This window comes from Pipistrellus hanaki (assembly GCF_964339955.1).
Source record: "Pipistrellus hanaki genome assembly, chromosome: 1".
Classification (NCBI taxonomy): domain Eukaryota; kingdom Metazoa; phylum Chordata; class Mammalia; order Chiroptera; family Vespertilionidae; genus Pipistrellus; species Pipistrellus hanaki.
The window spans coordinates 16348159-16924874 of NC_140503.1; the positions used below are offsets into that span (position 1 = coordinate 16348159).

Below are 576716 nucleotides of genomic sequence, written 5' to 3' on the forward strand. Positions count from 1 at the left end.
TAAGTCCAGCCCGCCACCTTTTCCCGTGGGCAGACTCCTAAACACGCTGCCTGCCAGGACCCCTCTCCCCAGCTCCCCCCCTTCTCCTCTCCCCGCTAGGCGCTCACACACTCCGAAGAAAACTCCCCGCGGGATGCATCGACCCCGGCAGACCGGGGTCCAGATCCTTCTGGCCCAAAGCGCCTCTGAGGATGCCAGCCTGAGGTGCGGCCGAAGTCGGTGCGCAATACCTCTCGGGGACCCTCACTGCTCCCCAACTTTAGAGCAAACCCGACCGCTTTGTGCAGAAGTTGTGTTGAGGAGTCACCTGGCGGCGTCCGCTCACATTGCAGCTCACATTGGGCTTGGTGAGGCGGGAGATGGGCCGCGAGCGAGGCTCTGGGGCCATCTGCTGGGAAGAATAGGGAATGGCAGGAACAGTTCTGGTGCTCTGAAGCCAGCCTTGCGACCTGGACCTGGCTTGAAGCCTGGAGGTAAATTCTGCACTGCCTGGAATTTTATTGAGTCATACACATCCGCTTTTCTCCCCTCCTCCCCCCCGCAAAAGATGGGAAGAAAAATAGCACCGAAGTGGCACACCATCGTCTGCTTATCATTCTTCACACAGTAGCCAAAAATAATCATTTAAAGTATAAACCAGATTGTGCCAATTTCCTTCTTAAAAGCCTTCAATTACTTACTAATTCTTCTGGGGATGAAAAGACCATCAATTCTTCACGAACTGCGTAATTCAATTTGTGTGACTTTCTGGGACAGAAGGGGGAAACTATAGTGATGGAAATCAGTACACTATTTAGGGAAGACTGATTCATAAAACACAGGAGAGAACTCACCAGGGTTATGGAAATGTGCTGTATCTTAATTAGACTGGAGGCAAGAGAATGCATTCCCCCCCCAAAAAAAAACTCATTGGACTGTATGCTTAAAATTTGTATATTTCAATGTTTTTAGGGCTTTATTCATAATTAATCCAAACCGGAAACAACCCAAGTGTTCCTCAACTAGGCAATGGGTAAACAAACAATGGTACATCTGTACAGTGGAATACTAACTTATATAATAAGAGGGTAATATACAAATTGACCCTAATAGCAAAATGACCAGAATGACTTCTGGATCAGACACTCTGAGGTGCACTGAGTACCTCTTGGTCCCTTTCCCTGGCTGACATGCTCCGATCGCCTGATGGCCACCTGTAGGAGGGATAGGACCAATAAGTGGGCAGGAATAGCCGACCTCTCAATCCCTTCCCCTGGCTGTCAGGCACCGATCACGAATGGGGAACCAGGGATGGGTGGTGGCAGGGGGCAGAGCCAGCTGTGGCAGCTGGCCTTGATCACAGGACAGGCCTAGAGACCATACCCACACATTAATTTCATGTGCTGAGCCTCTAGATTTTCAATAAAAAAACCAACCAAATAACCAAACGAACAAAAACATCCCCATTCAGTGTGGCTGAGTTGGTTGGAGCATCATTCAGTACAATGAAAGATGGATTTGATTCCAAGTCAGGGCACATATCCATGTTGTGGGTTCAATCCCTGTTTGGGGCATGTGTAGGAGGCAACTGATTGATGTTTCTCTCTCACATCAATGTTTCTTTCTCTAATAAAAAGGTAATATGCAAATTGAACATCACTCCAACACACAAGATGACTGCCCCCATGTGGTCAAAGATGGCCACTTCCATGTGGACATAAGATAGCCACCACAAGATGGCCAGCAGGGTAGGACAGTTGTAGGCTATCAGGCCAGCAGGGGAGGGCAGTTGGGAGGGACCAGGCCTGTAAGGGAGGGCAGTTGAGGGCAATCAGGCCTCCAGGGGAGCAGTTAGGCATCAATCAGGCTGGCAGGGGCGTGGTTAGGGGATGATCAGGCTGGCAGGCAGAAGCAGTTGGGGGCAATCAGGCAGGCAGGCAGGCAAATGGTTGGGAGCCAGCAGACCTGGATTGTGAGAGGGGTGGTATAGGCTGGGCTGGGGGACACCCCCACCCCCAATGCATGAATTTCGTGCACTGGGCCTCTAACACACACACACACACACACACACACACACACACACACACACACAATATAAATTGCTCCTCCTTCCTCTCTCTAAAGTCAAATTTAAAAAAGACATAATCTTGCTTTTACTTTGAACACTTTACTTTGAACATTTTTGTTAACATTTCTTGTGGTACAGATCTGATGGATATACATTATTCCATCTTTTTTTTGTGTCCAAACAAGTATTAATTTTGCCTTCATTTTTAAAGGATAGCATTATTAGGTACAGAGTTATAGACTGAAAGTATTTTTTCCTTTTAGTACTTTAAAAATATTGCTCCACAATCTTGTTATTTCAAAGGACAAATGTCATCATTTTCTTTTGCAACATGCTTTTTTTTCTCCCTCAGAATGCTTTTAAGACTGATTATCGCTGGTTGAAAGTACTTTGATTATTACGTGTTTTGATGTACTTTCTTCATATTTCTTGTGCAGATTTTGAGGTTCTTGATTTTTTGCATTTATGGTTTTTAAAAAAAATATTTTATTAATTTTAGAGAGAGAGGAAGGGAGATGGAGAAAGAGAAAGAGAGAAACATTAATGAGAGAGAAACATCCATCAGATTCGTCCTGCACAACCCCTATTGGGGATTGAAACCACAATCTGGGTATGTGCCTTGACTGAGAATCGAACCACTATCTTTTGGTGTCCTGGATGATGTTCCAATCAACTCAGCAATACTGTTAGGGCGAATTTATAGTTTTCATCAATTTTGGAAAAATTTCAGCCATTATATCCCCATTTATTTTTTATGTCCTCTTATGTCTCTCTACTCTTTTTGGGGATTCCAATTATTACACTTATATTAGGCTAATTAAAGTTGTTTTACAAAAAAGCTCATCTATGCTTTTTTTTGTGTTTTGTTTCATTGATGCTTTTTTAAATTACAAATTAATTTCCTCTCTTTTTCATTTTGCATAGTTTCTTTTTTATATCTTCAAATTCAATATTCTCTTCTTCTGAAATAATTAATCTGCCATTGATTCCATCAGAATGTTTTTTATGTCAGGTGAAATGTATATGTCTAGAATTTCAGTTTGGGCCTTCTTCATAGTTCCCCTATCTCTATGTAACTTTTGACATCTAAAGCACTTTTGTTGTCTGTATTAGACTCCTAGTAACAAAGCACCACATACTTGATGACTTAAAGCAACAGAAATGAATTCACTCACAGTTCTTGTGGATAGAAGTCCAAAATTAAGCTGTTGGCAAGGTCATGGCTCCTTCTGAAGGTTCTAAGGGCGATTCCTTTCCTGCCTCTTTCCAGCCCCTGATGGTTGCCAGCAGTCCTTGATGTCCTTGGCTCACATCACCCCAGTCTCTCCTCTGTCATCACACAGTTTTCTCTCTTGTGTCTCTGCTCTAAATTTCCTCTTTCCATGAAAGCATCAGTCACGGGATTTGGGCCCATATTAATTCAGCATGACTCCAATTTAACTTGCGCATCTGCAAACACCCTGCTTTCAAATAAAGTGACATTCCAGGTATTAGACCTTCAGTTCACCTTTTCGGGGGACACAATTCAACCCCTAACAATGTCCCTGTTTGATAACTCTAATATCTTTATCAGTTCTGGTTAAGTTTCAATTGGTTGATTTTTCTCCTTAAAATGTGTTGCATTTTTCTTCTTCTTGGCATGCCTGATAATCTTTATTTGGATTGCCGACATTATAAATGTCACCTCTTTGGGTACTTGATTATTTGTTTTCATAGAAATATTTTTGAGATTTGTTATCAGATCTGGGGAAATTGGAAATAGTTTGATATTTTTGGGTCTTGCTATCAAGGCTTGTGTGGTGGGATGGGAATAGCATTATACTAGCACCAATTACTCCTCACTCCTGAGGCAAGACTCTTCTGAGCACTCTACATGATACTCTATGACTTATGAAGTGTCTCCATCTGGCTGGTGGACATAATCATTATTCCTGGTCCTGTGTGAGTGATAGGTACTTTCTCCTCCCCAGTCTTGTTAGATGCTTCCTTCTACAGCCTCAGTTTCTTCACATATTCACCTGAATATTCCAAGGAGACATTCCATAGTTCTTTAGAGTTTTCTCTGTATGTAGCTCTCTTCTCTTCGTTAGTTTGTCCATCTACGTTGGTTTTCACAAACTCTCATCTCTGTCTTGTCAACACAAAGCATCCAATGAGCTCTGCCTGGGTTCCTTCTCCGTGAGCCATCACCTGGAAATTCTCTCAAGGCAGGAATTTGTGGGGATCATAAGGCTCATGTTGTTTGTTTCCTGTCTGTTAGGAAATCACTGGCCTTTATATAATGTCTATTGTCTTGAAAAGCATTGTTTGATATGTTTTGTCTGTTTTCTTTTTCTAAAATATTTTTTTTATTGATTTCAAAGAGTAAGGGAGAAGGAGAGAGAAACATCAATGATGACAAAATCATTGATTGCTGTCTCCCATATGATCCCCATTAGGGATCAAGTCCAAAACCCAGGCATGCGCCCTGACCGGAATTGAACCTTAACTTCCTGGTTCATAGGCCAACCAGCCTATGAACTTTTTACTTTTTAAAAATTCTGGGACAGGGAAAGTCTGTTCTCTGCTTCTATGCTACTCCATTTTTGCTGAAAAGTGGTATGCCAAAAATCTGTAACATTTTAATAAAGATTTAGGCAACATGAAATTGGCTTAATGGTGGTCATGATGTAAGTAAAATCTTCCATGCTTACCTGTTTCATTTCAGGAAATTGGACCAAGTATTCAGGATAACCATCTATATTATATATGTAAAAAGCCAGTGACCGGAACACTGTAATGACCAGAATGACTGGTCACTATGATGTCCACTGTGGCCAGTGAACTAGCCTGAACTGGGAATGATGCCAGCCAGCCAACCTCCTGCAATCCCTCCTTCTGGCTGGCCTTGCCCCTGATAGGCCCTCAGGACCCCAATTGCCCCGCAGCCCCTCCTCCTGGTTGGTCCCATCCCTGATTGCACCCCTCCTACCCCAATAAGGCACAGAGCAGGCCAGCCAACCGCCTGCAGCCTCTCCCCCTGACTGGCCCTGCCCCAGATGGGTCCCCACTACCCTGATCAGCCCATGGTCCCTCCCCCCAGCCAGCTCTGTTCCTGATTAGCCCCCATACCAATTGGGGGTGGAATTTGCTGGTCAACATCCCACAGCCCCTCCCCTGGCCAATGACCCCTGATAGGCCCTCCATCCCAATTGGGGGCAAGGCCTGCTAGCCAATCACCCATGGCGTCTCCCCTCAGCTGGCCTGGCCCTGATCAGATGATCTGGGCAGGCTGGCCAGCCAATCTCCTGCTGTTTCCTCCTCCTGGCAGGCCTGGCCCCAATCCACCCTGATTGGGGCTGGGCTAGCTGGACCCCTTCTGTGCACGAATTCATGCACTGGGCCTTTAGTATTCTAATACCCTGCTCAGAAAATTGCTATGGTAATCAGAAAGGCACTTTTATTTCCTCAGCCTAACTTTGAAACTGGGGCAAATAAAAACATGGGATAAGAAGATCAATCTGTTTAAAAGAAAAGTGTTTGCACTCTGATCCATTAAACCCAAAAATGCTTTTAAATATAACAGATGAAAGAGAATAACTTAAGAACATTACATTTTCCTTCTTGTAGAAGAATTATTAGCATGATCCAGATATCAGAAAGTGGTATTTAGTGTGGCATTACTCGTGTTTTTATTCCCCCTGCTCTAAAATATCTATTAAAGTGGGGCACAGGCTATCTGAGTTAGCTATAATAAAAATATTTTATGGTTTTGGATTTGTGCATTAATAGTTGTTCATATTGACTTAAATGCAAACAAATTGCTGTGTTTTACATTTGTGATGCTCTTGACAGTGACACATACCAATAACTAATAAGTGTGTCGCTGAAAAGAATATTATGGGATCAATGGCACACATGCATAGCTGAAGATGATTCCTTGGGTAGTTGGCAATACCATCTTTGCAACATCTTGTCTTCTATTTTAACTTTCCTAGATTTGTAGTTTGCTTGAAAAGTTGACGCAGGAAGAGTTAACAACCATTTATGATCATTTTGTGCTTTGGTTCAGAGAGTATTTTGGGTAGTTCCAATTAGGATGTTGGAGATTTCTTTTTAACCTTACCCATAGCATCCCACTTTGGTGCTCTGTCTTCCTTCTTATCACTTACAACTGTCTGGTGATATTACAAGGAGGCTCGGCCATCTAGTGGCTAGATGGAACAATGTGGAATGGAATAGATGGTTACTACTTGTGCTGGACAATCACTGTGCAAAATGCAGGCTGTCTTCTCTTCATGCCAATGGGTGGACAGTGAGGTCCATACTATGAATAGTACTTGCTTGAGTAGAAACTGAGCAGTCTATGGACATGGGCTTTCCTCCAACACTTTCAGGTCTGCACCGCACCCCCAACCCCGAAATCTCCAACTCTCCATTCTGGGACTCTTTTTTTTTTTTTTTTTTTTTTCTGTTTCTTATCACATCCCCACTCAGGAATTTCTTTTCTTTTGGGCACTGCTCTTCTTCATATTTTCTTGACCCTTGGCAACATGAAGGCAGAAGCTAGGTTGTTATTCTCCTCATTTTCATTACATTTCAAGTGCCTAATATAATGTCTAGATCCTAGAAAGATTCAGCATAAATTTGCTGAATTAAATGAATGAGTGCAATTGTTTAAAAAATTAAAATGTAAACAAATAAAGTTTCTCTAATGCCCATGGGGCAATTTAATGACTGTTCCTAATTATATTAACATTTGTGTCCGGTGGAGTGTATTCTCTTCTTTTTCTTTTTTCTTTAAAATATGGGATGCTTCCCTCGTGTAAAGGGGCCATGCTAATCTTTGTATCATTCCAATTTTAGTATATGTGCTGCCGAATTGAGCATGAGTATATTCTGGAATACAGCTATGAACAAGAAACTTGAAGATGGATGCCAATACATAGGTATGTCCTTAGAATAATCATTTTATGTTCAAACTGGTTATAAAATAACATATACCTTTCAGTATTGGCCAACCAGGAAAAATATTTTAATGCTACTGATATATCAAACCCTATAAAATATAAAGGTAATATGCAAATTGACCATCACTCCCTCACAAGAGGCTGCCTATGACCAGGCTGGCAGGGGGGTTAGTGAGGGACAACCAAACGACTAAACAAGCAGGCTGCCGTAGGGCAACTGGGCAGGCAGAGGGGAGCAGTTGGGGGCCAGTAGGCCAGCAGGGGGGGCAGTAAGAGGCGACCAGGCTAGTGGGGGGGAGTTAGGGGCAACCAGGCCAGGGTTGGGGTGCAGTTGGGGGCAATCAGGCAGGCATGCAGAGGCAGTGAAGGGTGATTTGGCTGGCAGAGACCCCCCTTCCCATGCAAGAATTTTGTGCACTGGGCCTCTAGTATGATATAATAGGTCATAATTATTAGTGTGTATGTGCGTGTGTGTGTGTGTGTGTGTGTGTGTGTGTGTGTGTGTGTGAAAGAGTGGGGGGGAGGATGGAAATTTTAAAAGGTTAGGTCACTGTGTTTGAAAGGCTTAGAATGTAATGTAAGGGACCAACAAGGAAATGGATAATTACAGCACACAGTTATTAGAATAGAGAACCCATGTTGCTTAAGTGATCTTACTCTTCTTGAGGTAGCCAGGAAAGCTTCACAGAGGAAGTGACCATCTTTGTGACTAATTTGGATTTTCACTTCTTCTTAGCTTTTCCAAAGCTCAGTTCCTTGTTGAGGTTTTTAAAATTATTTTTTTGCGATTGAAACGGACTTTCCTGAGTGGACTTAAGTCTCTTTCATGTTCCAAAATAAGTGGAGAGATGACACTCTAGCAGCAGTTTTGAAGTGACATTCTCAAATTCTACTTTTGTCATCAATGAGCTGAGAGCTTACTTTTTCCAGGCTTAAAAGGTGTGACTAGATAATCTTCTGTCCCCTTCCAGATCTAAGAATTTGTGAACCACAATACACTAGTATTATTGTATTACACGAAGGGGATTTTTAACATTTTTCTGCTGGAAATTACACCTGCCTATTCCCCAAGGAATAACAAAAAGATAGTGTATGTTAATCTATGTAACTACTTTGATTTTTTTTTTTTTTAAGTAAAGGAAATAAATATATTAGACTTTTCTGATTAAATTACAGTCTGGGCCAAGGCAACTCTCTCCCTATCTGGTGTTTGTCTTCAATATATACTTCTGGCCCTTTAAAAAACAAAACAAAACAAAACAAAAAAACAGGGAAAGAGGGCGCGTCCTAAGGCCTCAGGTGCCAACGAATCCCGCTTTTTCCGGGAAAGCCACCCGAAGACAGTCGTTTGGCATCCTGGGACTTGCAGTTCCTCTTGGGGCTAAGTCCCTTCGTAACTCCTTGCTTTGAGGAGGATGCGGACTACAACTCCCAGAGGGCCAAGCGGCGCCAGCAGGGTCCTGTACTCTCGCCGCGGCTGGGCGGCTAGTTCAAGTTGCCATAGCTGCGAGTCCGGGCACAGCTCAGTCGGTTGCGCCGCCGCGTAGGGTCAGTTGCACCTTCTCGATCAGGTAGCCGTGGGAGCCGGGCGGGTCCTCGGCGATGATCCGGCATTAAGGACCTGGGCTCTCAATCTCAGGTACTTGCCCCCCACCTCCCCTGGCCCTTTCTTTGCCACTTCCCTGTCGTGTAGACATTTTTAAGTTCCACTTCTCCTGGTCCCAGGGGTGGGGACGCTGGCCTCGCGGAGACGAGCTGTGGGGTGCGGCCGCGGCTTGGTAGCGTGAGCGCCAGGGTGGGGAGAGACCGGGTGCCCAGCCTGCGACCCCCTCCGCATGGACATCCACAGCGTGGTCTGTGCCGAGCTATTCGGGAAATTTGAACTTCCTGGTCCTCCTTTTGGGAGCCACACGTCCTGAGCTGTCAAGGTGATTGGCTTCATTTTGGAGACGACGTGCCTGGCCTGGGATATAGCCGTTCTGTATCTGTTCTCTAGTCACAGAGGCTGTATCGCTGTGTGGGTCTCCCCTAGGCCACCATGGGCATTGCCCCAGCGTTAGATGTCTGTGATAGGAGCTGTTTCCCTGGAACATCTGACATTGAATTCCCGCTGCAACTTGGATGGGTTTGATGGGGCTCAGTGGCTTCCACAGGCTCCTCCTAGGACCGCACCGTCACGTTGTTCCAAGAATGAAGCACAGTATCTGGCACAGGGCCTGGCACATTGGAAGGGCTCCGTATTTGTTGTTTATATTTACTAATGATGCAGAACAGTGCCGTCCAATAGAAATAGTATGTGAGCCACACGCACAAATTTAAATTTTCCAGTATCCACATTGTACCGGTAAAAAGGAAACTGGTAATGTTAATTTTAATAATTTTATTTAGCACAGTATATACAAAATTTCAACATGTAGTCAATATGGAAACTTACTGAGGCATATGTATTTAATGTTTCTAGGTCTTATGTGACAACTACTAGTTCTCTGGATACTTTCTGTGGATTCTTACAGACTGCTTTAAAAGCAGTCACAAAGAATTAAAAATATTTCTGTCCACAGACTTTCTTATAACCAAAGACATTTTATGTTTACTTATTTAATTGCAGTACGAAATGTGGGTGGTACTGGGCAGCTTACAAAACAAATCCTTTAGGCGTTTTGGCGTATATAGTACATTAACTGGCTTAAAAATTCAACTGGGTCATTAAATTCAGAAATATCATGTTAACTCAATTTCTTGACTTAGTTTGCCCTCTGATAGACACTCTGAGAGAGAGAGAGGGAGAGAGAGTACTTTTAGGTAGACTTGGGCTACGATTGCATGATCTGGCCAGCCCTCGGGATAACCAGGCATGGGCGGAAGTAACAAGTGAGGAGTATGTTGGTTGGGCTCTTGGATGTGAAGAGTTCCTTTGAGTTCAGTGGGGCTTTTGCATGACCCAAGGAGCATTTTCTCTGTTCCCTGATATGCCATAAGTTGTATATAGTGAGGGTGAGCTTATTTTCATCTTTTATTTCTTTAAAAAATTTAAGGTTGTAGGTGTGTTTTAACCCTTGTTTCATTTATCTGTAGGTGGTTTGGGGAAAATATAGGGGTAACTGAAGATTATCTACTTGACTAGGCCTTTTGCCCTGAACCTCATGAAGAAATGATAGGAGGTAGACATATGTGCCTAAGAAGAGCACTGAGCTCAGTGGAGAGCAACACGGAGATTTGGGGGTGTACTTTGTAAGTATGCTTTCTGCCTGTGTTTCTAGACACGTTTTTGCATATTTATAGTGGAAAAGAGTATGTCAACAAATAAGCTTTTGAGAGGCAAGAAATCCCTTTCTAGCATGTAGTGTAAAAATTAATAGAATGGTTATGTGTGTTATAAAAATTCAAGTGAACAGACTAGATACCTTAACAAAAAGAGCAATGATGCAATTGTTTCTATTAGACAAGTATTTGAGAACATATTTTGTCTCAGGCACAGTAATAGAATTTTTCTTAATGTTATATATATATATATATATATATATATATATATATATATATATATAGTATAAGAATATATAATATTTTTTACACTATTCTTTTAAAAAATATATTTTTATTAATTTCAGAGAGGAAAGGAGAGGGAGAGAGAGTTAGAAACATCAACGAGAATCATTGAATTGGTTGCCTCCTGCACACCCCCTACTGGGATTGAGCCCACAATCCGGGCATGTACCCTGACCAGAATTGAACTGTAATTTCCTGGTTCATAGGTCAAGGCTCAACTGCTGAGCCATGCTGGCTTGACATTATTATACTACTAGAGGCCCTATACATGAAATTTGTGCAAGAGTAGGCCTTCCTTCCCCTGGTTGCTGGCACCTGGGACCGGCTTCCCTAGCAGAGAGATGCCCTACCCACCTGCCACAGCCTGCCTGTCGGTGGCCTGGCCTCCCTCTGCGGGGTGATCATGGGGTGATGGCCAGGTCCCGACCAATCACATGGTACCTGCCATGGCTGGCCTGGCACCAGTGGGTGTCATAGCATGGTCCCGGATGGTTGTCCAGATGGTTGTTTGGCCATTCAGTCCATTGGCATATTATGCTTTAATTATATAAGATTCTTTGTTTCACAAATGAGACAGTTGAAGCTAAGATAGTACATGCGATTTGCTTGGGACTCTGGAGCCCCAAGAGTGGTTTTCATTCCCAGGTGTTCTTTCTGCAAATCTCAGTCCTGCCCAACATGAAGAGATGCCATTACTGCCTAAGATGGCCCTCAGTGGGATCTGATTGACAGTCAGCATTTTTAGATTAAGAGTCCCATATAAGCAAAGTTTATTGCTATTTATCTTTTATTTATTTATTTAGAAAATATGTTTTTATTATAGATTTCAGAAAGGAAGGGTAATGGGCTATTTATCTCTTTAAATGTTCAAAGGATTCTATTATCTTAGTTTTTTCAATATATAATGGTTCTTACATTATTATTGAGGTAAAAGAGTTATAATTTGTGATTACTGTAAAATGAACATATTCAACATTATTTGTCATGGATAATGAAGGACATAGTATTTAAAAACTCAAGTTTTGCAATGTAGAGTTAAAACTCTGAACAGTTTTTAGCATTTTCCTGTTGCATTTTGATAAGGGACTTTTAAACCTATATAAGAGACCCATTGGGGCCTTGTGAAAACACTGTCCCAAGATCTACGCTGCACAAAGTTCTTAGCATTAAAGAATTTTAGAGCTGGAGGAGCCTGAGCAGGTCATATAATCACAAATTCTCAAATGTAATTTTGACATATTTGGGAATAAAAAAAAATAATCTAGCGTGAGATTCAGTGATATCTATGTAATATAACTGGGCTGATTCTAATATGAAATGTTTCAATATATTTATGTTATTCTGTAGTGTGTATTTATTTGTTGCAATAATGTGGTATTACATGTCAGTGCATAAAATTCTACAATGTCTCTTTTGACTGCTATTTAATACATCCCAAATGACTATATTTAATACATCCCTTATCAGTAGATTTGTAATTCTTATTTTCTTTTTACTATTTTAATTCTTCATTTAAACTCTCTCTCTATATATACACATGAAATGTATACATACATCTTAAACATCTCCTTTTGTTTTCCTAGGATAATATGCAGGGTGGGGCAAAAGTAAGTATATAGTTGCTTGTATGGAAAATAATACAATAATTAATAAATTACAATATGAGAATAAACTCTGTTATGCATACTCACAACCATGAACCTACTTTTGCCCTACCCTGTACATAGAAGTAGATTATCTGGGTCAAAACTTATGCATATTACTTATTTTTTACTTGTCTTGCCAGATTGTTCTCCAGAAAAGCTATCTATTTCAGTTAATATTCTTACAACAAGGTGTGCCCTTATCAATCCTGGAGGTGAGAGCTATTTTTTTTTTATTTGTACAAAACAGATAAACAAGCATATCATATTATTATTTTAATTTGCAATTTTTTAAATTAGGAATATAAAGTACATTCTATACTTGTTAGGGCCATTTGTATTCTGTGAATTGCATATTTATATATCCTTTGCATCTTTTGGTACTGGTCGGTCTGTTCTTTTAAAATAATTTGTTTTAGAGAGATGATGAATCCTTTGGTTTCAATATAATGTGAATATTTTTCTGTTTGTTCTTCCTCCCCCACTCCTCCTTACCTTGCTTCTGGTATCTTTTTATCAATAATTGTAAATGCTCCTAACAGGCTGCCAGGTCCTTATCAAATATTCACTCCTACCTGAAATTCATGTAACCGTTAACATCGATCAGTATAATGCTGGTGTGTGGGGTGTATGGGGTGTTTGGGAGATGGAAGTAATTGTATTTATATGAATCCATTTAGCTGATGAACATCTAGAATCTACACTGTACACAGGGTTTGCCATGACACAGGTGCTCAGGACTGAATGAATGAGTGTTCAGGAACAAATGGGTTCATGGTTGAACGGATAAGTGAAGAAGAGAGACGTTGTGGAAGAAGTGAACGATTATTATTATTTTAAAGAAAGAAGAGATAAGCAGTTTTTAAAACTTTTGTTTATTTTTAAGTGCAGTTTACTTTCAGTATTATTTTGTATGAGGTGTACAGCATAGTGACTAGACAATCATATACTTTACAAAGTTCCCCCTGATATTTCCAGTACCCACCTGTCACCATACATAGTTATTATAATATTTTGACTATATTTCCTTTGTACTTTATATTCTTTTTAAAAAAATTTTTATTGATTTTTTACAGAGAGGAAGGGAGAGGGAGAGTTAGAAACATCGATGAGAGAGAATCATCGATCAGCTTCCTCTTGCACATCCCCTACTAGGGATGTGTCCACAACCAAGGTACATGCCCTTGACTGGAATTGAACCCGGGACCCTTCAGTCCGCAGGCCGACGCTCTATCCATTGAGCCAAACCGATTTCTGCTGTACTTTATATTCTATTCCTGTAACTGTTTTTTATAACTAGCAATCTGTACTTTTCAATCCCTTCACGTTTTTCACCCAGTCTCCCAGAGAACCACTAGTTTGTTCTCTGTTTCTCTCTCACATTGGTGTTTCTCTCTCTCTCTCTCTCTCTCTCTCTCTCTCTCTTTCTCTCTCTCTCAGACCAATAATACATATCATTAGGTGAGTATAAAGAAAAATTAAAAAAAAATTCTGCAGCACAAATATCTGTATTTCATGCAGATATTTTGACATTTCACAAATGTCTTGTTATAATTATATAGGTATACAAATGCAGAAGAAGGAAAGATCACTTCTGGCTAGAGGTGGACAGCTTCATTGAGATTGTGTTATTTGACATATGCCTGGACAAATGAGTGTAGTTTAAACAGGTGGAAATACTAGAGAGCAAAAGGCATTTCACCCAGAACTAATGACAATAATGAGGGATGGCAGTGGGAGAAGAATAGTTGCTATAAAGTTGAATGTAGGCCATAAGTTTTCTATGGTTATTTTATTAAGACAGGTGGCTTGCCAAGGACCTTGAATTCCTGATTCAAGAACCTACATTCAATCAGGTAGCCAGGGGAGTTGGAATGTATAGGAAAAGACTCAAAAGTCAGAGAAACCACTTTGGTGGCTAGAAATGAGTTGAGAAAAAGTCCTAAATTTATGAGTAGTGCACGTGGCAATGAGTACTGTTAGATGGTCAGAAATCTGGACCTTGGAGAAAAGTTCAAGACTCAGCTGTGCAGCCTTGAGTACCTTTCTTAGTGCCTTTAAGCCTCTTAGGTATGTATCATGATGACAGTGTACTGACCTTGTGGGGTCATTGTCATACACTAATCTGATATTGAAGCATTAGTTATTCAGCATTATTTCAACTTCAGTTTTTTGAAGGTTTTTGAAATTGAGCTTCTTTAACTTCAGTCCTCATCCATTTACTCCCAATAATTCAATTTCATTATAATTGGATTTCTATCTAATCCTATATCTTTACAATTTTTTATGTGTACATTTAAAACTATTCCAGGAAACAGTTCATGGAGAGGTTAACGTTAAGAACTCCAGTTAACTCTTTTTCTTAAAATTTAGAAATCTATATATTTTGGAAAGAATATGCCAATTATTCTGTTTAACCACTTTGAAAATTAAGAATAAGAAATAAAATTGAGAATATTATGTTAAGAAAAATAAACTCACCCAGAAAACCTAAGAATCGTATGATTTCACTCATATATGGGATATAAAACTGAAACTCATAGACACAGACAACTGTATGGTGGTTTCCAGAGCAGAGGGCTGGAGGATTAGTAAAGGATAAAGGGGACCAAATATTATATATGGTCACAGAAGATGGTTTGACTTTGGGTGGTGGGCACACAGTGCAATATATAGATCATGTATCAGAAATGTATCCTTGAAACCTATATATAACCTTATTAACCAATGCCACCCTAATGAATTGAATAATAATAAAAAAGAAATACAAAATTCTTGAATAAACATATTGGGTAACTATAGTAAAATGTTTTCAAGTCCTTCATTATAGAAGAGTTAAAAAGAAAGATCTAAATATATAAAGTAAGTGTGGGGAAAGGAAGAAATATGGGAATTGAGAAAGAGTGGAGGAAAAAGAGAAATAGAAAATACGTGGAAACCAAAAAAAAAAAAAAAAAAAAAAAAGCATTAAGAATAAAATTTAAGGTTTTATGATGTTTCTGGAAAAAAAAAAAATGCTTTTCTGCCTGAAAGAGGTAAACATTCTTAACAAGAGAAAGGGTCATTTTAAAAAAGACATCTTAAAATAGTTGTAGAAAGTTGGATTTATAGCATATTTACATATTATCTTGTATTCATTATAGAAATCTCTAGTTCTAAGTAGATAAGCTCATATGGATGATATACTCTGGCCTTAAATGCATTTCTTGGGGGAGAAGGGGTGATGAGAAATATGATAGGGATGGACAAAGAAAATATTTTAGTGTTGGGCAATGTATTTAGAATTTACACAGATCTTCCACACCTAGAAATGTAGTGGAAAAGCACTGGCTTAGAGACATAAGATATGGGTTCTAGTTATGTGACTGCAACTTTAAAAAAAATATTTTTATTGATTTTAGAGAGGAAGGGAGAGGGACAGATAGATAGAAACATCAATGATGAGAGAGAATCATTGATTATCTGCCTCCTGCACGCCCCCCATTGGGGATCGAGCCCATAACTGGGGCATGTGCCCTTGACTGGAATCAAACCTGGAACTCCTTAGTCCTCAGACCAACGCTCTATCCACTGAGCTAAACCAGCCAGGGTTTACTGTAACATTTTAGTATAGCAACGGTGGCTAAATATTTTATTCAAAGCTTTGTTTTTCTTAGCAATAAAAGTAAAGAATTGTAATTATAACCACTTTGTAGGATTGAATGGAAGTCGAAAGAGAAAGTGCTAAAGAAAATGCTTTGTAAGCTATAAAGCAACATATAAATTTGAGGTATAAATAGCAGTAAGAAATATTTCCCTTAAAATTTTTAGTGGTATTTGTTCACTAGGGAAGTCAAGAGGAGTTTCTGTTTCTACTTTAAAAAAAGGAGGAAAAACCAAGTATTATGCTTTATAATATATTTAAGAAACAGCTTGTTTCTTATGAAAATCTTAATGTTATGGGAGTAGATTAAATAGTGCCAACTGCTATTTATGATTGCTTAGTTTTTTTTTTTTTTCTTCTCAGTAATTGCTAGCCTGTCACTTGTCATATCAATTGCTTATGCTTATTTTGTTTATCCTAATTTGAATTTGTACTCCCCACTCCCACCCCACCACTAGAAGAAGGTCTGAAAACAACTTATTTTCTCAAGAAGAGTAGTCTTGAGAGGAAACGTCAGGAAATTAACTATTTTCTGAACCAAATAAAATGATTTGTTAGTAAACTACATAGTGTCAACAGATGATCGTTGGTGCCAATTCAACAACAACAGGAATCCCCAATTTGGGGTGTGGTGAAGAAGGAAACTTTATTTAGTGCAAAACAGCTCAATTGTGATATCGCATAGCCATGAAAACAGCAAGCCTAGCAGGTAGACTTGGGGCCAGGCCCCTCTCTGCTAGAAATCTCTGTTCCTTGCTGGTCTGTTCAGCTCTGTGCTGGTCTCTCTGCTCCATTCTGTGTTTGGTGCCTGTCTTCTCTGGCTCATGTTGGTCTGTTCGACTCTGCTCCAGTGAGACATCTTTGTGGATGTCTTTGGTGTTTTATCTCCTCCAGGGATCAGTCTTTGGTGGAAAGGGAAGGTGCACTCTCAGAGCCAGAGGGGAGCTGATTTATATAGTTAGATGTCCTTGCCTGCATCCTTGATTGGTCTGTCCTTATTGCAAACATGGACTCCAAATCCTTGCAGTTGGATTTGTCCAAAAGGTACTTTACTTATTGGTCAGAAATGAGCTGCTCTGATTGGTCAGTGAAGATGTTGATGGGGATATAGCTAGCAGCTCTGTTTGGATGGGGGAAGCCTCAGTCCCATTGATTGAAATAGGATTCCAGGAGCTCCTTTATAAGGCTCAGCAGACAGAAACACAGTGCAGGCAGGCAGTTCAGTGCAGGCTTCTGTGTGAAGTGCAGTTTGTGTAGAAATGGTTGCTAGTCTCTGTTTTTAAAATTTGAGCCCAGTTAACCACCAGGAGACCTTCTTGGTAGGTATCTTCTTTCTCAGTGTTCACAATATATATACCACTTAGCTTTTGCTGCATAACAAATAAAACATACAAGGCTAGATATATAAAAGCCTAAGCGACTGATGACTAAACAATTGGAATGACCGGTCAACCAGTCACTATGACACACACTGACCACCAGGGGGCGACTCTCAATGCAGGAGTTGCCCCCTGGTGGTCAGTGTGCTCCGGCAGGCAACTTCGGCATCCATTGCTTCTGCACCTGGCTTGGTGACTGTCACCTCCTCTCCAGACCCTGCTGGGGCCTTTGGCCCAAGGCTGAAATGGGGAACCAGGGGTGGGTGTTGGCGGATGTGGCCCCTTTCCCAGGGGGTCTGAGGGCTGGCTCACTCCTTGGGCCGGTGGCCAATCTCCCATGCCCCATCCGTCCTTCATCTGGCAGGCCCTGATTGGCCCATGGTCTCTCCTCTTCTCCTCCCCCCTGGTCATCAGCCTGGCCCTAATCCCAGCCAGGCCTAGGGACCCCACCTGTGCACAAATTCATGCACTGGGCTTTTAGTACAACAATAACTGTTTATCGCTTGTACAGTCAGTCAGCTAAGCTGTCTGCTTTTTATGACTGGGCTCACATATTTATCAGGGTTCAGTTGGCTGGTCACCTGATCTGCTGACCTAAGTCAGAAGCCTCTGGTGCAACTCTGTATTTCCACATTTTCCAACAGGTTATCCTGGACATGCCCTCTTGGAGATGGGAGAGGTGCAGGGAAGCAAGTTCCAGTGTGTAATCCCTTTTCATGACTCCACTTGTGTCATGTTAGCTAGAATCCCATTGGCCAAAGCAGGTCACATGGCTGAGCCCAGAGGAAGGGTCTGGGCAGGTAACTCAACCTCTAGTGGGAGGGCAGTGCACACAAGGATAGGTGAAGAATTGGAGCCAAATCATGAAAGGTACTACACTTTTGATTTGAATTTAGTTTTTGACATATACAATAGTAGGAAAACGTTCTAAGTAAATGGATTAAAATCAAACCCTTTTGTTTGTAGTGGTATTTTGTTCTAGTTTTGGAGTTAGTAGGCATAGCTGATATCAAAGCTGTTACATTAATTCTCAAGCATTTAACTCTGATTAATTCTTCTCAATCAAATTGGACATTTTTAACTAGGGCAACTCCTTTAAAAAAAGTAAACTCCCTTTGTCTTGGTTCTTTATCCAAAATAGGGTTGCAAACTTTGCTAGTAAGTGGGGCCAATCAGTTAACACACTGGGTGAAGCACCTGGTAGGAATTTGGGCCAACAGGAACGTACATGCCCAACTCCAAGGCAGTCATGGTTTATGTCCATGTTGCCATGGGAAAATTCATCCCCAGTGTTGACAGATCTCTGGGTTTTTCAAGAGTTGCTGAAAATTAGGATTTTTATATGAAATTTAGTTGTTTTAAAATTAATGTTTTAGAAGAACATAGAGAGTGTTATTTTCAAATACATGTTAGTCAGCTGGGTTTGGTCTATAGTCCTCCTGATTTAAGCAAAGTGGTGTCAGAAACTCAGGATTCTAGCTCCATCTTTGTCCAGGCTGACCTCTTGCCCAGCCTGGGGCAGTATGGACAATTAGTAGAGGTTGTCTGTACCCCCAGAGGGCTTTATTCATATCTTCTATTTTAGGAATATTGTAGTATATATTTCACTTTCAATCGGTTAGCAAATGCAAAAGTCCAATTCCAGGCTGTAACTATAAGTAATAAATTTATCTTGAGTTTGCTAGCATCCATTTTTCTGTAAATTTTATTTTATTTTCTTGAGTTTTTGTTATTTTTAATCTTGACTTTTTAAAAACTTTTTACTTAATTTTGTAAACTGCCTCATTTATTTTAGAAGTGTGTGTGTGTGTATAAATCTAAAATATCTGTGTCAGTCTGCTTGTGAGACAGGGAGGGGGTTATTAAGTAACTTTCTTTTAAAACTGCACTGATCTTTAACGAGTGGCACATGTATAATTATCTGAGCAGCAGCTAATTTTTTCCCCCATGCCTGAATAAGGAGTCATTTTGTATGCTGTTTGTCCTTTTTCAGAAATGCCTCTGCTCCCTGCTTGGTGGGCACTGATCCATGTGACTCTGCCCTTGAACTCTAAGGAGCTGCAGCAAGGGAGCAAAATGCAGCTGGGAACTGAGCCTGATCCACTCCACCCATAGGATAGAGGGTGTGTGTGTGTGTGTGTGTGTGTGTGTGTGTAAGAGAGAGAGAGAGGGAGGAAATGGAGGGGAGCAACAGGAATAAGTGGAACATACAATATAAAATCAAATCATTATATATATATATATATATATATATATATATATATATATATATATATATATGTTTAAAAATGTTAATTCTCTAAGTCAGAAGTCTCAAACTGGGATGATTTTACCCAGTCACCCCTTCCTACCCCAGGGGCATTTACTAGTAGCAGTACTGGAGATGGGTTTATCCATTCCCTGAAGGAAGAATGCAGGCACTCTGCTTATTTGTATCTTCTCTACTTCTGAAAAATAAGTTTTCTAACTGGATTCCCATCCTTGTCTTATCTCTTTGTCAAATTTATGCTCATCCTTCCAGACGGATGGGAGGATCCTGACCCCACTGCTCTGGCATTTTGTTGTAGTACTTTGCTCCCTGTAGAGAGCACTTTTACGGCTCTTTCTCTCCCATCAAGGACTATGACTTACTCACTTTCATCTTTCATTTCTAATGTAGATTTAATTGAGTAAATGAATGCACAAATGTGTTCAAGTTTTTCTCTCTCTTTCCTTTTAATAATATTTTTTATTGATTTTAGAGAGACAGGAAGGTGGGAGAGAGGAGAGAGGAGAGAGGAGAGAGGAGAGAGACAGAGAGAGAGAGAGAGAGAGAGAGAGAGAGAGAGAGAGAGAGAGAGAGAGAGAGAGAGAGAGAGAGAACATCGATGTCAGAGAGAAACATTGATTAGTTGCCTCCCAATGGATCCCTGATGATTGGGGGTCAAACCCTTAACCTAGATATGTGTCCTGACCAGGAATCGAACCCGAAACCTGCAAGAGATGATGCTCCAACCAACTGAGTCACCCAGCCAGGACTCATGTATCTCTTTTGATTTTCCCTCCTATGTCTTACATTATCTATTGACTTCACAGAGAATTGGCTGTTGACTTTGATCTTATATGAACTTACCAAAAGGGTTTAAGGAGATTAAGTTACAGAGGAGTGTTGATATCAAGAAGCCAGACATGACTGAAAATTGTTTGTACATGATAACCTTTTCTGGCTTGTTCACTTTGTCTCTTGAAGGAGGAGGCAAAGCTCTCAAGACCTGCAGCTGTCGAAACAGTGAGAAATGGGTTCTAAAATTTGAACTTTGATAATGATTAAGCCTGAACTACACCCCCACCTCCTGCGATCTTCTTAAATATCAACATCATTACCTTGAACGTGTTCTTTGAGGACGGTTGCGTTGGACAGGGACGGCTGAGGCACTTGGAGGCCACAGAAGTAATCACCTACTTAACATGCACTAGTCAGCTTTTGTGAAATGTCACCCTTGATGCTGGGTGCTTATCTTTTATGGAACAGCTTGCAAATTCTAATTGTTTTAAACTGGCTCTGAGGAAAAGGGACTTGAGAATCTATAAATTACAGCTCTCATACATACAAATGTGCATCATTATAATGAAGACAATCTGATGGCTTTTTAGGTCAAATAACAGCAGCGGTGGACTTGAGTTTGTACAGACCCTCTGCCAGTCCTCTTATTACAGGGCCAAATGCACTTTTGCTCTCTCTGCTCACAGTGTTCAGGTTTGCACATAGGCATTGGATTGGTCTTTGGTGGACAGATCCTCAGTGGGAGCGAATTGAGGAGCTTCATTGCTCACTCTGGTGGTGGTATGTCATCTTTATAAGGCTCGGTAAGGCAGAAGCAACAGTATTTATGCCTTTAAATACTGATGTGTTGGGAACAGCAAAATAAAGTAATTTTAGAGTTTCAGACCCAGAGCTTTCTCTAAGACTCTGGAGGCTTTCACCCAAGGTCACCCAAGGTCACCTGTCCCAATCCTCTCTAGTCTTGGAGAAAGCTCAACGTCTGAAAAGCAGACAGATGCATGCTATTGCTTCTTGATCAATGAGAAGTTTTGTTGCACCAGTAGGTGGTAGTAAGAGAATATCTTCTGCTTTTTCTCTAGTTGAAGGAAACACTTTTCTCCCCTTTAACCAGAATTTGGGTGGTTCAGTTTTTTTAAAATTGTTCTTTGAGTTCTTCAATCATTTTTCAAATTTAGCAACTGCCCCCCCCCCCCAACAGATGTCATACTGAAACTTCTTGTGATAATGAGAGTAGATTTTTAATCCAACTGAACTTTTTCCTTTTGAATCTTTAAAAAGAATGATAAATATTTTCCTTGAGCATACATCGGTGTTTTTCTATCAGTCTTAATAATTATTCTTTGGGTTTCATATTGTAATTGTGTTTAATATCATCCAGACATTTTATTCTGGGTTCTGATTATATGGCAGGAGTCTCTTGACCACTCCAGTGGCCACTTCTTTCTTATGTGTTTCTTTCTCCCTACATCAACTCTATGTCTACAGAGTGGCAGTGTTGGTTGGTAATAGACAGGCATCTTTTTGGTAAAGTTGGATCTCTGCTGCCCTAACTGGTTTCTCAGTGGATAGAGCATTGGCCTGCAGACTGAAGGGTTACAGGTTCGATTCTGGTCAAGGGCATGTACCTTGGCTGCAGGCATATCCCCAGTAGTGAGTATGTAGGAGGCAGCTGATCGATGTTTCTCTCTCATCAATGTTCCTTACTCTCTATTCCTCTCTCCCTTCCTCTCTGTAAAAAAATCCATAAAATATATATTTTTTTAAAAAGTTGGACCTTTGCTACTATGGCTGTCTTCTGTGTTGTGACATTTAAGGTGAGGCATTCTTTCAATTAGCTATGAGAGTCATGTTTGACCTTTTGAATTGTAAGTAATAGTTGAAGGAAGTGCTAAATTTTATTAACTATGAAAATAATCAAATTCTATTTTATATTATGCTCATATTATTTAATTTCCCTTATTCAACATTTATGACACTTATATGCTATTTAGAAGACAGCCATACCAAATTCTTATCTCTATCTCACCTAAATCTTGATTTTCCTACTGGTGTTCAATCAGTGTGCGTTGCATTTTGGTTTATTACTCAAAGTAATTGAAATTAATAGCTGAAGACTGTGGGTGTGTGTTAGTGAAATTTATGCTGCAAAGTATGATTCTATCTGATTAAAATACTTAATCTATAGTAGTATAAGTTAGTGGTTGGCAAACCGTGGCTCACAAGCCACATTTGGCTCTTTGGCCCCTTTAGTGTGGCTCTTCCACAAAACATCACGGCCTAGGCGAGTCTATTTTGAAGAAGTGGCATTAGAAGAAGTTTAAGTTTTAAAAATTTGGCTCTCAAAAGAAATTTTAATCGTTGTACTGTTGATATTTGACTTTGTTGACTAATGAGTTTGCCGACCTCTGTTCTAGATCATTAAAGAAAGATTTCATCACACTGAATTTAATAAGTAAGAAAAAAACGACCATATAAATTTTAGAAAAGTATAGCAATTAATGTTAAAAGTCACATTAACTCTCCATTAAGCAGAAAATAGAATTATTAGAATAGTCAATAAACTTATACTTTTGATCAATTGAGTTTTCTCTGATACTTCTTTGTCTCAAACACATTTGTTTCTTCATCTTCTCTAAAAAGTTTTGAGATTGTCCTTCATGAACTAATTTACTTTTGCATTATATAGAAAATTGAGGTAAGGAGGGGAAAAACAGCATATTTAGAATATTGTTTACTGATGAAATTATACTGAGGATGTTTGACTTTCTAATTTGGTGGGGATGTTGATGATGCCATCTTCCCACATATTGTTATAGAATTTTACCTTTGTTACTGCATTTGTTTAAATCTGTATTGTAAATTTAGGTGCATGAGAGTATTCACTGTACACTGGGATTCTCTTTAGGTAATTCCGTGTGCGTTGCATTTTGGTTTAAAGATACAAATGTTCTTAAGTGCAGTAGAATGAACATCAGACTAACGTTGAGACCTGCAGGTCCTAGAGAATCTGTACTTTAGAGAAACCAATCTATCTGTACTATTTATCTGTTAGTAGGATTAAATAAGATACTGTATGTGAAAGTACTTTTAAAATGTAGGAACATCACACAGAACCAAGGGATTTTTATTTATTTTTCTTTTTCTTTTTTAATTTTTAATTTTTAAAATATATTTTATTGATTTTTTACAGAGAGGAAGGGAGAGAGATAGAGAGCTAGAAACGTCGATGAGAGAGAAACATTGACCAGCTGCCTCTTGCACACCCACTACCGGGGATGTGCCCGCAACCAACGTACATGCCCCTGACTGGAATCGAACCCGGGACCTTTCAGTCCGCAGACCGACGCTCTACCACTAAGCCAAACCGGTTTCGGCGCCCAAGGGATTTTTATTATTTGGAGCTGTAAATGTAACTAAAATAATATTTGAGGATTGCTTTTCTTTAAAAAAAATATTTTTATTGATTTCAGTTAGGAAAGGAGAGGGAGAGAGAGAAAAACATCAATGATGAGAGAGAATCATTGGTCAGCTGCCCTTGTACATCCCACACTGGAGATTGAGCCCACAACCTGGGCATGTGCCCTGACTGAGAATCAAACTGTGACCTCCTGGTTCATAGGTCGCTGCTCACCACTGAGCCTCATTAGCTGAGGAGTTGCTTTTCTAAAGCAGAAAAAAACAAAGGAGGGAGAATTATGTGAGGAAGTGACTTATGTTTTTAAACTGTATGTAACTATTATGATAAGCCAAAGGACTAATGTAATAAATACTTTAAAAGATAAAAAAGTAAATAGCTAAATTAATTTCTTATTTCCATTCTCTTTACCGTTTGCTTGACCATGAACTGAATTTATTTTTTAAGGATTTGTGTACATCAATGGCAGAATCCTCCAGTGATTCAGACCACTTCCGCTCTCATGACCGGTTGAGTCGATGGGGTGCCAGGTCAATACACAGGGAAATCGGAAATCGTCCTACAGTCAATGTCACCAAGAAGGTCAACACTATAACAAGTACTTTACAGGTTAGTTTAACACTGGATGCTTTAAATCAATATTAAATAATTAAGCTGATAATAGTTTTAGTCACTGTATGTGTAGTTTTTTTTTTTTTTTTTTTTTTTTTTTTTTTTTTTTTGCTACCACAACGAATTACCACAAAATTAATGTCTTAAAATAACAGAAATTTATTTTCTTAAAATTCTGTAGGTCAGAATCTGACACTAATTTCACTGGGCAATAATTAGGGTGTTGGTAGGGCTGCGTTCCTTTCTGGAGGCCCTAGTAAATAGTCTGTCCTCTTGCCTTTTTCCAACTTCTAGGCTACCCACATTTTCTGTCTTGTGGCTCTGTTCATCTCCAGCAGGGTTGGGTCCAGTCCTTCTCATAGTGCATCACTCTGAGTACCTCTCCTGCTTCTCTCTTCCACTTCTTTTAAGGACATTTGTGATCATATTGAGTGTACCCAGTAATCCAGGATATTGCTCATCTCAACATCCTTAGTTTAATCACATCTGCATAATCCCTTTTGACATGTAAAGTTCCAGGAATTAGGCTTTGAACTTCTTTGGAAGCCATTATGCTTACCACAGTTAGTAAGGATATTTGAAATATATGACAGGTTGTGGAAAGTGTTATATTTCCAAATAAAATATTATAGGAATGAAACCTTTAGGGATTACCATCCTTTAGCTTCTTGTGGACATGTGCCTTTGGAGAAATTGCTCATATTTTGGCTAATAATAATCAAAATATGATTATTCATGAATGAATGATAGTGAGAGTCCGTTTTGATTTGGAGGCTAACTTTGACAGTGTTTGGAGATTTGAATGGGGGCAGTTCTCATTCTTCCATAAAAGGGGCTTGGGAAATGAGGTGGGAGAAGGTACCACAGTCACAATGGGAAAAAGAAAACTCAGAAATAGAATACCCACCCCCCCCACCTGCCTCCACTATCTATTACTCCCTTATCTTTGTCTTACCTGGATAAGCATGGATTTTGGCTTTTTATTGCTCTGGGTAGATAAGCTTAGATAAAAAAAAAAAAAAGGCTAATTTCTAATGGAGAGGCCATAATTTTATTTTATTTTTATTTTTAAACTTAATATAACGATGAATTTTGGAGTACAAATTCTTTTACTTTCCCACAACAGAGTACAATATATATATACATTGAGTGGCCAGATTATTATGCATTCAGAGATCATAATAATCTGGCCACTCAATGTATATATTAGAGGCCCGGAGCATGAATTCGTGCATGGTGGGGGCTGGCCAGCCTGGCCAGGGGGAGGGGACATGGATATTAGCCTTTTATTATATAGGCTATACACTGAGTGGCCAGATTATTATGTGTTCAGAGATAATAATAATCTGGCCACTCATATATATTTTAATTATCACCTAAAGAGTGAGGATATTTCTTTCATTGAATTTAGAGAGTGGAAGGAAGGGGAGTTGGGGAGAGAGAGAAACATCATTGTGACAGAGACACATCGATTGGTTCGTCCCACATTTACCCTGATTGGGGGTGGGAATTGTATCTGCAACTTAGGTAACGTGCCCTTGACCTGGAATTCAACTTAAGACCCTCCAGTGGGCAGGCCGGCGCTCTAAGCATTGACCCATGTCAGCCAGGGCACAAGGTATATGTTTTTGAAAGAAATACCTCCATTAATCTCTCAGGTGAAACCTAGCATATTTAGGTAGAAACCATTTTTGTTATGATTAGTACTAAATTTGTTATTAGTTCTCAAGTAAAGCAATAATTGAAATAACTTGGATCCCAATGATTTACTTCTCTTGGAGATAATCTACTAGATTAATTCTTTTAGCATTCCTTTTCATAAGGTTGTGAATTAGTTGAGGTGCACAAGTTGATTATGAGGGCTTTTTTCAGTTTATGCTTTTGTTGCTGACTTACGGTACCTTGGATAAGGATTTAAATTAGGTACTTTAGACTTCACACATGTAAATTGCAGCTGGTTTTTAGTTTCTCAGTTGTGTTAAGATTTATTTGATATTTATGAAATATATTGATATCTGACTTAACTATGATATAAATTGTATCTTTTCAAATGGTTGACTTAGCTATTTGACATGCTACTACGACTGATTGGGAAAAACATTGTTTGGAACAACTAATAAAGTCCATTTTCTTTCTCAAGGATACCAGTCGAAACCTGCAACAAGTAGACCAGATGCTTGGACATTATCGAGACTATAGTAACGGACAGGCAGGTGCTATAGAACACGTAAGATGTTTGCATGTTTGTATTTGCTCTTACCTTCTTGGGAATGCAGAGCTGAGGATTAGGGATATGAGCTAAAGGAGATAATAATTGTTAACAGCTTTAACTTTTAGACTGCTTCACTATTTTGAAGTATAAATTTAGTTTAGCTCATCAGCTAGATGGCCAACTAGCTTATATCATTTAGCTTTTATTGAATTTGAAAATGTTAAGTCAGAGGGGGAAGAACTCAGGACATGAATTACACTGAGAGTTACTAACTTTGGGCTAACTCTCATGGAGAGGTAAGAATTTTAAGGACAGTTTATTTTTTATTTTTTTTAAATATTATTATTTTAAAAAAATATATTTTATTGATTTTTTACAGAAAGGAAGGGAGAGGGATAGAGAGCTAGAAACATCAATGAGAGAGGAACATCAACCAGCTGCCTCCTGTACACCACCTTCTGGGGATGTGCCCGCAACCAATGTACATGCCCTTGACTGGAATGGAACCTGGGACCTCTCAGTCTGCAGGCTGACGCTCTATCCACTGAGCCAAACCGGTTTTGGCAAGGACAGTTTATTTTAAAGTAATACATGCTCATTGTTTAAATAAATAATAAAACTCCGATTTCATAGCCCTTTTGAGTTTCACTCTAAAAAGGTAACAGTTTTGGTAGTTTCTTGTATATTTTTCCAAACATTTTCTGTGCATGCATAAGCTTACATGTGATTGCCTTATAAACTATAATCATATGTAATGTTATGCAAACTTTTTCATTTAGTAATATATGTTTATATTATTTTCCATATGACACATTTTTTTGAAATTACATTATACTGCATAGAATAGGTGTATTAAAATTTTTTTGTATTGTTGTAATAATGTACCAATGAGCATTATGATACTCATGTTTTTCTGTAATCATATGTGATTCCTGGGAGCAAAGTTGCTGGGTTGAAGGATATGTATACTTACAATATGCTAAATATTTCAAAATTGCCCTCTCAAGGATGTGCTAGTTTGTACTTACTTCACATGGGTATGTAAGAAGGAAACATATCCAAGAATTCTGGAGTAAAAGGAATATTTTTTATTAATATTTTATTAATTTAATCTATATTATTTCCTCTTTTGAAATTTGTTAATTCATCTGCAAACTCTTGGGAATCCAATTAAATTTATTTCTTCATGTTTTCAGTATGAATATACACTTTAATAAGACTAGAATTGTATTTGTACTATGATTGCCATATATATGCTGTACTGAATTGTCACATAACTTCCAAGTTATAATTCATGATTTGTTATTTTCTTTTTATAAATTGGAAGAATAGTTAGCATTGTTTGCTTGTAATTGGAAACTAATTGCTTGTACACAGGGAAATGTATCTTCCGTCATAAGGTTTTCCGCTACTATCATTTAGATTTTTTTGCAGCTAAAATATTTTCATGATTTATGATGTATTTGGCAGATGAAGCTTTAGATTTTATATATTTGGGTAGCTCCTTAAAAGCTTTAGCTTAAACTACTTTATTAATAATGGGAATTAATACTCTGCCTTTTAATTTTAGTGAACAATTAAAACCACTAATTGCAGAGAACAATCCTACTTTGTCATGTTGAATAATAGATGCTTGCTTATAGTAGCAAATTTTCTTTGAATTTGCAATTGGGAAATGAAATTATGAATTAGAGAAACTTCTGTGCAGATAAGCATTTAAAACACAAAGTATGCTCTACTATGGCAGTAAGCCTTTGAGGTAGGCCTTGAGTTGAATAATGCTGAACTCTGGAGGCTTTATATATGGGAAGTAAATACATTCAACAGGTACTTCATTTCCATCTGAGTTGTAAGTATATAGTATGTAAAGCCACTTTATAAAAAATAAGATGTAGGAGAGCAAGAGTCTTTTTTTGGCTTCAGACTTATTCTTAGTTTGATCTAGAGTCTCCTCCTAAATTTCTCCAAATTCTTGTCCTGTTAAAGCATTTGGTTCTCAGTGATTTTCCCATCCAGCAAGCCAGAGGAGTAATGTCAGACATTGCCTGACATTATATTCACTTGATAGAGCAGTGATCTTCATCGCGCCTCCTATAAGTTACCTGGGGAGCATCTGCTATAATCTATTGGAAGATGTACAACTCAGGAAGAGTATTTTCTCGCAACAAGTGATTCTGTGGGCTCCTCAATGAAAATAGTTTTCTTATCATTAAAATATTTACTATTATGGGATATTTTACTCCTAAAAATGAGTATATGTAATGTGCCAAGGATCATGTGATTTATCTGAATCTTTCTATTTATATTCCTTTTTAAAAAATATATTTTTATTGATTTCAGAGAGGAAGGGAGAAGAAGAGGAAGAGAGAAGAGAGAAAGATAGAAACATCAATGATGAGAGAGAATCATTGATCGGTTGCCTCCTGCACACTCCCTATGGGGATTGAACCTGCAATCCAGGCATGTGCCCTGACTAGGAACCAAAACGTGACCTCCTGGTTTATTGGCCGACACTCAACCACTGAGCACCACTGGTTGGGCTCTATTTATATTCTTGAAGTCCTTGAAGTCCATGGTAGTATTACCCTTTTTTTCTTTTCTTTTAACCAATGTGTGCACTGTTTAGGGAGGAACCCTGGAAATCGATGTTTTTATTTTTGAGACTGTGCTGCAACTTATAAAGTCCTCTTGCTGTGAAACTTGTTATATGTATTAAAAAAAAATCCTGTCACAGCTTAATACATTTTAACCAATGCCCAACTGTTAAAAATTTCTTCCCTTATAAATACCTATTGCCTCATTGAAATTAGCATTTCTTTTTTAAAATATAAGAGATTTCCTAGAAAGTCAGATCAACACTTTTGCTCTAGGGAAGACAAGACATTTTATTATTAACTTAGATTTTATAAATGATTCTATTGCTAAGCCTCAGGACATGGATGCTATATATATATTTAACATAGCGATTTGATTGGGGTTTAATTTTGTGAACATAATTTGCCAGTTGGTGAGGGGGGATGTAAATAATTGATATGGTGTTTTCCTCCTGAGATGACCTCACCCAACAAGAGATCTATTAGAGTCATTGCTGTTGGTTTTGTGAGGCCTAGGGTCAAGAGACAAGTTGGGTCATTTTTCTGACTACTTTTCCTTGAAATGTACGTAATTTTGCTGACGACCCCTTGAATCATTCTAACATAGATTTAATTTTTTGCTTATGATATGTGAAGCTGAGCAGTGTTAGAAGGTAGCAGGGCATCTGTGGTGTTTTGTAGAGAAGCAATACCTGCCTTTTCACCGTCTCTCTGGGAATTTCTCTAAAACTTAGCATATCCCAGGTGCTTTTAAACTATCAACTCATTTAATTCTCTCAACAATCCTGTTAGGTAGATACTATTATTTTCCTCATTTACAAGATAAAAAACTGGGGCACAGAATGGTTGCTAACTTGCCCACAGTCTCCCAGCTAGTCAGTGACAGTCAATGATTTTATCCTAAAATCTAGTGTCGGGATTCATTTACCTCATGGTTGCTCACATTTTTGTGATGTTGTGAATCTATATTAATGAAAATTGTATTCAAAGCTTAAAGGGTTATATAATTCACATTGATAAACTACATTTTGAAGATTGCCTTAACTGATTGAAAAACAGAAGCCCGTTGTCACACAAGTCATTACTGTTGTAGCTGATACTGTGTCAGAAATTAGAGTTATAATAGATGGAACAAATACAGAAACAGAATTGGGAAGAAATCTGGTGCTGAGCCAGGACTGGCTTGGACAGATTGTCAAGGTTGGCAGTTTTGCCTGGCACTTAGGCAACATGGTGGATTCTGCAGCCTCCCTATACCAGCATCGATTTCTCCTTCCTCCTAAGTAGCAACCATTGATTTTTCACTGGCCTTCCTTCCAGCCATTCCAGCCAATGAGCCACATTTAGTTGGATACAGTGACATAGGGTCTTTGGGATCCTTGACTTTCATAACCTTAAAGAAGTGTCATTATTTTCCATTCTGTAAATTTCTTGGGATGTCTGAGAACATGTGGGTCAAAGAGGACCTGTAGGGAAGGTTTTAGTTAAAAGCTTATTTTAAACATTTGTTATATAGTGCAATTGATTAGCTTATCATTTAGAATATATCTAGAACTCTGTGTTCCTATTCATAAGACATAGGGACTATTTTTGAGTTAATGTTATAAAAATGGAATGCCCTCAAGAAAGAATATTCAACATAGAAAGTTAATACCTTCTGCAGTGGAAGTGTAGCTGATGATGCTAAAGTACTTCATGATGTGTATAAAAACAAAATACAGTTCCCTTGATTCAGATCAGCTGATTTATTCATTTTTAAAGGAAAGATGGGTGAAAATATAGTAATATCAAATTAAGCCTTAGAGGCTTGCACTAATAGATAATTTTTCTCCTAATTAAGTTTTCTGTTTAAAATTTCCTTTGGGAGTAATAGGATGCTACCATCTGGCACATGAACTTTAGAAGAATTTAAATGTTAAATAATAAACTCCAGGTTTTTGTTCTATTCAGTGGGTTTCATTTGTCAAATATATTGAGTGACACCCTAGGAGGATAATGTTAATGGTTTAGACTAGAGCCAGGCACAAGCCACTTGTAATCTCTCAAAGCTGAAGGCATGTGCCTCTTTCTCTCTGGCCGAGTTTTACTAGTTGTCCTGAAGTTGAGAACTAGTCACAGTTTTTTAATAACTATAATGTTAAGTAGTAAGAGTCTATGGGTAAGAAATTGTAATTGAACAATTAAAGTCTGCTGGCTCCTTTTTGTAAATACATTTTTCAAATCTTAGAAATTAGGTTCTTAAAATTCTATGTTTAGAATTTTATTACCAAGTCTCTCATGAAAAAAACTGGACAAGAGAATAATTTTGACAGACTTTTGCTTTGAGTATAGAGGGAAAATGTATGTTTTTGGAATCAGACTTCAAATTGAATCCTGATTTTTCTGCTAGAAACCATTCAGCTACTTTTGGCAAACTACTAAATCGTTCTGATATTGAGCTTCATGAAAACTGAACCTAATCATATAATTCTCTTTATAACATTTATTGAAGTGTCATACTGTTTTAGACACTTGTTAAACATGTATCTTCTTGTTACTTCTTTAATCCATCCAACAATACTTATACCTTCAAGCATTTGCCATGTTAATAGTGCTTGATATACATTCAGTACATGTTAGTTTTCTTTCCTTGAATTCATTGGGTTTAACTTTAGTTTCATGAGGGTATCATTGTGACTATAAATAACAATGTGTTGCATCACTCACTGTGATATGCTTATCTGATTATTTTGATATAAAAGCATATGCTAAATTTGATAGCATACATAATATTGCTTTTTCCACCTCTATGTTCATGAGTAAATTATCTGCCAATCCAAAATATAGTAATATACTATTAAAGGTACCTTTCATTTTTACATAGTAGTAATGCTTCAGTTTTTTTTTTTTATTCTAATATCAAATGAGCAGAGGTAAAAGAATAGACTTAACATGTAAATGAAGCCTTTATAGCAGATTGTAAAAATGTCATTGCATGTTTTGTGATGTGGGAAAGAGAGAAATGGAATTGTCACTTAGTCTGCGGTGATGTTGTCATGGCAGACTCTAAGAATCTGCACTTTTAAAAATAGGTTTTTTATTTTTTATTTCAGAGAGAGAAAAAGAGAGCGAGCTAGAGATAGAAACATTGATGAGAGAGAAACATTGATCAACTGCCTCCTGCTTTATCTCCTGCTATAGGGGATCCAGCCTGCAAATAGGGCATGTGTCCTAACCAGGAATCGAACCATGACCTTCTGGTTCATAGATTGACATTCACCCACTGAGCCATACTGGCTGGGCAACAATCTGCACCTTTGGGATCAGTACCACAGTCTCATGTGGAGCATTGTTTTCGTTTCAGCATAATAGCATACTGAATTAACTGCATTAGTGTTGTTTTGTTTTCACTTAACTTCAAGTTTGGTTTGCTTTTGCACCTAGTTAGGAGTTATAATCCTAAAACATTTGAAGAAACTTTTATTATTTTACATGTTATCTCTTCTTCTCTTTGATTTTGTGTTTCAGGAGTGATCAGGTTAGTTTCATGCATCATGCTTAGATTTTGTGCAGTGTCTGTTGTGTTATTGTTACTTTAAGTGTATATTTTAATTCTGCCACCTTTTTAGTTTTGTAGTTTAGGTGGAGGATGTGTTTTTGCCTTGATATTAAAAAAATCTTCATCCTGCTTATTTACTTTTGCATTTCATTTTTTGGTCTTTATCAGCCTATTCATCTGTTCAATGGCTTATGATATATCTTTTAAAGTTTAAGATGAGAGAATAGTTTATCTTATTTCTGAAATGATTAATTTTTCTGTTCTGTAATATTTTTCCCTATGTTCCATGGTGGCTTTTCCTTATTTTTTTAACAGGGGTTGTGTGAGTGTGTGTACCTGTGTGTGTAAGTTTATTTTATTCATCAGTTTTTAGTTACAGCTCAGAATTTATTAGCAAAGAAGCCTACATAAAAAGGATGCTGGCATACTCTGCCTCTGGCATCAGTAGATAAGATTATTTTGGATTGACTCTCTTACTCTGAACAACTAGAAAAGCAAAAAAAAAAAAAAAAAAAAAAAAAAAAAAGAGTATTACGGTACTAACGCATCAGAGACCTACCAAAGCAGTGAGGCCTTTTGTAGTAAAAATCTGGCATAAATGGGGCTCCTTTCTTCCATCTACACAGTAGCCAATTTCAGAAGAGGCTGGAAGCAGAGAACTAAGATCAGAACTATCAATAAACTCAAAAGGCTGGCAGATCAAAACTGGAGTTCAGCAACCCTCCAGCTTTCAACTGGGACTCAGACCATGAATGAATAGGAGAAATGGTGAACTGAAAATAAGAGGAGTTATAAACTGAAGATAGACTAGCCCTTAAAGAGACAGAAGCCCAGCTTTGGATCATCTTAATTCCTAATTGGATAAGGCTATTTGGGATTCCTAGTGACCCTAGCCTGACTTCCTGATAGAAGCAAAACCAGATCTCTCCTGAAGGAAGTCGTCATCATCCAGAGCTTTAAATGATCTCTATAATTTTTAACATATCATGTCTATCACCTGATAAAAAAATATCCAGGCATATGAAATTATAAGAGGTGACTGAAAAACAAAGGGAAACAATAAACAATAGGTAATAGAAGTATATATGGGACTATAAAATTATTATGTTTAATCTGTTCAAGAAAGTAAAAGACAGAGTTTTGAAAAGAATTGGAACTGTCCAAAAAAACAAATGATAATTTTGGAAACTGAAAAATATAATTTAAAAAATCAATGAACTAAAACCCTTAACAGGTGGATTAAAATATCAGTTTGTTTACAGTTAAAGAGATAAATTTGAATCAAAAGATTGGCCAGAATGCATTATCCAAAAAGAATGGAGGAATGAGCGGAAACCGGTTTGGCTCAGTGGATAGAAAGTCGGTCTGCGGACTGAAAGGTCCCGGGTTCGATTCTGGTCAAGGGCATGTACACTGGTTGCAGGCACATCCCCAGTAGGGGGCATGCAGGAGGCAGCTGATCGATGACTCTCTCATCGATGTTTCTAGCTCTCTATCTCTCTCCCTTCCTCCCTGTGAAAAATCAATAAAATATAATTAAAAAAAAGAATGGAGGAATGAAATGATGAACAACATAGAAGCACATAGGAAATATGATAAAAAGCTCTAATAGTCAGTGGACTATTTTTAATGCCATGACCTTTTTAATGCCATGACCCCTTTAATGTAGTTCCTCATATTGTGGTGACCCCCAACCATAAAATTGTTTTCATTGCTACTTCATAACTCTAATTTTGATACTGTTATGAATCATAATGTAAATATCTGTGTTTTCCAGTGGTCTTAGGCTCTACAACAGCAATTCTCAACCTGTGGGTCAAGCCTAAGACCATTGGAAAACACAGATATTTACATTGTGATTCGTTAACAGTAGCAAAATTATAGTTATGAAGAAGCAACAAAAATAATTTTATGGTTAGGGGTCACCATAACATAAGGAACTGCATTAAAGGGTCACGGCATTAAAAAGGTTGAGAACCACTGCATGCAACTGGATTTTCAGGAGAGGGGAGAAGGAGTGGGCATCAACAAGGTCTGAAGGGATGATGGTTGAGAATGTACAACATGAAAGATATCAGGCTCTAGATTCAAGGATCTCTATGAGTCAAAAAATGAGATAACTACAAATAAAAGTGTACATGGTCATATCATAGTAAAACCATTGACAAAGTCAAAGAAAAAAATCTTAAAAATAACCAGAGCTAAAAAAGGCAGATTATCTTCAAAAGTAGCAATAATAAGTGACAACTGACTTTGTTTCCAAAAGTATAGTGACATCAGGCTTAGCTTGAAAGATGTGAATAATAAAGAAAAAAAACAGGAAAAGTTAATAGAGCTGGTTCTGTCATGGGCTTGTGTGAACTAAAATCATTTTCCATTTCTAATCCTTTTCTGAGGTTACAGATTGGATTTGAGGTTTTTAACTTTAATATTATTTAATTTTATTCTGACTTTTGTCATAGATGATTGATATTCCATTTTGTGTTCATGTGTAAGACTTCTGATCTAGGTAATATGTTAGATATAGTTCTCTTTTATTTATATGTAAATTACTCTCAAGATCAATGTTGCTTTTCCCGGGCCTCTTCTGTATGTTTTCCAGGATTGATAAGCTGGGTCCTACAGTTGTAAACATGCAGACAGGTTATGGCAATTAGGGAAGCAGGGGACAGAATGTATAGAAATAGTAGCCGTTAGCCTTTTTTTTTTTTTTTTTTTTTTTTTTTTTTAATACAAAGGAGAGCAACAACTGAAATTCTAACTGTGCTTCTTTTAATCCAGACTGTTTTAACCTTGGTTTTCTAGAAGAGTTAAATCCAAAATGAAAAAGATTTTGCTTACTTGTGGTTCATATTGTTTCACTGTGCTTTTGTCTTCAACTGCAGCTTCTTTCTTTCTGAATAGATCCCCAAGGAAATCACCTTGTTCTCTACATAGTGGTTCTGTCTTTTAATTCTGTTTGAGTTTAGGAGACCTTCTCAATCAATTGTTTTGTTTCAACATTCTCTTTAACAAGTTACAGATAACATGTTATGTGGTTCATGCACTATTTTTATTAGCATTATTTCTTATTCAAACTTGGGTAAGATATCTAGACCTGAAGTTTCTTGGCAATTCAGGGTATATGGATTTTCCCCAGCTTTACTCTTTGTTCCATTGGGTTTTAGTTTAATATTCTTTTTGAGTATATAGCTGTGTACAAGCGTGGGCATTATTTTAGTATTTAGCGTGTTTTTATTTAATGTAACTCTTTATGTCTAAAAAGATACCTTCTTTTATAACCTTCTTTTATAATGATCTGAAGAGAGCATGTGAGCAACTGTAATCTCTAGTGTGTACTAACAAACTGACATCAGGCCATGCAGTTTCCTGGAAATTTAAATCTTTTTTAAAAAGATTTTTCTTTATTGATTAAGGTATTACATATGTGTCCTTATTGCCTCATTGCCCCCCCTCCCCCATCCTCCCACTAATGCCGCCCCCCCCCCCCACTATTGTCTGTGTCCATTGGTTAGCCTTATAAAAATTTAAATCTTTGAATGAATGAAAGATGATCTGGTATAGAGTTGGGTAGTACACACTGTTTCCAGAGCAGTTGTCACTGTGACAGCTGTTCAGCTTCCTGTTCATTACAGATTTGGGGTTTCAGAAGGAAGGGAGAAAGGCTTTCTTTTCAGGTGTGTTGGCCTTGTTATATTTCTAAGCATGGGTGGCAGGTCAGTTAGACATTGGTTTCTGGTTTTGTAAGCTTGGACATCTCATTCATTCATTTATTTATTAGAGGCCTGGTGCATGAAATTTGTGCACTTGGGGAGGAGCAGGTCCCTCAGCCCGGATTGTGAGAGAGTGCAGGCTAGGCCAAGGGACCCCACTGGTGCATGATCAGGGCTGGGGAGGGACATGGGGGTTTGGCCAGCCAGGGAGGGACCATGGGAGGGCTTCAGGCCCTGTCTGACCCATCTCAATCCCAATTGCCCAGACCCCAACAACAAGCTAACTTACAAGTGTCTGCCCCCTGGTAGTCAAGGCATATAATAGCGATTGGTTGACCAGTCAACTGTCTGCCCCCTGGTGGTCAGTGCATGTTATAGCAAGCAATTGAGCATCTTTAGCATATCATTAGCATATTACATTTTGATTGGTTGAATGGACAACCAGATGACCAGATACTTAGCATATTAGGCTTTTATTATATAGGATATGTTTTTAATAGGTTTTTTTTTTTTTTTTTTGTTTTTTAGAGAGAGAGGGAGAGAGAAAAGGAGAGGGATAGAGAGATAGAAACATTGATGAGAGAGAAACATCAATTGGCTGCCTTCTGCAGACCCCCTACTGGGGATTGAGCCCGAAATCCAGGAGTGTACCTTGACCAGGAATTGAACCAGTAACCTCTTGGTTCCTGGTTGACCCTCAACCGCTGAGCCATACCAGCTGGACTCGATATTTCTTTCCCATTCTGGTAATAAACATATGGAATAGGTAATGACAGAATGCTGTTTAAAACCTGATATTAGAATTGGTTCTTAATATAATGTTTACTATTTTTATATTTCCTAACATAAATTAGTTCAAAATTTTCTCTGATGTAAATTCTCTTTCAGAACCTAGATATTTGAAAAATAATAGCTTTTAAAATGTCTAGTCTATTTGTATTTGGAAGTTGTTTAAAGAGAATAAATCTCCATTATATTCTTTAATTTAGTTAAAAGAAAGCTTGGAACAGTCAATAGGCCAACTGCGGAGTCAACGTTTATTGAGAAACTCAGGAGGGAGAAGTATTTCTGTTACAAGTCTGAGTGCAAGTGACCTTGATGGTGGCACAGTGACAGGTAAACTCTACAGAAGTTCTGAAAATCCCTTTCATTTAAAAAATATCCCCCAAGTGCATAGTGAATCTATTTAAACTTTGGATAATTACAACCCATACCTAAAATTATATAAATAAGGTATTAAGAAGCAGTCACCTATTGTATAGTGAAAATTAAAAAGTATGTTTAACAGTACTCTGTTCTTGTGAGTGTACTGCTTTTGTTGTTCTCAGATTCCATAGACCATGCAGAGCTTTAACTGACAACATTAGGGTTGAAGCATCTGCCATCAATCAAAACAAAAATAGGATCTAGTGATATTAGTAGATTACTGGGTTAGGAATCCTAGTTTCATAGGAATGAAAATATATTACTTCTTTGAAAAATATAGCAAATTATAACTTTTTACATATTTTATTCAAATCTCTCATTATGAACTATCCTATGACACTTGTTAAGAACAGGTGATCTTTATTCTTGGAGTGCAGCTAGAATTCAATGGCTGGATTAAAGGTGAAAACACTTTGTTTGTCTGTAATTAATCTTACTTGTACTTTTCTGCAGTACTGAGATTTATGTTTGAATAAACAAGACTTAGGCTAGAAAAGAGTAAAAAAGTCTGCAGTGAGGGGAGGTGATTTAGGTAGAGTGCACATCAGCCGCTCACATTGTTAATACTGCTATTGATCCCGATAATAAGGATTACAAATAGGATACAATCAGCTATTCTTCTTTATGTAGTTAGTTTTTATTGATTTTTAAATGCCATTTATATGTTAGATTCATTAATTTGTTATTTGAAAAATTCTGTTGTAGTATAGTAGGAGGCTATAAAAGTTATTTTTATTTAGCAGTTATTTTTGTGTAAGAGAAAATATATTACTTCTTTGAAAAGTATAGCAAATTAGAACGTTTGATAGTTTATTTCCAGCTTATTTTTGCTCATTTTATCAGCTTTAAGAGCAAGATTAGTGCCAATTTTGTGGAATTTTATGGCTACAGTAACATACTTGGGGGATAGTCTGCGCTAAGGGCACATGTGTATGTTCATATCTGCTATGTACTTACGGATAAAATTTTAGATCATTTCTCTTCATGCAGCATTTTTATCCTTTTCCTTTTCTTTCATTCATAAAGAAAGCCACCGTTTTCCACCTACCTCACCTCTCAAGGACTATGGGGATCAAGAGGGTAGTAAACGAATTAGATCCAGAGCTGGTGTCCGATTTGTTCGGGAGACTGAGAACATGGGCCAGGTACTTTGTACCATTCTGTACTCCGTATTCCTTACCTTTCTATATAAATGACTGACACTTGAATTCTGTGACTACATTTGAACCAGAGTTTCATCACCACTAACTTTGTACTGATTTTTTAAAAATAAAGTAAACTATTTTATTTTCAATGTACTAATCATCATCATCATCATCATCATCATCATATATGTATGTAGAATTTTGTTATGGAGGATTATATTTTGTAGAACAATTTAAAAGTGAGTTTACTTGGACATGTTTTGTTTCCTTGTTCAGCTGGGTCACTCTTCTGTAAGCCTTGCTAAGTCAGCTACTTTCTGTTTTGCTACATTTGGTTTAGTATGAACAAGTTAGTCCTTGTGTGGTTAACCTGTTGATTTTTCAATTAGTGTTTTTCTGATTGTTGAGTCATCAAAGTAGCCATTTTCTGTTAAGTAAGAAATTTCATACTTTTTCTATGTATTCACTAAAATTTCAGAAGTATTCATTCTATGGACATATTTCTTTTTCTGCTTCTTTAAATTTCTCTGCAAGAGCTGAACAAACTTTTTTGTTATTGTTGTTCTGGCTAGCTACATTAATTAGATAGGGGCTCGGGGATTTTGCTGACTTTGACATCTTTGTTTTGGTTGTTTTAGGACTGAGGGTTCCCATTTTGTTAGCATACTCATCTGAAGCTTTCACTTGTTATTGCATAAGACAAAGAGATAACAAAACCAAGTGCATTAGGAGACATCTTGTAGAAACTTTTCCTTCACTATGTTATTTTTTGGTAGTTATAACTTGTTAGCATGAATGATATATTTAAACCTACAGCAGAGAATAATGTCCTAACATTATTCATTTACGTACTCTTTCATTTTATTTGTTTATGTTCCTCTGTCCTGGTAAATTTCTTGTGCTTTTAAACAATGATGAGCAAAAACATTGCATTTTCTTGGAACTTATAACCTAGAGTGGGAGCTAGATATTAATCAAATAAATACACAAGTACATCCACAATATGTGCAGAGATGCATGTTCTAATGGAAAGAGGCATAAAGCTATAGGAATTTATACTAGTTGTACCTGTCCCAGTCAGGGATGGCTTCTTAAAAAACAAATGACTGATGGGCTGAGATCCAAAGGTTCAGTAAGAGTCATTTAAGGTAGAACAAATACCTTGACAGGAAGGAGGATAGTGCTTATAAGTAAATTAAAGAAGGCCATGTGGCTAAAGATATATGAAGCACTGAGAATATGTATAGCCTTGTAAGATTGTGACAACTATTTTGCAAAGATTGTCTTGGCTCCAGTGTTGAAAATGAAGTCAATGTGGGCAAAACAATTAGGAAGATATTGCTGTATTCTGGGTGGAGATGATGGTCACTTAGAATAGGAGAAATGGAGTTGGAAAGAATGGGGTAGATTTAAAAGCTATTTGATGGACAAAATGAAAGATCTTGAAGATCAGATGACCATGTGAGGAGGGTGGGATGAGCGAAATGGGGATGTCAAAGATGAGTCCTAGGATTCTGGTTTCCAAAATGGGAAAATCATGATGGTAAAACCTGTGTATTGTCTGTTGTTCATCCACTGTGTTTATTACCTCCATTCCGTTCTCTTTCATTGTTCTTCCTTATTTTAAGTCCATTCTCTTAAGATGATCTTTAGTTCCACATGACTGTGTACATCTTAATGCCCCCTTGTGACATTTTTGTGGTTTTGTTTACTTATCTGTCTTCCATGTTAAATTGTGAGCCACTTGTTTCTCAGCACAATTGTTGGCACTGATTAGTTGCTCAGCATTCATTTGTTAAAAACAAATCAAATTATTTCTGCAAATCTATATATAACTTAAACATTTTATAAATTATAGTATACACATACATATATAGATAAATATTGGCGATTAAAAGTACAATAATCCTATCTAATAAAAGAGTAATATGTAAATTGACCATCATTCCAACACATAAGATGGCCACCCCCCATGTGGTCAAAGGTGGCTGCCCTCATGTGGACATAAGATGGCTGCCACAAGATGGCTGGCAGGGGAGGGCAGTTGTAGGCAATCAGTCCAGTAGGGGAGGGCAGTTGGGAGGGACCAGGCCTGCAAGGGAGGGCAGTTAGGGGTGACCAGGCCTACAGGGGAGGGCAGTTAGGTGTTGATCAGGCTGGCAGGGAGTGGTTAGGGGGTGATCAGGCTGGCAGGCAGAAGCAGTTAGGGAATATCAGGCATGCAAGCAGGCAACCAGTTGAGAGGCAGCTTTCCTGGATTGTGAGATTGATGGCTGACTGCCCATTTAGGCCCGATCCTGGTGGGCAATTGGTCATCCTTCAAGGGATCCCAGATTGGAGAGGGTGCAGGCTGGGCTGAGGGACACACACACACAGACATACTCCATGCACAAATTTCATGCACTGGGCCTCTGGTATGAAAATCCATGTAACCATCACCCAGGCCAAGAAACAGATCATTGTTATATCCCCAAAGCCTCTTTTTAATTCCTTCTTTCCCCATGTGTTATCAACTACCTTGATGTTTATGTTAACCATTATCTTGCTTTTTTAAAAGAAATCATTTTTACTGCTTACATCATATTTATCTCAATGGAATAATACTGTAGACCTTCTTTTGTAACTTGCTTTTTCCATCCAATGTTATGCTTTTAACATTCAGCCTTACTAATGTGTAGGTAGGTGTGATCATTTTCACTGCTGTAGGATGCATGGCTGGAGGAATATGTTGGAATTTATTTCTTCCAATTCTAATTTTAATGGACTTTTGGTTTGTTTTCACTGTTCTCATTATGAGCATTGCTGCCTCCAAACATTCTTTTACATGGTTCCTGGTGCATGTGGGCATGTTTCTCTATAGTTTGGGTTGACACGCTGCAGGGTGTAGTCTATTTGAATGAGGTTCTGTTATAACACAGTCTTGTTCATTGGTTTGTGCTATAATAGAAGAATTGAGTAATTGTGGCAGAGATCATATAGCTTGAAAACCTGAAATATTTGCTATTGTACCCTTTACAGAAAAAGTTTGCTGATCCCTTTTCTAAGGTATCTATAAGGAGAGGAATTATTATATTATAAAGATGTGAAGGTTAATATTACATATTGCTTTTTAACAATTGCTTTGCTTTGGAAAGAATATTTTATTTCATCCAGAGTAGACATTAAATTTTATTCAGTATCAATAACATTATAAAATTTGGGCCTGTTACAAAGAACAAGTTCTTATTCTTTACCCTCAGTAAGTCTTCATGGAAGATTCAACTAATTCTAAATGGATAACTATGTTCTGCCTTTCCTAGCTTCATGCTTTTCATCAGTCCCTCCGAGACCTCAGCAGTGAACAAGTTCGCCTTGGAGATGATTTCAACCGGGAGCTTGCCAGAAGATGCAGGTAAAGGCAGAGTATGGTTTTCACCGGAGGCATGACTTATTTGAAGAATGAAATAGGTTTTAGAATTTACATGTTTACATGAATTTAAAAAACTGAACTGTGTATTTATACTAAATCAGTTCAAATCCTTTTGAATTTAAAATGTATCATGATGACTCAATGTTAGACACATTAATTTTATATTTTAAAAACATTTAAACTTATTACAATGGAATGCTGGCACATGCATGTAGAACCTTATCAAAAAGGTAGATTTTCAAATACATTGAGGAGAGAGAGATGGAGACAGACAGACAGACAGACAGAAAGACACAGAGACCATCTGACTGATAATGGAGCTATAAAATAAAAAGCATAAAGTGGAATTTGTTGATCAATGGACATGACCCATTGTAGAATTTGATATTTTAGTTTTTAGTTGAAATTTTTAAAAGCCACTGGTTTATATCTGCCTAGTCTGTGCAACTTTTCAATTCTGAATAGTCCCCAAGGAGTACTGTTTATTTAAAATTCCTTTACTTTCTTTTCATTTTCATCATCAGCTGGGATAGTTGATTTTCATTTGGAGGCCATCTTTTCACAAGAAACAAAGATTTTTTTTATCCCTTCTCAAGAGTTACAATCTGTATAACAATGATTAGGGAATAACAAAGCTGAATTGAAATTTGTTTACCAAGTTCACTTGCTAACTCCCATTCCATCTAATGAAATCATTCCACACACCAATATGATGTTGTGAGAGCAAAAAGAGTCAAAACTATAACTGTTAAATCTATGAATATCAACTACTAGATGCCTGTTACAGAGATCCATGCGTCAGTGGGGGTCCCTGGGCCTGGCCTGCGCCCCATTGCAATCTGGGATCCCTAGGGGGATGTCAGAGAGCTGGTTTTGTCCTGATCCCTGCACATCAGGCTGAGGGATCCCACTGGTGCACGAATCTGTGCACTGGGCCTCTAGTCTTTCTATATAAAATCCTAATATGCAAATAGTCCAAACAGTGGAACAACTGAACAATTGGTTGCTATGATGTGCGCTGATCACCAGGGGGTGCGTGCAGAACATGGCAGGCATTTGCAGCAGGCTGAGTGCAGAACATGGCGGGCATTTGCTGTAGTGGGATGGTGGAACAGGTAAGTGGGGGTGCCAGACCAAGGCTGGTTGCTGTCATTGGGGTGAGGCTCTGGTGGTTACTGAAAATTCTTTGCTCCCTTGTGCCATGGTCCTACTGGGCACTTGCACCTGCTGCTAGTGCTGGCCCTGCTTGCACCCGCAGCTGGCGCTAGAGCTGCTGCTCACACCCACTATTGGCGCCCAGTTCTAGTCCCAATCATGTTCCTTTTACACATTTGAAGGAAGGGTATAAATTAAGCACAGGAATATGAGTTTAGGAAGTAGTTGTCCTGTAAGACAGCAGTTGCCAACCTTCCGTATCTCATGGATCAATAGTGGTTTGCAGACCACCGCTTGGCGACCACTGCTCGAAAGGTTTCCTTAAACCAGTGCTTGCCAACCTTTTGGACATCACAAACCACTAGTGGTCCACGGACCACAGGTTGTTGACCACTGGAAGAAGACACAGGGGAAGTTGCAGGGATGACTTTTTTGGTTAGTTTAAATGGACATTTGGATGTCCAGTGGGGACTGAAAATCTGCTGACTCATGGGCTGGTACCATTTAATAACAGTTTGTGTGACTCCCATGAATTATTTCAAGAGGTATGTGTGAGGAAGAGAAACTTTATTTAAACTAAAATAGGAGTCAAGTTTCTGGTGAAACTTGGTGGCTTAACTTTGTGGACGAGGAAGATTTTTAGGATCCAATTCTGCTTTACTTGTACCACAGATTTTTAATTCATATTTATAAAAATACTAGAGGCCTGGTGCATGAAATTCGTGTATGGCGGGGGGTTGGGGGGGACGGGGCGGGGAGGTGTCCCTCAGCCCAGCCTACACTGTCTCCAATCTGGGACATCTCTAACAATCCAGGACTGCTAGCTTTCAACTGGTTGCCTGCCTGCCTGATTGCCCCTAATCACTTCTGCCTCCAGCTTGATTACCCCCTCATCACTCCCCTGCCAGCCTGATCAATGCCTAACTGTTCCCCATCCAGTCCAATTGCCCCTAACTGCCCTCCCTTGCTGGACTGGTTGCCCCTAACTATTTTCCCCTGCAGGCCTGATCATCCCCAACTGTCCTCCCCTGCTGGCCTGGTTGCCCCCAACTGCCCTCCGCTGCAGGCTTAGTAGCCTCTAACTGCTTTCCCCTGTTGGCTTGGATGCCCCTAATTGCTCTCCCCTGCTGGTCTGGTCCTCCCCTATTGCCCTCCTCTGCAGGCCTGGTCACTCCCAACTACCCTCCCCTTCAGGCCTGTTTCTCCCCCCCCTCCCCACTGCCCTCCAACCAGGTCTGGGTCCCCTCCAACAGTCCTCCCCTGCAGGCCTGGTCGCCCCCAACTGCCATCCTCTGCCAGCCTGGTCGCCCCTAAATTCTCTCCCTGCAGGCCAGATTGCCTCCAACTGCCCTTCCTTGCAGGCCTGGTCCCTCCCAACTTCCCTCCCCTACAGTCCTGATCACCCGTAACTGTTCTCCCCTGCTGGCCCTCTGTGGCAGCCATCTTGTGTCCTCATAGGGCAGCCATCTTTGACCATATGGGGGCAGCATCTTGTGTGTTGGAGTGATGGTCAATTTACATATTATTCTTTTATTAGATAGGATCCTGTGTAGGCAGATGCTAGGTTTAATTTTCTGTCTGATTCAGAAAGGCTGATGTGTTCATTTAATTATTCATTTTTATTTTGTCTTGACATTTATTATAAAAAGAACACTGGAAAGCAAGCTTTTTGAAAGGGTTAAGTAAGGTTACATTTAGATGCTATATGGAGAACTGAGTTGGACAGGAGTGTGTTATCACGTGTTTTTTTTTTTTTTTTTTTGCATATTGAAGAGGTAGGATTTAGCAGTGGGTTACATGTGGAGGGATAAGGAGAATAAATCCAAGATGACTCCAAGATTTCTGGCTTGAATAACTGGGTAGATGGTAATGGCACTTTTGAAATATGGAAGACTGGAAATAGGTGAGGTGTAAAAATTAAGTTTTGACCTTGGATATGTTAGGTTTAAGATCCCTGTAAGACATCCAAATAGAAAATTATTGTAAAATACTCAGCTAGGTATTTACTTTGAAACTCAAAGAAGAAGTCCCTTTTAGAGGTTTTAAGAGTGGTCAGCATAGAAGTGGCATTTGGAACCATGGAAATGGAGGATATTTAGGGAGAAATGGTATTGAGAGCATCAAGGACAGGGGTAAATGCAAAGGCATTGCAATCCTGGGAAGTCATGTACACAGAGGAACTGGAAGCAACAGCTATGAGACGGGGGGAAATCCAGGAGCACATGGAACCATAAAAGCCAAGAAAGAGGTATAAGGAAAGACATTTTCAGAGATATAGACTTAGAAAACTTATCTTTTAAGGTAACTTCCTTCCAACAAAATTACCTAAGGACATATAAGTAAAATAGATGGTAACCAAGAAAGAGTAAGGTATAGGTTATAAAAAATAGTAAAACTAACTAAGAAGTTTAGTGAAAATAATCCCCAGAATGATAGCCACATAGCAGGCTTGGGAACTGTTCACTCTGGATAAGAGCAGAGGAACTGTCCTTGAGAATAATGAAGGTGAGTGGAGTCAATTCTTAATAAATGATTCAGTAACAAGTGGGGGAAAATATCAATGATGTGATAAATAAGGTCCATATAAGGCCAAAAGATGAAAAACTCCAGCAAAAAACAAAAGCACAAGAAAATTAATGATCCAAGTAAGCTGACTAAATGTGAGCATGAAAGAAAGTAACTAAAGAACATCAATTCTCTATGATGGAATATTAATGAGAGGTGTATGCACATTATGCAAGGCACACAGATAACCAATAGAAGAACTAAAAATAGCAATACATTCATCCAAATTTGGAGAGCAATGTGAGTGAACTAAATATTTCAAAACAAGGAGTCAATTGAAAATGTCTAGAATTGGAAATGATGGAAGTAATCAGCAAAAGAATTAAGAATGGAAATGATCACACATGATTGCTAGTGGGGCGTGAACTAGATATGAGGAACTGTGAGAGAGGAAGGCCTTTGCTTTCCTTTGTAAGTCTTTCTGTACTATTTTATTAATGATCCTGTATTTACATTATTGATTCGATGGGAAAAAGGTAATGGGAGATAAGTTAATGAGTTTGTACAGCGCACTTTTATGTAATTGGATTATAAATTGCTGGAGAGGATGTGAGATTAAGAGTTTTGTTCCTCCCTCCCTTTCTTTCTTCTTAATTTAAAATGGAAGATATTACAGCTTAGTTATTGAAGATGATGTTCCAGTATAGCAGTATTTCTCAAAATGTACTTCCTAGACCAGCAAGCATTGACATCACCTAGGAATTTGTAGAAATGCACATTCTTGGACTCCATCTGAGAACTACTGATTCAGAAATTTTGGGAATTGGGCTCATCGCTCTTTGTTTTTAACAAGACCTCCAGGTGTCTCATATGTTTGCTAACAATTGAGAACCACTGCAATAGAATATTATTTAATAACATTATTTTATAAATTTTATTAATTGTATATATTTTCTCAATTGTATAAATCTTAAGCCAACTTAAAATATTTTTCTTTGTTGCTTAGGTCGGATGCTGAAACAAAAAGGGCTTTGGAAAGATTGACTGAAAAACTGAGTGAAACCCAAAAACAAGAAGTGGTGAGAACTCTTTGTTTATAAAAAGTTTTATTTCATATGCAGATGGTAGAGAGGGTGGCTGGGTTCATTGTATTCACAGTGAAGTTCAGTAAATTTTAACTTTTTTAGTGGTGTATGCCACTTTGTTTAATAATATATTTTATAGCTCTTATAAAATGTTTATAAATTTTCAGTATTTAAGTTTGAAATATTTACATGGTTGTATATTGGGGATAGAATTATCATTTGTTTTAATTGTTAGAGTTTTATTATGAATTTTAAATTGTATTGCTTTTACAGTGATGCTTCTGTGGCTCTTGTTAAATGATATTTGAGAAACACAGAATTTTGAGAAGTGGCTCTATAGAACTCCTATTATTTTATTACTATCTAATCAAATAGTAATATGCAAATTGACTGTCACTCCAAGACACAAGATGGCCACCCCCATGTGGTCAAAGATGGCTGCCCTCATGTGTACACAAGATGGCCATCACAAGATGGCTGGCAGGGAAGGGCAGTTGTGGGCAGTTAGGGATTACCAGGCCAGAAGAAGAGGGCAGTTAGGGGTGACCAGGCTAGCAGGGGAGGGCAGTTGGGGCCAACCAGGCCAGTAGGGTAGGACATTTGGGGAGGACCAGGCCTGCAGCCGAGGGCAGTTGTGGGGGATCAGGCCTGCAGGGAAGGGCAGTTGTGGGTGATCAGGCAAGCAAGGAGAACAGTTAGGAGTGACTGGGCTGGCAGAGGAGGTCATTTGGGGGTATCAGGACTTCAGGGGAAGGCAGTTGGGGGACATGCCTGTAGGGGAGAGCAGCTGGGAGGACCAGGCCAGCAGGGAGGGCAGTTGGGGGCTACCAGGCATGCAGGGGAGGACAGTTTGGGGGACCCAGGCCTGCAGGGGAGGATAGTTGTGGGGGGACCCAGGTTTGCAGGGGAGGGCAGTTGTGGGCAATCAGGCAAGCAGGAAGGGCAGTTAGGCCATCAGAGAAGTCAGTTAGGGGAGATCAGGTCAGCAGGGGAGGGTTATTGGGGGGACCAGGACTGCAGGGGAAGGCAGTTGGGGAGGAAGGCCTATAGGGAAGAGCAATTGGGGGGACCAGGCCTGCAGGGGAGGGCAGTTGTGGGGGACCAGGTATGCAGGGGAGGGCAGTTGAGGGGACCAGGCAATTAGGCCAGCAGGGAAGGCAGTTAAGGGTGACTGGGCCAGCAGAGGAGGGCAGTTGGGGGAGACCAGACTAAGAAGGGAGGGCAATTGGGGGGACCAGGACTGAAGAGGAAGGCACTTGAGGGGACCAGGCCAGCAGGGGAGGGCAGTTGGGGGGGCCAGGTCAGCAGGGGAAGGCAATTGGGGGGGTGACCAGGCCTGCAGGGGAGGGTAGTTGGGGGGACCCAGGCATGTAGGAGAGGACAGTTGAAGGGACCTGGCCTGCAGGGGAGGGCAGTTGGGGGCAACCAGGCCTGCAGGGGAGGGCAGTTAGGGGTGATCAGGATGGTAGGGGAGGGCAGTTAGGGGCAATCAGGCCAGCCGGGGAGCAATTAGGATTCTATCAGGCTGGCAGGGGAGGTGTTAGGGGGTGCTCAGGCTTGCAGGCAGAAGTGGTTAGGGGCAATCAGAGAGAGGCAGTGAGCAGTTGGGAGCTAGCAGTCCTGAATTGTGAGAGGGATGTACACCCGCCCGTTTAGGCCCAATCCTGGTGGTTGAATATCCCTCAGGGGTCCAGATTGGAGAGTATTGTTCCTCCCTCCCTGCAGGCTGGGCTGAGGGATACCCCCCTGTGCACAAATTTCGTGCACTGGGCCTCTAGTCTTACATAAGTGTGTACACAATTTCTACAGAGACCTCCTTGCTATCTGTTCTTGTTTTAGGTAGTACTGATTGAAAATACCCCGTATTCTCAAGTTTTGTTATCTCAAACTCAGATTGTACATACTCTCTATGCAGAGATTTATTTTTATCAAATCACTATTCTCGGTGGAATTAAGGTTACATTTTAAGACCATACAGTGTCTGTTTCTTTGCATCATTTCTGTTTTTTTTAGAAGAAAAATAACAATAGAAATTGTCACTAAACTCTTGCAAATTGCTCAATCTTAGAAATAATATGTATTTATTCATCTCCTACAATACCTTTTGTCTTTCCAAGACAAGAAAAGTTAGCAGAATTTTTTTTTTTTTTAAACATATCTGGATGTTTTCTAGTAAAAGCAGTTAATTTTTCTCCAGATGTTAATTGTGTTTACAGTTCCTCAGATAGATATGCTGTTTATTTTGGAGTTTGAATTTATTGGCTGCATCTGCTAAGAGATGAATATGCTATATTTTCAGAGATCAACTCAGTTACTGCCCCTTTAAAAAACAAGAATAAGCACCTGACCACATAAAAGCGCCTCCTGCCTGAGTGTTTGGAAGTGCCCCAGAGAGGTGAAGATGTCGGTCTTCTGTTGCAGTTGACAAATCTTTGCAGCTGTTACATGATGGTGTGGCACTAATGTGTGGTCAGGACATGGGATACTTAATTTTTTACATAAAGTCCTAGATTCTCCCAGGCACACCAAGGGCACCATTTAATTTACACTGTATCTGTCTAAAATAGCAAAATATCATATACTTAAAAAAAATCTGTTTTGAGATTGGTGCCTTTCTTAATTGCAGTGGTTCACACAAAAAGTCATTTATGCATTCTCTGGCTTACATTCTCTCTCCCTCGGAGCTGAATGCACACTAATAAGAAGGAGCTCTAAGGTCCTCTATACCTTCTTCAATGGTCCTCTCCTCTCATAAACTCTAGTGTGGGACCTGTCACTTGACAAAGGAAGCTGCTGAAGCTTTGTGTCTTTTTTCTTTTTAAATATATTTTTATTTATTTCAGAGAGGAAGGGAGAGGGAGAGAGAGATAGAAACATCAATGAGGAGACAGAATCATCAATTGGCTGCTTCCTGTATGCCCCACATTGGGGTTTGAGCCTGCAAGCGGGGTATGTTGCACATACAGAATGCACATACAGAAATATACATACATACATATATATATATATATATATATATATATATATATATATATATATATATATATATATCAATGTGAAGCTGGATTAATTATTTCAAGGTGAATATGCCCATGTAACCACCACTCAGGTATAGAACTAGATATCACCAGCACACACAAGGCTGCTTTATTTCCCTTCCCTGTCACTAACTCCTTCCTTTTTAAACATGACCCTTGGTTTAACTTTTAACCCTGAAGCTTAATTTTGTCTCTTTTGGACTTCATATAAATGCAGTCATTCACGACATGCTGTTTTCGATGTTTGACTTCTTTTGCTAAACATTATGATTGTGATATTTTTGGGTGTTGTGCCCTGTACTTGCAGTTAGTTCATTTTTATTGCTCTTTAGTATTCCATTGTATGAATATACTGTAATATATTGTAATATTTTGTGATGGATATTGGAATTATTTCGAATTTTGGGCTGTTATGAATAATGCTGCAGTGACTGATTTTATTATTTTAGAACACCTGTGTGTTCATTTCTGTTGGAATGTAACATGCAGTGCAGTTGCTAGCTGCCTTCCAATTTACTAGGTCCTGAAAAGCAGGCTTTCAAAGTGGCTGCGTTAATTTACACTCTTACCATCAGTGTGTGAGGATTTGTGTTGTTCATCCTTTCCAACACTGATACTACTGAGTCTTTCAGTTATAGCCATTATGTTGAGTGTTTATGGTATCTCATTATGGCTTTAATTTACATTTTCATGATTACTAATGATAATGAGTATTTTTTTTTATTTTTTTGTTTGTTGGCTATTGGCTGTTTTCTTTTTTGAAGTGCCAGTTTGTTTTTTGCCCACTCTTTTATTGAGTTTCTTGCCATTTTATTACTGATTTGGGTGAGGCCTTTATATATCTTATATATGAGCACTTTATCAATTGTATATATTGCTAAGATTGTCTCCCATTCTACAACTGTTTCTTCTCATTTTTTAAAACTTTCATAATGGGATCTTCTGTTGATGACAGAAAATCTCTTTCATTCTCTACAAAGAGAAGTTGCTTAGATAATTTGATAATTATTATGAATGAGAGGACATATTTGCTTTTTGTTATAAATTAGAGACTATGGCAATCATGGATTACCTTATTGTTAATTGTTGAGATATTTCAAAGTTAAACTTCAGTGTCAGGTTTTAACCATTTCTGGTTCATCCTTACTGTTAGTGTATTGTCCTTCAGGCAGGATTCCAACCCATAGGCTAGGGAGTTTGACCAGGGACTCCCTTCCTTGGGAAGGCTCTCAACTTCAGTTTTTGCTTTTGATCCCACACATCTGTTAAAAACTGTTCAGCTTCTCAGTGTCTCAGTTGCCTTTTCTGAAATGGGCTGTTCTTTCAGGGAGAAAGTGGCCCTAAAATACGGACCGACCGACCTCTCTTAGTTTCTTTTTTATCTTGCATTTGGTCTCATATGTCTTGATTCTTTTAGTTTTCTACACTTAAATATATATATTTCAGAGAGGAAGGGAGAGGGAGAGAGAGATAGAAGCATCAATGATGAGAGGGAACATTGATCAGCTGCCCCATGCTCCACCCACCTCGCCCCCAGTGACTGAGCCCAAAACCTAGGCATGTGCCCTGATTGGGGATCTAACTGTGACCTCCTGGTTCATAGGTTGATGCTTAATCATGGAGTCATACCAGCCAGGCTAGTTTTCCAGATTTTTATTTAAAATATTATTTTTAGCTTTTTAAGTTATTTGCATTGGAAGGGGTGGTCTAAATTATTTAGCCTGTCATTTTTGGAAGTGAAACTCCCTCAATCTTTTTGTATATATCAGATTTTATTACTAGGTTTGTTATTTCTAATGCATAAGATTTTAGAGATTTTCAGATGTTGTATGAGGCTTCTTTTACTTCTATATAGGTATACAACTTGTGAGCATGCTTGTGACAAGGGCTTTGATCCAGACTTGAATATCCTTAGTGTTCTGCTGAGATCCTTGTAGATCTGAGAAACCATAGGTATATCTAGCTGAAATGTCATGCTGTCTTTTGACATTGTTAGATATTTGGGATGGTTTTGTTATTGGAGAAATGTGTGGATAGTCTTCCTCTGTTGTAAGTGTGAGTTGGATATCCCTGTCCCCACCGAGTGCTGGGGGTTGGTTCCTTATGATATCATTAGAAAAAGAATTTTCTGAGACTCACACAGGAGGATGAGTGCCAGGATTCTTGACCCAGCATTAAAAAGGGGTTCAGCAAGCTGGAAAAAGACTGTGCATAGATGATTAAAGAGTCCGGAGACGAAAGATAGTTTTGAAAGGCATTGGGGGTCAGAGGAATTCAGCTAAAGGTGCTAAAGACTCTTCTTGTCCCAGGACCCCTTGCTTTTTATTAACAGAATTTGTCCTAAGGCAAGGTGGAGACAATACACTTTGAAGGGTAGGGTTTCAAAGGTTAGGGTTTACAGAAGCATTGTCAGATTGGGGAATAGCCTACAATTGTTCAGGTGTTTGGCCAACAGGAAGCAATAACATGTAGATTAAGATGCCTTGAGCTGTCTAGCACCAAACGATTATCCTATTCAGGGTTGGGGGAGATGCTTTTTAGCTGTTTCAACAGATGATTACATATATGGTTCAACCCCTGTTGAGCCCCCAAGTCTCATCAACCTTTTGATGGAACTCTTGTAATTATGACATGCTGGTTTGGTTTCTGGCAGATGAGTAATTTCTATTTGTGTGGAATTATATCTGTGGTTTTCCCAAGCCCCATTTCCCTTAATCCAATCCTGGAAGAGGTACAACTGGGGATTCAGCAGAGCTAGAAGCAAAACCAGTATCCAGAGTTTCTTTTCCATGGTAGAGCTGGGTCCAGTAACAGCATCAGGCTAGTTACACACCATTACTCCATTGTTTTGTGTTCTGGTGCTCCTGCATTTTGTGCAAATGCAGGAGCACCAGAGTCCCACAGGCCAGGAGTCAAGCTTGAGCAAGCAAGAAAGAGCGAGAGAGAGAACTCCTTTGACTAGGACGGTGGTCGGCAAACTCATTAGTGAACAGAACCAAATATCAACAGTAAAACGATTAAATTTCTTTTGCGAGCCAAATTTTTAAAACTTAAACTTCTTCTAATGCCACTTCTTCAAAATCATCTTGCCCAAGCCATGGTATTTTGTGAAAGAGCCACACTCAAGGGGCCAAAGAGCCAAATGTGGCTCATGAGCCACGGTTTGCTGGCCACTGGACTAGGAGATCAAATATATTAAATCGTCTTGTGCTTGTAGTGTCCATGCCTTCTCTGGCCCATGACCTGTTCCCAGGTATGACTGATAGGCAAGCACAGAATTGACTGAGCATGTGTCTGTTCTTCCTCTGTCCAGTCTCTTTCCCCAGGATCTGCAAGGAACAGGCCAGATGGCTTCCTGGCAAAGCTGCACAAATTATATGCCTATAATATTTGCCTTTCCCTTGTTCCTTTCCTGCTATTAATAACTGGGTGCATTACAATGTTATCAGTTTGAATTTTTGAAAATACTGATTTGCATAGTGCACATTGCCTTTGTTAAGTTTCTCCTTTCGCCATGTTAAAGAGAACCCCAAATGAACTGTTACCACTTCATATTTTTTTCTTTCATAAAGCAAATAAAGCTAGCAAGTACTATCGATATTTACATAGTCTGGAGTGTGAATGTGGGTCTAAAGTGTAACCACTGAGCTAAAAGTTAACAGTTAGCTAAATTTAGAGACAGCCTTTTACATCATCATTACCACTGATCGGAGTCACTCGACATCAATCAAAACTATGACTGCACAACTGCAGGTCACACCTCCCTATTCACAGCTCATTGATGTAGTTGGTGTATACACCTTGCCAATTTCCTCAGCTGCCCGTGTGCTCAGCTCATCAGGACACGCTCTTTTATATTGTCAGAACCTGGAGAATTGGACACACCTAACTGGGCACCCAGTTCAGTTGTTCACCTGCCAGTTCCTCACATCAAGTTGTGATGTAACAGCTTGTTTGGTAAATGTGCTCTCAAGTGAGGTTGTTCTTAGTTGTACAGAGGACATCTGAATCATGTGGGTGCATGTCCTCCTGATTAGGAAACAGCTGTCTAATGCAAAACCTTAAAAGTGATGTTATTGAAATTTGGAAGGTCTTCCAAAGGTCACATGATGTTTACTTCCAATTTGTACAAGGCTTAATATAGATTTTATGAATTACTTATTCCAACTGAAGTCAACATTTACATTTTGTAACTATTTGACGTATTGTGTTGCATTTGTGAATTCATGATAGCATACTGTCAGAAAAGATGTGGTTTTGTTATTTGAGCATTAAACTTCTCAGAGACTGCAACTGTTTCCCCCTCCGGATTTAGGTTTAGAATAAAATTTCCAAAATGATGTACGTTCATGGTAGAAAACTTTTAAATATTGTACAAATATACAAAGAAAAATGAAGGACTGCCTCTGTCTCCCACCAATTTCATTTTCTGTTGGTAACCGCTGTTAATCTCATTTATTGTGCATTATTCCGAGGCTACACTTGTTTCTCGTGCATTTTCTCAGTAACTAAAATATATCTTGAAAGTTTATAGAACACATTTTTCTTTGAGAGGCAAAAGGTACCGGTTTCTATCATACATGCCAAGGTCTGATTTGTTAATCCTTTGTGAATCATAGATTTTTGTTTGTTTGTTTTTCAAGCTGCCTGTTGGGAGGGAATAGTTATTATTCATAGCATGATATTATGGAAAATATTTTATGTTAACACTTAATTGTGGTAATAAACACTATCACATGGACCTTTTACCACAGAGGACATTCGTTATCTAGAATTAACCCAGTTTAATATGATATGAGTGCATATTAGTTTTACTATTCATGGAGGAAAAAGTCAATTTTATTTTAGTTTCTATAGAAGGGTCCCTATGTTAATTAAAAATGTAAACATGGATCCAGCTGTTTCTGAAAGAGTAGGCCATGAATTCAAGTAAGAATTCTCAACCCTGCATTTAGGATAACATGGTTATTGCACAGATTGCAACAGCAGGTTATACAACAAATACGTATTGAAATGCATTTTACAACAGCATCTACTGTGAAAGATCTGAGGAATCAATGTATTGAAAAATCGGGATACAATCCCATAAACAGAAGGCCTTTGCTTTCATTTCACCTCTGCTCATTAAAGCTAGCTTTAAATGCTATTCTAATGTTTATTCTTATTATACTATTTTTATACATAAATATGGAAAAGTTGGACTCTTTGATATCTGTGTAATACATTTAATTGGTTCACATGGATCTCAATAAAAATGTACTTTTTAGCATTAGCTGTTTAGAATTTTTCCTTTATGTCTCAGAAATAAAAAAAAAAATGAAAATGAGGAGGCATTGATGAATGCAGTCTTTAAAATAATTTGTATTACTGGGAATTATTTTATCATTCCACAGTAGTAAGTTATGCTGTGTCATTAGGTACAGAGCCCATGCTCTTCTGTTTAGAGCTGTGTTTACCTGCTCTTCCTCTGGTCTGCTCAGTCTCAGAAAATGGCACTGTAATCCATCCAGTGGACATCTAAGAGTCACTCTAGGTCTTTTCCTGCATAGCACACTTCCAGTCCATGATAAAATTGTGCCCCCTTTTATTTCTGAAGTTTTGCTCAGTTCCATCTTCTTCTGTCTGATGCTTCTCTTCAGGCACCATCACTTCACTGAGTCCCCTCTCTCTCATTCTCTCTTTCCATCCTTTCCTTTCCTCCTTCCCTCTTTTCCTTTTTCAAATCAATACACATATCCGAGGGTAAGGATAAAAACATTTGCATTAGTTATCTATGGATGCATATCAAATTTCCTGAACTTGCTGGCTTAAAACATTTATCATGACAGTTTCTGTAGGTTAGGGGTCCAGGCCTGGCTTAGCTGGCTCCTTTGGCTCTGAGTCTCTCACAGGCCACAGCCATCTCACATCTTGCCTGCAATGGATTTACTTCCTTCCTAGCTCATTCAATTTCTTGGACTAAAGTATCAGTTTGTCATGAACGGATGGTCGCAGGGCTCTTTTGTTTCCTTTACATATGGCCTTCCCACAGAGCATCTCACAACATGGCAGCTTGATTCATCAGAGCAAGCAAGCAAGAAGGCAGGAGAGAGGGCCAGCCAGAAGAACATGTTAGAAAGATGGGAGTCATAATTTTTTATAACCTAAGTATGAACATGACTTGTTTTGTATTCTGTTTATCGGAAGGATGTCACTAGAGCCAGTCTAAACTCCAGAGGAGGAAATTACACAAGTGCATGAATACCCGGAAGCAGAGACCATTGAAACCTTGTCAAAATCTGCCTAACCCAAACATTATTTAAAAACTGAGAACTCTAAATCATCATATGTCCTGGCTGTGGTGCTGAAGTGGAAAATGTCTAAGTAATTTTAGATTTTTATCCCTCAGTATTTGGTTACTTGAACTGCTTTAATTTTGATTAGGATGCCAATAAGCATATTCTTCTTTCCTGAAATATAGAACTTATCCAACTCATTGAATTTAATTAGAGAAATCCTAACTCCTGATTTAGTGTAAGTCCTTAATAGATAACAAGCTATTAGAAGACAGTGTCTGTGGATGCAGCTTGTGTATTGCTCTATGCCTATCCTCTACCTAGCATAATTTAACTGGGGCAAATTAGTGTTCGTGCATGCTTGCCAGATGAATGCATGAAAGTGGACCTAGGATTACAAGATACTGCTGGAAATGGAGATTCACTGGGCTCTCATTTTTCTCACTAATTAGTTGTATGATCCCAGATTAATAACTTCATTAGTGATTTATGTCTTTTGACTCAACAGTTTCACTTAAAGATTGTATCTTTAGTGTACAAAATAATCTTATATAGGAGTGTTTGTCACAGTATGTACTAGTAAAAATAAACAATTGTTTTCTCACTATCAATAGATAATTATTCTATTTTATATTTATTTAAAAAACATTTTTTTTTTTTTTTTTACAGAGAGGAAGGGAGAGAGATAGAGAGTTAGAAACATTGATGGGACAGAAACATTGATCATCTGCCTCCTGCACACCTCCTATTGGGGATGTGCCCACAACCAAGGTACATGTCCTTGATCAGAATTGAACCTGGGACCTTTCAGTCCACAGGCCGATGCTCTATCCACTGAACCAAACCAGTTAGGGTTATAGGGAATTATTTTAATCAATTATGAAGAATGGTGTACTTTTTAAGAATATATAGTTTTATTTGTTGTCATGGAAAGTTGTCCATGAGATGTAATAGAAAAAAAATTTACAAGCACTATGTGAAATACCCAAATTTTGTTAAAAAAAAAAAAAAAGAAATAAAATGGATATGTGATTGACTTATCATGTACATATGCATAAAAAATTCTGGAAATATATAACAAGATTGTTTTGGTGGATGGTATTAGCAGATTATTTTTATTATTCTGAATTATTTTTGGTTGTAATAAATATATATAACATAAAATTCACCATTTTACCCATTTTTAAGTATTCAGTTTAGTACATTCACAGTTGTATAACCAAATCCAGAACTCTTTTCATCTTGCAAAATTGAAATGATGCCCATTTAGTAAAAGTCTCCAGTCAGAACATCACAACCTTCCTAGGCATGTTGCCTCTGACAACCACCATTGTACTGTATGTATTTGACTACTCTAGGCACCTCATTTCTTAGCATAATGTTTTCACAGTTCATCCATGTTATAGGATGTGTAAGAATTTTCTTCCATTTTAAGGCTGAACCCATACTCCATTGTATGTATAAGCCATATTTGGTTTATCTACTTACCTGCCAATAGACACTTGGGTTGCCCCCATCTTTTGGCTATTATGAAGAATGCTGCTTTGAATATGGGGGTGCAAATATCTGCTTTCAATTCTTTTGGGTATATACCTAGATATGGAATTGTTGGATCATATGATAATTTAAAAAAATATATATTTTATTGATTTTTAACAGAGAGAAAGGGAGAGAGATAGAGAGCTAGAAACGTCGATGAGAGAGAAACATGGACCAGCTGCCTCTTGCACACCCCCTACCAGGGGGCACATGCCCGTGACTGGAATCGAACCCGGGACTTTTCAGTCCGCAGACCGACGCTCTACCACTGAGCCAAACCGGTTTTGGCTCATATGATAATTTTTAAAAAAATATTTTAAGGAATACCACACTGTTCCCATAGTGGTCTACCATTTTGTATCCCACCAGCAGTGCAGGAGTTCCAATTTCAACACTAATTTTTTTATAGTAGCCATAATAGTGATTCTGAAGTTGTTCTTTATTGTGTATTTTCTGGTGTGTTGCTATTACTTTTTATATTTACAGTGAACAATAAATATATTTTCATTTTATAAAAATTGAATGAATTAATCACTTTTGCTTTTTAGTATTTAGTCAATATCATTTTCTCTTACAGCAGGTGCTGCGTTTATTTCAGATGCAGTAGTAAATTGTTGGGATATTATGGTTGGTTTTCAGGATAAATTAGAAGCTTGATGCTGAGGGGTTTTTTGAGTTTTTGTAAAGAACTGCAACTATCAGTGAATATCTGGTTTCTAAGCACTAGAAGTTGAAAACACTAGACTTATTAGTCTTAGTAAATAGTGCTGATTTTTTTTGAGAGAATATTTTTGCTCAGACTTCATTAACTAATCAAACTTGTTCTTACTGATGTGTTTTTTTTTTTTTTTTTTTTTTTTTTTTTTTTTTTTTTTTAACAAACTTAGTCTGAGGTATAATTTGCAGTAAAATTAATCTGCTTTAAGTGTTCAATTTTTAGTAAATGTACTGAGTAGTGAAACCATCACCATAATTCAGTTTAGAACATAGTCCTTGTCCTAGTAAGATCCCTAGTGACCAGGACCATTTTTGGCTATAAAATTGACAAAAAAATATTTCTTACAAGAGCTGTATTTATTGATTCTCTTAAAGGAAAGCAAATATGTTCTGTTTACCAGCACCAAATAAACACGTCATCAAATAGTGTAAATTTTATTTAGTGGACTATTTAGTGGTAACTCACAAAGTGTTTTTGAATTTTCCAAACTTTTAGCAGGGAAAATCTTGCATCAGAGAGGAAAATTCTTTCATGTTTATTTTAGAGAGTCCCAATTAATTATTTTTCAGTTTGACTTTAGTTTTTGATATTTTCAGCTGGTTTATTTTTAGCAGATCACACTAGACAAGATTGACAAGCTAATGAAAATCCCTTTCAATTATTTGCTGCACATAAACATCAAAACCTCCCGAGGCAGGTCATGCTTATAGATAATTAAAACGATAAAGAACTAAACAGATTTAACAGTTTACCAGAGTAAGAAATGAAGGAGCTTTACAAAATTGCTGTTTTTCTCATGTTTCACCAGAGGGCACTCTTTTCTAGTTTATTGCTTTTAACGCTCACCTATTCAATTACTATTTTATGCTTTGAAAAATATAAGTTCTTTTTTGGGATTCAGGTTTGGATTATTTAGAGACTAATGATTGCTTTTTAAAATGTTTTTTAGTTTTTGTGTGATCTGTTTTATAATTGTGTCATGAAAAAGGGCTCTACAAACAAGCCAGTCTTAAGTGCTTTGGGCAGTAGTGTATCTGGCGTAAATGAAAAATAGAGGTGAGTTAGTCCTTTTTCTTCCTCTTCACCTAACAGCTCTGTAATGTCAGTACTTCTGTTTGTTCGTGTTAAGGTTTCAGATCGGGTGGAGCGACGGCTGCAAGAAATAGAAAGGGAGATGCGCACAGAAAGAGAACTGGTGGAAAAACGCCAGGACCAACTGGGACTTATTTCTTTGCAGCTACAAGAGGTTTGTGAAAAATACCTTCTCAGAATGTTCGTCTTGATCTTAGGTAACTGTTAGCTGTTGCTAAATCATCACAATCCCTTAGTTGTTACCCTATGACAGTGTAGTTCAGTCCACATGAGAAGTATAACATGTTTATAGTTTAGTGAGAGAAGACAGCCCTCTCTGGGTCAAACCCAGAATCTACTGCTTGCTAGCTGTGTCATGTGGACCAGATCCTCACCTTTTCTAGGCCTGTGGGAAGTGGAAATAATCGTAATTTTACTGTAATCAGATTGGTGCAAGGATAAACGAGTTAAGCAGTAAAGCACTTAACATAGTGTCTGGCATGTACTCAAAAAATATTAACTGAAAGTATAATTACTCTGATTGATTTTCCTTGACATAACAGGGGTCAGCAAACTGGCCACATGGACTGAATCTGACTCATTGGCTATTTTTGTAAATAAAATTTTATTGGAGCACAGCTGTTCCCATTCATTTCCAATTTGTCTGGGGGTGCTTTTGTGACACAATGGATGTGTTGAGTAGCTATGAAAGAGACTGTATGGTCCACAAAGCCTTTGTTAGATATTCACTGCCTGGCCCTTTATAGAAACATTAGAGGCCCAGTGCATGAAATTCATGCAAGGGGAGGGGGGGAGGGAGATAGGGCAGTGTCCCTCAGCCCAGCCTGCATCCTCTCCAATCTGGGACATCCCTCTCACAATCCAGGACTGCTGGCTCCCAACTGCTCATTTGCCTGCCTTCCTGATTGCCCCTAACTGCTTCTGCCTGCCAGCCTGATCACCCCCTAACCACTCCCCTGCCAGCCTGATTGATGCCTAACTGCTCCCCTGCCAGCCTGTTTGCCCCTAACTGCCATCCCCTGCAGGCCTGGTCACCCCTAACTGCCATCCCCTGCAGGCCTGGTGACCCCTAACTGCCCTCCCCTGCAGGCCTGGTCCTCCCAATTGCCCTACCCTGCTGGCCATCTTGTGGTGGCCATCTTGTGTCCTCATGGGATCTTTGATCACATGGGGACAGCAATTTTGTGTGTTGGAGTAATGGTCAATCTGCATATTACTCTTTTATTAGATAGGATAGAGGCCTGGTGCAAGAGTGGGGGCCGGCTGGTTTGCCCTGAAGAATGTCCTGGATCAGGGTGGGGGTTCCCTTGGGGCATGGGGCAGCCTGGGCGAGGGGCCTGTGGTGGTTTGCAGGCCAGCCACGCCCCCTGGCAACCCTTGCGGAGGTCCTGGTATCTAGGGTTTATTTATCTTCTACAATTGAAACTTTGTAGCCTGGAGCAGAGCCAAGCCTTCTGCTTACTCCATGGTGGCAGCCATATCTGTTGGAATTTATGTATCTTCTATAATCGAAACTTTGTAGCCTTAAGCGAAGGTCTGGGCTGGCCAGGGTGTGTGGAAAGCTTGGCTTCCTCCTTTGCTGGGGGCAACCCTAGCCTCCCGCTCTTTCCAGCTCTGTGGCTGCCGCCATTTCTGTTTGGATTTGTTTACCTTCTATAATTGAAACTTTGTAACCTTGAGTGGAGGCCTATGCCGGCAAGGGCAGATGGAAAGCTTGGCTTCCTCCATTGCTGGGGAAACCTAAGCCTCCCTCCTGCTCTCTGTGGCTGAAGGCATCTGGTTGGGGTTAATTTGCATACTCGCTCTGATTGGCTGGTGATCGTAGCTTGTGGTGTGGCTTATGGATGTGGCTTATGGCTGTAGTGGAGTAATGGTTAATTTGCATATTACTCTTTTATTAGATAGTATTTGCCAACCCCTGGATAAGACTGTAAGACTGTCATCAAATCAATGAAAAATAGAGGTCACTTATTCTTTAGATACCATTTTATTTTGAAATGTCAGACTTACGAAGAAATTAAAAAATTAGAACAAAGAATTTCTGTATATCCTATATCTAGATTCCCCCAATATTCAAATTTTACCAGACTAACTTTATCATTTCTCTACACACACACAAACACACACACACACACACACACACTTTTTTGCATTAGTTGCACACAGGATATAAATATTTGATACCTAAACAATATGGTGTGTATATTCTCTTTCTTAATCACAGGAAATTATCATTGGATCAATACTGTGATGTAGACTACATGTCTTATTGAATTTGTGCCACTGATGTCCTTTTCTGATCTAGGATACAGTTCAGGGTTACAGATAGCATTTGGCTGTCACGTCTGTTTAATCTCTTTTAATGTGGAATAGGGTTTCAGTCTTTCGTTGTCATTCACACCCTAAGAACTTTGTAGAATACTGGCCAGTTATTTTGTAGAATATCTTTCATTTTTGGTTTGTTGACGTTTCCTCACAATCAGATTCAATACTTTCAGCAGGAAATCTAGAGTAATGGTATTATGCTCTTCCCAGGATATCATGTCAGGAGGCATGTAATGTCAGTTTTTTCCATTACTTAAAATAGAACTGTTGCCTGCCAAGTTTTTTACTAAAATCACTATTATGTGTTTGTAATTATTTATTTTACTAGAGGCCTGGTGCATGAAGTTCGTGCACTGGGGGTGGTGGTATCCCTCAGCCCAGCCTGCACCCTCTCCAATCTCGGACCCCTTGAGTGATATTCGACTGCCTGTCCACAGGGATCAGGCCTAAACTGGCAGTCGGGCATCTCTCTCACAATCCAGGCCTGCTGGCTCCCAACTGCTCCCTACCTGCCAGCCTGATCACCCCCTAACCACTCCCCTGCCAGCCTGATCTATGCCTAACTGCTCCCCTGCCAATCGATTGCCCTCCTCTGTTGGTCTGACTGCCCCCAACTGCCCTCCCCTGCTGGCCTTGTTACCCCCTACTGCCCTCCCCTGTAGGCCTGGTTGCCTCCAATTGCCCTCCCCTGCAGGACTGGTCACCCCAACTGCCCTCCCCTGCAAGCCTGATCCCCACAACTGCCCTCCCCTGCTGGTCAGATCACCCACAACTGCCCTTCCCTGCTTGCCATCTTGTGGCGGCCATCTTTGACCACATGGGTCCAGCCATCTTGTGCGAGGGTGTGAGGGTTAATTTGCATATCACCTCTTCATTATATAGGATGGGAAGATGCTTTGAGACTTGAAAATAGCCTAATATCACACCCATGAATTTTTGTATCTAATATTGATTATTGTATGAGACACTTATTATTAAAAGTGATACTAAATGATGAGTTTCTTTAAAAGTTCCATCATTGTCCACATTTATTTTTTGTAATTCTATAGTAAGGAAAGTATTTGTCTTTTTCTTCATTCATTCATTTTTATTGGTATAGATTTGTGAATTCTCATTTTATTATGTTGTTTATGTTTTATTATTATAGAAAATAAATTTGTCAAAATTCCCTTAAAGTGTTTTTTAGATTTATACAATAGGTATAAAAATTAGAAATAAGAAGAAAACAAAAAGATTAAAATCAAAAGGAATTTTTTTCTTTCACCAAATGGTTTTCTCCGAAAGTGATATTCTACAAACCACACTCACGTGTGCATGGAAATCATTACCCTTATTAATTGACAGATTAACAGAAATTTCTTATGTAGAAATACTGCTGCTTGAAAATTAGGAACAAAAATTGCAACTCTGAAATTACATGTACATTGATAGAAAAATCTGCTTTTGTTTTCTAAAATTCCACTTTTCTTCATTTCACAAAGGGAGGCTTACACTTGTTAGTCGGTAATTACTTTGAAAAGGATACTTTGTTGAATAATTAGATACAGCATGTGGGTAGCCTTTTTTTTTTTTTAGACATTGATTTTTATACATTTATTCTCAAAGCAAATTGCATCTGGTGAGCATAAGAATAGTACTGAAGAGACAATTGCTCTTTTTGCAGGAGAAAATTAGAAAAATTTCCCGTACTTATTTTCTCCTCTCTCTGCAGAATGCCCCAAATTACAAAGAAGCGGGGGGAGGAAGATTGCTTCCCACCCGCTTTGAGAAACCGGAGCCTGAATATTTGCAGTGCAATTGTCAGTTTGACTAAAAGCTTGAGGTGTGATTCGGAATGCCCTTTCTGACAATAGAGGATCACTATTGATAAGAAATGTTTAATTTCGTACTTTGTCACTTTAATATACACGATGACCTATGCACTTACAAAAGGTGGTTTTGGATTGCATAGTGCAGGGAGGATTAATTCAGGCCGATGCATTTCCTACTCCCAGGTTAAGAGGCTCTCACACTTTTCTGGAAAGGTCATGTTTAAGGAGAGGAACACTGTTTTCTTTTCAATATTAAAAAATACTTATGGAAATCCTTGTACTCTGTGATAACGGTAATCAGTGTGTTTTGTTTTTGGCTATGGAGAACAACTGAATCTGCACGTTTTGCCATTCTGCCACCCTAAAATGTGTAATTCAATGTTAGTGAAAGTTATGACATTTAAAAGTAGTTAAAAGATTAGGAGCGATTTATTAAAAATCGCAGGATGTCAGAGTTTTCTGGGTATAAGGTCATATTACAGGGAGGCGGTCTATGGCTTGGGCTGAAGCCTACTTTTTTAGTGATCTTATGAGGCCCTTAGGTCCTCAGGGCTTTATTTGTTTCCATTTAATTATAAAACAATATTTATTAATCTTTGGAAATCAGATGAGGAAGAGCCGCTCTCCTTTTCTTGTCTAGAGTTTTTAAGGAATTGTTGACTGTTTTCTGTTTTTTATTTTATTTTATTTTATTTTATTTTCTCTATTGGTCTGAGCAAAGGGGCTCTGCGTACTCTGGAGTCAGTCCACTTCCTTTTTGATCCTCTACTGCAGGGGTCTTCAAACTACGACCCACGGGCCACATGCGGCCCGCAGAGGAGTCTGATCCGGCCCGCCAGGTTTTTTGGGCAGTGAGCGCAGCTGAGGTGTTACAGTAGGAATTAGTAGTTCATATAGTCCGGCCCTCCAGCTCTCTGAGGGACCGTGATCTGGCCCCCACTTTAAAAAGTTTGAGGACCCCTGCTCTACTGCTTATGATTTCACATGAATGTCAGGTTTTCATAACTCTGTAAGGATTTTCATTGGCCTTCAACCCTCGTATCACAGGTCAAACAACTTTGTTTTGGTATCTCAATAGAGGTCTCTTTAGAGAGAGGAGTGCTTTATATTAGTTTTGCAAAAATATTCTTTTCATATATCTTTCAATTTTGAGTGGTTGTTCTAGCACTCTGAACTTTTACTAAAGAAATTGGAATATTGTTAAGCTAATAACCATCATCAACCTTTTTTTGTTGAACTATTATACAAACAATAAAGTGTTTGTTTAACATTAAGGTGCATTTATCATATTAACAGACTCCTTCCCATCATGTGCTTAATAGTAAGGTGACCTTGATTAGTTAAATTTAATGGAGTGGGTGGGATGGTGGGTACTAGGATCATGAAAGAGGTTTTTTTTAAAAACTCTTTTGTAGGTCCAAAATTCACATAAAATCTTAGATAAAATTTCTAGCTTTTGACTGGCATTTTGGAAATTTCTGACTTGGTTTTTACTAGCAGTTTCTTGTAAATGGAATGTTATTTCTTCAACTTCAGTTGAATTACTTAAAATGAAAATTGGAGATGAGTGCTGGGTGTATGTTTGTATATGCTTTTCAGAGCATTTCGTAGCATATGGAAATGCTGATTCCCTCATTTACCCCATCAAGAATATTCCATATGATCTAGGGTGATTGAGATGCCTTAAAGTTTAAAGGTGCTTCATGGAAAAGTCTGTGAGGTAGATGAGGCATGGAGTCTTAATAGAAGATGGTGAAGATTAAGTGAGGAATTAAGTGCAAGGTAGGAGCTCAACTCAGTAGTTTTTCAATCTAGAAAACCAGATTATGGGAGCTTCATCAATAAAATAAGGCCATTTGCAGAAAAGTTAAAGTAATTGATACTGGCTTTTTTTTTTCTCCAATATTTTCCTTAATCTTTTGGCATTAGTACCAATTATGAAAAACCTAATAAAGAAGTGGCTATTCATTCCTTCCCAGAAATGTTACTTTGGCTCGAGACACTGAGTAAAATGGACACTTCATGTAAGAAAAGCCTTGGGTACTGTTTATTAATGTATTTAGTTGGGAGTCATTAAGGGAGAAGTTCCCAGGAAGCCAAGAATGTTTTCCTAATGTCCTCTTAATAGCATTAGCATTTCCCTGGAGACTTCTGTGTCTAATCAGAGGGGATCCTACTTAGACAAATGTTCTAAAGTGGTCTCATTTAACCCCTTCTCCTGAACTTCCTTTCCTCATTATCCTACTTGGTTTGGAGATGTAGATTTAGTACTCCACTCCACTTACCTTCCCAGGGCTGAATTGGAAAACTTTTGCTTGGCCATTCACTTTACCCTCTTCTTGTTCCCATAGTCAATGCCTTCCTTTTTTTAGTTATCCCCCACATTTTCAGATACTTATTTCATAACACAAGCCTCCCTTTCCCCACTCATATTTTTAGATATCTTTTATTTTTATTTTTTGTTGATCCTTATTTGACGATACTTTTTCATCAATTTTTTTTTAAAAGGTTAATACAACAAATGTTATGTGCTATATATTTTACAGCAATAACATTTTAAAAAATATATTTTATCGAGTTTTTACAGAGAGGGATAGAAAGCTAGAAACATCAATCAGCTGCCTCCTGCACAGCCCCCACTGGGAATGTGCCTGCAACCAAGGTACATGCCCTTGACCAGAATTGAACCTGGGACCTTTCAGTCCATAGGCAGGCGCTCTATCCACTAAGCCAAACCGGCTTCGACACTTTTCATCAATTTTTACAGAGAGTGGAGCAGGGAGGAGGAGACAGAGACAGAAAAACATGGATGTGAGAGACATATTGATTTGGGCCAGGGATCAAGCCTGCACCCGAAGTATGTGCCCTTGACCAGAATTCAACCTTGGAACCCTTCAGTCGTTGGGCCAACACTGTGTACTGAGCCAAACAGCTAAGGCTAGACGTCTTTTATATAAATGCCCATTGAGTTGCCCTCACATTGACCATCCCAATAGCCTTCTTGGGTCTTGAGAAAAGAGAGGTGGAATTTACAAGTAAATGAGAGTTTAAAAATAAAACAGAAGTTCTGTGGAAAACACAAGGAAACCTCATTGTTTTCCTACTCCTTAGGACACGAGCTCTAGAATTCAACCCGTTGTCAGGCCTTGGTGACCAGGTGGGTATTAGGCAGAGAGGAACACGGATGCTGAGGCACTGGGTATCGCAGTAGGACAGCCACACAGGTGCTGCTCTGAAGGAAAACGTGTGCATCAGGAGAACATTTGAAAACTCCTGCTCTAGTGTTTATTCTTCCTGGGTGAAGCTATGTGTGTAGGATAAGTCTGAGCCTTATTTTGAGCTACACTTTTTATTCTTGTAATAGTTCCAATGCCATCGACTATTTTTTTTTTTTTCAAAGATGGTTTTTTTCCTCCTCATTGTTCAATTTTTAGATAGTGATAATTATATGAAGTTTTTTGTCTTAGGTTGTTACTGTTACCATATCTTGATGTGTTGTCTCGTAGTACTCATTTTGAGCATTTTGCATTTCTAGCATTTAACACAATTTGCACTTAGTAAATATTTGCTTAATGCATTAAGTAGTAACCACATTAATACATTATTTTGATCCAATGTAAAAAGTATTTATTCACCTATAATTAAATGCATAACTAAATGTGATCATATCACAAATGATCAGACAAGCATTCTCTTTTTTAATGTATCTTTATTATTGACTTGGCTCATTTCCCCTTGTCCCTTCCCCTTTGCTCTCTCATCAACATTCCCCCTACTCCCTAAAAAAGAAAAAAGTGTAAATATCTTGGGATATAACCCTTGATATTTCTCCTTGTGCTCTAAATTATCCTGGACAGACATAGATAGACTATATATATCTTTGCATAGATAGGTGTTTTCTTTCTTTCTTTTTTTTTTTTTTTTAAATCCTTACCCAAGAATGTTTTCTGTTGATTTCAAGAGAGAGTGGAAGAGAGAAAGATAGAGAGAAATATCAATGTGAGAGAAACACATTGATTGGTTGCTTCCTGCATGAGCCCTGATGAGGGCCCAGGCTGGGAAGGAGCCTGCAACCATATATGCCCCTGACCGGAATCGAACTGGGGCCCTTTGGTCCACAGGCTGAAGCTCTATCCACTGGGCAAAACTGGCTAGGGCTGCTTGTTTTTTGTTGTTGTTTGTTTGTTTTTGTTTGAGCAGGAGAAAGGGGTAAGGGAAGGGGAGAGAGAGAGAGAGAGAGAGAGAGAGAGAGAGAGAGAGAGAGAGAGAAAGAAACATCAGTTTGTTGTTCTACTTACTTATGTATTCATTGGTTGATTCTTATATGTGCCCTGACTAGGACTGAACCTGCAACATGTACATATGCGGACTATACTATAACCAACTGAGCTACTCGGCAAGGCCATAAAGGACTTCTTTCTTTATTTTTTTTGATATGCTTTTATTTTTGATATGATCACATCATATATATGTATATTTATGCATCTTGCTTTTTTATGTGACCAATACTTTCTGGAAATTTTTCCAACTAGTTGATATAGTTCTTACTTAATCTTTTATTACCACAGATGGACGCTTTATTATCATAGAGATTACCAGGTTATTTTTCCAAAAGGTTCTAACTCTTCATATTTCTGTCGGCAAACTGGTTGAGAATGGCTCTTTCCCCCACATTTCTACCAGTAGTAATCATTATAGTTTTTATTTTTGCTGGAGTGATAGGTATAAAGTGTTAACTTATTTTTATGTTCACTTGCATTTCCCAATTTGAGCATCTTTTCCCATATTTGTAGCAGTTTTCATTTGGGCCTGTACAGATCACCTGGTTATCTGCTCATTTTAAAATACTGGACTATTTGTGCTTTCCCCAGAATTCTACTTTTTTAATGGTAGGAGGAAGAAATCTAAGTTTTTTTGTTTGTTTGTTTTGTTAATCCTCACTTGAGGATATTTTTCCATTAATTTTTAGAGAGAGTGGAAAGGAGGGGGAGTGACAGAGAGAAAAGCATTGATGTGAGAGACACACATCTATTGGTTGCCTCCCACAGGTGCCCTGAGCCTGCCTCCAAGGTATGTGCTCTTGACAGGAATCGAACCGGGTCCCTTTGGTCCAAGGGCCAAACCGGCTAGGGCACTAAGTTTTTTTTTTTTTTTTTTATATGACAAATCAGGTATCTCAGCATCATTTTTGAATAAATTGTTTTTCCCCTCTGATTCTAATGCCACTTCAATTATGCATCTAGTTTCCCATGATATCTTCTGGGTTCTATGTACATTGTATTGATCTGTTTATCTATTTCTGAACTGTTATCATTTTGTCTCAATTATTATAGCTTTTATTATATTTTGGTAAATGATAATGAAAATCTCCTTTCGTGTTTTATGAAATATTCTTCTGGCATTTTGATTGTAATTGTACTAAATATAGATTAATTAGAAGAGAACATGTTTTCCAATGTTTTATAATTTTCTATATAAAGGTCTTGTACTTCTTTTGTTGGACTTATTCCTAGGTACCTATGGTTTTTCTTTGTTTTGTGAATGGGGTATTTTCTTTTATTGCATCTCTCATTGATTATTTAGAGTATATAGGGGTGTAATTGGTTTTATATGTTGTTGTCATATACAACAATTTTGTTTGATAATCTGATTAGTTCTGATGATTTGTTAGTAGCTTTACTGACATAGTATCTACTGTGTAGGTAATCATATCTGTTGAAATGAAAGGAAATGTAGTCTCTTTATAATTCTGTTTGTTGTTGTTTTATTGTACTGGCTAGAAATTCAAGTGGAATGTTGAATAAAAGCAAAGATGGCATGAATCCTTGCTTTATTTCAGTATATTTAGGGATACTTTTAAAGTGTTAACTCTGTTGTATGGTTTTGAGTGCTATTTTTCAAATCAGATTAACAACATTGGCTTATATTTCTTGGTTGCCAAGAGAGGATTGTTGTTGTTTTAAAATTATGAATGGGTTGTGAAATATATCAAATATTCTTGCTGCTATTTCTTAATATTTAAGTGTAGTTGACTCTTTTAATAGATGTTGAGCTCTCCTCCTTAAATTTCTGAGAACTATATTTAGATGTGTTTTTATATATTGCTAAATTAATTAGCTAGTGTTTTCTTCAGGATTTTTATATTTATGCTTATGGTTGAGGTCAGTGATAATTTTCTTGGCACTGTTCTTTTTGCTTTTGTAAGCAAAGTTACATTAATCTCATAAAATGAATTATTTGATTCCTTTTTTTTTCTATCCTCTAGCTCTATCAGGAGGATTGTCTATTTCATGGATGTTAAAATTCACCCATACAATCATTTGTACCTGTTATCTTTTAGGTGGCTGAGATTTTTAGTTAACTCTTTTTTTGTTACATAGCCTTTTTATTTAGACATTTATCTTGACACATATTCATGATTCTATAAGTTAAACCATTGTCTGTGTTCTGTGTTTTGAAATGAATTTAAAGAGGCAATCGTAGCCCTGCTTTATTATTTTAATTTTTTTGGAAGCTATATTCTGTTCCTTTAGTATTATTTAACTATTCTTTTCCCACTTTCAAAGTTGTCTTGCTAGACATGATTATTTTATTAGTTTTTGTTTTGACTATCTTAGTTTATTTCTTCAACTTTTTTATGTGCTGTTCTTTTATAGTAGTTTATTTCTAAATCTTTTAAGATTTCTCTCAATTTCCTCTGTAATTCAAGACTTATGCAGGGTGCCTTTTGTAACTTTCAATTATATGTGTTACTTATTTTTAAATTTTATTATTTATTTTAAATTTAGTTCCTTTGAAATTTGTTGAACCTTCCATTTTAACATAGTACCATCATCAATTTTTTGTAAGTATTCTCTGAATAAAAATAAAAAGTTAAATATATTTTTCTGGTTTTTGGATGCAAAATTTTATGTATGTCAGATACACATACATACGCAAACGTAGGTCACTTCTGTTAATTTTATTCATTCTTATTAAATATGTCAGTCTAAAGCCTCCTATTATGATAAGGTTTGTCAATTTATCCCTGTGATTTTTGTAAGGGAAGAAGTCTTTTAACTCAGGTTTTTACATAATTTCCATTACCTGTTTGAAATTCAGATGATAAAAATCTTAGGATACTTAATAGGGAATTACTACAGGTTTTTGACCACTAGTCGTCAGTATTGAACCATCTGTTGTGACCTAACAGGCATGTTCTGTTAAAGTTGATAACGTTGGTTGAAAAATGATTCTTTATAATAATATATATACTTATACCTCAACTCTTAGGGCTTCCTGAAAGTATACTTGGCACAAATATTGTAACTGAAAAAATTTAATTAATTATAGATATTTAAAATTTTAAGTTTAGAACAGTGTTGCTCTCCACTGTTGAAAAATAAATGATGACACACTTATACATGGTAAGACATCTGCTATGTTTAACAGTAAAACTGTCTTTTCTATGCTTTTTTGTTAGAGTTTCCTTCATGCTTCCTATTCAGGATTACAGTTACTTCCTCCCTCTCTGCCTGCTGCCCTCTGCAGAAGAATCTTTTTTACATATAATAAAATAATTAGATGCTATAATTTGAAATGAGTTTATTTCCCTGGAATTATATTCCATGCCACTTTCCACATTTTATGTCTCTAAGTCATGCAAAAGTGTCCCAAAGATACTTTAGCTAAATTTTTATCATATCTAGATCCAAATCTTTCACTTGTCATTTTCTTCTCCTTAATAATCAATGCCTTTGTACCTTGCTGTCCACCCACCCCACTTACAATAGTTTTCGACTAATGTTCCTAATGCTGTGCGTTCTCACTTTGGCTAATTTTGTTTGTTTTCTGTACTTGGTAGAAAAGCTGTATTATGACACATTGTATTTTTAGTTAATTTCCATTTCTATTCTGTACACTGGATCCTTTTTAAAATTTATTTGAATACTGAATCTTTGGCATTAATTATTTCTCAAGGCATGAAAAACTCACGTTTTTTGCATCTTTTTCCATATTATTGTCAAGTTACAGCTACAACTTTATTATATAACTAGAAGCCTACTGCACGAAATTCATGCACTTGAAGGGTAAGTCCCTCAGCCCAGCCTGCACCCTCTTGCAGTCCAGAAGCCCTTGAGGGATGTTCAACTGATGGCTTAGGCCCCTAAGTGGCATCCTTAGTGCTGCCTCAGAGGCGGGAGAGGCTCCCTCACGGCTTCTGGCTGAGTGGTGCTCCCCCTGTGGGAGTGCACTGACCACCAGGGGGAAGCTTCTGGGTTGAGCATCTGCCCCCTGGTGGTCAGTGCATGTCATAGTGACCGGTCATCCTGCCATTCAGTCGATTTGCATATTTGCCTTTTATTATATAGATTTACTTAATGGTGCTTCTAGGGCGGTGAGAAAAAGTTATAGTCTTGTTTATTATCTGAGCTTAAGACCTTTGAAACATTGCTGGCCAGTATCAAAGGTGGGAATAAGTTAGAGGGATGCTGTGATTCAAAGCCACAATGCCTGGACAGTTTGGTCACTGGGGTTCCAATTCCTGTTTTTTTCCCTTTTGACCTGTGGAGTTGTACAGAAGGTGCTAAACTTTGTGTGTGTGTGTGTGCATGTGCACATGTGTATGGTTCATCCTAATAAGTAGCTCCTATGATTTATTTTTCTTAAAATGATAGATATTCATCTTGATAAAATAATTTCAATTTTGTTTTTAAAAACTTATGTCTCCTTTATATCCTTGCCTTCTGTATTTATCCCACATTTCAATCCAGTCCATCATTAAATCCTGTCAGCTCTATTTTAAAAATATTTCCTGAATTGGTAGCTATTCTTCCCCTTTACCTGACTGCCTCTCGTCTATCATCTTGCCACTATTGTTGCCTATCTGGGCTAGTACAGTAGCCTTGTTTCCATTCCTCCCTCCTAACAGATTCCTCGCAGAATTAGATAATGTCTCTTCAAAACTCTTAAAAAGTGTTGCTTTTAAAAATCGCATTCAGAATGAGATCTGAAGTCCTCAGCCTGTTGCCCCATCACCGAATTTTCTGTGGTTCTTCCTCTTGCCCACTCTAGGCCAAGTGCATGGGCTTCTTGCTTTTTCATGGACAGTGTCAGGCGAGGGTGCCTGCACTTGGACATTTGCACATTCCATTTCCAGAGGCAGGCGTTTTCATTTCTGAAAACAATTGCATTGCTCATTCCCTCATGTCTTTTAGAGCTCCACTTCAGAAAGGCCTTGATAACTCTCCTCAGGTACCCTGTCTTCGTGCCTGACCCCCTTCCACTGCTGTATTTTCTCTTTGTAATGCTGTTCTTTGCCTCTCATTTGCTGCCTTCCTGATTCAGACTTTGTGAAGGCAGACACTCAGTCTGTTGTGTTCATTGCCATGTCACTAGCACCCAGAGCAGTTGCTGGCCTAGAATAAGGTCCCAGTGGGTATTTCTTGAAGGAATGAACAAACAAATATTGCATACTATGTAGCAGCACTATTTGTAGTAAAATATCATACTAGATATGTACCTACTATGTGCAAGTTACTGTACTGGGGACTAGGGATGTAAAGATACTTCAATGCTGCCTTACCCTTTCAAGACTTCCAGTTGAGTTGAGGAAATAGTAATGTTAACAATCACTGTCATCCAGTAAGGGTGTCATTTCAGCTTTGCAGAGGTTTAGAGTAGGCCCAGGGGGAGAGAGTTACCCTTTCTGGCCCTTTGGGAAAATTTGGGTATGAGGGGTGCCTTTGTGCTGAGACTTTGGGTTTTCAAATCATTGTAGACATTTCTTCTATGAATGTGATTTTCTACACCATTGCTTTTTCTTACATGATAATAACCACTTTACCAATCTATGGCTGAAATGCTTATTTAAATTCTGACTCACTAGACTTTTGATTCACAACATTGCTTTTTGTCTTATCATTTTATACCATACTAATTATTTCCTTCTCTCTTTTATGTTTGTTACCTGTGGACAAGTTGTGTGTGTGTTTATTTTTTTCATTTTTTTTTTTCAAGGATATGATAAACACTGTTTTCTCTAAAGTTGTGAAAGAACCATTAATGTCAACATGCGAATGGAAAGGAAATAGATGGAAAAGAATGATGGGCTATTATGGGATTTGTCTTTCAAAGCTGGTTGAGCACTATTTGGCACAGCTTGAAATGTGAAGTTCCTGACGTATCATGTCCTTTAGTTTTTTCACTTAGTCATTTTCTTGATTTCCCTCCTTCCCTCCTATACTTACCCCTCACTCTTTATTTAACTTATTGTCTACTTTATTAGGCATTGGGTATTTCAGGTGACACTAAAACCCTTGTAATATTCTCTATGTGGAAAAAACATTTTTCACCAAACTGCCTATGGAAGAGAAGTTGGAAGAGATCTTGGATTTTTATCTCTTTCAACTCAGAACTTGTATTTCCATTAATTGAGCCAACTCCCTGAGTGGTTTATGCATGGATCTCATAGACACAATATCCATTAGCCATGCTATTTTTCTTGTATTGGGAAAAATTGAGACTAATTGCTGGCTGGATTAAAGAATATTCCATTTTCATAATGTATTTGAGGATCCTACTACTTAATATTAATAAAACAAAAGTTGAAAATTTAGCCTGGCTCAGTGGTTGAACATTGCCCTATGAACCTGGAAGTCACTACTGGATTCTGGGTTAGGGCACATGCCTGGGTTGTGGTTGATCCCAGGGTATGAGGGGCAGCAAGGGAACATGCTAGAGGCAGCTGATCAATGATTCTCTCTCATCTTTGATGTTTCTCTCTCTCCCTTTTCTTTTCTCTTTGAAATCAATAAAAATTAAATATTTTTTTAAAAGTTGAAAGTTTAGAAATGTATCCTATATGGTAGAAGTGATATGCCAACTATTAGTTTGTAAGTTAAGGCCTTTGGATTCCTGTGAAGGGTGAGATCTTATGAGATGATGTGTAGTTGTCCTGAAATTCTTATAATCTAATTTAAATATAATTAACACTTATGTCATGTCTTCTTAGGCTTTTGACTTCATTAAGGACATTAATTATTAAATGCTTATAATGTGCTTTTTACCCCATTTCACCTATCTGTCTCCAAAATTCTCTCATGTATACCAACATATTTTATTATTACTCAAGTGTTTTTGAATATAGTGTGTTTCTCAGAATGTATTTCTGGGTTGATCATTTTGCTTGTAGCTTTCTTGTTTCAACTCTCATTGAAATTAGTCTTAATGCAGTTTTTTTGCCCCCACTTACCACATTTTGTTCTGGGTGTTGCACATTCTATGATAATTATTGTTTAATAATTATAGATTATTATGTGTCATTATGTTTATCCAAATAATGGATTGTTTGCTCTCTATGTTTTTTTTTAAATATATATTTTTTGATTTTTTTACAGAGAGGAAGGGAGATGGATAGAGAGAAACATGGATGTGAGAGAAACATTGATCAGCTGCCTCCCGCACTCCCCCTACTGGGGATGTGCCTGCAACCAAGGTATATGCCCTTGACCATAATCGAACCGGGGACCCGTCAGTCCACAGGCTGACACTCTATTCACTGAGCCAAACCGGTTTTGGCAAGCCCTCTATATTCTTGAAGAGTCCTTACTTGTCCTCTCTATCAGAACTGTGACTATTTTATTTCACTTATTCTTAAGGATATATTGTAAAGAATCTCTAATTTTGTTTGAAAATAGTTAAGGTTTACTTTATAAATAAATTACTTTTATTAATCCTGTGAGTTGCATTTAAGTCTGACATATATTTTATGTACATACCTTATGACTAGATCTCAAATTATTGCTTAATCACATTTATTTTGCTGTGTGTACTTATTTGTTCTTGCCAATATTGTCATTGTAAATTATAACTAACAAGGCTAGCATAAATCTGTGTTAGTCCCCTTGTGTGGCATCATATGCAAATAAACATTTAATTTTGTTAATGCTATGATGATGATGAAAAGTGTCTGTGCGCTTGTTGACTGAACAGCTGCCTGGCAATAGGCAGAGATTTTCTGAGTGCAGAACTTGTTTAATTTCTACTTTATGCTTTTCTTAAAGAATGGAATGTTTCTATCTATATTTTCAGTGAATTTATCCTAGACCATCTGTTTATAAAGCCCTTTTCCATCATTATCAATTAATATTTATTGGGCAACTACTGAGTGCATAGTAATATTGTGCAAACAAAGACCACTCTGCTACTGATAGACTTATTCATTGACTTGGTACTGTTTTATTTTGATTAGAAAACAGTAAAAAAACAAAAAATAAAAAACAACCCAAATCCAAAGGCATAAAATAACATCCTCTAACTCTGAACAATGAAAGATGTTGTATATTTACAGGGCATTCTGCTCAAACATATCTAAACCTTGAGAAATTTTAAATTTAATTTCCATAATTATCTATCATCTTTTGTTTGTCAACAATTTTTATTCAGTGGTCCTGTATTTACCAAGTCAAATTAAGTATCATTTTGCTTTGGGATGTCTAATAAAACTGTGAGTCTCTTTTTTGAGAGGAAACTACTCAGATAAAAACAGACCCTCCACTAAGAGCATTTGCTTTTTGATTTTGAAGGAAATCCTGGAAAGTACACTTGTTGGGCTCACATTTAACTTTACTTGCAAGATTTTTATTAAGTAAAAGGTTGCATAAAAATAAAATCCTTTCCAGTAAAAGCAGTGGCATTTTAGGGAATCATACTCATTACCATTGTTGCTTTTGAATTAAACAAGTTAAAGACTTGGATGCCTTTTTAGCATACCAACTTTATAGGCAGTAATTAAGGTCTTATTTTGCAGATTAGCAAACTTAATAATATTTGAAGAATGAAATTCTGATACTGATTTATAGGGGTTTTGCTTTTGAGCTATTATAGTCATGGGTAGTGGGTGTTTGCTGATTCATCCATGATCTCTGGCCTACTTAGTCTTTCATGTGGCCTTTGGCTAAGGTTTAGGGTAAAGACTATGTCTGTGGAACTGAGCAAAGAGAATTGGCTCTCATGGTGATTGAACCTATGACCTTGGTTAGCTTCATTGGCACAGGGTGACTTAACAAATCAGCCTCCATAAATATAGACATAGTGAAACCAATAAATTTGCTTATTATTCATTGGGAAAATAGGTCAGTAATGAGTGGTCATGTATCCTACTACCACAACAATTCCTGTGAGAGCTCTTTGGATTACTGAAATAATAAACACCTTATTGTAAGAAGACAAAAATACCAATGTCCTTAATGATTAATAAATCTTAGTTAACTATGTGATATTTGATAATTACTCTAGCCTTTGAAAAACGGGAATGGTTGCATCTTATGGCTTGACTTACTGTACTTACCACTTGCATCTGGATAATATGCACAGTGCAACTGGCAGCAAGTTTTTAGAATTTCTCTCTTACTTAGAGGATCCTGAAAATCTGCATGGTGTCATAATAGTAATGATCACTATTGGATCTTCTTTGGGTCTCTATTATGCATTTCTATTGTCAATTACTGATTTTTATTTATTTATTTATTTTTACATTGTAGATGTTTGTATGAAATTTTTGTTCCTTGGTTATATTTGAAAAATAAACTTCTTTGAGCAATTTAAGTAAAATCCATTTAGCTATTTTTGAATTAGATATTGGTTAAGGGATTTAGAATATGAATACATTGTTTTCTGCTTTGAAAAGAAACTTTTTTTTTTGTTTGTTTTGGTTTTCATTGGCACAGATAATTCCCAACTGGATGAACTTAAAGGCTAAAATTTTCCATGACTTTAGCTAGTTCTCATGCATGAGGAATTTCTAACATGATTTAGGAAAAACAAAATTTGGAAATTTAGAAATAAAATCTATGTTAATTTAAATGAGCAGAACAGGTTTAAATAAAATTCTGCTGTATTATTTATGCATATATTCCTTTTCTGAATAACTATTCTATTGATAGTTGATGGTTTTAGAGCTGTGCTTTAGGCTTCCAAAATAGGATTTTGTAAATAGACACCAGATTTCCATGTTTAAAAAAAATCCAATTAAATAAGGTTCTCATTATAATGTTTTATACATAATAAATAATTAATAACATTTTATCTTGATTTAAAATATAACAAATGTCTTTAAAGATATATAAAAATTTTATTATACATAAATACAAACAACTAGTATCTTCTCCTTATAGCTTGTGTGGTCTACTTTGGGTCAAAATATTATATTTTGACTCTTCAGATATTTATTTTATTCCCACATGAAGAATTTAGTTATAAAAATATAGCCAAATGAGCAATGATGTCATAAGAAGACATAGGAAAACCTTAAAGGCATATTACTAAGTAAAAGACAATGTGAAAAGACCACATACTGTGTGATTCTGACTATCATATGACATTATGGAAATGAAAAAAACAACAACAAAAACTATGGAGTAGTAAAAAGATCAGTGGTTGCCAGGAGATGGTGTAGGGAAGAGAGGGATAAGAAGGTGGAGCACAGGATTTTTACAGCAGTTGAAGATACATTATAGTATCTATATTCCCTCTCTCTCTCTCTCTCTCTCTCTCTCTCTCTCTCTCTCTCTATATATATATATATATATATATATATATATATATATATATATCCCTAATATGCAAACAACCGAACAACTGAACAACTGGTCACTATGATGTGTGTTGACCACCAGGGGGTGCCACATGTGGAACATAGCAGGTGTCAGCAGCAGGCAGCAGAGCATGGAACGTGGTAGAAATTAGCTGTGGTGAGATGGTGGAGCAGGTGAGCCGGGGGCACCAGACCTCGTCAGGGTGCTGGTAGCTGTCATTGGGGCACACCTCTGGTGGTAACTGAAAATTCTTTGCTCCCATGTGCTGCAGTCTTACTGGGCGCTTGCACCTGCTGCTGGCACTGGAGCCACCGCTCACACCCCCTACGAGCACCTGCCAACGTCTGGTGCTGCCCCTGATTGTTCAGTGCCGGCAGTGGGTGCGAGTGGTGGATCTGGTCCTGATCACCCCTGAAGGCTTCTCTACTTCCCCCTGCTCCTGAGGGGTGATCAGGGCGGCAGCTGCCTCTCACAGCCACTGTCGGTGACAGCTATGCTTGTACCTGCTGTAAATTGCTCTGTGCTGTCAGTGTGTGGGAGTGAGGGGAGTGGGGCTGCCAGCAGAGGGGATACTGGAGGCTGCAGTGGGAGGGGATGGGCAGGGGTACAGAGGATGGGCTGAGATCCATCCCTGTGCCCACTGCAGCCTCATGGTCCACAGTTCCTTTCAAGGTGCACAAATTCGTGCACTGGGCCCCTAGTGATACTATAATGATGGGTATATGTCATTATGTTCACCCAAACCCATAGAATGTGCAACACCCGGAAGTGAAGAAAAGGAAACCCTAGTACACTATTGGTGGGGATGTAGACTGTTGTAACCACTGTAGAAAACAGTATGGAGCCGAAACCGGTTTGGCTCAATGGATAGAGCATCGCCTTGGCGACTGAAAGGTCCCGGGTTCGATTCAGGTCAAGGGCATGTACCTTGGTTGCGGGCATATCCCCAGTAGGGGGTGTGCAAGAGGCAGCTGATCGATGACTCTCTCTCATCGATGTTTCTAACTCTCTATCTCTCTCCCTTCCTCTCTGTACAAAATTAATAAAATATATTAAAAAAAGAAAAGAAAAAAAAAGAAAACAGTATGGAGTTTTCTCAAAAAATTAAAAATGGAACTGCCATTTGACTTGGTGATCCCACTTTTAGGAATATATCCCAAGAATCCCAAAACAACCATTAGAAAGAATATATGCACCCCTATGTGTATAGCAGTGCTATTTACAATAGCTAAGATCTGGAAACAGCCCAAGAGCCCATCATAGATGAGTGGGTAAAAAATGCTGTCGTACATCTACACAATGGGTTACTCTGCAGCTGTAAAAAAGAAGGATCTCTTACCCTTTAAAACATCATGGAGGGACCTGTGGAGTGCTAAATGAAATAAGCAATCAGAGAAAGATAAGTATCACAGAATCTCACTTATATGTGGAATCTAGTGAACAAAACAAACTGGCCGAAAAAAAGAAAAAAAGATCCAGAGACACTGAAGCATGCAATAGACTGACTTATTTCAGAGGGAAGGGGGATGAGTGGGAAGAGATTAACCAAAGAATTTATATGCAGGTATGCATAACCCATGAACACAGACAATAGGTAGTAAAGACTTGAGGAGGGGGTGGGAACAGGGTGGAGGGGATAAATAGGGGCAGAAAAGGGAAACACCTGTAATACTTTCGACAGTAAAGATAAATAATAAACAAAGTGAACCCTAATGTGAACTGTGGACGCTGGACAATGATGATGTATCAGTGTGGGTTTATCATTTGCAGCACTATTGGAAGGTGTTGATAATGGATGAGACTGGAGTCTGGGTGCATATGGGAACTCTGTACATTCCTCTCAGTTTTGCTGGGAATCTAAAACTGCTCCCAATCAAAGTCTTTAAAAATATACTATATATAGTAAGAACAACTATTTTTCTAATTATCAGTGACATGGCTGCTTCATTTTTTATTGTTGCTGGAAAAAATATCTGACTTGAAGGTAAACTTTAAGTATCACATTACTGATCTAATGTTGAATATGAGCCCAGAATTGTTTTTTTAACCAATGAATCATCTACACGTTCTTACCCTGTGACCAAAAGCATGCAACTGTGCATGCTGAGTGATTAGGAAAGCTTATGTTTTTTTTTTTTTTTTTTTTTTTTTTTTTTTTTTTTTTTTTTTTTGTAATTTCAGTGGCCTGTGTGGAACTTAAGATGTGACCTTTATTTCATTCCAACTCCAGCATTCTTATCCAAGCTTGCTGGTCCATTTAAAATAAACAAAGGGCCTTTAATATATTTGTTCTATATTTTTGAGGGTGTTATTTTTTTTAAAACCTCCTGAGAAACATGCATCTTGTCAAGGTTGTGGGAGTTTTTATGGTCAGATAAGATGTTTACATTTTCCTTTTCTCTTTTCCCCTTCTCTCTCAAAGGAAAGGAAGCATTTAAAAAATGTAACTAAGAATTCAGATTCATTTACCTCTTAAAAACCTGCAGTCGGACAATACTCAATGTTAGTCTTTTTAATGGAAATAGGCACACTTACGGAAAAGAAGAAAAATTATTGTTATTAAAGATTTAAATGTGCCCTAGGGACCCTCTATTAAAGCTCAGTGTTGTTGCTGTGTTCTTAAATGTGTAAAAGTCTGAATTCTAGATCAGGGCACATGATAGCTTTATTGCTAAACTGCTTTTATGGAAAAAAAATTAAAAAAAAAAAAAAGCCCAACAAGCTTTAAAGGGCAAAATAACGGTAATAGAAATTCATTGGCATGTGATGTTTTTTTTCTTTTTATAACTGCTTTTACTGGGTTAGTTTTAATATAATTCTAAGCTGCTTGATCTAAGTCAAGTGGAAAAGAAATCCACTGCAGGCTTATCCATTTTAAAAAGGTGGTAAATGTGTTGAAGTTTATTATTAAGGTTTAAAGAAATGGCTTCTAATTTTGACTCAGTAAATTTTTAAAATGTTGCTTGTTGAGTATTATCTGGGTTTTCAAGAATTTTCAAGTGCATTAATATATATTTATTAGGTCTTACGAGTTAGATTTTCTTTAATGTTTGATTTTAAATTAGATAATGTAAGAAGCAGGGTCAATATTCTGGGCTAGAATTTTGCTTGTGTGTTTGCTTGTTTACTGACTCTTGGTGTAGAAGAAGCGGAAATAATGTTGAGACTTAATGTCATTTCGAGCTGATATGGTGGAAATGCAGTAATTGGCTGTGGGGTGATCCTCAATCTCTCACCTCTACTGAAAACAATAGGATTTAAGTTCTCACTGACTGAGTTTTCCAAGACTTACTTATCCTTAGAGTAAAATGAGACATAAAAAAGAAGAGTATTAAACAACGTTTTAGACACCAAGTAGAGCTATAATAGAAAAATATATTATTTTAGAAAAGTGTTATTATAAATAACTGGTCAAATGTTGAAGATGGAAACTGAGGAGAAAAGGAAATTTTATTACAAATTCCTAGATATCCAAGGGAATTAGAGGTTCTCTTATTCAACAAGCTCATATATGGAAATTTGGATTTTTCAAAAAACATTCACTTCCAGAAGAATTGTGTTTTTATAGGGTAAAATTTCATGTACTAGAAGTAGAAAACACAGTTTAATTAATTAAAGTTCAGCGTATTGATTTTTATTCCTTTAACAGCAAGTAAAATTAATATTTATACTTATAAGAAATGAAGATTAGATATCTGTTAGTGTGAGAATAAGAGTAATTATTTCCCATATTGCGCTTTAAGGAGATGTTTCCTGGTAACTGCCAGGTCCTTTCTTTACAGGGTGGGGCAAGTGGGAGTGTTGGACATGGTTATGAGCATTCAAAATTGAGAACTAAAATAGAGGCAAATTGCTCTGCATACCTTGGACAGGGAGATTTAGAAGCATGTGGGGAAGGTCCAGAAACAGCAAACAAAACAAAACAAAAAACAACTAATGAGGCTGGGCAGGATGTAGGGGAACAGGAAAGAAGGGTAATTCCTGGTTGGTAGAGTTGCCCAAGATAATTTAGAGGATACCCAATGTTTGATGGGGCTTTGATGAGTGTGAGTAAATCTACGTAGCCTTATGTAAAATTTAGATCACTCAATGCTTTTGGTGTAAGCAGGTAGCCTTATATAAATTTTAGACCACTCAGTGCTTTTTGGTGTAAGCATGTTATCTTGGGATGAATACAAAGAGGTTTCACATTCTGCTTACTGGTGGGCACTGGCCTGTAAGTTAACTTACTAGGAATCTGGGTTACATTAGACTGTAAGGTTTGATGGGGGAAAATTTGTAGGCCAAAAAGAACTCATAGTGTTATAGTTGGTCTGGCTTTGAGCTAAAATTGGTGGGTGAAACTTTAATGATACTTGCATAGCTTCAAAATAATCTAGTAAAATATTTGTTAGTTACTTTGGTGATTTTAACATATTTCCACACATTCTTTGAAACTCTCCCTCTGCTAGGTAGAGCTTAACTTTTTTTTTTCTTTGAGTATGGGCTGAGTTTAGTGACTCTTTTAACAAATAGTGTGTGGAAAGGAGACTAATGTTATGGTAAGGAAATTTGGCAGATACCACCTTACCTTAATTGAGTACTCGAAGTTAATATCCCCAGTCCTGAGTCATGCTGATACTGTGTCCCCTGCAATGTGATGCAACGAGAAGGGCGCTTACCTCTGTGGTGTCCTCCACACCCCTTCCAAATTTATGAGCCCTGTCTAATCATGAGAAGACACCAGGAAAACCCAAATTGAGGGAAATTCTATAAAATAACTGATCTGAATTTACCTGGAGTATCTCTTCACAAATGCTGAGATCAAAAAACAAGGAAAGACTGAGAAACTTTCACAGACTGAGAAACTTTTACAGATTGGAAGCTGCTCCAGAGTACCCTGAATTGGATTTTGGTACAAAAGAGAACATGTGAAACTTGAATAAAGGCTTAATGGTTTTGTAACAATGTTAATACCTTAGTTTTGATAAACATACCATGATCATATAAGATGTTAATTTTAGGAAACAACTATGAAGTGTATATGGTAACTTTGAGCTATTTTTTTCAAGTGTTCTGTAAACTTAAATTATTTTAAAGATAAACCAATTCATGAGCTTTCTTTACTAAGGAAAAGACTAGCCCTAGCCACTTTGGCTCAGTGGTTGGAGCTTTGGCTTGTGAACTGAAGGGTCCAGGGTTCAATTTCAGTCAAGGGCACATACCTCAGTTGCAGGCTCCATCCCCACACTTCCTGGGGCACATGTGGAAGGCAAGCAATCAGGGTTTTTCTCTGCTCCCCCCTCTCCCTCTCCCCCTCCCCTCCTCCTCCCTCTCCCTCTCCCCCTCCCCCTCCCCCTCCCCTCCCCTTCCCTCTCCCCCTCCCCTCCCCTTTCCTCTCCCCCTCTCCCCCTCTCCCTCCCCCTCCTTCTTCTTCCTCTCCCTCAAAAAAAAAAAGACTAAAATGATGACTTGTGAAACAGCAAAAGGTTATTAATTAACTCTTTGACTTAAACCCCAAAACAAATATTTATTTTTCCATATTACTCCACCATTATAATTGTTTTCCCAGAAAGAAAAACAACTTGGTGCTTGAGAAAATACGGCAATTAATAAAGGTGGGAGAAATTGGGAACACTTACATGTATGTGATAAACAGCATTGGCCAAGCCAACTGAAAGGTGAAATTGCTATTCAGAGATTATAAAGGAATATTTATTCACCCATTTCAATCACATAGGTTTGCCACCTAAATTGTGCCAAGTCTTGTGTTAGAAGTAAAACGTGATCTTGACAGTTGAGGTTTCTGGCCATCTGTAGCTTACACGGTAGTGACACCAAAGCTTTTGTATTACTCTTTGGAAATGTAAGCCTCTGGATAAACAAGGATCAGTTTGAATGTCTAAGTAAGAAAAATTAAGCATATAAATGTGAGTTAAACATATCTCAATGCACTTAATCAAAATGAAGTCTGCAAACATATGGGAAATGTTAATATAACTTTCTTGTTTTTTTTTATGTAAAGTGTTATAGGACTTGAAAAATGTGAGTTTTGGAAATCATAAAAAAGGGACAGAAATGGATTAATTCCAGTTAGTAAAATGGAAAAATTTCTTCCCTGGAGAATTTTCCAACAAGCCAAAATTGAATAGATTATGTATATATAGAATTAAATATTATTACAAAATTTACCCTATAATAAAGAACAAAAAGCAAACATTAAAATCACTTAATAGCTACCTGAAAGTATTATGATTGTAATACTTTGTCAATGTTAACAATTCAGTAATTATTATAGTAATTATTATAGTCTTTTATTATACCTTTTAATGCTTTATAAGTATCAAATTATTTAGTCTTCATATCTGTCCTGTTAGGTTGATATTATTATTTCCTCAGAGAGCCTGAGTCTACATCCTGTTTCTGTCACTAACTAGGTTGAATGACCTAGTTAGAATGGGCAAGTTATTCAATAACTTGTACTCCAACTTCCCACTTCATATAATAAAATGGGCTTACTAATAACACATGGAATTATCATAGAGAGTAAATGTTATATTCAATATATGTAATGTATTTTTTTTAAACATATGTGAGAAGAAGCAGAATGCCTGGATATGGTAAACGCTATAAAAGTGTTATAATATTACTATACTTAAAGTATTTTTCATTCTGATGATTTCTTTCTTTTTTTTAAAAAAAATTATCTTTATTGAAATTTTCCCTATTGACCACCTCCATTCTACTCCTGTTCTACCCTCCCCCCCCCCAACTATTTACCACACTATTGTGTCCATGGATTATGCATATAAGCAAATAAGTTCTTAGGTTAATCTGTCTCCCCATCCCCACCCCTGCCTTTTCTCTGAGATTCATAAGTCTGTTCCATGCTTCTGTATCTCTGATGATGTTTCTTTCATTAGTTACTTTTTATTTGTGGGAGTAGGAGCCATGCAGAGCCATAATCTCATGGGCATGGTTGTTTTATGTACACGCATATTAGTAGCCCCTAACACAGTGCATTGCATGTTATAAATGCACATAGAAGTCATTTGTTAGGTATGTAAGTGTATGAAATAGAATATGATTGATTACACTTATATTTAGACAGTTTTTAACATGTTCTGCTGTCTGCCTAAAAATTGCTTTTCTATAGATCCTGTTGGAAAAGACTTATGACAGTTTGGGATTTCTCAATTTGGATTGTCTCTACATAGACACCTTCTAAGTCTAAATGCTAAGATTGTACAATAAAAACATTTTTGAATAAATGGAATGCTTTTTCCATGTCATGAAAGATTGTTCCAAGTATAAATTTCCCCTTAAATTTAACATAGAAACAAACCCAAACAAATACTTTTGCAGTTAACTTTTGACATTTGTATTAGTTTTTTTTCCCCCCCATTTTATTAATGAGAGAAAAATGTAGAAAAGAATGCTTTCCCCCCTGTGTGAAGTATGGTTTGAAAAGCCAGTTATATGTTGTGATAAAATGTCATATGTGTAATAATGATGCAACAAGCATGTTTCTACTTCGATGAGATTTTTTTTTATAATTTGGAAAATTAGTGAGCTAGTTTTTAGTATTATATTTAAATAGTTGAGCAGATAATGTAATTTTTAAATACCATTATTTCAGCAGGCAGTAAGCTTTGCTTGTTTCCAAGAAAACTGTTAGCTGTCTGCACTTTCTGATTGTGTAACAAAATACTCAAAGATGGGGGAAAAAAGTGAAACTGAGTGAAAATTGATTAGGAAGATTAGGAATTTGCTTATATTTGATTTTAACTGGAATGTTCTTAGGATTTCAGTGAATGAGCAGGTTGTATCAAATTATTTAGTCTTTATATCCATTCTGTAAGGTTGTGGTGCTCAGTGTGTGTCATAGAACTGCTCTCTGATGGTCAGTGCATGTCATAGAACAGTCGAATGGTCGGACACTAAGCATATTAGGCTTTTATTATATAGGATATTTCCAACATCCATAACAATCCTAAAGTTTTTAAATATCTAAGTTCAGCCCTTTATATGACTTAAAATAAAAATTTGTTGTACAACTCATATTCATTTTTTTTCAGCCTTTTCTTAGTAAGTCCTAGTAGTGTCTTCCAGTTTTATATGTATTTTAGTCTGATACACTTTCCCCATCTCTTTCATTCTAGGCATTGAAGAAACAAGAAGCTAAAACAGATGATGAGGGAGTAATGCAAAACAAGCTAAGACAAACTGAAACTGAGAAGAACCAAGTAAGGTTTTGAAAGTTATATTACAAAGAGTAGTGCTGTTTGAGGCAGTGATATTTGTTGAGTGCCTGAGATCCTTTGTTAGAACTCAGTGAAGCCTTTCTGGATTGATGTGGAGACACTTGGCTTGAAGGTTCTGCCACTTTGCCACTTGCTCCTAAAAACATGTACAGGTTGTTTGCTACCTTATCATCTGGCCACTCTACTTTTCTTTTTTAAATTAAAAAAAAAAGTTTTTTGGTGATGTGTTAGAGAGAGAGGAAAGGAGAGGGATAGAAAGATAGAAACATTGATGAGAAAAAAAATAAAAGAAACATTGATAAGAGAGAATCATCAATTGGCTTCCTCCTGTACCTCCTGAGGATCAAACTCACAACCCAGGCACATGCCCTGATTGGGAATTGGACCATGACCTTCTGCTTCAGAGGTCGATGCTCATCTGCTGAGCCACAATGGCCAGGCAGGGATATGTTTTTTATTGATATTTAGAGAGAGGAAGGGGTGGGGAGTGAGAGAGAGGAAGAAAGAAGTATTGATGTGTGAGAAAAACATCTGTCAGTTGCCTCTTATATGTGCCCCTACTGGGGACTGAACCCAAAACCTATATATGTGTTCTGACAGGGAACTGAACCCACAACCAAAGTATGTGCACTGGCTGGTAAGTGAACCTGCAACCTTTGGTGTATGGGACAATGCTCCAACCAACTGAGCCACCCAGCCAGGGCTGAACTTAATATTTAAAAATTTTGGGACTGTTATGGGATGCTGGAAATGTTCTATATAATAAAAGCCTAATATGCTAAGTGTCTGACCATTTGACTGTTGTATGACACCCACTGACCACCAGGAAGCAGAAGCTTCAACTAGTAGGCTTGCTTGCTGCTGGGGTCTGGCTGATGGGGACTGGGCAAGATGGGCCAGACGTGCCCTGGAGCCCTCCTGTGGTCCATTCCCAGCCTGATCATGCACCGGTGTGGTCTCTTTGCCTGACCTGCACCCTCTTCCAATCTGGGATCCCTCAGGGAATGTTAGAGAGCTGGGTTTGGTCCGAATCCCGCAGGCCAAGCCAAGAAATCCCACCTGTGCACGAATCCGTGCAATGGGCCTCTAACTAGGAATATAAAATATATAAAATCATCAGTTGGATGAAATATACTTTGATTCATTGGGTTTCTGAAATTTTTATTTTATTTCAGTTCATATGATACATGTACTAATTTAAAGACAGAATTATTTTAGAATTTGAATTAAAATGGTTTCAAACTGGAAGGAATTTCAGAAGTTGTTTAATATGCAATCCTTATTTTAGAGGCAACAGAAAGGAGATCTAAGGAAAACAGATTTAAACAAGGTCATAGCTGGGATGGAACTGATTAGAACCCAGCCCTTTTGAAGTCTGGTCTGGCTCACTTTTGTTATGTAGTTAACATTATTTTAATGGAAGCATTAATATGTATTTATAGCAAGGTATTTATTATTCCATATTATCTTCTGAAAACTTTCCCTCTTTTTGCCTTTTAAGTTGTGTCCATATAATTTAGAGAACTTGCATCCCATTGTACATTTTTCCTTATTCTTTGTTGACACTCTAGCTTGAACAGGAATTGGAGCTGTCTCGAAGGTTACTGAATCAGTCAGAAGGCAGCAGAGAAACACTTTTGCAACAGGTAAGTCTATGCAAGCTATGATAAGCTGCTTTTAAATGAAATCAGGATTGAATTTCTTTCTTTATTAAATGTCATTTGAAAGGAAAAGCCTAGCTCTTGAATAATTTTTTCCTAAGGAATGTATATCAGTATATACATAAGTGAAAGATGAAATCCTCAGGAAGATTCTGAGAAAGCTAGCAAAAACACCAGCCCAAGTTTCCACTGTGATCGTGTATTTTACTGATGGCTTTTCCAACGTTGGTCTTATCTCTCTTAGCATGTGAGACTGGATGTGTAAGATAAAATTTTCCCAGAGGCTTAATTTTCCTCAAGGAGGCATTGGAGAGTGAAGGAAGCAGCAAAATGCATAAAACAGACTTTTGCATGTTTGGGTTACTTTGAATGCATTATTGTCTTGTATTCACATTTTTAAGATGCTACCTGCCCCCATTTAACCAAACCCAAGGCTTGCTTTTAAAGCATAAGATTTTGCAGCTTATTAGCCCATAGTGGGTTGCTTGGCTCCTCTGATATTTAAAGTTCAATAACTTGAAATAGCTGTCTTACATTCTTTGGATAAGCCTTATGTTTTCCAACTAACTGCTTCTCTGCTTGTATTTAACATAAAATGCAATTGTTACTTCCTTTGTTTTGAAATGTGGGTTACATAACTCATTACACAATATGCTAGATAGGCAAAGATGTCAGAAATCCTATAGACGTTCAGAAGTGGTATTACATTTTGACAATTAGTGCTGAAAATACACTATCGCACCTGTTTTACAAAATCTTTAACAATGTTCCTTGGCTTTATTGTGCAGCCAGTGGTCCATTGGAATTAATGTTGGCAGAGTTCAGCCTTTCTTTTTTGGAAGTAAATATTTATACTTATTCCACTCTTTAAAAAAAAACAAAAAAAAACAAAACAAAAAACAAAAAAAAACAAAACCAAACTCTGACTTGTACTTTATAATGACATCTTTTAAAGTTAAAGATTTCTGTGTTTGGGTTGCCATTGTGACTTTAGTTCACTCTTTTGACCACTGCTAACTTGTTTAATGCTCACTGGGGACTTACCTGGTATGTGCTAGGCAGTTTTCTAGCCTCTAGGAATACAGAGATGAGTAAAATAGTTCTTGACCTCAAGGAGTTTACAGTTTATTCAGTAGCATTTATTGCTTCATTATTTGGAGCAGTACTTTGATATCAAAATATGCTGTGACCATTTTTCATCAGTTTACCAATCAATAGACCAAGTTCACATGAAATAAGTGAAGTGAAAAATATGAAAACATGCAGTATTTAATTGTTGGTGGTTTGGGTTAATAGTAGTAAGCTCAAATAAAGGTTTTGTTAAAATTTGGTCAAATTCTTTGTCACAGTAGACACAGAGAAGGGAAAAAGACATTCATTCTTTATGGAAGGAATGGGAGGAATAAAGAAATGGAGCAAGAGACTATTCCATGGTTCGGCATGACAAGGAAATTAACTTGGCTTCAACTCTGGTTGCACAGCCCAGTAGAAGTAAACTTTTTCCCTAGGAAAATAATCTGTGAGTTCAATTATTCTTTTTTCTTTACTTTTAAAACTTAATTTTGACTATATGTATTTAGGTGGAAGAACTCCGTACACAACTTATGAAAGCAGAAGGTGATCGAAAGGGTTTACAACATCAAGTATCTCAGATTTCCAACCAACAGTTAAACCATCAGGATGAACAAGGAGATGACCGGAGGTTTAGGAGAGGTATAAATCTGATTTGTAAATAGGTTTTTAAAAAATCTTTCTTAAATACTTGCCATTTTCAGAATTGAAATCCATATGTGCTTTTATCAACTTATTTATTATTATTATTATTATTTTTAATTGATTTGAAAGAGAGAAACATCGACTTGTTGTTCCACTTATTTATGCATTCATTGGTTACTTCTTATATGTGCCCTGACCACACCCTTGCCTTGACATATCAGGATGATGCTCTAACCAACTGAGCTACCCAATCAGGATATCTTATCTATTTCTTTATCTACCACAAGGTTTTCAAACAAGATAATAATGTAATATCCAATTATTTAAAAAATATACTTTATTTTTTTAGCTTTGTGTTTATAGCAATGTTGAGCAAAAGGTACAGAGATTTCCAATATACCCTTTGCCCACACACATGAGTAGCCTCCCCCATTATCAACATTCCCCAAGAGGGATAAATTTGTTATAACTGATGCATCTACACTGATGTGTCATTGTCATCCAAAATCCATAGTTTACATTAGGGTTCACTCTTGGTGTTGTGTATTCTGTAAGATTAGACAAATATATGATGATGTCTATCCACCTTTATAGTATCACTAGAAACCTGGTGCATGAAATTCATGCCTGGGTAAGTCCTTAGGCCTGGCCGGCGATCAGAGCCCATCTCTGGGGTGACTGGTGGGCGATCAGAGGGCCCCTGATGTCACCCCTCTTGGCTAGCCTGGTGCCACCCACTTGCTGACCCTGCCCCCTGCTGCCACTGCTAGCACCTGCCTTGGCTGGCTTAGCACTGCTCATTTGCTGGACCCATTCCCCACTCTGGCCGCTGGTTGCCTCCTTCAGTGGGGCAACTGGTGGGACTATGGGTGAGGGAGGAGTCCCTGCTGGCACCCACCTTGGCCAGCCTGGAGCCGCCTGGTGTCTTATAAATGATCTATAAATTTGTTTTGGTAGTGTTTCTTTCCATCTTTCCTTTTCTAGAAAGGAAACTACTGGAAAAACAGTAGTTTTAAATGTATATGTTCCAATTTTTGACATCTTAGATTCATGGAAGTTCTTTATGTCTTGATTCTATTCTTGTACTGCAAGCTCATTGAGAAAGGGTCTTTATGTTATTTACCTCTGAAGGTGATGTTGTTAAAGTGTGCTCTGCATCATAGACCAAGTGTCTCATGTTGAGTTAAATACTAAGTCACTTTTATTGTTCAGTGACATAATTTCAGGTAGTAGTCCCAGAATTAGTACGTTAGTGGTCATGCACAAACAGAGAGTCAACGGCATCATGTGCTTATATTGCAAGAAAAGCATTTTGTTGTGTGAACTTCAGTAACTTCAGTTGGAAATAGCCAAGTTGAAAATTCTTTCAGAATTTTTGTTAGACTTTGAAGATAATGTGGGGATATAAGGAAAGTGAAAGGAAAAGAAAGGTGTAGAATTTTCCTGAAATAAATTGTACTGGAAAGCAGATAACATTTTAAGTTTTATTATATATCAAAGTGGAATAATATTGTAGAAAACTGCATGGGACTTGAAACAATAGACTGACAAAACATGAAGTCTGTTGAGTGACAGTGTAAATAAGTGGATTATATTAGCTGGAATATTAAAACATCAAGGCTTTGTGCCATTTGAAAGTACATTCTTCTGAGAATAAAGAACAGCCACCAAGCTTTACGTTTTTTCTTTGAAGGCGTTGAGCGAGAAAAAGTGGATCTGGAGAAGCAGATGTCGGAGCTGAGAGTCCAGCTGAGCTTCAGCGCCATGGCCTCTGAGCTGGAAGAAGTGAAGCGGAGCGTGGAGCGGAAAGACCAGGAGAAAGCACATTTGGCAGCACAAGTGGAGGTGACTTTGCTAGTTTTAAGCCATATTCAAAGGACTTTAGTTTTGTTTCACAGAATTGCTTAATGCATTTTTAATAAGAAGATTGTGATATTTTATGAACGCTAGGTTGGGTATAGATAATGTAAAGTTATACAGAAATTTCTATGGATTCGTTTCTCTTTCATTTGGACCTCAAAGCCAGGAAACTATTAAACTTGAAAATATTTTTATTCTAGTATCAATGGAGCCCTTCCTACAGATGGAAGGGGCCATTCTTCTCTGAAGGAACAGTGAAGTATTTATTTTGGGGGTGAAACTGGCAGAAGGCACAGCAAAAAGGTATTACTGACATTTCATTTTTGAAACCGCACAGGCTTTCAAATCTCTAGCTGTTCTGCATGAGGTAGAGCTGTGATACCTGTATTAATTGAAGATTATATAATAATTGTGAATGATGTAACCATGAGTGAAGTGTAAGTAGGCAGCTACCATTTCCTGCTCACTTTTTTTTCTGGCACAGATGGGGTAATTATCAGAAAATATTAAAAATCAAAGGAAAGAACTTCATAAAAAGAAAATGGCTTAATTTCAATGATCATTATGCAAATTAAGTCAAACATGGATGACACACTTGGAAGTAGATCTGTATCAGTCTTCTATGTGTTTTTATTAGTGAAGCTGTGTTTTATTTGTAATAAGTTGCCACATTTGAAGAAGTGCCTAAATTATAATAAAAGTTAGAAAATCGACTTTAAAAGCATTGAACTTTATAGCATCCAAAGGAAATATTTAATGTGACTCTAGTCTAGTTTCTCTTTCATCTTGTCAGTGAGTTAATAGAAAATGTATTTTAGATTTGGTTCAAGATTCAAATTGTAAAGATAATGAAATATTGACATACTTTTTGCAAAACCCTCTACATGTTTAATAATTTCTTATCAGAAATATTCTCAGAGCATTTGTAATTGTAGGGCTTTTAAAGTTTGTTTCATGGATATTATTTTAGCCTTTGATCCTGCGGACAAAAGTGCTAAAATATGATTATTTTGCCAAAATTAAGTGTTTTTTTTAAAAAAAACTATACTAATGAAGATCAAAGGGAGAAAATCTCATTGCTAAGCTGTGTATGACCACATGTTGGTCTGTCCTTCCAATCCCTCCTTCGCTCCCCTCTCTTTCCTTATTTTCCATTGTGTGTGTGTGTGTGTGTGTGTGTGTGTGTGTTTCATTTACCACTAATGGAATAAATTGAAAAAAGATCTTTGAATATGAAAAACAACTGGAGAGAGAGGTTGAACATTACTCACAAATCAAATACTTAATGACTGTCTATTATGTGCCAGGTACTATTCTAAATGCTGGGGACATAGCAGTGAACAAAAACCCAGCAGGAGACATAGCAGTGAACAAAAACCCAGCAGATTTCCTTGTCCCTATGCAGGTGACATACTAAAATTGGTGCAGAAAATTCTTTGAATTTGTTTCAAGTCTAATTCAAAATCCTTTTGGATGATAAAAGAGTTTTTCCCCAGTTGCCATTGAAAAGGTGGGCATAAAAAGACATCGTTCATCTTGGAAGAAATAACTATTAACCAGTTTTTTTTCTTCTTCTTTTCAAAAATAAAATAATTAAATTACATCTGTTGTTTCAGATTTAGTGACACTTATGATTATGACTTGTTTGTATTTCATACCTTGTGGAGGCCCATTGAATATCTTTATTCCCAAGCTATTCTCAAAGTGAAATCTAGTGTAGACTTTGTGAGAGATAAGTCATGGATAACTCAATTTAACCCCCAACAGTTGGGAATTTTATTGAAATTTAATTCAAAAGCATTTAGTCTTTGCTTTAGTTTTAGAAAGTTTTAGGTTATATGGGGTGCTGCCTTATAGACTCTATAAAAAATGGAAATTAATCTTCTTTAGTTGCTTTGTAAGGGCCAAATATAAATAAGATGCACAGAATGAGATTATTGGTCAGGGCCAAGAACATTTATATAGTTACATGCCTTTTAGTTTGTTTGATTATTGTCTTTATCCTTTACTTGACTTACTAACACCTCTCCTACAGAAACTGAAACAGTCTTGTCAACTCATTTTTTCTTAAACTTCTCTAGTCCCATCTGTTTTTCTTTGTTCCAGTTGTCCACTGCTTCTGGAATGTTCTCCTTTTGTGCAAATCCTAAACCTTATTCTTTCTGAAGCATTCTTGGGTTATATCAGTTACAAAGCCATAACCCTTCCTCCTGAACCATCCTTTGGCCCACATCTCTAGTATTTTTTATGGTATCTTTCTCACACGGTCTTAAAGTCATCTGGGATATTTCTTTAAGATTTTAAAATGGGTTGAAATAAAAGAGAAACAGGGCTGCAGAAGAAAGCTTCCCCTGTTATTAAGTGTGTGGGTTAAGAACCAGGTCTTACCTCTGAATCCCTTTGTCTCTCCGTTAATGTCTTACCCATATTAGGCACTGAATTAGTGATTGTTGATGGAAATAAAATACTATAGAGCATTTTTTATGGTTATATTTTAAAGCTAACTTCTTGTCCAGTCATTCCTTAAAAGCACATAATTTCTGGAAGAGTTGTCAGTATTTAGAAGGACCTTTGCTCTTTCTCACTAATTGCATTAGTTTTTGTTGATCCAGAATATATATTTTAAGCAGTTATTTTACACTGGAGGAAAAACAGTGAAAATAGCTTGTAAAAAAACCCAAATGAAAGGTATGTTTGAGTTTGCATAATTTACCTGTCAAATTGTACCTAAGATTTTAAATCTGTATGTGCATAGGAAATACTAAGTGCATTTTTTTTCTTCTCTAAACTTGAGTTGAACCTCATTAACCTTGATAGGCTATTTGTATTCATAAGAATTTCAAGCATCCTTGATCAATGATTCCCCCTAATTTAATCTCAGCCTCCATCTCCCATCAATTTATTCTTCTTGGAAAAAAAATTTGACTTTTAAATTCAATGAACTTCAAAGAAAGAAAAAAACAAAGTGCTGTACATAATTTAGATTAATTGTTGAAAGTGATAATTGAGTGACAACTGACATGATTATGCATTAGCATAAACTTGGGACTTAATGCCAACATTTACTTTTAAAAAGAGAAAGAGTGGTGGAAAACAAATGATAATCGATAATAACTTTTAAAAATGATTAGTACAGTAGGAACTGAAGGAAGGGTTCTTTTACCATGTTGTTAGGTTAAACTCTTTTGATTCTTGCATTTCTTATATAAAGCTGGCTACTTTACTATGCAATAATGCCCCCTTCATTACTACTTTGAAACTCTTCTTAAAGACCTATGGTCTTAGTCATCTTAGTTACCCTGTCTGCAATTTCCTATTGGTATCTTTGGAAGTGGGGTTCTTGAGGTGCCCCTGGAATAATCATTTCCAGAGGCACCTATGGGAGGATGAGATATGGTAGAAAGCTTTATTTCTATGGAATTGCATCCCTTGGTTTCTAAAATCCCATTTCCCTTAGTCCAGTCATAGAGGAATTGTAGCTGGGGAGTTTCCTTTCAGTGTTGGAGCTGGGTCCAACTCAACATCAGGGAAGTTACAGTCCATTAGTCCATTGTGTGTGGCGTCCCTATGGCCATGGGCCATATGGGAAAAAACAGGGAAGCAGGAGCAAAAGAATCCCACAAGCCAGGAGTCAAGTGCAATGCACCAAGAGAGCAAAAACTTCTTTGTTTTGGGATTAAGTATCCCAAATCTTCAAGGACTTGTAATGGCCATGCTCATTCTGGCCCACAACCTCTTCCCCAGGGTGATTGCCTGTCACCCCAACTTTACTGGGAATGCATCTATCTTCCCTTTGTCCAGGCCCCTTTCCCAGTGTTTTGCAGGGAACTTGCCTATACTGCCTGGCCTTCCCTTTACTCCTTTTCTATTACTAATAACTAGCTAATTTCAACGGTATTACTATTGTACTTCTTTTTATCTTAATTTCTTCATCTAGGTGCATGTTGTAAAATAAGGTATTATCCTAGTACTAAGTAATTTTTAATCAGACTAGATTATAAAGAAAACAAATATTGGCAGCAAAACTTTACAGACAGGCTAAATTTGTCAAATTTAATGGAGAAGAGGTCTTTCTGTTAATACAATATAGTGTATTAGGTATGGACACTGATTCATGCCCCATTTTTCTGGTGTCTTTTTTTTTTAATTTTTTTTATTTATTTAGTGAATTGGCTGGAGTAGTTCAGTGAAACCTATTTTCTCCTATAATGTGCAGTCACTGCTCAGAGGATGCAGCCTTGGTTATGTGCAGTCTTTTATTTTTTATTTTTTATTGATTAAGGTATTACATATGTGTTTTTATCCCCCTTCCCCCCCACCCCCACCCCCCTCTCATGCCCTTACCCCGCTAGTGCCTTTGTCCATTGGTTAGGCTTATATGCATGCATATACATCCTTTGGTTGTTCTCTCCCCTTTACCCCCACTCTCCCCTACTTTCCCTCTGAGGTTTGATGGCCTGATCAATGCTTCTTTGTCTCTGGATTAAAAAACTGTGGTACATCTACACAGTGGAATACTGTGCTGTGGTATGTGCAGTCTTAAGGCTACCAGGGATGATTGTGGCGTTAGTTGGATTTTCTTTAACTGTCTAGTTTCTTGATCTCCCAATTAAGCCCCTGGCCAGTCTGAGTCTGTTGATATCTAGTTTTTAGCCTCTATGCTAATTGCTAGATTATTGTTCTATTTTATTTTTAATTTTGATAGTCTGATTCAATTAAACTTGGGTGTTGTTTTTTTCCTGGGGTAGTGTGTTACCAGTCTTTGGGCGGGGGGGGGGGGGGGGGCATTTTCTGATCCTAAGAGGGTTATTCTTAGCTGGCCTTTCCCTTGATTTTTTTCTATTAAAATTATAGCTAATCTGTCATTTCACTGGTTGCTACTAGTACTGTGGAAATTACCAGCATTTTAAATGTTCACCCCCAAGATCTCCATTGTTTTTGATATCAGCCTTAGACATGAATTTTCTTATTCTCTGTCACAAATAATGTCAGTTCTTCTCAGTGTGTAAGATGACCTCTCTTTCTCACCAGAGCCTCTGCATCACTGCACTGGAACAGAGTTCAGGGATTGGAGCCTGTTTCCCACTGGACGACACCACAGCTCTTCAAATGTGGTGCTGGGTGCAGATGGTGGTCTCTGGTCTTTTCAACTTGCCCTTTCTCTTATGGAACCTTCACTGTAGACTTACTACAAGTGGGGCCGGTTGGAGGGAGGGAACCTCAGTCTGTTGGCTGTACTTGCTTGAAATAGAGCTTCTGCAACACTGACCAGGGCTCTGCTGCTCTGAGGGTGAATCTGTAGCCTTAGACTGGGAGTTGGCATAGAATAAGCCTGTATTCTTGGCTATACCTGGTTGGAGTAGTTTCAGTCACCCTGTGCTGGGGAAGGAGATATGGGAACGGGTTGCAGCTCAGATGACACAGACTATCATTCTCACCAAGATTTAATAGATTTTCTTAAATAAATGTTTCTCCATTTGTTCTCTGTCCTTAGGATACTTTCCAGATGCATTAAATGATTTTTATTATTTAAATGATTTTTTACCAGTTGAATGGTGATTTTTTTTTTTTTGGGGGGGGGGGCGGATAGGGTCTTTTAAGCTCCTTACACTGCCATTCTGGAAGTCTTGCTCTCTGGGAGAAATAGGGTATTGGTTAGAAGAAAATATCCATTGTGAATCACGGAGAGCCAAATGATGGAAAATACAGTAAGACCTCATATCACTTAATGGAGTCAATAGGTTCTATGACTTTAAGTGAAACAACATATAATGAAATCAGTTTTACCATAGGCTAATTGCTATAAGTAGGAATTAAGTTCCCACAGCATCTCATCAGCATTATAATAAAATATGTTGAAAAAAAAATTATGGTATTTGAGGGCCTACTGTACAGAAAGGTTTGTAAAAGCTATATGAGACATAGTGAAAAAGGTCTGAAGTTCAAATATGTATGTAATTTGAATCCTAAAAGCCAAAGAAAGAGTGGAATAGAAGCAGTATTTGAAGAGAACAGACAGCAATCCACATAATTAAGACGTTCTGAGAACCATAAGTAGGACAAATACAGAGAAAATCACAACTAGATATGTCATATTAAATTAGTAAAACCAATAGAAAAAGAAAAATTTCAAATGCATTTAGAAGAAGAAGTAGACACATTACCTTAAAAAATCAAAATGGAAACTTACTGGTATCTTCAAAGCACTAAAAGATAGTAATTGTCAACCTAGATCCATACCTAGTAAAAATGTCCTTAAAGTGAAGGCGAAGTAAAGGTATTTCTAGACAACAAAAACTGATGAATTCAGCTTCAATAGAACTGCACTAAAGGTAATTTTTTTTGAAGGTGAAAGGGAGAAAAAAAGATAAGCAGGGAATGAAGACAATAATGTAAATGTAAATATATTTTACTACCAATGATCTATACACTTAAAAATGGTTAAGGTAGTGAATTTTATGTTATGTGCATTTTTCCACAATAACAAAAGAAAAAAATAATCTATTTATTACTCAGTAGACATACAAAGGGATAGCTTTGAGGGATGTTTCTTTAATCAGCCACTCAAGATTCAGACAAAGCAAAGCCGTGTGCTCTCTATACCAATGAGAATTCAAGACATGGCTCCAACCAAATTCCACACCTGTTGAGTTCTATGTATATTAAAGTTAAAATTAAGTAAGATTTAAAATGAAAATGAAAAACTCAGTCACACTGACCTCATTTCAGGTGTTCAAAGGTATATATGGATAACACTGCTATAAAACATCACTGCTGAAAGCTGAAACTGCTACTGGACAATGTAATCTAGAGCAACCACCAATTAATATCAATATAATGACTTGATATTCTCTATAATTTTATTTATTATTTTTTGTTAATCCTCACTAGAGGACATTTTTTCCATTGATTTTTATAGAGTGTAGAAGAGAGAGAAGAGAGGGAGAGAAACAGCTGTGAGAGAGATATCTGTTGGTTGTCTCCCACACGTACCCTGACTGGGGTTGAGATCAAACCTGCAACCCAGGTAGGTGCCCTTGACTGAGACTTTTAGTAGTTAGTTTATGTGTGCCACGAGAAGTGCTTTATTAGACCTTTAAAGCTAAACTGAAAACAAAACAACCAATGAATCACATTTAGCCACATTGATCCTAAAAAATGTATTGTCCCAAGTATTTATGTTTATTGAGAACAAAAAGTGTTTTTGTACTCAAGTAAGATTTATGCAATTTACTTTTAAAATTAAAAGAGAGTGAATATACATAATCAACATTAAGAACAAGAATGGATTCTAGCCCTAGCCAGCTGGTTTGGCTCAGTGGATAGAGCATTGGCCTGTAGACCAAAGGGTCCCAGGTTTGATTCTGGTCAAGGACATGTACCTTGGTTGCAGGCTTCTCCCCAGCCCAGGAGATTCTGATCAGGGCACGTGCAGGAGCTAACCAATCAATGGGTTTCTCTCACATTGATGTTTCTCTCTGCCTTTCCATCTCCTCTATTCTCTCTAACAATCAATAGAATCCTAGCTGGTTTGGTTCAGTGGATAGAGCATTGGCCTGTGGACTGAAGGGTCCCAGGTTCGATTCTGCTCAAGGGCACATGCCTTTGTGGGCTTGATCCCCAGTGGGATGTGTACAGGAGGCAGCCAATCAATGATTCTCATCATTGATGTTTTTATCTCTCTATTCTTTCTCCCTTCCTCTTTGAAATCAATAAAAAAATTTTAAAAAAAAATCAATGGAAAAATATTCTTGGGTGAGGATTTAAAAAAAGAAAAAGAAAAAAGGGGCTCTACCTATAGATACAAAGGAGAAGAAAAATTAAAGAATACCACCTGGAGGCCAGTGTGGGTAAGTGGTTAGAATGTTGGCCTGAGCACTGAAAATTGCTGTTCTGTAATGATGTACAGCAATAATATTATGTGACATTTAGTTTCTCCTCCTCACTATGTAATTAGAAATAAAATAATATTTCTTTAGTTGAACCATGTAATTTATCTTGGTCCTGACAGCTGCCACATCAAAATTGATAAGACATAGGTGTATAACTTTCATTGATACCTGCTTTGGCCTATCATATGTCATAGCAGGTATATCCACAGGTTGTTCTACTACCTTGAAAAGCAGTCCTAAATACCATTCTGCTTCAAGTAGAGCAATTTTGTCCTATTTATATGCAAATGTTCTCCTCTGAAAGTGCCTACTTTAGTTAAACATCAGAGTTGCAGAGTTAAAATTAATAGTCCAACAGAGTGAGAAAAATTAAGAAATTTTTGGGATTTGTGTGCCAGGGTCAGAATTTCCCTAGTGTGTTGCTGGGTTCTAGATGTTAATTACATGTTCCCTTGTGTTTTAAGTTAAACACTCTGAAGAAATGTGTATTTAAAGTGTTCCTCATGGTGAACATTATGCCTAATGAAACAGAAGTTAATATTTTATTTCTTCACAAAGAGATGAATGTATTTAATTAATTGAACATTATTTTCTGTACTTTGCTTAAGCTTAGTATTATGTTTCATTAAAAAGTACAAGGAAATTGTAGTTGTATGAAGCAGATATGTTCTCATAGGATTTATGGAGAAATAATTATTTTTAATCATTAAGAAGTCTGAGGAACCTATTATTCGAAATTAATATTCTTTGTGTGTTTCTGCTTCATTTGGCGAACAAGTGATAATCGTACATCTGGTCAAAATTGATTTGATTGAAAAGAAAGAAGGTTATATTTTTAAAGGAAGGATACTTGTGATGTGGTTACTATAATCTTCTATGTGACTGATCCCTATCTGTTTGAATCATTTTTTAAAGATTAGTAATATGCGTTTTTGCATTGGTTAAAAAATAATCAACTCACAGATTTCAGTATATATTCTAGATTTAACCAACAGTGGCTTAAAAAAACAAAGATTTAAGTAGGATGATCCCCGTGGTCTAATTTAGCTACATACAGGAATATTTTGGGACTACCATACTTGTTTTGATTGATTTAAGTTCTTTTATTTGAAGAGACTTGCCTTAGTTCTCCTGACTGTGGAAAATTGATTAGTTATCTTCTCAGTATCAGTTCATAAAGCGCCTAAATTATACCAAAATGAATGAGTTCATCAAAACATGCAAGAATATGTCAAGCTAATTTCCCAATAGAGGTGAGTGGGGCAAGTCTTAATTAAGAATCTGAGACTTTCAGGTGAAATCTCATTAAATATTTTGTTTACTCAGTAAAAGCAAAAATTTATATTTAGCTTTTAGTGTGGGAAGTAGAACTGCTCTAGGTATTTTATGCAGTAGTTGTTTATATTATCGGCAGAGCTGACCCTGCCAATTCTTCCAAGAAAGGAGAGATTTACTACAGAACAAAATAAATTATGACCTTGCTGGCCAGCAGCAAAAGGCTAAATTAGCAAGTATATGGTCCCTGCTTCACTTCCACTTGCTGTATCTCTGTACACTGTGTCTAATTTGGCCTCAAAACCTAGCTCGGGAATGCTAAGCTTTTGGTTTTGCAACCTCCATGAAATAGGAGACTATATTAGCAGGAGATGGGGAGAGGGGCCTGCTATTGGGTCAGAAACAACAGTGCATTTCCTTTAGTTGAGAAATGACACTGCCTTATATTTTTCATAGTCCTCGAACCCAGCCTGTGCCTGTAATTGACACTTAGTGAATGCTGGTTGAATTTATGTTAATCCTAATATCACATTTATAAATACACTAGAGGCCTGGTGCAGAAAATTCGTGCATAGCAGGGAGGGGGTCCACTCAGCTTAGCCTTCACTCTCCAATCTGGGACCCCTTGCAGGGGTCTTCAAACTACGGCCCGCGGGCCATATGCGGCCCGCAGAGGAGTCTGATCCGGCCCGCCAGGTTTTTTGGGCAGTGAGCGCAGCCGAGGTGTTACAGTAGGAATTAGTAGTTCATATAGTCCGGCCCTCCAGCTCTCTGAGGGACCGTGATCTGGCCCCCACTTTAAAAAGTTTGAGGACCCCTGCCTTAGGGGATATCCGACTGCTGGTCTAGACTGGCAGTCAGACATTCCTCTCACAATCCTGGACCGCTGGCTCCTAATTGCTCACCTGATCGCCCCTAACTGCCCCCCTATCAGCCTGATCACCCCTCACTGTCTTTGCATGCCAGCCTGTTCTCCTCTAACTGCCCCCTCCTGTGGGCCTAGTCACCTCTAACTGCCCCCTGCTACCGGCCAGGTTGCCCCCAACTACTCCCCTGTGCTGGTCTGGTTGCCTCCAACTGCCCTCCACTCCCCCTGCTGGCCTAGTCACCCCTCATTCCCCCCTCCCCCCCCGCCACCTTAATCACTCCCAATTACCCCCCCCCCCCCGCCAGCCTGGTAGCCCCCAATTGACCCAACTGCCCCACCCTCCACCAGCCTGGTCACCTCTTACTGCCCCTCTGCTGGCCTAGTTGTCCCCAACTGACCCCTTCTGCCAGGTTGGTTGTCCCCAACAGCCCCCATGCTGGCCTGGTCACTCCTCATGATCCCCCCATTGGCCTAATTGCCTCACGTAGCCTGATTGTCCAGTTGTTTGGCCATCCCTCAGGCCAGCCCTGGGCAGCTGGGCAGCTGACATCTGAGACTTGCCTGTGCCTCGGGCTGAGAGGTCTGGGGGACTCAGGAGTCAGGTGCGAGGAGTGGTCTGACCCACCAAGGGGCGGGCCTGACTCTGCCGTGTGCCTGCCGCCCCAGCGGGGCTGAGGGGACTGGGCACCACCATCTTATGGCTGTGGGTGCTGCCATCTTTGAGGGTGTGACAGTCAATTAGCATATTCCCTCCTTATTGGCTGTGGGCACCACCATCTTTCTGAGGGTGTGATAGTCAATTAGCATATTCCCTCTTTATTAGATAGGATTTCCATGCATTAGTAATATTATATTCATTCTGTAGTTTTTTTGTTTTATTTTTTGTCTGGGATTTTCTTTTCTTTTTTTTTTTAAGCATCCTGTCTATTTTAGTTTAGTAAAACTAAATCATCTATAAATGCAATTAACTGGCCACATGGGAATTAAAAATGTTCCAACATGCTGGAAAATATTGATAGTTTAATTTCAACACCAAAAATGTAGACAAAATGTTACTGTTTTGTCCTATGCAAGAGTCAGCCACCTTCCTCACTGGGGTATTTGCATCTCATTTTGGATATAATGTCCCTATTCTCTCACTCAGTGTTTTCATCTTGTCCCTGCTTTAAGGATATCATATTTTAGGCCGGAACTAGTCTAATCCTTGTTCAGAGAGTTAGTATTAGGATCATTAATTGAATCATATTTCAAATGGTGTTCTGCTTGAGGCTTGTTTGCTATTTACTAGCTTTATTTTAGTTCTTTGCTTTTTTGTTGTTTATGTCCCTGTTTCCCTTGTAAAGAACTTAGCTTTCAAACCTCAGAGGGAAGGTAGGGGAGGGTGGAGGTTATGAGGGGAGATCAACCAAAGGACTTGTATGCATGCATACAAGCATAAGCAATGAACGCAGACACCAGGGGCTGAAGGCATGAGCGGGGTGGAGGGAGTGGGCAGGGGGGGTGGGGAATAAGAACACATATGTAATACCTTAATCAATAAAGAAAGGAAAAAAGAAAAGAACTGAGCTTTATATGCCTATATGCTTTAAGCATCATTTTTGTCTCAGTGTATCATTTTGATATACTCAGACAGTTGCTGCTTTTCACTGTACTGTGTTTCTACAAACTGTACTCTAAAACAAATCATTCTATTTTGTTTTGTATGTTTTTATAAGAGAAATATTGTAATTATGAATTGGGTTTCCAACTGAGGAGTTTTCACTAAAACACTATACTTAAAATGAACTTGTCACCAAAGACAAGATATAAAAACTCAATCTCTCTAATAATTGAAATTGAAAATTTTTTATTTTCAGTAAAATGAGGATATTACAAACTCATGTAATTTTACAGTGTACATGTTTACTCTAGTATACTAAAATATGTGTGTGAGTATATCAACAACCATTCCATTATATATTCAATGTATCTAAAAATTACAGGCTAGCTATTATAAATACTAGAGGTCCGGTGCATGACATTCATGCACTGGGTGGTGGGGGGTGGGGTAGAGAAGAGTGTCCCTCAGCGAGGCCTGAACCCTTTCCCAGTCCTGGAGCCCACAGGGGAATGTCAGTCGGACATCCTTAGCGCTCACCAGCTGTCAGCCCAGCTTGTGTCTGAGTGGAGTTCCCCCTGTGGGAGTGTACTGACCACCAGAGGGCAGCTCCTGTGTTGAGCATCTGCCCCCTGGTGGTCACTGAGCATCATAGCGATCGGTCATTTGCCATTTGGTCGATTTGCATATTACCCTTCTATTATATAGGATTATAATAGCTAATATTTCCCCCTAGAATTTAGAAGGGACGCCTTCTCAGATATTATTAAACTGTCTGGGAAAATTGAACAAGTGACTTGTTCACTAATTTTTCATTAGTAAATAGAGGCTTTACAAATGATTGTATTTCTTTTTTGTTTGGCCCTAATTTGGGATTATTTTTCCTCCCAAACATTGCAGAATCAGATTATTTTGAAATTTTACAAAAGGCTTTATTTATAAATGTTTGGTAGGGGTGTCTATTTATTGAGATATTTTCTTGTTAATTTTTTCTCTCTTCCTCATTCTCAACCCCCTTTTCCTACTAACCCCAATATTAAGAGCTCTTTAGTCAAGAAAGAAGGCATTAATGGGCCCCAGAGGTCAGGAAGGTTAGCCACACTCTTGCCTTAGTGGAGGTGTGGTGTGTTTGAGTTCTGCGATTGGCTGGCATGGGCATTCATTTTCGATCTCTATTGTCTCTCTTCCCTGTACCTCCTTCTCTTTCTCTTTATTACTTCCAGTAGCAACTGTTGAATTATCTTCTTTTTGTTCCCTTAGCCACCACCTAATGATCTTAGCTCAGGGCTCTTTTCTTTTTTTTTGAGAAAAAAATCATTGTTATAAAACATTATATAATCAGATAAAAACACTGGGAAATAGATGTAGGTATAGATTAGGCTGTATAAATTTGAGATGGAGAAGAAAGAATTGCTCATATATATCACGTTTATTAAAAATAACTCGATGTGCCTGTCTCCCTAACCAGGCTGTGTGGTTCTCTGGAGCAGTAGAATGCAGAACCATGCCTTCTTTCTCATCTTTGGGTCTCAGCCCCTTGGATGTTGCTCAGTGCAATAAATGTGTATTGGACTGAATGGAAGCATACCTGTATTTTCTTCAGAAAGACTGACAAGGCTTTTTTCTTCTTTTTCTTTTCGAGTCTCTTAAATGCCATAGTTGGTTCTTATCTGTTATAAGCCAGCTTCATTGAATTTGATTGCAGAAATTGAATTTAGATAAGAGAAGAATTGGTTCTAAAAGTCCATTCCTGCTATAAATGGATGGTTTTCAATTATTTTTAATGTCATCATAATATTTTAATATCCTAGTGTTAGCATAATGTCCTTTTATAATTAATCTTTCTCAAACACAGATCTGGTCATGCTATTCTCTTATTGAAAAAAACCTCTGAAAGCTTACACTGGATATCAGTATCCCCCAACTCAATTTCTGATCTTATTTTCCAATGTCTTTTTAGACTTCTTGAACTATGACTCTTTACAAACAAACACCAATGGCCCACTCTGTGGCTCTCGTTCATACTGTCATGTCTTGCTTTAGTTTTGTGGTGGGATCAATGAGATAATTATATAAAACATTTACCCAATTCATTGCATTACTCAAATACCCAATATATTTCAGTAGTAGCTGTACTTCTTTATTTATTATTATTATCTCCTTTTCATTTAAATCTTGGCTCATATGTCACCTCCTAAGAGAAGCCCTCCCCAGCCACACTGTAGAATATAGAATATAGACCTCTTCAGGTAGCTGTCTATCACATTTTAGCACCCAGGATTATCCATGTTGTAATTTAGCTGTGAATAGCTCCCATTTGGATTATTAGCTTCTTTGGTGTTGAAGCCAGGTCTTATTAACCTTTCTATATGTGCCTAACACAGAGAGTTTGTTGAGGGGAAAATGGATACCTCTCATGGTTACTGCTTGTTAATAAAGTTAATTTATAACATAGTGGTAAAACTTTTAAGTAAGGGCAGAAGGAAAAATCACTATCATGAGAGCTTTCTTATCTCACTTTAGAATTTTTCACATAAATAAGTGCACAATTCTCAATTTACTGTTGTGTTTGCATGGACAAAGGAGTGACTCATTTCTTCCAGGCTGCATTGAATTTAGCAAACTGAGCAAATCGGAACCTGTTGCTAAGAAAATAAAGCTTGTTTTCGAGGCATTATTTTGTATCTTTGCCATAACGTCAAAGCATAATATTAATCAAGAGAGAAACTTTAAGCCATAGTTCAGGAATAATGCAATCTGGAACTGAACAATCTGCCATTAGCCTGAACGAGTGGGTAAATGCTTCCAGTCTCCATTTGTAGGTGCCTTAGTACAATGCAGGTATTTATTGTTTGCCAGCTCGAAGCATCATCTTAGCCCCCTGAACCCAATCTTATTTGGACACATGACCTTGTCATGTTAACTTTGTCATCCCAGGTATTTGGAAACTAACGCGCAAGAAGAGCAGCTTATGGGCCACATTGTTAGCACTTATTTCTGAATTTGTCACTCCATTCCAAAGCTTTACAATAGTGTCTTAATGTTAATGATTACAATATTATTTTATTTGTGTGAAATGTTATATAAAAGCAATGTCCTCTCATTTTTGAGTTTAAAAGTAGATCTACATGCCCTGGCCAGTGTGGCTCAGTTGGTCAGGGCACATAACCAAGTTGTGAGTTTGATCTCTGGTTGGTGGGCCCAGGAGGCAACCCAGACGTGTTTCTATCTCACATTGATGTTTCTCTCTCTCTCTCTCTCTCATCTTTCTCTCTCTCCCTTCTTCTCTAAAAATAAATAAAATTTTCTTAAAAATTAGATCTGCACCTATTCTATTCAAATTGAAACTATGTATGAATTATGATTATTTACTGAAATTTCTAAATGTATCATTGACCAACTCTGCTTTAGGAAAGCTAGATTTTTAAGAGTTTGGGTTATATCCTGGATTAGATAAGAATTTCAAATAAATTTCAGTTTGTTTAAAAATCTGTTCTACAGTGATTCATGTAAGCTTGAGGTAAGTCCAACAACTTACAACATTACTAGAGGCCCAATGCACGGAATTCATGCAAGAGTAGGCCTTCTTTCCTCTGGCTGCCGGCACCAGCTTCCCTCTGGCACTGGGATCTGGGCTTCCCTTGCAGCCCGGCTTTGTCTGGAAGGACATCTAATTATTAATAGCATATTATACTTTTATTATTATAGATTTAGCTTGAAGTCCTTTTATTTAGAGCTTTTAACTCTACTCTGAAATATAGTGTTATTTGTACTGTTTGTCATCAGCTCTCATCTTTTTGTATGAGTTTTTATTTTGACAAAATTTTAGGAAGTGAAATCTTGCATGACTGTATGATAATCAGAAAACATTGATATTTGGTTGGGCAAAATCCCGTCTTATTAAAATAACGCACAATGTTGTTCTCATCAACAAGGTTCTATCTATTTTATTTGTGTTCATTTGGAAAATACATATTTTCCTGTTTTGGATAATGAAGTAGTTGGAAAAAGAAAATATATATATATTTAAAAAAAATATTTTTTTTGATTTTTCAGAGAGGAGGGCAGAGGGATAGAGAGTTAGAAACATCAATGAGAGAGATACATCGACCAGCTGCCAATGTACATGCCCTTGACTGGAATTGAACCTGGGACCTTTCAGTCCACAGACCGCGACACTATCCACTGAGCCAAACTGGTTTGGGCAAGAAAATATTTTTATAAAAAATTATTTTCAACTAATGTGATTATAAAATATACCGAAAAGGACTCATAGCCTGGCTGGTGTGGCTGAGTTGATTGAGCTTCATCCCAGGCACCTGGATGTCAGCTGTTCAATTCTCAGTGAGGGCACATGCCCAGGTCCCCAATAGGGGGCGAGTGGGTTGCAACCAGTTTGTGTTTTTCTCCCTTGATGTTTCTGTCTCTCTCCCTCTTCTTTCTTCTTTCTGAAATCAACTTTAAAAATATTAAAAAAAGAAGAAGAAAAGGACTCTTTTCTAGATTGGTTGCGAATGAAATTTAATGCAGATGATTCCCAGTTCAGTGACAGTAGAGACTCTTGTTTGATATATTATGCTTCTAAATTTGACAAGAATATGGACCCAATATTTCACCTGCTTTATTTCTAGAATTTAACACGTGAATTGGACAACAAGGAAAAGCAGCAGATACAGATGTTGAATCAACTTAAGGAGATCCAGAATCACTTTGAGACGTGTGATGCCAAGCGCAAGCAAGCTGACCACCAGATCTCCGAGCTGACGCACCATGCTGAGGATGCAACCAAGCAGGCCGAGCAGTACCTCCTGGACTTCCAGCAGTCAGAGGCCCTGAGGCAGGAGGCAGCAAAGAGGAGAGAGGAGCTGAAACTGAAAGCTCAGGAGTCCATTAGGCAGTGGAAGCTGAAGCATAAGAAGTTAGAGCGAGCAATGGAGAAACAATCTGAAACTCTGGATCAGCTGACAGACAAGAATAATCAGGTATAAACGCCAAATTCCTAAGGAATTATTTTTGCTGTGACCAACCATTCATTCATCTGTCCTGTGAACAAACACTTGTGTGCCATGCTGTGCATATAATCTATCAAGATGTCCTTGATAGAAGAGTGTTTATGTCCTGAATCTTTCAAGGTAAAGAGTGATTTTGTTTTGTTTTTTAATCTTTTTTAAAGCCTTTTTTTAAATTCCATGGCTTTTCAGAGTGGGCCCTTAAAATAGATCTATCCCTCCTCCAGTTTAATTTTTAGTTCCTTACACTGAAATCATTGCTTAATACTCATGTGTAAGAAAATCACAAAATCTTTCTTAACAATTACGTCACTTTTCACCCAAGGCATATATTTTAGAACCTCATTTATTGGTATTATACAACTTATTTGTTAAAAAGAAGGATTTAAAAATGCAATAGTTACTACTTGACCATTTTGTGGCAGCCACTATAATAGGGTTAGTTAAATGACTGATATTGATAATCTCACTGAATGAACAGTATTATCAGATCACAAGCCTCTTTAAGACTCTGCTTTTGTGCCCTTTTGATAGCAACAAAAAGCATTTCACTGATCTATGTATGCATTTCACATCATCTTTTCTGTTGCACGATCAGTTACTTTAAATGGATTTTATGCTCGTATGTTGATTCTCCAGAATATCTTTGAGTTGAATTAAACCCAGATGTTTATAAGATAATAAGCAGGAAAGTCATGATTTGATTTTTATCTATGTTTAGTCTTGGTTTGTCATTTCTTCTTTGTCATTTGTCACTTGTCAAGAACTATGAACATTCTGGAAGAATAATGATTTGAATAAGTTGACTTTCTTTAAAAAAAAAAATGTAGGACAGTTACTTTATGAAATCAATTGTCAGCACATAAGAGCGACAGGTCTTTGTTTCAGATGAGCTGTCATGGAAAAGATGTTTTACCTCTTACGTAGGAGTTTCTAGACCTACAGACAACGGAGGACGTGATCGCTTGGCCCTCACTGTGGATGTTTGCATTCCAATTTAACCCATCGGGCTCATACTGGGTGGACCAGTAAATAGCTCTAAAACTTTCAGACTTGAATCTGAACTGATTTGATTCTAGGAAATTGCTCAAACTTGATTATTCTGCTGTCAGCCTGGTCTGGCAACAGGTTCAGTGAGCCTGCCTATAAGGGAGGTTGCTAGGGGGAACAGTGGTTGCGGGGGGATTGATTGATTGAGAACCATCTGGGGATTTTACTTAATTAGAGGAAATTTAGAAGAGTCCATGCTATCAGACAGTATCCTAATCCATGGTGCTGAGAGTTTTCTAGATTGAGCTTTTCAGAATATTAAAGATTATTAAACAATCATTTCCCAAAATACTCTTAATATAATTATTTTTTATCACTTAGCATTACTAATGATAAGCAAAGAAGTAGTTTTAAAGTGATTGCGATAGTTAGGGTAGTATCACAATTATCACAGCAGGCATTGTAATTTCCACTTTAAAAGCCTTAAAATTAATGCAGCATGTTGCAGTTAGAGCAATGGTTAATCAAGGAAGAAAGGGTAACATATATTTCACTGCAAATGCATGTGTCCAATAAATCTGTGATGTGGAAATACATTGTAAATAATTTTGGGGAAAATGGTTTTTTTTTTACATCTTTCTGAATAATACCACTAATGAGTATTTAATTCTTAATATAATCTCAAAGCCACCTGAAGGCATTAGTAATACAGCTTACTCTTTTGTTTTTTTTAGGACTAATTATTTTCAAAATGTGCCTTCAGGGTATATTTGGAAGTTCATATTAAAATAAAAATGATACTGGTTGACAAGTAAAACACATTATGGTTTAAAGAATAAATTAATTGTTTTATAAGTAGCTTTGTTGAGCCATTTTATATGGTCAAAAGATATCATCTTTGGATTTTAAAAATAGTTCTGTGCATACTTCTATATCTTTTTCCAGAATAAATTATTTTCTGCTTTAAGATTTTCCAGTAAAAAAATACATTAGAAGGGCCCTGGCCAGATTGCTCAATTAGTTGGCAACCTTCTGTACACCAAAGGTTGTGGGTTGGATTCCTGGTCAGGGTACATACCTAGGTAACAGATTTGATCCCGGTTGGAGCATGTACTGGAGGCAGCTAATCAAAATTTTTCTTTCTCATAGATTTTTCTCTTTCTTTATCACTTTCTCTTTCTATCTAAACATATCCTTCGGTTAAGATTAAAAAACAAAACAAACTTAATTAAAAATTACATTGGAAGGCTAAAAGCTTTTATTTTCCTTAAAATTGCCCTGATTTGCTTTCTTTTTTATCTTTTCGTATATATATATATATATATATATATATATATATATATATATCATATTAAAAAAAACTACTTTATTACTGAAGGATATGGAATATCAATAAAATGACATATCATTGCAGAAACAAACATAAATTAGATTGTATACTTTCTTTAAAAGACAATGACATGGATGTATACATCAGGGAATCATGGTGTTCTTTAAGGATATGTAGATGAATGTGTATTGGAAGACCTAAAATTCTATAGATACATATAATTTACTCATAAGTTGTGACCTTTTTGTTCTTAATTCTTAATTAATTAGTTAAATTTAAAATTATAGATGACATAAAATATATTAGTTTCAGGCCAAAAATAAGCATGAAACCTTTGTTTTACTTTTAAAGTGCTGTTTGAAGTCATTGGCTTTTATACATGCTTCCAAAATGCTAAAGAAAAAAAAAACAACCAACTGATTCTGTTCATAACATATGCTTTTCTGAATGTTCCAAATTCATATACTTTTTAACATGGATAATGGGAATCATCTTAGGTTGTGTGTGTGTGTGTGTGTGTGTGTGTGTGTTTGTGTGTGTTTTCTGAATTGGCAGAATACTTGGCTTTCTCATGTGTATTGAGCTTTTTGCTTGATAGCCTTTGACTTCAAGAATCTTATATTGTCATTTTTCCTTTTGTGTATTGCTTTCATGCTGAGGGAAAACAACAGCAATATGTAATAAAGACTGTCTTTTAAAGTTTGAATTTTTCATGTCTGAAAAGTGAGAATGATCAATGCTTGAGTATTTTTAAAACATGTAAGCAGTATTATCAAATGCTATTAAGGAAAGGCTAGATCACGGATATATATATGGTCCAGCAAAAGTAGTTTACAGTTGTTTGTATGGAAAATTATACAATAATTAATATATAAGAATATAAGAATAAACTCTGTTTTGCGTACACACAACTGTAAGCCTACTTTTGCCCTACCCTGAATTAGCATAATTTAGCAATCTGTCTGCATGTTCCCTTGGCCATCTTTTAGTGAATTCAAGAAAACTATGTGTCCTTTGTCATCAGGCCTTTGAGGAGTTCCCTCCTATTTCTATGTCCATCATGGTTTTAGACAGTTTCATTCTTTTGGCTTTACCCAGCCATTACAATTCTTTCATAATTTTTACTTACAGCTGATCTTCTTCAGAAGCAGGGTTTTCTTGGTTAGAACATTCTCCTCATTGTTCCTGACTGTGATGTATTTTTCCATTATGCGTCAACATTTCTCATGGATTTTTACACCTGACTTCCCTTCAACCTGTTTTATTACATGCAATTTTTGCCATTATCTTTGGCGACCTCAAAGTTCCAATCATTAACCTATTTAATTCTGTATCTTCATACTTCACTAATTTCCTAATTTACCTTCAAACAACTCAGCAGATAAATTCTGTGACTAAAATTTGTTATCATTTGTAATTTCTGTATGTTCGGATCTCTAGTTCCAAAATTTCAGTCTTACACATTTTCTCTTCCCCCCTTTCCTTTTTTTAACCATTGGCATTTGATTTTCATCTTCCTGATTCCTCTGGTTGTTCAGCCATTTTCTGGAATCAGTTTTTTTCCCATCACACTGGACTTCTTCAAAAGCTACTCTGATTACAAGCTCACTGGCATCTTTAATTTCTTCCTTCAAACTCACACATTTTATTGATCTTCAATCTATAAAAATTGATCTTCAGCTCTCTACTTTTTCCATCCCCATGCAAAAATTACATAGACATGTCAATGGCCTCTTATAGTGGTCTTGGTTACCTCCGCACCCCAATCCATTCCATTCCATTCCATTCCATTCAAAAAATTTATGTGGCCCAAGTACTAGGCATGCCAGCCTGTTCTGATCAATAAAGAATTCTTTATGTAGTCTATTGGGGGGCTTTGGGTAAAAATTTACTTACTCTTAAAAATGATGTATGAGATAAGAGCTTTTTTCCTTATCTTAATGTTGTATTTGGCTGGAATGCCTGGAATGGCCGAAGCTGTCTTGGTGTGGCCCTGAGAATGAAGGCTCACCCAGAGAGGGTATTGCTGGGAGAAATGGGGAGAGGTGGACCTGAGCTTTGATGTACTGTGTCTGCAGCAGTCCTGTCTGGGGAGATGATAATAAATTACCTGGTGGTTTAAGCCAACTTGGATTATAGTTTTCCCCCTGTTCTCAGTAGCTGATGTGAAACATCAATTTTAGGAGCTATTTATTAGTAAAAAAAATAACACACCTAAATATAGGATTGGCTAAATGGAGAAGTGGGGTGACAACAGGGAGGATCATACATTTCTAAAGGGAAAGTTGGCACACTATACTGTGCTATTGGAAGTAGTTGTTTTAACCATCAGAAGGCATACCTTGGGGCATTGATGCCACACCTCAGTGTGGTATTATTAGTAAGTGACCAGTAAGAAAACTTTAGGATGTTGACATATGTTGTGTACTTCTTGCAGCCTTCAGAAAGGTCCTATAAGAGAATGTCAAGTATGGGTTGAAACTGGTCTGTCCAAAAGCAGAGAGCTAAATTTTTGGTGTGGAAAAATTAAAGATCTGCAACCTGTAATCCAAATTTTCTGAGTATGATAATTTGGAGTCTTAAAGTTGGAAAAGTCAAATTATCTATCCATCCTGAAATTAATCCAAGCAAGAGAGGGAGGTCAGACACATAGCAGAAATAAATAAGAACTAAAAAAAGAACAACCAACCAAAAACAAGCCAGATTTCTCGGGCCCTTTTCAAGCACTTCTACTTAAGCATTCCTGGCCACACAAAGGAGCCCCATGTCTGTTGTTCTGAGTTTCCTCAAGGTAAAGGCTCTTCAACTGAGGGCTCCTGGGAATGTCTAGGATATTGAGCTGGGTGGTTAAGACACTGACATTTTCAGACTCAGAGACAATGTCTAGACAATATCTAGAGCTGTGGCTACTAGCCAAGCAATTAATAAAAAACAAATGGATGAACTTACTTAGTTTTTAGTACCTGTGTTGCCAAAGAAATTTCAAACTTGACTGCTATGAATTGATGTGGTGTGTGTGTGTGTGTGTGTGTGTGTGTGTGTAAAACTGCAGAATTGTAGAGTATCAGAGCCTGAGCTTTGAAGGACTCTTCCTGAGCCACCCAATTAATTCCTGCTTTGTGGGAAAAAACAATATTCTTGCTATTTAAACCAACTTTAGAAAGACATGACAGTATTTTAAATCAAAGCCATTTCATGTGCTTGAGCTTCATCTTGAAAATAGGATTTTTATCTTCAGGGCTGCACAGAAGTCTCTCAACTCATGGCTAGGGGGCTTTGTTACTTGTTCTAAAAATTAATCACTGTATTTAAGTCTCCTCCCCTTTTTCTCAGGTGGTATTAGTGTCCTTACAGCTATGACTTGGTTCTGCCCCTTTTTGTTTTCTCTAGGTGGTAAGTAGAGTGACTCCCAAAGACATTCCACTCTTTGACTGGATCTGTCAATAGGATGAGCTATCAGTCCCACGATTATGTTTTATTAGATGGCACAGTTGACCTTAAGATAAGGAGATTATCTGGATGAGCATAATCTAATCACAAGAGCGATTAAAAGCAGATAGAATTTTGTCTGTTGGGATAAGGGAGAGTTAGAGGGATTTAGAACTATGAGATTTATGTGGTATTGCTGGTGTCAGAAACAGAAGAGACCCTGAGCCAAGGAGATCAGATGACCTCTAGAAGTTAACACAATGCTTGGCCCAAAGCTAGGAAGTAAACAGGAACCCAAGTTCACAGAACTAAATTTTGCCAACAATATGAATGAACTTGGAAGTGTATTTTTCCCCAAAGGCTCCAGACTAGAGCCCAGGTCAGCTGACACCTTGGTTTCAGCCCCAGGAGACTCCTAGCAGAATGCCTTGCCTGGAATTATGACTTATGGACTCAGTTGAGGTAATAAATGGATATTCCAGCCACTAAATTTGTTGGAATTTGTTACACTGCAATAGAAAAACAATACATCTACCCTTAGGCTTATCTGTATTTCTAGCCATTTTTCCTGCCTTACAATCTTTCCAAAGTGAACTCATTTATCTGGGTTCAGTCTTTGCAATCCAGGGACACCGACTTATCAGTTATCCCTCTTCACAGTTTTGATCACTCTCTTGCTTGAATAGCAAGGTTTCTCCTTGAACTTAATTTCCATTCCTGCTTTTTGTATCCCCTTTCCCATTGTGTTCACAGCTTTATGATTTAACTACTATCCTTCCTATCTAATAAAAGTGTACTATGCAAATTGACTGCCACTCCAACACACAAGTTGGCTGCCCGCATGTGGTCAAAGATAGATGCCCCTATGTGGACATAAGATGGCCACAAGATGGCCAGCGAGGGAAGGTAGTTGGGAGGGACCTGGTATGTAGGGGAGGGCAGATAGGGATAAACAGGCCAGTAGGGGAGGGCAGTTGGGAGGGACCAGGCCTGCAAGGGAGGGTAGTTGGGGGCAATATAGCCTGCAGGGGAGGGTAGTTAGGGGTGACCAGGCCAGCAGAGGAGAGAAGTTGGTGGCGACCTGGTCTTCAGGGAAGGGCAGTTGGGAGAGACCCAGGCCTGCAGGGAGGGCAGTTAGGGGCAATCAGGCTGGCAGGGGAGTGGTTAGGGGGTGATTCGGCTGGCAGTCAGAAGCAGGGGCAATCAGGAAGGCAGGTAGAGCATTTGGGAGCCAGCAGTCCTGGCAGTTGGATATCCCTTCAGGGGTCCCAGATTGGAGAAGGTGAGGCTGGGCTTAGGGACACACCCTCCTGTGCATGAATTTTGTGCTCTTTATAAAGATAATTTCCTTAAGGCCATGGAACTACTTATGACTGGACTAAGAAGCAAATTCAGTTCTCTGGCCAGAGCTTAACTGCTTAATCACCCACCAACCTCCTTTACTGTTTCTCATGTCAGCTTCATTCTGTTTCTCCCTGTTTGAATTGAGGGATTTGAAGAAACTTTGCTTTTGAGTGGTTCACTTATTTTATCATGGATTGTTTCACACTGATCTATTAAAATACGAAGTGTCAAAATGCCTTGCAAGTATTGAGGCAGGATAGTAAGAAGCTAGAAAATTTCTTGGCAAAAGGAATTGGGAAACCCAGACAGATAGTTAAACAGTAGTTTGCAGCCATCTAGTAAATTTAGGTGCCACACAGTTTGCAGCCATCTAGTAAATCCTGTCTTCTCTCAACCAAGGACACTCAAGAGTAAATGCTTTGCACTTCTCCCCAACCAGAGGGTAAATAGCTTAAATCACCCTATCCAGGGAGATAGATAGCAGAAATCCAATTAATGCCATTTGCCAATCATACCCAAGGACAAATGAAGTTAAGGGAATAAATCTCATTTTGGCACATCAGCATAAAACTAATGAATATTCTATTAAGATCCTCCCTGAAGACCTCCCCTAAATGCCCAGCCTTTAAACCCCTTCAAAAGTAAGATCCCAGCTTGGGCTCTCCCTCCATGGAGCACACCCTCCCCATTCCCTACTTCTCCCTCTTTCTTCCCCACAGGCCTGCGTTTCCTAAACTCTAAGAAAGCCCAGAGAAGCTTGCAACCAGTGCAGCATGGGCAGTAGCAGTTTATCCTGGGACACCCCTTCTCTCCCCCCCACTTCCATCCCTAAGGTCCCCTTTTTCTCTGACTTAGTGAACCAAAGCCAAGCCACCCACCCTAGGACCATTTCCCCACCTAGTACCTCTCCTGTTTTTCTAGGCCCTTCTTTGTTCCACTGTCCCCAGTTTTAATAAATGTCCTTTAAAACTCACTTGGCCAGTCTGGTGTGGCTCTGTAGTTGAGCATCTCAATTCCCTGTCAGGGCACATACCTGGGTTGCAGGCTCAATTCCCAGTTTGGGGCATGCAGGAGGCAGCCGATCAATGATTCTTATCTCCCTCTCCCTTCCTCTCTGAAATCAATAAAAAAATTAATTAAAAAAAATTCACCTGGACTCCTGTTGTGAAAATTTTTCCTGCAGAAAATCAAGAACCTACACACTACTGGCTAGCCCTAGGCAGAACCACTAAGGTCCAGGACCTCTTTCCAGGAACAGTATTTGCATTTTAATTCATTGTTTCAAATTCTGAAATGAGACTCTTAATTTTTTTCTGGGTTTGAGCTATGGTGGGCATCAGTAAGCAGGTATAGATATTGTCCTTAGTGTCAGTGTCGGAGGTATGTTTGTGGCAATTTCTGCTTCCTTCGCTGCTGGCTCTCTTATTTGCACTGATGATTGGTGAGAATTAGAGGGCCAGTTCTTGATCTCTGTCCCTCAAGTATACCCTAACTCCCCTAATGAGGCTGGCAGAAGGTGATGGTTGTCTAGTCCCTTGCCTTTTCTCTTGAGATCCCTCCCAGCAGCTCTCAATCTTAAACTAATCTCGTTTCTACCTTTATGGGACCTCAAGACTCCTAGTTATATACTGTTGTGTTTCTTGTCACTATTGACATTATTTTGTTAATAATGGCTGCTTATACCATTACCTTTCTTAGATTATATCTATGTGCTATCTTATATTTTCTATATCAGTTTGAAGTTTTCCCTTTTTAAAAGTATGGCATTGGAATGCAAATCATTGTTATTTTAAATAAGCTATACTATATTATTTCAGCCTCTGATAAATTATAATAGGAGTCTTTTTCTTTCCTTATTCTTTTGATCAACTATCTTACATTTAAATAATTATGTAGGAGCAAGGATTGATGTTTTGGTAATGAAAATCTGAAACATATTTCAATGTGGTGCTACTTCAGAATAATTGCACGCTTCCTCTTTTTCTGGGCTAAATATTTTTAAGAAAAAAATAAAAAATAAATAAATATTCTTTGTGAGCTAAACTTTATTTTTTTTCTGGCATTGTCTATGCTGACTTTTTTATTTTATTATTTTTCTATGGTGAATTTTATAGTAATTTGTTTTGTATTTTTAACTTGGTAGATCCTAAAAGAAAAGGATGAATTGAAAAGCCAGCTTTATGTGGCTTTACAACAAATAGAGAACCTTCGAAAGGAATTGAACGAGGTCCTAACCAAGCGGGCCCTTCAGGAGGAAGAGCTTCACTGTAAGGAGCAGAAGCTAAGTGACGTGAAGGCTCATCAAGCTGACCTTGAACTAGAAGTCAAGGATTCCCTGGACACCATCCATAGGCTAAACTCTGAAATCCAAAAGCAGAATAAGGTTCAAAGCCAACTGAAAGTGGAGAAAGCTAACTTGGAGGAAGAAATTTCAGAACTAAGGAAGAGCCAGGCCAAGGACAAAACTCAGCTTCTGGAGATGCAAGAGGCCATCAAGAACTTGAGTGCCATCCGGGCAGACCTGGCTAATAAATTGGCCGAGGAACAGAGAGCCAGGAAGGAAGTGCTTAAGAACATTTCTGACCTCAAGACACAGGCGAAATCTAGAGATGAAGAAACGGCTACAATCATCAACCAGTTAAAGCTGGAACGAGATGTGCACCAGCGGGAGCTGGCAGATCTCACGTCCTCACTGCAGAGTGTGAGAACTAAACATGAACAAAACGTTCAGGAGCTCATGAAGCACTTCAAGAAAGAGAAGAGTGAAGCCGAGAATCATATCAGGACACTTAAGGTACATGTGCTGAATTATCTGATGGTACTGAAGGAATTCTTCTGGTGGCTCATGAAGTTAATAGGGCGTAAACTTGTAGAGATCATTCTGTATCCCTAAGCATTGATTGGAAGCTGAAACGAACAATAAAGAGGCTTATCCATGGCTGTTCGGCCAGGTTGAAATGAGTTACAGCAGCCACCTGGGAGCACCTCTTTCAGAGCACTGGAGCCTTTTAAAAGGAACCATTAGCTATTTGGGGAGTTTAGAAAAAGGCAGAGGTGGCAGTAAGTTGTGAGTTTGAAACGTGCCCTCATTCAACATTTATGACCTCCTAAAATATAAAAGGCAAAGACTTACCAAGGTCATAGAAGCTATAACCACAGCCCTTATTAGTATGGTAACTAAAGTGGATAGCTTACGGGCTGTGTAAACCTAAGGCTTTTGAGATTTACCCTTTCTTTTCCAAATCAAAGGTGCCTGAGTAAATGCATAGGTGAGTTCTTGCCTTTGGGGAAATGCTTCCAAGTCTAATGGTATTAGCATTTCACCATGCAGCAGCTAAATAACTTCATAACATGATTGTCAGGAGTATGATAAGTCTATCCCTTCTCTCTCCTTCATTTTTTCCCCCTCCAAGATGCTAATCATCATATATATTGCATGTTATTTATTTTTAATCAGTCTTTATTGGAATGAACACTTGTCAAGAGATATGAAGAAGAGCTGGTCTTAAAAATGAAAGATGGATTCTATATTAGTTGATTAGCTATGACAATCATAATAATAGTAGAAGACATTTTTTTTTAGCACTTAGTTTGTGCCAGTTATTACTATAAGAACTTTACATGTGTTAATTTAATATTCCTGCATACTGTATGGTATTATTTTCTCTCTGTTCAGGAAATTGAGATATGGGAAGTTAAGTAATTTGCCCAAGGTGGAAAGTAGTTGAGACAGGATTTGAACCCAGGTAAAGTGCCTATTTCTTAACTACATTGCTGTACTGGAAAAAGGTTTATTCTTAAGGATGTCTAGGTATGGACTCAGGAGACTAGGTGGAGACCAAGGCTATTTGTCAAGATAGATAATACTGACAGAACAGATTTGGAGAGAACAATACAAAATCCATGTTGAGTTAGGAAGAAGGGAACCATGCAAGTCTAGGTAGAATAGTCAGTACATAATAGGTTAGATGTTGGGGAGGAACTTGAGATTAAAGTAAAATGTTTACAGCCAGTAACCCATTGGTGGTCATTGAAATCATGGGATTTGGATGAGGTCAGCAAGGAGAAGGAAGAGGATGAAAACCCTAGGACATCACTGTTTAAGGGGAAAATTGAGAAAGATGTTTGGCAAATAAAAATAAAGGAACATATGAAAGAGAGGAGGAGAACCAGAAGAGAGTAGAAATTCAGATAGAACATTTTAAGAAAGGTATAGTCAAGAGAGCCAAGTGTGGCACACAAGCTAAAAGAAGAACTAAAAGAGTTTATTCTGTTTGTGAGAGATTGGTGGAGAAGGTCCAGGAGGAGATGTCAGGAGGTCAGATAAACAGGAGACAGGACACATCTTCCTCTAAAGGTTTTGAAAGAAACCAGTAAGATTGAGTTAGCTCATAGTCTGAACTTATTGATATGAATGCTAACCAGTTTCTTTCCTCCCTCTGAAGTAGAGCAGAGCAGCAGGACAGCAGGGCAGTAAGTAATTTATGAGTGGCAAGTTGTAAACTGCTGTGAAGACTGATAGAAACTGCATGAGGCTTGTCTGGGAGCATGTCATGCACTGATGTAACTAACGTTGGTGAAGAAGTATGGGCAAAGGAATGAGAAAGGATAGGAATCTACAATTGTAGGTTGCTTATTTGGTCAGGAATTTTTATGTTAGATTTTAGATTTTCAGAGTTAAAGCCCAAGGTGTAATAATGCAGTTGGTTGTGGGATGTGGATGAAGGTGATTGTAATACAACAGGTCAGATAACTTTGATGTTAGTTTGTTGGATAGATATTTGGGTATTTATGATTCTATTGTGAAGGCAACAATTGATCACATGCCAGAAGGAATGACTGGTCAATCAGCTGTTGCCATCAGGGAAGGAAGAGTTGATGTGAATCTCAAAGGAAGGCAGGGTTTCTAATGAGGATAGGTATATAGTGACTTGTTAGGTCATAGCTTGAGAAATGGTTCTTTCCAGGATGCTCCTTTCCTGTAAGGCGGCCTAATCCTTCAAGGACCAGTTAATTGTTAATCTCTTATATGGATTCATTGAAGTTGGGATGAATTTCCAATCCTCTGTGTTTTTATAGCTCTTTGTTGTATAGAATAGCAAGCACATTTAGTCTGCCTTATATATATTTGTGTGTGTGTTTGTGTGTGCGCCCCCGCTCATAAGTCTTATGAGCACATATAGTTAATTTGGTCTTGGCCATTTTTTGTGTCTCTTTACATCAAGCATGTCAAACTCACAGCCCACGGGCTGCATCTGGCCCACAACGAATATTTTTGTGCAGCCCAGCCAATATAACGGTGTGAGCAGTTACTTATAATCATGAAAGGAAATAAGTCTCCAGTCAGATCCAGAATTACTGGCATTCACCTTGGGTCAGTTTTGAAAATAATCACTGTGAACAAGATTATCCCCGAAGTAGAAAGAGAAGAAATTCCAAATGGCAGGAAGAAAACATTAATTTTACCATTGCTCTTGTTCTTTTTTATATACTATACTTTTCAAAATAAACCTACGTTTCTGTGAAAATTGAAGCTTTTGTTTTTTGTGGCCCACATAAACTTAAACCTTATTTATTTGGCCCGTGTTAGCCTTTGAGTTTTACATTGTTTAATAATATTTGAGACAAACTGAAGATATTTAATGGATGTTGGGTCAAAAAATTTTTTAAATATACTTTTATTGATTTCAGAGAGGAAGGGAGAGATAGAAACTGAATTGCATCTAGCATGGCCAGGGGTGAACCTGAGGAGGGGCAGTGAAGGACTAAAGAAGACAGATAAGAGAATACAGTTGGGGCTAGGTAGGTTCATTTGTGCCTGGATGAGGATACAGTGATGCAGCTGGTAAGTCAAAGCTTTATTTTATAGTAAGAACACATAAAGCAAAACAAGGGAAATGGTCAACATGTTTACAATGTTCTTTCAAGTTTCACCTTGTTTTGGCAGCACTTGTTGCACCTCCCTCAGCCCATTAGCTATCTAGGAAGGAACAAGGGAGGACTATAAGGTCAGGCTTAATTATGCTAGGAGGGCTCTGTCCTCCAAGCTGGGACCTGTTTGTGGCCCTGCCACAGGTCAGTCCAAGGCTTAACCCTATAGCTACTCCCTACAAGAAACATCAATGATGAACTAGAATCATTGATTGGATGCCTCCCACACGCCCCCTACTGGAGTTTGAGCCCTCATCCTGGGCATATATCTGACCAAGGAATCAAACTGTGAACTCCTGGTTCATAAGTCAATGCTCAACCATTGAGCCACACCAGCTGATGGGTCAAATTGTTTAAAAGTTGGAAATCAGAGGACTTGGTCCTGAATTGCTTTGTGATATTTATGGCTTGGATTTCTCCCTGTAATGGGGGAAAACTAATTTCCTCATCTTCTCTTTAGGAAGTACTTTGTGTTCATATAATGAGAAGACAATAAACTTTGAAAATTAACTGTATGCAAAGAATATGCAATTTAGAAATATTCTGTTTATCCCCTGAAACTGTTAGACTTTTTTTTTTTTTTTGAAGACTGAGATTTAGGAGGGGTGTTGCAGCTACTCTTTAATGTGGCACAAAAGCAACACAAGAGCTTAAAAGGAGAACCTGAGTTTCTGTGAGCCTCGCACTTTGCTTTTCAACTGAATAAGTTACCCATAAGGAACAACCTTCACCTCGTGCTATTTCATTAAAATAACCTTATATTTTTGCTTACTTATATTAATTAAAAGTTGATAATATCACAGAATATTTAATAAACTGAATTATGTACAAGAGTGCTTTGGATAGTATCTCTATAAATGTTATATTTTGTTATCTTTCAGCTTTATTACTTTTTCTGAGTCTAATAAGTGCTGGTATTTCACCCCTATTTTTCCACTGCACAAATTATAGTTCTCTATCTAGAAATACTCTTCTCATGCCTATTTTTAAAATTAAATGTAAAATATTTTAATGAAACAATGTAGCTGCTGTTAATTGCAGAATATTGGGTTACTACTTCATTATGACTTCAACAACAAAAAAATTTTGTAGAGCCTTTTTTTTTGGAATTAAAAGACCAAGAATTGGAGTTCTATATATTTGCCATTTGTTGGCCATATGATTTTGGTCAACATACTTAACCATTTTGCACTTAATTAAAAAAATGGGAACAGTAATGTCTTTATCACAGGATTTTTGTGAGTGTGCCATTGCCTTATAAGCTATAATAATAAAACCTCAACAAGGAGCTAGTTCTTAGTCAAACGAAGGCATTAGTGTGCTGGTAAATGTTTTAAAATAGGCTCTCTGGAGGGGAAGGAAGAAACCTGATTTGTGGCATTTCCCAAGTTCAGTGGTATAAATACCTCCTTTGGTTGATTTCAAGATATCAAACAAGACATCACAGGAGAGGGACAGAGTTGGGAAGAGATGAGTACAGTTGGTTCTTGATAGCCACTGTGAGCCAGCTCCAACACCCCCTGGCTTTAGGGGAACCTTCTGTGCCTCCACTTTTAATAGACATAAAGAAAAGCCAGAGCCTTCTACTGCAACTTCAAGTCATAATTGACCACTTTTCCTGATGAGATACTTTATTTTGTAAATTTATTTTGGGTTATGAATACATGATTCCTCACAAAAACTCAATTCCTTTGTTGATTTCAAGTGGCATCAAATTTTAGGTGAATTCTGTGGGCTGAATAAAATTTAAATTTTGTCTAAAATTCACAAAACTTGTTCCAGGAAATTGCTTTCAATAATTGTGTTCCTCTATAACTAATCAAAAAGATATAACAAATTATAAAAAAACCCACGTATATGTTAGGCACTAAATTCTATATAAATAGACTATATATAGTTACTAGTGGGTGTGACCAGTTAATATTGCAAGCTGCATCCAGCTGGTTTTGAAACCTGGTGGTGTATGTACCTGTAGAAAAGCAGCGTGGCAGAGAAGTTGAAAGCATGGATGTTGGAGAGAATTCTTGGGTTCAAATTCTGGCTCTGCACTTAATCACTACTACCCTGGGGCAGGTTATTGGTGTCTCTGTGCTTCAATTTCCAAAACGGAAATAATAGTACCTCCTGGTCACGTTGTGAGAACGAAATGAAGCTACACAAAATATCTTAGAATAGTGCATGATATCTCGTGTTTATATTGTTATTTTAAAAGTCTGTAAGTTTACATACATGGGAAATTTTTATTGAATTTCATACATGGAATGCATTATTCCTAATTTTTAAAAGCTGGTTCTGTTATATTGCAATTAAAGATGAAAAACCAGGTACTTTATTACAGTGTTGATACTGACATAATCACTGGTAACTTTTTTCTTCTTCTTCATATTAAGTTACTTGTAGTTTCTTGGCTGCTGCAGTTATAATCTTTTTAGTCCTACAGGAGAGGTATTAATAATTACTACAAAAAGTACACAGTTCTTTCACCAAAATCAGGAGTCAGGAGGTTTAGGTTGAATAGGAATGTTGTCAAGCTCCATTTACCAGTATAAATGAAAAACCCATCAGTCAGTAATAGTAGCTCATAATACTTCCCACTTGGGACACTTTTCAAGTAACTCCTTCCTTTCCCAACAGAATTAGTGTCCTTTGGGTTGTCACAGTACTCCACCTACACCTTTACTAAGGATTTCTCATTCATTGTTGTATAAATTGATTTTGGCATCTGTCTCTTTTACTCTTCATATCTGTTACTGTCAGCACCGAGCACAGTACTTTTCACTTAGTAAATGCCCAGTGAGTGCTAAGGAGTGATTGAATAGATGCAAAGAGCATTTCTTTTGTTCCGTTTGGTGTAGCGACTATTAGAGATAGCCACAACCGGAAGTGTTTGCCTGCTGATATAATGTGTAACTTGTTTGGTGTACAGTTTTGCTGTGGCCAGTGGACTTTCTCTTTTCTCCTCTTTTTTTCAGGCAGAAAGCTTAGAAGATAAGAATATCGCCAAAGTCCATCTTTGTCAGCTCGAGAAGTTAAAATTACAGTGTGACAGGCTGACTGAGGAATTAAACCAGAATGAAAATGAGAACAAAAAACTAAAGCTAAAATATCAGAGTTTGAAGGATCACCTAGAAGAAAAGGTAAGAATGTGAATGAATTCTAACTTAAAAGACTTATCTGAATTTCTTCTAGTATTTCTTCTAGAACATATTTTATGCTTTAATAAATGTTAATTGTAGTCCTGCATAGGACAGTTGTATTGGTGCCATAAACTATTATAGAAGTTTCAATAAACTGTGATTGCTGTCATTTTTATTCTTTGAACAAACCAGTGATCTAATACATTTGATTTTAAATTTCTTCTGGATCTTAAAATGGGAGTAGTTTAGAGGCAAGATAGTAAAGCAAATAACTGATTTAATATGTGTGCTTAATTCTCACAACTCTTTGGGTTAGATTCTATCCATCCTCTAACCTATGAAGAAATTGCAGCTCAAAATAAAATAGCTAATTACTCACCAGATGCTCGACACTTTTAATACTCATAGTAATTTTAGGAAATCAATACTATTATGCTCCTTTTTGTACTTGCAGAGGCTGAATGAAGCTGTGAGGATTGGTAACCTTGGAACATCCCCAGCAGGCTCACTATATAGCTGTAGATGTATTAAGTTGATTTGGAGTGTCTGCTATCGCAGACATTGGGTAGAATAGTGTCACTACTTTTGTGGCAAAAAGTCAACTAAGAATTGAAGCCAGAATATTTAAATTTGGTTTCTGTTTCTTACACCAATTTCCTAAAAGGATTTTCATTTGGGTGTGACAGAAGTCAAATGTGAAAAAGACATTAAAGTATGGACAATAAGATAAGGCAGAATAGAATAAACAAATCAGATGGATCCTCTACTTCATTGTTTCCCAAACTTTTGCCATATGTGTACCCCTTCTATAATTTTCGTAATTCTGAGTACCCTACGTACTCATGAGAACGTAGAATTAGGTGCAGCTAAGCATGGTGCAGTGCATACCCCCACCAAACTCTTCCCCTTACCTCTGGGGGTACGTGTACCACACTTTGGGAAACACTGCACGGTCTACTTTATAAGGGTAACTGGAATCTAGGATGGACTGTCACTAGGTGGGTGTCATAAAACTTCATAAACCTTAAGGAAGCAAGTTTCTAAATGATTTGTTCACCTTTCCCTTTTTTTGTTGTTTGCAAAATTTCCTATATCATATGTGTGTAGGTATGTACTAACTTTCTAGTAATTGTTAAAATCAAGGAAATAAAATATAAATTTGTTTGCAATTTATGATTAAATGAACTAACTTGCTAAATTTAGGCCTACAATCTTGACAACCACTGCAATTTAGTTCTTGAGTCATTCTTTATTTTGATTATGTCTACTGTTCATACATATTTAATGTATCTATTGGCAGGGTGTAGTTGCTGTGGTGATAACTGAAACTTTCCAACTTTTTCATAATTGGAATTTTAGCCAGAAGATGTGTTAACATCTTTTATATTTATTTATTTGCAATTCAATAAATGGTGAAAATTTTGATATGTTGAAAATGTAAAGCTTACTTGTTCTGGTTAAAATAAATGTTTCTTCACTGATTCCATTTGTTATGTTTCAGGCAGATATGCATTATGACATATAAATGAAACATTCCCCTCAGAGTCCCAAGAGTTAATGATTGTATTCTACTGCTGGGTATTGAGCATCTAGTATGTGACAGGCATTTTTCTGGATGCTGAGGCTAGGATACAGAAAAGACACAGGGCCTTTGTCTTTGAGAGGTGGTATAGCATTAGTGGCTATGAAGGGAACTTGGAGTATAAATCATTTTCTAGCTATGTGGCTGTAGGAAAGTTGCTTAAAAATCAGTCTTACTTTTACAAAACATCCTTAAAACAGGTATAATAATACATCTGCTATGGATTCAAACGTGAAAATGTGTATACTAGTAAAATGCTTGGCAGATTATCTGATACTAGTAGCCCAGTGCATGAATCCTTGCACCAGTAGCTCACTGCCGCCCTTTAGTAGTTCTCTGCCCACTGCTCCGCCCTCCTGTAGCTCCCTCTTCATAGCTTGCTGCCCTGCCCTCTCCTGTAGCTCTCTGCCGGCTGCTCTGCCCTCCTGTAGCTCCCTCTGCCTCCCCCACTACAATTGCTTGCTGCCCTGCCCCCTTTTGTAGCTTTCCACTGCCTGCTTGTAGCTTGCTGCCCCACCCCCCTGCTGATCTGTGATCCAGTCATTACACGGTCGGTCAGTCGTTACAGTTGGTCATTACGCTTCATGGTGTAATGACCATTTGCATATTACGTCTTTATTATATAGGATAAGCTATCAATTATTAGCTACTTTATTTTGTTATTGTTTTTAAATATATGCCATTTAATGGTTTAACCAAACAATTAGCCACTTAGCAAGCACTGATCGACTGACCATGGTTCCTCTAATTGTGTGTTAGGTTGTTAAGAGCCAGGCAGCTGGAATCAAAATTTCTGCAGAACTGTGCTTTTGGGAGTTTAGAATCAGACGTTGTTGAATCACTTGAGACAGATGGTCTACAAAAGAGGTACCCATCTGAAGAGTTCTATCAGCAAGTGATATTGAAGCCACGTATGTTAAACAAACCAAACTAGTGGGCAGTTTTCTGTTTGGGACAGGAACCAAATCTTGGTTGCTTATGCATCCCGAGATAAGGTATAGAGCCAGACATGCAGTAGGTAATTTATAAGTAAATTGTGGATAAAGAGGTATCTGTGTATGCACATCCAAACATAATCATATATATATATGTAGATAAAGAAATACAGATAACCAAGATATATATATACTAGAGACCCAGTGCATGAAATTTGTGCACTGAGGAGTGTGTGTCCCTCAGTCCAGTTTGCTCCCTCTCCAATCTGGAACCCCACAGGGGATGTCTGACTGACAATTTAGGCTCAATACTGGCAGTTGGACATCCCTCTCACAATTTGGGATTGCTGGCTCCCAACTGCTCAACTGCCTGCCAGCCTTATCACCCCCTAACCACTCCCTTGCCAGCCTGATTGATACCTAACTGCTCCCCTGCAGGCCGGATTGCCCCCAACTGCCCTCCCCTGCAGGCCTGGTTGCGCCCTTGGTTGCCCCTAACTGTCTTCCCCTATTGGCCTGGTCTCCCCTAACTATCCTCCCCTGCTGGCCTGGTGGTCCCTAACTGCTCTCCCCTGCAGGCTCAGTCCCCCGCAACTGCCCTTCCTCCCCTGCAAACCCGGTCACCCCCAACTGCCCTCCCCTGTCGGCCTGGTTGTCCCCACTGCCCTCCCCTGCCAGCCCGGTAAACCCTAACTGCCCTCCCCTCCCAACCTGGTTGCCCCTAACTTCTCTCCCTTGCAAGCCCTGTTGTCCCCAACTGTCCTCTCCTGTAGGCCTGGTTGCCCCCAACTGCCCTCCCCTGCTGGCCTGATCATCCCTAAATACCCTCCCCTGCTTGCCTAATTGCCCACAACTGCCCACCCCTGCTGGCCATCTTATGGCAGCCATCTTGTGCAAGGGCGTGATGGTCAATTTGAATATTACCTCTTTATTATATAGGACACACACACACACACTTTGTGTGTGTGTGTGTGTGTGTGTGTGTGTGTGTGTGTGTGTTGGCCTGATTGGGGGGAATAAAAACAAGAACACAAGATAAAAATACATTTACAGTGAGAAAAGGCCCTGGGACTTATAGCCCAGAAATTACGATTTGAGCAATGTAATGATCTTGATAAATGGGGCCTTATGGGTTGAAGGGGTTTGTGATGGGCCCCTGCTGTAATCAAAAGGGAAGCCTTTCTTGTTTACTTAACAAAACCTTATTCTTGCAGGCCCATCCCTAACATAAATATATGGTGCTACTTATGCCACTGACACACACTTTCCCTTTTTTTTTTTTTTTTAAATGTCTTGCTACTAATTTGCGTACTTTGGTTTAGATCATTGTTTCTTGTCATGTTATTACTTGGAAAACTAAGAAATGTTAAAACTGAATCAAAATTCATATACAGTTTTAGTTCTGGCAGGCTTAATTAGTAGTAGAAGAGGCTGTCCATATATATGTACTGAATAACTAACTTTAGCATATTTTTCTCATGTATTCAGTGGTGATATGTGGTAATAAAATACATTTTTTGATATGTGTTAATAAAATACATTTTTTCCAACATCTGATTTTGCTCTAGCATCAAGTGTTATTTTTCAATTTTACATGACAAAGAGAACAAGTATTGTGCAACCCACAGAATTTTTACATATGCAGTTAAGACTTTATTATGAGCTTCTTACTAGAGAAAAAGCTCTCATGAAAGTGTTCAGATAGAATTTTATTCCATTTATAGTATCATTAAAATTTATTATACCTGTTGCTTAAAATTTTAAAGGAAAATTGTTTGGTTTCTTTTTTGTTCTAAAATGATCTTATTAATATTAAACTTTATATCTTCTAGCATTTACTTCAAAACTCATAATGTTGTTTATTCTATTAGAAATATATTTTTATTGGTTTTACTGGAATCTGTGAGTCATTGATAAAGTTAGTGTATAATTAAATCATTTTGGTTCAGCAAGTCATAAAAATTGACTTATCTATACAGACCCATATCTGATTTAATTAAAAAAGACTTCATTAACACAGGTATGAGTTTATTAATGACACTGCCATTTTTTTTAGATCTTTCCAGGTAATTCTGTTGTATAAGTATTGAAAGATTGATTTTAATTTTGAACATGTTTACATAATATTTTTGATAAAGCTGGTGCCTAAAATTAAGAAAACATTATTTGTTAAAGTATTCTGTTTATATTCTGCATATACTCTCCATCCTTACTTTTTATAAATATGGATATTTCATGAACAATACATATAGTATTTTGGGCAAGTATAAAAGCAATGAGAAAAATGGTATAAAGAAAATGATAGACATTAAATTGTTTTTCTAAGCCCAATGCAAACATAATAAAACATTTATTTTCATTTATTAGTGAAAGAATAATATAATTTTATTGACTGTTCATTTCTATAAATTCTGAAATTATAGGTTTAAAAATAGTTTTGTGTTTATGCTTTTTAAAAAATATATTTTATTAATATTTTACAGAGAGGAAGAGAGGAGAGAGATAGAGAGCTAGAAACATCGATGAGAGAGAGACATTGACCAGCTGCCTCCATCACACCCCACACCTGGGATGTGCCCGCAACCAAGGTACATGCCCCTGACCGGAATTGAACCTGGGACCTTTAAGTCTGCAGACCGACGCTCTATCCACTGAGCCAAACTGGTTTCGGCAAAATAGTTGTGTGTTTAAAAGGGAACACTTAGGTGGCTCCGTGGTGCAATGGATAGCGCATTGGACTTCTAAAAGGGAACACTTAAAAATTATAAAACAATAGAATTTCATTGTGAAAAATGCAGGGCATTTTTAAGGATGATATAACAATTTACATGTAATCTCACCAACTAGCTTTTAAAAAATATATATTTTATTGAGTTTTTACAGAGAGGAAGAGAGAGGGATAGAGAGTTAGAAACATCCATGAGAAACATCCATCAGCTGCCTCTTGCACACCCCCTACTGGGGATGTGCCCACAACCAAGGTACATGCCCTTGACAGGAATCAAACCTGGGACCTTTCAGTCTACATCTGACTCTATCCACTGAGCCAAACCGGTTTCGGCACCATCTAGGTTTTTAAAAATGTGTGCTTTGGTGAAATTTTCTTTATGGTTCTTTTTTGCACAGACAGACACACAGACTCCACTTGGGATCATGCTATGTGCATGCTCTGAATTTACATGTCATTGAACATTTTTTTGAAATCAAGTTTATTTGCTACCCAATATTTTATCTGGTAAATGTAGCATTATTTTGTTGTTGATTACATTATTTGCTTTTTTCTATATTTTAAAATTATAGATCAAGTAATTTTTTTTTAATCCTCTCCAGAGGATGAGAGGGAGGGAGGGACAAAAGGAGGGAGAGAGAGAAAAGGGGGACAGGAGAGAGAGAGAGAGAGAGAGAGAGAGAAAGAGAGAGAGAGAGAGAGAGAGAGAGGGCGAGCAAGCGCGCGCGATTGGTCAGTTGCCCTCTGTACATTTTTAAACTCCCTGACATGATCGAACCCACAACCCAGGTACGTATGTGTCTCCAACTGGGAATCAAATGAGCAATCTTTTGATGTACAGAATGACACCCAACCAACTGAGCTACTCTGGCTGGGCTTAAGTAATTTTTATCCTCTACGAGTTTTATCCTTTATACATTACATTTTTGTAACTCTCATTTGTATTTGTTACTGTTTTCATTCTAAGCAGAATTATGAGAATATGTTTCTTGTCATTAGAGACCCAACCCTGGAGAAAGCCAGAGGATATCTACTCTCCTCATTTTACTTTTCTCCTTCAGTCCACGAATCGTCACAATCATATGTGGAATTTCTCTGTTACAAGAGATGCTGGTACATGGATACACATACCTTATAGTTTTAGGTAGCCATGGCAATGTTGAAAGATTCTTCAGTACTTTCTGTTTTTTGCCCTCCCCCCCAAAAAGTCTGTGTATTAGCTTTTGTTTTTAACAAGCATTGTCTCAAAGTTTACAGGGTTGCTCTGAACTATTGTACAAAGGTTTTATTTCCCAAAACATTTGTCATCAGTGTACTTCTAAAGTGTGCAAGGACTTTAAACAATATGTACTCCCAACATATTGGCAAGTTAATTATAGGTGAGTTAATTTTGGCCCAAAGAGTTAATTGATTTACCCAAGTGCTCCCAGTTGTCCATTGGTATAAATGGGAAAAGGACTCAGGTTTACCAATCTTATTTTTTTCATTGTATCAGAATCTATAAGAACCATTTCTGGCCAATATATAGATTATGAAGGTTATCTGGGACTAGAGGCCCGGTGCACGAAATTCATACAAGGGGGGTGGAGGTATGTGTGTCCCTCAGCCCAGCCTGCACCCTCTCCAATCTGGGACATCCCTCTCACAATCCAGGACTGCTGGCTCCCAACCGCTCACTTGCCTGCCAGCCTGATCACCCCCTAACAACTCCCCTGCCAGCCTGATCAATGCCTAACTGCTCCCCTGCTGGCCCGATTGCCCCTAACTGCCCTTCCCTTCTGGCCTGGTTGCCCTCAACTACCATTCTCTGATAGCCCGGTCACCCCCAACTGCCCTCCCTTGCAGGCCTGGTCCCTCCCAAATGCCCTCCCCTGCTGGACATCTTGTGGTGACCATATTGTGTCCACATGGGGGTGGCCGAAATGTGCTTTGTAGTGATGGTCTATTTGCATATTACCTCTTTATTATATAGGATACTTAGCTATCTCACGTAATACCTGCTTGTTTCCATAGTTATACTTAATTCTCTTTAGAGAACTTTATTGTCTACTAGTAGCCCATTGTGCGATATTGTGTGCAGTAGGCTGTCCGTTGCTTCCACAGGAGCTAGCAGGAACTGTGCAGCGTGCTGCTGGGAGCCATGCTGCTTACACGGGAGCCATACAGCTTCCGTGGGAGGCAGAGGCAGGAGGGAGCTGCGCTGCTTTCATGGGAGATGGGCTCGCCATCTCCTCTCTGGGTCTGTGCTCGACCCTGGAAGCTGCAGGCCAGCCCCCTGTCCTCAGGAGGCCCTCTGGCCAGGGCATTGCCAAGACAATGAAGCAAGTGTCTCGCCCTGGCCGCTCCGCGCCCACTGCCCAGAGGTCCTCCATCACTGCGGCAATGAAGCAAGCATTCTGCCAGGCTGCTCATGCTGCCTGCTCTCAGCGGCAGCCCCCCCCACCCCCCAAAAAAACAAAAACAATAAAACAACAACAACAACAACAACAACAACAACAAACGGGGACTCTGCGAGGCTGAGGAGACTGGGTGCTGCCATGTTGGTGATGGAGTGATGGTTAATTTGCATATTACCCTTTTATTAGATATAATTATTAGTGCTATGACAGTAACTACAATGAAACAATTAGGAGATACCTCAACACCAAAAATGGTGACATATCCAAAGCTATAGCAGTTCATAGGAACTTAAGTATTGAGTATATCAGGATTCATAGAAATGTAACTTGGTTCCTTCCCATGGAATCCTTTGTTTAAATCATTTGAGGAGTTGCACCTAGCAACATATTTTATGGCTATGACTATGCTGGATAAAAACACTTAGGAAATAGTTTTCTTGTACAAAATGTGGATCTTTGAGAAATGATAATTGTTATTCTCATTTCCAAGTGTAATGATAACACCCATTTTCACAGAAGGTGGAGACTGAGGTTGAGGGTATATTGTGACTTGCACAACATTGCATAGCTTGTGGTGGAAACAGGATGTGGACACAAATTCCTTTTATTTTCCCCCTTTATTTACTGCCAGTAGAGTGACGCACATTTGTGTCTTTTCATTGCCCTCTTAATGTTGAATTTAAATTTAGGGTTATTATATTCAACAGTTTGCCATATACTCTTGGATTCTTTTTAGCCTGACACAAACTTCAGAGAAGGATTCATCAATGAATTTGTTAGAAAAATCTAATTAAGGCCTGATATTGCCACATAAAAGAGATCAGGAAAAAATGAATCAGTGTTGTTCAGTTCTGTGTTTCAGTTCTAATTTGACCATCTGTTTAGGATTGCCATTTTTTTCATGATGTGGATAAATATATATGATTGTCATATATCTGTTCTGTAAAATGTTTACTACTTTACAAAATCACAGTTCCACGTTTTTTCTAAAAGCTCTTTGATAGTAGAAGGCAGAATTCTCTGATTTCAAATTCTTTTCTTGAGAACAAGAAAGAATAGAAGCAATTGAGCTGTTGACTTCTAACATTTACATTAAAGTTTATACTGTAGACCATTTTTAGACAGACTGCACTCTTTGGTGCTTCGTCCATTTTAAATTATGTGAGTAGAACAAAGTTGTAGCTACCACGAATTAATTAGGAGACAAATTTAAATCAGATACTTTAAACTAGGGGTGTCGAACTCAATCAGAGAAGGGGCCAAAATCTAAAATCCAGCCTAAATCGCGGGCCGAATGGTTTACTGAACAGTCATAAACTGACAATGTCATAAACTGACAGCGGAGTGCAGTGATGACAGCGCGGTGCGGGCCACATTGCAAGGCCTGGCGGGCTGGATTTGGCCCGAGGGCCTTGTGTTTGACACATGTGCTTTAAACTAACACTAAATAGGATCTTATGAGTAATTTCCTGTCAGATTTTTGTCATCTTAAAAAAACAACAGTGAAAATATTAAAATGGTCCAATTAAAGATAAACTTGTAAATTTTGTGTTTGTCATTTACAAGCATTTTTAATTGAACCACTTGCAGTTATTAAGTCCGCAGTAGTCCTTGACTTCTACAGAGAATTGACTCAAACATCAAAGTGCTTACTATGTATGAAACATTGTGTCAGATATTAAGAAACAAGTTTAGAATGCAAAGGTCAAGTGACTATATAGTGGGAAGTGGGGGGGAGGGGCGATAGTTATATATACAGCTGTGCAGAGGGAAGGGCAAGAAAAAAAAGTGAATTGAAGTACAGTTGGTCTCTACTTTCCAAAATGAAGCAGATGTGGAAAACCCATTTTCAAACTCTGTTACTTTGGCAGTGACTTCCCTACCAACCATTGACTATCAAAGAGTTTGATTTTAAATGAATTTAAAGAGTGAAGTTCAAGTTTGGGTCTTTATTTCCCCCGATTTGAATTTGATTGAGAGGCCTGCCATTTATCCTTAACTCACCAAGAGGTTGATAACTTAACAAGGGCTTGAGAGGAAAGCAGTTCTGTATGGGCACTTAAACAGCCTGAGCTATTAGTTTGATTTCATTTAATTTTGAAATTGTGAGTGATATCCCTAGTGTAGGAATTAAATTGAATAATGGTACATGGACTTGGGTGAGATGTGGAATAGGCCACATGAAGAGTTCTATATGCTTAAGTTAAGCATTCCTATTTTGCTTTGGTGGACCCTGTAAGGGAACATAAGATGAATGTCCAGGTTTGTTTTCATTGAGTTTTTCACTCATTACTATTTAAAATGCTTGTTGATTTGGTCTGTTTTGTCATTTAATGGTAAACAAGCAGTATTCCATAAGTTTTATTTTATTTTATTTTATTGATTTTTAAAAATTTCTTTATTGATTAAGGTATCACATATTTGTCCTCAACCCCCCCCATTCCAATCCCCCACCCCTTCACACTCATGCCCCCACCCCCATATTGTCCTTGACCACTGCTTAGGCTCATATGTATGCACATACGTCCTTTGGTTGATCTCTTCCTTTTATCCCCACCCTCCCTTTGAGGTCCAACAATCTGACCATGGCTCCTTATCTCTGGGTTTGTTCTTGTTCATAAGTTCTATAGGAAAAAACAAACAAACAAAACAACAACTAGGAAGTGCTTATTGTATACATGGGTTATATTTTTTGGAGATTTGTTTTTAAACTTTTTTTTTTTTTAGCATATTCTTTTATAAGAATAAATGCATGCTTAAGCATCTTTTAGGTAAAAAACGAGGAGGGGAATTAATTCTGATGGTTTTTAAAGACGCTGTATGCTTTTAAACATTTCTCTGGAGATGAATGATACATTCCTTTTTCTTTTGAAAATTAAACAATGTTCATTTCAAATGCATAATTTAAAACTTTAGTTGTTTGTTTCAGAAATAGATTTTATCAGAACTGCTTATTTTAAATAATGTTATTTCTGTTTTCAGGCATTTGATTTGATAGAAATACATAATTACAAAATAGTTCTTACAACGTAATAAATACTCTTTAGAGATATTTTTGTTTCCAACTTTGAATATTAATTTTAGAAATGTATCCAATGTATATCCTAACACCTTTTTGATTATGCTGCCAATGATCTTTGTATTACTCAATAATCTTCTAGAAAATTATCTTGAAAAGCCTGGTGCAAAAATAACTTACTTACATGGGGTTAGAAGTTTAAATTTGAATTTCCATTTTTTGTTTTTGTCTTATGGATAACTTTCCTAAGCCTGCCCAAGACCAAATAGGTTATAGATTGGAAAGTCTTTCACATGAAAGATTTAACATGCATCAAATTCATATATCCAGTGTTTTAATATGTTATTATTTTTTTGTTAGTTCTATGATTTTACCAATGCTCTCAGTTCTTACTCTTCATATACTATTGATCGTAACTTTTTTCTCTTCTTTGAAGGAAAGAGTGTAAAGCATCTATTGTACTTTCAGCAGCTGCTTTCAGAAGATGAAGAGTATATCTAACCCACAAAGTGGTAGCATTTTTATTTCAGGAAATGAATCTTCTCGTAGAAATTACAATGTTATTTTGCTTACTAAATACATTTAAAGAACCACCTCATTCTTTTATACATGGACCAGTACTTTAGTCATCAGCAGCTCGTCTTGGTTTTGTGCTCAGAATTTATTCTGCATCTCATTACTTCTTACTTCTGGCATCCCTCTTACTTTTGTGACATCAGCTTGCCTTGACAGTCACAGTAATCTGCTACTGAAAAGATGATTGCTCTCAATGAGTTGGCTAATTAATTTATTGCAAAAACCAGCTTACTGAAACATGAAAAGCTGAGTTCAGAGATTCTGTTTTGTTTTTGATGCATAGTTGGGATCTACTATGTTTGGCACATAGAGAATATACTCAAAAAATGCTTGTGGAATGAAAGGGACATAAAAGGATTTATCTGTTCCAGAAAATTTATAGACTGCCTGCTATGTATAAGATACTCTACTAGGTGCTGGAATATTTAAATGAAAAAGAATAAAATTTTTTTTTTAACCTTGAGGAAGTCCCATTCTGGTGAGGGGATATATATGAGGCACACATAGTAGTGAGTGGTATAGCAGAAGCTCATATAAGTGCCAGCAGAGCACAAAGGGGCACCTAGCCTTCCTAAGAGCTGAGATATTCTGTCTTGTTATAACATCCATGTGGGTAAGGAAGGAAGTGCATCTTATTGGGTTTTTATAACAAGGAAAAACATGCAGTCTTATGACCTTTTCTGGTCCTCTTTATTACACAGTACTGTTGGGTTCACAGAGGGCAAGGGGTATACATAGGACAAATCCATGGAGACTTTCAAATTGATCAAAACTGTAGGATTTTAGAATTAATGTTACTTTTGTTTTTGTTTCTTTTTGATACCAATTGAAGTGTTAAATAGCCATACTTGGAATTTAAGAAACCTACTGTCTTAGAAGATCTATTTTTAAGAAGTAATTATGGTGTGACCAGCACTTAAGGTGTTATTTATTTATTGGCCATTTTGCAAGACAGTTTGATCTGCAGTGTGGTAACTTTCCAGATTAAACTGTTTTAAAGTCTCCTGTAATATCCATAGTAGATCCTTCCCGTTGAGTCGTGCTGTTGTTTCTGCTTTCGTTGGTGTTTCATATTATATCTCAACTTCCTTACAGCTGAGTCAACTCTGTTGGCATAAGTAATGTGAGTCTTCTTTAGAGAACCAGATAAACGGCTTCCAGACAGATTGAATTTTTGTTCAGGATAGTTTCATTATTTGCCTTGTAATGCTAGTGTCCTGGATTTAAGGCTTAGGCATACAGTTATCTTGTGTTACAGAAATACTCTTTCCCAAAACTTTTTAGGTGATGTGTGCAGGTCTAGAGTTTCAACAAGCCATGCTTCCAATGTCTTCGAATTACATTTTGCTAGTTTTTATTTCAGCCTTTTATACAGGGTGGAGCAAAAGAAGGTTTACAGTTGTGAGTACTCAAAACAGAGCTTATTCTTGAATTATAATTTATTAAGTATTATATTGTTTTCCATAGGAATCACTTTTGCCTCACCCCGTATTATTTGATCTTTACCTCTTTTTCTGTCTGCCCCTGCTGATGTATTTAAGATGGCGTTGGGTATCAAATATTGCCAAACTTGGTTATTCAAGTTTGTTTTCTGTAAAGGAAAAACATTAACTTTGTAAAGGAATGACTTACTTATTTGGGTTAGTGTGCTTTATGTTTCTGTTAAGGTGTGTGAAGAATTGTTTTCATTTCAAGTAATAACCATATTGGGAATAAAGCAGCTTTTCTGGAAATCTTAAGACATTGAAGGAATCTCATAAGCTTTTACCAAGGAGATAACATTTTGGACATGCTCTAGTTTTATTGGAGTTACTTTATTTGCATTAAGATCATGTCTCCTTATACTCTTACAGCCTTTGGGAAAGTGAATGTTCTGAGTTATGAGAAGTGTGCTGAACCACAAATATATATAGAATTAGAGGAGTATTTCTTATCCTTTGAATTATAGGCCCCTTGATCAAGTTTCAGTCAGCTGTGTGTGTGTGTTTGTGTGTGTGTGTGTGTGTGTGTGTGTGTGTGTGTGTGATGAGACTGTGAGCAGTATAGTTTTTCATTTCCTTTATAAGTAAATATCAATAAATATAAGCTTTTCCTGTCTTGAAATGGAAGCTTCTTAAAACTTTTGCTGTCTAGACAGTAGAACCACACATACTTAGTGTGTGGTTAGTATACTTACTAATTAAAATTTGCCAATAGCAGATTTTATGTGTACACAGGGTATGTCTCTAGAGAGGATGGAGGGCCCCTAAAAGTATATTGTATGTGCTTGATTAGTTTTTCCCCCCCTTTTATGGTTTATTTTGAATATGTCATATGTTTTCTAATGATAAGGTCCATTCAGAAATATTTTTTAAGTTATTCTTTCTACTTTAGCTCAACATTTGTCTCCACATAATGTGCCGATGACTTTTCTCAGTTTTTCACACTGGCTCTCTAAAGTTCAGTTTTACAATTTTGACCTTCCTAGCATTTTAACAGAGAGCACCAGTCAGGACAGGAAAAACTTATCAGGGAGTCAGGGGGCTAAGGGTATGGATTGTAGGCTCTGAATTTAGTCCAAGTTACTTAGTCTGTCTGAACTTTGGTTTCCTCAATTGTAACATTTAGGATTGAATTTATTCTCTAATTCAACTTCAGCCATGATCTATCAGTGTTTCCCAAACTTTTGACATATGTGTACTCCTTCTATAATTTTCGTAACTCTGAGTACCCCTTGTACTCATGAGAACGTATAATTAGGTGCAGCTAAGCATGGTGCAGTGCATATCCCCACCAAACTCCGGTGCAACGCGTACCCCCACCAAAGTCTTCCCATACCCCTGGGGTACACGTACCACACTTTGGGAAACACTGAAGATGACCTCTCCTCTTGGATGATATAAACCTCTTTGGTCAGCTTCTTCTATATCTATCCCCACAAAGAAGACACTTATAATCACAAGACCCAGGTATCTGTGTCCAACTGTATCTTCCATATTCTAAACAGTATCTAAAATGCCTTCTCCTACCTCCAGGTCTCTAGAAATAAGGTCGCTTTTTGTTGTAGAATTCTTGCTTCCTTTGAATTCATTGGAAGCCCAGGGAATAGCCATGACAGTGCCTAAATATCCGCATATTCCCTTATTAATCTATTAGAGGCTCAGTGCGTGATTTTGTGCATGTGTGGGGTCCCTCTTAGCCACTGGGGATGTCTCCCTAGTCCCAATTGGGTTGGCTCGAGGGAGGGACTACAGGAGGTTGGCCAGCTGTGGGAGGTTGGTTATGGGAATGCATTGATCACCGGGGGAAGCTCCTGCATTGAGCATCTACCCCTTGATGGTCAGTGTGCATCATAGCTGGTTGTCAGGTTATCCAGTTGTTGGGTTATCTGGTCATCCAGTGGTCAGATTATCCGGTCATCAGGTCGTAACGTTCTCTTAGACTTTTATATGTATAAATAGCTATGTCTTCAAATCAGCCAGGATGCCTGGATTACTGTCAGCCTGTCACCCTCCTACCCCTTCCATAGAAGTAACTGTGCTTGCTCCACTGGTAGAGCTATTTCTGAAACATGAAACTGAATAGAAAGAGTGAATTTATTGGGTGTCACCATTAGTATACAAATTGATATTCTCAAGTCACTAACAAAACAAAACTGATGAATTTAATGGAGATATTTGTTGGCTTAGTGAGGGCAAGGGCCTTATGTATCTCATTCATTCTTTTGTCCCTAGAACCAGAAGAATGTCTCAGCATAGTAAGCCTTCCATAAAAAAAACATTGAATTGAGTGAATAAATGAAACAATTGCATAAGTTCAGAATGGAACAGCTTACTTAGCTCCAGATCTACAGTCCTGGAGCACATGCTGAGGATGGAGAACTGGCAAGGGCCATATCTGCAGCCCTCGTTAAATAAAAAAATATGTATTTTTACCTGGAGACTTAGAAGGGGTGGATGATTCATTTACGTACTTTAACTCTTGAGTATATAGCACTTAGACTAATGAGAGATTTTAGTTTTCTCAAGTGTTAGGTTTATTGAAATTTGAGCTGATCATGAAGGGGTTGGATCACCTTCTGTCAGATATGTAAAAGAAGGGATTTCTGAAAGAACAGGTAGTTGAACCCCCTAATCTCTATGAGCTCATGGTTCTGAGATTTACTTAAAGGGAGATTAGACAGGACATGCTAACGGTCTCACGGAGTACAGTGAATTGAATAATGAAATTTTCAGTTTTTCTAGAGATTGAATTTATAGGGCTTTTTCTGACATGATCAACATTTTAAGGATATCAAAATATGGAAATAGTTTTGTCTTCTTATTAACAATAGTGAAATAACAGAGAAGTGACAGTTGGTAAAAGAGAGATGGCTGTGAGAAAAATGAGAACAGAAAGATCTATGAGAATACCATTGTGAATCGCCTGGGTTTAGACTATGAACAGTTGTCCTCTAAATACTTCAGTAACCCCAGGTAAAGTATTTACTTCACTAACATCACACCTGCGTATGTGTAGGGGCAACCTCCTAGCACACCCGTGTAGCCTCTGAATATATAGTTCTTCATGGTAATTAATGAAATTATCTTTACAGCGTTGGATCTGAGCTTCAAAACATGTTTGAATCACTTATGTAGCAAAGTTGGGAAATTTAAAGATAATTACAAATATGTTTTGTGGTCTCCTGAAATTAGCAGTTTATTGAAGAAGACAGATTGATACATTTTAAAAAAAAACTATGATATGAATAATGTGCTGTGGAAACATTTTGTATTGGGTGATTAAGAAAGAAAGGCATCTTGAGGATAAACTTTGAAGGATTAGAAGTATAGATGGCAGGTATATCCACATTTGGCTCCTCCCACACAACTCTTTGAAGTTATGCTCTTTCAGAAGGAGTCCATAGCCAAGAGATAGCATTGATCTTGGTGTGCCCTTGTTATGTAGCAACAATACAAAAGCAAGGATCCTCACCTAGAGACTTGACAGTAGGTTGCTTTCAAGTAAGTAAACTACAAAATCATCAAATATTACTCAGCCAGGATGCTAATTTTTCAGGAGGGCTCCCAGATGAGATCAAGATATCCACATATATAAAGAAATGCCATATTAATCAGGAGGGAGAGTGTGTCCAGATCTGAATGTGGACAAAGCAGAAAGCTAGGGAGATGTATTTGGGCAGTCTCCATCCAAACACTGCCCAGGAGAATGGAACACTTGTTATCGTGGCTTGTATGTTCCTGATGTGATGGACATGCCAGGCTGCTATTTTTTGTTTATTAAGTAACATTCTGTAGACCAGGGGTCTTCAAACTACGGCCCGCGGGCCACATGCAGCCCGCAGAGGAGTCTGATCCTGCCCGCCAGGTTTTTTGGGCAGTGAGCGCAGCCGAGGTGTTACAGTAGGAATTAGTAGTTCATATAGTCCGGCCCTCCAGCTCTCTGAGGGACCGTGATCTGGCCCCCACTTTAAAAAGTTTGAGGACCCCTGCTGTAGACTATGCCTTCTCATCTAGACTGCTCTACAGGAAGAAAATGTATTGGTTATGCTGACACGAGTATTCTGATCCACATGGCAGTTATGGTTCTCATTGTAAATTAATGTAGTTAATTGAGTGGCATTCTAGTTTGAACATTAGTTTCTTGTGAATTTAATGTTACTCTACTGCTAAAAGATGACTCAGCTTAGAGTACAAAAAAAAAAAAAAAAATAAAAATAAAAAAAAATCCAATTCCTAAAGCTGAAGTCCAGATCAGAATGATGTACTCATCCAGTTCCTTTGGAAATAGTGCAACTTGAAGCAGTTTGATCAGAAGAGACATCAGATTGATCAGAAGAGACAAATGTAGGCATATTTGAGAAGCTGCAAGAGGTTAAAGTATAAGAGAAAGGAAAGGAGGGTGATGAGGCTGGAGAGAAGGGCAGAAGACAAGTTGTGAAAGGACTGTTCTTTGGGGCAGAGGGTGTTCCATTTATTTTTAAAAGTAAGTTGAATTGCCTGGTAGTCAGTGTGGCTCAATAGGTGATGTCAAGCTATGAACTAGGAGGTCACAGTTTGATTCCCTGTCAGGGCACATGCCTGGATTGTGGGCTTTATCCCATGTGGGGCATGCAGGAGGCAGCTGATCAATTATTCTCTGTCATCATTAATGTTTCTATTTCTCTCTCCCTTTCTCTTCCTCTCTGAAATCAATAAAAATATGTTAAAAATCAATGAAAACTTAATTTAAAGTAAATATGTGTGATTATTTTTAAAAATATCATTCTACTTTTACTGTTTATTTTTCACTTAAGCATCTCTTTGTTATTTAAATTCAAGCTGGGTTTGCTGACCACATAATCTTCCTGCATGTGTTGTGCTTGTTAGGGTAGGTAAAGGTGATTAGGCTTCTCTGGAAGATCTGAAGGCAAAACTAGCCAGCATCATGACTTTGTGGTCCATCATTTACACTTACAATTTTAGTGAATCTATTTTTGTTTTTCCCCTTCCAAGCCTTGTGCTTTACAACTTGAATTTCCCTAGTAATGAAATTGTGTAATCATGATTGAAAATTGTTCTGCCTACAGGGGGCCCCCAAGTCCTTGTAATCTGTTAAAGGGCTCCTTAGAAATCCTTATTATTAAATATACTATTTGCTTACTTGAAAAGTAGCTCCATCTTGCTTTTATCAAATTTTTGTGACTCGAAGCGATTATGGAGTATAACTGCATTTGAAAACTTAGACTTTTTTTTTTAAATGATGTTTTGATGACATAATGATTATAACATAGTTTTTTCTTAAATGAAAAAGCTGACACGATCTTATTTGACATTTTGCATTTTGTAGTGTTTTATTAAATTTTTGGTAGTTCAAAGTCAGTTTATAGTATCAGCTTTTACTCTGATCCATTGATGACATTAAATTATTAATTGATAAGGGCTTTTTTTTCAACATTTATTTTTGGTTGCAGATTAACTATACTTTTCTTTGTCAGTTATCCACTACCAGTTCACTCAATGCCCTACTCATGAATTCTTTATAATCTGACCTCAGTTAATGAGTAGGCAGAAGGTTTTATTTCAGTAAAGGGACTGACAGAGTTAGATCTGTTTTATAATGCACTGCTTTAAGTTGGTTGTATGGATAGTACATGTGTTTCTTGCCTTCACTTAATAAATTGTTTTTATTTATGAATGCTTTAGGAGAAACATATAATCAATGAAGAAGAGCACTTAAGGAGGATGGAAGAAGCCAGATTGCAGCTCAAGGATCAACTTCTTTGTCTGGAGACTGAACAAGAATCCATTCTTGGTGTGATAGGAAAGGAAATTGATGCAGCTTGTAAAACCTTCTCCAGGGACTCGATGGAGAAATTCAAAGTAATTATGAGTTCTCATTGTGCCTTTCACTTAGTTTCCTTATAGCTATAAAAGCCTAAGCAACCACTAGCCGATGGGCTGACCAGCTGACCAACCAATCGTCCAGTGGCTATGACATGCATTGACCACTAGGGGCAAACACTCAGCACAGGAGTAGAAACCACCAGCATGGAAACTTGGAACAGATTAATGAATCTTAGAGGGAAGCAGGGAGGGAGGAAGGTGGGAAGAGATGAACCAGAGATCTTATATACATACTAGAGGCCAATGGGGTCCCTCGGCCTGGCCTTTGGAGATGGGGCTGAAAGCAGCTCTCCAACATCCCCTGAGGGAACCCGGATTGTGAGAGGGCACAGAGCAGGCTGAGGGACCCCACCAGTGCATGAATCTGTGCACCGGGCCTCTAGTATCACTATAAAAAGATTTTAATGCATGGTTACATGGTATTAACATTTTTGTTTGAGAAAGTTTTATGAAAGAAAATAACATCTTGCATTTTTTGGAATAGGTACTGTATTTATTACACAGTCCCAGTGAGACAACATGTGCTGTGATTCCATTGAATTGTCTGTCTCACACTGTAAAAGAAAATGTCTTACAACAGAGGCAGCAGTTCTAGCTAAAATACATTCTTGGAATATAGAGGCCTGGATTTTGAATTTTTTATTTTCACAGGCTATTTTTGTTGTTATTGGTATACTACTGGCCAATATCTATTGAATGCTACTAGTTATATTATAGGAACTGTGGTATGTTGTATGCAATCTCTCTCTTAACCCCTACAACCGCCCAGTGCTGTAGGTACTCTGATTAAATCCTTTTTTTTTTTTGGCAAGAGAAAGCTAGACTAAGAGGGGTTAAGTAACTTGCCTCTGGACATATATCTAGTTAAAGGCTAAAACTAGGACTGAAAACCTTGGAAGTCTGATTCTGGAGCTTAATCAAATAACCACTATGCTATTTGCCTTCCCCATTTAAACAAAGTATATTTAATTTAGCTTTTCTATCTTTAAAATGGGATATTGATTGCAATTCAATTTATAGTCCTAGTGAAATGATCAATACAAAGAGAAGTAATCATGGGTGTTCTTAATTTCTTCAAGGTAAGCACCTCTGCTAACTCTAGGTTCTAGTACTGCTATATTACATACGGAGAACATTGACAAGCTATCATTTACTACTATACTTAGTTCATTTGATGATATGATATTACTAAAATTATAGGATCAAGCACTAGGGCTTTTTAAAAATCCTCTTCAGGTGTTTCTTTTGTCATTCATCCTTTTCCTCATATAAAATAACTATTCTGTTTTATAGTACTTCCCCATTCCCTCCCCCCTTTTTTTCCTGCTTTTCCTTACCATTTTTTTTCTTGGTTTTCTTAAGTGGTGTTTTAAAGAAAATAAAACTGTAATTCTACTCATAAAGTGGAAGGTGTTTTAGGACTTAACTAACAAAAATATTTCAACTGATAGAATTTGGTGGAGTTGGTGGAATTTCTACGATATCTATTTATCTGAACTTTTTTGAAACAAATGAGATGTCAGTTTAAGAGGACTGTGAGCCAAATATGAGAAGTAATTTGCTTTATGGAAAAACTAACTCTTTTAGTCCTGTTATAGGGCCTGCTATAATGCTGGTTTACTTAAATTTTATTGTCTAATGCTGCTGATTTATATAATATTTGTTGTGTTTACATATATTTAAAGGATGTGTGGCCTTAAAATCCTAATTGTATCAAAAAGAGTCATATGTTACCAAGGAAATATTTATTCTATATTTAAATATTTATGTCAGGACAACTTGTTTTTGGTCAAGTAGAGATATAAAAACAGAAACATTTGGATCATGCTATAAGGTATATAAACCTTATTATGGTTGCTTAAATTTTCCTTCTATCTAACATATTCTGAAAAGCATCCAATTTTTTAATAGGCTTTCAGTCATTGAATGATTGTTTCTCTTAGAGACTAATTCAATCCACGTGATGGGTGGAGATAAATTTAAAAGAATGGACATTTTTTCAGTTTTTTTTTAAGACCACATTAACGCCCCCCCTCTCACCCCCCTCCATTGTGGGTCTCTTTCTGTTTATACCTTCTGTTGTTTCTTTTCTGTAAACTTGAAAAAAAATAAAGAATACCCAAGAACATAACATTTACTCTCACCTCAAAGAAACCACCCTTGGGTGTTTGTTAAGATCAGTTCTTTGCTTTATAGTTCAGACGTCCATGGGAGAGTGTCGGTCCTTGTAAAATGTTTTAAAAAATGGATTAATTCTAATTCTTTGCCATTTGTTGAAAAGTCCTCGGGGATATCGGTATTATTTCTAATTACAATTTTCTTTTTCCAGTCACTATACCTATTCTACTTTAGTAAATGTCTGTAGTGTTTGAAAAGGCAAGGACAGACACTTACTAAACCACCATCATTATAAAACAGGAAAATGTCTGAATTGAAGATATATCATTTTTCCAGACCAGTCTTTGATAATTCAGGAGCTTTCCCGTAACACTTGGTCTGAGTATTCATTTATTTGTAGAGCAAAAAGAGGATAGGCATTGGATCAAGCCAATTTTTTTTTTTTTGAATTAGAATGATTAGGAATAATTTCCTTGAAAATATAGGGAGAGAGGGCATGAAAGTTGGGTGGGGTTTAGACAGTGAGATAGTAGATGAGAGAAAGGTTGGTTATGAGAACACAGCATTCCTATTTATGGCATGTGGTTGGCACTCATTACCATTTTTCAGATGCTGAATGAATTACCTGATGATGTTTCTTAAGGGAGAGATGTGCTCACACATAAGGAAATATGGAAGTATTAGAGAATAGGAATAGATAGATATCTTTTGTAGAGGGATAGGGTAGTTTTAATAGAACATTTCTAGAAAGAAGTCCTGCAAAAATATCACAGGTTCAACAAAAGTAGGAATTGAGGGGAAAAAAATTGTATTTACAATTGTAAAATCATTGACAACCTTTGAGTACAGTTTTATCAGTAATAATGCAGAAACAGATGGCAGTGAGTTTATAAATGAGTTGCTGTGAAGGGAATCAGGGTAGCTGGCATAGACAACCTACTTATTGTGGGACTTTGTTATCATCATGAGATATAAAGGGATGAATCCATGATTAGTTTCTATCATTTCTACACCAATCATTAATGAGACAAAATGGCCCCCATAGTATAAAGTTAAAGAAGGATAAATGAGACAAAAAATTAAGTTTCTGTGTAATTACATCAAACCCACTGTGAAATACATTGCTAGGAGCAAGACTGAGGAAAAGAAACAAGCAAAATATGAAGTAAACTGGTTTAATCGAGGCTTCTTGGGAGTCAGCTTCCAGAGATTCTAGCAATGATAGCATTTGAGAGTTAATTCATGTCTCTGTATTTTAGCTAAATATTTACATTGTACATACACATATATAAAAACATTATATTTATATACACACACATATATACATATATATTTACATAAATAGAAATGTTAAATCATGTTTTGGAATTGATTGAGTACTTGGTATGAATGTATCTTTTTAAACCCTTAAGTTTTAGATAGTTAACTTTTGTATGTTATAGTGAAAATTTTCATTTAGGTAAATTTCAGAGAAAAATCCACTTTTAATAGACTATTCTTTCTCTTTTTTAGTTTTTTTCATCTGGTCCTGACATTAATTATGACCCACATCGCTGGTTAGCAGAAAGCAAGGTAATTGATCTTTGAATCTTAAAGTTATCATAACGTTTATGAACTTCAAGGTGTCTATTTGGGCTAGCCATATATTTTTGTCATATAATGAACATGTTAAGCTGTAGTACTTTATTGCTGAGAGAGATTATCATAATGCATTTAGGAAGTTTCCATGTTCCTTTGTCTTAACATTGAAACATTAGCTTAAATGTATAGGGACGGGATGGGACAAAAACGGAAGGTAAAACTGTGGAAATATTTAAACTCGATCGTCAGAGAGACAAGTTCTTCTGCCTTTTCCTCTGGATAAAGCAATGTCTCTGGAGTGTACAAAGGTCAGGGCAGCTGTAACGACCCTTCATTACACATATATACTTGTATTTTATTTCTTAAATTTTATTTCTCAAAGCCTGTCAAATCTCTTTGGCCTAAGCCAGTGTTTTTCAACCTTTTTTGGGCAAAGGCACACTTGTTTCATGAAAAAAATCACGAGGCACACCACCATTAGAAAATGTTAAAAAATTTAACTCTGTGCCTATATTGACTATATATAAAGTAATTCTCTTGAATAGGAATCAAATAAACACAAAGAAAGTATTTTATAATTACTTTATTATGAAATATTATGTAAACAAAATAGTGAAAAATTATAAAATTCTTGTCTTGTCTGCACCTACGGCACACCAGGCAACATCTCGCGGCACACTAGTGTGCCAGGGAACAGCGGTTGAAAAACGCTGGCCTAAGCAAATCCCTTCACCTCTCTGGGTGTCCTGTTTCCTTATTTACAAAATTGGAGGAATTAACTTAAAGTTCTGAAGTTAACTTTCTTGCTTCATGGTATGTTAGCATTATGTTGCAAGTTTAATGGAAGATAAGCAAAAATAAATAAAATTGGAGAATTTGCTAATACTCTATACTTTGGGTAATTATCAATTATCTTCATAGATCAGCTTGGAAATTTAAATTATTGAAATTTATGTATATATAAATTAAAATATATAGAAAATTATGACCACATATGATGTAGATTTGTTTATTTGAGTATCAATACTTAAGAACTTGCATTTATTTTTAGACTAGTTTTATTTCAGCTTTAACATAATGTGCAAAATCTTCCATCCTATTTAAATTCTATAAGAAAACCAATTATACTGTAAACCTGACCAATTGTGGTCCAACTTAGGGTATTACTACAAAGGAAGAACCTTGGAGTTTGTACAGTGGCCTTTTTAAAAAATATGAGAAAAATGAAGTTTCAGAGAAGAGTGTGACTTTTTCAGAATGGGAAAATGGATCACATGGCATGTGCACTTAGTGTTCTTACCATTATGTGTATTGCCATCCATAGCAGTGGTTCTCAACCTTTCTAATGCCGTGACCCTTTAATACAGTTCCTCATGTTGTGGTGACCCCCAACCATAAAATTATTTTCGTTGCTACTTCATAACTGTAATTTTGCTACTGTTATGAATCATAATGTAAATATCTGTGTTTTCCAATGGTCTTAGGCGACCCTGCTAGCGGTTCTCAACATGTGGGTTGAGAGCCACGGCTGTAGAGCTTAAGACCATCAGAAAACTCAGATATTTACATTACGATTCATAACAGTAGCAAAATTACAGTTATGAAGCAGCAACAAAAATAATTTTGTGGTTGGGGCTTGTCACTACATGAAGAACAGTATTAAAGGGTCATGGCATTAGAAAAGTTGAGAACCACTAATCTAAAGTCTTCTTTCAGCCAAGAGTTATTGATTGTGTACATTTTTGTGTATAGGCAGACACTGGGGATATAAGTGTTAATAAGCCATGGAAGTTAATCGGGGGGGAATGGTGATGTAAACAAATTTGAAGTCTCCTTAAGATGTGTTATATTGTAGAAAATGACAACATTGACAGAACACAAGAGAAGGAAGAACTCACTCTCATGTTTGTGCTGGGAGGATGGGAGGCTGTGAAGCTGCCAGCATGTCTCAGAGGGCTTCTACAATTGTGTTATATTTAAACTTGGTCATACAAAAAATTTGTATTAACAAAAAAATTATCGATATAAAATGCAAATATTTAAGTAAACACAGAATAATGCTCAAGATGGGTGGGTAGGGTACAGGTAGGAGGTGGTGGACAGTCAAGATTTACCTTTGAAGGCCAGATAGGCATTAGAGAAGCTCCCTCAAAAAAGTTCTTAAGCTCTAGCTGGTTTGGCTCAGTGGATAAACACTGAACCTTGGACTGAAGGGACAATTCCAGTCAAGCTGCACATGCTCAAGTTGTAGGCTCAATCCACATTGTAGAGTGTGCAGGAGGCAGCTGGTTAATGATTCTCTCTCATTATTGATGTTTCTATCTCTCTTTCCTTCTCCCTTCTTCTCTGAAATCAATAAAACATAAAAAAGACACATAAAATTGTTTTAAAAATTCTTAATAAGAAACTAACAATATTATGATTAAAAATAGAAATTTATCCAACCTTGTAAAATTTCTATCCTGCTTTAAGAACTGTGATCCTAATTGTTCTAACCATTTTTGATAGAACCAAATGCAAGTCTGCATTTATGCCACCTGCACAGGAAATCTAGACTATGCATATTTTGCTGTCCTAGAATTTTTTTGACTAGAAACTTCTGTTGTGCATTAATAAAGCATTTATCTTTTTTCTTTTCCCCAACTCCACAGTTTTGACAAGAGCAATGTACTTGGAATTTTCTTTCAAGTTAAAATCTTTATCATTTCTGAACAGAACACTTTTACTGCTGTTGTTCAGCTAAATTATGAGAGCCAGAGATGACTCTTGATCACGGCTCTTTAATTTGGGAGCTAGTGAGCAGTTTTCCCTTATCATTTAATGGGATTGAACTTCTGATCAGACAGGTTTTAATACTGCATGAGACAACTGTTCCTTTACTGCGTAAAAGGGTCCTGATAAGCTCCCCACACTGGCCAGCGGACTGGGGAGGAATTGAACCTATTTGTGGAGAGATGGATTGGGTTATTGATGGGCCACAATACTGTAATTCCCACGAACTATGAGTGAATAGCTCTATAAGTATTGGAGATAAGATCTGAAATCAAAGGACAAAAACTGTATGGAAAGTGGAATTGCTATTCAGCTAGTCCATGCTGACATCTTGCAGTATTAGAAGGACCTCTGAGGGCCTTTGGTAATTGTTTTCATAAATCTGCCACATGAGTTTATTCTTTTAGTGTTAATCCTAAAAGAACTAGAGGACTGAGTGGGGATTGTGTCACTATTGCTTTGTTGGCATAGCACACACATGAAGTCTAACCTGAGTTGGACCCAGGCTCACAGATAAAATAACCAATGAGTGGTCAGAATACGGCGTTGTGGGTGGAAGAGGATCGATGTGGTGGTTAAGGAATGCCAGGCAAGGAATTCACAGGGATTAGGTATTTGTTTTGTCATAAATATTTTTAAAAAATATTTTTTATTGATTTTTTACAGAGAGGAAGGGAGAGGATAGAGAGCTAGAAACATTGATGAGAGAGAAACATCGACCAGCTGCCTCCTGCACATCCCCTGTTGGGAATGTGCCCGTAACCAATGTACATGCTCTTGACTGGAATCGAACTGGGACCCTTCAGTCCACAGACCGACTCTCTGTTCACTGAGTCAAACCAGTTTCAGCTGTCATAAATCTTGATAGCAGATGTAGAGACCAAATTTTATTCAGTTTAGCGGAGAATTTACTGAGAAACTACTGTGTCCTAGATGCTATGCTGTATGCTCCAGAAATAAAAATGAATTAAGACATGATCCTCTTGAGGAACATGTTTTGTCTAGAGAAGCTGACACTTATGAAAATAATTTTAATATCACATGTATCGGGGCTGACCAGCAGATCCTGAGCAACAGATGAATGGTTACTCTGACACACATTTACTGTGAAAGAGAGGCTAGGAGACTGCCTGGCTAGAGAGACTAGATAGTCTCATTTCCCTTCCTCTTCAGGCTTTTTGGTAACAACAGTTTGAGCTAAAACTGACTTTTAGAACTATCAGAAAGGTAAACATTCTTGGGAGGATACAGGCATCAGCAGTACCCTTAAGCATAAAGATTCCTGTAAACACCTGAGGGAGGGCCAGTGCGTACACAGACTTGTTTGGAAAGGTCAAGGAACAATTAGGGGCTGTCACCTTCAGCCATCTCCCCTAGAAAATCCTTTTGGAATTTCCTCCTTACAGACTTGCCAACTAAGTCTTCCATGCTCCTCCACACACATGTAAGAGGTACACAGAAGCTGCTGTGGAGGCTGATGCTAGATGGATTTTGAATCTAGCCAATCAATTATGATTCCAATATTGCTAACTTTATTAGCAATACTCTTTTTATTCAAAAAAAATTTTCCCTTGGCTTTTAGCTTTGACTCCTTTCTTTATGATTTTAGTATATTATTATACTAAATATCAGTAAGGATATTCTTATAGATTAAAAATACTATTTTGATTGTTTTACTGGATAATTATAAATATTCCCACCTTATTGCAAGTTATCAACTATAAATAAGGCAACTATTTCCTTACTGATAAATTCCATCTCTTTTGGTTTATTTAATAATACTTGTTGATGTAGTTAAATAAATGAGGCTATTATGTAATCTATAAAATGCTCTTGTGAGTGGTTAATAGAATGGTGTTTGCACTGTGATTAATAGCCTTGTCAGCTAATTATTATTTGGTATTGTTAAAGTTATTCCTATAGTGTGTTTCAAGCTGTTTCTTCAAGACACTTAATAAAGACTGTGGGTGTTTTTCTAACAGATACTGATTCTCATAATTGATTATTGGTTGATTAAATTTCCATAACTTAAGTATTGTGTTTTGTAGAATTAAGAATATATTCTGCATACATATTCAGTTTACAGAAAGCATCTAGCTACAATCTATTTTTAAAAATTTGTCTGGCAGTGGAATAAAGGCTTCATATGAATAAATTAAAGCCATAGTCATATTGTATTAGTCTGCTCGGGCTACCATAACAAAATACCACAGACTGGTTGGTGGCTTAAACAAAGACATTTATTTTCTCACAGTAATAAAGGTTAGAAGCCCAAGATTAAGGGGTCAGGATTGGTTTTGTTAAGCCCTCTTTCTGGCTTGTAGAATTCCACCTTTCTTGAAAACATGGGTGGGGTGGGATGGGATGGTTTGGGAAGTTGGCTGGAAATCAGAAAGAGTGGTGAGAGAGTGCAAACTTGCTATAAGCCTTTGTGTCGCTTGAGGGTCCCACCCTTATGACCTAACTTAATCTTAATTACTACACTAAGAGTCCTATCGCCAAATACAGTCACATGGAAGTTTAGAACTTCAACATGTGAATTTTGAGGGGACGCAATCCTATCTAATAAAAGGGTAATATGCAAATTTACCATCACTCCATCACAAAGATGGCGGTGCCCATAGCCCATAGTGGCCAGGGTGCTGGACTCTGGCGGCGTAACCCTGGTGACAGGACCCAGCATCCTGTGAGCCCTGGCCCACAGAGAGGGTGAATGGGTGGGCCCCTGGCCAGAGGCTGGCCAGGGCCAAAACACTGGTGTCGTTGCAGGCTGGGCTGAGGGAACCCCCTCCCCCCTGTATGAATTTTATGCACTGGACCTCTAGTTTAGTTCATAATAAAACATATCATGCCTGATTACTGCTTTGTTTCAGAAGGTTTTTTGGAAGTTTATTATTTTGTTTTTACCATAACCAATAGGATTATTGCTCTGACAAAACAGATTTGCTGTTTCTCCATTATTATTGTTAGTAATAGTTAACATAAGCCAAAGATTGTGATGTAGCGAATAGGAAAGGGAAATATGAAGAACAGGTTAAATATTAAAGATAGTGAGATTAGCATCTATGAAAAAGAGAGTTTCTCTGATTACATTTTCTCAGCTTTTCAAGGTGGAGGAAGGCTGACTTTATCTCCATAGCCTATGGAGCATCTCTCTATCTGATTAGTTAGACCATGGGGATGTGTATTTTTAGGAAGCAAAAATAGGAAAAAAATTTTGAATCTCTGAAATAAAACCCTTTTATCAAATATCTAGTTTTATTCCAGAGTGATTTTGATTTTTAAATATTTTACTAAAATGTTTCATATACCTAATTAGGAGGCTAATTGTGTTAAGATTAGGAGTTTAGTAGGCCATATTTTTCTGTAGGATTGCCTTTGCAAAGATGATAGACTACACAAAATTTCCATAAAAATCTAAGAACGTGGCTTAATTTCACACCAACTTTTAACTGATGTGAACCATAGTGTATTTTTCATTCTGCTTAAGTTTGTTAGTTATTGTCTGTATTTGCTTATGTTATGATATTTTCCCAACTATTTTGAAATACTACTGTTTTCTAGATTTGTACCTTGCTTTATTTTTTTAATTAGTTGTAAATGTCATTTTTTTAGACTAAGCTTCAATGGCTCTGTGAGGAACTGAAGGAGAGAGAAAACAGGGAGAAAAGTCTGCGGCACGAGCTAATGCTGTGCAAACAGCAGCTCAGGAATATGACTGAGAACAAGGAATCCGAGCTCCAGTGTCTCCTGGAACAGATAGAAAGGCAGGAGCTGCTTCTGGAAGAAATACACCAAGAGAAGAGAGGTGTGTTAGCTGCTCTTACTCTCACTGTTCTTCCTTTGTCTTCCTGGAATCCAGCAGAGGGAGAAAACCTATTTCTCTCATCTCCAGCTTAGATTATTGCTGTACTAGAGGCCCAATGCCGGCACCAGCTTCCCTCTGGCACCCGGACTTTGGGGTTCCCTTTGGCTGCCGGCACCTCGGACCCAGTCTTCCCTCTGTCCTCTGGCAGGCACCCGGGACCTGGGCTTCCCTCACAGCCTTGGCTTCGTCCAGAAGGTCGTCCGGAAGGATGTCCAGTTTAATTAGCATATTATGTTTTATTATTATAGATTCTTTTCTTTTTTCTCTCCTGTCATCATTTATGGGTGCAGAAGGGAAAATTGTTCCCACCCTGAGAGTGTTTTCATTAGCTACTATATTCCTCTTGTTTACACAGCTCGTGTCATTGGAAAGTGTTAATTTGGTAAGACATGTTTGTTCTTCCCTGGTAAGATACCAAAATTTATACTTGACTTTAGTAAAATACCTATTAATTCATTCAACAAAGACTTATTTTATTCATATTTTGTCTTCGGCACTATTATGGGTGCTGAGGATACATTAGTGAATAAATTAGAAAATATCCTATTATTGTCTACCTTATATTGAGAGGGTGACAGAAAATAAGTGTAAATAGGTAAATTATATGATAGAAGGCTACAAGCACAATGGTGGAAACAATTGAATAAGGGAAAGAGAGTTTGGGAGAGCAGTGGCAGAGTGTAATATGTTTAATATGTAGACAGTACTTAATTCTAAGAGTTAGACAAGGACTTGGGAAACTACTTTTCTCTTTAGTTATACTAGAGAGGGATCATGACAGGAAGAAGAAAAACAGCATTTATATATGGGGATCCTAAGTGTATCCTATGTTGTGCTGGCCATAGGCCTTTTCTTTTACTAGTGAACTTCATGAATTTAAGATCCATTTTAAAAAAACTTAATAAAGTGTCCCATTAAGGAAAACTAAGCATATGACATATAGTTATCTTCTTCAAAATAAATTTTTTTGTTTTTCATTTTAGTCATCATGGTTATTCCCTATATTTAAAATTGTTTATTACTCTACTGTAGTGATTCTCAACTTTTTTCATATCAGGTCTATTTTATATTCATAAAAGAACTCTTTTGAGTTCTCAAAAATTTTATTGTGCATTATATATGTCAATACTTACCATATTAAAATTAAAACTAAGAATTAAAAGATAGCTTTTAAGGTAATAATTATAAATTCATTCCATGGAACATAAAAATTAATGAAATATAATTATTTTCCAAGACAAAAATATTGAAAAGTGGCATTGTTTTACACTTTTATAAATCTCTTTAATTGTGGTTTTAGAAGATAGCAGCATTTTCAGTTTGTTCAATGCCTTATCAATGAACCTGGCATGTAGTTGATATGTCAGATATTTGTGAATGCGTAAATGAATAGTAAATGGATGACTGCTGCACAATTAATAGGGGAGCCATTATATTTTAGTGAAAAAAGAAATCACAATGAACTCTGTAGGACCACAAGAAAAATATGTAAATATTTGGCAGAAATTTAATTGAAGTGATTTATAATTTTTTTAAAAATATATTTTTATTGATTTTTTACAGAGAAGAAGAGAGAGGGATAAAGAGTTAGAAACATCAATGAGAGAGAGTCATTGATCAGCTGCCTCCTGCACACCCCCTACCGGTGATATGCCTGCAACCATGGTACATGCCTTTGACCGGAATCGAACCCAGAACCTTACTGAGCCAAACCGGTTTCGGCTATAATTTGTTTATTACACTTTGGGATTATAACAATATTTGTCTTTATAATATTGAAGTTATGTGTTACATTTTATAGTAGAAGTATTTAAACCGATTATATTTCTATTCACTTCACAATGATATTCTCTAAGAGCTTTGCAATTTATTCAGGGACACTATGACATTGTTAGTAGTAATTCTAGCTCCATTGTGTACTCTTATTAGAGTTAGCTCCGTAGCATAACATGTAAAAACTTTTTAAAAATACATGAATATAAAAAATGTAAGAAAACAATAAGAAAAATATGTGTATGTCTTAGTTTGTTTTTAATAGAATGAATGTAACTTTTAGAGTATTATATTTTAGTTGCTATGGATTGTAGACAAGCTTAAGTATGACTATAAATGTTGAACAGAAAGATCAAGGAATGCCAGAGTTTGAACAGGTGAAAGAAAAGTTAGCTGGTGTAGCAGGATCCCAGAAGATATGACAGTGGATGATATCAAAAGTAAAGGTGGAGAAGTGAATTTTCAGAAAGGACAAAGCTAGAATTAGGCATTTATTCTCCTATTACCTTTTTAGCACTTAATACACTACTATTTTTGGCAGTTTCACATCATATTTTGAATGGTGGTTCTTTATTTTGACTATTAGCTCCTTAACATCTGTGATTTGGTTTAATTGATATTTGCTTTATAGATGATTCATACCCTTTGGAGAAAGGTTGGAATGGGAAATAGCTCCACGATTTGCTATGTAAAATTGAGAGATCTGTTTTAGTAGAAACATTTTGAGTTTTAATTCACATTTTAGAACATTTTTCATGACAATTTTTTTTTTTTTTTTTTTTTTTTTGCGCACGGTGCTTCAAAAGGATAATACATTCATATGTGGATATCCAAGGCATAGAGTCAGCTTAGTGAAAAATCTGATATATATATCATATATATATGATTTTTCTGGCCTTACAGAGGGTTCTGAGGATGAGTACCTTTATTAATAATAGAGATATGGTAAAGTTTTTTTTGGTGCTTTTAAGTTGTGTGTGGTTCAAAGCATTGACTCTAAAACACATTCTTCATTTCAGAAGGTTCTCATGTAGCTGACTTGTTTCTATTAATGGTGATCTCTTTCAAGGCCTTTCCTTTGTTTTCACTGTTCCCAGAGTTTTGAGAAACTCCATTCAGCTGATTTCTATTTTTTTCCCTTGCTTTCTTTGAATCTTGTTATACTTCCTCAATTTTTGGGTGGCATAACAGATGATACCTTCCTAGGATAGAGACTAGGAAGGGACTTATAAACTGTAGGAATTTTCCCTAGAAGTTGGCTAGACATGGGATGGCATTGTGTTTTTTTTTGTGTGTGTGTCTGGCAATACTGTAACAGTTGCCCTCAGGTTAACATCTCTTTGCCTTCTGCTCCAGCTATAGAATGACTCAGCATATCTTAACAAAAAAGCACATTCCTCTTGTGAAAGATGTAAGATTTAGCTAAGATGTCAGAATACTTTGAAGCTATGAGGTTACCAGAAACTAAAATGCCTGTGGCAGATAGGAGTCCTTTCTTCCAAGGTACTCTGAAGGGGAGACTCCACTGTATGATTTAGTTGCAGTGAAATGCTAATGATTATGACCAAATATAGAAGTTAGTTTTTTTAACTGAAATTATGAACTCACTTAAATAAGGAACTGGTCTTGGATTCCAGGTATTTTTTTGTAGCTGTGGCTATGAAATGTGAACATCCACAGAGATATGTTTCTAAGTAATACCATCTCTTTCCTCCATGTTAGTGACACCTCTGATGGATTCTCTTTAATATTTGTATCTTTGTGGTGGTGAGGTGGAAATGTTATCTAGGATAGTACAGGGAAGAGAAAATGACTGCTGTGTATGTGATATGACTTCAGAGATATTCTTTAAACACACCAATTCTCACAATATTTCTCTAAATATGTTTATCACAATGGTATTCATTAAGGGAGGAGTAGGAGAGGCAAATGCAATTTCAGTGAAATACCTTGTTTTCAAGCAAACATTCTTCATGTAAGAGTCATTCTGAAAACATTAACTGTTAAAGGAAAGAAAATATAACTAGTTAATATGTGGTTACATTCCAGTTGGAAATCAAAATGAATGCAACTCTAGCCTAATACACTTATATTGCTCTGTAGTGTTCATATCTTCATGTGATGCTCATATTAATTTTCTACCTAAATCTACTTAACTCACTTTTCTGGTCCTTTTCTTTATTTAAGCAGATAAATAATCTAATTAATTATTAAGAGAGAATAAAAATGCTTTGATTTAAATACATTAAGAATAAGAGATAATAAGAATTTGGAATATTTTTCATCTTTTGGGGTTTGAATTCAGTACTTTTTATATTGTTCCCATAAGTATGTACTCTTTTTCTTTTGGAATGTGTGAAACAAACTCTTCAAATGCCCTTTCTGGCACAGGGTCTTCTTAGGATTTGCTCTCTGATGTTGTGCAGCTGCCTCTGACATCTGGAATGAGTTTGGATGGAGAGCTGTACTTCCTCCTGAGGCTTCTGCTTGAAAATCTTTTTTATTGATTGATGTTTAAAACTTTACTATAAATGGATCTTTATTGCATCTTAAACTAATGTACCTCAGGTCTTGCTGTAAGGTCCTATTAGATAAGAAATAAGTGTTTGGCCTTGGATACTTGTCTCCATGTAAACCAATCTGAACCCTTTCACAGTGTTACTGTATTGGTCATTCCATCTCCACACCTTTGAACCATGTCCAGGTGACAGAGCATCCTATTACTTTTCCACAGCTCTATTCTACTTTTCATTTGCAATTTTTGTTGCAGTCTTTCTTCAGTTCACTCTAGGAGTACCTTAAAATGTGTCACTCCTTTAAATTTCTAGTTCTCAAGTATTTTATTCACCTTTCAGCATCTCAACTCTAAAGTTCATTTTGTAAGAAATAAGTCTATAGTCATTAAAGATGCTCACTTTTTTTTTTTTTTTTTACCCCCTCTGTTTGAAATATCCATTCCTTCTTATTATCAGCTGGGTAAAAACATTAAATGAGATCCATGGCTGGATAATGCACATTTGGCTGCCTGGTTTACTTCTTTCCTCCTTCAGTTCAATCTGTGCCAATGAAAGTACTGGTCTTGCTCAGGCAAGCTGTAAGAAAGCTAAAATTGAGCTATCATCAGTGATTGCCTATTAGCTTCTTTGAAGTTTGTGTTGTTCCATTGGGTTCCAGATGTGAAAGAGAAATTCTTTTACTTTTTGCAAAAGAATTAGGAAATCTAATTCAGATAAGGTTTTATTAAAAAGTTTACATATAAAGCTATGACAAAGATTAAATAGTTGTGAGTATATTGCACAGAAGAAAGTGTTGATGGAGTGGCTCAGGTTGGTTCTAGTGTTCTTTTTCTTTCATGTAGGTTCTTTAAAATTTTTTTTATTGTATGTTGGTTTAGTACTCCCAAAGAAACAGCTACTGAAGGGATATTTATTTGTTTGTTTGTTTGTTTATTTATGTATTTATTTATTTTTGTCTTCTATGACTATCAAATGCTCTAAATGCACTGAGGTAATAGAAATTGTAGATTATGGTAGCACTCATAAAAAGCCATTTTCTTTGAGATTTGTGTTACCAGAAAATTTCCCTACTAGTCAAATGTCAATAGAACCTGTTGTGTTGATTAAATAAGAAACATCAGAGCTGTCATGGGAAATGTCTGTGGGTTTCTAAACTGAAAGGAATGAAGGAATCAGGTTGGAGGGATTTAGAGATTGGGGAGGATAAAGGGAGAGGTGTCTACAGAAAGGGTCTTCCAGGGTTCTTATTTATTCTTATGTGTTTCCTTACACTATTTCTTCTCTTTTCCTATCCATTCTGAAGGAATAGAGTAAGTGAGTGGTTAGTCTTACTAGTGAAGATGGAGGGAGGCAGTAATTATATTTTAGATCTTATTTACCTTATTTGTAATTTCTAAAGGGCTGCAAATGTAGCTAAAAAATACCAATGCCTTTATTCCATGTAAGTTAATAATTGGGATAATATCATATAAGATTTTAAATTTTTTTTTGAATGCTGTAATTTTTTTTGGAAACAGGAGGTTTTCCTCTTAGTCTTTGATTGTGAATTACAGTATATTCTGATCAGTGTGTGCTTTCTCTTGTATCAATTCCAGCATATAATAATTCTTGGAACTATAAAACTTTTCTTGCATATATATTCTATTTTTATTAATTGTTGGTAATTCCTATTGGGAATAATTTGCAAAAGAGGAAACTTGTATTCTGGAATAGATTAAATGAAAGAAGAGTAAGTTTTCTGCAGTAAATGGAATGTGCAAATAAGAATGAGGCAGTTTACCTGAATAGAAGAATGGAATTACAGTGGTTAATAGAGAATAAAATCAGGCAAATAAACAAAACAGCTTCCATTTGTAGTAAGGGCGTGTGGAGGTAGAACTTAATGACAACAGGCATCTTGGTTTTTCTTATTCTTCACAGCAACATATAGTAGGTATTCAATAAATAGTTGTTGAATAAACTTATGGATGAATGGACTAAGGAGCAAACAACTAGGGAGATAGTCTAGAGTAAAGAATAAGAAAGTATTAATTATATGGCGTACTATCCTAAAAAAATTAAGCCTCTCATATGTTTTTGTAACATCTAAGTAAAAACAATTTGTAAGCATCTTTATTGAAATTTCAGATGCAGGACTGAAATTTATGTCTGATACTATATAGAAATCATTAGTGCATTCTCACTATTATCAACCCCAAAAGTGTAAAGTATTTTGTGCTATTTTTTATTATGTGCCTTTAATGTTAGTATGAACATAAAGTAATTTAAAAGTTTTTTATAGATTAATTCCGGACTTTTAACTTTTCTTTTTCCATGTAGTCTTGAATTTCACAAGTAAAAAATATTTTCTCTGGTTTTATTTGCTTTGGGAACCTGTCATCAGTGGTTAAAGTTGATGATAAAGGGCTTACTTTACTTAAAAACATTCCAAATAGGATGTTTTTATAATGTATGTTGATGAATTATTAATTATTATTAGTTAAATAATGAACTGCTTCAGGATGAAGATAATTTTATTCAATGTCTTAAGTATTTCTTATTACATAACATACAACAAGTGTTGGCTGGGTGAATGGATAAATAAATGAATGACTAACTTATCTTTGCAAGGTAAAAGTAGATGACAGGTCCAGTAGTGCCCAATGAACAAATGTGTTATTAGGTAGTAACCCCCTTGAACTGTAAACATATGGTTCTTGGTCTTAGAGGTTGTGAGAAGGTATAGCCAAATATTTGATATCAATGATATATCATGGAACCAATCACAGTGTCCAATCTCCATAAAGCTTTTCTGGTTTGTTATAAAATGCAATTGTTAAGTAAAGATGATTGTTTCTAGTTTACTATTCTTTTTCTACAAGCTAACTTCAACCCCTCTGGCTTATGTGTTTTGATGGATGATTGTATTCCATTCTGTGGAAGTTACTATTTGGTAAAACTTCCCAGAACACTGTAAGATTTCAGCAATAGCTTCCAGTTAGCTCTTCATCTGTTCTCAAGTGACCTGGCAATCTTGCCCTTCTCTGTGAAGTGGGCTTTGTATGGTCTCCCATTGCCTCAGCCAATTAAGACCTTAAAATTAAGCTTTGAGGAATCCTGCTCAGGCTTCCAGGAACATAATAGTGCCACTTTTCATTGAAGGAGACAAGAAGTGTTTAAGTTTGGCCAAAGAACAAAGCAAGGATAAAAACCAGTGCTAAAATCACAATTAGCCCTGAATATTTTAATGCAAAAAGGGTATCAGTTTTTGGACACTATTCCTCCTTTATGCTAGATTTTCCTCCATAATTTATGCATTCAAAGTTTTTCACTAGTAGAGATAATTGAGTTATAGTAAGGCATTTTGTAAACACCCTTATTTTTGAGGCAAGTAGTTTTGCTATCCTAGATGTAAGCATGGATTAAAACAGTCCTGTTGCCTCAAGCCTGAATAAGATTCTAGAATGTAAGTTCTTCAAAGAATCTTCCTTTGACTTGGGTGGGAGAGATGAGGAGGTTTGATATTAAAGTATGATGTGAATTTTTTATGCATTTCATTCATACTTACAAATTATCATTATCAAATAATAAATTCCTTCATATCTATTTATGGTAGTTTGACTCATTGTTTGCTTTAAGATTCTGGCATTTTGTAGAGTAATGACTATCTTTTTCTCACAATACCATTCTAGAATGGCAGTTTCCTTTGTTATAGAATGGTGTACAATTGTATAACTAATGACAGAAGGTTAATTTTTCTCTCTCTTCCTCTCTGCTTCTCAATGAAGAGTCAGATAAGAATACTAAGATTGGTATTTCTGCTCAGTAACAAAAGTCTTTGTAAATGTGAAAGATTTTTTAAAAAGTTGTTATATTTGGACATTACATATGCTTATTTGAGTTTAAATGCTTCAAATAAGTTATTTCTCTTAGACTGAGAATGGCAAGATGTTATTATTGATGCATACACTATATATATAAGTGAATGTGATATGTTTATATGTGTATTGCATTCATACACCAAAGAACAGAGATAGTTTTGTGTACCAGGTTATGTTAATTGCACTCTTAGATTGGGGCCTCTGAGTATTTGGCTCTGGGATCACCCATGTCCAGAAATCAGCATCAGAGAATAATTACTATGCCTGAGTTGTGTTGAGCAGTGGTGATGCTGATCATAGTGTGACATGACAATAGATGTTTCTCAGTAGGAGCACGCTGAATATTTTGAACTGGGCAATTCTGTGTGGTTTAGGATGCTCCCACATATTGATCTCCAAACCCTAAATACCAATACACACTATCCATTATTTGAAACAATAAAAATGCTCACACACATTTTGTTTAGATTACTATCTGATGCTTTTCTCATAGCAATATAAACAAAAATGTGAGTTAAGTGTAATAATATATTCTATGTAACCCAATATATCCTAAATATGATGATTTTATTGTATATACTTCTTTTTTATATTCCATAAAACTATGAACCTCATGAGAGCATGGACCTTGTCTTAAATATATGTATTGATGTTTCATGACTTATCACAGTGTGACCCATAAGCATCTTATACATGTTTATTCATCAAATGGAATATAATGCTTAGTTTAGCATTTACCTATTTATTTGCTTTTTATTGAATTTACTAGAGGCCTGGTTCACGAAATCATGCATGTGGGTATGTGTCCCTCAACCCAGCCGACAACCTCTTCAATCTGAGACCCTTCTCACAATCCAGAACTGCTGGCTCCCAACTGGTTTCCTGCCTGCCTTTCTGATTGCCCCTAACTGCTTCTGCCTGCCAGCCTGATCACCCCCTAACCACTCCCCTACCAGCCTGATTGATGCCTAACTGCACCCCTGCCAGTCCAATTGCCCCTAACTGCCCTCCCCTGCCAGTCTCATCACCCCTAATTGCTCTTCCCTGCTGATATGGTCCCTCCCCCAACTGCCCTGCAGGCCTGGTCCCCCCCAACTGCTCTCCCCTGCAGGCCTGGTCGGCCCCCCTCCCCCCCTCATTTGCCCTTCCCTGCAGGCCCAGTTGCCCCAACTTCCCTCCTCTGCTGGCCTGGTCACCCCTAACTGCCCTCTCCTGCAGGCTTGATTGTCCCAAACTGCCCTCCCTTGTAGTCCTGGTCCCTCCCAAATGCCCTCCCCTGCTGGCCATCATGTGGCAGCCATCTTGTGTCCAAATGGAGGCAGCCATCTTTGACCACATGGGGGCAGCCATCTTGTGTGTTGGAGTGATGGTCAATTTGCATATTACTCTTTTATTAGATAGGGTTGGATAGGATAGAGGCCTGTGCACCCGTGGGGGCTGGCTGATTTGCCCTGAAAGATGTCCTAGATTAGGGTGGGGGTTCCCTTGGGGCATGGGGCAAACAAAGTGAGGGCCCTGTGGTGGTTTCAGGCTGGCCATGTCACCCAGCGACCCAAGTGGAGGCCAGGGCTGGCTGGAAGCAGGTATCTGGGATTTATTTATCTTCTATAATTGAAACTTTGTAGCCTTGAGCAGAGACTGGGGTTGCTGGTTGCCTGGGTTGCCACAGACAACCCAAGCTCCTAGCCCCTCCTTGAGTGGAGGCCAAGGCAGGCTAGGGAGGGCGGGAAGTTTGGCTTCCTTCATCACCGGGACAACCCAAACTTCCTGTTTGTTCCACCTCCGGGGGGGCCCCCTAATCTTAGTTGGGTTAATTTGCATACTTGCTCTGATTGGCTGGTGGGTGTAGCTTAGGTGTGGTCAATTTGCATTTTTCTCTTTTATTAGATTGGATTGGGGCAACATTGGTAAATAAAATTATATAGGTGTACAATTCACCCCAATGAAGACATTTTCCATCACCATTTATCTCCCCTTTATCCTCTTCTACCTTCCCCATTTACCTAATTTTGTAAACTTAGCATATTCTTCAAACAATTATTAAGCAATATTGTGAAACTGTTTAAGTAGGGACATATTATGAACCTTATTTATCTACTTTTTATTTATTCTTTGATTCATTTACCTATATCCTGATTTATATAATAGATTTACACATAATTGATTGAATTAAAGTATACGACATCATAGAGTAGTATTGTCCAAATAAATGAGACACAAATGTGAGCTATGTATTTAATTTAAATTTATATTATAGCCACACTAAGAAAGGTAAATGAAAAATGTGAAGTTAATTTTAATATATTTTATATAACCCAATATATCCTAAATTTGATTATTTCAACATGTATTTAATATGAACAATTATGAGATATTTTACGTTCATTTTTTTTTATATCAAGCTTTTAAAATCTGACATATATTTTACCTACACAGGCATATTCCAGTCGGCTGCATTTCATATGCTCAGTTGCCCATGTGTGGCCCATTGCTAATGTTTTAGGCAGCACAGCCCTAGAAGGTCTGTATTGGCCATTGTTCCACCTCATCAATCATTTGCTGAGAGATTCATCTGCAGTAGAATTACTAGGATTGTTGAGAAGTCTTTAGGAGGTTCAAGATGATGAATGCAAATAGAAGTTTATATACTATACTATTCTATTTAGAAAAAAAAAGTACTTTATATCTAAAAAATAATTCAAGGCATCTTACAATAAACACTATAGCATCAATACCAAAATATAAAAAGGGAAATTAAAGATTTATAGATTAAGGTTTTTGAGTTTTTAAAGTTTTATACATTTGTTTAAAAAATGATAGAAAACAACATAATTATTTATGTAATTTGGTAGTGGATAAATAACTTTACCAAATCAGAAGGAAGGCTATTTTAAGGAGATTTATTTGCCTTCTTTACCTAGATTTTTCCTCCTTGTTGTATAGCTTGCCTTAGAAAATTTAGATGGTTATTAAATACAGAATTCATTTTTTAGGTTACACAATTATATATCTTTGGTTTAGAGCAGTGATTTTCAAGTGGTGTGTCGTCCTGCACTGGTGTTCAGCAAGAATTTTTTAAAATAAGCAATACTTGACTATTTAATCAAGGATACTGACCTCTTTTCCTTAGATTGTCAAATAAAAAATGACAACAGCCAATACAACACTAGTTATGTGGTGTGAATGAATCAAATTTATACCTATTTTTTTTGGTCAGATCTTAAACTGCAGAATTTTAGCAATTAGTGTATTGTGCCATGAAATGAAACAAGTTGAAAACCACTGGTTGAGAGTGTAGAGCTTAGAAAATATTTTGCTTAGACTAAGGTTTTTATTCATTCAGACTATGGAGTCTTAATTACTAATTTGACTGCCCAGACAAAGTTGTTTGGATCTAGCTTTTACTTTTTCAAAACTTAGTGCCTTCTAATGAATTGGGAAGAGGTTTTATTAGCTACACAAAATAAATGATAAAGTAATTTTTAAAGATAAAGTGATTCTATGTAGTGGATATATTTTTCCAAATATCATTGGCCTCTAATTGGTTTAGGGTGGGAACTGACCTTTGATAAGATGACATGAGTTATTAGACAGTATTTTTTCTTAAAATATTACATTTTTAAAGGTGTTGATCTGCAATTATGATGTGGTTTTATTATTCTCAAGTGTGAGGTGTGGGTGGAGAATGTCAAGGGAGCAGTTCTGGCTTTGTCCTGCGTGGAGGAAATAAGGGAAGTTCAAGGTTTTCCTGTTATAGAGCTTGGGCAATATTGTAGGTCTGTTCTTGTCTGATATTAGTTGATTCTACAGTAGCATTGGGAAACCCTGCTGTGTCAGTTATGCCTTCCATTGTGTAGTTGACAAACACACATATATGTGCTCACATGTGCTTATACAGATGCATACACACAGAAACACACCTTAATGCTCCATTTAAATAATAGCCTTTCAGAAATAGTCTGCTTTCTATTTCCTTTCTCTTGCCTTTCCTAGCTCAGAATGGTTGTGCTCAGAATCCTGGTGAGAGAAATAGCTTTGTGTGTGTGACTCCTTGAATGGGTGGTGCAACCCAAGTACATCATGTGGAAGTTTTAAAATTCCAATTGTATACACACTTCCTAAAGAAAACATGGCTTGTTTAGGGAGAAATATATTGTATAAATAGGTGTCTGAGATTTACATTTTGATATTTTGCAGGCCTCTTCTATGTTGAGAAAGAATAGAATATTCAGTATATTCCTATAAGCAGCATTATTTTTCAGAATATTAAAATTGGATCCCATGCGCATGAATAATATTCATAGAATTGAATTCTCTAACTTCTTCCTACTCAGCAAAGAGGGAGAGATAAACACTAGGTGCTGAAAAATAGAATAGGAAACTGTAGCAGGAATGGCTAAGCCCCACTTATTTTTCCATAGTTTCTAATAACCAAGATTTCCCATGCAGCTGACTCTTGATTCTCTCTGCAAATAGGCCAGTTGTAGAATGATGAATACAGTGTACATAAAATTAGAAACAAAACCACTATATTTATTGTCAACCTCTTTTATTTGATACTTGTAAGTAATGATAAAAGTTACTGTATTTATAAATATTTTGTGCTTCAAATACATACAAAAGTAAACCTACTATGTGCAAGACTGGGGAGATTCAAAGACTAATGAGACCATGTACTGCTCATAGAGGATGTTATATGTTATAGCCCTGTAGTCTAGATATTAACTTCAGTGAACCTTTGCATATGTTGTTATAGATATTAATAAAATAACATATACACACATGATGAAGGCACCAGCTCTGTTTGGATGGGCCTGGAGACTGAGCAATATTTCAGTTGGAATCTGGAAGTAAATCAGAATTTGCCAGGTGAAGAAGTAGGCAAAGGAAACAACCTACCCAAGGATAGAGAATTCTGAAAAGGCCATGCTTGTTCAGGAAATGGGAAGACATTTAGCAAGGCAAGAATAGAAAATGTTTTCTTTAGATGCGAAGCATAAGAGGAAGAATGAAATAAGATAAACGTGAGTTGATATCAGATTGTGAGGAGTGTTTTATGTCAACTACCAGAATGTTTTCTAGAGTGAATGTGACGATTCATTTTACCTGGTTATAGGTTGATGCTAGCAGCAATGGGAAAACTGCCTTTTACCTATAATACAAATACATAAAGTGCTTTTCTCAATAGCTATTTTATTGTTATAGTAACAAAGAACTACAATATGGTTCAACTTGGTAATATGCCTGGGTTTATTTTGATTGCCCTATTATAAGATTAAATTTAGCTTTTGTATTGTTTCCAGATAGGTCAGGGCATTGCTTGGTGAGAGATGGAGTTAGTTCACCCTTGTATTTTACAGATGAGAGTTTGTAGGTGTATGGGGTTTGGAAGTAGAATGATACTCCAGCCTGTGCTGGATCTAAGGGTGAGCTCCAGGCTCCAGGGAAGAGCACCCAGGCGACTGATTTGGTTATTTGTCATTTCACAGTGTTAACGATGGAGTCACTGGTATGTTCCTGACTGAGATAGATTGATTGGCAGAACTTTATGAAAGCTTCTGGTTGAATAAGTTTGGGAATCCTTATAATTATTGTGATCTTCAGCTACTCTTTGGGGGTACATCCCAGTGCCGGCCTTGAGCCTCATATTTTTCAGCACCCATCTATGGGATGAGGAGTAGATGTGGCCCTGGATCCATGGCTACCCACTCAGAGCCAGTATCTCTCTTTTCTAGGCCATGTTTTGGGTACTCAATACCCCAGAATTCCCTCATCAAACTGCCCTTGCGGTTTTCTGTCTCTAATCCCTTATTATGTAGGAGGCAAATTTAATGCTGGTGTTTATATTTTCAAACTTTTCTACTCTCTTATATTCAGTTTTCTGAAGAAAGTTTTAAATTAAAAAGTTTATTTCTAAAGAGGATTATTGAAGTATGCTATTATACACAAATTCCCTAGGATGGCCATGTTAGCTATTAGAATTAGACTAGAAGGAACAAACTAATTTTATGTACTTATGTTTATAGTAGGATAAGGTAATCCAAAGTGAATTGAAATACAAGTAGTTAAATAAGTCAATACTGCCAGGCCTGTGAAATTATTTTCACTCCATTTTAGGAACAAAGTACATTACTATTGCATTTTCGTATGTTTTCTTGCTTATATTTGTTTTGAAGGGCAATTGATTGTTTTTATGTGTTACTGATGCTATGTAAGTATCATATTAGTGTGGTATAAACACACACATCAACACACACACACACACACACACACACACACACACACACTCTCTTTTGTATTCTGTCCAGATAGGTCATGGCTTTATCTGGCAAAAGATAAATTTATGATGTAGTCTCATACCTCAATCCTAAGACCATATTTTAAAGGGAGTGTACTCTTTTTTTCCATTAGAAAGAAGAACAATAACTAATAAAGGACTGATTTAGAGAAGTTACAGCAAAGTGTCCTAAGTGAATTCTTTGGATTTATGTTGGCTCAGTCTGACATTTAACACAATCTACAGAAACAATCAAAACCATTTCTTGAGATCAGGAAAACAAACAAACAAAATTAGGTAGCTTCTCATGTAAGCCAAAAGAGCTTTTTTATTTTTAGCTGCCATACTTTGTTTTCTCAGGAGGATGAATGTTTATTTATTTGGTGAATTATCAAGATTTACTTTAAGGCTCTGGAGTGTGCAAGTTAATGATTTTAGTCAATCATTTTTTGTATCACTTTAAAGAAAATTATTGGACAATTTGGATATCAGATGGTTTATTTTACAAATCATATTATTGTCTTAAAGTAAGCCTTTATAAATATTTTGTTGGAGTTTGTACATTGTCAGTTCTGGTTATACTAAATCACTTTTGATTTAAAAAAAATTCCGTTCAATATAATATCCAACTCAAGATAATGGGATGCACATCTTGTAAAATTCCTGACTAGTTATGGGCTGTTTGGGCAGGTTGATGTGTAAATTAACCAAGTTAGATGACCTTTTAAAAATATGTTTTTATTGATTTCAGAAAGAGGGAGAGGGATAGAAACATCAATGATGAGAGAGCATCATTGATCAGCTGCCTCTTGCACACCCACTACTGGAAATCAAGCCTGCAACCCGGGCAGTGCCCTGACCGGGAATCCAACTGTAACTTCTTGGTTTATAGGTTGATGCTCAACCACTGAGCAACACTGGCCAGGCTAGATGATCATTTTAGGAGACCCTTACTTGACAAGTGACTTGCTTTATTTTATATTTACTTGTACAGAACTTAATGAAAGTATGTAAATAAAAATATCTTTTCCTTTGATATTTATAAAATTCCAAAATAACTTGTGGAGAAGTCTTAAGAAGTTAGGTTTATAATGTAGAGAAGCTATTGTTACATTTTTTTTTTTTTACAACATTTAAAAAATTGTTAACATTTTAGTAGGTCCTGCAGAGATATGTATGAATCTAGTCAACTCAGAAGTAGATGAGAATAGATATATCCTATTTCTTTTTATTTTTTTAACCATACCAGAGGATATGTCTTATTGTTGGTTTTTAGAGAGGGAGGGAAGGGAGAGGGAGAAGAAGAGGGAGTGAGAGAGAAACATCAATGTGTGAGATAAATAGCCATTGGTTGCATCCTGTACACACCCCAACCAGGGATCAAACCTGCAGCCTAGGTATGTGCTCTAACCAGAAATCAACCCACTACCTTTTAGTGCCTTGGCTGATGCTCGAACCAACTGAGCCACCTGCCCATTGCTCTAATTACCAATTTATACTAAATAACCAGGAATAATTTCAACCAGCAGAATTCAGACTATGGGAAACTTTACAGGGCAAAAGGTCAGCTTTCTCCAACAAAAAAATTACAAGAATTAAAAAGCTGGAGGATCTATGGATTAAAAGAGATTTAAGAGGTTTTTCAGTCAATGCAATCATGAACTTGCATTGCAGGGTCCCAATTCCGTAAACATAAAAAAAAAAAAAAAATCATGGCCATAAGAAAACTGACTGCATAATTGCATTTGGTGATATTCTATTAAAGAATGACTACATTTTTTAGGTGTGGTAAAGGTATTGCAGCTATGTTTAAAAGATAATAATTTTATTATAGCCCAAGCAGTCTCTAACTAAATATTTATACAGATGACATGATATAGTATAATATTTGCTTCAGAATTATTAGAGTGGGGTGATAAAAGTAGTGTTTGGAATATATGAAAAAGAGTGTTCATGTATTGATAAAAATTGAAACTGGTAATGTGTGTGTCAGCTCACTATAATGATCTGCCCTCCTGTCTTAGAATAGGTTTGAAAATTTCCATAGTAAAAAAGGTTAAAAAGGAAAGAAAAAATGAGACAAGGACAGGGAGGAAAATATTGAGAGAAGAAAAGACAGATTAATCTAGACAAAATTTTCTGATTTTCTTCAAATCTATACAGGCTGCCTAAATCTTTAATCTTAGTAAAATCTTTTAATAATCCAGGACTACCTATTGATATTATTTCCCAGAGGTACTTACTGCCATTCTAAATTTAATTGTGTGTAAGGAACAAGTAAAGGCATTATTTTTAGTATGTTTTCTACATTACATCAACATCTGGATTGGTAATATAGTTTCTTCATTCTAGTAGTTTAAAGTTTTATTTTAAAAGTACATAGGGAGGGAAAGGGGGTGGTAGCTGTGTCTATAAAAAAGGTAGGGTGAGGGATTCTCTCACAAACTGTTCTGTGTCTGTTCCTTGTTGGTGTTCACACGAATTAATTAGCACATGTGATTAATTGATAAAATAGAATGGAGCTAAATACCCACCCACCCACCCACCTACCCATGTGCAGGTAACACTGATGACATGTGGATAGAGTCTGTGGATTGTATCTATGTCAACTTTCTGGATGTGTCAGAGTGAATGGCAGTTATGGGAGGTCCCCTCAGAGGAAACCAAGCGAAAGGTGTAAGCCATATCTCTCTCTCTAATTTCTTATGGCTGCATGTGAGTCTAATTATCTCACACCAAAAAGCTGGAAAATAATAGATTATACTATTTTAATATTTTTTAATAGGAAATTACTAAAAATCAGATATCAAACCTATTTATAATAGTAAACATTTTTTTTTTCTAATTTCTTACTTTTTAGCTTTGGAATTTTTAAAATTTTAAATTAGGATAGGACAGAAATAAGTTATTAATAACTGGTACTATGTTGCAAAGAGGTTTTTAAATGTACCACAGCAAATGCACATCTTCAGTGCTTGAGGCATGTTAGCAGGTTGGGCTACTAAAGAGAAGACAGTCTTTTGGTGGATGGTAGAGAACTTCTGTACTTCATTTGGACTTGGAGACAGTAATTGTTTTGAGAATGAGAGTGTTTCTTTGTACCTTATCCTAATATATAAAAACCCTGGGCCCGTCACATCTACCACTACCAGAGGCTTGACCAACCAGAAGTCCTGTAGTCAGCACTTGGTTGCCACAGAGAGAGGTCTGAAGAGAGAAGCAGGGGCTGATCCGTAGCCTTGGTGGCAGCTGTTGATCAGCACTTGTCTCTCTCTTTCACTCTGGGCCTAGCCAGCACATTGCCTCCATTTCTTTCCAGGCCTCCACTGTGGCTGCTGATCAGCCCTGCCTTTCTAATCAGGCCCCACTGATAGGCCCAGAGACGCTGACTGACATAGAAACTGACCAATCAGGACCAAATTGGCTGGCAGAGGAGGGCAGTTGGAGGTGAGATCAGGCCTGCAGGTAGTGACCAGGCTGGAAGGGGAGGGCAGTTGTCAGTGATCAGGCAACAAGGGAGCAGCAGGGGAACGGTTAGGGGATGATCAGGCTGGCAGGTAGAAGTAGTTAGGGGCAATCAGGCAGACAGGCAGGCGAGCGGTTAGGAGCAAGCTGTCCTGGATTATGAGAGGGATCTTCCCCTGCCTGATCAGGCCTAAACCGGCAGTTGGACATCCTCTGAGGAGTCTCAGATTGGAGAGGGTACAGGCTGTGCTGAGGGACACCCCTCAGTGCATAAATTTTGTGTAGCAGGCCTCTAATTTATTTATAACTGTCTCTTCTACAAATGAAAGAATGGATCACAAAAGGTAGATTTTCCCAAAATTCTATTTATTGTTTTAACGCAGCCGTGATTGATTTTGCCTACTTTTTATCTCTGGCTTTCTTTTTCCTGCATCATCTATTGCTCTGTCAGTTTTCAGTGTATTCTCAGAACTTTTCTTCAGTTCTTTCCAAGTTACCATAAAAATAGTAAAAACAATAATCTTTTCAGAGTGTACATTTTTAGGTGGTGGCATTTATATGATTAAAAAAACCCTGCTGTCTATGGCTATTTTGGTTAGTTTTTTGCTTTATTTGTGTTACTGTACATCTTTAAAAATATTTTTGGCTGATTTACATAAGTAGCTCTTAATATAGTGCAGTACACAGAATAAGTAGGTAGTTCTGCAAGGCATTCAGTCTGTGGAAATGCAGAAGCTGTTGGGCAAAGTTGTTAAGAGCTTGACTCTGAAGTCCACTGCCTATGATCAAATTCTGCTTCTTTCATGGTGTGGCCTTGGGAAACTTCCTCATCCTCTTTGTCCCTAGTTAAGTGGTGGTACAGTTGTTGTATTAATGCACTGATTTTTATATATGTGCACGCGCGCGCACACACACACACACACACACACACCACACACACACACACACACACACACACACACACACACACATTGGTTGAAACAAAAGCTAGGAATCTATATATATAAAAGCCTAAGTGATCATTACGACTGGATGACAGGCCATTAGCTATGACACCCACTGATCACCAGAGGGCAGATGCTCAGTGCAGGAGCTGCTGCCTGGTGGTCAGTGCACTCCCATAGCCAATCTCCCGTGATCCCTCCCTCCAGCTGGCTGGCCCTGATCGGCCCCAATGGGGCCGGCTGGCCAACTCCTTTTGTCCCTCCTCCAAGCCAGCCAACCTCTTGGCTTGATTGGAACTGGGCAAGAGGGGCCCTGATCGGCCCTGATTACTGGCCAGGCTGAGGAACCACATCTGTGCATGAATTCGCACAATGGGCCTCTAGTTATTCAGCAAATGTTAACTGCCATTTTAACATGATAAATGAGATGAAAGCAAAACTATGAGTTGTGCTGCACTAGGGAATGGACAAGGGCGACAAAATAAATATGGTCAGGAGACTGTACAGAAGAATTTAATAAATCATCTTCGAGCACCTGTAATGTCAATGGCAAATAAATATACCGGGAAATGTGATTTGCTTTATTTGGTGTATAACTAATCTGATTTTACTCCCAAATCTTGAAATTTTGCTTAAATATCCATTCAGCAAATATTTGTCAAGAGCCTCCTATAATACTGGTTCTATTCTTGGAACTAAAGATATAAGAGTGAATGCAATACACAAAAATCCTCACAGCTGTGTTGCTTACATTCTATTGGCAAGAGACAGCCAATAAAAACAAAAGTAAATTATAGAGTATTATAGATGATAATAATTGCCATGGGGAAAAAGCAAAGAAGGAGGCTCAGAGAATCGAGGAATGCCATTTAAGGCAAAGTATAATTTTAAATAAGATTATGGGAGTAGCTTTCACTCCAATGAACAAGTGCCATTGGAAGAAGGAGTGAAAGGGAATAATTTGTGTGCATATCTGGAAGAAGAGCATCCTAAGCAGAGAGAAGCACCAGTGCAAAGACCCTTGAGGCAGCACCGTGTCCAGCATATTTGAGGCACCACATAGAAGCCTGGCACAGAGTGAGCAAAGGGGATGTAGTTGTGGCGTTTGAGAAAAGAGAGGAGTCGAAGACTGTACTAAAGTTTTTAGCTTGAGTAGCTTAAACAACAGATTCTTTATGACTGAAGTATGAAGACTGATGATGGGACAGGAAAGAAAATCATTGGGGAAGAGTGAACTAAATGTGAGATCTAGTTTAAAATTTAAACCAGTCCCTTTCATTCTGTCTTGGTACAAGAAAGTTTAGTCTCTCAGATAACTTCCTTGACATTCCAGGAGAGGTCAGATTATGCATCTTCTAGGCCGAAGCCTTGGCTCCCTGGCTCCCCTGGCAGAGTCAAATTCTTATGTTTCAAAAGGAAAAAAACATTTAAAATTCTATAGCCTAATATTTACATATAATCTCTGAAATATCATGGTCTTCATTTTGTTTTGTTTTGGTAAATGCAAGTACACAAGTCTTGTGAAATAGTTCTGGCCATGTTTGATGCCATAATGTCATCTCCCAAAATGTTGAAGTGTGTCTGATTTTCAACCTTTGCCTTAACAACCCTTTGTTCAGTGAATCTTCTTATAATCTTCTGTAAACTCTTATTTAATAAAATAAAACAAAGCACATTCAAAATCTAATTTTAAGTTAACTTCACATTTTGAGGTAAGCAGATAGAACAGATGTTACAGTGTGACTTCCTCTATAGTTCTATTTTAAATGTTAGTCTGTTTTCTATTCAGCATTTTCCAAGTTAGCCAGAGTTATTAAAAATAAAATGCAAGAACAGACAAAACAGAAAATGGTTGTGCCTTCTTATTTTAAGAATAAATTAAGGTTCGTCAAATGTGATTCTAATAGTATTAAATTTAGAGAGAGAAAAAAATAGACAAATTAGAAAGTACTTTATTAACAATCCCTAATCTCAGATATTTTAAAAGATATGTTTAAAGACTTTCAATTGAATGACTGTTAGATACATTTTGGGAAATATAATTATGGTATGAAAATAGAAAATCCATTACCTACTCCATAGTGTCTCTAAATTCCTTTTATTGTATAAGAAAAATGACCATTATACTTCTTGTTCACTGGTAATATAAGTTTTACTGTTAACCTTAAAGAAGAGAAAACCTTGTATCTCTGGAAGGTCACTTGATTTAGAGAGTTTCTTCTTTTCAATGTTTAGAAAACTTTCTCATTTTTCAAATTTTAGTTGCTAGCATTTGGTAATTTGATGTGACCTAAATTCAAAGAAACTGCTAGTTCCAAGGAGTCCTGTTTAATGCAGATAATATACACAGTTCTGCAGACAAGGTTCCACTTAAAACCAACCTTCCAGCTTCCCGAAGCATCATCTCTGATCTCAGCTATCCTCACTTTCTCCTTGGTCTTTACATTCATGTTCTCTGATGCTCCTTTACCTTCAGTATGTTAATGTGCTCCAGTCTGTCTTGTCCAAACAAACAACCCTGTTGGAATCCTAGACCCCATCTGGGCACATCTTTATTTCATTCTTACTCAAACGTCTTTGAAGAACCACCCTGTTTTGCTCATTGTTTTTTCAACTCCACCATTATTTTTACAACCTGCTAACATCTGATTTGTCATCATACCTCTTTTATGAAACCACTTTCACTGCAGCCAGTGTTGATAATTGCAAAATCCAAAGGCCACTTTTCAGTGGACTCACTTCATCTCTCTGTAGCACTTGACAATGATGGCTTCTCAGTGAACTCTCTTGACAACTCTAGTCTGTGCTTACTAAGTGTGTTTCTAAATGTTGCTTTTACTCTATCCATTTTGTAAGTTTTGGTGTTTCTTAAATATTGAATCTAGACCCTCTTATCTTTTCATGCACCATGTGCTCCCTGGCAGATTTAATCCGATCTCATGATTTAAATATCTAAATGCTCATGACCTCTAGTCATAACTGCTCCCTTAGGATTCAGATTTGGGTATCTTAGTGTCTCTCAAATATGTTTGCTTGGATGTCCTACAAGTTGCTCAGCTGCATTGTGTTTGAGTGTTACCTGAGTATTAAAGAATTATGTGCTTTCATATACTACTTGTCTTCCTTTATTCCCTATTTACCCACTCAACCAAGCTAGAAATCTCCAGGTCTTTCCAGTCTTCTCCCAATACCCTTTCCATCCCAATAACCAAACTGTCACAAAGTGGTTTTCATTTACCTTCTTTATAGCTTGGAATTCCACTCCTTCACCTCCCTCACCATTACTTTCTGTTCCCCCCGCCCCCATACTCTTTCTCCTTTAACTTTTTTTTTTTTTTTTTTTTTTTTTTTGTAAAGATATGTTTATTTATTTGAGTGAGAGAGGAAAGGAGAGAGAAAGAGAAGAAACACTGATGGCTGCTTCCCTTATGCACTTTGACTAGGAAACAAACTCAATCAGGTATGTGCCCTATAAGGGATCAAACCCTCAGCCTTCTTGGTATACAAGGAGATACTGCAACCTACTGGACCACTGGGCCAGGGCAGCAACCTTTCTTATAAGCACAAATACAACCCCTGCAACAAATTTTATTCTCCTTTTATTTCAAGTTTTTCCCTTGGAAACATCTCTTCCCCTTTCCTTTTTGCACTTATCCATTCACTAACTGTTAATATGATTAGCTTAGTAGTTTAAGCAATAAACCATTTTTAGATATAATTAATGTGCAGAAGTCATGCAAATGATTAAGAGAAATCTCCTGTCATAAGGAAAAGTGATTTGAACTGAAGCCATGTATCAGAAAGAGTCTAAAGCACCAGTGGGAGAAAACATAGATAGCTCACTGTATCTCTTATTTTCAAATTAAATGTCTCTTTGGGAACACTAGCATCCAGTGTAAATTGAAATGATTTCTTATTCAATTGTGTTAAAACATATTATTAAGAGTTTCAGATTTATGTTTATTTTGACCATACAAATATAATATTTCAACCAAATTATTATTATGCATTATGACCTCTTCTATGGAAAAAACCATTTTTAAGTTGGAAATTATGGTTTAAATTTCAAACAACTGACATAGATATAGCTAAACATAGTAAGAATGTAGCTGCCTTTTGGTAATTTTTTATTTTAGATTTTTTAACAGTATTGGATATTTACTCTTTCTCTTAATTTTTTTTTTTAAACAAAGAAGTATGGCTTCTGATCTTGTTTTGTAAAACACCTTTACCATATTTGATGACTTTGTTTTTCTTCCAGACAAATAATATACCAGTTTATTTCTAATAACCAAAAATAAATTTCACATAGAAAAAAATTGGGTTTCCAATGAGCTTTAAAAGAGTACTTTGTATCTCATTAAAGGATAAAGTCAAATTCTTGTGAATAAATCCCTGATGTCAATACTCTTGCTTCTAAAATAGATCATAGCTGTTTAAAAGCTGTTCTTTTTTTCTGAGAACTACTGCACAAATGACATGTAGATATGCTTTTCTTTCTGACATAATTAAATTATGGCCCTAACGTGAAATTTACTGGTGGGAAAGAAATTGTATCTTTGTTACAGGGGACTTGAAAGCAAGTTGAAACTGATAAATGGGCCCAAGATTTCATCTAAAATATGAATATTTCATTGAACTGTTGCTCTATAGTGCCGAGGAATTTAGTTTAGGCTGTTGCTGCTTTTTTCAAAGCTTCTGATAAGTCCAGAGCACCTTAGACCTTTACTACTCAAAGTATGGTCCATGTACTGGCAGCATTTGCATCACCTGAGAGCTTCTTTGAAATGCAGGATCCTATGCCTCATCCTAGATCTGAATGAGAATCTGCATTTAACAAGATCTCCACTTGATTTGAATCTACATTAAAGCACGAGAAACCCTGACTGAGACCAGTGGGCTCTTATGTTCCCTAATTGGAGAAATAGGAAAAGCCACCTTTAAGAAAGGTTCAGGGCTAGTTTTATAGCCCCACATGGAGCAGACTTTCCTTATCTCTTGGAAAACCAAGCTATGAGTGAGTTGGGTGGAGGAAACTGTGGGGCTCCATCAAGAATGTCATTTTAAGTTTGCAGTGATCCTTAAAGATTATTTAGTTCAACCCTGTCTTTTTATGATTAGAAATCTATGTCCAAAGGTAAAGTTAAATATTTCTTGAATTTTACCTGAGATTTGGGACTACCGAGGACATTCTCTTTATCCCAGATACATGCATGCTGTCTATTCTCACTACACAGAGAATTGAGAGGAATTGGTCTGCGTATTTTAATACAAAGTTTCTGTGTTAATATTGGTTTCAATATTTGTGTACAGGATGACACTAACCAACTGAGCCACCTGGCTGGGGCTCAGTTGTTTATTTTCAAGCATGGGTAGGATCTCATATCTGAGGAGATTTTATTCTTACCTCTTCAGCTTCTAACTAGTTAGCCACAGACACATTGAGAATCCTCTTTTTTTATTTCGTTTTTTAAATTTTGGGAAGGATTTAGAACATTTTGGATTATGCAATATAAGAGTGTTCTTTATATTTTTGATGGATAATCTTTTATGTGAAAGTAGCATTTGAGTTTATTTTCTTTCACAGCAGGATTACAGATTATCCCCAATGATTGTACCCAAGAAAAAAGTGATGGAAAGTCTGGATCTACTGTATACATGCTGTTCCATTTTATTTTAATTGAATTGGGGCTCTCAGGTCACCTGCGGGAATCCATGCTGAACTGATGGGCCATTCCTCATGACTTCAGCTGCTGTGTAATTTTCCCTTGAGCATATTTATCTCTTAAAGAGTAACTGTCCATGTTGAAAATAGAGGGTGGATAGCAATTGACAAATAGCCTTATCTTAAGCCAAGAAAATCTGAAAAATATAGATTAGTTCGTTCTAGTCTTCTGTATTAGGGACTTTACTGTATAATTCTAAAACATATGAAAGATGTCTCTTAAACATGTTTTTGATCATCTATTTTTCTTGCTAAAGTTTCTAAATTATTTGTTGTTTTATTGTCAATCTAATACTCGATTTGTGATTTTTAATATAACACAAGATAAGTAATATTGCTCTGTTTTTCTTTTGATATGTACCTATATCTTTCATTTAAAAAAATATGTATATTTTATTGATTTTTTACAGAGAGGAAGAGAGAGGGATAGAGAGTTAGAATCATCGATGAGAGAGAATCATCGATCAGCTGTTTCTTGCACACCCCCTACTGGGGATGTGACCGCAACCACGGTACATGCCTCTGACCGGAATCGAACCTGGGACCTTTTAGTCCGCAGGCTGATGCTCTATCCACTGAGCCAAACCGGTTTTGGCACATTTTTCATTTTATCTTTTTATTGAACTCGACCACACTGGGGCAAGTTATGCATTTCATCAACTTTAGATTGTTACTTGAGGAAGAATAATTTTATTGTTGTTGTTGTTAAATATACAAAGGGTTCTAGTTCTTTAAAACTAAAGTTGCTTTCTTACATTATTGTTTTAGTTTTCCTTAAACTACATAACACTACTTTCTTTTACTCTTTTCTGTATAATTTTGGTTAAATTTACTTTCTTTGGACTAAAACTACCTGGGTAGAAAAATTGCTTCCTAGCTCTTTTTAAGACTAATACATCCACAAATAAGGAACTGATTATCTTATATTCAAGAAGCAGAAAGAAATATACTCTCATGAGTACACCACACTCCAAGTTTGAAGGAATGTTGAAGTAAACTTTTTTAGGTATGTTAATGGTAGAACTACTTTATATATAAAAGTCTTATTTTAGAGGTGGTGCTTTTCCTATTTAACTCTCCCAAAGTTAAAAAATGAGGCCACTGTCATCTATATATATATAAAAGCCCAGTGTCTGGAACAATCAGAATGACCAGAACAACCAGTGGCTATGATGCACACTGCAGCAGCCAACTGGCCTGATCTGGACCCAATTTGCACCCCCCTTTTGACAAGCCTGGCCCCCAATCAGTCCCCAATACCCTGATTGGAGACAGGGCCAGGTGGCCAACCTCCCACGACCCCTCTCCCTCACTAGTCTGGCCCGATGGACACTCATTGGAGCAGGCCCGCTGGACCCCTCCCATGCATGAATTCATGCACCAGGCTTCTAGTTTTGAAATTAAAGCTAGAAGAAGAGTATAAGAAGAGAGCATTTTAGACTCATTTTACTTACAAACATAAATGCAAATACTTAACACATTGTGGAAAGATTATGAGAATTCTTGTTTCATATAATACAGTGTTTTACAAAATATCATTTTAAAAAGATATTAGCTTGTAAGAACATGTAATAACTTCAAAATACAATGGGTATTTAACTTTAAAGAGTGCCTTTAACATTTATGTAAAATGTTTTTTTGTACTTGTTCAATAGAAATATCTGGCCACTGGGTAAAGCTAGCAATAAAACTTCTGGTCCACTATGTGTTAGTAGTGTATTATATATTATAATAGGGGCCTAGTGCATGAATTCATGCACCTTGAAAGGAACTGTGGGCTGCAAAGCTGTGGTAGGCACAGGGATGTGTCTTGGTACATCCTCTGCACCCCCATTCAACCCCTCTCACTGCAGTTCAGGCACCCAGTCCCATGTCTGCCGCAGCCCCAGTCCCACTGCCACCGCTCCCATATGCTGACAGTGCCGGCCTTCCTCGCACCTGCTGATAGTGCAGAGCAACTGGGGCTGGTACCAGCAGCAGGTGTGAGTAGGGCTGGTGCTGTCAGCGGGTGTGAGTGGTGGCTGCTGCCCCAATCGCCCCTCAGGTACAGGGGTATGTGGAGAATCCCTGAGGAGGGGGTTTTGGGGTTGGTGCCAAGTGCTGGCAGCAAGTACAAGCAGTGGCTCTGGCATTGGCAGTGGGTGTGAATGAGACCAGTGCCAGCAGCAGGTGTGAGCACCAGGTGGGGCCGCCTCACATGGGGGAGCAAAGAATTTTCAGTAACCACCAGAGGCTCACCCCGATGACAGTGACCAGTGCCCCACCTTGGTCTGGCGCTCCCCCTCACCTGCTCCACTATCCTGATACAGCACTATCCTGATACCTGAACATGATGCCCACCATGTTCTGTGCTCTGCCATGTGCTGCCGACACCTGCCATGTTTTGCGCGTGCCCCCTGGTGGTCAGTGGCCATCATAGCATCAGTTGTTTGGTTGGTTGGTTGTTCGGATGTTCCACTTTTTGGCCTATTTGTATATTAAAGTTTTATAGATAGATAGATAGATAGGGGTCAATTGTCTTTGTTCCAGAACTGTGAAGATTTAATTTAATATTTAGAAAGCTATAAAGTCACTTACCATATTAAATTAAGATTAAATAAGAAAAACAAGGGTCATATAGATAATCACAGGAAAAAGTGTTTGATTAGTTCCTCCACAAATTCATATTATAGAAATTTCTTAGTAAGTTAAAGGATATCTACCAAAAATTACCTTAAAGATATCATTTGAAATAGGAACATACCAATTAAAAAAAAAAACACCCAAGTACATGGATTGATATTCGTTATCACCACTTTTATTCAACCTTATTCTAGTGTGAATTGTTAGCAAATGCAATAAAATTAGAAAACAAATTATGATATAAGGATAGGAAAATAAATAAAACTGCCATGATTTGTAGGTAATCTGATTATCTATACTAATAATAGAGAAACAGGCAAATTGACTGCACCTCCGTTACGCCCACAATCTATGCCCATCAGTCAATGGGCATACAAATTACACAAGATGCAAATTATACAACCAAGATGGCTGCAGCCAAGGAGAGAGCAGGAGTTTTGGGTTGCCCTGGCAATGGAGGAAGCCTAGCTTCCTGCCCGTCTTGGCAGGCCCTGGCTTCCGCTCAAGGCTTCAAAGTTTTAACTATAGAAGATAAATAAATCCCAGATACCAGGGTTTCCACTTGGGTTGCTGTGGGGGGGCATGGCCAATCTGAAAACCACTGCAGGCCCCTCTCCCAGGCCACCCCATGTCCCAAGGGAACCCCCACCCTGATCTGGGACACCCTTCAGGGCAAACCAGCTGGCCTGCACTCATGCACCTGGCCTCTATCCTAATAAAAGAGCAATATGCAAATTGACCATCACTCTAACACACAAGATGGCTGCTCCCATGTGGTCAAAGATGGCTGTCACTATGTGGACACAAGATGGCCGGCACAAGATGGCCAGCAGGGAAGGGCAGTTAGGGGAAACCCAGGCCTGCAGGGGAGGGCAGTTAGGGGTGACCAGGTCTGCAGGGGAGGGCAATTAGGAGCAATCAGGGTGTCATGGGAGCAGTTAGGCATCAATCAGGCTGTCAGGGGAGTGGTTAGGGGGTGATTAGGCTGGCAGGCAAAGTGGTTAGGGGCAATCAGGAAGGCAGGCAGGTGAACAGTTGGGAGCCAGCAGTCCTGGATTATGAGAGGCATCCCAGATTGGAGAGTATGCAGGCTGGGCTGAGGGACACACCTTCCTGTGAATGAATTTTGTGCACTGGGCCTCTAGTTAAAATAATAATAATCTATAGACAAATACTTCTGTTCATCAAAAGATATTTTTTTAAAAAGACAGAGAAACAAATAGGTTAAGGCATAGATATTAGTTCTAAAACTTAACCTACCAAGGATTAATACCAAGAATAAATGAACTAGAAATCAAAAAGAAAAAGCAACAACTCAATCAAAAGTAGGCCGAAGACATGAATAAACACGTAATAAACGAAAGACATATAGGTCTAATAAACTGCCCTTACTTGCAGGCCTGGTCATCCTCAACTGTCCTCCCCTGCAGGCCTGGTCACCCCTAACTGCCCTCCACTGTTGGCCTGGTTGCCCCTAACTTCCCTCCTTGCAGGCCTGGTTCCCCCCAACTGCCCTCCCCTGCAGGCCTGGTCCCCCACAATGGCCCTCCCCTGACAGCCATCTTGTGGTGGCCATCTTGTGTACACATTCAGGCAGCTATCTTTGACCACATGGGGGCCACCATCCTATTTGTTGGAGTGATGGACAATTTGCATATTACTATTTCATTAAATAGAATGAGATATGTCACAGACGTTAAGTACTCTAGGATCACTTGCTGGGGAGGAAAATCTTCATAATGATGTGATCTCCAAAATATAAGTCTGATAGCAATGATGGTGAATTATTGCAAGAAAAATTATACTCATGGGCTGCTTACTGCACACAAAGCATAGTGTTTTTTAAAATAGTTTTTTTTTCTCAGTAGTCCTTTGATTTAGATATTTTTATCCTCTTTGAATCAGAGGTGGCAAAATTGATGTGTCAAAGCTAAAGTTGGAATGCAGGTATTCTGATTAAAATCTTATAGCTCCTTATCATTTCTCTAGCTAAAATGTGTACAATTTTCAAAGTGAAAAAGGAATGAATGGGTATTCAAGAAACATTTAAAAATTAAATGTTTTAACTTAATATTTAACATAATCAAACCCATAACTTAGGTATATGCCCTGATCAGGAATCAAACCTGCAACCTTTTTGGATTATGGGGTGATGCTCCAACCAACTTGGAGGGGAGTAAAAGGGGGGAAATGGAAAATATCTGTAATACTATCAACAATAAAAATATATTAAAAAGTTTTAAAAAATTGTTTTCTCTAAAGGGAAATAAAAGGGAAATCAACCTCTTTTTTATAATCGTATTTATAGAATTATTTTCTTTGCTGAATACCTTGAAAAAATTTGCTAATCATTTATTTCCTATATAAGACCAATGATTCAAAATCCTCCCTTTTTTGTTTTTGCTGTGAAGATAACATGTTGTTGGATTTATTCATTAATTTCTGGGAGTTACTCAAAGCTTTTCTAGAGTTCTGATGCTTAAAAACATAAAAAGAAATAAAAGGCATACACATCTCCTTGAGGTAAACCAAAGGTAGCCAGGATTACAGGTTGTAGACAGTTTTACATTTCTGAGTGTGATATTCATTTGCTTTAATTTATTTTAAAAATGCTTATCAGCTAATTAATGAAATAATAAATGAAATAATAGTTTGAATGAAGCAAGAAATTATATTTTTCTTCTAATGACAGTTCTGACTTTAATTGTGCAAATTAATACCTCAAAAGGTTCCTTTATGATTTCAGAATGAAATTTTTTTTAATCTTTACCTGAGAGTATGTTTCATTGATTTTTTTATAGAGACTTAGAGAAGAGAGAGAGAAAAAGAAAGAGAGAGAGAGAGAGAGAGAGAGAGAGAGAGAGAGAGAGAGAGAGAGAGAGAGAGAGAGAGAGAGACAGGGAGAGAGAGACAGGGAGAGAGACAGGGAGAGAGACAGGGAGATACAGAGAGACATCTTTGCCTCTTGTATGCTCCCTGACTGGGAATCTGGGAATCAAACTCCCAACCGAGGAATGTGCTCTGATCAGGAATCAATCTGCAACCTTTTGGTGTATTGGATGATACTCCAACCAACTGAGCCATCTGACCAAGACCACATGGAATTGTTTTAAAATGGTTTATAATTATCTAAATCTTCTAGTAAAATGGTAATTTTTAAATTTTTGCTACAACTATAAATTTCTGTTATTGTTAATTATGGTCCTAAAATAGGTTTCAGGAGGAGAAAAATACCCTGAATACGACAAGGCCATTATATTGGTCTTAGAATACATAAATGCTTTCCTCTCTTAAAAAATTTGAAATATATATATATATATATATATATATATATATATATATATATATATATATATGATTTCAAAGAGAGAAAGGGAGAGGGAGAGAGAGAAATATCAGTGATGAGAGAGAATCATTGATCAGCTGCCTCCCGCACACACCCTACTGTAGACCAAGCTTGCAAACTGAGCATGTGTCCTGACCTGACTGGGAATAGAACTGGGACCTCCTGGTTCTTAGGTCGATGCTCAAGCACTTGCTGGGCTACTTCTCTTTTCTCAGAAGATTTCTAACCAGTACATTTTTAAAATCTGAAATATCTGAGAGACAAAGTTTACAAACCCTCAAAACAAATTATTTTGAGAGGATAAATACAGGAATTAAATTTCCACTAATAATTTTCACTTCATTTCACAAACTTCAATGACATGATTACACAGATGTATTATCTTTCAAATTTAATTAGTTTTCATGTGATATAATATTTACCCAGATGTTATAGTACTTCTGAATTAAAAAATAAACATTTGAATTAGAGTGCATAGGCTATTCTTAGGAAATACAACTAATCACTTTGTTTAGAGGTCAAAGAAATTACAGAGGAAATGGGAAAATAATCCATACAATATATGTGCCTTTGATGGGCACAAATACCTATCTATAATTGGTAGTGAAAAACAATGGACCAAGAAACGTGTTAAAAACATTGGAATTTGATTAAAAATTCTTATGACTTTCCCACCTGAAACACACCATAGCTGAATATTTTACCTGGAAAAACTATGTTGGATTTATTTGATTGTTGTTTATTTTTGTAGTTCCTTTTTATAGAAACTAATTTGAGCAAGTATTTTAATATGCAACTATAGTGTTAGTAATTGTGATCTTATTTGTTTCAGATCAAATTTCCTGTTCATTTCCATTGTATTTTGTTGCTTAATACATAGTTCAAAATTTAATAATAATATCAAGTTAATATCAGAGAAGAAAAAAGAATTCTGTGCTTCTTATGAAGATTATTTAAAACAATATTTCTTCTTGGTTTGTATTTCTTTATTTGTAATAAATTGTATAAGCTTTATTATTTTACAACCAGTAAATGGCTTATATCTTCTATTACTAGTGACAGAAAAACACTTCTAGAAAACTGTAATTTATAATTGGCAGTCACTGGACTTCAAGGTCAGTTAATATGTGCCATCTCTTTGGTGTAAATCCTTATTTTTGCTTTTACTAAATTGGAGTTGTGAGAGGTGCTTTTAAACTTCAAGGGCCTATCAGTTTTGATATGTGAGGATAATTTCGAAGATGTAAAATTCTCCCCAACCTGTCCCCTCTGCTTTCCCCCTACAAGCAAGGAGAAAACAGATTACTATATGTAGACAGAACAATCTGGAGATCAGTGATTTGTGAACAGTAAACCATAAAGCAGTGTCCCCTATAATCAATCAGCCCTTCTTCATTGCTTATTAAAGTAAAGCATCCAATTTGCCCAGCTTGCAAAAAAAATGGTGAATTTCAGCTCGAACTTTTCACATATAAACTTATTTTGGTCTGTTATCAGTCAGTTGCCTGCTTAGTTGTATCCATTCCCAATAGCTTGGCACAGAAAATAGATTTTATCTTTTAATTATTTATAAGATACAGAAACGATCTGTGGGCCTTATTTTCATTGCAGAGGCCGTGAATGTTGTCTGCTGGTTGGCATGATACAAGGTTTGAAAATGACTGACCTGACCTGTGGCGTCTGTCTTGTGACATTTTTATGACGAATGAGACATATGTAGCTAACTGATGGGGAGGTCTGTCAGAGAACTCCCTACTTGTTAATGATCCTTCAACACCAGCAGCGCCTTCCGTGCAATCCTCGTTCATTTAACTATAAGGCAGTCAGTGGTTGGTAGTTCTTATTCCTTATTTTTAATTCAGAAGGACTTAATCTGTTTAATAGACTACCTTTTATAAAGTTCATTGCTTTTCTTCCCTAGTGGAACTATTTATACTCATCATATTTGATAATTCACCTTCTAAAAAATGGTGGAAATGGTTGTCTGTACTCTTTCTGGGTTTGTGTTTGATCTGATTACCTCTGACATTCTAAAGAGCTACCAAGTGTGTTTAGTTATTCATCTGATGACCCACTGGGTTAAGTAAGAATTCTCTAAGTAGAAGTTAAAAGTAAGAAGATAAAAAGCAATTGAGTGTGATAGTTGTCTTGCTTCTCCAAATAACTATCAGTGAATTAAATTTACATAAAAAGTATAGAATTTTTATTGATAAAAATCTTTTAAAATAATAATTTTAAGGTTTGTATTTTTTTTTTTTTAAATGGTGATGGATCTTTATAAAAATGCACTGAAAGTTGGAGGTGAGTGTATGCACCAGTGGCTGATAAATGAGGAGTGACTGCTTCAGGTTTTAGACCTATTGATCTGTGTTAACACCACTGCGAGGCTGGGATTTTAGTTTCCTATCACATTTGTAGGTTAGACACACTGAAACATTTAGCCCTGTGCCCTTTCATTAACCTCACAGTGAAAATGGATAATTATCTGCTGTAACCCTGTTCTTCCAAAATTTCTATGTCTACTTTAAAGTACTTTTTATTGGTAGAAATAAGAGTATCCAGGAGCAATCAAAGCATGCAGAACCTTGGAGAGAGTAGACAACAATAGTACCTTCTCTACAATTCCAATTCATTTAACTATAGAGGTGTCAGGGGTAGGTAGTTCTCATTCCTTATTTTTAATTCAAAAGAACTTAAACCATTTAAGTTTTATTCCTTTATTTAAGACTATCATCAAGATGATTATTTTTCCTTACAAAGCAATGCCTTTAACAGTACAATACAATACAATAAAAATACTGTAGCATAGCATAGCAGGATATAATTTCCAATTTTTCTGGAGTGAAACTTTACATAAATATAATAACATTGACGCATTAATTAGATTTACATTCATTTTCAGTTGATTATTTCCAATTCCCTACCTTTAAAATGTTCCTGAGTTGAGTTCCACAGAGTTTGAACAGATGTCTAAAAAATGCATATTTATCTACTCTTAAACTGCCATTTGCCACTCGGAAGATATGTAGACCCCATCCCCTCTCCCCCAAACTGTATAACTTGGGTTCTTAGAAATAATAATAATTTGTTTTCATTACATTTAAGATGTTATATGCAACCAATTTCCTTTTCTGGATTTGTATGTTTTTGTTTTGAAGCTAATAAAACTTTAATTTCTAGATTCATATTATAATAATAGAGGCCTGGTGCATGAAATTTGTGCATGGGGTGTGGGGTGTCCCTCAGCCCAGCCTGCACCCTCTCCAATCTGGGACATCCCTCTCACAATCCAGGACTGCTGGCTCCCAACTGCTCGCTTGCCTGCCTTCCTGATTGCCCCTAACTGCTTTTGCCTGCCAGCCTGATCACCCTCTAACCACTCCCATGCCAGCCTGATTGATGTCTAACTGCTCCCCTGACAGCCTGTTTGCCCCCAACTTCCTTTCTCTGGTGGCCTGGTCACCCTTAACTGCCCTCCCCCTGCAGGCCTGGTCCCCCCAACTGCCTTCCCCCTGCAGGGTTGATTGCCTCCAACTGCCCTCCCTTGAAGGCCTGGTGCCTCCCAACTGCCCTCCCCTGCTGGCCATCTTGTGGTGGCCATCTTGTGTCCACATGGAGCAGGATCTTTGACCACACAGGAGCAGCAATCTTGTGTGTTGAAGTGATGGTCAATCTGCATATTACTCTTTTATTAGATAGGATAGAGGCCTGGTGCATGGGTGGGGGCCAGTTAGTTTGCCTTGAAGGGTGTCCCAGATCAGGGTTGGGGTTCCCTTGGGGTGTGGGGCAGCCTAGGTGAGGGGCCTGTGGTGGTTTGCAGGCCAGCCACACTTTCCCCTCTCCCTCCCCTGCCCCCTTCTCCCCTCCTACTGACCCAAGCAGAGGCCCTGGTATCTGGGATTTATTTAACAATTCTACAATTGAAACTTTGTAGCCTGGAGCAGAGCCAAGCCCCCTGCTCACTCTGGCTGCCACCATTTCTGTTTGGTTTTATGTATCTTCTATAATTGAAACTTTTTAGCCTTGAGTGGAGGCCGAGGCCAGCCAGGGCAGATGGAAAGCTTTGCTTCCTCCATTGCTTCCTCCTAGTCTGCTCTTTCCAGCTCTGTGGCTGCTGCCATTTTTCTTGTGATTTATCTTCTATAATTGAAACTTTGTATCCTTGACTGGAGGCCTAGGGTTGTTTGGGGATCCCAAGCTTCTCAACTGCCCTCTGTGGCTGCAGCCATCTTGGTTGGGGGTAATTTGCATACTCACTCTGATTGGCTGGTGGGCATGGCTTGACTGGACTGATGGTTAATTTGCATATTACTTTTTTATAAGGTAGGAAGGTTGGAACAAAATAAATAATTGAATTGATCATCTCAGTCTTCCTAAAAGAAGTCCTAAACAAGCACCAGGCTTTACATCATCAATAAATATCTCACCAAAGATGTTGGTCAATCCAATGCAATTTTTTAGGGAAGCAGAAGTTTAAATTAAATTTACACGTACTTTCTATATTTTCTTCAATTATGAATAAACTAGAGGCCTGGTGCATGAATTCATGCATGGACAGGGTCCCTTGGGATGGCCTGCGGGGATCAGGTTGAAACCGGCAGTCTAATGCTGCTTGCCTGCCACTCCTGCCTGCTTTTGGTTATTGCTTTTATTTTCTTTCTTCCTCTAGATTCCTCATTCCCTGCCTAACAGTTTTTAGTTACCTCTATCTTGTATCCTGCCCTATAATTGATTCTGGGTTGTTGCCCTGGGGAGCCTCCGTTTTAATGCACGTGGAAGCTGAACTCTCTGTCTACCATCCAGTTCATGATCTGGAGCCAAGCAGGTGTGTGACTTCAGCCATGGCCTGAAATGTAGACGAGTAAACTGAGGCCAGGAGAGGATAAATTCGTTACCCTAGGTCAGATTTAATTGACTCTCTTGGCTTCAGCTCTTTATTATCAGGTACTTTGGCTTATGATAGAAGTAAAATCAAACTTAGGCTACCATATACATTTTAAACCTTATGTAGCAAGTGGCAAAAACAAAAATCTCAAACTCCATAAAAAGAAAAAGGAGGTAATTTCCATCTGCCCTGGCTGGCCTCGGCCTCCACTCAAGGCTAAAAAGTTTCAATTATAGAAGATACATAAAACCAAACAGAAATGGTGGCAGCCAGAGTGAGCAGGGGGCTTGGCTCTGCTCCAGGCTACAAAGTTTCAATTGTAGAATTGTTAAATAAATCCCAGATACCAGGGCCTCTGCTTGGGTCAGTAGGAGGGGAGAAGGGGGCAGGGGAGGGAGAGGGGAAAGTGTGGCTGGCCTGCAAACCACCACAGGCCCCTCACCTAGGCTGCCCCACACCCCAAGGGAACCCCAACCCTGATGTAAATCACATTGAGGGTTGTGAGCCTTCATTTTCATGGAGATGGTTGTTTTGTTTTAAGTCCAAAAAATGGATTTCTGGTTTCTTGTTTTTATATATTAGTTATCACTGGTGTGTTTTTGGAACAAAGGATGTCAGATGGAGACTGAAGTTACTGTGCCATCCTGGTTGGAAATGTGTTAGTGCCTACTTTTAATTTATAGTATTTCTTCTACGTTTTTGGAAGTTCACTTTGTCCTGAGTGACTTATTCTTCCCTATCACTCGACTCTACTTTAGTTTCCTTCCGGGACTCATGGCATATAGTATTTATATATTTATTCTCATACTTTTTTGCCTCTCCCTTTCCCCCTAGAATGTGTTCTCTGAGGAGAGAACTTTGTTTTGTTCCTACTATATTTCTAATATTCTAAGATGTTTCCACTACTTATGCAATAGGTACTACATGAAAATTTGTTAAATCAATGAATGAATGGTGGCATGTTGTTCATCATTATTGGGTTTCTATTTAATGTGTATTTGTGACTCTGTTGAATTATGGGACAATAGTTCTGATTGGAGGAGAGACAGACCATGTGATCACAGGCCTGTGAATGTTACTGATTTTGTGGGGGAGGTAAATTGCCTAGACCTGCCTTACTTTTTCTGCCCCAGAATCAAACATGTCATCCTGGGGTGTCAGCATTCCACTTCCAAAAGGACAACTCAGTGCCTTGTGCTTGGCCCACAGGTCCCAGTCATGTACTCTTCTGTTGTATCGTCTTCAGTATCAGCAGAACGTGGAAATTTAATCTGTGCTTGCCCTTCTTCTTCCTTGTCATACTGTTGTTTTATTTAAAAGAAATTACTTGGGGCTTTATCCTGGAGGCACATATTATTCTCCTCTGCTGCTCATTATAAGCCAATGTGGTTACTCCAGCTTAATGGAGCTGTAAAATTTATCACCCTCCTGACTATCCCCTTCTGAGTTTTTAATAATTGTTTTACTCTGCTGTTGGAGGCCCTGGAGTTGCTCAGGCCCTGAAAGGCAATTTTCCCCTTTTAGATTATATTTGCTCCTCCCATCTTTGTTATTCCAGCTCTATCTACTTTAAATGCTGCAATTTTTATTATTATTATTTTTATTATATCGTCAGTCTATGCCTTGCTTTCTCAGTTTGTAACGCTGGTATAGCTGATGCTTTTAAAATTTATTTTGTTTCATATCTGTCATTTCATGATTTGAGGCCAGGACTGGAGAAATGTACTTTCCCAGACATCAGCTTTATTTAAATCTCCTACTTCTTCTCTCCCCCCCCCCCCCCCCCCCCCCGCAGCTTTTTAAGAAGAGAATTTTTCTATATCTACATATTAGGTGCCTGTGTCTATTACTTTTCTCTGAAGAGAGATTAGGGAACAAAGAGCAGTCATTTAGAAAGCAATTCTAGTCATTTGGAAGATGGATATTGCTTATATCCTATCACATTTTTTTCCTTGTGAATTACCTCCTTTTTCTTTTTATGGAGTTTGAGATTTTTGTTTTTGCCACTTGCTACATAAGGTTTAAAATGTATATGGTAGCCTAAGTTTGATTTTACTTCTATCATAAGCCAAAGTACCTGATAATAAAGAGCTGAAGCCAAGAGAGTCAATTAAATCTGACCTAGGGTAACGAATTTATCCTCTCCTGGCCTCAGTTTACTCGTCTACAAAATGAAGATAAATAATGCCTCCATCCTAAAGCTGGTGTAAGCAGTAGTTTAGCACATTGTCCAGGGTGGTCAGTAATTAATGCAGTATTATTTTCATTGGCCTCACTTTCTTTCTGAGTATAACTCTTCATTTAGCCAGAGCATCATCTACCTGGCTACATCCTCTGAACGCTGTTCCTAGCTTGCTCATTGTTTAATTACTACCTTGCTAAGCTCACTGATACTGTTAATTCCTTGGAGCCATCCCCTTGCCATCCTTCCAGGACATCTAGACTGGATGGCATCTAGATGGAGGGCATCTCCAATTTCCAGCTGTAGGTACTACAAATATTCTAGTAGTTTGCAGTTCATTTTTAAAGTCAGGCTGAACAGCTAATGAAAGGTAGTTAATAGGTTAATAGGCCCGGGAAGTGCACATTTTCTAAGGTAACGAGAAGATTGATTTAGTGTCTTTCTCCCAGGGGCAGATATGGTTATGTAATGGTTACATTGGGCCTGTTTAGGATGTTGTGAGTGTAGGGAGATAGGGGACGAGGAATCCAGGGTAGGGGTGACTGGGGAAACTTTGTGCTGAAGGTACCTCTAAATGCTGACATTACAGTTAATAAAGAGCAGCCTTGATGCCAGGCAAGGGGGTAGCAGGGTATGTAGAACCAGAATGAGATTTGAGGTCAATCCTGTCCAAGCCATTGGCGATGTGATTGAGGGATGCGGTTTCCTAGCTTCTGGCTGCAGGCCTGAACCTCCGAGTTCTTTCTTGTCTGGGGGCTCAGGGAAATGACACGGACCTCCCGGAGCTGGTGGGAGAATTGAGGGAAGCCATGTGCATAAAGTACCTAAGGCAGTGCCTGGCACAGGGGAGGGGCTCAGTTGGTGCTGGTGTTAGTGCTGCTTTTATTTCTGTTGCTGCTGGGTTTTATTATGTTTTAAAATGATTTTTATTATTACACTATTATTATGGGAAGGTGGCTGGGAAAGAGATCTTTACAAGATTTAAGACATTTTTTATCCTGACTATCTGGTGAACAGTGTAAAGCAAAATGTCCTACAACCTGTATAGTTCACTGACTCCATAACGCAAAATTTTATTCTTGTGCTAGATTTTAATACAGTATTGTTGAAAATGTTTTCCTCTGCTCCCTGGAGGAGGGATATTACCGCATCCCATAGATATCAGCTTGGCCATGTGACATTCTTTTGAAATCAAGGGAGGCCACACTAGTTTTGCCCAATAAAATGGGTGAAGGAACATGAATTATTTTGAAATAGAAATTTTAAAAGACAGATTACAGTCAACAGTTCCCCCTTCCTTCCTTCCTTCCTTCCTTCCTTCCTTCCTTCTTTTCTTTTCTTTTCTTTTCTTTTCTTTTCTTTTCTTTTCTTTTCTTTTCTTTTCTTTTCTCTTCCTTTTCTTTCTTTCTTCTTTCTTTTTTTTTGTCTGTCTGTCTGTCAGTCTGTCATGAGGCTGCCAGTGTCCTAGGGAGAGACTGACCCTCAGCCTGGAGCATATGATGAAGACTGCATGACACATGATAAAAAAAGCCATCCATAGTCACTTGTGGTATTGGGATTATTTATTCAACAAAACCTAACATAGTGACAAGATTCCCATTCTGTGTATTTTAGATATTCAATAAAGTATGGCAAAAAAAAAAGTATAGAACTCTAATGTTCAATTAAAAGCAACTAGACACATGTGGCTATATGAAATTAAATAAAATTAAATGTTCAGTTCTTCAGTGATACTGGCCAATTTTCAGATTTCTATAGTTCTAAAACATTTCTATCACCACAGAAAGTTCTCTTGGACAGTGGTGGCATAAATATTGGTGCAATCCCTACTACCCATCTGAGGGATATGTCTAATGTTTTATTTATTTTTTCTCAATTTTTTTTTTTAAAAATTATCTCTATTTGCCATCTAATTATTATATACTAGAAGCCTGGTGCACGAAATTTGTGCACAGTGGGGAGGAGGATCTCTCAGCTCACCCATCTGGGACCCCTTGGGGGAGTCCAACTGCCTCTCACAATCTTGGACCATTGGCTTCTAACTGCTCTCCTGCCTGCCTGCCTGATCACCCCTAGCCCCTCTGCCTGCTTGCCCGATTGCCCCTAACTGCCTATGCCTCCCTGATTTCCCCTAATCACCTCTGCCTGTCTGCCTGATCACCTCTAACTGCTCCCCTACTGGCCTTATCACCCCTAACTTCTGCTTCCCTGCTGGCCTGATCACCCTTAACCACCTCTGCCTCACCCTACACCTGAGATCCAGGATTCCCTCTCTCCTGCCAGCCACAGGCACCCAGAAGCCAGGCTGGCTTCACCCAGGCTGGCCATAGCCACAGGGGACCATGGGTGGATGGCTTTTCCTGGGCTGCAACCACTGGCGCCCTATACCACAGAGCAAGAGGCTTGTCCCTCTCCCGGGCTGCAGCTGCTGGTGTTCGGGACTATGGGGACTGTTGGGCATGTGGATTGTCCCTCTCCCAGACTGCAGGCATGGACTCTGGCACGTAGGACTGCAGAGCACGTAGCTTGTCCCTCTCCCAGGCTGCAAGCACAGGCACAGTGGCTCATGCTCAAGATTGTGGGGCATGTGGCTTGTCCCTCTCTGGAGCCACAGCTTGTAAGCTCATTTGTGCCTGGCTGGTCCCTATTCCTCTCTCCCTAGTGTTGATTGTCTGAGCAGTTACCATGTGACAGCATGAGGGCATGACAACTATTTGCATATTAGCTCTTTATTATATAGGTTGGGAAAATAATAGAATATATTACAAAGGCTACCCTTTCCCCCCATTTTTTTTGTTCTTTGCAATATTGCAAACCCTCTTCTTAACTGTGTGCTGTCAAATTAAAGACTGGACATATGGGTTTATATTGTTGAGTGGACAAGGTAGAGAGTGACCTTGATAGTCTATCTTGATCTTGCAAAGACTAAGGTCACAATGAATAATAATTCTTTAATGATAGTTTTTTTTGTTGTTGTTATAATAGGTCATTAGAACCATCACTATAGACTGCAGTGTTATTTACTGTTTAGATATAAATTTAATTTTAGACTTTAAAATTGAAATGTTTGAAAGTATGTTTAATATATTTTAATTTAAACATAAACAATCTGAGTTACCACTGTAAAACATAAATCAGCCACCGTCCATAACATAAACTATTCAGACTAACTTTCCTAAATATTTCAGTGCCCATGAATCATGTGCATACTCATTTTTCATTAATTAGTTATTGAATGTTTCAACAAACATTATTCTTTGATATTGGGGTCATTTGAAATGTCGTCACTGCTATTTCTCATGCATTCAGCTCAGACAAGTTGCTCATATACAAACATCTTGTAGTTCTCCCAAATATGGAAAAAGCCTTTTTCTAAGCAGCCAGAAAGCCTCTATTTCTGCTGATGGGAGATTTGATAGAAACTGAGTGATATTGTTTCAGCTCAATGTATTCTGTATAATTAAGCAATTGATGTTCTTCAGTCCATTAAGCAATTTCATTCACCCTCCCCAACCCTTCTCTGAATTCATGTTTTGTTGGTTATTCTGATCATTTAAAAAATCTCATTAATTGGAATTGAGAGGCAACATTAGTGAAAAATTTGAATAATAAAGCAGTAAGTATTCTGGAGAAATTATATTGCTTAATACATGTAGTTATTTGAAGTCAAACTGCCCAGGCAAAAATTTTTTTAACAAAAAGATAAGAATTATAACTTCACAGTAGCTTTTTAAGGAATAATATTGGCCTGTATTTACAGTTTATTTATGTGTTTCTAGGTAACAAGTACATCTGAAATTCTTGCAAACAGTTTGGTCTTTCAATTACGTAAATATTCCCCTAGGAAGCATTTGTACTATTTTGTTGTAATTCTTAAGAGTTAGATTTTTGTTTAGCTCTTGTCACAAGCAGAAATATATCTCCAATTAAAAAATAATGGAAGACCCTGGGCATTTAGGCAGACCAGCTTCCTACTCTCTCTGTGGTTGTCCAAATCTCTCATATCTTTGAAGTAACTTAAGGTGGCTCTAAGAACTCAGAGAGGTCCTACCAATAACACATATTAGCACCACAAACCAGGAGACTCCTGAGTTTTAAACAGATGGAAATAATGCACTAACATTGTTGAAAAATGGAGCAGAAGAGGGAATATGGATACTATTGAAATATCTGTCTGACATGGAAGCACTTTTTACTCATTATTTTTTGGAAAAAAAATAGTACTAGTTTTAAACATTTATATATATTTGATTTCTGAAAGGAAGGGAGAGGGAGAGAGATATACTGTAGAAGCATCAATGAGAGAATCATTGATTGGCTGCCTCCTGCACGCCCCCCACTGGGGATCTAGCCCTAAGCCAGGGCATGTGCCTTTGACTGGAACTGAACCCAGGACTCTTCAGTCCGCAGGCTGACTCTCTATCCACTGAACCAAACCTGCTAGGGCAACCTCATATTTTTATTTCACTGGGTGACTGAACCTGAGTTCAGGCAAATGGGTTTTCATTCTGCAAGTAAGCCTCCATTCTACCTTGTTTAGTGTTTAGCACTGTTCTGGCTCTTATGGAATTCCTAGCTATTTCCATATAAAAATGGTTTAAATATGTGGCTCTCCCTACATAGCTTCATATTTCAAATGAATACTATATCTCTCAGATGTGATATGCAAAATGTAAAACTTGGTAGTTTCTCTACAACCTAATTCTGAAGTTGTCATTAGTTTGAACTCAGACTAAATCATTTTTATTGGAGTCTAATTTTAAATTGTTTCTTAAAGGAACTGAATAATGATAACAGTCACTTCCTATAGTCCCCAAATGAAACTAGTGAGTGTTAAATAAAGAGTCTTCTAGCTTAGGTCTTGTAGTCGTGGCCGAGTGGTTAAGGCGATGGACTAGAAAGAGTCTTCTAGCTTAGTTGGTGTGGCTCAGTGATTGAGCATCAATCACTCCAGTGGGGCATATGCAGGAGGCAGCTGATCAATGATTCTCTCTCATTATTGATGCTTCTATCCCTTTCTTTGAAATCAAACACACATACACACACACCCACACCCACCCACCCACACACACACACACACACACACACCCACCCACACACACACACACACACACACACACGCACACAAAATGTTCTCCCATCACACAAAGCAATAGCATTAATCTTTCCTCCTCTAATGCTCTATTTTCAATATCACTTTTTTTTTCAAGATGGGTCCTAGAGGTTTATTAGACAGCCCATGGCAGGATGCAAAATAATTAATGATGAGATAACCATATTGTGTCGGCCAAGTGCCACTTGACACTAGGAAGCTATCCAAGAGACATTCCTGGGCTCATGTTTCCTAAAGGGCAGCCCAAGGAAATGAATCCTCGCAAACCAAGATCCTTACACAAAGGAATTCCAGAGACCACTGGGAAGGCTAGTGGCTTAGGAAGCCCTGCTACTCTTTTTAATGTGGGGAGGGGGTGGATTCCTCGTGATGGGATTCCTGGTGCTCATGTTTTCTTTAGAGAGACATGGGTACAGGGGTAAGAATATGGATTTTATTTTTTACAAGCCACAAAACAAAAACAAAACACAAAACAAAAACTCAGCCACATATGTTGGGTAGAATTTATTTTTCCAGGTAGAATGGATAATTTAGATAAAACTTCTCTGTATGTTTTTGGGTATATGAATAAGGAACATGTACTAGGGACACAGAATAGCCAAATGTCTAATCAAGAATGGGCCCAGCTTTACTATTTCCAGTGTGACTTCAGGAATGCTATATAACATTTCTGACCCTGCAGTTTCCTTTTCTACATAAAACATGATAAAAATAATACTGTGTACTTCATAAGATCGCTTTAAGGAAAATTAACTGTATTTAATATGATACTTCAAAATAACAAATTCAGCAAATGCTATTATTGAAGGGCTCTAGTTTAACTTGGCAATGCTCTGTTAATGCTCTTTAACTGCTATTTAATGTATCTATCTGTACCTCCATCTGATGTAGGCCACATTTATGTTAGCGATTGACTGGTCCAGATTTATCACTGCAATCATAGGATCTTATAAAACTAATTTTATGTTCTGTGTAATTGCTAAGTATATATAATGTAGAAAATGGCACATAACTCACTGGAGATTAACTATTATTATATGGGTGTCAGTTATTGCATTTGTATCTCACAACCAATTGCTGTGATACAATAAGCTGAGACTGTTTAACAGATGATAAGTTGACACATTCATTCAGGAAATATGTACAAACTGAAGACTTTTAATTTTACAAAGACAAACCATAGATGAAGTATTTGAAGTGCTGTTATTTAATCTTCTTCGTGTCTCAAAGCCAGATTCTGTTCTATCACTGAGGGATTCAGAGTTATATGGGCAAAGATGGGAAGAGGGGAAAATAAACTACTGAGAAAGTGAAGATGTTATAATCTTGATAATTCACGGTATCTTTAGTGTGCATAAAAGACTTACCTATCCATTTGTAAGTATTTGCCACATATCTCAAATCTGTGATTTCTGATAAACATAGTCTTTAGTGTACACTGTCTGGCCCTGGGAACATTAAAGTTAAAAGAACCCGGATTCCAGGAAAGTTTAGGAGTGTACTTCAATGAAGGCTTCTCAGAAGGGACCTTGGTAGTCAGAACCCATCAGAATAATTGAGGAATCATAGGCACTGCTGATTTGTCGTATAATTGTCATATTAATCTGCCTTGGAAAATGGATGTTGTCATTATTCAGAATAGTTTTACAGGAACTTTTAAAACAGCAAATGTGGCCAGGACCGGTTTGGCTCAATGGATAGAGCGTCGGCTTGGGGAATGAGGTCCCAGGTTCGATTCCGGTCAAGGGCATGTACCTTGGTTGTGGGCATATCTCTAGTAGCGGGTGTACAAGAGGCAGCTGATCGATGACTCTCTCACTGATGTTTCTAACTCTCTATCTCTCTCCCTTCCTCTCTGTACAAAAATCAATAAAATATATTTAAAAAAACAAAACAAAAACAGCAAATGTGGCTAATGAAATACATACTTGATTCAGTATTTCCATGTAACCGATGGGTATTGACCTGTTCTGTTAGCAAAAATACAACTGTCACCATATTGTCCCAGTAGTAATACCATAATTATTTAGAGCAGCAAGTGCTTTTCAAAAATTCAAAGTGGTAGAACTCTCAACTGGATAAACTGGGGAATTGTCGACTCCACTAAGCTTGTTGAATGGAGAGCCGTGATTTTCCAATTGCATACCCATGAATGCATATCTATTTGACAAATATTTAGGGTGCTCTTGTTATGTGTCACATCTCATGTCCTCAGGAAGTATACAATGCAAAAGAGAAGACAGACCCTTAAGCAGGTAATAATAAAACAATTGTAATGCATGTTAAGAAATTACTTTGATGGAGAGAGGTGCATTTTGAAATCAGTATATTTTTTTAACTCTTCTGTTGTGGAGCTAAATTATTACTGGATCTTGACACTTTTCTCTCTAGACTAGAGTCTTCTCCAACAAAACGTGACCTATTTATACTTTATGACTTTTGTTTTAATAAGCAAGGCTTCTTTTCAGTTTAAAAGTCTGCCTTTTCCTTGAAGGGAACAACATTCCTCAATAACTTTGTCCTTTGAGATCATTTTAACACTTGTTGCAAAAATTGGTTTACTGTTTTTTTAAAAATGTCTCTAAATTCATTCCCTGGGATATTCACAGGCCATGTTAACACTTTACGTTCACATGGGTCAGTTAACATGGAAACATAAGTCTTGTGCAGTCTGATTGCTCCCTGCCTTCTGTCAGCTGTCACTGTATGAACTTCAAGCATTACTTTGGGAGCTGAATCCTCATCTTTGTTGGTAGAACATTTTTATAGCTAATATGATTTTACCCATGGTGTTCCCATATCAAAATAGCTCTTGATATACTGTGTGAGCCAGGTTCTATTAGTTGCTTGTGCCTCTTTTAAATGATTGATCGCTCTGTCTCTTTTTTTCACAAGGGTACCACTTCTATTGTACATAGTACACATGCTTCCAGGAAAGAATCTGCATCATGCTGATTTTAAGGTGTTACAGACAATCTATATCTATAGAGATGTGTAAAAAATTACATGATTAGTTGCTTTGAGCCTTCAATTCTCTACAATGGTTATCCTACTTTTCCAGTATTGCCTTTGGAATACAGTAATAGTTAATTGAAAAAATAAATAAATATGTGAGCTGACTGGATCCAAGTGACACAATGTGAGTCTCTTAAAAGGAGGAAGCTGGCACCTCTTCTAGAAATCAGATCATGTCGCCGGGCCAAGAATTGGCTTTGATATATTCGTTATTCATTGGGGACTGTGGATGAACAGCTGCCTTTTGAATGTAGCCAAGGGAAATTTGCTGACAAGCATAAATGTGAATAGGGCAATAAAGCTTGCAAACAACAATAACAAAAAAATGTTGATGCAAAAAACTAAGAAGACTGAAAATCAATTTCCTCTCTCTATCATTTTCTATATTTCTTGCCATAATTCTTCTATAGTTGCCATGCCCATAAGCAATGACAGATCAAAAATGACAAATTACCTTTCTTAAACTTGTACTAGGTGAATTAAAAACCAATTAACTTTTAATTTTTTTCTCTATGTTCTTGGAAGATCTAAATTATCAATCTGAAGTACTACACTTTGGTGATAGCTTTTGAAAATTGAAAGTATATAATAACAAGAAACAGGATTTTCAACTTAAACTTGGTTTACTCAAGAATCCTAGTCTTCAGAAAGGGTTTTTAAAGGTACATTCTACCCTCCCGCCTAACATCAGTACATGTCACCTGTTAGTCTTTTTGGTTACAAAAGATTTCTTGTTCTTGCTCAAAACTGACCCTTGGCTGCCTTACTAAAAATAGTTTCAGACTTCTGTGTTTCCCTCCCTTCCTTCCATAAAGCTTTTATATGTTTGTTTTATAATGTTTATGGGAATTATGTGTATATTTCACATATTAAGTGTAGCTACGTCTTTATGTCATTTCCCTGAAAAAGTCTTAATCTCCATTTAATGGTCATCAGATATTAGGCCAAAGTAGATTTTTACCTTTTGAGTAAAACGAGATACCACCATTAAAAAATAAAATTCAATTTATTTTTAGAAATGAATGGGTTTCTAACTAGTCAAACCTGGCTGGGTGTTCTATTCAGATATATGGTTCAGTTCTGTTTGCAACACATTAGGGTTAGGCCAGGACAGCTCAGAATAGGAGAGAGCTGTCTGAGCAAGTTGAGGAGGATCCAGGCCCAGTAAAAAGAAATGGGGACCAGGGTATCAAGTGAAGACTAGAGGAGGGGAATTTAGTGACCCACTATAAATGTTAACTTGGGTACTTATTTTATTTTTTTTTAGTTACCGAAAGTCCAATTTGGATTTGTCTTTCTTTTGATTTTTGTTTTAAAAATGCTTATTACAAGCTTCCCATAAAATTTAGCAAGAATAGAACTAAATATTTTCTAGAGGCACATTTATTTTCTGAATAATTCCATGACTAAGCAGGGTCAGTACTTTTTAGCGTGGGAGGGGAAAAATGGAGTCTCATCTTTTCAGTCCTATTTGTTTTCACCCAGTGCTCTAACATTCTATCCTGGTGGCATGCCCTCGCTTTCTGTGAAGTTGACTAAGTGCCCCCAGAAACTCAGCTATAGGAAGAAGAATGCTGAAGGCAGGGGAGCAGTTGTGCTGAATTTTCTTTTATAAACTTGGATTTTTCAAGAAATACTTGAGGATCCTTCACATTTATATTGACCTGCCTCCCTTAAATCTCATTGGAAACCTTTATTATAGAAAATTAATTTTGGATTTTGCCAAAACTATAAAATTTTTCCTTAGTTTTTTTGAAAGGCTCTGATGTTTATTTAGATCTACTACCAGATGGGTGATACTTGGAGCAGAGAAACAGTAGTGTGCAACACAGAAGGATGAGGAAAACCAACCAGAGGGTGGCAGAGACTCCTTAAAGTAGGTCCTACCGACTTTCAGTTGAGACAAAAGGAGATAGACTCATACCCGCTTAAACAAAAGAAGGGTGTCCATTGATTCATGTTGCCCAAAGTCCATTATAGGTCTGTTGTCAGGCATCTCTCTCTGTCTCTTTTCCACTTTCTTCCATGTTTCTCAGCCAGATTTCCTCCAAGTGGTGGTAGATAGAACCACAATATCCCCCATCTGTCTGTCTACAGTCAAACATCCTCAGTGGTACATTCCTGAACATTATAACAAAAGTTCCCTGGAGATCCTCTTTATCTCAGCTTTCATCAGTGTCTTCTTAGAAGCCAATCACTGTGGTCAGGAGGAAGTTGTTCTTTGAATGGCCAGGCCTGGGTCATGTATTTAGCCCTGGAGCCATTAGACGTATACCAGGCAGATAAATAAGGGGGATGAGGAAAGAGAAAAGGAGAATTACAAAGGATACCTACCCATGATTGTAGTGAAGGGCATGTGGTGAGTGAGTAGTCTAGGAGTGGAACAGTAGCCACATCATGAACGGTCTTTCATGTTAGCTGTGGATTTTGCACATTATTTTAAAAGCTTTAATTGAAAGATGTACAAGGGGTCTGATATTAGTCACTTTAAGGTCACTCTTGTAGCAATATGAAGAGGCTGGATAGATAGATGGAAGTTATAATATTTTATTTCTAAATTCAAAAATATAATTTTGTGTAACCTCTCCCTGCCCCTTTACCTGGATATGGCAATCAGAGTCTAGATGTGAAATATGAAACAACAAGGGCTTAAACAGGGGTAGAAATAATACAAATTGGTTAAGGGATTGGATGTGAATGAATGCGAACAAAGAATCAACAGGAATTGCCAACTCATTTAAGAGGGTGAATGAGGAAAGGAACATGTATTTAGTCCTTGTGACTGAGAAGTGTGTTGACATTTAGAGAAGAAAATTATTATATTTACTTTTATATATTATAAGAGTGCATTCTCAGAACAATTACTAGTAATGTAAAGTTCAGAAGAGCAGTTGAAGCTTAGAGAGGATGTGTTAAAGCCGCTGGAGATTTAGATCATGCATGTAGAGATTTAGTTCACAGCATAAGAATGGATGAAAGGGGAAAAAAAGGTTTACAAAAAGTAAAGAATTAAGAATGAGACCTAGAAAAGCACCAACATGCATGGGTGGGAAGTGGAAAGAAGAGCCAAAAGAGAGGAAAAGATTGATCTGAGACGTAGGTGAACCAGGAGAGAAAATCCAAAGGAAGTGTTTCAAGAAGGAGAGGGTAAAGAATAAGGAAAAGGAAAGGACATTGCATTTGGCTAGTAGGTAACTATTGATATTCAAGAGTGCATTTCACGCCAAAGTACAATTGAATAGCTGCTAAGAAAGTGGAGACTTCTAGTTCTGTCTACTCTTGGAAGTTTTCTGATGAGAGGAAACCTCCAAAGCTCTGCCATTTACTTCTCCCAGGGACCTTGGGATTTCAACCACCATGATGATTTTTCAAATCCTTCACACTGGCCTAGATTTCTCCAAATCCAACCTATTCCCTATCACCACATTAATTTTCTCACAGTTCTTTTAGATCACATCCCTTTCTGGGGAATCCTCAGTGGCTCCCATTAATAAATATACAAAGGCTAAATGGTGAAGCCTGGATTTAAGTCATCAACCAGAGCCAACCTAACTGTTAAATGTTAATTTCTCACCAGTCCCCTGGGTGAACACTGTGTTCTTCTACAGGCTCCCAGCATTCCAGCCAAATTATAATTCATGCTGTTTCCTAGTCATGTCCTCTGTTCTCCCAGTTCAGCTAGAAGACAGTATATCAATGGTCTCATTTTAGAAACTTCCACTCATTTATCTTTTCATTCTTTTAGTTACTTACTCAGCAAATACTTAAATTTTTACTGTACACAAGCCAGGGTAAGGAGAAGGAATAAATGGGATATAAAAATGAAATGAAAAGATAAATATGACAGTTGCTTAGAAGGCGAGACCATGTTTTAATACTTGTATTCTTGCCTGGCCTGTGTGGCTCAATGGTTGACCACCAACCCAAGAACCAAGAGGTCACGGGTTGAATTCCTGGTCAGGATACCTGCCTGGGTTGTGGGCTGATTCCTGGTAGAGGGAGTGCAGAAGGCAGCCAATACATGTTTCTCTCTCATGATTGATGTTTCAATCTCTCTATCCCTCTCCCTTCCTTTCTCTCTAAAAAAAAAAAACCCCAAAAATATGTTTTTAAAAATAACATAAAGATACTTGTATTCTTCCTGCACTACTCGATCTTGCTCTGTGTTCTGGGGTGACAATAGTTTTGAGAAGGCATCTTAATGTTATCTAACAAGGCAGTATATAGTATTCTCCTCAGATATCAATTTGTTCCTCTTTCCTTTATTCATGAAAAATCTGTTCACTACATTCCCTAATTTTTATTCATGTATTTGTACACACATTTATGATAGATAAATATACATATATGAAATATACAAATAAGTATATAAGTGTACTAGAAGATATTGCTATTCCCTGATCGCTTCATTGAATTGAGTTTCTAACAGTTCATATCAACATTCCAATATCCCATGCCAGGTAAGCTTTTTGAGCCCAACTCTACTTGTAACACTTATTTCAAAAGAAGCTGATTCTTACAGAAAGCTTTCCTTAATTTTTCTACCAAGTATTTTCTCTTGCCTCTAAACTCTTTCTGCAATTTCTTCTCTAAATAAGAGAAGAGACTTAGTGACATCTGTTGAGCAAGTGAACTTATTGATGAAACATACAACATTATATTATCTCTACCTATTCAGTTCTTACCTTCACATGACTTATCTCCCATAGTCTTCATAATTATATGTGGATGTCCACAGCTATTTATGACACACATATTTATGACTGGAATAAAAGTTTCACGAAACAATACTTCCCTTAATGCCAGGACGTAACATTGTTTTACTGTCCTGTGTCTTCTGTATCATTACAAAATGAAGAAACTAACCAAACCCACTGATTGACTAAGGGGGCAATATCACAGTTTGAAATGCATTAGATGAGATTTGGAAGATTGGTTTTAAGTCAGAAGAAGCAGTTTCACCTTCTATTCCAGTGGTTTCTAAAAGTTAATATACATAAATATTTGGAGGGTATTTTTACAATGCAAATTGTTAATCCCTGTCCCCCAAAGATTTTGATTTTGTAATGGGAAGGTGGGGCCCTAGAATGGTCTGTCTAATAATTCACCAAGTAAACCCTATATAAGTGGCCTGGAGACCACAATTTTGACAGATCTGCACCTTTTTTCTTTTATTAACTTTATTGTGGTGACAGTAGTTAACAAAACCATATGCGTTTCAAGTGTATGACTAAACAAAACATCATCTGCACACTACATCATGTGCCCATGGCCCACAGTGAAGTCTCTTTTCTGTCCCCATTTAACCCCCTTTGCCTCTGTGTGTGTGTGTGTGTGTGTGTGTGTGTGTGTGTGTGTGTGTATGTATACACTGAGTGGTCAGATTATTATGATCTCTGAATGCATAATAATCTGGCCACTCAATCTGGCCACCAGTCTCTATGACACACACTGTGGCAGCCAACCAGCCCTATTGGGGCCCCAATCTGCCCCCCAACCTCCTATGGCCACCCCCCCCCCCTCCTCCCCAGCCAGCTTGGCCCCTGATCATCGCCCTCCACTCAGATCAGAGCAAGTCTAGCCAATCAACTTCCTGTGGCTCTACGTGCCATCCCTGCTCCCAGTTGACCCCCACTTTACCTCTATCGGGGATGGGGAGAACCAACCTCCTGTGTCCCCTCTTCCCTGCCAGCCTGGTTCAATTGGCTCTCATCATGGTAGCCAGCCAGACCTCACCCATGGATGAATTTGTGCACTGGGCCTCTACTGTGTGTGTGTATATATATATATATATATATATATATATATATATACTAGAGGCCTAGTGCACAAATTTGTGCATGGGTGGGATCACAAATTTGTGCACTGGCCAGGGGGAGGGGACATGGACAGTTGGCTGGCCTGCCTGCTGGTAGAACTCCTGGTCAAGGGGACAATTTGCATATTAGCCTTTTATTATATAGGATATACACTGAGTGGCCAGATTATTATGTTATTATGTGTTCAGAGATCACACACACACACACACACACACACACACACACACACATACTATATATATATATATATATATATATATATATATGTATGTATTAAAATATGTTTCCCTTAATTCTGTCACCTTTTGTTCACCCAACACCCATCCTACTCCCCTCTGACATTGCAGATACAGGTCCTGCTTATAAGGCCTTCATCTCTTCCTGTCATTCACCTGTGCTTCATTCTTTGAACTGGGCTATTTTCTCCTCTACATTAGCATCTTTATTTCTTTTGAGTTTCATTGTTTAAATTTTGTGTGCTCTTTAGATATGACATCCTTTGTCTTGAGCAAGAAATTAGAAACATGCTCTTTTAGTCTTTTTCTTCCTTTCATTTTTTACCTCTACCAGAGAGATTAGTACCAGGTAGAACAAGGAAGGTTATGGAGTGACTTCAGAAGTAACACCTGCCACTTTATTGAGTATTGGTTGCAGGGGAGAGGGCTGGGGAGGAGGTGGGGAAATTGGGCATTGCAATCTGAACCCCAGTCTTTATGGTTTGCCTTTGGAACCCACCCTCCTCACCCACCCAGTCCATATCCATCTCCCCACTCCTGTGTATTTTCTGCAGCCTCTTATCTGCTTGCCAGGCCTGTTCTTCCACAAGCTCATATTAACCTCATAATTAAGCTTTCCTACTTCTTATTTGCTGCTGCTAATGTGCTTTATATCAGTATTTTATACTTTTTTAGATCAGCTAGATTCATCTAGGTTCCATTGATCCAAACACTCTTTGAAATTCTTTCATAGAAATTCTACGCCCTGATGAAAACCCACATGAAACTATCTGTACTTTACTGTGACCAGCTTATTTTACTTTATCATTGTTCCCTAGTAACTGAATTAGAGCTTACATTTCTCCTTGCAAAAATCATAAGGTTACCCTAACCGGTTTGGCTCAGTGGATAGAGCATCGGCCTGCAGACTGAAAGGTCCTAAGTTTGATTCTGGTCAAGGACATGTACCTTGGTTGCAGGCACATCCCCAGTAGAAAGTATGCAAGAGACAGCTGATCGATATTTCTCTCTCATCGATGTTTCTAACTCTCTATCCCTTTCTTTTCCTCTCTGTAAAAAATCAATAAAATATGTTTAAAAAATCACAAGGTCCTAGAGACAAGTAGTATGTTGTCTATTTTCCTTAGATTAATTAGTGTTTAATACAATTTTAAAGTTAAACTAACAATAAATATATTGCTGGCTGAAAGAATAAGTAAGCAGATGAACTCCTACAACTCTGATGTCATTCACTTTTATAAAAGTTTACAAATATGTAGATATTCTATAAACTTTATTAATGAGTATTTTCATTAACATATTTCTATATCCTTCTTGTGATCTCTTTTAGGGAAAAGTTGAAGTAGAAGTTAGTTTAATAAAGTAAGTGAAGAATAGCAAAAAAAGATTAGAAATATTCTCTTACTCAGTTAATCAATTAGTGTTGATAACTGAAAAGCATATTTTAGGCTTTGATTCATAATCATGTATTTGTTGTAGCCTCTATTAAAGACTCTTCCAAAATCCCACCAAAGTATCTATCATGCAGCTCACCAAGGCCAAAAATAGCAGTAATGCTAAGAACCAAAAATAACATGTAATCTAATGCCAAAACCTAGAATTGAACCCCATACACAAGGCAGGTAAACTGAATTGAGGAACATTGAGCCAGGCAGAGGCAGGAAGACGCTTTTGCTTTTTCCCTGCCTTTTCTTGACTCAGAGACCCAGATTCTATAGCAACCACTAAACCAGCCAACTCACTCCAAAAAGTTGCTGCTGATTTTTGAGGTAGACATATTTCTCTAAATATTTAGAAGCAAAACTTCCAGAACACATTGCATCAAGACATAAGGGGTGAACTGGTTGTGACAACAGGCATGTTTTGATTTATATTCTGTATAGTATAGCCTGGAATAATAGTGGCGCTAAAGTAAGGAAATAGGGAAATATAATTTATCATATGCTCTGCTAGTTTAGAGAGTCTGAGAACCAAACAGTAGGATTAGGAGCAATATGCACCTCAACACAACTTCATTATGTTAATGAATGGCTGCAACATACTGTGAGTTAGACATGTGGAAATAACTATCAGCTGGGCTTTTAACACTAGGTTTCTCAGTCTCGGCACCGTTGATGCTTTGGACTGTGTAAACATTCTTTGTCTGGGGCTGTTCCGTGCATTTTTGGCTGTGCATTTGGCCATGTCTCTTACCTTCACTAGGAGCCAGTAGTGCAGCTCCTTTCCTCATTGCAACAACCAAAAATATCTTCAGACATTTCAAGTGTCCCCTGTGGGCAAAATTGCAATAGTAGATCTAAGAAGGGGGATGGATGATTAAATCCTGATAGCTACTGCCTCATTTAAGGATCAGTAAAGGAGAAGAAATCAATATAGAGTCTATTTTAAAAATACTATAGTTCAAGGGAAAGAAAATATTACCTGAAGGCTCACAGGAAAAGCACAGCATTGAAGGGGATGTACTTCAAGTTCAGGGAAAAAAAAAAAAAAAAAGCCTTAGACTATTTGATATACTTAACAGAATTCAAGGCCCTCACATGAAGCGGGTTGGAAAGTGGGAAAAGTAAGACATGCTGAGAGAAAAAAACCAGCAAAACAGAGTCAAATGATATCAGATGGGGATAAGCAAATTGCATGGAAAGTTTGGCAGATTTTTTTAAAAGGTAACCGTATATAGTGTTGGTAAGAGAGTGCTATAGCATCTTTAAACATTTCATACAGTCTTTCCAGAATGCTGTGTATGTATACAGACATACATACTTACACAGTGGAGCAAAAGTAGGTTTATAGCTGAGAGTACACAAAACAGAGTTTATTATATTATTTATTAATTATTGTATTATTTTCCATATGAACAACTGTAAACCCACTTTTGTTCCAACATCCTATATACCGTATTTTCCAGCGTATAAGACGACCTTTGAAACGAAAAAAAGCCTGCTCAGATTGGCCAGAGTCAGAGAGGTGTTCTATTAAAAAAAGAGCTGGTGTTGCCTCGGAAGTGGGGGGTAGTGTTATACATTGAATATATGCCTAAACCCATGTTTTAACTGTAAAATTAGGGGGTCGTCTTATACGCCGGAAAATACGGTAATACAAGCCTAATATGCCAAGTGTCTGGTTGTCTGGTTGTCTGTTCAATCAATCAAAGTGTAATATGCTAGTGATATGCTAAGGCCCCTCAAATGCTTGCTATGATGTGCACAGATCATCATTGGGTAGACAGTTGACCAGTCGACCAGTTGCTATGATGTGCACTGACCACTAGGGAGCAGACACTCTGACTGGGGTCCTCTCAGGGGATGTCGGAGAGCTGGTTTTGGCCCAATCCTGCAGGCCAGGCTGAGGGACCCCACTGGTGCATAAATTCAAGCACCAGGCCTGTAGTGTGTGTGTGTGTGTGTGTGTGTGTGTGTGTGTGTGTATGTGTATATAAGATTCATGCATGAAGATTTGTGCAATAGGCCTTCCTTTCCCTGGCTGCTGGCACCGGTTTTCCTCTAGCACCCGGGACCCAGGCCTTCGCTCTGGCAGCTGCCTTCTGTCTTCACTCTGGCTGGAGCCTTCAGGCTTTACCCAGTAGGAGTGCTGCTCCTGTAGCTCCCTCCACCCCCTGCCCTCCCCCTCATAGCATGCATCCCACTCTACCCAGCCACTCTGTGCTGTCTGCATGTGTGCTGCTCAGAGGCCCAGAGCAGCTTGGTGGGGACGAGGGGGGGGACATCTTTGTCAGGTTAATTTGCATACTCACTTCTGATTGGCTGGTGGGCATTGCGAAGAGATGGTTTCTCTTTTATTAGTGTGTGTGTGTGTGTATATATATATAAAGTATTTTTTGATCCAGCATTCTACTTCTAAGATATTGCTCTTAGGAAAGAACACACACATATATGTGAAAGATTTATATAGATGAGTGTTCATCTCAGTTTTATGATAATAAGTGAATATAATTGGCCAAAATAGAGTGTTGAATAAATTGTGATACATCTAAATAGTGCCTAGACACTGTAGATACTCATAATATTTGTTTAATACATTCATGAATTTATTTAGTTAAATATTATACATCCATTTTTAATGTTGACATTTACAATATATATCTGAATATCATCATATATCACATATATGTCATATGCTATATATACATATATACATATCATATATACATATCAACTGCTTCATTTTTGTTGAGAAATGGATAAAATAGTATTTTGTTTATATGTGGTTCCTGGAGTCATAGTTTGTGAGAATGAAAAGTAACATTAACTGACTAATGAGGAATCTGGGATGCAGAGTGTTTGATAATCTGGCTCTTGTCACTTAGGTAGAGTTTTCACCTTTTATATTTTTTCTCAAAACTGTTATTGGTTTCCCATTTTTACTGAATGAAATAGGTTTTGCACCATACAAATGGATTTTTTTTTTCCTAGAAAGTGCAAATTGATCATGTAAGAACATGTTGAAAATGTTCTGTTTCATTAAAATAACAATGTGAGCTATGCACGCTACTGTGCCTTTTTTGTATCTTTATTATCTAATTGATTAATTCACATGAGACATTAACTAAAGGCCTGTTATCATGACTCACATCCTTTCACTTTCCAATGAGCTTAATTATGTAGAAACACAGAGTGGTTAAATTCTCTTAAAAGGAAGGTTTCATATTAATACTGCACTGTGTTATTTCTTTGAATTGAATATTAACAAAAGAGACTATTATTAGTAATGTTCATTATTAATCACTTTTTTGATATATGAGCTTTGATTTCTCATTATTTTGTTTGAGCCAATAGAAACTAGTGGTGGTTGAAAAATACAGACAAAACTAAGTGGGCTGAATTTCTCTTGACAGCACAACACCCCTGTTTTAATAACTCTTGTCCTTACTTGCTTTTGTAGGCTCTTCCCCCACCCTCCCACATCAGTAAAGTCTTCATCCTGCTGCAAGTAGTTTGAGGAGTCCTAAGTGTTGGTCTCTGATGTACACATACCGCTGTCTCGTTAGTAACACATGCTCTGTTCATTTCCCCAAGGGGCATATGCTCAACGCATGTGCTCCCCGCGGGTGGTCAGTGTACTCCCACAGTAGGAGCACCACTCAGCTGACTGATGGGCGCCAGACACAGGGCTCATCGTTGGCGAGTACCACTGTGGTGGCATGAGCCTCTCATGATCTGGATTTACTGGGCAGGCTCAGCCAGGCTGGGATGAGTGGGAGCAGCAGGCAGGAGTTGGCAGGTGGTGTTGGACTACCGGTTTTGGCCTGATTCCTGCAGGCCATGCCAAGGGACCCCACTGGTGCACGAATCCATGCACTGGGCCTGTAGTGTATGTATGTATGTATGTGTGTGTGTGTGTGTGTGTGTGTGTGTGTGTGTATATATATATATATATATATATATATATATATATATATATATAAAAGCCTGAGTGAACAAACAACCAAACGAACGACTGAACGACTGGTTGACTGGTTGCTATGATGTACACTGATCACCAGGGGGCTGACGCTCAATGCAAGAGCTGCCCCCTGGTGGTCAGTGTGCTCCCACAGTGGGAGCACAGTTCAGTTGATTGATGGGCACCAGGCACCAGGCTCACAGCTGGTAAGCACTGCTGCAGTGGTGTGAGCCTCTCCCACCTCTGCAGCAGTGCTACTGAGCAATGTCAGTAGCAGCAGGCACAGCGGATCCAGGATGAGCTGGAGTGGTATGGTGCCCTGTCCGGGCTAGGTCTCCTCTTGGCCACCTGCTGCTTTGTGCAGTACTACCTCCCTCAGGGGATGTTGGACTGCTGGTTTCAGCCCAATCCCCGCAAGCCAGTCCTAAAAGGGGTCCTGGATTGTGAGAAGGCGCAGGCCAGGCTGAAAGACCCCACTGGTGCACGGATCTGTGCACCAGGCCTTATAATATTGGAGGCTGGAAAAAAAATCAAGGTGTTGCTGGGCCATGCTCCCTCTGAAGGATCTAAGGCAGAACCATTTCTTGCCTTTTGCAACTTTTGGTGGTGACTGGCAGTCTTTAACATGTCTTGGCTTACAGCTCCATCACTCCCATTTCTTTGTCCATCATCTCATGACTTTCTTCTCTTTTTGTGTGTGTCCAAACCTCCTTTTCATTGTTCTTGTAAAAATCAATTTAGGATCCACTCTAAATCCAGGATAATTTTTTCTTGAGATTCTTAATTAACCTTATTTCAAAATAAGATCACATTTTGGAGTTCTAGGTGGACATGGAAGTTTTTTGGAGAAGGGCATCACTATTTAAGCCTCCATATTGATGTGAGCCATACTTCCTTCCTGCCCCCTTTGCTAGAAGTGTGTTTATTGCTGCCACATGCTTCTGCTTCAACCAAACTTGCTGCCTCTATTAGATACTATTGGTCCTTTGACTGCATATTGCTGTATATTTCATATTCTGCTATCATTAAGTCTCATTGTCTAAGCTACGGTGAGCAACACATTGGTGAGGTCTCTCTGCTAGTTTCTCTGGTGCCTGCCAGCTTCCATTATGATGGGCATGACTGCTCTCTCCAACTGGGACCTGTACTCCCTCTCGGCACACCACTGATGCACAGGAAACTGGTGGAACCAAACAGCATTCTTTTGAATTTATATGGTGAAAATAGGTTTACAAAGCAATAAACCTTAGTTACACATCCCATGTTGTATAAGAATTAACTTGTTTTCATTAGTGCTATAACTTTATTACAGGACAAAGCTTGACCCCTCTTTTCTTAGGTTGGGTTTTTCCAGAAGACTCTCATTTTTTTCAAGCAAACTTGTTCCTGGCAGATCCCCCTCTACCAACTGCTCAAATATCTCTGGGTTATACTAGTAATTTACAGTTAGAGTTCAAAGTAGGACTAGTTACCTATTTCTCTATTTACCTATCCCATACATGTAGCACTAAATTGAATTATATTGCTAAGTTGTTTTGACACGTCTATTTTCATTATTTACAGACATCTTATTTATTTACTTATTTATTTATTTATTTATTTATTTATTTATTTATTTATTTTTACTGCTGAGATAATACTGTTGAGTAGAGAGAAAATATTTTTTTTTGACCTTTTAACAATCATTCACATTAGACCAGCCCGAAAGCACTCTCTAACTTGGGAGTTGTTTCCACATGGGCAATTGTCAAAGCCATGTTCATATTTGTTGTCATATAGAAGCCCAGTGTAGAGTGAGAAAATAAGAAAGCTTTGAATGAAACCCTGGAGAGTATCAACATTTGGCAGGATGGTAAAAGAAGCAGAACCAGGGAAGCATACAGAAAAGTGAGGATTCAGAGAAAGTAAAAAAGAGAGAGAATATTGGGGGGAGGGGAATTTAGAAAAAAAATAAGGAAATTGTTCATAGCATCCAGTGCAACAGATTGGTCAAGATAGTTAAGTCATTTAACATGTCCACTGAACTCAATATTCGCAGAGAATTGGTAGTGGTTTTAAGAAGGGTTGAAAGTTCTATTATAGTAGCTTGAGGAGATGAGATAGTAAAAATAATATGAATGTCCTATCCTCCATATGTGAATATAGTGGTTTTCACTTATTACTAATAAGTCATGAAAGTTGATTTTTACCAGTAATTTGGTGAAATAAAATAAAGTGTCTTCCATCATTAGTTTGCTCCCTCCTATCACTGATGACATACTTTATCATCTAGAACAGAAAGATGAGGTGCCTTCCATACACCTGAATTATACTTGGCCTTAGTTGAACTGTGATCTAGCTAGTTGAAATGGCTACCCACTGAGAGATCTATCACATTTGAAATAAAAATCTGTTACTGTAAATACCCTTCCAAAGTAAAGTAACAAACATGTTTCTATATTCCAAAGGACAACAGAAACACTGCTTTGCTATTGAGATTACTATGAATTTCAGTAAGCAAATGGTTTCATTGGTTTCTGTCCATGGAAAGTGACTTTCTAGAAGAAAGAATTTCATTATGTGTTATTTCCTTTTGTAGTTGAATAGACTGAATTAAATTTTGTCATTCTTTGGTTCTGACAGCATGTGATAATTACCTGTTTCAGCTTCTTACCTTTTTTAGTCTGTGGACACAACCCTCCTTCAAAACAGTCTGTGGCTCCGTTCTACTCAAAGGGATGGGAAATTTGCATTATCCCCTCAAATTCTCTTCTTTTATCCCACAAGATAAAGACCAATTACTATTTAAAAAATGGTAATCTAAGATATATAAACTAAGAATATTATTTCTAGTAATGTGTTAATTTTAGACAAATTGTATTGGAATCGTAGATTTGGATGGTCCACAGATTTTCATTAAAGGGATCTAACATACTATCAACAATAAACATATTTAAGAAAGGCATAGAATATCTAATTGTATTTCAGTTATAATGAAAACAATGAGTCTATTTCAGACACACATTGCTGGAGAGGATTTCTAGTTCTCTTAAACTTGTGTTTTGCTTTTCCTCTCATTTTTCATTTCAATTTTATGTAAATACTTTTCTTGTCTCAGTGAAACATATTGGTGTTTTTTGCTTCAGCAATTCTCTTTTGGTAACATATCCCATATGTTTGTTAGCTTTTTCATAAAATTGTTTTGTCTCAACTCAGCTTCTGAACCATATCTTGTATGTATCTTCTAGAATGAAGATTGTTTAAATTATTTTTATATAGTTTTTGGGCTCCATGAACTACACCCATCTCAGATGGTGCACTTAAATGAATACTAAGTGCGTGTGTTCTGATTCTCAACTGACCAGCCATTCTCCTTTGTCTTCCCATTCCTCGGGCTTCCCTATTCCCTGATACAACAGTATTAAAACTAGGCCAATTAATCACCCTCCAATGGCCTAAAAGTGTTCAAGTAAAAAGAAAAGTCACACATCTCTCACTAGAAATGATTAAGTTTAGTGAGGAAGGCATGTTGAAAGCCAAATAGAGGGGAAACGAGGCCTTTTGCACTAGTGAGCTAAGTTGTGAATGCCAAAGAAAAGCCCTTGAAGGAAATTAAAAGTGCTACTCCAGTAAACACATGAATAATAGGAAAGAGAAACAGCCCTATGACTGATATAGAGAAAATTTTAGTGGTCTGGATAGAAGATCAAACTAGCCATCACATTTCTTTATGGTAGTGATTTTCCATTGGTGTGCCATAAGAATTTTTAAAACATGTAGTACCTGACTATTTAGTCAGGAACACTGATCTCTTTTTCCTTATATTGTCAAATAAAAAAATGACAACAGCCAACACAATAGTCTTCAGGTGTGAGTGCCCTGTCTTGAACCATAAGTATATAGGTCATATAATAGAGTTGGTCACGTCATATTGGTCATGTCACATAATAAGGTTGTATCTGATTGAGTAATTCTTGGTACCAGAAATCCTCATATATAACTATCGGCAGTTGATTTATTTTAAAAAGTCACTTTGGAGCATAATGGATAGGTAATTGCTAATATTATTATTGTTTTGTAAGTCAACCAAAATGATACCTAATTTTTTTTTGGTTAGATTGGCAAAAAAATATAACATATTTTTGGACGTGCACAGAATTTTAGTAATTAGTTTATGTGTGGCTCGAGATGAATAAGGTTAAAAATTATTGCTTTAAGCCAAAGCTTTATCCAGAGCAAGGACCTAACTCTTTTCAGTTCTGTGAAGGCTGAGAGAGGGGAGGAAGTTGCAGAGGAAATGTTTGAAGCAGAGGTTGGTTCATGAAGCCGGAAGATGTAATTGAATTGCTGCAATTGCAATATAAAACTTTAATGAAGAGTTGCTTGTTATGGATGAGCAAGGAAAGTGGTTTCTTGAGATGGAATCTATTTCTGGTGAAGATGCCATGAGGATTGTAGAAATGACAACAAAGGATTTAAAATATCACAAATATAGTTCATAAAACAGAGCAGGGTTTGAGAAGACTGACTCCAATTTTAAAAGAAGTTCTGCTATGGAAAATTGCTATCAAACAGCATCAGATGCTAGGGAGAAATCAATTATAAAAGTAAGAGTCAGTTAATATAGCAAATTTCATTGTTGTCTTATTTGAAGAAATTTTCACAGCCACCCCAACTTTCAGCAACCACCCTAATTAGTCAGCAGCCATCAGCTTCAAGGCAAGACCCTTCATCAGTGAAAGCATTATGACTCACAGAAGGCTCAGATGATGGTTAGCATTTTTAGCAATATATATATACATTTTCAACATAATACTACTGCATACTTAATAGACTACAGTGTAGTATAAACATAACTTTTATATGAACTGATAAATCAAAAAATTCATGTGACTTTCTTTATTACGATATTCACTTTATTGAGGTTGTCTAAAACTGAACCCATAAAATCTCTTGAGGTATGCCTATATGTCTCATCTCCCTCTGCCTTTTTTTTTTTTTTTTTTTTTTTTATATAAAGACACTGTGATGACATTTAGGGCTCGCCTGGATTATACGGGATAACTTCCTCATCTCAAAATTCTTACCTTTATCTTATCTGCAGAAATGTTACCATATAAGATAATATTCGCAGGTTTCAGAAATCAGATTTTGATATCTTTTTTTTTTGGGGGGGGTGGGCACCATCCAGCCCACTATAGAGAAGATAAGCATATTAAACAGCATAGAGACTGATTTGATAAAAATATGAAAGTTCCTGTCAGGATTATTTTATTTTTTGTTTAGCAAATGCTTATTGACTCAAGGACCGGTGCACGAAATTCGTGCTGAGGAGGGGATGTGTCTTGGCCCAGCCTGCACCCTCTCCACGCTGGGACCTCTAGAGAGATGTCTGACTGCTGGGAAAGGCCTAAGTGGGCAGTCGGACATCCTTCTCACAATACAGGACTGCTGGCTCCAAACTGCTCGCCTGCCTGCCTGATTGCCTCTAATTGCTTCTGTCTGCCAGCCTAATCACCCCAAACCACTCCCATGCCAGCCTGATCGATGCCTAACTGCTCCCCTGCCAGCCCGATGCCCTTAACTGCCCTCCCCTGCTGGCCTGGTCAACCCTAACTGTACTCTCTTGTCAGCCTGGTTGTCTCCAACTGCCCTCCCTTGCAGGCCTGGTTGCCCCCAACTGTCCTCTTCTGTTGGCCCAGTCATCCCCAACTGCCCTCCTGCAGGCCTGGTCACCCTCAATTGCCCTCTGCCAGCCCAGTCACTCCTAACTCCCCTCCCTTGCAGGCCTAATTGCTCCCAAGTACCCTCACCTGCTGGCCATCTTGTGGTGGCCATCTTGTATCCACATAGGATTGGCCATCTTTGACCACATGGGGGTGGCCATCTTGTGTGTTGGGGTGATGGTGAATTTGCATATTACCTCTTTATTAGATAGGATTGTTTTCATGCATTTAGAAAATTTTACCAAATTTCTGAAGTGGACACTGTGTAGTACACAATGGTAGTCACAAAGGCAAACACAAGTCTTGACTTTATAGAATTTAGGCATGAGGGAAAGTGAGGATAAAATACAGACAAAAAAACAAAGAGCTTGTAATATAATGATTGGAGATTGTAGAATCATGTATACTTTGACCAAATCCCTAATCTCCTTGATATTATTATGATTTAAGAGTGAAGGGCCTGAAGCCCAAATTGTCTACAGCCACTTAGTGGCATAAAGGGGCATCTCAGTGTACTTCACTAATGTACATCTTTGTAATTGACCTTGATCCATGTACAGAGGACAATGTGTACTCCTAAACTAAGAATCATGTGTTTGGTAGATGAGGAGCTTGTCTAAGATTGGGGTACAGGATGTATTAGGTCTAGTAATAATTAATGTCGTTTTCTAATACTTTTTAAAATCGAATTTATTTAAACAATACAACAAAATTTAATCAACAATATAGTTGCCGTTGTTTTTTATTAGGTATAGTAATAAATAATGTCGTTTTCTAATACTTTTTTAAATCGAATTTATTTAAACAATACAACAAAATTTAATCAACAATATATAATAGTTGCCGTTGTTTTCTACTACTTGTGCCCAACGCTCAGGAAGCATTTTAATCCCTCTGTTGTAAAATTCTTGTGATTTTGATGCAAAAATTTCCATCAATGCATTTTTGAGGCATTCTTCATTATTAAATTTTTTTCCAAGAAGAAAGTTTTGCAAAGAACAAAACAAATGGTAATCGGAAGGGGCAATATCAGGAGAATATGCAGGTTCAGGGAGAACTTCCCATTCCAACTGGCGCAGTTTTTCAGCAGTGATTCTTGCAGTATGCGGTCGTGCGTTATCATGGTGAAGAATTACGCCCTTCCGATTAATCAGCGCGGGTTCTTTTTCTCTTAAAGCTTGGGCTAACCTTTCCAATTGGGCACTATACACTGCACTTGTAATGGTTTGGTTAGATGGTAAAAGTTCATAATGAAGAATTCCTTTAAAATTCCACCAAACACACAACATCACTTTTTTCGCATGCAAGTCAGGTTTTGGCGTGGGCTGCGGAGCCTCATTTTTGTCCAACCATTGAGGCCGCCTTTTCAGATTAACATACAGCACCCATTCTTCATCTCCGGTAACAATTTGCTCTAAAAACTGCAAACGGTTTTGATGAGAGAGGAGCGAACTGCAAATTGTGACTCTTTGATTACGGTTGTTGTCGGTCAACTCATGAGGAACCCATTTTCCAAACTTTTGGACTTTGCCAAGTGCACGCAATTGATTGGAAATTGTTTTCTGTGAACAATTTAAAGTTGTCGCAAGCTCTTATTGGGTAATTTGAGGATTTTGCACCAAAAGAGCTTGAAGAGCTTCTTGATCAAAATTGGACACATAGCCTCGACCACTCTTGTCATCTAACGAAAAATTTCCCTCGCGAAATTTCTCAGACCAACGCTGGCATTTTCTGGCGCTAACTGCATCTTGACCAAGAGCACTACAGATGTTTTTTGCAGCCTCACTTGCTTTTCTTCCTAATTGGAACTCGTAAAGCATGCAGTGCCGAATATGCTCTTCATCCGCCATCTTCTTAGCCCTAGTTCTGCAACAAAAACCAAACCAAACACAAACTTTTTCAAGCGAAAGTTGTTAATTGCACTTCACACGTTCTGTAGATACCACGTGTTTGAAGGTTATGTCAATAGAAGTCAACGCCAAGCAAGATTTTAAACGAATGTTTAAAAACGACATTAATTATTACTAGACCCGATATTAGAGGAGAGAAACACTGGACCAAGTAGTCCACTACAGGGCACAGTCCAGGGTTTGGTGGGAATATAAATGCTTGGCTATATTTATTAAACAAATATTTATATGGCATATTCTCTGCCAGGCTCTGGGTTGGGAACTCGTGACAGAATGATGAACAAAAAGGAGACACTGTGTCTAGCTACATGGAATACCATCTATTTAGGGGCATAGTATTATTTATCCAAAAGAAATACAAATAGGTATAGCTAATACTCTCAGGCTTGTGGTAGCAGAAAGCATGGCACCTCTAAGAAAGGACAGGGGGTAGAAGAGTAGAATTAGGTGGGGTATTAGTTTGCTATTGATGCTATCCCAAATTACCATAAACTTAGTTGCTTAAACAGCACTAAGGTATTTCTGTAAATATCAATTCTATAGGCCAGAAGTTTAAAGTGGGCTAAAATCAAGAATGTTGGCAGGGCTTCATTATTTTCTGGTGGCTCCAGGGGAGAATGTGTTTGCTTTTTTTGTTTCTGGTTGCCTCCCACATTCCTCTGTTCCTGGCCGCAAGAGAAGATTGAATCTTCCTCACATTACATTACAGTGACAACCTGGTTTCCATCCTCACATCTCCTTCTATCACTCTTCTGCCTCCCTCTTCTATTTTAAGGACTTTTCTGATTATAATAGGTCCTTATGAGTAATCTAGGATAATCTCCTTATTTTAAGGTCATCTGATTGACAACCTTAATTCCATCTGTAACCGTAATTCCCCCTTGTCATATGATATAACACAGCATTCTTATAGGTTCTTCAGATTAGGATGTGGGCATCCTGAGGAAGCTACCTGTTCTGCCTTGCACAGGTAGGATAGACCATGTTAAGTGTTTTAGTTTTATTATAACAGCACTGATATTCCATTGCTGGGTTTTAATAAGGATGGGGTATAGGGTGAGATTTGGGTTTTGAAAGAATATTTCTGTCTAAATTTGGAGAAGAACTTGGGACATAAATGGAAGTAAGGAGGCCACTTAAGGGGCTATTTCAGTCCCCCCAAAAATAATATTAGCTTGGAGTGACGGTAATTGAAATGGTGAGATACAGCTGGAATTGAGAGAGAGAGTTTAAATCAGAGGCACCTTATGATAGATTAGAGATAAGGGGTACGTTTGGCATGCAGAACAAAAAAACTGTGTGTAGTGCTGTTTACTGGCAGAGGAAACACTAGAAGAACAGATTTTGGGAAAGAATAACTTGTGTTTCTGTAATGCCTGGAGGCAACAATAGTAAAAGGGAAAAAAATCTTGAAAATAAAAGACATTTTGGACTAAGAATTGGCACAGGTTGACAACTGCATCTGAGAAGTAGGAGGAAGGGACTGTATCTTTATGCTATGAACCATAACCTGGAGAACCATGATGTTGAGGAGCAAGGGTGGAATGGGTGTTAAGCTGGGAGGTAGCACTCATAATTATTTGAATAATAGTAGGTCAGTAATCTAATGTTCCATACACTCATCTCGCAAGCAGTTATTGGATGCTACCACACATGCACACAGCCCCATTCTGTGGGAGTAACATGATAAAGGTGAAAGACATAGTCACAACTATAGAATATTTCATGAAATAAGAGGAAAGTAGCCGTAAGTATCAGGAAAACGAAGGTGCATTTTTATTTATTCTGGAGATCCTAGAATTAAGTTCCTTTGCTCAGTGATAACTCTGCATTACCTAAAACTACCTGACATATAACAAGAACTCAATAAATGGGTAGGTTGATTAATTTATTGAAAATACTAGTATCAGGCATTATTGTTGTATAGCATTGTATTATCTGAATACAATGATAATATACTGGTCTTGTTTCAAACTCAGGGACTAACAATTAAAAAAATGTGTATGATAACAGTCATGTTTGGATGTTATGGGTGATAGTGGAAGGGCCTAAATTTTCTTTTCCTGATAGAGTTGAAATCTGGTAGGGGAGGGTGAGTGCAAAGAGGGGATGCACAAAAGATTTGATGATGCCAAATCTTCCTATAATGTACTAGGCATTGGATTTCACATGTCATATCTATTCTAGATGCAAATCAAGGAGAAATTCAATTAGTACGTGTCTCATCTACAGTAGAGTATGGGTTCCAAGGAGAACATTGTAATGAGTTTTCACTTACAAACTGAGTGATCAGAGTTGTATGAAGTAAGGCTAGGAACATTTCTTTCTTTTTAATTTATCCTTATTTTTGAAAGTATTACAGATCTCTTCCTTTTTTTCCTTTCCACACCCTCCCACCCCTCCCACATCCTCACCACACTATTGTCTATATCCATGGGCTATGCATATATGCATATAAGTTCCCCAGTTAATCTCTCCCTACTCACCGCCGCCTTCCCTCTGAGATTTTCTAAGATTCTTGAGGGGGAGGTATTATAGGGATGAGCAGCCCAATAAAGGGACTAATCAGAGGGAAACAGCTTGTAGAAAAAGAGGTGATTTAGGAAATATGAAATTATAAATTTAAAGGGCTAGAGGCTTTGGAACAGAGCCATACATTAATGGCATACCAAGAATATTAAAGTGTGCCCAGACTGATAAACCAGGCTATGGGAAACCACTGGTGGGTTTTATTGTATCTAAGAGGAAAACACTATGAAAGTGTATAGGGAGATTATCATGTTGACTGTGCTGGCGATATACTGGGGTAGAGAGAAAATGGAGATAAAGAAGCTGTTTTGTAAGCTTTTGTTAAAAATCCAAGAATTGGGAGGTACACCAAGGTTGAAACTGTGAAATGGAAGAAAAAAAATGTGAGTGACTTTGTAGGAGAAGATGGGAAGGTAAGGATAAAAGAGAGAGGAATAAAGTTAAGATTATGAGGCTGGTTTCTCTGAACTAGACTTTAGGAAGAAATGGCCAGGATAAAGGGAGAATAACAAGTTAAATTCTATTTTCTAATCTGTACAATCTGGGAAAAAGTTCCTACCAAGCTCAACTCATCAACTGAGAAAATCTTGTTTGCTTTCCTTTTCTATTTGTGTCTCCATGGAACTTCTGTATTGATGTTAATGCCAATTTCAAATCTTTTAAAATAGTCATAAATGTCCTTGGAGAACATTTTCATTGCTTTAGAAATTCCTACCCTGAAATGTCTTTCAGGAATCTCTGGCATTAAAGTCCAAAAGGTGCTTCCAGGAGGAAAACATTAAAGAGTCCCTCATCTATAAGAATGTAATCAATCTGAAGTAAAAGTTGGCATCATGGGTTTCCAGCAAGAAACCTTGTTTCTCAACAGTTTTTCCCCCATAAAACATCCTGAGAAGTTTGTCTGAAACACTAAATTATAAGTAGCATTGCTTACATTTTGCAGTGGTTGCCATTTCCTGTAGGACAGAATCTGAACTTGGTAATGCATCATACAAGATCCTTAGTGACCCACATTTTTAGCCTTACCTCCTGCCGCCTTCATATACAGCTCTCCAGCCACAGGAAATTGTTAATGTTTTAAATATGAAAGAAGACAAGTGTTGCAAGCACGTCCTACTCTAGACATGTATGCCCAGGAAAGACTCCTTGACCCAAGAGGGCTCCATAGGTGACCTTTGACCTTAATAAATCTCCCTTATCTAGGGTCTGAGACTTATGGAACCAGATTATTGATATTTTTTCACACCAAGAATGTGTATCTTTCATAAGGATTTATTTTAACTAGGAACATGTAATCATCCATTTAAATATTTATTGAGGACTTAATTTGAATCAGACAGTGAGCTGGGCAAAGAAGATGCAGGTGTGAATGAGGGAGTCTGAGGGTGCATATAGGGGAAGTCCTGCTTGTTCCCAGGTGAGGGATCAGATCGGGGTGCAGAAGGCAGAGAGGCTTGGCTGATTGTTAACCTTGGGAATTTCATTGGAGGAACTGGAAGAAGTTCAGTCTGTCACCAGCATTTGTGTGTGTGTGTGTGTGTGTGTGAGTGTGTGTGTGTGTGTGTGAGAGAGAGAGAGAGAGAGAGAGAGAGAGAGAGAGAGAGAGAGAAAGTGGTGACAGAAGAGGCTGGAGATGCAGGCAGGGTTCTAGTAACAGAGCCTGGAGAGCTTGTGAGCCGAGCCAGGAGTCTAGACCTGATCATAGCCCCCTGGGGACACCTTTTATACTTAAAGTGATATGAGTAGATTTGTATTTCATACTGACATAAGACTTTACAATAAAAGTTTTACAATGGAAAGTATTACTATTAACAAAGCAAACCTCTCATGCTAATATAGATGATCTCTCTGGAGGGAACTCATAAAGGAAGCCAATTTTTTTATTCATTTGTTTCGATTAGGAAACATTTTTTACAAAGTTTTTAAATGTGTATTAACAAATGTGGTGAGGACTAGCACAATGGAACTTTTGTTTATTCTTAGAGCATATTTATAAATTGGTATAAGAACATTGGAAAACAATTCAGCATTATTTTATAAAGTTGCATGTATGCTTGTCACATGACTCAGCAGTTCCATTCCTAGGCATACACCCAAGAGAAACTCTAGTGCACCTAACCACGAGATTATATTCATAAATATTCACCTTTTGTAGTCACACAGAAAATTGGAAACTACTGGCATGCTTACCCATAAAAGAATAGAAAAACTGCTAGATTCCTATAACATGATACTAAAATTCAGTTAAAATGAATGCATTACACATATTAGCTCACCCACATAGTAGTCTCAAAAGTATAAAGTTGAGTAAGAAAAGCAAGTCACATAAGAACACATACAGTATAATTATATGTGTGTAATGTTAAATATAAGAATGGAACTATATTATTTAGAGTTCTGAACTACATGGAAAACTATAAAGGACAATTCTGAATAATAGTGATCATAGTGTCTATTCTGGTTATTTCTCTGACTTTTCTGGGTTCATTATTACGCAGTGTGTGTGTGCTGTTGTGCTTAAGATGTATAACTATACATTATAGAAGAAGCCAGTTTTTAATCTGAAGATTATTGATGAGGAGAGGTGAATAACATATAGGCTAAGAATGTGGAATGTGGAATCAGAGAAATCTTAGTTCAAATTTTGCCTCTTTCTTTTAATAATTGTGAGATTGTTGTAGGTACTGGGGTTATATCACTAAGTAAAACAGACAAAATTCTTGTTCTCATTCAGATTACATTCTATCTGATGGAAGTAAATCTTTACAAATTCCTCTTAACCTCAGATCAAAGACTGTCTTCTAATGCTTCATTCATTGATATTAGCAGTCACTGAATTGGATATAAAAACTGATGTTAATAGTGTTGAGTTTGAATATGAATAATAGATGTGGATAAACATTGTTAATAGTATATAAGCATTTTAATAGTCTATATTTTTTAATTTGATCTGCTGTATCTGAGTTTTTGGGCCATTTTAATTTTGGTAGTAAGTGTACTGAACTTTGAATCATCTTCTTTCCATAATTCTAAATGTTATTGTATACATTATAAAATTTAATAGTTTTCAAATATATATGGCAATGCAGTTTTTATTATGTTCAGTGTGTTTGTATGTGTTTGTGTGTGTGTGTGTGTGTGTGTTAGAGTAGTAAAGCAAACATATTCTTTTAGAGTAAAGAATCCTTCATGTTCTTCAGATTCTCAAAGTGATAATGAATTTATTGGTGAAAATTAGTTTCTTTAGACAATGTGGTTTAGGATTTAGGCTTCACTGAGAAGTCAAAGCCCAATTCTTTCTGTTGTTGCTAAATTAAAAAAGAAAAGTCAAAGCAGTTTGGAAAGAAACTTGTGAATTAGCTAGGAAACTTGGTTAAAGTAACATTCAACCTAGTTAAAAAAAAAAAAAGTGGAGGACTGGGGTGCTATATGTTAATTTAGGAACTAAAATTTCAAATGTTGTTTAACACAAGAAAATTTATTTGTGGCATCCAAAAAAATCTTACTTCATTGACCTATCAGCCCTTTTATATTTAAAGTTTCTCTTTATGTTAACTTCATTCTCATCCAGTCCCTAAGTAGCGACAACATGGCCTCAGTGGCGTCAGGCTCATAAGGCTTTCTTTGCAGTAACTTTATTAAAAGTTCTGATGCTCCTTGACCTTCATTTATCCAATCAGGTGCACTTTCCTTAAACCATTCCCAGTGGTGGTACTGTCACTGACCAGGTTTCAGTTACTTGTTCAAAGCTAAAACCACATAGGGGGTGAAACTACTAGAACTTTATAGGATGAGTTTGGGGTAGGGTGGTTGCCAAAGCAAAATTTGGGCATTTTCTTTAGGGGAAGAGGAAATAGATGCTGGACAGGCAAAAATAATAGACTTCCATATTTTATGTTGGTAATTGAGCCTGTTACATAATGCCATGCCAGTTCATATTTTGAAATTGGTTTAAATATGTTGAAAGACATTGACATTTCCTTCTCTTCAGCTTCTGCATGTAATAATTTCTGCCAAGTGCTTTTCCTAATTTGATATTTGATGCCATATCTAAAGACATGCAATCAAGCGAAAGAAAATGTACATTGTGTTGAAAAAGAAACCTTTATTGTGAGCACCCAGAGTTTAGACTAACAGATGCATTAATCTATGTTTCTAAATAAAACCTGAAGCATATGTCCATATCGTCTACTTACTATTCAAATGGAAAGTTCCCTTTGGAGGTTAGTTTGATCTGTCAAGCCACCATCTGGGTCTAAAACAGTATAGCGTTCTCTGATTTTTCTGCCATTGCAATCTAAGCTTTTTCACTAGTCTGCTTATTCCTGAGAACCAAATTGCCCCTATTCGTACTTTGCTGAGGAGATCTTGAACATAGCTTACCCACACACACAGCCTGAGCGAAGTAAATGTGTTAGGTTACTTGAAAAACTCTTAGGGGAAATAGAAGGCAATCTCTGATATGGGACTTTCATTTTATAGCCTGGTGCAGTATTGCTCTCGTTCTTTTATAACCAACACCAAAAACCTGAGTGAGCAGACACTCTTGTTGACTTTATTAAAGTCTTTTTGGAATTGATTTCAAATTATTTTTCTAAGTATTTTTATTCCTCTAAGTTTCTTCTTTTTCAAAACTGCTCTGGAACTAGTTACTTCCTAAATATTTCTTTAAATATAAACGAAATAAACATATCATTTATTGCACTTATATCAGGTATCTATATCAAATCATATTCACTTTAGATACTTCCTATTCAATCATGAATTTGCCTGTGATTAAAATGTATGATTTTTTAATGCATAGATTTATGGGCATCTATTTTGACTACACATATCATTCCCGCAGTCCCTCAAACACATGCAAATATGTATGTTGGGGAAAAAATAAAATGGGATGTCTTTGGAGAGAGGGTAATGCTTTCTTTTCATGAGCACTCTAGAAGTTGAGATCACTCAATACTTAGACAAGGCACATGGTGTTGTGATAATTTCTAGAATTATTTCATTTTTAGATGAATATTTTCAGTATAAAATTTGGAGATATAACTTATATGGAAGTTCTCAATAGTGATTCAGCAAATGCATCTGTAGGACTGGCTTTAGGGAGATAATAATTGGCTGGATTTATACGCTTACAACCTGCTATATGTTTTTGTTCATGTATTTCTCAAGTTGTGAAACATATAACCATAAATGCATATTGTCCAGATCTTTATTTCCTAGAAGTCAGAGATTAAACTCAATAAAATTTAAAGCAAAAGATGCAAGACCCATACCTACTGAAGAAACAGGAATAAATAAATAGTTCCTGTATTAGTTTCTTATTGCTGCTATAACAAGTTGCCACAACTTAAAGCACTGCAAACATATTCTATTATGGTTTTAGATGTCAAAGTCCAAAATCAGTTTTTCTGGGTTAAAGTTAAGGTATCCATGGGGCTGGTTCTTTATGGAAGCTCTGAGGGAGAATCCATCCTTTTTCAGCTTCTAGTGGTTGTCCTTGTTTCTTGGCTTGTAGTCCTTTCTCCATCTTCAAAGTGCACTATTCTAATCTCTGCTTTCATTATCACTTAGCCTTTTCCTCTCCTGTAGTCAAGTCTCCCTCTGTCTCCTTCTTAACAAGATGATTGTGATTACATTTCCGGCCTACCTGATTAATCCAGATTAATCTTCATTTAAAAATCCTTAAAATCTTTTTACCATATAAAGTAACATAATCATAGATACTAGGAAATAGGACCTAGGTATTTTGGGGGATCATTATTCAGCCTACCATAGTTCTTATTTAGTACAGTATTTTGTGGCTTTTAAAAGTAATACAACTCCATTTGATCCTATATAATAAAAGGCTAATGTGCAAATAGACCAAACAGCGGAACAGCTGAACAACCAAACAACCAATCTCTATGACATGTGCTGATTACCTGGGGGTGAGCGTGGAACATGGTGGACATTGGCAGGAGGAGGCAGAGCATGGAAAATGTGGGCATCAGCTATGGTGGGATGCTGGAGCAGGTGCTGGTTGCTGTCATTGGAGGGAGACTCTGGTGGTTACTGAAAATTCTTTGCTCCCGGGGGCCATGGTCCTGCCCGGCATTCGCACCTGCTGTTGGCATCATCCCCTCTTGTATCTGCTGCCAGCGCGGGAGCTGCTGCTTGCACCCACTGCCAGCTCCCAGCCCTGGCCCCTATTCAGTGCTGTCAGGGGGGCTGCCAGCCCCGATCACCTCTGAGGGCTTCTCCACCTCCCCCTGCTCCTGAGGGGCAATCAAGGCAGCAGCCTCCACTCACACCCCATCGCTCTGCGCTGTCAGCAGGTGTGAGCGGGGCCAGCACCATCAGTGCATGGGAGTGGTAGTGGTGGGAATGGGGCTGCTGGCAGACAGGGAACTGAGGTCTGTGGCTGGAGGGGCCAAGCGGAAGTATGGAGGATGAGCCAAGACCTGCCCCTGGGCCCACCATAGCCTGGTGGCCCACAGTTCCTTTCAAGGTGCATGGATTTGTGCACTGGGCCCCTAGTTTTATTATAAATGAGAGAGCTAATCTGATACAGTAGTCCCTCCCTTATCTGTAGTTTCACTTCCTACATTTTAGGTATCCATGGTCAAATGTGGTCTGAATTATGTGGAAAATTCCAGAAGTAACAATTCATAAGTTTTAAATTGTACTGTTCAGAATAGTGTGATGAAATCTTGCACCATCATGCTCTGTTCTGCCCTGATAGGGACTTGAATCATCCCTTTGTCCAACGTATCCATGCTGTACACACTCCCTGCCTGTCAGTCGCTCACCAGCCATATCTCTCTATAAAACCCTAATATGCAAATAGACTGAATGGCAGCACAACTGAGCAACCAAACAACTGGTCACTATGATGTGCAGTGACCACCAGGGGGTCAAGTGTGGAACATGGTGGGCATCGGCCACAGTGGGGTGGTGGAGCAGGTGAATGGGGGGCGCCATTGGGGGGCAAATAAGTGCACTGGGCCAACAGTCTCTATAAGATCCACTGTCCTAGTATCGTAGTGCTGTGTAAAAGTGACCCCTTTTAAAGTCATTCAGATGATTTTTATAAACAAACACATTCTAATACCTATACCTATGCTCCTCAAAGTCCCTCACAACATCTGTGTGCACATGTTTTTCTTTTACCCCATTGTACCTGTCAGTTTTAATTTTACAAAGCTAGGAAGGCAATTCTATTATTTCTCTGGCTCTGCCCTTATGGTACTGCCTTATAAGAGATGAACAGCTGGAGGGAAGAAAGGTCAAAGCATGCACATACCTGCCCATGAACGATATGGAAGCCAAAAGGTCTAATTTTAGCCTTCATTCTGCTGGGAATATCATCACAGTCACTAACAGGAATAGTAAACAGCATACTGTCAGGTATGAGTCATTTACAAAAAGAAAGCATGATTTTCATATGATGTTGAATGAAAAAACAAAAAACAAAACCCTTACGTATACCAGAGAGATTGAGTTATCAGTGAAAAATACTGAGGTTAGAGATCCTCTGAAGCCAAAGTAGAAAAAAAGAAAAAAAAGAAAGTGTGTGTGTGTGTGTGTGTATTCAGTAGATTTGGAGTTTGACATTTAAAAACTATGAAACTAATGAATGTTAAAGTCTCATCTAGAATGCATCCCAGTTTTAGTCTTGTCTGATTTTCTTATGTGTATGTTTGAAGTTGGTTAGTATATTACTGTCACCCTTCAAATAGTTTCATGAGATTTTTGCTTGGTCTGTAGAACTTGCTTTAAATCCCATATAACATTAAATATTATTCATTCATCTCCACTCTGACCATTGATGCAACCATCATTAGAATAAGTACTCAACTTTTTGATACACATACACACTGGAGGCCTGATGCATGAAATTCCTGCAAGGAACTCGGCCCTCACTGCCATGGTGGCTTGCCCCGGCCCTTGCAGCCGCAGCTTCATCTGGAAGGTCATCCAAAAGGTTGTTCGACTGTCCAGTCTAATTAGCATATTATGTTTTTATTATCATAGATGTGTGTGTGTGTGTGTGTGTGTGTGTTTCATTATAAGCTTTCCCACAATCAAAGAATCTTAGACAAACCAAATAGATAGGGATTCAAGCAAGATGAAAGAAAATATATTAAATATTTTTAACCTGGTTTTTATGAGGTCTGCTGCTTAATTACCTTAACTCATTCTGAATTCTCTTAGCTAATAAATACATTGATTGATAAGTTATTTATTTTTCAGCTAACTAAGCCTTTCTTATTATGTTGGCTTAGCTATAAATTCTTTGCCGTCTTAACTTAAAAAAGTTCATCATGAAATATTTAAAACAGTATTCACAAATCAAAATGACGGGAGTTTTTTTCCCAGGACCTAGGCTTGCCAGATGGTAACCTTTTACCATATTAGCGTGAAAGCATTGTTTTTGTATATTAGCATCTGAAGCATATCTCTTGCTCTTCTCTCAGTCTTTGGTTGTGACCACTATCCTGAATTGGCACATATCATTCTTGTGTATGTGTTTATACTTTTATTATTTATGTATAAATTCATAGCTTGCTTTAATTTTTTAATATTTTTCATCCATACATATTTGGAAGTATTATATCCTATTTTATTTTAATATGTGCATTTGAAACTATAATATGTCTACTTGACTTAAAGTTTACAGTGACTCAGTATCTCTATCCTCAAACTTTGGAAAAAATAATGTCACTTTCTTCACTTCATTTTCTATATTAGAATTATGTAATTTTAGTTCTACATTGTTTTTAAACTGCCTCAAATTAATTATGGCTGTTAATCACAATGCTATTTAGATATACCCACATATTTACCATTTAGATTGCTCATTATTTTCCCTATGATCCCAGTCCTTTCTTGTGGTCTCAGTTTCCTTCTTACTGAAAACACACAATTTAGTAGTTCTTTCATTAAGTGGTAAATTCTTTGTCTTAGAATTATCTTTTATAATCCTTTATTATTAAATTATTGTTTACCCGAGTAGAGAATTCTAGGCTGACACTTACGTTCTCTCAACACTTGAAAGGTATTTATCTTCCAGTCTTTGCTTTGCTGCTGCTGCTATCTGTCTGCCCAGGTGTAATTTCTGTACAGATAAATTGCCCTATTTAAGAAAAAAAAAATCTACCTAAGATCTCTTTTGCCCAGGTTATTTTTTAGTTTTATTATTTTAGGTATTTTGTGTGGATTTAGGTTTATTTATATATTCTGCTTGGTTCTCTCTATGATTCTTTAATTCTCTTTAGTTCTATTATAATAGATTCTTAACCTATTCTATTTTTAGCTACAATAACTCCCATTAGTCACATGTTGGAATTTTTCAATCTATCCTTAATATAACTTTCACTGCAATTTAGTATCTTTTATTGCCTGTGCTGTTGACAGCACTTCTAGTTTACCCGTTCTTTTTTTCACCAATGTCTATTTAAAATGTATTTATTGAAATTGCATTAACAATGACTATAGTTTTTTATTCCTAGAAATTCTTTTTTTTTTTTTCTATTCCTGTCTGTGTTTGTTTTTAAATAATTTTAAACTTATTTTATAGGTTCTTCCGATTGTTCTCTTAAGTTTTAGGGGGTGCCAGTATTCTTGTTTATTATTTTTGTAGACTCATCATGCTCATGATAAATATGCACTTTTGTGTTTTATAATTATTGGTTGTGAGTCAACTGCCTGGGAATTTTACATTATCTGGCTTGTGAAAATTTTCCTACAGAGAACAATTTTTTCATATTCCTTTGAGGAATTTCCAACTCAGGACCAATTTTTAAATGTGAATTCCTGTGATATATCACTCATATTCCAGGCAGGCAGTTTACCTTTTTACTCCAAACCAGTAACTAGCTCATAAATCCTGGTCAGAAGCAAGCTTTATTATCATCTCTCTGGGTTAGGGAAGATTAATTTTAGCATCCTTTTCACGAATGACGCATTCCTTAGGGCAGTGTTATGCAATATTTGGTCCTTAGACCACCAATATCAGCATTACCTGGGAACTTGTTAGAGGTTCAGACTCCCAGACCTGCTGGGTCAGACTCTCTGGAGGGGATCTGAGGAATCAGGATAAAAAGTCCTGCAGGTGGTTCATATGGAGGCAAAATTTTGAGAAGTATGGTTTTAGAGAGGATTCCAGTTTCATGCAGTAATCTCAGTTCTAAAGTCCTGTCTGATTCAGAGTGATCCTGTCACTTAATAGGTATTAAAATCTAAAACTCTAGCTGTAAGGGCCTAGACCTCTTGATAGACCTCCCCACAACCTATCCTCACCTCAAAACCTGCTGCAGCGATAACTCGTTTGTACTTCTCAGGTTTTCATTTAACTCTGTACATCTAGAAACTTTTCTTCATTTCTTGTGAATTTTACTATATGTTTGTTTTATTCTGAGTTTCAAGATGTGTGTGTAGTAAGATGTCTAGCATAGCTAAGGCCATCTTCATGTCAGAAGGCCTTAGCGAAACTGTAACATCTTGATATGATATTTTAACATTTGGAAATAAGAAACTGAAAATGTATGTGAGGCCCTCAGTGTTCCTTCTATTATAACTAGAGGCCTGGTGCATGAATTATGTAATTTTAGTTCTATATTGTTTTTAAACTTCCTCAAATTAAGTATGGGTGGAGTCCAGCTGGCCCACTCCAATGGGGGCTGGCAATGGAGAGGGAACAAGATCGGGGGAAGAGGGGGGCAGTCAGGGGAGGCCAGTTGGCTGCCGCAGTGTGTGTCATAATCACTAGTCATCCTGGACATATTGTCGTTCTGGTCAGTTGGCTTTCATATATATAGATAGTGTTTCATAATATCTACTTTAGTGACCCGATGACCATAGTTTCTTTAAATCTTTATAAAAATTTTATATGGGACTAAAAAATGCAAAGGTATATTGACATAGTATCTTTTAGTGAATAAAGATAAATGGAAGTATTGAATATTGCATGTTGCAGAATGAAATAAACAGAATTCCTCTCTGGAGTGCTACTATATCTTGGGATGTAAATGAAATGCTTTAAAAGCATTATCTAATGAAATCCTCAAAAATGGTCCATTTCTATTTTAGACTAGAGGCCCAGTGCATGAAATTCCTGCATGGGGGGGAGTAGGGGTATCCCTCAGCCAAACCTGAACCCTCTCCAATCTGGGACTCCTCGAGGGATGTCCGACTGCCCAAACACACGGGCAATTGGACATCTATCTCACAATCCAGGACTCCTGGCTCACCTGCCTCCCTTCCTGATTGCCCCTAATCACTTCTGCCTGCCAGCCTGATCACACTCTAACCACACCCCTGACAGCATGATTGATGCCTAACTGCTCCCCTGACAGCTTGTTTGCCCCTAACTGCCCTCCCCTGTAGGCCTGGGTATCCCCCAACTGCTCTTTCCTGCAGTCCTGGTCACCCCCAACTTCCCTCCTCTGCTGGCCTGGTCACCTCTAACTGCCCTCCCCTGAAGGCTTGCTTGCCCCCAAATGCCCTCCCTTGTAGGCCTGGTCCCTCTCAACTTCCCTCCCCTGTTGGCCATCTTCTGATGGCCATCTTGTGTCCACATGGGGGCAGGATTTTTGACCACATGGGGGCAGCCATCTTGTGTGTTGGAATGATGGTCAATCTGCATATTGTTCTTTTATTAGATAGGATAGAGGCCTGGTGCATGGGTGGGTGCCAGCTGGTTTGCCCTGAAGAGTGTCCTGGATAAGGGTGGGGGTTCCCTTGGGGTGTGGGGCAGCCTGGGCGAGGGGCCTGTGGTAGTTTTCATGCTGGCCATACCCCCTAGCAACCCAAGTGGAGATCCTGGTATCTGGGGTTTATTTTTCTTCTATAATTGAAACTTTGTAGCCTGGAGCTGAGCCAAGCCTCCTGCTCACTCAGTGGCTGCAGCCATTTCTGTTGGAATTTATCTTCTATAATTGAAACTTTTTACCCTTGAGTGTGTGAAAAGCTTGGGCTTCCTCCATCGCCAGGAAAACCCAAGCCTCCCACCTGTTTGCTCCATGACCACAGCCATCTTGTTTGGGGTTAATTTGCATACTCTCTCCTTATTGTTTCATGGGTGTGGCTGTTGCATGTGGCTGGTGGGTGTAGTGGAGTGATGGTTAATTTCCATATTACTCTTTTATTAGATAGGATGAGAAAGCTAAGGCACAGAGAGGATGAGTATCTTGCTCAAATCACAGGGCTATTAAGTGAAGAGGGATTTGAATCCATACACCCCAACTACAAAGCTAATGTTTTAACCAATATACCACACTTCCTTTTAGGGAAGGAAACTGCTTTTTGAACAAACATGTTTTGAGTGCTTTTACCCATTTCCTGCTTAATGTTTACAACAATCCTCTGAGTAGCTACTACCAATCTTCTCACTTTTATACTTTGTAAGAGATGATGCTCACATGGATTAAGTATTTTGCCTCAGTGAATCAGAGTTGAATGTAAACCCAAGTCTGTTTGCTGCTAAACCATCTCTCATCTGATAACTAGGCTGGTTTACTTAGTTTGAAATCTGTTCCTCTGAGGTTATAATATAGTTAATTATTTACAAATTGCCACCTCAACTATTGAAGGTTTAGAGGACTAATTTTCTCTGGGACTCTCTGACTAATAGGAAGAATCATTGGACTGTGGTTTAAGAAGTCTATAGTCTTTGTTCTGTAATTGACCAGAGAGTGAGTAAAGTCATTTCTTAAGTTACTGATTCTGCTTGTGTTTCCATTTTCTCTTTTTTGTTTTTAAATTACGTCATCTCTGAATGTTCTTATAGCTCTGATATTTTAACTCAACATTGGTAGTCATAATAATTTAGTTTACTGCTCTTTTTTCTTGTTAATCATCACCCAAGGATATTTTTCCAATTATTTTTAGGGAGAGTGAAAGGGAGAGTGCAAGTGCCTTGATCAGGGCCAGGGATCTAGCCTGCAACCAAGGCACATGTCCTTGATCACAATTGAACCTGGGACCCGTCAGTACGAGAGCTGATGCTCTATCTATTGAGCAAAACCGGCTAGGACAATAATTTAATTTTAAAAATTACAGACAGGTCTTTATAATTCAACTATTTTTTTCCTCAGTGGGACTCCATAAAGTACTTTGTGATGTATAGTGATATGAAATTGAAGCATTCATAACTGATGTTGAGTGAACTAAAGTAAATTTGGACATCTTTCTTACATGACCCTCCAGCTTTTTGCTTCTTAAGGATCCCATTAGCATCTGTCATCATGACGAGCAATGCGAACACTTGATTTTTAAAACACTTATATCACAGAAAGGAAACATTTGAATTTGGGTAATATAGCATAACAGAGAAAAACATAGGTTTTAAATCCATCCTGGATCAGTTGCCCAGCTTTGCTAATTCCTAGTCACTAAAGTAAGTTTCTCTCTCAACCTGCTTCCTCCTCTGTAAATTGGGGGAAATGATAGACTCTACAGGAGTAAATGAGAAAATGCATGAACACTTTTAGCATAGTGGCTGCCGCACAGTGAGCACTCAAACTTTAGCTATTATTGTTGTCATTGTCACCATGATGATTCCTATTAAGCATCTCTGCTTAATATTATACCTCTCACTTGAATGAACCATCAGGGAAGTATACTGAAATTGAATGCAAATTTTAAGTTTGTTAAATAATTATTTGAGTCTGGTAGGGATGCTGTTCCCATCTTCAGTAATGAAACGGAACAGGCCCCAGGAGACCTTCAGCCCTTTCTAAGTGAAGGGCATCTCTTGTTAGTCCTGTTGGTTAGCAGCTGTCGCTGTTGCTTCTCTCTAGTCATTCTGTGTTTAAGCTTTTGCTGGTTAGTCTCCCAAACTGCAAACTGTTTTTACATAACTTGTGACAATCTGTCTCTCAATTCCGTATCCCAGTGGGGCTGTCTGCTGCTTTCACTTCTAAGCAGTTGACTCTCGGAGTTGTGCCTTCCCTGTCCCTGTAGCATTTCTCCTGGCCACCTTGCTTGCAGTATCAAATATCCATTCGCCACGGAGCAGGTGGATAGCTGTTCCCTTCTCATCAATCCTTTTGACATCTGAAGCCAAGCTGCTTGGCTGCTGGTAAATTGCCCATCTCTGGATTTTACTCTTAGAGATCTTCTATGGTTATCTTATGGGAGTGGCTAGCCCAGAGGATCATGTGCTGACAAAAGTAATATTTGATGGACCCTGATTTTTTCCCTGGATTTTGATGCCAAACTTTATATTTTTTGTTTCCTGGCAAAGTTGTTTAACATCATAATCCTCTGCTGTCACTAGTTTATATGACTATAGAGGTTCTCCATTATAAATGATTGATCTTTGTATCTAAAATATCATTGTTGGATCATAGCACTGGGATGATTTCTTGCAGTGATTAATATACTCCAAAACTGACTGTTATTGTTACTATTTAGTATAGACTAATCACTGAGGATGCAAAATAAAAAAGATATGATTCCTTATGAGAGTAGTTACACAATATATGGTTGGTGATAATTCACGGAACTGTATATTTGATGGCCTTTTTTATGTGCATTTGATACTTCTTAGTGCAAAAGTTTTAAAAAGATGTGGTATTGTGTAGTAGGAAAGCAGACAGGTGATAGTTATTTTAAAGCAGTGATTAACACCTATTACAGGAGTAGATTTCTGCAGAAGCATAAATAAAAGTCATGTTATACTAGGAATTTATGAGAAAATTCTTAGAGGAGAAGACAGTACCTGCATTATAAAGGTTAAGGCAGTGGTTGGAAAACTCATTAGTCAACAGAGCCAAATATCAACACTACAACGATTGAAATTTTTTTTGAGAGCCAAACTTTTTAAACTTAAACTTCTTCTAACATCAGTTCTTCAAAATAGACTTGCCCAGGCCATGGCATTTTGTGGATCCAAAGAGCTGCATGTGGCTCGCGAGCCACAGTTTGCCAACCACAGGTTAAGGTGAAGCTATACAGGCAAAGAAAGGCATTCAGAAAAGAAAGAATAACATTGTGAGAACAAGACCTCATGAAGCAGCCTCCCCAGATGTGACAGGGTCCTGTGTGGTCAGAGGTGGGTCCTGGAGGCTGAAATTAGGCCAGTTATGTTCTGGACTATGGTCTGCAGAGACCCAAATGTTACTTGGAATTGTTTGTGAACAGAACTCATTAGATGGTAATATTTATCCATGGAAAGGCGGATTCTCAAAAAGTACTGAGTTGTGACCAAAGGATAGGAGGGGCCTCTGGAGAGCAGTGGGACCTGAGCCAAGGAGAGAGGATTATTTGGTAGAAGAATGTGATCAGCAGTGCCTCCTAAATAAGAGATTAATTTTTTCCCCTTATTTTTGTAGAGGCAATCAGGCTGACAGGGGAGCAGTTAGGCATTAGTCAGGCAGGTAGGGGAGTGGTTAGGGGGTGATCAGGCTGGGAGGCAGAAACAGTTAGGGGCAATCAGGAAGGCAGGTAGGCAACCAGTTGTGAGCCAGCAGTTCTGGATTGTGAGAGGGATGTCCGACTGCCTGTTTAGGTAGGATCGGGTCTAAATGGGCAGTCGGACATCCCTTGAGGGGTCCCAGATTGGAGAGGGTGCAAGCTGGGCTGACAGACACCCCTTCCCCCTCGTACTGGCTCCCTTCCCCCCCGCCCCCCCCGTGCACAAATTTCATGCACCAGGCTTTAGTAATAATATAATTCTGTAAAACAAAACTGTATTATTCTGAGTAAATAATTTTGTCATTTGGAAATCATTGTCTGCTTTATTTATTTATTTAACTACCTTTATTTCTTCTTCACATCTTATTTATATTTTGTGTACCTTACTCATTATTTCTTACTAGAGGCCTGGTGCATGAAAATTCATGCACTAGAGGTGGGTGGTGGTGGTTATTCAGCCTGGTCTGCCCCCTCTCACAGTCCTGGAGCCTGCAGGGGCAGGAGGTGACCTGACAATCAGGGGAAGGTGACGCCCCATCACACCTCTACTGCTGCTACTGCTGGCAGTGCAAGTCTTGTCTGGCCATGGTTACCTGAACCTTGGGCAACCCTGGATAGCTGGGAAGCCACCATCCCAGGCTAGCCTGTACCTCAGGCCGGCCCTGGGCAGCTGGCCAGCTGCCATCCAAGGCTTGCCTGCACCTCGGGCCGGCCCTTGGCAGCTGGGGGTGAGGGGACTGGGTGCCATCATCTTTGGCTGTGGGCACTGCCATCTTTGAGGGTGGGACAGTTAACTAGCATCTTCCCTCCTTATTCGCTGTGGGTACTGCCATCTTTAAGGGTGGGAAAGTCAATTAGCATATTCCCTTTTTATTAGATAGGATTTCTCTTTCCCTTTATCTCTTACTCTTCCCTCTCTATTGTTGTTGTTGTTATTATTATTATTATTATCATTATTATTATGTTAATCCTCACTCAAGGATATTTTTTCCATTTATTTTTAGAGAGTGGAAAAGAGGGAGAGAAGGGGAGAGAAAGGGAGATGTGAAAGAGACACATTGATTGGTTGCCTCCCACTGCAACCCAATTGCTTGCCATTGACTGGGAATCAAACCCTAAACTCTTTGATGCTTGGGGCCAGTGCTCTTACCATTGATAACACCAGCCAGACCCTGTCTTTAGTTTTAAAAAATATTTTTATTGATTTCAGAGAGGAAGGCAGAAGGAGAGAGAGAGATTGAGAGAGAGCTAAAAACACCAATGATAAGAGACAATCATTGATCAGCTGCCTTTCATGCCCCACCCTGACGATCAAGCCCACAACCCTGGGTATGTGCCCTGACCAGGAATCAAACCTTGGCCTCCTGTTTCATAGATTGAATTTTAATCACTGAGCCACTCCAGCCAGGAGATTATTTTAAAATCTTGTCAAATACGAAAGACATGATTTTTTAGAAAACAATGTGTAAAATGTTTTCTATAGTTACCTTTTCTTAATTAAATGAGATTGGTTTGTTATGTAAACAATTACGTGGTTTCCTTTGTACTTTCCTATGATGGTAAAGAGACATATTTGTATTTGCACACTTCTCAACCTCCTCATTATAAGGAGCTCTGTTTCCTGAATGGTCTTAATGCTGTCTTCTGCCCAGTATTCCACTCCAGTTCTCTCCTTGGGTAGCTTGCTATTTCAGTTAATAATGATGTATTTATATTTAAAAATATAAGCTATATATTACATGTTTATGTTATGTATTACATATATAAATATACATATATACATATACACACATGCATGGTGTGGCAAAGTAGGTTTATAGTTATGAGTACACAAAACAGTTTATTCCTGTATTATTATTTATTAATTATTGTATTATTTTCCATATGAACAATGGTAAACCTATTTCACCCTGGAGGAAGAGAATGGGGGGGGTGGAGAGAGAGAGAGAGAGAGAGAGAGAGAGAGAGAGAGAGAGAGATGTGTGAACCCAGAGACCATCCTATATAATAAAAGTCTAATATGCAAAGTGTCTGATTGTCTGTTCAACTAATCAAAGTGTAATATGCTAATGATATGCTGAGGCCTCTCAACCACTCGCTATGATGTGCACTAACCACCAGGGGGCAGACAGTCAACTAGTCACTATGACATGCACTGACCACCAGGGGGCAGATGCTCTGACCAGTAGGTTTAGCTTGCTGCTGGGGTCCGGCTGATCAGGACTGAGTGAGCCATGCCCTGTAGCCCTCCCCAGCCCCGACTGTGCACCGGTGAGGTCCCTTGGCCTGGCCTGCACCCTCTGGTAATCTACGACCCCTTGGAGGATATTAGAGAGCCGGTTTCTCCCCAATCCCGTAGGCATAAAAGGCTAATATGCTAATCGACTGAGCAGCAGAGTGACCGGTTGCTATGACATGCATTGACCACCAGGGGGCAGATGCTCAATGCAGGAGCTGCCCCCTAGTGGTCAGTGTGCTCTCATAGGGGGCACACTGATCAGCTGGAAGCTGGGCTCATGGCTGGCAAGTGCAGCAACAGTGGCAGGAGCCTCTCCTGCCTCTGCAGCAGCACCAAGGATGCCCAACTGCTGGTTTAGGCCCACCCCCCATGTTGGACTGTGAGAGGGCATTGGCCAAGCTGAGGGACTCCCTCCTTTTCGAGTGCACAATTTTGTGCACTGGGCCTCTATTCTCTCATAAAAATCTTTTGGGTAATGATTTTGGAAATTTTTTTTTTTTTTTTAATGCTTTCTATTGTTTCGGAGTAGTTTTGAGGCAGACTGCAATTGTGTATAATTTGTGCTACACAAAGTGAGATTTCAGCCATTACTACCTAGGAGATACTTTTATTCCTAAGCTTTTGAGCACAATATTTCTGTTTCTCTGATCTTTAAGGATCTTAGAATTTGCTTTCAAAATGTCACGAGGTCTATTGGAGCATTCCTGGATTCAGTAAAATTTAAGTTTTAACAGTAATTCTGTATATGTTATATTAATTTTCACTAATATTATAAAGATATATAAATTATACTGGGTCCATTTTTCTCTTCAGATTAGTTTAGATTGCTAGTGTTTTGATATACCAATTTGTTTTTAGTATCCAAGATGTAGCATCATTAAGTAATTGATACACTCTCAAATAATAAGATTATCTTTTGTTATTTTTGAAAATGAAATTCTAGTTAATTTTCAGATAAAAATTTATGGCACTTTTTTAAGTGAATAAGATTTATAATTTGTGATCTAGTGAGATTTAATGTGGTAATCACCAAGGGCACAATACATAACAAATACACTGATTAAATTATATGCTTATTCTTTGTTCATACTGTTCCTAATCTTCTTTCATTTTGTATGTATGCATAACTCTCTATATTTTTTCTTTTACCCTTTCACGTATTTCACCAAGCTATTTTGAGGTTTCCAAGATGATTTTAATATAATTTTATCGGAGAAAATAAAGGAACTCTGAAATCTAGGAAGAATATTGGACAAAAAAATGTTTACCAATTGTTTTAAAATAGTAACAGGGCAGACTATGTTTTTGTGGCTTGTACCACATAAAACATCAAGATCACAGCCATTATTATATTACAGTTGCTTTTACATCTAAGTTTTTAAGAACAATATGTACTGATTTCTCTTATACTTAAAATATTTAACATTCTTTTATCATTTAACTTTGAGGAATACTTGAAATTAAGCTCTAGTTTTATCAAGATGTTTATACTTTAAAAGAACCATAATCTAATTCTTTGACATTAGTGCTGAATTGAAAAATGTATGTATCTCATTGGGGTACTTTTCACTAGATTTCACTGCCAATCTTCTTGGCCTAATTTATAATATATAATTGATTCTTTTTCATTCTAAACTAAAATATACTTTATATAAAAGTTAAACAATTATTTTTTTGGTTACTTGATGTTAGTATCTAGCTTGCTTCCTCCTCCTGCCTCCCCTCCCCCCAATAATTCATGACAGTGTGAGGTTCTTAATATTTTCTCTTCAGTCTTTTAATGCTTAATAAAGCTGAATTGAATAATTTAATAACAAAAGTGAAAACTTCTTATCTTATGGTTCTTAGAACATAATAGTTCTTACTATAATAAATATCTTTGACACTGATTCCAAGTTTTAAAACTAAAATGATACATTAGAGGATTTATTGAAAAACTGGAGGCCCGATGCATGAAATTAGTGCGGGGAGGGGGGGTTCCCTCAGCCTGAACTGCACCCTCTCCTATCTGGGACCCCTCAGTGGATGTCCCACTGCCAGTTTAGGCCCGAACCCACTCAGACATCCCTCTCATAATCTGGGACTGCTGGTTCCTATCTGCTCGCCTGCCTGCCTGCCTGATTGTCCCTAATGGCTTCTGCCTGCCAGCCTGATCACCCCCTAACTGCCACCCTGCCAGCCCTCTCACCCCCAACTGCCCTACCCTGCTGACCTTGTTATCCCTAACTGTCCTTCCCAGCAGGCCCAGTTGCTCCCAACTGCCCTTCCCTGCAGGCCTGATTGCCCCCAACTACCCTCCCCTTCTGGCCTGTTTGCCCCAAACTCCCCTCCCCTGCCAGCCATCTTGTGGCAGTCATCTTGTGGCAGCTATCTTATGATGACGTGAGGGCATCACTCAAGGGTGCGAGGACCACCTAGACTTTTATTAGTATAGATATTGATCACAGTCCTATTCCTTTACAACACATTTGCACACTCCTATTTTTTTATTGTTTGAAGTTTAAACATTCTTTGTATATTTTTGGATAACAGTTCTTTTTTTCAAATGTGTCTGTTACAAAAATTTTCTCCCAGTCTGTAGCTGGTCATCTAATGTTCTTGATATTGTCTTTCATAAAACAGAAGTTTTTATTTTTAATAAAGTCCATCTTATCAAGTTTTTCTTTCATGAATGTATCTTTGGTGTTGTATCTAAAATGATAAAAACCATACCCAAGCTTATCTAGGTTTTCTTCTATGTTATTTTCTAGTCTTATAGTCTTGCATTTTACAAATAGATCTGTGATCAGGTTTGAGTTAATTTTTGTTAAGGGTATAATGTCTGTCTAGATTTTCTTTCTCCCTCCCTCCCTCCCTCCCTCCCTCCCTCCCTCCCTCCCTCCCTCCCTCCCTCCCTCCCTGCCGCCCTCTCTTCCTCCCTCCCTCCCTCCCTCCCTCCCTCCCTCCCTCCCTCCCTCCCTCCCTCCTTCCCTCCCTCCCTCCCTCCCTCCCTTCCTCCCTTCCTCCCTTCCTCCCTTCCTCCCTTCCTCCCTTCCTCCCTTCCTCCCTTCCTCCCTTCCTCCCTTCCTCCCTTCCTTCCTTCCTTCCTTCCTTCCTTCCTTCCTTCCTTCCTTCCTTCCTTCCTTCCCTCTCTCTCTCTGGCATGTGGATGTTCAATTGTTCCAGCATCATTTATTATAGAGTCTATATGTGTTTCATTGTATTGCCTTTTTTCCTTTGTTAAAGATCAGTTGACTATATTTCTGTGGGTCTATTTCTGGGCTTAATGTTGTGTTCCATTGATCTATTCTTGTACCAGTGCCACACTGTCTTGAATACTGTTGCTTTATAAGTTCTGAAGTCAGGTAGTGTCAGTCCTTCCACTTTATTCTTCTCCTTCAATACTGTGTTGGATATGCTGGGTCTCTTGCCTCTGCACATAAACTTTAGAATCAGTTTGGCAGTCTACCAAAATAATTTGCTGGGATTTTGGTTGGGATTGCATTGACACAATAGATCAAGTTGGGAAAAACTGATGTCTTTATGGCATTGAGTCTTTCTACCCTTGAACATGAACTCTCTCTCCTTTTATTTAGTTTTTCTTTGATTTTATTCATCAGAATTTGTACTTTTCCTCAAATAAATCATCTATACATTTTGTTAGATTTTTACCTATTTGTACTTTTCCTCAAATAAATCATATACACATTTTGTTAGATTTTTACCTATTTGTATTTTTCTCAAATAAATCATATACACATTTTGTTAGATTTATACCTAAAAGTTTCCATTTTGGAAATTCTACTGTAAATGGTACTTATTCATTGCTGATATACAGGAAAGCAATTGATTTGCACATTAACTTGTAACCTGCAATCTCACTATAGTCACTTATTAGTTTCAGGAGGTTTTGTTTCGTTGCAATTAAGTCAGATTTTCTACATAAAAAATCATGTCATCCCTGAATAGAGGCAGTTTTATAATTTTCTTTCCAATCTGTATACCTATTCTCTTTTCTTGCTTTATTGCAAGACTTATTAACAAGGGCTTCCAATAGCTACAGCATTTAAAAGCAGTGGAGAGTACAGACATTCTCAGGAAAAAAAAGTCACTTTTCTCATTACTAGTAAATATGACATTAACTGCATATTTTTTGTACAATTCTATCATGTTGAAAATGTTTTTCTCTATCCCTAGCTTACTGAAAATATGTATCATGAGTGGGTATTGGACTTTTTTATGTCCTTTTTTCTATATCTCTTTATGTGATCATGTGATTTTTTAAAATCTGTTTATGTGATGGTGTACATGAATTTATTTTCAAATGTTGAACCTATTTTGCACACCTGGTATGAATTCCACTGGTTGTGGAATATAGTAACTTTTTATACATTGTTAGATTCAGTTTGTGATCACTTAGTATGTTCATGAGATATATTGGTCTGCAGTTTTCTTTTGTTATAATGTTTTGCTTATCTTGGTATTGGGGTAATTATGATCTCATAGAATTAATTAAGAACTCTCACTGCTATTATCCTCTGAAAGAGATTGTAGAGAATAGATATAAATTCTTAAATGTTTGTGTAGTGAACTCATCTAGGCCTGGAGCTTTCTGTTTTGAAACGTTATTATTGACTTCTTTAATAGATATAGATCTACTCATATTGAGTTGTGTGAGTTTTAGCAGATTGTGATATTCAAGCAATTGGTCTGTTTCATATAGTTTATTAAATTTGGGGGCATAGAATTATTATAGTATTATTTTATTTTTATCTCTTTTATTGTTATCTTTTTCTTACTTAGCCTGGCTAGAGGCTTATAGATTTTGTTGATCTTACTAGGAACCAGATTTTGGTTTTGTTATTTCCTTTATTTATTACCTATTTTCAATTTAATTGGTTTCTTCTCTAATTCTTGCAATCTAATTTCTTCTCACTTTGGATTTAATTTGTGTTTCTTTTTTAGATTTCTAAGGTCGAAACTTAGATTATTGATTAAAAATTTTTTCTAATATATGCACCTAATGCTAGAAATTTTCATGTAAAAATGCTTTCCATAGCATCCCACAATTTTGATAACTTCTGTTTTTATTTTCATTTAGTTCAAAATATTTTTCCCCCCAGAAAGTGGGGAAGGTGTGTGTGTTTGTCTGTGTGTGTGTGTGTGTGAGAAAGAGAGAGAGGGAGGGAGGGAGGGAGGGAGGGAGGGAGGGAGGGAGGGAGAGAGAGAGAGAGAGAGAGAGAGAGAGAGAGAGAGAGAGAGAGAGAGAGAGATTGAGAGATTTTATCCATGCATTTATTGGTTGATATGTACCCTGAATGGGGATCAAACCTGCAACCTTGGCATATGGGTTCAATGCTCTAACCAAAGGAGCTACTCGACCAGGGCTCAAAATATTTCTTAATTTCTCTTGATATTTCTTCTCTGACCCATGTGTTATTTTAAGAGTTCTTTTTATTTTTTATTTTTAGTTTAATTCCATTGTTGTCTGAAAACAGACATTGTGTGTGTTTTTATATTTGTTAAGGTATGTATCATGGCACAGAATGTGGTCTATGGTGGTGAATGTTCTGTTCTATGTGGGCTCGAGAAGATTATGTATTCTGCTGTTTGGGATGAAGGAGTCTGTAAATGTTAATTATATCCAGTTGATTGTTGGTGGTGTTGCATTCAGCTGAGTTCTTACAGAATTTCTGCCCATTGATCCACCCATTTGTAATAGAGGGTTGTTGAAGTCTGCAACTGTGGTAGTGGGTGCGTTTATTTACCTTTGCAGTTCTCTTCATTTTTGCATCATGTAGTTTGGTGCTCTCTTATTTGGTGCATACATTGTAATAGCTTCCTGGAGAATTGACCCTTCATTTTTATGTAATGCCTTCTTTATCCCCAAAAACTTTTTTTGGCTTTGAATCTACCCTATCTGAAATAATACCTATTCCAAGTTTCTCCTGATTAGTGTTAGCATGTTTTATTTTTCTTCATTTATTTATAATCTATATATGTCTTTATATTTAAAGAGGATTTCTTATAGACATAAAGCTGGGTCGTAGTGTTTTTTAATCCACTTTTACTATCTCTACATGCATTTAGATAATTGACATTCAAAATGACTATTGATATAGTTGGATTAATATCTATCATTTTTGTTACTGTTTTCCATTAGTTCCTCCTGTTCTTTTTTCCTGCGTTGTCTTTCACTCTTTTTCTGCCTTTTGTGATTCTAATTTAGTATTTATATGATTCTATTCTCTCTCTCTCTCTCTCTCTCTCTCTCTCTCTCTCTCTCTCTCTCTTTTTTTTGTTTTTTTAGAATATCAGTTATACTTTTTATAAACTTTCTTTTTAGTAGTTACCCTAGAGGTTGCAATATACATTTACAACTAATACAAGTTCAAATTTAAGTAACAATGTACCACTTCAGTGTTAGTGTGAGTACCTCATAATAACAAAATAACCTAATTTTCCTCCCTCTTGTCCCTCATATCATTATTATAATTATCTTCACTTACATATAAGTATGTATAAGCATACACTCACACACACACACACACACAAAAGATATGTACATAAAAACATATACACTAAAAATAATCATTGCTAACGTTACTTTGAACAAATTTTAGGTCATTTAAGAATAAGAAAAATAAAAGTATTTGTTTTTACCTTCACTTATTTCTTTCTGGACACGCTTTCTTTTTTTGTGTGTCGATTCACGAAGCTTTTCACTGTAAACTTCTTTTCAATAAATATTTTTTACTTTTTTAACCCACCAACATGTATAATTTTTAAAAAATTAATACTTGTGTTCTCTTTTGGTCCAGAAAAATATGAGCCCAGGTGTTTTCTTCTTATTGCATTCTTTCCAAAGGGACTGATTTCTCCAAAAGATGGAGTGTTGTGCTATTTTTGCCCACTATTGACATTGAGGTTAGCTCTGTTGGTTAGAGTGTGCTGGTAATGACACCAAAGACATGGGTTTTATTTCCATGTGGTTCAGTTAACTTGGTTTTCCACTGCCACAGGCTGCTCCCATAATTATGTCTCAAATGTGTTTTTGGCCCAAGGGAGACCTGATGAAGCAAAGTGCAAATCCATCAGCTTGTGGAAAAATGGACACCCAAATGCCCACCCAGCTGACCAGGGGCAAGGGGACTATCATAATGCATTCTCTAAATTCATATCTTGAACAAATTTTATATTATTTATGCTGCAAAATTTAATATATGTGACTTAATATTTTGGTTTTAAATGGTTCAAAGTTCGTTACAGGCAAGGAGATTCATTTTATAGGCAAATCTTAAAATATTAACCAAGGTTACTTTAAAAAAATGAGTCATGCCTAGCCCTTTTCAATTACATAATATTTATTTATCCAAATTCTTTACCAATTTTAAAATATCTCAGTCTTATATTTGAAATTACATATAACAAAGAGTTTATTATGTAATTTATTGAAAATGAAGACTTTCATGTAGAAATGTGTGATTTTAGTCTTTGCAATATCATAGTTATTCAGTATTCTCCATCATGGTTCAGAAACCTCTCAAATCTCAAAAACCAGAATACATCTGTTTTTAATGTAACTTTATAATATATAGTCATTTAGTCGAGTGTTTACTGGAACCCAGGTACTGTGTTGAATAAATGTAAAGAGACTCTTTGTAGTCTCCAAGGAACTCTCATATAATGAAGAAGGCGGCACAGATAAATAAAGATACGTTTCTAAACATTTATTATTTTTTAAAAATAGTGTGAAAGTGCTGTGTTAAAGCAAAATAAGGGATAATGACTGTGAGAGCAATTATTAGAAGTATTTAACCCCAAAGCTTTGCTGGTTCCTGAAGGACAGGTAAGAATTAACGTGGGTTGATGGGGCACCCCAGGCAAAAGAAATAGACTTTAGAGGTGAGGGAGCATGCTACATTTAAGAACTGCAAATAGATTAGAAGACCCAGAATTTAGAATATGGAAAGGGATGATGAAAGATAAGGCTGGGGAGTTAAGCAGAATTCAATCTGTAAAGGATAAGGGCATAGAACTTACAAACAGGAGAAGGGGAAAAGCTATTGGAATAGTAGTCTACCCCTTGTGGGTCCTGCACTCTACCTCAGGTTCCTCTTTCTCTAATTATGTGTTATTTTGGTTACCCTGTAATTGGTCATATTTATTATTTTGTTACTATATACTTATTTTCTTTAGAATACTTATTTGTTTTGAAAATGAACTACATGCGTTCACCTTCAGATAAAGTCTTTGATATTGTTGATAAATATATATATATAGAGAGAGAGAGAGAGAGAGTGAGAGGCCTAGTGTACAAATTTGTGCACTGGTGAGGTCCCTAAGCCTGGCTTGTGGGGATTAGGCTGAAACTGGCTCTCCGACATCTCCCAAGGGCTTGAGGATTACGAGAGAGTGGTTCTTGGGTGATGCACCCCAGAATTGGGCTCCCTCCTCTCTGGTCCCAGGTGCGTCACCTGAGAACTACGGCTACCAAGTCACCGCAGCTCAGCAGCTCCTGTTTTGAGCATCTGCCCCCTAGTGGTCAGTGTGCATCATAGCTACTGGTTGGAGCATCTGCACCATGGTGGTCATTGCACATCATAGCTACTGACTGGTCTGTCAGTTGGCTGGTCAGCCAGTTACTTAGGCTTTTATATATATATAGACTAGAGGCCTGGTGCATGAAATTTGTGCAGGGGGAAGAAGAGGGGTCCCACAGCCCAGCCTGTACCCTCTTGCAACCTGGGACCCCTCAGGGGATGTCTGACTGCTCATTTAGGCCTGATCCCTGCTGGGTGTCAGAGTCCTTAACCCCAGTGTTATTGCAGGGTCAACTATATAGAAAAGTGCTGGAATAGAGGTCATTTTTCAGATTATAACCCTTGAGGTCCATTATAAATGTACAGACCTACCTAAACCTTAGAGATTAGACTGCAAATATAGTGCATTCTGTTTCCCAAACAAAGACTGCACTCTCTACTTAGGGAATCTAGATTACGAGCATTTTTCTTTCTTCCCTTGTTTTCTGAGCCTAAACTCCCACTAGCCTGTCAGTTATGATTAGAGGGTCAGTGCATGAATTCATGCAAAGGTGGGGTCCAGCTGGCTTGGTTCCAATGGGCAGATCAGAGCAGGGCCTGTCAGGAGTAGGAGATGGCGGGAGGTTGGCTGGCCAGCCTGCCTGAATCGTGGCCCTGTCACGGCCAGGCTGGCTGTGGGAGAGGCAGAGGTTATTGGCTTGGGGGGAGCAATTGGGCAATTGGGGCAGGGTTGGCTGTGAGGAGGGACCAGTGAGCTGACCAGCCCACCCCTGAGTGGGGTGTAGGGGGCCTAAATGGGTGGAACTGGCTGGGGAGAGGGGCCGCAGGCCCATCAGGGTGGTGGGGACCCATTGGGACTGGTGGGAGCTTATTGGGGGTGGGCCTGCCAAGGGGAGGTGCTTCAGAAGGTCGGCCGGCTGGCCCTGCCCCCTATTGGGGTGAGAGGTGATTAGGGGTGGGACCAGCCGGGAAAAGGTGCTGTGGGAGATTGGCCAGCAGCCCTATCCCCAGATTGGGCTGGTTTGTTGGCCGCAGTGGGCATCATTGTTCAGGTTGTTATGGTGTTCAGGTTGCTGGCTATATATATATATATATATATATATATATATATATATATATATAGAGAGAGAGAGAGAGAGAGAGAGAGAGAGAGAGAGACTGTTTCCAGCAAATGTGAATAAGAGAAGCTGCTGATGGAAAGAGGAATTTTAGAGACTTCCAGAACTACTGTGACAACATGAAATTGATTCAATCAGTGTGCCAGTGGAGTCAGGCCTGGCTTTTTAAAAAGAATATATCTAAAGTCACCACCACTATCTAATTTGTGATCCACATTTTTTGTTGTTTTTGCATTTTCTGGACCACTTTTTCAGTCGAGAAATTCTGTAGATACAGATACAAAAAAAAAGCAAGAGGGCTCAGTTTCTGTTTAATGATCAGTCCAGTGGGAAAGGAAAAGTTAATTAAAATCTATGAAAATGAAATGAGTAACCTTTAAAGATAGGCAGTGCAATGTGGCCAGTGTTAATATGACAATTTGTTAATGGACTAGGCAGTTGTAATCACTATTAAAAATTATTTGAGGCTTTTTTATGTTTAGCAAAGATTACTAATTAAAGGAAGCAATGACCTGTGAGATTATCCATGAAAACTATTTGCCATCTGAATATAACACCAAAGAAAACACTCATTTAAATTTTTTCTTTTCATGCTATATTCTTACATAGGGTTTGGTTTACGGTTATTTTTCTATTACCAGTTAATTGGGTAATTTTTGAATCCCTTCTGTTTAAGTGAGACACATTTTTAATTCTTATTAATAGTAAGAGACTATAACCACTAAAACCCCAATCTTACCTATTCATGAGCAGCCCTTTCTGTCTGATGCCTTCTCTCTCTGTGTGTGTGTGTGTATGTGTGTTGCCTTTACACTGACAAGAAAAGAAATTGATCTGACAAATGAGAATATTTGTGTGAAAATCTATTCGTGCTGTTTTTCTACATCCAGATAAAACAGTTGATTTGTTTATTGGATTTTAAAAAGGACTCTGGATAAAAAGAAATAGAAGAATTATTGTAATTGTGAGGATTTGAAAGAAAAAGGGAAGATCTATAATTATCTGAAGCATATTTACTCTGGGTATAAAAGAAAACAGATAGACATTAGAGGTGAATGAGAATGAATTTCTCACATGTCTTTATTATCTATAAACAATCCTAATAATAAGAAATAATTACTTAAAGTAAGTGAGAATCTGTTTGGGTTTCTAAAGTGTTTTGGGGGGGATAATTGTCAACCATATGAATTCTGAGTAATGTTACCAGTACAGGTTGAGCCAGGCAATTAACACACTATAACATTTAGAAGCCATGCAGCAGGCAACCTACCATAGAATAGTGCTTAAAATATCAGTACTGGAAGGATCTTCACAGTAATCTATTCACTCCCATTATTTTACTGATTGGATCACTGTGGTCAAGAGTGATTAAGGGTTCTGGACAGGTGACTCAGTTGGTTAGAGCATCATCCACACACCAAAAGGTTGTTTGCTTGGTGAGGGCATATACCTAGGTTTCAGGTTCAACCCCTGAGTGCCTACAGGTGGCAACCAATCAATGCTTCTTTTTCACATCATTGTTTCTTTCTCTTTCTCCCTTTCTCTCTAAGAATCAATAAAAATAAAAAACAATGATTAAGTGACTGTTTTTACAAATGTAATTTGATAACTAATAGCAGAGGAAGAACTAGAACCTAGGTCTCCTGACTCCCATTCTTATATTTTCCCAGCATTCTGAATACATGTGCTTTAATAGAAAAATGGCCATTGACCTGAGCATTGCTGATTGGCCTTTAGTATTATAGGTTTTGCCATTATTGTCCTAATTATCAGTTTTCAAATCTGACCAGATTCTTCTGACATTGGCCAGAGGACAAATGCTTTTAGAATAGGAAGTCCCAATCATTTCAGGAAGATTAGAAAGGATAAAATATAGAAGGCATAATGTGAAGTATAATAAAATGAACTGTAGTTATAACTCAGAATAATCATTTTGAAATGCTTGTAGTGTTTAGCTATTTTTCATCATATGTTTTGTCATCTGCTGTTGTTATCTTGAAGTCTGTGATGTTTCTACATCAGCTCAGACCTTTCCTGAGGCAGGGATAGATGTAGACACCAGAGTAGAGCAGAGGGAGTACCTAATTCCCCTTTTTACTTCTTTATATATTAGTAACGTATGTAGCTTTTATTGTTTTATTAAAAATATATTTACTGCCAAAACCGGTTTGGCTCAGTGGATAGAGCGTCAGCCTGCGGACTGAAAGGTCCCAGGTTCGATTCCGGTCAAGGGCATATACCTTGGTTGTGGGTCCATCCCCAGTAGGGGGTGTGCAAGAGGCAGCTGATCAATGATTCTCTCTCTCATCGATGTTTCTAACTCTCTATTCCTCTCTCTTCCTCTCTGTAAAAATATCAATAAAACATATTTTTTAAAAAATGTATTTACTCAGTAAATGTTTCTTTAACATGTACAATACTCTGAGCTACAGCTCCTGAAATTGGTATGTTTTGAAGAGTTTGAATCTAGTAACAGATGCAAATATGTAATAATTAACTGTAATAGAATGAGAACTGTAATAAAAGTATAAACAAAACTGTGAGAATCAGAAGCAGATGCAATATCTCCAGGAATGAGTGGTACTGGGTATGATTTGTGAATATCAACAGAGGATATTTGTTTTAAGCTGGGATTTGAAGAATGGTTGGATATTTTATAATTAGTGAACTCCAGGAAGGATGTTACAGACATTGTGAGGACATATTGCAGTTATGATAGAAGTAATGGTGTTAGAAGTAAATCTATGGACAGATTTGGTATAAATTACATAGCAAGGAATTTAAATGTTATCTATCTCACCATGGGAAGTTCTAGACACACATCACCATTTCCTCCTGGCTCCATGTTCATGGAGGACATAAAAAATGAATTTAAGACCTTCTTTCCACGTAGGTCAGGCATATCCCTGGAATACTGACCACTCACATTCCAAGAAGCTGTCATTGGACAGTCAGTATGGCAGCATGGAAGAAATCAAGTCTGTAAGCAGTTTAAAGCAAAGAATGGCATGAGCATATCTGTTTTAGATTCATAACTCTGGGCTGTGCAGGGGGATGGTTGAATGATAAGATGGATGGAAAGGAACACAGGCAGAATGCTACTGTAGTAATACAGGTGAAAAATTCAGGACACCTTTTATAATCAAATGTATAGAACTCAAAGCTGTCATTGTTTTTATGAAAGTTCTAATAAACATTCCCTCATAATATCCATTTTGGATTTAATAAAAATTATACCTAATGAGTCTAGACCCAAAACAAAGTTCATGATAAGCTGCTTTCCAACCTAAGGAATTTAAATAAAAGCCAAATTTTCTATTAAATGAGTGCAATTTAGAGATAGTGTATGTGGGAAGGAACATGATTTTATGCCTGCATTTCAACATTTGAAACTTAATCTTGATGTGGTTTTTACAATAGATTATAAACATCTCTTGTTCATTTAGCTAATGGTTACATGTAGTAATTTGACCAAGGCAGCCCTTAGGCCAATTTAGGACAGTGACTGTTTCCTTATGAATCTCTTCTGACTTTTTCTGCTGTTGTTGTCAATAGAAATGACAAAACTCTTGACAGTTAACAGAGCCAAGAATGAGGTGGAGTGAGGTAGATTGTTGTGTTGTTTCCTGTAGTATAGTAGTTTTGTGGAGATGAGGTTTTAAATCTCTCTAGTTGTCAAGATGGAAAGTTTCACCAGCAATGAACTGACATCAAATAAAACATGAGTACCTGTATTTGGATATTTTACCACATACCCAAGAGACAGACAGTGGATTACAAACCTCTCATTTATTGGGTCATTTGGGCTCCATCTGCAGACCAGCATGTTGTTTCAGCGTCTGAGACAAACCACAGAGGATAGCCATATTTTTTAATGTTGATCTTCATTTTAACCTGTGTGTTTTCTGTGGTCAGGCCTGATGGCAAAACTCTTAACTCACTGTGGTATGTCCATATATGTACCAGTGGTAGCAGTAGATATAGCAGAGTTCTAAAAATGTAGCTACCGATCACACATGGACCTTAAAAGAAGTATACTTAAGGTCTTTTTTTTTTGTTTATTTGTTTTAAAATACACCTGATTATTTTTTCATACATGTTTCTGATTTTAGTAATCATACTGAAGGGTAATTTTTGAAAAACAATAATAAGCCAATATATATAATTCTTATTATGTGCCAGACACTGTTGAAGTGTTTTACATATATTAACTTAAATCAAGTATTTTTTTATTTCCTTTCAAGTATTTTGGCTCATGTAAAATCATATTGTTATTCATTTATTCTATTTACTTTTACTCATGTAATAGAATGGGAAAAACATTTACTGACAAATATTATATTAAGGAGAGGAACTATTCAACTGTCACTCATTCAACATAAACAAATTTAATTTACTTTATTTTGTGAGATATTCTGTATGTTGTATGTTTATACACCTCACCAAAAATTACTGCCTTTTCAAGTGTCTAAATATTTGCATTTCATCAAAGTCACATTTTTTAAATTTTTATCCTTACCCTGGGATATGTTTATTGATTTTAGAGGGTGAGGAAGTAGGTGGGGGAGAGAGAGAGAAACATTGATGTGAGAAACATCAATTAGTTACCTCCATTACACGGTTGAATAGGGATCAAACCCACAATATAGGTATGTACCCTGACCAGGAATTGAACTTGCAGTCTTTGGGTGTGTGAGATAGCACCCCAACCAATGAGCTACCCGGCCAGGGCAAAGCCACATTTTTTTTTTTTTTTAATGTTATCTCCCAGAGTTGAGGAATTTTATTACAAGGTCTCACAAGTTGTTGATGTCACATAAGTGCTTCAGCAAGGTTTCCTTTAGGTTTGGGGAGGCATCAGAAATGCACAGACATTTATGGTAGAGGTTGGAATACTATGGGATTTAAATAAAAACCTTGAAAGGCAAGGGAAGGTGGTCACTGCTTTGTAAAAAAAGTACTGGTACCTGTCGGGTTCAGAAGCCATGGCCTTAGGGTCATGAGCTTCTGTTGACCGGCTGTGTGACATTGACAGTGGCTTTGGATCTGTCAGAACTCAGTCCTCACCTATGAACTGTGAGGAGGTTGGATTAGATTATTGATGTTCGATCAGCATAATTGGGAACCTGCAGCTCCACCATGGCACCACAAGGTTGACCCCAGGATAGGAAGTTCATCAGGTGGGGCCCCAGGTCCTCCAATTTTGTTTCCACCAAAGCAGCTTCTTTTCTGCTTTCTAAATTATGTGTTTATAATATACACTTGAAAGTGTGTATGATTTTATTTATAAGACAAAATTCTACTTAAAAAAACAACAACAACAAAAACCCTGATCCCAACAGTACTTTCTGTTCCTAAAATGTCAACGTTTCTAATAACTGGGGAGCCAAGGAGGGAAAAGGATAAATTGCCCATTGTATTCCCTCTGTGGACAGTGTCTTGAGTATCTAGTCTACAATTGTGGGAGGCTGAGTCTGTCATTCATGATCTCTTAAGGGTTGTGGAGCACTATTTAATTTAGTCAATCTCATTATACTGTGGCTGCCATCCACAGAAGAATGGCTCACATTTACTTTTTTTTAAAGTTTTGAATTCTTCTCAGAATTTACATTATCTATTGTTTCCAGTAAATGTCAGGACACACAAAGTAACACCGAACAGGAGTACTGAATTTTTAAGTGAGGTACAGGAGCCAGAGACTAAAATGCTTTTCCCTTAATTGTAATCATTAATTCACCATATTCCACTGCTAGCACTACTCTGTCCAGTGCCACTGAGGTGAGCATTGCTGTGTTTGAAGCCCTGTTTCAATAAATTTTTCTCTGTTACCAGATGGGCATTCTTGTAGTACAGGTGAGATGCTTTATAATAAAGGTCAGAGATCTGCACACCTGGGCATGCTTCTCATTTCAAAAGCAAATTAACTAACAACCTATCTGCTTCTTTGGCTACCAGGAACCAGAATCAACATTAAAAAGTGTCAAACCTTCTTTGAACAGCCATACCACACGTTGTAAAGATTGGAAAGAATGCAAACAAGTGGTACAGACTGAGCAAAAACAAGGTCTTGATCTGTCACCCAATGTGTTTCAATGAAATACAAAGTGGAAAAAAACAAAACAAATTGATTTTAAAACAAATTGATTCTCAAGTTCCAAATCATGGTGTCCTTTTTTATGTTTCTTTCTTTTTTTTTTTTTTTTTAATCCTCACCCAAATATATATTTCCATTGATTTTTAGAGAGTGCGCACAGGAGAGGGAGAGACAGAGAGAAACATTGATGTGAGGGAGACACATGGATTAGTTGCCTCCTGCACAGCGCCATGATCAGGGCCTGCTGGGGATTGAGTCTGCAACCCAAGTACATGCCCTTGACTAGATTCCAACCCCTTCAGTCTGAGCCAACATCCTAACCACTGAGCAAAACTGGCCAGGGCTTTGTGTCTTTTTCAAATGGATTTACTCCCATATAGTTAGTATCAGCTCTTTAAAGAGTTGGAACCAGTCCAAGGATAATACACAAGACTGCAGCCCTTTTCACCGAAAAAATCTTTCGTTAACTGATGTTGATGGAAGCACATTTAGCCACAGCAATCTGCATGGCAGTTGAATTGCTGTTTGTGTTGAACAGGAAACCAGAGAAAAATAAAGCAATACAGGAACATGCCAGTGGTGACCAAGGGAGCAGAGCGGCCCTTTAGCCTTTCCTTGCTGATCATTTGTTCTAAGTTGGTCAAGAACAAGCAACAAGACTGTTATAGTGACATGTGCTGATCACATTCAGGTGTCGAGGTGTTCTGTCACTTCAGTTGTCCAGAGGTGCCATCTGTGTTCTCTCATCTGGTATTTGCAGTAGGGCAGCCACTTTTTAGCAATGCCCAGCAGCCTATTTGATCAGCACAAGTTAACAACACTGTTCATCATTTCAAATGCATGTGCTTCAGCACTGCACCTGACAAGTAAGCAATTGCTCTGAGCAGTGAGATAGATAGCCGGGGCAATTTGGGGAATGTAAGCTAAGTAGTAAAGGTGGAGATATTGTAGCTAAGGAGGGCATGGGTATAAAGACCTATTGTAGAAGCTCTGATTGTTGACATCAGAGAACTCCGAAAGAAAGGGAGGAGAATACACATGTGTGCATTCTTTGTAGAACAACAGTATGGAAAAGGGTGCAATGAAGTACTGAGTGGTGCAAATGAGAGCATGGTATGCTAGATGGGCAGGAAGGTAGAGGAGAAGGTAGAGGAGCAGTGTTCTAGTTGTGGCCTGGCATTTACTAGGAATCTCAGGCAAACTAATGGCTTTCTTTGAGCCTCGTCTTTATCGATTTATTGTAGAATGAAACATTTCCCTGTAGAAGAGAATGTTCTTGCCCACTCTAAGTTCTCCAAGTTTCTGAATAGAGATAAAAAGGTACAATAATACTTCATTCTCAGACACTTTTAAAAATGACAGCAATCCAACTAACACTAATTTAAGTAAAAGACAATAAAGTCCAGGAGTTAGTTGTGCTTCAGGCAGGAGGGATCTTGTCCTCAACTAGCTCTCTCTGTTTCTGAGCTCTGCTTTCTTCTTTGCCAGCTTCATTATTGTACCGGTTTCCTTTACAATAGTAAAGGAAATAATAAGCTTGCAGCTTCCAAAGGAGAAGGATTCTCTCTCAGTATCCATATTAGTGCCTGAAAATAATTCCTGCTGGTGTGGCTTAGTTTATATGCCATGGGGCGGTCAGGTGGTTCTCACAGGGAAGGGATGTGGCATAGAGAAAAAATAAAAACAAATGTCCAATTCTACTCTTGATATAAGTTAGGATGATGATTGGTGGGGGTGAACAGAGAGGGCTTTATATTTTAAATACCAATTGTAAAAAATTCTTTTGTAATCATTTTTGTTCAGCCATCAAAATCAAGCACTGCTTTTGGTGTCAGCTTTGTTGGAAGAGCAACATGAACTTTTATCATTTGGAGAAAATTGGGAACATAATTTTTAAACGTATTTTTATTGACTTCAGAGAGGAAGGGAGAAGGAGAGAGAGATAGAAACATCAATGATGAGAGAGAATCATTGATCAGCTGCCTCCTGCATGCCTCCTACTAGGGATCAAGCCTACAACTCGGGCATATGCCCTGACCAAGAATTGAACCGTGACCTGCTGGTTCATAGGTTGACACTTAACTGAGTCATGCTGGCCGGGCAAAGGAACATAATTTTTTTAATTACAGTTATTCTACTATGAAGTTCTGAGGGTAAACTGAACTTATGCCTATTTTATCAACTGTGTGAGTTGAGTTTGGCTATATAAGTGATTCAATATCTTTATTTGCCCAGTAAGTTTTCGGTAAGGTGTATGATGTTTGCTATACTAAGTTGGCTATGGGGAACAAGATCATTTTCCTTTAATGGTTGATGGTCCCCACTATCCATCACTACAGTTCCACTCTACTATTAAACAACACAATTCATTACAAGGGGCCTACCTCTGTGAACCACCTAATATCCATAAGTAGTGTAACAAAATGGCTATATCACATGGGAACAGAATAGTGATCTCACATCTCACAGGTATTGAAGAGTTGCACTGAAGACATAATTTACTAAAACCAGTTGAAGTAAGCATCTGTTGTTTTGGCCTGTCCACCCACCTTCTTCTGTTAATAGTACTCTGACTTTGCTTTAGGAAACTGCTCTTTATTTTCTTTATCCAATCCTTTTGGGATTATCAGTGATCTTACTCCATGCTTTCCCCTAGTCAAGAAGAAGGTAAGAAATCTAAGCTAGGCTAGTTAGCTCTTCTCTTTATGGAATTTCATCTTGATGGAGTGACACAAAGATTAGAGGCATCCAGCCTGGCTGGTGTGGCTCTGTGGTTGAGCATGAACCTATGAACCTATGAACCAGGAGGTCACGTTTCAATTCCGGGACAGGGCATATGCCCAGGTTGCAGGCTCAACCCCCACTGGGGGGGATGTAGGAAGCAGCCAATCAATGATTTTTTCTCATCCTTGATGTTTCTACCTCTTTCTCTTTCTCCTCTCCCTTCCTCTCTGAAATATATATTAAAGATAGAGGCATCCAGGATAAAATGCCAATTGGTTCATGCTTCTTGAATCCCTACCCACCCAGACCAGTGCTTATTTTTTCCAGAGTCAAGATCATTTCCCCCCACATCTCTATTAGTTATTTCTACAGCCTTCTAATAAATTCTAAATGATTATTGTTCGGTTAGCAACCGATTGCTATCACTGAGCAAGCACTAAGCACCAAACCATTTAAAATTTCATTTATTTAGGTCAAAATTCTGTGAGTTGAAGTTGCACTGGGTTCATGTGGGCTTCTATCTGTGACATCTGTGGTCATCTTTAGTTCAGCTGTGCAGCTCTGCTCTGGACATTCCCTGACTGCCAGTGGAGGCAACCTGCAGGTGTTAGGCATGGGAAGAGTCCTCAGCCATGTGTCTCTCATCATTCGCAACCTGGACTGTGCTTGTTTGATGATGACAGAGTTTCAAGTGGAAAAGTGAAAATGTGTGAGGCCTCTTGCACCTTCAAAGCAGATAGGCACAAAGTTGGATTTGCTATATTCTATTCACCAAATCAAGTCAGGAGGCAGCTTCTGTGCAAGAAGAGGTGAGCGATGCTTGTGACTGCTTGATGGAGGTAGCAACAGTGTCACAATGCAAATGAGTAAGGACACTAGAAGAGGAATGACTGAAGCTACTTAATCCACCACACCCCAAGTTGATTTCTGCTAAAGAACGTGATATGCCAACCAAAAATCTCTTTAAAAATCCACTGTAATACATTCCCATGCTCCTTTAACTTATTGATGTAACTCTGATTATGAGTGTCTGGGAGCTAAAATCAGCTCCACTATGGACACAGAGCAAAAACTACCTCTTATCCTTAATCCGAGTGCATTGTGTCTTGAGAGGGTTGCTTGCTGTTCCTCTATCTCTTAACCATGCAGTCTCAAAGGGCCATCATTATCAATCATATCATCTACCAGGTTTTCTGGAGTTTCAGTTTATTGCCCACCCAGCTATGACATATACCATTGTGGCTTGGCTTTTCACAATACTGTTGTTTCCTGCTGCTATCTGGCATTGCACTTGCTAAAAACATTTGCCTTTCTGGGATATATATTGAATTTGTGGAGGCTATATATTCCTTTTATACAGCACAGCCTCTTGGTAAGCTACATCAATCACAGCGTAAGGCAAATGCTAATATTAATGTGCGCTGCTGTAGGTGTTTATTGCCAGTTTCCATCCAAGTTCTGACTCAGCCTAGCCCTCTCTAGGTTTGTGAGATCTAATAAGATCACAGCACAGGGTGGTATAGCTGCAGGCAGAAAATTCTACTTGCCAAATGTATGCATATATATTTTTACAGCGGGTTCATAAATTAATGTCAGGCACTGAGGCACCGTGGCTGTGCACAGGCATTTAGACAGAACTCGCTTCAGCGACTAACTCGCCTTCCAGTCACTGGTTTCTCTGAGATGGCGCCAACCTCTTGGTCAGATGTAGCTTCAATGCTTCCCACCCTTTTGGTGTGAAATGATAATTAATGTGACTGTACGTTAAGCTGGTGTTCTACTTCCATTAATAAAACCCATTATTCAGGGTATTTTAATTTGGTTATTAAATTTTCTCTGGAGGTGTTGGCTTGGGAGTTTAAGAGCAAATGGTTTGCTTCTCATTTTTCAAAAGAAAAAAATGTGAGTGTGTGTATGTGTTGTGTTTTTTTTTTTTTTTTTTTTTTTTTTTTTAATTCTGTGTTACTTTTGAGTTATATAAATTGGACCAAATTTCTAAAATGCTGGTGTGATTTTGGATTTTAATTGAGTTGGTCTCATTCTCCAGTATCTCCATCAGCTCTAGGACTTCCCAGGGTTTTCAGCCAGGGTAGGTTTGGCAGGATCCAGAGCTCTGCTTATCTCAACCGTGGGCATGAGAACATCAAATTCTATTCCAGACAACAGTTTATACAAGCCCCTGACTGAATTGTGTTTGATAATAAGAGGCTACCAATTTTTGCACTGCATTTTGATGGGTATTTTTACTTTCTCATTGTAGATCTGCTGGAGGAGTCCCACAGAAAAGATGAAGAGATGGAATCTCTACAGGTAAAGTAAATTGTCCAATTGGGCAGGTGTCTTGGCGATAAAAGCATTTTATGTTGTTTTTTGCCTGGTTAGCCTTTAATATTGTCCCATTCATACCATGATGACAAGTGGAGTAAAAAAAAAAAGTCAGGATATTAAAGACCAAGTTGGCATTTGCTCCCTTTAGAAGTGTTTGAGAGCATTTACAATCTCCTAAAGCAGAAGCCCACACAGGCCCTGCCTTGGTGGTGCAGCTGGCTGGAGCGTTATCCTACGAAAAGGTAGTGGCTTTGATTGCTGGTTGGGTGGTGTGGGAGGCAACTGATGAATGTTTCTCTCTCACATAGATGCCTCTCTCTCTCTCTTCCCTCTTCTCTTTCTCTCTCTAAAATCAATTAAAGATAAGAAGTCAATAGGCCTTCATGCCGCTCTTGTAAGGAACTTTTATTCCTTGGTTTAGCTTACTAGCGGCATTAGAAAAGAAAGCAACATCTTTGCAAAATCATTTCTCTCCAGATAGGACTGGTGAATAAGGATGCATTTATGGAATCTGCATATTCAAGTGAAAGTAAAAAAAATTCTGACTCCATGAATGCCATCTACCAATGACCAACCAAGAATATAAACGCATATATGGCCCTTAAGACTTACCTTGTATGCCTCTCAGTTCACTATGGATTTATGCACATGTCTTGAATTAGAAAATTGTGCTTGAAATGTTGCACTAGAATTTTAATTGACATTTCCGTGGAACAGGCAATTGATGTTAACTCGGCATCTGACAGAAGTTCTCTTTCTTTTGCATTGGGCTAACTTACAAATGAGTAACTTAAGTGTCTGTCTTTATTAGGGAAAATATAATCACTTATATTTGCACGACAGAGCCAATTCATGTAATGTCAACATTGTGGACTAAGAACAGTAAATACTTTGGACATTTAAAGTACTCCTTGGGTCTGGAGATGCAAGTAGGACTAGAGGTGATGCAGTGAGCTGGCTTGTAAGGGTGAAGATGTTTGCTTTTGGCCAAAGAAGGGTGAATTGAGCAAAGCTCAAAGAGCAAGAAGAATGTTCTATAATATGGGACTCTTCTATCTAATGCTCTATCTGTTAGTGTGATTGATCTGAAAATTATGAAGAAGAGTACAGCTCTGTATATGTAATAAAAGTGGCTTGTGTTAACCACAGTTTTGTACAGATTAAATTTCTTAACATCTTGAGCTATCTTCAGTTATAAAAAGAAAGAGCCCCGGTATATCTAGTCTGGGCTGGGAAAAAATCTCAACTGTGTACTCACCCTCTATATTGTTGAGAAATTACTATCAGCACTACTGTTGTTATGAACAGCAGAGCATCCTTATTTATATTTATATAGATATATAGATATTTATATATATTGGGAAAATAATGAAGGCTTTTTGAGGCATTTTGGTTATGCACCGTATTTGCCATTGGCCCCAGAATACCACATATAAATATATGTATTGAGTACGTAATAAATGTTTGGCCTTTTGAAATGGCAGTACAAACCTTTTTGGGTTTATTTCTCTCACAATATGAATGTTGGAACCTGTAATGCTGTTAAAGTTAATAGCCAATGCTGCTTGTCAAATATTTATTAAGTGCTGGCAGCATTTTCTACCAAAATGTCTATCCAGTACAATAGAATGTCCCAGCCAACTCACTATAAGATTTTTAAATGTAGGGCATCATCCTTATGATATCCGACAACAGAAAAATTCACTGTTGGCACTTTATAGAGGCAACTAGTGTCTACCTAATACTCTATTAAGATCTAAGAAGGAACTGGCACTTGCAGAGAGCAAAGAGTACAGAGACACATCCCAGAGCCTTTCATGTTCCAGGTCAGAGGAAGACCTATCAAAAGTACCTACATCCCCAAGTCTTCAAATATCAGTATCACAGGTGATAGTCTGAGAAGACTATCAAAGTATGCAGGTTGAAGTCCTACAATCACGCATTAGAATTTGGGGAGTAGAAGACAAAGGAATTTTTAAATAAATGGTAGTACCAAGGACTGGAGGTTGACAATTTTTGAGTTTTAAGTCCTGTCGCTGTGTCTGATTCTCTGGGTAACCTTGAGTAACTCAATTAACTTTGCTGTGCCTATTTTCTGATCTGTAATGTAAAATCATCAAACTGTCTTCCAGAAGTCTTTAGTGTGGATTATATTATCCCAGAAGGGAGAGCTAAATATTTAATTCCAATTTACAGTGTTAGCAAATCCCCACATATCCAAATTGGAGTCAATTTTATATACTCATTATCATCATATAATTGTGTACAACAGATATTCTGCATTTCATGTTATCCTCCTTAAGGGAAGTGGGTGTTTATCTCTAAGCCCTTCCCAGTTCCCAATAACTAAATGGGGCTCAATCTACTGATTGAACAAATCTTTATTGTGCAAGGCCCTATACTAATTTCTAGGGATACAAAGGCAAGATGCTTATACTGGATAGCTTCTTGTCCTTTACACAATAATTAGTGAAAAATAATGTTAAATAGGCAATTATAATAAAATATTTTAAAATGCTACTAAGTGAAATATCTCACTGTGGGAGCATATAGCAAGAACATCTGCCTTGTTTGGTGGAGATAATGGTAGGTTGGGTGTAAGTGTAGGGGGTCGAAGGTGAAAAGAATGAGCTGGGATGGAGAGGTAATCCAAGTTGGCTTCCCAAAGGAAGTCAGTATTTAGCATTGGCAAGTCTGCAGTGAAGATAAGAAAAGTTTTAGGTAATGTGAAGCTATGGGAAGGCCTGAGGTAAAGAGCTTTGGTGTCATATTTAAGGAACTTAAAGAAGCTGTGTGTGGCAGAATGTAGTGACTGAGAGAGCAGAGGCAAGATGGGAATCTGTAAGGTAAATAGAGGGTTTAAGGGATCTCCTAAAGGAGTTAGGATTTTATCTCTAGTGTATGGAAAAACAGTAAAGAGAACAATATTATCAAATTCGCTTCTTTACTATAAACTGGCTATAAAAGCATATAGTAAAAGCAATTTACTATAAATTGGCTATAAAAGCATTGAAATCTATGAGACCAATTAAGCATATATTTGTGAGAATGTTTGCAAAGAACAATGGTTGCCTATATTGGGTGGTAGCGGAGAGCATTTGGCTAAGGGGTGTAGGTTTAAAATAAAAATTTACCATACGATGAATTGTAATTTCCTATCATGCCTATGAAGCAACTCTCATGTCTTTTATTTTCCCAGATGTGCACTACTTAGTAGCTCAATGCCTCACCTTAGCAGGTACTCAGTAAATTTCTGTTGAGTAGGTAAATAAATAAATAAATAAATACATGCCACCATGCCAGGGTCTTATATATATGGCACCTATTCCTGGTTCTCTTGAAGAAGAGAGAACAACGTATTAGAAAACAACCATCTCTATCCCAGAGTTTATTTGTTGTTTAAAAAACTCTATCCCCCCCCAATGCCTGTGCGAGTGCGCGGGTGCACACAGGCACACACACACACACACACACACACACATTTCACTTCCCACCCCTTCTCTCTGTCCTGCTCTCCTTTCCCTCCCTCTCTGAACGTAGCATTGAAAAGAAAGGTTAAGGATGAGTGCTAGAGGTCAGTAGAAAAGGAACATGGTAAATGGTGAGGGGGGATTGGATAGCAGAGAAAGTGTTTTCAATCTTCAGAGAATGACAAACAATGGAATCACACATATTTGACAGTGATTTTTACAATACAGCTGGTAATTCCCAAAATTCTTTGTTGGTGCTTAGCATTGTCTGGCTATGGTTTGTGTGTGTGCTGTGTGACATTTGCAGTTGGTTACACTGGACTCTGCTCTTCTTAAAAACAAAGTATTATCTTTGACTATAAATGTGTGCCGCTGTATGAATATCACTTGCATATGGGTTTGAGGTACACTGAACAAGCAAAGCCCTCCTTTAATTCCCTGGAGATCAGCTGACACATTTTAAATAGACATAAAAGGCAACCCATTTTTCCTCAATTTAGTTGAAAAGTATTCAGTGACTGACATTTTACCAGAGATGGCTGGTAGTGGTAGGTGCTTCTCTTGCTTTTTTTTTTTTTTTTTAGTTTTTAAATTACCAAAATACCTCTCATTTATTTCATGCTTTTCCAATCTTGTCTTATGATTCTCAGAATCACATGAAAAGCATATCATGGTTAGTGAGGAAAAGCTTTAAGGTGCTACTCAAGACAGTTACTGAACAGAGTAGATACCTGGAAAATGCATTCTCTCATGTACACTTACAGCCATCCCACTCTTCATTTTATTTCAAATGAAAGAAAACTAGATGATTATGGGTGTACTTTTTCTTATTCATTTTCCTCTTTTACTACAAGCAATGTCTATACCTATAAGTTAGGACAGTAATGATACTGACTCCATAGCAGAGGATTAGCTTGGATAAGAAATAGTAAACCTTGGTGCTTGGCAGGGCCTCCATAGATTCTGATTCCCCACACTGACTATTTATTCAAACTTACTGTGTGCCAGACATGGTGCTACCCACTGGGGAGAGCGAGTAAATGCTCCTGCCCTCTTGGAGCCCTGTCTGCCCTCCTTCCTTGCCCCTTCTCTCTTTCACCCTCTTCTTCTGTCTCACTGCCCCCCCCTTCCCCTCCCTCCCCCCCGCCCCACCTTACATGGGCAGCTATGATTTTAAATTCAGATTTGGATCAGATTATGCTAAAGGAATTGTTTTATCTTTTTCAAATGTAGTGAAAAAGTCACAATGTGGCAATAATAAAAGATTATATGGGCTACCTATGAGTATCAATCACTTATTTTAAGAGGAACAAGGAAACATTTTAGCTGTAGGATCTATCATCTAAATGTCACAAATATTTATTCAGTATCAGTATTTTCACTACAAATGAATTAAATTCTTGTTTAATTAAAAATAGTTTTATGGTTTTAAAAAAAGTAATATATGTTTCCCTAAGACATTCCAGAAGCTATGCCCATGAAGGATATTAAATGTCATTACAGACATGTTGTTTTTCAGACTACCCACAATTCTGTTTAATTTCTCTCCTAGATTGCTTTAGAAATAGTCTGGAACCTTCCATTAGAAGATTTCACTATTTTGGACAAATGTTTTTGGAGTGGAGGGGCAGGAGTTTGATTTTGTTTCTGTAGTAGACCAAGCAGTGATAAGGCAAAAGCATTGGGGAGAGTAGGAGGGAGAAGATAACCTTTTTCTCAGCCATCGCATCTTATACTTATGGAGTTGCCAGCATATGGCAGCATGGTGTTTTTAAGAAAAAAATAGAACTTGAATTTCTCAGTTCTCTTGGAACAAGTCTAATAAATATTAATATAGGGGCATTATAATATGGAAAATAATTCTAGTGGAGAGTTGGCAGACACATCTGTGGAGATTAACTGGGCAAGAAAAACCACCAAAGACAAAAAACTGACATGGGCAAAGAAATTGTCCTGGCAGAGCCTGACAGCATAGGGCATTAACATCTCAATAGTCCCAGCGGATGGCACATCCTCCTGCAAACCAACCATGTGATAAATTGGGCCAGTGACAGACCAACTGGGTAATTTCTGTGGTTTTGCTGTCAATCATATCTGCCTGACTGGAATGACCATAACCTGTACTTTCAAACCACACAGTGGTTTGGAGATTATAGAGATTGTGGGGAGAAATGCAAAGATGGGACAGCTAAGAGTCCCTGAGTGAGAGTGAAGGGAAAGTGAGGGTGGAAGGGGTGCTGTGTTCTAACAGTGGGCCTCCAGAAGAATGGAAGAATTGGTTAAAGCAGTTCTTAAATTTTTACCAAAATTCTGATTTGCTTTGGAGATTCTGAAGTACTTGTACTGAAGTCCCAATTTAAATAAATTGATCATTTGAAATTTTCTGTTTAAGGCTTTGTTAAACTAAAAGATAAATTCAGTATTCTGTTCATTCCTAAAACGACTCACAGGAGTTATAGTAGAATTTATATAATCCTAGAAACCAAAATGTAATGCAGACTTTCTCATTCTCCCCAAAATGCATTCCTTGGAACATAGGCAAATTACTACATATCTATTTCTTTTTCTAATAAAAGCTATTCTAAACAATGTCACAAATTAAGCAAAATGGGTGATGATGGGCTATGAGAGGGTTGGGAGAGACTTTGCCACCTTCAGGGAGAGGTGACTTAATGGCTCATTAAAATCTCTGTTTCCTCAAAAGGTGAGGAGGTTTACCCAGACTGAACTTCAGCGTGAGGTCTCAAGAGAGATGAAATTTTAGATGTTTGTATCAGGGGCAAGCAGGGTCTCAGCTGATTAGATCTTACACTTTAATTTACTACGTCAAGAGTCCTCGCAAGAGTGGGGAACCAAGCTCAGTAAAATAGATTCCATTTGAAATGTTAGTGGTCATTAAATTTTATCACCCTATTTTACCTGAAATTTGCAACTTAATTTCAACTCCAAATTTATGACAGAATTAAAGTGGAAAGTAGAAAGCCCTGGGAGGGAAGAACTATTCTGTCTGAATGTACTGAAATTGATTGACTAGATAATTTTCTTTCCAGGATAAAAAATATAAAAGCGTGGCTGGTTCTGTTTATTCAGAGGGATGGAAAACATAAGTCTTCAAGATTCAGCAGTCTCCTTGAGTCAAGGTTATTAAAAAGCCTCTAAAAAAATGCCATTTGGAAACATTTAAAAATACAAAGTGTAGTCTGAGCACAAAAGCCCAAATTTTACTCCGTGACAGAAAGTTTAAAAAACTGGGTAGTTAAAAATGAATCAAATTTGTGTTACAGATTTTGTAAATTGTTCCCATAAAGTGGGAAATTATTTTATCTGTCTCCATATACATTCTCTTTGCGATTGGCTCCATGAAAAGCAACATTTCCATAAAGGATCTCTTGGTGCCTTTGTGGAGTCTGAGTTCTGGGCACCTTGGGCTCTGGGGCTGATAGAAAGAACAGCTTGCATGCTCTTGTGACAAATGACAATACTCTAAGCTCATTATGATGTTTTGTCATGTTGAGCTTGTGTGAGAGTTGGGCCATGTCTCCAGAGTCCACTGTGGGCAATTTCAGTTGGGTTGCAGATTAACTGAGTACTATTAGCCTGTTCATAATATGTCTCTTCTTTTTCTTCTCATGTCACCTTTCCAAACTGGCCTTAAACTTTGTACAGATAACTACAAGTCTGAAATCCTTCAGGCCTTGATAACAAAAAATACATTAGGCTGGTAGCTTAAACTAGAAACAGTTATTTATTACAGTTCCAGAGGTTGAGAAGTCCCAGGTCAAGGCAGATGCAGTGTCTGTGTTCATAGTGTTCACAGAGGTACATATAGCTTTAGGAGGTGGTGAGGACCACTCTCCTCATTCATAGGTATTCATCACCTTGCCCTGTCCTCACCTGGCAGAGAGCAGAGGAGACTCTGGGTCTCTTTATGAGGGGTCCATCCTCATGACCTAATCACCCCAAAGTTCCTTCCTCCTGATATCATCACATTGGGATTTCAACCTATGAATTTTGGGGGTATACAAACATTGGACCATAACACCATGTTCTCCTTTTCCTCTTCCATCTCCTGATAACATTGACAGTTGTGAAAAGCAATTTTTGAAGTGATGAAACAGTAGTGTTCAACGTATTTGGAAACAAATGCTTATCAACAATATACTTCTGGTTGAAACATTTTCCATGGACTCCTAAGACAAATCTTGACATTTGAAGCATTGATAGGACATTGTTGAAAGAAAGTATAGTTCTCATTCGAGGGCTTTCACCCAGCCCCATCTGTGGCTGATTTTCCAGAACATAAAGAATTGCTCAGAGGATTTCCCTAAGATGAAGTCCTCAAAACTCACTAAGATTATGTTTCACTTTATTAACAATACTTACTTAGCACTCCTTAATTCTTGTCAAGGTTATGCTAAATCCGCCTCAAAGGGTGATGTCTGTGCATCAAAGCAGAAGAAAATAAACACCCTTTGGCTTGTTAATGCATAATATTAGTAGCTAATGAGAGATTCTTTTGTGTCTTGCACTGTGCTCAAAGTTCTAAATATAGGTCATGTATTCCCTATGACAATTTTATCAGATACTGTGCAAGACTCATAGCTTGCACAGCCAGAAAGTGGCCCTGGCTAGGATTTGTATTAGAATCTGCATGGCTTCCACACCACTGTGCTTAATGCCTCACGAGTTTATGGAGAACTGAATTTCTGCACTTAATTTGTTTAGGTTCCTGGCCTTTCTTTTAATTTCTTTCTCTCCCCACACCACCCAGGAATAATTTGTTAGCAAACATATTACACATTTAGTGTGGCCAAATACTAACTGACCTTCTCCTTTTTCAAAAAAGATATATAAGAAACTAAATAATTTTAAGAAGTGCCTTAAATAAGGCAACATGGGGGACTTAAAATTAGTGAAACTTCTCACTGCCTTTCTGAAACTCTAAAACTACTTATAATCCCTTCAGCTCCAAGCTTACATACACATGGCAACTGGAACAGTGTCATATAAATACATATTTTTGGCCCTTGGCATGTGAGGAAGATTTTAATTCCTGGTGTAAGATTAGGAACCATCCAGTAATCTCGGGCACTTCTAGGAAGGAGAAGGGATCATTTTTCTTTTTCCATTCTTGCACCTTTTCTTTTTGCTTATTCATCATGTTTTAAATAAACAGACTGAAGAAAGTTGTTATTAAAGCCCTCCTCGGGCTTCTTCAATTTCAGTTTCAAACCAGGTTCAAAATATTCTGGCAAAAATTAAAGGCAAGACTGAAAATGTTTGCATAAATTTTAAGTTGTGCAAAAAGCGATAAACCTAAAATGAACTGAAAGAATGACTAATAAGCATCTCCTGTTGTGTCTTTGTCTTTATCAGTGATTATTTTGGTTTTGAAAAATTGAATTTGAAGTGCATTCCTTTCCCTGAGCATCTGCGTTCTGCTCACTACTCGAAATTTAATTTGTTCAGATTTTAATGTTTGCTGGTGGAAATGCGAAGGCTTATTAGCACACTAATAAATAACATTTTATGTCTGCTAACAATATTTCTGGATTTGCTCATGAAATAGAAAAGTATTACCTACAAGAGACTCTGTGTCTTTACCACGTTCTGCTTGTAATTGAAATCCCAAGTCCTCATTTCGCTGTTCGAAAAGAACTAACACATTTGTCACGAATGAAACAGGTGTGGGGGGAGAGGCCGTTTCTGAGCCCAGCCATGAGTTTAAGTTCCTGTAGGCCAGACCTGAAAGAGCTGGGAGAGCAGAACAATAGGGCTGCCATCCACCTGGACAGCAGCACAGCTCATTAGGGGAAGGCCTTTGCTGCCTTTGTCCTTCTGACAGCTCCCCAGCAGTGATGGCCGTGTGCCTCAGCTGGCCCAACAGCAGCCCCAGAGGCAGAAGGGATTGCAGCTCCCTTAAGGAAGGCATATGGCAAACATATAATCCCTTTACGGTATAGTAAATGAATATAAAAATGTGCGCCAATAACGATTTTCATTTGAACATTAAATTTTATGGCCTGTTGTTACACTGACCTCCGACATCTGTTTAGAGTAAGGTTCTGGAATGCTGTGCTGGCATGTGCGATTTTGAGAAGGAGGCTCCAGAACAGTTTCCCAAGGTTTCCCCTAACCTCCTCCACACACACACACCAGAGTCCCAGTGGTCATAAAAATGCATTTATTGTCTGTTTGTTCATAAAACTGCACATACTAACATATGTGGTATTTCCATTAGCTTCATTTCGTAAAGCTTTTCAATATATATATTTCAATGTGACCTTTCATTTGTTTTTGAGGATTAGTATAGACTCCTTTGAGGCAGGTGGACCTGGATTATGGTCTAAGCTCCAACCTTAAATCACAGTGTGGAATGTGATACATTTAATAGCTTGAAGTCTGTTTCTTTGACTTTAAATGAATAAAATTTAATAATGTTACCTACTGAAAGTTTTTGTGAGGATTAAATGAGAACATATGCGAAAGCACCCGATACAAATTTGGCAAATAATAAGCTTTTAATAAGTAATGTTGCTTTTTATGATGCTGGTAATTTACAGCCACAATACACATACCAGTGTCCCTTTTGTTCCTGAAATTAAACAGTCTCTTTTGTGTACCAGAAACTTTGCATGTGCCACTTACATTCTCTCTCTTACCCTCTTCCCTTAAGTCTTTCAAATATGGCTCATCCTTTGTTTCAGCTCAAATGCCATCTTTCTGTGGGAGCCTAACGTGACCCACCTGTCTAAGGTGAACTTCTGCCCCCACTCCCATCACAGTTGCTGAGTATCTTCTTTACTTATGTCTTCATCTCCTCTTTGGCAGTGTAAGCTCTGTGATGGCAGAGACCGTATCTTCCTTGTCACTTGTCGATAACTATGTACCCAGTCTCTGGAGTAGTGTGCATGGATGAATGGATGGATTATTTAAATGAATAAATGGATAAATGAGTAGAAGAGAGGGAGGGAGAAAGGGTGCATGAAAGGAAGAAAGGAAGGAAGGAAAGACATTGGAATGAAAGAAAAAATATGATGGAGAAAAGGAAGAAACTTACATGGCCCAAGGAATGGTTTATATTCTGGGCTATGTTTCTTCCTTTCTCTTTTCTTACCGCTGATCAGTGTACCTTGCCTTATCCTCTCCTTTTGGAGTTGTGTCAGATTGCCACAGGATGACCTCTGTGAGGCAGGTCATATTTCCTAGGGGATACCAACACCTTAGAACGGAGGGTCATGATACTTACTGTAAAGGACAAAATATTTTCCATTTTACAGGTTATGTGCCATCTCAGAACCACTCAACTCTGCCATTATAGAGTGAAAGCAACCATAGACCGTTTAGAGGGAGATGAATAAGGCTACGTTCCAATAAACTTTATTTATGGAAAATGAAATTTGAATTATATGTAATTTTCACATGTCATGAAATACCATTCTTTGATGTCCCCCCCGCCCCCCCCCAGCCAAATAAAAATGTAAAAACGCTTCTCTTCTGGACCTATGAAAACAGTCAGTGGGCTAGATTAGACTCACTGTGACTTGGCCTAGGAATGAGATAGTTTAATGATTATCTGTCTCAAGGATGTTTGCTTTTTAAAAGGTTAATGGGAATGGGGGGGGGGGCGCGGAGCAAAGACTAAATTTTTGAGTTCTTCCTCAAAGAATAAATTTCCAGCCTGGCCAGTGTTGCTCAGGGGTAGAGTATCAGCCTTTGAACTGAAGAATCTTAGACTTCATTTCTGGTCAAGGGCAGGTACCTAGGCTGCAGAAGGTAACCAATTGATGTGTCTCTCTCACATTGGTTTAAAGTTGATATTTCTCTCTCTCTTTCTCTCTTCCTCCCTTCCTCCCTTCTACTCTTTCTCAATGGAAAAAATATCCTCCAGTGAGGATTAAAAACAACAAACAGAAAACAAAAAAAAAGGAATAAAATTCCATTGGCAGAATTTTAAATAATTTTGCAAATGGAAGAAAGGATAATTTTGAGTAATCAGACCTTTCTAAACTCCTAAAATCCCAGGCATCAGTGCTTCCTTATCCACAGGTAGAGTTGTAAGTGTTGAAAATAGTTCTCATTACCCACTAAGACTGCCTGGGTGTGTCTAACAAGTTCTCATCTCATATACTCTTTCATGATATACTTTGGAATTAGGGATCAGTTCCTTTAAGAAATGATTTTGAAAGCAAGACAATTCTTTATTTATAATCATAAGGAGTAAAATGTTTTAAATTTCAAGTAATGATTTTCCTAAAATGTGTGACTTTAAGGTGGGTAAGGAATTATTTTGGGAAACATTTCAAAAGTAAAACGTGATATTTTATCCAAATGCAGATACTAAAAACTTATTTGAAATTGTTATGGCCCTATTAGCATTATTTTTATAGCTGTTTCTATGTATAGTACTTTCAATGATTTTAAGACAGTAGAGCTTTCCAACTCTTTTTCTTTGCTCATGTCTCTCTCAAACAGCCAAAGCTACAGTTTAAAATTCCACCTTGGGAAGATGCTAGTCAGACTGCAATGAGAAATTACAAAGAAGCTCAATTGGAAGAAAAAGCAGTTAAGTATTTTATAGGTAGAAATATTTAGTTATTTAAAACTAATTAGTCCAAGTACATTCACTGTATTTTAGGATATACAGGATAAGTCAGCCTTCAGGAATGCTTTCCGGAAGTGCCACTAAGAACTAAGTTTGTTGTTATTTTTCTTAATTTTATTAGATATTAAGAATAATGCACCATTGATTTTTGGAGTATAGATAATTTAAGGTTAGTTTTAAGTTCTTTAACCACCTTTCCTTTCTACCTGGGCTTGTATATTAGGAAATGGAAATTGATAATAGGTTTTAATCATGGTCAAACTGAATTAGGAAGCAAGAAAAACCTAACTCATGTCAGCCAAATATATTATTTAAAACCATTTGCTTGTGTTGTGATTATACTTATCAATAGCCTCTCCGGAATAGAATGGTAAGAAGGACCTGTACACAGCATCCCACAGAAGGAATGTGGGAATAGGAGGGAGAGAGAATCTCTAATATAATCTTCTTTGTGCTTTAATTCCTGAAAAGAATTGAGTAAATGACTCTGCATGTAAATTAAGATGTGAATTATTGGAATTGCTCAAAGGTAAGCCATTTAATTCTCCAGGTGGACTGACTGCCTACACCATTTAATGACTCAGCTGTGTGACATGCATGAAAGTCAACCATCAGGTGCTGTGATCCAAATATTCAGAAGGAAGGAGCTCGGAACAAAGGGTTCTATGGTTTTGTGGGTTTCCTTGTGAACATTCTTCACTTAGAACCCAGGAGACATTTGCCCTTGAGGGAAACAAAGGAGATGTCAGCCTCAGGGAGTCTCATTAGGTGAGCTATATTTGGTGGCAGTCAAATACACACCCAGAAGAAAATGGCACACCCTATTGTTTCCCCAAGTTGTGCCTGACTCATAAATTATGCCATAATCGCTGCTGCGCTGTGATTTGCATAAGAGTTCAGAGCATGTTCAGCTAATATATGACTCACCTCACAACTGGAGACATGCACTTTATTTCTTAAAATGTAAAGCCTTGAAAAAATAATATGATGTGTTGGCTTCTGGGCTATTGGCATTCTCCCCTTACTACTCTACTCCAGTCCCTACATCTCTCCTGGGGGACAGTTAATCTTTGAAATTACGTTGGTTGTCATTTGCATTGCCCCTAACCACCATCATAGCCTTTATATTACCTGCAAATAATGTTTAGCTGTTCCCCTGTCCAAATGTCGCTCACTGAACTCCTGTTACCTGGTACCTGCAGTTTCATAGTGGAATTGAGCAGTTTCAAGAGTAAGTTAATCCTGTCTGTTGCCCTTCATTTGGTTTGTAGTCTTATCTCATAGATTCACGCCTATGCATCCCATAGATTCACGCCTGTGCTTTAAAAAAGAATCTTAAAGTGATTCTTCATTTTCCAGGGAAAAATGCAAACCTCATATTGCATTGCTTTGTGGTCTGAAATACAAAGGGTAAATCTGAGATCTTTATTAGTTTCATACAGTTGACTGGAAGTGTTTACAGGGACTTTGAGCAAAACCCATACCTAACTTCTGGTTGCATTTCCCAGCAGGAAATCTGTTGAAACAAACCCACAGAGCCACATTTGCTTGTCTTTCTTTTCATCTTTCTCCTCCAACCAGGAAACCATACACACATCCCACTTCAGTGTAAGTGCAAACTCAGCCTTTCTCGATTGGTGTCAAACAGAGGTAAAATGGTCAGTAATGGCCTCGCAACAAACAAGTGGACCTGGGAATAGGGCAGAGGGAAGCTAGACAATAGCTGGGTGCCTCTGGTCTCTGTCATGGCAATAGCAGTGGATGAGAGAACAGATCTGAGACATGGCACACACACTTTGACTCTGTTCTTAAATCTGGTGATAGTTTCTGTTTCTGATTTTCTGCTTCCTGGATGAAAATAATATAATAAAGTACATTATTGGGTACTCCTTCCATGGAAAGAAATGATGCATCTTTTTAAACTGGCTTTATTTTCATTTTTTTTTGATAAATCAAAATGTTGAAGGGTTCATATTGACAATTATTTCGACAAACTCTTGATGTCTCACTGTGTTTTTATTTTCGTATTTGTTTTGTCGTTTTGGACCTTGAAGTGGTTTATTAAAAGGCCTCATAAGCAGCTAATTAAATGAGTGTGCAAGAATTAACCACATATTTAATGACTAGAGGCCCAGTGCATGAAATCCATGTACCACTGTGGTCCCTTGGCCTGGCCTGCAATCAGGGCTGATTAGGGCCAGGTCAATCAGGGCCAAGACAGAGAGGAGGTGACGGTCACCGGGCCAGGTGCAGAAGGAATGGATGTCGGATGCTGATGCTTCCATCGTCAGCACTCTGCTACCGAGAGGTTCCCTGCCTGCCCCCTCCTTCTTCTCTTGCCACAACTCCGCTCCTGGGAAGGCAGGTGGCAGGCCAATAAGGGCCTGTCAGCCTGGGGAGGGGGCGTTGGGGCACAGGAGGTTGGCCTCCAGCCCCAAGGAGAGAGCCGGCCCTCGGTCCACCTGGGAAATGGAGCTGCATCTGCTGCCACCCATCCTGGTTCCCATCCCAGCCCAGTGCCAGGCTCTGATTGGGCGATCAGGGCCTGCTGGCCAGGTGGAAGGACTATGGGAGGTTGGCCAGCGGGGGTAGGTTGGTCGTGGGAGTGTACTGATCATCAGGGAAAACTCCTGTGTTGAGCATCTGCCTCCTGGTGTTCAGTGTGCATCATAGCAACCAGTCATTCTGGTCATTCTGGGCACTTAGACTTATATATATATATATATATATATATATATATATATATATATATATATATATATATATATATATATATATATAGACTAGTAGCCCTGCGCATGAATCCATGCACCAGTAGGTTGCTGCCCGCCCTCCTGTAGCTCTCCACCCACTGCCCTGCCCTTCTGTAGCTACCCGACCTCCCCCTTCATATGTTGCTGCCCTGCCCCCTTTTGTAGCTCTCTACGGGCCTGCTTGTATTATAGTTTGCTGCCCCACTTTCCTGCAGATCCGTGATCTGGTCTTTATGCAGTTGGTCATTACTCCTCAGGGTATAATGGATAAATAGCATATTCCTCTCTTATTATATTATATAGGATGGCTAAATCAAACCCTGGGTGAGGGGGAAGCCACTGCAACCTGTTTAAGCCACCCATTCTAAAGCTTTTCACAAGTCTAAAGTAACTTTGACTTTTACCAAATAAAATATAATTTTATGTGTAGAGTGCCGATTCATTTGGTATATTCAGAGCCATCTTTTGTTATATTCTATAGCTTTTTTGTTTTGCAGTCTTGAGGTAATTTGTGATCTTCATCTCTTTATTTGGTTTTTATTTATTTTAAATCACCAAACACTGATTTTTTTTTAATTTTTTAATTTATTTTTGTGTGGCGGTGGTTAATAAAAACCTTCGCTTTCATTTAATATCATGAAGCTTGGAAAGAAATACATTTGAAATGATTGCCAGTTTGTCAAACGTAATGGACTGCCACGTGGAAATGCATGGAGGAGAAAGGGACATATTTGCATTTCATTTTATAGCAGACATGGAGGAAATAGCAGTGAAGTGTGAGTGTGGATGATGAGACAGTTAGCATTGACAGGAAGAATGCCGAGCAGTGATTGTTCTGGGTAAAGCCAGGTGGTGTTTCTTCCAGAAGAGAGGCTTTGTGCTTTTACAGCAGTGATGGCAGGAAGTCCCCTTTGTGGGTTTTTCTTTTATAAATCATGTGTCTGTCATTGACCTGCAGTCCCAGAGAAGTTTACAGAATTATTTTATACTCAAAGTTTCTTAGCCTTAGAAGGGATAGAAACTCTTATTATATTTTCCTGCCAGTATTGTGCTTTTTAAATATGCTAATGAATATATGTAAAGCATTCTTGTAAATGCTGCATTCTTGTGATAAATTGAAGTCACTAAACCTGTTCAACTCTACTTACCAAAGGCAGAGGAGCTCTGATTATTTAGGCCTTTGAAGCTTCTAGTTCTTCACTTAAATGGAATTTAGAAATCAATGTGTCTAATTGATTGGCTCAGCAGAATCAAATAAACTGTTTAGTGCTCATTTCCTAACTTAGCCTCCAAATTTTTGCCCATCTCCAAAGATGCTAATGAATTTGTCTTGGTTCATTAGTAAAGTAGCAAAGGAATATATGCAGCTCAAGGCAAGTTACTAACTTTATCATGAAAAGTTAAAGTACATATTTATTAAAACTTAAATTTTTTTCTGCTGCAATTTATATACAATATTATAGTAAGTGTACAGCATAATATCTAGACATTTATATACTTTACAAGGTGAACCGCCATAAATCTAGTCCCCATTTGATACCATGTATACATATTATAATGTAATTGACTATATTTCCTGTGCTGTCCTTTATATTCCTGACTATTTTTAATAAAATGCATATTTTATAGTACATATGCTATATACCTTCCAGAATAGAACTCTGTTTACTTGATCTGTCAACTAGACAAAACGATATGTCTAGCAGTATTATTTTTCCTTAGAAATTCAAGTATATGTAATATGATGAGAATAGTTAGCATTATCCGTTGTAACTGGACAGTGTACAGGAGACAGCTGATTGATGTTTCTCTCTCACGGATGTTTCTGGCTCTCTATCCCTCTCCCTTCCACTCTGTAAAAAATCAATAAAATATATGTAAAAAATAAAATAAAATCCTATAACAAATATTTTAGTGACATGAAGATTATTACATATATTTTATCAGTTAATCTTTATCACGTACTGAGATCTGAATTAAGATAGGCATATTTAATTTAATCCTACTGCTTTGGCATCATGAAATTACTGATTTCAAACTAGCTGTATGTATGCTTTTAAAACATGATAATCCTAAGTAATGTGTGCCCATAAACATATGGCCTGGGGAAAACTTAAGGCCCAAACAATGGCTGTGAATATTTGGAGCCTTCTGAGATGTTTCACATAGATATGCTGTGGTACAAAGTCTGTTTCTGTCTCTATAAGGCATCTAATGAGGTTCTGTTCTTTTCACAAGGATGATAAAGCATTGCTCAATGGTTTTGTCCAGATACACTGTGAATAGATGCCTGGCAGCAACAGATCAAAGCCCACTTGAGGCATTGTATGCAGTTATTATGAAGCACTCAAATGTGACAGTGCATAAGTCACCAACAAAATAGCAGTTAAAGTCATGACTCTTTGGGTTCAAGGGTGAAGTTCTCTCAAGTGTGCCAGCAAAATGTGATTGAACAGGTTATATTGTTTAAAATCATCTGCTTTGGGCTGATTTTGCATAATTGATTCGTTTAACTCCTGCCCATGTAGCCAAATGTTTAAAGGGTAGAAATGTACAGCTCAGTCTCCCAGTTTGAGCATGGAGGTTGGGTTGCAAAAGAAGCCCTTAGAGCAGTGGTTCTCAACCTTTCTAATGCTGTGACCCTTTAATACAGTTCCTCATGTTGTGGTGGACCCCCAACCATAAAATTATTTTTGTTGCTACTTCATAACTGTAATTTTGCTACTCTTAATAAATCGTAACGTAAATACTTGTTTTTTCCGATGGTCTTAGGTGACCACAGGTTGAGAACCGCTAGCAGGGTTCAGAAAACTCAGATATTTACATTACGATTCATTAGCTTTAGCAAAATTACAGTTATGAAGTAGCAACGAATATAATTTTATGTTTGGAGGTCACCACAACATGAGGAACTGTAAAGGGTCGCGGCATTAGAAAGGCTGAGAACCACTTGCCTTAGAGCAAGGCTGTGTTAGGGGAGGCTGGAAGAAAGGAGGTGAGGGCCGGGTTCTTTTTGCTCCTTCGTGTCGTGGGCCCATGGTGGTCCCAGTAGTCACAGGGGACCTGAGCCGAGTGGCTCTCTGCACCATACCTGCTCCTTTCCCTCTTAGGACTAAAGGATTAATTTGATCACACAAACAAACAAACAAATCCAGATTTCATATGTCTCATCCAGTGCTTAAAATGAAAGAAAGGAAAGGAAAACCGCCTTGACCTTCCTAGAAAGGATGGCTTTCCACTTTCTTAAATCTTCAGACTCTCCTCCTTGTCAAATTCAGCTTCTGTATTTAGCAAAAACTCCCTGTCTATAGCCATCAGCTCTGATAAGGTTGAGAATACAACGATTGGATTGAAAATGCCGTCATTTCCCTGATATTTTAACTTGTTAAGTATTATTGTCAATAACCCTTTTTAAAACTGCTATTTCTGTGAAACCTTCTAAGATACCATAAATGATAAAGACTCATCTAGGTTCAGGACTGGTTATATGTGACATATATTCCTTATTTATTTTTCCTGCTTTGTTTTAATGAATAATTTGCTTATTAATTTCATTTGATGAAGCATTCTTATGTCTGAACTTTACCTTCCTGTGAGATCAAACTTTGTGCTATACACCTAATTGAGAGCTGATATATTACTAAATTTCTTTTTTATATCACTACTATTGTTTAGTCATGGTTCATATATTCAAATGTATCTAATATTATATATCCTTAAGTAGATAAATGTACCAATGCAAAAGAGGTAAAGTCTATTCAACTTAGCAATTATATGTGAATATATGGTATTTACTGCTAAATTAAACCCTGGAGTCCTAAGTCCTGCAGAGATGAGGAAAAGCACAATGATCCTTTTGTGACTGATTCTATTGCAGAGGTCACCCTGAGTTTTCAGTTTTTACATTTTAAAAACAAATTATTAGTAACAGAGAATAAAAAGAAAATTTGAAAATTAAGTAAACTTGAAATGATCTTAGTAGCTTTGCTTTTATAATGATATATTATGCTTTATTTGCAGGACCGTGTAAATGTGTTAGAAATGGTAAGTTGGGGCATTTTCTTCTTCCTTCTATCAGAATTTCCGCAGGGTCCTGATGTGGATGTCAGAGCACTCCCCAAAGGAAGCAGCTCTAGAAAACATTTTTTAACACTACATCTAAGACTCAAAGGGGAAAATAAGCTAAACTATACGTGAAAGGTATGTGGATGCAGACTTTTAAAAATTTTTTTAATTAGTAAAAACAATTATGCTAAGATTTGCTAAGGAAAACGTAATTAGTCTATATAATCAGTGCCCTGTATGCTTCTATATTTTTCAATCCCTAAAAAGACTGGTGGATAAAAAATTGACATCAGAATGCCATATATGCTTTGAAGTTCAGATAAGATAATCAGCTTTAATATTTTTTACATCATTTTCACTAATATCCAAATAGTGATAAAAGATGGTCAGTCTTTTTCTCAATAATTTTGCCTGCAGGAACTAAGAAATATTTTTAAGTGCCTGAATGTAAAGACCACATGCTTGCAATATTTATTGCAAAATGATTTATTTTAAGTGATTTTAGGATAAAAAGGGGACGAACTTATTTTTTGACAATATAATGGTTAGATTTAATGTGGAATTTCTACCCACTGTGCCATAGTGGTTATGGAAAAAGCTTATAATACAATGTTAAATGGAAACAAGTTCAAGATACAAAATCATATGCACTTTAATGATAACATATAATGATAGGCAGATGAAAAAGTAATATAAGAGTGATCAAAACTCAGAAAAATAACTTGTTAGATAAGAATTAGGGCTTTGATTTCATTTCTTCTTTTTTAAAAGTGTTATAAAATATGGTTATATTATTTTTTAACATTTTAATAATAAAAACTATGTGAATTAGAAGTATAGTAAAATAAGTGAATGGTACCATTTTATGATGAAATATTATTCAGCCATAGAAAGTCATATTTTAAAAAGTAAATATTGCCACGGCATCATGTGGGGGGAAATAGTGTTATTTGAAAGTATAATGGGGAGCATGATGCAAGTGTCAAATATACATATTTTCGTTTTAAGAAGAAGATTTTAAGGAAACACACAAAATATTAAGAGTGATGTGGGACTAGTTGTGATTTTAATTTTATCTTTTTGTGTTTTTTAACGAAGAAAAAATAAAACCTTAAACAATAAGGCTAATGAAGAATAAAATAGTTATTTTGTGAGTATGAGGAATGGAAAGATGCTAATGGAGCACACTTTAATCCTGGGTAAACAAGAGATTTTGATTGACAGTGTCCAGACCCAGTGGGTAAATAAGCTATTCCTTAGATTTAACTGGGCCATTTGGAAAGTACACTGACCTTCTCAGTTTCAGTATGATGACATTGTAGGTGAATAAAATGTTTAGTGTTCTTCCACATATATTTTACTTAACCTTAGGGGGTGTCTTGCCAACAGGATTTGGCTTATGAACTAAATGCTCTTTTTAAAAGTATGAACAAAAACAGAAATTTTGAGTTTGAGGACTTGAGGTCAGCATACAAAATGCCACTCATACAACATTCACCAAGTCACTTGTTCCTTGATTCCTTCATGTGTAAATATGGTTGTAAGTAAACTTGTTATATCAGATTGTGAGAATTAAGACAGAAGGTACATGGGAAAATATTTAGGACCAAACATATGTCAGGTTATCGCTGTCATTATGGGATTGCTGTTGTTTCTTATTTAAACATTTTAATTATACCAGTATACCACACAAAACTGAAAATTACATTAATAATAACACTTGGACCATAACTTTTATTAGAATTTGTTAGTCTTAAAACTTTAGACAATAATAAAAAAGAATTTGTTAGTCTTTCTTATTTATATAATCTCTTTGCTAAAAATACTATGGAGTAAAATGATAAATGCCTTATTTTAAGGGTTCCTTTAGGAATCAGGGTAAAAATAAAAAGTCATCATGAGAAAAATAAAATTAATTAAATGGAGTAGGTTTTTTTACAATGGCAGTTTTCTCAAGATGGATTTAATTTGAAGTAATTAAGTAAAACCATAAAAATGAAAATGCTCAGTATTAATGTTAATGCTCAAATATTATGAGGCCCTTTGACTTTCACATGGTGTTGGAAGGAGCAGATTTAATGCACTGGTTAGACTGCTCAACTGGGAAAGTATTTTATAGTTCATAAAATCAGCTGCTGAAAACTATCTCTGGGTCATTTATTATTCTCTTGCTATTCAGCACTTAAACCATAGAACAGTGCTGGTGGTCTACATTGGTGTGGTCTGATCTTAAGAGTATATAATCCATTGAATGTAAAATCTGGATTTCCATCATCCAATTAGGAATATTCATAGAAGATTGATTTTATAAATTCAGTAATTATAATACCTTATAAAGGATAAGATGATCTTTTTATCATAATGAGCAACTTGATTTGTCTTGTCACCAATTATCTCTGTGCCTAGGTCACAACCATATGTGCATTTTTCCTCCTCTTCTTCAACTTGTCCTTTTCCTCTTTCACTAGCAGGCCAGTTTCCTGGGTTAGAAATGACATTTTACTTGCAAATGCATCCCCAGGGCCTGACAAAAATTCCTGATGTGTAGTGGACAACCAATAAACATTGTAGAATGAAATAATAAATATTTAACTGTATGTTTGAGAAAAACCAGTATGAGAAAGCCCATTTTACTTCTCACTCCTGCATCAGCACTGAGAAAATGTAATTAAAAGTATAGGAATACAAAGTGACAAAAAATGCAAAGCTCAGAGGGAAAAGGTCTCACAACAGCAAGACAAATATGCAAGTCCTTTATAGAGAAAACTAGAGGCCTGGTGCACGAAATTCATGAACAGGCAGGGGATATCCCTCTGCCTGGCCTGCACCTTCTCCAAAGTGGGGTATGTCTGACTGGTGGCAGTTGGCTATCCTTCTCACAATCCAGGACTGCTGGCTCCTAACTGCTTGCCTGCCTGGTTACTCCTAACTGCTTTTGCCTGCCAACCTGATTGCCCCTGGCCACTCTGCTGCTGGCTCAATTGACCCCAACTGCCCTCCCCTGCAGGTCTGGTTGCCCCCAAATGCCCTCCCCTGCTGGCCTGTTTGATCCCAACTGCCCTCCCCTGCAGGTCTGGTTGCCCCCAACTGCCCTCCCCTGCCGGCCATCTTGTGGTATCCATCTTGTGATGATGTCATGTGAAACCACATAGGCTTTTATTATATAGAATACTCTAGAATAGCCAAAACACTTCCGGGTGCCAACCAGGAGGCAACTTAAGATTTTGCCATCTCAAGCCAGCTCCCCATGGGCTATGCATACATATTCTTATGAAATACATCTAGGTGAAAGAACAGTTTTAGTTATTTGACAGGTCTTGGTAAATAAAGTCTTTTTTTATATTCTTTCCAGAAACCGAAAATGGATGACTTTAATAACTACATTACAATTCTTTGGCAGATCAAGTGGGTTCTAATTCTTTGCTTTCAACAAAATTTAAGGGAGGACTTAATTGAGTTAATAGGGCATTAAAATTAATTTTTGATGACAGATCACTATGTAATCTTTGCATAAAACTAGGAAGGCATTCAAGAAATTGAGTGTCATTGTTACAGCAAAACTATTTTCAATTTCGTACTTATTTATGTAAATAATATTTTTCAGGGATTAAATCTGTGGAAACAAAAAAATATATATGATATTGAACCCTGTCTTCTTTATTTTATATTTTTAATATTTATTGTGGAAAATATTACATATGTTCCCCTTTTCCCTCCTTAAACACTCCCGCCCCAGGCCTTCACCGATCTATTATCTGTGTCCAGGGGTTATGCATATATGCATACATGTTCTTTGGTTGATCTCTTCCCACCCCCACCTTCCCTTTGAGATTCGACAATTTGTTCCATGCTTCTTTGCCTCTGGATCTATTTTGTTCACCAGTTCATTTTTTTGTTTATTAGATTCCACATATGAGTGAGATCATGTGATACTTGTCTTTCTCTGACTCATTATTTCATTTAGCATAATACTCTCCAGGACCCTCCATACTGTCTCAAAGAGAACCCTGTCATCTTTAAACAAAAATTAGCATTGACATCTGAATACATGAGCTAATTCAGTGCAAGAGAACAAATGGGAAACTATACCCATCCCATTAAGACATATTTTTGGAAGATTTATGTTTGTTTTTTTAATTTAATATATTTTTTCTCAAAATTTAATACTTAATGTTAATTTTAATAATAAATTAATCATATAACCCTTAGAGCATTATTGTCAGAGAATGCTTAAAAAATCAGTTTTTTTCTGTGTATATACTTTTTTCTTTTACAGAGAAGGATGTGTGTGGTATGATAAGATAGCCATTAAAAAGTCTTGCAAGCATAAACGTATTTCATATTAGAATAACAGTCTGTAAGAAAAAAAGGCTGGAAATAAATTCAAGGAAAAGGAACAATATAGAATGTCCATCTTTTAAAGAGGATATTAGTTATTTTCTAAGTGGATAAATGGTGGTAACAAATTATTAAGCTATTTTAAATTCACTGAGTAAGATTATAGGAGTAATATGATTTTTATTTGAAGATATTTGTAGTATTACAGAAATTTTATTCTTTGAAACTACCTAAACTTATGATGAAAACATTTAGACAACTTAAAAATGGGGGGGAGGGGAGACAAGGTAGATACAAAGTTTAAAAAATTATTTAGGGAATATCTACTGGAATATTTGAAAACCATTGACTTAGAGCAAATGTGTAATTATATATTTGCAATATTTCAGTGCTTCATCAGCTTCTCAAAATAAAGTTACTTTAAATAATCTAATCTTCCTTATTTTCAGTGTATACTTACAGAGATAATACTATTTACAGGATAAATGCTAACCTGTAACTATAGGGAGAAAAGCATACATAAATGTGCCTGTGCTAAGAAAAATTACAAAACATTGGAAAACTTTTAGAAATATGATTTTTATTTTTAAAAGCCTGTTAGAGTCTTTCATATATTCAGGGGTCCTCAAACTTTTTAAAGTGGGGGCCAGATCACGGTCCCTCAGAGAGCTGGAGGGCCGGACTATATGAACTACTAATTCCTACTGTAACACCTCGGCTGCGCTCACTGCCCAAAAAACCTGGCTGGCCGAATCAGACTCCTCTGCGGGCCGCATGTGGCCCGCGGGCCGTAATTTGAAGACCCCTGATATATCTCTATAGGATTCCTTCAGCTAATATTAATGGTGACAGATTTGAACTGTGCATGTCAGTTATATTTTAGATCTCGGTGCCCCAAGGACAGGAGTATGCCAATATGTCTCTATGGAAATTACTAAGTAATACTATATATACTCTTATTTCACATGTTTGCCAATAGAATAGACAATGGTTGTTGGGGTTTTTATTTATTTATTTTTAAATATATTTTTATTGATTTCAGAGAGGAAGGGAGAGGGAGGGAGAAAGAGAAACCTCCATGATGAGATAGAATCATTGATTGGCCTACTCCTATAAGACCCTCACTGGGCATCTAGCCTGCAACAGAGCATGTGCCCTGACCCAGAATTGAACCTTGAACTACTGGTTCATAGGTTGGTGCTCAGCCACTGAACCATGTAGGCTGGGCTGGAGTTTTTATTTTGCCTGTCCTGGATCTGCCTACTAATTGTGTTTATCCGGCTACATGTGCAGTTTACTCTACAGGGAGAGTTACTGAAGAAGGATTGTTATTGTTTGTTAGGGCACTAAATACTGCTCTGGGGCACTTAGGAGTGCATGGGCCCAATAGAGTTAATGTACTTACTATGGTGTCCCCATTAAGCTCAGGAAATAACTGACTTGAGTATGTAAATCTGGCCAAGTAACCATAAATTATTTGCAATAATTTATTTGCCTCTTCTAAGTATTTGTAAGAATATTGAAGCTAAGTAAAACTTGCCTTTATTTCTTTATAAAGCCAGAATCTACTGTTTCAAAACCGAAGATCAAGTTAGGTTCATTTTGGGTTTTGCCAAGGCTACTTGCCTCTCATTGAGGTTGCCTGAAAAGTTCAGTCAGATTGGCTTCCCACCAAAGAAAACGCAGTGTGCTCTGTACAGTTTTGACCCAGAATCAGGTGAATCTCAGCGGTCTTGGCTGAGCTACATTGTAAAATTTTGGATTTGTTCGAACTTGACACTTCCTGGGAACCCATTCAAACTGAAACCGGAAAAGGGTTTTGCACAAACCCTGTCCTGCCCGTTCTGCCAAGTTTCCCATTGCTCCAATGTTAGCCTACCTTCTGTATATTCACATCGAGGGCAAGCGGAATATCCTCATGAATCTCTCATGAGGGATCTTGCTTGCCACAATCTAGACATTCTCCTTTCACCACCTGGCCCCAAAACACAGAGCTTGTATTCTGGGTTAGTCAGTATTAAAATATGTATGTTTTCCAATAATGGGGTCATCTTCAAAGGGTTAAATTTCTACAGCATGATGGTGCTTATGGTCCTATGAAGACAATGCTACTTAAAACAAGTAGGCTCTTTATTCAGAGTTGCTAACCTTGTGGCAAAGGGTGATGACCAATGAAAAAATGTAAGAATTCAGCCTGCAGAACTGGTTTCTTACAGCCTTGTCCATTTTTCATAAAACCTGTGAGTCAGGGAAGATATCATGGAGAAGTTACATAATGAATGTGGCTTCCCCAGCTGATGAATTTAGTATTATTGAATTGCTCAGTGTTTGGAGGTCAGACTGGCAGTTTCATGTTTGATGCTGATCAGTAGTCATGCTGCCCGTCTAACTGCCTTGCTTGGTAATGCATTTTAATAGTTCTGTTCTAAGCACTATCAGTGACATAACACATTCTCCGGGTACAAAGCTCATGCTTTATATTGTGGAGATAATATGAGTGTATTTTGTAAAACACAGTGGGTATCTTTCTGAAAAATAGTCTATATAGGAGCTTGCTTTCTGTTCTATTCAAGAGAGAATATCTGGGTGAAATCCCAGAGTAATTATATATGAAGTTGTTTTTTAAGATCCCACCTTAACAATAAAACAAAGTATCAGTATTACACCCTCAATATCCATACAATTGGTGGGAAAAATGTATGTTGCACACATTTTTGAAGTAGTCTTCAAATGAGAAGGTGATTTGGAGAATTTTCATTGTATGCATCTAATTTTAATGACATATAAGTTTCAGTTGAAATTATATGCCTAGCTTAAATAGATTGAGAGTCAGAAAAGCTAGGTTCGGTTGTATCTCTGCCAAATTCTGGCCCAGAACCCTAGGCAAGTTGCTTAAACTCTCTACCCTTTAATTTCCTTTTTTTTTTTTTTTTTTAAATGCTTGAGCTTGACTAGATAATATTTTAAAGGTACTCTCCCTAATAAGCTATTTTCTAGACTAGGAGGACTTAAACATCCAAACTTCACAACATTTCCACTCTGCCAATAGTTGCTATCAACTATTTTAACCATATAATATTAGAATATTACAGATACTTGTTGAATCCCTACCTGTCTCAATATGTCCAAGGGCATATGGCAGATTAGGTCCATGCTGCCATGGATCTCAAGTTTTAGGTAATGTTACAATTTGAAGGATTCTTAGAGATTCATGTGAAAATCCCTCACCCAATAGGTGAGAAAAATGGAGTAGTTTTTTAATTGTCAAGTGTGATTTGCAAATAGACATAGTGTTCTTTTTATTAGTGGCACAGTGTTCTTTTCATTCCACATATTGCACTTGTGACTGGTGAGAGTAATGAAGACATAAGCCAGGAACGCCTTACAAGTGTCTAATGAATTACAGAAAGCGAAGAGGAAGATAAGTAGCAACCAGATTCCATATTTACCTCTAGCAGGACAAGAAGTAGACTCGTAAATAGGACACTGATATTCTTGGACCCTATTCAGAATTGTCAGAACATGCCCTCAACTCAGTGGTAAAAGGAGTTTCATAAAGCCACTTTGATCTGGTTTTCTTCATTTTGAATGTTGGAGAGTTGGCATGTCCCTAGGTTGCCTTACCAGTCCTGTCTTGAGCTTGCTCAGTGATATTAAAAGCTTCAGTCTATGTTTTTTATCATGCATCTGTATACCAGCTCTAATTCCATTCACATAGTGTTTATAAAATTTAAGGGCTTTTAATAATAAACTTTGATCTCAGATGAAAGGCTAGGGAGGATATAAATTTTCATTATTAGCACTGTTAATATAAATAGCCAAAGTTGTTTTATGTTAATTATTTAACATTAGTAAATGATTTCAACCTATCATTGCCCCAATTACATTGTATTTAAACATCAAAGAGTAAAAGGCTAAACCATCAAAATAGCCCTTCCCTTCCCATTATTCTCTTTAGGCTCTGTTCTTAATTATTTTGCATAGCTGGTGTTCCATAAATGGTTTTCTAGAGCTTCTTCAATGTGTTTCTCTATTAGCATCTCACTCTCTCCCTGTATGCACAGCAAAGGCAAGTGGGATGTCTTTGATATGCTTGTGTTACTGTCCTTAGATGTTAACCATAGAAGCATATGAAAGATAATTCACTGTCTTAAAACACTTGGATTCTATAAAGTACTCCCTTTACGTCTTTTCAGAGAACTTCTTGTTTTCATCTTTATTCTTTATTTCTCAGAACTTGTTTTGCCTAGTAATACCTCAGAGCTCCTCATTAGACACTAGTTTTTCCTTGAAGAAGAATGCATTTGTTCTAAGACATGTTGGGGTTGAGTGAGAGGGTAAGGAAAAAGCCAGGTGAACTCCAGATTTCTTAGAGAATAATCTGGGCGTGGTGGGCCGGGAGTTAGCAGACCTGGTTGTGAGTCCTGGCACTTTGACATGGACAACTCACTGAATCTCTCTGAGCCCAATTTCTGTGATCCCTAAAGTATGTCCAATGCTTGTCTTGTTTATCTCACAGGTTGCTGAGAGTACCAAGCGCGATAGTGGTTCAAAAAGTCCTTTCCTAATTTTTAAAAATAGTCTCTCTTTATGTATGCATCACCTTCACCAGTCTCAAGAGCAGGATATAGACTGGAAAGTTTTGGCTCATTACTCCGGACATTTGAATTTTCATCCTAGTTGTGCGATGCTGGTTATGTATCTTGGCACTCTATGTTATACAGATTTCACCTCCAAAATTCAACTCCGTTTTTTCAAAGTTCAGCTCTGAGAAATTTAGATTTACAGTCCTTATTTAATAATCCTAATAATTTTCATTCAACACACTCCCACCCTCAGATTCAGTTGACCTGGGGTAAATCCCGGTATTTTTTAAAGCTTCTCAGATATTGCTAATGAGAAGGCAAGGTTGAGAATCACTGCATCTGGCCATCTTCTATCTGCCCTTTAAGAATGTCCACCCTGTAGAGTCTGGTATTCCTCTGTCTTCATGTCTATTGAATTTGGTGCTGTTTATTTTCACTGAATTAATTTCTTGTCTTTTTGATTGATACCACTATGTATTCTATCCCCAGTATTTTTTTTCTAATCTACCAAAACAACAGTAGTAAGGTTCTCTCTCAAACATTTTCCTTAAATTCCAAGAATCTAGGGTGCTTAATTTTAGCATCTTATTAAAACTTAAGAGTTTGTATACCTCACTTTAAAAAAAAAAAAAAAATAAATATATATATATATTATTGATTTTTCACAGAGAGGAAGAGAGAGGGATAGAGAGTTAGAAACATCGATGAGAGAGAATCATTGATCAGCTGCCTCTTGCACACCCCCTACTGGGAATGTGCCCGCAACCAAGGTACATGCCCTTGCCCGGAATCGAACCCGGCACCTTTCAGTCCGCAGGCCGACGCTCTATCCACTGAGCCAAACCGGTCCCGGCTGTATACCTCACTTTGAAGGCAAATTTGCCCAGTCATGAATTTGCCACTTCACTAATTCTCTTATTTTAACAAAGTTACCAATTTGTAAAAACTTTCTTTGGAAACTATATGAACAGTGACAAAAAACAATTAAGTTGTTTTGCAAATAAGTTATTTATTGGATAAATAGGCAATTTTGTCAATTTGCTTTTGGCATGTTGACTAAGATTATGTAAACTACCCAACTCCCTCATCTCTCCTTTCTAATTTTTGCTCTTATTACTTTTTGTTAATCCCCTCACACATACACCTTTTATTCATTTCTCTATTCAACATGCAACAACCAACTACTTAATGCAAAGGACAAAGTGTGAGGCATAGTTCCTTTTGCAAGCCTGTGTAAGGCAAGCACTTCATGAACTCTCATACTTCATATCACACCCACAAAAATAGTTTAGGAAGGCTCAGAGAAAGGAGAAATTCGTCACTACAAAGATGATGAGGGTTCTGAAAGGGAGATAAGAGTCAAAGAAAGACCTTTTTAGGGTGGTTTATCCTTCTGTATACCACTGCATCAATTGTACCCAGCCTTGATTTTTATTTCTTTTGGTAAGAATTTATTTTTTTACTTTTATTTCTTTCTTTTTTTTTAATTTCTCAAAGAACAAAGAGAAATTTTCCTTTTTTAAAATAGGAAAAAACTCATCTGCCTTGCAAAATCCATATTGGTCTGTTGAGCCCTTTCATAAACCTAAGATGCATAATGGATCTTGATGTTGAAACATTTATCTATTTTATAATTCTAGAAATTATTTTATTTTATCCATAAATTGTTTTGAGTTTTTCTAGAAAAGACTAAAATAATATGAAAATGAAGGAATAATAGAACCACAAAGAAGGATGTTACAATAAGTGAACTATGGTATAATATTTCAGCTTACTTATTGTGCTGTCCAGTATATATCAGGAACCAAGAATCTGAGTTTTAGGTTGTTTGCAAGCTACCAAGTTAGCTGAGCACACTTGCATGAGTGCTGGAGAAGACACCAAAGACTTTATTATTTGTAGTACAACAGGCCCCATGAGCTACATGTTTGCATTGGTTCCTTTTGCTCCCCAAGTCCTGTAGGCGCATTGTGGAAGTGGGTCCATGTGGTGGTGCACACTCAGTGAATTTGTGTTATATGTGATGAACTCTGGGTCTATGCAACCCCCGATTTTACAAAGGCAGCTATAGAAAACCCTATTGAACTCTTGCCCTAGATGGAGACACTGTTTCTAATTTCCAAATCTTTTTGCTGTACAGACATCCTTGAATAGATATTCTGGGACAAAAACTATCACAAGACATCTAGCAATGCAATGGAGAAGTACCTTCCAACAAAATATAATACTCTTTTTCAAGAAGAAGTCTTTAAATCTTTTCCATTATTATTATTACTTTTATTGAACTCATATTGAAATTCAGAATTTCTCATTTTCCCACATAATGACAAAGAAAAGAAAACTGACAGAGAAAGACATTTCACAGTTATTAGATGAATCATAAGATGAATATAAAGAGACAGACAGTGGTACCTTAGATACTAATGATGATGATGAAAGTGATTATATAAGTAAAAAGTCAACTTATGAGTCTTCAAATGATAATATCCTAGATGAATTTTTGCAAACTCAAGAAACAATGATGAACACTATATTTCTAAAGACAAAAAGGAAATTGGAAACTCTCATCCTGTTAGCTATTCAACAAGAAGGACTTCATCATGCAGTATTTTGCAACAAGAGCCTGAACCAGCCCATTTTGCTAAAAGAATGCACTCGTTCATCTTTTATGTTTGTGCACCAAGATTAACTTCATATGGTTTCTAAGTGGGCAAATATTAAAATCAAATTTATAAAAATGTGATTGGAAAGAAAAAATGTTATAGCAATGAAAATTTTCATTGGGCCACTCATGCTTAGAAATCTGAAAATGAAAAATAAATTATTCAGTAAAGAAGATGGCCTTATCAATTTAAAAATATTAGGAGCTGTCACAGTTTCAGAAATACTGTGTTTTGAAGATGCAAGTGCAAGAAGAACGAACCAGAAGTAAAGTGATAATAAACTGGAACTCATTAGAAACACATTTGAAATCTGGAATCAGAATTTGGAAAATGGTGTTTTCCAGGATTGTGAATGATGGTTTTTCAGTGGTCCATAGCAGTCATATTTTCAAACCAAGAGAATGTGTAATATGCTTCAATTCTCATTAAAATGTCCAGTAAAGTTATTTTTACTCTATTTTCTCCAAATTATTTATCAGCAGCTAAATTATTTGTTTAAAAACTTGGAATGCAATAATACTAGTAAATGGCAACTACTGATTTTCCTGATATACTAAAAATTAAGCAAAAGTACATTGTTGTGGTCCAGGATCTGGGAGCAAACTGCCCTTCTGTAGTTCCACCTTTTTGTTTTTAGTTGTTTATTTGCTTTTGTTACAAATGAATCTCCTGTGGTCCTCACAGTGTGCAAGTTACAATGAACATCAAGTGATACTATGGTACATTTGATAGACCCAGTTTTCACTATCATAGTCATCTTGTTTGCATTTCCAGAAAGTTCTTTAAAGCACTGGATTTCCTCTAAGTCTGAGAGAGAGAGTGTATATGCTTCAAGTAGGGCTTTAAATGATTTTGAGATATGTACCTATGTCTGTATCTTCTTAAAAATAATATAGAGCAAAGCTCTCCCCTTTGGTCTCCAATTGAAGTTTGGTGGCAGAGCGGGGGAGGGAGATGGCAGGGAAAACAATATAAAATATTTCAAATTTAATCTTTCTCATTGATACTTCTCATGGGTGTTTTTTCCTAGAATATCCTATGAAAATGTGGGGAGCAGGAGTCCTCACATAATTTAATCTTAATTATTGCACTGTCATTATTTCATTTACAGTGTATCGCAGAATTTACACACTTAGATTTACTTAGCAGCATATGGGATTATTCTTAAATCAAATGCAAATTATCCAATCTTTCACGTAGCAAATTTTTAAAATAGCATTTCATGTGTAGAACTACTAGATGACTGTGAAGCAAATAAATATTTATTTATTTATTATGTGTTAACAACATAGATACAAAGAACAGCAAGGCATAATCCTCATATTTAAAAATTTCCAATTAAATAGGGTGAGAAAACAGTTAATGAAAAATTGGAATATAATATACACATCTCTTGCTGTTGCCCTAATAATTTATTTCCATTCAGGAACCAAAAGAATATGTTTGATTTCAATCTGTTCAGCTTGAGCAGAATATAGTGACATAATGATATTATAGTTTGATTTGTACGTAGCAGGTGCTTACTAAATGCTTGTTGGATAAAGAAAAGAATGAATATCTATCCAGTTTCTGTATAATAAGTGCCATGGAGTCCTGACTAATTTCCAGAGTAGTGCATATTTTCTAGTTCTCATAATATATTTTAAATGTCCAAAGACATATGCTGTTGGCTACTTATTTTTTAAAGTGTGTCTAGTAAAGACTACAGGACTGTTTGTTTTAGTTGAGTATGTTAAAATGAAGGCTGGGAGCAGGGGAGCCTCAGTGCAAAATTTCAAATTGTTTTGGCAAGACCAACTCCTTTTTATACTAATCACCAGGGCACAAAGCACCATTGTTATCCAACTGAATGAATGCATGGCTTTCATTTAGAAAGAAAGAAGACGGAAACTTTCTAACAATCAAAGTTTCAGGAAAAAGTCAGTTGTGGCAAAAGTCAGGTGAATTTGCTCACCAAATAATACTGTAAGCCGGATTTTGCCCATTGCTTTCCTGATCCGTCTTTCACAGCCAATGGCTAATCAGTCAGAAACTTTCTCTCTCTCTCTCTCTCTCTCTCTCTCTCTCTCTCTTTCTCTCTCTCTCTCTCTCTCACACACACACACACACACACACACACACACTAGTATATATGCATTTGCTCTTATTTAAATATATATAAGTATATATTTAAATTATCTATCTATCTATCTATCTATCTATCTATCTATCTATCTATCTATCTATCATCTATCCATCCATTTGCACATGACCCTTCTTGCCTTTCTGTTCAGCCATCAGGACATCCCTTAGCAGAACATCTCCACCTACTTAGAGTTCACCTTTAGTGATCTGTCTACCTAAATACATTGCTGTAACTTCAAATTATTGGTTCTTGGGATTCCTTAAGAGACAGTAGAGTTGATTTTTTGATGGCTTTAAACTATTCAGGACAGTCACTACTTTGGCAGCAGTCCGCCAGGAAAATTCTTTGTATAAGATCCAAAAGAGTGTTTCTAAGTGTTCAAAAAAGGATTAATTTTGAAAGCAAACTTTAAAAGTATAGGCGGAGTTGATCTCAGTTATTTTTGAATTAAGTCTCAAAGCCACAATGATAAAAATAAAATCCCTCACCTGACTTCTATTTAGATCTGATCTGTCTGTCACCAGAAACTCATCCATGTGGGGGGATTAACTGTTCACATGTGCTTTCAGCATCCAAGTGCTGTGCGTGGAGCAATGGAAAATGATCACTTTGTTCTGTCACTCTCCTAGAGAACACAGGGCATCTCTGAAAAAGAAAACAACCCTTTATTTTGAGGACAGAGAAGATTAATTATGGTCACATCACCAAGATGCTTTTAAGTAAATTAGCCTGGACACCACCTCACCAGAACAATTATTCCTTTTCAGAGTTCCGTATAGGGGCCCCTTGTTTCCATGTTAAATAGGGAAGATGCAAATGGAATTGCTTACTTGAATGTATCTTGACACCTTGGGGCTAGGGATTTGCAGTATCTGACAAATGATTAGCATTTCCAGTGTCTGCCCTCTGTCCTGTCCCCTTCATGGCCTAGCCAGCTAAGCCCCTGTAGTCTCATCAGCAGGAAACAGGTTGCTCTTTACATCACACTCTGCTACTTTATTAAATTAGGTGCACAAAAAGGTTTTGTTTGCATCTTTGTCTCTTTAACTGATGCAACTTTACTGCCCCTCATTTTTCATACAGTTTTTTTCTTATTTCTTTCATTTTGAGTCTATTTAGAAGCATTCTCTGTTCTCAAAAGCAGTCAGTTTTTAAATTCTATCTTTAAAAAATAATCTGCGCTATACAGGAAACCCTTGATTTTGCAGACCTCGATTTAACAGACTTTTGATTTAATAGACAAAATTCCCGGTCTATATGTCATATTGAAAATTAATATCCTGTTAATTTTAAAATTATTTTAATGAAGATTTTCTTATAATTAAGTTAACAGGTTATTTTTTTATTATTAACTTACTGTTATTTTTAACAAATGTTAAAAAATAGGCCATATGTTGGAAAAAATGCTGTCATAATTTCGCTGACATAAATATTACATAACTACTATCATAGTCTACATATTTAAATTCAAGGGTCACCGCTGGTAAATAATGTTTCTCAAATGATTAGCACGTGATCATAACTCATTGCTCCCAGTAATTGGCTCTGTTGTTGCCTGGCATGACTTTCTGCAGCAATTTTAACTTGTGTCAGCAATGTTCCCACGTGCACTAAGCCACACCCCGCCCTGTGCATTTGTTTTACTCGTGGTGGCTGGTAAATGCACACATTTACTAGACCTTCAGTATAAATGAAAAATTTATACTATACTACATATAAAAAATTTCTATGAAATTAAACTTTTCATACATAATTTTATTACACAAATGTATCTACATAAGTGTGAACAAATTCATTTGTCAATTTTTAAACATATGTATTCAGAAAAACCACTTTACTAAATACCAGATACCCCTTCACCCAAATTAATCCATTATATCCAGGTTTTACTATATTTTTCTTCTCATATTTCTAACATCTGTGTCTTTATTGACCTTTATGTTAAGAAGGTTCCATTCATAAAATTAAAATCTATGTATAATATGAAGTACTCGGCACTGGAAATATCGGGGAAAATATAGTCCTACTTCTAAGGAATTCACTATCTACTGAAAGGGACAAATAAACACACAGTTGGGAATTGATTACACATGTGATGGGAGATATACATGTACATAGCAAGCACTGAGGATGGGCTCCTAACCCAGACATGGGTGAGAAGTTTACAAAACAATTACTAGTGTTCTCATTGTAGTCATAACTAGTGTTCATTGTTTATTGGTGCCCGCCCTGCTCTAAATATTTACATGTATTAGTATATGTGATCCTTGCAATAATTCTGCACTATGGGTATTATTATAATTTTTACTTACAGATGAGGAAACTGAGTCCCACTGCAGAGGTGTCCAGGAATTTCTTTAGGGTCAAATAGCCATTAAGTGACTCAACTCATACTTACTGGCTCAGGAACCCATGCATTTAACTGTCCTGTTAGAGGAGGTGGTTACCAAGCCAGGTCTTGCACAGGGAACATCAGTGAGCTGAACTAGGCAGTGTATAGAGAACATTCTAGATATATGGATCTTCATGTGCAAGGTGGCAATGGCACAGAAGCTTTGAGGAGAGCAGCAAAAGTATGGAGTAACATTTATGGTAATAGAACTGAAGCTAATTAGCAAGCATTATTTAGGGAAAAATTATAGAATCTTAATTATTTTTAAGACAGTTATAAAGCATGGGGAGGGGGAGAAAAAGCACATTCTCTGTCTGCTTTTGGAAGTGTGTGTTCTCAAAATACAAAATGACAAATATTATTTGGAGTTGGTAATTTGAGGGGCAAATACCCAAGAAAACAAGAATGTCTTCCTTCCTAGTTTCCTTATGCAATCATTTGTTTTGCTTTCTGCCACTGAAGGGTGAAGGTTTCCCACCCGGCTGATGTTCTTGGGTAAATATTAATCTCTAGAACCCCATATATGGTTTCCTCATTATTTTATTTCCTCTCTATAAAATAGTTTTGTTTTTGCCCTCTTTACAAAATTTTAAGCTTAAAAACCAGATCCAATCTGATTTGGAAAGAAGGTAAAGCTACAGTGGACTAAAGCTAGACTAAAAGAGTCTTAGAGATCTTTAGATCCCACTTTTCCATTTTCCTGATTTTAAAAATGGGTTAAATGATATCTCCAGGTTCATACAGGTTATGGGAAAGCTGAGCGATATAACATGGTAACTCCTGATTTCTAACCACTGATCTTTCCCACTATATCTTGTTGCCTGTCCTCAAAAAGAAGACTATTACAAATAAAATATTATTTGATTAATTTAAATAATCTAATGTTATGCATGTTCTTGAGATGTAAGAGGATTTGGGGTAAACCAAGAGGTTTTGGTAAAGCATCATTGGACTTCGGGAAGTTCAGTACATTCTCCAATAAATTTCTCCTGGAGCTTCACCCAAATGGTACTCTGAGGTGGGTCTCAGTTACTGTTGCTCAGCAGCTCCCCAGCCTGTCTGAAACTAAATACAAAATCTTCTGTGTGGCCTGAAAGGCTCTCTAGGATCTTGCCCATGCATCTTTGTCCTCAGCTCACATCTAGAACAGTGCATGTATAGAGTGGGCATTAGTAAATGTTTGCAGATTGCATAAAGGAATGAAACTCTTTCCTTCATGGAATAAGACACATGCATTCATCAAAAAGCAATACCTCTTTATGAGGAACTGTGTGAAGTGCTGGGGATACTCTGGTGAGCAAGACAGACATGCCCCACTCCCATGATACTCAGCACCCAGTAGTCAAATAGTCACACAAAGAAGTGTACCTCTGTTCAAGGTCACACAGGAAAAGCTCATGATGCAATGGGCAAGCGCATTTGACTTTTGCCTTCACTGACGTGATGAAAGATAGTAAAGTTAACCAGTCACTTAAGATTTGACACATTTCAGTAGATGTAATATTCACATTTAAAAAGAAATATTCAAGTGGGGTTAATGATATTTATGGTGAAGTTTTTAGGGAAAACTGTACTAATGTGTCAAAAAATAGGTTGTGTTAATATATTGTTGTGGGGATAGATAGATGGATTAATGCATGATAAAGCAAATATAACAAAATGTTAATAGTAAGATCTAGGTGGTAGATATACAGATCATCTCTGTAAATTTCTTTCAGATTTCCTGTATGCTTGAAAATGCTCATATTGTGGGGGTGGGTAGTTTTCACCAGATAAGGTGACTGGGAGAGGGAAGAGTCTCCACTGAGGGCACAGAATCTACAAAAGTAATTTATGTGCCATTACACTTGTTACTTCTATGTTTTGGATGATATCTGTAAAACAGTGAATATGTTTCTAAATATTGGATATAATATTAATTAAGTTTGCCCTGTTTCTGCTTTATACTGTTAACTCATCTTTATTAGCTATAGTTTTAGATTGTCACTGACCTGCCTTCTGTATTTCAGTTGCTAGAGTTGATGGTACCTCACAGACTCAGTTCACTTATAATACCTGTTATTTCGGAAATTACTTGCCAGTTTTCAGAGCACTTTCACATTCACATGCTTAGTTGATATAACAGCTTGTTACTTTTAATTTGTGTAATTAAGAGATTGTGCATATCCAGGAGCAGGTATGCTCATTTCCAGTTCAGCATACTTTCCACTCATCACTGTTCCTTGGCCAGCTTGGAACACATGTCTGGGACCAGTAAATCCAGAAGCTTAGTTTCTTTAACCTGCAACCTTAGTAGGCATTGCTAAACCCACACTCTTCCAGGAAATCCTGCTTATACTGTTTGCCTATTATTAACAGACTAAAGGCTTGGTGTATGAAATTCATGCATGGGAAGGGGGTGTCCCTCAGCCCGACCTGAACCCTCTCCAATCTGGGACATTCCCCTCACAATCCAGGACCACTGGCTTCTAATTGCTCACCTGCCTGCTTGCCTGATCACCCCTAACCACCTCTGTCTGCTGGCTTGATCACTCCCAACTGCCCTCCCCTGCCGGCCTGATCACCCCCTAACTCCTCTCCCCTGTCTGCCTGATTGTTCCCTAACTGCTTGCTCCCTAATGCCAGTCTGATCTTGCCCCTAACTGCTTGCTACCCTGCTGGCCTGGTCACCTCTAACTGCTTGCTCCCCTGCAAGCCTGATTGCCCCTAACCGCCTCTGCCTCTGTCCCCACCACCATGGCTTTGTCCAGAAGGAAGTCGGACATCCAGAAGATGTCTGGTCAACCCAGGCTAATTAGCATATTACCCTTTTATTAGTATAGATAATCACGTTTTGAGGGCGAACATTCTTAAAATTTCTTTGTCAGTATATTTTATTTTCAGTTTTAAGACATTTATGTGATGGCTTTAATAGAAATTAGATTGTGGATCTCAAGACTCTCCTCTGGGTAGACCAGTTATAAGGGTCTAATTCATTGTTCAGCATGAAGAGAACACTAAGCTAGTGCTCATTTTTCTTGGTATATTATTTTTCCCTTATGTTAGGTCATGGCAAGAAATATGTTTAAAGAGGGAATCTCAAGTATTTTCATGGAGAAGAGATATGATTCTTTATTCCCTCTGTGCTCCTTTCTCCTTCAACTTATTCCTTAAAAAAAAAAAAATCCTCAAATTAAGCTAATAATAAGGTCATGGGTTGGCTATAACATAACTTGGTTATATCTAAAAAATAAGAAAGCAATAATCTGGAATGACAGATTCTGTAGATTTCATGTAGTTAATAACTTAAAAAATTATTTTGGCTCTGTCAGTGGATAGAGCATCAGCCTCCATATCAAACGGTTCCAGGTTCGATTCTGCTCAAGGGCACATACCTTGGTTGCAGGATCCTTCCCAGCTCGGACCCTGGTCAGGGCATGTCCAATCGATATGTTTCTCTCACATTGATGTTTCTCTCTGTCTTCCCTCTCTCTCCCAGTCTCTCTAAAAGATCAATAGAAAAATACCCTCAAGTGAGAATTATATAAATAGATTATTTTGAATGAGAGAAAATACCCCAAAAGCCTTCTTTACCAAAATTTTCAATGAAGATATACTATCCTCAAATTTTACAATTTTTTGCTTTTTAAAGAAGGTCTAGAATCATGTTGCAAGCCAACAAAATATAATTTGTTGACAAAACTTCTTCTGTACTTTAGCTCACATATAGGCACTGATGTCATATTGCCACATTAGGTGGTATTTTAATTTAATAAGCCTTATGCACCTCTTACCCCAAGATGCACATAAACACTTCTAAGTGGGCGTCTGATCTTTAGCCCTCTCTTATAGAGTTCCATCTAGAAATAGAAGGTTTTCCCTTGTAGTCCAAGAAATCCACACACCTTTGAGCATTGGGTTTCTTTGAAGAATATACATCAACAAAATGGCTTTGCCATCCTGTTCTCTGCTACCGTTGAGCTTGGTCCCAGTGAGTGTCTTACGCAGCTTGGATGAGAAGAAGGCCCTATGAAGCCAGTGCAGCTGTGCTGGACACAGTCACCGCAGCAAAAAGTCAGACAGTCTCTCCTTTTTATGATCTCACCCTTCCTCTCCTTGAAACTTGTTTACTCAGGTCCTCTTACCATCTTTCAGCCATTTGTCAAGAAAATTTTGCAGTGGATCTCTTTCCAAATGAAATAGAATTGCATTTTTGAACCCAAATAAAGCGCTCCATAGCCTTGTTTATTTAATATCTGTGTAGTGCCAAAAAATGCACACGCTTACTTTAAAATAAAAATACAGACAACATCTTCTTTCTTTGTTCATCTAAACCTCAAAACACTTTATTCCAACAGCACTATAAGAAAATGGCAGTTGTTATACATTCATAAGAAAAAGAAGTGTATTTACTAAAATGTTCCTATGGTTAAATATGTTTCTTGAGCTTTGTCTACAAGAAACAAGAATCTAAGGATAGCAGTAAAAACCCATTCTTATTTCTAATTGCTCCTATTTGTGTTATTATGCTATATTTTTTAATTTCCCAGTAATCTGAAACAAAGGGAGGACTACAGAAAAATGTGCTATGGACCAATCTAAACTACTCAACTCCACAGAGTTTGGTGCAAGAGCCACAGGGCCTAATAGACAGGATTTCTGAACTTAACTGTTGTTTCTATCACCTGATAATGTCCTTGTACTAGAGAAAAGAAATGCAATAGCAAACTTTTGCTGTTGGATTTTTAATAAAGAGGCCAACTGTCAATGGTTTGTAAAGAACATAGCAATTCTGCCTTTGTCTTTATTCAGCCAAAATGTATTGAAGCCACTCTGTGGATATGTAGTGTGTTGTACTAGTGCTAAGTGTTACAAAAAAGGAAAATAGCGTGTTAGTATCATCATTTAAAAAAATATATATTTTATTGATATTTTACAGAGAGGAGGAAGGGAGAGAGATAGAGAGCCAGAAACATCGATGAGAGAGAAACATCAACCAGCCGCCTCTTGCACACCCCTACCGGGGATGTGCCCGCAACCAATGTATATGCTCTTGACTGGAATCGAACCTGGGACCTTTTAGTCCGCAGACTGACGCTCTACCACTGAGCCAAACCGGTTTCGGCAGTATCATCATTTTTGTATGGATGCAGTAACTTGGTTGACTGAAATTTTTAAGCAAAAGTATAAGTATAGCATGTTTTATTTTACAGTAAAGAAAAAAAAAAAATCCCCAGATGAGGATTAACAAAATAAAAATAGAGAAATGCATATGATACAGTATCTAGTCTCAGGATTATTCTATGATTTAAGCTCTTATTTTACATTGGCTTCAAAATAACTTTTAGATAATTTCCTGTAGGTGTTTATATTGGTAGGTGTAAATTAGTGACTTACTAATCAAAAGACTGTGTAAGTAATTGATTAATTATAGTATCTTTTGTTCCTGTCACAAATATTAATTTTAGATATTTCTCCCATGTCTTGAAACCCATCCCCTTTTCCTTTTAACTAAAATAATCATTGAAAACTCTTTTCTTTTTTATATTGGCAACATGTGAGGATCTCTAATGTGCTTCATAGATAAATAACTGCAAATACATCTATTTCTTGGTATTACCTTGTGGTTTATTTCTGATATTCACAGAAGTGGGTTTGCAAGTTAATAATAATATGAAATGCTCCATAGAAAGTCCCATAGAATATCAGTTGAAAGCAATTGTCCAGGAAGAGTTTTCATTTCTGATTCAGTCTTGCAAATGAATCTCATATACTTTGTAAAAGGAAGTCAGTCACTCTTCTGATTTAAAAAGATATTTTTATCTCAGAAATACTATTCTATCTGTTCTTATTTTATTTTCTAAGCCTACAGCTTGAACTACTTACACCAGTGGTACAACTGAATTTTAGTTGTTGGGTTCTGAGAGTATTAATAAAAATTTTATAATGTTTGGTTTCCATATGTTTTCTTTTCCAGAGTACCCGCGTGGCTTTAGACCATCTGGAGTCTGTGCCTGAGAAACTGAGCCTACTAGAAGGTTTCAAGGACTTCAGAGTAAGAAAGAGTTGGCTTGTCTCTTTCAGTATTTTTATTTGAGTGAAAACACTTGACACCTTTCTGATGTACAAAGAAAGTTGTAGGGAGAGGGGAAAGACCAAAAAACATTGGGATGTTTCACACTACATCTTATCAGAGATTATTGACATTTGTCTTGTTCGGATTGAAAATAATGGGGCATATATTAGCACAATATAGGAAAATGGAGACTCTTACTCGACTCCTAGAAGCTCATTTGGCCCTCAGAAGCTTTAACTATGATTTAGAAAAAATTGCGAATTAAAAAAGATTACACATTACATTGACAATAGATAACTTTTGTGAGAAACATTTTTAATTTACAAATTATCTTCTTGGAGTTTCAATTTTTCAGAATACTGTTTGTTTGAGAGAGATGATGGTGCACAGGTTATCCCGGTACTGTGACATTTGAATTGAAATCTGCATAGAGCTTTAGATTTTATATCCCATGCCATTTATTGATAGAACTCTAATCACAAAGCTTTTCATTAAAAAACCCAGTTAATTATATGTGTGGATTTGCCTACTATAGTTTTTTAAAGTTCTTTGCAGAGCCCTGGCCAGTTCAGTTGGTTGGGGATTTTGAAAGAAGTGATTCAGCTCTATAATCCCACATTTAAGTATTGTATATTTGTAATGGTGAAAGGGAGCAGCATTGAGTTCCAAGCCCCCATCCACCACAAATTGCCTAGCCTTGGGAAACTCATTCTTAGCTTTATAGGGGCTATAGCTTTTATATAAAAATGAGAAATTTGGAATTTTAATATTCCTTCTAATTTGGTGCTGTTTGGGGAACTAAGATGATATTCCTTACATACAAAAATCAGTTGCCCTTATTGTAATTTTTTTATGTCTCTCTAATTTATAACATTATTGTCTAAATAAATGGCTATAGTGACTATTTGCTGTATTTTATCCTCTTTTCCCAAAATGAAGGAAAAGTAGGAAAGAAGAGAGAGAGAGAGACAGAGAGAGAGAGAGAGAGAGAGAGAGAGAGAGAGAGAGAGAGAGAGAGACCAGCTGAGGAAAATTTTTTTTTTTAAATTTTTTTATTACCTGAATCTTTTACCCTTTTGCTTTTGAGATGAGATGAGAAAAGTAAGATGTTATTTAAGAATTAGTGAAAAATAGGGTGCTAGTTTTAAAGGTAACTTTCTTTTTGATGCCAGATACTACTAGGGAAGTGGCATGATGTCATTAATGATCATCTTCAGAAAACTTCCTGTTACCTGAAACTTATTTCTTTCAACGAAACAGTGTCAGTCATTTCAGATTGGCACCAGGACTAGTTGTAAATAAAATGCAAATTCGCAATTTTTTCTAATGTGGGACCCTAGTTAATTTTTATCCAAAATGACCATTTTCTTCTTCATCAACATATGGTTCCCCTAAGTATCTCTCTAAACTTTAATTGTTTATTTTCTACATACCAGTACTTTTTGAAAAAATTTAAATTATTTATTGTTTAAAGTATTACACAAATCTTCTTTCCCCCCATTGACCTCTCCTCGGCCACCTCATCCCCCACGCCTTCACCCCTCCTACTGTCTGTGTCCATTGGTTATGCCCATATGCATGCATACCATACCAATACTTTTATTCTAATTTCAAATGCTGATTTTTCTTTCATCCACCAGTTTAGATTGTTGTTGTTTTTCCAGGATTCCCACAGTTTATCCGAGAGAACCGATGGGAGGTACTCCAAATACAGAGTTCCCAGAGAGTCTCTTCAGCAGCATCGAGATGAGCCCAAGTACAGAATCAGAAGCTTCAAAGTAATGTCCTTTAGATACACGTTCAATCTTAGAGTATTTTCCATGTTCCTGGCTACCGCCCTCACAGCAGCTCCTGCAGGGTTCCTGTAAGAGAAGATATTCTTTGATGCATGAAATAGATTTTTAGTTTTGTGGGAGGAGAGAATAAAAAGATAGTGCCTATAACTTTTACCTGGGAACTAATTTGTACGTTTATGCTACTGTGAGAGTAATATGTTGTTTGTCCATGGGAATTGATGTTGTTTAAGAAATCCTGAGGCAGGAAACCCTGGTGTCTTGGTTGGTTAAAGGCTAAGTGTGGATGGTTGGTTGAACTCCTTTGTGTGTAAGCCCAGCAACTTTCAGTGCTGAAGTCCCTAATAGGTAAAGTAACATATAGAGAACTTTGTAAGCTATAGTGTTGGCACATACAGTCATCTGTCATTCATCATTCTTTCCATGAGGATATGAACTCCATACTAATTAATGGGGCTGCTTATAGATGAATTAGGGAATTTATAGATGAATTAGGGAACTAGTGGGAATGCTTATAGATGGATTAGGGAACTTAAAATTTGGGGTGAGACCAATATAGGACACTAGGAAGATTTGACCATATTGACAAAAAAAAAAGCCCACCATTCCCTTGATTTTCCTCAAGATCCACCTGGGCTGTGGGTGATTTCAAACTCATTGGATTCTTAATAGGTATTAGCTAGAGCAAGCTTTCTCAACCTTGGCATTATTTGCATTTGGGTCCGATAACTGTTGTAGAGATGGTTCCATGCATTGTAGGATATTGCACAGCATCCCTACTAAGTAGATGCCAGTAGACTCCTCTATCCCAAGTTGTAGCATCCAGAAATGTCTCCAGACACTGCCAGATGCCCCTTTGAGGACAAAATTGACCCCCATTGAGAACACTGACTGAAAGGGAATCCAACAATATTCAAATGGACACGCCAAGTCAATTTAGAAAAAAAAAAATAAAAAAGCTAAAGGCTCTTTGGGCTCTTTTATATTCTTACAGACTTCAGTATGTACGAATGAATATTCATTACACTGTATCTATTTACTCATTACAGCCAAATAAAATATTTCTAAGGAGCTGCTGCCTCCTGAATGAAATTGGATAGAACACTCAGTGGATATAATGAGTGTTCATTTCTATAGTCCTCCCTAGCATGCTTAAAATGAGCACCCCACTTTCTCAATCCCCAGAAAATTGAACCCTATTATGCCATATTATTCATACCCTTGCTGTGAAGAGGGAATCCTGTGGCTTTACAGCATCTTACCTTTGTTTTTTATAGACTGTTGGTAGGGACTCCAGTAGGGTCCTTGTTGTTTCATATAACAAAATTTAAGTTTGCTGAATCATCTCCCAGCATTCCCAGTAGTCTCCCACACACTCCAGCATCTCTCCACCACTTACAGGGGAGCTGCCAACTTAAACAGAAATGCAGGGTTTGGACAATAGCGAATAATAATAACTACGCTTTATTGAGCCAATCACATGCAATTGCTCTTTTTGTAGGTGTTGCACACTTTATATGCATTCTCTCCTATAATCTTCACAGCAACCCTATTGGGTTGGTACCATTTCCTCCCCCCTTCCCCTGCCCCATCTTTTACCATTGAAGAAAGCAGGGTTTTAGAACAATTAAATGGTTGAATCAGAATTAAAACCTCAATATGCCTGGCTTACTTTTGCAGCTGGAGTGGAAATCAAGCCTGATTTGTGAGGCCAAAACTTAGCAAAATGAGAAATAAGTTTTGCATATAGGTAGTACAAGTATAAAAAAGGGCCAGAAAATGTATTATATGATGACGGTGTTCCACATTAGTACTATCTAAACATTGTAAAACATCAATTCATCTCAGTGATGAATATGTAGCCTGTCACCATAGGTAACACGTGCCTGAAATGGTGCAGCAATCTAATAAAAGTAATGTAAATATCACATTTTGTAGTCATTAAAGATGGAAATATGGGAGAACAGTTTTGCCAGTTGCAGATACCAGTGATCATTTTTTATATGCTTTTTATGCAAACAATTTATTTAAAAAGACTGGGAGGGGAGGCAGTTTCAAAAGAAGCATGAACTCCTATGAGCAGTGAGAAAGTTGTTAATCATTTCTGGGCTTCATGGCTAGTCAGAAGAGCTACTACCTCAGGTTAGTCATAGGCATCCTGAAGAAACAACTTCATTTATAAGAGGCATTGGGATTCTTTCCATCAAGAGAGAATGTGCCCATAAGTTATTATTTCAGCAGTTATTAACTTCCTACATGTTTTGCTAGGACAGTGTTCAGAGAAAAGGCACATTGCAGGGACTGAATTTGTTGATTCTGCTGAAATCTGGATCTAGGAAGTCAGTTACTGGAAGATATAGTGTAATTCAAAAACCATATACTGTGCAGCTACCATATCACAAAGGACTGTGCTACCTGTTATAGGTGATGATGCAGGATGTATAAAGATGCAGAAGGCATGGTCTTCTTGGAGAGAGTAGTTATCAATTTGTCTTAATCCAAACAGGTTTGGGCAGGAGCCAGCAAACTACCGCTTAGGGTCCAAATCTTGCCTGCTGACTCCTTTTGTAAATAAAGTTTTATTGAAATACAGCCACACTTATTTATTCATGTATTGTCTTTTACACTCAACAATAGAGTTGAGTTGTTGCAACAGAAACTGTATGGCTCAAAAAAGTCCAATATATTTACTCTCTGGTCCTCTATAGAAAACACTTGCCAACTCTTTGTAGAGAAAGGGGAAATTGCCAATCTGGTCTTTATTCCTTTGCACATATATAAGACATTTCCTTTCCTTTATTTACCAACCAAATAAATACTGCTCGTGTTCTTTGGAGAATCACAATATTCATCCATTCATTCAACAAATATTTATTGTTAGCTATGTTCAAGGAACTTACTAGATGCATGGGCCTCACATCATTAAACAAATAAACAAAGATCCCTGCCTTCTTGAAGCTTCCATTCTAAATGAAGAATATTCATGTTTGTTGTTATTGTTGTCTTTTAAAAATACAACATTCAACAAACATTTATTGCATTTCTACTGTACCCAGGCACTCTGCAAGGGCTAAAGAGAATGGTATAATAAGAAAAATCATTACCAATCCTTAGGAATCCAAAGCCTCCACACACACAACTTATGTGCAAAGGAGAAAGGGATAAATGCTGTTATGGAGACCTCAATAGACTGAAATGGGAGTTCAGAGAAAAAAGAAAGATACCCATAGTCTTTTGAAAAAAATGGTTTGTGATGACAAAGTACAGGAAAGGATTTGATCCCCTTCTCTTTGAAAAAGAGTGGCTATTAGCATTACAGTTGTACAACTCTGACTGTATTACTATTGACAGCCAAATAACTGTGGAATAGGAGAGCCATGTTGGCAACTAGCTTGCCTATATTGTTAATGTAGGAGGGCAGCGAGACATCCACTATGATCACACTTCTAGTGGAGGGAAGGGTTAGCAGGAAGTAACTCAGGTTCTTTTGCAATTCAGGCTAGAGCTATCTCCTGCAATTTGCTCTCATGGCAATCACCGGAACAAAAACTATCAGATTTCTAGAAACCCATCGAGATTTTCATCAAGAGCGACTCGCACAGTTGCTGAGAGCATAATGTAATATTGTACTAAGTTGACCAAGTAACTGGACCAAGTCTGTACTAAAAGTTTATATTTAGAATTTAATTCAAAGCTGAATCTGACATTTTTTCTTTGTCTTTGTAGAGACATTTCATGGCCTTTTTTTCATCAGGCCTAACTGGGTTTCTGTCAGACAGTTTGCTTCCTTGCTGTCCAGCTGTTTCAGATAGAACAGAATGTTCAAAAGTCAGCCAATAGTATAGCACTGCTAATCTGAATTCACAGAGGAGCATGGTTTTATTCAAGAAATCCCCATTTGCTACCTTCATTTTTTGCTCTCTACACATACTAAATATATGGTTTTAATTAGCAGTGGGTTTTTTAGTAAAATCACAGAAGGCATGTATTGTTCCCATCCTTCCGCCTCCTGAAAGGAAATTCATGTTTTTCAATTTTTAGTGGAAAGGTCAGTATGTAACTTCTTTTTAAGGGAGCAGATGTTTTATAGGATAAGATGAGGTGGGTGAGGAAGTGTTGATGATGTCTTTCAGCACAGTGTATGAAAGCAGAGCTGGCTGAAGCCCTTTGTCATATTTGTTCGGTGTAAGTGTGCATATGGTATTCAGTACGGTTTTGCTCCTGGGAGACAGTTCTCTTTCCTTGGATCTCTTCCTGATTTGTTTATACTTTGCTTATAGCAATTAATTGCTCTTAGGTCAGCTATTTCTGTACATACTTTAAATCTTTTACAATAGTAGCTTCTAACGCATGCTATGCGTTAACTCTTGACGCAAATCAAGATTGTAGGTGATTTTTATTTAATGACTATTAAAATATATCACTAGTGTATTTTTTAGGTAATTTTATAAAAATTTCTTGGTAATAATAGTGCCAACTATGGGGGAATTTGATGGAGAGTTAACAACATCATGCCTTGATGATCTCATTTATAACCGTTTCTGTTCATGCTTCTCCAAGAAATCATATATAAACTGCTGTGCAAATATAGCTCTGTGCTTCCCCCAATCTTAACCAGTTTGCCATTCCTTAAGCCCCTCTTATAGAGAGATTTAAGGTTCAAGGCTAATTAATCTGTAAATGAACATAAAAGAAAATAGTAAATATCACTATAGTTGAATACTGAAATTTTGGAAATGCTGTTCTACTAGATTGTAGGATTTTTGAGGGCAGATACTGTCTGCCTCATCTTTGACTCCAGAATACACAGCAAACACATACATGTTAAACTGTGAATAAACATTTTTTTTCTAGCTTCAGCCTTTCTAGAATTCTAACAGAAATTTAATTTCACACATATGAAACCTGGCAGGAAATCAAATCATGCTGAAGTCCGAAGAGATTTTCATTCTTTTGAAGTGATCAAGGCTAACTTGCCAGCTATAATATTTAACTAGTTGATTTCATTTTGCTCTTTTAGAAGTTAAACAAAAGGTTGCCAAAAGGATTGGGATTTTTCTTTATTGTAAAATCTGAAAATAGCAATGTATCAAAAGTGTTTATTTAGGACTCAATATGGATACTTAGATGAGCACATTAATTTTTAAACCTGCTTGAGCCCCACTCTACCAAACTAGTTCCCTTAACAAGCTTTCAGCCATCCCAGTGATTTACTCAACAGCAACAGAAAGGAACGAATGTGAAGAAATTCATATATAAAGATTCCATTTTGAATAATCTCAAATTCAGTATTCTAGATACTAAAACCATAAAGAATACCAAGTAAATGGCTTGGAAGTTTTTATTAAACGTGTTTGAATAACGTTCATGCAAATAATCATTGTTTTCTTTAAAATAGTCACTTTAAGAGAATGAATACTAATCCAATGATGCACCATCGTTAAAACATCTTTGCATCTTTGCCTGCACATTCTTTTGAGTGTCACTGTTTATGGCAAATTTGTATCCACTGTGAGTAGATTAGATTTGGCCTCTGAAAATGGACTAAAGTAACGCAGAGCCAAATCTGAAGTAGGTTAAAAAACAATAGCAACACTGAATAGATCCTTTTCATTAGTGAGTGGTTGGGAATATTAAATTTTATGCAATAAAGTATCAACTAGACAAGGGTAAATTTGTCAGATGCTCTAATCTAGCACAGTGTAGTCATAAGTCTGTTCACCTGTGGATGAGCGTGGCTTTGAGTTGATAGTACTGTGCTGTGCAAGGGAATTCCTGTGGTAAGGATCGTGTGCATGGTTAGAAGTGCTGGCTGTTTAGTGATTCTGTTCAGATAGGCTGGAATCATAGTGTTAGTACCAAGATGACTTAGCAATGATCTGGCCCAGCACCCTCATATTTTACATGCAGAATATGTGAGTAGCAGTCTCCTATGTTCCAACTTCCACCATGGGCAAACTTTTATTTCTGTACTTTGGGCAAGAAATGACCCTATGTGTCTATTTTTTTAGTTCCTTAATGCAAATAGCACTGTGTGGTATTTTAAAGTGTGGACTATTGGGATGGGTGAATGAATAGATAGAGACAATGACAGCCTCACCCTCATGGGGTTTAACAGCTAAAATAGGAGCCATGCAGACTGAGATGTGGAGGACAGGCTTTACATAATCTGTCTGCCCAGGCTTACCTTTCAAACAGGAATAAAACCTACTGAGAAGGAGGTTAAGCATTTTTAAGCACCCATGGAGGATTGGGAATAAAGAATGGTGTCGAGGTGGAGGGATAGTGCATTGTTAGTGTGGAGACAAGTTCAGGAAAACATTCCTGCCACAGGCTCAGAAACACATAAGTGTTTTTTCCTTCTCTCCAGGGGAAGGGTTGGATAAATTAAATTTAAAAAAAATTAAATGTATCATTTGTCTTATAAACTTTGAACTTATAATATTCCTGAGAGAAAAATACTTGGTGGGCGTCATTAAATATTAATCATTACAGATCAGTTTAGCAAAGACATTTTAGTCAGGTTGGAACAGCTTTTAAGAAACCAATTACAATGTGGGTTATGAAATAGAAGTGGAAGAAACCCAGGGAAAATATTAGAAAATGCAAGTCCCTGCACCCAGTGGAATTTTTACAGGGAATTCTGGCTAACTAACTTGTTGAGGCTTAAGACAGCAATAAAAATAAGTCCTTGTGCTAAGGATATAAGAATTGGTAAAAAGCAAAAGCTAAGATTGCTAAAACTGCAAAAACATATTTTTTTAACAAATACTTTCTTTTTCTTATTTAAGTATTTGATTAAAGAGTAGGTAGGAATTACAAAAAAATCATCTTATGATCACCTTATAAAATTTACTTATATAGAAATTCCACAAATTAGTCATTAGTATATAATTGGAGGACATGAGGTATTTTTTTCATCTTCTAGTATGTTGATTATTGAAAGAATTATGAAATATTTTTCTTTCAGGGTGTTCTTTTAGGTTTCATTTCTTTAGTTGTATTTCATGGTAATATGGGTGATTCCGGCAGTCTTTAAAGACTTATAAAATATTGGACCTTAAAGATGCTAGCATGTCAGTGGTAAGCTTCCTCATTTTTTGCATGTGAAAAAAAAATGTAGGTGGTTGAATAAGTCAACAATTTTAAAGGGAAGGGACAACTGTTCTAAATTTTGAGTGCTTATTAACAGAGTGCCAAAATATATGAAGCAAAAACTGATAGAACTCTAAGAAAAAATAAACAAATTCATAATTATAGCTGGATATTTCAATATTCTTCTTTTATTCATTGATAAAATGGTAGACAGGAAATCAGTAAAGACTATAGAAGACTTGAACAACACTATCAGCCAACAGACCTAACTGACATTTAAAGAATACTCCACCCAGCAACAGCTGACTACACATACTCAAGTGCACATCAGGCATTCTCCAAAACAGACTATGTTCTGGGCGATAAAACAAGTCTCAATAAATTGAAGATGATTGAAATTATACAAAGTCTGTTGTCTAACCACAATGGAATGAAACTAAAAATCAATAACAGAAAGATATTTGGAAAATCTTAAAATATTTAGAAACTAAATAACATATTTCTAAATAACCCATGGCAGAACTCACAAGAAAAATTAGAAAAAATTTAGCTATATGAAAATACAAGTATAGTTTATTAAAATTTGTGAGAGTCTGATAAACAGTACTCAGAGGGAAATTTATCACATTAGTAAATGTGTATATTATAAAAGATATAAAAGAAGAAAAGTCTCAAATAGAATCTAAGTTTCCACCTTAAGAAGTTAGAAAAGGAAGACAAATCAAACATAAATTAAATAAAAGGAAGAAAATAATAAAAAGCAGAGATCAATGAAATTATAAAAACAGGGAAAGAAATGAAATAAAACCCAGGATTTTTGACAAAAGCAATAAAATTTAAAAACCTCTATCCAGATTGATTAGGAAAAAATGAGAGAAGATAAAGTTTTCAATGTTAGAGATGAAAGGATATTATTAGAATTTCTATAGGCATTAAAAGAATACTTAGGAAATACATAGGAACAAATCTGCAAATAAATTTGATAATTTACACTAAATTGATATAAATAAACAGCCAGAAATATGTCAACCAGTAATTCTACTCCCAGAACTCTATGCTAAGTTAATACATTTAAAATGTGGACAAAGCTTTATGTACCAATATGCTTATCAAATGGTTTTTTATAATAGAAGGAAGCTGAAATCAACCTTAAATTTCCAATAATAGATTAGTAAAATAAACAATGATTAACCCCAATGATAGTGATGACAGAGAAAATTCCCAAATATAATATTAAATGAAAAAGTAGAGAAAAAAATTGTCAACAAAAGGTGATCTCAGTTATAAAATATTTATAAATGAGAACTGGGAAAATTTACCCTTACATTAGGCTACTAGGTTTATTTTTAACTTGCTGGGTTATTTATTTTCTTCATTTTTTTCTGTATTTTCCAAGTGTTCTAAATATGAAATATCAGTGTCCTATTTTAACTGTCATATGCCACAAAAATGGTTGTATAATTTAAAAACTAGAAAGTATTCTATTTCTGTGAACAGAAAAGAGAGAACCTGTGCTTTGAATCCAGTTGATTTTGCTTTAGAAATTTAAGTCCAGGCCTTTTGGGAAGAATGCGCAGGGATTGAAATCTTTGTGTGCCTCATCCTTCCTCTGGTAGGCGCACTGTGAGCCTGTCTTTGCGCTGTTTCATTCAGCCCCAATCTGCTTCTCCACTTCATTCCTCTCACTGTCTTTTTTAGTCCAGGTGTCTGTGTTTCCTTAAGTTTTCCTTTTTCTTATTGGCTCACAGTCATTTAAGCATATTTTACCAGGAAACCATTTCTTATGCTTTTCTCTCTCATGCCTCATATAAACTCTATGACTGACTGGAGATTTCTAGCATTGGTTGAGAACTAACTCTCTTTTCCGTTTGTGCATCTTCCAGATCCTCCCAGGCCTTGAGTACCTCACATCCGACTGTAAGAGCCAGGTCCATTGCCCAGTCCCTAGCCGCCCACTGTCAGCTCATTCTACAGTAGCTGTTGAAATATATTTGGGACACAATATATGTCCTTTCCTTTCCAAAAATCCTGTAGTGAATGACTTCCAGTTTCTTATAAAATCCCTATAACTAGTCAGAATTATAAATCATTTAGTTGAAAACCTACTGGCCTGCATCTTAAATAGACCTGAACTCCCTTTTGGTACATAAAGGCTATAATGTACTTGAACCATCTGAGGATTATGTCCATTGTTTTAGCTCTGAGTAAATGTATATGAACATGTTCTTTATGGCCTTTCATTTTCATTTGTGTAACACATATGTGACAAAGACATAAAATATACTAATTCATCGGGTTGTCATGTTACATGAGGTACTGCTGTTTGTGGTGGCTATGTTTTGAGGATTCTCTTTGGGGCCTCTAATCCTCAGTTGTCTCATCTAGAATTTTTGGCAACATCTTTGATCCCTTCCTCTCCTTTGACCCCACAGTTATCCTCAGTTACAGTCTTGTTGCTGGTTTTCTCAGATCAAAACGTGTGCCATTCTAATTTGTTCTTCATAAAGAGACCAGAGTAATCTGTGAAATGCCATTCCTCTCCTGAAAACCCTGGACTGACTTTCTGATTTATTTAAGAAAAACCTCCCAAATCCGAACCCCACCTCTTGATCTCATTGCATCCACTTTGTTCAGCTTCTGTGTTCGTAAGCCATTGGGCCTTCCTTCAATTCTTCAGACACAACAAACTCTCACCTCAGCATCTTCACACGTGTCTGGCACATCATTCCCTGACCTCTATCTTCTGCTTCCCTTACCTCCAACTCTCCCATCACCCACCCGTAAGTTTTCACCTGGCTGATTTATTGATTTGTACTCAGCATTCAAATATTGCTTTAAATATCACTGCTCAGAGGAGCTTTCAAATGTAAATTTATATAGTTCTTATTATTATTTCCTATTCTTCTTATAATGCTTACAGTTTTTCATTTTATTGTTATTTATTTAGTTTATTTGTTTAATGCCTTTTTCTTCTGCAAGCTGATAAATTGCATGACCACATACCTCATTTTGTTCCTTATTTGAGCAGCACATAGTAGGTGTTCATTATTGTTGAATGAATGAATGAGTGAAATAAAGAAAAAAATGAATTGTATAAATAATAAAAAAATTCAAGAGAACAAAGTTGCAACTTTACTATCAGAGAAAAGTATGAAAGCATCTATTTTAAATCTATTAGTAAAATTATTTGAGTTATCATTCCCATTTTTAGTGAAGGCTTGGGGGAAGGATACATTTATATATTCCATGAGAGAGGGACCTCTTCTGTGTTCATTTTTGTTTAGGTATTAAATATTTATTGAATGCGTAAGAGGTTTAATATGGTCATTATGGAAAGGAGTCTAGCTCAATGTATTTAAAGTATCAAATTGTTTTTATTGACTCTGATTTCCACCTAAGAATTTGTCATAAGGAATATCACAAATATGGAAAAGGTCATATATTTAAAGATGTTTCTCACCGTGTTATTTATAGGAGGAAAATTTGGAGGCCACCTAAATGCCCAGTAAAGTATGCTGTGCTAGCTAAGTATAGTGTATCCACTAGATAGTATCCGAGTAACCTACATGCTAAAGGTTAGGATAATAGAATGACTTCAGAAATGTTTACAGTATGAAGGTAAATAAATGATCACAGTTTTATAATAATGTTTACAAATCCTACCCACAGGAAAAAAAGACTGGAAAGAAATATGTCATGCTGTGAATGGCTCAGGTCATTTCTCTCTCTCTTTCTCTCTCTCTCTCTCTCTCTCTCTCTCTCTCTCTCTCTCTCTCTCTCTGTACATGCACAGGTTTTATTTTTTTACAATAGTTATAATTATATGTATAACGTAGCTTGTATATTGAGGTTCAGTTTCACATTTAGAACATTTGAATGAATCCCTCATCTTGTATTTTGTAACCAGTGACCTGAAACTCTGTGCTGTCTTTTCTAGGATGACCGAACCTTCGCCGAAAGTGCCAATGCACATGGGCTAGATCACTCATCTTCTTGGCAGGACCACAGTCACTTCCTGTCTGCTCCACGGTTCTCACACTCGGCTTGTAAGTAATGAAGTCCTGTACTGCTTTTTTAAATTGGATTTAAGGAAATGCAACTCAAGGGAAGATTAAAATGTAAGGCCAATCCATGATAGTAATATTCATGTTATGTGTTTGAAAAATTTTCATTAGGAATCATGCAAAAAATGCTCCTCGAGTACTCTTATTACCCAATTTACTACAGATATATATGGGATCCCTCTTTTGTAGACCTTACCCTCATCAGAAAAACTTAATTAAGCAAATTTTGTGTATGTGGAGATTATTGGTAACTGTGGATGAATGGGTAAAGGAAGTTAGAGGGTATCACAATACAATCCAAATCATCAAAGAGTGGAAAATCTTTGCATAGAACTACTCAGAAATACGTAATCTTTTGCAAAGAAAAAGGTTCTTAATGTGATTACAGGCTAGATTTCATTCTGTGAATTCACTGTAAATATTGATAGTACATCATCCACACCAAGAAGGTATAGGGTCTCTTGACCCAGGATACCATCACCTACCACCCACCCGTCCCCGTCTTCAAGTTTCAGCTTATATGTAATGTCCTTAAAGGAGCCTTCAGAAGTTATAGTTTTAAATATGATTTTTGTTATGAGTGTCCACAATGCATTCCAAGTTTTCGTTAAAACCCTTCTCAGAATAATTATGAAGCTATTTCTTGTTTGAGTTGACTTATTATTTATTTATATATTTCTCTGCTCACTGAAGATTGAACGCATGATCATGGGTACGATGTGTGTTCTGTTCATCACTGTTTCTTCGGCATCCTGCATAGTACTGGGCACATAGTGAATACTCAACTAATATTAAATAAATGAGTGTAGGAATTGTTTTTTTAAATCTACTTTTATCCAAACCACTAGGACTCAAATGTTATTTAATGGTTTCTTATTTAAATAATCATTTAGCTTTTCAGTTTACCATGGGCATAGAGTGTGTGCATAAAATCTTGAAAACCCTCTTATTTAAAAAAAAAAAAAATTGAGGTTACTATAAAATAAAAATACCAAAATAAACCACAAGGAAATAGGTCAAATCCAAAAGTGATAATTCTCATTTTTGCTGATTTATATTTATGGATTCATTGAATAAATGTTTATTAGTTTCTGATAATGTTTTGGTTTTCATTATATCACGATTATTTTATTCCAAGAGCTAAGCATTTTCTCTTCCCTGTCTTAACCATTTACCAAGTGACTTTATATACCTGTATAAACCCTCTGCTATTTTAATCTAGCAGCTACTCTTTAATATGGACTGTTATCTCAAGTTGGTTATAATACCTCAGGATCTGATATACAGAGGCCAGATTTCTTATTTTTCATATTAAGAAATGGAAAAATTCCCTTAGGACTGTGTGATGTATATGGACATGGAGGGTGGGCAAAGCACCATCAAATATTCTATCCCGTCCATCAAGGCATTCACATGCCTGGCCTGGAGATAAACAGCACCATGACCGGAGCCCAAGTCATTGCCCACGGTTGTTTAATTCTGCCTTTGTGAACTTCATAAGGTGCCCACAAAGGCACCTAGAAGGAAGTGGTTAGAAGAGGGAAGAAAGCGTCATGACTTTTAGCATTTTGTTTAATATTATGACAGGCAGTGAGAGAAACTATGTTTACCTTTCTACTCAGTAGCATTTCATGGCCAGCTGTGGTCATTTCTCGATAAGATATATTATACTCCTCATAGGTAGCCATTCATTTCCATATAAATTATCTCACTTACATGGATATACAGTTAAATAAAGTAGGAAGAAAAGATCACTGAGAACATAATTAGTGTTAAAAAATTGTATTATTGCCTATGCTGTAAATCTGACTGAAAACTTACCTTCAAAAGTAAACCTGTTGTCCTGGTCATTGTAGTTCAGTTTGTTGGGCATCATCCTGTGCACCAAAAGGCTGCCAGTTCAGTTCTCCTTCAGGGCACATGCCTGGGTTTTCAGTATGATCCCGAGTTGGGGGCATGCAGGAGGCAGCCAAGAGATGTTTCTCTCTCCCTCTCCCTCTCCCTCTCCCTCTCCTTCTTCTTCTCTTTCTAAAAGGCAATAAGAAATCTTTTGAAAAATGTAAGTAAACTTCTTTATTGATTTATTTAATTGATAAATGATGTATTTTATTAAAACACTAGAGGCTGGATGCACAAAAATTCATGCAAGAGTGGGCCTTCCTTCCCCAGCTGCCAGCACTGGCTTCCCTCTGGCACCCTGACGGAGTTGGCTTCCCTTGGGCTGCCCCCTGCTGGCACCCAGACTGGCTGGCTTTCCTCTGCCCCACCTTCATCAGGAAAGATGTCTGAATGAAGTCCATAAAACATCTGGTCTAATTAGCATATTACCCTTTTATTATTATAGATAGCCTTAGGTTTTACCATATTTTCGGGCGTATAAGACGACCCCCTAATTTTACAGTTAAAACATAGGTTTAGGCCTATATTCACTGTATAAGACTACTCCCCACTTCCGAGGCAACACCAGTTCCTTTTTTAATAGACCGCCTCTCTGACTCTGGCCAATCTGAGCAGGCTTTTTACTAGAACACAGTGTACATGTTCTGTACCCGAAGCTACACTGTGTTCTAGTAAAAAGATTGGCCGGAGTCAGAGAGGCGGTCTATTAAAAAAAGAACTGGTGTTGCCTCGGAAGTGGGGGGTAGTCTTATACAGCGAATATAGGCCTAAACCATGTTTTAACTGTAAAATTAGGGGGTCGTCTTATACGCTGGAAAATACAGTACTCTCATCTTCGACAAATTTATTTTATGATTTTTCTCACATATTTATCAAAATATTTTGAAGGATACTTTAGAAAATTTATTCATAAGCACCTTATTGTTAAACATTTTATGTTATTGAATTAAACTTAATACTAAAAATCACATTTATTTTATTTGATTTTCTAGTGAACCTTGAAGTTTCTGTTTTTTCATAATATGGTATCTTAGAAGTAGATTAAGATCACCCTGAATACTTCATTTTTGTAGCACAAACAATTTCATCTTATTCATAAAAATTGTTTTGTAATTTTTCTTTAACCTCCATTTAAATTTCTAAAATTACAAAAGAGAGATATCAACACCAACAAAGAGAAAAACAGCACCTACTGTAAATTCATAATCCAGGGAATAAAGGTGTCTTTAAAAACATTAATGCCCTCAGATATGAGAGGAAATATTATCTCCATTAAAAACAAGAGCAAGATGCAAAGAAAAAGGAACACAGGATAAAAGGTCTCAGAAATTTAAAATATGTTAAATTAGAAAGGTGAAAAATGAAGTTGAGAAAATCTCAAAGAGTAGAAGGAAAAAAATATGGCACAATAAGAAAGAAAAGATAAGATATTTAGAAATTCAGTTCAAGAGGAAGGATATTGATTAGCGAGAGTGTTGGGATGAGAGAACAAGGAAAACAGAAGAAAGGCCAGAAGTGGGTGGGTTAAAAAGGCCCGCCCGCAAGTACCTGGTACACTGATGTCATTCTGAGACTCCTCTCACCCTCTTTCAATGTTGATGCTCATTGGCCTCAGATCCCAGGCCTTTCTCTGCTCAATGCAGAAAGGGAGGTGAATGTTTTGCTTTTGTATTTATGAAAATGGATTTCTTCCCCCTCATTCTGGCAAAACTTTGGCTGGCTATAAAATTTTATGTTGAAAACTACTTCTGAAGTCACGGCACAATTATCTTCCAAAATCTAGTGTTGCTGTTGAAAACTTGATGTCTTTACTGTTTTGACTCCTTCTCCTTGGAAATAATCTTCTCCATCACCACTAATTCTCCATGCAACCCTGGGAACTTTTAGGACCTTTAACCCCACCAGGTTTCATGATGATAAGCATCCCTGTGGGTCTTGTCTTATTACCTTTACAAGATACTTGCTGGGTGAGCCCTTTTAATCTGGACACTCATGTTCTTCAGTTCTCTCATACCAAAGGAAGAAAAGAAAAAGTCCATTAGGAAAATCTTTAGGAAATAAAAGAATTGATACATTATTTGCTTCACTTGATCACCTTAGAAAAAACTACTCATAGAAATATGGCAAATCTAATTGAGTTATTAGAAACTCGGGTGGTCATAGAGCAAGAGCAAATAAGAAACAAAAATAAAAACATGGGTCAGTTAATAATTCCAGGGGGAAAAGAATGAGCAAGAAAAGAAACATTTACATAGCATACCTATTAGGTTGTGTGAGCCATATTTATATAGTCATAGTCTAATATAAATACTCACTATTGACATAACTCGAAGTTCAGATGTAACTATATAGGGAGGATGGGATGAAGAGAAGTGGATGGGTGTGGATAAGTCTAAAAATGATAAATAAAATAGCAATATAAGCTTCTTTCATTTACAAGAATTGAAGTAAATACGGAAAATAAAGCTAAAAGAGTTGATTGTGGTTGACCCTGGGGAGCAGGATTGTGGGATTGGAGGGATGGGGCAAGAGACTGCCATCTTTGTATGTAGCCCTTTGGTGCTCTTTGATATGTGTATGTGCGCTTGGGCTAAAAAGGAATCTTACACTAGCAAGTGTTTGATTACCTTCTGAATGAACCATGAAGGTTGGAGTTTAGAGATGTAGAGACCAGTGTAGGGACATTAGGAGTAAATAACAGTAGGGGCTGAGATGGACAGGAGTTTATGAGCCCACAGCACAGGCTCCTTCCTCCTCGAGTTGGGATTTGTACTGGATGAGGCCCTTCTGCCTGGGCTGTAGATGCTAAGGAATTCATTCTGCTGACTTAGGTGCCCTGTCAAACTGTGACCAAACTACAGCAAAGAATCACTGACCATGGAAAAAACAAAGGAAATGGGAAAATACTGCATAATTTGTGGTCTCTGAAATGATCCAGCATTAATGAAAGTTTGTTTTCAGTAGTAATTTATGTCAGCTTTGTATAGTTCAGGTCAATTCAAGAAAAGGTAGATTCCTTCTGCCAGGAAGAAGGGGAGAAATGTATAAATTGTAAGTTTATATTACCATTAGAAATGGGAACACAGAAATCCATTCTTTAGAGGCATGATTACGACCAAATTTATCCTGGCTGGCTGGAAGTTATGGCTGAGATTCAGGACACTCTTTTAGAAGACTTGGATTCCATTACCTTCAGCTGTAGACAGTGGGGGCTTAGTAAGTAAGAGAGACTCATAATGCCAGCTTTTGAAACTGTCATTTTTACTTTTTATAAGTAGCGACTGACCACTAGTCTCCATGTATAGCTCCTTTTAGGCTAAAGGGACACACTCCAGGACTGGCCGCCGGGACCAGACCAGATGTGAGTGAGGCTGGTGTCATAGTGATGATTTCTCGAGTCTCCAGTCCTTTGAGACTAAATGCTTGATATTTGTGGAGTTGGTATCTCTAAACTAAGTTTTAAAAATATATGGGGATTGCAAATTTTCTTGTAATTCTAAAACGGTTTGAGGGGGAAAAAATGTTATCTGAGGATTATTATAGGTGTTGGAAATGAATCATGCATATTAATTTAACTTGATAGTCTTAGAAAAGCAAATCAGTGAAAGTTGCTAAAAAGGACCATATTTTACTTCCTTACCTCAGCTTACTTGCTATAAAGAGGAAAGAAAAGTTAAGTATTCTCACTTTACCTTAGAACGTGCCTGTAGTGGGAATAAGTCCCTCGGGTGAAACAATTTCTCCGCAACCAGAATAGCACACACTTTTCACTTCTATGCTGAGTGTCAGGATCCCCTCACCTAACTCTGAATAGAAACTTCCTATGTGATCCTCCACTTTGCACACAAAATGCTAAGGATTTATGGCTGTAAAAATATTGCAGTACTGATGAGGTAGAGAAATGTTTTTTGCTTTTGAAAGGATTTTTTATTTTATTTTATGAAAGCACTAGCCTTTCTGTTTCTCTATTTTTATAGGTTCATTTTACATGATAAGGAGTGTGTGTGTGTGTGTGTGTGTGTGTGTGTGTGTATGTGTGTCTATCTTTTCACTGACCATTTAGGTACCAAATATTTTCTGATTATTGTAATTTGACAAGGTACACTCTAGATGCTTTCTAGAAAGCAACTGGAAAATCCCTAACTGGCTATCTCTTAAAAATTTCTTAAGTATATTCAGTTGTTCAAGCACCATTTGCTAAGAGGCTGTGCAGAAGGCTCTCTGGCTCTGGGGGATACAGTAGGTCACAAGACAGGAGAGGTCACCTCATTTCATAGAGGAACAGGTGGTAAACAAGGAAACCATTTGAAATGATTGTGGTTTGAAGGTGAAATGATGGAAGCTCCTGGAACAGGGCTGCTCCCTTAAATGAGTGATCAGGAGATGGTTTTCGGAGGAGGTTACAACTGAGCTGAAGCCTGGATGGTAAGAAGAAGCCACTGAGTTAAAATTGTGCGGAAAGTTTTCCTTCGATAGGGAGCAAAAAAAAGCAGAGAAGAAAGGGACATGGTCTTCTAGAGAGATGGAACACTGAGTGAGCAAGTGAGAGTCAGTGAGAAAGAGTAAGCGATAGAGAGAGAGAGAGAGAGAGAGAGAGAGAGAGAGAGAGAGAGAGAGAGAGAGAGAGAGAGAGAGAGAGAGAATGAGGTCTCTAGGGAGTTAAAGTCAGATGTTTGGATTTTATTTCAAGTTCACTGGGAGGCCATTGGTGGTGGTGGTGGTGCAAGCATGTAGTAGGGGTGATGCAGAAAAATGACCTACGCTGATTTACCTTTTAAATAATAACTCTGGCCCAGTTGGGTGGCGCATCATCCCATACACTAAAATGTCGCGGATTCAATCCCTGGTTGGAGCTTGTATGGGAGGTAATCTATCGACCTATCATTTCTCTCTTCCACCCCCCCCCCCCCCCGCCCTTCCTCTCCCTCTCCCTTTCCCTCTCCTTCTGTCTCCCCCAAACAATGAAAACATACCATCAGGTAAGGATTTTTTAAAGAAAGGTTGCTCTGGTTGTGGTGTAGAGAAAAGCACAAGATGAAAACAGGAAAAGAGGAAATGGTTGCTTGGGCTAGTGTAAAGTAGAAATAGTGTAAAGTAGAAGAACTTGGAGGCATAACCATCAGAACTCAGTCTTAAATGGGATGGTGCAGGAGGCAGGACAAAGGAAGTAAGGAACCAAGGTCTGAGAAACTAGGTGATTGGGTGTTTCATTTTTGAAGGTGGAGAAGAGAAGAGGATGGGCAGGCATCTGAGATTAGAAATCAGGCAGGAAGATTTCACATAGTTGGATATACCTGGCTGGAGCTCACAGGAGATGTTAGAGGTAGTAAAAAAACAACAGAATACCTTACATTCTAAATCTAGTCTCAATTTCCTTTCATGAAACAAAGAATATTCTGCATAAAGGAGACCCTTAAAATTTCTCTCTCCAAAATTCTGTGTACTTTACACCATTACATACTGGCCACACACAAATCTTCTACTCTCAGATACTTCATATCCCTCTCCCCCAAATTAAAGCACATGGATTTTTTTTTTTTTTGAAAATATAGTAAACTGACTAAAGTTATTCCTACATTGAGGGTCTGTTAGGCCATGTAAAATTGACAGAAAACTAGATGAAATATGATTATTTACAATTTTTGGTCCAGGAATTATATTCACTTAGGTTGATTTTTCTCTTTTCTTTTACCTTGCCAGCATTTACCAAAAGAACTTTTACTCCCGATTCAACTTCAACCAAGGAGGATGCCACAGGTTTACCAATGGATGGAACAAGGCCACAATCCAAAAAGCAGGAATACGAAAGCAAAAACAGCAAAATGTAATTAGTTGCTTTCCATGAGTGTTCTACAAACAATATCTTATCTACCCTTGTTTCAATTTGGCCCACATTCTCTAGCTGACATAGCTGAAGTCTGTACTCTTTAGATTGCCAAACACCGACTACTATGACAACACAGTTGGTCCTTGTGAATGATATACGTTAAACCACTCCAAACACTGTCAGCTCGTGGATACTTACAACTAACTTACAACTTATACCAGCAGAAAAAGTGATATTTTTCACTTTGCATTTTCTTTTTCAGGTGCCGCCAGTCTCATTTTTCCAACCAAAATTTGATTTTTTAATTGAGGTCTTTCAACAATGACTAGCTAAAAAGGAGGAAAATGAGTTCCCCTGGAGGCAGAAGTTGCCAGCACTTCAGATTCAGGGAACATTTATATACAACTGATTTTTTAAAAACTGCTTTCTCCCTAAAAAATTATCATGTGTTATAACATGTCATGGAGATATGCAAACATAATAGTAGTTCACTTTATAAATGCTCAGGATTGTTAAATTCATCAACTCAGCAGTCTGTTGCTACATGTAGTACATTAACATTATTTCCAATTATCCCTATTACATAGCAATAAAGAATTTACAGTGCTATCTGAATTGCAGAGCCCTGTAAATAATTCAATGCACAATTTATTTATTTGTCTTTTTGTGGCCAAATATCCCTCTGCGATCACTTCAATTACATCCTGGACCATCATTGGTTTACTCTGACCAAAATCACAGTACCAAACACCTATGTCCATGAGATTTTCTCTGCAGGAGTTCTCATAAACTTGATACTATCTACTTTCAGCCTCTCAGTTTTTCCCACATGGAAGTTTTTAAGAACTTGTCTTCTTTACATGCTGATCTACCAGTGGAGAAAGATTTCTATTAAATGCTAAATAATGGTGAACATTGGGTCATGGTGGGAGAATCCTGCACAGATACAAGAACAATAAAGCAGTACCTTCCTAATGTGCATCACGTCTGTGTTTGTTAGATTTCCCATCTATACTAATAAAAGGGTAATATGCTAATTAGACCGGATAACTGGATATCTTCTGGATGTCATTCCTGATGTCCATCCTGACAAAGCCGGGGGTGTGGCTGGCCTAAAAACCACCCGTGGCCCCTCACCCAGGCCAGCTTCATCCCTCAGCAGGGACCCCCACCCTAACTGGAGGTGTGGTTAGCTTGCAAACCACCAGTGGCCCCTTGCCCAGGCTGGCCCCATTCCCATTGGGGATCTCCATCCCGATCCAGGGCCCCCTTCAGGGCAGGCCAGCCAGTCCCCACCCATCTACCAGGCCTCTATCCTATATAATAAAAGGGTAATATGCAAATTGACCCTAATGGCAGAATGACCTAGACCACTCACTATGAGGCACACTGACCACCTCTTGGTCCCTTTCCCCTGCTGGCAGGCTCCTATCGCCTGATGGCCACCCATGGCGGGGGCGAGGGCCGGTGACTGGACAGGAAGAGCTGACCTCTCGGTTCTTTCCCCCAGCCATCAGGCACCAATCATCCAATAGGAAAAAGGGAAACGGAGGTGGGTGGTGGCGGGGGGCGGGGCCAGCTGCGGAAGATGGCCTTGATTGCAGGCCAGACCTAGCGACCATACCAGGCCTCTAGTATTTCATAAAGATGCTATTTCCACTCAAGATATGTTTTCCTAATGGACCATATCGGAATGTGCAGAAGACATGAACATAAATGCTATGGTTACTACAAAAGATGAAGATGTTTCATATCCCTAAATTATATTATGCAATCTTCATAGCCTCCAAGAGTCCAGGCAAACATTTTATTACTTAGTCATTTTTTAAACTTTTTGCTGAGTTCCTCCTATAGTCCAGTTGTGCTAGGAAGGAAAACAGAAACATAAAAGCAGGTGTTCCTGTCCCCAAGTTTGAATGGCATTAGGAATTATGAGAAAAGGGGGTGATGTGTTCAGGCTAGCTGGAGAGATTCTGGATTGGACATTAGACAGGTTTGGTTTAGTTTTGTCTAATCTCAGGACATCAAACCGTTAATGTGCCGATGAGCACTGTGCGGTTTTAGTGGGAACAGCCCTTTATGAAGGAGCGGCTCTCAGTCCTGGAGTTTCACATAACCCACAGCAACTCTATAGTAATATTGGGGGTATTAAGAAATGATGTCAATATTTTCCTTGCTGTTTTGACCAATAACATAATATCTTAACTCCTTGGATCTGAAATTTATCTCCTTGGATCTGGAGAGAAAATTAACAGGTTTCATTTAAATCCTGAAGATTAAGGTTAGTTAAATAGCTTTATCCTGAATATATTAGTAAGAACTTTGTGCAGTCCAATGTGTTTAATAGGAACTGATTTAAACCATTATTGGCACATCTATGGTCATTAAAAAGAATTACATCAGGACAGTTAGACCTGGAGGTTTAAGGTAACTTGGAGTATTTACTTTGCAAATCCTTGAAAACATTGGCTGATGGTTTTAAAATGGAGTGGAGAGAGATCTTATGAAAGACCTTTTTAAATCTGAAATAAGTATATAAAGCCACTATGTCATATTATTGAAGGCCCTAGGTTACTGTTGAATGAATGGAGGTATCTGACTTTAAATATTGAACTCACAAGAACTTTAAAGGCAAAGTCAACTTTTTGTGAGCAACAATTTTGTCAAAATTCCTTGACCCTCTGTTCATATGGAATTAAATCCAAGGACCTGTCTCCTCTGAAGATTTTTCCTATCTCTTGCAGTCACCATAAGTTGGAATCAAAAGAAATGTTAAGAAAACACTAATAGGTTCATTTGTACATTTTAAAGCCAGCAACTGTAGCTCCTTTACTCACCCCTTTGGCAAGTAGAGTGTGTGATATCAGCCCCCATAGAGTTGTGGCTGCTCGGCTATGTTGCTTGTAGCACTGGGACATTGAGAGGGACAAACCTTCTTCTTGCAATGAGTCTGGTCCAAGACTTCACTTGGAGATTGACCTTTTTTTTTTTTTAATATATTTTATTGATTTTGTACAGAGAGGAAGAGAGAGGGATAGAGAATTAGAAACATCGATGAGAGAGAGTCATCGATCAGCTGCCTCTTGCACACCTCGTACTGGGGATATGCCCGCAACCAAGGTACATGCCCTTGACCGGAATCGAACCCAGGATCTTTCAGTCCCCAAGCCGACGCTCTATCCATTGAGCCAAACCGGTTTCAGCTTCTTTTTTGATTTAATAGTTTTGAGTCTTCTGGCCATCCTTCTCCCTGAACACATTAAGCTTCCATTGAACTTACTGAAGCCACAGAAGCAAGAAACAGCTGGGAGAAACCTGGTTTGATGTGTTCCCATTGGCTAAGATCATTATTATTTCCTTGATTAGCCATGTCTGATTTAAAGATTAGAAACCAGTTGTTATATAACATCTTATGTATCCAGGTTCCCAGAACCAATGATTTTTCTTATTGTTAGAGTTTACATATTTTTACTAGTAATGAGATAAAATCTATAGCTTCACAAAATAGTGTGCATAAGTCATATAAATTTAAAGGTTACATGGATAAAAAAAAATGCCTAGCTACTTAGCTAAGAAAACAATTAAAGCTATTTTTCCTCATTTTTCTACTTTGAACTATGATAAATGCATTTTTTATTTTGAAGCTCTGGTCAGTGATACGTAAACTGTATTTAGAGTCACAGTAGTTGTTATATTTCCTCTAAAATGTATTGAATCTTATATTTAACAAATATTGTTGTATGTGGGACCAAATTCTTAAATATATAATTAGATGGTATATTTAGCAAGCAAACCTGTTTTTTAGAAAGGGGCAAATATCTCAAATTGTTTTCATCAGGATTTGTACTATAATCCCAGTTGCACATGATATGGTAGCCAAGAGCATGAATGGTCATTGAGTAGGTGACCCCTTTTCCAAGATTCTGACACTCCTCCTCAAACAAACTGTTCCAGTATTTTCTCTCCATTCAAAACAAAACAAAATTTGTGATTTTCATGGGCTTAAAATGAGGAAGCTGTCCTCAGGAAAGCATCTGGTTTTCTTGGATCAAAACTAAACCATGAACCTTAAGCCGGAAAGTAAATTTGGGAAAGTTTGTATATAAAGACATTTCACGCACTAAAGTTCAATATAAAAATAGTTACATCTTTCAACTTTTACGTTCTCAAATATTTAGCAAGAAAAACACACCAGCTTATCCTTATTTGAGAAAAGAAATTTAAGCCATGAAAGATTCCATTTAGTTTCACTTCTGTACAAAGCACGGCACATCACATTTAAAGGCCAGGAAAAATGCCTTCGTCTAGAAGCAGAACATTAGATCCCAAGCCCCCAAACAAATTTCAGAGAAGTCTCCCTTGACTCTGATTAGTAACAGTCAATGAATCTGCGCTGCTCAGGTGAAACCAGCCGTCCTTCAAATTCTAACCTCATCTGCCCCGTCTTAGTCTCTCCAGCTCTGTCCATGCCTATGCCCACCTCCTAGATCAAAACCCAACCCAATTCAGTCACTGTTCTACCAGATTAGCCCCACTGTTGACCTCTGATGTCTAGTTACTCTACAACCCACAAGAAAGAGGCAGGCTAGGGTTTGTAGCATTTGCATATCTTTCAGGACCAGTCAATTAGGACAGGATTTGAATGTCACATGTCTTTGCTCTAATGATTGAAACTCTAAGTATGCTTCTGTAGCTGGGTATCTCTTCTTCCATAGCAGATCTTGACTCTGATATGGCACAAAGCCATGTGACACCTGTGACTGTGAGCTTGCTGCTTTGCTCTCTCAATGAACACACTGCATTTCTAAACATAGTGCCTTGTTCGTTCCCTTTCAGGAGGATAGTTTAAACCATATAATCCGATGACCTCTACCTTTCAAAATGTGGAATCTTATGCCCTTGATCATGTAAGTGAGGCCATGGGGAAAAAAGCCCCTAAAGTTAAAATAAAGCCACACAACATTGATCACAATAAGATAGCCATACTAACAATGTGTTATGTTTTAAAAAGTTGACATTGCATGGCTGCTGTTCCTGTATTTCTCAAGCTGGCAGATGCAGGGCTTCCATGCCCAGACTGTCTTCTGTCGTCTCTCAGCAGATTCCCACAACTCGACACCCTCTCATTTTCCATTCTTTAGTAAAGCATTTTGACTGACAGTATTTCAATAAAAAACGCAAGTTACAATTTAGTCTTAAATATTGATGCTCTGTGTCATCTCAGCTACATACTTCACTGGAAATAAACGACCAGAAAACTGGCTGGAAGCAATATTTTTAAAACGAAATTAGTGGATGTTACACTACCAACAGATTAGATGTTATAATTTAAAAGTCAGAAAGTATCTTACTCTAAGGGAAAGGAAGATAATATATTCTCATCAGTTAGTCACTAATTGACAGTATCTTTTTAATTCTCATTTGGTATTTTCTTAAAATCTATTTTTTTTAAAAGGACAAGTCTAGCCCCGGAACCGGTTTGGCTCAGTGGATAGAGCATCGGCCTGCGGACTGAAAGGTCCAGGGTTCAATTCCGGTCAAGGGCATGTATCTTAGTTGTGGGCACGTCCCTGGTGGGGGCTGTGCAGGAGGCAGCTGGTCGATGTTTCTCTCTCATCGATGTTTCTAGCTCTCTATTCCTCTCTCTTCCTCTCTGTAAAAAAATCAATAAAATATATTTAAAAAAAATAAAAATAAAAGGACAAGTCTAATTTTTCCCATTAAGTTACCTTTTCCTTTTTTTTCCCTTCAGTTAGAGTCAGGTGTATTTTTGAGTCATTGAAGCCACCAACAGTTCAAATTTATTTATTTATTTATTTATTTATTTATTTATTTATTTATTTTTGAATCCTCACCTGAGGATATTTTTCCATTGATTTTTAGGGAATGTGAAAGAGAGAGGGAAAGACAGAGAGAAACATTGATGTGAGAGAACCACATAGATTGGTTGCCTCCTGCATGAGCCTGAACCAGGGCCCAGGCTGGGGAGGAGCCCACAACCAAGGTATGTGCCCTTGACTGGAATCCAAGCTGGGACCCTTTGGTCTGCAGGCCGGCACTCTATGTACTGAGCCAAACCAGCTAGGGCAAAATGGCTTTTAAAAGCCCCAAACACTCGTCCAACAATGTGAAAGCTTGCACTTTGAAATGGTACAACACTGTCCTTGAAATACTGTTTTCAACTGGAACTATTTTCTCCCTCCAAGTATCTCTCATTTCTTTCTCTGGGATCCACAGTCAGTAGTTCAAGGATCTTTGGAAGCAACTTGGTGTACCCTTGTTTGGGCCAACCTGTGGACAGGTCATCCTTGCTTGTCCTGTGTGTGCATTTGAGACATCTGGGTAATGGCAACCAAAGAGGGTTAGTGAGATGAGTGCATGAAACACCTTTTTCTCATGGTGCAGGCTGGTCTGTTACGCAGATGAGACAGGCTTCTCTTGGTAAAGCAAGATCATTTCTCTTCATCCCCACGTGCTGAGTCAGAGCTGTTTCCTAGAGCAGGATTGATGTGTACGTCATATACCAGCAGGACTTATTTAACCACCTCTTTACCTTATTCTGAAAATGTGTGTCATGCACATAGGATTTAAAATCTAAGTTTCTAACATATCCTCTTTACAAGCTTTTTTTTTTTTTTTGTCAGGTCTGGAAGGTAGCTATTATCAGATCAAACACTATAACTCTCATTCTGGGTTACCCGTAGGGTAGTGGTAATGCTAGTTTAGATTTTGTCTGTTCATTGTTGCTGAGCAGTTAGTTGGAGTTCTGTAAAATGATGCAGACACAGAGGAAGCCGGGCTGCCTTCAACAACACACATTTTAAGCTGTTCACTTGAAAGAGAAACCTGCAGTAGCACTCCCTCCTTTATGGGCACAGGGGCCTGGAAAGCAGCTCTGGGAGGCTTCCTGTTGAACTTGCTGCGAAGTCGTATCTCTGATGAAAGTCACACTAAACTGCGTGTTCTTTATGGGCTGCTGCTGACAGCAGAGATCTGGGTGCAACGTGGCCCCCTTTCAGGCAGTTATCAGTCTGAGAGCCCTCTCTCTATTTGTTTATCGTTTTGGGTTTTCATTTCACGTATGTGACCATTAAGCCGGCTGCGAGTGCAGATACGGGCTTGATTGATGGCTTAGCATGTTGCAAACTTCCTATCACACTGAACCTCAAACTGTCCATTTCCAGAAGCCAAGCAGCCAAGGCAGCAGAGCCGTCTACCATGGTTTGCTTAGGGGAGGTCGGGCAGTTAAAGGAAGTCTGGAGGAACTTAGGGATGTCTGCCTCCCCCCCCCCCCCCTTCTCTGAGCTGAATAAAATAGATGCATCCGTTCTAACAAGGCACTTCCTGCCCAGAGTCGCTGGCAGAGCAGCCTCCTCCCACAGCTGCAAGCTGGAGAGACCTCGCCTGCTGGCCAAGGTTCGCTCTGTGCTTTGACCAAGACCACAGCCAATAAAGGCAACGTGTCCTGGGGAAAGACTTTCCCCATTTTTTCCATTGGAGAACTCTTTTGTGAGGTTAGTTTGACTGTTCCAAATGCTCAATTTTTAATTTTAAGTGCATGTAACCCTACTGATTAGATTCCACTGAGAACAAATCCTTGTTTTCTGTGAGGAAGATACGTAGCCTTTTATCCTGGTATTCTTTAAAGCACTTGTTGTCATAAGTGTGCCCCAAACCACCACCACCAGCAGCAGCACCTGAGAACTGGTTAACTTACACGTTCTCTGGCCGTCTTCAGACCTGGTGATTCAGAAACCCTGGGCTGGGGCCGGCAATCTGTGTTGTAATGATGAGGGAGAATCATCCATGGACTTCCTCCTCCACATCCCACACTGTGGGATTGAGCTAGCAAGCCAGGCATGTGCCCTGGTGGGAATTGAACTGTGACCACCTGGTTCTCAGGTCGATGCACTGAGCCACACCAGCTGGGCTCTCTGGGTGGTTTTGATCACTGCTTAAGTTCAAGGGTGATGCCTTGATTTGATTATAGTCTTCTCTGAGTTTTGGTCTATTACAAAACAAAACCAAGAACATGCTTACTTTTCCAGGTGATGTACAAGTAATATCCTTTTAAAACTTGGTTTCCAATGTCATGACTTCAGTCTCAAGGGTGACTCAGGTAAAGAACTTAAAGCAGCTTCAGAAGATGGTTGATGTACTTCCAGAGGTTACTTCCCACCTGCTCTGCCTAGCTGACTGTTAGCCAGAACTCTCTACCAGGAGTAGCATCGAGGCATCCAAATAAATCAGGACCTGTAGGTACACCTTTTCTCTGGTTTCAAGTGAACTTCCTTAGGACTGAGTTCTTATCCTGCTTTTCCTTCCTCCAGGCAACCTGTTTTAGGGCCTCAGTTCTGTGTTACCATTTCACATGCAATTTTGTTTTATTCAGTCTGAACCAACCACTCACAATCACCCACCAGAGTAACATTTCCAGACTCTGACTTTGTCATCTAAAGAAAGGTTTTGATTTGATGACTGCTGAACATTTAAATATCATTCAGCTTTTCCTCACTGTCTTTATCTGAGATTGGGGATTTATTGCATCATCCCATCTCTTTGTCCTTGAAAGACTGAGTGTTCATTGTTTTGGCCTTTTACTTTTTGTACCCAAGGTGGCCCCAACCCTCTCTAATAAAAGAGGAAAAGGCAAATTGTACCTTCACTACACCCACAAGCCACACCCACCAGCCAATCAGGACAAGTATGCAAATTAACCCAACCAAGATGGTGGTTAATTTGCATATCCAGGCCTGAGTGAAGACTGAAGACAGTGTAGAAAGAAGCCAAGTGCTGCAGAAAGGAGCAAAACTGCGGAGAAGCAAGCAGGGAATGGGAGAAGGAAGGGAAGCAGGCAGGGTGGGGAGAAGGGAGAGGAGCAGGTAGGGCAGCGGAGATTGCAGCAGGAAATCCTATTGCAGGAATCTTCCTGCAAGGGGCATCTAGTTTTATATAATTAATAATTTGAAATTTTTGTTTCAAATCAAATTGCTTTCTTTTACTCTTATTTGCTTAGGAATGGACTAAATCAAAATCTATACAGAATTCTTCAATACTAAAGTATCTTACCTAAATCTTTTCAAGAACTCTCTATTTCTGAAATTTTGATTTAAATATTATACAATGTTTTATCCATTAAAGAAAGTGTGTGTTTTTTCTTAAAGGGTAAGGGTGCTTATTTATTGAGCAACTACCATGTGATGGGTCCCATTCAAAGTCTTTGCTAAGGACACCTCTTTCTCCCAGCCAATTCCAGCAATAAAAGTATAGGTCTTACATAAGTTACAATATCAAAGGAATCTATTAAACAGCATAGCCTCTGAAACTGCTTAAAATGTCTTCAGTTATTTTATGGTTTGAAATTTATACCAAGTGGTTATATAGATAATTTAAAAAAAAACATAGCCTACAATGATGGGTTTTATTATACATAGTGTTATCTGGTTTGGAAAAACTTCCCACTGCTGAACAGGGACTCTGTCAACAATATATTTACATTCATAAGTTACTTAGCAGTAGTGGCCATCCACCCAAGAAAGCATCTCTATTAATTCAGTCCTAGCCGGTATGGCCAAGTGGATAGAGACTGAAGGGTCTCAAATTCAATTTTAGTCAAGGGCACTTGCCCAGATTGCTGGCTCAATCCCCAGTAGGGGGTATGTAGGAGGTAGCCAATCAATGATTCTCTCTCATCATTGATGTTTCTATCTCTCCCTTCCTCTCTGTAAATATATTTTTTAAAAAGTTCCGTTCTCTGTCCATTTATTCATCAATCAATTAATGTAAGCCTATTATGTCATGATTACTTAACTAAAAAGTCTCTGTATATAGCACCAACCTCAGCCTTGTAATTTTTAAGAACTAAAATATAATTTCTTCACTTGGTGCATGATGAAGTTGATTAGATAGACATATATATTTTAAAATATGTATATACTTCAAAATTCCTAGTTATAAATAATAATAACTATATAATACACCATTAGAAATTGATACAACAAGAATAGCATGTGCTAAACTTTTATTAGCCATCAACACTTGCTACTTATCGCTTTTCTGAGAAAAGGGATTGAAGTTGAGTTTTTAAAAAGTAAATAAAAGTTACATACATTTCGATAATATCAAATAATATGGAAGACAGCCATGACCCTTAAATAATCTTAATCTCTTTTAAGTATAAGCACTAAATGTGAAGGATCAGTTTGAACCTAGTCATATGAGCCCAAAATGATTATTCTCTTGTTTTAATATTTTGCTTTGGGGAACTCTTTACTTTCCAGAAATAAGGGTCTTGTGTATATGTGAAAATGTATCACTCGTTGGGCACTACATGAAGATTGCATTCAAATGCTCAGAACCATTACTGAAGATGGGCTGAGCTTCTCATAGACAGATCTCATGTGAGAACAATCCAGTTCTGGAGCCACAGAGATCCAGATGTCTCACTGAACAGCTGCCATCCTCCGCAGTAACCCTGAGATCACTGCTTCTGAGTTGTGACCATGTGTTATGCATTTCTTATCCTGACACCCATGATTGAGGTCAGATGTTCTTTACCCTAAATTTTGCCCTTTGGGACTCTCTGCATTTCTCAGTGGGATGTGCAGTTGCAGACACTGGTACCAGCAAGCAGCTGAAGAAAACTTTCCCATGCAATGTTCATGCAAGTAGATGTTCAGGCTACATTTCATTTCCCTTTAGCACTTAGTATTTATGGCTTCTCTCGGAGTGATAACAAGTGAACTGGAAACAAAATAGGCCTGGGAAAGAGGTTAAGTTAGCATTTTCTGGGGTCTGTAACCCAGGTGTTCGAGACATGTGGAAAGCATGAATGTGAAAGGAATCCTGTCCGTCCACAAGAGCAGACAACACATTTGAAACCTACCAATCTTTCCTATGTAGCAACCGATTCTCATTAAAGTGGCAAGCACACGTGTACTGATTTCACCTTTATACAAATGTTTGGTTACTTTTACAAAGCCAACACTATACTTTACCAACATATTAATCACTTACCTTTTGCTGGTAAAATCATGAGATCTAATTTTCAAGTTACCCATACCTTGTGTGAAGAGGCATTTGATAATGTGTGAAATCCAGGAAGGACTTGGAAAGTCAGACCAAAATAAATCATCACCACTTTAATATTTACAGGGCATTTTTCTAATTATTATCCAAAATTCCAAAATATAGAAAAATGTGTGTAATAGGAATCATGATTTAGTTTTTAAAATTATTTTGATGTCATCATAGATTGAAAATCTTAATTTTTTAAAATCATATTGGATCCAGAATCAGAAACTTTGAACACTATATAGAAAATTGGCGATTGCAGCCAATTGTATCTAGAAGCATCTTTATTTGATGCATTATGTACAGATTCACTAAATGTAAATACCATATTCCCAAATTGCAAGATACTTTACTAGATAGTAAGCTCTTTGAAGAAAGGCACTGAGTTTTGCCCAGCACAGTGGCTGGAATATTTTAAATGTTCAAAATGCATTTGCTAACTGAACTAACCACACCTACATTCAGCCATTTGTCCTACTATAGTGAGCAAAAGGTGTTTATTAAATGATATTGATAGCCAAATTTGCAATGTCTTTTTGTCAAGAAAGAGAACAGTTGCCTAATTTTATTCATGAAAATTCAAATAACAGTGTTGTTCTTGGAATTCCTGCCTTAATGTTTAAACCATGCCTTCAGTGTCATGAACATACAAGATGGCTGCCCCTATGTGGTCAAAGATTTTGCTCCCATGTGGACACAAGATGGCTGCCACAAGATGGCCAGCAGGGGAGAGCAGTTAGGGGTGACCATGCCAGCAGAGGAGGGAAGTTGGGGGCAACCAGGCCTGCTGGGAAGGGCACCTGGGGGGGAAGACACAGATCACATAACCCCTGTGTCACCAATATTAATGGCTAATTTGTTGAGCATGAAATGTGCTGATTTTCCCACAATGGAAATCAGTAATGCACTGATCAGTGCATGCACTATCTCCCTGTGTTTGTGTAAGTATGCAGTAGAGGCCTGAGTATGTGTGGGCCATCAGATTTGTTGATTTTTATAGATTCCTGTCATACCCACATAGTTCTCCAGGAGTTTTCACTAGATGGTTAATGTAGAACAAAACACCTAAAATTGTAATAATAGTCTCAAATCCCAAGCTGTTTTGCAGTATGGTATTTTAAGGAAAATGGATAGACCCATATGATGAAGTAACAATTGCTTCATCATTGTTGACTTTTCATTATCACTTTCAGAAAGTTGTGCTTTGCCCCCTTTATAATATGGCAGGTAAATCTTTGCTGAGCCTATGGGACTGCCAATAAGCTGCTAATTTGCGGTGGATTGTGGTTTCCTTGCCTATTCATTCCAATAGCATCCCTTTATTTCAGGATGTTTGGCTTGAGAAACTTGCTTAGCTTATATGCCAATTTTCTGTCAGTAGCAATTTATTGGGCTAAGTGACTGCTATAAAAATCACTTAGAACTGTGTACTTCCATCCTTCTTTGTCTTCACCTTTAGTATGACCTTTCCATGTTGTTATTTGCAACTCCAAACCCTTCCTTCCAAAGTAAAGTTTTGCGTATTTTGAAATTTAAAGTCGGAAAGTTTGAACTTCCCAAGGTGTGGCACTTTGTGGACTATTTTGCTGTTTGTAATAAAGCAGTGTGCTGAAGCAGTGGGTAATGTGCTATCCATTATAACTGCCTTTTATTACTCACATTAGCCATTCTTCCTGGGCCCTGTGGTATAGTTGTGGACTATGATGTAGCTAGATGGTCTAGTAGTCTTAGTGTGGGTATCATCATGCTTAGTGTTATTGATGCTAAACCTCTGGTGCACACACAATGAAAGAAACTGTAAGCTTTTACACTTAACTTTACTCATCCCATCTGTTAAATAGGGAATATGCTAATTGACCATCATGCCCTCACAAAGATGGTGGCACCCACAGCCAATAAAGAGGGAATATGCTAATTGATTGCCACACCCTCACAAAGATGGTGGCACCCACAGCCACAAGATAGTGGCACCCAGTCCCTTCAGCCCTGCCTCATCCAGCTTCAGTCTCCCAGTCCCCACAGCAACACCTCATCCAGCTGGAGTCCTCCAGTCCCTTCAGCTCCACCTCATCCAGTCTCAGTCCCCGAGTCCACTCAGCCCCACAGGGGAAGGGAGTTAGGGGTGATTGGGCTGGCAGGGAAGGGCAGTTGGGGGCAATCATTCCAGTAGGAGAACAGTGAGGCATCTATCAAGTCGGCAGGGGAGCAGTTAGAGGACTATAAGCTGGCATGCTGAGTGGTTAGGGACAATCAGGTTGGCAGGCAGGTGAGTGGTTAGGAGCCAGCAGTCCCAGATTGTGAAGGGGATGTCTAACTGCCGGTTTAGGCCCCAAAGGGATTGGGCCTAAACTGGCAGTTGGACATCTTCTGAAAGGTCCCAGATTGGAGAGGGTGCAGGCTGGGCTGAGAGACACCACTCCACACCAGGCACAAATTTCATGCATCGGGCCTCTAGTGATATTATAACTAAGCAAGTGCATACGAAGCTCCATCATTCAGTGATGGAGCTTCGTATGCACTTGCTTAGTACAAAACAAACAGAATAGTTAAGAGCCATCTTCAGCCTTCCCAGGAGGACATCAGTAGTAGTGGACATAGCCTCAGAGACTTCTGTCCAGAAGTCATATAATATACTGAACTAGGAAGAGGCACCACCAATTAATCAATGACTATCCAAAACCGAGCACTCATGAGTGCTATGAAAAATGCAAAGTAGGGTTCCTGCTGTTATTGCTGTTTAGTCCTCTGTAAATACTTGTTGAATGAGTGTAATCTAGCAAAGACAGTTAAAGTTCCTTGAATTCCTCTCTGCATGAAGAAAAGCAGCAGTTTCTCTTTAAAAAGGCTATTCTCCCACAAAGGTAATTCTTACTTTCTGTTCTCACTTGGCAGGGTATGTATCAGAATTTTGGTCAGGTTTTGAAAATAGAGGCTCCTGAATATAAAATCTACCTGTTTTCCTCTAAAGAATATTCTTATTATTTATTATATTTTTCCCAAAGAATTTTAAGAAATTTTAAAAATCACCTTAAAGTTCTTCTTAGGTTTAGATGCTAAGATAGGATGCATTAGGGTATTTAAAATGAACTCAGATTCACTTGCATCTAAATTCATTTAAAGCTGTGGTATCCCAGTTGCCTCTCCTGCATACTGAAAGGGAAAGTGTTGAGTCCAAAGGAATCCCAGCTGCTTCTGTTGTTAACTGCTTGTACGACCTCGAGCCTGCTACGTCACCTCTGATGCCTACCTGTTAACTGAGGCAGTTGGACTATATGGTCTTCTGGGTAGCTTTCCGTCTCTGATAATCTGTGAGTCTATTGAAATGTACAATGGCATACTTCCCTGGATTAAAAGTGGATAGTATGTAGTCTGAATTTCTATCTCAAAGCTAATTCTAAAGAATACCAAACCATCTTTGAATTATAAACCTCATTTGTCAATGTTCTATTCAATAATTACCCTTTTGTAAAACTACTTAAGTTGTATAGCTCACCTTTTTCCTCTTTCTATGTTATGTTTTGCTTTAAAAAAAATGGTGTAGGCTTATAATTCTATCTCCATCACTGGTTTCTAGCTGCCCAGAATTTACTTAACATTACTGAGCTCAATATCACATCTGCACAATGAAAGTTATTATGTCTGCTTTAAAAGAGCTGTCAGGAGATTTGCTTATAATGGCATGTGAAAAGTGCTAAACTCAAAACATGGCACCTGGTGGTTCTCCATAAAGGGTTCTTACTTTTCTCTACCATCTCAGCCTGATCCACTTCATAAAAATTTTCATGAACTATGAGATTCTTGTCTTCAATTACTAAACAGCAACAAAATATGCAACAATCAGTGACAGAGCTAAGTATACTCTAGAATTAACCTATTTATTCTGTTAGATTGTATTAATTCACCAAATATTTACCGAGTCCAAGTTCATTAGATGGATAGATAGATGGATAGACAGACAGATAGATAGATAGATAGATAGATAGATAGATAGATAGATAGATAGACAGACACTTTGTTGCTACAAATATTTTATATCTTCAAATGTTATCTTCAAGTCATCATCATGTGTGTCTAGGAAAGAGATGTAGATACTTCATTCCTAAGACAGACTGTGTACTATTGCCAACACTATTTTAAAGTACTTTGAATTGAATATTTTAACTCAGTTCATTCTCACAACAAACCTCTGAGGTTGGTATTATTTATCACTTTCAGTCAAGAATATATTTCAAATGAGGAAGCGGAGGCTCAGAGAGACTAAGTTAAGATGACATTAGTGAGTATGGAGCCCACAGTTGCCTGTGGAGAATGGATTCAGAGTTCATGTGCTTTGTCATTTGGCCACATGTGCAAAGAGCCCTTTAAAAATCATTTTCAGGAATCATTGGCATGAAGGACTTTCTTTCCTTTCAGCAAGTCCTTTAAACAGGAAAGGAAGGTGAGGCAACCGCTGTCAACCCCATTATGCTGCTAAACTTCCTGAGGCTGGATGAAGCCCAGGTTTTGATAGACCGATCCTTGAACCCCTTGGCGCAGAGGGGAGCAGCCAGGGGGAGTTAGAACCTAGAGGACTTTATACTGTAGCCAATGCCAAGTAAGTTTTTCTTTTTGAACTTTTCTACCCTAATAAATACAAAGTATACACTTGAAGAAGACCCTCTGCTAGTAAAAGTGACTTATGGTTCAGCAGAAAGAAAGAAAGAAAGAAAGAAAGAAAGAAAGAAAGAAAGAAAGAAAGAAAGAAAGAAAGAAAGAAAGAAAGAAAGAAAGAAAGAAAGAAACTAGAGTGGGTGTCAGGAGAAGCTGAGGGAAAACGTGAAGAAAGAACAGTTGGGTTGGGAAGCTGTTTTTTTGACCATCCTATTAAAATGTGTGAGTGGAAGTTGGGGACAAATTTCATGAGTAAATATGGAATTTTGCCACCAAATTCTTTCCTCCAGAGCTAATATTCTCAGGGGATATTAATATTAATACAAGGAAAAAGGCCCTGGGTGAAAAAAAACTATTTTCCCCTTCAGGGGCAGAGTTCTCTCAGGACACTAGTGAAGTTGCAGGGTTTCAGAAAGTGCTAGAAAAATATTAAACATTTTATCATTACCAAACCTGAAAATGGCTACAAGCAATAGCATTCTCTTTGGAAAGAGAAAAAAAGGAACCTGAGAACGTCAGTCTTGTCAAGGATCTTTTTCTCCACTTCAAATCTTCTAAACTCTTCATGGTGTGGGGCTGTTTGATCCTAGTCATTATTCTGGACTAATTAAGGTCATCAAAATAGAAATCTGTGTATTTGAGTGATGTGGCTGCATCATGCCTTAGCCACATAGATAACACACTATTAGGGGAAGTGCATCTACATTTTATCAATTTCATCATTATGAATTAACCAGAGGCCCGGTACAGGAAATTCATGCACTGGGGTAGGGGGTCCCTCAGCCCAGCCTATACCATCTCACAGTCAGGGACCCCTTGCTCCTTATTGCCTGCCTCCTCCTTGATCCTTATTGCTTGGGCTCACTGCTCCTTAGCCTGCTGTGATGGCTTCTGGCTAAGTGGTGCTTCCCCTGTGGAATCACACTGACCACCAGGGGGTAGCTCCTGTATTGAGTGTCTACCCCTGGTGGTCAGTGCACATCATAGCAAGCAGTCATTCTGGTCATTTCACCATAATCGTTGCTTATATTTTTATTATATAGATTTTTTTATGACTTTTTTTGTTGAATCATTCTTTTGGAGCAATCTAAAGAAACCAGAAAAAAAATTAAATCTTTCCTCAGGCAACTGACTTAATGGATAGCTAAATGTCCAGTTTTAAAAGCTGCTACTTATAAAAGGCCCATAAAATGTTAATATGGGCCACAAAGCCGTAACAATTTTTCCAAGGTGGGAAAAGCAATAAATTACAAAATACCGTACTAATGGAACATATGGTTTTAAATAAGAGCAGCTGTTATTTCATGAAGGTGTACAATATTTTAAGTCTTGGTTTTCTGTTTTGGAAGTGTTAATTAGCTTATTTGTTTCATTTGATTTATTTGCATTCTCTGTGTGTTTGTGTTTCTTAATCGTATGCTGTGGCTTATATGATAGAAATGCCACAATGTGCCTTTGGACTTCTCATGCTTAAAAATAAAAACTAAATATTAAAATGTGAAGCCATGAGGGATACAACCACAGTCGTATGTTGTTGACTAGATTTCTTAGCCAGGTGTGTTCATAATGGTTTGCACGTGGGCAGTTATCTGATTACTTACTGGAGGATAATTTGCTAAACTGAACTTGAATTTCAGTTACACTAGATGCCAATTAGCAATATGAAAAAATATAAACATGTCCAAAAATGTAGACCTTCTTTTGGGAAATTTTAAGCCCAGAGCATATAATTAATTAAGAATCTGTTTAGTTGCATACTAAGACTTGCCATATATTGTGAAATAAACACCAGAAAGCAGGTACCTTCAGTGTATTTTAGGAAAACCTTGTAACTCTTCTGGTAATAAAGTAAATTCTTATATTCTGAATATTTGGGATTCGAGGGATTGTACCTTATTGCATTTTGTGGTTAAATTAACATGAATGAGAAATGCTTTCTGGTCTCAACTCTCCTAGTTGGAAATTTTTTAAATTATATGAGTAGGTTTTCTTAACCAGCAAGACAATGAATTATGTCAATCTATCTTTAAAATGATTTATACCTAGCAAGCCTTAGGAATATAATTCTCAATATCAATCATTGTACAATATGATAAGTACATAGAAAATGAAGGTGATGGGACCATTTCTATTATTGCACTTAGAAAAGTAAGTACGTAGTTAGTCACCACAGGACTCTTATTATAGACCAGTCCTGTGCAAATTGCTGGAAGGGGTATTAAAAACATAATTCTTTGTTGTAGGAGTTTGTCTTACATATTTGAGGATGTTTAGCAGCATTTCTGGCTTTTTTTGTGAAGGGGTAGAAATAACAGACATGGTTCCTGCGAGTGTCACAGGAAATTCAGAAAAGGTTAAGGGAGATTTTGTAGAGGAAGAAGGCCAGCAGTGTCTTAGAGGATATTTAGTTTTGGCACATCAGGTCAAAGAGCTTTATGACTAAGTGATTTCTGTGTTGTTATTTTGATTTGATTTTATTTTTTTAACCAGGAGATAATTGGTAGCCTTGATAAGAAAAATTCAATCAACTATATTATAATCACTGAATGAATCATGAAGATATAGATAGGGAATATCTGGTCTGCAGGCTATAAAATGTCTGAGAAGTCATTTGGTCTGGCCTTGCCAAGGCATTAGGGGTAGTTAATTAAATGTTTGACTAAATATAACAAGCTAATTTTTAAGTTGATAATTTTGTATGGCCCTCAAATGATGTTATAAATATTCAAATGGTGCTTGGCAGAAAAATGTTTCCCCATCCCTGCTGTAGAAAGAAGTCAAATTTGAAGGCTATATGTACTTCTCCCCAATATGGTTAGCATGTGACCTACATGGAAAGTAATTCAGTGAATTCACTGAATTATTTTCCTCCACTTTTCCCTTATTCTCCTTTCTTCACTTCCTCCTCTTCTTCAGTCTTCTTTTATCCCTTGCTTGCCTTCTGCATCTTCTTCCTTTTCCTTCACTTTCTCTTTCCTTCTTAGATTAGACTAGTGGGGCCTATGAGAAGAGTCCACAGTCATGACCAGTGTATTAGATTTCTGTGGCTGCTGAAACAAATGATCACAAACTGGTGGTTTAGACAATATAAATGTATTCTCTTACAGTTATGGATGCCAGAAGTCCAAAATCAATTTACTGGACAGAAATCAGGGCTGTGCTTACTTTGGAGGTTTTAGGGTAAAATCCATTTCTTGACCTTCCAAGTTCTGGTAGCTGCCAGCATTCCTTAGCTTGTGGAATTGGACCTTTTCTCCAATCTCTGCCAGCAAGATCACATGTTCTCTTTGGTGTGTCAGATCTTCTTCTGCCTCTTTCTTTTAAGGACACTCATGAATACATTTAAGGCCATTCATATAATTCAAGTTAACTTTTCCATCTCAAGATCCTTAATTTAATCAAATCTGCAAAGATTCTTTTTCCAAATACAGTAACATTTACAACTTCCAGGGATTAGGACTAGATATATCTGGGCACCATTATTCAACTCACTGCTGTCCGAAAAATAGAGTATTTCTTTGATACATAGCAGGCAACACTGAGTTCATCCTAAACACAAATGAGCCTATATGGTGGATCTCCCTGGTAAGCATGAAAATTTCATGGGTTTTAAGTTCATTGGAACAATATTCTGTGTTTGAGCAATACTTCTCTATCAAGTGTTGCAGAAGGAAAGGGGACATCATTTTAACTTCCCTGTGGGGGCCAGATGTGGCAGGGAGTGGGGGAGGGCAGATATGGTGGGGATTCCCCCTTTTCTGCATCCAGCACCGAAAGAGAGATGAATGAACCAGTTCTAAGTGGAGGCAGCCAGGGATTGAAAATAATAGAAAGAAAGAAAGAAAGAAAGAAAGAAAGAAAGAAAGAAAGAAAGAAAGAAAGAAAGAAAGAAAGATGATTAGTGACTTTGAGCATGTTTTATATGTCTCTGGGCCTTCTGTATATCCTCTTTTGAAAAGTGTCTATTTAAATCCCTTGCCCATTTTTTTGGGGGGGGATCATTTATCTTTCTTAAGTTGTATGAGTTCTCTGTACATTTTGGAGATTAAACCCTTATCAGAAATATCATTGGCAAATATGTTTCCCCATGTTATGGGCTTTCTTGTTGTTTTTTTGATGGTTTCTTTTGCTGTGCAGAAGTTTTTTATTTTGATGTAATCCCATTTGTTTATTTCCTCCTTAGTCTCCATTGCCCTAGAAGCTGTGTTGGTAAAGATATTGCTATGACATATGTCTGCTATTTTGCTGTTTATGGAGTCTTGTATTATTTTTATGATTTTCCATCTTACATTCAAGTCCTTTAGCCATTTTGAGTTTGTTTCTCAATAAATGGTGCTGACCACATTTCCCAGCACCATTTATTGAAGAGACTGTTTTAACTCCATTGTATGCTCTTGCCTCCTTTGTCAAATATTAATTGAGGATAAGAGCCAAATTTTTTAAATTTAAACTTTTTCTAATGCCACTTCTTCAAAATAGACTCACCCAGGCTGTGGTATTTTGTGGAAGAGCCACACTTAAAGGGCCAAAGAGCCACATTTGGCTCATGAGCCACAGTTTGCTGACCACAGTTCTACTCTACTGCTGATGCGTTCTATTGAGTTCTTTTTTTGCAGTAACGTCATTTTTTATTTCTTCTTGGTTCTTCATTTCCTCTTGGTTCTTACACATATTGTTGAATTTGTTTTCCATCCTTTTCAGTGACCTTATGACCATTGCTCTGAATTCTTTCTCTGACATATTGCTTGCCTCCATTTCATTTACTTCTGTTTCTGGTGATTTCTCTGTTTATTTCATAAGCAAGCTGTTTCTTTGTCTCCCCATGATTGTTCTTTTCTGGGTGTCTGGTAATGTAGCTCTCTCTTTCCTGCGTTGACTTTCTCTAGGTGATATATGACCTTTCCATCCATGTATTGCCTCACCATCTGTGTTTAATTTGCCATTTCTGGGTGGATGTTATTCAATTTGGCTTTTTTTTTTTTTTTTTTTCCCCTATCTCCTCTGTGAGAAGATGTCAGGTTCATGCTGTTTTGTTTTCCCCTGGACAGACTTTTTAGGTGCCTGTGGTCAGGGCAGCTGGAGTCCTGGTGTTCCTGGGTTTGCAACTGAGGCAGCTAATCCCTAGATTATGGTTATAGGGTCTCAGGGAGATCTGAGATCTCCCTGGTTGAAGGTAAGGCTGGGCCTCAGATCACAGCCACTCTTCCCTTCAAGATGGCACAGTCTCTGTGGCATAATTGGCGGCTCTGGGAGATATTTCATCAGAATTAGACACTGCCTGGCCTGGGAAGCCTGCTCCCCCAGTCCCCAACAGACCCTTGGAATATAGCTTTCCCTCACTCAAAAATATAGACACTCCCTGCACATCCACGCACACTTCTTTTGTTTTCTCACGTACATACTGTCTTGCAGCCTGCCATCCTGTTGGCAGCCATCTTGGATTTCCAAAAATAAATATTAAGAGGCTAATAATTTTTTTTTTTGGATTGGGAAACAATTTTTTATTGAGGCATAATTGACAAATAACATTATTATTAGTTTCAAGTGTACAATATAATGATTCAATATTTGTGCATATTGTGAAATGATCACCACAATAAGTCTAGTTTAACATTTGTTCCCATATGCAGTTACAAACTTTTTCCTTGTGATGAGGTCTTTAAGATATATTCTCTTAGCAACTTTCAAATACACAATGTAGTATTATTAACTCTAGTCACCACACTGTATGTTACATTCCCATGACTTATTTATTTTATAACTGGAAGTTTGCATATTTTGACCCTCTTACATTTTTTTTTCTTTTATCCAAATCTGAATTGTGATTTAAATAGGTGGGACTTATCCTAAAACTTTAAAAAACTATAGTTGTATGAGCAGGCACTTGCACAAACACACAGATGTATAATTAAAGTATAGGATAGAAGGAAAGTACAAGATATATTGAGAGGTGTAATTCTCTAGGATAATATAATAAACTTCACAACTCAAATATGTGGGAAGATATTAATAAAGTTCTTGGTACTTATAAATTGAGGGGGGGAAGGCTACAATTCATAGGAATATGTAGTATGTGTACTCAACTCAATGGATTGGGACCTTGCAAGGTCACCAGTTACTCAAGGGAGATGCCATTAAAAGAAAAAAAAAGTCAGTGGAGAAGGTGTTCATATCTACTTGCCTTGCTGAGAATGTGGGTCACAGTTTAAACAAATTCCAAAGGTAATGTGATAATATGCCATGTCTACTCAAGGGCAACCAGTGGAAATGTTCTGAATCAAAAATAACTCAATGTTTGAGAATTCTGAGAGGACATTCAGTACATCTTCACCCAGAGAAATTGGGAAGGGGGTTTTTATTAGTTTGTTTCAAGATTTCAAGAGGGTATGTTTAGTATTTTATTAATTATTTGTTGAAAATTTAAATTTCATTATTAATTAGATTTCACAGAAATAAAGACTTCAGGGAACACTGATATTCATCTATTTGGTAAAAAAAAAAAGTTAAATGTAATTAAGCATGATTTTTAAAATATGTTTTTGCAATCTCTGTGTAGACCAAGACTATGCAATGCAATTGCACTTAGACAATCATACTGACACATTCTGGTTGTCAGAAATGGTCATGGTGAAAGTCAGCAATGGTGTATTAGCTATCTGTCATCTCAGCAAAAACCATTATAATTGCAAAGTCTATACATAGATAAATGATTCCTTAGCTTCTCTTTTGTTTTCCCTCAACAATGGGTACAATAAAATGTGATCCCCCAAAAGAAACTTGAAAACAATGTCCTTGTCCTATTATGAAAGTTTGAGCTGATTACTAATTTGTGCCAGTCAAGAAATGAAGATGTAATGACAAATAAAATTCTTCTAGTTGTTCCTCCTTGGAAGTCACATATGTTCATTCTATAATAATGTGTGAGAAACTAGGGATAAAGATTTTTTTTCTTTTTCCAGACAAACAACACATAGTTTCAACTGTGTCAGAAGAAACTTTATAAAGAAAATTTTATAAAAAATAAAATAGGAAATAAAATAAGATTAAAAATGAAAAAAAAAATATTGCTAAACTGGGTAGGAAAATGACAAAAAGAAAGGCAATAATGGGCTCATTATTTTTTGGAGGCACTTGATTTAGAAAGTAATGTAGGGGGTCAAATATGGAAGCTGAGTTTGCCTTCTGGCAGTGATATGCCAGTCATGCAGACCATCCTTTGAAAAAAGAACCACATTGTGGCTTATAACTTTCAGGTGAAGAGAACAGATAACCTCCCTTAGCCTTTTGGAAAAGCCAAGACAAGTCAATCAGGTGAGAGACAAGTCTCCAGGAAAAGTTACAAGAAGCTACCTCCCACTGCCTGTCACTTTAGGTCACTGGAATACACATACATGCCCAGGATGTGCGTAAATGCTTTGGGGAAGTTGGAGACATTACTCTGAGTGTTGCTGAGTGGAAAACATTTCAAAGGCAAGGTCACTGAGAGAACCAAAAGCCAATCAGAGTGAAGAGGACGTTTGAACAGAGAGAGAGGGGGGTTGGCATATAAAGACTAAGGGTTTGGGGCTTCTCTCTGTCTGTATTGCTTTCTCCTGTCTTTGTTCTAGCCATCTTCTGGGGCAGGTGTTTACCACTCCAAGAGGACAAAAGGGATCAGGTGAGTCCAGGGTGAACTAAACCATGTTTATTTGTATACATTTTACAGTTGCTCTGTGAGACTGGCTAAATTCTAGTCAAAGGCACCGGTGTTCCCAATGTATCCCTGTGTACTCTGCACCTGCTTAAGGAGTTTGCCATTGACATGTGAGCTCACAATGCACATTCAAGAAATGAGTGGAATATGTGACTGTCATTGCTTCCTCTCATTCTCTCTGCTTGCGAGAGGCTGGGATGACACTCAGGCCTCCATTTGTAAAATGGGGCTGTGCTCTCTGGAGCCTACTTGGCAAGTACACTGTGATACTAAATGAGTCTCTGCTTTTAGAAGATCTCCTTTGGAAGAGAGGAATCAAACTTTGAATACATTGCTGCAGGATTTTTCTCTAGGAACCGTTTTTTTTTTTTTTTTTAATGAATAACAGAAAATAGAAATATTAGTCTAGAGAGGAAATTCCAACTTCTGGAAGACTATGTCTCAGTTGTGAGCATTTTTTTAAAATACCTGAAGATGCTCCTAGAGTAATGCTTTGGTTAAGTGATGAGGCCAACCACAGCAGCAGAACGAAGTACAGCAATGGTATCCGATGGTTAGCTCTAACTCTTTGTTTCCATGTCATCTGTGCAAAGGTATATAACATATTTTACATGTTATAATTATTTTAAAGGTTGGTGTGGAGGGAAAATCTCAAATGCCATTCTTTGCTAGTTTCAATGTTAATCTAGTGATTACTCTGCAAGTTTCAGTTCGAGGTAGAAACTTTTTGCAACAAAAATACAACCTAATATAATAGTTGTTCGTGTTGAGGACGGAGACCATTTAATGTAATGCTTTGCTATGGGTTGTTTTAAAATAAAGATCAAAGTGCTATGATGGATGGATTCTAAATACAATAGTATTGTCTGAGCTGATGATCAAAGGTGTTTGTTTTACCTTTCAACGAATACCTAATTTATTTACAAGTAGATTGAACCTAGCTCACTTAAAATTATTTTAGTAGAGAAGATGATTTGGGGCCTCAGTAACTATTAGATAGTATGGGACTAGGTAAAGGAAAGGTTTTTTATTCTCATAATTGTCATCTTGTCCCTTCTTCTTATGATTAAAGGTGATTACTAAGAAAAAAATTCAAAAGAATGGTACAATAATAGTCCTGATGTTAGGGTGCAAGCCTATGTGTGCCTTGTATTCCATTGTGGGAACTTGACACTGCCCAGATGTTACTTCCTGAGAACTCTGGCAGAGCTGAAGTCTGTTAACTTCACACCCAGGGCTGGGAAGACTGGGGATGGGGTAGGGGTGAAACCCTATAGTTGTATGTACGTCATTGTCAAGATTCTAACTCTGATTTAGAGGGGGTTAGTTCACACATGTTCAATAAATTATTAGTAACTCGTTATTTTTTACTACACACAGCTTCTTGTCTGTCTTGCATTCAGCCATCAATGAAGAGCAGGAGGGCTCCACAAAAAATATTTCTTATATGTCAACTACATGGACTTTTATTGGTTTCAGAGGTTCTCATTGCACCATCTCACTGTGTGTTAATCTATAACTGCCTTGACTCATTTTAGAAGCAGCAAGGACATATACTGTAAATAGTAGAAGTTTTTAATTTAGCAGATTGTGTGTGTGTGTGTGTGTGTGTGTGTGTGTGTCTGTGTGTGTGCTCATGTGTATATATGAACATATGCATGAATAGGTGGCATTTTATTATGAATTAGAGGCCCGGTGCACTTTGGGAGGGGGGCGGGGCGGGTCCCTCAGCCCGACTTGTTTCCTCTCGTAGTCTGGGAGCCCCTGGGATGTCAGACTGATTGATGGCTTAAACTCGCTCCCCATGGCTCGCTCCCTTAGGCTCCCTACACAGGTGGGAGAGGCTCCTACCATGGCTGCTGCGCTCAGCAGCTGTCAGCCTAGCTTCTGGCTGAGCAGTGCTCCCCCTGTGGGAGCACACTGACCTCCAGGTGGCAGCTCCTGTGTTGAGCATCTGTCCCCTGGTGGTCAGTGTGCATCATAGCTACTGGTCATTCTTCTGTTCAGTCGATTTGTATATTTATTATATAGGATAATATTAGTTTTTCCTGCATAACACACACACACACACACACACACACACACACACACACATACTGTTGTATATTTGTATAAAGCTTTCTATTTTCTAAAATATTTCTCATAGATGAGCTTATTCTGAGCTTTATAATCGCCCTGTAGGAAGGTTAAATGACCTGCCCAGATTCACACTTAGTAAGTGGGAAAGCCAGCACTGGCAATGAAGTTTCCTGATTCCTAGCCAAGAGTTTTTTCCACTACAACAGCTGTCACTGGTCACTGGGAAGGCAAGGGGAAGAAGCTGATTTAGCTTCTCTAAGTTGAGAATTATTGATAGTGATGGAAAGATCAGCAGTGCTGTTATTTTCCAAGTCAGTTGATCAAAGACAGTCATGTGTGATTGAGTTAAGTTGTATAAGTGGCCATAGATAATAACTTTGATATGTTTTGTCTATGTTATGCTATACTCCCACATCCCTTGTTCTCTAATTCTTTTGCTACCTGTCTTTTTAATTACTTTTTTTTTTGACAACTAAACTATCTAATAGATATTCATTATACTAATAATAAAAATACTGATGCCAGATATGTTATTACTGAAAATATGCAAAACTGGAATCTTAAATTATATTTTACCCCAATTGCCTAAAGAATGGCAATATAATAAAGCTCTATTTCCATACTTCACTTTAGTAAAAAAATTGTAATGGAAGTTGGTATACAAATTTACACTGTTATTTCAATGTTAAAATATGGTGAACAATTTCTTTTAGACATTGCCTTTTGAGATCACCATTTATCTAATTTATGATTAAGTCTAATAGAGATAAGGCAAATCGAAAAGGTCTTTAGTTTATTCAACCAGCACTCACTGGCAGGGTCAGTAAAAGAAATGGAAAACTGATACTTCACTACAAACAGCAGTATAATCATAATCAAAACCAACCATGTTGACAAGTATTCTCCATTTGAACTCAAAATACCATTACCAAATCAGGATTAATGGAAAAGCCCTTGATAATACTTTTGGTGTGACAACGAGTATTCAGAAGGTTCAGCCTGACACATTAGACTTTTGTCATTAGAAATCTGTTTGACCCATAAGGTCCTAACTGCAATTTCACAATTGAAATAATATATATATTTTTCTTGAAAAAGTAAAAATCCTGGAATAGAGATTAAGCTATTATAACAAGAACAACAACAAAACAGAAACAAATGTAACAGCTTATATAGAAATGTATTTCTCACTTTACATTTTCGTTGGTTCAGAAGGCACTGTAGATTGACTCCTTTAGGTCATTAAAGGATGAGTTTTCTTCCTTTCTGCTGCATTACCATTCCCCGGTGCTGTGCTCAGTGTTTCCAAAGCTGGATCTCTATCACATTTGTGCTTCAGCCCATGGAAGAACAGATAGAAAAGAGCTTAAGTATCTTTAAGGAGATGACTCAGAAATTCAGCTATTTTGCTTGGGAAACTATAAGTCCTTTGATTCTAAATGATAGTTTTGCTGGGTAGAGTAATCTTGGTTGTAGGTCCTTGCTTTCCATCCTTTTCAATATTTCTTGCCAATCCCTTCTGGCCTGTAAAGTTTCTGTTGGAAATCAATCAGTTGGCAATCCTTTGGGAGCTTTCATATAGGTAACTGACTGCTTTTCTCTGGGATAATATTGCATGTCAACTATAATTGAAAAATAAAAATACGACGAGGAATGTTGGAGGGTGAAGGGGTGGGTTCAATTATTAACAGAAAGTGGAGAAGAAGGATACTGAATAATATCTAGCAGTATCTGCCACAGCCACAGAATGCAAAGTAAAATGCAATTATTCAAGCAGGAATAATGCATCATCAAAGGCATTCAAACAATTAAAGATGATTTGATGCTGGTAGTACTTGAGTTGTTTAAAAATAGTTGTTCTCAAGTTTTCTCAGTCTATGTACCATGTCTTTGGAGTAAAAGTTGTGCAGGTCATCTATACTCTGCACAAAGATTGAGCTGTGTGCCTGGCTTTGTTTCTAATGAGAAGATATGAAAGTACTTTCTAGTTTTTATATAACACAAGAGACCCAGTGCATGAAAATTCGTGCAGTCAGGGGAGGGGTTCCTCAACCCAGCCTGCACCCTCTCATAGTCTGGGACCCCTTGGGGGATGTCCACTTTCCAGCTTAGGCCTGGTCCCTTGGGGATCAGGCTTAAGTTAGCAGTCAGATATCCCTCTGGCTGCCTGAGAGACCTTGGGAGATGTACACCTGCCAGCTTAGGCCTGCTCCTCACCTAAGCCATTAGTTGGACATCTTTAGTATTGCTGTGGAAGCAGGAAAGCTGCCACCACCACCGCTTCACTGGCCAGCCATGAGCCAGCTTCTGGCTGAGTGGCACTCCCCCTTTGAAAGCACACTGACCACCAGGGGACAGCTCCTGCATTGAGCGTCTACTCTCTGGTGGTTAGTACACATCATAGTGACTGGTTGTTCCTGGTCATTCTGCCATTAGGGTCAATTTGCATATTATCCTTTTATTATATAGAGGCCCGATGCACGAAATTCATGCAAGGCATCAGGTCTTCGCAGCCATGGTGGCTGCCTCAGCCCTTGCAGTCCTGACTTCATCCAGATCATCTGGAAGGTCATTTGGCTGTCCAGTCAAATTAGCATATTATGCTTTTATTATTATAGGCGAGCAGATTAGATACGTATACCCTTTGGTCTCCTAACTTAAGCACAGTGAAGACTTGGTTTACCTTCCTTGTCTCTAAATTCCTCCTCTACTGACTCTGCATTGTCAACTCTATTGCAGAAACATCTCTCCAATACACTCTCTAGCCTAGCTGGGTCTTTATCATTTTAGGCCTGGAACTGTTTTCTAACAGGTCTTTTCCTAATCAGGTTATCCTTACTTATCCAAATCTCCACATTGTCAACAGGTGGTCACCCCCAAATAAATAAAATCATCTAATCATAATTCTTCCATCCTTAAAACATTCCACTTATTCTTTGATCTCTATAGAATAATATCTCAGTTCACTACTTTGGCATACAAAGCTCTTCTCAGTTCAGCTGTGGCTTCATCTCTCATCACTCAGCTCCCACCCAACCTAAATTCTATCCATACTTCATGCTTTGCTAATCTCCAGACCCAACTGCTTTTTCATGCCTCTGTACTTTTGTACATGATGTTATTGTGACCTAGAGTAGCCTTTATCATTTCTTTCTGCTTGAAGAACTTCCATACTTTGAAGATCCACTTATAATTACAAAGTTGGTCACCCTTCTTTGCTCCCATAGTCCTCTCAGGTATATTAACTGCTATCATTGTTATGTGTTTACATGCCTATCTCACTCAGACTATGCTATCCTTGATAGCCAGGACCACGTGGGGCTTGCACAATGCCTGGCACATAATAGCCACTCAGCAAATGTTTGGTTGGAAACAATGTATTAAAACTCATTTGCCAGATGTCACACAAAAGCAGTTGAGGTGCAGTGGACATTTAACAACAAAGCAGTCAACTGTTTATTGAACACTTACTCTAAAATATTTCTTTGCTTGGTACTATAAGGGGATCAAGAAATGGTAAAATAATCTTTGCCCTAGCTTAAAATTTAAACATCTAAGATTGATATTTTGGATATTAGAGCATTAAGACTTCAATGTCTGTTTTCATCATCATCTCCACAGCTCCTGTCATTGTTCACATAATAGGTGTTCAAAAATCTTTGTTGAAATTGAATTCATAAAAAGTTTTCAAAAATGCACAGAGTAACTGTATTTAAAGTTAGTGGTATAACGTCTACAGATATTTCTGGAGATGAGATAAAGATACATGTATTAAAAGAACATTTGGGACAAACTGAAATATCTTCTTAGGATCTAAGTTTGGGTGATAAATACACAATTCAATATACAGAAAATGTATCATAGAATTGAAACCTATATAATTTTATCAACCAATATCATCCCTTTTAATTTAAAAGTTTAAAAATAAAAAGTACAATAAGATGGAGAAAATGTAGGAGTCATGTTAAAAATATAGGAAAAAGATATAAGAAAGTGCTTTGCATGAATCAGCTAATTTATTAGGTAAATGCTACCTAATAAATCACCTTAAAACTCAATGTCTTATGACTATAAACATTTATTTCTACACATGTAGGTGTGCTGGTTTAGGCTGACTTAGCCAGAGAGCTCTGTGTCAGGCTGCAGGTCACTTGAGTTTGGATTGGCTCCAGGCTGTGGTTGGGTTTCACTGTCTCCATGCTTGTGTTGTCTGAGAGAGGGGATAAGTGTAACTTGGGTGTGAGAGGATATGAATAATTGTGATAGGCTTTTGTTTGTTGATTTAATTATTGTTAACAATTTCCATGTTAGAATTATACATGCATACCACGATTTTACAACACCTTCCACAAGAGTAAATGAATTATATTTCTCAACCTCATTGATGTTGGGATTGGTCATGTGGTTTGCTTGGGCTAATGGAATGTGGTAAGAGGTCACAGAGAGCCAGTTTTAGGCTAAGACCTCATGAGAGATTGTGAGTTTCTGTTTACTCTCTTGTATTTCTGCCCTTTGCTATAAAAGAACTTGCCCCCAAATACATGGTGATGGAAGGAGAGTAGGCTTTGGGTGTTGGGCAGAAGACACATAATACATATTATACTGTATACCTGAAATTTATATGTAAAGAAATTTATAATAGAATATATATATAATAACATTATATATATATGATGTTATTAAAACACATTAGTCCAAAAAATTTAAAAATTTTAAAGAATTAAAAGAACTTTCCTTCAAATAGCCACTGGTCCAAAAGGATGAGAGATAATAAGGGATGTCATTTATTCCTGACCCAAAACCCTCAAATCAGTGAGCAAGAAAAAATAGACCCTATTGTTGTAAGACCCTGGGTGTATGGTAATAGTTGATAAATGTTTGAAAGTAGTCAAAGACAAGGAGTATTCAGAAGTTATGTTGGAGAAGAGACTGAGGAGCTGTTGAATGGAGGTAGGATAGGATAAAAAGCAATAAGGGAAGAGGGGTCAAAACTGACTGAATTGTCAAGTCTAGGTTGGATGCTGGTACCATGGACTAAAATAGAAAAGTCAAGACGGACTAGTTCAGTAGCTAGTCATACTGAATGTTAAATCTAAATAAGATTTTGAAATTATTTTGGAGATTGCAATCTTCAAGTCATAATTGGTCTGCAGAATAGTTTTGTTTGGCCAGAATATATTTTTAAAAATTTGAATGTATTAGGTACGTCATATACTCTCAAGTTCTTTATCTTCCCGACCCTTCCTTTTTCACACTCCATACCTTTGAATGAATTGAGTTCCTGTCTCTTAGTAATGCTATCACTACTTATTCCCAGGTACATTGACTGTAAGATGAATATGAAAATTGTGAATTATAATGATGGTAGCTGGTATGAATTGAACATTTATTATGGGTTCAGAGATTATTCTAAGTGTCTGATTTGTCTTATCTTATGAATCACCATTTTGTAGATAAGGCAAAGTTAAGTTGAGTAACTTGCCAAAGGTCAACAGCTGCAAGCGGAAGAGCCATGATTTGACAACTGCAGTTTATTGAACAGTTTCCACTAGGTCAGCTCAAATAGGAGACAGGGATTATTTTTGTGTAAACATTTTCCCCAGCTGTCCTATCTAGACTCCTCCTTTCTTTCTTGGTAGCAAATCCCTTTGCCACATCTTAGCCAGATTTATAACTTCCCAATCACTTTTAGGTGTTAAAAGAAGATCCATTTTAAAACTTCAATCTTAACTCTACCTCAAATCTTTCCCTTTTGATCAACAGCTTGATTTAGGGTTTAAGGGAACTAAAGGAGAAGAGTAGTAGTTTTCTGTCAATCCTCTCCCACCCTTGTAATTGGCAATGTAGGTGTGTTTGGAGTGGGGATTGGGGCCATGACCTGTCTTTTACTCTCTTTTCAAGGTCTTTGACCTCTGCTGTTGAGGGATGGTTGGGGGAAATAAGAGAGGAATGGCAGATGTCTCTTGATTCAATTGCCCAGGTGTGGTTCTCTTTCTGAAGATGGTCTTTGCTTCTCTGACCAACATAAATTGGCCTGCTATGCTGTCCATGTAACAAGTGTCCAAATGCTGATTCTATAGAATGTCACATGTATATTAAATTCTTTGTAAATAACCTGGGAGCAGGGCTCTCTGCCCCATTTTATACCCGAGTTAGAAATTCCTGGCTCTACCTTACCCAGCTAGCCTCCACCCTATACATTATAGCTTCTTGATCCTGGGTCCCCTTGGCTGGGGTACCAGCAAGAAAAGCTTCAGCTCAAGTTAATACCTCCAAGAATAGCTCCAGCCCAGCTACATGCACCAGAGGAAACTCAGCATCCTTGCCACACCATAAAGTAGGGTTCCAGGAGCTCCTCTGCCACCTACTTTCTCCAATATAACCACTCTCACCAATTCTTGTATTTAAGAAAGCATAATATAGACCAATAAGTCAGCTGCCTAGGCAGCCATCCAAACAGGGAATAAGAACACTACTCTCCTCTTTCTACAGGCCCCCTCCAATCACCAAAAGTAGGTCTTTTCTCACTTGGCTGTGGTATGGTTAAGTTGTAGTAGGGTGGCTACAGTTTCCCTCAGGCCAGCAATTAACAGCCAGCACTCTAAACTCCCTACACATTGTGCCAGCAGAGAGAGAGGTAAGGTCTCTGACATGGATCTGCTTGGAGCTGATAGCTGAAGCTGTAAGGATGGGTGCGCACTCAGAGAGAAAAAATGTAGGGAAAATGATCGAGTGCCAGAGACTAATACATTTGAAGAATGGACGGATGGGTAGAGGCAGAGAAAGAGTCTGAAAAGAGGATTTTATACCAAAAACCTCAATTTTTTCCTTAATTATAGTTTTATTGATTTCAGAGAGAAAGGAAAAGGGAGTAAGAGATATAAATATCAATAATAAAAGAGAATCATTGAATGGCTGCCTCCTGGATACCCCTTACTGGATATTGAGCACACAGCCTGAAATATGTCCTGACCAGGTATAGAACTGTGACCTCCTGGTTTATAGGTTGATACTCAACCACTGAGCCATTCTGGCTGGGCAAAACAAAACAAACAAACAAAACAAAAAACACACAAAAAAACCCCCCACTTCATTTTCTGTATCAGAAAGAAGGAAAAAGAGGCTGTAGATTTGCTTAAGGTCACACAGCTGATCTCTAGCCTCATCCAGTTTCCCCTAATTGCTGGTGTTACAGGTGAACATTCAGAGAAGTAGGAGGAGCTCTGGATTTCCCCCAGTTGGGAAGTCAGATAACTGAGCTTATAGAGTGAATCAAGTCAGTTTTATCTAGAATTGCAGTATCCTTCTTTCCCCTAAGGATGAGCCTACAGAGATCAAAGTAGCCTGGTTTGAGAACAGCTGTTCACTGGGAGCATGTGCCATGTTCAGGTTGGATGGCTGGGTCGGCAGCAGTCTGGTTACCAGGTGAGTGAAAATTGGTTTGAGTCTGGCTCCTTGGAGATTCACTGGCTTAAAGAATTATAGCAATGGCTGATGGAAAGAAAGGATTATCATGAAACAAAAATTATTCCAGGGGAAAACTTGGAGTATGTGAGTCTTTAAAACCATAGTTAGAACTTTCTATTACATTCTTTGTCTATTACAAGTAAAACTGGTATAAAACAATTTTTTAGGACTTAAAAAAACACAACCTATTCTGACTTATTTTGTCTCAAACAGCTGAAGTGCACAGTGATTCTTTGGTAATACACTGCAGGCCAGGCAGCATATTTTAGAAAATATGTTTTAAAGCTGTGTGAATATATTTCTTATTAAAATATTTAAAAATGAAATAGTCACTTTCAGGCACCTTCATTTTTTTCATTCAATTATTAGATAATTACTAATTTGTTTGTGGATTATTGATTAAAATTATTGGTGTTTGGAGAACAGTGTAAGACATAAACACCAGGTGTTTTTAATCTAGGTCCACCAATTACTAATTGTATTATCTCAGATCAGTTTCTGCTCTTTGGAATTCAGTTTTCTCATTAATAAAATTACTTAAGCCGGATAGTTTCTCTTCTTCTAGTTTCAAACCACTCTTTTCTTTCCTCGATCAAATGATTATGGAATGCAAAATCATCCTGACATTTCCCTGTTACATTCTGACATAAGGATTCCTTGGTTATAAGCAACTGAAAATGATCCTGGTAAGCTTAGGTACAGAATAGCTCACAGTCAAGGAAGAGCTGGAGACAAACAAAGCATCAAGGTGTAGATATTCCTGCCAGAGTACATCTATTGGATTACTCCTTTCAGCTTGCTTATGTGACTGTGTTTCTGATCAAGGTTTAAATTCCCAGGAGAAAAAATATCTATCTGAAGTACAGGGAGCAAGGTCCTGCCATTGCAGCCACTCCAGAATCTCATATAATGAGGAATATATGATGTTCCAATGAAAGGATATGGGAAAGAAAAAACAGTGTCTGTTCAGGAAAGTGTTCTTCTTAATAGTGCTGCTTTCCAACCATGTAGTTGATGGAGGCTGATGGGCTCCATCTCCTGTCTCTGACCATACTCAAGGCCAATATCATAGTTTGTGTGGAAACAGCTAAAATTAGGGTTAATGGTATTATTGCTCTAAGAAGAAATTGTATCTTAAGTCATTATGTCATTGTTGTAACCTGACATTGAAGGAAAACTATTAAAATTGGCAAAAACCTAAAATTCACGGGCATGCAAAATAATGGCCATAGTGTTTATCTCATAATAATTTATAAATTTCTAGAATTCATCACTGGTCACTTTTGCAAATGGACTACCATGCAACTGGGAGATTTTTATATCAAAGTTGTCCATCTTTACAGCAGTTGACTTTTTTCACTGGAACTTGCCTTGTTGGCTGCTTCATGTTCTTTCTTGCAGTAGTTACTATTCCAGTTCTCACCAGAGGCCACTATAGAATTGCTTTTTGAATTGGAAGCAATCTCTTTGGTCAGTCAATATAATTTCTGCCTTGTACAGATAAGAAAACTGAATCATAGACAGGTGATGTAAGTTGCACAGAGGCACAAAACCAGTTGTTCACAGAAATGGTATTATACAACAGACAACTTTAATGTGAGATTATCTTTTTCACTACCCCATGTCAGACAGTCCAGTTCTAATTTTAGGTGGATCAGGCCTGGGCATGGAGAGGTAGTCATCACTTGTGTCATTCTGACAACCTTTTGGGATACTTCATAGTCTTTGTGCTATGCTAAATATTTTCTTTGATCATAGTCTTAGAAACTGGTGTTTTCAACACATTTTATCAAGTTCTCAGAGATGTGAACTTCTGGTCTCTCCCTGGCTACCCCTCTATACCCTTTTAGCAGTTGGGAAGCTTATATTGCCCTTTATTATCATTCTGCACACCACTTTCCCAGTTCTTACAGTACAGAATTACTTTAACAGATCAAAATCCTTATAAGAATGGTGGTCCTTTCTTCCAAAACAAACATTCATAAAATAGGCTATATTTCTTGTTAACTCCCATTCAAATCTTTATAGTAGAGGAAAGCATGCTTCAGTGTGTTTAGTTTTACCTTTATTTTTGGCACTTCCCTCAGAGTACAGTAGCCAGGTCTCAGTAGTCCATGCAAATATAATGATGTTAACTTTTATTCTTTCCTTTCTTCTTCTTTTCCTTTCTCCCTTCTTCCCTTTCTCAATCACTCCATCCATTTCTTTCCCCTTCTCTCTTTTTTTCTTTTGTATTTTATTCACCTTGAAAGAAAGAATTCCATCTCCTCTGGTAGGATAAATTATTTCTCTTGTTTGACTAAGCTATGCTTATACTTGTGTGTTTTTATATTCTGGCTGGCATGTTAGACATTGTTGCAGCCACTTGAGATTTCTGGTGCATTTTATGCAATTATTCCTGTTGTCATTTTGTTGTTTTCTGGAAGGTCCTCTTGACATCCTCAGACCTTCCTTTCCCTCTTCTGTCTGTGGCCTTTTGGTAGCAAATTTTGTTTGATCTCCCTTTCTTTCTTCCCTCTCTATCTTTAAAAAATATATATTTCTTGTTGATTTCAGAGAGGAAGGGAGAGAGAGAGAGAAAAAAAATATCAATGAGAGATTCATTGATCAGCTGCCTCCAGCACACCCCCTAAAGGGGATTGAGCCAAGGCCTGTACGCTTACTCCAGGGTTTGTTGTTTCATCAAACTCTTAATGATGTCAATGAGTGACCTCTGCCATCCCTGGATTTTGTCTCATTTTCTTGCTAGTTGCAAGAAACTAAACCAAAAACCGAAGCCTAACAAACGGAACAACTATCTTCATTGGACACTTCAGAAAAACCGATATCCCCTGGAGGCATTTCTGTTTCCAAATAAGATTGTTTCTCCTATAACACAAGAGGATATTCAATCAACTTTTTAAGTTTGTTTATGAAGAGAGTATTTGAATGTCTCTCATACAGGTAATACTCTGGAAGGTTTACACTGAGACTAGTGTTAGGCTACAACCATCCTATGAAGTATGTTTTTAAATCCATTTAGCAAAACAAAAAAAACTAGACTTAATTAATTTGATGGTCACACACCAATTTTTGCCTTTCTCCAAATCCATATACATTCTTGTATGATTTTAAGACTATAATAAAATAATTTTAATGGCCATAGTTGGGTCTGCATATTTGAGTCTTTAAAAGAAAATTCTGAATAGATAACATGCCTAGATCTTGATACCTGGATCTCACTTTTAGCTTCCAGGGGCTCACAGGCAATATGAAAAGCAATAATCTTCAAAACTGAACAAATTAATATTAGAAGTGACATGTGAGCTAGAACTAGACTCCACAGGCATATCTCTTCTATTTGACAACTCACATGGAATAAACACAGTGACTAATTACTTTTAAAAATACTTTGGTGGGAGGAGGATGTTGGTTTGTGGATGTTGAGGATGCTAATCTTTTTTGAAAGAAGTCTTATGAAAGACAAACTGGACATAAATACCGTATTTTCCAGTGTATAAGATGACTTTTGAAATGAAAAAAAGTCAACCGAAAATCGGGGGCAAAAGACCAAAATTGCACAAAAATTACCTGCAGATCTTCAAGGCAAAGTAAGTCTTTTCTTTGAAGTGGGGGGTAGTCTTATACAGCGAATATAGGCCTAAACCTATGTTTTAACAGTAAAATTAGGGGGTCGTCTTATACACTGGAAAATACGGTACAGACTATTTCTACAGGAAGGCAAGTTATATATTGTATTTACTTTACTCAGTTTAAGGTTTTGTCTTTGTGTTTTTAACCTCTGTCTCAGTGTGTATTCTGCACAGATAGTGGCCAAATCATAGCTGCTGAGATGTAAAATTGGATGATTTAAAGATTCACTTCTGATTCCCAAGATATGCTCCAGGGCATACTGTGATAGGCTTCAGGGCAGAAAATGATCTCAACCTGGAGCTAAGGGGGGAAAATATCTCTGCAGTAACAATAAATATTGCATGGTGGCATGGTGGTCAGAAAATAATGTTCTTAAACATTTTCTGAACAACTATATTTTTCATAAAATCAGGTTATAAGGCAGGAAACTAAACTACATCAGTTGTTGAATTTATTATATAATAGAAACTCTCTGTTATTCAATGTGTTATAAATTGTTCTTACCAGTTCAAAGGTAAAATTCACTTATTTTTCCCCCCAAACTTGTTTTGGATCAGTATTGTGAAATTAAAAATAAACATAAAAAAGCCTTGCCGAAATTGGTTTGGCTCAGTGGATAGACTGAAAGGTCCCGGGTTCGATTCCTGTCAAGGGCATGTACCTTGGTTGTGGGCATGTCCCCAGTGGGGGGTGTGCAAGAGGCAGCTGATAGATGTTTCTCTCTCATCGATGTTTCTAACTCTCTACTGTGTTTCCCCGAAAATAAGACATCCTCTGAAAATAAGACCTAGCACATAGAAAGATAAGATATCCCCTGAAAATAAGACCTAGCATATCTTTGGGAGCAAAAATTAATATAAGACACTGTCTTATTTTCAGGGAAACAGGGTGTCCCTCTCTCTTCCTCTCTGTGAAAAATCAATTATAAATATTTTTTATTTTATGTTTTTTAAACAAAACAAAAACAACCCTGGGAGCCCTGGCTGAGTGACTCAGTTGGTTGGAGCATCATCCCATACACCAGAAGGTTTTGAGTCTGATTCTCCATCTGGTTGTATACAGGATGCGACAGATTGATGCTTCTTTCTCTCTCTATCTCCTTACCATCATCTCTCTAAAACATATCCTCAGGTGAGAATTAAAAAAAAAAAAACCCTCTAGGAGAGTCTTGGTATACCCAGATTTTAATTTGTCCATGGTAAACAGGAGGAAAGGAGATGGTAGCTGTGAATGTCCAGTTCTAAAGAATGTAGTATTAGCCCCCGTGGTGTGGCTCAGAGGTTGAGCATTGATCTATGAATCAATAAGACCTAGCGTATCTTTGGGAGCAGGAGGTCACGATTCAATTCCTGGTCAGGGCACGTGCCCGTGTTTCAGGCTCAATCCCCAGTGGGGGGAGTGCAGAAGGCAGCCGATCAGTGATTCTCTCTCATCATTGATGTTTCTATTTCTCTCTCCTTCTCCCTTCTTCTCTGAAATCAATAAAAACATATTTAAAAAAGAAAAAAAAAAACGTAGTAGGAGTGTAGAAAAGGTAATTTGATTAGAGCTTTGGTTGATCTGCCATTTGCATAATCAGGAGTAAAGGGCAGTCTTGAGTAGAGTCTTCCAAATAACTTATATGTGTTACCAGAAAACAATGGAACATTGACTCAGTGCTTCCTGAACATGTTCCTTTCTACCCTCTGGCAGAGCTTCTAATAAGTGAACTGATCAGAACACAGTGGAGGGAAGTGAGCAGAAAGGGAAGCAAGGAATCTGGGTTAATTTCCAAACTGAATAATCAGCTTCCTACTAAAAAAAGAGAGAATTGGCAAGGCTGTATGGAAGGTTCCAGGATTCCTTCATTCCCATTGTGGCAGCAGTATGTGAGCTGGCAGGAGAGCTCTCTAAATACTATGGATCAACCTAATCATCTCTCAAAGGCTCCCATTTACCCCCTCTAATTTAAGATTACACAGCCCTACTTGCTCTGCATACATCCTCTTCTGTGTGGAGTCTACAACTTCATTTGAGCACTTAACAACCAGAGCTCTGAATGGTGTGTTAACATGCAGTTCTTTGCAACCGGTGACATACTCAGAAATTTTTGCAAGCTTGGCCAGCGGGGAAAAAATCTGTCTTCCATCCCCGAATCTTGGAAGAACTTGGTCACTATCCCAGTGGCCCATATTCCCCAATTCTCTGTTCCAACCTTCTTTTTATGGTTAAAAAAATTTTTTTCCTGCTCATTTGTGTTGCTCCAGGTTGGTGAAGAGCAAAGACCTGGGCTTCTGTCTCAAAGAGTTTAGATGGTGCCCAACAGAGCAGACATTATTTGAATCCTTTTGAGTTGCTGTTAACATACTGGTTTTACAGATAAGGTAAGGGCATTCAGAGAATTTAAGTGACTTACCTACTTTACACAGGAAGGGTTAGGGCCAGGATTGGGACACACAGGTTGCTCTGATGCTGAAGATCATGCTTTTTCCATATATTATGCCATCCCCCAGATTTATATAAAGGGAAAACTGTAAGCACCAGGTGGTAAAGTGGAAAGCTGTCTTCAAGTAAAATGGCATGTGGCATGTTGTAAGCATTTACTACATTATTTTTGAATGGAAAAGTAAAAAGAATTATCTAGCAACTCATTTCTGGATATTTTCCCCCTCCTTCATACTTTATATTTGCTATTTTTTTTAAATGAACATTCTTTACCTTTACAATTACTAAAAGAAGAAAAAATAGAAAGGAAAAAGAGTTGTTCTTTTCTACAGGTGCAGAAAATGGTTCCAGAAATAAAACAAAAAATGCCTGTAAAGAAATTTTAGATCTGGAATGTTCTTAAAGGTTCAGATCATCACTATGAGCCCTGGGCAACTTATTACCACTTTAGTGAATTCAGTCAGTAGAATGGTCAATGTCATATAGCGATCTTACAATTCTGTTTCCCTTGGTCTCTCCATCTGTGAGCAGAATTAATCCCTGTCCCTTATCTAGGTGTAGGAGATATTCTCATGAGTACTTTCAGAGGCCTGGACAAAAGGCCCTGGGTATAGACAACAGTGTTATAAGAGAGTAGCAAGCCACACCGAAATCGATTTGGCTCAGTGGATAGAGCATCAGCCTGTGGACTAAAAGGTCCCAGGTTCGTTTCCTGTCAAGGGCATGTACCTTGGTTGGGGGCACATCCCCAGTAAGGGGTGTGCAAGAGGCAGCTGGTCGATATTCTCTCTCATCGATGTTTCTAACTCTCTATCCCTCTCTCTTCCTCTCTGTAAAAAAAAAAAAAAAAAAAAAAAAAAATCAATAAAATATATTTTAAAAAAAGGAAGTAGCAAGCCAAGACACTCTCAACAATTACTTGATTGATAGCCCACACAGCTTTAAACACATACTGGGAAGTAGAGAAGGGAAACGAATGATTGCCAATGTGTATCCACAAACCTTACTATATCATAATTACACACTAAGAATTATACTCTATGAAAACCAGCCTTTGGGTTTCTCATGTGATATGAGGAGCCACATCTAATTTTTGGATCTTCAGCATAAAGTAAGAGAACTACCCATAGAGTTTTGAAATTTAGAGGCTAGAATTTTGGAAGGCAAATCGCTCCTAATGATTTCTATATTTAGAGATGTGTTGTCATAGTATAGAGCAAAAATGCCCAATCCCCTGTCATACCATCAATTGTGCAAAAGAGGTGTCCTAATATCACTTTCTATGCTGATAGGAATGATCTATTTTGAGCCTCCAAAACAGAAGTCACTAGCTATTTACTGTTATTGAACACTTGAAATGTGGCTAGTGTGAGGAACTAAAATACTAATCTTATTTAATTTCAAATAATTTAAATATAAATTTAAATAGCCACCTGTGGTTAGTGGTACAGTCTAGAGACAAGTTCATATAGCAGAAGTTTCTATTTCATGGTCCCTGCTCTGAGCATAGTTAATTCCAATGCTCATGCTGGCTTGTGGAACTGAAAGGGTCAGAAAACGCCTCTCAGAAAATAGACTTCAAGGGGAGAAGATTCTTTCCCCATTAGTCCATGACTCCAGAAATCCTTAAGTCAGAGCATCCTCCTACAACAAAGACTCCAAAAGCCCTTTCAAGCAATTATTGGCTTTTTCTTTGTTGATAATGGCAAGGGACAGACTGATATAGGACATTTTAAGAACAGATTCCATGTGTATGCATTCATATTCATCTACGCATTTGCTCACTGAGAAAATATTGAGTGTCTATCATGGGCCAGATGCTGTTCTCTCTGAGATGATTTTCCACTGTAAACATTTTGCTGGGCTGCCTCTCACCTCCACCCCATATGCACATGGGGATAGCATGGCATAGAGGAAGGACCTTTGGAATCAGACCAACCTCAAATAGCACTGTTTCCCAGAACAGAGCTTAGCAAATTTTTTATTGTAAAGGGTCACATCATAAATCTTTTGGGCTCTGTGAGCCGTATAACTTCTGTGACAACTATTCAACTCCACAGTTGTAGTGCCAAATAAACCATAGATAATACATAACTATATGAGCTTGACTGTGTTCCAATAAAACTTTATTTATAGGCACTGTAACTTGAATTTTGTAAATATATTTTTTTGTTCACAAAATATTACTTTTCTTTTGATTTTTTTTTCAATCATTAAAAAGGGTAAAATTATTTCTTAGTTCACGGGCCATACAAAAACACAGATGGTAGAATATGTATGACCCATGAGCTATCATAGTTTGCTAACTTCTAACCTAAACATAATACAGTTGTCCTCACTTAAACATCATTTTGCTTTCTGTAATTTCAGTTATCCATGGTCAACTTTTGTCTGAAAATATCAAATGGAAAGTTCCAGAAAGAAACCATTCCTATGTGTTAAATGGTATGCCATTCTGAGTAGTGTGATGAAATTTCACCCATCCTGTTCCATCCTGCCCCTGACATGAATCATGCTTTGGTCCACTGAATCTAAGCTCTATATAGTACCTATTCATTAGCCACTGAATAGCCATCAAGGTGACCAGATTGACCGTGGTGGCATATTAGTGCTTATGTTCAAGGAGCCCTTATTTTACTAATAGCCCCAAAGCGAAATAGTAGTGCTGCTGGTAATTTAGACATGCCCAAGAGAAGCTGGGAAATGCTTCTTCATACGACAAAGTGAAAGTTCTTGACTTAATGAGGAAAGAAAAAAAATTGTATGCTGAGATTGCTAAGACCCATAGTAAGCATAGATTTTCTACTCATGAAATTGTGAAGAAGAAATAGTCCTGGTCGGGTAGGTCAGTTGATTAGAGTGTCATTCCAATGTATCAAAGTTTCAGGTTTGATCCCTCATAAAGATACATACAAGAATCAACTAATGATTGTGTAAATAACAAATCATTGCTCCTCTCCCTCCACCCCCCGCCCCAGTTTCCTCTCTCAGTAAAAAAAGAAAAAAAATTCATGATAGTTTTGCAGTTATACTTTGAAGTTTAAAAGTTATATCCATAGTACATGATAAGATTTTTAAAAAGCATTAATTTTATGGGTAGAAGACATGAACAGGAAACGTGTTCCAATTGACAGTGTGTTGCACCAGAAAGCATTGAGCCTAAAGGCAGAGTTCAGCAAGAGAGCCCCTGAAATGAGTGACACTGAGCCATTTACTGCAAGAAAGGGTGGCTTCCCAGACCCAGAAATAAGCTTGAACTGAAAAACAAAAAATACTGGAAAGAGAGAGAAAGAGAGAGAGAGAGAAAGAGAGAGAGAGAGAGGGAGAGAGAGAGAGAGAGAGAGAGAGAGAGAGAGAGAGAGAGAGAGAGAGGCCATATTCATATAAATATTATTGTAGCATATTAAATTTATGTAATATCATTGCAGCATATTTTTTAAAATTATTATATTGTAGTTATTGTCAATTTCTTACTGCTTCTAATTTGTAACTTTACCAAAGGTATTTATGTATAGAAACAATATTACCTATATGGCTCAGTACCATCTATGGTTGCAGGCATCTATTGGGGGTCCTGGAATGTATGCCTCACTGATAAGGGGTACTACTGTAAATGAGAAAATGTCTATACTATAATGTAACTAAAAACTCATTATGGACACTTTAGTAATCGATAATATTCTAGCGTGTGTGTGGGTAGTGTGTATGCTGGTTTTATTTATTTTCAGATTAAGATTTTTCCAAGTTTTAATAATTAAAATTAAGATGAACATCTTTGTTCATAAAAACTTTTATTGTGGCCTTGGCTGAGTGGCTCAGTTGATTAGAATGTCATTCTGTACGCCAGAAAATTGTGGGTTCAATTCGCAGTCAGGGCACATACCTAGGTTATGGAGGCATGTACAGAAGGCAGCCACTTGATGCTTCTATCTCCCTGCCTTACTACCTCTCACTTTAAAATCAATAAACATGTTCTCAAGTGAGAAGAAAAAGAAAAACAAAAAACTTTTATATGGATAATTATAGAAGTTGGACTGTATAAATATTGAAAGATTTTCCTGACAGTGTTACCAACTTGCTTTCCAAAATGTTTTACAAACTGTGTTCCATAACAGCTCTGTTTTCTTTTTCAAATTTTCTACAGATAGCTCTGTATCTTTATTACCTAGGTTCTTAATGCCATTTTTTTCAAAAGGACTTAATGCCATATTTTAAAAAGTACTTGAAACCTACTTTAAAGACAAGTACACTGAAATATCCTAGCTGGAATTTTCCCAAACAGTAGAAAAATAGGTAAATATTAAATTCAAAAACTCCTATTAGGAATAATACTTTTCTGCTATTAAAATAAAAGGCATGAGTTTACTTAAAAATATATGAAAGATTAATTTTATGTGGCATATATAGACTTTGGTATGCAAGGAGTCATAGTACAGAACTGAATGATGTAGACAATTGTCTGAAATCAAATCCTAGAACAAGTTTAGATTCAAGTCATATTTATGAAATATGTCCTACAACATGGGTCTCCAAATCTAGTCCACAAAACAGTGATGGTCTGAGATCAAGTTTTCATCCTTCCATGGAGGTATTCAATTTAAATGTAAACAGTTACTTTTTTTATTGTTAAATCAATTTTCTTTTGAGAAAATAATGGTGTTCTCTAATTTCCCCCCACAGTGATGTATGACAAAATAAGCAACATCATATCCTGTGAGTCTTACCTAACTAAAATATGTATATTTTAATATATTACTTTTATATTTTATATATAATATTTATAAAAATATTTTTGTATATAATGTGCTTATATTTTATATATATATAGAATTCCCATGAAGTCTGCAAGTCTGGGATTACTGTGCTTAATATTAATAATCTGTGCTAGTTGCTTCAAAAATATAATAATTTACTTTTCCCAGCCATTTGAATTAGGTATTGTCATCTCTTTATTTACAGATAAAGAAATGTAGGCTAAGAGATGTTAAATAATTTACCTGAAATCACAGACCTAGCAGGTGGCATAGTCAAGACTTAAAATTTAAAGACTTTTTCACTGTCTACTCTGCTTTTTTATAAACTAGCTCATAAATTACTTAAAATTGTTAGAAACCAGAGGTCAGGTGCATGAATTTGTGCACCAGTAGGGTCCCTTGGCCTGGTGTGTGGGATTAGGCCAAAACTGGCTCTGCAGCATCTCCCGAGGGATCCCAGGTTGCAAGAGGGCATAGGCCATGCCAAGGACCCCACCAGTGCATGATTGGGGTTGGAGAGGGACATGGGAAAGCTCCAGGGCATTTCCAGCCTGTCTCACTCAGTCCTGATTGGCCAGACCCCAGTAGCAAGCTAACCTATTGGTTGGAGTGTCTGCCCCTGGTGGTCAGTGCATTGTCATAGTGAGCAGTTGAGAGGCCTTATCATATCATTGACATTTTATGCTTTTATTGGTTGAATGGCTGACCAGACAACAAGATAATTAGCATATTAGGCTTTTGTTATATAATATGTGTAATATTAATGATTAGTAATAATCTCTTCCAACCCTGTGATTCCACTCATTAGAAAAAAAAAAGGATTGTTTATCATTATATTATGAAAATAGTAGAAAACACAAATATGAAATGGCATTGAAATATGAACTATTATGATATGGATTTTTTTCATGAGTCTACTTATTAATTCTACAACCTGACAAAGAATATAAAATTGTTAGAACAAGAAGTCATTTGGGTTATGCGGTGTCTTTAGGGTGAATTTCTCTTTTATGTCATTCTGGTGGAAATAAGGCTGCCTGGGACAGTAGGAATGCTCTCTGTACACCGATAATGGTGTGTTAATGTACCAATTGGGATTGGACATGATGGATACTATTAGTTAGTTTTAAAGTTGTGATAAGTACCTCCAAGGAAAAGGACAGGGTGCTAAAGAAAAGTGCATAATGTTAAGGTTTCTGAGTGCAACTTTGGGAAGGTAGGATTAATCTGAGATTGTGGGCTATGCTGGCATCATCCAGGTAAAGACTGAGAGGCAAGGGGATGGATCACCTAGAACTAAAAGCACATGAGGGCTCTGAGGTTTGTGATCAAGGGAAGACTGGCTCTAGGGGAGACTGGCACTGTAGCTGGAAGCCAGAGTATGTGGGACATTCAACATTTTTATCCCCACAGTAATGAGAGGCAAAGTGAAGGCTTAATCAGCAGTCACATGGCAAGATTTGCATTTTAATAAGGTCACTTTGGCTGCATCTAGGAGAATAGATTAGAAGAAGAAAAAATATGCAAAGCAGTCATTTTAATAATCTTGTTGAGCCATGATGGAGGCTTAAAGTAGGGTGGTGACAGTAAAGATGGAGTAAAATTGATGTTTATGAGCATTATCCAGAAGACAAAATTAATGCTTGAGCTTCTGGGGACAGTAATTTATCCTCTTTTTCTGTTCTCTGAGTCTGGAATAAATCGAAGAAAGTTGACCCATGAGACAATTACATCATTCAAGGGAGGCTTAGGTGTGTGACCAATTTTTTCCTAATGCATTCTGTCCAAGTCTAGAATGTGAAATGACCCACTAAAGGAGTGTTTTAGCCCATAGATCTGCTTCTCCAGGATTGCCACTCATATCTGTGCGGGCCTGGTCATGGAGACAATGGCATGGGCTTTCAAACTGCCTCTGAAGCCAAGCCTGGGCTCTGACCCTGCTGGGCATCCTTCTGGATGCAGAAGAGCAGAATGCATCCACTTTTAAAATTTTTTAATTAACCTATTTATTTTTTAATCTTTACTCAAGGACTTGTTCATTGATTTTAGAGAGAGGAAGGGAGAGAAAGGGAAATATCCATGTGAGACAGAAACACTGACAGCCACCTCCCACATGTGCCCCAACCAGGACCAAACCTGAAACCCAGGTATGTTCCCTGACCAGAATCAAACCTTCAACCCTTTGGTGAATGGGAAGACAATGCTCCAACAAACAGAGCCACACCAGCCAGGACCATCCACTTTTTAAAAATAAAGCATATTTATTGAGATATAATTTGCATAATGTGGTGGGTAAAAGAATGGCCTCCCAAAGATGTCCATAATTTAACCCTGGAACCTGTGAATGTGTTACCCTTCCTAATAAAAGAAACTTTGCTGTAAGAGATCAACCAAAGGACTTAAATGCATGCATATGAACATAATCAATGGACACAGACGGAGGTGGCTGGGAAAGGGGGTGGTGGTAGTGAGGGCATGTGCTGGGGTGTGAGGGCAGCTGTAGAGAGGTCACTGGGGGAAAAAGGAGACTTATGAAATACCTTAAAGAATATAAATTAAAATTTAAAAAGAGAAACTGCTGATTTGATTAAGGTTAGGGTTTAGAGAAGGGAATAGTTTCTTGGGTTATATAGGTGGGCTCAGTATCATGATTTGACTTCTTAAAAGTGGAAAATCTTTTCTGGTTGGGTTATGAAAAAAGATTTGACAAGGGTTCTAAGGGTCAGAGAGATATGACTTTGCTTCGAAAGTAATACACATACCATAAAATCTACCTGTTTAAAGTGATAAGTTCAGTGGTTTTTAGCCTAATTTTGCGTGCTATAACCGTGTCTCCTTAGATTTGCCTGTTCTGGGCATTCAATATGAATGAAATAATAACATATGTGGTCTTTTGTGACTGGTTTCTTTCACAGAATCCAATGTTTTTGAGAGTCATCTATGTTGTAGCATGTAGTAATACTTAATTCCCTTATTGCTGAATAGTAATGCATTGAATAAGTGTACCACGTTTTGTTGATCTCTTCATCAGTTGTTGACCATTTGTTTACACTGGTGAACTATTATGAATAACTATTGGCCCAGTGCACAAAATTCATGCACGTGAGGAGAGGGGATGGGTGTTCCTCAGCCTGGCCTGCATACTTTCCAATCTGGGACCCCTCAGGGATGTCCAACTGCCGGTTTTGGCCCTATTCTTAAACCGGCAGTCAGACATCCCTCTCACAATCCGGGACTGCTGGCTCCTAACTGCTCACCTGCCTGCCTGCATGATCTCCCCTAACCACCCCCACCAGCCTTCTCGCCCACAACTGTGCCCCCTTGCTGGCCTGATTGCCCCAACTATCCCCGCTGCTGACCTACTCACCTCCCCCCTCCCCCCACTGGGCCTGCTTGCCCCCAACTGCCCTCCCCTCTTGGCCTGATCACCCCTAATTGCCTTTGCCTTGATGCCACCACCATGGTTTGTCCAGAAGGTCTCCCAGTCCAATTAGCATATTACCTTTTTATTAGTATAGATACTTCTATAACATTTGTGCATAAGTTTTTGTGTGGACATAAGCTTTCATTTCTCTTACACATAATAAGAGGGAAGTTCCCTCAGCCCAGCCTGCACCCCTCCAATTGGGGACCACTTGGGTGATGTCCCACAGGGATCAGGCCTAAACTGTAGTTGGACATCCCTATCACAATCTGGGACTGCTGGCTCCTAATGCTCACCTTCCTGCCTGCCTGACTGCCCCTAACTGCCCTTCCCTGCTGGCCTGATGTCGTCCCCAACTGCTCTCCCCTATTGGCCTGATTACTCTTAACTGCCTCTGCCTTGACTCCCACAACCATGGCTTTGTCCAGAAGGAAGTCAGACTTCCTGAAGATGCTTGGTTGGCCTGGATAATTAGCATATTACCCTTTTATTAGTATAGATAGATTATATAGAATAGGATTGCTCAAATGGGAGGGGGGGCTTTTTCAGCAGGAGGAGATGCTCTTGGCAAACAAAAATACATAATCCATATATCTGGACTGATAGCCAGCCATATGTACTATACTTCTAAACTGGTCATTAAAAATTGAACCGCTTTCTTACAACTTACACCAAAAAGCTGTTGCCCTTAAAACTCCTCCTCAGCCCAACTTTAGGTTCTGCCTTTGCAGTTCACCCAGATTAGATTCTGATTGGTCGGTTTCTATGCAAGTCAGTGTCAAAGGCTCTAGCTCAGGGGTCTTCAAACTATGTCCCGCGGGCCACATGCAGCCCCCAGGGGAGTCTGATCCTGCCCGCCAGGTTTTTTGGGCAGTGAGCGCAGCCAAGGTGTTACAGTAGGAATTAGTAGTTCATATAGTCCGGCCCTCCAGCTCTCTGAGGGACCGTGATCTGGCCCCCACTTTAAAAAGTTTGAGGACCCCTGCGTCTAGCTCCTAGGCAGCCATTGGCTCCTCACAGTTCACCCAGATTTGGTTCTGACTGGTTAGTTTCTATGCCAGTCAGCGTCCCTGGAACTATCTCTGGGCTTAATTAGAGAGGTGGGGCTTATCAGCAGTCCCTACTGCTGCTGGTGAGGTCCAGAGGAAAAGAGAGGCAAGGACTGATCAACAGCTGCCATGAAGGCAGTGGATCAGACCCTGCTCTCTCTGGGCCTCTCTCTGGGCCTGATCCATAGCCCCCCTCAGCAGTCAGTGCTGGTTCACCACAGAGACCCAGAACTGACTGTAGGACTGATTTCTGGTGTTTGGTCATCCGTTCAGTCATTTTAGACATCACAGACCCTGTATATTTCTAGGTTCTTACTTAGAATAGTAATTCCATTGCTTTATTTTTTATTCTTGTGCCACTATAGTTTTTATTTATTTATTAATTTTGATTTGGGAAGCTTGTATCTTCTACCTTTATTCTTCTTTCTCAGGGATGTTTGGACTACTCTGTTTTTTTTTTTTTTTTTTTTTTTTTTTTGCATTTTCATATGATTTTTAGAATAAGCCTGTCAATTTCTTTGAAGAAATCAGCTTGGATTTTTATAAGGTTTGCAGGGATCTGTAGGTCATTTTCAGGAAAATATTAACAATAATAAATATTTGAATCTATGAACATGGGATGTTTTTCTGCTTAATTGGATCTTTAATTTCTCTCAACAATGTTTTAAACTTTGTAATGTGCACATCTTGCTTTCTTTCGTTTGTCTGTTAAGTTTATTTCTATGTGTTTTAGAATACATTTACTGTTAGAGCATAATCAGCCAAAGAGGGAAATACAGAATGGCCAGCTCCTTCTCCTAAACTCACTAAGAAGACAACTGATTTCTTTTCCTCTGAGGAGGGTTGGGAGAGAAACAGTAAGATAACTAGAAGTGTTATTTCAATAGAATTCTCTCCCAGGACCAGTAGTTCCTTTAGGCAACATGGTCAAAAGAAAAGTTAAAGAGAACCTGATAATTGATTGGATGTGACAGTTAAGAAGAAAGTGTGAAAATGATATTACTATTGGATGGGGAACATTCAGAAAGTACCACTTTCGGGAGAATAGATTGAGATTAGTTTTGGATAAGTTACATTTAAGATGCTTTTGAAATGTATGAACAAGAATGAATATGTAGTTAAATCTATAGATATAGACATTATAGAACATTAGCAACAGTTAATTTGTCTTAATTTGCATATTAATGGTAAACAAAAATGTGCAGAGCAGTTGGGAGAGTTTATGAGAAGAGAGCCTAGAACTAAGTTTTAGAAAATTCCCATCAATTACTGGTGAAGCAGAGCAGAAGGGGTTGGGGAAGCTCAGAAGAAGTGGAGATGTCTGCAGTAGAATGAACTTGGTGATGAGAATGCCCTGAAATCAAGAGTAGAGAAAGTTTTAAAAAGGAAGGAGTGTGTCAAATACCATAGAGAAGTAAACAGAGCTAGACCAAATTTGGTGACATTGAGGTCATTATTGACCTTGGCAAGAACTGTTTTAGGGGATTTGTGGTAAGGTGGAACACAAAATTCTGAGAACCTAATAAAATATATAAAGAGACTAAAATAGAAGTAGTGAATGTTAATGAAATCAGAGAGAGAAAGGTAGCTTATGGGGGAAATATAGTTGAAGAAGATTTTTTTTCTTTCTAAGAGAAGAGAAAAATTTTTATTTAAGCTTTTAAAAATTATTTTGAAAGAGAAAGAAACATGGATTTGTTGTTCCACTTATTTATCTGTTCATTGGTGGATTCTTATATGTTCTCTGACAGGGGTTTGAACCTGCAACCTTGATATATCAGGATGACACTCTAACCATCTGAGTTCTACTGGGCCAGGGCTAAGAGATGAGAAACTTTAGAATGGTTAAATGTTGATGGTAAAGGAGAACGATGAAGATGAATTAACGAGGTGGGACAATCCATAGGAGTAGCTTCTTAAAAAGGCAGGGCTCTCAGAGGATTCATAGTACAGATGGATGGATTATCCTCTTAAAGAGATCATCCACTTGTTATTGGGGAAAAGATACACTATGTGTGGATGTATGTAGTTTTTAGGTTTGTTGTTTGTGAAGGCTTTGGTTTTCTCTGTGAAGTTGCAGGATGAGTCACTAACTGAAAAGAATTGGGGGGCACTAACCGGTTTGGCTTAGTGGATAGAGCATCTGCCTGTGGACTGAAAGGTCTCAGGTTGGATTCTGGTCAAGGGCATGTAACTTGGTTGTGGGCATATCCCTAGTAGGAGGTGTGCAGGAAGCAGCTGATCAATGTTTCTCTCTCACCGAGGTTTCTAACTCTGGATCCCTCTCCCTTTCTTTCTGTTAAAAAACAAACAAACAATAAAATATATATTTTTAAAAGAATTGGGGGAAGCTATTGATTTCAGGGGAATAGAGAGGTGGGCATACAACATATGATGAATGGAAGAGTGAGTCAACAAAAGAGACATCACAGTATAGCTGGACAATATTGAGGGCTCTGTGTTTGTGTGTGCAAGAGCAGGTATTATTGTGGGAGAGACACAGTGATGTGATGGATCCTAAGTGCGGATGACTGGGGCAATAAACTTAAAACAAAGTTGTGGTGGATCTAGACTAAGATCCCTTCTAACTCTTTCTTATTTTCAAAAAGAGGCTAAGATGAGTAAAATTATATTCCATGTAGGTATTTGAGAAGGACTTGATGGTTATGAGTGACAGTAGCCAAAGGATCATCTTTATTTGCCCACAAGGCTCGACAGTGTTCACAGTTCTGTTCTGTTCTAAGAAAGAGCAAAGGACAGCTTTGCAGACAAGGATTCCTACCTTAGTTTCCTCCTCCAGTTGCCTGTTGCTAGCAGCCCCGAATATTTCCTTAATCATATGACTGATAACTGCAATTCAGAATAAGATTCCAGGTGGGAATTTGTGCCATCCTATTAGAAAAGGTCATTGCACTAAATTCTGAGCTGGAATTGGGGAAGATGCAACTCTTAAGACTAATCTTGTCACGTGAAATGTGAGGGCACATGCCAAACTGGTGGTCCCCAACTTATCTAAGCTTAGAGCCAGTATCATTGACTGTGATCAGATGTAGGGGAAGAAAGCAGTTACACAAAAGTTACCATGAGGTTAACTGTATTCAACAGCAAGCCTTCAAGTTTCTCTAGCTGCAAAGAGTTCCAGATTGCCACGGCAGCCTTGCTATATGATCCTCCTCCTCTTCCCCTCCTGGTGAGACTTTTATATGTGTGTGCCTTGGCAGACACACAGTTACCCTGGGAGGCACACAGCAGTGGAAACATTTATCACATTATGTGCTGAAAAAAACCCTAAAAGAAATGGGAATTGGCTGAACTGAACCAGTAAAGCAGGGATTGTTAATCAAGGGGTCGAATTAACTCTCAGATAATACCCATGTGATGAACACATTTGCCACTGGACTAAAATATTAGGTGCATTTCTCTCTGTGTGTTTTTAAAGAAAATTAGTTGTAAGAAAACACTGTTAATGACAGGGTATAAATCAACACTTTTGCTGGAAAATCAGAATGTATTTTAATTAATATTGATCTCCCATGCTTCTTAAATGCCCAATATTGACAAGTGACACAAGCTAATTTTGATTAGGCAGTTTGGAAACAATTTAGTTTCAGGTAATTGACTTAGGGTATTAATGGTGGAAAATATCACTGTTTGATCCTGGTATTAATAATGGTAATGATAATAAACATTATAGCCACCGTTAATTACTTACTTTGTACCAGGCACTATGCTGAACATTTGGCACGTATTATATCATTTACGCCACACAACAACCTTGTGGGTTGTTACTGTTATTTTATGAGTATTTAGTTTACAAAAGTCTATTTACCAGTAAAAATACTAGGCTGGAGCTCACAATAGGGTACATCTGTCTTTAGAGAATATGTTCTGTTGTCTTCTGATATTTTCTCTGTGACCATACTATCTACATGCCTCAATTTCCTCTGTATAAAAAGAAAATAATTAATAGCATCAATCTCATTGGAGTTTAAGGATTAAATGACACAATGCACATAAAGTGCTAATAACAGTGACAAGTACATAAAAACATTAAAGTAAATGTTAGTTGCATAATTGCTCTAGAGTAAAGGATGTATTTATTAGAAGTTCTTCTACTTGTGTTGTCTTTGCTGATAAAGAATCAACTTGCTCTTTGAACTGCTTTCTTGTAGTAGCTTGATCAGTGCTGACCTATCCACAAACTCTTTGGATCAAAAGTGAACATCAGCTTGCTGGAGCAGGGGGCTGCAGTTTACAGATACAGAATAAAGTAATGCCTGTATGGCCCATAAAAATACCACATTAAGAGCTACAATTTTGCAACAATATGTTGTATTCAACTAAAGAATGCCTGTGAAAAGAGAGATAGCATTCAGCAACAAGCTCTTGGGGTAGAATGTGGTTCATTGAAACCACAGCTTTCTAAAGTGGGGCAGCAAAGTCAGGACCAGCATAAGGAAATCTGTGAAGGTGCCTTGGAATGAGGGTTTCTAGGATGAGAGATCATTTACAAGTGAAAGAGGCCAGACAAAAAGGGAACATCAATAAATACAAATGGTAATAGCTTATTTTCTCCTTACTCTTATTTTTAATAGGAAAGGAAATTATTTTAATACTTCATAACTAAGTATGAGTTTACTTCGTAGGAAGATTTTAAACCACAGATTCAATTTAAAAAAAAATAGTTATAGGACTATTAATTTTTTGTTTCTTCACTGTTACATTTTCCTAGAATTTGTTTTTCAATTCATGGCCATAAAGTTGGTCATGATATTTTTGAATTATTTTTGAAATATCTACAGCATTTTTATTTTTTATTTTATTTATTTATTTATTTATTTAGTTATTTAAATAAATCTTCATTGTTCAGATTATTACAAATGTGTTCCTCTTCCCCCCCTCAATTGCTCCCCTCCACCAGGTTCCCACCCCACCCTCTATCCTTTCCCCATCCCCCATTGTCCTCATCCATAGGTGCACAGTTTTTGTTCAGTCTCTTTCCCTCACCCCCACTCCCCTTTTCCCCGAGAATTGTCAGTCCACTCCCCTTCCATATCTCTGATTCTATTATATTCACCAGTTAATATTGTTCATCAGATTTTTTAATTCCCTTGGTTTTTAGATTCACTTGTTGATAGTTATGTATTTGTTGTTCATAATTTTTATCTTTATCTTTTTCCTCTTCCTAAATAACCCCCTTCAGCAATTCATATAATTCTGGTTTGGAGGTGATGAACTCTTTTAGCTTTTTTTTTATTAGTGAAGCTCTTTATCTGACCTTCGATTCTGAGTGATAGCTTTGCTGGGTAGATTATTTTTGGCTGTAGGTTCTTGCTATTCATCACCTTGAATATTTCTTGCCATTCCCGTCTGGCCTGCATGGTTTCTGTTGGGAAATCAGCTGACAATCGTATGGGTGCTCCTTTATAGGTAACTACCTGCTTTTCTCTTGCTTCTTTTAATATTCTCTCTTTGTCTTTTGCTCTTGGAATTTTAATTATGATGTGTCTTGGTGTGGTCCTCCTTGGATTCATTTTGTTTGGGGTTCCGGGGGCTTCCTGGACTTGTAAATCTATTTCTTTCCCCAGGTGGGGGAAGTTTTCTGTCACTATTTCTTCCAGTATTCTTTCGGTATCTTGCTCTCTCTCTTCTTCTGGAATCCCCATAATTCTGATGTTGGTTCGCTTGAAATTGTCCCAGAGGTTTCTTACACTATCTTCAACTTTCTGGATTCTCTTATCTTCTCACTTCTGCAAAGGAGTGTCCTCTGGCTCTTTGTGTTCTAAATCTTTGTCTTGATTCTTGCGATCTTCCAGTCTGTTTTTAGGACTTTGTATAATATTTTTTATTTCAGACAATGTTTTCTTCATTTCTAGTTGATCCCTTATTATTTCTAGTTGCTCCCTTTTCATATCCTCATAGGTCTCATTTATATCGGCCTTTTTTAGGATATTGTTGAATAACCTTATAACTGTAGTTTTGAACTCAATGTCCAATCTTTTCTTTTCCTCCATCTCCTTTCTTTGTGTCCTTCCTCTTGTCTGTATTTTAGTTGTTTCCCTGATTTGATGGAATAGCTTTGTGTGTTAGGTGTTCTAGTAGAGCCCAGTAGCAGAGCTTTCTGGGTTACCTGCGGTGGACAGTCTTGGTGTAGCCCTTTGTGGGCTGTGTGTGCAGTCTTGTTGTTAAGCCTTGCTTATTGTTGGTATCATTGGGATGCGTTGATCTCCAAGCCAATTGGCTGTGGGGATCAGCAGTGTCTCAGCTAGGAGGGCTTCTGTACTCCGCTTGGATAGGGCGGGGTCTCAAGGAGGTGCAGACAATCTTTGGTTCCCTGTCAGTCTCGCCTTAGAAAAGTCCTGTTCCAGGAGAGTTTTGGAAGATTGGTTGCAGGCGCTTGTACCTCTTTGGTAAAGGCGCAGACAAGCTTTGGGTTCCTGCCAGTCCCTCCTTAGAGAAAGCCAGCCTCTGGGAGAGCTTCTGTGCTCAGCCAGAGATGGGGCGGAGTCTCGGGTTGGTGCAGACAAACTTTGTTTTCCCTTTGGCTCCTCCCAAGTCCCGTAGTAATGGCCTCTGGCTTCACACACCTGTGAGAGATCTCTGCCCACTGCCTGACAGTCTGGCCTCTCCCTGTCTGGGGCCGTCTATCAGAGCAATAGGCTGATTCTGTTTTCCTCTTGAACAAGAAAGCCAGCTGCGCGTTAGCTGTTCGCCTTCTCCGCGCGAGCAGGGAGTGAGCCAATAGCGAACTCAGCCCGGCCCGCCCTCTCTGCGTGCCAGGAGTAATCCAGCAGCAATCTCAGTCTGGCCCTTCCTCTCCCCTGCACCAGGAGTAAGCCAGTGCCTTTTTGCGCACACAGTTCTCCGTACCTTCTGAGTTCCTGAGGTTCAGAGTGCCTTCTCTCTCCTTCCCAGAGGGCAGAGCCTCCTTTCAGCTAGCCGTCCTGTGCTTCAGGGCAATGCCTCCCCTGTTTTCCAGTTCTAAATCCAAATTTGTTGTGGTAGGCTGGATTCGGGTGTCTACCCTATGCCACCATCTTGGTTGTCTCCTCTACAGCATTTTTAATTAGGTCTTCTATTTTATTCCTACTTTTGCTTATGAAAGCATTCTCTTTTTGATAAATCCTGCCAGCATTTGATCAATTTTATGTTTATAAGCACCAATAACTTGTATTAAAGACTTATAGGCTTAAAAGAACTTATAAAATCAAGTTTATAAGAATTTTATAAAATTACGCTATTTATTTGTAGATTTTTAAATTTTACATATGTCCCTAATATGTACTATTATTTTTTTTTTTTTTACCTTCTCTCCTATTATTGTGGATATGCTCTCTGTGCTCAAAGCTAAGTCTAACCCTTTTATTTGTGCATTAAATTTTATTTCTTTTTTTTTTTAAATATATTTTTATTGATTTTTTACAGAGAGGAAGAGAGAGGGATAGAGAGTTAGAAACATCGATGAGAGAGAATCATCAATCAGCTGCCTCTTGCACACCCCCTCCTGGGGATGTGCCCACAACTAATGTACATGCCCCTGACCAGAATTGAACCGGGGACCTTTTAGTCCACAGACCAACGCTCTATCCATTGAGCCAAACCAGTTTCAGCAAATTTTATTTCTTTATTCTACTCAAAGACTTTGGCATGACAATTCTCCTTTCTCCCCTTGCATTATCACATTCCTGCTTTGTTATTTCAATATTACCATCAACATCAAATATGCTTTTATGTCTTCATCTTACAAAAATTGCAACTAGCATGTTCTCTTGGCCTCACTACATCTTCCATCTGCTGCCCACTTTCTTTTCTTCCATAGTAAACTCCTCTAAAAAGTTGTCTGCAATTCCTGTTTCCAATGCATCCTTTTGGCTTTTTCCTTGTACCCACTCTAACCAGGCTTCTGCACCACCACTGCTCTGAAATTCCATTTCACTAGGTCATCAGCATCACTGCAGTCCAGTTGCCATCTATTGGTCCTTTTCCTGATTAGTAGCATTTGACACAATTATTCATTCTCTTTTCTTCCCTCGACTTCAGTATATCACACTCACCTGTTATCCCTACTAGATCCCTTTTGCTAGTTCCTTCTCATGGCATTAATATATAAAATTTGAAGAATCCCATGTCTAAATCCTTAGACTTATTTTCTCTATCTACACCACATTCTGGAAATGTCATCTTGTTTCATTGCACTAAATACTCATCTGTACTCTAAAAGCTCTACCATTAAATCTCTGTCTTATGCCTTTTTCAGCACATCAATATTAACTCCATCTGCTACATTGACCCCATTAATCCCCAGTATGACTGGTGAATCAGGAGGCATTTAGGGTATCCAGAAGTCAGTTCAAAGCCAGTGCCTCATAATTACTCAAGAATATGAGTATTTCTTTTCCCAATTGCACAGTCATACTAATAAATGCCCACAATTCCCTTTAGAAAAAGCTTGAAGGGAGATTTATAGTATATACTTGTGGGCTGAACTTTCAAATGATCCTGGCCTTTCCCTTTAAATGAAGGTATTTTAGGCTTATTTATATAGCAACTGGGGCAAGGCTACATAACAAAGCATTGTGTCAACTCATGCCTGGTTTCTATCAGACTTGGGATTGGTCTTATTTTATAGATCAAGTAACATTTTAGTAACTGATCTATGTACTTCATTCCTAGGGACACTAATCAATTTGCCACAGTTAAAGAGATCTGTAAGTCAAAACCCATTGAATATCAGTTTATTCCTTCTGTCCTTTATGGTAAATACACTTTTAATGTCTTGAGTTAAACACCAACATTTGGCCTCTGCCACTGCAGGTTCACATTAAAATCAGAGAGCACAGCCCTAGCTGGTTTGGTTCAGTGGATAGAGTGCCAGCCTGCGGATTGAAGGGTCCCGGGTTTGATTCCGGTCAAGGGCACATGCAGGGCTTGGGGGCTCCATCCCCAGTAGAGGGCATGCAGGGAAGCAGCTGATCAATGATTTCCTATCATCATTGATGTTTCTATATCTCTTTCTCTCCCTTCCTCTCTGAAATCAGTAAAAATATATTTTAAAAATTAGGGAGCACATCATAATGGCAGCATCTCCCACTTTCTTTCCTACAAAGGATATTGAACAGAGAGTTATCCCAGGATGTGGTTCTCCCCTCACCCATGTGAAGGGAGTCTGTCCTTTGAACTCTCTCAGTGAATGTAGTGTGGGTTAATGGTAGTGGGTGGGAGTGCAGGTCACTGATAATCAATCTGTTTCATCATTCTTTATCTTCCTACACCTTTCGTATCTGTTCTTCTACATTTTGCCAGGACAGTTCTGTCATCTCAAGCTCAAGCATAATCTCAGAATCAAGTATTACTCAACCAAAATTGATCAGTACCATACACAATTAACACTTTTGATCCAGAAATACTCATAAGTGTATCAACAGCAATAGTTTTGATCCTTTCCAGAATTCTATTTTGTCCTCCTTGGTCTAACACCCATAGAACTCCCTATTTTCTCTCTGTACATGTTCTAATTCACTGAGAGAATCCAGCCCACACTACAGTCCTTGTCACTGGGCTGAAGGACAATAGCCATTTGGCATTCCAAGGACCTGATTCAGTGGGTATTTCACCACAATCAATCATGAGAGATGCTTTATTAATCACATGCCAGTGAAAGTCATGGATCACTAATAATCCATTTCCCATCTATAAGTAACTCCATGCTCATGCCAGCCCACTAAATGACCAAATGAATAATAATGTACTGTGTTAATGGTCTGTTTCATGGGACTATTCCTAGTGCCAATATCTCTATCAGCCAGGGTTTATCCAAACCAAAGCATGTTAGTTTTTTAAACAGAAATTATTTGATTTAATGAATTGTTAACTATGTCTAAAGTCATTACTTCTGTAACAGACAAAGCAAAGAGAAAGAGAGATAGGAAAGAGGGAGAGAGAATGAGAACATGAAGTTGTTACAGATATAGCAGCTACAGGAAACAGCTACCACTCATAGGGCTTGGGTCAGGGAAAGGTTGAAAATGTTAAACCTTAGAAGGTGGGAAAAGGGGCTTTGGTGCTGAAAATCAGACTTCTTTTTTAAAAAAAATATATTTTATTGATTTTTTTGCAGAGAGGAAGAGAGAGTTAGAAACATCGATGAGAGAGAATCATCAATCAGCTGCCTCTTGCACACCTCCTACTGGGGATGTGCCTCCAGGGTACATGCCATTGACCAGAATCGAACCTGGAACCTTTCAGTCTGCAGGCTGATGCTCTATCCACTGAGCCAAACTGGTTTCGACTGAAAGTCAGACTTCTGATAAAGTGGCTCTGCTTAGCTTGAGTGTGGGTGTGGTTGGTGATGAAGATGATTCTACCAGTATTGGAAAAATGAAAAACTGGATTCAGCTTGCTGTTACTGAAAGGGGCTTTAGCTACCAAGATGAACAGCAGGGTGCTAGGAGGATGCTCAGGGGAGTAAAAACAGGTAGGAAGCAAACAAAAATCATACCACAAGCACTTGGCAATATTTTAAGGCTTGCTACTATCAATATATTGCAATCAAGCGACACTTAAAAATGATTGCCTTGGCCAGATAGCTCAGTCGGGTAGAGGAGGATTGTTCCCATATGTCAACATTGTGGGTTCAATTCCTGATCTGGGCATATACAAAAATCAACCAATTAATGTATAAGTGGAACAAATCTCTTTCTCTCTCTCTCTCTCTCTCTCTCTCTCTCTCTCTCTCTCTCTCTCTCTCTCTTCTCTCTCTCTCTCTCTCTTTCTCTCTTTCTCCTATCTTTTTCTTTCTCTCTCTCCAATAAAAAAGTGTTATATGGTAGAACATCACTGTTGACAAAATGAAGAATAAATTATTAAAAACAAGTGGAAATAGAACACATCCAATACAGATAAAAGAGTAGTAGATGTTACCTTTTCTTTTCTCTCACTTTGTATGCTTCTGTATGCAAGCAAGACATTTTGAGTTCATCCATATGGGCACATAATTTATATTTGTTTTCATATGATATTCCTTGATTATAAACTGTTGCATCAAGAAAATTAGTCAGTCTATGTAATATGACCTGTTACTGTGTATCTATTTGGTATATTTTTGGGTGAAAAGATGTTATTCTGGAAACAAAGGAGTTCAAATGTGGTTAACTTTTCAAGAGCTGTAATGGTGAAGAGTTCTTAAAGAGTGTATATTATATGAGGTAAGTCTTCACTTGAAATTTAAGTGTGACTACTGGGAAGGGAGAAGAGAAGCTGCTTAATTTTTGGACCATACATATGTTTATCTTGAAATTCAAAAAACCCTATAAAATTGCTAACTAATATGAACTTAGCAAAGTTGCAAGGTGCTTGGTCACTGCACAAAAATCAATTGTATTTCTATATATGAGCAATAGCCAATTAGAAAATGATGTGTAAAAAGTAGCATTTACAATAGCAATACATGTATGAAATTCTCCAGGAATTAATTTGTAAAATATATGTAAAACATATAGTTTTCAAACTGTAAGACAATGTAAACTAATATTTGCTGAAAAAGATTAAATAAAATATTAACACTACATTAATTTCATCAAGTTAATTGAACATATTAAATAAATTAATATAATATAAATATTAACATTATAATATTAAATAATTACATTCTTTTTATAAAATATATTTTATTGTTTTTTTACAGAAAGGAAGAGAGAGGGATAGAGAGTTAGAAACATCGATGAGAGAGAATCATCGATCAGCTGCCTCTTGCACACTCCCTATTGGGGATGTGCCCGCAACCAAGGTACATGCCCTAGACTGGAATCGAACCAGGGACCTTTCAGTCCGCAGGCCGACGCTCTGTCCACTGAGCCAAACGGGTTCCGGCAAATAATTACATTCTATAATATGAAATAGCATGTGTCCTGAAAAAAATATTAGTTATTAGAGGAATGTAAAAGAAACCATAATTAGATATTATACAGGTGCAATTTAGTGGCTAAAACAATACTGACAATACCAAGTATTAATGAGGATGCAGAATAACCCAAACACTCACAGTTTGCTGTGGGAATACAAAATGGTACAGCCACTTGTTACAGTTTTCCAATGCCTTATACAGTTTAACATACACCCACAATTTGACCCAGCCTCCTATCTAAGTTTCTAAATAAATGAAAACATATTCATATCCATACAATAAATTGCACAGAACTGTTCATAGAAACTTTGCCCAGATGAGCCAGGAACTGGAAACCAATCAAATGCCATCAAAAGTATTATGCTAAATAAAAGAATCCAAATACAAAAAAACTGTTTATATGAAATTCTAGAAAAATCAAAGCGATAGTGATAGAAAGCAGACTGGGTCTGGAGGTGGGGTGGGGATTAACTGCAGAAGAAGAAAGAACATTTTGATGGCATTGCCATATTTTGTATCATGATTGTGTGGTATTTACACAACTATGCACCTGATGAGATAATGTCACCAAATTGCTCATTTAAGTCCGGTGAATGTTATTTCAGGTAAATTATACCTTAAAAAGCTGAATTAAAAACTTTTGCAAAAGAAAACTAAATTGTCTTTCATGAAAGTGAGAGTAATTTACCCTGTCACTAGGAATATACCTAATACCTCTGGTCACTTTCTGAAGAAGTAAAGTGAGAGGACAAAAGAAATGAAAATCAACTCTCAAAAGTTCCCTTAACTCAGGGGAATATAACCCTAAAATGTACAATAATTTCATGTGTTCATTCACCAAGGAAGTGGGATTATCTTAAAGCATATTTTTGTGTATGTTTTTGGACCATGTCTCAGACTCTTTATTCAAATCCCCTTATTAACTATTATTTTAGGTTTTGTTTTACTTGATATTTTAATACTTGAAAGGTCAAGATTAATAGTATGTATTGGTAAATATTCAGATATTCTGTGTGTTATGTCATTGAGGAAAGCATTTTCTAAAAGGAAAAATCTGAGCTTCAGAACACATACCTGCTCATTGGCGGAGCAAACCTAAAAGTTCTGCGACTTAACCCCCAAGCCTTCTGAGTACCAGAAGACACAGGTGTTTGTGTAACACAAATTAAATCAGCTCCCTGAGGATACCTGTGTATAGATGTGTGTATCTGTGTATGTAGATACACACACACACACACACACACACACACACACACACAAACAGGCTGCCTAGGCTGCAGTAACAAAATAACAAAATCCCATGGACTGGGAGGTTTAAATAATACACATTTTGTTTTCGCAGTTCTGGAGGTTGGAAGTCAAAGATAAGTGTACCAGCATGGTTGAGTTCTGATGGGATTCCTCAACCTGGCTTTCAGAAAGACCGCCTTCCCTCTTTGTCCTCACAAAGCGGAGGTATTTCTCCACCTTTAAAAAAATATTTTTATTGATTTCAGAGAGAGGGAGGGAGATGAAGCGATAGAGACATCATCCATGAGAGATAAACATCCATCACCTGCCCCCTGCACACCCTCTACTGGGGATTGAGCCCACAACCTAGGCATGCTCCCTAACCGGGATTCAAACCTGACAACCTCCTGGTGTATGGGACGATGCTCAACTAACTGAGCCACACCAGCCGGGCAGCTCTCTTCTTTCTTAAAAATGTAATTTTTTTCAATTTCAGTTGACATGCAATATCACCTTAGTTTCAAGTACACAACATAGTTAGACATTTATATATTTACAGAGTGATCATCCTGATAAGTCTAGTCTCCATCTGACACCGTAAGTAGTTATTATAATATTATTGACCATAGACCCTATGCGATTTGAGAAAATGGGTAAAAAAGTGAAAGGGATTAAGAAGTATAAATTACCAGTTATAAAAATGGTCGTTGGGATGTTTCTTTGTCTTCTTGAAAAGATGCTAATACCTAACAGGAAGATGGGTTCCACCCTCATAGACTCATCCACACTGAATCGTCTCCAACGACCTCACCTCCAAATATCATCACATTGGAGGTTCTAACTTCAACATGAATTTTTGGGGAAACAAACATTCCATAACACACACACACACACACACACACACACACACACACACACACACCAGGTAATTCTAATGTGCAGCCAAGTTTGAGAACCATTGCTTTTGGACAGTTGTTCTCAACCATTACAACCTTTAGTGCATATCAAAATTACTTGCAGAACGTGCTGATGGGGTACCACTGCCAGTGTTTCTAACTCTCTAGGTCTGGCATGGGACTCCAGAATTTGCATTTTAAATAAATGCTTATGCTAGGACTTCACTTTGAGAACATTTTCCAAGTTGCTGCCTTCCAATTTATACAAGCTAGTAGACATTATTTGTAACCAATTTTAATCACTCTTGATTTCATAAATTCAGGCCACATAAATTCCTTCATCTCATCACACATATTTATTGAGTGACAAGTAAGGGCTAGGCCCTCTGTTAGACTAGGGGAGACACTAGAATAAGACTGATAGAAACCTTGCTGCAGTCACTCCTTTATATTTCCATTGCACTACTTACATTGTTTTGTACATGTTTATCTATCTCCCACTTATGGTGGAATTGTATATCATTCATTCATTCATTCATTCATTCATTCGTTTATCAGACAGTGTGCTTGCAAATGAAATACAGAGTAAAAGCTGCATTCCTTGTCCTTAGAAAATTCCCTGTGTAGCAATGAATAGACAATTAGAAGGCAGAGCAGTAAGTGTGAAAGAGGCTGTAGATGACAGTTATTGCCTCATCTTCACTCCCTGGCTAGTACACACTTACCTCTGCTGCTGCCAATGCCAAGCTAATGCTTTATACCTGTCACTCCTTTTGGAGACTGACCTTTGGCTAATGGAAACCACCTGCCCTGGAGATTGCTGAGGGGTTACCACCTACCCATTTACTTCTTGGAGTTAAGAATAGACTTCAGCCAGCAGAAGAAAATGTGGGGGGGCGGGGGGGGGGGTCAGTGAAGTCAGAGGAATCTGCAAAAGGATCCTTTAAGTGACTAATGTGACTGAAGCACATTGGGAGGATGTTTACTCTGGGATAGGGGCCTGGATGATGCAGGTGATGAACATTTTTCAATGACACAGGAAGCCATTTAATGATTTTTTTAAACTCTAGGGATTTTATTTATTATTTTTAAAAATCTATATTGTTGCAGAAATCGGTTTGGCTCAGTGAATAGAGCGTCAGCTGCGGACTGAAAGGTCCCAAGTTCGATTCTGGTCAAGGGCATTTCCTTGGTTGTGGGCACATCCCCAGTAGGGGGTGTGCAAGAGGCAGCTGATCAATGATTCTCTCTCATCGATGTTTCTAACTCTCTATCCCTCTCCCTTCCTCTCTGTAAAAAATCAATAAAATATATTTTAAAAAAATCTATATTGTTGAGATTATTACAGATGTCCCTCTTCTCCCTCCCCCGCATTTTCCACCTCCACCCGGTCCCTACTCTGCCCCAAGTCTTCATCATAGGTAATGCATATATGCATATAAGATCTTTGTTTAATCTCTTCCAGCTCCCCAGCCCCCTTCCCTCTGAGAATAGTCAGTCTGTTCCATTTTCATGCCTCTTATTCTATTTTATTCACCAGTTTATAATGATCATTAGATTTCTTACTCATTTATTTTGATTTTTAGATTCAATTGTTGATAGCCATGCATTTGTTGTCATTTTATTGTTCATATTTTTGATATTTTTCTTTTTCTTCTTACTCTTCTTCAAGAATACCCTTCAACATTTCATATAATAGTGGTTTGGTGGTGATGAACTCCTTTAGCTTTTTCTTATCTGTGAAACTTTTTTTTTCCTTCTCATTGTCTAAAGTTTTACATATGTCTCCTTTTCTCTGATTGACACCTCCCCAGCCATTCCCATCTCAGGAAAACTCTTACTGCCCCAGTGTCTGCGTCCATTGGTTATATGCATGTATACAAGTCTGTTGGTTGCTCTCTATCCCCCCAACTCCCCTGCCATTTGTCTCTGGATCTATTTTGGTTCATCAAATTATGTTGATCATTATATCTCACATATGTTGATCATTATATCTCACATATGATATTTATCTTTCTCTGACCAGCTTATTTCGCTTAACATAATGCTCTCCAGTTCCATCCATGCTGTTGCAAATGGTAAAGGTTCCTTCTTTTTTATAGCAGCATAGTATTCCATTGTGTAGATATACCACAGTTTTCTAATCCACTCATCTGCTGATGGGCACTTATGCTATTTCCAAATCTTAGCTATTGTAAATTATGCTGCTATGAACATAGAGGTGCATATATCCTTTCTGATTGGTCTTTCTGGTTCCTTGGTATATATTCCTAGGAATGGTATTGCTGGGTTAAATTGGAGTTCTATTTTTAGCTTTCTGAGAAAATTCCACACTGTTCTCCACAGTGGCTGCACCAGTCTGCATCCTCACCACTTGTCCTTTGTTGATGATAGCCTTTCTTTCAGGTGTGAGATGGTACCTCATTGTTGTTTTCATTTGCCTCTTTCAGATGATTAGTGACTTTGAGCATGTTTTCATATGTCCCTTGGCCTTCTGTAATTCCTCTTTAAAAAAGTATCTATTTAGGTCCATTGCCCATCTTTTTATTGGATCATTTATATGCCTTTTGTTAAGTTGTATGAGTTCTCTGTAAATTTTGGATCTTAAACCCCTATATAAAGTAGCATTGGCAAATATATTCTCCCATGCAGTAGGCTTTCTATTTGTTTTGTTGATGGTTTCTTTTGCTGTGCAGAAGCTTCTTATTTTGATGTAATCCCAATTGTTTATTTTCTCCTTAGTCTCAATTGCACTAGGAGCTGTGTTAGTAAAGATATTGCTATGACAAAAGTCTGTTATTTTGCTGCCTATGGAGTCTTATAGGATTTTTATGATTTACCGTCTTACATTCAAGTCCGTTAGCCATTTTGAGTTTTTGTGTATGTTGTAAGTTGGTGATCTAGTTTCATTTTTTTTGTATCTATCTGACCATATTTCTCAGCACCATTTATTGAAGAGACTATCTTGACCCTCATGTATGCTCTTGCCTCCTTTGCCAAATATTAATTGAGCATAATGGCTTGGATCAATTTATGGGTTCTCTGTTCTATTCCATTGATCTATATGTCTGTTTTTATGCCAACAGAAAGTTTTGAGAACAGTGGCTTGGTAATATAGCTTGATATCTGGTATTATGATTCCTCCAACTTTGTTCTTCTTTCTCAGGATTGTTGTGGCTATTTGTGGTCTTTTTTAAATTCTAGACTAGAGGCCTGTTGCATGAAATTCATGCATGGGGGGGTTCCTTAGCCCGGCCTTCAATGACGCCAGTGTCCCATGCGCCCCAGCCAGTCTATGGCCAGATGCCCATCCACCCACCCATCCTCCCTCCCTCCATGGGCCAGGGCATGCGGGACGCTGGAGCCCATTTTCAGGGCAATACAACCAGTGTCCGGTGCCCTAGCTGCTATGGGCGCCACCATCTTTGTAATGGAGTGATGTTTAATTTTTTGCATAGTACCCTTTTATTAACTAGGATGATTTTTTGGTGAGTTTGTTCTAGATTTTTGAGATATGTCATTGGTATTTTAATGGGGATTGTATTGAGTCTGTAGATTGCTTTGGGTAGTATGGACATTTTAATGATGTTGATTCTACCAATCCATGAACATGGTATGTTCTTCCATTTGTTTATGCCTTCCTCTATCTCATTTTTCAATGTCCTGTAGTTCTTTGAGTACATGTCTTTTATGTCCTTAGTTAAGTTTATTCCTAAGTATCTTATTTTTTTGGTGCAATGGTAAATGGAATTTTTAATTTTTATTTTTTAGTTTTCCTTTCTGTGAGTTCATTATTGGTGTATAAAAAGGCCATAGATTTCTGGGTTTTAATTTTGTATTCTGCTAAATTCCCAAATTAATTTATTAGATCTAGTAGGTTTTGTCTGTGAAGGTTTTCATCTGATCTTTAATTCTAAATGATAGCTTTGTTGGATAGAATAATCTTGGTTGTAGGTATGTTAGTAAAAAGTTTAATTTATTTTAAGTTTATAGCTAGATTAAATGAATATCTTTAGCTTGTTTAAACAACTATCACAGATAGTAAGAATAAAATGTTACAGCTAGAGCCAAAACCAGTTTGGCTCAGTGGATAGAGCATTGGCCTTCAGACTGAAAGGTCCCAGGTTTGATTCTGATCAAGGGCATATACTTTGGTTGTGGGCACATCCCCAGTAGCGGGTGTGCAGGAGGAAACTCATCAATGTTGCTAACTCTCTATCCTAATCCCTTCCTCTTTGTAAAAAATCAATAAAATATATTTTAAAAAATGTTACAGCTAGATACACATCAAATGGTTGAGAAATTGGGTGTGTTTAGTGGACAGTGTGTACAGGTAGAAAAAAATGAGGAACAAGCTAAGTTAAACAATGAGAAGGGAAGAGCCATTTGCAAAAATGGAAAAGAGGCCAAAGAAAATTTATGAAAATCCATGCTTGAATCAAACTGGAAAAAATAATTGCTATTAACTGTGAATAGTATTTGCTTTCATGCTATTAAAGTTTACTATAAATTACTGTTTTGGGGTCACTGCGCTAAAGAACAAATTATATATATATATATATATATATATATATATATATATATATATATATATATAATTTTTTTAAGAACTAGTCCTCATACTGGGGGCTCTGTTTTACTTCAAAGTCATTTTCCAAGGAATAATATAAGAGCCATTTGGAAATACGTTATTTTAAGCCTGGGGTTTCATGTATATATATAGTTTATCTCATCCATTAAAAAGAAAAGATGCTATCATGAAATTTTACTCACCTGTTAGCAAAATACATGCATTTTAAAGTTGAGAAATTCTGGAGTTTTTTATCAAAACATCTCTATCTGTGTTCCTAGCTTCTTAGCAAGGAATGCAAACATGGACACAATGAACTCATTTAACTAATATTTCTTGAGATTTGAAATGACAATGCTGTGCGGACTTATGCAGCAAAAAGTCCTTGTGCCTGGAGATGTGAGATAAAAATAAAATAACAGAAGCTCATAATAATGTGGTTTAAAAATCTATTGTGTTGGAAGAGATTAACCAAAAAACTTATATGAATATATGAATAACCCACGGACACAGACAATAGTGTGGTAAAGTCCTGGGGGGTGGGGTACAGGGTGGAGGGGACCAATGGGGGAGAAAAAGGCTACCTGTAATACTTTCAACAATAAAGATAAATTAAAAGAAAACAATGTTAAACATACTATTAGATGTGAAAAATCTGAAAGGTGTAAAAATAACAGTAATGGCAGCAGTCATTCATTTAAAAAATCTATTGTGTAGCTTCATACATATGAACTGGACCAAACCAAAACATTGAGCACCTGTATAATAGGTGGAGATGTTTTAGAAGAGCTATGGAGGTAGTGGCTAAAAAATCAGGTGAAATGGGAATTTATCATGTTGTACAAAGAAACAAATGTTCTTTATGAGATGGGGGATTGAGAAAAAAGTATAAATTTCTCAGAATTGCTAGTATCCCATCAAACTATAGAGTGGGAAGCATATTTGATCTTTCCATTTAGGGGAAAGAAAGAAAGATTTTAAGAGATAATGGGTAAGTATAAACACTGTGTATGGGGGCTGGGGGTTCGGGGGAGGAGTGCAAGGAAAGCTTTGGATAGGCACAATTAGCATGGTCAGGGGTGAGGGAGTGGGGTCATGGTGCTACCTTTGGATGCTGAAACACACTAGGAAGGGACATGCTAAAGACTGAGGAATCCAGAGTGCTGAGAAAGACACTATCAAAGTAATCAACTACTGGTATCTTCCACTTTGACCTCAATTTCTGGTTTCTGAAAGCCTTCCTCTCTATCCTCATGGCTACCCCTCTAGTAGGATTATTACCTACCTACATTTGGGCCACTACACTAGACCCCTGCTTGATGTCCCTTACAAGAACTTCCCTCCTTTTGCTTAACCATTTTTTATTCTGATGATCAATCTTTTCAACCCCCCAAATTTAGCTGATCTGATTCTGCCTACTTGAAATACCTGCTTCATGTTCCTGCTTTATTAAATATTTTCAAGCACTTTCATAAGTACTTATGAACCTCATTTCATGCAGTTTTTTTCTCATATCTTTAGCCCTTGCCTCAACTAGCTCAGAATTTTTATATTTGCTTCTGTGCATTTGCTCAGTTATTTTCTCAGCCCAACTTCCTTCTGTTTAGATTCTATTCATCCTTCAAAGCCTGTCTAAATCCTATTTTTAACTTGAAAACTTAGGCTACTTACTTCAGCTCACGAATATTGCTTTATATTCTTTTCTCTTTGCCATTAAGTCTACTAACTTGGATGCTGAGAAAGAAATGACCTCATTTAACATTTTGTTGAATTATATACTCTCATATTTTCATTCTGCTTTTCTAACCACGGAGTAAATATTTCGACAATTCTAAGAATCCTATAGTACCTCAGGCAGTAGAGGGCAATGTGCAGTTACCACACAGCACACATGTTGACTGAGAAGTCATGTTGAATAAGATAAATGTCACAAGGATGCAAATATAGGAAAGTGATCAAACTCGGAATGGCACTCATCAGAGATCATTTCCAAAGAAGGCAATATAATTTAGCAAAGGTTTCTATGTATTTTTTCTTTAAAGACATAAAATGAGAGGGAGGAATAGAAAAGAGAGTTTCAAAATATTATCTGGTCTACTGTGTTGTTTGGTACAAACACTCTAGGGAAAATGGAACCTGGAATATTTAATGGGCCCTCCAATTATGGCATCTCAACCTGGAGGTGCTTTATTTTCTTTTATGCCTCAGATCCCTGTTCTTATTAATAGTGGAGATTATCCAAGGGCAAATAATGTGTGGTCCTTTGGACCAGGGACTAGTTTCCAAAATTAAAATAGCTCCCTAATTATCATCTCTTCTGTCTCCTGTCCATTTCTGCCACCCATAGCAATGAAGAACTCCATTAAAAAACATTACTATTTTATTAAAAATGCTAAATTGATTTAGTATTCTTTTTAATTTCCCAGTAGACTTTGAAGAGATTATGGAACCATCTGTGTATGCCCAGAAGCAGAAGCAGTAATAACAAGAGCAGGAGAACCTGCCTCAGCTTGGGTGGCCCTTTCTGTTTCAGAAGTGGCCTGAATGGGGTCATTGACTTTCCCGATTATAGTTCTTTGTCTTCTTTCAAATGGAAAACAAGGGAGACAATATTTTTCAATCCACTTTTAGGACGGGGTGAAAAAGGAACTTTTACTAAAGTAAAGAGCTTATATAGGCTTGTACTGTAGTCAGAGTTCATGAAAAAGCCGAGCAGTTTCATTCTTTACTTTAAAAAAATGTTATTTATCACTTTTTAAATCACAGTTTACTTTCAGTATTATTTTGTACTAGTGGCCCAGTACACATATTCATGCACATTAAAAGGAAATTAATTAGTAGAAAGATTCATACGGTAATTACATTACTGCAAAAATTACATGTCAAAATAGTATATATAACATAAATAGTATTATAAAATTAAAGTACAAAATATTTTAATACCACTATTTGGCCTTTCTTTATAATAGAAGTGTCAGAGATGAAAGATAATCAGTAAAATGTATATGAAAATAAAGTATAAATTGATTAATAAATAAAAACATGATATAAAAATAATGACATGGTTAAAAATAATAAAAACATTATGTAAAAACTGATGAAAAACAATTAATGATAAAGAAACAACATGATATAATAATGAAGAAATATAGAAACAACAAAAACATGATATAAAAACAATATAAACATGATATAAAAACAACATTGATAAAAACAAAGACTGATAAATTGATTAAACTTATTCTAATGTCTTCCTGTATACCACATTAAGAGTAAAAACACTTTCAAGTGCCTGACTAATTTCCCTTGTGATGAAGTATTTACAACTTTAACTTTAACATCACATGCTCTTTGACCTTGAGAGAAAGCAACATATGACTGAACATGTCCAAAAACGGTTTCAGGTAGGAATATTTCTCCTCTGTCTTGAGTTTGTCCTTGTGATTATTACTAGTCATCCAAATGCTTGCATCATGGGAAACTGTCTTTGTATTAATTTAAATGGGAGGCCAGTATCAAACAGGGACAAATCAATACTTGGAATCAGCTTCAGAGGTATGTTATGCCAATAGCTGGCCTTCAGGCATATTCTGTGGACAATGTCACTTTCTTTCAGCTTCAGAGGTATGTTGTGCCAATAGTTTGGTCTTCAGGTACATTCTGGCATCATGTGTGATTGGCTTCAGCAAGACCTTTATATGTATCATGCATGAGCCTGTCAACATTTATTTTTAAACTAGAGGCCTAGTGTAAAAAATTCATGCACCAGTAGGGTCCCTTGGCCTGGCCTGCAGGATCAGGCTGAAACTGGCTCTCCAACATTCTCTGAGGGGTCTCGGATTGAGAGAGGGTGCAGGCCAGACCTAGGTACATGATTGGGGCTGGAGAGAGACATGAGAGATTGGCCAGCTGGGAGGAATCACGGATCCAGCCCATCTTGTTCAGTCCCAATCGGACCCCAGCAGCAAGCTAATCTATTAGTTGGAGCATCTTCCCCCTGGTGGTCATAGCGAGTGGTTGAACAGCCTTAACATATCATTAGCATATTATGCTTTGTTTGGTTGAACAGCCGACTGGACAACTGGACACTTATCATATTAGGCTTTTATTATATAGTGTGTGTCATATGTACTGGCCTGCCAGTAGGTCAGATGGTCAGACAGATGTATGTTTAGTCACTTAGCCATATATATATATATATATATATATATATATATATATATATATATATATATATATATACACACACACACACAAACACACACACACGTCCCCTCAGCCCAACCTGCACCCTTTCCAATCTGGGACCCCTCAGGGGATGTCTGACTGCTGGTTTAGGCCTGGTTCTGCAGATCGGACCTAAACCGGCAGTTGGACATTTCTTTCACAATCCAGGACCACTCACCCCTAACTTAAGGTGACCAGATCATACCGCTTTTTTTCCAAAAATTGAGACTGTTTTTAAAAAGCCGAAGGACCCGGGAAAAATTGTTAGAAATTGGGACTGTCCCGCCAAAAGTGGGATGGGACGATCTGGTCATCTTATCCTAACTGCTCATTTGCATGCCCATATGATTGCACCTAACTGCCCCCCTTCTGGCCTTGTTGCCCCCAACTCCCCCTCTACTACTGGCCTGGTTGCCCCTCATTGCCCCCCTCTGCTGGCCTGGTCACCCCTCATTTGTCTCCCACCCCCTGCCAATCTGGTCACCCCCAACTGTGGGCCTGGTAGTCTCATACAGCCTGCTTCTTGGTCATTTGGTTGCCCCTCACTAACCCCCATGTGGGCCTGGTCACCCCACGCAGCCTGCTTCTTGGTCATTTGGTTGCCCCTCACTAACCCCCATATGGGCCTGGTCACCCTATGTAAGCTGCTGTTTGGTCGTTTGGTCACCTCTCACTAACTGCCCTGCCAGCCTTGTTGCCCCACACCTCCTGTTCAGTTGTCCATTTAGTTGTTTTGGATGTGATGGTTGCTTAGCCTTTTTCATATTTAGATAGATTGGTTTCAAGAGTACAGCATAGTGATTAGACAATCATATAATTTACAATGTGATCCACCTGATGTTTTCAGTACCCACCTGGCCTCATAATTATCACAGTATCCTATAGAATAAAGAGGTAATATGCAAATTGATCATCACTCCAACATATAAAATGACTGCCCCATGTGTTCAAAGGTGGCTGCCCCCATATGACACAAGATGGCTGTCACAATGGCTGTAAGAGGAGGGCAATTGTGGGTGATCAGGTCAGCAGGGGAGGGCAATTAGGGGTGACCAGGCCAGCAGAGGAGGGTAGTTAGGGGTGACCAGGCCTGCAGGAGAGGGCAATTGGGGGTAACCAAGCCTATAGGGGAAGGCACTTAGGGGTGCCTGGGCTGGCAGGGGAGGGCAGGTAGGGGCAACCAGGCTGGCAGGGAAGGGCAGTTGGGAGTGACCAGGCCTGCAATAGAGAACAGTTGGGGGTGGCCAGGCCTGCAGGGGAGGGCAGTTGGGGGCAACCAGGTCTGCAGGAAGGACAGTTAAGGGACAACCAGGCTGTCAAGGGAGGGAAGTTAGGGGTGACTGGCAGGGGAGGATACTTAGGGGCAATCAGGCTGACAGAGGAGTGGTTAGGAGGTGATCAGGCTGGCAGGCAGAAGTGATTAGGGGCAATCAGGAACGCAGGCAGGCAGGTGAGCCATTAGGAGCCAGCAGTTCTGGATTGTGAGATGGATGTTCAACTGCCCATTTAGACTCTATCCCACCAAATTTTGTGCACTGAGTCTCTAGTTATTAACTATATTTTCTATGCTGTATTTTATATCCCTTTGACTATTCTGTAATTACAAATTTGTGTGTCTCAATCCCTTTACTTTTTCACTCAGTCCCCTAACCCCTTCCCTTCTGGCAATCACCAGTCTGATCTCTGTGCCTATGAGTTGATTTCAATTTTGTTTGTTCATTTATTTTGTTATTTAGATTCCATATATAAATGAAACCATATGGTGTTTGTCTTTCTCTGACTGACTATTTCAGTTAACACAACACCCTCTAGGTCCATCCATGCTGTCATAAATGGTGAGATTTCTTTTTTTTTTATGCTGAGTACCCAAGGTCCCAGCCCCTCCTTTGTTCCTTTTTTCTTTTTTTCACGGCCTCCTTGAGCAGAGGCCAGGGCCAGCTGGAAGCAAGTATCTAGAATTTGTTTATCTTCTATAATTGAAACTTTGTACCCTTGAGTGGAGGCCAGGGCTGGCCAGGGTGGGTGGGAAGCTTGGCTTCCTCCATTGCTGGGGCAACCCAAGCCTCCTGCTTGCTCCAGCTCCATGGCTGGCCACCATTTTGGTTGGGTTAATTTGCATACCCACTCCTGATTGGCTGGTGGGCATGGCTTGGTGTAGCAGAGTGATGGTTAATTTGCATGCTTCTCTTTTATTAGTATAGATGCTGCAGTGAACATAGGGGTGCATATATATTTTTAAAATTAGTGCTTTGTTTCTTCAGATAAATACCCAGAAATTAAATCGCTGGTATGAAAGTTTCCTAAAAAATAAAAAAAATAAAAAACGGAGCTGGTTCATTCTAAACTTGTTTTTATATATGGCATATCCTTTAGTATTATAATCTGGTGAAACTAATGTATTAACTTCTATGCCAGTTAAAAAGCTATTGTTTCTTAGCTCCAAGCCCACTCTTCTAAAATCCAATTTCTGATGCCAAGGCTAAGACCTTGAAAATCTCATTTTAGCATGGCCACATGGCTCCCCACTGAGCTATGCCAATGGAGGACACTAGACAGAAATGACAAGGCTGAAGGAGGGAGAATGAATTCTCTCCTTCCTGTTTGTTTCTTGCCTGTTTCTTCTGACTATGCAATACCTTTTCACCTTAGCATCAGCAGTATTTTCCTATAACAGCTGAATTTATTTTGCAGCTTTTCCAACACTTGTGGAGTTGGGTTATGGCAATACTTCAGAGACATCAGCACCAACTAGCACGCCCTTCTGAGAAGTTCATGTTTCAGCTCCGCTGGGTCTTTCCTCTAGATCTCTAGTTTTAAATATATCGCCTCCTTCCCTTTGTTCTCCCAAGCCAAGGAGTGTAGCTGCCTTCTTCAATTAATACTTTCATAACACCTTCATGCAGTGGTAGGCAAATTCGTATCCCTATTGTCTATGACTACTTTTATTCTATAAGAGAATAGTTGAGTACTGTGATGGAGAACATGACTGAAAAGCTGAAAATATTTAGTATCTGGTCATTTGCATCTACAGTTTACTGAACTCTGACAGTATTCTGTTCTTGCCTTTTTAGCTAATAAGCTTGCACGAAACTAAAAAGTTTTATGTTAAATTATCTCTGCAAATAGATATGATTTCTGTCTCCTGTTTAGACACCAACTGATACAAAAATTGGTTCCATAAGTGATCCCAGGAAACAGATGCTCCCAATGTGAATCTGAGGACTGGTTTAGTCATGTTCTTTGACTTGAACTCATGCTGAAATTAGTTACTAGTAATCCATGGCATGTTATAGCATCTCAAATAAATGTATGACTTCCAAGGTGGAAATCATCTTTTCTCTTATTCATAGCCAAAGATCTTGGCAGGTATTTTATATAAATGCTGCCATGTGTGGAGATAGAAGAGGGAATATGTATGAATGTTTCATTACAAATCTGCTCATCATTGAAAAGGCAACTCAGTGCAAGGCCCTACTTGGGTGGCCATAGTTGGTTGCCTACTTAACAATCACCCTTTCATTTTTTTTCCCTTGGAAGAAGAATTATGGTTTCTTTACAATGTGATATGTACATCAGAGGAGACTTGGTCTCCCCTTAGCTGTGGGGGAGTGGGAAGTGAGTCTTGATTAAGTGAATCCAGACTTAGTAATTACCTTTGATAATGGTGTAGGCATAGGTATCTGATGCAATTATGAGCAATGAAGTGAGATGGCAAGTCTTCTAAGGGCTGTCTAGGAAAGGATAAAAGGAGATGATGCATGGGAAGCAACAATCCTGTTTCTCTCTCTTGGTTGTGATTAGACAAGGAGATGGTGCCTAGAGCTCATGCAACCAAAATGTGATAATAAGGGGAGCAGCTAGCACACTGTGAGTGGCAGTATTGAAAAATGGAAAGAAAATGGATCTTTGCTGATGACATAGAGATCTTGTATTAATCAACTAGTGTATTTGTTATACAACAGATGTCTGTATGAAGTCATGTTTAATTGGCTTTTTTTTTTTTTTACTTGCATCTCAAAGTGTCATAACTGTATCACTTTCTTCAGTAAAGGACAGCTTTAGCAATGCCCATGTACAGATGTGATAGGCATTTTATTCTGCCTGAGATATTGATGCCTGAGGCCACAGAAGTCTGCCATCATATGCAGGAATGCTTTTAGAGCTCCAAAGTTCTAGCAGGCTAATTTAGAGAGTAGATAGGATGCCAGCCATTTCTGAAGCTCATTAGTTAAGAACATTTAAAGTCAGGTGATAAGCCTGTGTAGGGAAACTAACCCTAAACAGCCCTTTCAAACCCAACTATGCTCTGGTAAGGCATTCCTGTGTAGTGTGTTATGTGTTACCATGTTATGAAACTAGCTTTGACATTTGGATGTCTACCATTTGGTGAGTGGTTAGTTATGAAATACTACTGGTTCAACAGATTATACTTTTGGAATAAAGCCTGGACTTCTGGGATCTTTTTAGTGGCTGGTTTATTTGTATTTCCAAGGTCATTTTTCCAATAAGCCAACACAATCAAATTACATGCAGCTTTGAAGACATTCTACCTTACAGTTTGACATTCTAATTAGGACTTTAAAGAGATAATAATCACTGCCCACAACTTCCCCAATGTTACCCTGAAATGGGTCAGTTAATTAGGGTCCCAGAAAAAAACCCCACACTGCATACATTTCTTTTAAATTGTTTTTCCAAACTTCCCTCACCACATCTCTTGGATTCAACTCAGACCAAATCAAACAAACATCAGGGAAGGGTTCAATCTTTTTGGCCTTCTAAAAAATCTGAGGGTGCAAATAAGGAAGTCATTCTGTGTTTATCATCTAAAAATGTATGTTTTATTCTGCATAAGATATTTTTCTTTCATTTCAAGATTGCTTTTGAAATTAACATCACGCCAGTTCATTTCACTAGATCACTCTCTATGAAAATCATTAGGATCCTGTTCACCTGACCGCTTTGATTCTTTATCTACACTTTATTTTTCTTTATTTCTTCTAAGGTAACGTTATTAATTGGTGGTCCCACTAAGGAATTTTTTTAATGCTCTCTGTATTAAATTTCTTCTAAGTGGATTTTACAAGGTAAAAGGGAAAATGAATCTATCTATTAATGAGCAACAAAGGGGCCTAGGGTGTGATAGCAATTCAAGAAATGAATTCTGTACTGTTGGGCAGATTATGTGTAACAGGATGCTCACGCCTCCCAAAACTTGCCCCTCCCAATCCCTAGGGTCAATAGACAAGAATGGAAATGTGGTGAATGTCTGAGTTGTTTGGCTAATGCTCTGATGTGTTTTGACACATTTAGGAGGGAGAGGTGGCTGCTGCTTCCCAGAAGGGGGTTAAGGAGTGTAACAATATGCCAGGCAAGTACCTTCAGACTCACTTTTGAACCTGACGGCATGAATCTCAGCCTCCAGTTGGACAATCAGTTGGAAGATCTAGCTCGGTTCCTGGGATCTAGCAGTCATACAGTTTATTTTTTAAAATTAAATTTATTGGGGTATTATTGGTTAATAAACTTTTATAGGTTTCAAGTACACATCTGTAATACATCCTCTGTATATTGTATTGTGTGCTCACCACCCCAAGTCAAATCTCATTTCATCACCATATATTTGACCCTTATATCCTTTACCACCACCCTTTGCACCCCCATTTCCCTCACTACAAAACTGCTGATGTGTCTATGAGTTTTTGTTTGTGTGTTTTTGTTCACTTGTTGCTTTCATTTTTATGTTCCACATGTGAATGAAATCATATAGCTCTTGACTTTTTCTGCCTGATTTATTTTGCTGCATTTCATCCTTTCTTATGGCTGACTAGTATTCCATTCTGTATATGTACCACACCTTCTTCTTAAAAAAAAAATAAAAGAAAATATATATATATATATATATATATATATATATATATATATATATATATATATATTTACAGAGAGGAAGTGAGAGGGATAGAGAGTTAGAAACATCAATAAGAAAGAACTATAAATCAGCTGCCTCCTGCATACCCCTTACTGGGGATGTGCCTGCAACCAAGGTACATGCCCTAGACTGGAATCGAACCTGGAACCCTTCCATCTGTCGGCCGATGCTCTATCCATTGAGCCAAACCAGTTAGGGCTATACCATACCTTCTTTAGCCACTTATCTATCCAGGGACACTTTGGTTGTTTCCATTTAATAACTTTCTTAGTTTAATAGCTGGGCTGTTGGTGGTTAATTTGAAAGATATTCTCAATGTGTGGCTTCATTGAAGATTTCTTTTTCAACATCCTGGTAAATGTATTCACTTCTCTCTTGTTCATTGTCAGAGGCAGGTGTACCGTAAATCAAATGAAATTCAAGCTCTCAGACCCCTCGCTTGAACAGGTGTATTCCAAGTCTCTGGCAAGAACTCTTGCAATGTATTCACACGATCACCTGTTTTGTTTTATTTTTAATTTTTTGCAATATTTGAAAATGTAAGATAATTTAACAACAATTAATTATCATCACTCTGTACTTTTACAATCAATTTTGTCATCTTTGAACGGGCCTAATTGCCTAACCTTTATGTTAAACAAACCTGGATCTGACCCTATTAATTACATGAGTACTTTTTTAAAGATTGTAGGTCCTAGATTAAAAGAGTGTGATGTGTCCAGATCTTATTAGGTAGCTTTTCAAGGTAGCGATTTATGCAAAGAAATATCCTTATGGCAAAGTTTTTGTTTTGTTTTGTTTTTGTTTTTGTTTTTGTTTTTTGGTCTTATTCCTGGCACCATGTTTCCCTGAGGTTTTTCCAAATCTGAGACATTGCTTGGGTCTTGGGGGTTTAAATTAGTTAAGGTTTAAACCCCCAAGATAGTACATAGACATTGCTATGTCCTACGTACTCAAGATATTACATAGGCATTGCTAAGTCCTCAGTGGATGCTATCCATAATTATTATTGTTATATTAATTTCCTCCAAATCTTGCAGCCTTTGTATTATTATTATTATTGTAGCATTATTATTACCACCCTGAGAAATGCACCATTCCTCAGTTGTATCATTTTATTTTTTTCTGCTGTTACAAGTATTTGTTTCACAATTTTCAGCCATCTGGGAGAGTAATATAATAAAAATTTTTTTATGACGGACCACCAAAAGTGATGATGGCTTAGTATAATGCCCCAAAGAGACAGTGGAGGAGCAGAGGGAGCTGTTCCACTATTTACCAGCTGTGTGACCACCTTAGCTTCACTTCCTTCATCTGGGGGAAAAAAGAGACAATTCTTATTTTATAGAGATGTTTGGGAAATAAGTATGTGAAGCACTTATTACAGTGTCTAGAATAGACTAGGGACTCAATGAATGGGTATCATTATTGTAATCAGTAATCTCAATGATGCAGTGTCTGAACCCCCAAAAAAGGCATCATTAGTGGAGAAATTCAGATGATTTTATGTCAGTTGGGGAGATATTCCAAGGGATGGTAATTTGCCTAGTGTTTCCTAAATCTGCTGCAATTAAAATTTCTATTCCTATGAACAACTCTATGTTTCCTAAGATAAAGGATAGAGAACAATGAAAAGATAAAATTCTGGCATTATTAGGAATGCTGATAAGTTAACTCATAGGCTTACTTTATAGGGTTTTATAGCACTCAATATAGAATTCTAAATCTAAGTATTGCACTTTTGAGGCCTACTAAAATTTAATTAAAATGTTCTCTAATGATGTCTAAATTTATTTGCTTAATCAATCTAACCTTGTACTAGATTACCATACAGATTTATGTAATAATTAGTAATGGTTAAGGATTAGTGAGAAATAGCTTGCTGGTAAAAATATTCCTCAAATCTCATTTGAAACTCATTCCACATGCTTTTACCATCAGAGATTTGAATTATTGATTTCTACATTATCTAGAAATTTTAAGAATAATATCTATAGTATTTCCTTAATTACATTGAATAAACTATTTGTTATTGTTTGTTTCTACACTAAGTGTATACATTGTCTTTTCACCACTTTGTTGTGATCAAAATTGACAAGATATTCTCTCAAACTTGAAGATGACTGTAGTTTCAAGGATGCTAGACCAAGCCAGACATATCTGCACAGACTCACATGAAACAAATGAATTATGTACTACATAATAGTATATGTTGCCCTTGAAAAAATAAATATGTATTAAATATGAAATATGTAAAATTCTAGAGTATGAGTTTCTTAAGGACAGTGTTTAGCAGACTGCCTGTAATATAGTAGATACTCAATATATATTTGTAAAATGAGTAAATGAATGAACTGACTTAAAATGAATTAAGCAGAATAATTTGTACTTGGTAGGGAATGTCCATGAAATATCCTGAAAAATCTGAATCTTTGAGTTTCTTAAAGGATAATCAGAGACTTTTAAAGCTTAGAAAGAAATTTAGTCCTTTAGGAAGGACTACATAGGTCAAACCACTTCATTTACACCAGGCAGACTAATTAACTTATATACACTAGTGATGGAACCAGGAGATTTTATGAAGGGCAAAATGAAGTGTACATAAATATATTATATTTCCAAGTAAATCCATAAATAATAATGAGGATTTATAGAATGATTAGAGGCCCGGTTCACAAAATTCGTACATGGGGTGTGTGTGCCCTTAGCCTAGCCTGCACTCTCTCCAATTGTTATTCCTTGAGGGATGTCCTACTGCCTGTTTAGGCCAGATCCCACCCAGTTGGACATTCCTCTCACAATCCTGGACTGCTGGCTCCCAATGGTTCTCCTGCCTGCCTGCCTTATTGCCCCTAACCACTTCTTCCTGCCAATCTGATCATCACCTAACCATTCCCCTGCCAGCCTGATTGATGTCTAACTGCTCCCTTGCTGGCCTGATTGCCCCTAACTGCCCTCCCCTGCCAACCTGGTCACCCCCAACTGCCTTCCCTGCAGGCCTAGTCACCCCTAACTGTTCTCCCCTGCAGGCCTAGTCACCCCCAACTGCCTTCCCCTGCAGGCCTGGTCACCCATAACTGTCCTCCCCTGCAGGCCTGGTCACCCCTAACTACCCCTGCTGGCCTGGTTTCCCCACCCCCAACTGCCCTCCCCTGCAGGCCTGTTTGCTTCCAACTGCCCTTCTTGCAGACCTCGTCCCTCCCAACTGCCCTCCTCTGTTGGCCATCTTGTGGTGGTCTTCTTGTGTCCACACCAGGGTGGCTATCTTTGACCACATGGGGGCAGCCATCTTGTGTGTTGGAGTGATGGACAATTTGCATATTGCCCTTTTATTAGATAGGATATTAAGAAAATGCATGCAATGACAAGACTTGGTATCTTCTGAAATTATTTGTACTTACTTATAGTTATCAATTTCATTCAGACTAACCCCCAAGGACTGTCCAGATAATTTTGTTATAAGAAAAACCAATTGCATTGTATACTATGTGAGAGAAAAAAATGTTAATCATGGTTGAGAGCTTTGGAAATGTCTCTCTTTCAAAAGTTTCTATTATTATGAATTTTTAAATATGTTTTTTATTGATTTTACAGAGAGAGGAAGGGAGAGTAAGAGAGAGAGAGGGAGAGAGAGAGAGAGAGAGAGAGAGAGAGAGAGAGAGAGAGAGAGAGGGAGATGTGAGAGAATACCAATCATTCATTGCCTCCTGCCTGTTTCCTATTGGGGATCAAGCCTACAAACCCGGGCATGTGCCCTTCCTGAGAATCAACTGGTGACCTGTTGGTGAATGAAATGATGCTCAACCAACTAAACCACACTGGCCAGGGGTATGATAAGGCTGGGAATCTATCTTGAACATGGTATAAGTAGAAAATTAGATGGAAGTGAAGAAAGGGAAGTAGGTTTTATATAGTTGACAAAACCTGAAGCACAAAAAATCCACATGACTCCAATTACTGTCAAACCCCATTTAGTTGATGATAGAAATAAGGGGATATAAAACAGAGGGCACTGTGCCTTTGCATGTATGAAACACCCTACCATAGGGATCTGGGTTCCTAGACCATGTGTGTGACCTTGATTAATTGGATACCTGACTCCTTCTTTGCTTGAGGTGTTTAGCTTCCTTAACTTCAAGCAAAGCTACTTGCCTATGAAACAGGTTGCAGTATACCTGGCTGTATCACCTCAAATAACTGATCAGATTTTCAGTTCCCAAGGAAATTTAGGCTCAGCCAAACTTTTGAATTATTTGGAACACTTTCTGGGGTTGGAGCTTCTTAGAGGTATTCTGCCCATTGGTAGCAGTCATGAGGTCTGGAGTATGCAGACTAGTTCCCTTTATATCTGAGTTTTGAAAAACCACTGATAGGTGAGATTGACTAGACCCTGGGTGGGTGATCCATAAAATTACATGGAATCCCAGACTAAAGTTGCATTGTCTTAAAACAAGAGATACACAATTTAGTCAATTTTTAGTGGTGAGTAAAAGAAGACTGGGAAAGTTCCAAAATTCAGGCACAGCAAAACTTTGAGTCTTGCCAGCATGTGACCAATGAGTACTAAAAGGAAGTTATAGCTACAGGTGGAAAAAATGCTATTTTTAAATTTTTCTTCCCAATGCCCTCAAAAGTTTGGCAGATATATTAATAGAAGCTTCTGCTCTGCCCTTGCTGTACAAAAATAGAGAGAAAGAGAGAGAGAGAGAGTGAGAGAATTTAAAGGAGAAAATTAAATTCATTATCTGGACTTATTGAGTCAGGCCTGGCGGAGCAAATGTTAGGTTTTCAGTGAAATAATTTCTATAAGTTAAATTAAATTGATTTGATGGCTCTGAGGCTAATACCTTTGGGTATCCTTTTGAAATGATCTTTTGAAATGTCTGTTTGTAGAAGAGATATGTGTTTCAAAATAATATTTGAAATATGTTAGGCATATCAAAAGAGAAATTTTATTAGAATATTCTTAGTTTTTATTTTTTTAAATATATATTTTTATTGATTTCAGAGAGGAAAGGAGAGGGAGTAGAAACATCAATGATGAGAATCATTGATCAGCTGCTCATGCATGCTCCCTACTGGGGATTGAGCCGGCAACCCAGTCATGTGCCCTTGACCTGAATCAAACCCTTCAGTCCGCAGGCTGAGTCTCTATCCACTGAGTCAAACCAGCTAGGGCTTCCTAGTCTTTTGAAAATTAATCTTGCATCATTTTTCATTAAGGGGAACACTGAATAAACAATATGTACTTAACCATGACTGGTAAACTCAACTTGTGTTCTAGTTAGGACTTTTTGCCAAAACATCAATTTAGTTTCTTAGCCTGGGGGAACTGAACTAGCAAATGGATCTCACTTTTAAAATAAGCACACAATTGTCTTGTTGGTGTATGCTACATGAAAGAGTTTAAAAGAAAAAAACAACAACACACTTCCTTTCACATAAAACTCCTTTTTGTTAGTATCCCAGAGTTAAGTGCTGGGGAGGAAAGGAGAATGGAGAAATATCTCTGGCATTTAGATTTAGGTTGCACAAGTCACACTAAATCTCTATGCTTTTATGACAGCACATTTTCCCTTTCCTGGATTTCCAAGTCTTTCAACATTTCCTTTGACCTTGTAGGAATTTTCCTACGTATATATAGCAATTAAGAAGACTACACAATGTAGAAGTATTCCGTATTTCTTATCTGTGTGTCATTTGCTTGTTCTATGGTCATGGGAGATTATAATTTTCCAACCTCAAAGAATGTGTTTTGTTAATTCCTTTTCAAATGCTCCTTACTCATTGTGAATGATTCAGAAGGAACATGCTCAGATTCAGGTGAAGGGAGTCATAGCAAATACTTGGCCAGACCACAAAATCTTCAGCTGCTTGGGCTTTCAGAGTGATTTTAGTTGTTTAAGAATTTGGGGGTGAAAACATTGTTTGTAATGACTTTGTAGAAATTCTGCAAACATCACAAGGACAGGGGATTGTTGTCTATCATTTATTCAGTTGAAGAGCCTTTTTACAATCAGTCTACTTTAATTAATTTTTTATCTCTTTATTATCATTGGTTACATTGTTAGATCTTCTAATAATTTACAGATTCAGGGGTAGAATTAGGGAAAGCAAGATTATCTTGCCTGTACTTTGGTCTCCCTGCCCTGACTCAGTCATTCTCAAATGTGAGCAGGGCTCAGAATCACTGAAAGGTGTGTTAAACTATAGATTGCTGAGTTCCCCACCCCTCCAACAAACTTTCTGATTCAGTAGAGCAGGGGTAAGGCCTGAGATTTGTGTTTCTAACTAGTTCCCAGGTGTGGCTGATATGGCAGGTCTTAGAACCACATTGCTCTAACCAGCCACTAACTCCTACCCATTCCAGCACATTCCACTTTTCTTTTGCGTGCAGATCATTTATTTTTCTAGTTTCTTTCCCTCTTTCCCTGCTCATTTCTAAATATGATGCTAAATGTTGCAAACGTGCGTAAGCCAACCATGTAACTTAATGACTTTCAAAATAGATAGCATTCCTCTTATTTATGCACCTGCGCATTGTAATAATGCAATTAGTTAACTCAGGATGGATTGACACTTCCAATGGTCACAGCCATTCTTGTGAGTTATGTAAGCTTAATCAGGGTCATAGTAGAATTCTGTGCTGGAATGCAAGCTAATTCCTGTTCCAGTATGGAGTGCTTATCCCCAATGGTGTCATTTGCTCATTAACCTGGCCTCCTGCTTTCACTAGGTGTTCCCTAAATATTTGTTTTGGGAAAACAGTAGAGTTCATATTTTCATACAGTGAGACATGTATTGTCTCCAACGTATTTTCAAGTCAGTTATGCCTTGGTTGTTGGGGAGATCTTAAAGTAGATCCTCAAGTTGGTCATCACTAACACGCAGGAGGTGTAAATATAACCCATGTTAAGTGTGGTATAAATGCCAAGGAAGCAGTTTATCTTGTTAAATTCCATCAAGGGTAAGTGACACAGCAGCTGCAAATCTGTCCATAGTGGCCTGGGGGATACTTGCCAGCACTTTGACGATCTTATCTGTATCCCCACAGGTGGGAAGTCCTTGCAAGTGATCAGAGCTACAATTATAATGGACTTGAGAAAGTCATTGAGAGAGGCAGCCACGTTTGCAATGCTCAGGACTAATTCAATGGATTTTCTTCCCATCTTCTGCAGCATTCGGCAGCTTCTTTGGTGACCAGCTGCATTGCCTGGCAGTGGGCTTAAGTGCTCACAAGTGCACACAGCAAGGAGCATTCTGAACAGTGACATTCCAGTTTAAAAGGACAGAGCTGCAAACAAAGGTAGGCCTTTATTTTGGGTGAGATCCTTTCAACTGCACAAAATCTCATGCTCGACCACATGCCATTCACCACTGTCACACTCCTGGCACTGGGCATGTCTTCTCTCTCTCTCTCTCCCTCTCTCTCTCTCTCTCTTTGAATCCTGAAAGGGTCTAGGGATACTTGATGTCAGCAGCATGTCCTGAGTTTTCTGTTTCTTAATTCTCTCCATGTCCCATTTGCCTCTCTGCTTCTCTTTACCACGTTCAGCTCTGATCCCCTCTTTTGATGAACACCATTGATCTGTTCTGACACAAGGGTTCCTATGGTTTATTAAGATGATTATTTTTTGACAATGGTTTGGTTCCAATGTAATGTTTTGTGCTTTCTCTTGATATCAGAAAGACAGTGTTGCAGTTTTTATATGAAATGCACAGTAAGCCCAGCTCTGTCCACCCACAGATCCACAATGAAAGTAGCTGCCTACAAAGTATGGTGATATTTCTTCATTGCACTTGTCATGTAAGAGCTGTGGACATTTGAGTAATTAGTCATTATCTATCTTCCTCAATGAACATAGGCTATTGTGAAGACAGTGGCTAACCCCCCCCCCCAACTGTTTGGGGTCTCTAAACGCCTATTAGAGTATCTAGTACCTAGCAGCTACACAATATATGTTGTATGGAATGAAAGATTATATACATCTCATGTGTACCAGTTGAGTGATGAAAAGTCCTGAGCTGGTTTTAACTACACATAAAAAAATGGTACTCTGCTTTGGGAAGGATTTTGCTGAACGACTTAAGTTTTATTAATGAATTGTGGGTTTGTGTTTTTTTTGTGTGTTTTTTTTGTCTTAGTTTATTTTGAGACACTCAAGGGGTTAGTATTTGTTGGGTGGAAATTGACAATGTGTCACCCAGTAAGGAGAAATATTAACTATGATGAATTACACAAACCTTCTATTCTAGCACTTTATATTATGTTTTTCAAAACTTTAGAAACATGGACTGTCCTAATTTTTCTAGAGTTGCCATAACAAAGTATCATAAACTGGGTGACTTAAACAATAGCAATTTATTGTTTCTCAGTTTTGGAGCCTAGAAATATAAGATCAAGGCGTCCCCAGTGTTGGTTCCTTCAGAGGAGTAGGAGGAAGAAATCTCTTCCATGCCTTTCTCTGGTGGTTCCTCACAATCTTTGGCATCACTTGGCTTGTAGAAACATTATCCTGCTCTCTGCCTTCATGTTCACATGGTGTCTCCCTTATAACTGCATCCTCTTATAGGTCATCAGTCATATTGGATGGGGGCCCACTCTACTCCAGTATAAGCTCATCTGAGCTAAATACATCTACAGCAACCCTATTTCCAAATAAGGCCACTTTTGGAGGTGCTGGGGTTAGGACTTCAACATATTAGTTTTGAATGGACATAACTATTGAACAAAAGATTCATCGGCTCAACCAGGGTCTTTGTGTCCAGAAACACTTCATGTTTCTTGACAGCTCCTTTCAGTGGCAGGGTTTCATTAATGGGGGGTTGGGATGATCTTGGCTTAGCAATTAATTTTGATTTAACTAGTTAAACCTGTTTCAGAGAGCCAGCCAGCAAGCAGGTTGCCAGCTGGCACCCTTCTCTGTGCATTCTCTGGTGACAGGGACATTGCATGAGATTGTAGAAGAAGATTTCTGATGTCTGTAGAGGATACAAGAATTCTCTTCCTCACTGGCACATGCAAAGCAGTCCTCTCTGCCCTCACAGTATGTGATGGAGACAAGAGAATCATTGAGGGTAGTATCTGGAATTGGCTACTTAGAACCCTGACATCAGTTGATGAACACCATTGATCTGTTCTGATAGAAGAGTTCCTATGGGGGGAAAAACACATAACACAAAAACAGGCTGGTTAAATACACTGGAACCATACAACACTAATATTTTACTTCGCCATAGTAAAGGAGGAAGGTAATGTTTGACTTCTGGCTGAATGTCCATGACAAAGACCAATATTTAATCTAGTCTCTGGCATGTTATCAATAGGGCATGTTACATAACTTATTTGAATATTTCATTTGCTTCACAAAGTAACTGGCTGAGATATGCAGGCTTCCCAAAGAGCAAGTCAGTTGTCTGTGCCAATGTAGCCTGTGCTCTAGGGTACATGCACCAGGGGTGCAGTCATTTCTGTTGTTCTGGGTTCAATGGGAGAGACAGAGAGCAGTGAGTGAAGTTACAGTAGGGGGCCCACACCAGGATGGGTGGTTTGCCCAAGGTGAGTTAGCAGGAGGGGTGGATCTTGAATGTGGATCTCTTGCCAAATGGTCTGAAGTGCACATGCATAAAAAATAGCATTAGGTAAATGAGGAAAGAAAAAAGGTCAGGGAATAGGAAATAAAAGATGCAAGTGATGATAATAAGTCATGAGCCTGAGAAAGAATTACAAAATGTGGCCTTGCTTCTAGACCCAACTATCCAGATGATTCCAAACAACTTATCTCCAGTGTTTATCACCTGGAAGTGCAGGTAATAGGATAATTGTTATCTAGGGAAGTTTTAGTATAAAACTTCCATAATATTGTCATTTCAAGCCAATGTAGAGCCTTAATTCCCTATGTCTTTAGTTAGCCTGGATCTGCCTCAATAGTCATAATGTTTTATGTATTTAAACTTCTATCTAATTAGTTCTTGTGCTTTTGTATATAGTTAAAAATTTCCTAACTTCCATGGGTTTAGGGTGTCAGTATCACAAGATATATCCTAAAATTCTTTTATAAAAAACAAGTCACCAACATTTTTTAAAAGCCTATTTTGTTATGTTTCTGAAGCTAAATACCTTAATATTATAAGCCTCAATGGCATAAAAAAAAATTGGACACCCTCCCTCCCCAACAATAACAAACAATCAGGGTGTTCTAAAGCAAGGCTATATATATATATATATATATATATATATATATATATATATATATATATGATTCTGCCTCCAGTTCTTCAAACTATAATTCAGAAGGTCACTATATATAAATAAATAAGATTATGAAGAGAGACAAAATTCTTATGAAAATGGCCTTCAAGACATATACTGTGCATTTATATCCACTGTTGAGATGCTGTGTTAATGGATTATATTGGAATGGGGGAGGCCATGCTGGATCATGGTCAAGGGGGCAGGCTTCTTGGAATCCAGAGATTGTTTAAACAACTATTTGCAGTTCTCACACTTGTGTGACCCCAAAGTCTCAATTTCCTTCCTAGCTGTAACCTGTTGATGAATCTCACATTTAAATTTTCTTGCGTGAATGAGGCTTACACAGAATAATAAATGTGAAATGCTCAGTAAACTGGTACTGAGCTAATGCTTAATAAATGCTAGGTAGTTATTAATATACTTTTCGTGATATGCTCCCTTTCGGAGAAACTGAATCCATTACAATAATGACTTTCCATCAACATGAATCACTGTTCTTCTTACTCTATGACTGATCATGAAGTTCTAAGTATACCAGAACCCTCTAGATCCAGATCTGAAAAGAAAGAAAACATCCTTGAGGTAAGGTTTGGGCGTGGTGGTGCTGTTGTCTTTGGAGCACCCAGTCCATTACAAGTCTGAACAATGTAATCCTCCCTCTGGGCAGAAGACACAGAGCAAGAAAATATCTGTTTTGTAAGAAGACAATTCAGACTTGTTTTTCAGGGCCTTTCATAATCTCAAACTTCTCAGCTGCAGCAGTGCAGCAGCAAGAATTAACAAATATAGCGCCCAGTTATTATGAAAAAAGAAAAAGAAAAAGTAGTTTGCAAACTTAAGGTGAGTAAGTAGAAACCTGGTGGAAAAGAAGACAAGATAAAATGTGAATGAATATGAACATTTATCTCTCGGTATATGGAAATACAGAAATGACTTTAACAGACTGCCCCATTTGAGTAAATTTCTGGTCCCTCTTTGAGTGCCTCAAAGATGGGGCACTTCATGTCTTAATGAAGTATCCCACCCACTGCCTGTAGGGACCAGATGTAGATAACTTGTAGAGGCAGTAACGAGGAGGAAAAACAAATCTTTCTTCTTTCTAACCGTGGTTTAGATCCTGGCTCCATTGTTTAACATTTCTCAACTTTGGATGGAAAATAGGAGTATGTATAAATGGACATCATAATAGTACCTTCTTCAAAGGGTTGTTGTAGGGGTTCAATAATACAATACATATAACTCATATAACCCAATGCCTGGCACATAACTAACACTAATGGACCCAACTATATGTTCAATTAATTTAATTATGAGTATTGAGCACTTGTCTGGCTCCAAGGTTCTACATTTGAATAGTTGATTTTTTTCTCTGCACTTCTATTGTCTACTCTATAATGGGGATTCGAGGCACATCTATAATCACGAGAATGTTGACAGAGTTAGGTGAGTTGATGATATAGCTAAAGCTCTTTTAGAGCAGTGCCTGGCACTATTTGACATCATTTGATGTTAGTCATTATTGATGAAGGTGATGTCTGATCAGTTGCCACTTCCTGTTTTACTCCTTTTTTAAAAAAACACACACATATTTTTATTGATTTCAGAGAGGAAGGGAGAGGGAGAGAGTGAGCTTGAAACATCAATGATGAGAGAGAATTATTGATTGGCTGCCTCCTGCATGCCCCCTACTGGAGATCATTCCACAACCTGAGCATGTGCCCTTGAATGGAATCATAACTGGGATCCTTTTAGTCCTCAGGCTGATGCTCTATCCACTGAGCCAAACCAGCTAGGGCTTGTTTTACTCTTTTTGCTCAAGGAGTGTTGCTCTCAAGCAGGACTTCTGTGTCTTTCCTAGCCCTCATTCTTCATGAGCATTCTTTAACAGTAAGATATAATTGAAACAGTAGGTTTAAGTTCCACATCACACATGTGCCTCCCATGAGTAAGAGTGGATGGGAGTAAATCCATTTCCAGGGACAGCTAGAGAAACAAGCCCCAGAGGAGGCCCAAGGGTGAGGAGGTCAGCAGTTTCAGTGTGGTTTAGAAAGAAAACAAGAACATGAAGTACTCTGAGAAGTTGAGGATCAGGATGGGGATAAGACAACTTTTGTTTGGGAGCCTGGCAACATGGCTCTGGACATAGGGAGCTTGCTCTGTCAGATGCTGCTTGCCTTTCGTAAGTGTGAATTCCACTTGGGTTAACACTTGTGTACAGACTCTTCTGCATCCACAGTCTGTTCTAGACTTGTTTTTGGCAAAACATGGTATTCAAAGGTTACACCCAATTTATTCTATCTTTATTTTGAGTGCCCAGGTCTAATGAGTTAATCATACACTAGGGCTTAACTGGTTGAAAGCTGTAAATCTCCTAAAAGGCTAATTACCTATTCATAACCCTTCTTTCCAATATTGTGTAAATCTCATTAGTACATATTTATTATTATTCATATTATGGAAAAAAATGCTTTTTTTTTTTTTTTGCCACGGAAAGAACAGTGGGAGGGGGGGAGACCAGGTGTTTCATTTGAGCTACTTGGTTTTATCTCCATGATGAAATAAAGGAAGCTGTATTCAAGTATAGGAGATTCTCTTAGCAGCACTTCTGTTCAACCCTCTTCTTTTAGAGCAAGGCCCCAATGCTGAGGCCTGCAGGAGCTGTTATAAGGTTGTAACATTAAAGAGTGAGGATTAGGCTGATCTTGACTTTCATCTAGACGTGGTTCCTAGAAAGACATAGAACTATACACTCTCATGAGATAGGAACTATGCAGAGAACAAAATCAACTCTGAACAAGCTCTTTATACTATTGTACCTTATAACTCTACCTAACACATCTGTCTGAACTGGGTACTGAGCAAACATGTAAGATTACATGTTTGTATACAAAGAATTGTAGGTAATTGGAGATTATAAAAATGTTTTATTTTTGAAGTTGCTTAATTTAGAAATTTTTGTTTAGGCAGAGATGACATGTGCATTAAAGGAATTTTCATGACATCCCCAGTTTATCTAATCAGTTGTTGGATTCATAACATGTGATGTGGCTTTATAGAATATGAAATGGTTCTTTAATTTTCTTTAGTTTCCAAATAATTTTTTGTGGAGCTGCTGCCTAGTCATTTCTATATAATAAAAGTCTAATATGTTAAGTGTCTGACCATTCTGTTCTACCAGTCCTGTGACCACCAGGAAGCAGATGCTCCGACCATTAGGTTAGCTTGCTGCTGGGGTCTGATGGATAGAGACTGGGCAAGATGAGCCAGACATGCCTTGGAGCTTTCCCCCGGTCCCTCTCTGGCCCTGATCGTGCACTGTTGGGGTCCCTTAGCCTGGCCTATGTCCTCTTGCAATTTGGAATCCTTTGGAGGATGTTGGAGAGCCAGTTTTGGCCTGACACCCGCAGGCCAGGCCAAGGGACCCCATCTTTGCATGAATCTGTGCACTGGGCCTCTAGTACTAAATAAAATTGCTTGGAACCATGGCCCCTTCCTACTATGTGGGATGAGGCAGAACAGTGTACATCTGTGCGTATGTGACCATCTACTCCTTCCCACACACCTTCCATTTAAAGTATCATAGCTGAAAGAGACCCACTAGGAAAGCAAAAACCATGATTCTCCTTCTGTCACTACCACCAGTAAGTATGCTATAGTGATGGTCCTCTTAAATTCTCTGGGCCTCAGTAGAGAGGGTATAGACCAGATAACCTCTGAATTATACCTTAGCTGTCTGTGGCCTTCAGCAAACCATAGCCTGAGGCTATGGTTTGCTGAAGGCCATGGCTCATTTGGCTAAACAACCAAGGGGGTAGAAAAACAAGACAGTGGAGGGCTTTCTAATGGGATAAATAAGGAGGGAAGCTGGGGCATGGAGTCAGGGTTTGTCCTTTGTTCTATGAATGTACTTACCTCCCCATTCTGAAGAGTATGGCTAATACTTGAGAAGCTGACTTTGTTTCTTCTACCTTTACCTCATCTCAGCTCGTGCATGAAAGAGGATGAAAATCCTCTATAATCCCTATATGGTTCACTCTTCAAAGTCACCACTCTGAGGGTTCTTTATGCAAGAGGCCCAAATGCTTTTGGACTGAGTCTGAATCTGCTATTTTTATTCATGTCTTGTTTTAATACATTAGACACATAGATAAAAATGAGCTTCTCAAACTTCCAAACTCTAAGTTTCCAAAAACATGAGGTCCTGAAAACTAAATATCTTAATTATACTTAAAATTTCACTGGTGTTTATAGATATGAATGTTTTAGACCCAGACTTTATTCAGTGACACATTAATGGTGCATAACAACTCTTAGGTGACTTAGAAATTTTGTGTCCCGTTCAACTGGTGTAGCTTAGTGATTAAGCATCAACCTGTAAACCAGAAGGTCACCGATCAATTGCCAGTCAAGGTACATGCCCTGGTTGTGGGCTTAATCCCCAGTAGAGGGTGTGCAGGAGGCAGCTGATCAATGATTCTCTTTTATCATGGATGTTTTTATCTCTCTCTTCCTCTTCCTTCCTCTCTGAAATTAATAAAAAATATATTTAAAAAATGTGTTGCCAAAACTGGTTTGGCTCAGTGGATAGAGCATCGGCCTGCGGACTGAAGGGTCCCGGGTTTGATTATCTTTCTGAGTAGCCTTCTCAGGTGTAAAACCTTAACCAGCTATAGCAACACTGTTTCCCATGTGCTATGGACCCTGTGCAGTGCTTGGAAAACATTGATGTATCTGTGCCATCAGTATGAGCATAAGTTGCTCTTCACACATTGCGTGAATCACACACAATGGCAGCTTCAGCCAGCTTTTTGCCTGGAGATTTTTTTCAAGTGTGGGTCTTGCATTCATCTGTTCCCTTCCCTGCAAAACTTTAAAGACATATGGGGCAAACCCCAAGTTGTTCTCTTGAAATGTCTTTCATTTGTCATGAAGTAAGGAGAGAGTATCCCTCCTAACTTCTCCACTGGCAGAGTAGAGACACAGAGAGAGGGAAATGTGCAGAATCCCAAGAAATCCTTCCCCAAAATTATCTCTCTCTTTGCCACTTTAACCACAATCCTTTTATCCTCTTGAGGAGTGTGTTGCAAAATTAGTTTTTGTCTATATCCTTTGCAAACGATATAGGTAATCTGATACCTTTACTTGTGCATAATTTATATATTATGTTATATTATATTATATTTATTATATTATATTATAATCTATACTAATAAAAGAGAAAGATGCAAATTGACCATACCTCATGATGCCTACCAGCCAATAAGGAGTGAGTATGCAAATTAACCCAACAAAGATGATGGGTTAATTTGCATGTGCAGGTGCCCAGCTTGGGTCCTGGGAACATCCTTGGGACTTAGGCTCTGAGCCTGTAGGCCCCCATGCAGGCCCTGAGCTGACAAGGTTCCCAGAATGCCCCCAGCCACTCCTGGCCTATGGGCCTTGGCGCCAAGAGGCCAGGGGAGAGGTGACAGAGGCTTGAGCAAAACTGGAGTGGAGCTGGGGGGCCATGCCCAAGCTGCAGCAGAGGCTTGATAAGGCTTGAGCAGGGCCTGAGGAGAGCTGGAGGCTGCAGAGGAAACACCTTTTCTGACTGCTCATTGGCTAAGCTCCCTGTATGCCACTGGCAATGTTCTTGGTAACTTGGGTAATAAGAATCCAAAAACGTGATCTAGGGTTTTCCCACCACACTCCTGGAGGGAAAAAAAATGAAGATTCACTGCTGGAGGGCTAAGAAATGTCATATCATGACCTAGCAGGTTTGTCTCAGTGGATAACGCCTTGCCCTTCAACCACAGGGTCCAGATTCGATTCTGATCAAGGGCATGTACCTAGGTTGCAGGCTCCTCTCTGGCCAGGGCCCAGGTAAGGGCTCATTCAGGAGGCAACCAATCAAAGTTTCCCTCTCACATTGATGTTTCTCTCTGTCTTTCCCTCTTTCTTCCACACTCTCCAAAAATCAATGGAAACATATCCTCAGGAGGATAAAAAAGATGAAAGAAAGAAAAGAAGAAAGAAAGAAAGGGAGAAAGAAAGAAAGAAAGAAAAGTCATATCCTATGAAAGACACATCTTTAAAATGCCTAAAGAAAGTTGTCATTTTTTCATGGTGAAGGGACTGGAGTCCGTGTTGATGAAAAACACTTTAGTGGCTACAGTGGCTGGCAGTGGCTGCAGCAGCGGGATGATGGGGCTGGTGCCTTCCCCTGATCAGCCTGGTCGCCTCCCGCAGAGGAAGGCCAGACTATGGCTAAGCCATCAGTAGGACATCCCCTGAGGGCTCCCAGTCTGTGAGAGGGGACAGGCTGGGCTAAGGGATACCCCACCCAGAGCACAAATTTCAAGCACCAGGCTTCTAGTTTTATATTATATTATATTATATTATATTATATTATATTATATTATATTATATTAATTATATTAATTATATTAATTATATTAATTATATTAATTATATTAATTATATTATATTATATTATATTATATTATATTATATTATATTATATTAATTATATTAATTATATTAATTATATTAATTATATTAATTATATTATATTATATTATATTATATTATATTATATTATATTATATATTATATTATATTATTATTCTAGAGGCCTAGTGCATGAAAATTCATGCACTGGAGGGAGGGTCAGCCTGCCCCCTCTCACAGTCCAGGATCCCTCAGGTGCAGGAGGTAACCCAGCAATCAGGGGAAGGTGATGCACCTATCACACCTCTGCTGCTGCCACTGTTGGCAGTGTAAGCATCAACCGGCCCTCGTAACCTAGTGCATAGATTTGTGCCCATTGAAAGGAAATTAATTAGAAGGTGGCTAGTGGGGCAGACTGGGCAAGATGGGTCAGACATGCTCTGGAGCCAACCTCCCATAGTCCTTCCTTAGCTGGCCACATCCGAGGTGTCACCACAGCTGGAAGGGCATCTGTGGAGTGAGCGGGGTCCCTCCAGCAGCTGGGGTCTGTCAGCCTGGCCTGTGGAGATTGGGCCAAAACTGGCAGTCCAACATCCCCCAGTGGGGCTGAGTGGACTGGGCACTGCCATCTTTGAGGCCATGGCTGTCAATTAGCATATTTCCTCCTTATTGGCTGTGGGTGCTACCATCTTTGCAATGGTGTGAGGATCAATTAGAATAGTATTCCTTCTTTATTAGATAGGATTATATTATATTATACTAGTGTCCCAGTGTACAATGAAAGAAAATTAATTAGAAGAAATATTTTAATATTGCTACTTTCCCTTTCTCTATATTAGAAGTGTCAACCAAATTCATGATTGACAATGACAGATTGAAACACATGTGTGCGATTGGTGCCAGCAAGAGCTTTATATGTATCACAGATGTACAAGTCAACTTAGCTTTTTATATATACAGGCAGTCTTCGAGTTACGTCGGATTCAAAGTACACCATTTTATGGTTATGTCACCATTTCTCATTTATTTTTGATAAAACAAAAAGTTCTATCATTTCAATGTATGTACATATGTGCTTTATGTTTTTTATTTATTTTCTGCAAGTAAAGATCAGGAATTGTTATCTTTCTTTTAAGTTTTTTTTCACTGTTTCACTTCATTACTGCTGTGTATGTGCTCCATGAGTGAAGTAGATACTTATGTAGGTGGGATCCAATTTAAGGCGAAACTTGTGTTACGTCGCACCATAGGAACAGATCTCCAATGTAACCTGAGGACCTGTGTATAGAATAAACTTGCTTAATTAGACCTACTTTCTTATTTAGCTTAACTTTTTTTCAGCCCAATGAAGCATCCCAATTTATCTTCCAGGTAATTCTTAGCAACACAGCAGTAAATATCAATGCAAAACAGACTATTATTGTAGATCATGCAGGAAGAACAAAGGGTAAAATATTTAACTGTAGCAGTGTTTGACTATATTCTGTGCAGTGAGAAAACCTGAAGTCATTTTCAAGGTCCATCATTTCTTACTTCTTTTCAGTCAGGTCAAGTTTCTAAACTTTCTAAATCTCAGTTTTCTGACTAATGAAAAGAAAATAGGATTCTACAGAGTCTCACTATCTACCTATTCCAGGACTTCTGTGAGGATCAAATGAGATAAGGCATGGGAAAATGCATCACAGACATTTGGTTAAAGTGTAAAATGTTTTCACTTGGCTATAAAGCAAGTCATGTTCCTGGGCTGAAAAAACTCAAAGGAGGCTAGTCATTAGGGAGAGGAAGCTGGGCATTGGTATGTAATGCCATCACCTGGCACCCATAGCAACTGTTTCTGGGCTGGACTGTGGGCTGAATTTTGTGCCATGGGGTCTTGGCAGTGTTGGTTGTGATTTGGTGGGGTGTTGCTTCAGGGTAGCGGCAGGGCCTGTGTCCCACTTGGGAGAAACCGAATGTTGGTTTGTCGGCACCAGGTCTGTGGTTCCATTTATTTTTAAATGGACAGTGCGTGTCATGGCAGCTCCTGCATTAAGTGTCTGCCCCCTGGTGATCAGTGCACATCATAGCTACTGGTCAGATGGATGGACACTTAGCCTTTTATATATATAGATTATATTATATTACTAGAGGCCTGATGCATGAATTCATGCTTGGGGGTGGGAGTGTCCCTCAGCCCAGACTGCACCTTATCAAATTGGGACCCCTTGAAGGATGTACAACTGCCCATTTAGGTCTGACCCCAGCGGGATCATACCTAAACAGGCAGTCAGACATCCTTCTCACAATCCAGGACGGCTGGCTTCCAACTGCTCACCTGCCTGCCTGCCGGCCTGCCTGATTGCCCCTCACTGCTTCTGCCTGCCAGCCTGATCACACCCTAATCACTCCCCTGCCAGCCTGATCAATGCCTAACTGCTCCCCTGCCAGCCCTATTGCCCCTAACTCCCCACATTGCCAGCCTGGTCACTCCTAACTGCCCTTCCCTGCCAGCCTTGTATTGCCTAACTGTCCTCCCCTCTAGGCCTGGTTGCCCCCCCTCCCCTGATGGCCATCATGTGGCAGCCATCTTTGGCCACAGGAGGGTGACCATCTGTGTGTTGGAGTGACAGTTAATTTGCATATTGCCTCTTTATTATATAGGATACTAGAGGTCTGGTGCATGAAATTTGTGCATTGGGGGATTGTCCCTTATCCCAGCCTGCACCCTTTCCAATCTGGGAACTCTTTCACAATCCAGGACTGCTTGCACCTGCCTGCCTGCCTGATTGCCCCTAACCAATTCTGCCTGCCAACCTGATCACCCTCTATCTGTTCCCCTGCTGGCCTGATTGACACCCCACTGGTCCTCTGCCAGCCTGATGGCCCAATAGCTTCCAACTGCCCTCCCTGCCATCCTGATGTCCCCTAACTGCCCTCCCTTCAGGCTTGGTCCCCACCAACTGCCCTCCCCTACAGGCATAGTTGCCCCTAACTTCCCTTCTCTGCTGGCCTGATCTCTCACAACTGCTTGCCGCTGCTGGCCATCTTGTGGTAGCCATTTTGTGGTAGCCATCTTATGGTGGCCATCTTGTGACAATGTGGGGGTGGGCATTTATGACAACATGGGGTGTCCATCTTGTGGTGTCTATCTTTGTGGCAGCCATCTTGTGACGACATGGTGGTGGCCATCTTGTGATGACATGAGGGCATCTTGTGAGAGTGCGAGGGCCACCTAGGCTTTTATTAGTATAGATTATATTATATTATATTATATTATATTATATTATATTATATTATATTATATTAATTATATTAATTATATTAATTATATTAATTATATTAATTATATTTAATTACATTACATTACATGCCTGCAAACTTCTGAAAGGTATTTTTATATTTTATATCAGCATATTTATATTTCTTATAATACTTAGTGCAGTGCTGGGTAGTAGATACTCACTAGAACAGTAGGTACTCAAAACTTGTGTGATAAATGGATGTGTGAATGAGGATAAGCTCATCACTGATTTCCTGCCTTTGTACAGAAGAATGACCAGTTTCTGTTAAGCTGTGCACACTCTCAAGTTACTCTCTTGCATCTGCTTCTCATGTAAGTACTGTTATTAAACTTCTAAATACTTAACAGAAAGCTGTTTTTTGGCAGTGAATGAACTCCTTTTGTCTTCTGTCCCGTGAATATCCTAACCACTTTGTCACTTTGATCTAGGGGGCATTTCATCCTCAGAAATGCAAAGGAGTTGGCCACTGCACAAAATGTGTCCCATTTCCTATTGCCATGAAATACACTACTCTTGAGCCTTTGCCCGCCCCCTTTCATGAGAATGCGTAAGCCACTAAATTGCAGTTACTGACTGAGGCCATGGCCATCAAAAAATCGTGAATGCCATGTAGATGGGAGGCTTGCTCTACTAAAGAGTCCACAATGGCTTTACTGTAACTGGGTTAACTAGAATTTGGCAAACAGCTTTCCAAGGAGGGTGATACAAACCCCCTACCCCCTTCCAGGATGCTGGCCTGATCTTCTTGTATTTGTGCAACTGGCCCATCCAGAGACTCACTGGAAGTGGGAGGAGGGCCATGGTGAGGGCTAATCTCTCTGGGTCAGGTTGTCCTTTCTCAGCTCTCTTTTCACACAGCTCCTCTTCCTGCAAAGCGAAGTAGGTTAGAGGATAGCTTGTTTTCTTTTGCTATTTGAAATACAGCATTTAGGGTCATGCTCTGAATAATTTGCGCTTGTTAGAAATGACTGTCGTCCTCTCAAAGCAATAACAAAGAACTACATTTAAATTAAATTCAGTCAAGCAAAAGCCACTCCACAAAATCAATGGAGCTAGGCATTTTTCAAAGAGTTATTTGGATTTTTTTCTCTCTGTAATATTCTAGGACGTAAATCAGCAAAGCTATCCCGGAATCTAAAAAGTGCGGGACTATAGTTCATACTGCTTTAAAAGTATTGGTTAATATTAGGGATGGGCATGACAAGGTAAGGTAAAATATTAGATGCAATCTTTAATATCACTTCTTTTTATATTTGGCAAACTTTATTCTTCCTCCATTTCCTAGTTTAAAATTTCAAGTATGTATGGATTTTTGAAAGATAGCTTTATTTAGTTATTAAATCTGTTGAACTTCAAGATACTAGAGCCATGTCAAATATAGTTGTTAGAAGTTCATTTGCATAAATGTATTCTTATCTGTATATACAGCTGTGGTCTTCTTAACAAATGTGTAGTGATGAGCCACATAGTGTCTGGGTAGAGGACTTATTATGTCAAAATTCAGAAACATACCTGTTTTTCTGTTAAGACTTTGTCTTTTAGAACAGTTTTAGGTTCACAGCAAAATTGAGAGGAAAGTAGAGCCTTCCCATATACCCTTGCCTCCCACATCACAGCCTCCTTTATTATTAACATCTCCCATCTGAAAAACATATTCTCTCTTCACAGTGTTTGTATTAAAATCCCCTTCAGTACTCAAAGAATTCAGTATTTTCTTGAATGCATCAAAGCAGTCATACTTTCTAAGTTCTCCCAGATGAAAAATCCTCCATTCTTTTCTCATACTAGATACAGAAAGATCTGGGGCTACCAAATTTTAAAGTCAAGAAAGAAACTTCCATCCGTTATTTTAATAATTTGCTTCCTGGATGCTCTGTTCCAATTAGGGGCTAATCCTGTCTAATACACCTAATGAGCAGGTTAATTATTAACACACTGAAAACTTCAACTCTCATATACATGTCACCTTGTCTGCATGGTAGACAGCAATGTTGTCATATCATTGTAGATGCATGTGCTTCTTTGCTTTGGTTCCTGCTTTCGAAACCAAGAGGAGATTCTTAATTTTGGTCGGTATGGCTACTCTGAACAAAGCCATTCTGCCTGGTTTTTTGCCTTACCCAGGGCACAGAATCTTTCTTATGCTGCATGTTCTTATTGCAGAGCTCTTCCTGTGTGACTTTTACATTGATGTCACATAAACCCAAAATATGTCTACTCCTTAGATATTCACTTTATGGCCACAAGGGAAATACATCTTATTTTCTATCAGATTATCCTTTTTTTTTTTCCTTACTTATTTTCCTTGTGTCCCCCTCATATCCTCTCCTAGCATATGCCTCCTCTGGTGTCTGTGACCTTGAGGAGCCTTGTTCTAAAACAGGTAATACCTGTAGTATGTGTACATTACTTCCACAAGCTCTGAAGCATATGTGAGGAAAAGACCCATTTTCATGATTGAAGAAGATGATATGTTATGATTTTCTCCTAGTTCAAACATAAAATTCTTCTTGAATCCTTTTTCTCTGCCAAGGTCAGTTATTATCTACCAACTCCAGAAGATTCCTTCTGTCTTTGCTAAAGTATCTGTCACTATCTAATTATTATCACTTTATTAGATTCAGCAAAGTTAACTTCCCGAAGCTCCCCTGCCCCCAAAATATAGCCTTCCTGAACCCATCTCCAGAAATTCTGATTGAATCAGTTGGTCTCATATGGAGTTGGGGAACCATTTAATAAATGTGATTCTGAAGTGGTTACATTGACAAACTCTGGTCCAGTTAGCCTTCTGGTTTCTCTCTATTCTTTCTGGGGTAATGTAATATTTGTTACTCAAGCATGAATTAAGGGACACTTCTTGTGGCTGTGCCTGCAAAACTGTGAATGGGTTGGGGAGACTGGATGTGAAAGACAAATGTTTTTATTTTTTGAAAAACATTTGCATTCTGAAGTTTCCCATCTTACCATTTTTCAGAAGATGAACAAATTGTTCTTTTTTTTTTTTTACTGAAAAGACACAATAACCAACTAGCTTATTCTAGACTGATGTTTAGATTATCTGTCCTCATCTACCACCCATTTTTTTAAAAATATGTCTTGCTGATTTTATGGAGAGAGGAAAGGAGAGGAAAAGATAGAAACATCGATGAGAGAGAATCTTGGATTGGCTTCCTCCTGCTTTGGATCAAGCCCACAACCCTGGGCCTGTGCTCTGATTAGGAATCAAACCCAGTGACCAATTAGTGATGGGAGGGAACCCAGTCAACTGAGCCACACCAGCTGGGTTCCTCCACCCTTTGAATATTTTATCCAAAGTGATTCAAGCATGGCCAGGGAAGTTGTGATCTATGGATCCATGTGCATGCCATTTGCTGCCAAAATACCTTGACCCTGACTTCAAAGAACCTGTCTTCAATTGTTGAGGCCACTGCTATTGAATTATTACTGTCCTATTTGTTTTTAACACCCAGAATTTAGGAATCACCTCTCTTCTGAGTGCTATACAATTTATCAAATAAAATATTTTGCATGTTCATATGTTCAAATTTAATTCAATAAAACAATTGAAATATAGTCATTACTTCTATAGTGGAATAACCATTTACTTAGATAATGCTAAATTTACAGGGTATAATGTTATAAACTCTGCTAAAGAATCAGTAACTGAGCTTATGTAGGGGATTTTTTTGAGTTTGGAATGGTAATCCCATTTGGGTTTCTGCCTGTGCCTGTAAGTGTGGGTTACATGTGAAAAGGAAATTTTGAGCTCAGGAGGCAGCCCAATAGCCAGGAGGGTTAGGCATCAGGAAAACAGACTTAGCTTCAAAATCCCTCCCTCCTGATCTGCCCACCCAGGTGTATGGACGGATGGGCAGGGAGTTATATTTTAGAGCTGTTCTAAATAGATGGGGAAGACATCCAGCCAACCAGGGAAACGTGCTTTTTTGTTGAACTTGACATTTCAGCTGCCAGTCCGTGTCACAGTGGTCCAGCAAGGCAGGATCTTGGCAGTCGTCAAAGGGCTGGTGGGAACTTAGTCAGCACTATTCCAGTCTTGAATGGACTGAAAAAAATTAAGGAAGGAAGAATACAATATTTTAAAGCACTGCCCGGGGGATATGAGTGTCCTTATCCTTTGCTTTGGCCTCCTTGTGAGCTCTAGACCAACAGCAAGTTAGAGTCTTCACTGACTCAATAAATTTAAGACCCTTTTCCCAAACAAGGTTTTTGGTAAGATTCATAAATTGTTCAAAAACGAGGTTCAGCATTTTCTGTACTTGTACTAAAAAAATTGCATTTAATTTCTTTTGTTATGCTTTAATTTGGAAATTATATTCTGTTTGTTTTCCTCACAACTCTTATGAAGTCAACACTGTTATATCATGAAGGTTTCTAATGCAAATAGGTCCATTGTTTTGGATTTTATAAATGAATGATCTTCACTGATGAGTTTTGTCTTTTGTACATTACTAGAATTTTTATTAATTTTCAGTTAAAGACATGAAATTAAAACTTACCACATTGCATCTGGGCCCATGAATATTTTAATTAATAAAACAAACAAAACCTCAGAAAAGAATATGACAGTTTTCCTTCTTACTCTTTCCCAACCACACAGTCATTTTATTTATTCGGTAGTCATGGGTACTTCATGAAAAATGGACTGTATTGTGAATAAAACTTAACTTTACATAGTGCCCACCTAATTATTGAGAGCTTGGCCTCAATATGATTCCATCTGAGAACAAGATAATTGGTTTGGAGTAATTGTCTTCATAAGGCAATAGTTGTTTTATATATGACAACAGAAGCATGGACAATCAAAAAATGAATAAATGAATCATACCCCTTCAAAATTAAAAGCTTTGTGCATCAAATGACACTGTCAAGAAAGTGAAGAGGTGACCTATGAAATGGGAGACACTATTTGCAAATCATATATCTATTAAGGGTCTAGTATCCAGAATATATATAAAGTAACTATTATAACCCAAGAATAAATTGACAAATAACTTGATAAAATATGGGGAAAGGATTTGAATAGATATTTCTCCAAAGAAGATATGGAAATGGCTAATACGCACATGAAAAGATACTCAACATCATTCACCATAAGGGAAATGCAAATCAAAACCACAATAAGATACTACTTTATACCCATTAGGATGTTTATTATAAAAAAGAGATAATAAGAAATATTGGTGGGGCACTGGTCAGTGTGGCTCAGTTTGTTGGAGTATTGTCCCATGCATTAGAAGGTGACTGGTTCAATTTCTGTTCAAGGCACATACCAAGACTGCAGGTTGGAACACCAATTGGGGCGCAAGCAGGAGGCAACTGACAAATGTTTTTCTCTTACATCAATGATTCTCTCTCTTTCTCTCTCTTCATCTCTCTAAAATCTTTTTTTTTTTTTTAAAGAAAGTATTGGCGAGGATGTAGAACAATTGGAATTCTCATGCATTGCTGATGATAATGTAAATGGTACAGACACTTTGAGAAATAGTTTGGCAGTTCCTCATAAGGTTAAACATAGAGTTGTTACATGATCCAGAGATTTCCATTTTAGGTATAATGGAAAACATATGTTTGCAAAGATTCTTGTACAAGAATATTCATAGCAGGGCTATTTGTAGTAATAAAAAGATGGAAACAAGCCAAATGTCCAGCTGATAAATGGATTAAAAAAGTGACATATTTATGAAATATTATTAAGCTGTAAAAAGGAACAAAGTGCTGATTCATGTTACAATATGATTCAATCTTGAAAACATTATGCAAATCCATAAATATAGAAAGTAGATTGCTGGTTCCCAGGGACTTTGGGGAGAGGGGAATAAGAGTGACTGCTAATGGGTATGGGGTTTCTTTTGTGGTCATACCAATGTTCTGGAATTGGACAGTGGTGATGTTGCACAACTTTAGTAACCATAATAAATATCTATGAGTTGTACATTTTAAAATGCAAATTTTATGGTATGTGAATTATGTCTAAATATACTGAAGTGAGCTTGATTCCATCTTCCAATAGCTATTCATTTTAGTTATTTTTTCCTTTGCCTACCTTTTTGTAAAGTAAGATCCTATTGTGGTAAACTGAAGTTGAAGATGAACAAAATGTTAAAAAGCAACAATTATTTTGGCTTTATAATTTTTAATATACCTTTTTAGATGAGAGCATTTTTAAATTTATAGAAAAGTTTCAGATAATACAGAAAAACCTTATATATCCTTTACCCAGTTTCTCCTAATAACAGCATTTTACAAAGCCATGGGCCCAATATTAAAAACTAATTAACATTGATAATGAATAAACTTTGGACTTTATTCAGACTTTACCCATTTTTATACTAATGTCCTTTTCTTGTAATAGGGTCCAGTTCAGGGCACCAGTCTGCTTTCCCTTGTCCCATACCTTTTGTCTCTGCTGACCTGTGACTATCTCACTCTTTCTCTGTATTTTATGACCTTGACAGTTTTATAGAGAATTGTTTGAATATTTTATACAATGTTCCTCAGTTTAGGTTTGTCTGATGTTTGTTCATGATTAGATTGATGTGTTGGGTTTGGGGATGAATATCACAGGGTTAACAAATCTTTCTCATGACATCATGTGGGAGAGTACATGGTACCAACATGACTTATCACTGGAGATATTAACATTGATCATTTGCTTAAATTAGTGTATGCCAGGTTTTCCCACTATAAGCTGACTGCTTTTCTCTTTCCATACTCTAGTCTTCAGAAATGAGTCATCAATTCAACTGATATTCAGAGCATAGTGTGGGGAGACTAAACTCTACTTTCCTAAAGAATGTTTTAGTCCATTCAAGTTTCTATAACAAAATATAATACTATGGTTGGCTTACAAACAACAGAAATTTAGTTGTCACAGTTCAGGAGAATGGGAAATCCAAGATCAAAACAATGGACGATTGAGTGTCTAGTGAGAGCTCACTTCCCGGTTCATAGACAGCTGTTTTCTTTTTATGTCCTCAGGATGAGGTAAGTATATAACAAGCCACCTTTGAAAATTGTGAAGCAAAGAAATCTCTCTGGAATCTCTTATAAGGGCATCATTCCATCCAAGATGGTACCATCTAATTTCCTCCCAGAGGCCCTACCTCTGAATACCATCACATCGGTGGCTAAGATTTTAACCTATGACTTTTCAGGGGACACTTTCAGTCCCCAAAAGGGGAGAGCATCTCTATATATTATTTGCAATTTTTATTCATTTGTCTTCTCTTCCACATACTTATTCCATCATTTATTTATATCCATATGAACTCATGGTTATTTATTTTATACTAGAAGCCCAGTGCACAAAATTCGTGCACTCAGGGAGGTCCCTCAGCCTGGCCTGTACCCTCTCGCAGTCTGGGAGCCCTTGGGGGGTGTCCGACTGCTGACTTAACCACGCTCCCTGTCAGTTGGATATCCGCCTTAGGCCCTAAGCTGTTGAACATCCTTAGCGCTGCTACAGAGGTGGGAGAGGCTCCCACCACTGCTGCTGCACTTGCCAGACATGAGCCTGGCTTCTGGATGAGTGGTGCTCACCCTGTGGGAGTGCACTGACCACTAGGGGACAGCTCCTACACTGAGTTCTGCCCCTGGTGGTCAGTGCGCATCATAGCAACTGGTTGTTCTGCAGTTCAGTCAATTTGCATATTAGCCTTGTATTATATAGGATTTGTGTTATAATCCAAATTCGATGTCATTTATTTTGCTCCTCAAATGGTCCCAGCTTTGGCTACTGGAGCACTTGGAAGGTTGGTCTTTTTGTTCCTTTTACATGCCACATCCTTTTAAACTACTGAACACTTTTTTACTGAGCACTTTCTTATTTGCTAGCACTATAAGTTGCTTCAGGCTCCTCCTTTACAACCCCTGTGCCAGACCAGGGTCAGCCCCAGTTTTTGTTTGTTTGCTTTCAGATTGGTGTTAGAAACCAAGACCTAGGTGCTGGGTAAAGAGCAGCAATGTTTGTGTAGTGGGAGTATGTTAGCTTGAGGGAAAGGAAGGGGTGATCTACCAAATGGGAAAAGAGGATAAAAGAACCAAGAGAGCAAAATAGATGATAGTCTCAGGTTAAATGATGTGTTGAAGATGGAGTTAATCATGGTGCCTACGGGGTTACCCATGTGAAGCTCTGTATGTGAATTTGCATGGCGACTCCATGCTGGCATTTTAAATGGAGAATGAAGCCCTGAGGTAAGCATATAACAAGCCACCTTTGCAATTGAGTATGATATGCAATTTCACTAGGAAAATCCACAGCTGACCTCCAGACCCAGCTTCATTTGCATTTTCCAAAGCAAGTACTGCTTGATGCTACTATCTTTGCACTGAGTTTTCTTTTTATGAAGTAAGCTCAGATGGCCACTGACAGTAAAGGTAATAAGGATGATGATAACCAGAGAGGGCGATTGTTTGGGGTTCTGAAGCTCCTGCTTGCATTTTATTATTATGACTTTATATTTTGTCCCAGGCAGAGAGGCATGGGATCCCAGGCATGCAAATAGCTGCGGTGGAGAAATTGGAGGGGAAGACAGTGTGAAAGTCACGGTAGAGCAGGCAGGGAGGCATTGCAATTCAGTTCCCACTCACCCTAAAGTGCAGAGGCTGGCTGTTTGGGAGATTGTAAAGGGAAATCTGCCCGAGAAGTGAGAGAGGTGGACAGTCTTTGCTATACTTATATTAACATATGTGCACCTCACAGAATACATTTTTGAAAATGCTGGCAGACACATTTTTTTTAAAGAATAAAAACTGGAGAGAGCAGTTTTTTAGCTGCTGAAGATTTTGAACTTTACTATAGCTTAGCTGGAAGTTACAGGGAGCCCTTCCTGAGTCAGCTGAATAGCATTGATGGTAATATAATAACTCAGGAATCATTGATTCAATCCATTTAGGGGATAGAATCAATGTTTGGATTCTACCTCCTTATTTGTGGAGGGTGCCCCAGGGGACTGCTGTAATTAACTGTTCATTGTTGTACCTGTAGAGGACCTTTTATCTCAGGAACCTATGAATCCAGAGGAAAAAGACCTCACAGTTTGCCTTAAACAACAATAAATGGGATCTTGCATTTGACCTGTTAAAATGTATTTTCCTACTTACCTCTATCTGCGGCAGGATGGCTGTGCAGCACTAGGCGAGGGCTGGGGATTTATCCTGCCTCCACGAATTGCTGGCTGCATGGCCATCTGCCTGCTGTGCTTCCTTCGCAAATTCAGATATTGAAATTCTCACCCCTAGTGCCTCAGAATGTGACTGTCTTTGGAGATTTGGTATTTAAAGAGGTATTAAATTAAAATGAGGTCACTAGGATGGGCTCTAACCCAATATGATCCATGTCCTGATAAGAAGAGAAAATTTGGACATAGGCACGTACAGGGATGGGACAGTATGAAGAGATATGGGGACTTCCATCTCTGGACTGCTTCTCTTCTGTCTTCATGGTTGGAGTAGTCCTTTCAATTCCTCTCTGTTGCCAGAATTCACAGGGTCTCAGAGCTGTTTTCTGAAAATATAAAAACATATTCTCGACCAAAAGTTAATTAAGGAATATTTTCTATAAATTTGACTTGTCTTTTTTCATTTTTTGCCCAAATGATTTTCCTCTGGCTTGTTTTGACACCATGTGTGTTTTTCATGGGTGTCTTGCTGATAGCATTACAATGAATTTTCTAAAGTATAAATTTTCTAGATATAATTTACTTTCAGAATATTTTTCCTTACATGATATTATTCTACTTTCCCCCTTTTTTGATTTAAATGTTAAGAGGCTTTTGAAACTTTTATAATGTAGTCTTGATAGCTTTTAAATTTTATTTTTTTTGCACTATAATATGACTGCTTTAGGTTCATTTCCTGTTGTGAGATTTTATCCTGAGATAAACTACCAATTCTTCATCTATAGGCCAAGAAAGAAAATTTTTATTGTTTAAGCCAATCTGTGGTACTTTGTTAGAATAGCCCTCATATACAAATGCAGTGCAATATGAAAATATTACAGAAATCTTTTAGGGGAAAGAGAAGACTAGTATTTGTTGAAGTCACTGTATAATGATATAAATAAATAAACTAAATATCTCACTAAATCATTACAACCATCCTTAATTTCATCATATTGATGAGTTAAATAGGAATTTGGAGAGATCAGATAATTTGTGTAAAACCAAAGAGCTGCTGGTGGGGTATATTGAAACTCTTCTCTTTCACTACTAATCCTCATCCTTTCTACTCCGTGTCACTGGGAACAGAGATAACCCAAGTCCAACCCTTGATGTACTTCCATGTTGACTTGGACAAAAGATATACTTGCGGTACAGAATTAAGCCTTAGGAAGCTTTAATCAGGAGATAATCCAAACCTCTCCATGAAAGGAACCCCCAAAATGACAAACAACCCTCTGGATAATCCAGGGGTTCCTTTGGTCTCCACTAGATGGTGCTAGAACCTGTTTCTATGCCCTGACACAGTATGGTGCCAGAATCTCAATCCAGTATTACTTTTGGTGCTTTTGCCATAGCCTATTTTGGTTTAAAATTTCTTTCCTATTGATGCTCATGTTTTTTTTATAATTGGGAAAGGGAGTTCTTAAAATTGCCAAAGTTAGAGAGTCATCCACCATATTGGCATAGCAGGAAAGACACACCTTGTTCACAGTGTGAGTAATGCCTTACCCAATGAGCAGAGGACACTTTTTTATTTATTTTTTTATTTATGGAGAGGTCTTTTTTATACCAACTCGTGGTTGAATGCATAGAGAACAAGGGACTTAAAATGGTTCTATTTTAGTTCCACTAGTGATTGATTCACTCTGGGGAGAGGCATATAACTGCTCTCTGCCCTAGTTTTTCCATTTATAAAATAGAAATAAAATATGGGACACTTACTTCAAAGGGCATTCAGAAGATGAATGAGGTAGTGTCTCTTAAAACACTCTGTGGTTGTTGGAGAAATAGAGTTATATCCTCTTTGCAAATAGTACAACTTGACTTTGACCCATCAATGCTTATTTGAATCTTGTAAACCCACTTGGTCACTGATTCTCCCCAAGTACTTTCACTGCTGTTTTCCTCAGTAAGATAAAAAGGCATCCACATGATGAAAACTACCATTTGGGGAATGGATTAATAGGTACCGTTCAGTGCTCGCTTCGGCAGCACATATACTAAAATAGGTACCGTTCAGTTTCTCAATGCAACAATTTGTTCTGCTCTCCAGAAGTCATTTCATCTCTATTTTTCTCCAGGCTCAAATGCTTTCCTAAGGGTAGCATTGAAGTAAGGTTTCTAGATAGTCTCTTTATTCATAGTCAGAGGGGAAGGTTTTCACTGTACTTTGTTTTCAACCTATTTTCCAGAGGTTTTTAGAAAGGGGTATTGGAAGGTGCATTGGGGATAAAATGCCATGCATATCTTAGACTAAATCATATTTTGTAGGTTTAAAGTATCCTATAGACTGAATTAATGTTCCCAAAATCCATATGTTGAAGCTCTCACTCCCAGTATGACTATATTTGGAGATAGGGCCTATCAGAAGGTAATTTATGTTCAATGAGATACAGGCATATTTTGGCCATAGTTTAAGACCCTCGGAATAAAGCAAATATAGTAGCGAAGTGAGTGGTAATTGTTTTGCTGGAGGAGATTCTTGTTTTCAATTTGTAAGATAGGCAATATCTATGAAGCTCAGTAAAGCAAAGAACAATACAATGAGGTATGCCCGTAACAATGCGAGGCCCTAATAGAATAGGATTAGTGTCCTGGAAGAAGATTCCCAGAGAGGTGTGCTCACTCTATTCCTCTCCAAACCTAATACCCATTCCCCCCAAATACCCCATATGTAAGCATACTGTGAGATGGCAGCCTTTTATATGTCAGGAAGAAAGCCCTCACCAGAAACCAGCCATGCTGGCACCCAGACTTCCAGCCTTCAGACTGTGAGAAAATAAATGTCTATTATTCAAGACACTCAAAGGGTGGTGATATTTGTTATGACTAAGACAAAATACTTACCTCATCACTGTAAGATAGGTGTTGCTACACTTCTGCCATATAGGCCTATGTAGCAAATATCTTAGGATTTGTAGTTCTTTCAGTCTTTTGCACAAAAGCATCCAAAGCAGTCTGGAAAAAAGTGAATGAAGTTGTGTTCCAATAAAACTTTATTTTTTAAAGAAAACAACCAGACCTCAGGCCATATTTTTCACAGGTCAGTTTGCTGGCCCTTTCTCTAAGAAGACACAAAAATAACTTAAAGTTGGATAAATTTTAATTTTTTCTCAAAGGCAGATTCCCATTATCATTAAACAAACACATTATGGTGACTTTTAAAAAGATTCCCATTAGTAATAAAATAGCTACATGGGCTAATGTTTATTTCTATGGCTAAACCACATAAATTCTGAATCTCCTAATTTTTCAATTCTCCTAACCCAATAAAAATGATCTGTTTAGTGTTTTATTTTGTTTTCCCTGTGTGAAACATTCAGGCAGAGTTTATGTATGGTAAAAAAAATGGAAGTAGCCTGTCTTTCTCAGTTAATCATAGCAAGTTTATTGTCAGGACCTTTGGTGGCTTCTCCTTTTCCTAGTCATGGCCTATAATTGTTTGAAAATGCCACCTCATTTGGCCTCCAAGGCACTGCTATAGCTGCCAAAGTTTTCTGCTTAATCCCACAACCACCATTTGCAGCATGCTTATTATGACCTAGGCACTAGGCCAACTATTTTTCCAAATATAATCTCACTTAATTGTTATAACTGTCCATTGGGTAAGTGAAGACACTGAGGTAGAGTATTCCAGCAAAGGCCCCATCATTGAATAATCAACAGTGGAACTTGGTTTGGAACCCAAGAGTGTCAGAATCCAGAACCTGTATTTTCAGTCCCTCCTCCTTGTTGGCTCTCTGTAGTGCATATGCTTGGGAAATGCTCGTTCTTCTTCCTTATGCCTTCATAGTAGCAAAAAATACAATCTATATTTACCTCCCAATCCTCCAAAAAAGCTGTGAGTACTGGAGATAGGATTTATTGTATACCTCATCTTCACTAAGATAATCTGGGTATTTTGTTTTTGTGAATTTTACAATCTTTTTTTTCTTTTTTGTAAAAGATGTATTTTTTAAAAGATCCATGCATGCACCATTTTAGCGCATTGTTCTTCATGGAGTTCAATATGACTCCCTCAACTCTGCGTCAATATACTTTTTCTATGTCTTTTATTAAGACTATTGACTTGTAGAAAATAGGGATAATTTAGCTTTTCTTACTTATTAGGAGACACACTACCATCTGGGAAAATGGGCTTCATGAGCTTCTGTGTTAGGTAGAATTTGTGTTAGCCTTTTATTTGCTTCACACATTCTATGATCTCTTGACACTTTAATATGTATCTTTATCCAGTAAATGAATCAGTAATATACCATTACCAGGGTGATTTAGGTTAGACTGTGAAGTGCATAGCCTAGTTTATGGCACATAATAGGCTCTTAATAAACGTTACACTGCTGATGGCATTGGTCAGATGACAGTAATCTTTAGAAAAGATATGAAATTGATCAGCTGATAATAGATTATTATTATTACTGTATTTCATGAGATGTGGGCTGAAACCATATGTATGTGTTTTTGACATTAAATATTGTGTGTTTAGGGAAAATGTGGTTTTCTCATTTGGAATAAAAATGACCTCGTGGAAGTCCTTGATATGACAGGAAGCGTTTTCGGAACATTTAGCTGTAAAGGAAAAAAGTGAGGCACATGGCTTAGATTAATCTTTGAAAGACACAATTTAACTTTTAAACAAAGGGCGAAAATGATTGGGGGGAAAATGTGTTTTGTGTTTTGTGTTTTTTTTTTTTAAAGCGTAAATGTAATGAACTACTACTCTTTCCCATATGCATTTAATATATACTTAGGTTAACAGATCAGGGCAGAGGGGCACAAATTTCACTGTATCTATTATTTAAGCCAACATTTTAAGCAACTTTGAATTAATATGTATCTTTCTCTATTAAATGAATTAGTTGTATACTACTACCAGGGTGATTGAGGTAGTCCTCTGAGATAAGATGAGGCAGATACAACCCAAAATTTCTTGCCTAAACTGCACCTTTTGTATCACCCATTTGGGAGAAATCAAATGTGATCCTCATTCCTTATTTGCTTTGTAGATTATCTAAGGAAAAATAAAAATATGAGGCAGTCCCTTCAACTTCTGTTTACTTTCTCTATCATTAATTAGTGTTTGCTTATGGAATACTAAGCAATTTTGATATTTGTTGGGGCTACACATAGTTAAGCAAGCAAATCAAGAAAAAAAACAACAACCTTAGACTGAATTTTGAGACAAATATATAATTTAGAGTTTATCAGATATTTGGGCACTCCTATCCCAGCAGAGCATGTGACTACTGTTTAGTTGGGGCCTCCGGTACAGGTTTCTGTGAACAGAGTTAGGAGCTGACTGCTGCACAATGGAGAGTACAAGTGATGGGAAGGAGCAAGTCAACTAGGCTATCTGTCTCCTGGAATAGGAGTATCAGATTTAGCAAAAAACAATGACAGCAAACAAACAATAAAATCAGGATGCCCAGTCAAATAGAATATCAGGTAAACATGAATAACTTTTTAGCATAAGTATTTTCCAAATACTGAATGGGACATATTCTGCTAAATAAAAACACACAGTTTGTCAGAACTTTGAATTTAACTGGGCATCCTGCATTTTATCTAGCAAAACTACCCTGGGAATATGACAAAGGCAGATGTGAAGGCAGAGCCGTGGGTCCAAGGCAGACACATTGAGGAGCAAGCAGAAACTGACACAGTGAACTGGGGTAAGAAGACCTTGAAAATTAGGGGACTCCTGTTTCATAATAGGGAAGATATTTGATCTCCTGGTTATACCAAGTACCAGGAATGTTGGTTCTTTAGGGTGTGCCCTCTCAGCTCAGTGTATCTCAGTGGTTAGAATGTTGTCCCCTGCACAGAATGGTCTCAGATTTGATCCCTGCTCAAGTGTATGTCTCTGGATTGCAGTAAACTCCCTGCCCCTGGTTGGGGCACTTGCAGGAGGCAGCCAGTCTATGTATGACTCTTATATTGATATTTCTCTCCTCTATTTTGTTCTCTTCCTCTCCCTCCCTCCATTCCACTTTCTCTGAAAAGCAAAGGAAAAAATATCCTCAGGTGAGGATTAAAAACAAAACAAAACAAAACAAAAAAACCCAAAAACAAACAAGAAAACAAACAAACAAACAAAAACCCCAACACCCCCCCCCCCTCACCCCGATCCTCCATATCTCCACAGGAAGAAACACTGGGCAGATTCTTAGGATTAAACAGATTGTAGTGGGAAATGCCCTGGCCTGTGAAATGATAGATCTGTGATCAAGCTTGCTTCTGCCACTTATTAGGAGCATAACTAGTCAAATGAACCAATCTCTATGAATTCTAGGATCCTTGTATCTAAAGTGGAATGGTGCTGATCTGGATCACTCATTCTTAAACATGTTACTGGCTGAGAATCTAAAATTCATCAGAATATCTCTTCCTCTTGTGTCTTCCATTTTTCTCTCTCTCTGCTTCTTTATCATTAGTACCCAAGCCTCATTTAGCTTATTGAGTTACCTAAATAATTAACTAAATAAGTATCTTTAACCTTATGTCCTCTGTTCTTCCACCACTGATAACGACTCTTTCCTTCTTCTCAGAGCCAAATATCTTAATAAAATAATCACCACTGGTTGTATCTCTTTGTCCTCTCCACTTCTCCACCCACTCTGGTCAGATTAAGATTACTAACAACCTTTTAACTACTAAATCAAATGGACAGATATCAGAGTTTTTCATCCATGACTTTTTGGTAGAATTTGGTACTGCTAGGATATCCCTCTTCATCTATGCAGTCTATTTACTCATTTCCTTTGGCTTCTGAGATAGCCTATGTACCTTCACAGCTCTTAATGTTTTTTATATGGTATATAAGCACTTAGGAGGGGTTCCTGCTCACTTTCTACTCAGTCACCATATTGTCCCTTCACTGGCTTATGCATTGCCATGCTTTAATTGGCATTCTCTTTATAGATGAATTAAAATTCCAACCCTTCAACCAGATTTTTCTTTTGAGCTCCATACTGGCATTGCTAACTGTCTTAATACCAAAAGCTGATAACCTATGGCCACCTCAGATTCAATAAGACCTAAACCCCTGTTGCTCCTCTACCAACAAAACATACAAATAATGCCATTTGTTTTTTCTAACAATTAGGATGGTAGCAAAATGTAACTTGTTGTTCAATTTCTATTCCTCAAATAAATGTTCCCTGGATACAGACAAAGAGTAGCCTTTTATACTTATAATGATTAGTTTTTGAAAGGTGAATATGCTAATTATGGCTGAAGTTGTCCAGTACCATTTTGTCTGACCATATGTCTTCATAAGAGATATTCCCAACATCTTGAGTTGCTTCCTGATTATCTGAGAGATGTATGCTGTTGAAAATATTTTATATGCTTTTTCAGCTGAACAGAATTTTTGACATACTTCTCTATTTTATACATGCAAACTCATGACGATCATCACTGTGTTATCAATGCTTGTCATAATTTGAGCTCATGAAGTAGAATGTCCCAAGAGGCATATGGTGATGGTATATTCTCTTTTAATGCATCTTCTTGCAACTAAACTTGGAATATTTATCAGACCTCAGTTTAAGCTACATACACTAGAATAATTTTGTGCATTGTGGGTGAACTTCAATTTACTGAGAGTTATGCTTCTCAAAAATCATTCTAAACACATTTTGTTAAAAAAAAAATCATCACATGTTCCTAGTGATTTACATGATCATTTCAGAGATGTGTGCTCTCATTGAAAATGTTGGCACCAAAGCAAATTAAAATCATTCTTTAATATAAAAAACTCCACAATAACATATTTATTATGAAAGAAGGACCTTTGAAAAATTATCCACAAGACATCAGGAATAAGTAAAATACCTTGTTGAGTCTTCTTTGTAGTTTCATCAAATTTAAAGATAAATTACACTAGAAATAAACAACAAGATACTATTCATATTAATTTCTAAAGTTTTGTTTGTAGTTTTTAATTTTGGGAAAGGAAGAGTTTATTTAGGATGGAGTGAAGCTCATGGAAAGAGATTGTCTTAGCCTTTGGCTGCAAAAGCTCAAACAACAGACATTTATTTATTTCTCATAGTTCTGGAAGCTCAAAGTCTTGAGAGCAGGACGCCTTCATGGTCAGGTTCTAGTGAGGACTCTTCCAAATTTGCAGATAGCTCCCTCTTGCTGTGTCCGAGAGAGAGAGAGAGAGAGAGAGAGAGAGAGAGAGAGAGAGAGAGAGAGAGAGAGAGAGAGAGAGAGAGAGAGAGGGAGAGAGAATATGAATGAGAATGAATGAGCTTTATTATCTCTTCTTGTAATAGCACTAATCACCCTCATACCTCATCTAAGCCTAATTACTTTTCAAAGCTTGATCTCCTAATATAATTACATTAAGACCACTCCTAGGAATATATCCCAAGAAACTATAAACACCAATCATAAAGGATATATGCATATATCAAAGGATGAATGCATAAGTCTATAAGTTTTCTAGAAAGCATGGAATTTTACACTTGCAAAAGGTGAATTTATATAAATTATACTTCAGTAAAGCTTTTGGGGAAAATAAAGTTCTAATAAAGCTTCCTGTTTTTCCTTAATGTAAAATTCGTGAAAGGCCATATTTTAGGGATTGATTGTCTTTGCTCTGGTCTTGCCAAGATTTCCCTGTTTTTAGATACTGCTGATCTTAACTCCATGATCTTTACACAAATCCTTTGGAGTCTATTCAGAAGTATTCCTGGCTAACTGTTCACCTATTTTCCTTGGAATGATGATACAGGGGGAGATGGGGTTACCCTGACCACAGAGTTATCTGTGATTTTCAGGCACAAGTTGCTTAGCAGAAGGACAGGGAATGTAAACAATTAATTGGCAGGCACTGGCTGAGGACCTCAGTCTTTTCTGGCACTCTCACCCAGACAAAAGTGAAGTGTGGCCCGTGCAAATCAATCTAATAGTTGCACTTGATTCCCGTTATGAGCCACAGGGGTACAGTACCTGATGTATCAAAATTCCTGAATAATGTCCATCAGCACTTTGCTATCGACGTACTGCCCATTGAGCATGTCCTTGCTTGAGGAGCACTCTGATTTAGCATTCTCTAAATCAGAATCTTTGGAAAAAATGCAGAGCACTGTTGAAAAGCAGATAATAAACAGTAATGGAGCAAGAACCAGGCTGTGTTAGTGCTGTTAGTCAAAGCAAATGCATCGGCTATTTTCCCCTAATCTATAACTTTCACCATTACTCCTTTGTGCAGAAAGAAAATGATGTTTATAAACTTGTCTGGCTAGCCAATCTTTCAAAAAGGGTTTTTACACATTAACTCCATTAATAGCACCAAATGCCTAAGAGTAGTTTACAAAGAGAGCATCAAATCAAAATGCAATTTTTGGCATTTTTTTTGCAGTCACTAAAAGATGGGAAATAATTTTTAATTGTTTACAACTGATATGGAAGCCCTACTGATTGAATCATTGTAAATGGTATGTATGGAAGCCCTACACTATTATTTTATCTGAGAAGTAATACAAACAAAAGAAATACAATTGTGCAGGTGATCCTATTAAAACATTGCTTTAAGGGGATGCAACTGTGCTTTTCATAAAAAGTTCACCATCTGTCATGATACTTTGCTCTGCACAACCTTCAGAAGATGTGATTAGATTGTGGCAGCACATCTAAACCTGACCAAGATCAAGTCATTCTATAATGTCAACCTTCAGACCAGCACAATCACATTAGGAGCTGTAAAAGAAAAGGGGGGAAATGAGGTCTCCAAACTTAAGGAAATTGAATTTGTTTTCAGAGATAAAATATACTTACTTTTTAAAGCAAAATGAGATAAAAATATACTCATTTTATCAAATCAAATCATGATGAGTGCCAAGATGCTTTCTGAGAGGTTTGAGTGTTGGTGGGAAGAGTCAAAGAAAAAAATTGGGAGGAGGTAATACGATAGGTTTACCTTAAATGGGTGAAGCGGGCCCATTAGAGAAGAAAATGGGGGCAGTTGGTGGTTGGTAGGGGAGAAGAATCCTGGGAGGTGTTGAATGTGAAGGAGTAAAGGCTTAAGTATGTTTTGTGAACAAGTGAGGAGAGTGGTCTGGCTGAAGCAGAAAAGATATATTGGGGAGTCAAGAGATAAAGTTGGGAAATATCTTAAGCTTTATGGATTAACTTGAATGCTAGAATGACAGTTTTAGATTTATTCCATAGACTAGAAGCCTGGTGCACAAAATTCGTGTACAGGGCAGTGTGTCCCTCACTCAGCCCAGCCTGTACCCTCTCTAATCTGGGACCCCTCGCAGGATGTCTGCCCAGGCAGTCAGACATCCCTCTCACAATTCAGGACTGCTGGCTCCCAACTGCTTGCCTGCTTGACTTCCTGATTGCCCCTAACTGCTTCTGCCTGCCAGCCTGATCACCACCTAACCACTCTCCTGCCAGCCTGATTGATGCCTAACTAATCCCCTGCCAGCCTGATTGCCCCTAAGTGTCCTCCCCTGCAGGTCTGGTCACCTCTAATTGTCCTTCCCTGCAGGCATGGTCACCCCCCAACTACCTCCCTGCAGGCTTTGTCCCCCCAACTGCTCTCCCCTGCAGCTGGTCACCCCCCAACTTCCCTCCTTTGCCAGCCTGGTCACTCCTAACTGCCCTCCCCTACTAGCCTGATCACCCATAACTGCCCTTTCTTGCAGGCTTGGTCCCTCCCTATTGCTGTCCCCTTCTGGCCAGCTTGTGGCAGCCATGTTGTGTCCACATGGGGGCAGCCATCTTTGACCACATTAGGGCAGCCATCTTGTGTGTTGGAGTGATGGTCAATTTGCATATTACTCTTTTATTAGATAGGATGGTGAACCAATGAAGGTTTTTAAATAAGGAAGTGACATTAGTGTAGATGATATTCTAAAAACAATATGCCAACTATATACAGAATAGATTGGAAGGGGAAAACCCTGAATGCTAAGGAGATTTGGTTAGAAAGTGACAGAAAGAACAGATTGAAATTAAAAAAAATGGATAAATGTGGAGTAAAAAATAAAAGCACCTCTTTTCCTTCTTCAAAATATATATTAACCTACAGTTGAATATTTTTTGTAGATCATTGGCCAAAAGTATTAATCAAGAGAGAGAGCTAGTATAAGTGGGAAATAATAAATTTTAATGTTGAAAGCTATGTGTTGAGTAGATATTTAAGGAGGTCATCGACAGGCTAATTTAAAGGCACCACATTAATGGTGTGTTCTGTTGTATTTAGAGACTAGAAATACTGTGGCAAGACCTGTAGGCAGTAAGTGCCTATACATGTGAGGTGAATAAATGGAAATAAATAAGTATATAATAATGGAGATTTGGTTGAGAACACAGACTTAGAAGCTATCTCCATAGAGATCATAGTTTAAACTGTAAAAAAGAAAAAGTCCAGGGAAAGTCTAGTGAGAATACAATAATAAAAACAATAGCATCGGTAAGAAAAATAGCAGCTTTGATGCACAAATTTTCTACCTGTTTAAAATGATAGGTAAAAACAACATTTCAGTGGTAGACTTAGTAGAACAAAGGTTTATTGAATCTTTAAGCATTTTTGAAAATGTGATTATCTGAGAATTAAGTACACTTGGTTGCTATAAATGTTTATATGATAGACTGTGAGGAAAATGAAATGCATAAAACTGCCTAAATATCAACTCTGTTGCACAGTTATTTTTTGTTGTTTGCCAAAAGTGAAGAAAATGTGTGTCACAAGTATGTTGATGAACATCAAATAGTGACAAGCAAAGCCCATTTACTTCCTCTGGGGTGATATTTTACTCCACTCACGATTATTTAAATATTAATTTTGGAAACTGAATGAAGCATAATTGTAAAAATCTCTATTCTGAGCAGCTGCGTACAATCCAAGCCTAGAAAATATTTCTTGTGAGTTTCCAAAAGGGATTTTTGCCACAATGTCAAAAAATACCATCCATATTTTTCTTACAGTAGGAGTGGAGGAGACTTGGTATTTTCCATTTTAAAATCATTTTTAAGATATTGTCCTTGAAATCTTCACCAAGCGGAGACAATTCATTTTTTAGCATTATTATGCTGTATCCATATCTGGGTTGTGGCTATAAATACTTAGAATTTAATATAATGAGAAATGAGGTTGGAAATTTTCTCTTGAAATTTCAGATTCAGTATACTCAATGCTCAAAGTATATCTGCCAAACAGCCAAGACCCACTGACAGTTATAATTTCTTCAAGTTTGACACAGTTGGTCTTTTTTTTCTGGTATTTTAAAAATAGGTCACTTGGTCCTTCAGCTCATAAATTTAGCTCAGTGTATTTCCTTTTGGGAAGCAAAGAACCTCAACATGGAACACAAGCATTTTTTGATCCACATACATATCTTCATAAAGCAAAGGAAAAAAATCTAGTGTTATATATACTTTTATTCTCATAATTGATTATGTCATAAGTGGGGTAAATTCTTCTGTACTTGGAAGCATTAGAAAAATTATTGCTTGGGAACAAATGGCACAGAGCATCTGATGATTTTTCTTTCTCTCCAAATACTTTGCTAGCAATCTAGAAGACCAGCCCCATATTTCTAGAATAGCAAAAGCTTATACAACCACCCTTCTCCTTAATTCCACTCTTTTGTTTAGAAAAGCTTTGACAGTACCATAATTTATCTTTTTTAGTAATTTCCAAGGCTTGGAAAAAAAAAACATTTTTATTTCATAAAATATTTTCCTGAAAATTCAGAATAAACTAATGGTTGACTAGTAGACTCTTCTATTGGTAGAACTACCACAAGTCAACCAAAGAAAATCAAAGATAATGATTTACTTTTTGCCAAACTTTAAATATGTTATCCTCTGCTGAGTTATGCGTTTAAGGATTAACTACAGAAATAACACAAAGAAATAACATAATGTTATTTAACAAATAACACTACTTCTTCCATAAAGAAACATAAGATTTCTTTAATTAAAGTTTTGAAACATTTAGAATACAAGGTTTAATGAGAGTCACTAAAGAAATAAGGTTTTACTTTTTGCAATTAAAGGGGCTATTTCACATAAAACTTTTACAGTCTTTGAAGATTCTTGGTTATAGGTTTTACTCATTGCCAACTAAATTGTGGGGCAGAGAACAGACTTCAAAACAATATTTGTAGGATTTTTGTTTAAAATGTTTTGCCTAAAACTAATGCAAGAGGGTACCATTTCATTGTATCTTTAGATGTAGACCATGCTGAGAAATCCAGGCATCACCTTTTTACATTTGTGACCCTTTTCTTGATATCAGCCTTATCATATTTCAGAATATCATTTTTGCCAACATTGACAGCTACCTTAATCTCCCCCCCACCCCTGACTAAAACACCTCATTTCTCATCTCTCAAAAAACTTACAGAAACAGAAGCTGCTGATCAGAAGCAGGCATTACCTTCACAGAGCTCTAGAATCTAAATTGTGTAAGAGATGAGACTTTTTATTTTCTTTTTAAACTTTTATATTAGAAATTTGTACACTGGGGGCAGGGGGTGTCCTTCAGCACGGCCTGCACTCTCTCCAATCTGGGTCCCCTTGGGAAATATCTCACTGCTTGTTTAGGCCTATGGGATTGGACCTAAACCTACAGTTGGACATCCCTCTCACAATCTAGGACTGCTGGCTCCTAAATGCTCACTTTTCCTGCCTACCTGATTGCCCCCTAACAGTTTCTGCCTGCCAGCCTGACTAACACAAAACTGCTCCCCTGCTGGCCCAATCACCCCCAGCTGCCTTCCCCTGCTGGCCTAGTCACCCCCAATTGCCCTCTCCTACCAGCCTTATCTCATCCCAACTGCCATTTCCTGCCAGCCTGATCTCCCCTAACTGCCTCTGCCTGCCTGATCACCCCCAACTGCCCTCCTCTGCCAGTCAATTTGGTTCTGATTGGTCAGTTTCTATGCCAGTCAGCGTCAAAAGTTCCGCCTCCTAGACAGCCATTGGCTCTTCATAGTCGACCCAGATTTGGTTCTGATTGGTTGGTTTCTATGCCAATTAACATCTCTGGGCCTATCAATGGGGAATGATCAGAAAGGCAGGGATGATCAGGAGTCCTGGTGGAGACATGGAGAGAAATGGAGGTGTGGCTGCTGGTCAGGCCTCGAGAGAAAAAGAGAGGCAAGTGCTGATTAACAGCTGCCACAGAGGCTACGGAAAAGACCCTGCTTCTCTCTTCAGGCCTCTCTCCAGGCCTGATTTGCAGCTCCCTAAGCAGTCAGTGCTGGGTCACTGTGCCGCTGCAACCCAGTACTGAATGCAGGAATGACTTCTGGTTGGTCAAGCCTCCAGTTGTTGTGGATGTGACAGACCCAGAGTTTTTATATATTAGGATTATTTAGTATGTATTGTATTATTTATTTGTATTACAACTGTAAACCCTCTTTTTTATTATCTAAAGTTTTACATAAGTCACCTTTTCCCCCAATTGACCCCTCTTCAAGTCATTCCCACCCCGGGCAAACCCCCACCTCCCCAGTGTTTGTGTCCATTGGTTATGCTAATATGCATCTGTACAAGTCCTTTGGTTGTTCTATAACCCTCCCCACCTCCTGCCATTTGTCTCTGGATCTATTCTTGTTCATCTTTCTTATTCATTGTTCACTCCTTTCACCTAGAAGAATAAAAGAGTCAATTCTCAGAAAATATTAGTTAAGTGAATTTATCCGATGAATATTTGTTTAACATCATCAGTGACATCAATGGTGGGCAATGGATGGTGGGGTTGACTATTTCAGTTATGCTTGAGCTACAATCAGCAATGTTTTAGATAAGTTTCTGTATGTAGCTATCCATTTAGACCCACTAAGAGCTTTCTGGGGACAGAACCAAATGGTCTTGTTTTTGATCTGCGCTGTAGCTTACATAGTCAAATGAACTATGGGAAAGGAAATGGAAAATGCATGTTTAACAGCTTTCATTAGACCCATAGTCCCATTTTTGACATTATAGTATATTCAAATATGTTTACTTTTAAAACATAAAACATTTATTATCTTTTAATAGGCAATAAGTGTGTCAGTATAAAGTACATTACACACAAACTACATTGAACATAATTAAGAAATAATTATTATATGTTACGTGAAATATAATGCTTGTTATGAATGTGTTCTGATGCTATTTCTTGCACAGCCCCCAAACCCAGGAGTATTTGTTTTGATATTAATTTTATATATTTCATATTATGAAAACTATCTGCATTTCTTTCTTAATTTTCCAAGTTTAAAGTTCTATTACTAAATACATTTATTTGAAGAGGACCTTCCCTGAGTTAACTACCAGACTCACTTCTGAGCTTCTAAGGGGCCCTCTTGTTCTCTGCCTCTTCTTTCTCAGAATACTGTTCAATGTAAGTAAAGGGAGAGGAAAGTTCAGATTTGGTCATTATCAAATGCCAAATGCAATTGAGGTTGAACAGAATGATGAGTACAAGTGAAGTCTTTGTGATTTGGCAAGAAGGTGATTATTAGATGTCCATGGCATGAACAGTTTTATATATAAATGAGGATGGAAATCAGATTGGAAAGCAATGATAAAACACATTTAAACCCACCAGACAGTATGAAATGTAAAAATCCGACACCATCAATTGCTGCAGGGATATGAGGAAGCTTCATACATCAATGATAAGAGAGCACATTGAAACAACTATTTTGGAGAGGCAATTGGTACTATTTACAGTTACTAGTGGAGTGAGAATGTACCTGACCTGAGAGATTTCACATCTAGTTAAGTACCTTAGGGAAACTTTTCCCATATCCACAAATAGATATGTATTAATAAAATGTCCATTTTGACATTATACTTGGTAGTGAACAATTAGCAGTAATGTAAATGTCCATCAGTAAGGGAAAGATAAATCATTTGTGCATAGTACTCATTGTGCATAGTAGTCATTTGTGCATAGTACTCATTGGTTAAAATAAATGAATAAATATGGATCAATATGGATACATCTTAAGAATATAAATAATATATAAAATATATTTAATGCCAAAATTTCAGAATGGAATAATGTGATATAATATACTTAAAACAAAAAAACAGCCAAGAGAACATTATTTTAAAAACCATATATACATGTAGTTAAACTTGCATAAATCCACACATATGTAGCAAAAGTATATCAAACTTAATGGGGCCCTGGCCTGGTAGCTCAGTTGGGAAGAGAATATTCTCAATACACCAAGGTTGTGGGTTAGATCCCCAGCAAGGGCACATACAAAAAGCAACCAATAACCAATGAATGCATAAATAAGTTGAACAACAAATCTCTCCCTCTCTCTCTCTCTCTCTCTCTCTCTCTCTCTCTCTCTCTCTCTCTCTCTCTCTCTCTCTTTCTCATCAATAAATAAAAGAAAATGGGAAGGAGTTAGGATGATGATTACTTAGGGAGGAGAGGGTTGGAAGAGATGTAGGATAGAAAATTGTTATGTATGTTTAAGTATTTTTTTAAAACATGAAGTGAAAGTACAGACTTTTTAAATTTGAGGAGGCATAATTTTATTCAAATTTAGGAGGTGCTTAAAAAAGAGGAAGAATTTAAAGACTCTCAAGAGGCTAGGGATAAAGCATGGGCCTCTTGAAAATAAGGCATATAGGATCTCAGGCTTGGAGAAGGATGTAGACGTTGCCACACCTTGCTCTTTGTGCATCTTAAGCCACCATCTATCTTTTGCGGTTGTGTCTTGTTCATCATCATATTTCTGGTTGTTGAACATAGGACCTGATAGCCAATTAATGTTTCTGGGAAGGAAGAAATATTGGGAGATATAAAAGGAAAGAAAAAAATTGAGGACTATACAAGAAGGAAGAAACGAGTTAGAGGAAGGCAGTAAATGCTAGTGAAGAAGAAATAAAGAAGAAAAGAAATCAGAGATAAATGAAAGACAAAAGACGATGGCACTTCTTCTGAACCAAGAATAAGGTGCATACTTCTGTTTGAAACACTTTACTGGAGCCTAACCAGATTCCAGAAACTTAAATTCAATTACGTTGTAAGAGAAAATGACAAATTGGAAAAAGTAATTGCCAGATCCACTGAACAGAAGTCTAGATAACCTTAGTGGTATATTAAAGGAAAGCAGACATGAAGGGAATTTTGTGAAGCTTTGGATAAATCACAGAGTTGACTGTGATTAATAAATACTTTTGGGTTAATTAATTGATAGGATTGAGCTTAGTGAGTGAGAGAGTTCTTTAGCATCAGTATAAAAAATATGCAGCCATACACATTTAATACACATGTAAATAGTGCAGTAGCAACATTGGCTAGTGTTGCCTGGAACTATGAATCACACTGTGTGAATAATAGTAATAACTACATTGAAACTCCCACTGGCGCTATCCCCAGGGCCTGCAATTACAGAGTTAACCCGAGCTTGATTCTTTGCATTTATTCATTTAATATGCTCACTAATATCAGAGGATGAAGACTAGGGTAGATGTTAACTATAGGTCATTAGTAATTGTGTTATTGCACGTGATAAATTGTCAAATTCTCAGCCAAATAATTCTGAGATAATTTCTGTCTTCTGGAAGACAAATCTTGGAGTTTCATGATTTTACAGAATATTTAGTGTCAGAATAACTGTAATTGATAACTAGTTCAATTAATAGGGACTTTCTGATTTTCTGATTGTATTTTATTCATAGATTAGAAACTCCAAAGCATCGACTATATAGAACTATAGTATATTAGAAAGGGTTAGTTTCTATTAATATTTTATAAAACTCAGTAATGTGCATCTGGTACTGATTGCACATAACTTTAATCAACTTTTATTATGTTCTTATCAGATATTTAATCTAAGAGTATAATCATGTGACATATTTATACATAGAAGTAGTATGAATATGGAGTGGGCAATTATGACCTCCCTTGCAATTCCAGTCTACCACCTCTTTTTGTGTGGATGTAAGCTGAGAATGATCTTTACATTCTTAAGTTGTTGAAAGAAATTTAAATAAGAATAATATTTTATGACAAAAAAATTTTAAGAAGGTCAAATTTTTGTCCATAAATAAAGTTTTATTGGAACCTAGCCACACTCATTCATTTACATATCCTCTGCGGCTGCTTTCACACTTCTCCAAAGTTTTATAGTTGTAACAAAGACCATGTGGTCCACAAATCCTAAAATATTTACTCTGTGGCCCTTTACAGAAAATGCTTGCTGATCCCTTGTCTAAATATGGTATTTTGTAATTATGTAGTACTTTTCCTCCCTCCGATTGGCATAAACAACTTTTTGGGTCACTTGACAGTCTCTGGGTTTGGCTGATCATCAATCATCACATCAGAAGTCCTCCCCAAGCCACAAAACAGAGAATAGACAATTATATAACAGTCATCTATGTAGAAAATAATGGCAATAATCACATAGAATTTTCTGAGTTCAACCGGAGGAGTTACTGAAAGCACACTTCCATTAGAGGTCTGTTGGCTCCCTCAGGAAAGAGATCTGACTTAGCCAATGTGTTGAGAATGCTTGACAAATATTATTGGGAGTCATAGACAAAGAAAATAGAGTTGTTTCTTTAGACCCAGAACATAAGTTGTTGAATGAACATCTTAATTCATTATTCAGATGCCACCTTGTATAGCTGAACTTTGTCCTGTGTATTCAACCCTTGTTCTTTAGTGTTTAATATCTCAACTACAAAAAAAAAAAAAAAGAAAAAAAAGAAAAAGTCTACCTGAAGTTTTCTTATTGTTTGTGCGCTGAATTGCCTGGCTGTTTTGGCTCTCTCGCTAATTCTTTTTCCTATAAACTCTACACCAAGTTGGTCATCATGTTTTATTTCCACAGGCTGATGTTGGTCTGTGCCACTCGGCACTGAAAATGGGGTGACCTGCCTCCACATACTATAAAGGAGCCATAGAGTCATGAAGGACTCAGGAAAAAAAAAAATTCTTGGGGATTTGACCATGTCAGAATAATTCCCCTGCCTTGCTGAAGGAACGTCCAGAAAATGATGTTTTTCTAATAAAACTTATTTTCAATTACTGAATTTTATTGGAAATGTCTAACATTGCTATTGGCTTACCCGTCTCTTTCAAACAGATGTGATTTTGTGTTTTCATAGTTGCTGGACTCAGAAATACCTACATGAGGTAAAGGCATTTTTTTTTTTAATGTCACGGCTGTGGAGCTTTTGCTTCCTTTGATGGCATTGGAGGCTGTTTAAGCAGCCAGGCAGCTCATGAAGCTCAAAAAGGCTGAAAAGGCAGGATGGAAACAGCAATTTCTCTCTTGCTTCTGTAGAATTTTAAGAGAGTTTGATACCACCGTGCCATCTCTGACACACTTGAGTTCAGTTCCCAATAAAGAATTTCATATTCCTCTAAAAACCATTTTTCCTTTTAGTTTCCTTCCCTTCTCTCCTTTCCATTCCTTACCCTCCCCTCTCTCTTTTTTTTTAATCTTCCCTTATTTTCTTTCCTCCTCTCTTTTTGTTCTCTACTCTTTTGGTCATGTGTGAAAATAAAACACACTGTTTCTCTTCTATTTTTAATTAGGTCATCTTTCCTTATTAGGTAATATGGATCATGATTGCAACTTAATTGCATGAAGTGTTGTGCACTTTATAATCAAATCTATTGTCATCATTCCATGTAAACAGGGGACAGTTGAAGAAACATATGTAAGCATGTTTTAGCTCTGTCCAAGTAGAAATAATTAAGAAAAATTTTATATATCTTATCTCCTTCTGTATTTCCTCACTTCTTTCCTTGGATAGCTATCTGTCCTATTTAGGTTTCACCTGGTTTATTTCTCCATTCTATCTCATTTATCTTTCTACCTGGTTTCTCTTCCCTTTTTTATTTTTTATCACCATCTATATTAATAATAGAGGAATATACACATTGGCTGGAACACCATAACAGTAACAGTAATGACCAGCAGGCTTTGTGGGGTGACCAGGCCAGCAGGTAGGTTAGTGAGGGATGACTAAATAACTGCATGGGAGAATCAGGCTTGCAGGAGTGGGGGAGGCAGTGAGGGGCGAACAGGATGGCAGGAGGGACAGTTAGGGGTGATGAGGCAGGCAGCCAAGTGAGCAGTTAGTTAGGAGTCAGCAGTCCCGAATTGTGAGAGGGATGTCCAACTGCCAGTTTAGGCCTGATCCTAGGCCTAATAGGATCAGATATCCCCTGAGGGATCCTGGATTGGAGAGGGTTCAGGCTGACCTGAGGCAATCCCTCCCACATGAATTTCATGTACCGGGCCTCTAGTAATGAAATAATATGCTAGTTTCCTGTTGCTGTGTGACATCCTATATAATAAAAATGTAATATACAAATTGACTGAATGGTGGATCAACCAGTCACTATGATGCACACTGACCACCAAGCAGCAGATGCTCAACACAGGAGCTGCCCCCTGGTTATTAGTATGCTCCCACAGGGGGGAGCACCTCTCAGCCACAAACCCAGGCTGATGGTTGGTTGATGGTTGGTGAGTGCAAGTGGCTCCTGCCTCTGCATCAGTGCTAAGGATGTTCGACTGTAGCTTAGGCCTGCTTCCCCTGGGGTTCCTGGACTGCTAAAGAGCACAGGCCAGGCTAAGGGACACCCCTCACCCCTGCCAGTGAACAAATGTCATGCACTGGGTCTCTAATATTACTATAAAATTAGTGGCTTGAAACAAATCCATTTGAATCTCACAATTCTGTATGACAGTGTCCAGGGGGGCTTGATTGGGTTTTCTGCATAGGGTCTCAAAAAGTTGGGTTATCTGGAGTCTCTGGAGAAGATTCTGCTTTAAAGCTCATTTAGGTTGTTGGCAGAATTTAGTGCCTTGCAGCTGGGGGCCAAGGCCTCTGCTTTCTTGCTGGCTGCAGGACAGATACCTCTGTCAGCTCTTGGAGGCCAATCTCAGGTTTTTGCCCTCATAGCACCCTCCATCTTTGCAATGGAGTATTTCCCTCATGGAAATCCCTCTCATGCTTTGAATTTTTCTGACTTTCTCTTCAGCTACCAGTTGGATGAAACTCTTTAAGAGGTCTCATATATTTAGGTTAGGCCCACCTGAATAATCTCCCTGTGATAAAATCAACTGCTTGGTAATCCTAATTACAACTGCAAAATCTCTTTTGCTATTCAAGGTTACAGTCTCAGTGCTAACACCAGGAGGTGCAGGTCATAGGGGTCATTTTAGAATTCTTCCTATCGCAAATATCACACTTTTTCTCTTCCTAGGACAGATTGAGACATTAATAATCATAAACATTGACCCTGACTTTTATATATGAGGAAACTCAGTGATGTCTTTAATAATTTTAGCTGAATCCATTGTTATCAGACCTGTGAGACAGGGACAGAGCTTTGTGGTTCCTGCTGAAGTGTTTTCTTGACTATACAATTGTGCTTTTCTTATGAAGGCTGGAGGATGCAGAATTCTACTTTGTTTTCTAACTTCCAACCCCAACACTTATCAAAGACAATTAATTATTAAAGGCTAAAAGGTGGGAAAATTTTTAAGGAGAGCTTCTGATTGATTCCTTTATTAAAGTTGTTATGAGTTGAATTGTGTCCTCCCCCTAGGAAAGTCCTAACCCTAGGACTTCAGAATGTGACTTTCTTTGGCAAGAGGGTCTTTGTAGATACAATTAGTTAAAATGAGGTCATACAGAAGTAGAACGGGCCCCTCATCCAATATGACTTGATTTCCTAAAATAAAGGGAAATTAGGACACAGGCACACACAGGGAGAATGTCATATAAAGATGAAGGCAGTGAGTGGGGTGATACTTCTATAAATCAAGGAATGACAAAAATTGCCAGCAAATCACCAGAAGCCAGAGAAGGAATGGAATAGAGAAGCCAGAGAAGAATATATTGCAGTTCCAGCTGCAATAATAAAATACCATAAGTTGGGTGGCTTGAAAACAGAAATTTCTTTGCTCACAGTTCTGGATGCTGGATGTCTGAGATCAGGGTGCCAGTGTGTGCCAGCGTGTCAGGTTCTGGCCTCCTTTTCAGTGTGTGTTCACATAGCCCTTCCTTGGTGCTTGCATGCAAAGAAAGTGCTGATGTTTCGTCCTCTTTTTATAAGGGCACCCACCTCACCAGGTTAGGGATCACTCTTCTGATTGCATTTAACTTTTATCACAGGTCCTACCTTCAAATACAGATACATTGCGTTAGGACCTCAATGTAAGAATTTTGAAGGGGGACACACATTCATTCTATAAATCTCTTCAGATTATTCCTCCAAGGAAAAACTGGAGTGACTCTTTCATAATGCAAGGCAGATTCTATGGGTCTCCCCTCAAAAGCTTCCAAGAGCTTCCATTTCAATCAGAAAAAAGAAGCCCATGACCCTATTATCTCATCCAAGGTCCTATTCAATCTGACCTTCCCATTGCTTCTCCTGCCTCATATCTTACAACTGTCTCCTCCTTCAGTGTACCTCAGCCATTCAGTTCCTTACCCCCTCAAGCATCCCAGGTACTTTCTTGCTCATGTCTTTTCACTTGATTGACATACCTTCTGTCTGGAACACTGTCTCTTTGCATAGTCCAATTGTTGCTGTCTTTTCTTACATGTGATCCTCACAGTTTACTAGCCCTTTGATAGTATCTAAGTGTTTTTTTATACTCACTTACTTTTTTATTTTTTATTTTCTGAACTTTCTGCTTCTCTGCTTAAAATCTTAGTTTGACAAAGGGACATCTTTTAAAATATGTTTTGTTCACTATTGTAGCCATAGTATTTAAAATAGTTCTTGGCATATACTTAGTACACAAATAAATTTGTTAAATGAATAACAAAATAAGGTGTTGTGATAGGAGAGATTGGGTGAGATTTGCCTAGATTGGTGATTTTTAACTGATGCAATACCTGGTTATTTAGTCAGGGGTACTGACCTCTTTTTCCTTTGATTGTCAAATTAAAAAATGACAATAGTCAAGACAACAATAGCTATTTTGGTGTGAACGAATCAAAATTGTACCTCTTTTCTTTTTTGTCAGATCAGCAAAAAAAATATATCTCTTAGTGTGCCACGGAATTTTAGTAGTTACTTTATGTACCATGAGATGAAAAAGGTTGAAAATTGCTGGCCTAGGTTAATTAAAAAAGGCCTGTCTCAGGATGGGTAATAAAATTTAAACCATAAAAATGGGACACTATTTATGGGAAGGATCAGAGGAAAGGCAGTCATCTGTGAGAAGGGAGAAGGAAGGGAGAAATGTGGTCAAGGAAGAGAGAACAGTATGTGTTCTGATTTGGGAAAGAGTTTGATGTGGTTCAGGAAGTTAAAGGAGGTGAGTGCTGTTGGACCATATGAGAGAAGAGGAAAAGGGCTGAAGAGGAGGCTGTAGAGGTAAGTAGGTCCAGCTTATAGTGTACCTTATCGATATATCATGCTAAGGAATTTGCTCCCCCTCCCTTTGGACAATGGGAATCCATCAAAGGTCTTTAGTAGTACAAGGGTGTGATCTGGTAAAGAATTTTTGAAAATAACCCTGGTCTATAGGAAGAAAAAGAATTAGGGTAGGCAAGAATGGTGGTGGAGAATATATTATAATTGTCCAGGTAAGAGATGATGGTAACTTGCACTGATGTCGTTCTCTCCTGACTTTATTTATTGACTGCTAACTATCTAGCAGATTATGTTAAGGGCATATAGCTGTCAGGGAAGGGTGGGGTTGGTGGTGGCAGTGTATGGACATTTTTTTCCACCAGTCACCACTGCTTGGTGGCAGTATGAGGATATCTGAAGCTCAGTGACAATGTTGAGTTCCGAAGTATTTATTTTACTGAAAATACTGTTCCTAGTAGAGTTGGTAACCTTAATGGAAACTGAGGATGAGAATTATTTGAATTGGTACTCTCCAGTCATTAACTTGGGTTTTGTCTGCACTGCATAAATTTCTGGAATACTGATAATGCGAGTAGCGAAGAGCCAATCAGATACCCATTTTCTTCATCTGCCAAGTGGGGACGCTCCTTGTTTCAAAGGCCACAGTCTCTTCTAAGTTGGAGACCTAGGGTAGGATGAGAAAGAATAGCTCTAGAGATGAAAGGTGATAGGCAGAATGAAAAGTATGTAAGAAGTTTTCAAGTGAAGCTCTCAAAGGAGTTTTCAGTTTTCCATTACTGGTTGCCTGTAGGTGAAGAGAAAGGTAACTCAGTTCCAAAGTTATATTCCCCAAGTTTTTGGCCTGTTTTCCAAATTTTAATGAATATATAATCCAATCTGCCTGTTCTAGGACAGAACTAAAATTTTATTTAGATGCAATAAGTGCACAATTGCAATGGTTTTAAAAATTTCAGTTAGACAGGAGCTACTGAATCTTGCTATTGTCCAGAAAAATGGGAAATGGATGCTCCTGCTGAATCTTAACATCTAGATATAATCAATCCAAGGACAACAAATCAAACTGGGGAGCTTGATTAAGAAATTCATGCACAAATATAAAAATACCTGTGAGCAAAATTCCTGAGGGCAGTCACACAGGTGCCCAGAACACAAACTGAAAGGAAGATTCTGTGCTGCCTAAGTTGGTGACCAGCTTCAAAAATTGTTAGCCTTTCTTGCAGTAACTGTCATGCTCAAGTTTATTATTAAGCAAGATTATCATGAGAAAGGAATTGCTAGTGAACTGTAGGTTTAGGTAGGAGGCTTTAGAGAGCACGGGCTATGCTTCACAATTGCTCAGCAGCCAATTGCAGGTCTGCCCCGTTGACAAAATTTGGAAAATGGGTTAAAGAGGACCTCAACAGCTTCCCATTAGAAACAGGAGTTATTGTTGAGAGGTCAGGAGAGACCGTGTTTCTTTTGGGAATTGCATGCTGGAGAATGTGGTCCATGTTGCCCACTTCCTCAGCTTGGCATGTTGGCCCTTGGCATATTTGTGAGTAAAGCAGAGTTTGCCTATAGGATGCTTTGCCTCTGCCAGCAGATCCCACACTATGTGTGCAGAGCACCCCCAGATATACAGCTATATATCTGAAATGTGAAAATTTATTTAGATAGCATGTAATATACAAACACTGCTATGATGATGCCTCGAATAGGCAACTGGAGCTAGTATGTCTTGTTGGGCATATGAGAACTCTGAAGTCTGCTTATCTGGGTTCAAATATTCACTGTAGCTCTTGCTACCTCTATGGTCTTTACCAAATCATTTTAGTCAATGTGCCTCAGTTTCCTCATCTGTAAAATGAAGAGGCGATAGTAATTTTCACATAGGATAGCACTTGCATTATGGCATTGTGAAGATTAAATAAATTGGTTCACCTAATTAGAAATGTGCGGAGTACATAGTAAGCTCTCAATAATTGTTACTTTTTTATGAGGTAGCATGAGCTATAATGTGATCAAAATGAGGTCAGAGGCCCAATTAACCTTATGTCAGAATAAAGACAAAAGTGTATGTTTACTGAACCATGTGGTGCGTTTGCTCTTTGAGAATTTAAGAGAGCAAGTACACAGTCAGACTTAAACATCTACAGAGATGATCAGTGCTTGCTGCTGACATTTTGAAGCACTGTTATTCTAAATCACTGCTTCTTTAGTGCTGTTTTGAGACATTTATCCCATTCATGTGTCCCACCAAAGGTTATGAGCTTTTGAAAATGTGCTGAGAACAAAGAAAGATTGAGGTTAATTGCTTCATGTCTTCTTCAGGCACTCCCCACCCTCACCTTTAAGTATCTTCATGTGACCAAGCACTTATGTGACCTACAGCTTCCTTGTTAATTCTTCATTAGTTGATAGATTGATTCATTCAACAAACTATTTCAATGTATTATAATAATACTTAAAATTTTGTCTGGCCTGACACTCAGTTAAGCATCATTTCATGCACCAGGAGGTCACCGGTTCAATCCTCATCAGACCACATGCCCATGTTGCAGGTTCAATCCCCAGGTAGGGGGTGTGCAGAAGGCAGCTGATCAATGTTCATCTCCCTCTCTGTTCCTCTCTCTCTCTCAAATCAATAAAAACATATTAAAATAATTAGTTTTTATTAAGAGCAAACTCTGGGCCAAGTATTGTGAAAAGCACTTAAAATATACCTTAATCCTCAGAATAATATTTGGAGGAAGGAGTTATGCCCATTTTAGAGATTAGGGTTAATGAGATTCACTATCTTACTCCAAGTCATTTAGCTTGTAATTGGGAAAATTTGAACTGAAGTCAAGGACTGTCAAATTAAAGCTCTATTTTAAACTGATTCTATTTAAACAGACCCCGTGTCTAGTGGTGGGGAACTGAAAATAAATGAGGCAAAAGACCCCAATTTCAAAGAGATGAATTTAGGTCAGAGACCAGTTATGAATACATAGAATGATATCACAGTAGAATAGTGTTAATACAGAGAACTTTGCTCCAATCGTTTCTTCCTCCTTTATCATCTGTCTTTCCTCCCTCTTATTAAAATTGGCCTGTGCCATGTTCCATGTGGTCAGAGCTCTCATCTCAAAAAGGGACTGGATAAATAATTGGGTGTATGGTTACAATGTGTTGGAGTCCTCTATCCCAGGTAATTCTACAGAGTGCTTCTGAAGGTGGCATCTTATCTGAGAAGACTGACTTCTGTAGGCATCTCAGGTACAAGGAAAAGAGCTGTGAGGTTAATGCTGGGATAGTTTCTGAGTTATTACATCAAAGCACCCAGGCTGTCATCTAAGTGACAACTATGCATATGGCCCCTTTATTTCTACACAGGAGGAATCTTTCTAACCTCCATCGGTCATCCTTGCCCCAAACAAGGCTTTCCTACATTTGCTTCTTTACCACCTCAATTTACCTTTGAAGGAAGAGAGGACAAAAAGTCTCACTATTTCACAGAATTGGACAATTGTCTTTTGGAGTAAAATCTGATAATGTGACCGGGAAATTTTTTTTTCAGGGTGGGGGAGGGGAAGTAGGGGGCAAGTTCTTGGCATTTCCTGCTTCTTTGCAGATACTGAATTCAGAAAGTATGACCTCCCACACCAAGGTTTTAAAAAAAAAATGTTTACCTACTCTTCTGTTTTCCAATCCAAACTGGTATGATAATATTCAGGAGGTCAACATTTGAAAATGGGTTTTGAAAAAGAAAACCACACACACTCAAAAAAACTATTTTCCTTCCTAGTAAATGTAATTTTAAATTTCAAAGTCAGGATTTAGGTCAGTGGTTTGGGTCATTTTTTATTTTACCCAAACTGGGCCACCCTTCCCTTGTTGTGCAATCCAGAGGCATCAGGAAGATGTCAGGTAATAAAAATCCAGCAAGGAAAAAAAAAAAAATTAGAATACATTCGGCTCAAAGCTACACACCCTTAAATTCTGCTGACTTCAGCAGGATTTGTACATTAGTAACGAAGGGCAGAATCTGGTCCACTGATTTTATTATCATCGAAGAGGAGGTTTTTCTGACTGTAAAATGGAAAACTATAATTTATGATGCAGACCCAGGCTGACAGGCTGAACGAGAGATGGAAACTTACCTGCTTGTGGCTTTAAACACACACAAAAACTATGCAAGTGAGGAGAGACCAGGAGCACCCACACATGACCGAGAGGCACTCAGTTCCAAAATGACCTTTCAGCTCCAGAGCATCTGAAGCATATGGATGTGCTCTCAGGCAGGGTCTGCAAGGAAAGTTTATTATGACTTGGAAACAAGATGAGGTGTGGTGCAGTGACTGGACAAGTGACCTTTTTAATGTGTCAATCTCTGTTATCCTCATAAATCATTTCAGTGCAAGGCAGGAGCCAAGAAGACTACTTTTCACCTCATACATAAAGCTGTAACTTGCTAGTGCTGACACTTAACCTGAACTAATCACTTTGGATGGATGATGAAAACATGGATGAGGTGCGAAAATGATGTCTCTTTGAAAACCCTTTGCCATTTTCCTTCTTTATTACCCCCCAACATGTTGTACTCTGTTTGAACTTGTCCACTTCCCACTGCCTGCATTTTCTTTACCTTTTGATTTCATACAGCTGTGCTACTTCTCTGTACTAAATGTTCCCAGGGAGACTATATTTCAGAGACGACCAAAGTGATTACATTTAATTAATCTATTTATATTTGGGATTTGTGATGCTATTAATGTATAGACTCTCTAACAAGTTCAACTTTAATAAGTATGTTCCTCTTAATTTTTCCAGATTTCTCTTCATATAACTCTTTCCTTTGAGCTCATATGTTTATTCAACAAATATGACCCAGTACTTATACATACTAGATTTTTAATTAATGTTCACTGAATAGATGAATGACTTCATATTTATGGAAGATATTATATCTGAGATGGATTTTGAAGTGTAGGTGGAATTTAAAAAGTGAATGAAGAGGGGTAGAGGAGGAAAGCCACAGGGGTAGGAAGTATAAGCATGTTTGTGGCTGGGCCTGGTTCTGGTTAGGTAATCAACTAATATATGTTGATGAATGAATAAATAATGGGGTTAGGTACAAAACAAATAGAAAGAAAAGTGTAAAGAAAGATAAATATTAAAGTTATAGCCCCTTCATTGAGCTTAAAGTTTGGTAAGGGAATTAGATTTTTAAATAATTAATAGTAAATCATTTATTCATTCAACAATTATTTACTGAGTGTCTATTATATCAGTTGGGATTCTCCACAAAAAGAGAATCAGTAGGATGCATTTCTTTTTCTAGCTAGATAGGAAGATAAATAGAGACATCGACATAAATATTTATACTTATCTATATATATAAAAGCCTAAGCAACTGAATGACCCATTGACTAGTTGCTATGATGTGCACTGACCACCAGGGGGCAGACACTTGATTCAGGAGCTATCCCCTGGTGGTTAGTGCCCTCCCACAGTGGGAATGCCGCACAGCTGACCAATGGGTGGCAGACACCAGGCTCACAGCTGGCAAGCTGCAGAGGAGCGAGCCTTTCCTGACTCCACAGCAGTGCTTGAGTGACAGCGGCTACTGGAGCTGCAGCAGCAGCAGGTGCAGTGGGGCCAGGATGAGCAGGAGCAGAACGCTGGGCCCGGGCTCTGGCTCCTCTCTGGCCACCTGCTACTTTGTGCACTGCTAAATCCCCTGAGGGATCCCAGATTGTGAGAGGGTACAGACCAGGCTGAGGGACCCCAGGGGACTTCCAGTATATATATATCTATATCCATATATCGCAAAAAAAAAAAAAAGTCTGTCTATTTAGATAGCTAGACATAGAGAGATTTAATTTACAGAATTAGCTCATAAGATTGTGGGGCCTGGCCAATCTGAAGCTGGCAGAGCAGGCCAGCAGGCTGGATGCCCAGAGAAGAGTTGGTGGGCAGTTTGAATGCCTCTGAAAGTAGAATTTCCTCTTCCTTGGGGGATCTCAATCATTTTCTCTTAACATTTTAAAACTGATTGAATGAGACTCACCTACACTATAGAAGGTCAGCTGCTTTACTCAAAGTCTACTGATTTAAATGTTAATTTCTAAAAATACCTTCACAGTGACATCTGGATGTTTGACCAAGTTTCTGGTTACCACGGCCTAGGCAAGTTGGCACATGAAATTATCCACCACACCCATTAAGTGGTGGGCCTTGTTCTGGGCACTAAGCACATCACAGTGAACAAGATCAATGAAACTCTCTGATTTTGGAGTTTGCAACACACGGATATGTAAAATTTACATTATAACATATGATAAACATCATGAAGAAAATAAGATAAAAAGGGAGAAGGAGAGCTACAATATTAAAGAATGGTGAGAGAAGGCCTCATTGAGAAGTTCCTGTTTGAGTCAAGACCTTACAAAAGTAAGAGTGTGGCCATACAGATAGTCCAGAAAAGGGAGTAGCAAATGTAATAGGCAGGAAGGTGCCTCTTTTATCTGTGGATTAGCATTATTGTTGTTGTTGTTGTTAGTCCTCATCCAAGGATATCTTTTTATTGATTTTGGAGAGTATAAGCAAGTGGGGAGAGATAGGGAAAAAGAGAGAAAAGGGTGAGAGAGATCTATTAATTGGTTGCCTTCTGCACATGCTCTGACCAGGGCTGATGTACAAACCTGTAACCCAGGTACATACCCTTGACTGAGAAGTGAATCTAGGACCCTTTGATATGTGGGCTGATGCTCTAACCATGGAGCAATACCAACAAGGGCTGTGGATTTGGATTTCATATAAGTGCTTTAATACATGTAAAATATACTGTCAGCAAAAATGTAACAAGCAAAGCTTGCTATTGGATTATTATGGTAAGAGAGGTTATTTCTAATTGGAGCTTTCTTGGAATAGATGCCAGTGTTTAGCACTTAGCAGATATTTAATTAAATAAATCAAATATATGAATGGTACTTCATCATAGATGATGCTTTATTGGGTTGCATATGGAGAATAGAAAGAATTAAACAGTGAGCATGAGGCAAAGAACAAGGAGTAAAGTAGATAAGTCCGAGGTATTTTTGAGTTATGGACACTAGTCCAGAGTGACTGAGTCATAAGGGTTTGGTGGATTTGGTATGAGAAGTGTAAGGAACACAGGTTCAAAAGGAAGATTGAAATCAGAGTATGAAAGGCCAAGAGCTTGGGTGTCAATTCATAACCAATTCTGAAGGAGAGGAAAAGTAAAGTTACAATGTGATTTAGGAGAGTATTTACTAAAGAACATTATTGAAACACTCTTAGAGTATTTGGTAAGTATTGTATGAAAAAACGACATCTTAATTTTTAAACCAATTTGGGGTGTGCTGGATTAAGCAAAATTGAATAGGTATAGTTTTACTGCAATAACTCAAATAACAATATGCTAGTATGCATCGTAAAGTGATCTTAACAGGAAGCTAGCAAGCAGAGGTAGTAAGAGGCAGATGGTGACTTGCCTTGGTACTTTTGCTGACTTGCCCTTGGGCCTGGTGTTGCACAGCTTGATCCTTCCCACGTGAACCCAAGACCATCAGAGGCAGCCACAAACTGTGAATCGCTTATAGCTCCAAGCAGGTTACCCAGGACAAGTCACAGGCAGCAATGGACATTGGCTTGCATCTAAGTTCCTCCAAAGAGACCCAGAACCAATACTCCCAGTTGCCAGCTTCAGACAACATCAGAGCAGGATCCAAATAGCTTTATAAGTGGCATATCTAAATGGAGATCTTGGCAGGCACCAGACCCTGCTGAGGTGAATTATTACTTGTTTGGTCAGAACCTGCACAGCAGTCATACGGTATGGTTGGCATTGATTCTCACAAATCAGCCAGTTAAAGGGTAGACCCCATAAATGAATGGGCCAATAGCAATTAAGAAGAAGGAGGAAGAGGAGGGGCAGGAAGAGGAAGAGAAAAAGAACAGAGGAACATAGTTAAAAGAATAAAATGGCAATAAATATGTTCCTATCAATAATCACCTTAAATGTAAATGGTTTAAATGCTCAAATCAAAAGACATAGGGTAGCTGCATTGATAAGAATAAGATCATATATATGCTGTCTGCAAGAAACCTACCTCAGAATGAAAAATAACACATAGACTACAAGAAGGAAAAAGATATTTCATGCAAATGGAAATGGGGAAAAAAAGGTAGGGTAGCAATACTTATATTTGACCAAATAGACTTTAAAACAAAGGATACAGTAACAGACAAAGAAAAACAGTTCACAATGATAAAGGATGCAATCCAACAAGCTGATATAACCCTTGTAAACATTTACGCACCAAACACAGGAGCACCTTAATATGTAAACTCACTATTAGAAGATATTACATATCTTCAACTATATTTGAAAAATTATCACAAAACTTGTGGTTAAAAAATCTAAATAATCGTTATTTTAAAATATAAGAAATATGAAGAAGAGTACCAGGCTATTAAACCTAGAAAAATCAGAAAAAAGGACAGGTAAATAATAATAAACCATAAAAAGGAGAAAAATTTCCTCAGATGAATGAGTCTTTACCTTGCAAACTTATATCAAATCAAATTGAGGCAAAATAAAAAGAAATGGCATCTAGACTTAACCTAAAACATATTGAGAAACTTCTGCAAAGATTCAGGCAGAAGAAACACACATTTTATGAATTGCTTCTCTTTCAACAATATTAAATGCTAAGAGACAATCTTTAGATTTTTAGGGGAGAATATGATTTAAGAATTTTATACTCAGTGAATTCATTTTTCACATGCATGGTAACAAAGATAAATTATCAAAAATGTAAGACTTAAAGTATATTAAAGTTCTTTTAAATCTTCATAGAAAAGATAAATCTATACTCAGAAACAAAGCTTAGAACAAGAGAAACATCTTCCGAATTTGCTTTATTAAGCTAGACTAACCAGATAAGAAGAAAAAACGATTGTTTTATTAGTAGATACAAAAAAAATTTGCTAAAATGCAAAACCTCATCTTAATCTTTAAAATAAGTAACCTATAATAGGGGAAAATTTTCTTAAAATACTAACATTATCAGTTTGAAATAAATAAAAAAAAAATGTGATATTTAGTAATGAAAGACTGTGATAATGTCAGTCAGGAATAAATCACTTATATTAGTAATTACAGTTATTTTGTATTAGTGTGAAGGTGTAACAAATACAATAACATAATATCCTCACAAATCAGCCAGTTAAAGTGTAGACACCATAAATGAATGGGCCAATAGGGAGACTGTTATATTATCTGAAGATCATATAGAAAGCTAGAAAGAATCAACTTAAAAGTGATTAGAGCCCTGGCCCATTTGGCTTGGTGGTTAGAGTGCTGGCTCATGAACTGAAGGGTCTTGGGTTTGATTCCCAGTCAAGAGTATATACCTGGGTTTTGGGTTTGATCTAGGCCCTGGTCAGGGATGTGTGGGAGGCGGCCAGTTGATATGTCTCTCCTACATGGATGTTTCTCTCTATGTGTCTCTCCCCCTTCCTTCTGCTCTCTCTAAAAACCAAAGGAAAAAAATATCCTTGGGTGAAGATTAACAACATCAACAACAACAAAAAAGCTATTAGAACTAAGAAAAAAATGAAATGAGATATTCTTTAAAAATTTAAATACCTAATTATTTATGGATTTTCTACATGTTTACCTTTTGAAATGTGAATTCTTAATAGAAGTAATTTCTTTCTTAATATTCACAAGATTTGAAAATATCTAAGAATAAGGTTTTCATGAAGTACATATAACCTACATAAAGAAAATTCATTAACTTTACTAAGCAATCTAAAGGAAAACTAATGAAAAGCTACTCCATTTTTGAATGATTTAATTATTTATAACATTTACTTAAAATTGGCAGACTTGAAGCTTGATATATAATATGACTTCAAATATTTATTAATTCACTTCTGAAAAAGATTGGAGAAAACCTATCAAATGTTACAGTGGTTATTTCTATACAATAGAATGCTGGGTGATTTATTGTTTATCCCTGAATTTGAATAAAAGTTTCAAAAATTCAGAATAAATCAAAAATTATTTTTTAAAAAGATAGTAATAGATCAGCTAAGTGAATGTTTTTCAAAATCCTGTCTTGCAGTCATTTCAGCAGAATTTACCTGGGGTATTTGTTTATAAATTCTGACTCTTGGATATCATGTCACACCTATTGAATAAGACTATCTTGATGGGAGCCCTGGAACTCATATTTTAAATAAGCACTCCAGATGATTCTTGTGCATACTAAAAGTTTAGAACAACCCAGTTAAAGGGTTTGCTCAGAGTGTGTACAAGAAAGGCATTTTGTAGGGCAGAAAGTAGAATGAAGTTTTAGGACTTCCCACGAGGCCCACCCACGTTGGAGAGGGCAATACCAGTATGCTTTACTGAGTCCACTGATTCATATGTGAATCTTATCCAGAAATACTCTCCCACACACACCCCTTTCCTCCAGAAATAAGGTTTAATCTGGGCACCTCTGGCTCGTCAATTTGACACAAAATAATAACCATGACAGTGCATTTCCTGAGGTACAAACAAATGCTAAGCATATATGTTGTAAAGGTGAAATAATATTTCTTGTGAAGTTTATTGACTTGAAAATATTTTACCGTTGCTGCTGTAACAAGGCACTACAAGCTCAGTGGTTGAAAACATACGTGGTCTCTTTGACATTGAAACTGGGTCCCAAAAGAACTGTTGGCCCAGAAAGAAACTCACTACAGACTGATTCATATGCCTTTCAGCATAACGATTATTGCTTGTCTCTTTTTTGATTCTTATATTTCCAGTAGGACATGATCTCACTCATCTAGGAGAAATGGTGAACAACATAGACTGATGAACAAGAACAGACTCAGAGATAAGGAGCCACGGGTCAGACTGTTGGACCTCAAAGGGAGGGTGGGGATAAAAGGGAGACATCAACCAAAGGACTTGTGTGCATACATATGAGCCTAACCAGTGGTCAAGGACAATAGGGGAATGGGAGCATGACTGTGGAGGGGAGGGAGATTGGAATGGGTGGTTGAGGACAAATATGTGATAGCTTAATCAATAAAGAAATTAAGAAAAGGAAAAAATAAGACACACACATCTATTATCTTACAGTTCTGTAGGTTGAAGTGGGACACAGGTATCATCAGGACAAAATTCAAGTGTTGGCAAGATTGCATTCTGGAGACTCTAGGGAACACCAGTTTTCTTGCCTTTTCCAGCCTCTAGAGAAGGTTGGCATTCCTTAGCTTGTGGCCCCTTGATCATCTTCAAAGCCAGCAACATTGCATCTCTCCAAATATTCTTTACTCACATTTCTCTGACTTTGAACCCAGGCAAGAAAGTTTCTCCTACTCTAAAAACCCATGTGCTTAGGTTGGACCCACCTCACAGTCTGGGTTAATTTCACCAATTGAAGGTCCTTAATCTTAATCATATTGCAAAGTCCCCTTTGCCATGTAAGGTTGCATTTTCACAGGTTCTAATGATAAAGACGGGGGGCACTTTTGGGAGTCATTATTTCACTGACCACAGACCCCATAGAGCACCTAGAAATGCTTTGGAATATGAGTGAGTGCCAAAATGCTCCTTTTTCCATAACAGAGTACCTTTGTCCTGCGACTAAATCAGACAAATGTTCATACTGCAAAATGCCAGAGGTTGCAAAGAATTTACTGCTTAGAGAGGAAAAGGACTGAAGGCTTTATTTATAAACATGATGCTTCATTTGGCCTAAGAAAGTGGAACTGAGATTCCATTCTTGCTGTGAGGATTTGACAGAGAAATAACTGTTTTAATGTAAACCAGCGTGTTCCTTACTTCAGTTACAGAATTTGCCACCATGTTCTCCACTAGGATTATGGCGTTCAATTTGACGTTATATATTTGAAGTTTATGGATATTTGGACAGTGGGGGATTAGAATCTTGAGATTTTGGAGTTAGACATTATCAGTCATTGGCAATAAGTCATTCAGATTATATTGTTTTTTTATTTTATTTTTAAGGCAGCAAGGAAAGATCCCAGACTGCAGTATTATTGACATAAATTAATGATGATCCTAAGATAGACCCAAAACACAAGACTCTGAGCAAGGTGGCTAGAATTTAATTAAGACCCAGGAAGAGGTTCAGTTGGTATATTTGCACACCCTGTATGTCAGTTATTTGCAGAGCTATGTTAATAATCTGAGGAGAATGCGACCCACATTTGTCCAAGTATGTAAATAATAAAGTCCTTTTGCCAAAAGTTAAAACTGTGTATAGCCTGGGGAGAATTTCATAGTAACTATTTTTACCCTGTCATTTCTCTGTATCTTATGTAAACATCACTCAGAGAGGATTATCTGCAAGCAGGAATTAGTTAGCATTAAAAATAAGATGTACTCATCAAGCTTTCCAAAGTGACATGCTGTCAGGGGCCCCTTGACTGCAAAGACAGCAGAATGAGAAGAAGGGGTCACCAACCTGAGCTATCCAAGTGTTCTCACTTTCGACACAAATCTCTCCTGACAAGTGGAATGAACTTTCAGGAGCACTCTGAGTGTGTGTGTGTGTGTGTGTGTGTGTGTGTATGTGTGTTGTGTGTCTCTGCCAATGAACAGCCAATTTAGCTATGTCACTGAGTTTTCTTTTGTATTCCTGAATATTTAGGCAATGGGACCAGCTATTGATGTGGTTACTCGCCTGTGATACTAGTTAGTATAGACACAGCAATTTAACTCTGGGAACACGAAAAGCAGGAGCTGAAAGTTCCCAGTTGTGTTTGCTGCCTGCTGACATCCTGTGGTTTCCCAAAGCTCTGCTTCCTAAGTTTGGGGGTGCTAGGCCATGTAGTGTGGGGGTGCAAAGCGAGGCCCCAGATCACAGGGTCTAGTTTTGAATCTTGACTCTGCCACTTCCCAGTTGTGTGATGTTGGGAAAGACATGTAAGTTAAAAGGGCCTCAGTTTCCTCATCCATGGAAATAAAGATAAAAATGACACCTACCACACAGGACTATCGAGAGAATAAAATCATTTGATATATATGGAGTGCTTAGAACAATACCTGACACAAAATGAGGAGCGGTGAGTGTTATTTTTATTCTTATTTGAGATCATTTTATAGGTGAAACATTATTGTAAAGAGTTGTGTAAATAACTTTTTTAGTAAGCTGAATTCTTTCTAGAAATGCTTTTAGGAGAGCTGGGTATTTGAAAGAAGGTCCAGGAAATGTATTGGGTAGTGAAAAAACACTTCACTGTCAGGTGCTGATATTACTCATTCTTTCAGTGGGTGAGCTACACCTGTATCTCCACAATATTTGATCAGTGGGCTATGTAATCAGAGAAATATGCCTCTTCCAGAGCTCTGTTACTTATAATCCCTGGGACTAGGTGAGGCACTGGACTTAGATGCCAAATAAAAAACAATATTTTAAAAAAATCAAGATGAATGGGAAAAATTTACTGGTAAATAATACCAAAATTTTAAATGAATATAGGATCAATAGTATAGATTTTCCCTTTTGCCTTATTCTCCAATATAGCATTTTATGGCATTGAATAATGCACTAATATCATCCATATAAAAATCCAGATTCTTCAGAAATATGTATAACAACATTGGTTAGAATCACTGGATGACTATAAGGAAGCACCATGCTAAATGTTTTAAATGAACTGATCCAGTTAATAGAAATATTCCAATTTTAGCCATCATTAAACTGAAAAGAAGTGACTTGTGCCAAGCTAGTGATTGGTGGCATTGAGATTCAGACCCAGGCAATCTGACCATAGATTTATGGTCGCATCATCTAAACTACTGCACCAGTATCCTTGCAGTGTGATTCAGGAACTACTCACACTGCTACTTGTAGGCACCTGCTAGAGCTGCATACTTATAGACACAATCCCAGATCTACTGAATCCATCACTCATGGTGGGCTTGGGTGTCTGCATTTAACCAGCTCTCTCTTCCCTTCACTCCAGTTCACCTTCTCTCCCCACAGGTCTCCCTGGACTTAATCACTGTTAAGACTTTGTATATCCTCTTAAGCTTTATCTCTATAGAGATAGTTTTTAATTTGTATATTCTTACTTCAGGGGAGAGGGTCTATAAATATAATCCTCATGCTTACTTTGATTTCAAGGAAAATTAGCTTTAATACCATAGCTCAGTGAACTTTTAATTTAAAGTTATGCCATTCATGTATACTTTCTTATAAAACATGAATTTTTGACCTGTCATTTTTTTTTAAGTTTACAACGGTAATACTATTTATAATTAACATAATTATTTATATTATTGTATTTAAATCTACCATCTTTGAATTGTTTTCTGTAGGAGTTATAGAAAACAGTTTCTATTTTTGTTCCTTTGTCAACTTTCTTCTGGATTTATTATTTAAATGTTTTATTATTATATTTTATTTTCACCATTGACTCAGTAGATATTCTCTTTTTTCAAAGTGTTTATTCCTAGGTCATATAATATACATCTTTAATTTATTATTGTCTTTCTTTAAATAATATATCAATACACACATATTTAAGAACCTTACTCTAGTATACTTCCATCTGTCCTTTATGTTATTTTCATGTATTTCACTTCTACATATGTTATAAAATCCATACTATGTTATTATTTATTTTATTTTAAAGATTGAGTTATCTTTCAAAGATATTTTTAAAAGAAAAATGTCATTTATGTTTACTCACATATTATCACTTCTGATGTTTGTATGTAGATTCAAATTTCCATCTGAATCATATTTTTTCTTCCTGAAGAAACTATAGTGATAATTCTTAAAGCTTTTTTTGTCTAAAATTATCTTTAATTAACCTATATTTTGATATATATTTTTGCTGGGTGTAGAATAATTGGTTGAAAGTGTTTTTGTTTTAGTATGTTAAAGAGGTCACTTCATTATTGTCTTGTTTTCACTGTTTCTCAAATGAAGTCTGCTATAATCATTACCTCAGGCTTTTATATCTAATGTATTTTTTCATTGAATGTTTTTAATAGATTCTCTTTATTACTAGTGTTGAGCCATTTTAATATGTGAAGTAGACTGATTTTTTTTCATGTCTATTTTTCTTGGGATGTGCTGACCTTCTGGGATGTGTGTGTTTATAGGTTTTACTGAATTTGGAAAATTTTTTGCCATTATTTTTCAAGCATTTTTTCTCCCTTTTGTGCATGTTTTATCACTTGGTATTGTCCCACAATCACTTACGTTTTGTTCACATTGTAGTCTTTTTTACTGTTTCATTTTAAATATTTTTCTTTGCTATGTATTTGAGTTCCTTGATTTAGTTTTTTCTTTTGGCATTATCTAACAGGTTTTCAATCCCATTCAGTGATTTTTTTTATGTTGGAGACTGCTTTTTTGCATATTCTATTTTTCTCTTTATTATGCTCATATATTTTCATTTTCCTCTATCTTTTTGGACATACTGTGCGTATTGAAGGTAGCTGTTTTAATCTCATTGTCTCCTAGTTCTGTCATATTTTTATTTCTGGATCTATTTCCACTGATTAATTTTGCCTCATAATTTTTTATTAGATGTTAACATTGTAAATTTTATGTACTTAGACGTTAAATTTTATTTCGTCCTTTAAATATTGGCTTTGTTCTTGTTGTAGTTAAATTAGTTGGAATCAATTTGATCCTTTGAGACTTGCTTTTAAGTTTCATTAGGGCAGATCCAAACTTTCCCTTTAGCTCAGAGGTGGGGAACATTAGACCCACAGGGAATATAAGGCCCTCTAAATCATTTGGTCTGGCCCTGCATTAGGGATGAGTTAGTTAAATGCTTGACCAAATATAACAGGCTAAATTTTAAGTTTATAATTTTGTATGCCTTCGAATGATTTTAGAAATATCCAAATGGCCCTTGGCAGAGAAAAGGTGTGTGTATCCGTGTCTTCCCCCCCCCCCCCCCCCCCCCCCCCGCTTTAGCTGAAGACTAATTTAGCTCCACTTCTTAGGCAATGAGGCAATGCCATACTGAAGATTCTAACTAAATTTCATGTATTTGGAGGTCTATTTTGTCAGTCTGGTTTAAATGGAACTATTTTCAGCCCCATGAGAACCTCAGGAATTGTTCACTCCTTCTTTCCTGGCCTTGGACAGTTTCTTCTCACACCCATGTGCATTAGTTCTCAGCCCCAAACTCAAAGACCCTTTCTCTTCAGTCCTCTGGAGGATATTTCTTTGTGGAACTCCTTCCTCTACTGTACTTTGCCCCACTAACTAGCTGCTTTTGCCTTCTCAAATTCCAAACCCTGTCTCCTTAATTCAGCCTAAAATTCCAAGTTCTGTCTCCTTCATTCATAAAGACTTCTGGTTCTATTTGGGTTTTCTTTTTCTGCACTGCAGCCTGGAAACTCTCCAGGAAGTAATCTAGGGCAATTATAGAGCTCACTTTGTTTCTCTTCTCTCAGGAATCACTGGCCTGTGCTGCCAGTTGCCAAATATTTGAATATCATTGTTTCACACTCTGCCCAAGTCCCCCCCCCACCCCCCAGTTTTATTATTGTTTAAGGTGGAAGAGAAATTTGGTCTGCATTACTTCATTATGACTGGTATTAGTAGTCCCCATAAGGACAGTAGTACTATTTGTAAGTTAAGGTCATTTTATGTATTATTTAATCTTCTTCACAATTCTTTCATTCTCACAAATTAGAAAATTAAGGCTCAGATATTAAATAATGCTGAAGAATGGTATGGCTTAGAAGTTAAGAGCATGGCTAAAGAGCTAGCACCATGGGTTCAAATATTGGCTTCTTCACAAATTAGCTATCTGACCACTCTTTATTTGTTTCCACATTAATAATAATAATAAATAAAAATAATAATTTATTATAATAATGTTCAATTCATAGAGATAATTTGTAGACTACATGTTTTGATACATGATAGGTGTCTGGTAGATACTAACTTCTCAGTAAATGTTAGTAATTTTATTTCCAAAGTCTCAGAACCTGTGGTAGAGAAGGGTCTGAAATGGAGTCTCTGTAGCCCTTTAATTCATGTTATGCTGCTTCTGAGGAGTGAGACTAATGAATATGCTATTTCAAACTTAACGGATGGAATCTGGTAAACAGAAAAAAAAAGTATTAATAGCCTTTCAGTAACACACAAACATTGATGCATTATTTTATGTTCCAAGTATTCAAACAATAGAACTAGCTATTCATTATATAGTTACCCCCTGTTATACAAGTCCATTTAGGGGCAGTGACTTGGGTCTGGGAATATAAAAATTGAACCTGAAGAGTCCCGGATGTCTCTGCTGCCTAAAAGAGGCCAATACTTTGGTAACTTGGCAAGCAAATGGTGCACATATCTTTGATACATGATTTTTTTTCCTGCTTTTTTACTTCAGGCCACTTGTTTGCCATATACCCACACTGTACCAATTCAACTCAAATTCAACTCAGAGCCCAGGCAAATATTTGGGATGGCACTCTGTTTGAATCACAATGCCCATGGGAGCTGGACTGTTTTCTGTAATTTCCTTTCAGGTTCAAAAAAATCTATAAAGGACTATTTCAATGAAAGATTAATCTTTTCAGGAGGCATGTTTCTATTTGGATGTCCTGGGAACATAGTGAAAAATATATTGGACCTTTTCTCATTATGCAAAAACAGGGAAAAAGAGACAGCAAGAGAGAAGGAAGGGAAGAGGGAGGGAAAGAAGGGAGAAAGAAAGAGAGAGAGAGAGAGAGAGAGAGAGAGAGAGAGAGAGAGAAATAAGTGAACCAATAGAAAATTTCATTCTATTTATAAGAAACAGAAAATACCCAGGGTACCTTAAAGTGATTTAATCTTAAACTTATTTGATAAGACTAGGACTGCCTGGTTAAATCAGTGTTGGAAACTCCTATATAAGCCCCAGTGTTCTAAAGAAGGTAAGTAGTCAGAGGATTTGAGAGCTCCCCTTCCTTTCTCACCAGCTTATTTACATTGTTAAGCTTTTAAAATGACTGTTATTTTCTTACCTACATAGCCTTCTCCTGCCCCCTGATTTTATTTCAGTTTATGTGGCTTTCCTATCAAAAAGACAATTCTTTTAAGGACAATCTGTTTTGCTTATAATCGGAGGTCATGTCAGGCCTTCAAGGGTTTAGTGGGTTTAATTTTTTTTTAAATGTCTTCTTTTCTTTGGTGTCTCTGTCATTTCCCTTTATGATGACATCTGAATGGAATTTCTTCTCTTTAATTATAAGTCACTGATGTTCTTCACACTTGCTTCCCAAGCAATGAGGAGCAGCTGGTCCTTCCATGAGGTAGGGAGGCCCTGAGATGGCCTGTGTCCCCCATGCTGAGAAGCCCTGTTAGGAATGTACCATGTTTAAATGTAAGTTCCTTTGTTTGTTTATCTGCAATTGCATGACTGACCTTAGCTAAGTGAAACCTGATGAAAGAGAAGGGAGACTCTCATCACCATCCACTGTTTTTGTTTTCTTGGCCCACTGAGTACATTTTCCCAAGTTTCTGGCATTTCATTTAAAATTTGATTTGGAACAATTTTTTTGTTGTTGTTGCATATTTAAAAACAAAGGCATTGTGAGCTCTTCAGGGTTTTGTGAACAAAGCTTTATAAAATGGTTAACGTTATGATAGAAGAACAAAAGCTTTGTGTGTTTTTTATAACTATTTTCCTTTAGAACAATGGGATGATGGTATCTTACACTATCAGAGCTGTAATCATGAATGAAAAGAGCATCTCAGAAGCACTGTTGGGCAATGATGGGTCTTCTCTTGGAACTTGGTACATTGTTAACCATTTAGTCTTGATACACAAAGTAACCCTCATTTGGTTGTTTTTAATTCCCTGGAGACTCAATCTGAAGTGAAGGAACTCATTCTCCATCTACTGATCAATGCTTGCACAGGTAGAGATGGCCGAGCAAATTGAAGCAAAATGTCAAATTACATAACAATTAACCCCCATCACTCTAGAGAACAAGACATGGTGCATAAATTTACCAACACAATCTTAGTGGTGTGCTTCTCCACACAGTCATTGGATTATAAATGTCATGATAAAGATTCATTCAAGGTTGGTTAAAATCTGGAGCACTTTTTAGAGGAGGGGTTTATTGTGCTTTCACAATCTTTCTTATAAGGCATATTTTGATTTGCAGATGGGTATAAATGTAGAGGAAATTTAGTAAATAGTTGCAAAAACAACAACAACAACAACACATGTTGTGACCAAAGGTTTTAATTTGATAAAGGCTACTGTGTTGAATGTGTAATTATTCCCCTATTGATGTTTTACACTGATTCAGGGTAGTGGTGGGACAGAACCTTACATTGCCAGAATATTCAAACTTATGTAGTTTTTGTACAGCAACTCTCAACCTTGTTTTGGCATCAGAAGATCCGTGGAACTTAAAAAACTATACAGGTGTCTGGGTCCTATCCAAGACCTACTGAAAATAAATTTGTGGAATTGAGGCCTGGGGAGTTGATTTAAAAAAATTACATAAGTGATTATGATAAGCATCAAAAATTGAGAATCACCATGCACTCAAAATAATTTTTTAATTTTTTATTTGGTGTAATTTTATCCATACATTACACAATTATCAGAATAGTGCAATTATTAGTCAGTTTTAAAATTTCTGGCATATCCAGGTAGACTTTTAAAAATGGAAATTTCTTTAAAAATCTGGTTTGAGAATGACATTATTCAGTGAGAACATCACTTCTACTCTCTTTAATCTTTTACTCTAAAATAAACAATAATCACTACTACCTCTCTTTATTGAGAGGCTAGTCTCTCAAACACCATGTTGTATCTTTTCACTCAATATCTCATTTACTCCTCACATTTATTCTATAAAGTAAATATGCCCACCGTAGAGATAAGACAACTTGGGCAAAGACACATAGTAAAAGTCAGAATTTAAATCCATGTCCATCTGATTCCAACACTTGTTCTCTTTTATACCAACTATTGTCTATCCTCATTTCTGTTCAATTTTAATACTTTTCTCTATTCAGCTTCTGTGCTCTTGAATTCTTTTTGTTTTCTTTATCTCTCCATGCCATGAGATGTCTGCTTGGAATATAAGAGAGAAGAGTGAATATGTCTCACCGAAGTTCTCGGTAACAATGATTGCCTCAGTCTTCTTGTAAATATTTCCATTTGGAGAAGTTTTCACAGTCACTGATTTGATGAACCTTGGTTTGGTGTCCTTTGACTAATGGAAATATTTATATTTTTTGACTGCTTCATTTTAAAGAATGTCCTAGACTTGCACAAGAGAATATAAAAACCTGCTGTCCCTCTTTCCATTTCCAAACCCAGACATGACCTTAGTACACTGAAGCATATGCTTTTAATTTCAAAATTTTTTTTCTATTCCAAAGGCCATCTCTCTGAACTAGGGTTTAAAGTGGCTCCATGAAAAGCAAATGCAAAATGAAGCTAATGAGGGCAGTGTCTTTGGTTAAAAAGTGCCAGAAAACACCAAACAATCTATGTAACCTGGGTTTTGGTTGAGTCATTTATATTGATGGACTTCCATCTGCACTTACTGTGGGCCTGGTGCATCTAGCTACCCAGCCACCTGTGCATTTCAAATTCCACCCAAGAAATACCACACTACTTATCTCTTTCTCCTCTACTCTACTCACTTTTCTCTCTAGGTGTGGCATGTGTCAAATGGCTAAGGCTAAGAACTACTGCTCAAAATAAAAGGAGAATTTAGCCATTGGTATTAGTTATGGAGAATTACTTGATTTTTCTCTGGAGTTAAGGTGAGCATATACTTGAGAAGTGAGACTCCATGCGATAGTTTATAAATTTGTTTGTAAATGTAGAGGATAATACTTTTAAATTCAGGGAACACATCCTGGATGATGTGGTTCAGTGGTTGAGCATCAACCCGTGAACCATGAGGTTATGGTTCTTTACCAAGTCAGGGCACATGCCAGGGTTGTGGATGTAATCCCCAGTAAGGGGCATGCAGAAAGCAGCCAATTAATGATTCACTCTTATTATTTATGTTTCTCTTTCTCTCTCCTTCTCCCTATTTCTCTCTGAAATCAATGAAAACTATAAAAAATTCAAGGAACACAGAGATGAACAACTTCCTTTGATCAATTTCAAAACTGAAAAAATTGACCAAATTGTCAAGGAAGGATTGTACTTGCCTAACAAAATAATTGCACAGAGTTGATGCTCAATAAATATTTGCTGAGTGTGCAACCAAAGACTAGAAGGAGATGTTAGAGTTTACAACTGGAAGCCACACAGCAATTAATTGGAGTCAGAAATGTCATTTCTCTTCATAAGACCATGTGTAATCTTGGGCAAGTGACATAGTATCCCTGTGGTTCAGCTGCTGCTTCAATAAACTGAGGTTTATGACATCTACCTCACAGATTGTTATGAGAATTATGTAAAATGCTATATCTGAAAGTACTTTGTAAGTTACAGGCTAATCAATCAAGGAAATAGGATTTAATGAAATGTTTGGTAGAGAGTAAAAAAAAAAAATTGGGGAAACATTAGACTACATATATTTGTACCTAAAAGCTAGTGTTGTAGAAGATAAATAAAAACTTTGGTTTAATGTAGATAGTTGGGTCAGGGCAAGGATCATGTCTTGTTAATACTTATAGTTCCAGTTCTGGGGGTGGGGGGTGTGATCTGCCCTAGAGTAGATATCTGTCCAATGTATATTTGAGAGGATAGATGGATAAATGAACATATGGGTGTGAGACTACATAGCTCTGGATGCAGTTTTAAGTTCAGAAATGGAACAACAGTTTTTAAATATTTTTTAATTGATTGTAGAGAGAAGAAGGAAGAGGAAACATCAGTGTGAGAGAGAAACATTGGACAATAGCCTCCAATTTGTACCCTGACCAGGGACCAAACCTGCAATTTGGGCATACGCCTGACTGGAAATTGAACCTGTGAACTTTTGGTGCACAGGATGACTCTCAACCAACGAAGTCCCACAAGCCAGGCTGGAAAAACAGATTTTGATATTCTTTTTAGCTCAGTCCAATACAGCGTTTTTTTTTTGTTAACAAAACAAAAACAACAAAACAGCATAATGACTTTATAAACCTTTTGGTATAACATGCAGTGTTTTACCTCAGTTTCTAGAAAGAGAGATGATGGCATGAAATACTGCTGAGACAACAAGGCTTGTTCTGTGTGATTAGAAACCACATTTTCTGAATTATATTATAGTCAGCCGATGAGACTGAGCCAAGTGCTAAATTATTTTTAAAGCAGAAAAGAGGTCTAAAGACTCTACCATCAGCCTGTTTTCTCACATCCGGTAAAGTAAACACTTGTGGTGCCTGTTGGCAATGGGAACCAATATACTTTTTAGGCATGGGGGTAGGGGGTTGGGAGAAGGGAACGATCTTTTTTTTTTGGTGAGCCAACTTTATACAGAATTAGGGGCAATTATGAATGAGACATTTACACTAAGTTCCAAGACTTATTTGAACCTGTCAGAATTTCAAAAGCACCAATTTGGCATATCTCATAATTTGTGTGTTCATTTTGGTAGGCTATAGCTTTTGTACCCTTACATTTTGTTCATTAACATTTTGCACAGATAATTGTGCGTGTTGGGAATAGGCATCCAAACTACTGGTGAATTCAACTGAGTAGTTTTTTGGTTGTATAAACTTGTTTTGAAGCAAGATACAAAAATTTGACTTCTAGAGGCTAACTAGATAGATCTGAAGCTCTATGAAAACAATCCAGTTACTGTTACTGCTCCTGTGGGGAAACTTTCTTAGGAATAACAAATGCATCAAGTCTAAGTCTCTTCAAGAGAAATAGAAGGAGCAGTTGTAGAAAAAGAGGCACAGTTATTAGGTTTATCTATGTTCTTGGGTTTACACACATCAACGAAGATGCTTTCTGATTACTGGACAGCCAATCTCCAGTCATAAAATCATTATTATAGTGACTACCATGTAAAGGAGAGAGAAATGTGGGATTATGGCCATAGAGAATCTTTTCAGGCACATGGGTAATACTTGCAGGCCATATTGGTGTGTTTGAGCTGAACAGGTAAAACCCTATTTCTTTCTCTTTTCCCATCTCGAAGAACTTAAAGAATCCCTAGAGTATTTGAGAGCAAATATGTGGTCCTATGGCATTATTAGGTGAAGCGTAGGTATAGAGAATCTCTCCACTATTTATTTATTTATAAAACATATTTATTGGTCAGGCACTGTGCACCAAATATTATTATTATAGGTGCTTGTGTTACAGTGATGAACACAACATAATCACTGTCTGTATGAAACCTACATTCTAGTGGAGAAGACCAGTAGTGATCAACCAACCAGATAAACATAAACATATATTATGATGTCAGATAGGATAAGTATGGTTAAAAAAAGATATATATATATACACACACACACACACACACACACACACACACATATATATATATATATATATATATATATATATATATATATATATATATATAGTAGGCTACAAAGATATACATAAACTATCACAGATTGGGATGGCCATTTTAAAAGTGATGAATGATGGCTTCTATGAGAAGATTACATTAGAGGAGAAAGCTGAATGAAAATAGAAAGCAAGTCAGATGAAGGTAAGGGGGAGATTGTTAGAAGATAGAGCGGTAAGTGGAGAAAGCTTGAGGTGGGATCACACTTATGTTCTTACAGAAGCATAAAGTGAGTGAACCTTATGTGGAAAGATTACCTGGAAGAGAATGAGACTGGAGAAACAGATAGCAAGACAACCAGTGATCCTACTGTATATCATGGTTAGAACTTAGGTATCATTGTAAGTGTGATGAGAAGTTATCAACGAATTTTGAGAAGGTGGGAAATATGATGCTTTGTATTTTCAATTAATGTTTCTGCTACTATGTAGGGACTAAATTTCTTTGGTCAGCCACAGTGTGCAAGCAAGAATAATATGCTCCCTCTTGTGATCTTTAGTCTCAAGGGTAGAGAAGCCATCTCCACATATCAGTTTCAAGTGTTCTGCTTATCCTGATACTTCATAAGTATTTGGTAGATACTGAATATATCTTGGAAGGGTGGGAAAGGGAAATTTCTAATTTAAACTGGGGCAAAAATACCTCAGCCTCACATGACTTAGGATACTTTTTTACCAAAGGATCTGTTTCAGGAAAAGTAAAATGGGTTTCTTACGTTTTCTAGAGTCTCTTGTGTGATTCCCTTGGATCATGGGAAGATCAATGCAATAATTGCCATGTAGTACATGCAGGGTTATATTGGGGAAGCTATGAAAAATCACATGGAATGGGGACAAGGAAAACTTTGAAAATTTGGCTTGAGGTTGGAGACCAAGACTATATGGGACAACTGGTTATCTTTTTGTCAAAACTTGAAAGGCATTTTGCATATTTAAACCATGGAATCATTAACATTTTTCTTCCTTCTTATCGGTATAAAATGTATTTGATAAGGTCAGTGAGTGTTGGAGAAGCATGGGTTTTTCTTCTTCTAAGGCCCCCTCTGGAGACTTGTCCTGACCTGTATCCATAAAATCACCCTCTTCTAGCTAAATAAAGGAAACATATCTGTGCAAGCCTACTCAGAATTCTGACTTGTGAGTGTTAGGCAAGTCTGAGCCACCTCCCTTATTATAAACACCATCTCTACAAGAAGTGAACATTCTTAATTTTTACAGTCATGATTCAGTCGTGCTTTGAGATCATCTAAGAAATGCTGTAGCAGCACAAAACATTATTACTATTATTATGGCAGTAATGACTATTATTATAATGCAGTTTGGGGGACCCGAGGAGGAATGGCAGTTAAGGGTAAGTTTTACTCCCCCCCCCATATCAGTAAGGTTTACAGTATCAAAAACCTTGTGTGTTTTTCCATGTATCTGTTCATGTGTAGTGGGCATAGGGAGGAAGATGTGGGTATTAAAATGTTATTACTGGAAGATATGTGCTCAATTCCATTTTAGTGACACTGTGTTTAGAAAACATCATTCTGTCCCATTTATTTAAAATCTAGAGCACAGTTTTGCTTTGTTTCAGTAATAATGTGTTGGTGTGAAATATGATTTCCCTGCATATCACTTGGGATGTGATATGATCTCAGAGGCTCTGGATGCAGCAGGTGGTTGTGACATAAAGTATTTATTTCACATATTACTCTACTTTGGGGAGCAAGAGGATGTGACAAGAGATTTGTGGTTTGGCATCTTTATCATGTCCTATGTTCTTGCCACTTTCTTCCTTGATCTCCACATTTGGGAATCTGTGATTTTGAAAAATGAATACTTACTACTAGTAATTCAACAAGCATTTATGGAGTATCTATTAAATGCTATGCCTGTTGTTAGCTTACAGGATTAATGGGATGAATGTGATTTGTTCCCTGCCTTAAATGTTTTATAGTTTAGTGAGGGAGTCAGAAAAGAATAGCAACAAGTCTGATGTATTAAATTCAAATTCCCATTTCCCAAGTGCTATGATCAAATGTGTACCTTGGATGTCTTTTCTGGGGTCAGTGAGTAGTATGGATTTAAGTGGGTTGGACTAGAAGCAGGAAGAGTCTGAGCAAGGCCATTGCAGAAGTATAAATACCTAACTGTTAAGTCTTTGAAAGGTTTTAATTTTTCGTCTTTGATACCCAAACTCTTGGCATTATTTATCAAGTAGAGGGAATGACTAGTTTTCAGTGTTCGAATAATCTGTGTGATTGGAATAGTCAATTCCCTGATGGTGTCCTGGATGTGAATGGAAGAGGACAGTGATTGTTTTCCCGGGGTGGGGGATACCTGGGCATTTCCTTTAGTTTGAGGGATTCTGTGTAGTTGAGAAATTGACTTAGAAATGTTTTGTGAGTCATCCTTAAGGAGGTCTAGAGTTGCATGTGACATTTTGGGCATGATCCTAAATGTTGCCTAACAGTGTGTGCACAACGATGAATGACCAAAATTATTGTTTCTTTTCTACCAGATTAGATGCCAAGGGAAATGTTAGAGACCTTCTTCTGGGATTTGAGTGTTGTTATAGCAAGTAGAGAGAAAGGGAGAGAGGGAGAGGGAGAGATAGAAGAGAAGAGAGAGAAGAGAGAAAGAGAGAGAGAGAGAGAGAGAGAGAGAGAGAGAGAGAGAGAGAGATAGAGAGAGAGAGAGAGAGAGAGAGAGAGAGAGACTATATAAGCCTTGAGTAGATACAGTAGGCTTGGGAGAAGATGCTGGTTGTTCACTTCAGGCATAGGATTGAGTGAGTAAGCAAACTCACAGGGCTATATGAGATGTACTCTATAAATTCTTTCTTTTTGTGAGAAAGCTATAAAGCCCCTGACTTTTAAGGTTATAGAGTAAAGAGCTCATTGTTTTCTATTTATAATCTGAAAGATTGAGAATGCCTTTGTGTCATGGGGAAGTCTGTAATCACTATGAATTAATGATGTAGAATACATTTACAGGAGTCATGTTTTACCCACTTAGAGATCAAACAGCTTTGGGGAACTTCTGGAACTTTGCGTATATGCAAATATTTTATGTTAACTACAAATGACATGTAACTGAAGTTAGCCTAACTTCACATCAGACCTGAGTTGTAAAATATGACCAGCTGTTTTCCATTTCTTTTGTGAGTGTGGGAAAGAGGAATGACTTTAAATGGAAGTCTCTTTCTTGGTACAAATAATATAACAAACAAGCAAACAATAGAAGACATATTAAATCACCAGAAGAAAATAGTGATGGCTATTGGGTGAGAAAGCCTTCCTTGGTTTTGCCAAACTCTGTTTTCCTAAGAGTTTTAATAAAAGTCTTCTCCCTTTAGGGATCCTTTCAGGTATGGTTAAGGGACTGAATAATCTCTTTAAGTTTTGTATTAACCTACTATTATATTTAATTGGAAGTAACCTTTGTGGCATTTGCAGAAGCTTGGACCATATTGAATTTAAAGGTGATTTTATTCTACCTAAGTAAGAAAAGGATTTCCAACTTTATTGTCAGTAAACCTTTAGCAATGCAGAGATAATATGGGTTGCATAGGAACACACTCCATGATATAAAATTATTCCCTCCTATGGCTATATAAATGTGTTGTCTTTAGAAGAAGCAGAAAATGGTCCCCTGTTAAGATGCATAAGTGTAATTCAATTGATCTTATTAATACCTTGTTATAATAGGCACCATGCTACATGTTTCCATGTGCATGATCTCAGTCCATCATATTTTATTAAATGAGGGAAACAGGTAAAAGAGACTAGTGAATGTCATTTTTTTTCCAGAGACACAGAATATGGCAGAACTATGACTTGAAGCTTTTGACTTTGCTGTTCAAGATACTTCCCTGTGCATCTGTATAGTTTTCTATTCTTATCAACACACAGCTGGTAATACCATCACTGTCAGACAACAGGCAACATTTCTGTTCTACCCACTCCCACCTTCAATCCTCTCCCCATATCCCAGGCTAACACCTGATATTCTTTTTTTATATTTTATTGAATTTTTACAGAGAGGAGGAGAGAGGGACAGAGAGTTAGAAACATCGATGAGAGAGAAGCATTGATCAGCTGCCTCTTGCACACCCCTTACTGGGGATGTGCCTGCAACCAAGGTACATGCCCTTGACCGGAATCGAACCTGGGACCTTTCAGTCCACAGGCCGACTCTCTATCCACTGAGCCAAACCAGGTTTGGCACTCCTGATATTCTTATTAAAAGTGTCCACCTCTACATTTAATTGCTCAACTGTTATTTTCATCCATACCCAGTGTTGAGACATGAACTTCAAAATTCTCTTGACTTTCAGAAATGTTGGTTTCAGAGGTCTTCATATACCCTCTTCTATAATGTTAAGAAACATACTATAGAGAGCCTGTTCATTGTAACTCCCAGATAGATTTCAAATCTGAATTTTCTTTATTACCGCATTTTTTAAATTCTATCTCAAGCCACCAATTTGAAACAGACAAAAGTCTGGACTATGAGAATATTCCATATTTTGCTGTCCAGATCAGGGACCAATAGTGTTAGCATCATCAGAGAGCTTGTTCGAAATGCAAAATCTCTGCCCCACCCTGGACTTGGAGAATTAGAATATGTATTTTAACAAGATCTCCAGATATTTGTGTGCACTTTAAAGTTAGACAATCTCTGTGATGAAAGACCTCCTTTGTCTCCTTCATCACATTCTTCCTTTTACATTCAGTGTGATTTTAAAAAATGTATGTTCATATCATTTCTCCACTGTAAAGACTTTAATGGCTTCCCATCTCAAAATAAGACCCAAACTCTCTACAATAATATACAAAGTCCTCCAATATCTGATTCCTACCTATTCCTAGACACCTGACTTCCTTTCAGTGTCTAAAACACACCAACAAGACTTGCCTCATTATTTCTTCTACTCAGAACACTCTCCTTTTGCTCTGGGCATGATCTTCATTTCCTTAATCTTTGTCTTTTTAAATGTCACTTCTTGGATAAAATTCACCTAGGTTCCTTTAGTTTTTCTCTATCATAACCATGCTAATTTCCTTCAGAACTTAAATTTTAATTACTAGTAGTCATTATATTGATTTGCTAGAGGCCTGATGTATGAAAATTCATGCAAGAGTAGGCCTTCATTCCCCCAGCTGCTGGCACCAGCTTCCCTCCAGCACCCGGAGCCCAGGCTTCCCTCCTCTGGCTGCAGGCAGGCACCTAGGACCAGGCTGTTTCCCTCTGGCCACCAGCAGGCACCTGGGACCTGGGTGGGCTTCATTCCACCTCTGGCTTTGTCCTAAAGAATGTCCAGAATGATGCCCAGAAGGATACCCGGTCTAATTAGCATATTACGCTTTTATTATCATAGATATCCTAACCATTGTCCATTTCCCCTCTTGGACTAGATAAAGGTAAAACCCATGACTATTTTGATAATACATAATACAGTGAATGGCACAGAGAAGATACTCTATAAATTTCTGTTGAACAACTGAGTAAATATAGTTACGCTTTCTGTTTATGGATTTTTTCAGGAGTATATAATTAAAGAGAACTTGTTAGTATTTATAATCTTTGTAATTATTACTAGGTTTTTTTTGTAGTTTTATGTTCAGTTAGCTATACAGATTCTGAAAGCCTCCTAATACTAATTTTCAGCATTACCAATATAGTGATTTTTGTTCCCAAGCTATTTGCAGAAGTTAGCTAGCTCTCATTTATCTACTATACCAACATATATTGCCTTTATATCAAATATCCAACCATCTTCTTAATGGAAACCAGAAATGGCTTTCTACAAGTAAAATTGCTTTGGTCAAGAGTTGAAGAGGGAACATATTGGACAAATATTAATTTCTTTATGTTTTTTTTTTAAGACAAAGTTCAGGAGAGGATGGAGGGGTAATGAGTTCAAGGTCTGATGTCTTGAAATATTAGGCTACAACTGATAGCTAACTCATGGTCAGAAAAAGAAAACTCCCTTGTGATGTATCATTGCCCAATTGCATGGAGCAGATGTGTAATCGAGGCTGTGTCTTTCCTTGAAACATCTGGCATTAGTCATCATGAAAAGCAGGTGCCTAGGTTGAACAGATCACATGAATGTTCCAAGATGACACATTTTTGTTGTTTCTGGGTTGCATTTGAATTTTCTTTGGCTCCTGTCAACCCAAGCACATTAATGATCAAAATGATAATGCAGAGAAAGATTGCCCAAGAAAGAGGATAAACAAGGTGGTTGCTGCTTTTGGCATGATGAGGCTCTGGGTTTCAGAAAAATTAGTAAGCCATCCTGTGATTGACAGCCAATGACAGGCCAGATGTGATGTTTGTACACTTATTGTGACAGGTTGAGTCACAATTTCCATGGATGGCACTTGTCTCAGAATAGAAGGTTTGCTTCTACTGTGTTTCCCCGAAAATAAAACATACTCCGAAAATAAGACCTAAGACCTACTTACAGGTTTCCTTCTGAGTGAAATATAAGGCATTCCCCCGAAAATAAGCCCCCCCCCCCCCAGGCTCTGTCTCAGAATGAAAATTAATTTACCATAAACTGGTTGCTAGGGCCGCCCCAACTGGTGTCTAGCAACAAATGACTTTATGCGGAGTCCTGACGTCACTGCTGTGTGGAGGTGGAGCGGAGGGAGGTCGGAGGTCTGAGTGAGCTGTGAGCGCGTGGAGAGGGAAAGAGGAGGAGCCTTTCGCAGATGCGTGAAGAACAGGAGGATTAGAGAGGAAGGGACATGGCGAAGGTGGTGAGTGCTGGTCTGTCTCTGGATACACTACCTGATGCTCACGGCCGCCCTCATGATGACTGAAGGTTCTCAGTCAGTGGCAGACCCTGCTCCAGCCCAGATCCAGGGCCCAGCAAGCCCAGTGACAGTCCCCAGGCAGGCCCCAGGGAGTAAATGTCTGATAAAGGGGTAGAGGGGATGTCTGGTGAAGGTGTTCAGTGGCACAGGGGTGGGGGGAGGGGAATCACTTAAAATGACACAGGAGGATCAGAGGGGGCAATCAAAATGACACAGGAGGATCAAAAGGGGTTACTAAAATGGTAATCCCCCCTCTGATTCTCCTGTGCCATTTTGATTCCCCCCTCTGATCTCCCTGTGTCATTTTAAGTGATCCCCCTCCCCCTACCTTGATACCCCAATTCCTTTTTTTTAACCCTAGAATGAGCTCAAAAAGAAAAAGCTACTCCTTGGAGTACAAGAAAGGAATCATGGAAAACTCTTGGGGCCAAAATCTTACTGCTTTCTGCAAAGAGAAGATGTTGAGTATCCGATTGGTCTGAAAATGGCAAGCAGAGTATGGTAACCTCATTAAACAAGTGGACAAGGGAAATGCTAAAAAGCACAAGTGTGGATCAGGTCAGCAACCATTATTTTCCGAGCTGGAAGACCTGATCTGTGAATGGGTTGTTGACAGGAGAGCAAAGGCTTTGGTTGTGAATAGGGCTCAGATTCAAGAATTTGCCCTTGCAATGGCACCACAGTTTGACATGGCCCCCGAAGACTTCAAAGCATCACAACATTGGCTGGATAATTTCCTTCAGCGAAGTGAACTGTCTTTAAGAAGCTACAACATTGTTTAGGTTGGAAGATACTCAAGTTATTAAGCGAGCACTTGCATTCAAGTCCTTTATTGATGATGCTGACTACTCTAAGTACAATCTTTCCAACATGATTGCTATGGATGAAACTGCAGTGTTTATGGGCCAATCATCTCAAACAATTGAACAGCGGTCTCCTTAGTTTAGCTAGAGTCCATCTGTGAGAACTCACTAAGAGAATGTGGAGAAGTCAACTGTTTTGCTATGCCTTTTCCCCTTGCTTTCCTCTAGCATGGCATTAATTCATTGATTGTTAGATTTCCCAGGATGAAAACCATCTGGTTATTCAGGTATGTGAATTATGATCTCTTAGAATCTCATGTGAGATTGGCTGGAACTCGTGAATATTTGAGATTCTCGTTAGTGGCTCTGTTTCTCAAGGGGTTGTGTGCTAACTATCTGTTTCAGACTTACCTGGCATGCTGGTGGAATGCATAGATTCCTGGGGCTGTCCCTACAAATCTACTGAATTAGAGTTTCTGAAATAAGGTTTAAAATTACATGTTTCTAACAAATGTTACAGATTATCCCGATTAATCCTAACAGTTTGAGAACTATTAGCATCGGTCAAAGTTAAATGTGCAATTTAAAAATTCTTTCTAATAGATATTAAGATAGGGGATTAATATAATCAATAAGGATTTTGTGAGTCAGGAATAATCTTACAACCCATTTTTGTTTTCTCAGCTATGATACTACTGAAATTATCCTACCATTAGAAATTTAAGTATATGAATCCTCAATAGTGACTCTATAGAACAAACACTTACTTTCAGAGATAGTTTACATCCTTTGGAGTGCATGTGTGTGTTTTTGTGTATGTGTAGAAAAAAGGAAAAGTAACTGGGAGCCTGTTGTGAATAAGGACTTCAGATTGCTCTATCTAATTCCAGGTCAAATACTTAAGTACTACAAGGACTAGGAGGACTTTGCCTTTCTTTTCCCGTTAGTGAAATAATTTTAAGAAATTGTCTTTTCTCTTTTTCTTTTGCAAAAGTATATCTACTCCACCTAAACTCTTCTCATAACCATTGTTATTTAACAAAAAAAATCTATAGTATAAAGTTGCAAAAATCATCATTTGAAAACTATTCCGGGTGTACTCAGTCTTCACTGTTAGACATCATTTCTTAGGAATATTTATAACAGACAAACAGTAAATACACAAACTGAATGTCATTATATAACCAATACTGAGATCACTGGTACCTCAGAAGTCCCTCTTCTTCTTAATTCCAGTCATTAAGTCTTTTTAAGAAAAATACAATTTTCTGATGTGTAGAATTCATCTTATTTCTAATAAATATCTACTCACTTTACTTATTTTTCCTGCAAACATTAGCCTTTCTGTATATATTAGAATCCTTAGCATCTTGATGATTAATATTTATTCAATTTGACCTTTCCTGACTTAATGCTGATCTTTAAAAGACACTTTCCTTTTGCTAATTTATAACTCTAGAATTTTTCCTTTATTGAGGAAAGTTCTCTAAGTTCAACTTGAATCATTTCTGTTTACTCTATGTTTTGTTTCTAATCTGAAATGCACAAATTAAAAGGTAAGGATGGTATTAAATAGTCAATATCAATTATGAAGCAGTTGAGAAAATTGCTTGAATTACAGTTTAAAACAACTAGTTGACAACTTTTCCATTTTATACAATGGAAAAACTTGGTTAACAAGCAAAAAGTTGACTGCATATAATGGATTTGATGCAGTAGGGATAATCCAACAGGAATTGAGATTTGGTATATTAGGGAGCTACAAATAAAAATAAATATGGAACTATTGGGGACTTCACATAATTTTTTTTCTATTTTAGTGATAAGTCAGACTGGTATTCTCAGCAAGAGACAAGCCTATTTTCTATAGGATTAATAAAAATAGGTATCATGTCAATGTGAAAAGAATATTGTATTTGGGGTCTGACAACTTATATGGCCATAGGAAAGTTGTATAGCCTTGCTTTAAGATTCAGTTTTCAATTCTATAAAATGAGAATAATACTATTTTCTTTGAAAAGTTGTGCTGAGAAATAAATAAGATTAATATTTTTAACCATAAATAAAAGGCCTGAATATAGTAGTAATTAATCAAAGTTGGCTTCCCCTATCTTTCAGCATGGCAGCATAGCATTTTCAAACAAATTTAACATGGGAGGCTGATTGTAGTAGAAAAGAAAACAACACTGTACTATAGACTTTTCCTATTCCAAAACAAATGCATGATAATTACATAGAATTTGGAAATGGAAATATGAAAAAAAATCTCGCTTAATCTCACAGTCTTGGAGATAGCCATAGTGAATATTGGTTTTTATAAGTAGCTTACTTACCATTGTATTTAGTACTCCTCAAAATGCCCTGCACAGAGAAAGCGTACTCAATGTTTAGGAAATTGAACCTTTCCAAGAAGATAAGACAGTGGTTGTAAATCCTTTAGAAACATTAATTACAGGCTTAGAATTGAAATCCAGCAGACTTTCTGGTCTACCTGTTATTTTTTAAATCCTCAAGGACAGATACTTGTCCTATTAACTTCTCAAATAGCTCTAGGGGCAGAGATTACAACATCTCTTTTTACAACCGGGTAGGTCTCAGAGCAGATGTTAATAAACTAAATCATTTTAAAACTCCATTTTATTAGGCTTTCATTGCATTTTAAAATTAAAGACAGATTTTTCTTTTCTCTTTTTAAAGGAGAACAGCATGGTGGAAAAAACTGAATAAGGAATGCCAAGAATTGAGTTATAGCCCCTGCTCACTCACTCATTCATTCATTCATTTGTTCATTTCCCTGCCTTGGGATCTAGGTACGTAGTGCAACTGTATCACCTTGTATGATAGTAACAGGGGAAATAATGCCTGTACTGCTTTCCTGCCATGTAGTGATTATGGAAATAAGTTGTGATGATGTATATGGTAATGTTTTTCATGCACTATAGTGCTATAAGCTTTTATCGATAGTACAGATATGGTAATAATAGGAAACTTAGTGTGCATAATATTAACAAATATTTCTGTTGGGCTCTACATGAAAGCAACGAATGGAATTGACTTTATTTTCTACTTTTATTTCACTAAGCCATTTATATCTAGGTTCTTAATCATTCTAGATGAGTGTAGCAGGTTGGGAGTTATGCCTAGAAAATATCAAATTCTACAACTGTCTAGAAATTTTGTGGATTATCATGTCATTTCTTTACTAAATTCTAGTCTATAAATTTAGAAAGCAGAATTAGGGGTGGGGGAAGAAGATAATACATTTTCTAGCCCTAGGTCTAAAGGTCCATTTATATTACCACTTTTCCTTAGTTTCTATACTTAGATACAACATGATAATTGTTGTTCAAAGCATTAGCATTTGGGAAAAATAACATTAATTTCTAAATATTATAATCATGTATCTCTTAGACATGTTGGTAAGAGTCCTGTGTCTCTCAACAGGAAGAATATACATTTTGAAGTTAGAACAAACTGGGTTGAATTATTGCTCCACTTTAGCTATGTGACTGCAGGCTAAGTCATTATCCTCTCTAAGTCTCAGCCTCCTGAGGATTAAGTGAAATGGCACATCTAGTGCACCTAGGACAGGACTTAGCCCATTGTAAGAATTCTATACTAGTTTTTGTTCCTTCTCATTGCACCAAGATGTTTCCTTATTTTAGCAGATAAGAATGTTTGACAATTTAGAGTAACATGAAATATCTATTGGATTTATTTTACCTAAGAATAGTGTAAAAATCCATGTTTTTATTTATGTACTTTAAGTGACCAGGAATTATGTTATCAAAAATATGTTTTATAGGAAATTTGCTTGCCTTGCATAATGCACAAACATAAGCTACAATTGCATTAATGACTTAAATGTGAAACGAGAACCATAGAGGGGATAGGAGAAAGTATGGAAGAGTATTTTAATGGTTTTGGATTGGAAAATGTTTTCTTTCCATGATAACAACTTGGGGGGGGGGGTCTTAAAAGAAAAATATGACACATTTGATTGTACTAAAATTTAATACCTTTTGGCAAAGCAACAACAACAACAACAACAAAACAAACAAAACTATAACATATTAAAACAAAGGGTAAACTGTGGGAATTCATTTACAAATCAGAAGCAAAGGCTAGTAGACTTAATATCCTTATGGAACTTTATAAAGAGCTTCAACAAATCAATAGGCAAGACAACCAATTTAGTAGAATAAGCAAAAAGTCATAAAATGGCAATTATTTAGGTAACTCACTCTTTCCACCTTGGTAGTCTTGAGTCCAAGTGCTAAAAGGATGAAACTACCTCCATATGTGAATAGGAAGACAATGGTCCTATATCGGAGCATCATGATTAGCTCTGTTTTGAATGAATGAGTTTTCTTGATTGGCTGAGTGGTTATGCCTATAAGTTTCCTGAAAAAATTTTGCTTAAAAATTCTAGTTTTTAAAATGGTGATCTTTCTAAATACTTTAATTTACTTTGTCTTACTTGTCAGAGCATTCAAGAACACACATCTAATAATTTCTTGATGACCCAGTTCATCATTGAAGACATTGATTACTGTGCTAGAATGCAGTGCAATGAAGTTAGGAAGGGGTTGTTTATCCCTATGCTAATGAGGGTCAGAGTGCTATGCATTTTGAATTCTTAGGGAGATGTTAATGCTAGCAACAAAAGACAACCAGATAAATTATAGTTACTCTTTAAATCCCCTGGGAAGTTTCTACCATGAAGATGAATATACAATCACTCTCTAGTTTCGCGAGTAGCCTATTTTTTCTTTTTCACTGGAAATAATTGTTCTTTCTTTGATTGAGACTCAGATAAAGTAGTTGGTTTCCAATGTGGTACCGGGTTTTATAAAAAAAATATCTGCAGCCCTAGCTGGTTTGGCTCAGTGGATAGAGCACTGGCCTGCAGACTGAAGGGTCTGGTTTTGATCAGTCAAGAGCATATGCTCTTTTTTGATTGAGTCAGGTTGCAGGCTCGATCCCCAGTAGGGAGTGTGCAGGAAGCAGCCAATCAATGATTTGCTCTCATCATTGATGTTTCTTTCACTCTCTCCTTTCCTCTCTGAAATCAGAAATATATATATTGAATATTCAAATCTTCAATTAAACTCTGGGGCACTCTGTGTTTATACTTTACATCAATGTGATTACATCTTCATACCTACCCTATGAAATATACCATTTTACAAGTGGAAAAATGTAGGCTTTGAAAATTAAATTCCATACCAGTTGGTGCATGGGAGCTAATAAGCAGAAGAGTTTGAGATTTTTTTTAAAACATTTATTTTATTGTTTTTTTACAGAGAGGAAGGGAGAGGGATAGAGAGTTAGAAACATCGATGAGAGATAAACATCGACCAGCTGCCTCCTGCACACCCCCTACCGGGGATGTGCCTGCAACCAAGGTACATGCCCTTGACCGGAATCGAACCCAGGACCCTTCAGTCCGCAGGCCGACGCTCTATCCATTGAGCCAAACCGGTTTCGGCACAAACCCAACTCTTTAAATTGTAAGAATAGTATCATCAATAGAATAAAAAATTTAAATTTCCTTGAAAATACCCAGTCATTCCAAACCCAAGTTTATCTTTTTTTTAAATTTTGATTTAGATTAATTTTACTATATCAAATTTCTTAGAATTGTATGTAAAATAAAAGTAAAAATGTCCTGAGTAAGGGTCTAATAAACTCTCCACTGAATAAAATATGGAAGTTTGAGGTCTGAGCCTTGAGATTAAATGTGTAGGAGCTCCCTGGAGGCTTGACTGCCTTCTGCCTCTCATCGGCATTCTGCCCAGGTGAGGCATTACTCCATATATCTGTAGCGATGATAAGTACAGTATGAGGTGCCATGGTTTATAAAGATATAGTTTTTGATCATGTATGCAGCTTGCCACACTGTATTATATGAAATACATTGTGATTGAGCAATGAATGAAAATAATTTCATCTTCTCCTGGGGATTTCGCATTTCACACCTCTACACTGGCATTGTCCTCATGAATCTTTCATCGTGCCTCAGAGTTGGGTAATAGAATTGAGCATCTCAGAGATGGAAGCTTTCCTGGGAGGGATGTGCATAATCAGACGATGAACAATACAATTGACTATGCATGATGTAACTCCTATCATACACACCCCACAGAAAACCCTGAGTAAGGAAAATAAACCCACCATGGCATGTTTGCTATTTATTCATGATTGCACAGTTTTTGGCTTTGATACTCTGGACTCAAAAGATGGTGATGTAAATGGCAAGAGTTACGGGGAGGCTCTGAGAAACGGGGGCTTTTATATAAACCTTTCTTGTAATGATTGTGACCAAATGATTTAATGTGCCTCTTTTTTATTTTTCCCTAAGAAGAGATTAGCTAAGGAATCAGTCTCCAAACTTTACCTTATGCAATGAAGTTAAATATGTGCCCAAATGTTTTAGATTTTCATGACATTTAAACCTTTTTTTGTAATTTTTTTCATTGCTTTCAGCAAGAATCCCTTGCATTACTCTCAGGATGAGTCACTTTCCTTCTCAGCCATTATCTCTTCCCTTCTTCAATTCAGTCTCCTTTTCTCTTCCTCTGCCTCCCCCGCCCTCCCCCTCCTTCACATAGCTGCTCCACAGGGGAAGACAGCTTAAACACATTTGTTAAATTATACATTTTGTCTACTTTATAAAGTCAATTTTATTATTTTTATTAAGCCTACGTTGCTACAGAACTTCCTCAATTTTTAATGTCTGAGCTAACATAATTTTTTTTTCAACATTTTACTTTGAAATTAACCCTAATTTCTTTTTCTTTTTTTTTTTCTTTTTTTTATTTTATAAAATACCATTGATAGGCAGCTCCATATTTTATTCTTCCCACTCTCCACTTTCTTTCTGTGCTTGAGAAAATGATGCTGGTGGCCACACATTGGAAACCTTGGCTAAAAGCACACACAAGCTGGGTGACTTTGGGCTCTTGCATAACTTCTCTAAATCTTCACTTCTTATCTACAGACTGCAGATGATAATAATAAAAATAATGTTTCATGGAGCCAGTGTGAGGATTATACAAAATGATGTGTATGAAGTTCTTGGCATATTGTATGTGTTAAAGACATGTTAACTCGTGTTATGACTGTCATCATTTCACTTCTCAGTTCTTTTGTGTTTGAAACACAATCTGTGCTTTGGAGTTCATATTTGCTTGGTAACATATATCATAATGTTATATTGTCCTGATTTTAGTGTTCCCATCCATTCTGATTCTTCTTCACTGACATCATTCTCTTCTAGCTACCACTAATTTTTCTCCTTTTATTGCTGTATAGCTTGAAGGAATATTCTATGTTATTGGGTCTAGGTTTGGAAGTTTAGAAGCCCTCAGCTCTGAAAAGGATGTGGGACCCCCATCCCCAATACCCACTCCCATTTAAATCAAAATAAAATAGTATATTTTGAAATGACATAAAATCCTATAATGACTACCTCTCTTTTAAAGATGAGAAATATGAGTTTTAAGTGATAAGTTAAATTAGATTTTTGTATTTTATGAATATAAATTTCTGAATCAATTCACTATCCCTGAACTTTTTACTTATTTAGAGGGGGAACTATTAAGCTGATATTAGTGTCTGTATAAATAATTCAACCATGAAAGGCAGTTGCCATTTCTTTAAGAAGCACACACACACACATACATACTACTATATGTATATGTATAAATACATATACATGTGTATGTATATGTATAAATACATATACATGTGTATTAACATATAGTCATGATGATATACAGTACATAAACTCTGGAGGTAAATGATAAGGACATAAAGACAGCTGTTTCATCTGCCATTTGCTAGCAGATTTTTGTGTATTTTTTTCAAAATGTATGAGTCTCTTTTACTCATCTGTGAAAATAGGGTCATAACAATATTTGCTTCTCAGGGTTGTTATGAAAATTAAGGAAGATTATGCAGGTGACAACACTTGAGAAGTTATTAAGCACTACATAACTTCAGTGCATTAAATTTAAGTATGATATGCTTTCTTTGTCTCATTAAATCATTTAGATGTGAGATCAAGGTCAATACTGAATCATTCTTTCCTGCCTATCCCCAGTTGTTCAGCAATGCATTCCTGGATGCTTAGTGAGCATAGACTCTTTCCCACCAAAGTGTTGTCATGGTAAAACTTTCTTTCATTACAAGGGAAAGGCCAGGGAGCAGGTGTAAAGAGTTACACCCACTTCACAGACTTGTTGGGAGGTTTAGATGCAATTATTTGTAAAGTACTCACCACACTGCCAAGTGCATAGAGAATGTTAAGTAAATGGGACCATGCTAGATTGTTATTGATAATGTCTTTGGAAGAAGAGTCCATTCCAATTTTTGGTCATAGTCAGACCTATGGTACAAGATTTACAGAAAGTGAAGGTGAGAATCAGATTGAGGTGAGGACAGCCAAAGTTAACATGGAAACAGGCACAATATATATATACCCTGTTTCCCCGAAAATAAGACAGTGTCTTATATTAATTTTTTCTCCCAAAGTTGCACTAGGTCTTATTTTCAGGGGATGTCTTATCTTTCCATGCTCTAGGTCTTATTTTCGGCGGATGTCTTATTTTCGGGAAAACACAGTATACAGCAGCATCAGTTTACCTAATTTTTATAGACAGTGATTTTAGATGGCCACGCTTATTTTAAAAAATACTATAATTTCTCAGTGGCTCCTATGGAAGGAGGTGATATAAATTAGAAGGCCTTTATTTTTCTGAGCATCATGGGGATTAGGGTGCAATTTGGGAGCAGTACCTGAAACAGAGCTGACATTTTCAGCATTTTAAAGAGAAGATATATTTGAGGATCCTGAAAAAATTAGGGAAGGAATAGGAAAGAGTCAACAAATTTGGGCAACATGTAGTGAGGAGAAGAGAAAGAGATTTGGAACAGAAAATAAATATCTAATGGAAGCTTCAAAGGTTTTTGGATGGATGTGCAATTTAAATCTCATCCTCCACCTTTGCTACCAACTCTTTAGTAAAATCTGCACTGTTCACGAGTGCTTTGGTATAGATGAATTCTTTAGAAGAACTACGAGATAGAGAGGTACCACTGACACAGGCTAGCACCCAGTTGGTACATTTGAGAACATGGAGATCACACTTTGCCTTTCCTCCTTGCCTTTTACTCTGACATCCATTGTTCTCAGATGCTTTATTATGCAGAGCAGGCTTCCTCATTCATAACTAACTTTGAAGTCACCTTCAAGTTAGGCTCTGGCCTCTGGAACCCCCAATTCTACTTTAAGGTGCATAACACTTTGATGTGAGGTAATAGAACTATACTTTAAAGAATAAGGAGCAAAATCACAGGGATGCTGGTGGTAATGGTAGTACCAAAAATTGCTACTGGCTGTAGAGAAAATCATGGTATAATGGAAAGATCCATGTACTACTAGTATTTGAGTTAGATCCACTTGAACTTGAATCAAGATTCTGTCATGTTTGCCCTGTGACTTTCTTTTTTTAAAAATTTCTTTATTGATTAAGGTATTACATATTTGTCCTCATCCCCCCATTCCCATCCCAAAGCCTTCCCCCATGCATGCCCTCCCCCCCCCCCCCCCCCCCCCGTTGTCCATGACCACTGGTTAGGCTTATATGCATGCATAGAAGTCCTTTGGTTGATCTCTCCCCCTTACTCCCATCCTCCCCTACTTTCCCTCTGAGATTTGACAGTGTGATTGATGCTTCCCTGTCTCCTGGTTTGTTTTTGTTCATCGGTGACTTTCAAAGAACTTTTATTACTTCTCTAAAACTTAGGTATTCTCTTCCAAAAACACTTTCCTTGTAGAATGTGAAAGGCCCACAAAGACAGAAAAAAGAGGTGGAAGAGCAACAGGGTGAAGAGTCCAGTAGAAATCAGCACTGCCCAGTAATGCTGATTCTTTCTTGATTTTAATGAAGTAATATTTCTCTTGGCTTAATGTTTTATAGAATATGGTTAGTTCTACAATATACCAGAAGAAAGATTCTTTGATTAATTTTTATTTATTCTCTTTCATGAGAAGAACTTGTAATAATCAATGAAGTGTTTAGGTATTCTAATTTTTATTTTTATTGTGAATAATATGATAAGTTTACATAAGATTCAGATATTCATACAATAGTTCCTATTGACTGCCTATGTATGAAACTCAATTTTAAAAAATTATTATTAAACTACCAAGAGGATAAGCAATTGGCCAGTTTCTCCCCCTAGCATAATCATTTAGATGTTGGTAAATTTAACATTTCCAACAGCAAATATATACAACACAAAATAGCAATAGCAATATACTATATTTTCAAATGTATTCTCAAGATTTTTATTATTCAATTAGCCTATTAAATTAAGATATAGTTCATGTACTACTGAACCATTTATTAGACAAAGAACATGATATTATTCATTCACCCCAGTCTGCTTCATATTTCTAGTGCATCTGGAGCTAGGAAATGCCAACCAATTAAAAAAGGACGTAATTACCATCTCTCTGCCAATATTTTCTTTCTTAATAGAACTAAAGATTATGGGTAACATTTTTAATTTAGCTGTTGCTGGGCATAGATTTACTATCTATAAATCTTGCTTACATAATGAACATAGTCTTTATTAAAGAAAATGGTCGTTCTAGTATTTAAACATTTTGGAACAACTAAGGTTATCATAAGGAAAATTATCTTACAAGTTCCTCAATTCATGATATTTATTAAGCTGTGGGGATATCTTTAAATATATATATTTAAAGATAAAAATATATATATTTAAAGATATGCCCACATAGAGAAAGGCAGAGGGAAAGAGAGATAAAACATCAATGATGAGAGAGAATCATTGATTGGCTGCCTCATGCACATCACCTACTAGGGACAGAGTCCACAACTGGGGCACGTGCCCTTGACTGGAATTGAACTTGGGACCCTTCAGTCGGCAGACCATACTCTTTCCACTGAGGGAAACCAGCTAGGGCCCTGTTGAAGGGGGAAATAGAAAGCTGAACATCATGAGAGACCTCCCTGAATAGTTAATATTTAGTAAGTAAAGGCATTTTTTTCTAAGTAGAATTTTAAAATTACTTTAACAGGGGTGATATAATAATTAATTAAATCTATTACTAAGAGTAGATGACCTGATCCAGTACTTTTACAAGCATTTTTATTCATTTTTCAAAACGAAAGGAAAATTCTGTTGAAACTAGGTCAAAGGGAAAATAGTTTTTTTCTTAGAATATTATATGATCTAATATTGCTAGACTTCTATATTATAGGGTAACAGACCACAACAAAGATATCATGTGATTTGTTTACATTTCAAAGAAACACATAAAATACTTTATTTCATTCTGCAGAGTTGAAAAATTATTTGATTTATTGACAGTTGCTTCCAGGGCTTTATTAGGACCTTTAATAATAACAAATATTCTGATTTTTATTTTCAGGACATACCACAAGTAATTTCTGATGCATTAAAATTAGAATTATCACAAGCACTATCACATTTTTAAATTAAATAAGCAAAATCTGTGTACCAAATTTTAATTAATTTTGGTTTATCATTTTTAAACTTACATCATTATGACTTAATGCTGTTATATTCATTGTAGGGAAGGAAAATGTTTGCCTCTATCCTTATAGGTTTGTTGGTTGGTCTAATAATAAAATTCACCTAAGACAGATTAATAGGAGAAAAAAAGTTTAATTTCATATGTATGGGGTCTCACAAAAACAATGAAAGCCAAGGACAAGTTGGGCAGTTGAGGCTTATATGCCAATCCCAGTGCAGGAATGGGGTGGGGGCTGGGCCTTCAAATAGCAGGAGGGTAACTTACAGCATGGTAAGAAGAGAAGATATATAGTAATTAAATATTTGTCTCGCTATATTGATAGGTCGTTTAGATAAAAGCTCTCTCATTTTATCAGCCAGGTCCCCTATCTAAATTTACATAATTAAAGAAGTAAAAGTTTTTCTTTATTCTACTTGGTCTTTAGCTCAAAAAAACCTATATGCCAAAGTGGCACATTTTGGGGAGGCTTGTTCTGAACCCTCTTAATGTAAAATCACATTTTTTGGATATTTAATGGAACATTTATAAATTAATTTTTTCCGTTTTAATATATTCGGGCCTATAGATTTTTTATATCTTTAATATTTTTGTAGTTCCTGAGTCTTACACCCATAGATAAATACATTTTTAAAAATCTGAAGTTATTTCCTTCTATCCTTCCTATGTTTCACAATTGATTGCTTTCTTTCTAATATGTGTCTGTTATTGCTGACAATTGCTTAAAATGAAAAATCATATTTCAACCTTTCATCAAATTTATAATAATTAGCCATTTATTACATAATTAATTATGACAGTTGTACCTAATTAAAGGTATTAAAGAGTTAACCTTCAATGCAATCCCCATTAAAATCCCAGCTGTCTTTTTTTGAAAATTGACAGCTGGTCTTAATATTCATATGGATTTGCAAGGAGACCAGACCAGCTAAACATACTTGGAAAATAATAAAGTTGGAAGACCCACACTTTCCAATTTCAAAACATACTACAAAGCTACAGTAATCTAAGCAATCTAAACTTAATATAAAGTTTAAAATTAAACCTCTTAGAAGAAAAAACAGGAATAAATCTGTTAATTTGGGTTAGGCAATTTCTTAGGGCTGATATAAGCATAAGTAATGAAAGAGAAGGTTGGTTAGTTATACTAAATAAAAGTTAGAGACTTTTGTGTTTCAAAGGACACCTTTAAGAAAGTGAAAAGACATATCACAGCATAGGAGACAACACAAATCATATATCTGATAAAAAAAACAAAAAACTGAATCTAGAATACATAAAATGCTCACAGCTCAATGACACAAGAAACCTAATTAAAAAATGGGCAAAGGATTTGAACAGGAAATTCTCCAAAAATGATATGAGTTCCTAATAAGCACATGAAAACAATGCTCAACATTATTAGTCATTAGGGAAATCCAAATAAAAGCTACAAAGAAATAACACTTTATATGCACTGAATGGCTATAATAAAAAAGAGAGACAATAATAAATTTTAGTGAAGTTGTGAGAAATTGTAGCTCTCATACATTGCTGGTGGGATTGTAAAAGTTACATATACTCTGATAACTAGTTTAGCAGTTCCTCAAAAAGTTTAGCATAGAGGAATAATGCATGACACAGCAATTCTAGGTATCTATCTGAGAGGTGAAAACATATCTTCACACAGAAATGTATTTACAAATGTTCATAGGAGCATATTCATAATCACCATAAAAGTGGAAGCAACTCAAATACCCACCAATTGAGGATGGAAAACTGAATGTGGTACAGTTATAAAATGAAATCTTTTTGTAATATAATTCCTAAAAATAAATGAAGTACTGCTACATGCTACAACATCGATGAACCTCAAAAACAGTACTCTAAGTTAAAGAAGCTAGTGATAGCCAGGCCCATGTGGCTCAGTGGTTGAGTACTGATCCATGAACCAGAAGGTCTCAGTTTGATTCCAGGTCAGGGGACATGACCAGGTTGTGGGCTCCATCCCCAGTAGGAGATGTGCAGGAGATAGCTGATCAATAATTCTTGCTCATCATTGATGTTTCTATTGCTTTCTCCCTCTCCCTTCCTCTCTGAAATCAATAAAAATGTATTTTAAAAAGAAGCTAGTGATAAAAGGTCACACTGTATAGTTCCGTTTATATGAAGTGCTCAGAATAAGCTAATCTACAAAGACAGAAAAGGCATTTGTAGGTACCTAGGGATGGGAGAAGACGTAAGGAGTAAGGAATGAGGAGTGACTGCTAATTGGTGTTGAGTTTCTTTATGGAGTAATGACAATGTTCTAAAATAAGATAATGGAGATGATTATACAATTCTATTAATGTACTAAAATCCTTTGAATTATATATTTGAAATAAGTGAACTTTATAGTTTGTAAATTATATATCAATAAAATTGCAAAAAATGAGGTAATCTCCAAAATGCAATAAGTTAAGTGGCATATGAGTATTTCTTATAATAGTATTTATAATAATTTTTAGCACTGCTTCATAGTTTCTTCAGAAATAGTCTTCATATACCTCATTTCATGATTTCCCTTTCTGTTATTATATCTATTTTTACCTCTACCTTTTCTTAGCTCAGTCTCTCGTAGTAACTCTCTCTCTCTAATTGAGTCTATAAAATTACAATACTATAGTAGGATATATCTTAAAATGTGGGTAACATAGTTAGCTCTTCCCCTGTTTTAATAAATATTGGTTTAGGTTATTTCAGTTTAATGTGCACTAAACTAATAAAATCACTATCATGTTTATGTTTAACATTAGCAGGCACATTTGGCAATTTTGGATCATATTTGATACTAAATGGCATCAGATTAATTATTGCTTTCTCAGTATTGACATTTTTATTATAGTACAAGAAAATTTAGATTAATTTAGGAGATAGAATGTAAGACTTTGGAATTATTTCAACTGAGAAAATGCTTATTGAGAATCATCTAGTGTTTGAAGGATAATGGCCAGTTAGTCTCCATCTACTCTGAGAAATACATTTAAAGACCAGCAGAAAGAATTTTGTGAAAGTGTGAGAATCCCTGGGAGCAAGGATTTTCTTTGTAAATATATATATTTTTTTGATTTCAGAGAGGGAGAGAGAGATAGAAACGTCAATGATGAGAGAGAATCATTGATTGGTTTCCTCCTGCATGCCCCCTACTGGGGATTGAGTCTGCAACTCTGGCATGTGCCCTTGACTCCTTGCCTAGCATCAAATGCTGGACCCGTTAGTCTGCAGGCCAACGCTCTATCCACTGAGCCAAACCAGCTAGGGAAGAGCAAGGATTTTGAACACTGAAATGACCTACCAAAGATAATCTGGTATTTTTCTCTCTCTTATCTTTAGTGATAAAACAAACAAACAAACAAACAAACAAACAAATAAAAAACAACTAGTGGTGTCACTGTGGGCATAATAGCTACAGACAGAGGACTTTCTTAAATGAACCACAGTATGAACTAAATAACTGAATTAATTTTGATGTTCCACATCAGTCATTTTATGATTAAGAATAACTTCCATTGAATTGACAACCCAGGCTAGCTTTGGACAAAATTAGAAAGTTGATAGGTATGTTCTTTGATATCCTCTTTCTTTGTTTTTCTTTTTTCATGAATTATCTCTCTTCCTGATAGGCAGCATGACTTACTAGAAAAGCATAAACCTGAAAATGAATTCAGTTTCTCACATTAAAGTTGTTTGTCTGGTCCCAGTTGCCAAACCTGTCTGAGTCTGTTTCCTCACATTCAGGAGGAGGATTATCAGTCCTACTTTATGGAGCTGATATGAGCATTTAATGGCACAATGTCACTATGTACTAGAATAAAAAAAATGGTTCCTTTCCTTTCCTCTTATGGTCTCTCCTTCCAGGAAAGAAAGCAATACATTTAAATCATCCTAAAATGTTATCGTCTTAATTAAGTTATTCTTTTCCAGGAATTTTTGAGTTTAGAAATAGCCTGTATAGAATTTTAAATTACATGGCAGAGGTGAGGAAGGGAGACATTCCCAGGCACAGGAAATATGCTTAAGTTCCCTCAACTAATATTATGAAGGTGATTATGTACAACCTCTGATCAGGAGTTTGGCCCACTTGCTCATGTTATTATATAAGTTATCAGCTGGTTGGCCAAGTAGTTTGACGTGGTAGCTCTGATGTAATGATCATTTATATGACATTTTAAAATGATGACATTCAATGAAATATTATTCAGCCTTCAAAAAATTAGATTTTGATGCATGGTATTATACAGATGAACCTTGAAACATTATGATAAGTGAAATAAATCAGACACAAAAAAGGACAAATATACTAGTATCATGGTCCCACTTATATAAGATGCTTAAGCTAGTCAAACTCATAGAGACAGAGAACAGAATAGTGGTTTCCAGGGAGTTTCAGTTTAGATAATGAAAAATTTCTGAAGATGGATAACAGTGATGGTTGCATAACAATGTGAATGTACTTTCTACCACCAACGCGTACATATAAAGAAGGTTAAAATCTTAAATTTTGTGTCATGTATATTTACCACAATGACTAGAGTAAACTGCTAAATGCAAAATAAATGACATAATGTGAGAACTGAAAAATACAGATATTTCAGAGCAAGAGAAGATAAGTCACAGACTGAAAAATATTTGCAAAATATATCTTTGATAAGAAACTATTATTCAAAATATACAAAGAACTCTTAAAACTCAACAATAAGAAAATGAACAAGTTGATTAAAAATGGTCAAAAAACCCTTAAAAGATGTCTAACTAAAAAAAAATATAGATGTGAGAAATAGAATGTAAAAACATGTTTCATGTTACATGTCATTAAGGACATGCAAATTGAAACAAAAAACAAGATATCTTATACACTGATGAAAAGGGTCAAAATTCAGAACTCTGACCTCAAATGCTGGTAAGCATGCAAAGCAACAAGAAGTCTAATTCATTGCTGATGGGTATTCAAAATGATATGCTTACTATGAAAGACAATTTGATCTTTTCTTATAAAACTAAACATATTTTTACCATGTAATCCAGCAATCATGCACCTTGGTATTTACCCCCAAAACTAAAAATTTATATCCATGTAAAAACCTACATACAAGTGTTTATATCAAATTTTTCATAATTGCCAAAACTTGGAAGCAACCAAACTGCAACATATCCAGACAATGAAATATTGTTTAGCACTAAAAAGTAATGAGCTAGCATTCAATGAAAAGACCTGGAAGGAACTTAAATGCATATTATTGATACTAAGTGAAAGAAGCCAATCTGAAAAGGCTACATACTGTATACACACACACACACACACACACACTTTGAATAATTATAAAAGCAGTGTTTATTAAAATACATTTTATTCTCAAATTGAGCTATTAGTGTGTATATATACGTTTTTTTTGGGTCACCCTACGTATGATTTTAACCAGAAAGGCAAAACTATGGAGACAGCAAAAATATCTGTGATTGCAAAGGTTGGGAAAAGGAAGGGATGAATACGGTAGTGATACTATTTTATATGATACTAGAGGCCTGGTGTATGAAATTCATGCACTGGTGGGGGGGCTCCACCATCTGCATTCCAAAAACCACCCCCTCCATGTAACTCATCTGCATTCCAAAAACCACCCCCTCCATGTAACTCCTTGCAACCACTACCCACTTGCATAAATAACCACTCTCCTGACTTCCACGAACATAGATTTTCCTGTGTTTTTGTTTGTTTGTTTATTCTTACTAGATGCAAATAGAATAATATATTCTCTTTTGTCTCAAGTTTCCTTCGCTAACCTGGTTTGTTTGCTTTTGGTTTTATATTGCCTATAGATTGTTCATTCTTATTGTCATGTGGTGTCTTATTGTGTGAATATCCTGTAATGTATTTACCCACATTACTATTGATGGGTATTTGAGGTGTATCCCATTTGGAGCAGTTATGAAGTGGATGTCTATGAATATTATAGTTCATTTTTTAAATGAATGTATGAATACATATCTGTTGAGTATATATCTGGGGGTAAAATTGCTAAGTCAAGGGGTAAACATATATTTGATTTAGTAGATACTATCAATAAATTTTCTAAAATGGCTGTAGCAATTTACATACCACTAACTATTCATCTACATTCTGACTGCTCTTTATCCTCACTAGGCTCACTAATTTTGTTATTTTTCTGTGTTCACTTTATCTGGTCTGGTAGTAGCTGTGGCCACATCAATTCATATTGTTTATGAAATGGTTTTTCAGTCGCCTCTGTCTAGATTTATCTAGATGTCTCCCCTTTTATGTAAGTTGATGCTCATATGTAAAAAAAATAATCCAACTCCCTTTATTCTCTTACCTTACAATAAAATTATCATTTTACATCTTTTTTCATTTAAAAAAAAAGTGGATTTTTGGTCTTATTTTTCTGGCAAACACTTCAAAAGACTCTGGTAGCATCAATATTTCCAAGCCCTGGTATATAACAATTAATGGTTGTCTGCAGAATTAAAAATCTAGCTTAATGCTTTTGAGATCTTTTAACAACTATCTTACTAATGTAAGTGATTTGAACAGCTTGCTTTTATGAAGATGGAAAATCAAAATAGTTTGAGATCTCAAATGATTATAGTTAATGATATTAACTAAGAAAAAGTTAATTTTGTATCTAGTAGATTCCAAGATGTACAGAAAAAACGGGCCAGTTAAATCAGAGTCATGTTAAATCTTACCAATTCAGATTAAGAGATATTATAAAAGATTAAATTAGTTCTATTAAAAGTTCAGTTTTATGTCTTCCATGCATATATTACACAATTGGTTACTAAAGTACTTGTCAGAGGTTTCTTAGGAATTAGCTAAATTTCTAAAAAATGAATGGATAAGAAAAAAAATCATAATACATTAATTGTTTAAGGATTGGTAAAAATAAAATATCAAAATTAATTTTTTTCTAGTCAGTTAAACATAAATTTTGAAGTACCATGCCTATTAGTGATTTACTATACCATTTCCCTTTGTTTACATATTTCTTCTATCACAAATTGAAAATGAGTAGCTAATTAATTAACTAATAAAGTGTTTGGTAACATTTTAATCTTTCAAAGATTCCCGGGATTAAAATTGTGTGCTTCTAAACAAAAACAATTATTTGCATATCAGCTTATTTATATAGGTTGCTAACATTTGCAAATCAATTTAAGCAATGCATTATGGTGGTAAAGCTTTTAAGCTTTACCATATTTAAAACTTAAGTTTTACCAAATTTACCATATTCAAAACTTAAGTCATTGTCAATTTTTTGAATGCCATCTCCCATTTTCCCTGTTTCAGGTAAAAGCTTTACCATCTTAAATGCAATTTAAGCAATGCATCATAATGCATTGCTATAAACACCAAACAGCATTATACTATTAATGATGTATTTTTGGATACTTAACCATGTTGCAAAATCCATGAACAGGTCTGTCAGTCTTGTGTCTTTCCTCAGCTGTCACTTGCAGTTTAAAGATTGAAGATGCATGTTCATGTTTACACTAGAATTCAAGCTCAGGGCCACACCAGTGTTTGATGGTGAAATCTCTCTGACTTTGAAAAAAAGAATCATTATGTCTTATTTAGCTATCCTTGAGGGGCATAAAAGGATGACCTTTAGGTATTTAACTAGACAGATTCATTATTATCTATTTATAGGGTATTGGGGATTGACCGAAGGAATATAATACATAGTTGGTACTTCAAAAGGCTGTGTGCCAGTTGAAAAAGTACACTTTATAGTTTTTAATTGAGCAGGTAATGAGCCAAATCCCTGCCATTCCATTCACCACAAACCTGCCAGAAATGCTCATCAGGTGCTATGTTCATTTGTTATAATTAAGGTCATTCTTGTTATTCCTTATTGTGATCTCAACCTCACTTCCTAATATATTGTAGGAGTCTCTCTCTCTCTTTCTCTCTATCTCTATCTCTATCTCTATCTCTATCTCTATCTCTATCTCTATCTCTATCTCTATCTCTGTCTCTGTCTCTGACTCTGTCTCTATCTCTATCTCTATCTCTGTCTCTATCCATCTCTCTCTAGATACATAGATAGATAGATAGATAGATAGATAGATAGATAGATAGATAGATAGATAGATATAGGTATCAGAGAAGAAAGGAGAGGGAGAGAGCGACAAAAACATTAATGATGAGAGAGATTCATTGATCAGCTGCCTCCTGCATGCCCCATGCTGGGGATCAAGCCCAAAACCCAGGCATGTACCCTGACCAGGAATTGAACCATGACCTCCTGGTTCATAGATTGATGCTCAATCACTGGTCAGGCTAGGAGATACTCTATTTTTAATTTGAATCCATGTTAACTTTCTTATTTCCATAGTTCTATAGGTTTACATTAGACTTGCATAGTGCCATTTCTCTTTCTGGTAGACATGGTATGCTAGGATATAATCTTCACAGGTACAAAGACTTTTGTTTATTTTGTTCACTGCTATATCCCCAGAGTCTAGATTAATGCCAGACATATTAGGTACCAGTAAAATTTGTTGAATGAATGCATGATAAATGTCAATTTAAGCTTCGGGTAATTGTTACAATTGAAAAATAAAATTTAACTAGTAATTTAAATCTATTTTTAGATATCTTTGATAAAGGGATACATTTGTTTTACATAAGACTTCCAAATAATCCCAGAAGGCAAAACCCATGAACACCTCTCTTCTTTTTGTTCCTAGTCCTCAAGCTGAGCACCTACCTTTTCTTATTTCCTTTATTGACACACTCTTTGAAAGAAAAAAATTTTCTCTACTTCTTTGCTGATGGATCAGTCTTCTAATCCCTCCTCTCTTTTCATTCTGGTTTCTACGGTTCCAATTTAATTTCTCTCACTAATGTCACCTAATATCTCCCACTTATAAGATCCAATGCTTTCCTCCTGGCCTCTCTCTTTCTCTTCCTCTCTCTCCCACTTTCTAATAGATCATTGGTCCTCAGTCTGTTCCTTTTTGTGAAACTCCTTCCTTGGCTTCTGTTTATCTCTTTTTCCTGATTTTTCTTCTACATTATTGCTTATTTATGAGCTCCCTTTATGACTTCCTGTTCTTACTGTTGCAGGGAGAATTGGTCTTCCTCCACCCCACTTCTCTTCTTACTATATATCTTTCATCCTGTGACCTCATTCATTCTCTTGACTACAATATTCTCCATGCTACTGACTATCTAGTCTATATCGTCAATTCAAACCTCACCCGCAGATCCCACACATTTATGCCCCAAAGCTTCCTAAGTTTTTCTACCTGTATATTCCTAAGATTGAGCCTATTCAAATTTACCATATTCAAAACTTAAGTCATTGTCAATTTTTTGAATGCCATCTCCCATTTTCCCTGTTTCAGGTAAAAGCTTTACCATCTTAGATTCTCAAGCAAAAAGATTAATGTTAATTCTTGACTTCTCCTTTCTCCCCCACACCCAGCCACTGAATCCTATAAGTTCTAAAACAAAGTTGATTTTATTATTCACAGTAGTTATGTTCCCCATAAAGTCACTTGGAGCAATAATCACTGCTTCCAGTGGAAATATAGGGTTAGATTCCTGTGAGCCACTGGTCATGGAATTTTTGTCAAGTGATTAATATATAACCTTGTTTTGGGTGTTTGGCTTAAAGACGCCTTAATTAAAACATATTGTTGATCCATTAATGTTAAATTCACAGTTAATAAACAGCATAATAATTCAGCTTGAATGAAGTTATTTAACACACATATTTTCTTCAAAGGCACATTATAGTCTTTTTACACTTAGCAACACTATTTGGGGGCCATTTTAAACAGTGAAATCACCAAAAAAAATCACAAAGAGGTGAAAAACATGGCACTAAATAGACTGTGGAAGGGACGCTTGGTTTCAGTTTTGAAAATTGAAGCAGGAAAACAGACATCACTTGTTTGATCTCAGCTGGGAATATGCATATTAAACAAGTCAAATTTTTCACTACCCTATGCATGTTGGCAAATGACTATAAGTGACACAAGTATTGATTTAGGATTTTCAAAAATGTTTAGTGAGTTGGCATATTTGCATATGCAGACTTTGGAAGTACTTAGGATAAACTGTACATCTAACTCCCATTCCTCAACTCCATTTCTTTATAGGCATCATTTTTTTCCTGCGTTATTATAGTTTCTACCTAACTATTATCATTGACTCAGATCTCTCTTTAATTTCTCCTCCTACTGTTTTCAATAAGTCATCATTGATCTAGTTGCATTGCAGTATAATAATTATCAGTGTTGACTCCATTAGTGAAGAAACATTTAAATGAAGCAGCACAACACATATTGTAGATTAGCCCCATCCTACCTTTTCAGTCCCATCATTCATACCTAATGTGGGACCTAATTTTTTTTCCTCCTCTTTTCTAAGTTCTTGTAGCTGGGCCAAATATTGCATAATCAGAGACAGATTAACAAAAAAAAAAAACTGTTCAAGTTTATTATACAAAAAATATGTGGGGTCCATAAGAATATGAAAACCCAAATAGACATTGGACTGTTGAGGTTTATATGCCATCTTAAAGAAAGGAAAAAGGAGGGAAGCAGGGTTCTTGGATTAGAAGGGGAAATAGGCAATTTACAGAGTTGAACATGTGGCAAATTAATTCCTGCTAGACAACCCAGAAACAATGAAACAGAGGGAGGAATCTAATAGGCCCTGGCTAAGATCCTTCCTATCATCTAATTCCAAGTGAATATCCTAAAATTCCCTTCCTAAAGTAAGCCTTTCCATCTTTTTGTTTTTTTGTTCTTGTTAATTCTCACCCAAATATATTTTTCCACTAATATTTCAGAGAGAGTGAAAGAGAGGGGGAGAGACACAGAGAGATAAATATTGAGAGAGACACATTGGTTGGTTGCCCCAACACAGGCCACAACCAAGGCTAAGGATCAAGTTTGTAACCAAGGTACATGCCCTTGACCAAAATTGAACCTGGGACCCTTCAGTACACAGGCCTATACTCTATCCACTGAGCCAAACTACTTAGGTCCAATCCTTTCCATCTTAAACTCTTAGGCAAAAAAAGGATAGGGTCAGGGGCTCCTTATGAGTCTTTTGTTTCTTAATAATAAGCTTAAAAATCAATATCACTATGCACACTATTTTCTTTTTGAACATAGCTATTTAGTGTTCAAAAAAACCTTATATTGTTATTTTATATTTTTAGACCTCTTCATATTTTTCACACTCTCACTAACACCTCATCCCTCTTCATTGCTGGGTAAAGATAGGCCTCAGGTGTCTTCTCCTTTGAGTAACCATTTTAATTTTTGCCAGGCACACAATTATCCTCACCTTGACTTTATAGATTATTATAATAAACCAATAAACCAGGACTATTATTTTCTTAGGCCTCCTCATACACTGTGCCTTTCTGAAAGGTAGGAGCATATGTTATTCATATAATTTCTCTCTCTCTCTCTCTCTCTCTCTCTCTCTCTCTCTCTCTCTATATATATATATATATATATATATATATATGTACACAATTGGTTAGTAGGTTTTATGAATTCAACTTAAAAAATTTCTACTAGTACAAGGCTTAATATCTGACCCTTGTTAGCCTAACAATAGATGTGTATAGAGTAAGTGGATAAATGAGCCAATAAACAATTAAATATTGGCCAGTTTATGAGGAATTTTTTATTGGTCATATACTTTTCATTAATAGTTCATAAAAGATCATAAAATAATGGTCCAAAACTATGTACTAAAATTAAAGCAACTAGACTATATAACCATTTGCTGAAATTTATTCCTAATATAACCTGCCTCCATGAATGTATCACATTTCCTATAAAATAGAAATAAAATGACAAGACATTTTGAAATTCACTGAGCTGGTGCCATTTTAACTTAGTTGGTGTGGGTCAATTGCCAATGATTACTTTGCTAACATTACTTAATGCAACAATAAGAAAAGAAATGTGTTAAGAGTCTGAAGAATACTGAGTTACACATATTATTTTATAGTTAGTTTCTCTGGGGGGAAATCATAAAAGAGAAAATGGTAATATCAAGAACGGTTCAGTGGAATAGATTCTAAATGATAGTGTAAAAACTTAGACTTTATTTTTCTTTGGTAATACATTTGAAATAGTGGGTATCTTTTGCTATAATCTAGCTTTACATTTAGAAAAGTCATTTATATGCTGATGAATTTAATATCTTTTGCCCTCATGTTTAGATGAAAATTGTTGGGTTACTTGGATGTTAGCAAGAAAAATTAAACTTCTGAAATGCTTCATTCAGAAATAGAAATTGGGTGTTTCATTGTATTTTCTTTAATGGATGAGAAATTAGAAAGAATACATTTTTACCTATGGAAATCTTATCTTTTATATTTAAAATGTGCAACTATTGCTTAGAAGCTATAATAAAGCTTTTATCTCTCCCTGTGTTCTTAAATGCTTGCGTGTATGTGTCTGCAACAAGATAAACACCCCACTAGGCTGTGTATTTATCTCTTCATTTCTTTTCCCTTCAGAGATTGGGATTCACAATCAAATACTGAGAAGGAGAAGTAGAACTGTGAAGTATAATGGAAAGAGATTTGCTCTTGACTTTGACTTTAAGTTTTACCTCTGTTTCCTCACTAAAATTATGTTGCTTAGAGGAAGTCACTTAGTATCTCTTGACCTTATTGACCTTATTTTTCTTACCTGTATAAATGATTCCATTGGACAACATAATTTCACTTTATTTTTTAAATTCTTTGATGATTGGTGAAAATTGGGGATGTTGACAGAAAGATTTATTCCAAACATGGAGTAGACATTTAACACACTGACTGCATATTTATTAAATGAAGGAATCCTGTGTAATGGGTAATTTTATGTGTCCACTTGACTGGGCCAGAGGGTGCCCAGACAGTTGACCAAACATTATTCTGAGTATGTCTGTGGGAATGTTTCTGGATGAGATTAACATTTTATTTGGTAGACTGAGAAAAGCAGATTGCTATCCCTTATGTGGGTGGACCTCATCCAATCAATTGAAGACCTGAATAGAACAATAAAGCTGAAAAAGAGGGAGCTTCTTCCGGCTAGCACCTTGATCTGGACACTGGTCTTTTCTGGCCTAAAAATCAGCTCTTCTTGGGTCTCAAGCCTGCCAACATTTGGACTGGAATTATACATTGGCTCTCCTAGATTTTTAGCTTGCCAACTCCAGAGCTTGGGACTGCTCAGCTTTTATAACTGCATGAGGTTGTTCTGTAAAATACACATCCATCCATCCATCCATCCATCCATCCATCCATCCATCCATCCATCCATCCTATTGGTTCTATTCCTTTGGAGAACCCTAATACATCTTCTATTATTCTTCTCATGCCTTTCTCTACCTATTTCAAATTAGTCATTAATTTTTGTGTATTATGCTTCTAAAATACCTGGCATCTTCTCAAACTAAAATTTATTGAAATGATGCTTTTGTTATTTTTTTTAAACAATGCAAACAGTCTTATTTATTCAATTTCTCTACTCACAAAACTGTGTAAAAAGTGGACCAATAATTTTCTAAAGATATATTTCATTATAAATAAGTAGATTTTTATCCAGATACATTTTTGAGATTTTTTAAATTATATGTTCTCTAATAAGTTAAAATATGGAACTACTGTACAGATTATTTCATTTATTTAAAAAACACAAGTGATAGGCCTGGCTCAGTGGTAGAGCATCAATCTGTGAACCAAGAGGTCACAATTCAATTCCCAATCAGGGCACATGTTTGGGTTGTGGACTCAATCCCCAGTGTGGGGTGTGCAAGATGCAGTTGATCAATGATTCTCTCTCATCATTGACATTTCTATCTCTCTCTCCCTCTCCCTTCCTCCTGAAATCAATGAAATCAATAAAAATATATTTTAGAAATAGATAAAATAAAATAAAAGGACATTGGGGAGGAAATAGGGAATAGTCCAAGCTATTGGTACCAGGGTATTTAAATGTAAGAGCCATGAACATCTACTAATAATGGGAATGTGTCCTAAAACTATAACTTCCTCTTTCCAATATCATAATTAACCAAGCAGGCAATGCTCTATGTACTGGGGAAAGAAATATGAAACTGTGTAGTCATTATTTTTAAGGAGTCTAGTGGAAGGGAAACAGATAGGATCATATAAATTATAGGGAAGAATCTAAGTCCTGTAATGGGAGTTGGTTTTATCTATTGTTAAATGGGATAATAGTAATAATAAGTACTTCATATCATTATGAGGTTTAGATTAAATGACATTATGTTAGCTTTTGCTCAATATCTTAGTGGGTTTCTAAAACCAAATTGTATTTCTCTTGTTACACAAGGGGTGCAGATTATCTATGATTTTGCTGGATTTGATTGATCTCTGCTGGGCTCTCTGTGTCTTTCATGTATTCATAAGAGCATGTTGGAACATCCTATTCTCATGGTGCAGACAAGAGTAAGGGAGACAGAGCCAAACTATATATAGGCATATAAAGCTTCTGCTTGGTTCCTCTTATTTACTCAGATATTATTGACTAAATCAAGGTATATGGCCAATCCAAAAATCAATAGACATGAAAGAATACTTTGCTTTCTATAAGCATGGCACAAGTGAAAAGCAAATAAATATTTATAAATAAATAGTACAATCTACCTCAAGATATAATACATATAAAACAGTATAATTTCAGGCACAGGGTATGTGTACAATGTTGGTAATTACATAACTACATAACAATAGCAACACTAATGAGTCAGAATACATAAAACCCAAAGTAATGGAGTAATTTTATTGTTGCAGGGGAATGTAGGCTAGTAGCGGAGATATTGGGTCAGTCAGAGAGAGAGGAAGGGCATTCTAGATAGGAAGAACATAATGGACAAAGATCAGTGATATAGAGGGATTAAATTAGAGACTACCTAGGTGTAGAGTTTATGACCCTTCCTGAAAATTATGTCTAGTGACTAACTAGTTATAACTTACGATGACTTCAGAAGCAAGTAACAGAATATTCCATTAAGATTATCTTAAGTAACAAAACATGCATTAAATTACTAAACAAGAAATCTTAAGGTGGTGAATTTCAGATTCACTCAATATTGGAAGGATGTCTTCACTAACCTAAGGTTTTACCTTTCCCTCCTTCCACCCCTTGGTGGTATAGCTTTCCTCTTGTGTTCATAAGTTGGTTTTTGTTACTCAAGGTATTATGTCCTGACTCAAAAGCATCTATTTATAGGATAAGAGGGTTTTTTTTCTTTTGCATTTCTTTTTAACAGTTCAGAAAATGTTTTTAAAAAGCCCCCTTCAGAGCTGAATTCTTTTGTATAAATATTCACTGGAGAAAAGAAATGGTATCACCGTGATTAATTTAGAATAATAAAGAATCTAAGAAAGTTCTTTTTTTTCTTCCTAGACAAGAATAAAATCAGGATTCTCTGAGAAAAAAAAAAAAGAGGGCAACATGAATGGTATCTACTATGCACAGATATATTATTTATGTTTTTTATTCAAGATCAAGTATTTGGGATTGATGACCACCTCAGCAAATGTTATTTTGACTTAAATCATTGATATTATATCTTTGAATAACTTCTGACACTAAATTATAGTAGAGAACTGAAAAAAAGTTAGAGATTCAAGTGTGGGATCAATAGATTTCTTGCATTTTGTCTGGATGTGTTGTTAACATGGAGACACAGTATTGGGTCTAGAGCTAAGGTGTGGCTTCTACCTTTACCTTTCATATGTCCTAGAGGCTTGGCAATTGTATAATCTGGTTTATATGATCAACTGAAATAGGATTCATTGAAAAAATGTTATATTACTTGCTCCTACCTATTTCTTAATCACATTGAATAAATTCCTTACCCTATTTTTTAAAATTTTTGTTTATTGATGTGCTGTGTTGAGCTTAATCAATATTGACAACTGCTGCTACAACAAAAATATCAGAGACTGTGTGACTTAAAAATCAGTAATTTCTTAGAGTTCTAGAGCCTGGGAAGTCTAAAATCAAGACACAGGCAAATTCAGTGTCTGGAGAGGGCCTGCTTTCTGGATCACAATCAGCTCTCTTCTCCCTCTGATCTTCATGTATTCATAAAGGCCCTAAATCTATCATGGAGGTTCCACACTCATGACATCATTTAAACCTCATTATCTCAAAGGCCCTACTTCCCAATACCATCTAACACATTGGGAATTAGGCTTCATCATACAAATTAAAGGTTGGGGGAGGGGAGAACAAACATTCAGTCTATAGTAGCAACTAGTAATTTTCTATTTAAAAATAAAACCCTTAAAATAAATAAAAATAAAATAAAACCCTTCATTTTATGTAAACCTAAAGGATAAGACAATTCAGTATCCTCCCTTGATATACATTCAACTATGCACCATTACAGAGGCCAATCTGAACATTTGGTCATTTTAAAGCTTTCTACAGTGGTATGCTGAATCCCAGGGGTAATTTTGCAGTGAACATTAAATGCTGACAAGATGATGTGAGTCAATACACACACTCACACTCTGTATTAGGATTCTAAAAATGTTAAAGCTTAATTTATTTACAATGAAAAAAAAAATTGTGAAGCAAAAGGTAGAAATTAATTTATTTTCTTGGTCCATATTCTAATATTCAGACAGAATGGTTCTATGACTCATTGCTAATACCCCTGTTTATGACATATTTCAATGCCTACACAGTTTTAGTTCTCATGATTTTCTTTTGTTCATATGTTTGAGTCAATTATGTTAGCTATTCATCAGTGTATTAGATAAGTCTCTACCACTTTGTCCTTCAGTGTCTCTCATTATAAGCCTTTTGGCGCCCCCACACTCTATTGCCTGATGGAATTTAAATCACAAAATGAAGCAGAAAGAAATAAATCAAAATGCATGGGCTTTATGGGAAAGATTATTCATCAGATAAGATCTGAAAGATATATTAAAACAATGAGAAAGAAAAAGATGAAATGGCTGTTTTAGTGGGTAGATCCCTTGAGGCAAAGGCCTTTATAAGAACAGAGATATAGTGGAGAAAAAGGAACCATAAAAAGGTTTAGCCTTAGCTGGTTTGGCTCAGTAGGTAGAGCGTCAGAATGAGGACCAAAGGGTCCAGGGTTTGTTTCCTGTAGAGGGCACATGCCCAGGTTGTGGGCTCGATCCCAGTAGGGGGCATGTAGGAGGCAGCCAATCAATGATTCTTTCGCATCGTTAATGCTTCTATCTTTCCCTCTCCCTTCCTTTCTGAAATCAATATAAATTATATTAAGAAAAAAAAAAAGTTTAGCCAACACAGTTTGCCTTTGCTGGACAGATCCCACTTTCCCTCTTATTTGACTGATAATTTAAAAATTTTAAAACATTGAACAAATAAAGCTTTCTTTTAAATATTTATGTCAGGATTTATGGTCTACCTCTTAATATTTTCTCATGAAGGAAACCAAATTAACAACAAAAAAGGGCACAACAGTTTTCAGGTTCATTCAGCATATTTATATATTTATATATTTATAATGCCATCAATAGAACATGTTTAAAGTAGATGAATGGTTCTCTACGAGCGAATACCTACTAAAAACCAAACAATGTCCAAGGAAACTTTCATTCATTATCATTTTCAAAAGTTCTAGAGAGAATTAGTATAAATATATGAATAAATATATAAATTTTATATACTTACTAATTTAAGAAAAGCTAGGCTTCCTTCTTTTAATCATAATTTTATTGTTCTTGCCCTCTTCTTGTTTGGTTCTAGCTAGAAGCAGAAATTATTATGTAGCTTTGATTTAAGGATTTACATTTTATTTTTTAATCAATATAGACTAATTGTACACTGTTAGTGGAAAGACAAATTGGTACAACCTTAAGCAATATATATCGCATCTTTAAAATGTTTATATCTTTAACTTAATAATTCTTCCTTGTACTCAGTCTAAATAAATGATCTGATATATTCCCAAAATTATGTCAAATACACTTATTGGAACATTATTTTAATTGCAAATAATTAAAATTACCAATAAGTTACTGATTGAACAATTTAGAGTATAGTTATATGAGCAGATTATATGCAGCCATTATATATCATAATTAAGCCAGCTTCTGTGTCTCAGTGTTTGAGTGTTAATTTATGAATCAGGAGGTCTTGATTTGATTCCCGGACAGGACACATGGCCCAGTTGTGGCTAGATCCCCAGTGTGGGATGTATAGTAGGCAGCTGATCAATGACTCTCTTTCATCATTGATTTTTCTATCTCTCTCTCCCTCTTCCTTCCTTTTTGAAATCAATGATATATACATACATATATAAAAGATCATATTTTTTTTTACATATTTTTCATTGACTTCAGAGATGAAGGGAGAGAGATAGAAGCATAAATGATGAAAGAATCATTTATCTGCTGCCTTCTGCACACTGTGATCTCCTGGTTCATAGGTCAATGCTCAACCACTGAGCTACACCAGCCAGGTTAAAAAGATCATAATTTAGAACAGTAATAATTTAGGTAAGTTAAAAGTATTAAATGAAAGGTTAGTTTATATTATAAGGTATAGAGTGTAACTCCAATTTTATTTAAGTTCATATAAATCTATGAAAATAACACACATGTCAAAAGATTAACAATGATTATCTGGGTTGAATGAAATATTATGAAATATTTTCATTTTTTTCTTCAATTTTGTCTGGAGTTCCAAAGTTTATATGATAAACATGTGTTGCTTTGCTAAATAAGCAATAATATTAAGATTGCAAATTTAAAAAAAATGTTTCCAATTTAAAATCAACAAATAAGTCAGTCAAGGAATGGAACCATTTTTTTATTTTCCAGCTCATCTTTTCCAACCTTTTCTACTTTGGACTAGATGTTGTAATATATGTGTTCTTATTTTTTAAGCTCAATTGTTTTTTTTCCATAACTTGTATCAGATTTCCAAATTAACCATGAAGAAAACTCATTCATTCCTTAAATACCCTTGAAAGAAGCTGTCTGATATAAAGGCAACAGGAAAAATGAGCTGTGGACTCCTTTCTCTAAGAAAATCAAACTCTAATTTAAAAAACAATATAATTCTAGGTATTTCTCTGCTCATTATTATCCTGTTTGAGGCAGCCCACAAACATTGTGCTTCTTGCTTTTACTTCAGACTTTCCCCAACTTATGTTCTATTTTTAGGATTATGAAACATCTTATAATTGATGGTACATTTCATATAATGGTACTTGAGTCCCTCTGAAACAGTTTGTTTTTTTAATTAGAAACTATTTTAAATATGCAAAAATATGTACTTTCCATCACCTCTATTCATATACCAGGTCTCAAATTGTAAGAGATCCTTGTTTTTTATAGCTGCATAGTATTTCATGGTGTAAATGTACCATGGCTTTTTATTTATTCATCTATTGATAGGCAGTTTGGCTGTCTCCATATCATAGCTATTGTAATTGCACTCCTATAAACATAGGGATGCATATAGTCCTTCAAAATGGTATTTCGGGTTTCTTAGGATATATTCCTAGAAGTGGGATCACTGGGTCAAATTGTAATTTTACTTTTTTGAGGAAACTCCATACTGTTTTCCACAGTGGCTGCACCATTCTGCATTCCCACCAGCAGTGTACTAGGGTTTCCTTTTCTCCATATCATCACCAGCAATTATTGTTTGTTGATTTGTTGCTGATAGGTCTGAGGTGATATATCATTGTCATTTCAATTTACATCTCTCTGACCATTAGTGACAGAGCATTTTTCATATATTTCTTGGCCATCTGCATGTCCACTTTGGAGAAGTGTCTATTTAGGTTTTTTGCCAATTTTTTAAATTGGATTGTCTGTCTTCCTTTTGTTAAGTTGTATGAGTTTCTTATATATTTTGGAAAGTAATCCCTTATCAAATGTATCATTGCCAAATACATTCTCCCATACAGTGGGCTCCCTTTTAATTTTGTTGATGGTTTCTCTTACTTGTGCAGAAGCTTTTTATTTTAATGTAATCTCATTTGTTGATTTTCTTCTTAGCTCCCATTGCCTTATGAGATGTATTGGTAAACATAAGAGACATATCTGAGATTTTTCTGCCTATGGCTTCTTCTAAGATTTTTATGGTTTCACAACTTAAATTTGTCTTTTACCCACTTTGAGTTTATTCTTGTGTAGGTGTAAGTTGGTAGTCTAGTCTCATGTTTTGGCATGTATCTGTCCAATTTTCCCAACACCACTTATTGAAGTGACTGTCTTAACTTTATTGTATGTTCTTGCCTCTTTTGTTAAATATTAATTTAGTGTAATAAGCTTGAGTCAATTTCTGGGGTCTCTGTTCTGTTCCATTGATCTATATGCCTATTCTTGTGCCAGTACCTGGCCATTTTGATTACAATGGTTTTGTAGAATAACTTGACATCTGGCATTGTAATCCTTCCACATTTATTCTTCTTTCTCAAGATTGCTGTAGCTAATCGGGGCCCCTTTAGGTTCCATATAAATATTTGGAGCGTTTGTTCTAGATCTGTGAAATATGTCATTGGTATTTTACTAGGAATTGCATTGAATCTATAGATTACTTTGGATAGTATGGACATTTTAATGAGTCTACCAATCTATGAATGTAGTATATTCTTCCACTTGTTATAGCTTCCTCTATCCCCCTTTTCAACATCCTATAGTTTTTCAAGCACAGGTATTTTACCTCCTTGATTAAGTTTATTTCTAAATATCTTAATTTTTTTTTGCAATGATTAATGGGATTTTTTTTCTCTTTCTGTGAGTCCATTATTGATGTATAAAAATGTCATCAATTTCTGGGTGTTAATATTTTATCCTGCTACATTGCCAAATTCATTTATGAATTTAGTGGGGGGTTTTTTGGTGGAGTCTGTCAGGTTTTCTATGTATAATTTCATGTCATCTGCATATAATGACAGTTTTCCTTCCTCTTTACCAATTTGAATGCCTTTTATTTTTTTCTTCATGTCTGATCACTGTGGCTAGGACTTCCAGTACTATGTTTAATAAGATTGGTAAATGTGGACATCTCTGTCTTGTTCCTATTCTTAGGGGACATGGCTTTAGGTTTTGCCCATTCAGTATGATGTTTTCTGTAGGTTTGTCATATAAGGCCTTTATCATGTTTCAATATGATCCCTCTATTCCACTGTGCTGAGAGTTTTTATTAAAAAGCTGTGTTGGAATTTGTCAAATGATTTTTCTGTGTCAATTGATATGATAATGTGCTCTAGGTTCAAAAACACACACAAAACAAAACAAAACAAAACAAAACACAAAACAACAAGAAACTGAGGTTTTCTTTCTGACTGCCTCCAGTCTACCAGCTCCAGGCTCTGCAGTGGCAAACAGTCCTGCCACCTTTCATGGCTGGATACTATATGGGCCATTGGTCTTGGGTCTGGTACTAGAGCTGTGGAGCCCAGACTGGGTTCTGGGCTTCAATATTATAAGGAAACAGACCATCCTATGATCAAGAGCTTTCTCTTCACTCTCAGCCTGCTGCCCTTGAAAGCTGAGTCTGCCTCTCTTGCAACTTCACCCTTCCTACTAGTCTCCCAGCATTTTCTATTCTTCTTTGATATGGACCTCCTTAGCTGGACCTCAATTGGTAATTCTGGGTGTATGTTCACCACTTTTGTTTTATTTCCAGTCTGGCCCTGGGAAGAGGTTCAAGAAAGGTCTGCCTATTCAGCCACCATTTTCTCCTCCCCTTCAAATGATTTTTTTAGCTTTACTAACTTGTTTTAAATGTTAGTCTTTTGTAACTTTGCTGCTTATAATCCTTCAATCTCTTCTAATTGCTTTGTGAGTGAAATCTCAACTGTTGCATGTGGCCTACAAGGACATGCAAAATCTTATCCTTGCCTCTTTCCAGGAGAGGTTATTCTAGACCATGTTCAAGCAGAATCTGCTGCTTTCTCCTTTGTACTATCCTCTGTTTTCAGTCCCCACCCAGTGCCTAGCACAGTGTTATATATGTAACAGGTTTTTAATTAATGTTTGCCAAAATAAAATAGCATGAAGATTAGAAACAGACTTGGAAATGGTTTTCATATGTGGGGTGAGAGGAGAAAGGAGAGCCAGTAAAAGAGGGAGAACTGGTGACAAAAACAAAGAAAGAATAGCAATTAAAATTGGAGAAGACAGTATTAGTCATTGGAATTAAAGAAAATGAAAAACAAAAAAACAGCCCTAACTCATTTGGCTCAGTGGATAGAGCATTGGCCTGGAAACTGAAGGGTCCCAGGTTCGATTCCAGTCAAGGGCATGTACCTTGGTTGCGGGCACATCCCCAGTAGGGAGTTTGTAGGAGGCAACTGATCCATGTTTCTCTTTCATCAATGTTTTTCTCTATCTCTCTCCCTTTCTCTCTGTAAAATAATCAATTATATATATCAATATATATAAAATAAAATCAGATAAAGTGCTAAGTAATGAAATTGGTTTCATTTTGGTTTTCAAAGAAGAGGAGGAACTCAAATATAGCACAAGGATCAAAGAAGAGGAAGTCATTAGAAACTTTTGGGGAATGAGTTTTAAGAAATTAGTGACTGAGAAATAGAAGCCACATGACAAACACGGAGTAATGTGTGGCCAGGCGGCTGAAGCAAGAAGTACCTTTGAGAATTTTGATCATTAAAGGTAGAGCAACATGAAGTTCATGTGAGAAGTTGGAGGATAGAACACTGGTGAACAGTGTCCCTTTTACTCCTCCAAATAATGTGTGTTAAAACTACTATCCTTTCCACTTAATTTGGGAAAGTTAAGGAATGTGATGATAATTTACACATTTTTCCCACATCAACTACTTCTGAATCTTGGAGAGATTGTTAAGATAAATGTTGGGTGTGGAAAGACCTGGGTGTTGACAAAAGAACATCCAGCCTAAACAAATTCTTTTAAGACTTTATTTGAGCCAAATTGACAATAATTGCTAGGAAGAAAAATCTTAGTAGGTGGAGAAAATGCTCCCCAGGATGGCAGTTTTGCAGCTTAATTAATTAATATAGAGTATATATAATTTATATAATTAAAGGAAGAGAAGTTTGGGTATTATATGAAATCCATTGGTGGTAAATTAGGGAGGAAGGAAAAAGCAAAGTGGGAAAAATCTCTGAGATTGGATAGAAAGTAAGATACAGTGAGGCATCTTTTATGTGGGTGGGTACAGGATAGTCAACATTTATGTCATAGTGAGATGGCATGTGGACAACAAGCAAACAGTGTGGTCTTTTGTACTGATGCCTTGGTTGTGCCCTGAGGTATCAGAAGAGAAAAGTATGCTGACATTTCAAAGTCTGGAAAAGAAAAGTATGCTGACATTTCAAAGGTATGTTATCTTAGCTGCATGAAGACAATAGACAATTTCAAAGATAAAGATTGTCCTGTGTCAAGGAAGCTATAGACTTAGGACATGATTACCCTCCAGGTCTTCTTTTAGTTAGGCATTTTCATGTTCAGACAACCTCGTGTGGTTACTTTTAGTCTCTGGGTTTATAAGGCCTGCCATGTGGGCATCCCCTGAGTTTGTCAGGTTTAGAATGAGACCCTTTTTCATCCACATGAGTGTGGTTGGGGAAAAGCAATAAACATACAGACACACACACACATCAGACACAACAAGAGAACTTAATATGTAAGTTACTTAGTTACATTTTCAATTTTTTAAGAAAATGTGCATATTTTAAAAGTAATACACATTCATTGTCATTATAACATAGTCATATGAAAAGAAAATCACATGTAATTCCTTTGCCAAGAGAAAACTCTTAGCATATCCACATTAGGGGTGTGTGTGTATGTGTGTGTGTGTGTGTGTGTGTGTATAAATATGCCTAACACATAAATTAAGTTTAGCATTATAATTCACAGTTTTAAAGATTAGATAGGAATTTAGTGGGTTCATTTGTTGTAGAGTTCATTTGCTGTTAAACTGGTTAGAACTGTTTATAACTATTTGTTTCCCCAGTGGAAGCTCCCAGATTATATTTACCTTTAATGATTATGCTGTTTGAATGTAGTCTAACAACAGTGAGACATTTATGACAAAGATTTCTGAATAGCAAGCTAAAGGCAGAAGTTCTGGGCATAATGGCCCCAAAAGAGATGGACAATCGATAGTAAGTTGTAAAATTTTGACAATAAATAATTCAGGCTTTCCTCTTACCCAAATAAACTCACTATCTCAGCAGTTCTTGGTGGACATTTGTTTCCCTGAATGCTATCTTCCTTCCATGATGTCATAACTGCTTTGTATCCAGACCTATGATGCCTTTTGGATGGGAATGTAACCAGGAATGTCCTAAACACCCCAGGGAGAGGCTGTTCTGGTCTTCAGAACTGGCACGGGAAGTGAAACTACTGGGACAAAAGCTCTTGCCCTTTCTCGTTGTATTTCTAGTTGATTGCTATGGGACCCAAGCTTTGGTTCTCTATTGAGACTTTTGGGGAAACTGAAACCCTGACCTTAAAGAGTTCCATCAGGTTTACAGAAAAAAGCAAGTAAGGCTGTTACATTTTGCTGGTCCCTTATGAAAACTATAGCTTCAAGGTACCACTTAGTGTTGGTTTGAGACTTCCGTGCTATCTATTAGGGGAAATGAAACTAGCCTGGCTTCTAATGCCAGCTGCACTCTGATACTTCTCTTTGCTGCATTTTACAAAGTTCTTTAGATGTCATGCCACTAAAATAATAATTCTGTGAACCTTTTTACCCCCAATAAGTGCTCACACACTGAATTTAATTAAATTCCCCTTTATCTCTTATGCTGAAAACAAGAAATGAACAATACCCATTAAAATGACTATTACATTCACATCAAATGGATTTCAACACACAGCTAAAATGATATGAAGGAAGTCATAGTCATGTGAGGCCCAGTATGGTATGTAAATTTTCAACCTTTTGAAACCCTAAATTATTTTAATCTCCAAATGTAATTATCATGAATGTCAGTCAAATTTTCTCAAGGCTTCTTTCTGTTGAACAAAAAGAAACAAATGAGACTATGAAGGCTTCAAGCTTTACAAACTCATGATTAACTCCTCCATGACCAGTGGGCACTCAGGCTCAGAGGAAAGAAGACATTTCTAAGTGGGTCATAGGGTCTGAAATATAGTTTGCAGAAGCTATATTGAAGAGATTCTGATCAGTGGGTTGTAGCATTCCTTGAGTTAGAGTTGGTTGGCTGATAACGCCAATACATTTTTGTCAATAGCTACAGATTCTGATTTTTGCTACAAATTTGTAAAAATGACTATGTAATCAACATTATATGATGTTTGATTTTTCATAATAACTAAAGTAGTCCCTCTCCTTGGCATTTTCAATGAGTAGTATTCCAGAGCCACATTTCAGCTTGAGATAAGAAGTAAATTAAAATAGTCATCATCTCATTTATGACACCAACACATATATTTATCAAAACCAAATGCTATTGCTCAGGTAAAATTTGTCTGAGGAACGGAAAGAAGGATACTATTTCTTTCTTTCTTTCTTTCTTTCTTTCTTTCTTTCTTTCTTTCTTTCTTTCTTTCTTTTTAAATATATTTTATTGATTTTGTACAGAAAGGAATGGAGAGAGACAGAGAGTTAGAAACATCGATGAGAGAGAGTCATCGATCAGCTGCCTATTGCACACCCCCTATTGGGGATATGCCCGCAACCAAGGTACATGCCCTTGACCAGAATCAAGACGCAGTTTAGTTCATTTTTTGCCACCATTCCCAGTAATACTTTTTATCCATTTTATACATTCTAAAGAAAATTATTTTTTTAGGTTACTGTACATTATCTATGACTGGGGCCCATAGGGTACTCCTTCTAGAGGACAAATTACCACCTCTTTGCATGTTCCATCTCCCTTCTGACACTCATCCTGAAACAGTCCAAATCTCAACTAGAAAGAAAACGAGAAACTCAAAAATACCAGTCCAAGTATGCATAGGTTATAAAATTGCCTGAAAAGTGCCTATTAACCTGTTAGATATTTAAAATTAACCTTATATACCAGAGAAGTAGGCTTGTGAAAACCCCCCCTCACATCACTCTCAGTTCATCCCATCAACCCAAGGCTCCATTGTTATTTTTCCCTCTAATTATTTTATGCGTTATCTGCTATTTGCGTCTTCTCTATTTCTAGTAAAATATGAAAGCCTATCCTATTGAACCTGCTGCTCCTCCCTTCTTTGCTTTGAACAAACACCATTATGTTGCCCTAATAACCACAGCTACGTAAGCATCTATCAGGCTCTTTTACTGCAGTATAATTTCTATATATGAAAGTAATTTGCCTTCAGCGTCTGCCAACGATTTCCATTGTTTGTACTGACACATTGCTCAACTCTCAACCCTTGGCTCTTGTCTGCCCTCTCCTTCCTTCTCTCCCACTGGAACAATTTTAGCTGTTTTATTCTAAACAATTTTAGCTATCTTTACTGTTTTATTCTGAAACAATACTTTATCCTTAATGAAATGAAAGTAGCCTTAGCTCTTTAGTGACCAAAGGTGCGGCATAGTAAAAAGAATAAATTGCCAAATCTTGGAAATCGTCTTGGTTTGACACCTCCTTTCTGAGCTATCATTACATCTGTATTTGGAGATTGCTGTGACTACAGTATCATTACCCTTAAGAGTGCCAAGGATTTTAATGGGAATTCGAAACTGGATGCTATCTTTGGATTCTGTTACAGAGGTGGCAAGCAGTCCAGTGATGCTACTGTAGACAGGAATCCATCCAAACTAAAGGTCCTTGGAGCAGAAGCAGAGTGTGACATTACACTCAGCTATATACATTGAACATGTCATGGATGTCCCTGTTGGTGGTTTTACCCTAGATATCATACTATTCCAGATAAGATTCTGAATGAGATCCAGAAGCATAGGAGGCAGGATAAGGAAGAATAGCTGTTGCATATTTTCAAGTTTGTTAAATTTCTGCATTTCACAAATGAGTTCAAAGAGGTTAAGTCATCCAAGGTTACACCACCAGTAAGTGGCAGAGTCAAGATTCAAACTCTTTACATTATAAGAATCTCTGCAGTGGAGCTTGGGGCAGCCCAGCCTCTATGGGCAAACACCAAACCAGGGTTTTGTGACAGCAGAGGGGTGAAAGTAATTCCTTATGCTAGGTAGGGGAATGCATTTGTAAAGTGAATGGTGGCTGACACACACTAGTTGCAGACTAGTGAGCTGGGGAGAGGAAGCCAATTGGCTCATTCAGAGCAGTTGTTCAGTAGTTGTGAGGTAAATCCTGAATTACCCATAGCATCTAAAAGTAGTGACTTCAGCCTCAAATCAGACCAAACCAAGGGCTTTATGTCTTTTGTGTCATTAGCTATGTTTGTTTGGTGCATGTATGTGTGTGTTTATGGGTACACTTATGTTGTGATTAATGATAGAATTAGCCTGATCCTAACTACTTTGTAGAAAACTTGAAATGTCATTTCACAGTACCAAGTGCCATTTTTGAAGGCTCTGCCTTCAAATGTAATCTAAAATCTGACTATTTTCCACCACGTTCGTTGTCATCACCATCATCACTTGCCCAGATTATGTTTAGAACTTTCTAACAATTTTCTGTGTCCTCCTATGTTCTGTTTATACCTAGCAGCCAGAGTGCACCCGCTAAAACATAAATCAGACAACATTATGTCCCTTGTCAAAGTCTCCCAATGGGCCCCTTTCACCTTAGCATGATGTGCAACCCATGAAAATCCCTGCCAGCCTCTGGAAGGTCCACATTTAGTCCCATCTCTTCTCTGACCTCACTTCCCTGCTCTAGCCATGCTCTCCATGCCCATTAAAAGTAGCTCTCCATGCCCATTAAAAGTTCTTACACAGAAAATTCTTTGCACTTGCTGCTCTCCTTAACTAAAATGCTTTTCCCACTATGGTTTGCTCTTACTCATACTTATTCAGGTCAGAAAGGGCTTCCATGAGCTCCCTACCTTCTCCCCACCCCACCCCACCCTTTCACTTTCTAGCCCTGACTCTGAATTATTTTTTTCATAGAACATAACATTAATTGATATCATATTGCAGTTCTACTTCTAGTTTATTTGCTTTATTGTATGTCTTTCCCTCTAGAATATAATCTCTGAGAGAAGATGGACCATTTTTAGCTTGTTCATCACTGATTTCCATATCTAAACTGCCTGACATATAACAGTTTCTCAACAAATATCTTTAATGGATTAATAAAAATGCAGTTTACTAACAGCCTTAAAAGAATAGATCCACATGTGTTTTGTTTCTCTGCCAAGTGCATGAAAGTGTAGATTATTGAGTTCCATTATACACTTGTTAATAGATATTTATTAAACATAACTAGGTGTTGGGACTACAAGTACTAATAAGGCAGTCTGCATTTGAGAAACTCTCACCGCAAGGGGGAATAGATAATTAACTGTTTTGACCAAAAAAAATAAAATAAAATCAAAGTGACCATGAAAGTCAAAGGAAAGGTTCCTAATCTGGTCAAAGGAGAGAAGATTAAAGTGGGAGAAAGACGATTTGAATTTTAAAACCTCCTGGAAGAAGTGCTAGCTCATTTGAGTGCTAAAGAATTCTTAGGATCTGTCTGAGAGAATGTAGAAAAGGCCAACCTGACCAGGAATAGTAGCTACACATGTGTATACAGCAAGTGCAGAGTGGACTTTTTGGACAGCTATGACCATCTGATATGGAGTCACTGTCAGCCATGACAGTTATGTCAAGTGCTATGTCAAGGATGAGATAATGGAATGCAATATGAACACCCTTAGTTGGGTCTCAGAATGCCCCAAACCACAAGTCTAGACACTTGGTTAAGTGTCTGGACACCTATATGAGTGGGACTACCATTTCTAGTAGGCTATAAGAACTCAGAGCTCTCATCACCCAGTGCTCGAGCTTGACTGTACCACGGGTCATGCTCAGAGCCCTGCTAGACTTCCGTCTACTGGATGTGTGCTGCTACTGTAGCTACCTGACTTGAGACCACCTGCCTCTTCACCTGCTGGTGCCTCCAGTGAAAGGGACTTTGTGCCAGAATAGCACTCTGCTTGCTTCTATGGCATCAGCTCCCCTTCTCTGTGTGTAACCTGCCTGTGACTCTATTGTGGTTGGTGTCATTCACACCCATATGAAAAAGGAATGAGAATAGCAAAAGATGGTGTTTTAGGATGAACATAGACACGTAGCAGGTTTCTTGATGAAGGAAGCACAAGAAAATCTATTTTTCCAAAAAGCTTTAAAGAACTTTATATTTATTGAAAATGCTTCATGATTCTATATAAAGTTCAGGGGTGAAAACTTGGCCATTATAGATTCTTCTAGTTGTATTCAAGCTCAATATATACTTATATTTTGAGATTTTAAATAAATGTCTTTTATTATTAATATATATATTTCCAAGTCTTTAATGGCTCTAAGATTTTAGCTGAGTCACAGAAATTTTGGCTGAGAACATAAAGACAAGCCTCTCCTGATATATAAAAAAAATGACACAAAATCTTGAAAAGCAATGTTCTGTGTGCTCTGTATTAATATAAAAGTCTCATCCTAAAACCCCCAGAGCAGACAGCCTCATATTCCATGAATGTACCTTGTAATGAAGGCTGAAGTGGGCCTTGGGGTATTTGAATTTGTGATTTCAGAGCCTCTAAGTATTTTACCATAATGCTCAGACAACTGAATTTTCCCCCCAGGGCTTCCTGTTCTATCAGTGGAGAGGGTCAGCATAAATAATCTATGGCTCTTTTGGGTGGATTTTTTAAAATCCTATTGGAACTTTTACACTTCCAGAGTTGAACCCAAGCCCATTGAACTGGCCTAAAACATTAGTGTTGACCTTTCCAAAAAGATCATATTATGTAGCAAAATCTCAGACATTTTTATTACATCCAGTTGGAAAAACAAAAAACAAAACCCAGCTTACTGAAAAAATACTTCACTGGATTGAGTACAGTTTTTGAAATTTCTGGGGCGAAAGCTCTTAAAGCCTTTCCAGATACGTATTCCCTCAGAGTTCATTGTGACCAAATTCACAAAACTGTTTTCTGGCATGACTGATAATGACACAAGCAGATGTACCACTTAATGCTTTAATCTTAATGGTTGAGAATTAAATAGGGTTGAGCCTTGTTGATATTTTAAGGGGAGGACTACAAGGAATTTTTAAGGTTTGCAGCAAGAAACCTTACATTTTAATGCAGTGGGGCTCAAGAGTGACTGGGGGTACACTGTTTTTCCAAGAAGGCTCTCTGGATCGTTCAGATTGTTTATTCATGAAGCCATTACCCCTGATATCAATTTTTAAAGGGTAGCAGTAATAAATCATGGTAATTATTAACTTAAAATTTGGGGCAAAATAATGATTTTTTGGTGTTTAATAAAAGATATGTTTAAGAAACACAGAGCCTAATCCAAAGATTCAGCTATCATGTTATCTCCATCATCATCATCTTTAAAAGAGCTTCATATCTGGATCTGTTCTTAGTCCTACATTTCCACCTATCTAGACTCCTTGCATGAAGAGAAAACTCATTATTTTCTCTTTTCCTCTAGGCCAAATACTGTTTCCCAACTCTGCTGGGAAACAAGAAATAATGATATAGTCAGGGTACCACAGACATAAATCTGTGATAAATTTCATGATGTGGGATTGAAGCACCAGGACCTTCCTCTAAATAGTTTTGATACCTCCTCTTCTCTATAGCTCCAAAATATTGCTGTCATCCATTTCTGCTGTCTGTACTGCATCATGCTCATTCTACATGACACTTAGCAAAGGTCAGGAAGTCTGTGTCTTAGTCTACTTCTGTGAACTATCTATGTGAACGTGGGCCTGTCCTTCAACTGCCCCAGGGAATACAAACCAAAAGAGAGCTGCTATATATAACAATGTCATTATCAAGGAAAGTAAATGCAAAGGAAAAAGGAATTATTTGAGATTTTAAGAAACACTGAAAATGATGAAAGGCTAAATTCATCAAGAATGTAATTCATTCTCAATTTTTTAAGTATATAATTACTTCAAAATTTTGAATGAAAATTTTATAAAAATACAAGGAGAAATATATACTAAACAACATTAATGTTGATGATATATTTCATAGTACAAGTTAACTAAAACACTTTTATATCTATGTGTGTAAAAGATTTGAACACCAAAATCTTGTTATGATTTACCTATAGTATATTAAACATTGAATCCAGCAATTGGATACCAAACATTCTTTCCAAACTCATATAAAACTTTATGTAAAGTGATCATGTGTTGTCCATGTGCTGAAAGTAAACCATGATTTAGCCATAATAAATTTCAAAAGATTGATAATATAAATATCATATTATCCGATTACAATGCCATTAAGTTACAGATCATTAGCAGCTTAAAAAAGAAATAAAATATTGAAACTTGAGATATATGCTACTACATTAAATATACTCATGGATCAAAGAATAAATCATAAATCTATAAAATACTTAAAATGTGATAATGGTGATAATCCTACTGTCAAAACTTTGTTATGTAATTATAGTAGGAATAATTATTTGCCTTTATTTAAAGAAGAAAGGCTAAAAATTGATGAGACAAGCATCTTAAACATTCAATTTGAAAAGTTAGAATAACAAAATCATGATGAAAAGTACAAGAAAGAAAACAATAAGGACTGGAAGTAATAAAATAAAAACTAAGGAATGAATAAAAACAAAACTAGAAGTTGGTTCTGTGAAAAATACTGATTAGTTAGATGAAACTCTAAAACTCTAATAATACAATATTAATCATAAAAAAAATTGTAGGAAATTATAAATAAACAATGTGTACTATGTACCAATGAGTCATCTTTGACTCCTGGTGACCCTATGAATGATATTCACAATGTCCCATCCTCAACAACCCTGCTCAGCTCTTATGGATTCATGTTTATAGCTCCTCTTATAGAGTCAATCCATCTCATATTTGCTCTTACTCTTTTCCTACTGCCTTCTATTTTCCCAGCATTATTGCCTTTTCCTAAGAACCCTGCCTTCTTTTGATGTGCCCAAAGTAGAACTTCAGTTCCGCTATTTTTGCCTACAGTGATGCTTCAGGTTTAATTTACCCTAGGACCAATTTATTCATTTTTCTGGAAGTTCATGGAATCTATAGAGCTCTCCTCCAACACAATATCTCACATGAATCATTTTTTTTCTATCAGCCTTCATCACTGTCCAGTTTTCACATCTGTACAAAGTAATTGGGAATATGAATATGTGTCATTAGCCTTGGTCTCTAATGACACATCTTTATTCTTGGTGATCTTTCCTAATTCTTCCATTGCTGCCTTTCTGAGTCTCAGCCTTCTCTTGATTTCTTAGCTATAGCCTCTATTTGAATTGATTACAGAATTAAGGTAAGCAAAATCTCTAACAATTTTGATGTCCTTAGCATCTATATTTAAGTTTCCTTTTTCATTTGTAGTCATGATTTTTGTCATCTTGATGTTCAAATGCAGTCATCCCTGCGTTAGTATTAGAAATGAAAAAAGGGACAGATGTTATGCAAATTAATAGGATACTATAAATCACCTATGCCAAAATAGTTTAAGTAAATTAATTCTAGAAAAATGCAACTTGTAAACTGACCCCAAAAGAAGTACAATATATGGCTAATTACATAATCATTAAGAAAGTTGAGTAAGAGTATAAAAATCTTCCACAAAGGAAGCACCAAACTCTTACCTTTATAGATAGGCAAGTTACACTAAATTTTCAATGAAAAGATAATTGTAGGGAGTGGTGGGAATGGGGTAGACAGGAGTCAATGGGGGAGGGGGATGAAATTACTTTCAATAATAAAGATAAATTTAAAAAAAATAAATGATAGTAAACTTACACAAACTCTTCAAGAGGACAAAAGTCCATTCTCTAGCAGCTAGTCTAGCTCATCTAATAAGGCTACTATTACCTTGATACTGAGTACCAGGCAAAACCATTAGAAAGCATCAGACCAATTTCATTATTAAACAGGGACACAAAATAATAGCAATTTAAATCAAGTGATGCATAAAGGAGATAATCATGACTAAGGTAGGCTTATCTCAATGACAGTCCAGTATCAATTAAATAATTACCTTAATAGATTAGAGAAAATCAAATGTCAGATTACTAAATATTAGGCTTAAAAAAAGCATTTGGTGGAACTGAATATCCATTTAAAATTAAACTCTTAACAAACTGCCAATAATGAACTATCCTTAATCTAATGTAAGGATCTATAAAAATTCTGCAGTAAGCATCATATTTAACTGTGAAATTTTGAAAGCATTCCCTTTTATATCATAATGAAGTAAAAATTGTTTGCATACAATATTTTAAGGATTCTTTAGAAATTTTATTATAATTAATATGAATTTAGCAATATCGCCAGATACAAAAGTCAACAAGCTTATTGTTAGATATAATTTTAAAAAAATCCTAAATAATGTTCTTGGATAGGAAGGCTCAATGGTGTAAAGTTGTCAGTTTTCTTCAAGTTGACTTGTAGGTTAAAAGCAATCCTCTACAAAACCTCTATGAGATTTCTTATATTGTTTTATTTTCATGGAATTTAATAAGCTGGTTTTAAAATGGATGTCATAAATATCCAAGAAACTACAACCCCACAATTCTGAAGAGAAAGCCAAAATGTGTGTGTGTGTGTATGTGTGTATGAGGTCGTCTTGCACTGACACATGTTAAGACTACAAAAGCCATTAACAATTAAGAAAATATGATACATATGCAGGAGTAGAGTCATTGGCAAATGGAACAGAAAAGAGAGTCCTCACATAATCCCATGCATATATGGAGACAATTTATTAAATGATAATCATTTATATCAGTGATATTACTTAAAACAATAAAACAAATTGAATCACTACCATATACCATAAATAAATATCAATTCAAGGTTGAATAAAGACTTAAATGACAAAGCCAAAACCTGAGAAAATTTTAGGAGACAAAATTATGGGGTAGAAAAGGAATTTTTTTTTTTTTAAAGTTACATTAAGGTAAACCACAAAAAAGGACTGATGAGTGATACTAAATTAATATTTGAAGGTGTTAAATTAACATTAACATTTCTACAAAAATCCAAAATGGCAAGAAATAGTTCAGGAGACTAGTATAGACAAAACAACCAAAAGAGTTATTTGTATGTAAGTATAAAGAAAAATATAAGCAGTCCATAGAGAAATAGGCAAAAAATAAAAATAAAGAGGTCTTACACAAAAAATTAAACTCAAATTGTTCACAAACATCTGAAAGCCTCTTCACCTCACTTGCATTAGTGGAGTAACTGATTAAAATCACAATCAGATGCATTTCACACATACTTAAGGGCAATTTTTACCAAAGTGTGACTATAACTTGAAGTAATGGAAACTCTCATCTAATGCTGACAGGAATTGGCTCAACCACATCAAAACTGTTCCATTTTACCTATCTAACTTGTGTGTGTTCTCCTTGCTCTAGAACCTCAAGAAATTCTCATTGTGTACCGTGAAACATAGACAAAACAAGCATGTTCTTAGCAGGGTTGTGCATAAGAGCAACTGAAAGTAACTAAAATGTGCCACAATGATTATATTATGATATATATGTGTGTGTGTATGTATATATATATATATATATATATATATATATATATATATATATATATATATACAGGAATTGTTACGACTGAAACAACCGACAGATGACCTAACAGGCCACGTGCGGCGACAAGGCCAGCAGGGGGATTAGTGAGGGATGACCAAATGACTGAACAGCAGGCTGTGTGGGGTGACCAGGCCAGCAGGTGGGGGCAGTTGGGGACAACCAGGCCAGGAGGGGAAGTTAGGGGCAACTAGGCCAGCAGCGGGGGGGGGGGGTTAGGGGCTACCAGGCCGGGGGGGTGGGGGGAGTTAGGGGCAACCAAGATGGCAGAGGGAGGCAGTTGGGGATGACCAGGCTGGCAGGGGGGAAAATTAGGAGTGACCTGGCCATAAGGGGGTCAGTGAGGGGTGACCAGGCTGGAAGGGGGCAACAGTAAGGGGTGACCTGGCTGGTAGGGGTCGGGGGACAGTTAGGGATGACCAGGCTGATGGGGTGGGGCAGTGAGGGGCAATCAAGCAGGCAGGCAGGTAAATGGTTAGGAGCCTGTGGTCCAGGGTTGTGAGAGGGACATCTCCCAAGGGTTCCCAATTGGAGCAGGCTGGGCTAAGGGGACCCTTTCTCTTATGCATGAATATTGTGCACCAAGACTCTAGTCTATATATGTAAAAAGCCAGCGACTAGAACGCCATGACTGACCAGTTGCTATGGCATCCACTGCGGCCAGCAAACTGGCCTAGTTGAGAGTGGGGCTGGCTGGCCAACCTCCTGTGGCCCCTCCCTCCCAGCTGGCCCCACCCCTAATCACCTACCCTACCCCAATAGGGGTGGGGCCGGCCAGCCAACCTCTTGCAACCCCTCCCCCCAGCTACTCCTATCCCTGATGGGCCCCCACCACCCTTATCAGGCATCAGACCTTCCCTCCAGCCAGCTCCACCCCTGATCACCCCCCTAACACTGATCACGGTTGGGGCTTTCCAGCCAACCTCTCCAGCCCCTCCCCTGGCCACCCCTGAGTAAGCTGGTTAGCTGGCCACAGTGGATGTGTCATAAGGATCAGTCATTCCAGTTGTTATGGCATTTTGGTTGCTGGCTTTTTATATATTTTATATATATATATATATATATATATATATATATATATATATATATATATATATATATATATAGTAGATCAGTGTTTCCCAAAGTGTGGTATGCATATTCCCAGGGGTACGGGAGGAGGTTGGTGGGGGTACATGTTGCACTGGGGTTTGGTGGGGATATGCACTGCACTGTGCTTAGCTGCATCTAATTCTACATTCTCATGAGTATGAGGGGTACTCAGCGTTACGAAAATTATAGAAGGGGTACATATATGTCAAAAGTTTGGGAAACACTGCATAGATTATTCTAAATGTTAAAATTTTTTTAATGTAACACTTTATCAAATGTTTCAAAATAATAATAATAATAATAATAAAAATAATAATAATAAGAAGAAGAAGAAGAAGAAGAAGAAGTTTCAGTGACAGGGCATTCTTACAAATAACCCATTCTAATTTTGAACATATTTAGGTATAATCTACTTCTTTACATTAAACTGAAGTATTCAGCACTTTTCTATTTGGTCTATAAAGTTTCAGAGAAAAATCAAATCCTTCTTACACATGACAGCTTTTTAAGTACTCAAGGTCAGTTGTCTTGTCTTCCTTTATATTTCTTCATTTCCAAAAGTCAACCATCCTTAAATCAAGTTCCCAGACACCTCACCATGTTGGCTACCTTCCCCTGAACATTCATCCAGAACTGAGCACAGCATTCGAGTTTGTTCTGGCCAGTGAAATATCTGATGAGACTATTATTCACTTTCTGGTTTGAGACACTACATTTATTGACATAGCCTAAAGTTGACCTAGGATTTTGTAGCCGTGAACACCTCATTAATTTATATTGGGCTCCTCATTCTTTTAAACCTCCAAGTCTTTTTCACATGAAGGTCTATGTAATAGGATTTTCTCATTCTAAACTTGTGAGCTTAATTGTTTTGAAACAACATTTGGAACTTTACTTTTATTCTTATTTTTTTTTTGTTTTGGAGTTCAGTTATATCGTTCCAGCTTGTTAAGATCTTTTCAGTTCTGATTCTGATGTCTCTGTATTTCTTTTATTTCCTAGATTTGTATCACCAGAAAAGGTGGTAAGCACTTATTTGATTAATCAAACATTTACTTAAAAAACCACCATGTATGGAGTAATGTATGTCTGCCTCAGTAGTTAATAAACATATTAAAATGAAGATATTCAAAAGTAAAGACTTCGTTCAAAATAGACAAACTACTTAAAATAACTTTTTTTTTTTTTTAAATGTGTGATGAAAGTTGACAGCCCATATTTCCCTATCATTTTCCTTTAAAGGTTTTCCCCATTCTCACAGTGACTGTCAGGTCTTTGTTTGGGAAGATCTAAATCTGTATCTTTAATCTTGACTGAATTTTCATCTGTGATTGACTCCTCTGTTTTAACACCTCAACCTCCACAAAGCTAAGTAATCTGCAGGTTTTTCCTTTTGGCAAAAACTGCCCTTTTCTTTTTGTTATTATCCATATTGATTAATGGCTTTAACATTCTCTTAGATGTGCATTCTTCACAGAGTTGATGTAGTTGTTTTTTTCATTTGAAAAATCTTATTGATATTTTTCTTTGTATAAGAGAATGTAGAATCCTGTTATTTTATAAAAGAGAAAAATTAATAACATAATGATGCAAATAAAATGAAAGTCAATAATCCATAAGCTCAGCATTCAAAAATGAGTTGTTTTTTTTAAAATGTTTATCTTTCTGGTCATTGTTCCATGAATTAGAGAAACACAATCACTATTTACTTACCTGAGTCAGCAAAGCTTTTAACATACTGTGATGTATATAGCTAAAAGAGTGATCAAAAAAGTAGTTATATAACCAACCACATCCAGAAATACAATAGATTACTGCAAACACCCAGATGACCCTTGTATGCTTCCTTTATAACTGTCTTCTCCCCTTCTCCACACATTTATTCTGACTTAGAATATAATTGTGTGTTTTGCAGGTTTTTTAAACATTTATTTAAATGAAATAATCTGTACTGTTTTGTGTCTGGCAAATAATTTTGTTCTATGTTATATTTGTGACATATATCCAGATTATGTATGAGACATCAGTGGATTCATTTTCATTATTGTATAATTAGAGGCCTGGTGCATGAAATTCATGCATGGGGGCTGAGGGCGCGGTGTCCTTCAGCCCAGCCTGCACCCTCTCCAATCTGGGACCCCTTGAGGGATGTCCAACTGCCTGTTTAAGCCTAATCCCACCTTCTAACTGGGCATTTGGACATCCCTCTCACAATGCAGAATTGTTGGCTCCCAACTGCCCGCCTGCCTGCCTTCCTGATTGCCCCTAACCACTTCTACCTGCCAGCCTGATCACCCCCAAACCACTCCCCTGCCAGCTTGATTGATGCCTAACTGCTCCCTTACCAGCCTGTTTGCCCTCAACTTCCCTCCTCTGCCGGTCTGATCACCCCTAACTGCCCTCCACTGCAGGGTTGATCACCTCCAACTGCTCTTCCTTGCAGGCCAGGTACCTAGCTACTCCCTCCCCTGCTGGCCATCTTATGGTGGCCATCTTCTGTCCCTATTGGGGCAGGATCTTTGACCACATAGGGGCAGCTATATTGTGTGTTGGAATTATGGTCAATCTGCATATTACTCTTTTATTAGATAGGATAGAGGCCTGGTGGGGGTTCCCTTGGGGTGTGGGGTGGCCTGGGCAAGAGGCCTGTGGTGGTTTGCAGGCCGGCCAAGCCCCCTGACAATCCAAATGGAGCCCTGGTATCTGGAATTTATTTACCTTCTACAACTGAAACGTTGTAGCCTGGAGCAGAGCCAAGCCTTCTGCTTGCTGTGTGGCTGCTGCCATTTCTGTCTGGGTTTATGTATCTTTTATAATTGAAACTTTGTAGCCTTGAGTGGAGGCTTAGGCTGGCAAGGGCAGGTGGAAAACTTGGCTTCCTCCATTGTCTGGGAAACCCAAGCCTCCTTCCTGCTCTCTGTGGCTGTAGCCATCTTTTTGGGTTTATTTGCATACTCTCTCTGATTGGCTGGTGAGCATGGCTGGTGGGCATGGCTTGTGGGTGTAGCAGAGTGATGGTTAATTTTCACATTACTCTTTTATTAGGTAGGATTGAACATCTTTTCATTTGGAGATCTTCTGTGTGATGTCTGTCTGAACAAATATCTTCTCCCAGGCACTAGCTTACCTTTGCTCGCTTAAATTATCCTATCTAATAAAAGAGTAATATGCAAATTGACTGGCACTCCAAGACACAAGATGGCTGCCCCCATGTGGTCAAAGATGGCAGCCCCCATGTGGACACAGATGACTGCCACAAGATTGCCTGCAGGGGAGGGCAGTTGTGGGCAGTTGGGGGTGACCAGGCTGGCAGAGAAGGGCAGTTGGGAGAGACTAGGCCAGCAAGGGAGGGCAATTGGGGGGAACCAGAGCATCAGGGAGAGAAGTTAGGGGGGACCAGACCTGTAGGGAGGGTAGTTAGGGGAGACCAGGTCTGTAGGGGAGAGCAGTTGGGGGGACCAGGTCTTCTGGGGAGGGCAGTTAGGGGTGGACCATACCTGCATTGGGGGGCAGTTAGGGGTGACCAGACCTGCAGGAAAGGCAGTTAGGGGTGACCAGACCTGCAGGGGAGGGCAGTTGTGGGGGGACCAGACCTGCAGGGAAGGGCAGTTGTGGGTGATCAGGCCAACAGAGGAGGACAGTTGGGGAAGATTAGACCTGCAGGGGAGAGTAGTTGCGGGGGGACCAGACCTACAGGAGAGGTCAATTGGGGGGACCAGGCCTGCAGTGGAGGGCAATTGGAGGGAACCTGGCCTGCAGTGAAGGACAGTTGGGAGGGACCCTGAGTTTCAGGGGAGGATAGTTGGGGGGGACAAGGCCTACAGGGGAGGGCAGTTGGGGGGGGGGCAGACCTGCAGGAGAGGGTAGTTGAGGGTGACCAGGCCTGCAGAGGAGGACAATTGAGGTCAACCAGACTGGCAGGGGAGGGCAATTAGAGGTGACCAGGATGGCAAGGGAGGGAAGTTAGAGGCAATTGGGCCAGCCAGGAAGGGAAGTTAGGGGCAAGCAGGTTGGCTGAGGTGTGGTTAGGGGGTGATCATGCTGGCAGGCAGAAGTGGTTAGGGGCAATCAGGCAGGCAGACAAGTGAGCAGTTGGAAGCCAGCAGTCCTGGATTGTGAGAAAGATATCCATCTGCCTATTTAAACCTGATCCTGGTGGGACATCCTTCAAGGGGTCCCATATTGGAGAGGATGCAGGCTGGGCTGAGGGACACCCCCTTTGGGCACGGATATCATGCATCGGGCCTCTAGTTATTTGATATATCACTGTTTTTAATCTTAATGTATTTTCTTTTAGCATTAGTGCTTTACTGTATATGTCTTGGTTAAGAAATTTGGCTTACCTCAAAGTATTGAAAAAATTCTGGAGGCTTCCTTGTTTTATCATTCACACTTAGAACTACAATACCCCTATGTAATTGATTTTTGTGTATAATATGGGGAATATTTCCTTTTTCAGTATGCCTCTCTATATGACTCAGAATAACTGATTGGAATAACCAGCTTTTCTGGACTTACTTTGCAATGTCACCTATGTCATAAACCAATTGCATGCATGTGTAAGTCTGTTAATGCACTATTATGTTCAGTTGATCGAGGCATCTGTTCTGTTAGCAATACCATGCTCTCTTAATTACTGGAATTTAAAAATAAGTCTTAACATCTGTTAAAGTCCTTTAATTCTGTTCTTCAAGATTGCCTTGGCCAACTTTCACCCTTTGAATATTTACTACATTTAAAAATTAAGTAGCAAAATCAATGACAACAAAAACCCAATAAAACAACAAAAATTCCACTTTCTGAACTTTGTCAGTCAGAGAGTTAAATGGAAAGATCAGTTTGAATCGAATAGATATCTTTATTATATCTTCATTACATATTAACAAATTTTAATCTTCTCATTATTTAAATTTAAGGCTAACAGATTATAGCCCATGGGCTAAATATGATCCTATGCCTATTTTTGAAAATAAAGTTTTATTGAAACACAGGCATACCCATTTGTTTACATGTTGTCTATTTCTGCATTATCATGCAGAGTTTGGGAATTGTCAAAGGCCATCTAGGATGCAAAGGTTAACATATTTATTATTTGATCCATCACATTTAATATTTGTGGGCCCTCATTTGGATATTTGCTTTTTTCTTTCCATAAAGCATTATATTTTCCTATGTGAAAATGTTTTATATATTATCTTAGATTAATTCCAAGAAATGAAGTGTATTTTGATGTTGTTATAGATGATATCATCTAAATTTGCATTTTCAGGTCACTGATGCTTCTAAAATATTATTGATTTTTATATATCAACTTTGAAACCAATCTGTAGATTCTTTTTATTTTCTATGTACAAAATCCAATCTATTTTTATTCCTTGTTTTCTATTTATACATTTTTATGAAATTGGAAATAATTTTAATCTTTATTTTGTTATTGATAGCAGAGGGAGAGCTTTAAAGTCCCTATTACATAAAGTGTTTGCTATAATTTCTTTTTTAGATAACTGAAGAAGTTCGCAATTTTTATGGTAAATGGCTATTGAATTTTTTTTTTAATTTGTTTATTGTTGTATTACAGATGTCCCTTTTTTTCCCCATTGACCCCTTCCATCCCACAACTGCTTTTTCCAGATCTTTACCACACTATTGTCTGTGTCCATGGATTATGTATATATGCATACAAGTTCTTTGGTATTATGCATATATGCATACAAGTTCTTAGGCTCTACAGCAGCTGTTCTCAACCTGTGGGTTATGACCCACTAGCAGAGTTGCCTAAGACCATCGGAAAACACAGATATTTACATTATGATTCATAACAGTAGCAAAATTACAGTTACAAGGTAGCAATAAAAATAATTTTATGGATGGGGTCACCACAACATGAGGAACTGTATTAAAGGGTCACGGCATTAGAAAGGTTGAGAACCACTGCCTGAGTCTAGAATTGATGTGTCTATCTCTCCCTCTTCCTTCTTCTCTGAAAAAAAATAAGAAAATAAATATTTTTTAAAAAGCAATAAAGTAGATAGACAAAGAAGATAAATTAAAAAAGAAAGGGAAGAGGAAAGTAGGGAAAAAAGGGGGAAAAAAAGAAAAAAAAAAGTGAAGTGGTGTTTGTCTTAGCCAAGGTTAGTGCTTCCTGGGAGCTTTCTTTGGATCCTGCTCTTTTGATGACTGTTGCTGACTTGTCTGCCAATTCTGGGCTTCCCAGGAAGTACCCAGGTGCTACCCACTGTCAGAAACTGCTCCTTTGGCTTTCAGCAACCTGTTTAAAGTTCCAAGGTATCCACAGTTGTGTCTATCACCAGGGGACTTGGCTGCCGGGGAGAGAGGGAACAACTTGCCTGCTAAATCAGGTTTGCAAGCACTATGGAGCCAGGGACTGGCTCAGGAACCTTCCCAGGTTCCCCAGGCACTGCCTTGGCTCCCTTTTGCTTGCTAAGCAGCTATCAATCTTAGTCACTCAAAGTACTGTTTTTGAAAGGGCTTTAGGTGGAATTGGGAGTCTAGACCTCTGGTTCTCCTGTGAGGGAGAGGTGCTGTTCAGATTTCAACAAATGTGGTGGGTATGTTTTCCTCCCTGTCCCAGAGCTACTTTGCTTTGAGTGGCCCAAAATGTTACTCCGTTCTTGGCTGGGCAGAGATCCTTGTATGCAGTCCGTTGGGGTCAACTGGAAACCTGGAGTTTATATCAGCTGATCCATGTGAGGGGATCACCACCCAGGTTCTTAGGATAGCAGGATGGACAGCCCCTCACCTAATCCAGTCACTGACGCTCCTTGAGCTAGTTCAAACCCATAGGTTTACCTCTGCTTTTGTTTGCTCTAAAAAGGTCAAAATGCAGGGTGTGGCCTGCAGGATTCCTGGGGGTGGGCCAGGCTCTATCACCTAGAGGGTTTTTGTTTTTTTTTTCTGCCCTGGGGCTACTAGGAGTGACTAACTCTTCTGGAAAATCACTGTTTCAGTTTGGGACATGTGACCAAATGCAGGATTTCTGCCTGCTGCTTTTCCACATTTCCAGGAATGCTTCCCACCCCAGCCTCTTCTTAGGCACCTGGAGTCAGCTCTGTCCTCCCTGAACCAAAGTCTAGGGTAAGTAGCTCCAGATAAAACTTCTGTGCTCGGGGTTTAGAAAAACAAACAAACAAAAAATTGCAGAAACTGAGGCTTTCTCTCCACACAGCTTCCCTCCACCCGCTACAGGCTCCATGGCGGTCAACAGTTCTGTTGCTTTCATGGCTAGATGGTACCTGGGCCTCAGGTCTCAGCTCCGGGGCTCGGGGCTGTGGAGCCCAGCCTGGGTTCTGGGCACTATCTTCTGAGGGAACAGACCCTTCCATAGCCCTGGGCTCCCTCCTCACGCTCGACCTACAACCCCTGAGAGCTGGGTCAACCCCTCTCGGGACCTGCTCCTTCCTGACAGTCTCTAGGTGTTTTCTGTCCTTCCTTGATAGAAGTCTCTTTCTCAGCTGGACCTCAGTAATTTCGGGTGTATGTTCCCTACTTTAGTTTTATTTTCGGTCTGGCCCTGGGAGGAGGTGCAAGAAAGGTCTGCCTATTTGTCCTCCATTTTCTTAACTCCAGCTACTGTTGAGTCCTATTAAATATTTTCTCTACGCATATTGAGATTGCCATATAACTTTGCTTCTTTAGTGCATTAATGTGGGAAATTATACTGATAAGTTTTCAATGATAAGCCTCACATTACTGAAATAAGCCAAATTGGTTATGATGTATTTTTTTTTTGGTGTTTGTTTACAAATAGTTTATTTAGATTTGGGTTTTTTTTGTTTGTTTTGTTTTTGCAATTATGATGGTAAGAGAAATTGGGCTATAATTTTCCTTATAAGTTTTGATATCAAGTCTAAAAAAAAGGAGTTGAAAATCATTTCTTCTTTTTCTATTCTCTTAAAGGGTTTGTATAAGATTGGCATTATTGCTTTCCTAAATATTAGATATAATTTATCCATGAAGTCAACTAGGCATGGAATTTTCTGAGTGGCAAATTTTTAATTGAGTTAGATTATATTATAACTAGACTCCTGGTGCACAAAATTCATGCATTTTGCAGGGGTGGAGGGGATTTCTCAGCCTGGCCTATACCTTCTGACAGTCCGGGAACCCTCAGAGGATATCCAACTGATGGCTTAGGCCCAGATATCCTTAGTGCTGCCACTGTTGCTGTGCTTGCCAGCCGTGAGCCCGGCTTCTAGCTGATCGGCACTCCCCTGTGGGAGTGCACTACCACGAGGGGGTAGCTCCTGTGTTAGTGTCTGTCCTCTGATGGTCAGTGGGCATCATAGTGACTGGTTGTTCCACAGTTTGATCGATTTGCATATTAGTCTTTTATTATATAGGAGTATGGCACTTCTACTTTCCTTTAAGATATATGTAAGGCAGTGACAAGCCATTGTTCCTTCTATAACAACTAGAAAAGCCTGGATAAATTGAAAAAAACATATATATATAATTTATATCTATTTCCATATCTATAAAAGTCATCAGAAAATTCTGAACATATGCAGATATAGAGCAATAATTTCCAGGGATTGAAAAGACTTTCTGGATGATCAGAGATTGGCAACCATTTTCCTTTCTGGTGGCTTCTTACCAAGTTTAATCACAGGCTGACTTTAAATATAGATAGGCAGAGATTGCTGAGACAAAGAAATATCAGAGGAACTTTTACCAGAGAGATCATAGTCACTTAGAATCTGGAAGAGTCCTAAATGCATAGCTAATTTCCCCCCACCATATTTCTGCACAGGACTTTTGTCTAGGATTATGCAGAAAAGAAATTGAACTGAAATACTCAGTGTAACTACTTTTATGTCCCAACACGTAGAAGCAGAAGTTCTTGCCTTGACAGTGTGGCTTAGTGGTTGTGCATCAACCCTTGTACCAAGAGGTCACTGATTCAATGCCTGGTCAGGGTACATGTCCAGGTTGCAGGCTTGATCCCCTGTAGGGGGTGTGCAGGAGGCAGCCGATCAATGATTCTCTCTCTTTATTGATATTTCTCTCTCTTTCTCTCTCTCTCTCTCTCTCTCTCCCCACCCCTTCTCTCTCTCTCTCTCTTTTTCTCTGAAATTAATAAAAATATGTTTTTGTTTTTGTTTTTTTTGTTTTTTTTTAAGAAATATGTGGGGGAAAGTAAGGGAGGAACAAAGATGTGTGGACAGAGGATACAGGCTTTACAGGGCAGATTTTTCCAAGGCAGATTTGTGGTATGCTCATGATTCTCAGCCTCAGTCCCCTCACTTGCAACGTGTTCACATGGCCGTACACTTTTTTTTTTTTTTTTTTGCAAAATTTACACAACTAAACTATTTTTGCCACACCTGGTTAAAACAACTGACTCTTTAGATTCTGGTTTTTATTTTATTTTTTATACTTCTTGTGTTTGGCAGTGTGAGAATGGTGGCCATTTTTTTTTTTTAAAGTAGAAATGCATTTAGTTGAGGTTTAATGGGATGTATTTATGTTATTTGCAGTCATCTGTGCACAGTTGAGCTATCAAGCTGTCCTGCTGTGGGATTGCTTCTAGGAACACTGCCCTCCGTGACAAATCAACTGGTATTGTAACAGCATGGTACAGGACCAGAGGACTGAGAAACGTGGCTGTGGAGGAAAAATAAAAATTGGAAATGTACAAAATCAGAAATTCATTGCTGGAAAATACAGTCTTAAACACTCAAATAAAGAAAAATTTGTCATCTCTCCTAAAATCTTACATTGGCTTAAATGGATAGTAAAGCTGAAAGAAAATCCAAAAATTCAATAATCATAGAAATTCTATTCCTATTGGTAGATTTATAGAAAAAAAATGCTATCTTTTTATTCTCTTCATAGAAAATTATATTGCAATATTATTTTATTATGAAGAAGTAATCAAAGACTGTAAAAATTATATCAGGTAGTTAATTAAAAAAATTAATTTATTGTGTTGTCTTTTCTCTTTTAGAGAAAATAGCTGTTCTCTTTTGTATTTAACTTTTATATTTATAACCACATATTCATAGTAGTAAAGAAGTTCCTCCCAAATTTTAGAAATTTGAGATTATTATAAGACTTGGTGGAGGACTGTCTTAATTTGCAAGCCAAAGTCGTTGGATCTGCAAAGTCAACAAACTCAAATCACATGAAACTTCTATTTTCAGGAACAGTTGTCCTCCTCTCTCTTTTGAGATGGGATAGGAGTCTGGGGAGGGAGACCAGAATTTTGGCAGGTGAAACTGCTTACCTGAGCCTGACAATGACAGAGATTGCCAGCCTCTCAGGCTGGGACAGCCTCATCAATCAACCCGTGCTTGAACTATTAGCACTGTCAGCTTCCCGGTAAGAGATGACAATTCAAGGGTAGCTTTCCTCACCCACTGCAACTCCCTCAGTCAAAAGAGCAAAACACTTACTCAGAAGGAGGGGCAAGAATGCATCTCTGGCAGCAAGAACTGGCCCCATTTACCTTCCGTCTACAGAGCTTCTTGTGCTCATTTTTGCATGACTGAAAGAGATCTTCAGCAGAAGCCCTTGGCTTGCTGGTACAAGAGTTGGGGTAGGGCTTGCATCCTTTCGCTTAAAAGGGAGTGGTTGTGATGCCAGGAACAAGAAGATTATAACAACTTTGCCTATATATTCTCACAAGTGATGTCTGATTAAAAAGTATAACAATAAACACATGCCATTATTTGTTTGTACATGCATTACCTGTGTGGGATGGGCAGAAATAAATTGCTGGCTGAAGATATCAGAAAGGAAAGACAGCCATTAAGTTTTGCTCTCACTTTGTAGTACGAGGGAGAGTAATGAACTATTTTTCTTCAGGTTGTGAGGATTATTTAGAGCTGAAAGCAGACTTGGGATTTTTTGACTCAAAAGCAAATGGGGTATCCTATCTGAGGAATATCACATAACCCTTGGTATTAAAAATATCAAGTATTTACTTGATCTGCAGAGAAATCACAGTGTAAAAGCTTCTAAAAGTCCTGACAGCCCAGATGGCATCACTTTTATTAATATTCACAAAAGCCTATTCTATTGATGATTTTTTAAAATTGTGTCCTTATATATTTATTCTATTGTTTTGAAAATAAATGGCTGAAAATTGTTTCATGAGTTTCTAATTCTCTTAAAAATTGTGTTATAACCATTGGGAGCCTCATATCACTTAGTTGTCATTTTTATCTGCTGTAGTCCATTTTTATCCTATCTCTTTTAGGAGTGAAACAGGGGAAAGGCATCTCAGTTGGCCTTTTCATAAGTCTGTTCTTCCTTATTATCTCCACTTCTAAATCTCCCAGGGATTTAAGATTATGCCTGTTGGTCACTTAAATTAATGAAGCTGCTAATATTTAATGCAGGAACATCATCTTTGTATGCTCTAGATACATATATGAATAGAACTTCTGTGAATACACACCTGTGCTGAATGTCAGTTTAATCCATGTAAAATAAGCATTGATTTTAAAATCCTCATTCCCAGAAACCTAAAGGAAAAACATTTGAAAAGACATAGAATATGAAAATGCTGCCCTTTCCCCTGATTAAAGATGTATTCTCATCAGTTCTTTTAAAGAAGTTTATCGTTAGTGTTAAAAAAGGGTCCCTATTGGACTGCCTTACAACTTTATAATTTCCTTTAAAGCAAGACTATTTTTTTTAATTTTTAATCATTTTATGTTTTCAATTATAGTTGACATACATCATTATATTAGTTTCAGTATACACCCCAGTGATCAGACATTATATAACTTAGTAAGTGTTCACGCCAATCAATCCAACACCCACCCAGCACCACACCTAGTTATTAGAATTTTATTGACTATGTTCCCTATGCTCTACTTTATATCCACATGACTATTCTGTAACAACCAATTTATATTTCTTAATCACTTTAATTTTATTGCCCATTCGCTGATTCTTCTCTCATCTGGCAACTAACAAAAAGTTCTCTGTATCTATGAATCTATTTCTGTTCTTCTTGTTCATTTTGTTTATAGATTCAATTGTTGATAAATATATATTTATTGCCATTTTGTTTTTCTTCCCCTCCTCCTCCTCTTCCACTTCCTCCTCCTTCTCTTTCTTCTTCAAGACCCTTTAACATTTCATATAATACTAGAGGATTGGTGCATGGATTTGTGCACTGGTGGGGTCCCTCAGTCTGGCCTACAGGGATCAGGCCAAAACTGGTTCTCTAACTTCCCCTGAGGGGTCCAGAATTGTAAGAGGGCAATTTTTGTGTGATGCACACTGGAATCAGGCTCCCTCCTCTCTGGTTCCAGGTGTATCACCCAAGAACCACAGCTGCCAAGTCACTGCAGCTTTGCAGCTCCTGCATTGAGCATCTTCCCCCTTGTGTCCATTGCATGCCATAGCTACCACCCAGTTGGCCAGTCACTTAGACTTTTATATATATAGATTGATTTGGTGGTGATGAACTCCTTTAAGTTTTTCTTGTTTTGGAAGCTCTTTATATGTCCATCGATTGTAAATGATAGCTTTGCAGGATAGAGTAATTTTGGTTATAGGTCCTTGCTTTGGATAGTTCTTGCCTGTCCCTTCTGGCTTGCAAAGTTTATTTTGAGAAATCAGCTTAAAGCCTATGGAAGCTTCCTTGTAGGTAACTTACTGCTTTTCTCTTTTCTGCTTTTAAGATTTGTCTGTGTTTAACCTTTTTTTTTTTTTTAATATATTTTATTGATTTTTTTTTGCCCCCCTCCCTCCCTCCCATACATACCCTCCCTCCCCAGAGTTTTATGTCCAATGGTTGTACTTATATGCATGTACACAAGTCCTTCGGTTGATCTATTATCTCCCCCAGATCTTCCTCCCTTCCCCACTGTAATTTGACAGTCTGCCTGTTGCTTTACTGTCTCTATATCTGTCTCTTGGTTCATCAGTTTATAATGTTCTTTATCATCCACAAATGAGTGAGGTCATGTGGTGTTTCTCTTTCATTGATTGGTTTATTTCACTCAGCATGATGTTCTCCAATTCTATCCAGGTTGCTGCAAATGATGAGAATTCCTTCTTTTTTTATGGCAGCATAGTATTCCATTGTGTAGATGTACCATAGTTTTTGGATCCAATCATCTGCTGACGGGCACCTAAGCTGTTTCCAAATTCTGGCTATTTTAGATTGTGCTGCTATGAACATAGAGGTGCATATATCCTTTCTGATTGGCCATACCACCCTGAAGGCACACGATCTCGTCTGTCTTTAACCTTTTGCATTTTAATTATGATGTGTATTGGTGTGTGCCTCTTTGGGTTCATTTTATTTGGTACCCTCTGAGCTTCCTAGACTTATATATTTGTTTCCTTCACCAAGTTCAGGTAGGTTTCTGTCGTTATTTTTTCAAATAGGTTTTCAATTTCTTGTTCTCTCTTATCCTACCAGTATCCCCATGCTGTGAATGTTGATATGCTTGAAATTGTCCAAGAAGCTACACTATCCTACACACAAATAATTACCTGGTCCAAAATGTCAACAGTGCTGAGTTTGAAAACCATGCTCTAAAATAGTGCATCTAAAATAGAAAGAGTGGGGTTGATTTTGATGGTGATGTGTTGAAAAAGTTTTATAGGCAATTGAAAATGCATCCTTTCTGCCAGGAAACCCGCTCATGTCTCTTGTGTCATTCTTAATTATGGCTACATCTGCTGGCTCAAGTAAAGCAGGTTCTATTGCTGAACCCTAAATTCTATTTTCACTGAGAAGGGGAAATGGGTTGGGATGGACAGTGTCTCCTCTATTGGCTATTCTATGATGAAGTAGTCTAATTACTGTTTCATAATAATCATTTAGGTTGGTGTAAAACTTGCCAGAGTTTAGGGCGAGTGATTGTATCTATAATTTTTATTATTTTCATAGACTAGAGATCATTATGTCCCCTATAATTGTTGCTCAATAAAAATCTTATCTATCATCACTAAGTAAATAATTGTTGTTTCAATTTGTTATACCCTATAGATTAAATTCTAAGTATGAAAGTCATAGATATTATTTAACAACTAGAGACCCGGTGCACAAAATTCATGCACAGGTGTGTGTGTGTGTGTGTGTGTGTGTGTGTGTGTGTGTGTGCGTGTGTTCCTCAGCACAGCCTGCACCTTCTTCAATCTGGGACCTCTCGAGGGATGTCTGACTGCCTGTTTAGGATTGAGCCTAAACAGGTAGTCAGACATCCCTCTCACAATCCAGGACTTCTGGTTCCCAACTGCTTGCCTGCCTGCCTTTCTGTTTTCCCCTAACGCTTCTGCCTGCCAGCCTCATCACCCTCTAATCACTCCCCTGCCAGCCTGATTGATGCCTAATTACTCCCCTGCCAGCCCAATTGCCCCTAACTGCCTCCCCTGCCAGCCTGGTCGCCCCCAACTGCCCTCCCATGCAGGCCTGGTCTCTCCCTCCCCCCAACTGCCCTCTCCTTCTGACCCGGTCACCCCTAACTGCCTCTGACTGCTTTCCCCTGCTGGTCTGATCTCCCTCTTTCCCTGCAGCTGTCCTCCCCTGCAGGCCTGATCACCCTTAACTGCCCTGTCCTGCAGGCCTGGTACCCCACAACTACCCTACCTTGCAGTCCTTGTCCCTCCCAACTGCCCTCCCCTGCTGGCCATCATGTGGTGGCCATCTTGTGTACACGTGGGGGCAGTCATTTTTGACCACATGGGGGCTGCCATCTTGTGATGGAGTGACAGTCAATTTGCAAATTAATCTTTTATTAGATAGGATTTCTTGATAGTCTCTTTAGATGGCTAAAAGCAACTTTGTTGAGTTAATAGAAATGTCTATGGAAAAATATATTCATTTATAAATGTTAGAGGGATTATGACTGGATTAATATAAATATTTTTAAGTTAAAAGTTCCATTGTTAATATTGAAAATCACATAATTACACCGACCTTATTCCATATACCTCTCCATTATATCTAGACCTTAAAAAAACTAGTTTATTTGAATTCTTAGTTTTGTAACTGTAGTGGGATATCAGAAGAAAAGTAGGAAATAATTGGACATCAGAAATTGGTCTTGAAATAATAATAAATGAGCATTATTCATCCTGTGAAATGTAATAGTGATATGAAATAAGAGTAAGGAGGGTTCTCATAAAGGACAAACATAAGCTATTATCTGTTTCTATAGGTGGAGAAAAGGAAGTTAGTGATTTATAAATTAGAAGGGATATTTGAATGACATGGTTGAATGTAGTATTTACCGAAGGAAGAATTTAAAGTTTCTTCTTCAGAGGTTTTAAAAACAAACAAAAAAAATTGCCCTCTCCATGTGAGCCAGTGAGTAGAGCATCATCCTGTGCACCAAATGGTCATCAGATTTAATTCAGTCAGGGCACATGCCCAAGTTGTGGGTTTGTCCCCCAGTTGGGTGTATACTGGAGGCAACCAATCATTGTTTCTCTCTCAATCTCTCTCCTCCCTTTACCCCCACTCTCTAAACTCAGTAGAAATATATAATACAAAATAAAACAAACAAAAAATCCATTTAACTCACTTTTTTGAAGTGCAGCCTGTATTAGTTTCCTGTGGCTTCTGTAACAGTTTACCACAAACTGGCTGGCTTTTCCAATGGAATTTTTTTTTCCTCCCGGTTCTGGAGGCCAGAAGTCTGAAATTAGTATGACTAAGTCAAAGTCAAGGTTTTGATAGTATCCTCTACCTCTGAAGGTTTTAGGAAAGAATCTTTTTCTTGCCTCTTCCAGGTGACACTTCAAATTTTTTTTTTTTTTGCTTTGCCTTCTCATTGTTTTTTCGTGTGTGTGAGTGTGTGTGTGTGTGTATGTTTGTGTGAGAATTCTTTCATTGCCTCTCCTTTAGGATACATAAGATGGCATTTAGAGCCCATCCAAATAATCCAGGATAATTTTCCCACCTCAGTATCATTAACATCATCACACCTGCAAAGACCCTTTGTCCAAAACAGCTAACATCACAGACTCCAGGGATCGAATTTACTATCTATTTAGGGGGAGGGTTTTTTGTGGCTTTTTTTTTTTTTTTTTTAATCCTAGCACACAAATTGAGGGAGAAACTCGTTGAGTTCTTCATAGGAACTTCCAGTGTTGGGACTTTGTGATTCTCGATCTTGACCTTTGACAATTTGCTTCACCCTTCCCTGAACCTTGGTTTTCTAGTTTTCAAAATAAGTATAATAATGGCATTTATCCAATAAAATTGTTATGGAGATTAAATGATTAAATTAAAACACTTAGAGGTGTGGTTGGTGCATAAGTCCTCAATAAGTGTCAGTTACCATCACTTGGTGCTATTTGCATTGATATTATCATTAGTATAAAAGAAAGATTATGTGAAAAGATAATTGGCCACTTGCTTAATAGTCTATAATCCACACTTCTTCACTGTTACTTTACTTTGTTTTGACAAATTTAGTGAAGGTGGGTCACAGAAGGAATTGAAGTAGTGACTTGATGTCCAAAGAATGTACTTGATCTGCTTTGTGGAATTTACTTAACTTTGTCTATAACAGGGACAGGCTAAGCTAACCCCCAAATTGAGTAGGCAACTCAAAAACTGAGTTTTATAAAAGTTCCTTTTAGGAATAACAGCCTCAGGAGTAGCAGAGATATACTGTTAGCTTTATACTCTACAAATGTCTTAGTCACCTTTTCAATCTTTTATAAACAAGTAAAATCTCAACTTTTAGATTTAACAGAAGTCCTTTTCTGCTAAATTGAGTACCATTCTTATAGAACTTGACTGGTTTAATATATCTTCTATACAGATTAGCCTTTCCACTTAAATATTAAATCTTTGTTAGTAATAAGTCAATATAATGTCTATAAAATACATATTTTAATAAAAAATACTTTTATTAATTTCAGAGAGACAGGAGAGGGAGAGAGAAATAGAAACATCAATGATGAAAGAGAATCATTGGGTGGCTGCCCCCTGCATGCCCCACACTGGGAATCAACCCTGCAACCTGGCTGTGTGCCCTGACCAGAAATTGAACTGGGACCTCCTGGTTCATAGGTTGATGCTCAACCACTGAGCTATGCTGGCCGGGCTATAAAACTTTTTTTTTTTTACTCAAAGATTTTACAAGGCTTTATAAATATTGACATTCTATATTTTTAGGTGTCATTTTAGGTGTCGTCATTTTGAAGAAGCAACTACTCCATTGTACACATTAATTGGTAGGGTATGTAATTGCTTTCAAGGCCTACATTAGGCCAATGACAGAGTCACTGACAAGCCAGACTAAAAGATAATATTAATTTGTTTTCATTATTAATATGATGTGATTTTCAAACTATGACATTTCAAGTAATGTTATGGATGCACTAAGGGAAACAGTACTTCCATTTTTCTCTGTACATTTCACCAAAATGTAACCATATAAAGCCCAAGTGCAACAGCAATCTGTAGAGATTTTGCTGTTTAAAATACTATTAGGTTAAATAATATGAAATTGTTGTTTTTGTAGGTTAAAAAAAAACAAAAAAAAAAACTGAATGTGGCGGTTTCCTATGGTAGAAGGTAGATAGTACCTCTGTGAATAAGGAGCTCAATTCTCCAGAGCTATTAAATGAAAGTAGCTGGAGGAAACATTCAGTTATATAAAGAAAATTTTGCATTTTCAAGTTACTTATATTTACTCCAATAAATATAAACTGAGTCCAGTTTCACATCTTTTAATGTCAGTGATGATGGGAACATGCATTATTAGAAGAAGGGAAATAAGTGAAAGAAATTCATACTGGGAAAGGCAGGGTAAACAGAAAACAATGAAAAATGCAGATTGTTACAAACTTTGTAATCATTTCTGTTTGACAGTGTTTATCTCTTTAAATGTTTATTTTCTTACCCGTTTTTATTTCATTTTTATGTGACTCATAAAGCTGGGTATCACTCAATGTGTAGCTCTTTGGTGCCTGAACACAGAAAGCAGATTGCCCTGGAATTTTTACATACTGTAGGAAAAGAAAGTCATTTTCATTTATTGAGATGTATTATTTGAATATGTTTTCCAATATAGCAAAGCACACCTACAAAATTTAATGTACATGCATATTCAAGTACACTATTCTGAAGTAGCATCAGGTAAACTTTTATACGTTCTTTTGGGAAAAATGCAGAGAACTAAATAGATGCATATACTCTCCCATTTCACTCTCCAACTTTTCTCCCTTAGTGATCAGTGATATCGGGAAAGGTATTATATTTTCCATAAAGCCTCTAAACACACATTTATCACTTCTTGGGCTGTGGATTGTTCTGGAGTGGTAAGTAGTTGAGCAGATGCCAGATATCTAAGGGAGGGATTATTATTTTGGGGGAAATGTTTGATGACTCAAGGAAGGAGAATGACTAGCAAACAGGCATAGAGGCCTATTATTATGGGTTTCACTAAGAAGTTAGTAAGTTTTCTATTCATGTGCTATTTGTTTTTGTGGTAAATTTCATAATTTTCTTATATCAGTGAAGTTTCCCTATAAGAAATTTTACATGAAAAAGCACATTTACTTGTCATTGATCACCTCCATAAATTCTTACCAGCTTTTGTTCTATCAGAATTGTCAGATTCTTATGATCTAGTTGGTTATTTCATGTCATATCTTGCAGTACATTGCATCTGGGGATGGATGTAAATGAGTAAACTGAGACCACCTCATAATTTAAAAAGCAATCTCACTCTGAGTCATCATGTGTAGTATATACCAGTAAAAACAAATGAAAGTAAGGAAATGACTGTGGTTCAGTAATTTATGGAAAATGTTACAGTTTTATGATCTATTCATGCATTTCTTTAAAACACCTTTGCCATACCATAAGGTACTTAGATGAAAGATTGGATTCAAGCTCAGAAGTGATGGGGAGAAATGTTTTTTCTATTTCTTTCTTCATGGCTTGATAGATAAGTCAAAGAGTGAGTAAAAAGGGAGATATAAGAGAATAAATAAATTAGCTAGCTAATTTATACAATGGTTTCTATAGGCAAAAATCAATGTAGATGTTTTGGGGAATCAAAAAATTTGACCTGAACTTCCTTCAAAATTACATGGTAAGTGGGTAAGTGGGTGGGGTGGTAGAGATGAAATAAGATTGGTCTTGAGTTTATATTTGTTGAAGCTGGCTGACGGGTACGTGGGTTACTTATACTCATCACTCTACTTTTGCATATGTTTCAATGTTTCCATAGTAAACAGATCTTTAAAATTCTAAGATTTAACTATTTCCCAGCAGGAGTTTATACTCTAAATATGGAAGTAATAATGTGCATTGTGTACTTATACAACAGGCTCTGTATTTCATATGATATCCTATTTCCAACAAATCTTTATTTCCACATTTTTCTTGAGCAAACTCATAAAATTTCCTAATAAATAGACAGCCTCAACATCTCAACTGTGTATTTGCTTCTTACGCAGTCAGGTGATTTGTCATGAAAGGAAAAAGGTAACAAAAATCACAAATAAAGAAGCAAGAGTGATGCCCTGAGTTGCAGACTGGAGAGAATAGGAGGAATGGAAATTTGGACTAAAGTCATGCTGAGTTACAAGACCCATGTTTTTTCTTGTAGCAGTGTAAAGATTCCTAAGGCTATAATACAGAGTGTGGCAAAAATAGGTTTACAGTTGGAGTACATGAAACAGAATTTATTCTCGTATTATTTATTAATTATTGTATTATTTTTTTCATACAAACAATGGCAAGCCTACTTTTGGCCCATCCTGCATTAGTTAATAATTTGTATTCTCAATGTGCTTTATAAGCTTACCTTGGTGAGGTACCCAACGAACCCAAAAATGAAATGAATGGCTCAAAATCATACAAGTGTGGCCGAAACCGGTTTGGCTCAATGGATAGAGCGTCGGCTTGGGGACTGAAAGGTCCCGGGTTCGATTCCGGTCAACGGCATGTACCTTGGTTGCGGGCATATCCCCAGTAGGGGGTTTGCAAGAGGCAGCTGATCGATGACTCTCTTTCATCGATGTTTCTAACTCTCTCTCTCTCTCTCCCTTCTTCTCTGTACAAAACCAATAAAATATATTAAAATATATATTTTTTTAAAAATCATACAAGTGTGGTCTTGAAGAACTAGAATAAATCTGGTCACTGCCATTCCTGCCAATGATGTATTCTTTAACTAGAAGTGAACAGCATTGCCAGGAAGTATTCCTTGCTTCCGTGGCTTATCTATAACGTGAAGATGTTAAGATTGAACTTGTACCTGCTAACTTTTTGTCAACTGAAAAGGAAAGAAGGAAATATATATATCCATATATATTCTCTGTCCCTTGCTGTTACTGCCAGCATCTATCTAAACAAGTTTGAAGCAATTTATTTTTCATTTTGGGTAACTATAACAACTTTGTTTATTGAGGGAAGGTTATATATTCCTAAATAATGTATGTCCCAAGGTAAAAAAAAATACTATTTAAGTTCCTCTAACAGAGATTTATGACAAAATAATACAAACAAATTAATGGATGTATATAAAACCATTGTTCTAAACTTGTTCTTTTATCAAGTACCCCACTTCTAAATTTGATTTTGCAGTACTATAATTAATGGTACTTTTGTATTTTCATATATATATATATATATATTCATTGATTTCAGAAAGGAAAGGGAGATATAGATAGATAGATAGATAGATAGATAGATAGATAGATAGATAGAAACATCAATGATGAGAGAGACTCACTGATTGGCTGCCTCCTGCATGCCCCACACTGGGGATCGAGCCTGCAATCTAAGCATGTGCCCTGATGCCAAGAGAACCATGACCTCCTGGTTCATAGGTTGATGGTCAACCACTGAGCCACACAAGCCGGACTTGTGTATTTCTTTATTAACCCTTTACTGACTATAATTACACATAGAATTTGCTAATCCTTGCTCTATATTATACTGTATACTGAAATTCTGTTATAGCACTTATAACATTTTCTTTAGTTCACATGTCTGTCTCCCCTATAGGGCGCTACATATTTTTAGACCAGAGATCCTTTTCAATGTTCTCAGCACAATGACTAGCTCTTTGTAGTTTCAATTAATGTTTGTTGTAAGTGGATGGCTAATTGAATAAATGTCTTATAATGGCTAATCCTTTGAGTGACTTCAAGATAATTTGATAATGTAAGCAGATGTCTTTGGCTTTTACCTATCCTTTTTCTTACATTTCCCATATCCTTTCATTGGGGATACATATAGAAAATGGAAATGTTTTACCTACTGACTTTCCATTCCATATTCTTTCATTGAACTAATCTCCACATTCTTCCCATTGCTTAGCATATACTGTGATTGATGCTGAATCACTCCGCAAATTGACATACATTGATCAATAGTGCACTATCCCCGCCCCACCTCCCCCCAAATTCTTATTACATTCATTCTTCTAAATTCAGTTCTATCTTCCATATTTTTGGCCCCTCCCCCCTTTTCCCCCCAATGCATGTTAACTCATCTGGAAGAGTCATTCTGTCACACAAGAAAACAAATAGCTTTGATAGCTCTTTTGAGACCCATAGTTCTGAGGTCCCAGGGTCGTAGAAAAATATTTCTGTGCAGGATGAATAAAATGATCTCTTAAAGAAGAGGCTAAGTAATATCACAAATATTGGCAGGCACTAAATTTTGATGAGGCTTCAATTTGTCAAGAACATTGTCCATCTAAGTGTCAGCGTTCTTTGTCCTTTATTATTGAATATTTTTTTCTCCCATTTTCGTCCAGAAAAATTAGAACAATTGTTTTCTAGAATCAGGGATATTTGGGTAGCTTTTCTTGATATTCTCTCTTGAATCATGAAAGATGCAAAAGTGTTACATAGTGAATAGTTTAGAATTAAGAAACATGATTTTCTAGACAGCTCACAAACAGGTTCAGTTAAGGGTTGAGTTTGGACAAAGATTCAGAGTAATTATTATTATTCTTTAGGCAAAATTTGCTCATTCAGTCTAACCCCAATTACTGTTAATCTTGCCTGTTTCCCACTAACCTGGATGGAATTGGAGAGCATCATGCTGAGTGAAATAAGCCAATCAACGAAAGAGAAACACCACATGACCTCACACATCGGTGGATGATAAAGATCTTTATAAACTGATGAACCAAGAGACAGATATAGAGAAAGTAAAGCAACAGGCAGACTGTCAAATTACAGTGGGGAGGGTAGGGATATCAGGGGGAGATAATAGATCAACCGAAGGACTTGTATGAATGCATATAAGTACAACCAATGGACATAAAACTATGGGGAGGGAGGGGATGTGTGGGAGGGAGGGAGGGGGGCAATAAAAAAAAAATCAAGAAAATATGTAAAAAATAAATAAATAAATAAAAAAAAAAAAAAAAAAGTAAAAACAAAAGTAACCAAAGTTTTATGAAAGTCATGTGGAACAGGTTGGTAACTCAGGAACCTTTAACTCAAATAATGTTTTTTTAGAGGAAATTTATTGACTTGGGCAGGTCTGAATAAACTTATTAGTGAAGATTGCTTTTTATTTTGACTAATTTTAGATCAGGAACACGTTTCTTAAAACCATGACTACATTAGCCACAAAAAATGAGGTAAATATGGGAAGACATTTTTAGCTCCATTTTACTGGTAGAAAAATCAAGTCGGAGGTTTGCTTCTGGCCATATGGACCTGTATGGCCCCAGAAATAGATTCTGTGTCTGATAACTGAAGTCTGTCAGGAAAGATATGTCTTGATAAAAAATGTATGCCAATTTGCTGAGTGAGCTGGTATTATTTAGCATTTGTCAGGAAGCAATAGAAATATTTGCTCTGAGGAGTTTGAGGTCTTAGACTTGTGTATAATTTAGCTCATTACTGATACAAAAATCAGTACTTTGGGAAGATGGATTTTAAGTCTTTATTTTTTTTTATTTCTTTTATTTTTTTTCCTTCCTTAAATAAATTTTTATTGTTCATATTATTACAAATGTTCCTCCCCACCCCCCTTCTCACCCCACCCTCTGCCCTTTCCCCACCCCCCATTGTCCTCCATCCATAGGTGCACAGTTTATGTTCAGTCTCTTCCCACATCCCCCTCTCCCCTTTTCCCCAAGAATCATCCCCTTTTCCCCTTCCATACCTCTGATTCTATTATATTCAACAGTTAATATTGTTCCTCAGATTTTTTTTTTTTAATTTCCTTGGTTTTTAGATTCACTTGTTGATAGTTACATATTTGTTGTTCATAATTTTTATCTTTATTTACTTTCTCTTCTGAAAGAACCCCCTTCAGCAATTCATATAATTCTGGTTTGGTGGTGATGAACTCCTTTCTTTAGCTTTTTTTTATTAGTGAAGCTCTTTATCTGACCTTCGAATCTGAGTGATAGCTTTGCTGGATAGATTATCTTTGGCTGTAGGTTCTTACTATTCATCACCTTGAATATTTCTTGCCATTCCCGTCTGGCCTGCATGGTTTCTGTTGAGAAATCAGCTGACAATCGTATAGGTGCTCCTTTATAGGTAACTACCTGCTTAGCTCTTGCTGCTTTTAATATTCTCTCTTTGTCTTTTGCTCTTGGAATTTTAATTATGATTTGTCTTGGTGTGGTCCTCTTTGGATTCCTTTTATTTGGAGTTCTGTGTGCTTCCTGGACTTGTAAGTCCAATTCTTTCACCAGGTGGGGGAAGTTTTCTGTCACTATTTCTTTCAGTATGTTTTCGATATCTTGCTCTCTCTCATCTTCTGGGACCCCCATAATTCTGATGTTGGATCGTTTGAAGTTGTCCCAGAGGTTTCTTACATCATCTTCAATTTTCTGGATTCTCTTGCCTTCTAGCTTCTGCAGAGGAGTGTCTTCTGGCTCTTTATGTTCCAAATCTTTGACTTGATTCTTGCGATCTTCTATTCTGTTTTTAGGACTCTGTATAATATTTTTTATTTCAGACAATGTATTCTTTATTTCTTGTTGATCCCTTTTCATATCCTCATAGGTCTCATTTATTTTATCGGCCTTTTCTAGGAAACTCTTGAAAAACCTTGTAAGTGTGGTTTTGAACTCTATATCCAGTCGCTTTTTGTCCTCCATTTCTTTCGTTTGTGATCTATTTGGTTTAGGCAATTTCGCAGGCAGCTTTCCTGATGGGGCGGGGTTTCAGGGTGGAGCCTACAGCCTTGGCTTCCGTCAGCCCCGCCCTATGCGACTCCTGAGACTCAGGGTTCTTCAGTACTTGTTGCAAGTACCTCTGAAAGAAAGGTGGAGAGGAGGGTGGCTGAGTGCCTGGCTGGCGTTCCCTAACGGGAAGGAGATAAAACTCTGACTGTGCTGGGCCCCAGTTCTGACTGCTCTGAACCCAGTTCTAGGCCAGACCCCGGGGACCCAGGCTCATCCATAGGGAGCTGGGCTGTAAGGCGGAACCCTGGGGGAGCAGCGAAAGGAGGTCCCGGAGGCGCGCACATTGTGCTCAGAGAAGGGCCGGCCGGCTGTGCCACAGGATTGCCCCGGTGAGAAGGAGACAGGGGCTCCAGACTGCTCTGAACGCCACCTCCAATCCCACTACCAACTGAACTGAACCCCAATACCGGACTCATTGGAGGAGAGCATAGACAGTTTGGCAGCAGGCGAAAATCGAGGGATTTTAAGTCTTTAAAGCAAGATAGAAAATCTCCTTTGAGAAAATAAAATAAGACTATTCAGAAATTTATATACAACTATTTTATTTATTTGTTGTTTGTTTGTTTGTTTGTTTATTCTGTTGTTTTACTTTTTAATTTTATTGTAATGACATTGGTTAATAAAATTATATGTTTCAAATGTACAGTTCTAAAATGCATCACCTGTATATTGTATTGTGTGTTCATCTCCCAGAGTCAAGACTCCTTTCCATCTAACTTATTTTGCTTAGCATATTCTCAAAATCCATCCATGTTGTCACAAATGCCAGTATTTCACATTTTCTTATGGTTGAGTACTATTCTACTGTATACAGTGTGGGTGGGAATATAAACTGTTATAGCCACTATGGAAAATATATGGAGCTTCCTCAAAAAATTAAAAATAGAGTTACTATATGACCAGCAATTCCTTGTATGTTTCTACCCCAAATATTTGGAAACATTTATTTATAAAGATACTAGAGGCCTGGTGCACAAAATTCATGCATGGTTATGGTCCCTAGGCCTGTCTGGCAATAAGGACTGATTTGTGGGACGACTGGTGGGGTGATCTGGGAGCCCCCACTGGCACCTGCCTTGGCTGGCCTTGGGCTGCTCCTGCATTGAGCGGTGGTCAGTGTGCATCATAGCGACTGGTTATTCCACCAGGCCATCCTCCGTTTGGTCAGTTTATGTTAGGCTTTTATTATATAGGATATGTACCCGTATGTTCATTGTAGCATTATTTATGGTGGCCAAGATATGGAAATGACTGATATGTCCTTCACTAGATGGTTGAATAAAGTTATATATATATATATATATATATATATATATATATATATATATATATATAATTTGGCTAAGTGTGGCTTGTTGATAGAAGACTACTAGTGTCCATCTAATGAATGAGGCACAATTTTAAAAATAGACTTGAATTTCATGCTTTATATTTTGTCCTTGGAAGACATGCTAATCCTTTCCTGTCTACTGCTTATTAGGAAAGCATAAGGATTTACTTAATAGTACAAAAAGTAAGTCTTCAGAATTGAAATGGCAACAGAGCAATAATTTGTGATTATGGTATTCTGCTATTAGCTCAGTTGGATGTTTTAATGTATGTGTTATATATTAACTTATTTTAAACTATTATTTTAATAGCACTGCAGGCTTTAAAAGGTTTTGAGAGATTATCTTATTAGCCTCCCTCCCTACCTTGAAACAGTCCCGCTAATAACACTTTCATAACCTCCCTTGGTAACTTATTTCATTGCATAATCATTCTCATTGCAGGTATTTAATCCCTGTATCAAATGTAGATTTTTTTTTATCCTACAATTAATTCTATCAGCTTCACCATCTCCATGATGTTGGAATAGAACATCTAGCTTACTTTTTCTGTACATTAATATCTGGATTCTTGAGAAAGGAGGTATAACATCCTTTGGTCTCAGTGGAAACAAGCAATACTATTATCTCTGGATGGCATGAACCAGCATGTATCTTAATATATTTTGTCATGCTCTATGTTCATGTACTCTGCATATGAGAGAGGTGATGTGTAAGTGTGTGTGTTTTTTTCAAGTGCCTGTAAAATGAATGACCTATTTTATTTTTAAAATGTAGTATCATCTGATGTTTTCCTATGAGCTGTGGAATAAAATAGAGGAGAATTTTTTTCCAAAGATGATGACTGTTTTTGACCAATTTTCTTTGTTTCTTTTGGTTTATTGCATTGGGCCAAAGATTTAGGAAGAATGAAGACATTGAGTAAAAATTTTAGGGAAAAAGAGGTTGAGTTCAATTAGTTTCTTCTGTGGGGTCTTTGTCCTGAAGAAATCCACCACATATAACTTTATAGTGTGGGTGTTTTTTTTTTCTCCCCTGTATTCCCTCACCTCCTTCCATTGCTACTAACCTTGGGTGTCTCTGGAAGCTAATAAATGATTCTCAAAACTGAACAACACTCAGAGAGCCTCATGGCACCTGAAGAGATGTGGGCAGATGGATGTGGGGCCTGGCCATCAATTTAGATCTAGACCAGGTCACTAACATATGAAAGCTGTTGTCTCCTAACAGCTGTTCAGTGGCCTCTGTGCAATGAGGTGGTGGCTTCCATCCAGTTTCTGGACAGCTGTCTTCCTCACAAAAATCATTGCCACAATTGGCATTCATAGGCTCTCTTGCTGGCAGCCTCTTGTCATTTCTGCTTTCCTCCTCCTGTTTCTCTTTTTCCTTTTCCTTTCCTCCACCAGTAGGTGGCCTGAAGAAAGAGAGCAGCCACAGTTCCTGAGGGAAGAATGTGTTAACACCTCTGACTGACTGTACTCCCTGCCAGGGCTTGCAAAGGGACCTCAGACCAAGGCTGTTGGGATAGAAGGCTCATACCTCCCACAGCGCCCGCCTTCATTGCCCCAGCCCTACTTTGCTTTGCTCAGGGTGTGTCAGAGTTTACTCTGGGGTTGTCTATTTTATCCATTGAGCCTCTCCTTTCATCACAAAGGTAAGGAACATGGCTGTGTTTGTACAGTGATTGGGCCTAAGGGGAATTTTGAGCAATTCAGTAGTTATGGTATAAACTCTTCATTATAACTCCCTCTCAGGCACAACCAAGAATTACTCCAGACAGAGGTTGTCCAGGTTGAGATTCCCTTCTAAGATAAGAGCTGCATACTTTGGGGGGATGTGTCTTTCCAAACCCTAAAACATTACACCTATCCTGACCAGACATTTTTGGGGGTTTAAAATCTATTTGGCAAGTTTTTAATAAAATAAAAATAAAACTCACTTTTTTTATTAAATTGTTCAAATCACTTGAATTAGAAAGGCTAAAATTCTACAAAACTAAGACTGCTTGAAAATCCATAGTATGAATTATTTTATTATTTTTTAAAATAAGTTTTATTGCTTTTAAAGGGAAAGGAAGGGAGAAAGAGAGAGAAACAATGATAGAGAACTGTCAATTGGCTGCCTCCTGCATGCCCCCTACTGGGGATTGAGTCTACAACCTGGGCATGTGCTCTGACCAGGAATCAAACCTCAACCTCCTGGTTCATGGGTCGATGCTCAACCACTGAACCTCACTAGATGGGATAACTTTGAATTTTTTTCAATGTTCTTTGGCTCCTTCAGAAAAACAATAAGGAAATAGTAATGATAGCTTCCATCCTTGAAATGTCTAAGACTCTTTTCGAGCTATCCAACTTAATTTTCTCAGTCTCAATTTAAGAGACAAAAAGTAGACTAAAGGAAGACTTTTTACTCATATCTGTTTTATTTTTCCAATCAGAAGGAGGCAATGGTAAGACATGATGCTCTCATACTATTGGAGTGAGAAAAAAATTAAACAATTTTGCAGTGGTTCAGCAAAATTATTAAGAATCCCAGAGCATCATAGCCACTTTGGTTCAGTGGCTAGAGCTTTGACCTATGGACTGAAGGGTCTCGGGTTCAATTCTGGTCAAAGGCACATGTCCAGGTTGCAGGCTCCATCCCTAGTGTGTGTGTGTGTGTGTGTGTGTGTGTGTGTGTGTGTGTGTGGTGCAGAATGCAGCCAATCAATGATTCTTTCTCATCATTGATATTTATATCTCTTTCTCCCTTTCTCTTCCCCTTTTTGAAATCAATAAAAAAAGAAAGAAAAAGAAAAAGAAGCCCAGAGCATTTTGCCCAGGCTGCCTCTACCTCTCTTTGGAATTTAAAACCTGTGTACTACATAGTTAGGGAAATTCAACTAATACACCACACATCAGTTTGCATTTGACTCATTGCATTGTTGATTACTAAGAACACTTAACATGACCAACTAGATATCCAAGCCTTTCCAATGATCATATGAAATCTAAATGAGGAACTTGAATTGGGTCAATATTAAACAGATGTGAAATTCCAGATATCCTTGGCAATTTAGAAGGTAAAATTACTTAGCACAACCACTTTGGGCAAGCTTTGAGTCTCAGAGTAATGACCAGGACCCACAAAACAGTCATGTAGGGAAAATGTGAGGTTAAGAGTTGGCAAAAATATCCAAGCACCAGCTCTGACTCTACAACCTTGATAATTTGCTTTCACTCATCTACGTGATGGGACAAATTGTACTGTCACTTTATGGATTATTTTTGTTACTTAATGAGTTTAGAGTTACTTGAAGATCAAAGTGCTAAATATTTTTATTAGTTTAAACCAGCAACTGTGAACCAAATGTAAAAAAGGAAACAGCATTAATAGGGAAGTATAATTTCTGGAATGGATGGATTGTCTTAACAGGTAAAAGAATGACACTCAGTTTTGTGATTCACTCATTTATTCATTGAGTAAAAAGTGATAGAAGAAATCTGAGAAATGACACAATCAGGTAGGCTATGTGCCTATTTGTTCTTCTATTTATTTTAAATATATATATTTTATTGAGTTTTAAAGAGAGAGAGGAAGAGGGACAGAGAGATTAAAACATCAATAAGAGAGAAATGTCATGGATTGGCTGCCTCCTGCACAACTCCCACAGCAGATAGAGCCTACAACCCGGACATGTGCCCGTGAATGGAATCCAACCAGTGGTCACTTGGTTCCTGGCTTAATGTTCAACCACTGAGCTATACCAGCTGGGCTGTTCTTCTATTTTTTAAAAAAATCCTCAAACACTTCTGACTTAAAAAATAAAATAATAATAATAATAATAATAATAAGTGAAGCAGAAACTGGTTTGGCTCAATGGATAGAGCATTGGCCTGTAGACTGAAAGGTCCCAGGTTCGATTTCCGTCAAGGGATGTACCATGGTTGCGGGCACATCCCCAGTAGGGGGTGTGCAAAAGGCAGCTGATCAATGATTCTCTCTCATCGATGTTTCTAACTCTCTATCCCTGTTCCTTCCTCTCTGTAAAAAATCAATAAAATATATATTTTTTTTAAAAAAGAGCAGCGCTACAATAAAATATTTTTTAAAATGTGAAAAGTTTAAAAGTAAAAAAGAAGAAAAATATCGTTCTGATTTATAACAGTTTGTAGTCTGCGTGTGCCTCGAACTTTGCATTGAAAAAGGAAGCATTTTTCTGATTTTCTACCAATCCTTGTCTTTATCTTACCACTTCCAAAAATACCTCTCTCTTTGAAAGCAAATAATAAGAGAGGAAGATCAGTTTACAGATGCTAAAGTCTTTCCCTCAAAGAAGCACTGGTTTAATTCAAACAGGATAACGTGAATGGCTGAGAAGGGGTGAGATTTTAAGACTTGGGGAGTAAGTGGGAGCATCATTTCCTGAGTCCACACCTTCTCATGTCATTGTTGGCTAGGACTCTGGCCTGTAGCTTTCCCACTTATACTGGTTAAAATACCGTGTTGTCACTTTCCTCTATTCATCTTTTGTTTTCTTCCATAAGGACATCGGAAGATTAGCGTATAAAAGGAGTAAATGTATATTACATACATGAATAATATTCTTTTGCTAACATTGTATGCTAGTATTAGGAAAAATATTTTTCTGTGTGGTTTATTTTCATTTTTTCTAAGCTCTGAAAGTCTTCTCTGAACATTTAGTCCATAGGATGCAAATTCAAAATTTATCATGGACTAAACTGGTGATAAAAATGAAAGAATCAGATTTTTTAGACAATGGGGTAGTGAAGGTTGTGAGACTGGGGAGGGCCACACCCAAGTCCACTAGGATATATATAATTCTGGGGCACCCCAGTCATATCATATTGTATGTGAATGGTGCCCCCTACTGTGGAACAATGCATGTCCTACCCATTCATCCACTCAGTATATCCTCCTTGAACTTACTATGTGCCAGGCCTGGTTCTAACTACTGGGAGACAACAATGGACAAAGTAGACAGGAATACCTGGTCTCACAGAACCTAACGGCATTCTCATTCAATTATTTCTTTAAAGGCAAAAAACACCGTGCAAACCAAGTAAAATGAATCTGTATGCAGAATTTGGCCCCTGGGTCCCCCAATAATGACCCTGTTCCAGTCCTTTAAATTATTTCTGTGATCTTGCAGGCTTTAGCCACAGGGACAAAACACAGAAATGTACTAACTGAAGGTTAGCACCCACTACTTAGCTCACGTTTAATGGGAACTCTTTGTACATAGACAAGTCAGCTAATTAATTTTCAATTAAAATTCCCTATCCCCACTCCAGGGTGTATACTTGCCACTCCTTTTTTCTAAGAAAACAGAATTCCTAGAGATTATCTGTTAGGTAAGTGAGGAAGGAAAATTCGAATGAGGTGGGGTCATGACATACTGCCTATGCATTGTCTGCCTAAATAGCTGTCGGTGCTGGAGATGGATGGGACAGGTAGGCCAGGAAGGAGTGGTCAGAGTGACTCTTGAACGAATTCAAAGTCTGCTCCTAATTCTCTACAAATTAATTTAAAAGTTTTGTTGTGTGTGTGTGTGTTTTTTTTTTTTAAGAGAAAAGATAGAATCCCAAAAGTGTCAGGTCTCTTAGGAGTTGTGCTAATAGAAGCAAGGAAAGTACAAAATGCAATATCTCTTATAAAGAATTTATTTCTCAACCTTATGGCATCTTAATGGCAGTTGATGGAAAGTTTTAATTTAATCTGCATATAGTCAAAATGGAAGTAAAAGGAGGTCTGGTCACCTAGCTTGCTTTCATGTCTGGAATATTTTATTGGACGGGGGCATTAGAAACTGGTAAAACTGCAAAGAATACTTATATTAATTTTCAGCAAGCAGCTTTAGAGAAATGCTGTGGTGGTACTCAAAGAGTTGAAAAGTTTTCCACCTCACAACTCACTCTGAATTTTGTTAAATAAAATCCTGATTCAAAAATATTTAAGGAACCTAGGTCACAAATCTGATGAGAGTCATACTGTATAAGTATAAAGATCAAATGTAAGCATTCACATCTTCCAAGAAATAGAGCAAAGGTGACCTATTCTTCCTCTTCTCTATCTGTCTTCCAGGATCCCTTCTTTCTAACCCCTCTCCTAAATGAATAATAATAGCAGTAATAATAATAATCAAAGGAGAAAGTGTTAACTTATCAAATCTACACATTGTAGTAAGTTACTTTTCCCAAGGTTTGAAAGCATTTCCTGAAAACTGTCAGAGGTATTAATTTTGTTCCCTCTCTCTCTCTCTTTAAATCACAAAGCAAAATTCCACTGTCCTTCTCCCCACCCCCTTTACCCCCCCACTTCTAAAAAAAAAAAAAAGTTGTCGAGTTTTGCTTTTCTATTCACTGCAGTCCTGGCCAAAGTAAAGCCCTCTTTCTCAATGACGTCAAGATCTTTACCAAGATTAGGCTTTCATTTCTCTATTGCAGCAATTAGCCAGGGAATGTATAAAAGGCTTCAGGGAGACTCACTGGGCTGCAGAGAGCACTTTGCACCACAGATAGCAGAAGCAGAGCCAGAGGGAGTGAGGAGAGGAGAGGAGTCAGTCGCTCCAGGGGAAGGGAGAGAGTGAGACAGACTGAGAGAAGGAGAACAGAAAGTGTGTGTGAAACGGAGTAAAGGAGGGGGGGCTAAAAAAAAAAAAAACCCTACCCTTAAAGCACATTTTAAAAACTCTGGCAACTCAAGAAAGAAACAGGCTACGTATCTGAACATAGAGACAATGAAAAGCTACAGAAAATGTTGCTGTCTCTGCCACAGTCTCATAGGTGCTAGGAAATGAAAGTGGAACTGCCTGTCTTTAACCGACTCTGAGAGGGTAACTGGATTAGGGACCGGTACGCCAGTATTTTTTTTTTTTTTTTTTTTTTTTTTTTTTTTTTTAACATCTTAAATCCTGAAAAGAAAAAAAAAAAAATGCAAGCAGCTCCGAATTGAATGAATTGATGGGCACACTCCAACTGCTGGGCTGGAGAGACTGGATTTGGTCTTGCCATTTCTGCTTCTTTGAAAGAGAAGTGATCTTGGGCTTCCTTTTAATTTAGTTTTTCTCCTTCTCTCCCCCCACCCCTCCCTCCACCTTCCCCTTGACCTCCCCCACCCCTCTATTGCCACCCCCTTTTAAGTAAGAAGGTGAAGGGGAGCCACGGCACACACGGGAACTGACTTGGAAGGCAAGGAAGATGGGCATCCTCAGCGTAGACTTGCTGATCACATTGCAGATTCTGCCAGTTTTCTTCTCCAACTGCCTCTTCCTGGCGCTCTATGACTCGGTCATTCTCCTCAAGCACGTGGTGCTGCTCTTGAGCCGCTCCAAGTCCACTCGCGGAGAGTGGAGGCGCATGCTGACCTCAGAGGGGATGCGCTGCATCTGGAAGAGCTTCCTCCTGGATGCCTACAAACAGGTGAGCGGGCCAAGGGGCTGCTTGGGGCAACAGGGGCAGGGGCTGCTAGGGTGTGGGACTGGTGGCCACAGGGAACTTGGGGGTGAGATTGTGGAGCCTGCGGGAGAGCAGAGGGCTTATGCTCAAGTGAGCTCCTGCCTTGACTTCCTACACCTGTCACAGGAGTCAGATTTGACAGGTGGGAAGCCACGCTGACTGTGTGAGCTAATAAGGAGTCTTGGCGAAAGGGTCATGTAATGGCTTGTTGTGATTTCAGAGTCAGAGCAGAGAGGGTGTTGGCCGGAGAACTTTGGGAAAAGTAAGAAGATGCTGGGGAGGGCAAACTGCTGCGTGTCACATGCTCTTGTTATAAACTGGGGTTCCGATGTTTTGTTTGATGCAATGCTAGGTGAGCTGTGTTGGGGAAGACAGTTCAATGAGTGAAAAATAAGTGGTGTTGGGGGTAGGGGGGAGCCTGGTGAGAACATGCTACCAAAACTCAGGGAGAGGACAGGGCTGCACGAAATGGTCACAGCAGGTGTGCTTTGGCATACTATCTGCTTCATTTCTGGGAGAGGTAAGAGTTAACGTAAGCGAGCCCGTGTTCAGCATCATCCTCTGTATTGATTCCAACCTGAACCCTTTTGAAAGGGTTATCAGACCCTGTGTCCCGAGTTACTAGGTAACAGTTTGCAAAAGGAAGATCTTAGCATGGGCTGTCAGAAGTCCAGACTTTGTAAGAGAAACTACGTTTGCTTTGTTTCTCAGAAGTGAAATAAGTTGTCTTAGAAAGAGCAGATGGGTCTAGGGTTCATTCAGTTTCAAAGCTGTTCTAACGCATGCCTTGATCGCTGGAGCAGTAATCTCACTTTCCTGAGGAAGTCAGGTCCCGGGGGCTGCTCTCTCAAAGCCAGAGTTTGGATCTTTGTTTCTAAGTGAAGAATGCTGGCATTTTAGCCTTTAAATTTTTTTTTTTTTTTTAAATGTTCAGAGGATCCTCAACTCATCTTAGGAACAAAGTGGAACATTTTCTCATGAGTCAATCTGCCCCTTCCCCCCTGTGCCCATATAACTCCTGAAGGTCCCTGAGCAAGAATAATAGACCCACTTGGCAAAAGTTGCTATCAAAGCAGACAGTCTTGGTTTTCCCTCATAGTATTGGGGGATCGTGTCCAAGTTGCCAGAGAAGGGGAGTTTGCGAGGAGTATGCAAGCCAGTGAAGTAGTGCACCTTAAGCAGGCAGCATCCCAGAACCAGAATAAAAGAGGGGGAAGGGAACGAGACCTCTATAGTAAGCACTAGAAAACTAAGTCTATGCCCCTGGAAAGGAAAAGAAGTAACTTCTAGACACAAAGAACCCAGAGTAGGGTTGTTTCACTGCAAATCAAACAAGTGTTCAGGAAGAAAACATCCACTGTGCATTAGGAAAGTTTTACTATAACACACGCCTTTGTTATTGAGAGAAACCTGCAGAAGGTTTGCATTTTTTTCTAAAGACGGGAGAATAGTTAGAACTCTTGTCAATAAGGAAAAAAAATTATCTTATAATAATAGGAAATGATGCGCAAAGTTCTAACAGGAAAGCACAAGTATATTGTGTATATGGGGCCACTGGGAGATATGGTAAGAAGCTGTCGAAGGGATCATTTCATTTCCACAAGTGTATACATTGAATGTGAGATGTTTATGTTTTTTGTATTCGTAGATCTTAGGAGATAACATGGCAATGTCAGTGGTTTAATCTCAGCATATTAGACTTACTTTTTTTTTTTGAAAGAGAATTGACTTTTGCCTAGAAAAGAAAAGTCACTGCCTGGAAGAATTTTACTAATATGAGTGTATACTTGTATAAACATCTCTCACATAAAATGCAGGGACTGTGAGGTTGCCCACAAATATTAAGTGAGGTTGTTTTTCCTATTAAGCAACTTACTGAAATTAAGAGGGAAAAACAAACAAATACCTCTGTAATAGACTTTATTTTTTCATTAATGTATAGTGTTCCATTGTGTTGCAATATTTTGTTGTTCCTATTCCAGGAAATTGAGAAGGGTGAGTGATTTGTTTTTCTTTTTTGCGTATGGTTTGTACATTCCTCCCCTGTATTGTTTCTGCCTACTGATTTGATTAGTGACCAAGTTCATGACTGATGTTATTAAGTTTGCTTTTAATGATTTATATAATCGCTAACACCATGAGAAGAAACAACCCAAGAACCCACATGCCCAGAGACAAGACTGGACTGGGTGTGTAATGAATGGAAACATGGCAAACACAACTTGCACTGAACTTAGGTCTCCTTCTGCCACCCGGTAAGGTAAGGGTGGTGGTGCTGGTGGTGGCATTTGAGGTTCACTCAGAATCTCTTTCCTGAATACTGTTGTCTCCTATGCTACCGTCTCTGGGTGTAGCCATTTTCTAGGGACATACTGGAGGAGGTACTATTTGAGATAGCATCACAGTATTTCACAATCCCGACTTGCACTATTTCGAGGTTGCCACCCCAGAAGCAGAGTTTTCCAGGATGAGTATGTGCATATGAGATACGATGAAACATGTTATTTCTAATTCTCCTCATTGTTAAATGTCAGATACTTGGAAATATTTTAAGAGAAAGTGAAGTGAAAGTATTATCCTTGGGCTTGGCTGCTACACGAGGCAGCAAAGAAGTTAAAGCAGAACAAAATAAAACAAATAAACAACAACAAAAACCTTTTTTTTTTTTTAATGAACAAGCTAAATGGGATTTGAAATTAACTTTGTAGGGAACCTTGCAAAGATAATTTGGGTTTGGTTAGAGGATGTTCCAGGCACTGCTTTTATGAAAAAGCAAGTCTACAAAAACTTATGAGAGATTGAGATGAGTAACAGATATTTGTCATTTAAGTTTCCTTTGTCAGAGTCGTTGCTTTTAACACTGCATCCGTCTGCTGATGCTCAAAGACTAAAAGTGCAATCAATGAGCAAACTGCCCTGTCTAGGAGCCTAGCCTCTACCTAAATGAAGGATAAAAGTAAACACACAGTATAGATGCTGAGAAGCAGTTTAGCTTCTCACAATTAATATGGCAGTGGTACAGAAAACATATTCATTTGAACATATAATTTTGGTTTTGAAAAGGTCTCTTTAACATTCTCCTGCTCCTCTTCATTCACCTCAAGCCTTTTGACACTAGTTTCTACCATGGAAAATGGCTCTTTTAAGAGAGAAACATTCTCCAAAGAACACAAAGAAGGCCACAGCCAGAGCTTGTTCATCACTTGGATAAAGCAGTGGCAACTGATAAAGCTCAGATCTATGTTTCAAGGTAGGAATCCAAAAGAGAATGGCCAGAAGGGAACCACATTCAGAGGAAAGAGTAGGTAGTTTATTCTCCAACTCTGATTTATTTGGCCAATTTGAATGTAAATGGTTAAACCGCTCCTTAATAATTATTTGGCTATATTTGTGAGGACATTGATGCAGCCTGGTCATTATGTCAAAGAATTGGAAATTTCCTGATAGTGAATGAAGCCATTCCTGGGCTTTGGATAGCAAGAAGGATGTGAAAAAACTATTCTGCTACCCCCCGCCCCCCTTCTATTTGTATCATTTGCTTTGCTTTCTATCATGAGATTAGGTGATACTTTGTCCAATGGAAAAGAAAAAAGAAAAAAAGGTTAGTAGTATATGCTCTGTTTCCAGCTTCTACTTGAAGAATGGTCCTTTCTTTATTCCTTTCACCCAGCATTTCACAGCAGCATCACCCTCCCCCCGTGCACTGTGAGTGAAAGAAACCCCGTCATCAAGGGGATCAGATTTATAAACATACCATGTAGTTACACTCTTGCTCATATTTATAAACATGGCTCTCACAACATTTGAGCTCGGCCCAGAGATGTTCCCTGTCGTAAAAATGCAAACCCTTAATGTACCTCCCTTGTCAGTGGTGCTGTGTTGACGTTGATTATAAAGACATAAGAAAGGACCATTGTAATGGTGTAGATGAGAGAGATAAAAGTCAGTGATGACGATATTGCATTTTACGTACCTACGTCCTTTCTGATTGTTGCAAAATAAAGGGACCCTCTGGGAACATCGGAACTTCAAGACCAATTAGTGGAAATGATGCTTCTTGTGTCTGGGCATTAAATACTGGGCAGGGTTCTCTTTAGAGCGGCTAATGCTGGCAGAGAAAGAGGTACCGACCTAATTACTCTTCCGCAAGAGTAAAAAATGCCTTTTGAATGCCTCTTTGGCAAATATGCCTCATTAAGGACAAAAACCAAACACAAACCCTCTAAGAAGGAGAAATTAAGATGATAGGTAACTTGTGGCTAGGACACTTTCTGGGCCACTGTGGGAAATTAAAACAAAGTTTGGGAATATTAGGGGGTAACTTGTTTTTGTTTAGCTTCTTTCCTGCAGCCTAAATGTTATTATTATGGAACCAGCTTTATTTTCTTCATCATTTTGGCTCTTTGTCAAGGAATGCTTTGCTCCTGGGGAAAGCAAAGAATCTTTTGCCATTGAAGACAGTGGTGATTCTCCCATTTCATCTCAGCAGGGTGCATAGCCAAGCAAACCAAGAAATTCTCCATTTGAAACTTTGGTCATAATAGGAATTTAATTTTCATGGTGACCAAATGGGAAAATGAGAAATGAACAGTAATGTCCTTATAAAATATTTTCTTTGAAATTAAATGCAAACTTTAATATTTTAAATTTCTAATTTTTCTTTATTATTGTTAAATTATCCTCCACCAGTAGGTTTTTAGGTAATATGGACAAATTTATGATTAATATATGATACATATAAAAGCAGACTACTGGTCTACACTCATTTGGACTTACAAATCATGGGTGTGTGTTTTCTCCTACTAGTATTAATAACCTTGATCTTACCTAAGCATTCCTCTTCACTGGTCATTCTCATGAGCAGGATATCTGCTTATGATATGCTAATCTGCAGTAGGGTTCTAATGATGCTCTACAAAATAAAGAGGATTAATTTTCATTTTATAAAGTAACCAGCTGAGATAATCCAGAACAGATCAACAGCATTAGGTGTTTATGATGGTGGTACTCTTCAATAGGTTTACATTTCTAAATTATCTATCTCAGTGAGCTCATTCATCACCCAACTATGGTTATAATGAGTGCAGGTGAAGGTTATATTAAATGTAAAATTTTTCACTCATCCCTACATAGGAATAGAACAACTATCATTCATTCAATAATTCAATAATTAAGCCAGTCTTGACAAAATGTCAATTCCTCACACACAAAAAACATTATGTATTTGATAACTTTTAAAAATATATATATTTATTTCAGAGAGAAAAAAAGAGGGAGAGATATAGAAACATCAATGATGAGAAAGAATCATTGATTAGCTGCCTCCTGCACATCCCCTACTGGGGATCATATGCCCTTGACCGGAATTGAATTTGGTACCATTCACTCTATCCACTATGCCAAACTGGTTAGAGGTGATAACTTTCTTAATTTTTAATTTTAGAGTGAAGGGGTTATACTTGCTCTACATTTTTGAAGGTAAACTAGTATGCCTGTATTTTGGAAAGAATTATGTGGCTGATTTATTCTTTGTCACTAAAAAGAGAGAAAGTGTTTTAACTTTCCAAGATAATTAACTGCAGGTAATAAGAGAGTCACCTGTGGCTGAAACATCAGATTAGATTATTTAGTTGAATAGTCAGGAATAATGTAAGGATCAACAGTGCTGCTAGGATGAGAGCTACGGGCATCACAGGCCCACCTAACAAGATCACACACTTGCTGGTTAGTCTTAAAAATGACTCCAAAAGGCAGATGGATGTTTTCACCAACCAAAAACCTACAAGTCTACAGTCCAGACATGATTTTTTTTTTCTGTATATAGATTGCTAAATTAACATAAAGTGCAAGAGCTAATGATTCAGACTGATTGAATGCATTCAGATCTTGGTAGTATAAGTATATTGAGGAATACCGTCCAACAAAAAGATTAAAAGTAGCCATGTTAGAATTGTTACTGCTATTTTCAGTGGAACAGATCTAGTAAGGCAATGATCATGCTACCTACCACTAAATTACAAAAAGAACACATAGATTATAGGTTTGTAATGTCTTTGAAATGCATATCTTTACATTTATTAAAATATGTAACTAAAATATTTGTTACATATTTTAATACCTCAGAGACAAGTGTGGCTTATATAAGAAAGACAAGTGGGTTTCACTCACCTATAGAATCTAATGAACAAGAATCTAACAAACAACATAGAGACAGACTCATAGATAAAAAACATTGACAGCTGTCAGCAGGGAGGGAGGTTCATGGCCTGGTGAAAAAGGTGAAGGGATTAAGTAAACAAACAAACAAAAAACCACATAGACTCAGACAATATGGTGGTTACTAATAGGAAAGGGAAGTTGAGAGGAGGTAGAAGAGGGTAGAGAGGGGATAGATGATGATAGGAGGAGATGACTTGGGATATTGGACACAATACAATATACAGATGATGTATTATACAATTGTACACCTGAAACCTATGTAATTTTATTAACCAATTTTAACCCAATAAATTCAATAGAAGAGTAAAAAATAAAGAAAAATAAATAAATGAAATAATCCATTTAAGGAGATTATTTTTCTTTATCTAGTGTCACTTGTAGATTAACCAAGAACATTAATGTAGATAAAATAACATTTCCCTAATAGTGATTGAAAAACAAATGTACCTGTTGAAATCTCACCAACAACTTGCTTTCCCAAGAAAGCAGAGTATTATTTTAAGATTTATTTTAGAAAAGTACCAGTAAAAAAAAAATCCTGCTAAGATTTTTTCAGAAGGGAGAGAAAGGACTTCTTTAATTCTTTCCCTACAATTAAAATGAGTTATGCATTAACATTAGATAGAAGCTTCTGAACAAAAGCCCTTGAGTGTTTTATATCAGTCTGGATTGTTGAATCTTTAACAATTCACTTCTAAGCGACTTCAATTAACAGCAGTTTTATATGTGGCTGTATTTATATGAGGAGAATAAGTCAATCCAGTTGGAACTGTTTTGTAATATTAAGGATAGTGTATAAAAATCAATTGTACTTTCATAAGTTGTCCCTGATGTTATTGGCTTTGATTAAACCATTCTAAGGGAAGATCCAATTGTGTTCATTCAAACTGAAGTAATTGGCTCTTTTATGTTGCCTGTTTTTTATTATCAATTTACAGACCCAAAGGCCAGCAAACTTTTTTTCATTCTGTGTTCAACTATTTATACCACATGCAAAGAGGGAACCTGGAACAATTTTCTTCTAGATCTCTCCTGCCTGTGTATTTTATAATTCAGAGGAGCTTGTTAATAAAATAGATGATAGGAGAGTAAATAGTTTGTACCTTCCTAGATAAAAAGAGGGAAATAGACAAACACACACATGCACACACACAAATGAGAAATTACAAGAAGAATTCTAGAATGGTTTAATGTTTTTGTTTGTTTAATGAAAGTAATAAGATTTTAGTCATAAGAGCCCAAAGTAGGCAGTAGCTATAGGAAGGATGTCGTGCTGATGAGAGTTCAAATTACTTCTAAGGGAAAAAAATAATTTAAATATAGAATTGCCTGGGAAAGGTAGCATTCTGTTACATATTTCAATGGCATCTCATAATGGCAGCCTATATCCACACAGTGAGTTATCATGTACAAAGAGCTATTTTCCTTGTTATCCTCTACAACCATATGAGGAAGAGAGGCAAAATTATTACCATTTTACAGGTGGGAATGTTGAAGTGCTGAAGAGACTAAGTGGGACTAGCCTCTTTTTATAAATGGTGGACCTCACATTTTATAGCTCTGGCCAAAAATAGAGCCCATTGGTATCATTGTTCATTGAATGAGAATAAATGGCTTACCATCATGCAATAAAGTAAAGGTCTTTTCTTCGTACTTTAGAACTTAGAAGGAGGAATTCAGAAAGAGGTACTATGTTTCATGACTCTGACAATTTGTCTTAGAGTAGACCATTTAGCTTTTTAAATGAAGTCAATTAATCATTTGTTATATAATGTGTGCTGAGCATTGACAGCAAAGTAAGAACAGTGAAGAATACCAGTCTCAACTTAATTATGAAGAGCATTAACTGCAGTGCCTTCCGTGATAAAAATAATTACCTTCAGTGATTACACAGAATGAAAAAGACTTTTATTCTCTGTAGGGCCATTCTTTACATTACCTGCCATGATGCCTCTTTACTCAAATCAATATATGTTCACTACATTTTATTAGAGCCACTTGTTTTCATATAGAGTAAATTGAAGTGACAATGTGTTTAATGTTGTATGCTCTTCCTCTTTCTTTTATTCAACCAGGTGAAATTGGGTGAAGATGCCCCCAATTCCAGTGTGGTGCACGTCTCCAATCCTGAAGGAGGCAATGACAATGAAAATGGTGCCCAGGAGAAGATAACTGATGGAGCGGAGTGCCACCTTCTTGACTTTGCCAGCCCTGAGCGCCCACTGGTGGTCAACTTCGGCTCAGCCACTTGACCTCCTTTCACTAACCAGCTGCCAGCCTTCAGCAAACTGATAGAGGAGTTCTCATCAGTGGCTGACTTCCTGTTGGTCTACATTGATGAGGCTCATCCTTCAGATGGTTGGGCGGTGCCTGGGGATTCTTCTTTATCTTTTGAGGTGAAGAAGCACAGGAACCAGGAAGACCGATGTGCAGCTGCCCACCGGCTTCTGGAGCGTTTCTCCTTGCCGCCCCAGTGCCGAGTTGTGGCTGACTGCATGGACAATAATGCCAATGTAGCCTACGGGGTAGCCTTTGAACGTGTGTGTATTGTGCAGAGACAGAAAATTGCTTATCTGGGAGGAAAGGGTCCCTTCTTCTACAACCTCCAAGAAGTCCGGCATTGGCTGGAGAAGAATTTCAGCAAGAGATGAAATCTAGATTAACTAGTTAAAGGTATGATTGTAATGGAGTTGTTTTGTTTTTTTAATATATATATGGAAAGGAAACTAAGAACTGAATCCACTAGCTCAGCTGAATCTCATTGCCTCCACTGAATCTCATTGCCTCACTGAAAGACAGGAATTTATATGTCAAAAGAACATAAACCTCTAACATCTCAATGCTTTTTTTCGACATTCAAAAGAGCATTTGGCTAAATAGTAGCCCCATCACTTCTCTTTCTAAAAAAACTTAAATTTTTTTTTCTGACTGTAAAGATCCCAAGATGGAGAGGAAGAAGCCCTGTTTGCGACAGCTGACGCATCCTTTGGGACCTGAAGAAAAGATTCACCTGAAAAACTACCATGTTAGGGAAGAATCTACTGTTCTTGTTAGTATAAGGGGTATTGCCTAGGCTTTATAGAACTCAATTAGAAAAATCATTAAATATTTATTTATAATGGTGCCTTGAACCAAGGCCAGGTGGTTAGGACCTTGGTGTTTAAATGTTAGTTTCTGATGTTCTAGTTTCTAGCCATGTAATGTTCTATACCAGTCTAAACATCCCAGAGATATCAAGAATGTTTCCTAACTGGAGGTTTAGAATGATGTTCTAAAACCTGAGAGTTACTTTCAAGGCAATTGAGGAAAATCAAGTTGACTAGCTAGGAAAAGGAGGCAGAAGGGTTAGGAAGCATCATAGAATCTCACCTTGAGATTAATTTTTTATGCACAGAAACATGAAAACATACACAAGATCAGAAAAAGAAGTAGCTCAACTAAAAGTAACATAGAGAATATACACTATACAGGGAATCAATGTATTTATCATAGTATACTCCTAGATTGAAGGAGAAAGGGGAATTGAAAGGGAAAAACACACTCTAATATTTGTATTTCTGAGGTTTTTTTTAAAAAAATAATTACATTTTGAAACATATTTGTGGTGCATATACTTTCAGTGGGTGAATTACACCCCATAACACTGAGAGGTCAAACCAGTGGGTCCAATAGTGCTGATCTGTCCCTCTCCATTTCTACAATTGTGATGTGGCCCTACTCATTCTTCTTCTTTTTTTTTTTTAATCTTTATTGTTGAAAGTATTGCATATGTCCCCTTTTTTCCCCATTGACCCTTCTAGCCAAGCCCCACCCCGTACCCCCCACCCAGCCCTATTCATTCTTGATCTTAATCTTTATAGAAGTGTTTGATCAATGCTGAGCTCTTTGGCTCAAAATGTGTATACACATTCACTTTCAGATGCTGTGGGAGGTAAGTGTCCTACCCATTCAACTACAGAACTGTTTTTCTTTCAAAGTAGGTGAACTATAATGAGTGACCAGTACAAACAAACATGGTTTCTTCAATTGCAAAATAGAGGAAGAGAAAATTAGTTTGAGATAGTCCCCATCAGTAATTTTGGAGACTTTGATATAAGGCAATCCTCAGTAGTATGGAATTTGGTAAAATGGAATTCCCATTGTCATTTGATTTTGGAATTGGGTCTTCCTTAGTTTCTATTAGCTAAAGTCTAGTAACCTAAGGCCTTTATAATGCGTTAATATAAAGTTATTTAAATATATACCTCTTTAAAATGAAGACATGACAGTTTTACCTGTAAGTAACATAAGTAATAGACCTACAAATTTTCTATCATAAATGTAAGGACACTATCGAACACAGTATATGTTTTTATTTATATGTTAAATCAAAGGTTCTTATGACCATTCCATTAATAATTGAATCAAAAAATAACACTAATATAAAAAGATATCTAAAGTTGAAAATAACTTTCTGAACTAGTTTCCTAAAATGAAAAAAAAAAAGTGGGAACTGTGTTTGCAAAAACCAGAAGTCTATTTTTATTTTTAGATTGGAGTAATATAGTAATTATATCACTGGTCAGTTTATTGTTTTGATATTAAAAGGCCATTTTAACTGACTCTTTATACAACAACATTTAAGCTTCTCAGTATTTCAAATTCTACAAAGCACACACACAAAGAAACAAAGCAGATTTTGACAATGTGGCACTATGTAACAAATTTCTGAAAAATCACATTGAAAGTAGATTATTTCAGAGTTAAATTATTAAACTCTATAACTCAAGGGTTATCAGTGGGCCCATTGATTTTTATCTTCAAAATGGTGTTGAAATTTCTGTGGTACATAAAAGATCAGTTGGTTACAGCACACCCACCCTGTTGTCCTTAAACTTCCCCCTTTGTTCCACATGTACAATAATGGAGCAGGATGTTAGAGAAGCTGGTGGGGGGATGAGATTCAGTGAAGGCAGTTAGTGCTAGTTGTCTAGGGAAAGGATGATAAAAAAAAAATCACCCAGTTGTGTTACATTTTTAAAGAAAGAGAAGGTTGTGTACGTGCAATTCCTCTGGCTGAGGATCATCCAATGGAGAATGAAGCAGTGGAAATAGACATACAAAGGCATAGACTGAATATCAGGGAAAAAGATATGTTCCATAGAACATAGAAGAGTCACTGGAAGAAAGACTGTTGGGGGCCAATGGAGAAAATTAATTGACAAAGCTCAGGAATCCTAGAATATATAGAATGGCTTGGTGTTATCAGAATTATGATAAGTCTTTATGTAACCTATTTATCTCAACATAAACTTTTATGATTTCCTGTGATGTATCTTTTATGAACTTAACGAGAACTTATAGTTTGAGGTAGAGGGGAATCGATGCTTAGCTGATATGCTCAGAGAAACTATTAGATTGTTAGTATTCACCCCACCAATCCTGTTGTGTATAAAGTATGTTCCTTTGAAAAACTGTAGTTCTTATTTTCAAAAGGCAAAACTTTTATATATTTAAAATTTTATATGTAAAATTTTGAGTTGTTCTTCTTAGCAACTAAGCATCTTTTCCTCCTGTGTTTACATGGAGCTCAGTTTAGCCTCTTAAACTGAATTAGCTTGTCTGTTATTGAAATAGTTTCTGAGCAATTTCAGATATTGTCATAGCTTCTGGATTCTCTCAGACAGGTAGTGTTTGAAAGACGTATGTCTTATTTTTTATTTTCTATTTGAAAATATTAGTGGAATCAACAATGATTTTCTTAATTGGGCATGAATAAAATGCCTGCACAGTAAAGTAGACATGTTTGATGTAGACATTAAAATGTAACTGATCCCTTCGAAACAAATTAGAACCTCTGTTCTTGCTTTGTGTAGCTAAAGTGACTGTCATTTAACTTATCTGACTTTTTATACTTATGTTTTGTATCTCTGGTTGTATGTCTTCACCTTGTTTATAGAATGTATCCCTGATTTTTGGTAATATCAAGTTCTAAATGGCATATTGATTTAGTTAAATCCTGCCTGACCAGGAAATGCCTATTCTATGACCAAGGAGAGAAAAAAAAAAAAAAAAAAAGACTGCTGCCTTTCATTTTGCCTGAGTGTATTTCACTAGTTGGGCTCTTGAATAAAAATTAGGAAATATGGTGAGGTCATGCGTGAGGACTGGCTTCATAAAATACCAGCGAGGCAGGTGAAAGACAATATCTAGGCCTTCAGGGGAAATTCCCAGATGGATGCAAGGAAGCCTCAGCATGTTCTATGGGCTATGTCCATAACAAGAGGAATGCACTGATGTCCAGGACTTCCCATTCTGTAAATCCTAAGAGGATCAAGCTGGCCATTTATTCCACCTGACCTCTGACTGATGGCTTGAAAAATAAGCTCAATTAGAATCACATGGCCATTGCAAAGAGAAAAATGTGAACATCAATGTTCTATTGAAGAGTTAATGAAAACATTTTACCAGCATTTAGAGCTTTTCAGAATGTTCCCAATGTCCAATGTTGGGTCTCTCAGCAGTTGAGAATAGCAATGAGCCTTTTGATTCTAGGAGTTTTAAAAACAAACAAACAAACAAAAATGATATTGCCAAAAATTAGAGCTGAAGTGTTTTTTTGTTATATTTAAACCTCCTCCTTACTTCCTCCTTTATTTTTAAAATAGAAGCTAAACTCAGTCTTGATATGCATTTCTAGAATGCAGCACAAGTACCAACCTCTTTTTGGTGATCAGCACTCTCTTGATAGTATCCTGAGGTCCTCTAGGAAAGAAGAGGGCAGGGTCTGGGAGAGTCAGGAAGTTGTTAGGTGGGAAGACCTTGGTCTACATATTTGGAAAAATTCTAAAAGAAACTTCACACCTTTGGAGGAGGCCTGAGTGACTAAGATGAGTCAAAGGGTCATTTCCTAATGCCTTACATTCTGGATAGCACCAGAAGCAAGGCCTCAGTCTTAAGAGACCCAGTTCTATTCCACAGTGAGTCTAAACCAATAGAAAGCAAACATGTACAGATATCCAAACAAGACTGTTCATGCAAGTCAGGGCTTGCTGCCTGTATTGGGCACCAGCACCAGAGCTCCAGGGAGTATAATTAATATTTATTGAGGAGACTTTGAAGACCCAAGCAATGTTTAATGAAATCATAATATTGGCTCAAAGCTCCTCCTACACCCCCAAACACAAACAAGTAAACACATAAATGAAAGAAGCCCACAGAAAGGGTTGGGAAATAAATAAAATTCTCTCAAGACTTCTCCAGACCATGTCACTGGTGGGTGTGGTTTTCTTGTGTGTTAGAATTGGAGAATGTGAAAACATGAGTATCTAGTACTATACAACCAAAGCCATGAAAAGATATTGGGTAGGGAATGTTGGCCAGTTTTCTTTAGTTTTGCATCACATTATGACCAGACTCCATCACTGGCCCAAGTAATCAGGCCCCCGAAGAGGGAGATTGGGATGTGTGGAGGCTACCAGTGTGTGAATGATAACTACTGACCAAAGAGTCATCGACTCAGTTAGTGGTTGGATGTAGTCACATTCGTTTGCTTCTACCCATCTTTGTCTTCCCAGCAAGGAGAATATTCGGGGCACGATGCTATGAGTACTGGGTAAATGTGGTGAGAATGCATGTGTGTATCTCTGCTTCTTGGTTGCAGAAACAGAAATGCTTTGGAGACTATCAGTAAAAAGAGTGTTATTATATTGGTGCTGAGTGGTATGTGTGCTTTTACAATTTGTCCTTGTATTTTAATAAACTTTGAATAAAAGAATAAAGTTACTATTGGGTTCTATTTGTTTATTTTTGAATTACTCTCTAGACCTTGCCCTTGGCTGGGACACATTCATGGTTGACAAGGGAAAGAGAATCCATCATTCTAATATTTATTCCTTGGTATTTGTGGGCAAAGTGGCCAGCAAGGCCAGGTTATTTTAATCTCGTGTTGTGTGCCAGAGTCTTCAAGGAAATCAAGACAAGTTAAAAGAAAATCTTCAGATACTTTCCATATTCATGAACAAGTTGCACATAGAATTCATGGAAAGGGGCCTTTAAAAGAGTCTGTGGAGCAAACTTCTACTTGGTTATATTTACACCCCAGGTTTTCTAAGTGCAATAAATAAACTTTTCAGGAAGGTGGTTAAAGCAATACACACACACACACACACACACACAGAATGTGTATGTATGTATGTGTGTGTATAAATATATGTATATATGTACTATACATATATACTTTGTTATACAATTGTCAGTACATTAATGTGGAAATAAAAAAATCAACATCTGAACACATTTATATTAAGCATTTTCCACTGTGAGAAGGTATAAAGCATTTGAATAATGGTTTATAGAGGTAATGGCCTGTTAATGACAAGGATATATTTACAACCTGGTTAAATATGTGCATTTTGTTCCTGAAAACAGGTGACTTAACCAAAGTATTAGTATCTCTTGAGATTTTGCTCATAATTTCCTACACATAATAATTTTATTAATACTTGTAGGGTCTTATATAATATTCCTGAATTTTAGTAGAAACAAATAATTGTTACTTTAACAACTACTGACTGAGTTTCTATTCTTTGCAGGGTGCTAGGTGCAATGGGATGACAAACACTAAAACTAAACCCAGAAAGGTATGACTTCCTCAAGGAATCTATAATCAATTTGTCAAGACTGCAAGCAACAAACTCAAATTAGTCTA

At 37.6% G+C, this 576716-nt stretch overlaps 2 protein-coding genes across 5 annotated transcripts; both read left to right on the top strand.

Moving 5' to 3' along the window:
* The first annotated feature begins 8463 nt into the window (after positions 1-8463).
* Positions 8464-321891, top strand: CEP128 (centrosomal protein 128). Of its 3 annotated transcripts, XM_084891426.1 has the most exons (27): positions 8464-8635; positions 10072-10227; positions 12329-12400; positions 24113-24274; positions 26418-26504; positions 37324-37450; positions 38567-38685; positions 41985-42076; positions 46761-46833; positions 59539-59655; positions 86355-86438; positions 88028-88102; positions 89698-89830; positions 91527-91678; positions 107957-108307; positions 117571-118221; positions 124331-124495; positions 142898-143074; positions 146729-146788; positions 153185-153377; positions 259119-259168; positions 271132-271221; positions 278035-278058; positions 300140-300217; positions 301903-302016; positions 313064-313172; positions 320790-321891. In XM_084891426.1, exons 4-27 carry the CDS (start codon positions 24128-24130, stop codon positions 320915-320917), a joined length of 3396 nt encoding a protein of 1131 aa, XP_084747552.1. In that variant the 5' UTR covers positions 8464-8635; positions 10072-10227; positions 12329-12400; positions 24113-24127; the 3' UTR covers positions 320918-321891. The 3 variants fall into 3 exon arrangements, with proteins under 3 accessions (XP_084747552.1, XP_084747553.1, XP_084747554.1); XM_084891427.1 differs by lacking the exon at positions 271132-271221; XM_084891428.1 differs by lacking the exons at positions 271132-271221; positions 278035-278058.
* Positions 321892-560825: 238934 nt separating this feature from the next.
* On the top strand, positions 560826-575794 carry DIO2 (iodothyronine deiodinase 2). Of its 2 annotated transcripts, XM_084889064.1 has the most exons (3): positions 560826-561772; positions 570103-570700; positions 570964-575794. In XM_084889064.1, the coding sequence occupies exons 1-2, from the start codon at positions 561551-561553 to the stop codon at positions 570676-570678; spliced, it is 798 nt and encodes a 265-aa protein (XP_084745190.1). In that variant the 5' UTR covers positions 560826-561550; the 3' UTR covers positions 570679-570700; positions 570964-575794. The 2 variants fall into 2 exon arrangements, with proteins under 2 accessions (XP_084745190.1, XP_084745189.1); XM_084889063.1 differs by having other exon boundaries at positions 570103-575794.
* Positions 575795-576716: the final 922 nt, after the last annotated feature.

Bases quoted from the DNA above. Each gene is read 5' to 3' on its own strand.
- CEP128 (XM_084891426.1), top strand. From the start codon at position 24,128: ATGGCAGAATCCTCCAGTGATTCAGACCACTTCCGCTCTCATGACCGG. The intron at 37,451-38,566 runs GTAAACTCTACA...TCATTCATAAAG, and splicing joins TGATGGTGGCACAGTGACAG to AAAGCCACCGTTTTCCACCT. The intron at 89,831-91,526 runs GTATAAATCTGA...TTTTCTTTGAAG, and splicing joins TGACCGGAGGTTTAGGAGAG to GCGTTGAGCGAGAAAAAGTG.